This window comes from Gasterosteus aculeatus, chromosome 4 (genome assembly GCF_964276395.1).
Source record: "Gasterosteus aculeatus chromosome 4, fGasAcu3.hap1.1, whole genome shotgun sequence".
Lineage (NCBI taxonomy): Eukaryota > Metazoa > Chordata > Actinopteri > Perciformes > Gasterosteidae > Gasterosteus > Gasterosteus aculeatus.
The window spans coordinates 6894271-7470986 of record NC_135691.1 but is presented as its reverse complement, the minus strand read 5'-3'; the positions used below and the strand labels follow the sequence as shown (position 1 = coordinate 7470986).

The 576716-nt window shown below is 42.1% G+C and overlaps 4 protein-coding genes and 1 long non-coding RNA gene across 48 annotated transcripts; 2 read left to right on the top strand and 3 right to left on the bottom strand.

The window, feature by feature from the left end:
* Positions 1-9196: 9196 nt before the first annotated feature.
* On the bottom strand, positions 9197-40492 carry glra4a (glycine receptor, alpha 4a). Of its 2 annotated transcripts, XM_040175196.2 has the most exons (10): positions 40258-40492; positions 22089-22219; positions 20720-20787; positions 19312-19535; positions 18307-18389; positions 15454-15591; positions 15068-15282; positions 13757-13906; positions 12055-12171; positions 9197-10136 (listed from the first exon to the last, which is right to left on the bottom strand). In XM_040175196.2, the coding sequence occupies exons 1-10, from the start codon at positions 40323-40325 to the stop codon at positions 9834-9836; spliced, it is 1497 nt and encodes a 498-aa protein (XP_040031130.1). In that variant the 5' UTR covers positions 40326-40492; the 3' UTR covers positions 9197-9833. The 2 variants fall into 2 exon arrangements, with proteins under 2 accessions (XP_040031130.1, XP_040031131.1); XM_040175197.2 differs by lacking the exon at positions 12055-12171.
* Positions 40493-56137: 15645 nt separating this feature from the next.
* Positions 56138-59263, bottom strand: LOC120831464 (uncharacterized). Of its 7 annotated transcripts, none has more exons than XM_078100933.1 (6): positions 59148-59263; positions 58047-58076; positions 57785-57925; positions 57351-57479; positions 57081-57158; positions 56138-56981 (listed from the first exon to the last, which is right to left on the bottom strand). In XM_078100933.1, exons 3-6 carry the CDS (start codon positions 57785-57787, stop codon positions 56661-56663), a joined length of 531 nt encoding a protein of 176 aa, XP_077957059.1. In that variant the 5' UTR covers positions 57788-57925; positions 58047-58076; positions 59148-59263; the 3' UTR covers positions 56138-56660. The 7 variants fall into 7 exon arrangements, with proteins under 7 accessions (XP_077957059.1, XP_077957057.1, XP_077957056.1 ...); XM_078100931.1 differs by having other exon boundaries at positions 57749-57925; positions 58038-58076; positions 59148-59244; XM_078100930.1 differs by having other exon boundaries at positions 57749-57925; positions 59148-59237.
* A 41085-nt stretch (positions 59264-100348) lies between these two features.
* diaph2 (diaphanous-related formin 2) lies at positions 100349-401783 on the top strand. Of its 30 annotated transcripts, none has more exons than XM_078100687.1 (32): positions 100349-100631; positions 100742-100811; positions 101264-101671; positions 113401-113433; positions 114985-115161; positions 120608-120712; positions 124220-124240; positions 185097-185236; positions 197562-197636; positions 197736-197805; positions 198455-198591; positions 200938-201046; positions 203200-203310; positions 204560-204672; positions 207558-207674; positions 210874-210992; positions 212472-212536; positions 213309-213413; positions 216709-216771; positions 219019-219393; positions 223526-223640; positions 270112-270213; positions 274559-274653; positions 285701-285802; positions 287796-288035; positions 292411-292540; positions 316773-316897; positions 344510-344674; positions 352311-352446; positions 365020-365112; positions 366132-366197; positions 398288-401783. In XM_078100687.1, the coding sequence occupies exons 3-32, from the start codon at positions 101588-101590 to the stop codon at positions 398350-398352; spliced, it is 3453 nt and encodes a 1150-aa protein (XP_077956813.1). In that variant the 5' UTR covers positions 100349-100631; positions 100742-100811; positions 101264-101587; the 3' UTR covers positions 398353-401783. The 30 variants fall into 30 exon arrangements, with proteins under 30 accessions (XP_077956813.1, XP_077956818.1, XP_077956824.1 ...); XM_078100688.1 differs by having other exon boundaries at positions 100571-100610; XM_078100692.1 differs by lacking the exon at positions 113401-113433.
* A 29324-nt stretch (positions 401784-431107) lies between these two features.
* Positions 431108-434381, top strand: LOC144406229 (uncharacterized). Its single transcript, XR_013467429.1, has 2 exons — positions 431108-431221; positions 431321-434381. It is a non-coding gene; the product is annotated as an uncharacterized LOC144406229 (long non-coding RNA).
* Positions 434382-523428: 89047 nt separating this feature from the next.
* pcdh19 (protocadherin 19) lies at positions 523429-576322 on the bottom strand. Of its 8 annotated transcripts, none has more exons than XM_040173616.2 (5): positions 572634-576322; positions 569757-570102; positions 547028-547086; positions 545226-545398; positions 523429-526128 (listed from the first exon to the last, which is right to left on the bottom strand). In XM_040173616.2, the coding sequence occupies exons 1-5, from the start codon at positions 574775-574777 to the stop codon at positions 525569-525571; spliced, it is 3282 nt and encodes a 1093-aa protein (XP_040029550.1). In that variant the 5' UTR covers positions 574778-576322; the 3' UTR covers positions 523429-525568. The 8 variants fall into 8 exon arrangements, with proteins under 8 accessions (XP_040029550.1, XP_040029552.1, XP_077956809.1 ...); XM_040173618.2 differs by having other exon boundaries at positions 569757-570084; positions 572634-576197; XM_078100683.1 differs by having other exon boundaries at positions 545226-545411; positions 547029-547086; positions 572634-576178.
* Positions 576323-576716: the final 394 nt, after the last annotated feature.

Genomic DNA, 576716 nt, shown 5'->3' with positions numbered 1-576716 from the left:
GTGCTGGGAGATGCTAAAATGTTAATGCAGCATTCTTTTTAGATTCAATGCTAATGAGGATTTGGTAGGTTAATGCAAAGACAATTCACACCTCTTCAGTTATTTGACACAGAGATGAAAGGTGGCGAATCTCATTACACTCAGCAAAATGTTTTCATTCTGGGTGTGTGCATCTGTGAGTATTCAAAAAGTTGATTGAATAAAGACAACTTCCGCCTGGTTTTGTAGATTAGAGTGGGCACATTAACATGGGTCATCATGATTCATCTCATGTTATTAAAACATTTAAAACTGTCTAAACAACACAGACATGCCCAGATACTTGGGGATGCTGAATAAGCCCGGCCGGTTTGGCTTCACAGCGATTTATTCAGCACAACTGCATGTAAAGAATCCTACCTCTTTACCCTGCTAAGGCACAAAGGTAATATACGAAGGTTGTTTTTTTAGTTGGTCCAATCAGAGATAAAGATGAAGCTAACTTAAAGTTAAAGGAGGACAACTCTGCACAACAACTTTGAAATTAAACCACACTTCCACAATAGTTGGAAGATTCCTTGATATATAAAAAGGGAGAAACATGTTTTCCAGTGAAAGTCGAACATGAATTGGCTCGTTTTGTCTGTCAGCCACATAACTACTCACACGTTCACCTGTCAGGCTCCTGAAGCAGCAGGCAGAATTGTTGTATTTGACAGATAGCAGTTGTCTTTTAGTCTCATTGAGGTCTTCGTCATCTGTGATGGTGATTCTTCTTGGCTGGTTGACATATCATTTAGTCCATCGTCTGTTTGTGCAGCGGAGACGTCCGGAGAGGCTTGGACTAGTTTCCACTCGTCTCTAATATATTTAACCCACGACAAAGCATGTTACACAAGCCTTCAGAACGCCCCGGGGGATTAAACTGATGAAACCTGGTTAGTGCTGAATGGCTTTAACAGACTCTAGTAGAAATGCACCAATACTTTTAAATTTTTTTTAGGTTTTACAAATGCTTTGCAACATTTTAGTCCAAACACATTTCACAGTAACCTCCGAGGAGACTGTTTGTCTCGTTAGTTGGTTACAGCTGCCACTGTGTTCGCTGGCTAGTCGCTAACGTTGTCGACCTGTTGTTTGTTACTGAAGTGGACTATTGGATTTGTTTCATCTTTGTCTATATGACACAGCAGCATATATGTATGCGCGTGTGTTTCTCATATGGTTTACACAGTATGTATGTGTGTGTAAGCGTCTCAGTAGTGTGCGCGACAGCATTTCAATAGTTAAGTCCCAAACGGCCCCTCATAGGAAAAGCTCTCAGCACTCACAGTGGGGTTTACAAATAGCCTTGGGTAAGGACATTGTATGACAGTCAACTACACATTTGTTATCTACTGTATATATCACGGGCGATGGCTTGCGATGGAAAAAAACGCAAGTTTGTACAGTGACACATTTTGTGCGGTGTGTGTGGCGGTGGGATAACTGGATGGGACAGGCCATTACTCAGCAGGGAGCGGGGAGTAAATAAAAGGGTGTGGTGCCACACGCTGAGCATCTCCTGCTGAGTCTCGTCTTTCTCAGCTTGAGTCCAGCTCGAGTGTTGTCATGCAAAAAGCCCAACACAAACGTAACTAAGATAGATGCAGTGTTTATTTTTGGAGTCTTGCAGGGACTGGAACTCTGGGAGTTTTAGAGCGGATAGGCAGGGCGGGAATAAAAGGTGCAGGAAGAGCACACAAGCTCAACTCGCTGGTGTTCATCCTGGTGCTTCTTCTTTAAAGTCCGAAATCCTCTCGCTCCAACTCGAGCATTTGCAATGTGCATTGTGTATGCACACATAAAACACATTTGTGAGCACACACTCACCTTCCTGATTCAGCCCGTGTAGGTCGGTTGCCTCCCCTCCAATTCCCCACATCTCACAGATTATTATTCACTCTCGGCTTCCCAGCAGGCCCTTTGTTTCCAAGGCAACAAGACTTAATGGATGTGTTCTGTTTGCTGGGGTCTAGACAATCAGCTTTTGAAGGAACAAGACAATGTTAATCATTTTCGCTAAAATTAAGTATTGAATGATTATATGAATAAATATTGTATGGATAAACCATTTAAAAGTGATGCACTGTGCTTGTTAACTATAAATAGGCTAATCTAAAGAACACCTTGCACTGTCTATAAAGCTCTCCATTGTAACCTGTAACAGAGTGCACAGACTGGCCCTTGTCCTCCTCAGGAAAAGGGGGTGGGGAAAGGGAAGGGCCTAAATTAAGCACACCTGTGAGGTAGGGAAAGGTGGAAAATACTCAACTATCAGAGGCTGCGTGGCAGAGAGAGAGGAATGAAACAGGATTAAGACAGTAGAACTATATCAAATTGATTAACACTACAAGAGTCAGAGAACCGGCTGGAGGATCAATGCAGAACAAAGTATCGGAAAAGGTCATCAGATCCCCAGAGGAGGCAGCAGGAAAAGACTTCTGTGGCCATCGTTTGACTGACGTGGACAACTGGGCTTCATCGCCGTTGAAGAAAGTTAAGTCCCTACTGAAAACCCTTCTCCAGACATCCCGTATTCAATCCCAAACACAAACACACACCTACAAATATCTCCTCGCATGTCAATCGGACCATATCTGGACTCCTCATTTGATGATTCGATTCAATGGAGTTTGGATTTGCTCGTTTGGACATTTTGTGTTCATTCTCGAAAATGTGAAGTTTATGTTTTTGAGTTGTTGGGTTACTGCTCAAAGGGTAATTTACTAAATTTGACACCTACGAGAGCTGCAAGAATGACTTTCGGCCTCACCTGTTTTAAAATGTAAAACTTTATGTACATCCTGACTAAGATGTTTCTGTCAGGTGTCTCGTTTAAAGAGGCTGCTACGGTCCAGTGGCTGATGCCAACGCACTCGATCACAAAGCCAAAGTCTTACAGGATCAATGGCCGCTCCATCAGTGACGTTACTACTCAATCTGGAAGGTAACGCATCACCTGCTCACCTCCCGAGGCGGGTGAGCCCTCGACATGTCTCAAAGATGTTCATGGCCACAGACACGCTGGAGACTATCTACTCAAAGAGTATTTTATACTGCCAGTGTCCGTCCCAAAAAGAGGTTAGGGCTGTCACGATAAACCCATGCAAGTCTACTTTACATCTAGCACTACCACTGCGTGTGTTACCGCTCTACTGCACTCTCTAAACGGCCTCCTCAATGGCTGATCAGATCAATTTGAATGCATCTACAAATGCAGCATCGGCTAAAAATGAATTTTCAAACTATTAAACTAAAGCAGTCCTGTGTTTTTATGTTCTTTGCTCGATGAAAAAAAGAGAATCTGTGCAGGAGCTGGAGGCACATGACACAATTTAAGCAGAAATAAAAAAACGAGGTCACCCCTCGCTTGTTTCCTTTTAGCAGCATCAGATCACCTGCCTCAGCTGGAAGGGGGAGACCAGCAGTGAGGGATCAGATAGGAGGGCAGCAGGGCCGGTCATGGAGGACCTACTGCCACACTCTCAGTAATCACATCGCTTCAGGAGAGCGAGTGAAAACGCCTCTAGTGCAGCTGTCACCTCACCATGATTATGGGCCAGAGGCATGTGATTGAGCTGAAATGCCATCATGGGTGGGAAGTACTGGGGAGAAAGTGTGATCATTTATTAATAACTGGTCGGTCAATTTCCCCCTTTTTTGAATAGCTTCTCTTCTCATATTTAGATTTTTTTGAATGCCAGGTGTTACATCTGTACAGTATACCAGCTAGCATTCCTGTCTGGTTTTCTCAGTATTTATCTCCTCAGCTAAATTGTAGAATGAGATGAGTAAAGTCTATCTTTTCTAAAACGATTGAATGCATACCAGCAAACCCTCTGACCCCACTGAAACTCATAGAAACCCTAAACCTACGTACAAAACAATTATATTTCCGAGACCATATATATTAAACCATATATTTTAAATGTTGCAATACAAAGTGCAGTGTATGGTCATTTCATTTCTGACTGGACCCTTCATTTAAAAACTATATTTATAAATGATGCATAAGGTGTAAAAGGTCAGCCTCTGCTTGCATGTTAACTCAGAGCAAAAAGGAAGTAGTAGAATTAGCAGACTGACAGGGTCCTGCAGGTTCAGCCTGGCTTTTGACCTGCCAGTGAAAACAAGCAAGATGAAGAAGAAAAGGCTAACCTTAGGGGACATCACAGGCATTCATTATCATGCTGTCTACGACATTCTCCGGGATATGTGTTATTTAACAAAGGCTCTTTTCCCCCGCTCGACTTTTAATTAGCACAGAAGAAAATGACCTTTTTGAATTGTCAAAGGATGTGCTACCTCTATACATATACCTCTATCAATTTTATATATATATATATATATATATATAATCTCCCACACACACACACATACTACCACATATGGGAGCAGTTTTGAGTTGATGTTAAAAGTGTGTCTGCAGCCTTTTGGCTTCAGCTGTTTTCTGATACCGAGATTTTTCTCCTCTGTTTATTGCAATAAATAGTTCCTTGAGTTTAAAAAAAAGGGAAATTCAAATCGACATTTCTTCCTGCAGTTCATTCACGTCCATGTAAATCATGATATTGAAATCTTTTCAACACAAGCAAACGACCAACATGTGGTGGTGTTGTTGTCAGAGTTAAAAGTAATTAAAGTTTTGGTCGCTTTTTGAAAGCCAGTGAAAGAACATTTTTGTCTCTCTTCCTCTTTATTTTCTGTCTCCGGTGAGAATCCAAGGAGACATTTAGCTGTCTCAAACACACCAGCCCGCACCCACTCATACGTGCACGCTCTGCAGCTACACGCATTGTCTCCCAAGGAAATAATTATTTCCCCTCCTGGCTCACCTCTCCCAGACAACCTCCGGCGCTGAATCGGTGTCAGAACGGCGGAGGGAAAAGGCTGCGAGCTGTCTCCCTCCCTTGCTTTCTCGGGCATTAACCAGAGATAGTGTCGAGTCTGATGGACAGGACAGAAAAGGAGGAAAAGAAAATTCCCTGTTTACTTAAATAGCAGCCAGTGCAAAGAGGACATGGGCTGGAAACAGTGCTGATCAACTCAGCAAGGCAGCACACGTGTCCGTACATAAAGACGCGTGCGTGTCCTTTTCCAGGCTGTACCTACTTTTTCACTGCATCTACTCTGGAGAAAGAGGGGAAAGGAAATGAGGGGCAAAGGAAATGAAGGAGGGAGGAGAAAATGACAGCGTTTTGAAAGAAGAAATTCAATTTTTAGTCAATTTGTCACTAAGAGAATGATACAAATACTTATTCAAAGTAAAGCTTCTTGATTATTATATTCCATTTGTGCCAATTAATCCCGCTAAATGTTTTGCACTTTACCCTTTTTAATCCAGTTTAATGAATACCTGCTTTAACATCCGGTTTGCTGCTCCAAATGGGAGCCCTTGCAGATGTTCTGGCATCTTGCTCTCCTACCTAATTCCATCTTCATTCAAGCTCCACCTCTCTCCAAGAAATTCAGAATATCTAATAAAGTGAGGGACATAATTCCGGTAGGGAAGGGGCTAATTCCTTGTTTGCCCTGTTCGCACACAAATGCAGTGCACCTATAGGTCTCCAACCATTATCCACATAAACCCCCGAGCTGCTGCCTTCCCAGCTGTGGGGAAGCTCTCGGATGTTGGAATTACAGAACTGTTGAAGCGTGGCTAAGGGATTAGTTGAAATGAATCCACACAGTATTTTCCATGTGAATATGCACAAAGGGGAGTTTTTCCACTGCTGCTCCCCCTGCTGTTTTCTAAAAATGTCATTTTGAAGATAAATGTTTTCATTATTCAAATTGGACAAAAAGGGTGGACAAAATTAAGAAACTTTGATTTCTAGATGTAATTCAAGGTGAGAAAAGGGTTATAAATTGAGCAGCGTGGGTGCTAATCTGACCTGCTATGAGGAATAATCACACTGGAACATCAACCTTCTTGAGTCCTGCAAATTGGGTGGACAAACCGGGCTTGTCAACTCTTCTCAGCGTCCTTTGCTTTGTGCTTACATGGGCTATCTGGCTGATGTTAAAAGGTTGTCTGTTGGCGGCGTGTTGTTAGAGTAGAAAGTGTCTACTAAGCTTGAATTCAGAGAATAAATCTAGTGGAACATTAAAAAAAAGCAAAAAATATGCTGCCGTAGATGCAAGAGCAGCAGAAATGTTTCATGGCTTTCGCAATTTGTCGCTATCGCCACAACATCCTGCCAACACACTCCAGTCCGCTTCAGGAATGTTGTTGCAACATCGCTTCTTCATCATCTCAGAGTACAAACCGTTATCTTTTGGTTTAAGCCCTCAAAGCAAAGCTTGAAAAGACAAAATACACAGGAAATATCTGTTCTATGTTCAAGAAAATTTTGAACAAAACTGCACACATTTCTCATTTCTTACCCTGGGGTGTTAACGGGATCATTTTGTAGTGAAAGTCAATGGCTTTACATTCCATTATTAACTGAAAGTATCAGGTAACAGCAACACTTTGGATCTGCTTAAGTGAAATAAAAAGTTAATCAAGGTTTTACTGAAACTTTTTTGTTTTAATGGATGCTGTAGAATAATAACTTTTAAATATAAAATAATATGTGTGTATATATGAATGCGTGTGTAGAATTTGAGCATAAAGCAATGGCTAGACAGGACTTTTGGCATAAACCAAAGTATTTACAGTGTAAAGACCCACATGGGAGATTTACATCCATAACTGCTGCGTGGAGCAAGCGCTTTCCTTTGTTTACACCCCTATATTTAAATTTAACATGTCTAGCGTTGTCTCACTGCTATACCACTGTCAAAAGAAACAAATATATTCCCCTCGGCTGCGGTTTTCATCCAGCACTCGTCTCAGGCTACAGTTTCCTACAGATGCCAGGAGTATATCCTAATGATGGGTGCAAGAGATTTTATTCGCCACTACAACACGCCGACACCTGTAATATTTTAGTTTTGAAAAGGAGAAGAAGCCAGTGGCTCTAAGGGACAGCAAGTCTTCTGCTTTCTCAAAGCTCACACATCAGTTTTAGCGCAGCTAAAATGACGAGGGGGGGAATCCAGAGGGTTACCCAGAGAAAACAAGGGCATGCCTTAGAAATAATGACCAGCAGTGACACCAAATGTTCACTCTTTTCTCCCCCTGCTAATGTTTTTTTTTTTTTTTGGTTGTACACCATTGGATGACTTGAGAGTAAATGTGTCTTTCAATAACTCTTCAAATATTCAGCAACACACACCACAGCGTCAGGGTCATGTTGAAAATGTGATGAATTTTTGAGTTGATACTGGTTTCTTTTTTAATTAGATGGTCTGATAGCTCTGGTATTCTCTGGTCCCTTGTGACAGGTTGTGGGGGTGTATTTGACATAACGCTCCTGGGATTTGGTGTGCAATGAAAGCTGGCGTGTGAATCCGCTCCGCTGAGTGAAGATCCTAAAAATATTGTAATCCATCAATCTTTCCGTGTCCTTGAAATGATACACATTGTGAGGGGACATGCTGTTTTCTGGAAGCGTTATGTGCTCAGAATTATGAGTCTATTTTGCACCTGTCAGCCAGGTTTAGGAAAGCTTCTCATAGTGCCACAAATGTGCTGTTTTTCTCATTATTATTGCAACAATACTACGACAGGAAGAGGCGAGAAGTTACCAAAGCGACGTTACTGGTACTGCCTTTTGTTTTAGGGCATAGATGATTATTTGTAGCGTAGGAGCGTTAAATTAAAACTTAAATGAGGAGTCTGTGGGATTAAGTGGCATCTAATGAAGTTGCTGATTGCAACCAGCGGAACCTCACTACACAACCTGCTCTGTTTAATGTGCAACAGAGTTGTACAACCTTCATGAAAGACAAGGGCTGTCTGCAGAGCCCCCCGCCCCATGTTGACATGAAGGAATCCTTCTAAGTGCAATGCACTGACTCTTCCTGGTGATTATTGAATTATATGAAAACATAGTTGGGGATATCAATAGCTTCCCCCCCCCCCCCTTTTCCTTCAAGCTCTCATCCAATTTTTGAGAAAAAAAGAATGGTTCCAAGTCTGTATAAAACATTAAAGTAAATTTCTTTTCATTTTTGCATTTGTACAAGGTTTAAGAATTTAACCATTTTAGATAATTGATTAACAAAGTAAATTATGAATTTGAAAGTCCAATTAATTTTTTTTACAGAAAAACTTTTTTTACAGAGTTTTCTTTTTTTGTCATTTTGACTAAAGGGCAACAGCCAATTTGGACATGCACACATTCTGTTAAACTAAGCATTTGAGTGAATATGTCAAGGGGAAGGAGAAGGAGAAGTCGGCTTCTCCCTTTCGCCTCTTTATGCTCCAAAGACAAATGGATATATATGCCCCACATTCAGCGCAAAGATAAAGGTAATTAATCTATCCATTATTACATCTAATATTCATCTCCATAAATACTTTCTTTCACTTTCTAGTTGTGTGTAAAATGTCACATCATTGCCAGCGTTCCGATCTGGGCCTTTGCGCGTATATGCCACCAATGCTCATAAACCTCTGCAACAGAATCTCCCTCATTTCACCTCAGTAGGCTGTGATTGAAAAGGATAATATGGATACAGTAAAACAGAAATCTATATAAATATGGCGAGAGGACAGAGTGGAAACAAAGGTGTGCTTGGAAGCACACACACACACACACTCTTTTTCATTACCTGGGGAGACGTACAATACAGAGGAGTTGATTAGGATTGCCGACAAAAGGACAGTAGGCTCCAGCTGCCTCTCTGAATTCATTGTCATTAGCGGTGGAACACCAAGCCCCTTTCAAACTCATTAGTTGATAAAACACTCCGGATTTCCCATTAAAAAAACTCATTCATCCTTCCTTGCCGGCAATGCCCCCCTCCCTCAAACCGCCCCCCCCATACTGGATCCTTGCATTTCCACACCTTCAAAGCCGGTCCGAAGAAATTGCAGCTATTTTTCTCAAGATTTTCCTTCAGATTCCTCAAAGATGGATTGTGCAAGTAGGGTTTCACAAGACCTTTAACCACAAATGTGAACTTCTTTAGCATCTGCAAAACTTTCAATTCATTTTATTGTGGGTTAAAGGTTTTTCCCTTTTTCCTCTTGGGATTTGGAGTTGATGGGGTGGTGTTTGATGTATATACTCTGACCGACTTGAAAGTAATAAATATAAAAATCTTCAGCAACAAATAATATCAAGTTTCCTCGCAGAGTAACAATTTATTTAAATTTTGACAAAAGGAAATACATATTTGTGCTTTGTGCAGTTAAATGAACAGCTTATTTTTTAAATATACACTTTATACACTGTTATATATAATATGAATTGAAATGTCACCACTTAATAAGTATTAAATCTCAGACTCCCTCTGCACCCATTTGTACCTGTATAATCTAAAGGTGTAAAAAAGACCTTTTTATCTTTTGAGTTTTCGAAAACATTCATTTAAAGATGAGTAGTGTCAAAATTCAAGTCAGTACATCCTGCCAGGATCAACATCGACTTCTCTCATCATCTCACACAAAGGTCATGAAGCCACAAAAGTACCAGTAGTGTTTTGTCTCTGATGTAATCAGACAGTATCAGACAGAGACGAGAGAGCATCGCCAACGCCGGCCGTGAATCCACGCAGCTTAACCAGGTCATTTAGCTTGATCACTTTGTCTGAGATCCCAAAGACGCACCTGAGCACACAGTTTCCAGCAATGGTTTTACACAGTAGACAATAAGTCTCCCCACACATTTTTCCTCCATTGTAATGTCGATTATGACAGGCAGTTTTGGTTGTGAGGGCGAGGGGAGAAGTAGCGACTAGAGCCGGTTGAAAGCGTTCTACAAATTTGCATGGAGGTCCTCGTGTCGCAGCACTTTATAGGTGAACCAGTAGAAGATGTTGAATATAAGGAAGCTCAAGGGAAAGATGGCTCTAGATATGGTGTCGATGCGCTTGGCCCGGTCCACAAAGCGCTTGTGAAGTACCTCTCCATCGTACAGGGTAATTGGAGGTGGAAGAGGAGGCGGCGGGGTGAACACAGCGGCTCCCTCCACGGCGGCACCATCCTTGTTCTGCAGGCAGTGGCCCAGTCCATAACCCCTGAAGTAAAAACCACGGCTTTCCCTCACCAGCTCCTCCTCCTGTGGAATCAAGCATAGGAAAAATAAGATTTGGCCCTCTTGCTGTCGACCCAAATTAGCTTTTATCATTTTACGTTTCCTCTACGTGGCTGATTACCAATTGCGTTTGGGATGCAACAGCACAAAAGAAAGAAAGCATGAACATTTGACTTAAGGGGTTACAATGTTTGTCTCTGGTTCATGTTAATGTAAAAAAAAAAAAAAACTTAACTCCATGACACAATGTAATTTATATAAGGTAAACCTGTAATTGCTGCTATTTTTGTCTGGATAGGGACAGACGGAAACAAGATACCTTCAGAGTACTGTCGTGTCTTTATACGACGTACCGCTTTTTTAAATTCTTCACACATGCACTGTTAATACACAGGAAGCACAAACTAAGTGTCACCAGCCTCTGTTGCTCTCCTCAAAGGTGCTAAATGTGATATTCGCAGCACAATATAACACAACTATTTGCTATATTGTGGAGTCATGCTTTGATGCGCAGAGAATGTCTTTTGTGCTCTAATACCGTGGTTGCAACTGATATCGCCGAACCAAACCCACAGCGTCGTTGCCATTAGAACATTAGCTGATTTTTAGAGCTGTGCCGGGGCAATAGATATGGTGTTAGTTTTGGAAAGCGAACCTTTAAGCTTGTTGAAGTTTCTATGACACATGGAGCAATCAAAGGACATCATCATTGAGAGGAATAAAGGAATTTTATTCTGAAAGTAAATTCAAATATTAACCTCCATCTCTGCCTTCCAGCTCTTCAACATTGCAGAATGATAGACCTTTGAAAATGCTTATCATCTTTCCCCCACCCAAAGACAGCAAATGAGACATTGTACCTTTTTATTAAAGAGAATATCAACAGACATGCAGCTTAACTCTAACTGTTCTCTGCCCATTTGAGAGATTCACTTTAGCAGAGGAAAGCGTGATGTAATTGACGTGCCTTGAAAGCGTGCTTTTTAAACGCTCTGTCAACACCTCCCTTGGTGCACCTACGGTGTTTAGCTAAAACAGACTTAATATATAATATACTGTAATCTTCCTCTGCCTTCCTATTACGTACCGTGAGTTACGATCTGCTGCCTCAGAGACTCACTGCACCACACAACCAGAGGATAGTGAGCTGTAGCCCTTCTAGCAAAGCTTAATTATCCCTCCTACCTTTTCCTAAAATCATACATGAGCATAAAGCTAATAGTTGATCATCTACCGTGCTCTCAGGAGCAGCTACACACTGCGATTTGTTGGCTCAAGATCAGCCGAGACTAATTATTCTTCAGTGAAAATATTTTCTTTTTCAAGATATCAAAAATGCTGAAAACAAACTAAATCCCCTCAAAATAGTTTAATAAATGCCCTTATTCTCATAATTCCCGAAATGTAGATCAAGGATTTACTACCAGTGATGCAACCAAGCAAGCACTTTCCTCTAGCCGGTTTCCTGCCTTTATGCTATGCTAAGCTAACGGGACACCAGTTGTTTGCTCTACCTTCAAAGTTGTCATATGCGAGTTGTGTCAACATTCTCCCCCAAGTCCCGTCAATAAGGCAACGATAAAAATGTATAACTGTTATTTTTCATATTGTGTAGTTAAAATGAACAGTTTTGCCATCGGTGAATGCCAACGTACTCGGAAAAACGTAATGGACGACATTTTGAATTTAAGATTAGACTTGAACGGGATACACATTGGGGGGGACAAGAAGGGCAATAATTCCACGCTAGTAATATTTGTATAAACGGGCAGAAGGTCTGTAGGAGCAGGCATCAGTGACGGGGCGAGATCAGCACAAGGTAGGTTTAGCATGTGGCAGAAATACCACGGTATGTTTAAAGTACACAATCAATTTGGAAGAATGCAGGCATGGACAAAAATTGTGTTGAAGGTCAGGCTTGACAAAGGGTTAAATGTTTTACCCTGGCACAGGCGCTGCAGTGCTGATTCAGGTTCCTGTAGGCTGATTGTTGACTGTTACCGGGGAGGTCATTCACTTTCCGCAACGACTCAACACTGCCAGGCTGACTTGCAAAAACCTCCGTTGAAAAGGAAGGTAGACACATTGAAATAAGAGTTATTGGTCCTTTTATTTCATCTTTAGTAGCAAAACAAGACTTTAGTAGTCTCCTATACAAAAAAATATTAATTCAACACAAGTTTCTCCAAAAGTTTTGGCCGTGGCTCTTAGCATTTTGTAAAGAACAAGAACTCCCCGTGCTTCATTTAAAGAAGAAATGAACCTACGCCACGCCAAACATAAAGTTATTAAATATGCAGACTTCAAAGTCCGATGCTCTCAGCTTTTAAAGAGGCACTGTGAGTGTGACGTTATGGGGCATCATCAGTGGCTGTTCATTTAGGGAAATGGCTTCCAAGACTAACCCTTAAGTCATTTCATTTATTTAAATACTATCAGTTAAAGCACATATTTTGGAAATTTCCACAGTGCGGATATTCTACGCTCAGAGATCGCCAGAGCTATGAATCACAGCGCTGAAAGTGCATAGATAAACCATGTCTGAGATTAGTACCCTCCATCAGATCCCAAACTCTCTCTGCGTTCAGTTGTGCATCAATGCCAATCAGATGGATAGTTTGTGTCCCTAAAACTCCTGAGTGGGAGTAATTGTGCAACTAATGTGAACACGGGTAGACCTTTTCTCTCTTTCCCTCATCGATGCAGGAAGGCACACTGCCTGATAAATCTGCTGGACTCTTCTGCCTTTTACAAGGGAACTTTCCCATGAGTCTGGGACGCTGCCTGGCCAGTGAGCTGTTTAATGGGATTTTCAAACAAAACGGTCCCTCAGCTGTAAACACTTTTATCCGGCAACTTACAAGCTGTATGGCCTTTTCTTATCGTCTTTTTTTTTTTTCAACCAAAATCAGTTTTGTCCACTGATGGTCTGCGGAAAAGCAAGTTTAAGACTGTTTTGTTTCTGTGTGACTTTCCACAATTGAAGTTTCCTGCGCGTTTGGATACAAAATATGAAGCGATGCAGTCATGTTACAAGGTTGACTCATAATATTGGTGTGAAAATTGTTTCCAACATGGTAACCAAAACATTTTTTTAAGAAAAGTATTTCAAGAAAACAAAAGCAATTTATGTTGCTGGCTAATTGTCTGTTCAAAGAATTTACCGAAACGTTGTTATACAATAGCATGAGAGATGTAGTCAAAGTGCCTCACTAAGACTACAGAAATGTACGTGTTGCACTGTGAATGGGGGGTGAGGGTATCCCACTGGGGCAGGGTTGGTGGTTCGGCTTTGCTCTGTGACGCATGTAGTGACGGATGGGAAAAGGATGGTGGGGGCTCGTCACAGGTTGTGCTCCTGATGGAAACAAGCTTAACTGAAACGAACGGGCCTCAACTATTGCCTCATGTGATACGACAGCCAGCTGTAGCGTGTTGGTGCTGTCAGTTCCTGGATATACAGCAGCCAAAAATAAGAATAGGCATTAGTTAATGTTATAAAGGCTGACAGGGACTGGAGTGTATTTATGTGTGTGTGTGTGTGTGTAAGGCTTCCTCATGCTTGCTACCTTTTTAAATGCCGCTGCAATATCGGTCTGTTTCAGCGATTTATGTATTTGATTTTGTATGTGATTTACACTTACTATTCTTTGCTGCCGCTGCCTTTTCTTCAGCCTGATGAACTCCTTGTGTTGCCTTGAGACAAAATTCACTGCTGCATATTCCAGCAGGGCGGCAAACACAAACAGAAGGCACACCGCCATCCAAATGTCGATGGCCTTCACGTAGGACACCTGGGAAATAGATGAGGTCACGGCAATTTACAAGAAAATCAATGAGGCTAACGGATAATCCGTGGGCGCTTTCGTGATCTAACCATTCCTCCGCTCTGGCACGTAGTGACACACGTCTTTGGGAGGACCTAGAATCGCAATGAGTCAGTGGGTTTGTGGGCAGTTGACACATAGCCAGGAGACAGGGTCACGGCTCAAGACTTAAGGTTCTATGTCATTCAACGGCGAATACGCGTCGCAGCGGATCAGCAACGCTCCATGAACCTGCATTGTGTGGATACTTTTGTCTCTTACATGTTACAGTCTTCGGCTGTCACGCGTTTTTTGGGCTTAGGTTGATGGTGTTAACAAGTCTGTTGTTGCTGTGGTAACATGTTGACCACCTGCTGACTAGTTTTAAAATAAATCTTACTACAATGTTCTGTTTAGCCGAATAATGTTATCATTTACCTTTTCCTTCCATCGTTGTCCTCTTTGTTTAAAATATTCTTTTTCATATTTGGGTAGCAAGAGAAAGAGCTTTGAGAGAGAGTTCTGTTTGGTTTACAGACAAGTACTGAATATTTCATAATCCTCTTTAAAATCCTTCAAATTAAAATATCCGAAATCCCCATAATTAACATATCCTTTCTTGAAATTGTTTGTGGCAAATTTAAGAAAACAGAATGTTGTCAAAACCCTATTTTAGCCAATAAGAAAATGGCATTTCCCATCGTGAAGGTAGAATACAGTCTCTCATAAACGTTGTTTATTTCCAATTTATGTGTCACTTTTTGGTATCAAGTATGTTGATGCAAAATGTCAGAAGAATGCCTTTTCATTCATTCACTAACCTTCTTGATGATATTATAGTATTATGCCATGCCTGTGTCTCTCTGCTTCCTTATTGGAGGAAGAACAGCATATGATGTTTATTCATTTCTATTACTTAAATGCTGTGTGCTCCATTGATTTTCACACAATAAGCAAAAAATCATGAATGGACTCGGATTTTAAAACAGACTGTGATTACTCCCCCCCCCCAAAAAACAACAACAAGTCTTTTAGCCCTGTCCTACATTTCTGGGTTCTTGCTTATCAGTTTACTGAGTAAACAAACAAAGAATCCACCTTCCGCTATGTTCAAGCAATCAAACATCTTGTCCACTGTCCAAGACCCACCTTCGGCAGCGAGGCCCTTGAACCAGAGCTCTGCGTGGTCATCGTCAGTACAGTGGTGATACCCAGACCCACTCTGGCAGGTGCAGCGTCCATGTTTATCCAGAAAGACACCCATGAGAGGATGACAATGAGGAGGGACGGGATGTACATCTGGATCAGGTAGTAGCCCATTTGACGTTCAAGGTGGAACTTCACCTCAATGCAGGTGAATTTGCCTGCAGATACATGACGCGGTACATTCAACTGGCTTGCTTAGCGTTGCTTACAGTGTTGGGATGTGACTGGGAGAACGGGCTGAATGGTAAAGGTGCATTCCCAGTTACACATTGGAATTTCCAAGTGAAGTTGCTGGTTTCTTGACGCCATCCGTGGAGTTTGTTATTTACCTGTGTTGTAATGCTTAGTGCAGTAGCCCAAATCATTCTCCTCCTTTAGCACAAACTGGGGGAGAGTGAGATCATCAGCCACCTGAACCGGGTTGTCAGACAGCCACTCAAAGATCAAGTCATTCATGGTGTAACCAACTGTGAAAGGAGAACGGCAGAAAAAGAGAGGATAATTTAGTAAGACAGAATGTTATATTCACTTAATCTAAGATATTGAATTGACTATGAAGACACATACGCTGTATACAAACTAATATATAAATATATATATATATATATATATATATATATATATATATATATATATCTGTTCATGCACTTCATCTAAGACAAATTGTGTCACACTCTTATTATGGCACTAACATTCCATAAAAAGTAATATTTCATGATTTTGCCCTTTTTATAATATACAAAACATTTAATTGTTGTGTGTAATTGTTCAATTAAACTCTTTAGCTCAGGTTCTCATGAGATTTCGAGCGAGAGAGAGAGGTGGTTTTACTTGCAACTGCACGCCATTTTCAACATATTTATAATATTTTACCAAAGGTTGTCCAAGTGGATATTAAAACGAGGATTTACACTGTTGCTATGTGGGGAATGCAAGAATTACAGGATTTCACATGTCTGGTTTGCTGTAAGTTCAACCAAAACTATGCTTTTACTGTATATTTCAAATACTTGGTGTACCATTGCAAGTGTGTATTATTTTGATGACTGTAATCCATGTCCTTCTTGCTCCTCCTCCTTAACCCGATTTCTTTTCTACAATGCGATTGTCATTGGGATATTGTTGCCATAGCATTACATCTATGCATCAGAAACGAGACACAGAATTAATCTTGTGGTGATATAATTTGGGTTTTGCCCATCTGTCCCGCTACCAGCTGTCCTCTGCCATCATGTTGGTCACAGTAAAGGTCACCCACCACCGCTCCAGTCATGTTGTTGGGTTGCTTGAAGGTTACAGAATAAAGGACACGAGGAGCATATCTGCCTATGACAGTAGGAAATGCTTTATGTGTGAACGCACACTGAGCTGATTTGAATGAACAAACTAACAATAGTGCATATATACCTTTTTTAGCACCCGTCTCTAATCTTTGCTTCCTCTTGAATGTACACTTTGGTGCACCACTCAGGATGTGTCAATAAATATTCTGCTTCCACACAAGGTTGCTCTTTTGAAATGGTTGTGACACTTTTTCTGCAGCTACCTGATTATACATACAGAATATTAAAAATGCATGCCTCATGCAACAACACAGAATTTCTTGCACATCTGAAGAATACCGATGTCCACTGGGACCCTTTAGGACCCAACGAACCAAGGTGTCAATTATTAATAATTGATCCCGTTCATTGTTAATAACACGTCCTGCCATAACCAGCAAGGGGCTGTATGTACAAAAACATAATGTTTATGGTGCAATAGAAATAAAATTCCCTGCTGTATGTGAGAAAGCTATAGTGATAACAGTTACCTCCTCTTTTCATTAACATTAAAAAGCTGTTAATCAATCTTAATGCAGCCATGCATGTACTTTGTGTTTTTCCTCTGGCTTTAGTTACAAAGTGTATTTGAGGGTGGATGCTGATGGCACAGGGCAAAGCGTGATGGTAAAAGTTGCATATATGGCACTTTTCATTTGTCCGAATTGTATTGTTGGTATATTAATATATATTGACATAAGCCCTTGGCACTGAAGGCCAGAAAAGCCGATTGGCCTTGACTCCCTTGAAATCCAACGATAACTCTAGTCTTTCTTTCTTTTTTTTGGTTCTCTCTTATGTTTCTCCAAACCTTGTAGTGGCAGTAAAACACATATGTCCTCTTAACATCGAGCTCCACCCAAGGTGATCCCACCCTTGGGTGGTGTACAGTAGCACTTGTCAACACAAGGCCAAGTTTTCTCACTAGAGGCCCTTTAATGGGGGTGTGATATGATACACAAACCGATAAGCACACACACTCCCTCTTCAAGCAGATATCTGTGTGCCTGAGTCCTCTCCTCTACCTTAAGGGTAAAATCCTATTATATTTTTGTTTTGATCTGTCTGACGTTGTGCACTAAATCAACTAGATAATTAACTGGTAGTTTCAGTTTTGTCCCTGTGTTAAATCCCGCTGCTTACTCTACAAAGAGCTCTACAAACCTCCTGTTACGGATGCAAGCAGAGTTCTCAGTGTTCAGCTAGACTCATTTATTTGCGAGAGATGCTTCTGAGAAAGTGAAGGGACTTAATGGTACGAGTGCTCCTTCTGGTTCCGCCCTCTTGCTACTTTAATTTTTTATTTTCTCCCAATGACAGGAAATTAGGTCAGTTAGGTAAGCTCCAGGCACAGAGGGTGGGTCACATATAATAAAAGGGATCTGAAAATTAAAGTTTTATTATTTATATCCTGAAAATTGGTTTCACGAGGGCAGATGCTATTTCCACTAAAGGGAAGACTGGAAAGGAATTCTACCTTTCCTACATTTGATCTATTTACAACAACTTCTAAACGTTTCCTACGCCCCATCAGCCATTATTGTGGCTATATTTGTGAAGCTTTGAGTTCTGTGCAGTTCAATTGTTCTTTGTGAATTGTGTGGATGCAAATCAACAGAAGCTCGCACAGGAGATCAGGTGGTGGCAGACAAATGCACACCGTTAAACTTTTTGGGGTTTTGGAGAACACAGGAGCTGCAATCGGACAACATATTCTCCACATATTTCCCAGATCTTGACACACATTTATGGTCATGATGTAGTTACTATTTCTTAGAGTATAGCGAGATAAATCAGGAAAGGGGGGAGGTAAAAAGAGGACAGTGACACAAGGATGTCAAAAAGGAGGAGAAAACTCACAGCTTTCAAGCTGCATTGTACAGGTCTGAGTGTCCATTGGGAAATTCTTCAAGTCCATAGGGCAGGACAAGGTAAGAGTCAGCCTGAGATGGAAGAAACACAGATTGGAAGAGAGAAGAGAAGTAATGGGAGGGATGTCAAAAGAGGCCCAAAAGCACAATGGAGCTCAAAGAAAACCAATCCTTCCTCTTTGTTCTTTGAGGGTTTAACAGATTACAAAAAAGGGAAAATAAATCTGTGACCAGCTGCTTTGTTTTCCAAAGTAAGAATCAACCCTAATTGGACAAATGAGAATACTAAACAGATTTTCAAAAGAGTAGCTTGGAAAACATACTCTGCCATTGGTGCAACCAGTAATCAAATGGAAGAGTAATTGGTGCAGGCATCCCTGGTTTTATTTGTTGTGATGTTGATGCATAAAGCCTTCAAAAATCCTGAGAGAAGAGAGGGGGAGAGCGAGAGCGAGAGCTATTTGGTAGTCTGTCTGGAGGAAAACCTAATTACCTGCTCTAATGCATCGCCCAGAGGCGAGACAAGAGCCGCCAGCAGTTTACACAGACATAGATCTGCTCCTGTGTAATGATGACACAATCAGTGTGTTTTTTTACAGCTGAAGAACAAACCACAAATAGCCAAGCGATTGATTCTGCTAACGCGGCATTCATTGTGTCTTGTATTTAGCGAACGCAAAGATGTTTGGTCCATAATTAAAAAACACAGTTGGTAAACAAATCTGGAAGACGCAGTAAATCAGTTCAATCAGGGCGTGATTATCTATATTTGCAACAAAGGAGGGTTTTTTGTCAGATATAGACCGATATAAGGATGCCTCTTTTAATTTGTGTAATAGGAATATAAAATGAATGATCATTTTAACTCACATTTTTAAAACACATTTGAATGAGTAATTCCACACAGAGGATTTTTCAAGTCATACTGCATGTCATTCATGATGTCATTCTCAAACTACCCACAATAGTAGTCAAGAATATGATCTTTAGTTACCTAATGCTGTACAGAACGCTGCCGTCTTGGAAAATCCGTAGCAGCTTGTTGTCAGTGGTGACCTCGTGAAAATTGGCACCTTTCTCGTTTGCAAAGAATAAATCCGGTTTCCAGATGGAGTCCAACATGGAGGGATCCAGATCCAGGGAGTCGTCCGGGTATTCGCTGTAAGCCAGGCGAGGGTCGTTCCATTTTTGCCGTAGAAATACATTGAGCCGGTAGTCCTGTGGAAGAACTCAGGGAAGTTAATGGAATATATATCAGCGGTGACGCTTGTAGTGCAGATGGAGAGTCTAGAAGTGGATCATTCTGCAGCAGTGATTTGAAAAGTTTCTTGCTATGTTCTGTTACATCGTCCCTGACTGATGATGACTTTAAGATGACTAAAGCTCTTTGAAAGATGAAACCGTGATGAAACCTCACAGTGAAATTCCATCCGAAAAAGGTTCATTTTCTTCTGTCTTTCACATATGAAATGTTGTGATCCACACAAAGAAGATTTGACTAAATGTGTCCAATGGGCTTTATTGCTGCGTTGCTAACAAATAAAAATTGTATTTGGAGGATTTTTAATGCATAAATAAAAGCATTCTTCCATTTGTGATGACTGCTATAAGCACTGACTGTTTTACATATGGTCAATCTGTGTAATGTAACCTTAATGTTTATGATAACAAATGATTACTTTGGTTGAAAGACTGGTTTGAATGCCTCAACTTATTCATCAGATATTCCTAAAGTAGTTCAAGAAGATGATTTAGTGTTTGCTCAGCCAATGTAAGCCATGCCAATAAGTACTGAAGACACTCACTTCCTTCCTGCCTGCCACCAACATACGGGAGTAATTTAATTAAAATTCCAATCTGTGTGATTCACTCAGAACTAATATGTTTACTTTGCTTCTTTTTTCTTGCTTGTCCATCTCATTCATCTGAATAAAAATCCTGCATCTTCAGCGCAAGCGTTACTCTTGTCCTTCTCTTAGCTGACCTTTTACTGAAGGTTTGACCATGCCCCCCCCAGACGCCCTCACACGGTTCTGTGGTGTGTCCAGCAGCTGTAACGCTGTCAATGCAGAGTCTACAGACTTTTTTTTTTTTTTTTTTTCATCGGAGAGCCTCGTCCTCTCTCCCGCACACGTTTTCATCGGTTTTAGCAATTTTTCATTGTAATTGCAGAGTGGACAGTTAATTATCAGCGTGTCAGTGACCCATTGGTCTCTGAAGGTTGCACTGCTGCGCTCCGGGAAACGCAGGCATGAGGCCACGGCTTCAGCACTAAGTGGATTGTAAAGAAGTTGGATTTTAAGAATGATATATATATATATCTAAGCGAGATTTCTTTCAAATTATGCTAATGATATTTCAAAGAAAATTTACATCAAAAAAAATGTCCAAGGTCTTCTTACCATTGTGGTTTCGGTGATGGACCCAAAGCTGTTGATGAAAATGTTACAGGTGACATTCACAGCTGGGCCTGAGGGGAGAAAGAAACGGACTGAATGCACACATCCTACTCCTCGGATAGGATTCATGAGTTCGCACCACATACAGAGATACCTATGGTATTGTATTGCATATCTCCTGTAACTTTAACATTTACAGCAGTTTATTCATTCATTTTGAGTCCAGCGAGCTCCAGTTCTCCTTTTGAAGAGCCTGTTGGCTAATGCAATAAGGAGAAAGTACTCTTCCCAAGCCCTTCTGCGAGAGTAATTACAGCCAAAATACTTCTAATTTACTAAAACTAACCACAGAAATGTTCTCGGAAACAAATCAATGGAAATTACTGAGAGCGAGGAAGGTCACAGACTCATCAGTCCACATTTTAGCATTTATAAATATTGCAATGTGCAAGCCTGACCTTTGACATTTTGTGTATAAGATACTTATTTGCATCAGTAAATACGTTTAGTGAAAAACTAATTTGTTTTTCCTTTTCCCAATATTATGGTTAAATTTAGGCACTCAAAGCTCTTTATGGTTGGGGAAGATCATGGCCGTGCTTTGATGTTGAAAAGGCATTAGTGTCTTGAAGTACGACATAATATATGAGCTTATTAACAGTTAAATAACACCATAATCCGTTCCTAACTTTAACGCCGCTGCTTTTGTTTGCCGTAACCCAGATTTCACAAAGACTCGTGCCTCCATAGATGGACACAGAGGGAGAGATGATGGGAATCAAAGACGCTGTGAGGTAAAAGGTGCAAACAATGCAATGTTAGTTTATGCTGTTTGCCGCATTGATTTTTTCCGCTTATCACCAGCAATGGGAGCGGCAGGTGTGCAGGCAAGAAAGGTACTTTCCTTGTTTTAGACAAGCTTTTTTTAATTACATTGTTGATTTATTGTTTATATGTGCCATGCCCGGCAGCAGCCTGACGAAGGAAGTAGCTTGTTAGCGGTTTAGCCTGACAACCGACTTTGTAATGCAAAAGAATGCGTAACTATGTACCACTTCCTGCACTGGCTACCAGTACACGTACGTCAGGCGGCATCGACGTTTAACTTCAAAAAATAATTGTGGGCTAGCAAAACTAGCCTGCACCACAAAGGGTCATCTGGAGTTTAGGTTTGACAATTACCTCCTGAGTGAAGAGTTCGACAGGCTGATGCAATATTTATGTACTAAGAAGCTAGAAATCTCGTCATATCGTGGTTTCTGACAACCGCATACGACACATGAGAATGGTCAGCTTTTTCTCTTTCAAAACGCCAATCTAATGGTGTTTGCTTTAGTCAGAGCTACTGTGTTTTTCCCGCCCTGGCGCGTACCTTTGAAGTTGGGTCTGATGCGAGCATCGTAGCCCGACGTTCTCCCCATGAGCTTGTCCAGGAAGTCCGACGGAGACAGCTGTGGTCCTGCCCTGCCGGGGGGCTTTGTCTCCTCCTTACAGGAGCTCAGTCTAACATGTGAGAGAGATGGGAGAGGAAACACAAAGGAGACCATTTGAGAAATGGCAGGAGGATGGTGTGTGTGTGTGTGTGTGTGTGTGTATGACATACATACATTTAAAAAAAAAAGTATAACCAGCGGCGGAGGAGGAAATGAGTGTGGAAAATGAATGGCCTGTCTCAGTCGGGCGGGTAAAAACTGTATTTATTTCACATCATGTTTGAGACATATTGTAGTTGTTGGGCCCTAAGCGCAAAGACGCAAAATGGAAGAAGCGGTAAACTTGTCCCTCCGCTGCGCTTCCCACAGCTCGTGGCTTAGCAGGCGCGAGGCTCGACAGACTGATGGCTCAATTGTAATGCTCTGAATGTGACACCGGGGGAGGGGAAGAAGTTGACAGAAGCTCCAGTGAGGCTCAGCCAGCCGCTGACGGGAATAACCATCAGGGCACTGAGAAAAACATAAAGGAAAACGACACAAAGAAGCATTTATGGAAACGAGTGAGACGCCGTTTCGTGTTCACAATGTGTCGAATGGTGGTAGTGTGTGTCCACTTGCGATAGACTGGCAACCAGTCCAGGGTGTAGCCGGTCTCCTGGGATCCACCCCACCGACCCTCTAAGGGTAAGCGCAATGGAAAATGGATGGATGGATGGATGGATGTTCACCATGGATTTGATTTCTCTGTAGTCCCTGTTGGAGAACAGCTGATTGCACCCAATGCTCTTGATCCCGTTATTAACGTTACATTAAGTTTAATCTGTGATCGCTGGAGTAGAGATGGCTGCTCCAATCCTTTCCGAGGCACAGCTTTGCCGATGTCTTGTGTTCTTGTGTGGCCACTGATTACCAATCCTGTGGTCTCTCTGCTGTATTTAGAGCCCAAAAAAAACACATCGTCACGGGCAGCGGCATCCATTACTTTGTGTAGGATGTTTTTGGGATGCTCCAAGTAGAGCTGAGGATGATCCAGAGAATTAAGAGCAAGCAAGGTAAGAGCAACCTTTAAAGAATTGTTTTGAAAATGTAGCTGCGGCAATCAGTTTTAGATTTACAATCTTTATGATGCTGCGGTTGAAATAATTCTCCTCCAAATGTCAAACAATAAGGTATACTTTCAAAGGCCCGATGAAGAATTTTAATGATATTGGCATAATTACCCTCTATTACAATGCATTGAGGCCAAACTTCTTCCGCAATCAGATAATTCAACCTCTCATAATCATGGAGGCTTTTTATTTTTTGCTCCTTTTTTCAAATCACCCATTAATTTACTTTAAATTCCTGAAGCTGACTCCTGCTTGTATTGCACATGACTTACACAGACACGAAGGGAAAGAGGAGGGTGAAATTAAAATGACAGAATTGAAGTTTAGTGGTAACGTCCAAGCTGTAAACGCAGTACAGAGTTTGTACAGTTTAAACTATTTGTACGCAAATAAAACACTACAACTTCTCAAGACTCAAGCTGTTCCCGTGTCTTGCTACTGTATCATTTTTGTTTACTCTGCAAATAGATTAATAAATACTACTTGTATAGCTATTACGTGTTTTTTGTTGAAACTTGCAGATCAGTTTGCTGATTTAAATAATTTTGACTTTTTTGTTCACTATTTCATTACATACATTTATTTGTATGATGGTATGTTAGTACGTTAACATGCAAACAGTTATCGTGGTAGCGTACCACACTTCAGCGCTAATCATCCAATAGTTTCCCTTCCTGCAGAACCACAACTAGTGCTGCTAAAAAAACCCACAAGCACCGGCACCTTTAGTTGATTCTCCCAGAGGAGCCGCTGTGCACTGCTGTCTATATTATAAAGCTCAACACTCGCTGTTCCCCTGACTCCACTCCACTGCTTCTGGCTAAAGTCAACTGTGTACGGTTGCTGATTTTACAGTATGTTGGTGCTCCTTTCATCTCTCACTCTCACTCTCTCACACACACACACACACACACACACAGTTACAAACTCACACAGGGAGATGGATCGATGGGCGGTCTTGCGCAGAACACGATAACGGAGTCTCTAGCTTGGGTTGTGCTTGTTAAATGGATCAACACAAAACAATTAAAGATCTTAGTTTGGTCTTGTGTGATATTCTGTGATCGGTGACAAGCTTTCAGAGGCAAATGTTAGTGAGAATAAACTCTGTAGTTTTCAAGATTTGAACCAGAAAAGTCTCTTACACAACTGCATGTTCTAGCAGAGATTTATAAATGCACTTCCAGTCAGGCAGCCAATGACTGAGGTCCATTTCTGCCATCAACAAGCACATTTATATTCATGCCATTGTTTTAATCTCCGTGATTGTTCATCGGCCTGACAAAATACTTTCAATGCATGCAGAGTTTTGTGGTTCTGTTTTTTTTCCTTTTTTGAATTGGGGCCATTTTTCCACTGTGAATTCTTTGAGGTCTACAGCTGAACTTCTCACCCCGAGCTGTTGGAGGAGCTGTTGAATTCTGCTTCCATTCAGGGTTTACATCACCTCCCGATTTAGCACTCATTCATTTCTAATTGGACTTATGAATTTCCTCTCTATTGTTTAATTAATGCTTCCATATTCTTATTTCATAGAGAGGGTAAAAGAAGAAATGGCCTATATATTTTCTTTGTGTTGGTTCTTCTAAGTTTAATTGTACTATACAAGTCAGTCCCACAATTATATTAGCAGTCTCTAGTGAATATAAAACTCTAAGTCTGACTGCAAGTCAGGCTCCTAAGAACCCTTCAAAGCTAAACGATGTGTTCTCTGTGTGACTGATTTAAATATTAAGATGCTCTTTGGTGACATTTAATGAGCTTGACCTTTTTCCCTCCCCCTACGATCCTTTGGTTTGAGCGGCCGTACCAGACTGATGTCGAGAATACCAAACAACCCTGTCTTTCCTTCCGCGACAGAGCAAGCTTTGACCGTCTCTTGTTTAATGAAACGTTTTCATTTTGCTTTGACAGCAAAGCTGAATAAAAAAAAAAACAATTGTGTGTCCACGTATTCAAGTAGTAGAAAAATAGAGGCGGTTATGGAGAATTCCAGCGGCAGCTCGGAAATAATTTAGCTATCTTTGAACTTTCTGTATGCCAGCCAATACTACTGAACATATTTTGTTATCTCTGAGATACAACAACTTTTCTTGTTATCCTTTGCAGCTACGGACCTGCAAACTAACCACATTAGAGATTCAGTTATTCCATTCTGGATGGAGTCTGTATAGCCGTTGTCCATCATGCCGTGCTCCGTCTACAGCTACGAGAGGGAAACACTGTTATGACAAACCTGTCAGGACTGTGCTGTCAGCCGATCAACCAAGAGAAGCAACTGCACGAGCAACTCCTCTAAGGAGATACTCTCCATCTGATTAGCATTTCACCCTACCTGGCGTTAAGCAAAAAACTTCCGTCAGCCATTCATTCAAATCAAAGTACGTGTATGCAGGAAAACAGCGTGCAGTAATTTTCCTGCAAACGTGGATGGGTCCACGGATGACTCATTTTATGTCACCAGTGGCAGTTTCTTTTGCCATAATCATGGTGACAAACCTTGTTTTTAATAGGTGTTAAACTAAATGTACTACGTAAAGCGTCAAGGGTGTTGAATCTGAATACGGTATGAAAAGTACAAAATCCTGTTAATATTATCACGGAAATTCAGTTAACAGGCAACTCAGGCAACTCAAGCCATAAATGAGAGGCAGTGTAGTTGCTACCCGTTTCCACTGTACTGAATCATTTAGTTAGAGGGAATATGTGTTCATATACAGTACTTCTTACAGAGTACAATATATCCAAAGCTGGAGCTCATGTGTACAGTACGTCAGGCTCAAATGTAGGATGACATAAATGAGCTGAGGTGTGAGGGGTTGAGAGGCGAGGTCAGCGATTCCCCTTTTTTTTTTTCCACATCCATAAAGCCTCACTGTACAAATAGCAACATAAATGCTAAATGCTTGTATTAAAATGTAGGTTAATATATATTTAGTCCACAAAACTGGTTGATTGTTTTCACTTAATACCAACATGAACTGTCTGTATGGTATCATCTTATTCTGTTTTAACTCTGATTCGAAAGTAACCAATGAAAATGGTCTCTAATTAGATGGGAGGGGATTCTGCCCCTGCAAATAAATTCCTTTAATTGCTTTTTCATTAAGAAGCTGGTGATCAGAAAAGCCCATCATATCACAGTGTGGCTTTGTCGAAGGAAGCAGCGGGGGATATCAGGCCCGTTAGGCACCCATGCGTGAACATACTAACTTTTTAGGAACATTAGCATAATGGGAAATGGAAACAAAAGTGCTCCTTCCGCCTGTTGAAACACATTGCTTTAATTTCCTACTTGTCTAATTTCCCTTGACATTGACTTGAGGCCAATTTATGGCATATAGAAGACCTCTCACTTTGAGGTTAAATGTGGAGCTTTCAGCCAATCAACACAACTTTCTACCAAGCTTGTCAAACCACAAGAATTCACCACTTCTGCACAGTGACACCTTCTAGGTGTGGCAGCCGAGAAACAGAAAACACTTCCAGGCAGAAGCCTTCTACTGATCCTGGTTAACAACAACTACTAAAGTACTGTGTTTATGTTCTGAGACCTTGTAAGGATGGAAAACCTAATTCAACAACTAAAAATGAATGCATTCAGAACAAGAATCTGCTTTCTGTACGTCCACAATAAGCCAGAGTTTAGTTGGTGAGATGATGTGCACGTTAAGTGTTCAGTACAGGGGTCTCGTTTCCAAAGCAGATTCCTGGAGGTTCGTCCATGGTTTTACGATGTGACGGGAGAACATGCATATTCAATCTACAGTCAATCAAATATAAGATGATGGATTTGAAATTACTCCTGAATTTGTCAGTCAATTTTTTGCATATGACTCCCCCTCCCCCGCCCTCTGAAGAGCAATATCTTTCATTATGCAGGAGCAGGTTGGTGAACAAGAAGAAGTTAAGGATTTCTAATTACAGTTGCTGTAAACTGGCTGTTACTTTTTGTTGTTTTTGTTAAAGGGTGAGGCTGCTGGCATTCTATATTTTTAGTTCATCTCAATGAATCTTTCTTTTTAAAAAATTTAAAACGTTAAAAAAATAAAAATAAAACCCTGCCTTCAGTTTTTCTGGATTCATGAGGATCACCGGACTACATATCGCACCAAAAAATCCATCTTCTCAGGCTTCAACTAGTTGTGCATTCGTGCTGGACGATACAGAGAAGCAACTGTTCAGAAGAATCAATGGCAGCTCCTGAGGAGGTTAGCGAAGAGAAAAACAAGAACAACACGGAAAGGAAGGAAAAACACAAAAAAGTATACTTTCTCTCCTGTGGAGAGTTTGATTGACAGACTGTTCGTCCAATCACCTGGCATGTATTTCTTTGAAATGGCCTGTGCTTTTTCAAACGTTTTCCAGTGACTGCTATTCTGATAAACCATCTTGTGGGTCAGGTTAGCAGTTTTTACCTACAGTTACTCATTAATAAATTAATAATAAGGGAATCATTTCCAGCTGCAGCTTCAGGGTTTACATTTATGGAACCAGTACGGTGATCAATTAAAAATAAATTACAGCACCCATAGTTTATAGGAATGAGGAAATGTGTGGCTTATTAATGTGTTTTTAATACAACAGAGACAACAATGTAGGTAAATGGTACAGAGGAATACTATTTCAGGCCAAATCCGTTCATGTGTGGATCAAAGGGTTAGACAGAGGAATAAAAATAGTTGTCAGATTAATGATACTTTAAATAGTGGCAGAAGATTCATTCCCATTATCTTGCAGTGTTTACTGGGATTGCTTTTAAAACCACCCCCATCTTCGAACTATTTCAGTTCTCCTTTTGTGTTTTGTGTTCTTGATCTTTTGTTTTAGAGTAAAGCTTAATTAGTTCAGCCATGAGCCAATGCTAATGGAAGAATCTTCTTTGTGTTAATTACAGTATTTTTAGCTGTCTCCATGCAAACCCCAGGGTTTAATGATTCAGATTAATCCATGCTGACTAAACACTGACAAAATTCCTTATGCGTTTAAGTTCGAAATGCAATCTTTAATCTTGCGGGAGTGAGGCTCGACATCTCCAGAGTACCCAGCAGACGTTACGTTTCTTGGCCTGTGCCACAGCAGTGGCTCAATGAGCTGTGGTTGGTAACAGATTTATGCTCATGATGGCTGGTTTCTTCTACACCGAGCTGCCACCCTGGGTTTTCTCCATGCAACCTGAGCTGACCTCCTGCGCTGATCACACATTCCAGTCTAGTGACTTGACATTTTTTCTCTGTGTGAATTATAATGTCTTTCTCTTTTTTTTTTATCTGCTGGGATTTGGAAAACAGAGTTATAAAAAGTGAAGTAAACGCTTTCTCCATTCCCTTATTGCCATATATGCTTTCAAAATGCCACAACGAAATGAATTATTTAGCCGATGCACATTATCTAGCAAATATGACTTTTTATGCTCGCCTCATGAATTTGGTAACATGACAAAATTTTTAACAATTTAGAAATAAACAATTTCAATTGTTAATAGATTCATGCAGAAATATCAGATCCACTAGAGCTCAGTCTATGCTGTTTGTTTACTTTAGATACAACGTTTGAAGTAACATCATTTTAGCCTTCGGCCTGTTCCCTTGGTCGGCCTGTTGCCCTGGTCGCTGAGTGCTTTTGGGCCTTTTAGTTTAATTGCAACTGAATCTTTGGAAACTATGTAAACAAAGCCCCTACTGGACGTTCATCAGTGCTCCTCTTTTTGCTCCATCAGCCAGATACCATTCATTTTATAATTTTAACTTTACCGCCAAGGTAGGTGCGCCCATTCAAGTCCACGCATTCAGGCAACAACAAAGGTGGAGTAAAAATGTTGTAGTTCACGTGCAGAAGTTACATAACCAAGTTAAAGTTGGCTTGTGGGTTTTACACAGGGCTACGGTCCTTTTAGACCTTACTTTCTCCCTCTGCAGACTGTCTTCCTCTTCACATTCATCACACTTCTTGGCTTACTATACTTATAGATATTTTTATTATTGTGCATTACTTTCTGCTGACAGGACTACAGTGTATAGAAAATTCTGCTATGTTGGCCACATGAAAGCCTCAGAGTTCTTCTGGTTAGTCCCTTCTGTTAAATGTGTGCTACAAATTGAATTGTTAAATGCATATACACTTATCTTAAACATACAATCTTCAGTGACATTTGAATCAATGGTAACTTAGTTAAGGCTTTTGAAAATACAAACCCTCTTTGCAACTAGCCGTCAGCATTAATCTTTGAAGGACAAATGCATGTTCAACTGCACAAAGTGTTCAGCATTTACCTCCTGTTTGTTCAACCCATAAATAAATCAAACAAACAAATGGTTTCCTACAGTCACAATTTAAATGGCAATCTCTTTAATAAACCTAAGGAGCTGACCTTTCCCCTTTTTTAACGGAGATAAATCTGGCAAAGAGCGTCCTCAGACCTACCCGTCTTCCAGCTGTCTCTCGGGGCCGCTCTGTATTCAGACCTCCTTTTCCACGTCAAAGATCTGATATCCGCACAGATTGCTTGCTGTCACTCTCCGTGAAACATAGCTAGCAGGATTTCTGATAGAAAGGGGTTATACTGGCTGCAAAGGATTGCTTTGATGTGTCTGCTTAGGGCTTAGAATGGACTGCGGCTTTATCCTCATATCTTCAGTCTCGTGGTCTGCTCCGCACCACTTAAGCTTTAGCTTTGTTTTGTCATTTTGCTGGGCACTAAAAAACCACCACAATAACATTCCATTTTGTTCTTTGATTCATGCAAATGGTCCCAGCATTTAAATATATCTGTTTAGCTATACAATGAATGGGTGTGTTCACATGCAGAAAATAAAACGTAATGATCAAAACAAGATTTTTTTTCTTCCCTTCTCGAAATGTAGACAAGGTAAGGAAATGAAGGGAATTGAAAAGTAAGATTGCATTTTTTTTGGTGCAACCAAATCATAGTCATTGCACGACATAATGAGGCAATTGGCTTCATAGTGTGTGTGTGTGTCTTGTATAGAAAGAGGGTTTCATCAGCTGTGTACAACTCCACCCATTCTTCTTCAGCTTTAAAGGCCTTTGGGAAATCTCTCCAGCTGGATTCTTAGACTTAAACAACAATCTGTGTACATTGAACATGTAATTAAAAGCCATAGATTGCTGCTATAATTCATGTCTTCCATTTGCTAAATGCACCTATATGGATGGAACTTTCAGCTCCCATCAGTCACTGACAAATCATGTGCTTTGACATATGTTTGTTTTCAGGTCATTTCCAACTGCCATAATCTTTTTCTTCTATTAGCCATTTGCTAACTGCTTTGAGTGGTTCACACAACTGCGTTTTCCCTTGGTTATATGTAGCAATAGCCCTTTGTTAGTCTTACACAGTTCTGACTTTCCTCTCGCTACTCCATTACGTTTTTTGTATTAACTGCTAACAGTGGCTGCTAATGGAGAAAAAGGTGTTTGGTTGCTTCCTCCTTTTGGCCCGGGGTCCGCAGAGTTGCAGCAGTTACTGCATTCAAATAGAGCAATGAGAAAGCAAAGGGCCAGCGGGTGAGTCGGTGTGCGCCTGGCCCCAGTTGTTGTCCAACTGTGCCCTTTTAAACCAAGGAATAAAAGCTACTGGATCCTTGCCGCCAATATAGTTAACTGATTTTTCTGCAACAAATTGTCGTCCAGAGAAGGGTTCACCCCAAAAACACATTAGACGCACACAGAAAGCCACTGCACTCTTGATGACCCATATTCTTGGAGATGACAACAAGGACGAAGCAAGTCGCTTGATCAAGCTGCTGGCTGGAACCACAAGCGTCATGACCAAGCCACCGAGGAGCTGGGTCCACCAGGGATCTTCTGAGTCATACCCGTAAGGGAGGTCGACAAACCGTGCCCTGTCAAACGCGTGTTCCTCATTTCGATCATGTCAATTTCTTTCGAGCAGGTACATTTTGGGCCACAAAAAAACAAACATCATACTAATCTACAAATCTTTGTAACAAGATGATAATGCTTGTACTCTAAGTCATTTTCAAGTGCATTAAGGAAAAAATAATTAAAAAGTAGATATTTTGTGAAAAGGTGAAACAAGCTTGAAAGTGGAAGTGCCTATAGATTTACTCCTTCCTAGCACATACATATTTCAGTAAAACAGAAGATATTTTCAATCTGAGGCATTGCCCTAAATATTTCCTGACATTTTGAACTAAATTCGATGTGTAATGTTGACTTACAAGATCTTAAAAATTCATACTTGACCTTGAAAAACAGCAGTTGAAAAAATTTTCCCTCTTCAAGCTCAACGGAATCCCTATTTTCAGATTACTGTATGTACAACATTTGTTTGCAGAATCATACACACAAATGTACAAGTCTTTGCCTGCATTCACAGATTCCCAAATCTTCTGCCACACATATTTGGAAATGCATATCTGTCCAATAATAACCCCGACCTTTGCAAAAGAGATTATACAAGAGAGAGGGACATCTTTTCCTGGCAGAATACGTCTAAACTATTTCAGAGGTTCCTGGTAGAGTTAATAACGCCACAAAGCAGTGTCACCTAAAGATTTATCAAGCGTACCACCCATTAATTTAAAACAAAACATCTCTCATCCCAGGAGAACCACAGGATTTGACACACGCCTCAGGGAAACAACGTGGGCGTCTCGTGGTAGCAACGACAAATGGAGAGCGTCTCAGCGGTCAAGCACCAAAGTGTGTGTGAGAGAGATGTTGCCTCACACAGCATCTGTTAAACATGATAAAAAGATGTCTCCTGGATGTTATGGATGGCTAGCAAGCGCCGAGCCAGTGTGGCCCGAGATAACATGGGATCGAAGTACGGCCATGCATGTCAATTACATCAGCAGCCAACAAAACACAATAAAATCCCTACTTTGGAATATCAAGGCAGCCATGCGAGTTCTGTCTTCCAAAGAGCCAGATAAAAGGCAGGAACGCACTCTCCTTGACTGTGATGTCTACAATTTCAAAATGTGACGTCATTAAATGAGCCATATTGTGCTTTTTGGACAAAACCTCATTATTTACAATTCAGAAAATGGTAAAACTAGTGGATTGCACAATGCATTTACTATTACTCCCTAGAGGCCTGCAATAATACATAAATATCCCTTTTACACCCATGACGTTGATAACGCTGATTATTAATACAATGAGTTCATTTGATAATTATCAGCTTGGCTCTACTAACATTATTTCAGAAACATGGGGAATAAAATGCCTGGCAGGTCATTTATTAAATTAAGGAAAGGGGAAAGAGTTAATTAAATGCTCAGGATAGGACCTAGTACAGATATTATGACTGACTGCTGCCATAGTAATATGTTTAATGTACCCTATCCATCCACTAAATTAGAGGTGCATATTTGCTTGTTGAACCGTGTTCATACTATATTACATAAACGGCAATCACCCAAAATGAAGTTTACTGTACTTATCTCCGTCTCGGAATCAACAAAGACGGTGACTTTCTTTTATTTAAATGGAAAACAGTATAATGAGACCTGGAGTAGCTAAAACGTCAAATGTGTTCTGCCTGAGGGTTTATTATTGTTGTTATGATGACAAACACTTGGTAGGGTTATTGTTAAAGCTGCATCCTCTCAAACAATGAAGCTGTGATCCACTGCAACCAATATTTTCTTTAGCTTTGCAACAGCTTTCAAAACGGTTGTGTTGTCCTCCATGAGAAAGGCTTGGTTTGGCTACTGTAAGTGTACTATGATATAAATACAGGACATCACCTGTCAAGGACAACTACTCATCTCACTAATGTGGGCAGAAATGTCTGCCAGGGGTCAGAGCACAAGGGATTTGTGGACGTATATGATGTGTGTTACCCTTGAAGCAGCTTTGTACGGTGTCTAAAAGACAGTCGCCTGCAGAAGAAAGTGTCAGTTAATGGCCTTCCTCCAACCATCAATGTCTAAGTAAAAAGATGCATTCATGTCCATGGTTGCTCGAGGCAAAGTGTATCATTAAATGTTTTCCTTATTGACATTCAGTTATTTCTGCTGTAGCTGCAAGTTATCTAAAACGGTCTCCAATAATCACTTTCTATTGAAATGGCTTTACTGACGCTGACACTGGTTCTTCCTGTAGGTTGTGGAGGAGATGTGTTCCCTCACATCAGAAACCAATTCATTCAGTGTGTGTGTGTGTGTGTGTGTGTGTGTGTATTGTGGAGCAGATTCCTGCATTGTATCCAAACATGGAAAGCTCTCATTTCACGCTCCTGGAGAGGAGAGACCCTCTCACTGCCACTATGTTATCTTTTGAACACAGCTTTAATCCCCCTCAACGACCCTCTCGACTGCCCGTTTACCACACGACAAATTCTGCTTCGCCGGTCATGTGTGACCTCGGCTGGAGTAAAACGGAGGAAGAAGGGCAGTTTTTCTTGTTGTGTTTATCCAATTTTCACTGCAGCTAGACCAGTTATCTTATGAGTGGCCTGGGTGTACCATGTGCCATCTCAAAGAGAATCCCAAGGTGTGTGTGGGGGGGGGAGCTTTTTAATTGGTTCCTGAGTGATTCATTTAAAGAAAAGTTGTATGTGCAAACGTTTTTCGATTGGATGGAGCTCCTACCTTCAAGATTCTAGGAGCACAAAAAAGAAAAATCACAATATGGCCAAATCAATGATCCTGATGCAATAAAAGTGCATTTAAAGATACAATGTAACCAGTGACAATGTATTCTATATATATCAATAAAGAACAGCCATTGGTTGTGTAAGGACACTTCAAAACCAATCAAACAAAGATCATCATAATATACAGGGGGAAGATTTGGTTTCTGGGGCGTCAACATCAACATTCCTGACTCTTAGGAGAAACTATTCATAAAATAAAATATAATATACTCTGGCTTAATGTTAGTTTTTTTCATCAATGAGTGAGAGGTTGATCTTTTCCAGCTACAGACCAAAATGTTAAATGTCCCACACTTTCTGTATACCATTCATTTACATTTCTCACAAATCAAACAAAAGTCTCAACATGAAAGCCAATGTGTATGGGTGAGGGTTGGATTTAAATATAAGTATCAATAGGTGCTGTATGCTCTACTCCTTGCTTTTACCTTACAATAAGTTTGGCTGATAAATTACAGGCCTTCTATAATTACTAATTCAATGCAGCATGGTCATTCTTAATAAGCAGTAAATGGTTCCATTTTGGTTCAATTACAAATCAGAGCTTAAGTTTGACTCCACTGCCTACGGTTTCTTTTTGTCCAACCACATAATATGAGGATTGGTCTCTGAAGGACTTTTGTTCACCCTCCAAGTAAAGTTTAATCAGCATTGACCCCATGTTACATAATGGCCCCCGACTTCATTGTTCAGAGAACACAATGATTTACAGCAGTGAACCTCAAAGCCAAAGTGCTGCTTCAGTTAAAAAGTGGCCAATTGAATCTGATGAAGAGTGGAAATGTCCACGTAATTGCATCAACCCTACAACTGTGTCACATACTTTGTTACAGAGATACATTGACCCACAAACTAGTGAAGTTTGATCTGTGCGCAGAATAACGTTGAAACAAACATGCTTTAATGCACCCCCCTCCCCTTCCCCCACCTGAAGCCTTCACATTCACAGTGCACTCACGTCTGCTCTCTGACTGTTATTCCTCTTCATTGTTCATTACCAGTGATGACATAAGAGCTGTGGTATGGGACTGAAATATGTACATCCAGCTGAAAGCTTGTCAAATCCAAAGCCCACGCACTCATGATTTGTTGTGTTTGAAGTATTAACAAAGCCGTCTGAGAGGCAGAAATAGAAATATATTGCTTTTGGTCAACGCTGCCTTCCGAACTGTCTCTTTCGCTGCTACATGCTCCACTGTGGTCACCAGCTAGTCGCCATTTCAACTGTTAATGTATCTGTGGGGCCTAAAAGTTTACCTTTTTAGCTGATGCCCGTCAGCTACACTTCCTGATGCATGTATTATTCAGTGGTTTGTGATATTGATTTTGCCTGGTTTTAGAGGCATTTCACTAACACGTGCAACAAGGAATAGGCTTTGAGTGACACCCACCTCTCTTCCATGAAAAACATGTCTATATGGTCTGTATGGCTTTTACACTAATGGAGTGACTCCTAATAGAAAATAGAGGACATACACCAAAAAAACGGCAATACTCCAGCATCCATAACTCAGTGAAAATAACGGTTTTCGGATGTGTCAAAAGACGTTGCTATGCACATTTCTAATTACACAAACAAGGAAAGGCAATATGCGGTTGGATCAAAACAGGCAGCAAACCATCAGTCACATCTCTCAACCCAAGGTGTCAGTCAGACTGACGGTGGAGGTGCCATCACTAGTCCCCTCCACCATTACATCAAAACATAAACCCAATGTCCGCTGAGCTGACCCGTGTCAAACATTGCTACCGAAAACTACCGAAAGTTACTCGTGGGAAAAAAAGGAAGCAATGACGTTAGTTCGTTTTGCTTAAAGCAAGCGTTTCAATCAATTTTACTGTGGAATATTATCCAGTTGTAGAATAAACAAATCAAAATATTCCTTTGAGAACAAGCATAATAAATAATTGCGTGTTTGGAGACCCTTCTTTGACACGCTACAATTACCTTTTCAACATCTCGTCAATGGAATTGGATGCTTACCAGCTGAACAATACAAGCTGATTATCTTTTGAAAAATCTTCTTCGTCTCCCCGGTGTTCATATTTCATTGCTAAGTATACCACAACTGTTCACGGTGGCGTTGGGAGTGGAGAGCGCGTCTGTTCGACTGGGGCTCGTGTCTCATTTCTTAGTCATTAACTCGCATAAACATCCCATCTGTCCTCCAATCACGCTTCCTTTTTGTCAGCGCTCCTCGCTGCTCCGCTCCGTGTCGGCCAAGTATGCAGGGACTTAGTATAAGAGAGCCCTAAAAGCGTTTGTGACAGTCCACCTCAAGGTGAAAACAGTTCCATTCAGTTGATACTTTACTAAAAATAAGATTAGTTCCCGCATGCGAAGTCGAAGCACTTGTCAACTAATCGACTGAGAATCCCACAACATCCAGAGATGTTTTCAGAGGTCCCTTGGAAATAAGTATTCAGTGTGAAAAAAGCAAAACCTGACTGAGTCGACTAAAACCAAAATGGCCACATATCAAATTAAAAGGTGGAAATTGAGTTTACTCACCCAAGTTTCATATGCAAAGTCTTGTAAGGGACAGGCCACATTTTCAACTCTTAGTTGATTGTGAAATATTTGAAATTAAGGTTGAACAATCATTGCTTTCCTCATCCCTCTACTGTTTACTAGCCTCCAGATATTACCTCCCTTTCGCGGATACTTCCATACCATCAGAATTTAATTAAAGCTAATGGCAAAAAGATTGTGGCCTTATCCAAAAACAGACCTTTTGAAGTTTGCAAAGAAGCAAACACAATTTAGAGTGTTTCCTGTGCGCATTATTCTGCTGCTGTTAGCAGGTGTTTCTTAGAAGCCTCAAAAGGAAACGTGTGAGGTTTTAGAACTCATGCAAATGTCCCTTCCTCACATGGGGCCTGAAGCACAATGCAGGATTTGTAGTTAGCGAGGAAGCTTCAGAGTTAGCGCTGCGTTCTCGGATGTTCACTTCTTACTTAAGCCGTGGTCACTGAAAATAGAAACACCTTACCTGCTCCTTACCGCTGGCAATGTTCGAGAAAAAAGATCAACTCATAAAAAAGCGCCGCCAAATATTAATATTACCCAACTACAGAGACATTTTTAAACTCACGATCAAGGCCAAAAGGATGCAAAAAAGAGAGCATGTAATGACTAATAGACTGTGTGAATGTATAAATTAACATTTATAATATCACTGTTTCATCCAGACCGCATAAGTATTACAACTACATATAAATATTCTGTTGCATTAATGTCTTGCAGATCTATTCTTATGGAGTGTGTGAAAATATTTTAGCCTTATTTTCAGCTGCAAGCTTAGTTTGAATACATCATGTTTTTATTGTTCGCACTTACCTGTTTTATCATGTAGAACTTTGGGATTTGCTTAAATATAAAGTGCATTACAAATTAAATGTATTATTATTATTATTATTATAATGTGTTTAACTTCTTCATATGTGTTCGATACTAGTTTTATTGGCTCAAGCAGCTTACGTCCTTGATCATTTTTTAAGGCCAGTCAAACCTTAAAGTGGCACCGCAACTGTAATGGTGGAATACAGAATTCTCTCATTGGCTAATTGGTAAACTATTTTTTTTTTACCAGTTTAAGCTTTCCCCAGTTGTGAGAGGGGCTCAAGCAAAGCCACACAAGAGCGCCACGTTTTTTGGTATACTATAGCATTAGTGTCAAGTACACCCACCGCATGCACCTTTATATAATGAGCCCTGAAATGTGGAGTTTTAGGAAAAAGCGAACTGTTCCAGGACGGAGATCATCCATTTCTCTTCAGTGCAAAAACTTGTTTCTCTGCGTGCACTTTTGCAATTTTTAGCCGTGAAAAAAAAAAGCTCCTTCTGGGGCCAAAAAATATCTGGTATGAACAGACCCCTTAATGAGGCTCATCACTTGAAGTTTACAAACTTTCTTTAAAAAAAACCCTGAAGCATCACAAGTCGTTCGGCTTCCTGCTAAAACAGGACTCTGTTCACCACGTTTTACAGAAAACTAGGATTTGAATATGCAAACAATGAGTTGTCAGCCATGCACACAGATTTTAGGACGTGGGTGCGAACCAGAGAGAATTTGATGTTTAAAGACAATTTAAAGAGATTTTTCAGTTATTACACAAAAGCATTAGAATACAATAATACAACATATACAACAATAACGCAACTGACCCACTTTTTTGGGATGGGGCGACTGAGTAGAGCCATTATCTACTTCTACTGAATTCATTTGTTACAGTTAAGAAGAAAACTCAGCGGGCCTCGAACCCAAAGTCAAGTGGACAGCCAATAACTATGGTCACGTGGGTCTAAACTGCATGAAACGATAAGCCTTGTAGTTCTGACTCATGGCCTCTCACTGACTGGAGGCAAGGACAGCAAGGATGTCAATGTCGCCGTCCTTGATGCCATTCTTTGCCCTTCTCTTTAATCAGTTCCTCCCAATGAACAAAGACGAATCAGATGACAACCGAGCGGTTTAGATTAGATTAGATCAGATTAGATTCAATTTTATTGTCATTGCACAGGGTACAAGTACTGAGGCAACGAAATGCAGTTTAACATCCAGAGTATGTGCATATGTAAAGTGTAATAAGTGAATAAATAGATATGTACAGTAAGAAATAGTTGTGCAATATGAACAGTAAGAAATAGTTTTTATAAAAAGGTGTTTTTATATAAAAAGCCAAATAAGCATTCGTCGCAGCCAACCTCTCAAATGTAGAAAAGTATACGTAAGTACAAGCGCTATTGTCACATTGCGTAATAGTGAGTTTTGCCGCCATTACCGATGTTGAGGCCCCCTGCTGCCCTGGAGGACAATTTCTCTAGAAACTCAAAACATCCACAGTAGCTCCAACAGTGGAATGAACATTCGACATCTCCGCACTTTTACTTCTACTGTTGTTTATGAAGTATGAAAAAGCTAGTTCTGATCGCTTTTTCATACCTCTCAGTCCGACATCCGCAATGTAAACCAATGAAACGGATCACATGATCCAGTTTGTTCACTCTTTATCATGACAATCTTTTTTTTCTTCAAATGCCATGCTTCCTGTCTCTGACCCCCCACATCTTATTTTTTTGCATTCCTTTCTCTCCATCTCACGGCCCAGTCCTCCACTTTTCTCCTCTCCATGCCTCCAGCTAAATGAATCATCCTCTCATTTCTCCTTCCCGTTTTCTCCCCAACCCAGTTTGCTCCATCCCCTCCGCCTCGCCACACGCAGCTCCATCAGATGCAGCCTGTTTTCTACACCTGCCCCCCTTCCGCCTCCATCCCTTCCCTTTCCTCTGTTGCAAGCGGACGGGCATGTCATCTCTGAGAGGAGGTGCTGTCAGTTGACTGCTCTCCAGGCTAAGAGCTGCTCTCCTCGCCTCTGGGTTCACGGAGACTCTGTTCCGCTCCTGGGATTATGCAGATCTTAATTCCCTTTCGTTCCCACCTGAGGTCGGCAGGGCATGAAATAAGGAAAGTGTTCACTGCAAATGAAAGTTTTTGCCACTGAGAAAGATACCGAGGGGGAGGAGGAAAGGAAGGAAGAGAGAGGAGGGAGCGTCGTTGCTGGTGGATGATGTGAGGGAGGAGGGAGGAGAGAGAGAGCGAGAGAGAGACATGGAATTAGGTAGAACAAAGAAGAGAAAGGGAGAGAGGGACGTGTTTCTACGCACACCGAGCGGAGCGCGCTCCTCTTTTCGTACAATAATTAAAAGACTCCGCTATGCAATACTTTAGTTTCTGTGTCTAAAAACATCGGAAATGTGAATTCTTCTCATGCCTGTTTCAGGTTGGATGGGATGTTTCCCACGTGTTGTTGGATATTACATGAATGATTTGTCATCAAACGTCACCCTTTAATCTTAAAACGCCATCAGTTCCGCAGCACGAGCTGGAATTCCACAGGTAGTTTGCGACCGGGGCGGATTTATTTCTATCTTTACATTCCCTGTAAATCAAAATAACAAAACCTGATGGTCGATCATTTCCTTTTTTTTATTAGTGACGAGTTTCCAGTTTACCCGACGCGTTAAATGTTTATTTCGTTAAAGCAAATACACCACCGCTTTATAACATTGGTGTTCACATTCAATTACATCTCGCCAAATGGCAGCACTACCTTTTTTATTGATTGATCAGTTAAAGATTGATTCATCTCCGTTTCATTTCAGCAACAAAAACACAAGACGGACGGTCTAATTCTCCAGAGAGCTGAAAACGCATCAACGCAAAAGTGTCTAAAAAGGTGCAGATAATGTGGACAGAAAGTAAATGCGCCGCTTTGTAATGGTTGAAAAGTTGCAGAGAAAAATAACTCGCACATGCATGAGAATATAATATTACAGCGCCTCACCTGATAAAGCCTCCTTGGAAACAGCAGAAAAACCAGACATACAAGATCCGAATCACCTGTGGGAGCATCCTCTGCTTCTAAATCTCCGCAGTCCCGTTGAACAACTTGACGGAAATTAATTTGGAAAATCAGCAAATCCACTGAGCGGCTTGTGAGACGCGTCTGAAAGAGGAAGGCATCGTCTCTCTCTGTCCCTCTCTCTCTCTCTCTCTCTCCCCCCCTCTCTCTCTGACTCAAGCAGCCTGTCTTTGGGGAAACTTCTCCCCCCTCCCACCAGAACCGGCGCGGATCCACGCAGCAGGCGGCCGGACACCGCTGGTCGGTCAGCACAGTGTCGGATTGAGAGTGGCTCCTGAATCTGGGGATTCGACAATTTTTCTTCTTATCCTTTTTATATATTTTTTTCATTTTTCCTCGGGTATCTTGCCATGCTGCTTAACACATGGTGTGAAGATTTGAAAGATTTTCGTGTGTAATTGAGCTTAATTGTGAATGGGGGGGTGGGGGTGGGTACCTTCATGGTGGTCACCATTCCAGAAGGTAACGCAGCCAAATACACATTTCATTTGGGAGAAGACATGGAAATGCTTGTGGGAAGTTTTTGACTTTTAGTTGATTGTGTCAACTCAAAATCTTTACCTTTTTTTTGTTTTGTTTTTGCAAGTAGATTGAGGCCACTAGAGGACCCACGGTGTTGATTGTTTGCAATGGATTTTGAAACTGCGTTTATCGATAATACAAATAAAACCTGAGTGAAATGACAAGCTGTGACGTAAGCGCGGTCACTTTTCAGAGTAGTGCAAAACCAGAGAGAATCATCCCCGTATTTGGCCCATGAGAGGTTGAAGCAGTGTTTTTTGGGGGTTTACATTCATCAGGTCGACAGAAAAAAACGAGTTTATGTTGCAAACGTGTCAGTGGGAAATTGGCTCCCATATCTAACTTTTTGAAAGCTAATGCCATGTGCTTGGTTTTCTGCTCGATGCACTGCCTCCCGTTTTAAGATTGAGGTTTTGGGTTAAAGAAATATTGAGGTCATAGATTTAAAAGATGTATTCTTAAATCCTGAACATATTATATCGTCTACAACAGGAAGTGATACGGCTATAACATTTTTGCACTAAATTATGGGATTTGTTGAGCTGTTAGTATAAAGTCATGCTTGTTATCTATTCCTGACCCAAGGATGAATAAAATAGTTTTTTCATAAGTAAACACTCCATTTTCAATGAAGTCCATTATTAATGTACACAATTTTAATGTTATTTATTGTCAGTAAGTCACTTGGGATGTCCCAAATACAGTATGCCCAATATGCCGCAACTGGTGGAAACTGGTTGTGTTTTCCTCATCGGGGGGGCGCATCTCTGCTTATAAAATACCTACTGATGGTGTCTTTCACATGTTCTCTATCTCAGGTTGTCGATCAATGTATCTAACAATGAATGTTACAAATCACAGGGCAGTTGTACAATGTCACACATTACTCACAGGCTTTGACCATCAAATGACTTCTGCTGGAGTCATTTGTCTATGCGAGCGGATTACACCCAGTAGATTGTGTTTGCCGAGCAGGCAGAGGTGGTCCTCCTTTTTTTTATGTGGGGAAACACAGCGGATTAACCTTTGCTCTGTACTCAATCTTCTCGCTCCTCCTTCACTGAAGCCGTGTAAAAAAACATGATACATTGGAATTGCCTCTCGTCTTATGAAGGACACCAAATCATGAGCATCTCTGGCTATTTGCTCGGATAGTTAATTTGCCATAATTGTTTAATACTCTTCCAATTGAAAGCCGCTTTTGTGCATGGCTCAGCCCTCACTAGCTGGGAGGCAGACCTCACTTCAACGTGTTGGAAGTCAAAACTCACTGTACTGTAAGAAGAAAGTTTACTTCTGAAACAAAAATCTTTTATTCATCCTTGGGTCAGAAGCAATTCTAAGTGAATCACCTGCGCGTGCGACGTCACTTGCTGCACACTATAATATGTCGAAATGTACAAACACCTGCCTTTCTACAGACGATTACATTACAAGTAAAAGAGCACGACACAGTTCCTTAAGCTTAAGGACTTCATTTTTTTTTTTTACTTGAGCGGTGAACGAAATAACTCTCGAGGTCAATATTGAGAAACATCGAAAAAATATCCTGGAGCACGGGATCGTGCTGGTTCAACTTAACGTATAACAAAAGTGTGCCCACACCGAGAAACCAAAGACAAAAAGAGACCTTGTTTGGACGAAGTAACAGCTAAAGGAAAAAATTGTTTTCCTACTAAGATGCTAAAGGTGCAAACTGGGCATTGACTCAAAAAGGGCCAGACAAAGAGTTCTGAGAACAACCTGGAGGTCCCAGGAGAGAAGCAAAAGCCTCCCGGCGTAACCACTGCATCTCACTCCTTTTAAAAAAAAAAAAAAAAAATGCAGCCTGGGGATTTGCTTTTGGGGACAAACCCTCACATATGTAGTTTTTAAACATATCAATTACATTACATGTCGTTTAGCTGACGGTTTTATAGAACTTAAGGGTTAGGTGTCTTGCTCAGGGACACTTCAACATGGGACATGGGGTAGCCGTGACTCAAACCACCAACCTTGTGGTTCCCAGCGCACCCGCTCTACCTCCACGCCACCACGACCCAGTGCTGCAAAACCAAAAAAGGAAATATGCTGCTGACTTTTCCTGATATGACATAACCCACTAACCTAAGGTTAATATTTTTGAGATTGACCATAATATTTCCACACATTGCTCAATGGGCTTGTTTCGTTACTTGTTTGTGATCTCTAAATAAATAAACCAAAAAATATCCTGAGACTATGATTTTGTGTAGAAACATACCCAGAGGAGACATTTCCAACCTGTCTGTGTACTCCTCTGACTATCAGATGTATATTATGTTCTCAACCTATCCAGCGCTATTGCATTTGAATTTGCTCCAATAGTTGCCTAGAAATTCTTGCTCGGCCCAAATCCCCCCCCCTCCCCCCCACCCCTCCCGAGCAGACCCATAGACACGGACACACACACATGCCTCTGAGGGATTGACCTGTGGCTATAGGGTATCCTGTTTGTGGCCTAACCTCTTCCTTATCCAAGGCTGGAGAGTAAATCGCTTTCTGCATAGCTGTTGGTTTGGGTGAATACAAAAGGCTTTGTGCAGCGGTCCATGTTTGTGGCCCAAAGATGTGATTATCCTCAAAATGTTTAGAAAAACTTGCATCAAGACTAGGTCAAGGAACATTCCCCCTCGTTGTATCTCAGCTGTCTGGATTCGATAGGCCTTTGGCAACAACTCTCCTCTTCCATAAATGTATAGCACGTGTCTATAAATCTCTGTCGTCATTGGGTGGCATGAAATAAAATTGTTACGGTATTCTGAAAGCAACGAGGATAAACATCCACCGTTCAATGGAGAACGTGCTTGGTCATATCTAAACTCCTCATGCATAAATATGGGACAGAACCCATTTCAGTCTAATCCAAATGGCCTTTGCTGTTTGTTTGGTCATGTTTTGAGCTCTAAAAACTTTAAACAAACTTTATTCAAGAGAAAAGTGACAATCTTTTTATTTTAAAATCATTTGAGATTCATGAAGCGCACAGGGAGGAACCCCTCCTCCCCCTCTCTGCATAAATATGTAAAGTTATCACTCCTCAGGTCTTTACAGATGTATAAAGTAAAGAAATAATCCAAACAGACATGAGCATCAGTCTGCATAAAGCATTCATTTTATTTTTAAAACCAGCCGAAGAAGACAACCAATCCAAAAGGAAATGACAATGCAGCACACGGTCAGCCATCATAGTGGTAGTGAAAGACTTTCAAGATTCATTAGCTGGTACTTCCCAAACGCAATATGTGTCACAGAATTTATTTATTCAAAGGAACTTACACATTTATTATTTGAGGTCACTGGGAGTGATTCTATTAAGCGACTTAGGTCAGCCTGCAATAAAAACAACAACTTTTGAAGATTTTTGTGAGAATGCAACCATGTTTTACAAGGATCCCGCGTAATTGCCCAATATGTCCAACTACTACTACTAGAAAAACACTAGACTTTAGTTATTGGTTGTGATCAAATATATTTTAGAGATATGTTGGTCCCTCAATGTATATTGAAAGTAAAGAAATTTAAGTGAAAACCATATTCTGTAATTAATTGGAGGTTGCCTCCGGTTTAACTTTGCCCTAACCTACTTACCCAAGTTTCGCTGTCCAATTCTTAACATAGAAATAATGTGTATCCTCTGTTGTATAGCTATTTTTAGCAACATAACCATGTTCCTGAATTGCTCACGTAAAACTGGGGATTCATTAATATACAAATATATGAAGATAAGACCCCATAGATTACACTTTAAATTACTTTGAAGAGTGATTTACCTCACTGTATCCATCTAAAGCTTCCATTGAGGCACTTATAACATGCTTGAAATATAATTATGAATACATTTAACAAAGTGCTGCATAGACTCTGCAGAAGATGCATTAACCAAGATAGACTAAACATGAAACTTGTCCTTTGGGTTCCAAAGCTGTTCTGTTTAACTGCAGCATAAATAGCACCAAGGACTAAAATGGAATTCAAAGGTCAAATGGAAATGACAGACGTGTACAAGGAGACACAGGTTAGACACGCCGCTGAGGGAAAGGTCAAAACCGAATGCTTTAGAAGCCTGCTCAAAGGTGCTTCGTGTCTCGCTTCAGTCACTACGGTATTGCGCGGGTCGTTTCGCAGGCCATAAAAGACATTGAACAATCATGGATTTTGCATGTGTCATGGCCCGTTGTTTTGATTTTCACAAAATAGCAAAGTCAATTGTTAGCAGTGCATCCCTCCAGGTGGAGAAGTGCTGGTGCTCCGGTCCTGCGTACAATAGTGAAAGGAACAATTTGCTGAAGTTGAAAAAAGAGCTTCATACCAACACAGCAACTCCGTTCTGTCCCTCAAAGAAAAAAAGACCAACCCTGCATATTTCCTTACTCACACAGCCTTATTTATGGCATATTAAGGAGGAGAGTCTTTACCTCTAAAAACCCCTCTTCTTTTTTTTTTTTTCTACCATGGCCACATGTGGGGGAGGACTAAACGATAAGCCGTAAAAGGTGTAACCCCTTGCACCTTTTGCATCCTTTCCATCTTGCACGATTAAACAACAATCTCTCTTTTTAATGTTAAAAACAGGAAAGCCAGCAGTGTGACGGTGGTCCAGAGTGATTGCCTCCCAGCTGCTGAATGGGAATGTGCACACTTGGGTCATTTAAAATGCTCAGGTTCTGAAAACAAGAATGATTTGCTCTTTGGGGAAGAGCGCATTGTTTAATTCAAAACACGCGTCAAGGGTTTGTTTACTTCAACGTTTAACAAGAACCACATTTTGGGTGGCCACAGAAAACAGAAAAAGTGACAAATAAAAAAGTAATATTTAGCTAACTGAAATTTTCCTTTAACATGTAAGGCACGTACATGAGGCAGCTGAAGAAATTCAACCTGCCAAAGACGATGATGGTCCACTTCTACACGGCCATCATCGAGTCCATCCTCTGCTCCTCCATCACCGTCTGGTACGCTGCAGCCACAGCCAAGGACAAGGGCAGGCTGCAGCGTGTCATCCGCTCTGCAGAGAGGGTGATCGGCTGCAATCTGCCGTCCCTGCAGGACTTGTACGCTTCCAGGTCTCTGAAGCGAGCTAAAAAGATTGTAGCCGACCCCTCTCACCCTGGACAAAACCTGTTTGTGCCCCTTCCATCTGGCAGGAGGCTGAGGTCCATCAGGACTAAGACCTCCCGCCACACGAACAGTTTCTTCCCGTCGGCAGTCGGCTCATCAACAGAGCCCGGTCCCCCACTGACTGACTATGACATTCCACCGGTCACTCCCCCTCATACTGCACATACTGTAATTTTTCATTTGTCACTTTGTTGTCACTCATCACTTTGTCACTTGTTCGATAGTGCACTTTATTTTTTATTTTAAAAAAAAATACATTTTTAACTTTATTCTCTTATACTAACCCATAGCCTTATTCTACTAACCCATTGCATTAGCATTTTATTTTATTACTTGTCCTACTGTCTATTGTCTGTTTTGTGTCTACTGTCACGCACCAACCGCCAAGACAAATTCCTTGTATGTTTGACATGTTTTGGCAATAAATGTTTCCTGATTCCTGATTCCTAAAGCTACTATTTGAAAAAACCCTGATTCTGCCTTTTTTAAATTGATCAGACACATGTAAATGACATTGGAGACACCCAAGAATAGACAGTATGTTTCTATCCGTCTAGTCATCTATTTTTATATTTATTACACCGACCGCTCACCAACCCTTCTCTGCAGATGAGCTCCAACCAGGATGCTGCAGGTTTTAATTGCAGCATCTCCTACGACACACATGCTGCTGAATCAAAGAGTTGTAACCATGAAATACAACTCGCTCCGTGTTGACTTCAATGCGCAGCTGTCTGTGCATAGATTTATGGGGCAGGATCCTGAGGCAGCCATAAACAACATGCTCTATAATCTTTGTTCTTCTTTTAACTTACTGAGGCAAAATTTTCTTAATTGGCTGTTGAACCATTTCTTGGGGAAAATATTTAATACTTTTTTTGATTGATATAAAAATCTTGTAGAAGTTTTTTTCTCACGTTGGTGGTTGTGAACTTTGTGACCCGTTTCTGTTGGAGTGGAGTTTGAAGGTGCATTCAATGGCTGTCCTATTTCCCACGTGATACCTGTGACACTCGAATGCGTAGAAACAGTAAGATTCTGTGCCCGGTGGCTTCTTTTATGATGCTGTTGCGAATATGTGATGGAATTGAATCAAATGCAAAGCAATTTGGTGAATTTTTCTCTTGGTTGTAGTATTTCTTCACACGAATCTACAAGGATTACAATATAGTGTGCTTTCTATGTTCTGAAGGGTTGTATTGCAATTCCGTCATTGCACCTTGTTTAAATTAACAATGGATGAAAGACCAATCATGGATGATCTAAAGTTTTCCTATTCTCTGAAGCATGATTCATAACTAACTCATAATATAAAGCAGCCCCACGCACAGTAAACATCCATTTTTAACCTCTACTCTACTTGGAAAAGGACCTTTAATACACTTGAACCAATTTGAAAGGGTAAGCATATATTTTGAAACACAAATAATTCACAGTAGTGGCACATGTCAAAGTGTGCACCACATAACCACAGCCTCCACTGTTTACTCTCAACAGTGAAGAGAGCGAGCGAAACAGACTATCAGTGAGAAACCGGTCCAGTCCAACACTGTTGACCCATTTAACGTCTCTGACCTCCTGCCTGTGCAAACTATAGCGCAACAACAACCTTGTTCCTCCTTTTTTCTATAGAGAAAAGTGTCATAATTATTATAGCTGCTGGAAGGCTTTGTCACATATGTTGTTATCATGCTTTCTATTAAGCTTCGGTCTCAAATTGTCCGTCGATATACTGGTTATGTTTTATGTTGTTATATATACAGCATATAGGGAATAATCTAGCACAGTCAGATTGAGCATCTGGCTGTGATGTCTGAACATGAATAATGCTCTTACTTATAAATACATACATATAAACCAGCACAGATACAGGACGCTCCATCTGATGTTAATGCAGCTAAAATTGGTTTAGTTCCACGTACTCAGTTTCTCAGACTGAAGTACAAAGATGTATGAGAGCTACTCAGGGGGAGATATCATTCTTTTACAGGAGCACATGAACTCACCAAAATGTTAGTGAATTATTAATTGTTGTTCACAAGGGAAAGGCTCCCTGTGTTCATTTTGTTGTTAATTCAGTCAATCAGTGACACAAATTAGGTGCAAAACTAGTCAGGGCGAAACTGAGCCAATTGACACTCAGTTGATTGACCCCTTTGTAGTCAGGATCCTTGAGTGCTAAAAGGTTAATTTGTCTGCTCTCAATTGTTATTGATGTGATGGGACCTGGAGATGTATCTCAGAGTTAATAGGTCCAAGTGGGATTTGGGTTGTGTTGCATAAAATAAATAGGCAGAAGCTCTGCTCAGGATGGCGTCCCAAAAAAAAACTGGAGTTCAACAAGAAAAGTGTCTTACATAAGGAATGATGAAACCAGGAGCAACTGCACCTTATCTCTATGTAATGGAAAAGATCGACAGCGTAGTTTTCTGCTAGAGCAGGTAACAGACCTGTGAGGTTACCATTCCCAGAAACTTAGCTTGGCGCATTATATACAGACGGCTCAAGGGCAAAGCCGATTTTCAAGCAAAGACTGTTAAATAATGCTCCTCATTTAGGGATAGTCTGCTCTAAGGGGGATAACCAATAATTGTGCTTGCAAAAAAAAGCGAAGAAGAAACCAAGTGCAGTGGAGGGGTGGAGGATGATTCATGGTGCAGCATCAGGAATGTGCTTACGTGAGGTGGCACGGGACGTACCAGCTGTGAACTGAAGGTTAGATGTATTGAAAAGGAGTTTTATAAATGATTAATTGTGTTTTATTTGTGTCTGGGTTATTACCAATACACACAATTCAAAAGTTAATTTTTTCACTTTCTCCTCCAAAAGTTAAGATCCTGGTTCTCAACGGATTTATAGTGAGGTCAAACAAGCAATCCGCTAATTGCTGAAGCTTAATACTTTTCTTACATGCATTAATATATTAAAATGACTTTGTCTTATATCAAAAGGAAGTCCGTGTCTACTGAGGCCTTTAAAAAAGGCTGGTTGTGTTCTGTTTAGTACCTTGGGTTAAGATAAGGATCTCAAGGGGAAATGGCAGGTACCTAATTTTCTATTTAGTAAAAGGTAAATACTCTGATAGTAAGTTCATAACCAACAGCTAGGATGGTATTCTTCACATAGTGATTTAGAATTAACAATGGCTTACTTCTTTAGAAGTTTGTGTATATTAATGTAGTGATGTGCCATTTATCTTTTTGCTTGATGCATTTAGATTTGACTTTCTTACTTATTAGTCTCAAGGCCTTTATAAAGAAAGAGTATAAATGAATAAGAGGTTCAAGATAGGTGAGAGTGAGACAGAGTCTTTGAACACTGAAGGGAAAGATAATACTGTAGGTTTTTGGTAGACAGGAATGACCAATCGACGAGCAACCACTTTTGTTGAGGAGATTTCTTAAATGATCTTACATTATTTGGGCTTTAACCTTCATCTGTTTGAGTTCTCCTGTACTCATGACACCCTGGTATTTGAACCAAAAAAAGAGAACCTGGAGAAGATCTGACGGTAGCAGCTCAGCCCAGCACTCACTCCAGCGCATTGAAAAATAAAGATTCATGAGTGTTCTGACCAGGAAGTGTTCTTTTACACTTCGTCTTTTTTTGCAGCAATTAACCCATCTTCTGGAACCAGATTTATAACTTGTTGTTGGCTGTATTTTAACTAGTTGAAACTATTCCAATTTGTTGAATATCATTCTGACCTTAAGTAATATTCTTCCAGTTGCATTGGATTGTGATTTTGTGGGAGTCAGGGTTTCACAAAGTATACTGGTAGGCAACAGTTGCAGATATGGCACAGCATCAGGTTAGGGTTATCTATTTCAAAAGGTTTTAAAAAGGTCGTAGTCATCGAGATGTAACCCATTGGTTTGTGGACTGCCGTCTTGAAGCCTGAAGTTTGTCCGTCGCCATCTTGGATTATTGCTGCTTTGGAACAATGGAATGGATGTTACCATATTTAAAATGTGGAGGAGTGACAAAGAGACGCTGCGTATAGGTTTTTCTATCGTTCCCAACCTGTCAATCACATCTACACTGCTCTATGGTCTATCTCACTCTAAAGTGTCACATACAGAATGCTGTATTTGAAGCCAGCGAACAAAGACATGTTTTCAATGTGTACTGAGGTAAATAAATCAAGTGGGAAGAAGGTTCATTTTCCTTTAGCAATGAAGGGGCCCCACGTCGTTGGAGGAGAAGGGCTGTATTTATTTTCATTCAACTGCTTCTGGCCGGCAGGTCTTTTTAGACGCAATATGTGAACGTCCCCTAATGTTAAAAGTGTGCCAGCAGCAGCTAATATTTACTGAGACATTACAGTTCCACTTCCCTTGTGATAAACAATCCTCTTTGCGTGCACAGTTTAGAAGTTATATAAATATATCAAAGTATATATTCATACATATATGTATATAACTAAATTCGTACAACAATAACTATGAGTAATTACGGTAAAGTCACATTTGTTTAATACCACACCCCCCGCCCCCCCCCCCAAATCAGAACAACCCACCTGTATCACCTAGTCATATTCACATTTCTTAGCAACCTGTCAAAACATTTTAATTTTAATAATTTTGTCTTCTGATTTTTTTTAAAATTAGAGATATTGAAGGGATACGAGGAAAGAAGGAGAGAAGTGGATGGAAAAGACTCCCGTACTCAAATAAGGGATGACACTGTTCACCTTAAACTGCATAAACCCCTGGGCTACAAGGGGGGTGAGGGGGGGCATCGTGAATAAGTCGGTGGACTGTGAAATCATCTCCACTCGGTTGAGTGCGGCGACCAGAACACATGGTAGCAAGCTAAACAAAACCACTCCAAATGGCTATCGCATTTCAGTCATTCACACAACATTATCACATGATGAACACATCGTTGTGTCATGAGTACACAGCTAGCAGATCAAAATGCAAAGAAATAGGAACAAAAAAGCCCCCAAAAAACAGAGGAATATCAGATCAGTGACTCTCTTCCTCTCGATAGAGCAGATATCCATCAGCACTCTGGCGGAACAACATGCACATCACTTTCCACCAATTCCATCACCTCCATCTTTGCGGAGCAAACATGGAGGTGTTGGAACTGAACAACTCTGAGATAATGCTAGTCCTTCCCTCTTCTTCTCACAAGAGTCTCCAGAACTGGAGGGGTATGGCTGATAATTGGTTTGATAGGAGGTTTAGTCCTGTAGCGCCACCCGCATCTCCCTTCTGCAACTCCGTCTTCATACATCGCTGAGTCAAATTTGAATAATTCATCAGCATGTTGTAGGTTTATTTTGTCAAAGGATTCCCCGACATGATGGAAGCCGAGGGTGGGGTGTGTGAGGAAACGGAGGCAGCCAACTCTCCGGGAATGATCAACGTAGTTGTCAGTTCTTGTCACAAACTTCCTCTTGCATCCATCACGGGTAATTAGATTTATGACATGGGATTCTTTTTTAAATGAATGGACAATCAACGCAAAACTATCCCGGATGAATGCGTTTTAGATTCTGTTTTTAGATGACCTCGGTGGAACTGGATGTATAATTTACCCTGTTGTGTAATATCAACATTTAGGTCACCTTTTTTTGGTTAACATTGCTTTTTTGACCTGCAGCTGGTGTCTCGTTTCAAGGAAACACCACCCACTCAGCCACAAGTCCCGCATTCCTGCCTGCTTGGAAATTTGCCATTTTGTTTGGGTTGCTCTCCGGGTTCTAAGGAGTGGCATCTTTTAAATCTTTGGGCCCTATTCTTACGAGGACGGGGTGCCCCTGCTTACTTGGTGTATAAATACCCAACTAGTTTTAATGTCTCGTTTGATTTCACATAATGTACATCAACCATATTGGTTCCCAAAAAAAATTCTTCCACCCAGATACGATTTCAGGCTGGATTTTTCTTTTGCGGGTTTGAGCTCAACTGTCTTGGAGGCCTTCTTTAAAGCGTGTCCTACTGAGGCCCCTGGGGGATCTGCTTTTCACAGAACCTGACATTCACGGCTCGCTCTCCGGGGGACGCTGGAGGAACAAAAGCCCGAGCGTGGCATTGATCCTGGCAAAACCCGCTGCTGTAGATTTGCTCAGCCATCGCCCCCACCCCAGCCCCCCGTCCCCACCGCCTCTCCTCCTCCCCCCCACCCCCCCCCCCGCTGAGATACTGTGATAAGGCTGAAAAATCTGGAACTTCCTCTTCGCTTCTCCTACGACGGACAGTAAACTTTTGCTCGGCACGCCACTGTTTTTGTCCATTGACTAACTATATGTCAACTCTGACTAATTTTGTCACATCAATCGTTGGTCACATGACCCATTAGTATCGTTTGTCATGTGAGTTAAAAGACACTGTAATCATTTTGAATGTTGGCCACAATCTTTTCCTAACGTCAAGCGGGTAGTTTTGTTTTGCTAAACCTAATTTCTGGTCAGACAGATGTTTATCTCGGATGACACCATTTTCTCCTCAAGACAAACAGGAGGCATACGTTCCTTTGTCACGAACATAAACAGGCATTTAAACCATTGATTAGTATTAATGTTATTCTAACATGCTTGCAAATGTTAGGAAATAATTGAATTCTCAAGGCAGCGTTATAAAGCACCGTGTATTCAGAATACAGCATTGTGATTGACAAGCAACCCGATGCTCTCTGACACTGCAGCCAATGCAGATTACAAAAATAAAAGGGAATGTTTTTACATGAAATATGACTCGGGACCGGCCAACTGCTCTGCTTTCTTTGATGGAGGGAGAGTCGGAAACATTAAGATGGTAATGTACGCAAATACTTTCCAGTTAATGCTTAGAGGGATATACTTGAACTCTGTGTGGTATTGTTTTGGTTGCAGACTGAATCACTCCGCTGCACCCGTAATGACTACGAACTGCAGCATAAAATTGAATGAAACACAAATAAATAAAACCGAGATTCAATAGTGAGAAATAAATGGGGCTTTTTCCACAAGACCAGGGGAGCGCATCTAATCCCTTAATTAGACTGGATGTCCACATTGTTTCTTTTTCTGTTTTCTGTTTCCTTTTTGTGATCGCCATATATATGTATGAACAGAGTACATAGGAATAACTAAAAGACTACAACACGTCTGGACTGTGACATGTGCTCTAAATTTGATGTTCATCTGAGTTCTTTAACATTCTCTAATTTATAAAAAGTGTATATTCGTGTGGATTGTATTTTGCTGCCAAAGCAGTCTGAGTATAGGAAAATTAGATCACTTTTTTCAGCCACCCTGAGCCAAACTTAATTTCAAAAGTTAGACTTGCTGCAAACAAACTTGGGACATCAGATAATATTTTAATCTTATGATACTTAAGGCTTATGGAAGAGAGTGGGAGGACCATTGTGGTCACACAATGGCTTTAATGTTTGCTTGCTACGATTAAATTGCAATCAAACCAGTGGACACTGACGGAATGACGGCAAATGATTGCAATCAACGCAATGTTGCTCATTGCGTCTTAAAAGTGAGTAATTATACCAGTAAGTATGGTTTTATGGTAACACAAGTCGGAGCGTACGAAGGGGTTACGCGCCAACACGAACAGATATTAAGCTGCCTGTAAACAAACAACAGATGTGTAAAAGAGTCTAGACAGTGCTGGGGATGCATGGAGGTCATCAACGTTGAAATAGATGACAAGGGAGGAGGAGGGAAGGGAGCTTATTCAAGCGTCAAGTACACAAACAGCGGTGATGTCTCCCGTAGCGGATGTTCCACCCCGAATTCTCTATAGCTCTATGGCAACAGTCTCTATGGCAACTGTTAGCTTTTGAAGACCACCTTCTCATAGACACAGGCACCATAGATAGACACAAACCCGTATTGTAGCATATTGGACCATGTTGGGGCTTTGGAGTGGAGAAAAGATTCCTCTTTCTGTGAAAGATATCTCAGGTTTCCTTAAAAAGGCATTTTCTTTAATGACACACGGAGGTGATCGATCATGTTTATGTTCTTAATCCCTAAGGAATATTCTTGGTGTTGTGCTGAATTATTAACGGAAACGTAAGGTGGTCAACGAGGGCCCAACATTTCCATTACGAAAAGCCTGCTGCAGCTAAACAAAGCATGGCCAATGAAAGAAAATATTTAAAAATCCAAATCCAAAACACCCTTAAAAAAAAAAAAGTAACAAACAGTGACATATCAAGTCTACAGAACAAAACCTCTATTATGATAGAAATATTATCAAAGAACAGAGATTCAAAAAGAAAAATGTGTAAAAAAAGCTTTTCTTGTGCTGACCGGCTATGCCATGTTTTTGTCTTTAGGACAAAGCATTTTTTCACTTGAGGCATGTTTCAGTTGTGTGTTTTTGAAGTATTCTGAATTGAAATGTTTGGAGCCGTAAAGACGGAAACTTGAACTGAGCCTACGCCGGCAACTATCGTTCACTTACACTGCATTCAATACCAAAAGTTTGTTTTTTTCTGACAATTGACACAATATCAAATAATTCTGGCAATTTAATCTCTTCTGCAGATTTTATAATTTTTTTTATCACACGAGTTCATTGCTGTCTTGTATTGTCATGATCATGGAGGAAATGTATTACGGCTGGCTTTCTATGTATGTTTGTGTTGACTTGTGTTTCCTCAAGATATTAATGCACACTGGATATGTAATTGAAAGTTTAATGACCAAAGTGTTTTTTTTCAAGACCACATTTTTACTGAAGGAACTCTCAGGTGGTATCCATCCATAACTTGATCCTGTAGGTCAAATGTATCTACAATATCATATTTAGTTGTGCACAAACCAGCAGTGATTTCTTAATTCACTCTAAAATACCCCAATTGCTGTCTGTAAAGCTCAATTAAAGTCTTAGTGGGACATTGATGCCCCACAGCTTCTTTGGTCCACGAGGTGATGGGATGCACCACACAAGCACCAGTTCTCATAAATCATAGATGGGTCCACATGAAATAAAGTACCATCAGTATGTGAATGCAGGAGAGAAAAATAGGTTTAAGGATAGGAGATTGAACAAGATTGTTTGTGTGTGTGTGTGTGTGTGTGTGTGTGTGTGTGTGTCATCTGGGTTGTGGAATTACAAGTCTGTGAACACGTTGTGCGGGACTCAAAAATCTACGACCCGTTATTGTAAATCATTACAGGGTGAAGATTTTTAGGTGAAGGTAAGTCATGAATAAATTCATTCAAATCAATCTCAATGAGTGAGAGAAACACAACTGTGTAGATTGATGTGAATGTTTCTGTTTATACACCGTCTTCATAAGCATGCGCGTGTGTGTGTGTGTGTTTACTTGTGAATTAGAGGGACGTCAATATCGTGGATGTTTTCAGGCTCACACTCACTGCCTTTATCGATTGCATAAAGATGGCAACATTTTCAGTCCATTAGAGCCAAATAGAGAGAGATTTCACTCCCAGTTTGTGAGTAGAGATGGAATGCAGAAATGATGAATTGTTGGTTACCAGTGAGTGAATAAACAAAGACAAGACATGACAAAACAGAAAGGATATCAGCAAAACAACACAAAAGAAAAGACTACATTGCCTGTACACTGTAAACCCGAATTAGTTGACTTTACTCGCAAATCGCGTGGAAACCCGTTGCCCTATCCCACTTTAGTTTTTACGCAAGCTGAAACTAGAACTGTTGAGTTGTATTAACGTGGAACCGTAAGTTTTTACACAAGCTAAAACTAGAAATGTTGAGTTGTATTAACGTGGAACCGTACGTTTTTACACAAGCTAAAACTAGAAATGTTGCGTTGTATTAACGTGGAACCGTACGTTTTTACACAAGCTAAAACTAGAAATGTTGCGTTGTATTAACGTGGAACCGTAAGTTTTTACACAAGCTAAAACTAGAAATGTTGCGTTGTATTAATGTGGAACCTTACGTTTTTACACAAGCTGAAACTAGAAATGTTGAGTTGTATTAACGTGGAACCTTAACTTTAGTATTTATATTTATTAGTAGTGTTTTCTCAAAATCATTAGATAAAACTAGCTATTATGACTTGTTATTACTACTCATCATTTAACACAATTATTGTATTTTCCTCTAATTTAATTTGCTTTTGATTTTTTCGTGTTTTTAATGTTATTAAACACTGTTTCAATTAAATTGGATAAAAAAAACAGAAACACCTGTAAATGCTCCAACGCATTTAACTTTTAATAAAAATGGCCAAACACAGCTAATCACAAAAAGGATCCGTTTCATCTGCCTCAATGAAGGGAGGCCAGAGCATGAACCAACATACTATCATATCAGAACAATATCTAATTCCATCTACATAGACTGATGAAGAACTGAAATGTGTATGTATGTATGTATGTATGTATGTATGTATGTATGTATGTATGTATGTATGTATGTATGTATGTATGTATGTATCTATACAATGTCCTATGTCTTTCCGCTACAACTTCGCTCAGTTTAAAATGTCACACAAGTCACATCCTTTAGCACGCTTCCCACAAAATATAAGTGTGTATAGGTGTGTCAGTTTTGTTTGTGGGTGTTGTGTGTGGGTGTTGTATGTGTTGGGGTGTGTGTCTGCGTTTTATGCGTCTGTTTGTCTACCTGTTTTACAGAAAATAAGAAGGTTTACCCCACAGGTAAGAAAAAAAAAAATAGTCAACAGTTTCTTAAAGTAGACTTGACATCTCTTTACATTGCGAGCTGATTTTTCAAAGTCTGTAGCTTTGGCTTTAGGTCAGTGTGAACTAACAAGAGCAATACCTGTTGGATGAACTGAAATGTGAGCTTCATAGTCTTGGGGTAGTTAAGATGGAGTGCATACATGAGTCCAAACACAATGCACATTGCTTTCGTCAGATCTTGAATGCTGTCCATCACGACTTCTCCCTCAATGATGCTTTTCAACGAGGCTGGACTGAGATGCTGGGAAGATGTGAGCACAGCACCTTTACGCTCAATAAGAAGTATCCCAATGTCTGGGTCACGAAAACAATCATCATCGTCAGATTCCTAAATAAAGAAAAACAGAAGAGCACACTCATTACATTATATTTCTCATTTGAAAAAAAACTTTCATTAAAAATGATAAGAAAGCAAGAGCTTACTTACAAAGCCTGCTTTGAAGAAGTCTGTGGGGTTGTCCCCAGGATGATAGGAAGCCCTCTGACACTCAGTTGGCTCTGTAGTCTTTTGGGAATTAAACACAGTACCACAAGTTAGATAGCTAAAATGAAAAACAAATAATGATCTCTAAGAAAGCTTAAACAGGCCGAGCAATGTTTGGATAGAATTATGCAACTAATAGAGTAGCATTGTGATATGATGTTTATACCTAACCGAAGAAAAACAATGCCAAGTACATAATGTGGATGGACTTACATTGGTCTGTCCAACATTCCCTCTCTTGGATCCAAATAACTCGAGGAGACGAGGACTGTGCCGGTCGATGCTCTCATAGAATTCCGTCTTGAGGTTCTTGCCCACAATCCTGCTGAACTCCATGAAGACCTGAAAAATACAGAGAACAATAAAAATCTGAATTTAGATCAACTGAACTATACAAGGCAGCTAAGCCATCTGCGAAGTAGTGCTGTCCTGAAAAACATCCATGAATGTCCTTTTTATACGATTTGAAATATTGATGTTTAAATTAAAAACATCATGCCCCAAATTAAAAATACCAATGTTTCCTTTAAAGAGGACAAGAGAAATATACATCTAGACACATTATATAATAGAAAGATAATTATTTGTTATGTTCTCTTTCTTAAACATACTTGATCTTCAGTGAAAAGGGCAGGCCAGCGTCTCACCATCGTGCTTATGGCAGGTTCCGACTCCACTACCTAATTTCTTCTCAGAACAAACGTCTGATCCATCTTCTGTTTCACAAGAGGTCCATTTGTTCTCTTCTGCATTTCATCAACCAAGTCTTTACAGGCCTCCAGGGCTGCCTGATCAAATGCACACACATTGTTGGTGTAAGCAGGGAAATGGGACAGTTCTACCATAGTTGTTTTAACCGATGTTTTAAAAGGTAACCCCTTTTCGCATAGATAAACTCACAGTACGTACACTTCCACAGCATCCTCACACCACAAGAATCTGTAAAACAAGGAACTGTTTAGGTCAACAACTCAGCACAACAATGTCACTGCTAAATACAATAAGGTAATAAAACCGAAACAACACCTGTGTTACAGAGAAAACCGGCATGAAATTAGCGTGTGTGAGGCCGGTTACACACTGCCGGCGTGGCATTTCTGCCAGCTGTGTCAGCTGCGTGGATTTTTCTATCTTTTCACACCAGAAACGTGCCTGACGCGGCGCTGCTGCTGTTAGCCGTGTCTGGACACATGCATGTTTCCCATTGATTTACTGCACTCAAGCAGTATACTTCATGTTACACATCAATATATACTGATTTGATTACAGCAAAGACAACGTCGGCAGTATTGACGGTAAATATACTACAGTATATTGCATTCTGTACAGGTGCAATATTTGAAAATCGATCATCTTTTTGTTTTTTAAATTACATTTGTATATCTGCATTTATGTCATAAACTCGAGACTTTCGAACATCAACATGCCATTTATTAATTTGTATTCATGTCAAAATGAAATATACTAATATATCTTTTCATATAAAATTTTGCCTGGAAACGCTTCCAATGCTTGGGTGTGGCGTGAAATAGCAGTCGGTCCTGTTTCTAGCGGGCGTGTGTAAGCTCCAACCGTTTGACTGTAAACAGACACGCCACGCAGCCAGTGTGTAGAGAGTGAGGGGGGAAAAGAGAGCGACCAGTGAATCAATGGCTGCAAGTAGCTCGGGTGTAGCTAAACACCTCCACAGCGGATGTAATTTGCCCCGACAGCGGTTGAATCGTTTTTCTATTGCGTAAAATGGCGGTTGAATAAATGATACAGTAGAACAAACTAACGGTATGCGAGCCGTCCTCAGACTGTTAACACTAAGTTAACTTTAAGTTCAGCTAACACTTTTTGAGTAGCTAGCTAGCTAGTTTTAGCAATAAGCATGTATTAACACCATGCACAGGTTCAAACATTAACATTAGACGGAAATAAAATCTGCGTCAAATTATCTGCAAGCTTTTGGGTATTAAACATTCCCACAAAGATAACTAGGCTACAATAGTTATTTTACATACTAACCATTCCACTTCCACGAGTAAAGTTGCTTTCTTGGATTCCGTCTTCTGCTGCCGATGCCTGTGCTCGTCCCGCCAGGTGAAGAGACCCTTGGACGCACGTTAGACGTTGGTCTGGTCACGTGACCAGGGAGCTTTTTGAATTAGCCCCTCCCCTTTCTTTCAAAAGTAAACATACCGAGATATCTGTGCTAAAAATGATTAGTGCAATGAATTTTTCAGCTAATTAGTACAAACAACTAATGTTGTTTAGTAATGATAGCAGGTTTTTACTAAACATAAAAGAATAAGTAATGATCACTCGTAAGTTTAATTAGAAACAAAATCCGGGTTTACAGTGTAGTTTTACACCCCATCGTCTCCAATTCAAGATTTAACACCAAGCATCATTGAAAGTGATGCTGTTGACAAAACCGATTAAAAGGGAAACCAGTCAGAACGACAAATGTGCCGGTGCACACAATTTAGACACAATGCTGTGGCAAAAAACAAAGTGTTCCATTTCCTGCTGTACATTAACTGAGTACTTACTTGCATAGATGAGCGAGCAGCGAGCCATCCACTTTATGTCACCTTAATTATAACACTGACTTTCATTCTCGAGGCAATTTTTTTCATTTTCTGTCATCTCCGCCTGTGCCAAATGAACGGCAGCTACGGCCACGACAAAACACTGATGAGGTGCACAGAACTTTTATAATGAGAGCAGTAAGTTCATTTAACTGTGTGTAGCGGCAACTTCCAATTGAACTGGTTCCGTCAAAACCGGTAGGTACATGGTTAAATACAAAAAGAAAAGTTGTTTGTTCTGGATTAAAAGTTACATTTTGAATGATTAAGATGCCAGAACTCTGAACTCCATTTGAACTCCATAAATCATTCCCTTACTAAATATTTTGTTTTCCCCTTTGGGCTGTAAATGTTGTTCTACTTTCTTAAAAAGCAAAACTTTCTACAGCATAATTAATAATCCTTTGGATTTTCCCCAAGCTAAATGAAAACTGCAACACTCTCCCCCCGAAATTGTCATTGAAAATTAAACATACAAAAATAAATAGCTCATTTCTGTCGCACCACATCTCTTTGGATCAAAGAAAATAAAGTAAGATTACATAGAGATACTGATGAAGCGTTCTATTGGAACGAATACAATTCTGGTATGATAAAATAGTGAGAAAAAGCTCAAGCAAAAGAGAAAATGAAAAGAGATAACGATCCCCTGAAGTGATGGGGGAAGGGAGAACACCGATGTTCTTGCTTCAGCTAATCCTGAGACTGAGGCGCAGCTTGCATTGCTTTAAATTGGCTCAAAGAACCCCTTAGTGGCCCAAGACATAAATGCATGTTGAGATGAAAATATGATCTTGGCTTTACTCTTTTCTATTACAACACCGGGTGAGAGACCAGCCTCCTCTTTGTGGTCTCTTTGGAGAGTCCAGTACACAACAGACCTCGTGTGTGAGGATCATATTAGATGCTGTGAGGTAACAACAGGCGTCCAAGGCTCTTCATGCTGCTGGCTCGGGTCTGTATGTGGTGAGCTGTTAGGTTTGGAAAATCTGTTTTTCAGAGCGCTATTCTTCTCTGGTGACAGCGAGACGACAAACTAGAAGCGCTCGGAGCGGAGAAAACCTTGGTACTGAAAAAAGACGCAGCACTTTTTCTCTGAGCAGGACAGATCCCATGACGGTCTCTAGTTTGTTTCTGTAAGTGTGAAAATGACCATTTGTGGCTTGATATACTTTGCTATGCTAATCATCCCGTAGTTGTATTTCTATACATAGCTGTCAGATTTAACATATCAATCTCTTTGAGAATACATGTGAAACTACTGGTTAATGAAAACGGCTTCATCAAACATTGTACATATGCATCTTTTCCCTGCGTGTTGTTCTTAGCCTTAATAGAATTCAAGTGACACAGTAATCTCCAGCATACCTTTCAGTTCTAATGCAGATCTCTAATTGTGCTTAACAATCATGGTCCTCTCCCGAAACACATGCATGACTTGACCTTGTCATTCACTCTTTGCACATGGTTAGATCACCTCTGACTCATGCTCCGGCATTAAACAGGTTAATTGCCTCCCTGGGCAGTGTGCAGCGGTGAATAAATGTCCACTAATTGAGTCATTTTCTTAATTCCAAACGATTTGGAATCGCATCGGTTCAGACGGGCTCCTGCTGATCTCCAGCAGTGTTGATGAGAAAATTGACCAGAGTAGTCAGAGCCACAGAGTAAGAATGGCAGAGGCCTCCAATTAAACCGGATCATAATCTCGTAGGCTTACGCTCTCCCCACGATACATACATTATCAAGATAGGAACACTTTAATTCTCCCATACATTCCCGAAGCGAACAGAAAAGTTCCATATCACCAAGTGAGCTGTAACCTTGAACGGTTGATAAGTAGTTTTCCCCCTCTAAGTTAATGCAACAACAGTGATTTAGTTTTAATAAAGCAGAGGAATAAAATAAAGATATCCATAGAAAAGAGCCAAACTCAGACAGGTGGCATCTTGGTATCTCGTATGAAAGTGACTCCAATGGTGGGAGTCAAACTGTCACCAACAAGTTGCTAGTTAAAGCAAAGCAGGAATCCTTAATGTTCTCACTCTTACCATCCAAGAGATCTGCAGCGTCCTGCTAAGGCCATTGAGTTCAGCTATAGGTTAAAGCATCCAGAGTAACAAACAAACCAATAATATTCTAATACTATTCATGAGAGCAACAACGTACGTATTTCGGTGGAAATCTCCTAAGCAGCTACTCGCTCAGAGAAGCGTGCAGCATGAATCCACTACGTGCAAGTACGGATCGGAGGCCCTGCAATCCAGCGGCGGCATGGCAGGCGGAGAGAGGTTGCTCGGGGCAGACAGTGATGGATGGGGATTGTCGGCGACCATCGGCTTAGTGTTTAGCATACGCTGCATCTCTCGCTCGTCCCGCTGCCCTTTTTAAAGAGCATCAGCAAGCACTCCATAACTCAGTGGCAAGGAAGGTGGGACACAGCGCCCTGGTCAGCGCCGATAACGGTCTGTGTCCTTGAGAGGTGAATAAAGAGTAAACAGCAGATGATCCTCACCTTTGTCTTTGGGACATTAGTGCATTTGTGCGCTGCGGTGAGCGGTGTTTGTGTTGTGTGACAGGAGGAGAAAGTGTCAGCTCGGGCTAATCGGGCTGCCACTCAAAGTAGTTCACGTAGATTCGATCGGGTTGAATGTTTCGGCCTTCGTCGTCACAATGCGATACAATTGGTTTGTAACTTTTAATGGATTTCTTTCAGGAGATTTCCTGTGTATGTAAATAACATGAGGTTTGCTCTCTATTAAGTTCTGAGATTAAAAAAAGTTTAGAACGGCACAAATGGGCGAACCGAATTCTTAGTAAAGACAACTGAATGTTGAAAGTTATCTGAATGGGCAACCAGGGCTTGGCGAACCTGGGGGTAATTGTCCGAGGAATCTTTCATCATTTTGCGTGCTCCCTTTCCTCAGCAGATTCTCACCCTCCTCCCGTTTGCATCATTTTTCCAACTTTTTCTCTCAGTCCATCTTTCAATGAACGACCGTGAACAACTGTCAGTGTGGCAGCGTTTAATGGTCCCTGCAATGACTGTGACATGTTTGCAGTAAGCGGAGACCCCTTCACGCCCCTCTGTTGCATGGAAAGGAAATGAAAGCACAAGTGCATCGTGTCCACATGGTTTGCATGAACAATAAAGTGGGTGAGATATGATTTTATGTAACTAACGTAAAAAAATAAGAAGCTAAAACATAAACATTCGTTAGGCTTTTTTCAAATCCATTTTTTGCTTTTCCAAGAAAAAACAACAGTGCTGTAGTGTTGTGCTTTCCATGACAAAGGGAGGGGAAAAAAGTCAATGCACACCTGACAGAATATCATGAAATCATGACAGCACGTATCAATTTTCTTTGTTGCCTCGAGGTTTTCTTCAAAGCCATGAAAGTATTTTCATTTCAGCAATGCTTTATTACCATGTGCTGCATTTGTCTTCGGGGGAGTCTTCATAGCGAGCGTTGACGCTGAATAACAGCACCAAATATCTTAGAGAACCAGCAGTGTCGATTTTACTTTTGTAATTAAGGACACCAAAACCAACATCTTGTTTATGTTCACATGACTAATTCACCCATTATCTTTAACTATTTCCACCGCTCAAATAGAAAATCCAATTGCACAAAAACCTGGTTAAAAAAAAAAATCCTATTATGGAGTTATAGAAGATTTGGGTTGATGGAAAAAATTGTTTTGAATGATTAGAATACATTACGGGGAATGCAGACACACTGTCAATAAGGGAAATGTTTGATATCGCAGTTTAATATCAGACTTCTTTGTTTTGAATTGTCTTCTTTTGAATGTGGGCATACTTAATATTTTTTCCTCAATTGGATTGATCATAATTAGTTTTTATAGGCCTGTACAGTATTCATTGAGTTATTGATCCCTATTTGCATTGTGTGACATACTTTTTCATAGTCATTAAAGGAGTGCTGGATTTAAGGTCATATTTGGGGTAAAAGCCTCATTACTAGAGGCTGACATGCTGTTAACGGTTGGGATTATACTTAAAAAATGCAGTCCAGTCAGAGGAATACAACGTGTTTGTCCACAAGCGATGACACACAACAGCTGCATTTTATGATGTCTCCGAGTTAAAGTGCACGGTACGCATATAGACACCTGTGTCAGCTGGTCAATGAGCCACACGTCCAGCGGCGTGTGATGAATGGAGCAGTGGCATCTGTCGGGGAATGCTGCCGTGCCACTTTGTCCCACGGCGACCGGCTCGTTTCTCGGCGGGGACGTGGAGTCCGCCTGGGCGACAGAAGGGGGACGAGTGGGACTCCGTTTGTGTCCCCGAGCTGGTGGGAGAGCCGGGCTCAGCTGAAAGGCCGGCTGTCACCACTGCCGCTCCAACTTCTGAGTAGTTTGAACCACTTTCATTATATCATTGAATCGCAGTGACGCAGGAAGGATTTGTGATTAGACGTCCTTTCAGCAAGAAGGGAACTAGTCTGGCGACCTGTCAACGGTGTACCCTGTCTGATCATAGCTTGGGTTGAAACTTCTACTAAAGGCTATTGGAACTTTCTTTGTAACGGTTAAAAAAAGGACTTGTTAAGGCCAGGGATTAATTACTGTTGCCATTATGTAAACTGCTGTTTTGGGCCTTTACGCTGAAACGACTGATGCTGTGTATTGTTCTCGGGAGTTTTGCGTGCATACAAATAAGAAACAGAGCAATATCCAGTGATACAATAACATAGTGGAAGACTGTGTTTCTTGCATGATTGCTTCATATTAGAAATAGTGGACTCATCAGAGACGCAAATGAAACAAAATTGCATATCTGAATCTAATTCTAAATCTAAATCTTTCGTTATGTATTAGAATATCTCTTCACCTCAGCTTCCCATTTTTGAATGTTGTTTGATTAATAAAATGGTTTGAATAAGCAGGGCCACATTTCTGAATGTAATTGCGTTTGAATGTTTAATACTCCCAGCCGTAGAGTGTTGCTGCTTCCACTCAAGGGCTTCACACAAAATAAAAACAAAGGGAAACTGTTCTATGGTCCCTAAGAAACATAATTCCTCATTAGCGGCCAATGAGTGTGTTTGGGAAACAAACAACAACTGGAATTTGGGACGGGATCTTTATGATGAAACAAAACTCAACCAACAAATTTACCCGTCATCGTTTTAAAGATGGAAGAGCTGTGTTGTAACTCAATGAGGAAGAAATCCCACATCTGTCTTCACTCCACACGACTTACACAAATAAAACAGCCCTTTTCCTGCATTATTTCTTCCTCACGATCCATACTCAAACTAGTAGGATACATAAATCCATGACACGTATACCATCTTCATGTAGCACAATCCCCCTTTTTAGTATATAATGGGTAATAGGGGAGGCTTACAGTGGATTTCAGCAAAAGGTCCAACTGACTTTCACATTGAAAGTTGAATTTCCCTTTCAAAGCCTTTACCCAGCTCAGCGCCTCAGGTCCAGAATTCCAACTAATGAATCCAGACTTGTGCCGTTTCCTTCATTACGGAGTATTGAGAAAGTACGTTTGCGCTCGATGTAGAGAGATGCAACATTTTGACCCTTCTGCTCTATTCCTGTGAAATACAAATGCTATACTTTTGCTGCAGGGATGGACATATGCAAATCTGACTGCAAACACACAACGGCCACCCCGTTTTCCTTTTCTTTGTGCCCTCACTATTGGCTGTACTTGACCTGTGGTGGGGTCATTGCACTGCTTTTGTGCTTCACCTCCCAAATGATCATTTGTAAATCCTTACTCACCATGTGTTACCTGAAGTACTTCAAGAACACCTGCATGTCTAATCTGTGATCAAGTAATCTACACTTACCCGCATTCAAATGGGCGAGTAGCTCGCCCGCCAAAGCATGAGTCTAACGTGAGTTGCGGGGACCTGCAAACGGATAAATTAGACTAATTGGATTATACGGCATGAGTTGGGTAAGAGTTTGTTAATGGATTTATTGATTTAGTTTTACCGTTATTCACCCTTTTCTTCAATTTATTTCTTTCCACCGTTTCGTAGTTCACAATTATGATTGAGCCAACGTTACTTAAATATTGTCATCAGATGAGGACGCTACGAGCGTGTACATTCTGGATTTAGTACAGAAATAACAGCTATTGGATACATCAGCGGTTCCCAAATTGAAATCTGAAAATCTTTTGCGGCCCACCCAAACCTTTAATCACAAATCAAAACATAATGATTAAATGACCTTAAGAATTTAACCAAAATCAAACATCCGTGAGCAAAAGTCCGTCTCTGCGAGATATTTGCTCGCTTGCGAAATGTGAACTTCGTTGCTTGCAAGGAAGTTTTCTACGCGCTCGCTGTTTTTCTTTTTGACAGTAAGGGGGCGGAGCCAGTCACCATGGTCTCTACACCTGATTGGTTACAAACACCGTCTTTGGAGACGGTGCTTTCAGGGTCCGATCGATGCTGCGAGGTGCGTCCGCCCCCCTCGCCATCCACGCTTTAAATCTTTGGCTGCTCTCCCGCCGCGCCGCCTGACAAGGGATCCTTTTAGAATAACTTTTCCCCGTTAAGATGGTTCAGCTACTGTAGAGAAAAGGGCGCCGTCTCTCGCTCTTTAATCTCATGAAGTGCTCGGCGAGAACGACAGCTTTGTTTCTCCGACGCGCCCTGAAAAAAGCTCCATATCTCACGTGCTTGAGCGCCGCTCAGCATCTCGCCGTCGTAGACGATCTCTGTCATGTTTGGCAGAGCGCCTTGAGCGCCGTGTACAACCAGTATGGATCAACCCATTAACCAATTGATCCATATATATATATATATATATATATATATATATATATATATAAAGGCGCTCCGGATTATAAGGCACTGTCGTTTTTTGAGAAAATTAAAGCCTTTTAAGTGTGCCTTGGAGTGCGGGAAATGCGGTATATTTATAATATTTACTTATAATATTTATTTATAATACTACAAGAGGGCGCCCCGTTTGTTGAACAACGACAGGCGGACAAGAGCAGCCGTTTGGAGCGAGAGCCTTGTTGTTTTATTAATCTGTCCGTTTAAATTGTTTGTGCTTCATCAATTAATGTTTCACATAACTAATGTGCCGCATCATAAATATTTTTATATTAATTTAAAACTTTTCAAAATTGAAAATTTAAAACTTTATTTATTTATTGTAAATGACCTCTCGCGGCCCACCTGCAGCACCTTCGCGGCCCACACTTTGGGAATCGCTGGGATACATCACATGCTACTGATTGGTTAGTTAAAAACAAAAACCTGATCCGATAACATGGACACAATTTTAGGCTAAAGGGTTAAGGTAAGACAGAACGACCATTCTAGTTATTCGTATACCCTTGTCCATCATGCCTTTTTACTCAACACCCGTAGATTTTGTCTGAGAGAAAAGGAGACCTCGGCAAGAATTACGTCGAGGAGAACAGGCCCAAGATCATTTGACCGAAGAGGAAGGTACAAAGTAGTCCCCTGGGTGTCCTCGCTGCTTTGGCCAAATGCCAGACTTGTGATGCTGATGATGACATGGACAGAAGGAAATTCACATGGAAACTTGAAAGCCAGAATTTGTGAAGCCATTTGACCAAACTGAAGTGATGTTTACTTTGGTCGTCAGTCGTTCATCACATATTTACTGAGTATAGACACACTATCCTCTGATCAAAGGGTCAAATAGTATAATAATACAAAGGCAACTTCAATCAGTCATTATTATAGCAGACAACTAATGAAACATCAAAGAGGCACGTTATCCCAAATGTACTTCATTTAACTAATATCCCTGATAATACATATTAAACATAAATAAATAATAATATCAATACTTGGAAGTTTCTCTTTTTTGCATGCTAATATGCACGTTTATCGTAATAACCACACTGTGAATGTAAAGTAACCCCAGCGTGTATGTAAAATAGCTGCTTAATTAGACAGCATTGTGCCCGGTTTCTTCCTCATGGTCACAGGGTAGCTGACGGGGAGATGAGGCTGCGCTCGGGGAAGGGAAGAGATCAATATCTCAACATTTCAGGTCTCCCTGAGCTTTTTTTAGTAACCCTGATTCAAGGGTGTTAATCACCGAGGCAATTGTTTCATTAATCAAGTGAGGAGTCCCTGAAGGAGGAGACAGGAATTACAGCCCTCTCCCTCAGTCTGTCCTTCTCTCATCCTGACACCTAGATCACTATCCCTAAAGGAGAGAGGAGACAGAGGTGACTGTGCCACAACTGAGCCAAACCTCACAGGGAGGCTGCGTGGATAAGTTCCAGCATCGAAAGTCTCCTGTTGCGATCATGTTGTTTCCTCAGCTGGCTTCTTTGGGGCCGACAAAACCGGTTTTGACAGTTTCTCCCACTTCCTTGGTTTAATAAAATATTATGGGTCGTCGTGGCACAGGGGGTAGAGCGGGTGCGCTGGGAACCGCAAGGTTGGTGGTTTGAGTCCCGGCTGCCCCATGTCTCAAGTCGAAGTGTCCCTGAGCAAGACACCTAACCCCTAATTGCTCCCCGGGCAAAAATGTAAAAGCCATGGGTTTAAAGTGTGATGTAAGTCGCTTTGGATAAAAGCGTCAGCTAAATTACCTGTAATGTAATGTCATTATTTAACAGAGCGGTCAACATGGCAAATTGTCAAATCAAATCAAACATGAAGTTGTTGTCAGATAAGAGAAATGTGGAAACAGCCTTCATGCAACTCTGCAATATTGCAAGTTAGGGTTAAAAATCCTCAATGATAGCAAGCCAAGCACCATTTTGAGTGGAAGGAGAGAACGAATGAACATAAGTGAACCCAAATGGTACCCCTCAAATCAGAACTACGAAATGTCTCAAGAGAACAAAATACTGCATTGAAATTTTCCCAATGCTTCTTGCGCTGTCACATTAATGGTGCCTTTTCTTTCATCCTGACACACTGTCCGCAATATTTTGAAGTCAGCAAAATGCATTTCGGCTCCTTGACAACTTATTTATACATGAAGAGAAGCTCGCGACGGCAGAGGATCATACTTTGCACTTCAAAGCTCGGTGTTTCTCGGAAGCCTTGAAAGGAAGAAAACAATGAGAAAAGGGTCAAGCTTTCATAATAGATGCCGCCGTGTACAGTAGCAACACCAGACTGCCGGGGGAAGCACTCAAGAGTCGTCTGAACAGATTGCATATTCAGTAATACAGTGTGTTAGTTAAAAGATAGTCGCTGGCGTTCATCCCTTTTTATTTGTATTATTTATCACATTGGCAGAAACTCCACACCGACTCTCCTCTCTGATCCCTCATGTGTACACAAATACGTTGTGGGATGATAATAGACCACTATATTCCAATAGAACAATCGGAGTAATAACAATGAGCAATGCAATCCCCTCCGGCACGAACTGAACATATAGAAGGGAGGATTTTGATCAGCTTTAAGGCAGTACACAGAATCAGATGGCTGCATGCCGCAAAGGCGTATTAACATCCTCACCGGGGCCCAGATAAGAGATGAGAAAAGCAATAGTGCATATCAGAGACAAATGAAGGTGCGATGCAAGATTTCGACCCTACTGAGATAATCATGTGAACAGATGAGCTCCAGCTCGGACTCATCTCCGAGGCTCACCGGCAAAACACAGCTGACAACTACGGCGACCGGGGAGATGAGCGGAGCGATTATGGGCGCGGCGGGGGAGAAAGGCCTCGGTGAAATCTCCTAATGTTCCTGGATGGAGAGGGAGGGTCAGCATGCATGTGTGCGTGCAGGTGTGCGCCTAAAAAGCCTGTCACCTCTGCCTTGTCGGTCTGCCGCTCATCTTTGGAACGTGTGTGCATACATGTTTAAGCGTTTACGTCTTTCTGTGTGTGTGCAGGCCTGGTTGCTCATGTAGTGTGGAAGACCACTTCCACACTAAAGTTGTTGCGGCGTGTGTTGCCTTTAAATTAAACGGGGAGCCATAGCTGTTGTTGGCACTATGGTCGTTTGCCTTCCAATTTAGTTCAGGAGAACAGACCTTTCAGCGTAAAAATCACCCCTACCAGAGGCTTGACAGGCTGAATTCCGTGGAGTTTTGAAGAGGAGGGCGAGGCTGACAGGAAAAGACTTTGACACTCTCTTTAGGTGTGGACAGAACGGAGGTGGCCCCCGGTTTCAGCTTCACACCAGATGACTTTGTGCTGAATACGAGTTTCACTCTAATGACTTTTAAGCCTCAAATCCTGGTTAGATTGACACGATGGATTCCAGCGGTCCCAGCGTGGAAGTTTGTTCTGAGGAGAAAATACGGAGGTTTAAAGAAGAAATGGGACAAAGGATGCGAACGCTGGAATAATATCTCACATGTAGGGAAAAGAAGAAATCTTTATTAAGGCTTTCCTCTCATCCTTTTTTTAATCTGCATTGGTTAGCAGGTCATTGTAATTAAAAAAAAAAGTAATGATACAAATTAGATTACCTGTGCGCCAGTCTTTCCTTCTTTAATATTTTGTATTTTTATTCAGCTATAGCCACAAGCCCTGACTAGATTCAACCCCTGTCTTTACTGCATCTATCAATGTATTTGTACAGTGCAGACTGACCCAGAAACACACACAATATCTGGGTTAAATTACACAAAAGCAGAATGTTCATTATGAGACAGCCATAGTAAATTCTCAGTGATTTAATCAGTTCTTACATTTTTGTGACCAAGCGTTAGAAATTCCCTTTTTATTCCTCTCTTAATCTCTGTGTAGAATTCACATCTCTTTTCAATATTTTAAGATAGATTAATACAATTGAATATAAAGCTATTGCCGCGCTTTGCCGACTTTTTGCAGAATATGCAGAACGTAAAAGCTCCCCTTTCATTAAGTTTGCAAATGGTTTCTTTGACAGCCGGTGACAAAAACATGCACATAGCCTATTAATAAGCAACAGGAGAAACCCACTGGTGGGGTAACCTCACCTCAACCTAACCTCAGCTTTCATTAATGGTTATCTTTTTCATGAATTTTTCATTTCCTCATTAAGGTTTTGGCTATTAAAAGTGCATTTAGTTTCAACTACACACTGAAACGAATCATAAATATGTGAAAGTAAAGAAACTGCTATACATCCATTGAACACATTGGCGAAGGAAAAGTCGAAGGCAGATGGATATTTTGATGAACACAACCTGCGGCAAAATTACCGGAGCCATTTGTTGTCGCCCGTAGCCACACAACTGAAAAACAAAACCTGCATGCTAAATTGCAATTGTCAGGAAGCCAGTGGGCAAACCGTATGAAATGCTGTTTTTTTTAGTGTGTTCTAAGGAGCAATGGATTATAGAAGAATAAGCGCAAATAATGGTGTCAGTATGTGCTCAACATTGTGCTTAGCAAAACATTCCCACTGCATAAAGGGGAGAAAACCTCCATCTCCTTAGTGTAGCAATTGTGTGACCTTATTTTTCCTCATCACTTGTGGCCCAGGCTAAATCTCTCCCGTACACCCCGTATTGTGATGTAAATTAGAGGCATATGTGCTGCTCATTCTGTTCAGCTGAATTGGAAAAGGTAAATATTTGCATAATGCTTGGAGATTTAAGAGCACGCCACGTTGCACTATTCCATTAACCCACCTTTTCACGCAGGACAACAGTGCATCTGCGCTAATCCCTCTGTATAGCACGAAGTATATAAACTGGGACTATATACTTAAAAGCCTTGATACATACTTGTGTAATGGGCAACCATCCAATCTCATAACCTCATAAAGAACATATTTTCTCCATATTCCCCATGTGGCTATGGCGGTTTTTTGTGTGCATTTGACCGATAGTTTCATGTTCCTCAGAGCCGTAACTCCATAAAAGTACGTTAGGTCAATTCAATGTAATGAATGAGCTCAATTTTCTCCCCTTTTTTCCCCGTTTACACTATTGATTTGACAGCGAGGTGTAATTTCACTCTCCCGTTCCTCCAGCTCCATTGAAACAGTTACATTGCATTGTTTCGTTTTCAAGAAGAATAATTGACCTCTTCCACGTTCCATGTCTCAGTAAGAAAATTTCAGGTCACAAACACGTTGTCTATTGACTCGGCCTTTTTAATGGCGTCCTCAGCTGAAAGGCAGGAAATGCACAGCAAAGTACATCTCCGTTTGTGAATAAGCCGCCTCCAGTATGACATAGCCAGGCAGAAACCTGATCATTTATATAAACCAGGTTAGGTCAGTTTTTTTTTTGTTTTGTTCTCCCTCTGACATTTAAGAAAGTGCTTAAGATTACAGATTGTCATCAGACTGGAAGGCACTACGTAGATTTTCACTCAGTTCAGTGTGTTGCCGTTGCTGTTTCCATGCCTGAGGATCTCAACCAGATTTACAGTCAACAATCCGTGTACCTCAGAGATGAATTATTATTCCAGTTCTAATTCTTTTAAGCATACCATTCTTCAAATTCTGAGAAAACATCAGCACACAAATTTCACTTAAAACAACATGGTAAGGTGTGAATAAGCCTCACTGGCAAGGATGTTTGCTTTGTATTGAGCACCCTTCACATGGGACTTTGTGGTACAACATTTCAATGACGTGGTTCTTTCGTAGTATCAACATACTTTTTAAAATATCATGAAGTGATGATTTTCCTTAAGTTAACTGTGCGAATATAGACAACAAGTCAGAAATTACCAGACGATTATTTCATTGTAAGGTTCTGCACTCTTTGTTGCTCTTACAATCTGACAACCCTTTCTAGAAGGTCGAGGATTCACAAGCCACCAGTCTGTCTGGCTTTGGTAACAACATACTGCTGGAGGACTCAGTGGCTACTGGATAGATGCAATATTTTGACTACTGCGCATCGAGGAGCCACATTTGATGTTTCAAACCTCATCCCCTCCATGTGGCTCCTTGACATGACTGACTCCGTTTTGGAAAAGATGAAGAAATCTGAGTTGCTTAGTATCAAGCCAGAACAGCAAGATAAATCCTAACTTTATTTCACACTGCGTTACGCAAACACCATTTCCCAATCTAAATATATTCTAATTTGGCGAATGACATTTCACAGGGTGTGGAACCAGCAGGTGTCATACAGAGAGAAACCACAGGGAAAATTGAATTTGGACTTGGCAAAAACACGGCTGCTGAAGTGTGCGGCTCGTCTTTCCTCACCGCAGCAGCGTAAGCCGGCGCTCTGGCGCCGCTGTCCTTTGAATGCAAGCCAAGGCCTCCTGTCTGCTAACGGTGTACAACAAGGTTGCAGCTGAGCAGGACTTTGAAGAGGGTGTTTAAATGCATGCTGATAAATTGGTGTGCTGTGTCTGTTGACTTTGTGTGTTCTGGTGTCCTTGTCCAATGATCCCGCGCTCTGCACGGTCAGCGAGTTGGTCGCGCGTACTTTGATCTCTCTGCATCGAGACTTCCGCACACTTTTTGGTCCAACTTTCCCTGTCAAAGGTTTAATTGTTAAATTAGTGTTACATATAAGGTACAATCAACTCAGAGAGAGGTCAGTAGATTATGTTCATATTGACAGCGTAATTATTAGCCTGGCTTGATAGAACAACTCGTGTCTTTACACAAGGATTGTGGAGTCTAAGCTTTGTAATTTAACCCACCACGCAGCTTACAGTCTCACCTGAACACAGACGAGATGGAGGAGAAGCGGAGGTCTGTGCAGTCACTTGACCACAGCTCTCCTCTCTTCAGGAAGCCACTCATGTTGTCCTATAAGTTTAAATGCCGGTAACTTTGTTCTGCAGAGACACATTCAGTGTATTCAGTTCGCAAAATATATCTTCCAGACCTCTACTCAATCAGAAAGGTGTGTACAAGTAATACATCTCTGTTTAGCAGGTCGTGTGATTAGCTCCCATTCTTTGCCTTGGAGTTGGAGTGGAGATGATCCTACATATTTTAGTGACGTTTTGAATGCTTTAACACAGCGAAACCAGTTGCTTAGTGAGAAGGTATTCTGTATGAAAAGCAATAGACTTTGGTTCAAATCCCATATTCACCATTTCATTTTTTGTCTTTTTTTTCCCATTAATATCCTTTCTCGTCTCTGTGTTGCTTTTATACAGTGTGAAATCATTGAATAATGTGCAAGGCAGAATTAGACTACGGGTAATTTACTCAAATTGTGGGACGATTCTATGCCATATTTGACAGTTTTATGGCCTTTTAAAAGAGCATGCAAGTGTTACATTTAAGTACACAGTTATACTGTACAGGGAGAAACCAATGACGCTAAATAATTGATGGAGAACATATTACTTGGAGTGAAGCCTGGCCTCATTACATCCCCTCGTAGGCTCTTTTCATTTTGCCGCGGACTAATTTGTGAGGGAGCAATTAAAGCATTTCTTTCTCTAGCGCAGTATCCCATAGCAAAGGCTTCTCTCTCAGCTGTAATCAAAGGAAAATGTGCAGCATGAGCATATTCACTTAGGGCTCGCTAATCTTCAGCTCCAACTGAGGCCGGCGGGTATGTGGCATACTTGCACTTCTGTAAAATGACAATAACGATCAAGTGAATTTACTTGTTTTCCTGCCTTCCCCCCCACACTCCTGCAGGTCCAGGGGAACTCATTCAATATGAGGAGAAGGAGTGTCTGTAGACTGAAGCTCTTGAGGGATGGATGCCCTTTGAATCTTAATTGAAGTGATGCCCTGGGCCAGAGGTAAAGTCCAGAGAGATTGTGAGGTTACCGAAGAATTCCCTCGGCTGTGAGGTCAGAGCACTATTATTGGTTTTCACAGTGTGAGGGGACAAACCTATTAAATTGATCTTACAGGATTCCCTTTGGAGAAGCAAGAGAGAGTGTTTAACAATCAAATTCAACACTCTAAATCCGAAAATCAAAATTCGTAAAAATGCTTTTACTGATGACGCAGACATTTCCGAGTTTTCAACTCAAATGCATTGTGGGAGAGGGGAGAATCTTCACTGTTTGAATGTAGTTTTATCTCAACACTGATACAGATCACAGCTATCCAGAGGATTAAAATGAAAAAAACATATCTTCTGTCCGACCAGGAACATCTGAAAGCCTTGATGAGAATTCCCCACAGCATACTAATTTGGGCAGTGTGATACGTTGCTGATCTTCACAGCAGGATAGCCATCAAGTTGAGGCAGCACTTCCTGTCTTCTCTCTTAGTCAGTATGTGAGTTGAGGACAAATGTGGCATTGGAGTTGAACAAGAAGAAATCAGTGAAGGAACTACTAGAGGGGACCTAGTGGGTCAATCTCCGGTGTAAAGGGTTACTGACCAAGCTTCAGCATTTGGTGAGTTGAGAGCGAGTAGTCGGCGTGGAGGGAGGACGGCTCAGAGATGTTCTGCAACACATAAATACCTGAAATTTGGTTTCCCTTCCATCGTTCTATTTCATATTTTTTTGCATGCAATAACAGGGGAAGGTGGTGTGTGGGGAGCCAACCTTTGTACGTAGCTCATTGTTGTGCGAAACTCCGAGCCGCTCAGTTTTTAACGATCAGCCCTTGACAAGTCAAGGGTTTGAGTTGAATAACTGTACACCCCTCAAATATTCTGTTTCCCTGTGAGAAGATAAAAAGGCACTTTGACCTCGGTAACTTGTGAGTAGAAAAAAGGCAATTAAAACATTCAGTCCTTACAGAGGATGAACTTAAGAGAAGTCACGGAGCATAAATTCACAGTATTAAATCTCTTTAGGTTTGTTTTGGTTGCATACTTTGGTGTCTTGGCAGGTAGGGTACAGTGAGTTTATCCGAGCTTTTTCACTGAAAACAGATGCCCCCCCCATGGCAGAAAACAATGTTCAATAGAGCAGAATGGCAAATTACTGCTTAAGTTTACTTAATATCGGGCAAGTTAAATCACTTTGGAAACATCCTTTAGTATTAGGAACCTGACTGATAGGAATTAGGTGTCTTTCATTTGCAATTTCATTATACTTTAATGGATTTCTTAAATTAACTGATCTGTGTATGGGAACAAGTATTTTTCACACTTTGTGTTCAGAGCACCAACACAGGTATGCTCATTTTATAAAGATATGATAATACGACTGTGATAAATAAAATCGAATAACAGTGGTGCAAGGCATTAATGCAATTCCTGGTAACGTAATAAATAACTTAACAACAACCATTTTCTGTTTTATTCCTGTAAACATATCGCATTGTGCACTCAGTAAAACGCTTTATTTTGTACCTCTCTGTAAGCAAATTGCAGGGCTTGCACATTCTTTGGAAAGCTGCTAAATATAAAATATTGCCTTTCGAACCTGAAAGCGAGTTGATTTGCATGAACGCACTTGGTATCTCTGCTTGAGACTAAAAGGTTGTGTTATATCAAGGAAGACCAAGAGCAACACTCGGAAAGCAGATTCAGGGCTTATGTTCTAGGTTTGAACCTCTTAAAGAGGGAAGATTTTGCAACTACGGTGCTGGAGCTGTGCAGCCAAACGCTGTCAGACAAATTCTTTACGTAGATTGGCCAACATGTGCCAAGACCCGGAGCTTTGCCAGGACACACAGTCACCCAGAACTAATCTAGCACTGACAGGAATGGACAGGACATAGTTTTCACTAATTCACACGCATACGGTGCAGAGTCCGTACTGCTGCTTTCCCCCCTGCTGTCTCACAGTGTATTTAACTTGCATTTAAAAAAAATGTATATCAACAGATTTTAACAGATATAATATACATAAGTACTATTACTAAGATGCCTGGAAGGAAAGTATGTGACATGTACAATTGTTTAACTTCCACATTTCCATTTCATCACTAAAATGCTCTGTAATCTCAGGATTCAAATAATTGAAAATAAGTAGGTGTTAGTTATAATGTTATGCAATTGTTGATGTATCTGCTGGTGCAAATGGGGCAACCAAGCACCTCCTTGCACCCACTTGAATCTTCCCCCAAGAGTTCCAGTCAGTTATGTGCTGTCTAAAGCCAATGGGTAGCACGTCTGTAACCCGGGCCAAAAGGCTCAGCTGGACTTTGTGGTGGGAAATGGACTGCTGGACCCGGCCAAAAAGCCCTCAAAGTCATAGCCCTCAACTGTAGTCATGGGGATTCTTGTTAATCCACCGTACCGATCATCTATAAATAAGTGGCACACTTGTGAAGAGGGCAGTTTAGAAAGAGTGGTTTGGGGTCGTACACTTACACGGCCTATCATTCTTCATTTCCACTCCACGGAGAAAAGCAAATTGGAGGCGGCCAGCGGGAGCAGGTAGACAGGGAGTCTGTATGTCAGGTGTTGCTAAAGTACAACTTTCCTCTCAATTTCCAAATCCATCACACTCAATGGCAATTGAGACTAGGTGTAATTCACTGTGCGAAATATGTCATCTGCATTGTCATTCGAGACGACATTTTTGTATCTCGTTGAAGGATGAAACCCTGTCCTTACTTTTAATGAATAGAATGTATTTGGCTGGTTTGTTTACTTATGAGTACTAAAATACTTAAATCAGAGTAGTACAATGCCTAGGGCTGTTTGATTCCCCAGTTAAAGTTGGCACTAAACCGTAAATACACTACAACTATGATAGGGAATGAGTTGTTTGTTTCATGCCACTGCTTTGCCAGATATTTGTTTTATAAATTGCCAAGGGGTAAGGCGATTATGCAACCTAATTCTCAATGTGGCATTAATTGCCAAGTAGTTAATTAAAATGCACAGTGATTGGACTGTACACAGCCCCTCAGGACATAATAAAGCTTATATCATAAATACTTGATAGTGAGACTGATACCATAATCTGCACCATCTATCAGCAGTAATGAGCTCTTGAAATCACTTCCTGTCACCTTTGGTTTCACCTACTGTAGTCATTTCTGAAAAACCACATATGCCACTTTAATTTCTTGTTATTTGGTGTTTATTATTTATTAGGTATTCTGAACATTTCTAGCATGAAATTTCTTTAATTTTATATACTTTGGAGGAAATGTTATTACCGTATGGTTTATATTAAACTAGATGCCATAAACCATGATGCCATTAATACTTTTTATAGCTGTGAAGCAGCTCTGAGCAGCTGCCGTGCTCTCTGCCCCTTTGAGCATCGCAGCACGAATCTGACCGCTGACATTCGTTTCATGTCTTTTACATAAGCAAGACTCTGCATAAAATGTTCTGTATCTGTAAAACAAATTTGCTCCAAACCATCACATGATATCCAGATGTGCAGAAATGCAGGATGGTGTCAACTCAGAAAAGTATGTTGCCATTATACACCCAGGTAGAGAAATAACTACTTAGTAACTGTGTTATGAGTCAATTTTATATCCGATTGCCAATCATATATGTGTGCTGAGCCCTACCTGCCATGCCAAACACTAGACAATGAGCCGTTAGCTGGTGAACAAGTTGGAACATTAGTAGCTAAAGAGACAGATATTTCCCTCAGGAGTTGGTGGAGACCCAAACCGGAGCAGGAATTTAGACTTATATTCACCAGAAATGATCAACTACATTGCAATGTGGTTTTGAGTTCACCGTATTCACTTTTTAATGTGATGTGTGTCAACCTTTGAGGTGAGATTCCTAGATGAATGGGGTGCGTCTGGATTCATGTTCCCTTGACAAATGGTCAAACTATTGGAGATCGATTGAAGGATTTTATGGATAGAAATCTTTTACAGAAATGAATGAGGTAATTTCCCCCTTGCCATTGAAACCTAAATTACTTGTTTTCTTATACACATGTACTGGGTCCTCACTAGACAATTACGATGATCTAAAAACGTATCTCCATACATCCTCCATATTTTATGAAGGTACACTCCAGGATGCCATAGAAAGCCCACCACATTCTCATCGTTCTGAAGTAAAGTGCCCGTGGACTCTGTTTTTTCTCTAACTGGGGAATGCCACGGGTGTCAAAACAATCACAGGAGCTTAGCGGCATGAAGTCCAATGTTACCCTCCTGCCGTCAGCCTGCTAGCCCACTACTCATTAGCCCTGATCCATAGTGACACGTGAGACTGCACAGTACTACCCCCTTTACCTTTAGGGTGCTTTTTGTCCTTCATAGGCATAATTATCTGTCTTTCTTTGGAAAACAACTGTGTGTTTATAGATTTTTTCTTTTTCAGACACAGGCTCTGTGGTCTTCACAGCATTTTGTATTCTTATACAACCTTGTGAAATTATCAACTCAGTAACAAGCTTTTAGGTTTATTTTGCCACACATCCTGTTTCAACTGGCGATTTAGATATTTGTATCACTAAAGCTCTAATATTCATTATTAAAAGTAATAGTTTTAAATACTGGAAAATAATGATGATCTGAATCTACAGATCTAATTTGGCTTTGCCAAATGTAACTAAAGAAACAAACCAAATACAACTTTAAAGGTCTGCAAACAATTAGATTTAAATGAAACATAAAATAACATTTTTTTGTTGTTGTTTTAATTTCATAGTAACAACATTGAATTTGAAGAGGCAAATAGACATAATAGAACACTAAGCACTTATATTATAATTAATGTAAACTTTAGCTTACTAAGAACATATAAACTTATTTCTTTCTTTAAATGCATTGTGATTTTCTTTGAAGGGCACAAGTTATGTTGCTAGAATTACCTACGATTTATTCCCTACTATTAACAATATTGGTTTGCTACCACATGCAGCTCCCCTCTGGCCCTCGGGAGAGAAATTGACGTCAATGCTCGGTGTATACTCCCGGTTCAAGCATGTCAACAGGGACTACACAATCACTTGTGCATGCTGGTTTAATGGCACACCCCATGTTGCACTAATAGCTCCTGTTCTATGCCCTCCCCCCCATCGTCCTCCTCAGAGACTTAAACGGACCATCCAGCGTATTGGAAAAGGATTTCCCCTTCTGACCCCACTGTGTTTAACTCTGCAGATCAATTTTCCCCCCGTTGTAGTACATTCGGCTTTCTGCGTCATTGGTTGATGGATGGTGGTCAATCCTAGAGAAAAAGTTTATATGCCATTACCACGTAAACAACATTGTATTGCAAAATGTTTCAAGCAAAGTTTAAAAACACGCATCCAATTGTTGCCTCAGCAGCTTCCATCTGAATATATAATATTCAACGTTGTTGACAATTTCTCATCTTGTCAAATTGTGTTTTTCCTGTGGTTTCCATCAAATATTTCTGTCTGGAAGATCAATAGAGCCTCACACTTGGTGTGAAATAGCCCTTGAATTGCTGTAGACACACATCTCCGGCTTTACAACGGTAGAAATGGATTAGACGTACATACACGCTGGAAATATTTATGTACAATAATGAATAGCCGCCTCTGTTGCAGCTGACAGCAGTCAGTGGTCTGTAATGGCCCCTCTATTGTATATCTGAAATGACTCGTTCGTTTTATTAGTTGGTTTCTGATGACATTGTAAATAACTTTGCTCACAACACAGTCCTGTGAATTACCAGAGATGAGATGGCATAAAATGTAATTTTTACCGCATTTCCCCCCACATTGATGGCATTGCACGCCTTACATACATTTGTATGTAATCAGCTACATACATGTTTAAGTTGTGATGCTTGTTTGACAGCACAGTGAGATAAGCACCGATAGACTGGGCCATAACGGTGCCCATTTGTGTGTGCCTCATTTCAATATGAAGAATGGCTGTGTTATGCGTGTTCCTTCCTCTCATTATGATACTCTTCTCCATTCAATCAAATGCAGGCTATTCTATTTCCAAGTGCCATTTTTAATGGACGCACAGTTTGTTCATTCACAGGCAGAAAAGGAAAGGCAAGAGGGGAGGGGTATGTAGACTGACACGAAGGAAATAAAAAGAAATGAGTGACAATACTTTATGTCAGAAAAAAAGAGATTCAAACCAAGAGAAATGAAGTAAAAGAAAGGGGGAGGGGAAAATGTTAGGAGTTGCACTGGGATTGTGAACTCAGTGCTGTTAGATTCCATTTCTCCTCATGAGGGTCCTTAGGCTGGAGTCACCACATTCAAAACCACAAAGGAAAGAATCAGGGCCTTTGCCAGTTTCCTTCGCACTAATAGTGTTTGGAAGAGTGTTGATGAATCAATTTTGCTGTTGTCTTAACCCGCACCGGCAAAAGTCAGGATGATGACGAAGACGTGGACAGGGAACATGATAAATGCATTAGCAGTCCCGTTCTGCCTGCGCAATGATTGGCCCGCAGTCACACATGGCTATTGAAGATGGAACTGCAAACATACTGTCAACAACAAGACAGGGACTCGAAAGCAAACCAAACACATTACACATTCCACAACACATTATTGGTGCAAGCTGTTGCAAATGTGATTCACTGATTGTTGTGTTGGAACTTCAAAATAATGAATTGCTGAAGGGATGGACTTTTGATTCACCCATGCTAGCACCATTTTCTGAGGACAACAGCAATACTTTCAAGGTAGGGATGTGTATCCCTGAGCTGAAAAGAGCCAACTCAACAATCCCCTTGGAATGCATTAGAGACTCATCAACGTTAGCCTGCTTTAAAAACCTCACCTCAGCTCTTTCTTCTGTCCGTCCCATGTGGAAAACACATTCTCATTAAATAACTTCCATAACAGAGGGACAACCGAAAAAACGGGTGATGGAGAATTTTCCGAAGCCAAGAGGGATTTGTGAATCTACAAATAGAGGCCTGCAACCATTGATCTCATTGAAGTTGGAGAAGAATGGCTCAATTCATTAGTCAGTGTTGAACATTGAAGATGAGAAGAACAGGTAGACTAAAGGTTTTTAAATTGATTGTTGAATACTTGAAACAGCACTGTACCATTTCACATAAAAAGTTGTTCCTCAGCTTCAGCCTGGAGGCATGCAAGGGCAAAACGAGTGAGATTATCTAAAGTCACTGAAGGTCATGGGTTTTGCCGTTGAGGTTATTCGCTGAATGTTTTATTTCCCATATTTCTATCCCCCCCCCCCGCCCTATTTTATTGTCCCTATCTTTTCAATCTTAACCTTTTTTCTCTCTCTCAGCCATCCGCCCGCCACAAATTATTTAACTTCTTGCTTTGGATATTTTCCTATTCCCAACGGTGATATCTAAACGTTCTGTGTGCTAAGGGAATCCAGCAGGACACAGTCAGAACAGTTTTTTAAAGATAAAATAGTAATGTGAAAAAAATAATCAAATATCACATATGAATACACACATACAAACACACACATTTGCTATCTGTGTTTGTTACACAAGAATACATTCTTGGAAGAGAAGAAAGGGAGATCGAGATAACATGTCGCCTTCACTTCTGACATCTACGGGAGCCGTTGCATTCCTAATGCATCCTTCTTCATTTATTCCCTCGTCTCCACTAATTTAACCCATGGGCTTTCTATTTTATCACCATCCGGACACGGGACTTTTCCGACCGTGGGTTGAGAAAAATTGTTATTCTCAAACCTGCCATAACGGCAAATTACCAGTACAACAGGTTGTGACCACACTGCAACTAATGATCGAGGATGATTATTGTTAAAACTTTCTTATTTACACGTGCAGCCGTTTTTCCATCATCAACGTAAACATTGATTTAGCGGGAATTTGTGAGGACGTTAAAAGAAAGGTTGATCGACTGTATGAAAGCTTACCGTGTCTTGTAGGGTGGCGGGTAGCGTTTTTAGATGCTCGGTGCGACGCTTTTGATGGCCTGCTGGGGAAAGGAAGTTGTGCAGAGTAAGCTGAATTACAGCTATTCATCTGGAGTGTTATGGGAAGAATTTGCCAGTATAGTTTCAACGCAGCTACTGGTGGTGTAACTAACTGCTGACATGTTCAGGCTGTAATGAATCAGGGGTCTGCTCTCTTGATACACCACGTCTGAATTTTTTATGCCATTTATTATACAGTTTTGATTATTCTTGGGAGAAAGAAACAAACGCTGTTTGTGAAAATGGGGCTATGGTAAAAGAGAACTTGTAATTCTCACACGTTGCGAAACCTTTTTCCCCAAATTCGGAGCCCTGTAATGAAGTCACTTAGTGGCCATCAGCTCTAGGAAGAATAAGCAGGGATTTGTTAATAGCAAACAGCAAGAGCAGCATAAATTCCCCAGGGTTGATCTGGGTTTTTAAAGAACCAACAAAAGAAAAATGTAAATCATAATAAAAGGTGAAGCTTTCACCATTGTTTTTGGCCATCGTTTCATAGATTACTTGACAATTACTTAATTCCAATGCTCAGATTTTTCTCTTCTCTGATATTCTCTTGCTTTTTTTTTCATTGTATGAAATTCTGGCCTGACTGAGATTACTAATCAATCAATGGACTGCTCAGCTGAGGTTTTTTTTTCCATGGTTAACAACACTACAGATGCCATAGTTCTGTTTAAATGTGCCTTGAGGGAAAGAGAATTGTCAAAGTGTGCCTCTCCATCCAGAACCAAGGCGCACAGGACGTGTTTCAATGAATAAGTAGGGCAGCTCTAATTCTAATTTGACAGCTTCCTCTGATGCTTTTTCTCAGACCCTCAGAAAGACAGAGAGGATAAGCCTGCAAAGTAAGAGAGTGGAGCAAGAACAGAGTGCCTGTATAATGGCACTGCACACACACACACCTGCATACACAAATACATGCATACATGCAAACTATACAACTGAATGTTACGGTCATATTTCTCTGTATTTTCTCTCACTTATCGCACCACATGGGCAAAGTCACAAGACCAGCAGCGTGTCAGTCCAATATCCCGACTTCCAGAAGACTCCAATTTGTTTGCAGTGGGAATGTATGAAAGTAGAATTGTACTTGAATGCTTTGGGGGAATCTTTTTGGGGGAGCGGGAGTGAATGAATCCTACAGAAGGCTTCTCATGCGGGTCCTCTGCTCAGCCTCTCCACAGGTGTTTTGTAGGCCATAACCATTCTATTTCTCTGCAGACTGATTGTGGAAGCAGGTGGGGGGCAATCAAAAGGCTTCTTATCTGCTGTTTGTAGCGACGATTTCACAGGTGGACGGACGCCGCTTTCAGCCCTCAATACATTAACATCATGCACAGATGGACGGCACGCTGCTCCGTGTGTGACCGCCAACGCTGTCAACCAACAGACTAGGACTTTTTTTAACAAGCAGAGTAGATTTTCTGCCGCCTATGCAGTACTCGTCACATGCCACTTTTTACAACAGGTTAAAAGAGTGTCACGTGCATTGCATTTTATCTGTATTAAACAGTTGGTTATTCAGTTTCTCTGTGCAATTGATGCTGGATGCATTTTATATAATGATATCCACAAACATCAAATAGTCCATAACAGCAATCTGTATCTGGCTAAGTACATCATAAATGAATCATTACTGTCTATTTATAATTTGTGCAATAGCATAAGTGTTAAGGAACGTTTTCTGTCTTGACTCTTTATTTGGTTTGTTTATTTCACGGTTTGTATTCCCTTTAATTTTGGCATTAAAGGTGTCACTGGGAAAAGAGCGGCCCCCTTTATTTTTCTTCAATAACAACCTAATTATCGACTGTAGCTGTTGGATTGTTCTCACCAGCTATTGTTCTTTTGGGCTTTGCTGGTGTTGTGAGGAAGGATGTAACAGAAACTGTGTGTGTGTGTGTGTGTGTGTGTGTGTGTGTGTGTGTGTGTGTGTGTGTGTGTGCGTGTGCGTGTGTGCGTGCGTGTGTAAATGCAATCAACAACCCTTGAAATCCATTAGCTTCCTCAGCTATTACCTTAAGCTCCTCCCCAAGACATCATTAAAAAACACCAGCATTTCTTCTACCATGTACCTTACTTTAAGTTTTTTTTTTTTTTTTTTAGGGTTGGAACAGACTCGCGACGAGCTTGTTCTGCCCCCAAGTGGTAACTCCAAAAATAGTTCGTCAAAAACAAGGGAAACCAGTGTTGATTTACATGTCTTTCTCTGTCATAAATCTGTCTCTGTGATTGCGGTTTAATTTGATTATTAATATAAAAAGATTGTTAAAAAGTCCATAAATATAATCTGATTCTCAGCCAGGTGTGCTGATCACAAAACTAGAACACTGTATGACTATTAAATGTATATTCACTATCAGCTTGTTCAAACTCTACATTTACCGTAGATCATACGTATACTGAGTGAAGCGTTGCAGCCTTAACTGTTTTTATTGCTGCTGTGGTTAAATGGAAATGCAGATTTGCCTGTGTTCACCCTGATATACGTCTCTGATAGTGTTGTGGGTTTTATACAACACAACATCGTTGTATACACAACATTGTAATAACATTGCGTTAATCTGTTGATCTGACAGATATATGGACACTGCGCTGCCGAAACCTTTCCTATTCTCTCTTGAATGTGGTGGTTTTATTTATTTTAAACCCATCAAAGCTTTTTTTTTGGTCAATTGTTCAGAATAAAGATACATTTTTCTTGATGTAGTAAACTACCATCAAAAGCCACTACTTTACGTTGACCGAGCAGGTTGTGATTGGTGTTCTCTCATTTGAGGCACACAGTTTACTGGGTCATGGGTCAGTTCAGAGTGTTAATTGGTAATATTTGTCACACTGTCAACCCCCCCCCTTCCCTTCCCTAGGACTGTGTACCAACTGCCATTGTTTGTGTTCGAATGATTTTTCCACCCATCAATCACGCGGCTGGAAATTTGAGAAGAATAGGAAAGGTAACATTTTAGATTAACCTTCTATCTGCTTTCTGTTGGCAATTTAGTAAATGCATTATTGTCAAGGTTTATAGGATCAGGGGCAAAGCAAATATGAGTTTTGAAACATTGAAAAGATTTGCCTCGTGGTCTATTAATTCAAGAAAGAATTTCAGAGGTTCACAGAGAGCTACTGGAAAGTGAAGCTGTTTCAGTAACTCTATACTCGAGCTATTAATGAGAAGTATTAGAGCATCAAATCTGATGTTGACACTACAATAGAAATAATTAGTTTAGCCCTGCTATAGCTATAGGTCGACGTCCCATTATTCCTTCTATTCATCCTTCTTACCGCAATATGAACCTGTTACACTTTTCTATTTATTTAGAATGCTACTGCAATCATTTGGAAAATAATTTGTTTCGTCAAAACTAAAACTACGATTCATTATTTCTCCAATCTCTGACTTTTTGTCTTTGGCTCGTTTTCTGCGAAGAACATATACCAGACCCCATTTTTATTGACCGCGCAGCGTAGCCTCCTCCCTCTACACGTTTATATACTATAGATGGTGTTGTGGGTCCACTGGACCGGGGGCAAATAAAAAATAGAATAAAACAGGCCTCAGCTCTCCAATATTAACCATATTTGCTGTTTATATGGGTTCTAATTGGGGTGAAGTGTTGAGTATTATACCATAAGATTGTTTTATTTTGTTAAATGAAAACCCCCTCAAAATACACCTGGTCAAACAGAGTCACAACACAAAAAAAATAACACCATACAAGGGTTTAACAACATTGTTCCAAAAAATGAAAACAGAGGCAGATATACCCAATTTTTGAATCCTCTATGGATCAAGCCCCAAAACACCCAACATCCTACTTTTAACATAATGCAAATTGAAACCATCTTTCATTATACTGTCATCTAGTAATTGCATATTTCTCTCCATTCATAAATCAGACATTTAGAAACATTGTAAACGTACATGTTTGAATTTCATATGTTTTGCAGTATCACGGATAAAGGTTTTAGATTGTAGGCAGTGAAAGGTGGGACATAACACAGATTTACCACAGGAGGGCATTGTGATACAAGAAATAAGGCTCTTATTTTGAGCGCTTATTCCCTGACCTTCAATGACTCCCTCCCATAAAGGATGTTGTTTAAAGGGGTCCATTTGTACCAAGCCCGTTAATAAAGCCGTCAGAACAAGTGAATGCCAAACATCAGGTGTCCTTCTTCTAGCTATTTGAGGAGCTTCCATCTTAACCGCTCAAAACAAATGCGTTGCAATCATTTCAATGGATCAAAAGGTAAACGCTCTGCACAAGAATCAGCCGGAGTTTTCAAGGACAGACGACGTTTAGTTTTAGAAAGTTTATTCATTTTTGTCAAGAAAGATGCAGATTTCTATTCTTAAAAAAGATTTTGTTCCTGCTGGCTTGTTTATTAACTATAAGGTCTCACTCTAGTGTATGACACTGTAAATTTCTTTTTTAGGTTCCAAAAAAAGAAATTCTATAATGTTTGATTAGCGTTGGTGATGTTAACTACCAAGTTGTCCGTCTTTATGATGAGTTGAACAGCATCCTGTGTTTTCCCAAAATGTTGAGATACAACAGTGGTAAATACTCTTTTTCACGGACACATGTAGTATTAAAACATTTAATTAATTGCTTTGCTTATTCTGTTCCATAAAATATGATCTTTTTTTAGTAAATGAGTTGGTGGGTGAATTCATCAAGAGAGACCTGAAGGGCTGACAGGTGGGTCATAATGGATTCTGCCCCCAAAGTGGATGTGTGTCTCTTCTACAACGTCCTCATCTGTTGTGTGTGCGTGTGCATATACATGTGGGTCTTCATATTCATTTGTGTGTGTGTGTGCGTCCTCTCCTCCAGAGTTCTTAAGCGAATTGAACGAGGCAGAATAAATCACACTGTGATCAAGATGTCATCTCCATGATAACGAAAACGATGCCTCATAACAAGTTTCCTGATCAAAGGGAGCTGCTGGGGCTTAAAACTCTGTGCCAAGTGGTCGAAGAGTGTTGTGTTGGGGGATGAATACAGCGGACAATTGTGCCAGTATTAATCTACCATCTTCATGGAGTTTACATTAAAAAATGGTTGTTTTTTCTATTTCCAGAATTAGTGATTATTTAATCATAAAACATGCATTTTAAAGCTTGTAAATGCCCCCTGGTTGTATTTTTCTTCCATGCAAAATGTGCATATGTGCGTGTGTCAAAAGATTGTCGAACGCACCGGGCCGCTGCTGTGCCAGTCGTGAGCTTTGGGTTCAAAACTTTCCTACAAGACGGCAACAAAAGAACCGCGAAATGCAATTTATGCGGTATGACCATAAAATATTCGGGCTCAACCACGTCCAATTTTATCAGGCATCTGAAAACTCACCCTGATAGGTGAGTAAACATGTTTAGCTAAGCAAGCATTGACCATCTACCACTTGCTTCTTGCTTTAGCTACGACCCAACGTTAAGGGAACGAATTTTTACGCTCTGCAAGTGAAAAACAAAGTCATTGCTTATACATTCTGCAATATTTTCTTGATACACAGAGTACCATTTTTTCAGTTCATAACCTTGTGGTATCAGATGGGCTTTGTTGGACATATAAAATAGTAAGCTAATATACGTGTGGCAACACTTATTATAACCACAAGACACTTGAGACTTGACTTGGACTCTCGCTCAGAGACTTGTGAGCGTCTCTGGCAGAAGAACACAGTGCTGTGACAGCCGGATCAAAGAGGACCCCAGAAGAAGAAAACCATCCAATCAGAGGACGTCAGCAAGCGGGTAAAAATCAGTGTTTCTACCCCCTTTATCAATTATTCAACAAAGAGGTAGTGTGCCAATTTCAATGCTCCCTTATTTTTATAGATTTATAGAGTAAAAATTGAGGTGTGCCATCTAAGTAACGTCAAAACTGAGCGATTCTTTTTAGCGTTGCAATTTGTGCTATCTGTTTCATTTGATGCAAGATGACATTCATCATTTCAGGACACTTTGATTACAGATTTTAAAGATTCATGAGGTGGCAAGACCGGCCTCGGAGGGAAAGTAATAGTTCCAGTGTTTTGGGAAGTCAGACTTGTGCTTTTTCTGCAGCTTTGTCGGAGACTAACACCAGCTAAAATATTACCCTGTGCACTGTACTGTATCTCTGTAGCAACACAATACAGTGTGGGGAGCTTTAAGTGACTCATTTCAAATACACATTTATCTATTGCAAGTGAAACAAAGAGCTCTACTTAAATGCACATGCGTGCCAAAACATTGAATATCTTGCAAAGTAATGTGGGCCTAAAGCATCCCTGAGGAGAAAGCGAATAAGGCACGGTAAAGTGATAAAAGTTCAAATTTGTCTATTCGAGTCCTTATGAATTTAATCAGGCTACTCAACCAGAATTGTGAGTCATAGAAATTGGGAAAATAAATGAAAAAATGTCAGTTCTTCTTAGCAAAAGTTTTTTCTTCTGCGGCCATGGACTTCCTAATATCCTGTATGCTTCGGCAGTGTAATGAGCTTTCTATTTGTTACCACCATCGCTTCACCTCAACAAAACAGCTCCCAGGACATGTTGGGTTGTAGTGATGTCCCTCAATTTAAGCCTTAATGAAAGCCTTGTCCCACCGCTGTGAAGCTGTTCCTGGACGACACTTCACATCCCCCATTCAAAGAAATGTGCAAAACAAGACGCGCCGGTCTCCTTCGCTACAAAACAAGCTCCCCTTCTGCGATGAAAAATGCAGCCTGTCTCTTTGATTATTGCTGTGGCATTTAGGTGGCTCAGTGTGGTGATTTGAGGAGCCCGTAGTGTCAAAGCTATTCCTCCTGCTTCTGGCTTAACGGACCTGACCATTGTCATTGCCTCGCATCGTCTTTATGGAGGCCGTCAAGAAAAGCCAGGAAGTGTGGGTAATAACCTTCAAGGAAAGGGCTGTGATTGCACATCCATTTCACACTGAGGACATCTCCCTTGCTTCCCTAAAGCAGTGAAACGCGGTGTTGGCTGAGGAGTGAAAATGGCACGAAGGTACACACAGCGTTTTTAAGAGGTGGGGGGTAAAGGAGGAGGGGACGGCGGGTGGGAGAAGCCTCTGTGGGCGCTGCTGCAGCTGGTGTGTGTCTTAAGAAGCTCGGTTTTCCACCGTTGGGCCTGACGCTTTGCTTTCTCCGGAATGCATTTTTGCTCAGGTATGATAGTGCTGACAGGGGACACATGCTGTCTAATCCTAATGGGCTGCTGGGGGCAATGCGCGCCCCCTTAAACGGCGCCACTCCGCCTGCTGGGACCCCTGCCTGGAAGCATAATTCACCAATCTCCCTCCCCCAGCCTAAACCTGCACCAAATGGATGATAACAAATGCTGAGTACCATCCTTGACCTGGCTTTGGGGTGAAGTGGATGAATGGGTCTTATTTATAGAATAAGGCGTTTTCCCTTGAAGAAGAAGCTGCAACCTCACAAAGTTGGGTTTGAATCCATTTTGTAACCCTTAAAGAAACAGAAAGAAGAAATACATTAAAAAATCCTTTGTCCTTGTGCCAAAGTGTTTTTATATAAGAATCCTTCTTTGTTCTTTTCTCAAATTCCAATTCATTTCTTGCTCCTGGTCATATATATATATTAATGAAGTGACCCAAAAGTGAAATGAGGCGACGAGGTAACCGGGTTCATCGTCTGGAAGCGTCTGGTTTATAGCTCCTAGAGCAGTATCACAGCGTATCACCAAATAATTTAGTCCCGATGGAAATGTTCTACTTGCATTTATTAATTGTTTGTTTCCAGAACTATTCACTGCTGTACAGTAGAGATAACATAACCATGTCGAGGTATATTTGTGCAATTTCCTTCTCTGCTTTTGAAAATTGCTTTAAAAATGTGCTCCGTGACGCTCCCCACATAGAGCTGTTGACCTTGCAGAGAGATGTAATTTGACGGTAAATGGTTGTCATTTGGTCGGCTATGCCTCAGGAAGTCATCTGGTGTTATTCTTTGTCTGCGAGCTCCTGCTGATCACCATATTACAGTGGTGCATTACTAATTGGATGGCCACGGCCAAGAGAAAAAGAATATCCAACTTGAGTGTCCACGTTGCAGATTTGGAGTTTGTGGAATTACAATTTTTTTTTTTTTCATTTTAAACACTAAATTTCCCTTCAGGGAAAACAGGTGTATAATCAATAAATATAGCATTCAGCACACTTATAAAATGATTGTCCAAATTGTGCAAGGTATGGTTTTGAAAGGGCCGAGTCGTGCAGTGGTATATTCAACCTCTAGGTGTCTCTGTTGATTAACCACTGATCTGCTGCCATCCAGCAGGTTGTTGGTATGGAACAAACAACTTCTATAACAGCAGATGGTGCTGATAATCACAAATCAATCATATTCATTTTCCATTGTTAGTCCTCTCAAAACACCAGCTTCCAGATAAATGACCAATACAACTGATGGTACATGTTGGCTCAATGCAATTATTTCTAATCAAACAAAATAAAATATGAGTACTTGGCCAATAATCTGAACCCGCAATTAAGTTGAAACATTTCAGGTGTGTGATCTCACATCCATTCCTCGAGGGAGACCAATACAAATCACAAGCAAACAGGAGCATCCATTTTCCTCAGTTGTAGTTCTTCAAATGCCCCTTCATAACTAAATGGATTTTTCTTTCTTCGTCTTGTACCAAGACAATTAGTCAGTAACTCAGAAAAGCACTTCATATTGATGAGGTATGCCATGGAAATGAGAAAAATCATGCTCGGCGTGGTCCTCAATCTGTTGGAGATTGTTATCCGTCATCTATCCCACAGTGTTCACCTTCCCCGGCCTGATTAAGGAATCAGGAATGAGAGACAGCCATCACTGCTAATCATTACACACAATGTATCTCAGCGCTCTGAGGGTGTGAAATATTCGTCCTCTTTCTCAGTTTTTCCCAATCTCTCTATCTTCTTTCCCCCCTTTCTCCCCCAAGTACAGATGAAAATGCAGCCAAGCTTCTGAGCGCCGGGAAATGTTGAGCCTGGGTACACAACGCCATATCGCACACTGAAAAAAAGATTGTATGTCCACGTTATCAATAATCGATGCATTTGATCCGATTTTCTTTTTTTATTAGTAGTAGTTTATGTTCAGAGTACCCTGGAGCAGTGCTTTGTTTTCCCCGAACAACCATCTGGGACGACCGCATGCAGGAAGAGCCAATCAGCGCTGTGTAATTGAAATGGAGCCGCGGTAAATGACTGCAGATAGGGGCTAAGCTCATAACCCACTGTAAGATCACACAGCTGGGGCAGTGATATCTGTGGGAAGCCGCACACGTTTAGTTCCACTGGACCCTTTCGACAGGCTTGCACGGAATTGAACTGTATGTGCACAGGAAGTATGGTTGTAGGTAGGAAACCAGCGGTGGTGATGTGGAGACGGAGTGCTAATGAGTCGGCTCCATCAATCGTGTGTGGTTGCGAAATGTTTTGGTATTCGCTCATGGATGTCGGATGTAAATTGTGAGATCCTCACAGTGGGCCAGGGGGATCTCCAACAGTGAGTTCAACTGTGTGTCTGCAGCCTCCATTGTGTTTTTCCTCTGTAAATCTATGGCAGACTAATAGGGCCCCCCACCAGGGAAATCTCTCCTGTGTTTCCTCTCCCAGCGCTGCCCTTTTCCTCTCTCAGTGAAAACCCACAGCCTGCTGCCTCTCCACTCCAGACAAGGCAGAGGTGGGGTTCGATGCAACTCTGTTTGAAGATCCCAAAATAGAGCGCGGTGTATCAAACCTAATCTGTTCAATTTTGGCACGGCATGGGCATAGGGTGCCGTCCTGCACCAACACACAGACACACATTATCAAAAGGAGTTCCTGCTGGCGTGGGAACAACTCAACCTGTTCCACTGGAGCTGTGTTTTGGGATTAAAACTTTACTTCATCAAACTAACAAAATTGCTTTGTTAAGTTGCCCTTTTCTTCCTGTTTTTAGTTATGTGTTATCTAACACCACGCTCTGAATCTCTCCGAATGCAATGAAATCCTTGCACCATCAAACAGTTTACTCCCTCTGTTACGACTGCCATCGAACATTAGTGAGGTGATATTGTATGTTTTGGCCAAGTTAGTGGTAACCTTGTAACACAAAGTGCGGGCCCTTGTTTTTCTCTCACAGAGGCTGAGACAAATCAACTGACTTTGCAATTCAACAGACCAAAAACTAAAGCATTCACACTTGGGAAAAGCTCGTCATGACTCCTAAGAGTTGAGCCTTGAATCTTATCTGTACTTCTCTCATGGCTTAATGTTTAGAAAATCCAGTTCTCCCGTCCAGCCTGGAGAAAGGGCAAACGTGCTGAATGGTGTGGCCGTTGTTAAACCTTTAACTCCCCCCCCGCAGTGTTCGGAGTGGAAAAACGCGTTGGGTCGCCCGGGTTCTTCAGGTAAGACATTCCTTTGTTTACATATTTTATACGCAACTCTGCCATGCTGCTTTCCACTGGCTCGCCACTCTCTCCCACAGGTGGCCAAATGCCACCCAGGCAGACTCAGCAGTTGTTTTCTGTTTCCTGTGGTTTGGAATTTACCCTCTGGTCAAAAATGACCTTTCCAAAATAAAAAAAATCCCTTTCGTGTTAACAATCAACACGTTGACACCATTCAATTCTGCAAGTGAGACAGAGCGACAGCCGGAGCCACTCTGCCCTGTCGGGGCACCAGAGACATGTGTTGTGTTGACAGCTACTTTCTGAGTGAGTGACAGCTTCTTAATTTGCCTGGGGAGTAAGGGTCATGAGAGGGGCACTTCCCTGTAGATTAGATTTCACACACTTCCCGTCCACCTGAACTGACACGTTTTGGTACAAACCGTTAGGTGGTTTGTTGTGCATCTTTGTTGGTTTCTACGTCGTTCGTGTTGATGCATTCGTCAAGGTTTTGTGCTTAAAGTCTGATTCTTACTGAGGGCATTGAATCTACGTTATATATTGTCAGATATTACCTGAGATGTGTAATATTTGGTTTTAACAGGGAAGGGACGTTCAACTGAATATCCACTTCATACTGCAGAAACTTACTTTTCAGAGTCTGGAACAGTATAGTGGCTATATATAATTCATGACAGGAAGAGGAATGTGTCATTGATAGACTCGGGTCGTTCTGGTCCTGGATGTAAACACCCACACAATGCAACTTCTGTACATCCTAGAAGGACGAACTGTGGAATTGCATTATGGGCTTAGGTTCAACCGCGCTTTCTGAATTCCTTGGATATGGGTCTGAGTTAGCTGTCATGCCGCTCTATGCTCTGTGTTTGTGTGTGTCTGTGTTACTGCTTCTACAGGGTGTGTGTGTTACTGCTTCTACAGGGTATTTTCTGCAGCATCCAGTTTCAGATGAGTGCGCTAATATTGGAACTCGTGTCTCTATTATCCTCTTTGTAGTTATTGTATGCTGCATAATCTTTTTACAGGCATCTTGGCATTTCTACACGGAGGCTCAAAGCACTCAAAACTAATAAAAAGGTATTTTAACAATTCCACCTTGACATTTTCTTCTTGTTGTTTAGTGTGTGGACTATATTTGCAGTAAACCGCTGCAGGCATTCCACCAGTCTGCGGCAGCCGGCGCCTACTCCTTCGCTGTGGTGTGCTGGGGTTGTGGCATCGGGTCGGGAGATGCCAACAAGCTCAACAAGCTGGAGAGTAAATCCGCCTTTGTGGTCGGTCTGGAGCTGGACAGCCTGTACTCAGTGGATGAGAAGTGGGTGAGGGTCAAACATCCTGGACAATCCCTCTCCTCCTCTCAGGGAGGAAGTGAGGGCGCCGCGAGAGCTGATTCAGTCATCGGTTCATTCAACCGAAAAGCAGGACAGAGCGCTTCAGACGCTCATACGTGCCCGCTGCCGTCCCACTGTATAACAACAGTGGAGGCCACAGTCTGTCACCATGCCGATACCTCCCCCCGCACCACCTCACAATGACACTGTAACTGTGTACTCGCCCCACCTTTTTCTCCTACACTGAACTCATGTGGAGTACTGCACATTGCACACAGTGTTTCTCCCAGTACTTTAACCGCAACAACACACAAATCCCCCCCATGGCAATCAATATGGGAATATCATCATCATTTCTAAGTGCCATCTTACATTATAAGGAAGATCTTCTGGGATTGATTTAGACTGTTGGATTTATATCCCAGTAGAAATGTATGATGAAATGACTAATTTATATTTATTATACTAATCTGTACCGGTGGCAATTCTTGGGGTTTTCTTTCTACAAATTTCAGTTCTGACTATAACCGTTGGCTTCTGCTTTTTGACAGCGGAGCATTTGAAGACTAGATGGTCAGGGGCTTCTGAATGGGGCAAAAGTTGTGTGGAGCATCAGTGTGCATACTAAGTGCAGGAATGCAAATGGTAAAGCAATCGGCTGAAGTTAATATTAATGTGCACTCTGTAATATTTCAGTGATAAATATAAATAGGGATTGGGGATTACTTGACAAGCTTGTGAAGGGACCTTCTGCATGAGCCAGTTTGTGTATTAAAAAAAAAAGAAGTTATTGTATTTTGGACCCGGTCACTTACTCTCATATACCTCAATCCCAAGTGTCTTTTAAATTGGGTGGCTTTTCTAATATATACTTGCTGTCATCTTGGGGATTCCAGGTTTGTCTGCAACAATTACATCCTGCCTGAATTAGCACTTTAATTACAAGGTGGTTTCGGCAATAATGCTGAGCGTTAAATGATTTCTAATTAAGGAGACTTCAGAAAATGATTCCTGAAATTAATGACTGGAGCCATTTTCAGGAGCATAATTTCTCCCTGATGGGCTTGGTCAGCCCTGTGCAGAATGTCAACCTAAATCACATACTTAGAGGAAGTGCAAGCCCCCTGCAGGGACAATAAAGATCAACATGGGTACCCCACAGAAAGTGGTGAACATTTCGCAAATCTGCTTGTTGTTATCTGAGTTAAGGTCACCGTCACATGTGGGCACCGTCAAGGTGGAAATGAGTAATTACAAGTACTTTTAAGTCATTTCGAAGAAGTACTAAGTAGAACTATGGCAAGGTACTGCGCCTTTGTGCTGCTCTTGCCTGCACCCTTTTAAAGGAAACACATGTCCTGTACTGCATTCATCTGCTGCCCGGCCCGAACAATGGGCCTTTCTGGTGGTGAAGCCGATTACGGATGGAGAGGGAGGTTGTTTACTGCATGGGTTCTGCACTGGCATCCACTTACTCCTGTTTCAACTGAACATCCTGGCTCCCAGAAGGACAAATCTGTCGTGGTCTCTTTCTTTATTCTTTAAGTGCAGCTGCTTGTTAAATTGCGTGTAATTCTTTTATTTGAAGTTCACGGTAGGATGTTTAATTCCACATTGAATCCAGTCAATGTCACTTAGATTGTGATTGGAACACTTTTACCTGAGGAGTGGCTCGCTAACACACACAACACAAAAGAGATATCTGAAAGCTTATTTTACAGTATTTCCATGTTTTTCAGCATCTCTTATCCTTTTGTTCCATGTTTTCACGGAAGCTTAACTGAATATTTACGCTATAAACAAGGAGCTTTTGATCGTCCTTTACTTATCCCTTTGCAGCCTTATATTTGTAAAGGTCAAGTAAGATTACCTGAGGGAAATACCAGAGTTGATAAAGGTATGTTTTGGAAAACATGGAACAGGTGATAGTCTGTGTCCTTACTGATGGCACACAACTGAGTCACCAACAGACAGTCAATATTGCGTAATGTGTGTACGAGTTCCAGTAGAGGGGTAATTATGAATCCCGCTATTGGCGGACCTTAACGCCTGGCCTTTCCAACCGCTTGGATGCAACAAGACCAAGGTCTTGCCAAGAAAAACGTGTTCATGTGTGTTGGCAAACTGTGAAAGGCAAAGCATGACAGTTGTCTGACGATGTTTCGTTATAGACAAAGTAGATAGTAGTAGTGCTCATTTCTCCGTAACTGACATGTGTGCTTGTAAAATTCGGATAAAAAATTGCAGTGCAGATATTACTCTTTTGATGTTCAGAATGGTGGAACAACAAGCTTCGATAATTGTTGATTACAACATGTTTCAAATGACTGCTAGAGTAAAAGTGTTACTTTTCTGAATTGCCGTTGAACCAGTAATTTCCTAAATTACCTTTTACCTGTAACAAACAACTAATTTTCATCCAACTGCTCTATAATCTATATTTTCCATATGTCTTCATCATCATTATGCGTCAGCTGGAACATGTGCAAGATCAATCAGTTATGGTAGAGGTCAAGCAAAGGTCTTCATGCTTGACGTTGTATTAAGGCTGATGTTAACAGATAACTAAAATAAGTAAGACAATATTGTTCATAAACTCACCTTCCTTTTGTGCTGCAGACCTTGTAATCATATTGAGGTGACACACTGCTCTCAGACACATCGTTGCGATTGACTCCTTCTTGTCACGAGCAAGATTTCAAAGTGCCCTTTCAACAAGCCCACGAGCGCAGCAGGCTTCCATGGCAACAGGCAAAAGGTAAATCAACCTTCAAGGGAAGAATGGGTATACATATATCTCTCTGCAGTATTCAATAAGAACAACATTCTAATGTGTTTGGTTAGTGGAGGCTCGATAAAAATGCTTATGCCGTTGTATCTTGTCTTTTAACAGTTCACACAAGAATAGTTGGTATTGTAAAAGGATGGTAACAGAATTCTAGCTTCATATGAAAATGAACTGAAAAATCATCAGACGCTTTTAGAATAAAAAAACATTTATATTATGATTTGTGATACAAATATGCAGCATGACCAAAAGGACCTTATCTCATGAATACACTGTGAAAGAAAAGCACAGCCGAGCAAAGGCAGCAAATAATGTGCATCTGCATACTTTATTAAAGTAATATGTTTATGTTTGCCAGTGGTAAAGAAATTAATAATTTACAAGTAATTTCTCTTTCATCTCTGAGGTCTAAACACAGTGGTTGACGTTGCTGCCCACGACAGCCAGATATCTTTCTAAGTCTTGCTTTAGTGTAATAGGGGAGTATTGGTTCTGCGTAGCATGTGCGCAGCTTGCCGGGAGGTTCAGTCGGAACCCCTGGTGCTAAAGTGCTAAATAGGATGTGAACAGCAAATATGGAAAACTTTTTTACAAATTAAAAAGTGAAAAAACTGAGCGGCTCAAACGGCCCCAGTCAGACAGAGTTTATTAAAATATATATATAATAATTAGCAGTGCCAGAGTGCGCTTTTGATCACAACAGGCCATGTTAGAATTCCAACCATCTTCAACCTAGAGCTTTAAATGAATGCAGGGATAGTTTCCTAATGGTCCGGACTGAGCAAAGTGCAACCAGAGCAGTGGTGAGAATGACGACCAATGGGAAAGCATTCAACAACACGTACATAAGTATTCCGACCTTATGTTTAGTATCATGGAGTATCTCCTATTTCAGGGCCTTGGTCAGTCATGTCTGAATGGAATAATGACTCTTGGGAAAAGTATGTCCCACATCCAGAGCAGCTGCCTGAATTTAATTATGGAGCATCCAAGTGAACGTTGACTCCAGTGAATGCTACCAACCCAAAGAATAGACAGACTCACCAGGGTCATTACTAGTACATCGCTGGATTAACACTGGATTAACACAAGCAACCCACAATGCGAGATGTTATTCATGAGCTGCAGAATCCGCTTCCCTACTGCGTGTTTATTTTGTGTTGACTGTTTAACAATTAGGAAATTGGATTGGACATCATTTGTAGCAGAAATAAACACTATTAGTGTGATGGTTTTGTTAATAATGCTCTCAGTTTAATCTATTTTAATGTTTGGAATTTTTCAGAAAGGTATTGTACAAGCACTGCTTTGCTGCAGTTTTCTAAATATGCAAAAATATCCAACAGGCCGAACCCAACAGTGGACAACGTTGGTCCAACATGGGCAGATGGAAAACTGAATGACCCATTTTAATGTTTGGATCTGCTTTGAAGCAGCTGGACCCAAACATAATATCGTACAGAGGAAAATAAAAAAAATGGACCAAAATGCATAACAGTGTTTACTGGAATTGGACATTTAACTTTAAATTGATCAGGGAGAATCCTCACCTTTTTTACTGTAAAGGTCACTATCTCAGTCCAAAGGACGTTTTCAGTTCTTCCCACTGCAGGATATAGTTGTTTCTTTAAAGATCTAGTGCGATCTTGTGTGGGTTTATGGAGGTTTATTTGAAATGGTTTGCAGTATGATGGCACGCACAGCCGAACAGCTTTCATGTGTGGCTCATGCGTCCCAGTGAAGCAGTATACGCCATTTTTCTTTTGTGGATTGAGGTTGATTTTTTTCAGCAGGAGCCTGATTATTATTATACAGCCAAGTAAACTGCTGCAATTGGCTATAACCGCCCTAGAAACTGCTTTGTTGACTTTTGACACCTGGGTGCTAATAGTATCTGCCCTAAAAGTAGAAATCACATCTACTGTTAAATTGCCGTACTTGTGTGTCTTGGCAACCATGTTTCTATGGACATTCAAGCTTTCAAGAGGATCAATCCAAATTACCCGCTTTCTTCGAGGGCCTCTGTGATTAAGAAGGACATGTTTCATAACTTGTGCTTGGAACTTTTCATTTTGCACCATCACAAGGTCAAAATTTGAGTTTTCCCAATAATTTGGTTTGTCTATAAGGAGTCGCTTCTTTTTAATCAAAATGAGTTGACTCCAGCTGTTTAGTATTTTCTTCTATCATACATCCTCTTGCACCATGTCTTCAGTCTCCATATTCTTCTCATCAGTGAAATTATGCAAAAAAGAAATCAAGTGTTATATTTACGGCAAGCTGCTTGCAGAGAGTTTTGTCATGTTGTGGTTGGATCAACCTTGTGATGTCCCCATAACACATGTAATACATGGGTTTCAATGTTTTTCTTTCTTGATTTGGAGAAGTGAGATTTGTGAAAGAGAAGGAAATGTTGCAATTTTCCACGTCTGACTGGAGCTGCATGTTTAGCTCCTAAAATATCCTCAAAATTGAAATTGTTCGTTTACGTGTTGGCCGGCAAGAAGAATAATGGAGAAAACATTAGAAGGGTTATTAAGTGTCTTACAACAGCTCTTGGTGATCAGACAAAAGAAAACAAATTGATTTCAATGTAAAGTTGAAATCAATTTGTTTCTCAACACACCAGGAAGGTTAAAGGATTACTCTGCGTGTTTCTGTGGGGCATTCAGAGTGGACACATACTCTATAAGTAGACAAATCCTTCTGTCAGTCTTCTCAACAAAAGGGCAGAGGAATACGTTTTGATTTTTCATCCTCTGGTTGACAAGGGCACAATCTCTTGTCTTCATTAAAGCTCGTGTGAACCATCAGACACAGCGATAGAACATCATTCCACCAGGGATGTAGAAGCGCACACCAAGTCACCAAACCTGCTAATGGGTCAATCTTCAGAACTCTGGCCCATCTTTTGGTGAAATGTGTCAAAATAACTGACATCACGGTATCGGTATCAGTCGAGTGCGAAAAGTGGTCGGTGACAGGTTTGTTTTTCAGAACGGTAGTCTGTTCCTCCGTTGATCGGTGCTACTGTATCAGTCTATTGTGTTTTGAGTTCCACATAATATGTGATGCCCATATGGTATCTATAAATACAGAGCAACTAGTTAGCGTAGTTCTGCTTTTCGCAAAAATGAGCAAGATTGGCTTGCCAGGCTCTCTCCAACTGCAATAAAACGAACATACGTAATATGTTATATCTATACAATAAATGTACAACAATGTTTTTGAAAATATTTATTTTTCTATTATTTGACTGGGACCTAAAACTCTTCCTTGTCTATGAAGCAAAACATGTCAAACGTAATTTTCTGTAAAAAATGTCTTAATAAAGCAAAACCATTATGTTCTCTATTATGGCACTGGATTACGATAGGATGTCAGCTGTTTTTATCTCAAACATAGAAGGATTTGGGATGTAATTGTAAAACCATGTCACGCAACAGACGCACGCACGCACGAACGCCAACTGGCAGGGTGTGTTCCCGCCTGGCTCCCTATCCTGCAGTCACTCTTTCGTAATACACTCACATATCTATTCTTGCAACTGGATTCCCATCCCATCCACTTGCTGCGAGATCGGAGCGACCTCTACGTCACACAGTCTCCTCCCCTTCAACGCCACGCCGAGGTGATGACTGGCACACCTCGGACCAATAGTGATAGGAGTCCTCGGTTCTTGCTTTTCCCAGCGGCCAATCAGAATCCGGTAGGGCGGAGTCACTGTGGGCCTGGCAATCATGCCTGGTTGCTAATGTAAGCTTTGGATGGGATTTTGTGAGTTTTTCTTTTGACATTTTATAAACTGCTTATTGTGTAATTTATAGCGCGGTGTTGTATGTGTTTTCCTCTACGGTGACTGTGAAAAGGAGTGATTTTTTCGGCAGGTTGCGGTCGTCTGTTCATGCTAGCCCGGCTAACTGCACAGCCCTGGAAAGTAAAGCAGATGGAACAACGGTGATTTCCACTATTACAATAACTGTGCATTCATGTAGGTTAATGACGGATGTCTGTCGGCTGAATAACCCCGTTGTCTGCGCACGTCAAACTCTGCCTCAGCATCCCGACAGCGAGGAAACCTCTTTCTTGTCGGTCACTACAATGTAATTGATAAGTTAAACGAAAGCAAGTTGGCCTTTTTTTTCTCCAAAGAATGTAACGTCAGACGTGTCCAAAACCAGGGATCGGTGTATGTAAACGTAAAAAAAACCACCCACCCCGCATCGGAATCTTTATTTTGTTTTACACTAAAGCTTCCGCCTAAATGTTTGTTTACATCCCTGTCACTGAATGTACTTCTTATCTGCAGCCTCGCGTAATAAAACAGCACGGGGAAAAAATGACCCCCACCCCCCGGCTTTATCTCAATGCACCTATTTAATGTTTGTGTGCGATTGTGATCATTCCAGGAAGCCTTTACCCGCTGTGAAGTGACCGACTGCCTCATCCGGACCGTCTCCTACCACACCTCTTCTTCCACAAGCCCCACAAGCCCCCCTCCACTGCCGGATCCTATCCGGGAACTACTTGCAAAGCGGGATAACTTCAATTCACCCACAACCGGAATGGATTTTGAAAAGACCTAAGCTTTAAGAGTGGGTTGCAGCCCCCCCCCCCCCCCCCCCCCGCTTTAAAAACAACAACAACAACAACAACAAAACAACAACTTTCTCCTGGAGGCCGCCAACTTTTGAGAAAGGTCGAAGTCTTTCTGCAGAGGAGCTAACTTTGAGATGGATCAAGCGAGCGGCGGGGATGACCCGAACAAACCCTCCAAAAAGAAGTCCGGCGAGGACGAGGGTAAAAACAAAAAGCTGGTGAGTATTCACGCCGCCGCCTGCAGTGATCTGCCCCTCTCCACTCTGCGGCAAGACAGCGTGAGAAAGTGACACCGTTTGCACAGAATGTGTGTGTGCACAACTTTGCTTCCTGGAGGAAAAAGAAAAAAAAAATCAACAGAATTATTGCGGCTCACCGCACCGAAAGGATTTTCACAGTTTCTAGTCAGTCAGTATAATAATGAAACTAAAACAAAGTTGACGCACAGCTCCTGTGCAGTTAGTAAACCCTATATTGTTGCACAGCATCAATGTGTTGTTGCTATTACTATTTAATGCACCTAATAGCTGTTACAGCTGAGCAAAGGAGGTCGAGTTACACTGAGTGCTCCTCCTCTCAAAGTGCATCATGTGAGCATCAACAACTTCTCCCGAAAGTTGCTTGCAGAGCATTCTTGCTGTGACAGTTGGGCTTCTGGGCGTTTGCCGAGATGCAAAGTGTGAGATGACTCGTTGATGTGAATCATTTGATGTCTGCGCGGTTGGTGTTGGTTTTATCAAGAGCGTGCGCGTGATTGATAAAGTGTACGCTGCGTCAGCCCCGAAGCGTTCTCATCCGCACGATAAATGACAGTTACGGGAGGACATTGACTATTAGGTAGAAAATGTCTCTCTGTTGGCTTTGCCTCGTTCAATAGTTACCGTAAAGGGAGGAGCGTGCTTATTTAGAAAGCCTGAATTATTGGAGCTGTGGTGCCATTGAGCAATCCTTGCATGCCCAGCATTGTTTGGAAAGAGATCGAGACTTGGCGTGCGGTGGACTGTGGGCGGGTGTGGTCCTGGATCCTGAATGGAGTCTAGATCAGCCACCACCTTCTGACAACTCGTGATGCGCTGAGACACACATTTAATTGCACAAGCACCGTGCGATTAAATGAAGTGGCCAGATGAATGAATGGGTCAGCACAAAGAACCAGCTGACAAATTGTATTGGAAGGAGATTGGAGGAACGATCTGCCAGTCAAAATCTTACTTTAGAGAAGAACTGAGACATATTTTCCCAATAATGACAAAAAAAAGTGGAAGAAACACTCCACGGTTGTGATGTTACTGATGCTATTGCATCATACATGCAACCATTGTTTTATTGAACAAAAAGTTGGGCCTGATAAGTGATCCTGTGTTTGTCGTGTGACCTGACGACCTTTCGACAACCCACAGTGAAACTGTGCATTTAGACAATGCAATTGAGTGCGCTAAGTGCACGTGCACGCGCTCTCAGCAGCTGTAGCAACCAGCGGTTGAAAGTAGTTCCGCGTGAGAAGAGCCAAAAAAAAGTCTCGGTCGATCATCGGAAGACTTTTTCCACATTTGTCAGCATGGAAAGCTTAGTTAAAGATTCAGACGACCCCTCTGCAGCCAATCATTTACTTGTAGTGTTGATTTATATTATGGCCTCCATGGGCCTGTTGAGCTCTCCTTCTCCTTTTGTAGAAAGGGACCCACGAGCCAAGCTGGATTGATTGCAGACCTCAGAGGTTTCCATTGGTGTTGTTGCTCTGGTATTCACTTTTCCTAAATCTTCGACCTAATGAGAAGAACAGCGCCACTCTTGTTTTTTTTTTTTTTTTTAAGGTAAAACCTCTAACCAATGGTTGTGTTCCAGCAACGTTGAGGCAAAGTAAAATGCGTCCTTATTAGCTGCTGGACAGGAAGCCTCTGGAATGGTCTAAAGTGACATCCACTCCCAGAGCTCCCAGAGGGCGTTGTCTCGAGAAGTCCAAACCACCGCCTGCTGCAACTGTTTGCAGTTGTGTGTCCTGCCCCGCAAGTTTATACTTTGCTTGTGATGGAGCTCCGGATGACGTAAGCACTCAGCAAACTGCCCTGTGAGATCATTGCTGTTCTCAGGCCTGTTGCTCAACACGCCGGGAACAGAGGAGGCCTGAGCTGTCTCCTCACAGACTTCGGGGGGGGGAGGAAGTCATCATTCACTCTTGGGCGGGGACACGATCCGCTTTTGTTTATACCAATTTTTTTAGACAACTCCTATTTAAACCGCAGCTCCACTTTTGTTTTTATGTAAGTGCGCGTGCTTGAAGGTACAGGTCCTCTGTGTCACTGGGTAGTTTTGATCGGTGAAAACTGCAATTCAGAATGTGGTAGAGCAAAAAATTGAAAAAATCTGTTTGTGTTTAAAGATTATTTGCAGAGGTCGATTACATCATTAGGTCATTCCATACTGGCAGTTTAACATTGACTTGTACTTAGCTATTCATAGTTTTGACCATATAAGGGCTATAGGATTGATTGTAGTCCAAACACAAGGGGAACTATTTCATAAACTAGATTAAGGTCGAGGTTGTAACCTGTTTTTATACACTCTGAAGAGTACAGTGACATTTGCATGGCTGGTATGCAAAGTGGAAGAGACTGCCGCAAAGTCATAGTCAAATCAGTGTTTAGAGGAGTAACACTGAAAGCTTGTTTGTTTAACAAGTCACTGGGCAGGATGACGTCACAGAAGTACCATTCGGGCTCCGGGCCCAGAATGTAGATACTCAACACAGCCAAGGACATTAAAAAAACACCAATGTGTTCAGAGACACAGATCATTTCAAATGTTTTTTTTGTTTGTTGCCATGCTTTGGGATAATGACCCTTTTTTTGAACTTGTAAAAACACAAAATACGAAACAAAAAAGGAATCCAGGGGAGAAAGTGAAAGCTATTACTCCTTACTGCATTCCAGAGTAAAAGTAAAAAAGTAAAAGATGACCTCACACTGAACACAGTGATGAGAACATAGTCCCAGTGCATCCAGCACGGGACTTGACAGAACACAGTGCATATTTATTTTAGACCTACAATTCATCATCATTTATATATGTAGATGTTTGAGGACTTGTTGACTCAGCTTATTCACTTGTTCTGTGAGCCATGGTTTTCAAATTTACAATAACAAGTAAGTGTACAAGACCCTCAGACCGATCCAAGGAATGATCATGATACACGCCCATCGGTTGTTGTAAAGTAGCAGTACATATAAGTTCTTTTTCCAAAAGAGTATTCTGTGGAAGGGATTGTTTTTTGGTAGCAGAAATGTCGGAAATATGCACAAATTGTTACAGGCCCATCAACAAAACATAACTCTCGATCATTGATTTAAATGACCGAGCTTCACCATTACGCCTATTAAGAGGTTTTTAGAAGTAAATAACTGCCAACATTTCAACAACAGTAACGTGTTGAATATCCTTGAACTGCTTTGTTGGCGGCTCCGCGTTTTGTCGGAGCGACAGCGTTTCCTAACTCCCATTAGCACACCAGTTAGTGCCTCAGTCCATTGAAAGCGGCCCACACCTGGTGTTAACTGATGCTAAAAACATTTGACACAAATATCCTTTTATTCACTTTGCTACCACGGTATTTTGTAAAACGGGTCAAGCTATTTATCTCCCTGAAAGTTATGAAAAGCTTGAATGATGGTGATGTTGTGCTGTACTTCAGCTGAGTGCAACTCATGTTTTACCACACTTAAAGACACGTTGTGATTCAACCAGCAACAAGCACTTCTAACCGTTTTACACAAGGTTGAAAGTGTCAGAAAGTGTTCTCGACCTTCTGACAGTCTTGACAGCGTCGCGTTGAGAGTCTCGTCTAATGGCTCACTCTCCGACCGCTGTGAGGAGCTGTGCTATTTGAAGCCCTTGACGCTCTGCTGCGCGAGCTTCACGGCGTTTCAGGTCGCGTCAGCGTGCGGCCAGTACAGGTCGTCAGCTCGGGACACACTTTTGAGTGTTCTAAATTGACTATCTCCTGTTTGGCCCGACACATTCCTGTTATTCGGTCTTGTTAGTTATAATCTTTCCTGCTGCTTGCGTACGCTGATCGAACGTGGCCGCCGCTGCGTCCCGGGAGACGTGAGAAAGAGGCAGGAAACGAACCACATGTGAGGTGGTATCGGCATCCAGGAAGTCGGAGGGAGGAAGTGGTGGAGAATAGTTTCCTCGCACAGTGGAAGAAACTCGCTGCGCTAATGTCACCCTGTGAGATCACATCCAAGGCATAAGAAGGGGAAATGTAATTTGGCTGCCTGGGTTACACTTTATGAAACAACAACAACAACTGCATTATTGTGTCTTGATCATCAAGTTTTATCTTTGTAGCAATAGCGGAATGAACTCTTGTTTTTTGTCATAGTTCCACGCTTCATGTGTGGTAGACCGTGTTTTGACTGAGCCACTGCAGAGAGCGATGTAGGCCAGGATGAATGGGCTTCCCAGCTCTTTGACTTGTACGGTATTTAAGGATTGCAATGCTTCCCTCTTTGAGGAGAAGGGGTGTTTGTCCCTGTCACTGTCATGCTGCAGTTTAGTTTTAATCAGTGCAAGTTGACGGCAGGATTCACGCTTGTTTCTTTTTTTTTGTTGTTGGTTTTTTTTTTTTACACATCGGTGGCAGTTGCAAATATGGAACATTTCCTGTGATTTGCAGTAAAACATCAACGATGTCAAAGAAGCATGAGCTTAGATGCCAAGTCTTCCAGCAGCAGTATGTTGAGAGAAGAGAGCACACTCTGAATATTTGAACTCGAGAATTTAATCATTCAATTATAAAAAGGATTTATTGAGTAAAGCTGTTCATGTAATGTGGGACACTGTGAAAAGAGGTCAACGCATAAGCACGACTGGCTGGCTGAACATAGACTTGAAGCACTGCCTTGCTCATGTCTAATGAAAAAGGCTCGACTCTCATCTTTTCTATATTCCTATTATTTCCCCATTTGTATTTTATCACCGAGGTATGAGACTGACGGATACAAAAAGCGGTGCTGAAATTGTACTCTTCAAAAAAACAAACAAGCACTCTAATTTTCATCCAAAAAGAGCTTAAAGACGCACACAAAAAGATATATATATATATATATATATAAAATGTCTTTTTTTGCGTGTATCAGCAATTTGAGTAAACAGAAGTTGTATTTATGTGCACACTGCATAATAATAGCTTCATTTCAAATAGACGATAATATACAACACGCTGTATGCATATATTTTATATTCCTCTGTGATGTCATACACAGTTTAAGAAAACCTCTTTACACCCACATCCCCAACCTCTCATTCTAGCCTCCACTTTTGTAATAGCCGTTTGTCACGGGCACCCCTCAATGGTAGAGCGATGCACGCATTATTTACAGAGCGATAACCCGAGGGCAGTGCTGTGCTGGCCTGCAGTCGGTCACATGCTCGGGTCATCCACTGCGGTGCCATTCAAATGAGAGCTCTGCTGCCCTTTGTGTTCTCCTCTTTTTCAATAGTTGCTGTTTTAGGAAACTGTAAACAGTACCAGCACTCTCCTGAAAAGAAAATGAAGCTACCACAGAGTCATGCCCTTTTAAAGGCACTTCGGCTCGCTCAGAAACTTACAGCATTCTTTTATTGCTTTTCCTTTTTTTTTTTTTCAATTAGTGACATGTTGTGAAATGTTTATGCTACGTATTGGAATGAGTCGAGACAGGATCTGTCACCACTTAATCCATCCATTTAGAATAACTTGACATTCTGTGCTTGAAATTGCTTCTGATCCAGTTTCCGTAGAGAACAAGTGTGCGATAGTGGTGTTCGTGTTTGATAGATTATATTGTGCCGGAATCAAAGGCCTCATTCATGGTGGTTTTTACCGTTAGCTTCCCACATGTGTCAAGGCGCCGCCTGCAGGTAAAATGTACCTTGCGCGTTGTTTTTAGAACTTTGAATCCACTTAATTTGTGGCAACTAACTGGCAGACAAGAGGTGTGTAGGTGTGGACGTCTTCATCTTAATTGCAGGTCGGAGCGGCTCGTATGAGATAAAGTCATGAATCGAACATCAGCGTTTTAAATTGGACATTCAGCATCAATGTTGTGATATGCGCACGAGGGAAAGTCGCAACTTAGGATTTGCATTGTCGACAAATTAAAGGGAATATTTCACACCTTTTTATGTGGATGTCTAATCAGGGACAATAGACAAAACGTTGTCAATCAAAGAAATACATCTCCCAGTTTGTGCTATATTGAGAAAGCGGATCTCCCCCGCTAGCTGTGCCCACATGTGCCGGGGTACATTGACTGATAATTAAACAAAAATAAACTGACAATGAAAAACCAAAACCATTAGCCTGGCTTTCCACTGTTCAAACAGCCATCAACTCTGAAAAATCTTTATTTTTCGCCAAGTAAGATGTGAAAATATCCCGTGCCTGCACTAAGTTTCCCCCCCGCTGCTGCTCCCTGGCGTCCAGCTGCCCGTTAAAGGTCTCCAGCACGAGGGAGGGGAGAAGAACTTTCATGGATTTAATGACACTGCCCCTTGCTGGGTTGTCGTTGGCGACAACATCTAGCTAAAACCTGCCGGTGCTGACACTCGTTGCGGCAGAATAATTCCCTTTCTGTTGCCACCGGAAGGCAATTTGAGCTTTGGCCTTTTCCGATTCCGATTCCACCCGAATATCCAAGTCAGCCAAAACATTGTGCCGTGTTCTGAATGTAAGAAATCTTGGTCCACAATATCTTCTGCATTCATATTTTGGGAGGCCCCCTGTGGTGTCGGGAACGTGTCACGACATGGTGCCCCACAGGTAGCACAGCGTGGAGGACTGTGTAGTTCTCTTGAATATCATAGATCACGTTCTGATATGCTGAAGAACAACAGATTTTGCAGCTGCTCCCTGAGACAAAGACGACAACTGCACCCATCTCTCAGAGAGCACCAGATGATGCATTTTAATTTAAAATGTAGCCAAATTTGAGGGTGAATGTTCTGGTATTTTTCATATGATTTACATAGAAAAAAATATTGGTAATCATTTTTATTTTTAAATCTTGCTGGGCTCATTCTGGGATTTTTTTTAATTGCCTTGTAGGTCTAATACCCGATTTATGGCAACGGAACCTTACTGGCGCTGTAGAAAAAAATTACATTGCAGCTTGCATTATTTTGTTGCTATACAATAGAAACAATATATATATCTACATAGATATATATATGGACAGATTTTATGTGGAATGGCGGGATCATTTTTTTGTTGGAATTGTTTGTTAGCAGTGTGCATCCTCGGCATGCTGTAAGCGGAACCCTGTTGCAAGGTTTAGTGAATCATCTCAGTTTTGTGGAGTTAAGTCCCACAAAATGTCATTCAGCGCTCTGGAAGAATTATTTGCATAGTGTGACCGAAAAAAGCTCTTTTTATTTCCACCTGCCTGTCGAAATGTCAGTTTTAAAGGTACACAGATTCTAAATGGATAAAGACGCCCCAAATGTAGTTCAGATGTCATAAAATGTCAGGTGTAAATAAACTCTTATGCTGTTTTTTTTAAATGGGGTTGTGTTTACTGTGTTATCAAGAGGAGTGGACATTTTCCGAATGCCCGAATTTCAAGAGTTGTGTTCGCTGACATTGTGAAAACTACTTAAAGGCCACCGAAGACATTTTGGTGTTTTCACACGTTTTCTTTTGTAATTTAATAGTATGTCTGAGAAAAATGTTGATATTCACAGCCGGCTCTTCCTTTCACTCTGACATTATGCCTTTTGCATTTCCATTTCTATTATCTGCTGGCACCTCTTTTAGCCTAATATTGCCGTTGCCTAGCAGCAGTGTTCTCCCGGCTTCAGCATTTGAACATCGCGCTTATGGTGAACACGACTTCCCATGTCGCAACCACGAGCGCACAAGTTCAATTGGAGGGCGGCTTCGTCTTTGGGGCTCTTTTCCCCTCTTCTCTGCTTGGAAAGGGTAAAGTCTTTATCGAGAAGGATAAATGTTACTTCATAAATCTTTGGTAGCAGTGCACTAACTCTCTGTGTACTTACGAGCAGCCAATGAGAAGACTTTGCAATGAGATTCATTTAGACAAAGTGATTTATTTAGGCTCTGTCTAATCAAGTTACTCGGCCCGTATTTGGTGCTGTCTGATGCCACTCCTCCAAAATTGAGCATGATATCGGCAATGCTGTACATTGTATTAGATGACGCAAAGACCAATTTATATAATAATTATGACTGTCAGCCCTGTGATTGGCTGCCGAACAATCCAGGATCCATCCATCCATGGATGGATGGATGGATGGATGGATGTTACTAGAAGTTTGGCATTTTGGAGCTCAGCTCTTCAGTTTAAAGGGTACTCAATGTTTTCTTATAATACATATATAATCATATAATACATCTAATAACAGTATCTTTAGGCAACGGTTAAATATATAGTGACAGGGTGCCACACCCTTTTTTTTTAAAGAAAGAGCTCAGCTGCACCGTATTGAAAGGTCAAGGAGCAACCACCGAATTCAGGGTGTCTTTTCTGTCATTTGCTAACCGGCACCAACACGTTTTAGCAACCGCTCCTTTAGGATTTGTGTACACACTATCCTTCCTTTATTCATGCTAAGCTGGTTGTAAAATGCATCATCACTTCTGTTCACTCTGCTGGCTCAGGAAGAGCTCTGGGAGCTCAAGGTGTGTTGCGATCATTCTATGTGTCTCTGCATCCTGTATTCTCTTTGCCGTTACTGTGCTTTAGGGTGTTGTGTTGTTCACAAGCTGTGGCAAATTTTCCGAGCAACTGTTGTGGTGCGCTTTATCCGCAGTGTGCTGCTCCGTCTATTAGGGTGGAAAATAGGAAAACACGTATTTATTGCAAATTATCTGCAAAGGGCCGTGCGTATGAATAAAAAGACGTCGGCACCCCACTATTGCATTTGCGGAATGTGAAAAGTGAAAAATGTGTACAATGCTGACGTAGGCGTTTCCTCATCTGTCCTTTTCAGATTTGACTCCTGACTGAGGCTACAAAGTTTGTGTGTAACCCGTTTCATCTTGCACATTATGCATCAACACTATTTAATGTCACTCTGAAACATAAAACAAATATGAGTAACATGTTTGTGAAAGTGCAGATGAACGGCTTATACAGCATTTTGTTGTTAGAATGACAAGTCGTTTGCGAGTAGCTCTTTATGTCTTTTGCTGTGGTTGTTTGACGTAAAGTGCAGTAAGCGAGTTTTGCACAGCGTCTCTTTTGTCGGCCCCTATTGTTTTTGATGGGTTAATAGTATATGGCCTCATAGTGGGAAGCAGCGCCTGTCCTCCTTCCCCGCGTTGTTGATGGTTTACTCCATTTAAAACAATAGAGAGCGAAAATGGGGAATGTGCCAAACAGGTATTAGGCAGTGTAGTATGTTTATAATTGTTACCTCCTGAATAAGCAACAAATAGCCTTGGACGCTTGAACACCTTACGGGTAGCAAATGCAATAGTGTACAAGGATAATTCTAAAGCTCGCACCATTTCCCACATTTCTCGCAGGTCGGCATTGGGATTTTTTTTTTTTTTGCCACATTGAAGAAAAAGGTTTGAGCGGGAGCTCACCGCTTTGGCCGTAGCGGAACCAAGCATTTGATTAAACCGGGACACGAGAGTTTTATGAAGTTGCCGATAACTGCTAACAAGCACACTCCCAGTAATCCTTTTGTTATTATTAGAACTAATTAAAATAAAACCTAATTTCCTTCGAAGCTCGTTTTACGGAGTAATCGTGGCTACTGATTTTATAGTGATGGTTCCAGTGAGTGAGTTAAAATGACGTACAGATGGTCTAGTTAAATTGGTTGGGAATAACCGGCGTAGCTATTTAAAAGCGATGCAACGGGAGCAAATTTGAAACAAAAGTTTGTCCTTTTTGTAAATCTTGTTTGTGACACCCACTGAAAGGCTATTATCTAAATTAGTTCATCTAATGTAAGTTTATCATTTTGTGTCATCAAATGTGCAAACCGGTACGGTTTTGTGTCCCTAAATCGACTCAAGTTCTGAGATGTTGCTCTTGTGTTTTATTTTTCAAGATCTGCCTGCAGTCATAATAATATTTGATTAAGGAGGGACCCAGAGCTAATTTGATTAGGTTATTTAGAGGAATATGCGTTTGGTAATAAACATTTATTACGATGAAAAAGTTTACTTTAATAAGCGGGAGAAGCCCAGAGGACATCCACGCTTAATTGTTAGATGTTAAATTGCATTGTTGCGATGTTGCCAAGATAATGGGCAGGGAAAGGCCCTCAAGTCAACGCAATTAACCAAACAGTGGTTTGATTGTTGTTAAATTGATTAGAAAATGTTTAAGCACTTCGTTTGAAAATTAGCTATCGTTTCACGCAGTTTCAGACGTGGAGAGAGCGCTGGGCTTAATGATAAATACTCTGAGTTTGAAGTGGGGGAAAAAGTTGTTGCAGGGGTCAAATTCGTATTCGTTTGACTGATATTGTGAGGAGCCGTGCCGCTATCCTGAAGGCCATGAAGGACCGAGAGGAGAGGATCACCCGGGTGTCCCTTTCCTCATGCCCAATGAACGTGAGATATTTGTTTATCCTGACTTTAAAATAACAGCTTGGACAGCACCTGACGCCCGCACACAGGAGCTGAAGCTTGGTTTTTCCCGCGGCTCATCGCTTTATCTCCCAACTGCCGATCGGCGGTCGCAGACAAAGCCGCCGATATATATATATATATATATATATATATATATATATATATATATATATATATATATATATATATATATATATGGGGGTTTGAGTGCCTGCTCAGCGTTGCCCACGGCGACAGCGGATGGAGATGCACGGCGAGAGAGGCGGCAGGTTAGAGCCCTATCTGTTTGCTTGCCCCCGGCACCAGTAGTGTCCCGACTACAACGGCGGTAAATTCCTGGGCCCGAGGCGGGCTTCATGTCCATCTCCAGCCCACATCTCCCGACTCATTAGCGCTTCACAGCATATGGCAGCGTTGCTTCTGCCTTCCCACTTGAGCTGTGCTTCCAAAGGCTGTCCCTCTTGGCAGTGGCCTGTCTTATTGTGTTTGAGATGAGAAGACAAAACATCTGTAGCAAAGAGAAGTTGCCGTTTTAATTTTGTTTTTAAGATGAAAACATTTTTTTTTTTCCAGGCGGCCAAAGAATTTGATAGTTGGAAAGTTGGGTGTTTCTTTGTGCGGAGTTTACAATAACAGTGAAAAAGAACGATTCAGTTGGACCACTGTCACTACAAGAGATGCTCTTTAGAACACACACAGATAGAATAGCTCTTCAGTGGTTGACTGTGAAGTATTGCCTTGTCAAAGTGTTTCAGTTTAGGGAAACACCAAGCTGAAAGCAGCAGCACTGACTCCCTCAAAGAGTGCTGTGAACGAGTTTGTGCTCATTACTGTGGGATTTTATTTTCCTTTTGGTCTCCTTTTTGTATATTTGTTTGGTATGTGTTTTAATAAAAGTGTACACAGAAACCCCTTAAACCTTTGCCTTCATTGGTAGAATCTCATTTTAAAAGTGAAATAACATAACAGGCTCTCAAACCTTTCCAGTGAAGCAGGTGTATTTACCTTTACATCCATTCAAACCCTATTATCTGGAATCATGGAGTGTTGTCTCATCCTACACATGTTTAGTGTCCAGCATGTACTCGTACCCTCATTGGAAAACTAAAAGAAAACGTTAAATGAGACCGGGATAGTGCCAAATGTGGATTCCGATATTTCTCCCCACATCCTTTACACCTATTCTGCTCCAAACAAGTTTATTTGTCTACTGGAAATTTGACGGGGATTGTGAGAGGGTAAGCAGAGGACACTGTACATGTGTGAGCCTCTGCCATGGGACACAAACAGTTTTGCGCTGCTGTCATCTTCTTCTGTTGCGTCTTGTTTTTTCACACTCTGTCCTCCCTCCAACAGAACATACACATAAAAACATTGGCTGATGATATGGTAAGGTGCTTGGTTTTCATTTTGGTATGAAATAGTTTGTTTTTTCATCATCATCATCATCATCATCATTGTTATGTCATAGCTGCATGGGACTTATTTCTGAAATATGTGGATGGTTCAAATGTGCCAGAAGTCAATTCCTTTAAGGTACATTATTCCAAAAACCAAGATGGGATAACTTACATCTTAGGTTGGTGTAGGAATTCTTGACTTAAACCTGCCACACGTGGCGTTGGTCATCCTCCATAATGTGTATTGAATAAAATATGGATTGCTATGGTATTATAGCTATTATTTGACACCCCAAAAGCCTGATGATCCAAATCCCGCCCATAGCATCTAGACTTTTATAAGCAGCTCATAGATCATTTGGTGTGCAATTATCAGTTGCACTTGCCATTAGACGTCTCTCCCCGGGGCTTTTTTAATACCCATAGTTAACAAATAGCCTAACTTTGACAATTTAGAAGCTAATGCTTTTTTTTTCTTTTTTTGCTGTTTGCACACAGTATGTTTGATCCATCCAGCAATATTTCAGCAAACGGAATCTTGACATCACGTATGTCATCATATCATGTTAGTCTTTCCTCTAAATTTGCATGTGTCCATCCATCCAGCATGTTGTCTCCATTCCGTTTTACGAAATAGAACTAACATTGACTAGTTGCATGTATTTCATGTGCGTTTTCTGCTTCCACACTGAACGTTACTATACCACATTCAGCTGAGCCTCGCTGGCGTTAACTTACCACACTGAGCAGAAATTATTGTGTGTAAAAGAATAAGCACACACCAGGTAATCCCAACAGGTATGAAGGTGAGTAACGTATTTTTGAAATGTCATACTGCATATTAAGTACACGTTCTGACACTCGCATGTAACAATTTCAATCTGTATTTATTTTTTAATATTAAAGAAGAAGTCAAAGGTATTTATTGGAAATGTTTACTCCACACACATTTTTGTTTTTAGCCCTCAAGATCCCAGAGGTGGCAATGTTGGTCCATTTGTTGGTCCAATGCTGTTCAGTGGCATTGACATGGCAATTAAAGTAGCTAGCAGCACAAGTTCCAAAAGTTGCCATTTACCAAGTGGTCAACACTGACATCTTGTCACTTCAGGCCATTCTCCCAAAATGATCATTATGAACGGGAACATGTGGCAGGTTGTGGCAGGTTGTGGAAGATTCCATCGATGAGCATTGAATGCACGGAGAGACTACGCGGCAGGCACATCGTCACATTCAGGCTTATTACAGTCATGTTCAGATTCATTTATTGCCGTTGGGACTAATCAGGACTTCAACAAAAATCTTTAAATGTTTTTCAGGAAGATTACCAATTAATTATTTATTGAACCATGGTTCTGGCTGATTGTTATCCTGGTCAATTTTACAGCATCCTCTGAAAATAGGAAACGGAACAACATTTTTTTTCCAGTGTAAATCAGCAATAACCGATAACCAGTGAGCCTTTTAACCTGGACAAGCCTTGACTGGATTGTTAGCAGACCCATAATATTCATATCAATCATTCTGTGTTCGCTTTCAGCGTGATCGCCTCACCAGCTTCAGGAAAACCGGGATGAAGAAGGAGAAGCCCCTTATACACCACCCAACAGATCCCCTCTCCATCCAGGCCGAGCTTCCAGTTCCACAGGCTTTTTCCGATGACCGCTCCATGAACCTCTCGGAAAAGGAGATCATTGACCTCTTCGAGAAGATGATGGTGAGCATTGTATTTATCTTGCAGTGTTTCCTCTGCACAGGGTCATTGGTTGGCACTTCGCATCAGTTTTAGTGCAGCTTCCACATAATAATAAACGACGTGCACTCTATCATCACATTTAAAATTGATGAATAAATCTGTGAATAAAAGGACACGAGTATGGAAACAGCTGCTGTGGTGTATGTTCGTGAAAAGCAGGTTGACAACTCAGCAAAGGAAGTCTGGAAATAATTTATAAATCTCTATACTACCCACGGATTTAATGCTGACAAGCTTGTTTCGTGAACAAAACTTTGACAGGAACAATTTATTCATATCAAAGCTCTCTTAATTTTATGCAGTGTCTTAAAATTGTTTTTCATTTAACAACGTCATTTCTACAGATGCAATTCTTCTGGTTACAGTTCTTATAACTAAATGCACAATTTCAAGTCAACTAACATGTGACACAACATTAGATCTGAAACCAGGATGGGAACCTCCGCATACTCTACATGAATAATCCAATACACTGTAATACCAGTTTCCATGTAAACATGTCAACATGGATTGTGATTTGTGATTTCAGTCACACTAACATTTTAGCACCATGATCAGACACGGGGATGAACTTCATCTGCAGATTTATCAAGATAATAATAATTATTATTACCCTTAAACTATGTCAGGTTAGAAAGCCATCAGTGCTTAATGTCCCAATGAGATGAAAAATGTAAAAATGCAACTGCAGAGGGCTCTGAAGTAATGCAAATAAAGTGCAGGTTAAAGTCCCCGCGAATGGATACCCGAGGGGTGGCACACACACACACACACACACACACACACACGCACGACTAATTGTCGAAGCTGCGTATTCAAAAAGCAATAAACGGTTACATGGGACCTCTCCTTTAATCAACGACCCTGACGCGAGGTGAAATTTGTGATCTTGTATTTATAAAAATAAATTCAAAGGATACAGAATGCTTAAAGATCCAGAATAGACAGAATAGGTTCTACAGTACGGTATTTCTATTAAAGATCAATTCATTTTGGTTTTCAGATGTTACACTTGTGTGAGGTGAGGCTTCGCCTGCGTTTTCCCGAGGCCAGTGAGAAGAGCACAAAACTTTGAAATTCACTTGGCATGCGTCTGCGGGGTCACAGCTCTGTCACACCTGTGATTTTCTCCATTGAAATACATTTTGGGCTTTATGTACTGAAGGTTTGAAACCTAACAAAAAGCTTTCGGCCCATCTCTTTGAAGTGGGGAGCTGAATTACTCTGGTTCATTGCATAGGTCGTGTGTGCCATTGTGGGTAATGTCTGTCTGAGTGTGTCCGGGTGCGCGGCGGCGGTGCCCGACTTTCCTTTTTTCCTCACACAATGGTCTTTATTGCCAAGGCCAGAGAAATGTGACCAGGGCTGCTGGTTTTCATCAGGCCACTGCTCAGTGTTTTCTTGCCTGGATGCTCATCCCTGTCACTCAGTTCACCTTTCAATTACTGTGTTTGTGCTCACAGCGGCGTGACATTAAACCCCAGCTTCAATTTGCTCAGTGACAGATGACACGGAAGCCATGTTGCTGGTGTGACATTTGACACGCCTTGACACATGGGGCTGGGATTCATAATTAGTAATGAAAGTAATGTTATTTACTTATGTATGTTTGAAGCCGCCCTCCTTCCTCTGTGAACTTCACTGTAAACTTGCTCTGCTTTGATGCATTGCACGCTGACACGACAGTGGACGCTAGTTTCTTTTGATACAAGAAGCTTCTCTCCAGCATCCATCAGCCTTTATCATCTCCCCATCCCTTTTAAAGTGGTACAGACACGTTTTGGCTCTCGTCTTTACAGCCATTTTGTTATTGACTGTTTTCACGGGGCTACAAGCCACAGCCTTAGATGTCTAGCTTGCTTCTAACGGAGGGACGACCCATGCCATATTTGCGAGACCACCTACTGTGCGTTAATGACTAGGAGGAAATGAAAATGTTTCTCTCTGGAAAGTGTTTTACACATTGCGCTTTGTATCTCGCAGCCTAAACAGCACACACCCCATTACTGAAAGGTCATCAAAGGGATCCGGGAGAATGTAGGAAAGAAACTCTCAGTTGGGTAGAAAACCAAACAAACTCATTCCAGGAGAAGTTATTTATAGAACTGCACCGATGGAAGTGCATGAAAATATATTTTCGGCATTGCCAGCCTTCTTTAGAAGAGTATTTGCTCTGTGTCCTCTTGTTAGATTTCCCTAGATGTGTACAGATGGAATTCGCAGCCCTTCATCAAAATGCACAGCAGTAAATCCGCTGGTGAAATATTTGCATCTCACTGAGAAGGCAGCTGTGTTGCAGTACCACATTCCAATCCAAGAGGTTCAAACCGCAAACACAGTAGCACACAAAATGGCATTGAAAACTCATTCTATTGGTACTCAGCAAGCAAAAGGTCCGTTAACTAAACAAACGCCTGTCATCGTCAATTCAACTCTCTATTGTCTCCGTAAGAAGCATTAAAAGAAAACAGAAGTGGGATCTGTGCATCTGAGACACATTAACTTGTCCTCTCCACCCAGACAAAAATCACCCCGGCGGCGTGAGTTTGTGTCATCGTTAAATAACGACCCCCCGCGCCGACAGGACGCAAATTATGTTTTTACTCGTCTGTCAGCATGAAACTCCACCCGAGGGAATAACACACCTATTTAGGACCGATTGAATTGATTGGATTCCAATTCATCTCTGTTGCCGTTCTTCAAGGTGTCTTCTCGTTGTCCGGAGTGGTGTACGGCGGCGAGGTGCTGTCGCGTTGCAGTGCTGCTGTGGCTCGTCCGAGGTTTTATGTGCCTCCGTGAACCACAGTCAGGTTGCACACCCGTAGTAATAAGCTCCTCTGTGATCCCTCAACAGTTGCACTCCTGCACCAGCACATTAAAACCAGCCCACAGGAGAGTTACTGTGTGTGTGTGTGTGTGTGTGTGTGTGTGTGTGTGTACTCATGGATCCGACTTGAGGGTAGTGGACAAAATAATCGTTTTGTCACAGTGGGAGCAAAAACATTGTTGCACGTCCTCTACTTCTCTTGGCCCCACTTTGCCACATGACGTGGACTCCTCGCATCCATTTCAGGCTGGAAAAGATTTGATTCGAGTCATTAATTGTGGTTTTGTATCTCACTACTGACGTGTTGCCAGGCCTGTCATGCAGCCATCCCCACTTATTGCTCGTTTTGGGGGCAGGTCTTTACTAAGAAAAACACCTGCTCATTTGGATTGAGATGGCTCACTTGGCCAGTTTAGAACACAGAAGCTGTGGGCTTTATATTTGATCAGTGTGCTATTATCTTAAATCTGACGGGTATGTCTTTAACTAACAATTTGTTGCAACTCCTATATCCTATGAACTCCTATAAAAATATGGATTTAACACCCTTACGTTAAGGGTCAGCTCCTTATACAATAGAAACTTCCAATATTACAGAATCGTCTTTCAATATTATCTTTGATATCACAGTTCAATCACATAACTGGGGCTGCTGGATGCTGTGAGCGTCCAACACTGACCTTTAAACTATCATTATTAATAACTTTCAGTAATTATCTTGCTGTTTCTCTGTCACTCTTCCCTAAAATTGTATTGGAAAAACATTCAAAAAATGTTAACAAAATATTCTGATAATTCCAATATGCAGGGAACCTGGTCTGCAAATAAGGACTTTTATGTCCTCTCTCTCGTGCTCAGTGGGCCGACACGCCGCTCTGACATCTCTGAAAGCACACAGTGCGCGGATTCTAGCATTGTTTTGATCTGATTAAGTCCATTCAAATCAACGGGCTACCGCAGGGAAAAAACAATTCGATAATTCCGCCATTTTCCTATATATTCAATCCAGTCACCAATCGACACAAGCCAATTGATGAGGCCCGTGATGCGCCATTTGCCAAGTGTTGCAAAATGAGATTGTGTTTGGCATAGTATGAGCAAGACAAGTAGAGACCGAAGTGTTGAAATAGTTTGCCAGACCAACATGTTCCTCCGCTGTTAGAAGCTCAAATCGTATTGTGTGATTGATATACCAGCAGCATAGTCAAAGATTATCTGGGAGTCTTTATGTAGCCCGTGAGGGTATAATTAATAAAAGAGCATTAATCATTTTTGAGAAGCAGTATGCCCCCTGACAAGGGTCCCGCTGTCCCACCCCTCCTTCCCCTTATACGACATAGCAGCCCCGCCGCATTATGCCTTGCTCAGTGAATGCCAATTAGGCAGAAAGATTAGCAGGGTTCAAAGATTAATTAAAAAACCTGCTGGTTTCCTTCACTGAGGAAAAAAAAACGGCTAATTGATCAACTTTTAGCCACATTTTTTTTTTCTACGGGAAGGATTTTTTTCTGTATTTATTATTTTCGCTCAGAGGGTATTTACTAGAAGAAAAAAGAGACATTTTGGCTACTGTGCCCCTGGATGGGACTCCTGCCTCCATGCTTCAGTAAGCAAGAATAGTTTGAATCCGATTACTCGGCGTGAAAACATTCAAACCAATGTAGCAAAATATCCCTGTTTCTAAGTGGCTCGCGTGATTGATCGGGAGACTTTACTGCCAAAATCAGATCAACCGAGCAGAAGGACACGGGATTTTCTGCGCCCCCCCACCTCCCAGCAGAGGGCAGCATGGCTCCACAACTTAAGTCTCACTCTCCTCCAACTCCTTTTCTCTCTCTGTTCATTCTGTCCGTCTCTTTGTGAGAGAGTACTTCTGATAAACCCCCCCCCCCACCCTCCATTCTAATCATCATGTCATTCTCTGGCTTTTAGTGCTCTGTCCGGCCTTCGCTCCATCCCCTGATGTCTCTCACATGAAAGACCTCTTTTGTGATGCAGAATTAAAGTAGCACACAGATAATACTCCCAATAACGCACAAATATTGCCTATCTGGCCCATCGGATGTGATTGCTTGGCCTCAATAGAAGCGGGGCTGTTTGATTTTGTCTCTCTTGTTCGAAGACGGGGAGTACGTTTTTCTTTTTTCTACCGCTGTAGCCGTACTACTTTTGTTTCAAGGACTAATAATTAATGACATTTCCTGTTGCTGAACCTTGGGAACTGGAGTGAGAAACATACAGATGCGAAAGCAATGTTTTAGAAGGAGACGATCTGATGTAAGAGGGATGGAGTCTGGTCGCTAGGTGGGTGTAAATATTTCCACTTGCTACTCAAGCTGCTGGTTGTTTTTTCGCTGCGTCCTTTTTTGGTCCATACGCGTGTACGTTTTCACATCTTCTCTTGCTTATTTTTCTCAAGTCAGCCCGGTGTTTTGAGAGAAAAATCTAAATTGACCTCTTTTCAGTTCATTTTGTACAATTCATTAAAATTGACCACGAATGTGCTGCACTACATTTCCTGCCGTTTCTTCCGATTGCATTTCGTAACCTTTCCTCTCACTGTCTTGTGTGTGTCTCTAGGAGGACATGAACCTGAATGAGGAACGCAAAGCCCCTCTGCGTGGAAAAGATTTGAGCACCAAACGCGAGATGGTGGTCCAGTACATCTCTGCTACTGCCAAATCTGTAAGTGAGAGCCAGCCCCCCCCCCCCTCCGGCGCTGTAGACCGTAGAGTGTGTTCTGTATAACTGTCGTGGGTGAGCTGGAGCAGAATGACTTTAACCTGATCCTCTGCCTCACGGCTTGCTTGGTCACCTCGCACACCCTCACCACTGTTTTTTTTTCTTCTTTTCTTCTCCTTCTTTCGCTTCTCTCTCAGTGCTGGAGGGATTTTGAATTTGCTCACTGTACAGCGATATGCTGTGGTAGATTATCAGATATATATTGTCACTTAATGCCAGTGGGGTGGTCACACCTGACTCACTTGCATGTAGGTTGTTTAATTGGCTCAGGCGTGTTGGATGGTAGTGTCCTCATGCCCTTTTCTTTTCTTATCAATAACTAAAAATCATCATTCAAGTTCAATCAACCTCTCGCTTCAACAGCAGTGTTAAGGTGAAAAACGAAATAGTCAAATACAATTTGCTTCAGAAGTCATCCAGAATTTGATTATCAGTCTAACCCCAAAACAGTAGTGAAGAGTAAAGATCTGTGACGGCGATCTATAAAGATCCGATCATTTTTCATATCCCCCTTTTTAATACATAGCCAACCTTGTGAGGTGAAATTCACATCAGCACAGACGGAAAAGAAGGGATTTCTGTCCCCATCTCTCCCTGAACCTGGTAGCGCTCTCTCGACATCATCATTTATTACAGGTCTTCATTGTTATGGTAATTAACTGGCATTATTGATAATGACGATTATCCGAGATGATTGAATTCCTCACAGGGCCCATTATACTTTGTGAGGGCCGATATTTTATTCAAATGAATATCGTAATCCAGGACAAAATGTAATGTCATTAGATAGGACCGAAGGAAGGGGGATGAGAGTCCGGTATGACTTACAAACACTGACTCCGTGCTTTGCGCTTCCACTGAAACATTTTAAAACATGGACGTATGGTCAATTCTTGATATCAAACAAGGGACCGAGAGGACAAATTGTTAAACAACAGTCGAAGGCCCTTTAACGCCAGAATATTTTCGGTATGAAGCGTTGTGTAACTCCGCGGCACATGAGGGGAGGCAGTTTCTGTCATTGTTTCAGAGTACGTCATTGGATTGCTCCAACCAACTAAAGCGAAGGGAGTAGGATTTTTCTGTTTCATAAACCCAAAATTCAAAGTTGAGCTTTTTCAATGCTGTGTCCTAAGGATCAGGCACCTGGTGCTCTGTATAACGTCTCAAATACGTGCTTTAGGTTCCATATAAAACCACAGAAGCCCCAAATCGGCACACATCGAGTCACCCGACAGTTGTTCAGCGGATACATCAAAACTTTTGTGTTTTGTGATCGCTTTGCCCTTTCAAGACAGTTTTGTTTCTGTTCAGTTGGGCACCCAGACTGCACCTGCACAAGATTTGTTTGAGCGTATTTCTCTTCTGCGTTATCTGTGGCTTATGTTGCTTTCGGGCGCTGATGAGGATGCAGGGAGGGCTAATTTTTGCATAGATGGTGCGACGCTGAATGGGAAGCATTCAGACATTGAGAGCTTGAATTGTAAATCTCCCAATAGCGTGCGGCCTTTTTCTCATTTGTCTCTTTATCTTAGCAAAAGGCTTTGATGCCCAACATAACACATCTCTGCACCAACAAATGAAACATTTTACCTCATTGAATAGCTTTAGGTGCTTCAGGCCTTTGCAATGGCCAACGTTTTTAGATGTGTATTCATCTTTTATGCACGTTGATACAAAACCATTAAGCTATCCATTAAGCTTCAAATCAACATGGCTCATTCTTACTTTATTTACTTTTATAAAATATGTCTTTCACATGAAATTCTGGGAGCATTGAGCATTTGTAGGAGTGTGTCTGCGGACGTCCTTGACCGCTTGCTTCGCATGAACACTGACTTCTCTCTCTCTGTCAACTCGTTACCTGCTCTTCCTTCTTACTGTAAACATGTGCCAACGTAATTAAAAACTGCCACAATTCATTTTACGCTAATTAATGCTGCTTATATCCTCTGAAATGTACTTTAGTTTCAGTGATTATTTTCCTGTTTCATGTCTTACGTGCTGTGTCTAAGATGCAGGAAGAGTGTGAGTGCAAGGACTCGTCGGGGGGGGGGGGTTCTCCAGTGTCACTATTCAAGTTCTAAGTCAAGCATTGATGTGAAAAAGAAAATGCCACCTTCTTCTTTTTAAGGGGGACATTTCCTTCCCCCGTTAAGTGCTGTGAGTTTATTTATTTTTTCCATCTTTAAAAAGGGTGTCAACAGCTATGTGTATGTGGAAAGGGCACTGCACATTTTGTTATACTGTTGTACGAGAGACTTTTTAAAATATTTGATATATTCAGTAAAACCACAGCAGCACTATGTGAGAATAAGGTGTTGCATTGTAATATACAAGCTTGCTAAAAATGAAACTGTGCTTCTCCCCTTGAAGCTCCACCCCTGACGGTTGTCTGTGCACACACAAGATAGTGTCTGTTATTTTGCTCTAAAACGAACCTCGAAAATCCAAATCCAATGTTATTGGCATCAACATCCGTGGAAGATGTGTTTGGCCTTCATGCAGGTACAATATTCCCCAGTCTTAGACAGTGACACACCGCTGCATCCGCTGGAGAGCAAAGGAAATGTGGAGACTACTTAGAGAGTAGTATACGCGTGATCGGGTGGTGGCACGAGTGAAACAGACTTTATGGCCGTCATAAACTCTCGGCAAAGGGATGGAGAGGGGAAATCAAGCGTAAAATGGCCACAGATCTGTAGAGTTTGAGAGTGACAATAAAATAAATAGAAATGGAGATTAGATAAGAGGAGAGGGCGAATGGGAAAGAATGAAACTGGTGGTGGGGGGGGCGGTTACCAACCAGGAGCCCAGTTTGTTTCCTGGACATTCTCCCCGGCAATCAAAGAACATTTCCTCGTAAAACATGTGGCAGGTGAATGAATCGTCAGCCACAGTAGAGAAAACATTTTCCCCAGCTGACAAGACACTCTCCCACTGTGAAACAAGGCGTCGTAAAAAACACCTGTGCTACCTGGCACTGTTGACGGATAACAAGGGCAAACTCCAGGATTGGCACTGACTGCATGCGCTCGGTGTTGCTGTGCCACACCGAGGTGACACCTGAAGCTCGGCGTTAATGAAAGCTGAGGCATATTGGCCCCGCCCCTCTGCAGCTTCACTGTCCACGTGACGAGCTTCAATGCACGCCGTTAATCGATGGGGATGAATCCCCGTCTGAACACGTCAGTTGTTGTTGTTGTTGTTGCCATGCACTGATTTGATATATACATTTTTTGTTTTACATTTTGCAAAAACACAGGCCCTATCTCGATTATGTGTGCCATAATGATGGCGTGCTCCTATTTTTTGTGTATTGTGTTTGCGATGTCACACAAGTTACGCTTATGCTTCAACATGTTATGTAGAGGATTCTCTGGCCTACTAATGATTTTGCTGTTTGTGTCTTTTTGCACATTAACCTTCTCCGCTGATCGCTGCATGCAGATAACTGGGAGCAAAGTTGCGGTAAGTAGCCCATTATTTATTTGGCTTTTGAATCTTGTTCCTTCTGTGTATCTGTCTTTCCTTCACCCCCCAAACACACACACACACACACACACACATTGACATTTATCTTCCCTTGGAAATATGTGGAAGAGCATCTTCTAAAGTGTGCGATTGGGGTCATTTTCATGTCTTGGACTCTAATTTTCCGCCCTGATTTTGCTAATGCCCTGTAATTAGGAAAAGCTTTAAATTGCCAACACAATTCCTGCATGTAAATGCTAGTGCTTTCAAATGAGGGATTTTGAAATTACACAGCCTGAAAATGAAGTTCAAGGTCTTTTACTGTGTTCTGATTTCTCTTATGGAAGAGATTGCAGTGTAACACCTATTAGCATTTGAATATTGTTCGTCCCACAAAGAGTTTACACAAGTACACATGATCTGCAATTCAAGCCGTTTATTGTTACTGTTCATGTTGCCTCTCAATGGCGCAGAAAAGATATCAAATACATCTATTCTGCCTTTAACAGAAAGTATAAACTAGTTTACATCTTCATGGCTATATAAACAACAACCCTATTTATGTTTAATACCCAAACCTTTTTCCTAGAAACGCATATTCTTGTTGTGTTTGTAGAGGTACAAACACAACAAGTGTGTGTGTAGAGAGATACACTAATGATATTAATGTATTGGCTACATTTTTATTGAAATTCTCCAAACGGTAATGTGCCAAATTGCCTATTTTCTCACTTAAGATCCCATAAAGTGGCACCTGGTTGCCTTTTCTAAAGAATGGGTTCTACCTTCTTTTTTTTTTTTTTTGCCCGGTTCTTTCTGGGAAAAAAAAAAGAAGAAATGTTATTGGTTTAGCAAGTGCTGAATTGCCACTCTAAATGGTATTTCATTGCCTTTTGAGAGTTTGGTGAGGATTAAGAGGACTGTAGAGCTTAACGGGAGCACGGCCAAGGCCGAGCAGCACACTGTGACATGGCCTGTGCTCTGCCCAGGCTCTCAGACAAACATCGCTCTTTGAGGCAGTTTACAGACACATTTTGGTATTGATTGCATTTTCTCCCTCTTCTTCAAGCTGTTCTTTTGTGCTTGGCAACTTCTGTTGAAAGAGCGGGTTTTTCAGCTTAGCCCGCGAGGACGTGAATGGAGTATTGCTCCCGTTCAGGAGCAATAGACACATTGTGCTTGGTAAATAGAACATGACGGCTTGTATCATGACCGATCATCCGAGACGTGGGCGATGCCTGCTTTCGTAGATTCTATAAACTGTGTCAAAAAAAAATATATATATATATATATATATTTATCCCATTCATTTATAGTTAGGAGAAATACATACGACGATACGTGACCAACCCCAGTGGTCACATGGTTGAATATCCAGTCCTGATAATAATGATAAATCATTAGTTTCCTTCCAGACTATGCTGATGACCTTTTGTAACCTCTGTTTCAATTGTGGAGCCTTGAGATATGGCGTACATACTGAAAGCAGCTGTCATTCTTGGAGCACCCTCCTTCCAATATGAAAGTGGGGAAAAAAGAATAGAGCGCGTTTAGCCGGGGTATCTCCGATTTTGGGCTACAGTTTGCTCGCTGCTTCGCTGGCAGATTCCCATTTTCACGTTGTCAGCGTGTGTCGGCGGGACAGAGTGCTCTCAGATGTGCTGCGAGGAGAGTGTTGCTTACGATTGTCTATAGGGAAACACGCAACTGTGTCTTCCTCTTTCTCAGGCATGAAATCTTTCTGGCACCTTCCCCTCTCCTAGCCGAGAATCAGGTGGGAATAGGGGACTGTGTGAATTGCCTGTAATCCAGTTTGACCAGCGTGTAAGTGTGCAACCCTGCATATGCTCGGCTCTACCTGCTCAATCAAGATTAAGGGAAATATGGGCGCCACACACAAACACATACACACACACACACACCTGGGAAAGATCCTCTGCAGGAGATGGACCAGACACCTCTTCTTTGGGGTGTTGCGGCAGGCGCCCATCGATTACCACGGCGGCTCAGTAAAGATTGGCCTGATTTACGTCACGAGTTGGGGGCCACCTTGTAACAATCCATCAATGACTCCCGCGGTGATACTGCGAAGGGAGACTTCCGTCTCTCTGCATTGCCGCTGACGCGGGGCGCCGCAGCTCGGACGGAATGCTGCTGAGACCCGGAGAACGAGGAGGGGGGGTGGGGGGAATAGGGCGTGTGCGGCGCGTGTTGAAAAGCAGTAATCTCCAGACCGCAGCAGGGCGATCGATATCTGTATGAGTGGACAGATGACTGCTTATTTCCATGGCGACACGGTGGTGGAGCTCGCAGGCGGTGATGGTCGGCGTGCTTGTGTACACATGTGTTTTCCTGCGTCTACCTGTCCAGAAGGGGAAGAGAAGTCTTGTGAGGCTGCGTGGGTTGTGCTGGTGGCTGAGCGGTTCTATATTGTGAAATGCTCTGATTCATACACGTAAATAAATAAAGCTTTTGTTTTATTTAGCTTAAACAGCGAGTTCCTGAGTATTATCCGGTCTGCTTCGAGCACTGAGGATTTTTGGATAAATTCAGGGACTTTCTTTCTCCACCGTACCTGCCGGAAATCTCCAACTCCGGAACTCGTACGTCCTTGACTCTCACAAATACACTCAATATAATCTATTCAGAGGCAAATGATATTGGTACAAGGAAGAAAAAAAAACATTCCCCAATCCAAAATGTTATTTCATTTTTAATTAGGTTATACCTATTTTTTCCCTCCACAACCAAAACCCATGCTGGCAAAACCCATAAATGATCCCCCATGCTTATAAAACCACATCTCGGCCTGATGGAGTTTCATCGAAGAAGTGTTTTGGTTTCCTTCAGAATTACAAAGTTCCAGTTTCAAAAGTGGCCAAGGACATGTTTTTAACATTTTTTAGTCGGTGTATGGTTTTATAATGATTATATTGCCCCCAATTTAAACAGTTTACGACCATTCTGATGTGAAATGTGGTGGTAATCAAAAGGAGGCCGTCAATTGTGAGGCAGCTTCTAAAATTGAGCACTTGTTTGTCATTGAATGTGGCTTAGAATGACTGCAAGGCTACATCCATCTTCATTAATTCTATCAAAAGGGAAGTGTTCCGCGTGGCCGTATATTCAACAACATTTCACATTAAAAGATGCTTTCGCGTGTTTTACGCGTACAGGCGTTCGACGGCCTTGAACCTTAAAATGTTTTGATCATTATCAAGTTGAGATGAAGACTTAGATTTAACTGAAACCCCAAAATCCCCTGGCTCTAGTGCAAGTATATTTGTGTAGTTCCACAGGTACAAAATATTTTATACATATCAATTCCTAATTAATTTTTTAAGTAAATCTGTTGCCAAAACAAAGGAATTTCCAATTTACATACATTTGCTTTATATGGCTTTTAAAAACTCAAATTCTTAATGATTAAAAAAACATATCCTCACATTTGAAAAACAACAATCAACTTTAAAATGAATATTCACAATGGCATTTCATCGAGAATATGTAAGCGCTGGTAACCGGCGCCCTCGTGCACGTATAACCGCTCCCGATATACAGAACGAGCGAGCGAGCTGGTTCCATAGCCGACCAGGAGGATTGCAAAGCATCCAGATGAGAAACAAAGGAGGCCGACGCAGAGACGTCCATGGACAGAAGGACGCGCAGACATCTGTATCCTGTTTAACTCCAATCAAGTGCCAGGAGTACTTGTGAAGCACCCTTTGTGAGAACAAGAAAAAAGTAACGGGGAGCCAGAACGGAAATCAAGGCACCCTCCCTCCATCAGTCTTTACCTTTTAAAACCACCAGCCTCAAAAGACTTTTGTTTCAAGCGAGCTATTAAACTGAGGGTTGAGCAGATTTGATGTGGCACATGTCCTTGGTGCTTTAAGAGAACAGCAATGAAAAATGAATCAATAGCGTGTGCCTCCCGTGCCCTGAGCCAGTGTTCACCATAGATCCTATCTTAAATTAAGATCAAGGAAACATGCTCTCAAGGGGAGCGTTTGAATAAGATGTTTCTTAGATAAGCAGAAAGAATGTTTTCGAGTTCATCTGATGGATTTTAAAAAGTTGTTGAGTGACACAGTGAGCGACATGAGGAAGGACTTATGTTTTTGATTTATTCGAATTCTTTTATCTTCTAATCGGTAGCCAGGTCTTTTTAATTGAAATTCAATATTTGCCATTTCGTCACCTCAAATGCTTCTTCTCTTTTATGATGAACACAAAAGAATTCTATTTCCAGGTTTCTTTCTTGGCGGTCCATCTGTCCGATAAAACCTCCTGGTCCTCGCTGGTTGATATATTTATAATACGGGCACTTAAGCATTGCAACATTGCTCTGCAGCACTGCACCATAACATTTGTTTTTCATCTCCTCTTTTGTAGAGATTTGGAAAACCAAGCTTTTTACTCGCGCTCGTACAAAAGTTTGTGTTGATTGAAGTGGCTCAAAGTTTTCTCTTTTAAATATTCCGAAGCTTTGTTTGCACTTTTCTAATCTCTGCAGCTAAAAGTGCAGAGTAGAGCGCCTCGCCGCTCTTGTCTTCATGCCAGCTTGAAAAGAGGTGTGACAATCAATGATCAGTAAGACTCCGCTGAAGGGTTAGCCAAATACAAACCTCCACAAAGGTCATATGTCATAGATGCTGGGTTAGAATTTGTGTTTATTACACCTCGTCGTGCAATCTTAATTAATTTACTTGAACCTAATATATGTGTGTGTGTGTGGACAGCCTTATGTCAGCGACTGTTGTGTTTTGAACGCACACACAACCCGGCTGTGACGGAGGACACGCTTACCCTTCCCGTCACCTGAGCCAATTCCCCTTTTCATCATTTCTTTAACCCTTTGTACATTGCCGCTTCACGTCGCGAGGGCCATCAGTCTGCAGTGGCCCAGAGCTCAGCCAGTTTGACACCGTATTAAACCGGATTATTACACATCTCCGTAAATATTTTGAGGTGGGGGGGGGGTCGTATTGAATTTGGGAGAGCGACAACATTTGAATAATACTGCTTCACAATTGCAATAAGCTGCGTTGTGCAGGAGCTGCTGTTTTTTTTTTTTGAGTTTACGTGAGATGTGACAAAGCTCACTTTGATGAAGGATAGGTACACGCGTAAACTTGATTCATTCGTCTGGTAACAGGAGCGTGGCTCGCGTCGAATTTGTCACAATGTTGAACTTTAAGGTCTACATACGATTTATCAATTACGTCGGCGCTCGCCGCTGAATGGCTCGTCTTCAGGCGTTCATGCTTGGATTGACCTTTGCCGGCTGTGGAAGAAGTAAAGGTTTTGCTGTGACAGAGGATGGGTTTTCGTGGGAAGGATTAAGTCAACTCTGGCTCCCCCGGGGGGGGTGACGACAAAAAAAAGTTACTTTTCCATCACCATCCGTAGTCTTTTTCATTTGCTTTTCATCTTTTCATTCTTTCGGTCTTCGCTACCTTTCTTTCTATCCTTCCCTCCTTCTCCCCTCACTCATCTTCTCTCTATACAGCATATGTCTTTTCAAAGGCAGAAACAATCATTCCTCTTCAATCAGAAGGGGGGAGCTGGATCTCGTTATTTTGAAGGGAACATGAAAGGCTGAAGTGGTCACAGTATGCTGATATTGGATTGAACAGTGGCTGTGGCGGGGCTTTATAGTCTCTCTGTATTTGTGTTGGTGCGTGCACATGCTTGTATGTCCGTGCTTGTGGTAAGTAGTACCCCCCCACCCCAATGCAGTTCCAATAGCCTATGATAAAACGGCATGGATTTAGATATTGCACAGGAAAGACTGTGATGGAGTGCTTTAAGCGAGGAGGGAGGGGAAGAAAAGATTCTTCGTTCTTTCTGTTGATTGCATATTCTGGTACAACGGTACGTACTGTATGCACAGCCCCACAGCAGTGACGGAGCTTGTGAACACTGGCTACGCTCTCGGTTGTACGTCTCTCCCCCACAGCTCTGCCACACACCCAACGGCACCAGTCGGCATGCTCAGCTCGGCAGGAGGCTCCTGCAGGACGGCATTAGGCTCCGTAAACTTTATAGCATATTTTTACTACCCGCCTCTCTGTATGCAGCCGCCATCACATCCCATCGCATCTGCTTTAACTGTTCACACAGCTGTGAAATTCTGTGTACCCCCATGTTTTATGGCCGTCCCCCCCCCCCACCCCTCCTCCCGTCACTCCCCAATGTCTTTATTTGCTCCTTTTAGCTTTTTTGATATCGTCTCTACATCTGTGTATATTTAGTAAGTTATTTGCCGTGGTTGATGGAGTTGTCTGCTTTTTTCTCGATGTTATCGCGGGGAGTGCTTGCATTGGCTGATGTGACGATGCACTTGTGTTCGTAACCTTGCCAGGCTCTGTCATATTGTCCATTTCTAATCGTTCCGGAGTCAGACTCTGCACCGGCAAAACCGTGCACTTGCATTCCAATTGTTGTGCAGCACGCGCATACCGACATGCACGCGGGACTCGAGGACGGAGAAGGACAAAGAGGGGCAGCTGTTGGTGTTTGACCGGGACACATGGTCAAAGTAAGTGGAAACCAAAGTTGTTGTAGCTGTCGGGTTAGGACACCGTCCCATTGATTGGCTGTTTATAACGGCCCCCCCCGCCCTACTCTTGCAGTAAGCCCACCAGACCCCGTGGGAGCGTCTTTACTGCTCAGACAACTAGTCCACTCAGCACAACACTGACTAACAAGGTATAGTGTCTGCCTCTCGGCACCAGTGTTTTCATATCACTGTCATACTTGGATGCACAAGAGTAAAGCCACATAATCTCCTCATCAACAGCCAGGTTTCCCACGTTCCCCAGACAGCCCTGTGTTGTAATGATTGGTGACACGATCAAGGCCAGATCACTTGCTGTGTTATTGTCTGGCTTGCAGTTCCTTTTTCTAAGGGTGCTCAGGAGAGATGGGCCACAGTTTTCAAATGTCAGCCTTCAAGCATTAGCTCTTCATTTTTTTTTTTTTTTTTTGCAGTTTACCAGCACGCAGAAGGTTGATTGGCCTTCTTCTTGAGAGAAAGACGGAAAGAATGACCGAATGCACGAGTGCTCGACTGCATAGACTCGGAGGGGGGGGCACAAGGACTTGCGTTAATCTTTCTTTTTGCAACACGCACTTTTCATCGCTTTTTCATTTGCAGCTTTGTGAGGGACGACGGACGGTATTGGGTAGGTCTCCTGGGATGTTTCACAGCGGCGCTGATGCCTTCGGACCTCGGGTGCGTTGGGCTCGATGAGGCCGCCTCGTTCTCGACGCGCAGACACAGGAGCTGCTTATGCGCGGTCATCTTCCGCCTCCACTCCGACAGATGCGGGGAACAGCTGCGGCAGCTCTGCAGCCAGTGTTGTAGTACTGACGGCGAGCACTTGGTGGCAGTGGCTGCCCGTTGAATTAGCCCGTCGTTGCAGTGCTGGCGGGGCGGAGGGGGGTGGGGTAGAAAAGCCACACTGTTGCTACGGAATTGACCTGATGGGTTTCTGTGAGCCCACGCAACACGACGTTGTGTGTGCCACTAATGCCGTTTGTTAGACGTCTGATCTTTAATGCCGGAGAATAAGTATGAAACAGCTCAGCGGCATTCAAATTGGTCCGTGTTCTGTGATCGATACTTTCAACCGCCCACTTTAGACAGAGTGTGGAAAAAGACAGAGGACAGATTCGTCAATATTATCTTTTCCTTTAGAAAAAACTCAGAAGCGAGACCGCCTCTGACGTGGCGGAAGACAGCCGACCTCCGCCGGTCCACTCCGGCTTCTTTCCTTTTTAATTTTTCACACGATGGATCGCGGCCCCCGAGGAAGCAGATCTTCCTTTGCTTGATATCGACAGGGCCTGCTGTATTGACCGCTCTTTTATGCAGTCATACCTGAATTATTTACTAGACCGGTTCCCCTTCACACACACACACACACACACACACACACACACGCACACTAATAAACAGATGCTGTCCCACACCAACAACACATCAGTGATGCTTTCAGAACCACGCCATTGATATCACTGCCTTTCCCTTCTGGTTCCCTCTTAAATATTATGCCAGCTGACTGACACCACATCTCTGTCTCACTCGTTTTCTTTTTGTGCATCGCATTCGTCCGCGGTGGTTTTCCCTTTAGAAATATGAATTTCAAATCTCTTTTCTGACCCCACCTCTCCACGGGAGCTTCTTCTGCTTATCGACACGCTGAGCTCTTGACATGACACAGATTCTTGGCCACATCTGCTGAAACACGCTCTCGGTCGAGTGTTGCTTTGATTTATGACCCCCTTGTTTTTTTTGTTTTTTTTAGCATAGACACCGTGACCGAGAGCGGCACGTCTTTGCCCCCCCCCGCATATGCTCTGCGTACTATTTCCACTTCCTCCACCTTGTGTTTTGGCTCAGGTGCCCTCAGTAACATCAATTTTTAATGCACAGCCATATGGTGGTCTTGTTTTTTTCTTTAGTTATTATGCCAAAAGAATACGGTACAATAAAGAGAAGAAAATGTAACAACCCCTGCTCATATTTTCACATATGTTGTAAAGGCTTTTCGGCTCCATCAAATAGTGGTCAGATTGTATCAGCCACTTCTTTAGAATGGAGACAATTTGTAGATATTGGCCAGAGGTTGATTTGATGTCAGGCGTAAAGTGTTAGACTCAGCGTGAGAGAGGTGACATCCAATCACGTTCAAATGGCTGCTGACCTCTCCCTTTATCTCCTGAGTGGTCTTGCGAGATGATCTTTTTAATGCTGATTGACTCAATATTTTCCTCACAGTTGAGATTCCGGTCTTGAATCAAAAAATGGTTTGTCATTGCCGGAAAAAAAACAAAACACACACATACACACAGGGCCTCACAATGCAGACCTGTGATGTGTATAATTACTCAGTCATTTTATAAGACAAGCAGCAAATCCAGAGTCATGTGTGAGGTGTTTTTTCCTCTTACTCCTGTCACGATTTCCCATGTTAGCTTTCAGCTGGCTGTCTGCGCTGCCGACGGGTGTTGTTTGCTAGATTGTTTGTGTGTCACCTCGCGTGTCTGCGAGCGAGGAGGAGAAATTTTCTACCACAAAAGAATGAAATTGAGAGGGGGAAAAAAAAAAGTTCCTTCCAAGCCCTGCAAGTAAGAACAAAAGAGAAGAAAAAAATCTTGATGTTATTATGCCGGCGTTCTGAGCTTCTGATATAAATGAACTGAGGGTTCTAAAATTGTCATTTGAATTATGCCTTTCATCTCCCCATGGTTTTTAGTGAAGCAGTTCAGCCCAAGTCTCTGGTGGATGTTTTTTTTTTTTTTCTCCCCGTGTTTGCATTCCTGAACAAGCGCCGTAACTGTAATGAATTCTATTATTTTAAAACCAATTACTGTTAGTTGGAAGCCTTTCCCGCTCGTCGTCGCGCTCTCTGAGGAATAGCGCTGTTGCCGCGCCGACTGCGCTCCGACCTGACGGTGTTTCTTCCAGTTTCTCTACCCAGCCATGCTAATGTAGCTTTCCGGTGGTGCCATGCAGCACCTCCTTCACACACAGCATGGCTGTTCACAAGAGACAGAATTTAAGGAATCTCAGCACTTAAGGAATTTTTTGAGGAATGATTTTAGTTGAACAGCATTTTGTGTAATTTAATAATCTAGAATGTTGGAAAAGGAATCTAGAGGAATAGCAGCATAAGTGGCCCCATAATTTTCTGTGGCAGGGTTAGATAAGGACTTCATTTATTGTTACGTTACATTTTTGGTTTCAAAGAAGGGATTTGTTTCACACTACGTTTTTATCAAAGAAAATCAATTTTCATCACAGTCAGTAAATGTCAAATGAGACAAAAATAGTCCAATTGTTTTGTAGAATATGACACGAGACATCTCAGAATCTAATTTTCAAGTTGACTTTTAATTCTCTTTAGGTTTATTAATATACAATACTAAAATGAAAAAGAAAAATCAAAGAAATTCGTACAAAGTTTCAAGGCTTGCACAAAAGAGGGGCAGTGTGCTGTGTGTGTGGGGGGGCAGACAAGGTTTGAAAGGTATTTAATTCTTCCCCTTTTTTACTCACTATGTGTAATTAATGCTTCGTGGAGCAACAATGGAGTGTCGCTTAAAATCACGTTGGACGCCGCAATGTTCTTTGTTCATAATAATTATATTTCTTCATGATTACCAAAGACTTGTAGAGACACTTTTACAAACCCTATTACAAAGTTTCTTTTCTGCGCTGCTCTCCATTATTTCATTTTCTAAACACAGGACTAATTAGATCCGTGCTCAGCCAGTGATTGAATGGGAACCTTTTTCGTTTGCTTTTTTCTTTCTACCTCCAATAGAGCCACTTCCAGTTACTCAAAACTCTGGTGGGCGACTTTAAGTTGCGCTGAACTGCACACATTTTTTTTAAATACGCAATTGCATGAACTTAACCTTAATAAGCCTCTGGTATGTGCCTATATGCAGTTACATACACGGTGAAAGAAAGAAGGAAAGAGAGATTAGACACGTTCGCTCATTAAAGTCCAGCCACTGATTCTGCCCTAAAGATTGATTTATAGCTTATTTAATAAGCTGAAAGGTTACCTCAAAACAGATTTTCTCCATAATTGACCAATTTAGTGCCGCTCGATAAGCATTCATGTCAAGCTGAGATGTTGTGGTATTTCTGTCTCTCTCCCTCCCCCCTTCTCTCTCATGCGTTACCACTGATATTACAGTGCCACGATTAGTTATCAGAGGCGCTATGAAATATTCAACATGTTGTATTTTGGATGTTAACCGGATGGGGTCCAAAAACCTGGGCACAATGGCTGCAGCTTTAGTTAGCATCACTGTATGTTCCCCTAATTAGCTCACTTTGCCCAGCAGCTGTCTGCTATTAGAGTCCTTTGTTCCAGATGTTATCTCATTAGAATGCCATTGATCATCCTAATGACTCTGGGAGGGATTATTGGTCCACATTAGCGTGACCCGCTGGCTGCCTTATTCCCTGAGGTCAAACCACGAGCTTCAGCCATCCGTATGTTCGGTTGACTGTTTGAGTATGGTGGCCATTTCCTCCAATCCCGGTTTCTCGTACGTGGGATGCAAGGGAATGGGAGGTGGGAACGACTCTGTAATTTGTGGACCTTAACCCTGGTCTTGGTGCTAATTGATGGGCCAACGCTTTGTGTACGCAGTCCCCCATCTGCAAATTAGCCGTGTTTTTTTTTTTGGTAAATCGGTGGATTCAAACTACATGTTTTTGTTTTCTTCGCTTGATGTTCCAGTTTAAAGATTTGGAGGCTATGAGTTCATCTACCACGTAACCTTGTCTGTTAAATCAAGGCGTTCTAAAGGCTTTGTGTGGAGTAAAATTCGAAGCAAAGTGTTCTCATTTATATAATTCCAATCCAAGGCTTTTATATTAGGCATGTTTGTGTGCGTCTGCTTTTTAATTTTTTCTTAAATTATTCTGGAAATGCATTTATTTTCACATTAAGTATCAGTTTTACTGCAACTTAATTCGCATAGCGATGTGCGCTCTTACAACAAAAGAGTAATCTTTGTCACCATTACAGCCTGTCTCCGCCAGATGTTTTCATTTACAGCTTTAATTATTTACAATTTAACATGGGAAGCTTTCAAGCAATCTATTTGGACTTGGACTGGAAAAGAAGAAGAAGATCTTCTTCTTACTTTCTTGGTCTTCCACCCTCCAATACTATTTTAAAGTACATAATACACCAATAAATACACACATAAATGACACCAATCCATTCCTTTTTTTCCAAAATTCTGAAAATCCAGACTTGACCAATTCCTTAAAATCTACAGTGTAAACCTGCTTTCGGCGCCACTTTGTGCCTCTACAGGCGACTGGTTTAGACATGACTTTTTGACTCTTTTTTTTGCTGCATGGATATCTATTGTATTAGCATTGGGCCTCTGTTTTATACTTTAGACCCAAATGTGTAGTAAAACAATCGTGCGTAATTGCATACATCTCAGTGGTTTAGTATTGCAGGTTTTCAGGCTCCACGGCCTAATGAAAACGGAGAGGCATCAGTTTAATTATAATGTACTTCCATCTTATCGAGGAGAGATTGTTTTTATTTGGATCCCTAATGAATTTCTCATCAGTTTGTTATTAACATTGTGCTATCGGGAGCTCAAGTGGGGAAGCAGCCAATTACATGGCTTTGTTCTCCCCGATGGACGAGTGTTTGTGCCTCTGTCGAGGGAAAAATAATTTGTGAAAATGCTTTGGGGAGAAACTACTTCTTCCCGCCATCCACTGGCAGGCAATTTTCTGCTTCAGGTAAAGTGTAGTGTGTACGTGCCCTCTCTTGCAAGATCTTCCTACTAATGCCAGCTAGGTGTGATTATCTACTAACAACCGGCGCATCAAATTTTTTTTTTTAGAACGATGGTGCTTGGCAGGTGCGACAATGGCTTAATCTGCACAAAGAGCATCAACGCAACACTGCCGATGATGTGGGTGTTGCGTGATAATCACAAATTGAACCATTCTTTGAGCGGTGGGGCGCAGTGCTGGGTTTTCACACAGCGGAAACGTAATGGTAATTTGACATTCGTACCCATGACCCTAGCTGTTTCGGCCATGGCTTCCTTAACCTAAAACCCATTTGGAACTGATCTAATGGGATATGAAGGGGACGCAATGATGTGTGGGGGCCTTGGTATTTGCCTTTGTTCGCAAAACACTTTTAGTTTATAGCATTTTGCGGTTGAGGGGCTTGATCACTAGTATTATGGCTCTAAATGGGAGTCAATAAATTACCCTCTGATTAAAGACGATGCCCTCACTTGAGGTGTAGGCGCCATTGGGTGTGCATGGTTAGCGTCAGTCTTTTTGTGTGCACTGTTTCAATCAGATAAATTCCTTTTTCATTTCATCTCACTTTTTTTTTCTGCTATGTGGTGCTGGAAAGCTTTTGGGTGGGCAGATAAAAAGATACAATCTTTTACTGCTGTAACTCTTTTTATAACAATTAACAAGAAAAGCATGACAGAAATAGGAAACTCAACTGTACAGTATATTACTATGTTCCTGTGCACCTCTATTTCAAAGGAAAACGTTTTCACAGAGAAACTCGCTCAGATTGGACTCTCAAAATGAAACAAAAATATTCCATTATTATTGATTAAGCTACAATTTGAAATGTACAGCTTGAACGGAGTAAAGAACAATAAAGTACACTCTGCTGACAACGCTAAATATTTGAATACACGACTGTGTGCTTTTATTAGTTTTTAGTTTGAATCCAAAATCAATTTGGACTAGTCCGAAATAGGCCTGCCAATAGCAACATAGCAACACACACTTTTTGGGGACCCCCAAATCACTAAATCTGACATCAACTTGCCCGTCCGCTAACAGACGAAGAGTTGGGATACAAAGTGAACTGCGGTCGATGAGCTGCTCGCCTCGTGCGACGCACGGAGCGCTGTTCACTTGTTTAGTTCAATTTCATTAGTATTGAAGGCATTGAGAGTGTAAATTGCACCAACTTCAACAAAGTACTCCCCTCGGTCCGCAGTAATAAACCCGCCGAGTGTGAAGTAGAACAGAACATCGGGTGATTGGATAAACGGTTCTGGAGGTAAGTGAAGGATATGCACACATGCAGACCTACATACAGAGATGTCTTGCTTTGAATTTAGATGGAATTGAAAAGATTGTGGCTTTTAACACAGTACTTCCACAAAATCATCCGGAACAAAGTGGAAAAACGAGTTTGAAAAGGTTCTCGCGAGGCATTAATTGACTTGAGTTTTGGGTTTATTTATTGAGTTAGAAAATAGGAAAGGAGAAATAGAAAAATCTAGCTTTTACGGATGTAGTCATAAGTAATAATAGTTATGGGATATGTTGTTTTATTATTTACACCACATAACACATCACAATGTTCCAAACTGGTTTACAGACAAGACTGTGGAAGAACGTTCATTTTAATTGGACATATTATTTTAATATCTATATTTTTGACTTTTTAACTCACATAAAATTGTTGGAAGTCTAGCAAACTTCACAAAGTTTTCTTCTGCACAGTTATTTAAACACCGCCTCTTAATTACTGGTGGTGTCTTATTTGTGTATGAGGCTCTTCGCCGAGAACCTGGAGTGGAGTTTTGGGTCAGGAAAAAGCAAGGATGTGTTAAATAACTAGACAGGTGGGCCGGGTCTGTTGAAAGAAGCTCTATGCATCACAACAGAGAAGATGGATTATACCGCATTTTTTGCTGACCCTTTTGCTCTGGGAATAAAACACTAACAACCTCCAACGGTTTGTTTCATGCATCTTCAAGCCTCGGTTGCACTGATTGCTACACTGTGGAATAGCCTCACAAGCTTCACTTTCAGCTGGGAAAGAAAAATAGCAAAAACACGTTTGATCCCAAACGCACGGGAGCCCCCGAGGCCATTATGGCGACGCTACAGACGCAGAAGCTACGCAAAGTCGTAATCTGTTGCAGCCGCCCACCTCGCTACCCGCCCTGCCTGATTCCCTGGTTCCAGTAATGAATGAGAAAATAAAATATCAAAGCAAAAATTCATTATATTTCACGTGACAGTCATTATTTATTGACTATATCTGGGTCTAGTTTGGGATATGTCATAACTCATTAATGGCTGCATAAACAGTCCGCTCTTACAAATTGAAATGAATTAGAAAGCATTGAGCATCTGCACGCGGTGTTGTGCGCGTTGCATTTCCGTAACGTTTGTTTGAGTCATCCACCGGCAAAAAAAAAATGAATTAACAAATAGAGGCTTTGTCTTTGCATTTTTACATTAAGATGGTTTCGCTTGTGTGCAGTCAGGGTTCCCATCCTCAGCTGAGACAGTTATACCTGATTCAGGCCCCCACCCACTATAAAGACCCTAGTCTGGATTAGTCCCACTGCTGGAGGAGGATGAGTTGAGGGTGTCAGGGGGATAATGAGGGCACGGGGTGGGCCCGGGGCAGCCAGCGGGGCCCAGCTCGGTGGATCTGCCCGGGGAGCTAAGCCTCTTAACTCAGTGGTATCCTTTAACTGCTACAACGCCACACATTTCCTTCTTAACAATGTGTGCAAAGCAACATAGGCTCTACAACAGACATACCTGTAATTCTGGCAGCCGCATGATAATCAGCTGCAGTGTACCGGCAGAGTAAAGCTCGAGGAAGATGTGTGATGATCGGGCCTTTTCCTCCCGGTCATCTGCATGTTAGTCAAAACACCGATGGTGATTCTACCGCGGGATAATAGGAATGACCTTATTTGAATGTCATGTAAAAATAAAACTTAAATACATCAGGTTTTCAGTAACAGACTTTTTCACCAATGCAAATCTACTATTTGAGCTCTGAAAGCACCTCTTTGTTGCCAAATATGACCTTTTTTTTCTCCAGTACACATTAGTCACTCTTGTACGAGTTACACCAAACACTTCCTCAATTAAAGAAAAACCTGCCTTGTCGTTGAATCAACGTCTACCTACATTGAATTCAGTAGAACGAAATTCAAAATAATTATTAAATGGAAATAGTGCTCATTCAACAAAAGGGTATTTGGCTTTGACAAATGCATCGTGATTTAGTGCTTCTGTGTAAGTGTGTGTGAACATGTAAGATAACTATGATGGAAGCAGCCGGCTTTGTAAATGTGTGGCTATATCATCAGATTGAATGCTTTAAATTAGGCATTGTTTTACATTACACATTTAGGACTAACGGGCGGCTTGTTAAGTTGACCCGTCCCAAATCAGGTTGCAACCGCGTCACAAAATGTAGCTCCTCTGACTCGTATCAAACCGGTGTCAGCTCATCTCATCAATAAGTTCCGTACGTTGTGCGAGCCTCATTTTGGCTTTTTTCAACGTTGGTGAGTTACTAGTTAATTCATTAAACAGGAGGCGAAGGTACAAGCAGAGGGGTTCTCGCCCCTTTGCACTTCACCAGCTTGTGATGCGGTGACAGATGTCATAGCGCGGATGGATGCACACATAAAAACACTTCCATTACGGCACATCCACAGCGGTGTTGTTTTTTTTTTTGTTGCTATGCTGCAACCTACGTTCGGAAAAAGTGTGTCCCAGTGTTTGTTTGTTTGCTGTCAACAGCACCCACCTAGCACTAGAGTTTTGTTAACAGATATAGATTGAGTCTTGCTCGTCAAATTATATGCACCCCCCCAACAGACACACATACCTGTCTACTTCCATATCTTTCCATTTCTTCGCTCGGCTAAATTGAATGGCGCTTGCCTGGCGAGGATTTCTGGACCCCGTGCGTTAAAGCGTATATGGTCGAGAGCATGAAAGGAAATAGGAGGGAAAAAAAGCCCAAGTGATCTTGGGAAAAGGGAAGTAGTTGCAAAAAGTGTATCAATATGCATACGTTTGGGTGTGTTTGTTTGTGTTGCTGTGCGCAGCGGGGCTCCAGGTACAGAGTCGATGCCTGTCATTCTTCTGCTCTAGTCCCGCCTCTAAAAATAGAAGTCTCTAAGCGCCGAAATATCCAAAGGGCTTAGTACTCGCTTCCCTTTTTTTCCTCTGCATCTTCTTCTGCTGTCTCCGTCTCGTCCCGACTTCCTGCTGTGGCTCTCTCAGGATTTACGTTTATATTAAACGCAACATCACTTAATAGCAATTCACTTTGACGTAGATTACCCACAAAACACAAGAATGATTATTGCTGTCATGCCTCACTTTCCCCATTGAACTGTATTGCACTGTTTTGAGGAAATCCTCCATTCCTCATCATTGGTTTTTAAAACCATTTGGATTGTGCCAATAATGGATTGTTATATTTTATTTATACTTTTGTGACGGCTGAATAGACATGTGGTGCTTACAATTGGTTCAAACTATGAACGGTTATTTAAGATAATGTTTCACCAGACCCACTTTACCTCAAAGTCAAGTAGTTGTTTTCTTACAATAAGTCCTACATTTTGAAACGTCCCAAACCAGAATGCAGAATTATCAAGTCTTGTCAGTTTTTCGGCACCGCTAACAAAGCACAACACAAACATTTCAAGAAGCCACTTGGTTCTGCCGCCTTCAGACTTTGCTGTGTGCTGACAGGCTGCGCGTGCCCGAGCGAGAGGCAGAGAACGGCACCTTTTGATTGTCAGTCACAGTCAGACTGCATCACCCCCCCCCCCACGCTGAGATGGACGGTTTGAGGGTAGATGATGGTTGTTCCCCCACTGAATTATGTAGAAAGGAACCAAATCAGAAGAAGAAGGTCGCTTCTCGACTTGCTCCGGCAGCTCCACAGTCCGTTTGCTGTGACCTTAATTCCTCTCACACGTCTTGAGGTCAAATGTTTCCCTTGAAATGTAGCCGGTTCTTATTTATTAATTTATTCACCTTTCGCTTTAGTTTTTACAAGTACAAAATAGTCACGTGGCATTTGGCCATTTTTACTACAGTGCTGCCGCTGGGCCAATGACATCGCTAAAGTCATGAGTTTGGGTCCATGACGGATCTGAAGAGTGAGGAATTAATTACCTCTTGATAGCTTATGGATATTACCGCTAGATTAGAGGTAATTATGTCTGCGACTTTATCTTTGCAAGAAGTGTTTATAAAATCCGAAGAGCTATTTCAGTTTTTTTATTAATTCGTTTTTTTTATTTAATTTAAGCAGAAAGAGAGAGACGGTTTTGTTTTTAAACCACAATGTCACAGAATGCAAGATATATATGATATTCATTCACTCATTTACTCAAACACCTCAAAATAACAGCACAAGTCAAAAGACCAGCAGCGCAATGGCAGTAGTACTTCCATCCGTCCATCCATCCGCCCCACGGGACCCCCCAGGGGTCGTGGGTGGGCTGAAGTCAATCCCAGGTAACGTCGGGTGGGAGACGCACAGAGACAAACAAGCATTCACAGGGAGAGAACCCACGCAGGCACGGGGGGAGAACACGCAGACTCCACACAGAAAGGCCACTGGCCGGAGTCCAACCCAGGACCTTCTTGCTGTGAGGCAATATCGAGTATTATTTTTTTTAAAACCAACATTTGTTTGAATCTCACATTTGGTCGTCTTTCTTGCTTAGAAGAAGAAGATGTGAGCGTGGTAAAATATCTTATGCTGGTTTGCGTCAGCTCTTAATTAGCATTCAAATTGACTAAACTTTTGGCTATGCTTGTTTCCAGCATAAGTGTCAAACATCCCGCTAAATTGAAAACATGCTGTGACACAGAATTTAGTGGCCACGATGGTAATTTGCGGTAGGCGTAGTAAATCAACCCCCAAATCTAAATAATGACATTTGCCAAGCGCTTGCCTTCCAAATAATTACCATCAAGTGGGACGTGACGGCAGGATGCTCCAAGGGCTGATGGGAGCTCATCAGGGAGGCCAGCCATTTACTCCCGTCGACACAAAGACAGTCTGCTCTCCCTCCGGTCCTCCTACCCACACCCTGAGATGCTTACTGTGGGGCACTGCTAATTAACGCAATGAAGATGAGGCTCCTGCCACCGTCGTCTTAAACAGTGCTCAGGTGGGCCTGTGCCCCTTCTGGGGCTTAATGCCCCTTTAATGCCGCTTCTCTTCCTTCCCGTCTTTTAATATCGCTTCCTCTTTGTTTGCCGCATCGGCTGCCTGCATTATTACCAAAAGCTGCAAGCTCGGAGTAAATCACTGACAAGGAGGGTTGAGTAATGCCTTTTCTTGTATTCAGCTGCAGCCTCCTTAATACCACTTACCACTTTGTCTCAGGCGTTTCTGCGGTAATACAGTACTGCCTTTACTGCTGCTTAGTGCTCACTCTACGGGAACCTGCGGTGAATTCGCTTCGCCTCCGTTGTGCTAAATGTTGTTACTTCAAGTAGCTGCGACTTGACCATGAAGGAGGGAGGCAGAGAAGGTAATTACCGAGAGGAGGTTTTCTTTTTTTCAATGAGGCACGAGACAATGGAGACGCCAGCAATAAGGACTTTCCTCTTTCCTCAGCCCTCTCGCCACACACTTTGTAATGAAGACCTTTGCTGTTGGCTTAGATAGCTGAGGGCAGCTATGCGGTAGATGTTTGTTTAAGGCTCGCCCGTGGTGATTGAGGAACGGAGTTGAAGGAAAACAAGGTGCTATTGACAAGGCTTCGTCTTACCCTGGTCTCCCTTTCGCCCACATTGATGCCCCCCGTCTCGTCCCCTCTGGGCTAAGCTACCCGACTGGATCCACAAAACTTAAGAGGGATTGATTGTTCTGCAGCAATTTTCTATGCAAGCTCAGGCCAGCCAAATCGATTCAGCAGGTTTCAGGAGTGGTGGTCTTATGTTTATATTACTGTTAATCATTACTCTCTTGGCATTTTATCTCAGACACTGATGAGAAGAACCACCGCGTGTAATTAATACCCCACGGTGCAGAGTATCGAATGGTTGATACATCCGAATGTTCCACACCTGCTTGGATTTCATGTCAACACGCTCATATTTTGCAGCGGGCATGCACACGGAGATGCGGCTCCCTCTCGAGCATGCGCACTCCTCCGTCTTCCTCCCTTTGCGTGTTTTCCTGTTTAGAATACACAAGCATAGCAGCTGTTACACATTCCTGCACATACTCATCATGTACTTCACACATACACCCAGACGCACACCAATGTGGTTGTACTCACAATATCTTAAAATGTACCCAGAGATGCTCCTGTGTGGAACACAGAGCCAATGCTCCTGACTTGAAAGCATCTCCCCGGCCTCAGATGTGACATCAGCTCGTTGTGTCTCTTGCTCTCCCCCTCCTCCCTTCCCTCCCTTCCCTCTCTTTCCTCTCCTCTTTCATCAGCCGAGCCCATCTTTTGACACTTCAGAAGGTGTTCCTCACATGCCCGTCCCCCTCTCCCCTCCTCCACCAACACTTTCTTCACAGCCCTCTATCCAGAGCAAGCGTGTCTGTCTGAAACTTATGTACTTTGTAGAGTTAACGCTTTGGCGTTTGCATCACCTTGAAGTTGGTAAGTGGTACTGAGCGCGGAGACCGATCTTTAGTGTTTAAAGAGAAAGGAGCCGGGAAACGTTCTGTGTTAGCGTGGCGCGGTGAGCTGGCAGACATCACACTAGAGGAAGGGGGGAGGGAAGTAGGTGTTTCACTTTTGTACCTGCGCAGCCTTACGACTTTGAAGCACAGATTGTAAAGGAGGTGCAAGGTTAGAGACGTTGTTTTCCTTTGTGTAAAAACACAACTTTTCACTCGCCTCTGCCAGTCCTTCCAGTCATGCATGTGTGATCGTTTTTACATTTTCCTCCTGGTCGGTAAGTATTAAGTGGATGGCGTCAGGAGATCTTTGCCAAGTGGTTTGCGTCAGATAGACGTAGATACCTTGATTAGTATTGTATAAGTCTGTGCTTTAACCGTAACGTATTCCCCGTGTACCACTGTGTAAACACATTGGCGTGTGGGCTGAGCTGTGCCGACTCCCACACGCCTGCTTAGTGGAAGCCTGGCTCACACTAAGAGGGAGCATGTTACCTTCATTTGGCTGGAGGGGGGTCTTTGGCTCATAAAAATGTATGCGTGTTTGCTGATATATTGCTCCCGCGGGTGCATTTGACGTGTATTTGGGGTTTTCTAACTTACACAACAGTATATGTCTGATATGAGGTCACAAGGAGCAAGAAGAGACGGTGTTTTTTTTTTGCATGTGTGTTTGTTAGTTTTCAGTCAAGTACTGATGTTTATGTATATACATGTCTTCATATGCATTGTGGGTATTGGTTGGGCTCAAAGGAACCAGAGCCGGTTATGAGAACAATATCTTCAGGTAATAGTTTTGTCCTTTCTGCTGTTTTTTTATGCATTTATTGGTGGTACATACTAGTTGAAAATAATTTGCATTGTATATGAACGTAAAGTTTTACACACAGAACGTTTCGACACACCTTTAGGATATGAAACGGTAGCATGTGTTATGGGTAGAGATGTGGACAAAAGGTCAAGACCTGCTTTGTTATCGGCTCATTGTAATAGCGGATCATAACTGGAACAGGTTACACCAACAATAGTCCCCCCGAACAATTTTCTTCTGGGATTTAGCGTCCCGCCCCTCAGCTAAAGAGACATCAGTGGCTTTTCAGCAACGTTTTCCTCCGTAGTCACAATGTCTCCATGTTGCAGAAGCAGGGTTCCATTTCCATGGTATTATCCTCTCCCCATATAAAACCATGTCTCCTATCAAGGCCTAATCTCCAGCATGGGGAGAGAAGGGTAGGCATTTTAGATTTATTCTGGGTAAAAGCTAAAGAAAGCCTTAGAAATGCAGTTCATGCCATGCTGAGGTCGGTATGTGAGCAATGCTCACAGACAGAACAGGATTTGGTCCGGTCGAGTAAGAGAGCAAGGACAGAGATGGGGAGTGGGAGGTGGAGAGTAATGCTGGGACTAGAATTCCAATCTAGAATCCCTTACTTTATTTTCAATGTGAATGAATTATTCCCTGGAGTAATAGTAACGTTGAATGAGGCTTATTTACTATGCTGGTCGGACGTGCTGCTGCTGGCCATTTGAGCTTTGGAAGAAACGGACACAAAGCAAAGCGGCTGAAAATTTGGCTTGGGACTTTTTGCCCATCTGCATTTAGTCCTTTCAGAGAAGAGTGGGGAGCGGTGTTTGCTGTTTTTTCTGTCTCATGATTATTGTCTGCGGCTTGTTGTTTTGTTCTGTGAGCAATGGCCCGGTGCCATCGCTCTCTGGGTTCAATAAACACTTCCTTGAATGACATTATTCTTAGGCATCAAGCCAGACCAGGGCTGGGGAATCACGCTTTTATTAGAAAACATGAATCTTGTCACTGGGATGCATAAGGAATATTGATGGTAGTTGCGGCTCAGATGGCATTTTCAGATAAAGTGGAGCTTAATATTCAAAATTATCATAGTGGTATCTATGACATTCTTCAAGTAGCGCCCAGCGCTTATCGATCGGCTGCTGCTTTCAGAAAACGAAAGAATTAATTAAAGCTGCAGATCGATTTTTAAGATAACGCATTTTGTGCTGCCTCTCTGATGCCACAGTCTGCTTGGATATGATGGATGTTAAGAGGATGGTTCTAAGAATATTTACGGCCTCGTGGATGGGCAAGTTGGGGCTAAAGATTAGTTCTTTCAAGTTTGCTGGAGTGATTTTTGTTTTCCTTTTTTAGCTTGTCACTTGGCTGATCTCTATTGTAGCACAGCGATGAATTCAAATGGGTCCTTTCACAAATTAGATTCAAAGTACTTTGAATAGTGGCCCTTCCTAAAATGAAGTCACATTGCATGCCGTGCTCATTGAACGTCAGGCAGAAGACAGTGCTTTGCAATCGCATCGTCATTTCCTTGATTTCTTACCCCTGCGGTTGAACTTGTTACTAAACCATAGTCTTCTTGAAACATTTATTCATTGGTTTTGGTTCGTCCTTTCATATGCTTCAGCTGACAAAACCAAGATTTTGAACAGCCTTAAACTCCCTTTGATGAATTACTTTGTCTCTTCTCGGTGCCTAACAGACACATCGGCTTCTTGAACAGTTTTCCCTGCTCCACAAATTAGTTAAATAGACATAATTTCCGTCCGATGAGTTACTGCTTTGTTTTCCTGTTCATGGGGCGTCATGTGGCCACATTGTGTAAATTATTGTCGCCGCTGTCAGTTATATTACATTTCTAAAAGTTGTCTGTTAGCAGCATTTGCCTAATTTTGTGAGTAGCTTGGCCTCGGCCTGTAGCCTCTGATATCGCCAGCTCTTGTTTATGGCGCTGCTTTCCTGAATTAGAGCAAATGAAGATCCTCATTATTTTATTTGCCAGATGCAGGGTTTTTAATGGTCTTTAAACAAATGAAATAACCTCGGGCCGTGGCCAGGATTAATTAGATAGTAAGAATTGCATCCCTTTTCATCTTTTTTCAAAATAGATTATGTCGTGACGGTTCCACAGATGAAACGGGCCTTTCTTTTAACTGCGGAACAGAGTGGGAATCAGAGCGGCAGAGAAACTGCTAATTATTTACTGAGAGGGTTTTTTTGTTGGTTTTGTGAAACTAATGGGTAGTGGCCACCTGGTTGTATCCCGAAATTAGGTACTGTAAGTCAAAGAGATGTAGCTTATAATCTTTTGTTTCAATTATTGGAAATATTTCAAGTTAAGAGCTTCATAGATTTGTGGGTTTTGTTATATTTGATGAAATGTAGAAACATTTAGAAATACATCCTGAAAATGGAAAGACAATAAACAGATGAAACCCGTAAAAACATTGTGTGATTACCCCTTTAGGATGTGGCGTACAACCAATGGCGTTCTCAGTGTGTAGTGGTGGGATCTTATCCAATTCCTGCAGACGGTTCTGATAAAGTTATTGCCTATGGCAGCCAGATGGTCAGATCTCCTGGTAGCCAATAACGTCCGCTTGTCTCATAAAGCAGGATTACAAGATCAGTTTGATGAAAAGTGTCCCTCAGTCCAAGTTTCAGATTACAGGAGGTTCCACTATTGGATTTACACAAACTAACACAATATACGCTGGTTCAATTAAGTCATAGTGTACTTTTTTAGGGCCAATCCCAAATAAGATAAAATAAAAAAAATGTTGGGTCACATTTAAGGAATGTGTTTATTTAAAAATTGGTAAACTGACCAAATAACCAGACTTTTGAATGGTACTGTAAATATAAGGGAAGGGTCTTTTAAGCAATTTCCTACTTTGAGAAATGAAATGGGGTGCAGTGAGATGTTGGGGGGGGGGGGGGGGGGGGGGGGGGGCAACTACATTCATTCTATACATCAAATGTACTTTATTACTTGTGGCCACTTGTCCTAGTACACACCTGTGTTTAAATGTAAAATGTCTTCCTTACATGTTAGCTTATATTTTACTGGAACATGTGAAGTTTATCTCATAAGGGAACAGTAACCCTTACACCAAAGGTGTTTTTAATTGGACGGAGAAGGAGGAGTCACGTGTGGAATAAGCAGGGAAACTGATGTGCAGCAATACAAGAGGCGGCTGCAGCCCGTCCTATGAAAAAAAAACAGTGTAGCTGTATTTACATAAATCCTCTCATTGAGGCTCAAACAGACTTTAGAAGCCACGTCTCCATCACCAGCAGTCAATGGAGATGCACCCATTACATATAGGTTATTAAGGCTTAAAATAAACTGTACTCAGCGTCTGCGTGAGAGTTATTGAACCCTCTATTGAGGGAAGCTGAATAACAGATACGGTTGGCTGTTGTGTTGGGATCAATTAAGCAATTATGCTGGTTCCTGCGTAAATTTATCCCTGTCGGTGTATTTCTTTTCATTTTCTGTTCGACAGTTTCTTTATCTTCCCCTGCCCTTTCACACGCACCTAATCTGTTTCATCTCCATTTTCTCCTCTTGTATCTCTTTCTTTCTGCTTCCTTTATCTATCTCATCCCACTCTGGCCTTGTGTCGCTCCCCTCATTTCCTGTCCTTTGCTTTAGTCTTTCTTGCTTCCGGCAAACTCTAGCGTGTATTTCCAGTGGCCTTGCTAACCAACATTTATCTGGTTCATCTCATTTTGGGATAATCCCAGCGTGGAGGTCATCTCCGGTGGCGCACGCTGGCAGACCATGCTTACATCATGCAGAGAAACTTTTTTGCCTCAGAGGAAAGAAGCACCGCGCTTTGCCGACATGTTGTTTGTAAAAGTGTAGTGGCACTTTAAATGTGTCTGAAACATGTATGTAAGGAATCCCAGGAAGAAGTGCAGGTCCGTACAGTGACTTCATGTTTAAATAAGGGCTCCATGACAGTGGGCTTCGAACTACTCTTCTTACCCTCACATGGGGATGTCACAGAATGACCCTTACAAAGGCTGCTGACGGTGTTTTTAGTTCCCATCATGCAATCCGATCTGGCTCAGTCATGTCATTTTCCATTTGCTGTCTGGAGGAGAAGCATCACCATTAGCCATTGTTCAACGTTGTGCGCCGACAGTTTTACACCGATACTCGCCCCCATTGATGTGACTTCAACCCTTGAAGAGGCAACACATTCTCAAGTGTTCCCTTTTCTCTATTTTGTCTTTACACATTTGTAAAAATGACGTACTACCTGAGCGAGTGAAAAGGGCGAAGCATACATACTGATGTGCGCCGTGTCTATGATCATTGTTAAAGGCTCCCTGTGATCTGAGGAAATTGTACGGATGAAAAATAAGTTGGCCTTTATTTCTTCTTTATATGCTAGTATATTCCCTTTGACTGCCTAATGGAGTGAAGACATATCAAAGGCCTCATCACTGCCGTCGACTGAGTGGTGCATTTATGGGGTATTAAAGCGCTTGAAGAGCTGTGGTTTGGCGTGATCTAATGACTGGAATGATGCTCACTCGAAGCCATGCCAGCCTCTCGTGTTAGAGAAAACACTTCACATTAGTTGCTGGAATAAAACCGCTTGATTCGTGCGGAAGACTGCACCAAATGAGGGAGTGCCTGTGTAGTGCGTGTACGCATGTTCGTACTTGATTGCAGTGGGGCGAGGTAATCACGCGGGTAAAAGTTGGATGGTTGTGCGGGAGTTGTGAATAAAACTCTGAGAAGCGGCTGCTGATGTGCCCCGTAACGGAAGCCGCCTCGCGACTCCTGTTAACAACCTCTTCACTGTGATGACGGGGTTATTAATCGCTTCACAATGCGCCCCTTTTCAACTCACCCATCTCCTTCATGTGGCAACGGGTGCAAGGAATACAACTCTGTGCAGTTATGTGATTGCATTAATAAAGGTGAGGTTTAAAATGGCCACTGACTGAAAAGAGGACATCAAATGTTTGCAGCAGGGGTGGGTGTTGTTCATTAATCAGTCTTATACTGGGCAGTGCAGTCAGTGGAGGATGCGAAAATAAGCCACAAAACAAGCCGGACGAGATCAGGCTCTCAATTAAAAGCTCAACACTTGTTCACTACTTCACATCACACACACACATCTTGCACCTTCACATGTCACACGGCTGCTTGCCAAAAGGTAAAATCCTCGCCCAAGGAAAGTGCGAGCAATGCTGCAAGCTATTTTGTTGAGTTGCCTCTGAGGGAAGTGCTCTGAGTGAATTAACGTCCGCTCGGGTAAGCAGAGTAGCCTCGATCGGCAAAGGGGAGAACAGAAAGAGCGAAGCTGTAATGCGGCTGTTGGCGAGGCGTGTTATTATTTCATCCCCTTCATAAGTGTCGGCACAGCTCGTACCGTCGGCTGAATAATAAAAGCCAAACGCCGTCCCGCCCACTGTGGGACTCCAAATGGGGGGCGGAAGCAGAGCGCTGTCCCGCTCGCGCCGTCCCGCTCGGCCCGCCGTGCAACGCCACTTCCCAGTCGGGAAGTCCCGATAGGATGCAGAGCCTCTTTTTGCACCAATAGATTTTCTTCCTTCCTGTTGTTGATCAGACCTTTGATAAATACACTCCCGAAACTCGATCTCTTTTACATTTAAATGTGTCACCGGGGAAAATGAAATGATTAAACCATTTTTAATTGTTACATTTGTAACTGCTCGTAGGAACATTTATATACACAGCATGCTTTGAGATAGCGACACGACGTGTTGCTGCTGAACGAGCTCGCCCCGGTGGCTACGCAGTGACACGCAATTCATTTGAGCTTGGAGGAATGCTTCAGGCAAGAGTTAATTTCTTAAAATTAAACTAAGCATATTGGTACAGAATTTTATGGTAATCTGACCAGCATGTCTCTTGGGGCATTACAGACGTTTTTTCAGTGCTTGCGGGGGAATATTAAATAGCTGGTTGTTTGTTACTAAGAGGCTTACTTTGCTGTGTGATGGAGGAACAGTGGGTGGATATGATGGGGGGGGTTTGGTTGCTGCTGGAGTTGCTTTAAGTTTTTGCCATCAACCATACAGAGAGGGTAATGACTATATCAAAGGGCTTAGAGCTGAGCTCTGCACCAACATGTCAGAATCTTGACAAATCACCAAGGATGCATCTTTTGTATTCTTTACGCGTGTTATTTTGTTGTGCTTCTGCGTCATTAGATACAATGCAAAATGTGACAAATGTGGGGGGATGAGGATGCCATTTGAGAAAGGTTGCAAACTACTCTCACGCACCCACCCATTGGTGCATGTGTAATTCACGCCCTAATTCACTGCACCTTTTGGATGCAGCAGCTCTTCGCAGATCAATTTTTGCTGTAATATATTATCAATAGACATTGAGTCAGGGACTTAAGCCGGGGTTCAGGAAGAGCCACCGGTGTTTCAAAGGGTTCAGGATTCTTCTGATGTGCTTATTCAGCCATACTCTGTTTGAACACTGCGGAATGGCTTAAACTAAAAACTCCAGTTGTAACTATGAAGTCTTTTAAAAGTGAGACCGTCTTTGCCTGATGCTTTACCTTGGGCAGCGACAAATGGCACATGGCCTAATGACATGGTCAATGACATGGCCCAGTCTTTGTGCAGGGCCAGCCTAAGATTAGAATTAATGGCAGGGCCTCAAACGACGACCTTTACTCCCTCCATTATAATATCTCCCTTGCCAGTGCTGAATGACCTCTTAAGAGGTGAGCGGCTTTTTAGGAACAGAGAAGAGTCACGTGCGTTAGTGCCGTCCTCCCTCATTCTTCAGGTCCTCGTTACTTTTGCGCTGCAAAACGAATGCATCGCTTCTTTTTTACATTTGCGGTTGGATTGAATGTTGGTGGAACTGGATCGTGACTTCAGAGGTTCATGAGTGCCCACAGTGGAGCGCCGCTCCAATAGTGCTTGCAACATGAAACAATGATAAGAAAAGGCTTTCTGTAATGGCTACATCTGTAAATAGAGATGCTCTTGGAAAGCATCCATATTTATTTCTTCACTGACCAAGGCATTGAAATATTCATTGGGGATCCTTTTGCTTTTTCGTTAAAAGTCCTGGAAATAGCACACCCACCTCCTCGCAGTCCATTTTTCTCAAACTCTGAACTGAATGGGGAACGAAGACCGATGCAAACAAAGATTGATTGTTGACCGAAGTGGAATATTTGGTTGACACAAACATTGCTTTGCATGCATGTAGGCAAACCATCACCATGGTTGTTGAGGTAATAATGGTGAGATTTAAAGTGCTCTATTTTCTCCTTTCTACTTGCACACTTGAGGGATTTGTTTGGACAGAGATATTGGATAAAGAAACAAAATAGTTTTCTCTTTTAAATCACAAGTTACAATCTTTCATTTGTTAGAGAGGCACCGCTTTAACCGTATGCAAGTGTGCGGATTCACCTTGTTATCAGCCGCATTGAGTCCTCCTGTCTTCCTGTGCCTCCATCTACCTCAGGCTATGTAAGAATGAAGACCCTAATTGACGCAACGGTTGTTCACTCCCACATGTGTGATACCAATTGCGACAACAAGCAGTGCTCTAAGGTTGGACGGAGGGTTGGAGGAATCCGTAAGAAGGGCCACCAATTTGGAATGTTCCCAAGTGATACCTTGGTCACTAAGGGAGAGAAACCGTGTAGGCGTGTGCATCAGAGTGGGATGAGCGGGTGATATTGTCTCGTGTGCCAAGAAAGGTTGCTGGGGAGAAGCAGTCTGGGCCGTGCAGCCGGGTCGAGATTAATTCCCATTCAGCGGACCATCATTGTTGACCTTGCCTTGCCTCGGAAAGCCAGAGTCAACAGAGGCCTAATAAATCAACTTTAACAAGCCCAGTAGTCCTGCGCTGGTGGAGCAGCCATTCAGCTTTGACACGCAGGGGTGGATTAATCCAAACTACCTCTTCCCCACGGAGGATACCTGAAGAGTCTGATTTGGCTGATAGTTTGTATGCAGACGCACAGGGACGCTTAATTGCTCCACTGAATGCATCTCCCAAGCCAATGTGTTCGTGTTGCCGCAGACACCGAGCCGTCAAAAGGGAGGAGGCATAATCACACCCTTATGCTGGATTTTTCGACTACGCTAGAAATTTCATTATATGCTTACCTGGTGTTCCGGTGCCGGCAATGTTTGCTGAGCAGATTGACTTGGCTGGCTATTTGATTCCTCATCAATTTCATATCTCTGCCACGTCAAGGGAGACCATCAATGATTCATACTTCAGACTGCGGCTCCCTGCAATGTAAATGCTTTCATAAAAATGCCTAATATCCTCATGTTACGGCAAAGTAATAAAACTGTTTACCCGTAACTGTTGTTTTTGCTCTGGAACGTCAGATGATTGTTTTATTGCCACATTTTTTTTTTCTTCAGCGAATGACAGATAAAATTTGTAATTAAATAAACAACATGATGTTGCAATGCAGCCCCACAAACACACACGCAGACACACACAAACAAGCGCCGCCCCATTCTGAAACAGCCGCCTCTCTCACCCCACCTCTGCTTTGCCTCAGGGGTGTAAATGTGAGTGGGTGCTGCAGAGTGAATATATAGAGAATTGGTACTGTCAGTCAGTCAATAAATCAATCTGTCATTCTAGCTGACGTGACAGGTGGTCCAGAGAGGATCCCTGATATTATGTACAGGGACATTCAGAACTTCTCTTCAAGGGCCCAGCATAAAAACAAAGCGCTATTTAAACTGACGGGTGACATAAAAGGAGTTGTAAAAGTACAGGTGACCCTCGCATGCAAAATTAACTTCGTTATCTCCGTGCTTTTGTGCACGTACTTTTCATACGTCGAGTAAAACTGTGTCACACGTGCAAGTATTTCACAATGTGTGTGTGTGTGTGTGTGTGTGTGTGTGTGTGTGTGTGTGTGTGTGTGTGTGTGTGGGCAAGTAAATGCAGGAGAGTTACTCTTCCAGTGTCATATTTTTGGCATGGTTGTGTTGTGTCCCGGGCTGCTGCACAGTTGGTGAATATCAATGCAGTGTGGCGTGGTGACGGGGACCGGAGCTGACATGTTGTCACACTGTGATGAAAAGCACTCTGAGATGATGTGGCGGGAGTGTTCCTCCTGTCCGCAGAGAGATGGCAAGCTGGCTGTGGCGTTTGTGTATTCGTTTGTGCTTCCACGCCTGCGTGAGAATATGCGGGTTTGGATACTTGCTGTGTTTTATTTTCTCCCGGTGCACTTGTGCATCCCTTACGCTGGGCGTTCAGACCCGTGTTACTCTCTGCGCAAAAGGGCGCGGTTTTACATTGCTGCTCTGTTTTTGGAGCCGCCTCGAGCATTCTGGGTAAGTATGTGTTTAGTGACTCAAGTGTGAATCAACAAAGCTACGGAGGATTCCATTTATATGTACGGTTTAAAGAGTAACTTTTAAAAATCAATTTAGTCAATTTAGTATTATTTTTGATGTAAAATGGACATTTTTTGGGCAAGATATTTGTGTAAACATGCAAAGCAGCCAAATTCTTCTGGTCAATAGCCTGGCTGATGCAATTTCATTGTGTTAATGGGGATCTGGACCCAGGGGAAGTCTATGTGGTCATTTATCCTCACCGTCTCCGCGGGCCGTGCAGGGAGGAGTGCTGCAGAGATTAGCCGTTACCCTATTCATTATCATGATTACTTTAGCTAATGTGCTGTCTTTTGCCACTAAAACAGACCTTTTACAGCACTTAGGCTACCTGACCACAACCGTAACAATAGTGAGCGTGCCGGTGACTAGCGATAAGCATTAGCCACTTGAAAGTGTCGCACCTTTGAGAAATACGGCTACACCATAAAGTAATGCAGACCGAGCCATGTGGTGTGTGTGTGTAGCATGTTGAACATGGCTTGCTAGTAAATACCTAAATACCCTAAATCAGCAGAATTGAACAACTTAAATGTTCACATACTGTCTCTCTTGACAGCATCAGAAAGCTCATTGCTGTCACTAAATGCTCTATCATTAACCCTTAATTTGCCATATTATGTAATGTGCTGATGTCTCTATTTTAACTCCACCAAAAAGAGAGAGGATCGTTACGCCGCCTGGATAAATGTGCCGACGCTACACTTTGAAACATTTACTGAGGCTACGTGAAAGGTTATTCTGAAATTGGTTGCTCCTTTTTAAGAGTTTGGTTCCGTGTCTTTGTCTCTTTCTCTCTCTCTCTTTCTAATTTAATCTACTTTACAATTATTGCGGGAGAGATGAGCTGCTTTTGGCTTCAGACACACTGGCGCATGTTTTGGCTGTTGTGAGCGTTCTTTTGGAAATGCCACTCCGCATCGGATGCATGCTCTCCTCGCGTCGGCTGTGTTTTCACAAGCACTCCGCCACATCTGGGCAAACTTGGTGTGTACTCTCCAGCTCGCGCTGCCCCGGAGAGCTGACACGGGAAGGGAAGGAGTCACTTTCTCCTTTGCTGGAGCAGCAGTCCTGCCAGGTCTGTGCAAACTCCAGAGGGCTCCTGTTCAGGCCTCCGCGTTCCTGTTTTGGGCACAAGTTCAAGTCTCACTTGGTTTCTGGGATGTTAAAAGCTTCGCTTAATGCATATGTCTTTGTCTCAGTGGACCTTCGTGGATAGATAAGAGACAGGCCCCACCCGGTCAAAGCCTGAACTCTGTCACTTTAATTATTGAACAGAAGAACACGAGTGCACAGGGGAGCTGCGCAGCACCAAACTTCTCTTTGCCGGTGACTTTTCTGTCGTTCACTCCAAACAAACACACGCAGGCAGATGCATACCACACACAATATTACATTTCCCAGCGGCTTCCTGATGTATATGTGCATGCAAATGTCAAAAGTAGTCAAGATAACACCGCACAGGAATGCAATTTTGTCACACACCCATCCATATGGTATTGAACTACTGAAAGAAGTGTTCGACTTGATGCTTCTGCTGCGAGATTTATATTACACGAAACCTTGAGGATTGCTTGATCTTAGACAAGAGTTTCTCTCTGGAATCCACAGTATTTAATCTCCTGGGGTTCTTCTCTCTGCTCTTCTTTTGAGTACCTGCGTTTTAGTGTTTGCAGGAAAGTGATTCAGTGCAGTTGAGGAACTGAATGAGATTGAGTGTCCGTCGTACTCTTACGGTGTAAGTTTTTCTCCTCTGTCCTTGTGTTTATGTGGAGGCATGCGTGGTCCGGCCTTGTGCGTTAGCAGTGTGTCGCTGAATATGCAGCAGCATCAATCCGGTTGTAGTCGGCGGTCTCCACCGTCCTAATTGCACCCGTAACCCTGTCTCCTTTCTCTCGCATCATTTCCTTTCCACAGAGGAGACCTTTTTGATACAATAGTCTCATTGAAGTACTCATCTCCAGATGTTCCCTCCATAGATAAATCTGCTATTCAGATCTCTATAATTGATTGTAATATGCAGAATTAATGCCTGGGGTTATAAAGAGAATCCTTGGAAACGTTTTTCTTTTTCCTTTTGAAATTGAAAACAAGAAAGCGCCACAATGCACTTTATCCCCCCCACCACCCCCCCACCCTTCTGCCCAGGCACAGCATACAAGTGCAGCGCTGCCTATTTGCATATTCTCCAGCTGATTCTGTGCAAAACAACTTGGGTATTGTTATAGACGTAATTAGGAAGATGATCAAACAGGCTTCTCTGTGACGTTCACTCTGCCAGCTTGTCCCAAGCCGCTCGGAGTAACGCCACCGCTGCCGATTTTCCATTCGGAATTATGAATCCTGCTGCACAGTTGCGGCCCGCTAATGACGATTCCCGCGCGCAGTGGTAATGACTGTGTGTGGCGGATTTTAAGAGAGCGCGGCGTTGTCAGGTTCAGAATGAGACGGTGTCGCAGAGGACAGACGGGAGAGACGGAGGGGGAGAGCGAGGGAGACAGACTTGCGGGAGTGACACAGAGTGAGGATGAGTGGTGAGCTCATTTGGAATTCCAGTGTGTTGGTAATAATAAGGGAACCTCGGCAGCCCTTGTTGAATTATAGATCACACCGGCGTGATTGGATGAGGTTAGCCATTGTAACACCAGCTTAATAATTTACACATTGTATTATTACAGTAACGATTGCAAGAGAGAAGTAAGCCTTTTCAAAATAAAGAGCTGTGTGTTGAAAAGTCCTACGAAGACAACTTTGGACAAAAATGTCAATTTCTTCTCTTTGGCCATCTTAAAAGCTGCAGATCCACTGCAGATTTTTCAGTGATGTGATTTTATATGAAGGCCACAATATTTTGGGGTTGCTGTGGTTCAGCAGACAATCTAAGTTATTTTCAAGACTCGGTTTTCGGTGGGACTTTTTTTTTTTCTTTCTTTTTTTTTTTTACTTGACGTGGAGTGGCAATGTGTACTGTGACGACACCTTGCTGCCCCAAAATTTCACACCCGCCCATGTCATCATTTCAACCCCCTGATGAGGGCGGGCATGGGGGTCACTCTTCGTCAGTGATCCAACCTGCTTGGTTTCATGCGTGTGTGTCTGCACAGACGTGTGCACGCATAGATATTGTCATTCACTCATATCTGCTGCTTCTCCTTCTTCTTACTGTTGCCCCATTTGTCTTTTATTCTTCACTTACGGCCTGACAGGATACGTGACTTCATGACACGTGTGACAAGTCCCTGTGACTGCACACGGCCGCGCTTCACTCTATTCTGCCTTCAATGCCTGGTGTTTACGAACAAAGGATGTCCCGGCTTTTGTTCTGCCAGATATGTGGAGGCATTGTCTTTCGAGAGAAAAAGCAAGGGGCAGACTTCATGATGATTGCATAGGAAATGAGAATATATAGAGTGCTAGAGGACACCGGGGTTGGTGGTGATAGGACCATGCAAGAACCTCATTAACTGTGCCCCGTGTTGTCGGCAGTAGGTGAAAATCAACTCAGGCAGCTCCACATATATCCCGGTCGGACATTTCTTTTTTTTTTTTCTCCCCCACGACTGACTGCTTTTTCTTTTTCCCTAATCTAAGTCGACAGAGAGTTAAATATCCTCCCTGCGCACCTGTGTGTGTGTACCTATATCCATATACTGGAAGGGTTGGCCTGTGGATGCAGAGGGAGAGCTTCATCCGGAGGTGGTGAAGTTCCGGATGCAGTAGACTGATTGCCTGTGTGTTGCGTCAGTTGGAAAGGCAACGGATTAATAGCTTGCATTTGCCATCTCTGAGTTTATATTCAGTTAATGTACTATCAGAAAAAAAAAACGGGGCCACGACAGGTGCCTGTGCTTTCTAGTCATTAATTGTACCTCCTATAGTTGTCTGATTATAGAGATCATCTTTAAGACTCAATTCAACTTTCTAACGGAGATTTTTTTTTATCAATGTGATATTAATAGTGTGATATAATATTCTTATTTTTAGGGAGTTGTGTCTATTGTAAAGTAGCATAAATGTGGGAGTGTAACTATTGCAAATCAAAGATGACATTGGAAGGTCCAGAAGGAAATTAAATAATTGTGCAGGATGACGTGTTTCGTATCGTCTTTTTTTTCTTTTCTTTTTTCTACTTTTGTTTTTACTTCTATTGGCAAGTCAACACGAAAAATGACTTTTTTTCTTTTCTCCAAATAACAGAATAAAGAGTCCAGTTCTTTGTTTTGTGAAGTCTGCGGTTAGATTGAGCGACACGCGTCTGCTCTGCTGTTTCTAATCTCTCCATTTATGTTCCTCAATGAAACAAATTTAAAACAACAGTCTTTTAAAAGCGACTTCCTTCCTCGGCCCAGTCGGTTATGCAGCCCATTTGTGACTTTTTGAATTGTGTCTTTGTCATGTGGGTTTTACAGACAGAACGCAAGAAACAAAATAATGTGTTCCCTTTTCAAATAATGTAATTGCTACGAAAGAAAGCAGCAATTGTGCCGGTTGTGAAGAACGGGCAAATGAAGCAAATAAAAAAAAAATAGGCTGTGAGGAGGTTTATTTTTGTGTCACTTTCTGTCACGGTGTGGTTCGCTTCATGTTATATTTTGTAGTTTTCTGCCACTCGTGTCCCCGGGTAACTTCACTTCCTGCCTTGTCCCGTCATCCCCTGTGATCGTCTTAATAGTTTCCACCTGTGTCCAATCACCTGCACCTCCCTAGTGTATTTAAACCGTGTGTGTCTGTTGTCACTTGTCGCGTCATTGTCTTTCGCCACGCTTGTTCTTGTCTTTCGTCTTGGATGTCCGTAGTTTCTTGCCTGTGTGCTTTTGCCCCCCGGTTCCTGTGTTTTTTGACCTTTTGACTATTAAAGTCTTTTGTTTCGGAGAAGTCTGCATTTGAGTCCTGCCTTCCACCCGCACCCCTGACAACTTTCTCTCTGGAAAAGGAGGAATAATCTGTGTGACTATGAACACAAACAAAAGGCAAACACTTTGCTTGAAGTAAAATACATTATTTGTAATTTGTAAATGTTTTCACGCCCCCTGTTACTGTCCAACCAAATCATATCTTCACGTGTGTTTTATTTTATTAACGCAAACATACATTTTTGGGAATATAGCTCGATATGTCCTGCAGTCTCATTCTGACCACACAGATGTATATTTGGGCAAAGTGGTGACGTAAACGTCTTTACCCTTGAGCAAAGCACTCCGTGTCTCTCAGACGGAGGTCCGTGAACCACTTTCTCGCAGCATTTCAGAGGAACCTGGTGCGCCGGAGACTCTTTTAATTGGGACGGCACGGTTGGGATTGGAGTGTTCGGGACCCAGAGGGACTCTCTATTTCCATCTTACCCTGCACACTTACAGCCCGCCAGTTAATGACCACGCCAGACCGGTATGTTTAGGCCCAGCGCTGAACTCAAAACCAGCCACGTACATCTCATTTTACACCATCACCTCTATTTTCCTTCCCAATAACCCACATACGCCGTCTCGCAGCATTTTCAACTGTGGGGTGTGTATTGAAAACCCAAGGACGGCGGGTTTGAGTTTTGCTGCTCATATTAAATGCCACTTGTGTTGGCACGGTGTGTTATGGCGCTGCTGCACATTTTTTTGAAACCCCTGAATAATTTGCTGCTGTTGCTCCCCCCTTCGGAAGGTGGGCTGCGCTCGCAGAGAGGTAAATTAAGTTTGCTGGGAGGTTGGGAATGAGAAATTAGAGGACAAGTGGTGGTTGCATATTACATATTCTGTCGAGATAACAAAGTAACCACGACTTTTCTCTTGCACTTCAATTCCTATTTATTTTGCCATTATTTATTTTGCAGAAGCAAGTTAGTTGTTTTTTTTCAGTTATGCCATTTAAAAGACATCATTTCTTTTGTGCAGTAAGATTTGAAACACGGCCCGAGTCATCAGTCAACCCCTTTGTCGCTTTCATGCACAATCAATTTAGCCCCGTCCTGCTTTTTGTAGCAATAATCCTCTCTCTTACTCAAACGCACACTCACATAGGCAAAAAAGAAAGACAATTACATCGGCCCGTTGAAATTTTGCCCGTTTCTTCTTTCCTTTACTTGATTCACTTTTCACTCCGCCGTTCTAATCACCGGACTGGTGCAGACCTCCGTGTTATAACTTTCTCGCTCCGCAGGACGGCAGAGCCTTTCTTCTTGGATGTGTGCGGGGGAGGTGCTTCTGCGCTGCTGGTCTCAGCAATCGCAGCAGAACCTTTAAAGCTCTGCGAGTTCCTGAGAGTGCTCGGGAAAAAGAGAAGACGCTGGCAAGTTCAGGCATCCTGCCAGCTTGTCCATCTTTTTCTACACGGGGCCGGCGCTGCTCGGGGTCAGCCGTCGGGGCCAGGCTTAGAATCTGTCAGCGGGGCTAGTTTTCCTCTCACTGTCGGGTGCAAACGCACGTACACAGGCTGTGGAAAATATAAGAGATGCCCCACAGTACAACAATGTGTGTGTGTATATATATATATATATATAATATATATATATATAATATATATATATATATAATATATATATATATATATATATATATATATATAATATATATATTATATATATATATAAGATTGGAAAGCATAACATAGAAATCAGGATCAATTTGTTTATTCTTTGTTATTTTCTTTTCCAGTGAGGATGGAAAACAACTTAAATATCTGAGAAAGAAACACTACTCTGTGCCGTTAATAGTCTTCATTTTTCATGAAGGTTTTTGTTAGTTCTACTTTGGAACATCGTCTTGTAAAATAATAATTTCGGGTTTTTTTCTGTTCATTGTATTATTGAAAGTTGTGTATTTGTTGTAGGTTGTTTGTCTGAGAAAAGCTCTTTGCTCATGGAATTTGGCTAGAAAGTAACCTGCCCACAAACATTAAACAATTTTTCCATTTCACAAGAGGAACATATCTGATATTGTTACAAATGTGTGATACTGATGCTGATTTTCTTGCTACATTTCCCATGTTAGTGTGTGTGTGTGTGTGTATGTGTGTGAGTGATGCGTTAGCCGCATGTTGCTTCAAACACCTGACATGCTAAAGTTATGATTAACAGAACCGTCTTCATGCTGTAGTCACATAAAGTAATACTTCTCAAGCAAGTTATTCATCCAGCATGATTTGCCAGTACAATCGCGCTCCTGGCTCCTCTGTCTCTCGTCACTCTCTCTCTCTCTCTCTCTCTCTCTCTCTCTCTCTCTCTCTCTCCCCTTCTCTACCCTACGCTCTGCGCCTCTACCTCGGAGGCACGTTCCTGACATGCCACGCGGCCGCGGCTCCATTCTCCCTTTGATAGAGGTGTGGGGTCTAATGAAAACGAAGCGATGGGGACCGGGAAGAGGCTGAGGGACTGTGTAAACCGTGGGGGTCTGGGTCTGGAATTGGATAGTTAGAATGTTGCCACAGTGCATTAGTGCAAGGGACGTAGATTGGGAATGTCAGGAATGGCTCTTTTACACCTTTTTTTTGTGTTTATTTTTTATTTTTTACCTGAGATTGGGTCCCCAGTCACGGAGCCTGCTGGTGTAAATGATGCCTGATTAATTGAATAAGCCACACACTCCGCATTAACAACACTGATGAGGATTCCATACAACACACTGTATGCCCCCCCCACCCCCCTGAATTATTTTCATCACAAGTACAGCAAGAATCTGTTCAGACTCAGTTTATCTAGTGAAACAATATTACCCACAGTGCATCATGGGTTTCAGTAATTGGCTTCATAGCGAAGGAACAGTAGAAAAAAACGCCCACATCTGTTTTTGTTTTTCTGAGATAGTTACTCTGCGGGTCAATCAAGACCTCTTACCTCTCCTTATACACTCGGTGTATCGGTATGATGAAACGGAATGTCAACACAGTAGGCAAGCCTCCAGCACCGCAGACGACTGCAGTACATCAGAGAGATTAACCAGGTATTCAGATGTATTAGAAACTATTTCAAAGGATTAAAATGTTCCAGCATCACCTAAAGTGTGACATCAAATACAGTTTCTTCACTTAGGGAGGGTAAGAGGATTTAGTACATTACTTCTTGAATGCTGCTGAAACGGCACAGGATGCGATGGCGTCCAGATGTTCTGAAAGGATCGATAGGACAAAAGCAGCCCCCCACCGCCCTCCCACGCCTCTATGCCGATGCATTAGAAGATTAAAAGTAATGTCTGGATGTGGCAGTCGCTTCCTAATTGATCCTAAGCCTCATCCTCCCACGCACAATGTCCACTGCAGCCCTCTCCGCCATCAAATGAGGTGCCGCAATGTATCGATCACTCACGCCAATTTCCTGATTGCGAGCTCTGTTCTGGAGAATCCGGCCTAATGCCATAATCATACACTAGTGATTATGGGGGAGTCTCTTCTAATCAAAGATCCAGGCCGCCGTGCCAGAAGGCAGCACGGGGAAGCAATCAACAAGTGTTTGTTTAGGGAGACTCGTGGGAAATATCCAACAACCTTCTGAGCCTTTTCTCTCTTTCTTTCTTTTTCTTTCACGACTTAAGTTTGAGCTTGAGGCCTGATCCTCCACTGTGATTACAGCAAACGGGTTGGACGAAAAGCCACAGCTGTTTAATGTCAAATGAAGTGAATCTACAGTAATTGCTATTTGCATGTCAAATTGTTTTAATCAGTGTTACAGTGGGATCTCGGAGCTCATTCGCCGCACCGTGAAGAATTTCACACTCTTCACCCAACTAGTGGTGGCGAAACTCTGGACACACTCACGAGTATATTGGAAAAACTGTAATTTGGAGAGCTATAGGCTAATTAATGACACTGGCTGTAGATATTTATAAAGATTAAGCTGAATTTGCTGGGAACCGTTGACATCTCGTAGCATCCCCTTTAATAGCGTATCATAAGTTCAACTAAGGTCACTGGTAGAAGCTGACAAGGTGACATATGTTGTTTGCCCCATTGACACCAGCTACTGGCCCAAGTATCTAATTAGCTGAGTAAAGTGGTTGTGTGCAGCGGGAGGTAGAGCATGAATGCTTCCTCCAGAGCTCACTTTTTAATAAGCTGATTCTTCTTTTTCACAGAATAGGGAGAGACCCCATGGCATCCAGCTGACCTTCGTACTTAACATGTGTTAAGAGCAAGGGCAGCGGACTAGAAAGGAAGGCTGTGTGGAAGCAAGGAAACGGAGGGAGAGAGTGTGTGTGTGTGTGTGTGTGTGGCATTCACTGCATATGAGAAGTGGACGTAGTCACCGGGACCTCTCACCTCTCATTGATTTTTGAACTACGGTTGTGAAGCCTTGAGTTTGGCATTTTGCCGTCGTCTTTCTTGCTCCCTGAAGTGATACAGAAGGGTCAAGGTCATCCCAATGTTAAATGAGACATTAGGCATTGGCTACCCAATCAAAAGGTAGCCACGCCCTAAAACACCTGTACGGTGTTTTGCTCTAAATCGGACCCTAGTTTACTAGATGAACATCATTTTGTATCAAAGCAGACTTGTAACTAGAAATCATCATGTTTACAATATTAACGTACGTACCGGATCGAATAACGAAGTGGGCTCATTTTTCCGGGTGGCACTTTCACATTCGCCGAGGCCAAGAAAAGAGCTTCCCAATAAAATTTACTCCACCCCACTAAATTACTATGTTTTTTACCCCTTCCCCTATAGGGCAGGTCAGCATATTTCCCCTTTTTAAATACACTCTCCAAGTGCCCATTCGCTTGCCTGGTTCCGCTCCTCAGTATGTCAGCGCAGTAAATAATGCTAATCATTTCAGGGTGTTCACCTTGACGGGAAACTGGCCGTTTCCCTTCAGCGGGCTCATGTGGTGCATTGTGTTTTGATGTGCAGCAATGAGGTACTTCAGCTGGCATTGTTTAACCTGTGGGGAATGGTGCTTGATGTACCACAGAGATGGAAATGAAATCGGTGTGGATGTGCACGTACCTTTCCACCACATTGATAGGCTAGCGCTCTTGTTTGTTGATGTTTTTTACTCAGATCTGTAGGCAATTGAGCTATTCCCTGGATAGTGCGACCTGGAAGAATCGCTATGCGCCATGCAAGAGTCGTATTGAGCCATCAGGTATCAAGTCAAACCTGAGTCAAGATGTGAATGAATGAAGAAAGACTTTTTACTTTGGTCATTTTTATCAAAACAATCATAACCACAATTGAAAACATGTCATTCCATTCAGTAGTTTCACCACTGAATATAATGAACAATATAATCATCTATCAGAGATTTGTATTATGTTTAGGAGGCGCTAACATTGACATGGGAATGTGAAAACTGCTCTAAATGAGCTCTATTTGAGACACAGATTGTCACCGAAAAACAATTTCCTCTTTAACAAAATGAATGTTTACTGCACACTCATAATAAAACATTTTTTTTCCTTTGATAATGTGCTTGTGTGCTATGATGGCTCATTCTAAATAATGGTTTTCAGTATGTAGTCAAAAAGCAGCACAAAAATCATCAATTAGGTAAATGGTTCTCAAAGTGTGTCCTCGCGGCCTCCCGGTATCGCAGTAAGCGCTAGTGATAAATCACTGCAACTAATCACAAACAAAATGAAAACAATATGCAACTTTTCCCTTCCTTTGAATCTGATTTAACATCAACATTTAGATCTCTAAAGACCTCTCCTCGTTTCATATAATCCTTCCTCTCCCAGTCTGGCGTTCACTGAGCCTGCCTGTAGAGGGTAGTCAAAGACTGCGCCGAGAAGCCCACTCCAATCCCCCGGTTCCTCCTAATGGACAACACAAGCCTACTTACGCGCACACGTATGCAGGTGCGAGAGCGAGCTCGCACACACAGACTGCGGAAACAAACGTGTCTCTATCGTTACGCCGCACGTTGAACTCAATCGAAACATTACGTCTGCCACTGATTAGGCATTAGGAAAAGTGTGCGAGGGGAAAGGCGTTCAGGACGTTTAGGACGAATGAAATGAAAGCCGACAAACTGTAGTCTGCAACCGGTGGAGTTGGTAGTAACAAACCGTACAGTTCCCCATGTTGCCTGGATGAAACCAATGGGATTTTATGTATAACTGCTTGTCAGCTGAGACACCCACTGATCCCTTTTTCCGCGAGACGAGGGGGGGGGGGGGTGTTGCTACAGTAGGATGTGTTTGTGTGTGCTATGTTTGCGTCATAGTGTCTACTTATTTGTTCTCTTGTGCCAGATTTGTGGGAAGACGGGCAGAGCTGCGTGCATGGGCTTGTCGTTGGAACACACGCGTGCTCGAATATGATGTGGAAGCTTTAATAATGGATGTGGGCAGCAGCTGGAAAGGTGGAAAGGCATTGATTTATACCCACAGGTTTCCTGGGATTTTTATAGGATTGGCTAAATGTCATTACACTGCAGGTGGGTAGGTGATGAACTGTAATAAACTTTGATGTGGATTGGTGTGTGTCTCCTGTCATTGGCTCATAAAGCGGAATACTGTGACAAGTCTCAAAAGATCTACTACCCTGCCACTGCCTGACATCGCATCAAACCAACACGCAACCACGCTCGCCAACAGAAATCTAATTGTGTGCTGGAACAAACGACCACAGATGCGCTCACGCGCGTGCGCAGGCATGTGCACGTGTAACGACAAGATAATATGTAGTCATAAGACTCGCTACTGTGTATTGGCACAATTATTTCCCATAATGATGCACACCGTACCCACATTTTTTCACGCCTGGGAAAGGTTTTGACTTACAACGTCTGTGAACACAGACGCACATGGCAATGAATGTGCCGAGATTTCAAGGTTTTCCTTTTAACTCTTTACCTACGGACAGAAAAGTCAATAACTTAACTAAAAATGAGTTTTCATGTTGGGTCAAGGACCCGAGAATGCATAAAGACGTCAGCTGTAAGAAAGGGCACCATCAATGGGCCTCACATACTTTTCAAACAGATATTCAATGTGGCGGCAGTGGTGGAATTAACATAACGATACAGAGAAAAATCATTCAAACGACATACTCTTATGCTCATAAAATGTTCATATTTTCTTTTCTTTTTTCTACTTCACTTGATTTCTTGTTTGGTGAAAAAAAATGTTTTGTTGCCGCTGAAGCCAAGTAGCACTTGATGTCTTCTATCTCTCAATTGCCACGTTGTTTGCAATGTTTGCTCCATTAGCGACAGTAATGTTTTGATTTATTCATACCGTAGTTATTGTCTGGTAGAGCTGGGAGATACGGCTCACGAGTAAACTCGTAATGCATCAGGCGGCGACATTAACGCGACATGGTCCCTTTTACATACAATAACAAATATATAACTAAATGAGATGCTTCCATTAGGTACAATGGAATAACCTTGAGATGACCTGGAGTTTATTACTTCTTTTTATATGTTAGATTCATCATCTGTTTTCTCTATTTTCTCACCTTTTACATTCTGATGGCTGCAGTTTTAAGACCAATTGATTATTTTTAATGGATATTTGCCAGTGGCGATAGACAGGGTACATCCTGGGTTGGTCGCCAGGGTGTACCCTGTCTATCGCCCGAAGTTGGCTGGGATGGACTCCAGCCCCCCCGCGACCCTGTGTGCAGGATAAGCGGTTTGACAATGGATGGATGGATGGATTTGCCAGTGGATCAGTGCTTTAGTTCTGCCAATGTTGTGAGTTTGCAAGATCTGGGTTCGTTTAATCTGCAGTAATAGATCTAAGTTGAAGCTCTATAAATTCAATATCTGTCTGTTTGTTCATCACATCTATTTTGCTTCAGTGATGTCTGAATCAGTAGCTTCTTAAAGCCCTCTGTAGCGCGCTATGTGTTTGGTGTTTTTCTAATTTCTATAGTCTGAGTAATACGTCACTTGGCCCTCACTTGTAAGCAAGGTGGGGGTCTAAAATGTAGCTGATTGGCTTTCCTCCATGAAAAGCCGCACCGTTCTACCTTTTTCTGCTGTTATTTTCCCCCGCAATAAACAAATTGATCCTAGTGTCATCCAATAAACAGCCATTCATATATTACTAACTTTACCCCCCCCCTTGTAATTGCAAATAAGCTAATCCGTCCTTGTTTTCTATCAACAAAAACATCTGCAATGAGTCCCCTTTTGTAATTAATTAGCTTGCATGTTTTCGATACTGTTGCCAGGGCAGAGATTTCACTGACTGCAACATTAATACACACTTGTTTATCTACCATTTTTAATCTCTAAATTATTATTTTTCCCTCCGGTTGCTATTGTCATCACATTCAAATAGGGCCCTAGCTGAAAGGCTTTGTGGAATAGTTGTCAATTACTTCATTGTTCCATTGTGGGTGTCTCCATTAAGCAGTCCAGGTGCATTCTCGTGATGCCACCTGGGAAGCCGCATTCGCTTCACTCATGCCGGAACTGAGCCCTCACCAGGGGAAATAGAGCAAAGCTCTCTCAGATCCTGCGGTTTTAAGGGAGTCTTCATTAAATATACCAAATGTTGTCGATATCAAGCACAGAGCGCAGAGAGAGGATATCAGGGTCCTTGACTTCCGATTGAGGTATGCAATTGGTGATAAATTACTTAAGCTTTTTAAATCCTCTCAGATTTTACATAATTATACGTTTTTTTATAATGAAAGCACACATCAATATCACCGGGCTTCCTCATTTCTTAGAGGCGCTTAAAGAGGTTAACACCGCAGTGCCCACGTGCATTCGCTGTGTTTTACCAAACGGGGCCAATTGTGTGCATTTACAATGCGTTAAACCTCATTATGTAAACCCACTAACTAGTTGCGCATTATCTGGAATGGTTTATGGGGCTTATACAAGCCAATTTACCACAGCGCTTGGTTCCATTGTTGGTCCATGAATGTGATGCTTGTCTTAGCCTGACTGAGCTAATGTTACTCCTGCTCAGAATGAGGATGCGCTCTTCCTTTAGAGTCTTTGTATGGAGGTGATTAGACCCCAGGGATTTTGCATCCACGGCGGGACATTATTGCTGTCACTGGTGCATAGCGAGTTGAATGCGCCTTTATGCATGTTAATCATCCAAGGCTTGCACTTGTGTTACGAGGGAGCCAACACTGGGCTTGAAAATCCAAAGCAGAACTACATTACACGAGGCACAGATGAAGCCAATCTCTACTCCCGTGGATTGTGTCCTGAACTGATTCGAACACATTGTTGCATGCATTCAGATTGAATATCGATATGGGAGTGAAAAAGTTCAAAAAAAGCTGCTGCCTCGGCGGAGGCATGTTGAGTCATGACAAATTGATTCTGGTATTGGTTTTATGGAGCCGTTTAGAGTTGGGTCAGAGGGAATCGTGATACGTGAGGTTAAGCTAAAAGAATAACTTGTAATGCAAAGTCACTTACTGATCATGATGTCCTCTGCACATTTTTGGCACTGATGTAGAATTGGATTTGATAATCTAGTGTCCAAATTCACATCGGCACTGACAGCTGAGCCCAAACTTTTATTTTTATTTTTTTTTAATCTCTGTGCTCCGCTCCCACTGCTACTACCTTCCTTCCAAACAAAATTCCATTATTGTGACAAGTCTCTGAGGTGTTTGTAGATGCAGTGACAGGCAAGTCATACTCACTCACGGCATTTCTCTTGAAACCTAATCTCCAGCATGGCCTTGCTCACCCACTGATAGGCAGATAGTGGTGGGAAAGGCTGCTGATACACTTGCTGTCACCAGCTCCACTTGGAATATGTCTCCTCTCATTAGTATTGACTCTGTGCTTTGGTTTGTATAGTATCTCGCTAGTGACCCGTAAAAAACAAAGTTAAGGCAGGGCCATGATGCTCAGTGGCACTCGATTGCGTCACCAACGCGCCTGTCGCCACTACACCAGCTAATAATAAGTGGTGTTGCTCCACATCAAGCCGCGTGTATAGGCAGAAGGACTCGGGCGCTATTTGATATTTGTGGTTATTGATCGCGGCTCACGTAATGTAATTTCACCATCCTTTTTCCTCTTAGCAAATATTGGGGTTAAAGGGAGACCGTCACCCATCGTAAATCCTCTTCCGTTTCCCATCGGTTTCCTCCTCCATAGCGCGCTCTCTCTCTCTCTCTCTCTCTCTCTCTCTCTCTCCCTCACTCCTGTTGCCCACTGGTCGAAGGCCTGCAGCAGTAAAGTCCTCTGGCTGATGGAATTTTATGGTTGCCATCTTGGCAGACTCTTCCATTTCACTCTCATCCCAGTCAGTCTAGAGGCAGCCCGGAAAAACGGTGTGTATGGGAAGATCATTAAATCCTTCCCCTGTCACCAGACAAATGTAGATAACTAATTGTCAGATCAAATTATACATTTTTCAACTTTGCTGTCTGGCAGAGTGTAGCCTATTGAGCTGAAGTTAGTGAGTAATCTCTGCCTGCTCATCAGGCTCTTGGAGAAGGCCTATCAGTCTGTGGTGGCTGGCAGGGGTAGTGGGACCAGACAAGAGTTCCGGTCAGCTAAACCAAATGGAATGAGATGAAACTCTGAGTGATTCCGGGGCGAGTAATATGTTCAGGTTCTATTACACCCGGGCATGATTCAAAGTCAGATACCGGTAGCTTGTGCTGCTCATCTTGCAGCGGACACAACTTGAAATATACACTGCTATATCTGCCTCCTCACATTCAACTACAACTTGACTGCCCCATCGAGTTATACATTACTTTCTTAATTTGTTGCAACACAGATAGTGCTTGTTCTTATGGATCATGTATGTTTCTCTGTGGTTGAGTGTCTGCCACGCCGAAAACACCTGGCGGAAGCCTCCTCCATCTGTCGTGTCTTTATTACATTAGAGAAAAGCTGTCATCCATCCTGATGGAGCTTCCCACTGATGCTGTGGTCTCGAGACACAATCTGCAATTGAGAAATTACCAAATCACCAAAACTGGAGATGCCTCACTGCGTCATCCTCCCCCAGCCGCATCCTCCCAGGCCCACATCGCCTGCTCTGTGTCCTTGTCTAACATACATTTAGTAAGCAAGAGCGTGGCGGTACCGCCATGGGAAGCTCTTCAATTGAGCTTCCCTCGGAGCAGCATGGGGTTTAGCCACGGGAGAACGTACATCACACACGCACATGTGCACACAATCACACCAAGGCACACACGTGCAGGAGGAATTTCCGCCTGCCTCCGCTTTGAAGCAGCCACGCCAGAGCTGCCTGTGTGTTACTAAATCCCATTCTCAAAGAGTGTCTTACCCCCCCCACGTCTGAGAGGCCCTTGGCATTGGCAGAGAACCCTAACACAATGGCACATACACAAACACAATCTACATGCCTGATGCAATGTTCAGTCACTTGAGCAAACAGACACATTTGTGTACACACAAAACAGCCTTGCAGTGTGTCTGTTCTTATTAGTGCGACGGTGCTTTTAGCCCGACGCAGCTCCTCTTCATGGGTTGTTACACAACATGCACAACACTTGAAGGGAAGGTTTTACGTTTGGATTGCTGCGCTGCTGAACTATTGTTTTAGTATTGCCTCATTTTTTTTCTTCTTCGTTTCTTACTGCGCCTCGAACAACGAGGTATGACAGCAGGAGCTCTCCCACTGAAGGCCAATGTAAACGTGAGGTTTTGAGAGAGAAGCGAGGAGGATCAGAGAGGCACAGGCATGGGTGGATAGATGGAAGGATGAAGGAAGGCAGTGGCCCCATGAGGCACCTGGAGCTGTGGTGATACTGAGAAATATGGTTTGTGTGTGTGTGTGTGTGTGTGTGTGTGTGTGTGTGTGTGTGTGTGTGTGTGTGAAAACTGAAATCCTGCCGGCTAGCCTTTGGCATAGACTGCCGTGTTTGTTATATACGGGCTCTGTGTGAACAATCCCTTTCACCCATCGAAAGAAGCGTAGTCTTTTGGGCCATTGCTTGTCAACATAGCTTTTTGAACCCATTACTTCCACCCCGAAGAAGAGTGCAAATTGAAACACAGGATTGCAATTGGAAGTTTTGATTTGTCGATTCTTGGAAGGATAATATTCGTGACATAAATATTATATTTCTTGATCTCGTGTGAACCTTGTTTCTGAGCTGTCTACATTCCTTGCCCCAGAAGTTCCCATTTATTACCAGGACTTCCAGGCAAAGGAGAAATCCCGTGGCCACGGGATTTCTCCCGCTTTGATATTTTCAATAGCCGCCCTGCTCCAGTATCTTGCTAACCCTTCGCTGTCAGAGTGGAATTTGATTAAACTAAGATAAGGCATTCTTTCCCTGTATCCCATTATAGTTGGGCATGAACACACAATTTCTCCCACCATTGTATTCGTCTGTGACCTGCCACGATCAATAGTAAGGAATGCAGTGATGGAGCAAAGACGTAGAACCTCAGGGTCTAGCAGTTCAGTGCATAGGCTAACTGGTCCTCCTGATCTGCGCCAGTTGGCATGGTTTCCCCGGGTAATTTTGTTTGGCCCCCTCCTGGTATTCCCAGTAGCCCTTCTGCAATTGTCATTCAAAATATGGCCAAGAGAAGCAACTCTGCGTGCTGAATGACGTGTTGAAGAGGCTCCACACGCATCCATCTGTGAATGTCTATCCTCATGAGAGTACGACATCCTCTCTTTTGGGGGAAAGGAAGGACCAGCAATAATATTAAATCCTTACAACAATAATAATAAAACTCCCCATCTCTCTTTTATGTTCCTCCAACAAGTGAGTTGTTTCTGCATCTCGGTACTGAGTAGAGAATAAGGAGTGAAGGCAGCGCACAAAGCAGGCAGGCAGGGCCCTGGTCTTTGATGAATGTCTCTATCTCCAGGCATTAGGTGTTCTATTTTTCATAGCGGCCCCTTCGGCCGCGCTGGAGAGAGCTTGGGCTTCACATACGCATTCGTGGAAGGAGTAACACAATCCTGGGAGAGGGTGACTAATCCGGGCCTGCTGTCCAGGGGCAAGAGTGACCACTACCAGCAGAGCCGAAAGGTCGCACCTGTCAGAGGTGGGGCGGGGGGCGGGGGGTTAGGAATGGAAGACAGCACTATAGTGGCCTCTGTTTGAAAAGGTACAGCTTCACGGTGCCTCAAATAGTTAAGCTCACGGACATTTGACAGTGCTGTGTTTGTTTCTGTTGGTGTGTTTGTGTGTGTGTGTGGGAGGAATTGTAGCTGTTATTGAAACCATTCATTTATTTTTCCTCCTGGTTCGCTAGCTGCCTTCTCATCTCACATGTTCCACAGTTTGAGGTATTTTATTAATCCACTCAAGGCCAAATGTCGTCATTCTTTTCAAATATTGATATGGTTTAGAGACATTGTATTTTCAAAACGGTATCTCTTTAATTAATCTTTTGCGAGTAGTAGTTCACCATGCTTAATAATAATATTCTTTCATTTTGAAATCTAGATCGCCCCCTGTGCCGTAGCACCTGAACAGAGCTGTAATTGTTCTAGTATTTATTCATGTTTTTGTCGGCTTTGCACTGTCTGAATACTGTTTCCCGTTTCACTAATGTCTTTATTGCTGGATCTCTTGCTCTAAATCCCGTCCTTGTCTAACATAAGGTCTGAGGCTGGAAACTTTTCAGCCTTTAAAGAAATGTACATTTCGCTTCTTCTCAGCAAAGCTGCAGACGCCGGATTTCTACCTTTCCCTGTGATGCTGCACTCTTGACATTATACCAATGTTCTCGGTGCATTGGAGGCACCACTGGACCTCAACATCAGCGAGGCAGCATGCCATGGCACGGCCATCGGCCTCAATTCCACAGGCAAATTAATCTTCTTTTGTTGAAGTAGTCAAGCCCAACCTGGGACAGAGTTCATTTAGCTTTTGCTCTGCTGATGCAAGGCTTTTCGCTCAAGTTTGGAGCCTTCATTCATGGGCAGTTAAAGATCTCTCCATCTGGTATTAACTAGGGCCTAGACACAGACCTCTTGGCGAATAGGTATTCATGCTGCCATCGGGTGGGCCGCAGCACTAGTGTTGTAATGTTTTATTATTTCATGTGATATTGTGTTGAACACATGCAATGATGCGCGTTTGGGAGGGGAGCCCCTTTGACATGGGACCAAACATAAACAGCTTGAATTGGATTGTCTTTCTCTCTAAATCGGTTTCACTTTTTTTTCTATTTACAAGCGCACGGACCAACATAAAATGACAAAAATACATCCACGCACACGCTTCCACCCACTTTGCAGATTCACGACGTGTTTCCCTTTCAGTAGAGTTCAACGTTTTCACCCCTTTCTGTGCTGTCTGTGTGATGAGAAGATAATCTTTCAGTAAGGGTTTTCCCAGGAAGATATTTCCTACACCGTGTTTTTCTTCTGATGGGGTAGCACCAGACAATTTGAAATCCTATTTATCTAGCTAACGGGGAAGATGAGAGGAAATGTATCTGTGATTGTTTGAGATGAAACGACCCCAATACAGACATCAGAGGGAGATCAAAGCTGACCGCCCTGGAAATAATAGCTAGATCCAATGGACCCAACCCACTGCCTTCAGGTTCAGGGAATGCAAGAGCGATGTACATGTGCTTATGTGTGGGTAAGTGTGCAAATGCAGGTGTGTTTGCTTGCTCAGAGCCTCGTCTATTCACATTCGGGATCCGTGTCCAAGTCGAGGGTCAGAACTGCAAACACAAATGCAAACAAACTCACACACTGACCATTGTGCTTCTGGCAAGGCCCAACACCATTTTCCCCCAGACTAGCATTGTCGTAAATCATGCTTGTCCCCTCCATCACAATGTGCCCACAGAACCAGTGTAGGGAATGGACATCATTAATGTCCTTGCCAAATCATGTTTACCTGAGCCCAGTTTTTGTTCCTGCCTATCCGTTTCCTTTTTGTTATTTATTACACATTGTTGGCAGTTGGGTTTTCAGGAGAAGATGACTAGGCAATGATGGGTTGTGGGTTTTGTGTGCTCTACTGATAAGAGCGCACATTATCCCGCGAGCAGAAGGTTAAGTAAGGAAGTAACCATGTGTTCGATGAGCACACGTTTCACTCTGTCTGGCTCTACAGGCTTGCCCTACACAAGCTGTGTTGAGTGCATTCAAATCGCCATGAGTGTGTGTTGAGTGAGTCAGGATGTACCCAGCAGCTCCCCTTTCTATACGCTGTATGAATGGATAGTGTACTCAGATGTATCCTCTACGAAGTCATGAAGAGGGAAACAGTGCTAGAGGGCTCTGCCTGCACTTATACAATTAAGGTTATAGCGCAGAGCGAATGAAACAAAGCCCGTTTAACCTCACACGGTGCCACAAGCAGCTCGACAAAAGGCCAACAGCAAGAGGGGTGCGGGTGGGTGCGGGGGGGTGCAGGTGGGGTGAAACAAATCCATCACAACCTGCCGTAGCACATGTTTTGTTTTGCGGCGATGCTATATTCTAGGGGTGGGAATCTCTTAGCACCTCACGATTCGATTCCGAGTCAGAGGTCAACGATTCAATTCTAAACCGATTATCGATTCTAAACCGATAAAACGATTATCGATGCATCTCGATTTTCTAAATTGTTTGCTACTCAGAGGTTGCTAATCACTTCCTACTTTTGCAGACTTTTGCTCGAGCGAGACATTTTTTTTTTTTTTAATTCCCGACTTAACTTTTCTGAATCGAGACCGAATTGTTCTAGAGAGAATCGAGAGAAATCGAGAAATCGATTCCCCAACCCCTACTATATTCCGTAATAAGTAATCCGTTCACACATTGACTCCTGTACAGGGCTGACGATGTGAGGCTGAGCGACGGCTCTACAGGTGCGGCCGAGACTCCCAAGTTGACATTGTCGGATGAAGGCCGCACATAGTTACAGAGACAGAAGCCAGAGCACCGGGCAGCGTGCCCATGCTGGAGGCCGAGACTGACCAGCCACCGCGCTGCAGACGGCTGCAGCATTACTTCAAAGAGGGGGAAGACAAACTGAATCTCTGGCGAAGCAAAGACAGCTGCTTACACAAGCCATTTGCTAGAGTTCCCGAGTCTCTTCTGGTTAGACGAAGCAGTACATGCATACTTGAGCGAGGTACGCGGGTAAGCCTAATGGGCCGATCACAGGGCTGCATGTGGGAGAAATAACACTGAAACACCCTATAACAATAAACAAAACCACTAAATGGACCACTGGGTGACCCTCCAGCTAACTGTGAATATATATAACTGTTATATCTAATATCTAAAACACGTGAGGTTAAAATAAAAGAAAATGTCTATTTTTTCCCATATGACTCAATCCCTTTACGGTCTATATAATATATCAGGCTTAGTCCTGCTAAATACTTGACGACTTCTGTCGTTCTTCGAGGGTTTTACTCGTGACACGCTGCCTCGCGTTGTGTCTGCACTGCTAATCTCTCGCAACGCTTCGGGTCAACCAAAGGTAGTTGAAGTGTTGTTTATTCGAGGTAGCGGAATTATTATTCAGCGGAATCAGTGGGGAAAGCGAGGCGGGAAAAAGAGTGTCAGATTGACCTCGACCTTCAGTGCCCACCCCCTCACACCCCCGGTAGCATGTTTGCCCTATGTATGATTTATCAAGGTCAGTCCCTAATGGAGATGGCCGGCAAAGAAAGACAGAGGAGCATAATACAGGAGCCGTATTAAAAACCACTATCAGTACTCTTCCTCATTAATTCATCTGTCTGACCCTTGTTTTCCTTTTTTATTTTCCCTGCTCTTCTTTTTTTTTTTTTTTCTACTCTTTCCCCAAACTTGCAGTCAGCAGTTGCAGCTCTTGGCGCTTCATACCCGAGCTCCCAGTGCTGGAAACGAGAGCACAGAGTTCATTAGGCCTTCACACTGCAATCAATGCAGCAGGGATCCCAGTGAAAGCCTAAATTAGATCCTGTGTGACTTTACCTGCAGAACAGCTCACTTGTTAAACCCCCTCCCGCCACAGTGCTGGGAGCACTTGCGGGGGAAACCTGTGCCGAGATTTTCAGGTTTTTTGTCATTATTTTCCACTTCCGTATAACTGTGGAAATTTGGAGACTTTCTCCCCTCATTTACATAGAAAATACTTTATGTCTTATTTCATTTGCGCTACTTTTTTAGATAATAATGAGCTATATGCTGACCTCGAATAGGCAGGCAGTGTTGTGCATTATCTTAAAAGCATGTGGGTGAATTAGTGGGGAGGGGGGTGAGGGATCCAGCATGATCCTATTGTCAAAGATTCACCCCGCAGAAACCTGTCCATCAGCCGACTTTCAGTCTGATTCACTCTCTCCGTGTTTCTTTTCCACGTTAAAATACTTATCTGCCTTCATGGTATATCTTAACAGGACATCCTAGTTTTCCTTGAATTACACGGCTGCAGGTTGACACATACCTCGAGACATCTTCCCGCTGCTAGTGCTCTTCCCACTCTCTTCTACCTGACTTTCAGCGAGCTGGCTGACATCCGCTCCTATCTTCATGGAGGTGTCATTGAAATTCAGGGCAGACACGAGTCCTGCGAAGAAGCACAGGGAGAACAGCTCAAAGGAATATTCAGCACCGCACACAAACCCCCAAAACGTTGTACCAACGTACCAACACTGGCACACAGGCACACGCACAAATGAAGGTAGGACCGCGTTAATATATGTGCACGTGCACTCGTACACACAAAGACACAAAATACCGGAAATGTGTTACTCAAGCTTTACAGCATTCCCTCGAGAGACATTTATAAGCTGCAACATTAATGGTCTTTAATTAAATACACACACACACGCATATGCACCGCGCTGTTTGATAAAGAGTAATGGAGTTCTGTGTTTCCCAAAGGACTTTGTGCGACTGTAGGTGGACCTCCGACACTTTGCAGGGGGTATGGTACAAAGCAGCCCCTTAAGAAAGATGTGTACGTTTTCAACCTAATTGCATTAATCTGATGCAGTGTGAGAGCGCAATTAAAAGGCTAGATCTATAAAGGCTTTAGTGCTCTGGTAAACAATTGTGTGCCATCGTTCAAGCCATGTTGCCATGCAACTAAGTACATTTATCAAAGCATTGGACTGTGCAGTCTTTGATGTTTTATTAACCTACTATACTAGTAGATCTAGTTATTTACTGCTGCTGTTTTAGCTGCGCGCGTGATTTCTATGGCTGTAATATTTGGATGCTTTAAAGCTCCAGTAATCATTTTAAGATTTAAATTAGTGTTTTGAATAACTAGAAGAAATGTTGCATGAAAAATGTTACTTTCTTATGCTATTTCTCTCAAAAACGCGCACACACACACACACACACACACAGTGACACTACACGGTGTTCTCCAGTCTGTCATTTCCTCACTCCAATACGTTTATTGAAAAAAAGATAGAAAGACGGTAGACAACAATAATTAAAGATTTCTTTGTAGCTATCTCGAGTAAACAAGCTGTTTTGACTTGAGATAATGCAGTAATGGATTCTTTATCACAAGAAAACTAGAGCTGGTTTGCTTACTCAAAATGTTTGAGTCCGATTATTCAAACAGCTGGGATCGAGCCGACGGCATTACAAATGAGTAGGTAGCACAACATATCATGTCTCGTTCTTTTTACAAAGTGAAGAAAAACACTGGCATTAAATATAATGTATACAAAAAGTATCAAACATGGTTTTGAACTAGGGTATAAACATAGTCATAACATTGACTAGATTATATTACGAGCATGTTCCCTGTACATATTATGATTTAACACGATAATAAGGAAATGTTTTATTCTTTGATCTTTACTTAATGGGAAAAAAACTAACTAAGTTATTGGTTTCTGCAGGAATAATGTATCTCTTCTAATAAAAAAATAGTCAAATAAATAAGTCAATGGTCAGGTTTCATCGATGATATTTGATTTTTGAGACACCAGCATTACAAATCCCTCTAACAGTCCCCGCAGTTGAAAGGTGGTGATGATGGTTCAGTTACTTGGCTTTGTTTGCATAGACCTTTAGTGAGTACCTTTTTAGAGTTTCATTTTCCCATCAGCAAGTGGACTTTGGCTTTGATGTTAACCTCACTTTACTGATGGGACCCTGCTTCATCCCCTGAGGATCGCAGTGATAAAGAACCCAGCTGTCCCTGGCTGAATCGTGGACAAACACTGTGAACATCTTTCAGCAACTATTCGAAGCGCTGATGTTGTGGGTCAACTCTCAGCGAGATTAAAGCGTAGTGTGAGCCGAGTTTGCTGACTGTGCGCGCTGGCCTGCCCTCCCCTTGTCCACATCTGGGGCACAGCCAGTAGCACGGACATGGCGCGCGTCCGTGTTTTCTCCAAAGTCTGTACCATCTGGCGTTGGTCAGGCTGAAGTTAAGAGAGAAATGGGGGGAGACGGTAAACACAGGCGCCCTCCCTGTTAGTCTGGTAAGTGTCAAGGTGGACGTATCGCCCACAGGTTCGACCTTGAACCCCCGTTTACTTTTGACTTGACTGGATATAATTGGATACTTATTGGATAAGTGTAAAGTTGCAACCAAAGTGTTCTATCTTTTTTTCATTATTATTACTGCCAAAACAATTGCAGCGCAGTTTAACACGTTTCTGAGATTAGGTTACAGCATTTCACTCTTTTTATGAATCAAGGAAAACAAATTCACGAGGACTTATTACGGGGACAGTTCTCTTTTCATTACTATCTCTGCTTATATACATGTCTGAAGTCATGTAAGACTGTCGCTTTGAGAACAGAAGCATCCTTTATTCATCAGCGCGTAACCAGGTAATTCTAGACGAAACAAAGGGGCCTTGTCCGTTTCCGTCCTGTTTGAAAGTTTAAAACCCATTTATAAGAACACAGACTTTCTTTAATAAAAACATTTTCCTGCATAAGTCCTACTTCTGAATAAATAAATCTCATATATATTCATCCCCTTGGTTGGAGCTGCCCAAAATGTTATGCGTGACCTTTCAGCGTGTGTACACACATGCACACATAAACACGAGTAGAAGTAGGATACCTCTGCTTGTAATTGAATAACCATTACAAAGTATTCTGGGCATATTTGTGTTGAAATGAAAAAAGGGAATAGAATTGTTTAATATCAAGTTTGTCTGGTTGCTATTTTCATTGCGTTTCCTCCTCCCCACTTGGGGATCGGCTCACACACACACACACACACATTGGCTGCTGCCCCGTGTTTCTTACAAAGTGAACCCTGCGGTCTTATTTTCATGTGGTTTCCAGCCTAATACCTCATTGCTGCTTTTTGTCTTTTCTCGGTCTGCCTCCATGCTCGGGTGTGCTTGTCTCGCCTGGACACAATAAAGAATGACACAAGCTTGGCCTAAGTGTCTGTGTTATCCGAAAATTATAGTTTTGCAGACATGAGATTATAAAACAGCCTGTAGATTTTGTTTTATAGCCGCAACAGGCGGAAGATAACGAGAAGAAAATACATACAAAAAGGAAGAATGGAAAGTCGCCTTTACAGATGCAGAGATTTTTTTTGTGGCTGTCACCCAGGGTTCAAAACTCCTCAGTGTGGACAAAGGGAGAAGGCAGCAACACAGATAGGAAAATGCAACGTAAAAAAAGACTGGACGGCAGAGAAAGTGGGAGAAATGCTTGGCAGGTTTTGCAAACAGTTTTTTCAGTCATGAAAACACGCAAAACACTACAAATTAGAGAGAAAATCAAATGGCCTTGTGTTGTGTTGCATCCTGTGACGTTATTCAGACATTTTCCTATTTCACATATGACTGTATGGCTACTGCACAATAGATTATAAGTCCTGTAAAATGATCTCTAGCAAAGGGTGGGAACCCTGCTAGTCCACATGGTCTGGTGGGAAATCACCCCCCCCCCCCCCCCACACCCTGAGCTGGAAGCAGTGCGTCTTGGTGGTTGGATGAAATGTCTTATCTGCCGGCAGCAGCACACTGTCCTTTAAGTAGGACAAGAGAAAGCTCACCGTCCAGCCAACCAGCATCTCAACTGATCCGTGTTCCCTTTGACCTTTACCACACTGCTGCCACCGACTGTGCCAAACTCTAGTTTGTGTTAAATGTAAGATTTTCCATTCGTGTAATGTGTGTGTGTGTTGGTTGCGTGCAAACCTTTCTCGCACAGTTGTGTTGACAGTGTTGCTCATAGGTCATGTTTGTATCATAAGGGACAGGGCGCGGCGGCACACTCGGCTCTACCTGACTGTACACTGTCTCCTACCAATTTCTTGGGGTATCTTTCCTCTCCACTAATCCACTAACCGCTAATGAGCAGGAAATTAAGTTTTAGCGTGGCTATCATACAGCATGATATGCTCTAATTGCTCAGATTGTATCTGTATTATTCTTTTCACAAAGAGTATTAGGGTGCTCTAGTAATTTTCATTAATTATACACAAAGAACGAGTAATTAGATTTTTCACTTCTTACTTTTTAACCTTTTTGTCAGAATTTTCTGGGTCTGGGTCTCGGCTGTGTGTGTGTGTGTGTGTGTGTGTCCTAACGTTTTATTCATAGCCAAGAACAGTGTTATAGATATGATGCCAACAATTAACATGTTTCCTCAAAATCTATATGTCTCACCTACACAATGTGCGCTTGAAAATCGCTTTTCCCCCCCAACATGCAGTTCAATTTTTTTCCCCAACGTGGAAGTTTCTTTGTCACGTTGAAATATCAGGAAGGGAGGCGTGAGTTTGAACATGCTTGTCACTTGTTCTCAAACCTCGAGGCGAAACTATTTCATTAAGAACAGTGAAACAGGCAGTGTTTTAACATCAGCGCTCCTCAGAAAGCTCTATACTATATTCACACACACACACATCAAACAAGCAGTTAGACGGAGTTGTATATTTCTTTCTCTGCTTAGTTCTGCTGCAGTAATCCTTGTTACATAAGCTTTCATAATTAGCTGAATGCAAAATATATGCTCCACTTTAAATAAGGTGCAGCAATGAGTCCCGTAGGGTCGTGTTTTTCGATCCCTATAAGGGGAACAAATTCAGACAAAAAGCTTTGAGGGGCGTTGCTACTGAGCATCTAAAGAAATGTTTCCTTTTTTCCTAACTATTGTTACTATGGTTGCTTCATTTACTGTAAAAAAAATCCCTCTCCATCACACACACCGTGCCAATGAATAAGACTGAGGAAAAATAATGGTGCACTGGTGCCTGAGCAAGCAACCATGCTGACTGGAAAGAAGAAGAAGCAGCAGCTAACAGCTAACCGCTATCTCCCACCTCCGGCTTCCAGGCCGGACGCATTGCAGCCGTGCGGTTTCCCAGTAAGGTGACAACGAAGCTGAATAATGTATCCGTCAGCCTGCCCCGAGTGTGCCGAGCGCCGGGCACCCAGGAAGCCGCCAGCTTGTTATGGGCTCATTACAGGTGAAGGTGACATGTGGAGGTGCAGCGGCCTTGGCATTGTCTCCCTGCTCTGCCCCCGATAGAAAGCCCAGCACTCCGTCACTCCCCCTGGCATAGTGGAAGGCAGACAGGATTGATGCAGGGGGAGGGAACGGGGGGGGTGGGGGCCCCCCTACCAACCCCCCCCTTCAAAAAAGAAATTGACAGGCTCACTGAAGTAATTGCTCCCAGCACTATTTTCTTTGGCAGGAAATGCTGTTATCGGCATAGAGGGGATTCAATAAACGTGGGGAGATGAGGCAGTAGGCCGCGGTCAAAAGGCTGTGTCCGTCCTCCGCTGCGTAGGTTTTCTCTATCTCTGCCCTTTCTCCCGCACACACGTTTCATGTCTTTGTGTCTAACCCCCTACTTTTTCCCCTATATCACCCTCACATTCTTTCTGCTTCCCTTTTCCGCTTTTTTTTTTTTTTTTTTTTTACGTCTTGCTACTTCATCTCACGGGGCCCACACGACATCTCTCCCCCCTCCCCGTCGTCGCCTCGTCCCTTCCTCCGGGGGCCTCTTTTTGCCCATTTTCTGCTGTTGACTATTTTTGTGAGCCCGAGGGGGGAAACTCTATTACCCAGTAGCCAGCAGGTAATGCCGCCTCCCTCTAATCCTCAGATTGTTTCTCTGCTGCCAGTTCGCTGGTGTAATAATGATATTATCCCCGAGGATTCCATTGATTTGGGGTAGGGTCATGAAAAAGCAGTTGATGGTCACAGTCTTTGGTTTCCAGAGGTCGGAGCAGGCGGTGAAACCAGAGCTCTAGTTCTTCTGGACATAGTGGTACGCGTGCTGGGAACCACTGCCAAGTATGGAGATTAATACAAAGTGGGTGATGTGTTTTCCGCTCAGTGGCTTGTGTATTATTGGAAGAAATGTTCTGAAAACGCAGCCTCTTAACTAGCCATATCCGAAAAAGGGAATTGCAGAAATTGAACTGCCGTGTTAACATTTGAACTTTTTTTCTCATGCAGCGTATTGACGTTCTATGTTTGGGTCAATTATTTTGTTTAGAAGTGATTCTTTTGCCAACATTGCATCCATTTAAATTAAAGCTTTATCATTGATGTCGGCGGTTTCCGGGTCAATTTGAACCCTAGTTCAGCTTCTAAGGTGTCCCCGACGAAGCCAAATGGCTGGCGATTGGTCTTCAAACTCTCGTGAAACCAGCACTGTGACTTTAATGCATCTCACCCGCTGTCATCTTTGAAAACCCCGTGCAGCTCATTGGTGACTTATTGCCTCTCTACTGGTCCAACTCTAACCCTGACCCTGTTATTTTAGCATTTGTGATTCATCAAAAGCGATCCAACGCCGACAGCAGTGCATTTCAAAACAAAAGCAGCTGGTTATTTGACGGCGATGCAGCTGTGACGACACGTAGACAGAAGACGGCAACCATTGTCTCTCTTTACTCATTGGGCCGTGATTTGAAAATTCTGGCGACTTTTTACTTTGTTATGGAATACTTCTCCTGCAAAGTGACAATTAGTATGTTGATGGCTTGACATCACCCTCGGCACTGAGAGAGTCAAGAGTTTGTTTTAGAAAATCAAGTACCGTCACTCAAGGAAGTACAGGTACATTGAAGTACTCAAACAAGCAGAAAAGAGAAGATGGTTTTGCTTTCTAAGTGTCACACAACTGTCAGAGTTCAACGTTGAACCTCCAAAGTCCCGTTATTTCACCCTGGGGTTTTGTTAAGTGGTTCAAACTTAATTGAGCTTTCGCACAGTGTGTGTCTTGCGTTATGACTTTTTCGTTATTTTCTCCGTCAAATTCAAAGATACGTCAGGCAACAAAGAGTCCTTTGGTTGGGAAGGAAACATCTACATAGCAACTCCCTCCGGTCTAATAACTACTTCTCAGTCAGATTAAAGCTAAACCAGTTCCTCCCCCACATTTACACAACGGCGCTTAAGAGAACGATGAATGGCATAAGTGTTTCTATAGATGAAGAGACACAGACAGAGAAAAAAAAAAAAATATATATATATATATATATATACACTGGAAAAGAAAGCTTTACCTAAGCTTTACCTTTGTTTGACATCCTTCCCCTGGGTTAGTGTCGCAATAGCAGATCAGATGAACCTTTTGAAAGCCTTGGTAGATAACCATAATAGAAAATTATTATAAATGGTGAAATTAAGTGGAAATGAATCAGTCGATCCTTGTTTTCATGCCCTCAAAGATAAACTCCACTCTCTCTTTGCTTACATTTATTACATTTAATTTTGACACTAGTTCCAGAAGAGCCAGCAGCTCTATAACAGCTTTCATCAAATAAGAACACTCATTACTGAGCAAATCAAACCATGAGCTCAGTTTACATCTAAAGCTAAAGTTATTAGCAGCACGCTGATGCTCTGCCTCTGCTTTTTTCCTCACAAAAAACAGCCACAACAACAAAAATGGTTCTTTCATGTTGACTTTGCATTGTAGGAGAGCAGCAGGACTCTCTTTTCTCCAGATAAATGAGCTAGCTTATTACTCACCAAACTGCCTATTAGCACAGCTGAGCTGTGTGGGGAAGCAGCAGCGCAGGGATGAACACAGTGTGGAGGATATGGTCCAGCAGTCGGGTTCAGGCGTATATGCGATTCCTTTTTTTTTCCCGTTTTGTGTGTTTGCTCAGTTTGTTTTGCAAAGTACATTAACTCAACCCCCAGCTGACATGTAGCTCATTTTGACAACACAACCTGGAAAAATATACTAAACACCTATTTGCTCTTGGAGCCTGTCATGGGAATATAAAATATTTTTCATTTTTATTCCTGAAAAATGTGTGTTGATTTCTGCACCGCGCGGCCACATTTCCAGACCACACATTCAATCACTCTCACATCCACGATGTTGACTACACTGTGCTGGGAGAGTGAGTCTGCAGATGTATGTTTTCCCTGTTGTGGTTTAATTGTGTGTATTGCTGCCAATAGGTAGTCTCATTGTGTAGGCGTCTCTCCAGAGGCCTTTGTGGAGATTAAACACAAGAGCCAATTTGCTTTGCTGGAGACAGAATGAAGAGCCTGTATGTTGCTCTCCGTCCGTACGGGCCGTCATTGTAATATTAGCTCAAAAGGTCAGCTAATATTAGGTGCTCACTTATCCTTTTTTGAAAACTCAAGTTTCAAAATAAGTCTTAACAAATACATCTACCAAGAAAACAAGGTACTTGCCGTCTTCTTTATAATAATGTTGAGTCTCGATGGTGCAGGTTTCTTCTCATTGTATGGGTCTTTAATTGTTCAGTGACCTCTTTATGTAAGACACATCTTGATGCAAATCAAACCAAATCATGCCCTCCAACCGTGTTCACACATTTCTTTTGATCTCCATTGCCTTCATTGTTTATGAGGACATTACCAAGGTGTGATCGTGCATGATGGTGATGATCCTGTTATTTTGATTTCAGGGTGGACTAAGGAACAGCAAGCATGAGTCTACACTTTCCTCCCAAGAGTATGTCCACGAGCTGCGTTCAGGCATCACGGAGGAGAAGCTGCTCAATTGCCTGGAGTCCCTCAGAGTGTCTCTCACTAGTAACCCTGTCAGGTCAGTCACTTTTTTTCACACACTGAAAATGGTGCTTGGAAACAGTAACATTAATAGAACCATATGTTTTGGTTGGTTATCCTCCAGGCGTTGCTGTATGAAAGTGAATATGAGCACCTGGTATGCAAGTATTGCACAATGATCTTGCAATTATTTATTTCTCGTTTTTCTGCGAGAATCCATTAATTCTTTCTTGGAAATTGTGATTGTTTGATGACAAATTCTTCAAAACCATGTGTTTTTGTTACATCTTCTATTTGACACGATCCCAAATCAAGAGGTTTAAATGCATCTACACATAAAGGGTGTAGTTGAATGTAGTTTTTTGCCATCCTGCCTTTACGGAGGAATCGGCTCTCCATTGTGGAGCACAGCACAGCAGATCTGACAAAAGCTCAGACTGACTGATTAAATGCAAAAGACGACGAACGCTGCACATAAGAGCTTTTTCTCGAGGTTGAGGCTTTTCATTCCTGTCACGCAGCATTTGGATGTAAAACAACGTTTAATACAGCTTTTCATCTTAGTGGGATCTAAACATAATTCAGGGAAATATGGATTAAAACAACTTAGAGGTTTGGAGGTATACACTCATTCCCCTTTTATTAGTTACACATGGCGAGAAAACTAATGCAACCCAATACCAACATCCTGCAATGGACATTCCATTTTTCCAAACCCTTTAAGACATGTTGATTGATTGTATGGTCATCTCGGAGGTTTCATTTCAGTGCAGCTGAAATGCATAACATCATGCTGACAGGTGTTTCTATTATTTTGTCCACCCCATTTATGTCAGTCAGGTGGGGAGGGGGGGCCTGCATAACAGAAGCATCCTTCTATATGATACACCAAAGTTTAACAACACCTCTAGTGGAGGCTCAATCCAGCCTCCATCACTCTTTAAATGTTTGATTTTGGTTTGGTCACACGAAACCCTTAGCAACAGCAGATCGATGAATAGTGCATATTAAATGGTCATTAAAACGTTTAAATGTTCACCCTGAATACAGAGAAAGGAGCTGCCAGCATGGCCCCAAAAGATCCTTCATTTAATCTGTGTGCACCAGTTAAACCGCTGCATCCCCGCATGAACCAGTTTCAGTAGAAAAGGACAGAGTTGTGTGCTCTTAGTAACATGAACCGCTCAGCCATTCATCTGTTGCTACGGTAGACAATACGCCAGTGGGACTCACTGGACATGTCGGTGAGATTCTTGAGAAGTTAGAAACCATAACTGGATCTGTAAGCTTTACACAGATGCATACTTAATATAAATGGACAGCTATGCAGTTATCCCTCGAGGGACGGCCGAGCTGTGAAGTCAGTCTCCAGCAAGCTGTGGGGAGTCAAGTCAGCCTCTCCACTCAGAAAGGCCAACTGGTGCCGAGGGGACGCGAGTGAGGCCAGGCTCGCCCTGTGGGTGTGGGGGGGGGGGGTTAAATGGCTGAGTCTTCGACCAGCAGGTAAGAGACCGTTGCTTTGTGGACTGGTTGCCTCCTACGGGTGGCAAGGTTCACGCGGGGAGAAATCCACCTTTGGGATCGTGTGTGCCGAGGAGGTCTGTGCAAGTGTTGACCAAATACGCCCCCCCCCCCACATCTCCTGCTCATCTTTATGCCTCTCATTATTCCCCTCAAAGGCAAAGGGACTGATTGTTTTCTTGCAGCATGGATAAGGTTACCCCTAATGAATATGAATGCACTTAATTGTCATGGATCATGACACACAGGAAATCCACATTTGGTTTGCTTCCCCTCCGCCTCCACTATGTTAATGTGACCTTTGTACGCTATGTTATTATATACTAAAAATAACCATGAACTCATGGTTGTTTTAATTTACACCTTATAATAATGATCTGCTGGCTGTCTTTTGAGTATTTATATTTTGGATTTTTTTTTAAATATTTATCGTTTTTTACAGATAACAAAAAAGAAAAATTACCAAATCCCCCCCTTTAACATTAATGTATAAGTAATATATGTATAAGTAATTTTTGAATTATATGCTGCCATTTTATTATTTATCGCTGATTACTTTCTAGCTAAACAAACTTTGTCTAAGATGTTCAAATTATTTTGTGTCATACAGAGCAGAATTCAATGTTTGTTTGGAGTTATTTGCCATTTTAGAAGAATCGGCCCACAATGGTCTGATATTAAAAGAGGAATGCATATACGATCCTGCGCAGTATTTGATTGAAGTAAAAATAAATATTATGATTTTAGTCTGAGAGATTTGATTCAATCCCTGTCAAAATGTAATATACAAGTACAGTAGGATTGCTTAATTAAACTGAGCAAAACATGTAATTGGATTTTTTATCTTGTATTTAACTCAACTTACCATTTTTGTGTGACCACTTAAAGCCCTGTTTTTTTATAAATGTGGACCATTGATCATAAACACATATTTATAATACATACACACAAAATCTTCCTACTGTATCCAGTGCCTCTTCTTCTCTTCTCTATATCAATAAATATTAGTTATTTAGATATGTAATAGCACAATGTAGCACTAAGCCTTAACACGTGGTAATCTATAATATTCATTAAAATGTTACGATTAATATGAAATCACAAACTTGGTAATCTGTGTTTAAACCCTGGAGACATTTCTTGACATTTCAGGGACAAAAAAAAAAAAATCAAAACCAGTTCTTTTGTTTCGCGGAACACTGAACTTAATGTCTACCCACTGAAATAAAAGTCTCCTATCAACTCTTCTTTCACAGTTAGTGCTTACCATTGCTTTTTGTTTTTCCTCTGATGTTTGGGCAGCCTGCTAATTTGCTCCCAGAGGCCTGTGTTTGTCTAATAGTTTAATTGGCTGGGCTGTGCACCTGTTTGGCAGCGCAGGTGGCCGCGGGGCCATTGTGCTCAGGGCCTTATCTCCCAGGCACTTCCACACAGGTGTGTGGCACGCAGCCTTTGCAGATCCACCCACAGATGGCATGGCCTGGAGCGTCCGCTGCTGACTCTGTTTCCACTCTCTTCTCCTCATTTTGCCATGTTTTCCACTTCTTTCTCTGTCAGAATTTTCCCCAGCCGATTATTTATCCTCTACTTCATTCTCCCCATTTTAATTCCGTCATTTGGATACTCTCCTCTTAATTTAAAAGTGTCAGATTGACTAGCCGCTTTTCATTAATTTCCTAATCCACTGACATGAAGTGCGATGCCAATTTACAGAAAATTACCACCCTCTTATTTTCTCATTTAGTGAAGAAAAAGAAAAACATACCTGCAGTGTCCCAACCTCAGTTTCCCAATTTCTCCCCTCTGTTTTTGGCACGGGGGAAAGTTTTGATACGATCCGTGTAAAATCCATCACAATTATGACGATATATCTCGCGTGCGTTTGCGTGATTATGCGTACCTTACCTTCACCACGCTTCACATGATGATTCTGTCCGACGCAGCTCTTGAAGGGCTAACGCTCACTTCCTCTGATCCCACTCAGCTGCAGCGCCGTCAATCCACTTTCCCGTACAACAAAAAGGAGGGTGCTTTAGAGCAGCGGAGCACACAGCCGTTGCCCCGGCTGCTCAGCTCGCTCTGTTCAGCCCTCAGCGTTACACTACGGCGCTGTCGAACCCCGATACTGACTTGCATATTAGATCTGCTAGCTCCCAGATCCCTAAGACACATTCACGCCAAATTGGACTGGGCCACCCCCCCCACCCCCAACTTTTCATTATGTGAAATCTTCACGGATCCCGGTCTGACATTTTCTCGGGGGCGTTTTCATGTGAGGTATTTTTATGGAGGCGGGAGACATTTGCTGACACCGGAGTTTTCTCCCCCGTGTCTGGATGCTCAAGGTGTGGGGTTGTTTGTTGTGATGATCTCGCCGCTCCGCCACGCAGGGTGTCTCAGAGTCTGAATCAGTCTCAGCAGCTTTTCTCAGTTGAATGCTTGTAGCTGAGCACAGAGGGCTGCATGGAACACTATGTAATGGGCTTTTTACGAGACTTGAAGTTACTACGCTTGCTCACGTGAAGCCGCTCGTCTTGTTGACTGTCGGTCCGGATGCGAGGCTTGATAAAGGGTTGAGCGAGAATGCGCCACATTCCTGCCAAGTGCAGTAGTGGTGTTCTCTTTATGATGATTAAGAAAGCACTCCCTCATCTCGTAATCTATTTGTGTCGTGGTGAAATACGGCCAAATAAACTAATATATTGCCGGAAGCATCAAGACATTCACAACTAAATGTAATTATGCTTTTTGTTACAGATAGTGAATGCGAACCGAAAGGTGTTAAAATATTACTCTACTTGATTGTGATTTTATGTGCGCGGCCCTTTGGGTTTTGGGTACAATTAAAACCGAGACAGTTAAAAGGTGTGGAAATCTGCTCCTCTCTTGGCACGTGTACATTTTATTAGTTGCACTGGTACTCTCACATGCCTGACTCTCGCTCCCTTGGTTTCTCAGCCCATTAAAAGAGCACATCCATCCGCTATTGTGACTACTCGAAAAAACATGAGAATCCAAACGTCCCTGCGGCTCTATAAAGAAGGCAACAGATCCACAAAGTGCGAATAGTGACTCTCGACGTAACTGCAGCACGTTGACACTGCACTGATGAATCATACCTGTTGGGGACTTCCAATTGGCTGCTTTAACTAACTGTCATTTCGGCGAGGATATCTTCCCCCGCCTCCATCTCAGTGAATCATCCATGATCATCTGTATTTACTTAGTTACACTGGATAGGGCTTTTGTAAGAGCGATCAGACTATGAATATTTTAAACATCGCATCAATACATGTCGATGTCCTCAGTGGACAGGCTGCCTCAGGACACCTGGCACTCCGAGGCCTCGGACACGTCCGGATGAGGCACCATCACCTCGTGGTGTTGTTTGGAAAATATCAATTTCATTTCCTACCCCCGGCGATAGCGATTTAACGTCTTCCAGGGTGGGAAGAGTGAAGAACCAAGGGGAGACACACGATATCACAAAAGCCTAACCTGTCAGGCCAACACACTGTGTGTTGTGGCTGGCAGACACGCAGCGATGAAGTAAAGTGGAGGTGGAAGCTTTCCACTGGGGTAATTTCCTTTGCGTCATGCTGCGAGACTCTCCTCTCGAGACCCCCCCCGCCCCTCCCCGGCGTTATTACAAGCCTCTCTCAACCTTCGGCGCCTCACACAACTTCGCTCTGTCACTTGTCAAGGTGAAACTAGACAGAGGACGAGGGAAGGTGGGGGAATTATGTAATAATTTAGCCATGGCCCGCCGGTCGTCGGCGTTTTGAAAAGTAACCGAAATGATTCGCTCATTAGCGAATCCGCACTCGTTTTGTCTGTCTGCGGATGGTGCAATCATTCTCGTTTTATAGCATTCCGGCAGATTTATTTGACTGTTACATTTGGCACAAATGTTATGACACTGTTACAAACAGACGTGAGGAGCAGCCAGAAATGAGCAAGTTAACTAGTTTTTACCCTTGCGGCTGACTTCAGAGTTGACGTTCGCCCTTCTCCCTCCGAGGCAGTGAAAACGATTTTGAAGACATAAATGTCCTTACTGCCTCTGTATATTTCAAGAGTGATGCCTATTTCATTTTATTACACCATCTGTTAACCTCCAAAATACCCATATCTGTTACTGCCCCGACGTGATAAATACATCATTTAGAACTATTTGTTTCTAAATCTCACAGATATGATGCTTAAGTACAGAAAACCAATATATAATATAGTGCATTTTTCACATATATTTGACAAAATATATGGTATACATATAATTGTACATGCACACTTCTACTATTGTCTTGTGTGCCATAAACATTTGACTTGAGCCCATAATGAAGTAACTTCTGAGCAGGATATCTGTCATTTCTCAGTTGAAGACATATTTCTTCCTTCTTTTGTGCTTTGGAATGAAAGCAATAATCAACTTCCCTAACCTATACAAGTCCTCTAATGTGCTCCTGGATTTACACAGCTGTCCCGATGTAGTTCCCAGCAAATCATTTAAAAAAAGACTGAAATATGATGGCAACTTAATAAAATAAAATATGAATCATTCTTTCAAAGTCATCTCACCTTGGAACAATATATATATAAATACATATACACACAATGTGTGTGTGTGTGTGTGTGTGTGTATATATATACTTCTGTCTCTGATCTTCCACAAAGTTAAACTAAATAAGTTCTCTTATCGACTTGCAATCGGCACAGTCGCACTCGTGGTTTCTGTCTACCGTCGTCTAGCAGGACGGGCTGTTGTGCGGGAATCCTTGGTGTTGTTGTTCGGGGGGTAATTAGAAATATCGAATGTGTTTCGCGCTCCTCGGGGGTTCAATTTAAAGTGACTGGGGAGCATGGTGTTCTGTCAGCTGTCTGCACTTACTAGTTGATTTAACTCTAATAGAGACTCTGCAATTGCTCACAATTCTTTTGCGCGCCGACACTATTGCTGCTTTCACACCAGCACACACTCGTGCACACAAACACACGTGCGTACACACAGACACGCGCACATACGTGTCTTAAGGCTGAGCTTCACTCTTTGTTAGAACCCTGTTTTGGAATCAAGCTGTGATTCAAATACAATTAGACGTGCAAAGTGCTCACTGCACCGCTGCTGCTCCCTCGCTCGCTTGGTTACACCAGGAATCACATTCTTGGGCTGTTGACACCAGGAATATATTTCTTCAGACTGTGTTTCTAGCGTTAGTGCCAATATCAAACCGCAGAGCTGCCCTGGTTGTTTCGGTCGTTCTTTTCCAATGGCTCAATGAATATTTTTTCAGGACCAGGACCACGCCATTGTTTTGCAAGTCATAAGTCTTAAGTTTTTTGCGTTGTCGATGGTCCTTAACATTAAGGTTAGGATTCCTAAACAAGTCCTGTGCTCCCTTTAACAAATGATTTGCTGATGGTCACACGTTTCAGGAGGGAAGCCGGACTCAAACGCAGAAACCAGGTTTCAATCAAAAATAACTTTTAATAAATCAAAGAATAATGAGGAAGAAGTCTGCATGAGGCCGGGGAATACACTGAAAAACACCGTCAAGGTCACAGGTTACACTCAGAATAACAGACAAACCGACAATGAGACAAGGGACACTCACGGCTTGGATACACTGGGGAGGTGCAGACGATTGGACGCAGGAGGGAAACATTAGGAGCGAGGCAGACCATCACAATCAAAAAGTAGGGAAAAATCACACGCGGGCAGGAAGGGACACAAGATGCAGGAAAATACAAAATAAAACCGAAACTGCAATGTTTTTGGTCACACATTTTGCGTTCTAAAAATATTATTTTTCGTTGACCAACGCTCATGTTCTGTGTTCACAAACCAAATTATTCTTGATTTAGTTCTCCATAGTTTGGGATTTCATGCTGTATGGTTGCTAGCTCGCCAGATGTTATCTGCAGTGGTGAATGATGTTCAGGAGCTGCGCGGCCAGCAGTAGCTGGAGGCCTGAGACTTTATTAGTGACCTGTCACCTGGATGGAAGGAGTGCATGTTACCTGGAGTTACACGGGAAGCATAGCAGCTGCTCCTTGTTCTCCCTTCAAGGACAGCACAGGTCAATGCTTTTTGGCTCCCTGTGTGTGCAACCGTGGTGCTGCCATATGAATCGACAACCTCTTAAATATTTGACTCATATCTGTGTGAGCCAGAGGTTTTGAAACGACGGCGGCATCAGTGTAGGGTGGATTTTAGGACTTTGTAAGAAAAAATATGGTGTTTTTGTTTGCTTAAAGGTTATATGTGTTTGTCTTGTTGTGCAGCCCGTGGGGTTTCATTTAGTTGCGTATCTCGGATATGGGACGAATTAATCAAACCGCGAACTGAGAGTCTGAAATGTAAAGTCACCACGATGCACAGCTCAAAGCGGCAAATTAACAGCACACCAGTGAGGGATTTAATTAGAGTGGCTCGGTGTGATTGCACTGATAACAGAAGAAGATATATGACCATATATCATTCAGTGCTCCTGTGATTCAAAGGTCACAGCCTTTAATTCTGAATGGCTGGCTCTCAAGGTAACATTAGAAGAAGGCAAAACAGCAGTTGCTGCTGCTTGGTGAAACACAGTCTTTTTCAAGACGCCATAAAAGGAGAAAATACGGTAAATATTAGATATCCGGTTTCAGCAATCGGATATGGCTTGTGTATTATTATTATAGAGCCACTGAATTGATCAGAGTATAATGTAGCGCCACGTTTGGCGTGGTAAATCACTACGCTGCCACTGGTGGTGCTCGGTTTCAAGCTCTAATGTTCCGAGCGCTTTGGCCGCACTGAGCGTTAGGCTTCAATTGAAATGCTGCAGCACCGAGTAGGTCGGGAACCTGCACAGAGGGACGTGTGTGTGTGTGGCTTCGCCTGTAACACAATATGAAATATATTGCACTTGCACAGAAGCTCTCAATGAAAAATCTCCCAACCTACTCTTGATAAAATAATAACACCGGTCCACAGGCCGAAATCAATGCGCTGACAAGCCATCCGAGCACGAGACCGGCCATCAGTCAAACCAAAGGGTGAGGCGCGTCGGCCTCTCGCTGTTTCTGTCGCTGTTGAGTCACTTACTGCAGCTGACGGTGCTCAATAACATTTCATTGTGTATTAACTGTTGCCAAGTTCTTGCAGAGCTCCACGTGCGCTCGACTCCGTTTCCCGTCTGCTACGAGAGGCGGAGTCGTCATCGGTAAACAGCGCTAAATGCACTGTGTTCACTTTGCCTTGAACGAGACCCATTGGACATCGCCTGGGCGGGCACTGCGGGTACCACGCTGTCCACTGGTAAAATATAGCAGACTGCATGCACGTGGCGGACGATAGGATACGAAACATGCATTGAGATGCCATGTTTATGAGTTCATGACTGGGGTGCCACAGCAGCATGTTTCTACGTTCCAGTGAGCTTTGTAAAGGCTGAATACAATTTATTTCCTTTATTTAATGAAAGTGTCACTGCTGTTCACCTTGGAAATCATGTAATACACAAAGAGTGAACACATGCCGATATACGAGGAAGTGTTTGGCGTGGGGGCACTTTCAGCTCACAGCCAGACGGGCACCTAGGGTGTTTCTGGAGTTAACATTTGTTGCGTTTCCTCAGGCTTTCCTCCCCGTCTCTCTGACTGTGTGTGTGTGTGTGTGTGTGTGTGTGTGTGTGTGTGTGTGTGGGCACAGTGAGGGACTGGTGACCTCTCCAGGTTGTACCCTTCCTTTAGTGAAGGGCATGATGCGATGCATGATGGTCCCCTGTGACCCTAGAAAGAAAGCGGTATAGAAATGTAATGCATGGATGAATATTTGATCATGCATAATTAAATATATCATTGCAGCATATTTCAGAAAGTCAGTAACGTTTGCGTCTTCCAGGGAGCAAATGTCAATTGACTGGAAGACATTTTGACTTTTTTGTCTTACGTCAGCTTGTCCTCAACATAAAGGCTGTTTCATACAGCAGAACAGTTTTCAATGAGATTTTCAATGCATGCATTTGATAGCAGTTAGCATAGCTACAACATAATTGCAGCCGGTAGACTTAACGCTACATAAAGAAAAAAGAAATTGCCCACCTAAGACCCACCATGAATTTTTCATTTTGCCTGCGGAATATACATGACTGCAGAAATTAACATAATTTGGTAGCACTTTAGTAGAGGATTATAGCCATCAATATTAGATGAACAAGTTCACCCCCAATTTAATGAAATCTTTGAGTGTGTGACCACATTAGGAGAAGAGACTGATGAGGAACAGATGCACCCTCCTGCTCCTTGTTGAAACAATACAGTGATACTTTATAATCTGAGAGAAACAAGCTCATCACGGCTTGGGGCTTCCAACAACATTCATAAGCGACACACCTGTTTACCTGAGTGGAATACCCATTGATTATTATTAATATTAATGACATGCTGAGATAAAGAAGACGGTGACATAATTACTGCTACAGCCGAAAGTAGTAGGCATTGTTTGTTGCTTTTGGAGTTATTACTTTTGGTAGTTTGTTGTCGACTGGAGCAGTTTTTCTGAAGAACAGAGAAATAGCACTGCATAGCCTCAGGAGAAACACGGCACAAGGACCATATCTCTTTTTTGTGGTATCTTTGGGGGGGGGGACACTTAGAAGGCAAGCCGGGGAGGACGTAGGGGTATAGGTGAGGGGAAAGGACATGATAGACAGTCTGCAGGGTCGGGAGGAGTCAAAGCAGTTAGTGCTTTAAAAACCTCGAGGACCACCGCAACCTGCAGCAAGTCATACATTTTAGATGAGAAACTTTCTGGACAGTCGGTCCCGCTGCCTCTGTTCCTTGGTGTCTGTTCGCTGTCAGTCCAATAAAAAAAGTAAGGAGGTAAACAACGAAGCAAAAAAGCCAAAGTTTTCCTCCAACATATGTTGCCAAATTTCCGTTCAGTTTTAATTGGTGCCATTTCCCCATATGAGGTTAGTTGATTTTTTTGGTGGAATGGTGAAGAAACAGCAGTTAGCAAAACTTCGGAAGGAAGGAAGTACAGATGTCTCGCTACAAGGCTTTTTTTTTAAGACATTCGTCTTCATCCCGGGCTTTGCTTGATCTAGAACAGCTTTTCAGTCTTTCGGTCTCTTGGTCTGAGGGGGTGAATAGATGGGTTCTCTGACCGGTCAATGTGACAGCTTGTGTGTGTGTGTGGCGGGAGCTTATTTACAGACTTACCACATGTCCACATTCTCAAATTCTCCTCCAGTCACCATGAGAATCACCATGAAAAGATTCCCATTGCCTCATTTTTCCTTCTTAACTAACTTAACGTTTTATGGAGATGCGAACAACTGGAATGCATTTTACACCAAACCCTGACACTACAATCAAAGTGTATACAGAAAAACTAATCTTTTTTTCTTTTTTTTATTCATTTTTACAAATTGAAGAAGCAGACGATCTGTTAAAAAGGATCGATGTGTGATGACATGATGTAGCATAGCATAATTACATAGAAACTCTACTTCTTCTTGCTTCAGAGTATTTATTTCCCAGGATGTTCTTTAGCAGACACTTCTTCCCAGAATCTTATTATGCGTTGTAATAAACTGCTGTAATAAACCAAGATTCCTCAGTTATTGCTTCTATTTCTTGTTCTCTGAAGACTGACATTAAGGAGCATGGACAAAGCGTGCGGATTTACTGATTTGTGCTCCCTCAGCTCTATTGTGTCCTTTCCGTCTTTGTTAGCCTGATGCCTCATTCACTCCTACCACCTCTGTATCACAAATGTATATATATATATATATATCTGTGTTATTGTCCTTCCGTTAACTGTGCCAGTGTGTCCTTCCCTCCTCTATGGCCGTAAACACGCATGCCAGCATTCCAGTAAGGAAGAAAATATTCAAATTGGAAGGTTTATTATAAAGAGACATTTGTAAAAAAAAAAAAAAAAAAAGAATCAAGAAAACCGATGAATATCAATGCCTAAACTGGTTTAGCTCGTCTGTTCATGAAATTTTAGTTGTAATTGTAGGTTGGGGGTTGTATCATGTGATAATTTAGTAACAAATCAAATAAATACCTTTCCCTCTCTTTGCTGGTTGCCTGAGGCCAACGCATCCCACCCCGACTGATGGCGCCCTCCGACTCCCGGAGTCGATACAAACGGCTTTAATACTCAAAACATTATTATTTGAAATCATTGTCAAAAAGGCGGGTTAAATCGTTGACATATGCCCCATTAATGTCCCCAAATTGTTTCATGCATTTTGCGTTATTGACAGCTAGGGGCCTGAAAACAAGTAATGTTAACGACTTCATCTGGCAGCGACCGCACTGTCCTGCCAAGCCTCCCGCCGCCGCGCTCGCAGACAAACGGGCTCATCTGTACTGGATCATTTGCTGTCTCGTGATACGCTGTGGTTTATAGCCAATTATCTCTCGCAATCCATTATCGATTACAGTGTTATCTTTCTTGCATTGCTTAATCTTTTGGCACAGGAACACAGTGGCTCACAGGGGGGGGGGGGGGTGCTACAAACCGCTTAGCGATGGGAACGCTAGTGAAGATGGATGAATGTTAATTTGCTTGTGGATGTGTAGAGTTTAAATCCTCATTCAGACCGTTTGCAGCATCAATGAGGTCGTGGTGTGTTTATTATTTGCAGTTCCCCCTTTTAGGAAGTTCAAACAGTAACAGTCAGTGTGTCCCAGTGAGTGTAACACCTTTAACAACAGTCTAAATGACTTATTTCTTTTGAGGTTTTCATATTATTTCTTAATTTCTTCGATAGCAATGTTTACTAAATATTATGCGATACTGTATAACGTTTTTTCTCTGTGTTTCTGTGTCTTCTTTCTAGTTGGGTTAATAACTTTGGTCATGAGGGTCTCGGTCTGCTGCTGGATGCTTTGGAGAAGCTGCTTGACAAGAAACAGTAAGTGATCCCTTCTGATATTCCGTCTCTGTGTAATTTTTATAGGGCCGGATTGTGTTCATTTAATCGCAATTTCCTTTTGATCGTTTGGTTTTGCAGGCAGGAGAATATTGATAAGCGTAACCAGCACAAACTTATCCAGTGTCTGAAGGCTTTCATGAACAACAAGGTTTGTATGCGTCAAAATAAATGATTAATTGCATAATTATTCCGACAGTATACCGTCCTGGTGATCTGATATTCCTTGAAGCGCTGCTAAACGACCTTGAAATAGACTTATTGGGGTGTAATGTCATTTTCTTTTTCTTTAATATTAAACATCTATGAAATGTCTAATCGTAGCTCAGGTGGCTGAAGAATCAAAGCCTGATTGGGATCTGGACTTTGACAGAAGCACAGCAAAGTGAATCTATGAATTATCCTTTTTGCGAAGGTCTTGCTTATTTCTGAAAATTGGCACACGTTTCAAGGATAGACAGACTCTTGATGTTGCTGCTCTCAGAGTTAATCCCCAGGTGGTCCTCTCTGCCCATTCCTTCAGTTGTGGGGGGACAAAAAGGTACAGGAGACTATAAGTATTTGTCCCCATAGTCCTGTCCTGAATTGAATTAATTCATCATTCTCTCCATTTCCTCCCGTGGCCTCCTCGTCCCTCCTAAAAAAAAGAAATTAAGCCCAACATAAATTACGTATATTAGCTTATTTTTATAATTAATTTCTCACTTGAAGGGAAAGTTCTTTATACATGCAAGTGCTCTCATTAATTTATACTCAATGGACCACTTCTGTATCCTACCTCCTCCCTTCATGTCTCACAGTATGGACTGCAAAGGATCCTGGGAGATGAGCGCAGCCTGCTGCTGTTGGCAAGAGCGATTGACCCCAAACAGACCAACATGATGACCGAGACGGTCAAAATCCTCTCTGCTTTCTGTATCATTGGAGAAGAAAACATGTAAGTCAAATCATCATTTGTCACAATCGTTGTAACGCACAACTTTTTTTTTTTAATTTCAAGATTCAACCATGTCCACAGAATCTCAAGTAAAATAAGGACACGGTCACAGTTGTATTACGTCATTGAGAGATTCAGCTGTACATGCAGATTTTTCCACCACTGAGACTGCCCTGAGACAGTAGAATAAAATATAATTGAATAGAAATCCACTTGTTGAGTTTGAAAAATATAAAATATAAAGCAGAGACAATCCCCTGATTTATCAGAATAACGTAACCTGCCCTTCAAAGGGGCCGTTCAGCAGAAAATAAAAGGAAATACTTAATTTAAGTCGTACCCGAGGGCTGTTTATCAAACTAGATATTTCGTAGGTGTGAGTCTCCAATCTTTGCAAGAATTGTCCTTGAGAAGTCCGCTTTGTCACAAATACAAAAAGACGACACGGCATCTTTTTCCAGAAATTCCGACCTGGTCTCTCCAGATAATCCAAAGACCTTGTTATGAGCAGTTTCATACATGGAACCCTCCATTATTCATACCGAGGTGGGTGCCACATAGTCCCTTTCATATTCAATGAAAAGCCAGAAGAAGATTGATGAATAGCACCTCAGCTGAGAGGAACAATATGCATTTTTTATTTTGATGTGCACTGTCCTTTTAAATACCTTTTCCTAACCGCTATTCAGAGTTGTAAGCCAGTTTTTAGTGTACAAAATCAGATGAGGGACATTTTCCTATCTTCCTCAGTCAATCACATCTGATATGAAAACAAAACAATGCCAATTCAAAATCTCGACAGAAAAATAAGAAAACGTGTCAATGAAAGAGATATGGTTCATCACCGCTCTACGATGTTTAGCAGGAGGAACGGAGACGGCTGTTTCTTGTGAAGAAATCACTATTGCTTCAATCTCCTCCCACTGGGTGGCAAACGCTCAGACAGAGATTGCATCGCATACATGATTGCCCACTGAGAGCATATGCCGAATTTACAGATAGACATTTGTTTGGTCACATGGTCAGATGATGCAGTTTAGTCTGTTTAATGTGTTGAACTACTCAGTGAAGTTTGCTGCGGACACACAACCTGGCTGACGGCTTCTAAATTGGATTTAGGGGAGTGTTTTTTACCGTTTCCCACGGGGCCGGACTAGAATAACAATGGCACTTATAGTGTGAAGGCCGTGTTGGAAATAAACAAACCCACACATAGTGTTGGGGAAGCTGAGTACATTTGTGTATAGACGGAACAAATATGTCGCCATCTCTCACTCGGTTCTCAAATTATGATCCATGATCACAACCCAGATATTGAACCGTACCTGTCCTGCATAAACTACCTTCAGAGTCACCTTTTTACGCTCAGGAATGTCTCCGCAGTCCTCTGCAGGCTCTTCTTCGACACCCACAGCATCAAAAGGGAACACGACGAGTTAAGCAGCTCTAACGGGCCCGTTTTGAAGCGTCGCCTGAACTGGCTTTGAAGCTCCTCAGCATGCGGCTCCCCGTGCTCGTCTATGGCTCTGTAACCCCGATCGCAGGGCACGGCCGTTCCACTTATCTTAGCCGTTTTGTCATCCTGAAAGTCTTATTCTATTCGTTGCGTTGTCGATATTAGGTAATGGAAATGGCGCATGCATATGCTGGTTCACCCCCTACGGCCAACCCTTTATTTATGTCTTCATTTATTTATTGGATCAGCAAACTGGTACATCGGGCTAGGATCTCTTTTGTACTCCCCTCGGGAGTGAGGGCAGGAGATTAAGGTCTTCAGTTTTTCAATTTATGAAGGCAAAATAACACCTCACTGTGACAGAGAGACCACCTGTAGCCAATTATTAAGTATGCATATTCTACGTAAGTGTTTACACAAGTGCTGAAGACATCAATTTACTGAAATTAGTGTGTGTTTGTGTGTGTTCCCTTTCATTCACATTTAGAGGCTGGAATTGTCCAAGGTGCTGTTTAGCTGAGCTGCCTTGAGCTCTCGCGAGTGCTCAATTTGCTTACCTTTTCAATAGATGTATTAGTCTGGTTCTGGCTATAATTTTCTTCTTTTTTTTACCCAGCCAACTGAACATTCACAGTAAATCCCTGTTCTTGTCTAGCATCACCTTAGCAACAAGCATCGTACCATCAATATTGGAGGGTTGCATTCAAAGAGAAGTAAATCAGTAGCATTTTTCAGGGCGACCAAACACTGGCCGAGCAAATGTCCACACACCGACGCACACGAGAGGATAAGAAACACGCTGTTCTAGTGGAAGGCTGTGAGTTAATGTTCCGTCAGTGAGGGCAATAAAAGTGTTTGTTGACTTCTCCCTCTTTCCTGTTTTCTTCCAGCCTGGATAAGATTCTGGCTGCCATGACAATCGCTGCAGAGAGGAACAATAAAGAGAGATTTGCTCCAATTGTGGAAGGACTGGAGAACCACGAAGCTCAGCAGCTTCAGGTTAAGAAACGCACACAGGAAACAAAGTTAACACAACCACCTTACGTTCATCATGCATTCATTGTTCTGTTTTTATTTGATTATTTCTCGTAAAAGGGTGAAAGTGACCCTTGTGGCTCAGTGGCCAAAGCAGTTACTGTTGTTCTTCTACGGCACTTTGAGTACTGTGTACATTTCAGGGTGCCTCTCATAGTAAACTTCATTTTCACACATTCTGTCGTTGTCCTGAACAAGATGACAATTGATTCCACATGGGACTTTGAGAGGCACTTTTGTACCCATCGGGCCTCAGCTGTGCTCATCCATGTGATTTCCTCTGCTTCTCTTACTGTCCTCACTGTCCTGCCACACTTCTTGCACATGATGGGATGTGGCCACTGCGCTGCTGAAATGCAACAATAGCTCCGTCCCCGCTGATTTAAATAAAAACACTTGCTTCATTGAGATGCTCCACTAAATTGAACCCCCAGAATAAAGTATATATATACGAGGTTTTGAAATCCTCGAAGCTTTTTGGTTTTCCTTCTCTCTTTTTTCACATTTTCTTGCTCGTGTTTTCTCACATCTAACAAATACTCCCTTGCTTTTTTTCCATGCTGCTGTCAGATTGGGTCTCAGAGGACTGGATGTGAAAGGGCAACTAAAGCACCACACCGCTCTTCGCTTTCACTAGTTTTCTTCAGCTGAAGAAAAGACAATACAAGAGCGTTGCAAAAACAAAAACAAAACCTTTAAACATTCTTTTGTGAAACCAAATGTGGGGAATTACTTAAGGAATTACTTTTTTAAATGCAGGGATTGTGAAGTCATGAAGGAAAAGTCATGAAGGAAACTGATGAGGCGGGTGGTGGAAGTTAAAGTAGATATTCTTTTATTAGGAGGCTGTCGTCTTCCACTTACATTTTGCGGTTAATGAAATGAAGCTCTGCTGATTGTGAAGTAAATTAAAATGCTTTGCCGATGCAGAGGAAGGAAATGAATAGACTTCTTTTCATCCCAAACCTGTGATGGGCCGTAGAAGAAGACACCGCTAATGTGATTAAAACGTGTTTTCCCGTAGTTCCGGTTATACTTGTCGCCGAGTACCGAACTAAAAAAACGAAAAAAAAAAAAAAATCCCTGCAGTGCCGCTTTCAATTACAATGTGAGGAGCCCCCCTATGGCAGCTCTCCAAACCTAACCCGTGTAATGCCCCCACCCACAACACAGCCGCTTCCCACTCCTCAGTACATGACTGAAGTATGTTTGAGGTGCTTGATGTAAGTATCAGTGTCTGTGCATGCGAAGAGAGGGAATTTTTCATGAGCTCCACGGCTTTCTTCTCTTGCATGAATTTTGTGAGGATTCGCCGGAGTTTCTTGAATCTGGCCTTCGGTGGATACAGTAAAATGTCAGATTCTTGCAGGGAGGCTTTCACGCTTTCGTGGAACAGGAGAAAAGTGCCCTGGTGCCAGGCACCGGTGCACTGTAGGTAAAGGCGCTGCATAGTTTGCAGCAACGCGTTTTTGCTCATTATTGCATAGGAGCGGTATTTTTAGGTACCTTTCGTTCTCCCTTTTCCAGACACCAAAAGTCAAATAACTGATAGATTTGATTGAAGCGCTACAGTATTACTGTAAAACTTTTGAACCTGAAACGTATCAAAAACCGATCCAGGAAAACCACACAGAATCAGCAGTGTTTTTTCTCTTATTAATCATTGATACGAGGCGACGGTAGAGGGTCAAGGTTTTAGCAGACAACGCTTCACATCGCTTTCATGGGAATCCTTCAGCCCGCAATCGATTGTCTGTCCAAGGAAAACTGTCTCATCCATGCTTTGCTCCCCTGAAACACCTTACTGCTCATTATAATTCACCAGCGATTTCCTCTTAACCCTCCTCAATCCAACACGCACACATCCAAACACACACAGACACCCGTTGAGGCTTTTTCCTTTCCAATAAATCCATTAATAATGCACCATCGAGACACACCCGTCCTGGGCTTTCTCTCCCCGTCTCCATTTCTCTCTCTGCTTTGTTGCAATCCCTTTTCTTTAGTTTTCAAAAAGAGGTCTGATATCGATATGTTTTGCAAGAAAAATCTCCTTTTCTTCTCATTTCTCATTTGTCTTTTCCTCCCTCTTGTTATTTCGTGTGCGTACTCCACAGGTTGCTTGCATGCAGCTGATCAATGCTCTCGTCACCTCCCCCGATGACCTGGACTTCCGGATACATCTACGCAACGAGTTTTTAAGATGTGGCCTCAAGAAGATCCTACCTGTGAGTCATCAAGCCCCCCCTCACAGCACGCGGTTCAATTATTCCACATACATGGGGGTGTCACAGTATTCTTGGCTTGAATGCATGCTGGTTAAGTGAAATAATTAGACTGTAACTAACAGATAGCTAAACAGCCTTTTCAGTCATGCAACAGCTTTAACTTACAGAGGATATTCATCTAATTATGTTTAGATAAATCACCCAGGCATCAAACCAAACAATCCAGGTGTCGGATGACATGGGGGACATGAATAAGAATGCCCCTACTTGCCATGAATGCAATTAGCAGTACTGAGGGTATGACGAGTAGTTGTAGCAGTCGCTTTTGTCAAGTCTGATGCAGTGCCAGCACCTCATCACCCGGGTCATCCCCGCATCGTTATCAGCGGGCCCACACATCTTCACACGAGGCGAACCAGCTCCGACTCATCACTCAGCCTCTCGTTTGCAGCAAGCGGGGCGAACGTGTCACCGAGCCAGTTGCTAATAAGTCATCCCAGCTGCTCCCGTTGATTATTGCTGTCATTACTTTAATTATCTCCAATTCTGCCCCCCGATATGAAAGAGTGTCGGTATACAGGCATTTACGACTGCCGCGTTCGCCGCCTTTAATGCCGACGTCGGAGCTGACACTCGTTTGTGTGATTATGAGTTATGCACAGGAGCCGGCGTGGTGAACTGTGCCGGGAAAAAAAAGCGCACAATTTGTTTTGTTCCTGCAGTCCTTGAGATACGCAGTTGGCCTACCTCGTCTCCTCCACCTCCTCCACCACCCTTCCCTATTCTGTGCCATTGCACACCTCCCCTCGACCCTCTGTTGCACCAGACAGATGGTGCATCCAAAAAAAAAAACCCAGTGCAGGTTGATTGATACCTGCAGGAATTGGGTTACATTTGGCCCTGTCTCCGTCTGTAAACTCCACTGCGGGTGATTCATAGAGGTTGTAAAGAGCACCGGCGTAGCCCCTTGTGGCTGGAACAGGTGTGCAAGGAATGGGTACTGTGTGGAATGCCCACAGTTCGCAGTACTACAGCTGGAACTGGAAGTAACAGATATTCAAGGATTACAGTTGTTTTTCTTACAATAGGGACCGCTCAACAGTTAAACGTGCACGTTTCAACACTGTAGTCGTACATTCTTAAAGGATGCATCTAAGTTATGCCTGGCTCCTTATCGTAATCCGCATGGCAAGATGATCCTTTTGTGTAACTTCATATTTGTGGTCTTTTTTTGTCTCACTCATTGTAGGAGCTAAAAGAGACGGAGGAGCTAGACATCCAGCTGAAGGTGTTCAATGAGAACAAGGAGGAGGACTCTATCGAACTGTCCCATCGCTTGGATGACATCCGAGCGGAGATGGAATATCCTTTTTTTACTCCCTCCGTGTGAAACCACAGATAAAGAGGTCTGCAGAGTTGGAACACAATTTGAGTGCATATTGTGGGTTTTGTCAAGCTTTACAGGCCGAAAGCTCTCATGTGTAGGTTCATTCCAGAAGGATTTGAGGAGCCGGAGCACAATATCCATCTCTGTCCAGTTATTCTATGTAAATAATCCTGTCATCCGAACCCTGCGCCTCTTTACTCTTCTTTTTTTGTTTAGACTTCTCCTCACCCCCTCTCCACTTTTCGTCCTTGGTCTGATGGCGCTGTGTAAAGCAGGACTGCTCTAAGACTCAAGAGGAAGATTTCAAACAGACATTTGCTTTCACACCGCTTACTGTTCACAGCAGACAATTAACCGTTTCATCAGGTGTCAGATTATATTGTCTGCACAAGGCTTCTCATATAAAAGGCATCATCCCGTTCCATTTTAGAAATGTAAAATCCCCCCCCCCCCCAAAAAAAAAAGCTCTCTGCCAATGTCTACATTCAACTCTAAAAGCATGCAGAGTAGGTAACAAGTAACAAGGTGAGTTCCTCCAACATCCCGGAGAAGACCCCCATAATAATTCACTAATCTCCTCTAAGGCTGCGTATGAATGGCTGACATTGTGAACAGACAAACCAGACGCTGACATTGTTATGCTGATATTTATTCCCCCAACCTTTCTTCCTCCAAATCCCAGGGTTCTAGTCCTGGCACACAGCGCTGCCATGAGTGACAGTTTGTGTTGACACGTGTAGGTGAGCGGGGGGGGGGGAGGTCATGTATTTGTGTACGTGCAGAGAAGATGGAGAGAGGGGAGGAAAAAGTGCACGTGGATTAATGATGTGCTTGAGCGAGTTCACAAATGAGCAGGCGCAATGTTTGCTTCCACGGACAATGCGGTATTGATCTGCCGGCTCCGAGCATGATTCGAATGCCTCGGCTGTCCCCCTTCCTCCCCCCCCCCGCCCCTCTCCGCCGCATTCCCAGCACGGCGCGCACACAGACGCGCTGGTAGTACGTCCTTACCCGAGTACTGCACACGTGTCCGGTTTCTCCCAGCAGCTCCATGAATAGCAAGGCCCGTCTCCTCGGCGTCCGGCCCGGGTCCCGGTGCCGAGGAGGTGACTCCGGGGCCACTAATGAATATTAATGAGCGGTGGGACGGTTGATTGATTGACCCCACCGCTGACTGGCCGACGTCACACTCGACTCGCCGCTCATGTTTATTCATTATTTGGAGAAGGAGTGTAAAGAGCGAGAAACGAGAGCGTCGAGGGGGTTGTCATTGAATGGATTGGCGTTCTATATTAGGTTTATGTCTGCGGCTTAGTGATAGATGAAGCTAGTTGGATACTTTCCCGGTCTGAGCTCCTTCTCGTGTCCTCTCAAATGCTGCTGTGCTGCGGCTATAATTGAATCTCCCTGGATTGGTAATTCTCCCAGGCTTCATACTCTGCTAATACGAGGGAGCGCAATGATACTGCAGAGGAACACGTATTCCCATCCCTCCCTCTCTAAAAATACAATATATGGTAGGAGTTTAATTACAGACGTTGTTGAAATTAATAGGAGAAGTGTCAAACTGTACTTAAAAGAATTGATCCTCTCCAATCGTAGCTGCCGCATATTGTTTTGTGGGGATGATAGATTTAGGGAAGGAGAAAACAAACAGTATTGCGAACCAAATCTGTCATGTGTTTTTGATCGATAACCCCGTATGTCCAGAACATTTTATAACATGTTGCTCTGTTCAACAATTAAATGTGCCTTTAATTCAGCTCAAGATGTACATGCTTTTTTCCTCCTCTTCTGAGTAAAAGCAGGAACACATGCTATTACCATGTTGATAGTGTCACTTTATTGCTTGGCAGTCTATACGTTCCACAATGGAAATAGTCTAGCATCTGTTGTCAAGCATTGCACTTCATGTTATGATAGCAATCAGGTTTTTATTACTATTAGCTTAGCAGGGTGCTGTGTCTTTAGTCTTCTTCGTCTTCTTGTTTTTCCTCTGTGCACATACCTGAGAGGCTTCTCCATGGGGAAACCTGCCTTTCTCAAGCGCGTGAATTAAGCATCCTCCAAATCGTTCATTTTCCTGGGTTCTTTGCTTCTTCACTAATTGAAGTTTTATTATTTCTAAATTGTACTAGCAATCAACCATTTAAATATAGATTGGATGTTGTTCAATGCAGGTTTTTATACTCTATACTGTCATATGTCATGTAGTCCTTGCATTGTTTTTGATCAAATCATTTCAGTATCAGACATGGAATTGCAAAACTCTTATCTATAACTACATGTATCATGCGGTAAAAAAAAGTCTTATTTAACACCTGTTTCAGATGTCAACGTCATCACAACATCCTCACGGGGAAGGCAAACATAAGACACATAATCAATGCCTTTTGAAAATGTAATAATATAGTTATTAATGTCAGTTTCAGTGTGAGAACTGAACCACATCCCAATCATTCTTGCCGTAAACATTTGAACCAGCCAGTTTCTCTTGTAATTAATGTCCTCTGCTGAGGTTTAGAGTGACAGGTAACCCAGTGGGAGCATTCTTTATCACCAGTCCCCCTCCTCAGGCTAGCACTTGACGCCGCTTTAGCTCCCCAGAGAGAGAGAGAGCGGTTGAGAGGCGTCATGTCTGTTTGCTTTGAACAATGACGCCTGTCAGAAAACAAGAGGGAAGGAAAAGGAAGTGGTTATAAACAAGCGTAGAGATAATATACATGTAAACGTTTACAAGAAGCTGAATGCGCCTTGTGTGATGAGCTCAAAAATGGGTGTTTCCCCTGGAGGATAATCTTAATAGTTACTGAATCAACAGCGTCATTAAGGTTGTTTACCTTAACCTTTTCTCCCGCACTGATATGAATGAAGTGTACCATCTCCTGTCCAACATGGTGAAAGATACCAGCTCAGAGGCCTACTTCCTGTCCATCCTCCAGCACCTTTTGCTGGTCAGGAACGACTACTACATCAGGTGAGTCCTGCTTGGTGTCCGGCCCCTTGTTCCCTCGTCACCACGTGCTGCTTTGCCGTTTGTTTAGAGCAGGAGATTAGAAACACCGTATACGACCCGCAGCACTCAGGTCTGTTTACTGACAGGAAGTGGTCCTTTCCTCGGTGATTCGTGTGACATTCCGTTCGTACACGTTAACAGTACATTTATCCTCCCAAAAGTGAAGAGATGAACTTGAACAATTTTTTTACTCCTGTACCTTTCGTTAGAGACCGAGGGCCGTCGCTTACTTTTCAATGAAATTGAAAACTTTTAGGTTGACTGTCAGGGATGAGTCGTAAACATGAAATGCAGTACACCATAATTCCGTGCTTTGAATATGGTAAACACATTTGTGTGTGCGTGTGTGTGTGTGTGGGCTGAAACCCAAAGCAAGGCAGTGGATCGGGAGGAAAACGTTAGAGTTGGGTTGATATTCTGTATTTTGAATTATTAGGTCATTTTAAACTGCTCTACTTTCCTTTGAAGATTAAATATGTCATTCACTGGGCAGTAACGCCGCCTTTCCTCCCGAATGGAGTGACACTGTTGAATTCCCAGCTGTTTTCAGAACTTTTTTGCAGATTTAACATTTAAAGAAAACGTTGGATGGAGGCAAGACGCGAGGAAGAATATGAATTCACCATAGACGTGTTGCTGTTCCCTTGGAGTTATGAATAATGTATTCCACATCTATTCGTAGGAGGAGGGAAATAGAATTCCCATTAACCAGCTAGTGCAGCCACGTCCGCCCAGGCTCCAGTGTCCATTTACCCCTCCAGGAGACAGCAATAACAAGGGATCACACTACCGGCGCTCGCAAAAATACATACAAGTGATGGTCTTTTTAAAGATATGTTTTTGAAATAGTTTTCCTCCTCCCACTTCAACCACAAATGCAAGGGCACGCCTACACATGTGCGCAGACATGCATTGACAGCAGGAATGCATTCTCACCGAGGTATTTCATTCCCCTCACATGTGCAATTCAGGATGAAGGACAATGCTGCGGTACATCCAGCTACTTCCAATCATCTTTTTCATTCTTTGCTCTCAAAGTTACCATCTGTTTTCATGCTATGGTCAACATTTGGTGCATTGGTATTCATTTAATGAGACAACAAGCATTGCAATAGTAAGGAGGTCTGCAGTGGGCAAACGGTTGGAGTGCTTTGTCTTCGTCGGTCCTCGTAAACGCAGCACACACTAGTTGTTGCGCTCCCCTCCGGGCCTTGGTTTATTTTTGATAATTAATCTCTTCGCTGCAAAGCTTAATGAATGGGAGCACATCAAACCCACCCCGTAAATGTAGAGCAGATCTGCTCTTTCGGAGTCTGGTGATACGGGGGATTACACTGGTTATCTGGAGCAGCGCTGGATCAAGTGGCTGGGGCTGCGCTTCCTCTGCCGAGCTATCATTGGAAGAAATGGAGGTGCCAGAGTAAAAGACGAGGCGGGATCTGATGCAGGGGACAAACGGCGGCTTCTGAAGCCCGGCCCTGCCCACTGCGGAGGGGCCTGACAGTTCTGGGTCACTCTCTCTCTCTCTCTCTCTCTCTCTCTCCGTCTGTAGTTATCTCCACCCCAGTCACTATCTGCTCAGTGGTAGCGGAGGATGGAGGACGCAGGGAAAACACGGTGGCTTATTGAGATAATAATATGGTGTACATCGGTGACAGTTGTAAGCCGAGCGCCACAGTGCTTAAGCCACGCCGAGCGATGTGTGAGCTTTCACCAGCTCGTTCCAATCAGGAGTGGGCGAATCCGCCAGCTCAAGCTTAATGTATGGCATTTCATGCTTTCAAAACGGTGCCCCTAAATGCTGATTTATTCCTATTTGCTCTGGCTCTGAATTTTGTGTTCTTTCGTATTTTGGTTCATAACGTGATGCGGCCTGTCCACCCACGAGCCGGCAGCAGCACGCAGCTTCTGAGTCAAAAACCGGGAAACAACTATTCTATTTAATCTTTATTAAAAGTTTGTGTTTATCACATTATTTTTTCTTTTGACGCACACTTTGATATATGTGCTTTTTTTTTTTTATTACACATAATTGACCCACGTGGAAACACACACTTAGTGTTCACATTTAAGTAAAGTAAAGCCTTCATGCAGAGCCATCGGATGAAGCATACACAATTGTTTCTGAAAAAAAAAGGATAAAAATAAGTAGAACAAAAGAAGTTTGAACCTGTAATTTCAAAATCAGATGAAGGGATTCGATGACTGTCCCTTCTCCAGCTGTTGATGCTGCATTATTCCTACTGTTAATTAATTCATCTCACTCCTCCCCTACTCCAGATTTTAGATTTCCTGTCACACGCAAACTGAAACAATTAATTGGTCACGGCCACATGCATTTGTATGTGTTGTTGTTGTTTCTGATTAAGCTCAATAGGATAATAATTTTTTTAATAATTTTTCTCTCTGCTTTTTTTGTGAGCGTCCTAAAGGGTCAATTTACCTCAGTTCAAACTTCAACTTCCAATTTAAAACAATTGGAGGTTGAGTCTTTAAGGCTCAAAATTTAAAAAAAATAGTTTATTTTAACCATCAATTCCTGGTCAATGTCATGCTCATACAAGAAGTATTCCTCAGTTTGGAGTCCGGGTTAAGTTGCCGTTGTATTTGCTGAATGTCACTTGCAATTAAATTCGATAATGTTACCGGGAAAAGGTCAAATACCAACCTGTGTGACGGAATGAGACTCTCGGGCTGAATCAGACACCCTGCTCGCCGGCACCGAGCACTCAGTCACACTTCTAACTGGCTGACATGTTTTCCTGGTCATTGTGCTTTCAATTACACACATTACGCTGATTAGATTTACATTTCACTTTTTACGGTCGCTCTAATTGGCAAAGATGATTGCAAATTAGGCGAGAGGGCGAGCGTAGCCTTGGCCACCGTCTGTCACCTTGAAATGGACAGACTAACACAGACCTGGGCTCCGTGTTCCCATTAATCTGCTAATTTCACGATTCTGCTGAAGCAAGTGAGATGCAATTTAATGGGGTGCCTATTTTCCCCGACCCCCTTCCGTTTGTGACATGGCATTTTGTGACCTCTAGCTTGTATAAAAGAATAATTTGTGGTTAATTAGACTTTTTAGGGTATATGTCACTCATATTTGTCCCGCGGCTTGTCTAATTGCTCTGCTTTATGTTTTGTGACCCCTCAGGCCTCAGTATTACAAGGTGATAGAAGAATCAGTGTCTCAGGTGGTTCTGCACCGCAATGGCATGGACCCCGACTTTGGCTACAGCAGAAGACTGGACGTGGACTTCACCCATCTGATTGGTACTAAAATGAAATACGTGCTACACACATAAGAGAAGAAGAGACAAAATCCACCAACACGTGTAGTTCAGATCTTTATATTCTAAAGGTTGTTTGTTGTGCTGCAGTAGGAATATCTCTGTAACTAAACATGTTGTGGTACACAGTCGTGTACTCCTTATCCTCCCGGATCCCCCTGAGATTCCTCTGACAAACAAGCTGCAGTGGCTCAACATATACGATGGGGTCACCTTAATTATTGATTAAAAATGCATTATATTGGGTCGAATGACTTTAGCATGTTTAGAACCATTTAAGATGTCAGTTACTCGGCAGACGTGTTATTGGAATCATAGGGAAAACATCTACACTCTTTTTTTTTTTTTTTTCCAAACGTACAATAAATATAATCTCTTTGTTGTGTAACTAAAACCTCTGTAACTTTCCAACAAAGGGTCATTAAACGTTTCTAAACCTATTCACATTGGACTGATGCCGCAGTAAATACGTTTTCTCAAACGTTTCTGCAATGTGGTTATTTTTTGTTAATTTTAGCAACATAGCAACCACCTTTTTCAGTTTTTTGCTCTTTCACAAAAGGGTGATGTTTTTGCGATTTTTTTCTAGTGTGTGTGCTCAGGATGTGCGATCTAACACTAATTTACACTTGAAACTTTTTTCAACATTTGCCAGCCAACAGATAACTAATTAAAATGAAAGTTGTCTAAGTCAGTAAGTAAAACTGAAATTCTCTAAAACGGAATAAGCTCCGTATTTAAAGCTGTGATTGATTTTAATCTCGTTGAAGAAACACACCCTAAAGCAACAGATAAAAGCCCACAATCTTTAGATGATGATTCCGACTATTTAAGGATACTCTCAGTCGAATAGATTAAACTGAAGAGGAGGGGAAATATTAGCACATCTGCATGAGCCAAGAGTTGCTCAGCATGACTGATTTTGCTGTGTGAGGCAATTATTGAACATCTCACGAAGACACTTTTTCGCAAGTTTAACATAACCGTTGCATCAGTTACCAAAGCTTCACAATTGATACTTTTTTCTCCACTATAGATTTTTTAAATTTTTATTTGTTCATTTTAATAATTAATGAGCTTTGCATTTCATCTGTTTTACACAACCTTTAAAAAAATACTCCACTAAACAGTTATGCATTTTATCTGAAAATACATTTATAGATACATTAGATCGTATGTCATCATCAACCGGTAAACCTTCAAGATTCTTTTTTCTTCTTCTTAAAATACAACTGGTATTTTTAGACATGGTGAAATGCACCTATGATCTTTAACACCTTTTTGAGCATCCAAAGCTGTAAACATCTTACAGATCTAACAGACTTTAGAAGAAACGTTTCCGATCCCATACGCTCTAATGTACTACGGGAAAACAAGTCCTGGGTCTTACTGAAAATCCCACATGAGGAGCTAATGATGCGCGACGCTCCTCTGAAGTGTCTGTGTCTTTCTTGTCCTGCAGATCAGTGTGTGGATAAAGCCAAAGTTGAAGAGAGTGAGCAGAAGGCTGCCGAGTACTCCAAAAAGGTGAGACATTCATCACCCCAACGGCCCCCTCGGTTGGCACGGCCTCCGATCGGGAAAGTTTTTTCCTTCCGCAGAGCTCCCAGACAAGCTATTGATTTTCCATGCCCTGATCAATATCTGGGTGTGACGCTACATGATCCGTATCAGCATTACAAGAATCAATGCCGATGCTCTGATGTATACTTATTTGAGCACACTGCTGGGACAGAGTTAAGTTATGTGGCGGCTCTGTAGTCTTTATCTCACATTTCCTCTTAACTAATTGACTTCACTAGTTATTTGCATGATATTTGGATTCTATTTTTGATTTATTTGAGGGAAATAACAGCGCTGCAAGATTAAAACTTTACTCCATATATTCTGTAAAATGTAAAAAATGTGTCCTAAGGAGCCTCACTACCGCTGTCTTGCGACTCCAAGGGGGTCCTGGGTGTTTTTTTTCTTTTTCTTAAGAGTCCGGTCCCATCGGCCGAACGCAGACCCCGCTGGGCCTGTGAAGTCATTGTAGCGACATGTCTTGGTTTCTGCAAAGGTTAGATCCATCAACATACATGAAAGGCAGGCCTGGAACAAAGACACAGGACAACGGGGCTCGAGGGCCGTCGGAGCTATGAATAGAAACGGCCACAGAGTGTAAGGCGCCGTGTCTTGGTGTCGGTTGATGGGCCCTTCGGCTCTTCTCTGGAGACAATGTGTCGCTCACCAACCCCGCCCGTGTTTACATCAATCTTGATTTGTGCCCGTATGAATTCCCGTGTCTCTTTTCTTGCAGTTTGATGAGGAGTTCAGTGCACGGCAGGAGGCCCAGGCCGAGTCTCAAAAGAAGGAAGAGAGAATCAAAGAGCTGGAGGGGAAGATCCAGGCTCTTGAGTCCCAGGTAAATCCATAAAGAGAAACCTTACTGCTCTGCAAAACAGTGTTACTTTCCCCCAGAGAACCTTTATCTTGTATGTCCCCCCTCCAAAAAAAAACATGAAGAAGAAGATGCTGAAAATCTGTCCAAAAGCTTTCTTAACCACTTTTTTATGTGGAAAAAATACAATACAATCTCATGCAGAATGGAAATGTTTGTCTTTAGATAATAGCAATGAGAAGTAATGGCTCCACTGGGAAAAAAGAGGTGATTTGTTCGGAAGGATAGCTTTCCACCTCACTTACAGATGTGCTGCTGCTGTAAGTGGGAGCTATCAACCATGCAAGAACATTTGATTTAATAAAGGGTCAATCTCCTTCTGAAGTCTTAGCTCTTTATATGAGCGAATTGCTCTATTGAGGCTTTCCCTATGTAATTCTATCATCACAGAGATGGATTGCATTTCTTTTTCTCTGTCTACATCATTTCTTCCGAGTCAAAACCTTCCATTTTGAGCGCAGAAAATGACTGCTATTCCCCCCTTAACCTAATCCCAAATACTTTAGCACTGCCTTGGGACAAAAGGGCAGTTTGCTTTCCCGCTTAGGGAACTTAATACAAAGTATAGTTACATTTATATCAGATGTTGCTTTTTCTTTCAAACATTCATATCTGGTTTCGTAGGTTGGTCCTCCCCTTCCGATAAACTGCACAAGCACAGTTGGTCCCAGCATCACTCTTCCTTCCGTCCTCTAGCAATTGTTCATAGGTCCAAAACAAATGTCGTTAGGCGGTACAAGCGCGGCCGTTTGTCCTTTGCCGAAGTCGCACTAGGGCTGCACAATTAATCAAATATCAATCGATCACGGTATGGGCTCCCCACACTTTAATGAACACGATCAACATGTTGACATTTAAAATAGAGAACTTCGCTGCAGGAGAGGGTGGAGGGGGGGTGGAGCTGTTTCGGCTTTACTTTCGGTGAAGTTGTCCTGCACACAGACAACCTGCAGCGGCAAACAGAAAAACTTTCCAGATGGATGCGGCATAATCCCGAGTAGATGAGAACTTGTGATCTCAATATTGATAGAAATTGATCCGGATTCTTTTTTTTTACCGTAATGGTGCAGCCCTACTTAGAAACGGCTCTCTGGCGCTTGCACTGCTGGCTCCCTGCATGCATCCCAGAACGGGTTCATCACTCACTGTGGTCCTGATTAATGCCCGCCTATTTTAACGAGCCCATCAGAATCTAAAGCGCCTCTCCACCTGCTCCGCCTGATCGCCCTCTTTTCCTCCCTTGCTCTCTCTCTCCTTCTGTCAGAAACAAATACATCAGGCTGTGTTACCTTTGCTTGCCCTCTTTCCCTGGTTGAAGCTTTTTTTATGCTGTTTTCAAGTGTTTTCTTCCCCATAACATACCTCCCCCCTCATCCCTCCCCTGGCAGGCCTCTGTCTTTTGAAGACTGACTGACTGTGGTGCATTAACAGGTAGCGTAGAGCAGGGAGGCTCTGGAGAATTGAGTCCTCTCTTCCTCTGTTTTTCCTCAATGCTCCTTCAAAGAGCCGGTGCTGCTCGAGAGCCTCACATCAACAGGCATTAACCTCAGCGGGAAAATATGTCATCTGTTTTGGCACGGACCTGCAATAATGTGGCCAATTAGGACATCGGAACATCACCTGCGCATCTTGACGGAACATAATGTATCTACACAAAAGGGATACACAATAGAGCGCAAATAAACTTACCTTTGTGCTTTATGGAATGTTAACGTTTTCTTATTCCGAGCATATTTCTGGGCTTCATTTCTGTAAACACAGCTTTACAGCATGTGTGTTTGGCGACCTAATTCCGTGCTGGAGAAGACCATTAACCGAGAGCGCAGGACCTTTGAATCGCTGTGAGGACTCGCTCTCAGTTTGTCCATCAGAGCTGCCGCGCCGTCACCGTGTTTTGCTGAATATAAATGAAGTTAGAGCCAACCGTAACCTTTCATCTCCCAGACAGAATTCCTGCCGGGTATTAAAACACATGCACGCCCCGGTCGCTTCTCTTCACCTCGTTTATGAAGCAACACAAGGAGTCTTTGTCTGGGATCTTTGGCATCGTAACGAGATGCCTGGTTGACGTTTCTCTTTGATTAGCTCCCAATTGAGTTGAGGTTCTGCCTGCAAACATCAACCGAGGACCGAGGAATCGCAATCCACTCTTCCCCAAACCTTCGCTTGCAGCCATTCAAGGAGAAAGGGAAGGAAGGTATTCATTGAATGGGCTCTGGAGGGGATGAATAATGTAGCACCGCAGTGGTACATCAGGTGCGCCATCCCAGTAATAGGTTTTAACAACCTGACGGTCTTGTAGCTGACCCGGCTCGGCCCCCAAGAGGAGCCGGAGGTGTAGTTGACCAATTCCTCTCTCTTTTTCTGCCGGGGGGGGGGGCGCCGCGGCTGGTTACAGAGTTTGACTCGATGGAGAGTCACAGAAAAACTGACAATGTAGTCACTATTATAACGTGTGCCTTGCTGTTAAAAGGTGGAGCCAGTTCGGTTGTTAACCAAAAAAAAAATACACTCTCATTGGAATGTGTTGTAAGTGCATCCCCGCTAAAGGTTTCCATATCCTTTTCCATTACAGACATGACACATTTGGTTCTCTACATTTCATAATCGGAGGTGTTCTCTTGGGATGACTTGGCGAACATGTTGCGTTCTCTCTGCTATGCAATACTCATCCGTCCTGCTTCTTTTTTGCACGGTAGCAAAGAGAGATCTCAAAGCGGGTGCATTGCTGAAACAAAGAACGCAGTGTGAAATCAGTGCCCAGCACACATGTAAGAATGTTAACTTGAAATGTATTTTTTGATGCCAGAAAAGAAGCAAAGGGAAATATGAGAAGGATTTAAAGGTGCAGCGACTGTCAGTGATGGTGTGCCGTGTTCCTTTCATGTTGCAGTCAATGCACTACACTGATGTTCTTCTCGGGGTAGATTACATCTTGTTTTAGGTGTAAGAGTACATGACTCTCTGCCATTTGCACATCAAATAGCTCATTGGGAGGGAATGGGAGAGTAACACTGTATTTGCCATTAACTGTTTAAAGGAAAGCCTCCTTCCCCTGCTTGTCTTGTTTTGAACCTTTTTTGGGGGTTTGGTAACAGTACCTGTTTCATTGGACCAGTTTTCTTCTCCTCATTTCTGTTTGTTCCTCTCTGTCGCCCTCTGTGTCTGTTGTGACTTCTGTGTGTTTCCATGGTGTGTGTGTATGTGTGTGTGTGTGTGTGTGTCTGCCCTCTGTGTCATTGTGCGTCTGTTAACACAGTTAACTATTGAAAAAGACAAGCTCAAAGCGGCTCAGAGACTCATCAGTGAATCTGAAGCCAAGGTGGGTGTCTTCTTTGCATGCTCGGACATTGACAGAATCACACATTTAATCACCTGCAAATCCCAGTTGGATATTGGATGGATTATTTTGTTGTGTAGAACACTCCAACCGATTATTAACCCTTTCTTTTGTCCCTCTGTATGCGAGTCCCACTTTGTATCATGCATCACATGTTTTGAAAATCGTAAATCGTCATATTTGAATATGAATAAATATTTACTTGCAAGGGGAAGAAAATGTAAAACTAAAATATCCTTTCACTTAAAACACTTTATTCCATTATGATGATACCTATTTTTACACTTGATAGTTGTGTTTAACTATGCACATATCCTGCCTGCTTAATGCAATTTCCATTAGTCCGCTCTGTGTGATTGAAGTCCTCTATCAGAGAAGGGTTCGGGGCAACGATTTAATCACACAGCATTCACAGTTGATTACCTGCCACGCTGACCTCCCAATTGAGTCCGGGAGACTATGACTCAAAATGTGATGGTTATTTCATATGAGACCGGTTGTCTGCTTTACACAGAGCTCCAGGTGGGTATTAAAGCATCAAAGGACCTTCACAAGCTGGCGGGGAAAAACAAAAAAAAAAAAAAAAATATATATATATATATATATATATATATATATATATATATATATATATATATATATATATATATATATATATATATATATATATATATATATATATATGTGTGTGTGTGTGTGTGTGTGTGTGTGTGTGTATAGATATGGCACACCTACTACCTAGTAGCTAAATCGTTTTCAGAGAGCGAGAGAGAGAGAGAGAGAGAGAGAGAGAGAGAGAGAGAGAGAGAGAAACGACTGGGTTCTAATTTAGCAGCTAATTTGCTTCCATTCTCTCATATTAATCTTAAAGGAGGAAACGGGACACAGGGGGCTCCAGATTGACAGACATGTAATCATTGGATGTGGATTTTCACTAAAGGGCTCTGGGCGTTGTGTGCGCAAGAAGCTCCTTGCAGACCACCTTCTTAATTTTGGCCCTAATAAACAATCTACCAATGCCATTATGTGCTGAAACACATCGTAACGTCGTTAAATATGAAGCCAATTACATTTCACGCACACAATCAAGTGTCTGAGGCAAAAGCACATTGTGGGGAATTGGGTTTGGAAATGAGAAGTGTAAGTGGAAATGCTGTTTGGTAAGAGCCGGCATCTAATCACCCGCAAAGATCAATCCCTGCCTTAGTGTGGGTGTCTGTAATTGTTGCATTTGTGTAATGTTTTTTCTCTAAAACATTTGTCTATGGCCTACATGTGTACACTGTTTGTGTGATAGTGCAGACATGTCAAAGGACCAAAATACTCTCTTATCAGTCGGGGGTTTAATTACGTCCCTGTCTAATTTTTAATAGGTTGCCAATCTTGGGACTCATGGTGAAGACACAGGGGGAGGCAACATTCTTATCTGTCGTATATTAAAACAGGAGCAGATCACATGGGTTTCTCCGATATTTCTATTCAAATTTAAATTCATATCCAGGGATATTAATGTAAACAGTAGGGAAACCTTTTGGTTAATCCACAACTCTCCATATGAAGTGCTTGTGTTAAGACATCAGTGCAGTGAATATGAATTGCGGCTCCATGTAAGAAACTGTTATCAAGCTGCTCAAGTTTCTGCAACCTCTAACAAAATTGCCCATTTTGTGACAGAAACTACAATAAATATCAACTTACTGAAAAAATAAACCCTTATTTTCTTATCCTGTACATATTATTCATTCGAGCATATCCTCCCTCTGTGTTCAGAATTGCTTCAGTCGGTGGTTACAATCCCACAGAGTGTCCTGTTATATAGAAGTGTACTGTATTAGTCCCTTTAAAGTTCAATTGGTCGAAAATACTCAATTGTCCTTTTCCTGCTTAACCCAAGTAGGTAAAAAATTGTCAGATAATCAGTGTGTCTCGGGGTCTCTGTTGTTGGTAAAGACAGGCCTTCTCGTGTGGTTTAAACGTTAAAGTCTCCCACAGAACCAACCATTCTGTGTTATTGACTCATGCTCACAGTTAAAGCCCATTGTCGGCTACTAAAATACTGAAGTGCAGACATTGAAACATTTTTCACAGCACAACGACGCCTCCCGACTGGCACCAAACCAAACAGAAACATATGGCCGTGAGGGGCTTCCAGATCAATGTTTCGATTACACAAAGGGGGCCTCACCTGATCCGTAGGCCGTCGTTAACATTTACACCTTCTATTTGCAGATAGCAGCGGGTCCAACTGCGCCCGGAGCACCACCACCGCCACCCATACCGGGGGGTGCAGCTGCCCCACCTCCACCACCTCCTCCCCCACCTCTACCGGGTGGCTGTCCGCCCCCACCTCCTCCGCCCCCTCCCCTCCCGGGCCACGCTGGCATTCCGCCACCACCTCCACCGCCCCCTCCCCCTGGCGGAGGACCTCCGCCTCCCCCACCGCCACCTGGGTGCGGGCCCCCACCGCCTCCGCCTTTCGCCGGGGGCCCGGGTGGTCCTCCGCCACCACTCCTGGCATTGCCTGTCATCAAACTGCCTTATGGACTGGAACCCAAGAAGACCTACAAGCCTGAAACGGTGATGAAGAGGGTGAACTGGACCAAGGTATGGCAACCCGAGCAAACGTTTTCACCCCCCCGATGCTACTGGGCATTTGAGACTGTGAGGGAAATATATCTTTCCTCTGCTGAGGATCGGAAACAGAAAGAGCTCAGATCAAATGCACTCAAATGCACGAGCGCCCGTTCAGCCACAGGCTAAACTATTTCTCATTCAACACCCGTCCTTGAATTAGCTCTCTTACCACAATTTACTGAAGACTGGGCCGAAGGGATCGTCCATCAAAGTTGAATACAATGTCAGTATAAGATGCTCTATTTTATTATTTTATATAATAATTGTCTCCAATTGCTGACAGCAACCACAACATCAGACTAATTCATCATTTTAGTGCTGAGCAGTTGGTTTAAAAGCTAATTGTTCAATTTATTTCATAAAATATTTTAGATCTGACTTTTCGGTTTGAAGGCCATTGCACAATAGTCGTCTAACAAATGGGTAATATATGTATTTCTTTTATTATAATTTATTCAACTATAGGCCAGCAAATGACACTTAAATGCACGTTGAAATCAATGCTGGGCATTGCACTGCAAGCAGCAGGTTACAGGTGTAATTTCGGTCGCCTCAGGGACTCTTTGAAAGGCCATGTATGCAGATGGTTCTCTGCGTGTGGCTGTTTGGGTTTCCAGAGCTATAATTATTAATGGTATCATACTGCACTATGAAATACCAACAAGAAAGAAGGAAAATCAACAATGTTTTTTTTTTTTAGCTTGTTAATACCAGGTGGGCTGGTGGTCCTTTTTTGATATCTTATACAATCGTTTTTTGAGCTTTATCTACTTGGTTTTACACATTTGGTTTGTATGCATGAGGTGACGTGCACACGCCCCTTTTCTGGGAATGCTACAGAGGTTAATGTGCAGGTGCATTGACCTTCCCTCCACAGGAATTGTAATTTGCTAATGCAAATAGAATTCATAACCACCTGAGGACAAATAATCCCTGTCTCTTGTGTTGATTACGTGGGGACAACAGTCGTCAGTCTTCTGTGTGCAGCTGATTTTCTACTCGACCCCGTACATGTTGGTCTAAAGAGTCACGGAGATTTGATGAAGGGGAGAACGAGAGGACTGGACAGCGTAGTTTTAAATGAAGTTTAAAGGGCAGCTCAAGGTTAATGGTTTACTGCATCACGACTACTTACATCCTGACAAACGAAAAGGTAAATATACTTTCTCCGGTCAAGATAAGGATGTGATGGCGGATTGATTTCTTAGTCATTTCCCATGTGGGGAAACACCGGCTCAGGCACACGGTGGGAAATGCCAGCTTTGTTACAGTGCTGAATGCATTTTAGATCGAGTTATTCCTTTCCCTGCATTTAATTCCATATTTGTATGTCAGTGATTCCCAAAGAAAGTTATTAGTGAAGAATAAATATCCACCCTCCAAATGCCAAAGTAAACAACACATAAACAATGTATTTCTGGCTTCTTCTTTTTTTCAGAAACGGGAATAGTGGCATTTTATGTGGACTCCTTATGAAAAATAGAATGGAAGTGTTCTTATTGTGCTAATTAAGGTTATCTGTGAACATATGGGAATGGCAGAACAAATGGCATATGGATGCAAGTTTTAATAAGGAATGTCGTGTAGAGCATCATGAGAAAAGCTCTTGGTTGAGCTCAACATCATCTAATCATCTCAACTTGTAACTCATCCCTGTTGTTAAACAAAATGACATCATCTTTGTTTTGGTCATGGTCAGAAAACCCCCCCCACGAGTTGTGCACCAGTCTGAACGTGAAGTAACGGAAAAACAGTCGACGCATATTCAGCAGCTATGCATTCAGTCCATCCCGTTACTTAATTACTACCAATGAGTGCATGTTCAATTTGTGAGGTTCAGAATTGACTTATTCTCGGCCTTTCAAGGAATCTGTTACTAATCTTTTAAATTGCAGTTTCTGTGCTGTAATCATCTTGCATACAGGGCCGTACTCCAGTGGGCTTTAAGTTCAGAAAAGTTTTCAAAAGCTTTCTTCATTCAGGTGGTTTCAGGTTGTTTTTGTTGTATTGCTGCGGGCTCCCTGTTCAATCTACATTTCTTTTGTTCAGCCCAAGCTTTACCTTTTGTCCACAAACGTTTTCTTCTGTACTTCCACATTTGCAACATTCACAAAGCGGATATTCTTGTTTATATTTTGAAAATCCTTTCAATTTTTTTTTTTTTGTATAGGACAATACAATACAAATACAAATCAGTGTCCTTTGCAGAGTTAATGGAAATGCCTAGAATAATTATAGAATAGACACACACACACACACACACACAACAATATGGTTAAACATTTCTGCACTGAAAGTGTTTTTGTTCTGTGGTGAAACAATTCTGAAGCTTTCCCGAGCTATGTAAAGGCAGCAATAAGGTCATCACTGTTGTTGAGTTGTCTCATCGACACGTTGAATCAAATCAAAAGAGGATGAGACCTTGGATCCCACAGGATGCTCGACATAGAGAAGCTTACGGAGGACTTTCTTTTACCTCTGCAGCTTCCGGGTTGATAAAACGCATCAGTCTTTCTTCTGCACTTCGGAATCTGCAGATGTCCTCTTTGAAGCTCGTGATGTCTCTGTTTGCCCTCCCGGAGCCACGGGCCGTCCTTTGACACCCAGTGAAATGATTCTGCTCCCTTGTTAGAATGCTGATACTCAAGTTGACGACCAGAACTGATGTGAGCATGATGGCGTCACTGAGCAGCATTACGCTGATGACCATTTCTTCTTGACAGTGTTGTTTTCTTCAGTAAGGAAAATTGTGATGACAAATACAACAGGAAAAACATTTGCTATAATAATTTAATTTAGAGGTAATACATCTGTAACCATGTTTAATGGTGTGATTTCTGTTGAATCCAATGACTGAACAATGAGAAATGTTATTATTTATTTATTTTATAGATATATAGATGCTTCTTTTAAAAGAACACAGTTTATCCTAAAACCCCAATCACCCATTCATCAGCACGGTTCATTGGATAAAATTTCACCAAAAGCTTGTCACCGGCCTTTCATGTTGGACGTGGGAATCACCTCACTATATTTAGTTTTTTCCCTCGATCGATGGCAAATTAATTTGAAGCATATTAAATATTTTACATTTAATTCTGTAATTCAGAGGGATATTTACTTCACTGAAACAACACCCTTGCACACTTACACCTGAGCAAACGTCCAATAGCCATGTTGAATGGCTGAATAACAATACATTTTTACATATTTTACAATTTTGTGCACCAGAAACACGTACTAATATTTCTAGAAAATAAAAGGGAAGTACTTCTACATCCCAATATGGTGATCTGCAACCTTATCGAGAGACCCATTTACGCACTAACTGCCTCCTGTGACTTGATTGGGGGGGTGTTAGAGGACACGCGTGTACACCGGTTATCCACGCTCAGCACCACCTCATGTTGAAAGTCCCATAAGCATCCCACTGAAGCCTCTGTTCTAGCAAACACTGCTGCACTTACCGCGCGGATGCTCTATCTGTAATATGCATACTAGTGGCACTTACGACTCTTCCCGTCCTGTAATTGCTGGTGTCTTTTTTTACGGAGGTTAACGGCAACAGTGCAAACAGGCCAATTGCTAGTGCTGTCCCCAGAGCCCCCAGTGCAACACAACGCACCGCAGATTGTAGCGTCGCACACACTATTATCCACAGTAGTAACACCAGCAAACATGTCTGAGTATTTCAGTAGGCTGTAATAAGACACGCGTGAGGTGTGCGCAGGTGCCCGGCTGCTTCTTAGAGGCTTCGCTGTCCCGTCGGTTGTGGGGTTTTTCTCGTGCTGTGAGCCGAAGTTGACACAGTTCCATTCGTCTCCGGGAGGTCGTTCGGAGCTTCGGTGTGAACGGTTCAGCCGGGGGGCGACTGAGATCATCTTTTTGACGCGCTCACACTCCTGTGACTCTGGTCCCGCGCAGCCTCTTCTTTTGCTTTTGTTGGTCCTTACGCTTCGGATTCACACACACAAGGACAAATGAGCGTCCGTCCACGCAAACACACAAACCCCATCTGAAGAGAGAAGAACTTTTTGAGTGGCAGGTTGGCGGAATGGCGGTCTGTGATTGTGGTGATAATGGGATCCTTGTGTCATTGCAGATAGTGCCTCAGGAAATGGCGGAGAATTGCTTCTGGATCAAAGTCAAAGAGGAGAAGTTTGAGAATCCTGACCTATTTGCTCAGCTCTCCCTCTGCTTCTCCTCGCAGAGCAAAGGTAAGGAGGCGTCATCTCCCTTCACTCTTTCCTTAATTAATCTACACACACATGCTTCATACAGCCTCTTGGGCAAAAGATGCTGAGCCACTTTCATCTTGTGACACTTTAGGAAGCCATTTTTCTCTCTGAAATGTTAATTATCTTTAAACCAAGCACTTTTCCCTGTGCGTTTAACACCATCTATGTGTGCTGTCAAGTCAAATATCTGTGCCAATTAACAATACCCGGGCCTTTGCTGCAGTGTTTTTATGTTTTTGAGAACCTTTAGTATGCGATGTGGCTGCACATTGTCTGTGTTTTTTGGACCCTTTGAGTAGTTTCAGATCAGTTATTTTGTGTGCGCACATGCACAAACTAGAACTTGTACGCATATGTGTGAACCCGAGAGGAGTTATGCTTGGTTTGCTTTTTGCCTTTTCCAGTCCAGTAAGCCTTCCATCTGGGGGGGGTGGGATGCTTTTGTGAAGGAAGCTCTGGGAATTTTCTTGTCCCGGCCAGTTTGTTTCCTCAGATACACAAGCACAACTACCTAACTTGCTGATGAATAACACCAGCAGTGCAGAGCAAAGTTTGTTTTTGAATGGCAAAAGAAAGGGTGTGTGAAAGCACTTGGTGTATTCCTCCCATGGCAATGTGTGTGTTCTCCACTTCTTTGATAGTGTGTGTGTGTGTGTGTCTAATGCTGGCAGCACTAGGAGGGGGGAGTCAGAGCCCTGTCAAGTGCAGAACAGTCAAATCTGAGCTCTGTCAGGGTGCGTGGACGTAACTGTACAGAATCCACCCACTTTCCCATGTTTCCCACCGTCTATTTGGACACCCGGCGGCGGCAGCTTCTTCCTCCGTCTTTCCACAAGCTGCACTGTCTCCAAACGAGACTTGGACCTTTTCCTTTTAGATTTACACTTAAGCAGCAAATCTGCACGTTCGCAGAGCATACCTGCTCTACGCGTTCACCGACTCTTTAGATGAAATACAACTTTCCATTTGGATGTCCACAGACCCACAAATTTAATTCCGCTTTAAATGTCCTCTTAGACTCTCTATTAAATTCACTCCCTCACCCACTGGGCTTTAAGAAAAAAAAAAAAAAAATGCACTATAGAAAGTCAATGTTCCCGCTGGCAGGGCAGGAATTCATGATCCAGCGTTCCCCCCGGGAGTTACCTTTGCTGGATCCCTATCAATTACCCCCGCAGCGACTTCACTGAATCAGCTCTTTTCCCTCTATTGTTGAACGAGAACATGATTTTGCTCATGAATGAAAAATGCTGTTTAATGTTTGATACCCCCCCCCCCCACTCTCTCCGTCTCCCCCGTCGTCGGCGAAGTTGAAAGTCAATGAGTAGGCCTTTGAAGTAGATGGTACTGCGGAAAAAGGTGCTAGATGGAATCTTCCCAAAGTGGTATACTTCATTTGTTTTTCTCTCTCCTCTGCTACATGATTCATGCGGTGTCGTCTGAGGATGTGCAACAATAAGTGCGCTTCAATATAAAACACTTTGTCGACAAGATCTTTCCGTCTTATTTCCGCTTTGAATCTGACCTATTTGGGTAGTGAGTCCTCCCTCATCTCAAGTCAAATTGTTTAGTACGGTATTGGCTGTAGGTTAAAGTGGTTTCGGAGGTTGTGGCGGAGGAACGGAGTCGAGCAAGATTAATTCCTCAGGTCTTGTACTCTCATTGTAACCTGTTATTGTAACCGCGGACCATAAATCCTTCGTGCTGATTTGACAAACATGTCACTTGTGAAAACCGACTTCATTTGTCTGCGATATTGCCCATGTTTTTTAAACTCACACACACACAAACACACACACGCACACACACCTTGTGCTCACATTTGTTGTTGGTTTGTTTTTTTACGGTTTCCATGGGGTACTTCCATCATGGCCCCGTCTTAGGGGCGGATGTTTAGAAGTAAAGCAGACGTCAGGCGACTAGAGTATCGTGGAAGATGAGGCAAGCAGGTGTAAACGTCTTCCCTGCAGAGCAGCCCGGAGAAACGGGTGAATGAGGCGTCTGTTACTTCCACGTTCATCGGGATTCCGGCTTGTTACTTGCATTTTTTAAAACAACTCTGTAGCTGTAAAAATGGTGGGGAAAAAAAAAAAGAATCACTTCAACACCTCCAAATTTTAAGGTGCTTATTATACTCAAAGGCCTCTAAAACAACCGAGAGTGCAAGGCTGTCATCTCCGCCGCTGCCTCCATGAGTCCCGCTGTTTAATGAGTTTTTCTAAGAAAAGGAAATGATAGTCAAGAGGGATTTCAACCTCAGCTTCAATCTTCTAAAAGTGACTTCTTTCTTTAGTCATTTATCATGTCACCGTACTTGGGCCCCATTAAAAATGCAGCGCTTATGTCAGTTACGAGGTCGGACGGCTGCAGAGGAAATTTTGATGGGGACATCGATTCAGCACAGACAACCGCGGAATCTAAATCCCTGTCTATTGTAACCACTGCACAGTATGTATCCAGATGTTATGCGTAGCTCTGACGAATCCAATGAGTGAGCATTAATCTTCTGTGTGAATATGACATTTGATGCTGCATCCCGTTCTCGTGGAGGGAAATGTAGCAGCTTTCTCCTGTGAGATAAAAAATGTGTTGCACTTAGAGCTGCACCTCGGCCGCTGATGTCAAGGCAGGTGTTCAACCTTTGGCACCATCAAGTGCTTTGCGATGTGACATTTGTTATCACCCGCGCATAGAGCCGAGCGCTCGCTGGCAAAGACACGCGTCTCTATTTGCCGTCGCTCACCGCCCTGGTTTTTTATTTTTATTTATTTATTTTGGGGAGCTATATACAAGACATTAAACAGACGCTCTAGATCAACCTGGCAACGTCGTCGAGTCATTTCATTTCCATGAAAAGTGTTTTCTCTTTCTTGTCCTTTTCCCCCTTTTCTGCCTTCGCTTGACTGTATCGGCTTATTTCTTTTTCTTTATGCTCTTCTCCATTGACTTGGCTCTCCACTCTTTTCTTTTTTTTTTTTTCCTTTTCCCCCCCTCATCTCCCCTCGGTGCGCTTTATCAATCAGTGGGTTGTGCCTTTGTATGGCTCTTGGGATCAAATCAGATTCACTTCGGGATTGAATGTGTGTAGCCATGGCCTGCTGCATTTGAAAGGCAATTCATTCAGCTGGAACTTTGCAGTTCAATTTGAAACAAGATTGATGTTGGCAAACTTCACACCCCCTTTCTTCCAAAATGTTTCCTCCATTGCACGCACCAATTGCTGATGGACAAAAGGGCATATGCCACTTTGTAATGGCGATGTCTAGGCTCCTCAGCAGAAACAACAGCACGGGCGAAGGCACGTAACTCAACAATAACTAAAATCCCAGACTATTTTTCACTATGGAACACAATAGTGTGAATAGTAAACGAGGTTGCAGTCATAAGTCACAGAATCTCTAAGGCTCTTTAAATCCGCTGTTATGGTTTGAAAGTCAAAGGCACTCATACTTCTGCAGAAAGAGACAGAGGCCTAATTAAGATGTACGTGCATTCTGGAGGAGAAATCAGAGTCTGCATGCCACCCCTGTGAGGACGGGACTCCCTTTCCCAGCATGCCTCAGTGGTAATGATGGCGAGGCAGCTAATGAACACGCGAATAAGGCCGGAGGGGACAAGGAAAAGTGTCATTAAACCAAACGGCCCCTTTTGGAAATGAATCTAAAAATTTCTCGAGAGAAAAGGGGAAATAGAGGCATCAGCTAATGTTGGAGGGCGTATCCAGGGAGGTCTTTGCCTGGCGAATTTTAAGCAGATTTTTGCACATCGTGTTCCACCGATGTGCACTTTTCAACAGTTTGATATGAACTTTAAGCCAGTGATCTTGTTTTCTTTAACCCCACCATCATGTTTTGTAAGCCAAGGGAGAAAGAAAGAAGATCTCCAACATGTGCTCTCCCTGTAAAGGTCAACCCCGGGAAGGCAACTTGGTTCAAACCTTACTGCAAGCGATGGCTGCAGCCACCCGCCCCCCTCATCACATGGAATTGGATCAAATCCCTCAGGGCTTCGCCTCACTCTTGACACCCATTTTCCTTCACCTCTGTCCCTACAACTCAACCCACACGCGCACACCCGCTTTCCAGTGAGCCGATGTGTTGTGCACACCAGTGGCTTCTCAATCCCTGCCACAGAGCCCACAGCAGCAGGGCGGTAATGACCCTGCCACAGCGGCAGTAATGATGGAATCAGTGGGGGGGGGGGGGGGGGGGTTAGCTGCCTCTGTGACTCTCCTTAATAAGTCCCCTAATAACTCTGTTAACATCAGGGCTGACCCGGCCACCAGATCAAACACACTCACGGATGGTCAACCACCCCACATGACACCCGGCAACCTCTCACGACCGGCAAGGCAACTGTTGCAGAGCAACACGAGGTTTGCTCCGAGGCCCCTCATGGTGGAAACAAGTTTTGGCCCACAGAACCCAGCAGGAGCTGTAGACACTATAAGTGTCACTCAAGACTATTTTAATCCTATTAAGCTGTATTCACTCATAAACAATGTGCCTCGATGATAGAAACCTTTGCAAAAGCTTGTTGCTCTTGGAAAAAAAAAAGCCCTGTCCCACGACTGCTGCTGGAGCTCTGCCTTCGCCGATAGTCCCGATGTAATAAAGGCTTTTTGTCTAATGGGTTTAAGCTCAACGCAAAACACTGCAGCTCACTGTGGACTAGCCTGCCTTGTATTAATAGCATGTGTACAACAATAAGCTTTTGATACGTTCTATGTCAAAGGGCCGGGACGTTTTAGGCTCAATGGTTTGCCGTGTTTCCCCGCGGAGCGAGGCTGTTTATTACAGATTCTGTTAATTGGGAGGATGTTGTTTTCGCCGAGGCGCCTTGCTCCGCGTCTTTATCCCTTTTTTCTCCCGCCGTCGTCGTTGCCTTTCTCTTTTCTTATCTCTTTTTTCTCTGCTTGCTTCTGAAATCATCTCTTTGGACCGGCGAAGGTCCATCGGGAGTCAGGGCCAGTTTCATAGTTGAAACAAAACCCGCCCCCCCCCCCCCCCCAAAACGTTCATTGTTGAAAAGGTGGCAGAATCCCACAAACAAAATCACAATTGGCATTTTAAAAAACATGCTCAGTTTGTAAACTGTCATCGGTGTCTGAGTGAAAAGGTGTTTCCCCTCTGTGGATTGTATAGATGACCCGAGACTTCTCCTCCCACCGGTAAATCATCAAGCCTCCTGGATCAAATATCCATTATTACCTGAGGCAAACCAAAGTGGATATTATCCCATTTCGGAAAAGAAAGGCCTCTGTTACCATTTTCCTCATTTTAGAAGATAGGATATTAATTGCTGGCACAGGCAGGATACATTTGTCCCACTAAAAAACAAAACACCCCCAAGTTCATGGCTTTGTGTTTGGGGGGGCGGCCCACTGTGCATATCTCGGGATCAGCCCTTTTCCTTGCTCATCCCTGCACATGTTTAATACATCACACATGCATGGAAATTAGGCCCTTAAATATTAATGACATGTAATTGGTTTATTGTAGGAGACTATATTTTGTGCGTGTGCATCTATGTCTGTGAGACGGAGAGGAGGGAAATATATTTCCTCTCATTTTTACTCCTTATTGCCTTGCTGTGATATCCCACTGATTTTAATCTTCTCTTTTCAGATGAGAGCCGTTCTGGCTGTCACGCTGCACTTTAGCCCTCTGAATATTAGCTTTGTTTGATACCTGCCGCTTGGAGCCTTCCTAGTTTATACCCCGCTAACTTGCATGCTCCGTCAAGTACTCTTAAATGTGTATCTAAACATGTCTTAAAAATAATAAATGTTCCCCGTTCATCCAAACATTTTATTTATTTTCCTCTTTGCTATGAAACCTCATCGAACACATTTGGGATGTATCAATCTTTTGATGTTATCTTTTTAAAATTGAATTCCCCGCTGGCCCTCAGGATATGTTGTGTTTCAGTTGGTCTTGTAAAGCAATCCAGTTTATTTACCTATTTTTATTTTTTTTTATTTTTACATTTGTCTGAACATGCTCTGTACACCCAGACAACGCATCGAGCGAGGTCCATGTTCAATCACATGCTGAATACCGATAAGGCTGGAACAAGGACACAGGGAGGAAAAAGACGAGGGAGGGACCCAAACAGAGGGACGAGAGAGAGTCTCCTCCTCCTCCTCCCAGCAAGGCCTCGTTCATGTTACCTCACCATTTCCATTAGATGGCATTTACTACAATAAGCATATTGGTTACATGATGCATAATAACAACCATCTTTCCCCCAACCGCCATGTTAAATAGTAACCCTCAACCATGTCCATTACATTTAAGTGCTACTCTGTTTTAAAAAAAAAAAAAAAGAAGAAGAAAATTTCAGTTCATGTTTTGTGTGTACTTTGTGTTTATGTCCCCTTGCAGCATGCGCTCTAATTGAGTGAGTGGATGCTCATTAACATTGTGACGCATTTAAGCAGAGAACAATGCCAACGCTGTCACTGCAGCTTTTTCACCAGGAACAGCCCCAGCATAGCTTCATTAACTCGCCCCCCCCCCTGGTCTCACACAGTTTGGAGTGCACTGTGAATTCGGCGCTGAATGTGGGAGCAGTGGTTTCTTTTAGGACATCACCATTAAGGTCGTACGACATACCAGCCCCACGTACAGCTTAGTTTTCACTCCTGCCGATGGTTAGCTCCTTTCCTCTGATAGTCCTGTAGACACATTTGTTTTTAAAGCTATTGCAGCCCAATCATCTGCTTGCTGTATATTATATCCTTCTCCTGAATAACATTGGACACAATCCATAATTTGTAATTGCAAATGTTTTACCGTCTTAATTTGAACGTGGCTGTCTAACTGCGACCTCTCCGAATGCGAGAAGCGTCCTGCGTCACGCAGACGTTTCGTGATTCGTCTACCCCGATACGACAAAAAGCGCACGCGGGCCCCCGTCCGTCCGCCGGTTAACACAACATCTTGACAGCCTGCACAGCAGCCCGCTGACTGAGTTACACGGCGTTGAGTATAATTTGTCTTTTGGTGGAATTGGTTTGTGTGACTACAAGTGGGCCAGTGGGGGTAACACTCAGTCAGTGTGGCTGGGAAGGAACAGGGAGGAGACGGAGGAAACAGTAGGGGGTGAGGGGGGGCAAGCTCGATGTGGAACACGGGATGGGTAAACAATCAGAGTCCTGCGTGTTCAAGATGCCGCCTCGTTGAATATAAACACTCATGACTCCTCGCGCCACAGCGAGGTGAATTACTGCACAGACAGAAAAGGTCGGGACGGGGGGAAAAGGGACAGCGAGGTGGACGGAGCAGCCTGATTACCGGCGGTTATACTGAAAAAGAAACAAATAAACAGAGCAACACTTAAGGGGGTTCGTTAACGTCAGGATGCTGAAATTTAAAATACAATTCAAAGCCGTTTGTCTGATTGTATATATTTTTATTCATTGTTGTTTTTGTATAATGTACACGGGAACAAAACGTGTTTATTTAAAAACTAATAAAATATAGAAATAGCCTCCAGATAATTTAGCAAAATGTGTCTCTTTTATGATTAGTTTTTTCTGTATATTTCCTGGATAAGTGCCATTGGACATTTTGTGGGTCTTCTTTAATTAACAGTATAATATTTCTTTCTGCAAACAAGAAAAATGGTGCATCAATTCCATTTAAACATAAAAGCACTTGCATATATGAAGAAAGAGGAAATGAATGTTGAGTTAATCATCTTCAATACAATAGACATTTTAAACATTTCCCCCACCTCGGGCACACAAACTGTCCGTTGAACTTTTCCCAGTTTCCCTTCAGGGAACACATTTTGGTGAAGTTAGCCTTTTCTTTTATCTATTTCTCCTTTCTGCTCACTTCCTCTTCCTCTCAGCCTTTCTTTACTCCTCGCCGTCTTTCCCTCCCTGTCATCTCCCTTGAACTTTAAGTCAGGATCGCCTCCCTCTTTTTTCCTCTTATCGTTGTCTCGCCACAGTATCCACAGCATACATATTCTACACCTGTATCTATTCCTTTGTTTCTCTTTTTCGATTTACCATCTTGGTATCTGCTTTTGTACACCTATCGTTCCACTTTCCCGACTTCCCTCTGTCTTAAACAGTGAGGGGTGGAAAAAAATAATTTTTCAAAGCTCCTTATAAGAAATCCACTCATCTAATAAGCATTCGTGGTTATTTTTGAACAGCTTTATTTTTATTTTCCACATGCTATACTTCTTTTTGTCTGTCTCCTTGTAGCCTCCAAAGAAGAGAATTATCATTTAAAATTTGATGTGTTAAATCGAGAGAGATGTGCATACGGATACTGTTTTGTGCAGGAGGAATTATAAATAAATGGATGTGTTATTTATTGCTGCAGTGCCGACGCCTTCAGGGGGAAGAGACTCTCTCTGAATTGCAGCATTTGCAGAATGTTTCCTTCTTTGTCCTCTCCTTTTGATCATGTTTTGTTAAACACAGTATAATGTTAAAACAATGCAGAAAAAAAAATCCCTACGGCATTCTGGGATAGATGTGGAGAGGATCCAAACAACTCTGCTGTCAGTGTCAACCATTATTTGAATGTTGTTGTTTTTTTTTGGCTAGCTGTTTGCCTTTGGACCAGGTCTTCAACCGTACAAACAAAACTGCGGGTTGCCTGGACCTGCTGTGCAGCCTCACTCGGACTCAGCCATGCTACCCTTTTGGTCTTTCCGGGGGTGTTGCACTGTCCACCCACACACGCAAGCAAGGGGAAACACTTCAGGGTATAGTGGCAGGGCCACGGGGATCCAGCATTCACATTCACTGGATACAGAAGCGCGCCGCGCTGAAACGCTGCGCTGCAAATTAAGCACATTTCCGCAAAAACATCCAACATTAAAATCCACAGTCGGCAGGCCGAACCAGCGGACAATATACATGGTGTTTTATCATCACCACATCCAGATCTTTCACCCCGGTTGCTGAGTGCTGCATGAGGGCTGACGCATAATTGTTCCGCCGCATGGAAAGCGCAGGTCCGGGCCGTGGTTGGAAACTGTTAAAACGTTGGTTTTAAAGAACAGACGGATCACTTTCACTGTGCGGATCTGCATTAAGGTGTTTCGGCTCTCTAGGTCGTTCTTTACACCTTTCCAACTCTCTTCCACTCCATCTGCGACGGAGGTAAAGCAGCTTATTAACCTTTCGGAGGCCACAGACACCCGCGGGATGGAAAGACTCCACAGATGCACTGTGTAAGACAAATTAACCTTAGAGGATTGATACGCCTTGATTTTTTATTTCATTTTAATCACACTAAGCAGCGAAACGCATTGAATATTTTATGTCTGATGTGAATGTGATGAACATTACAATTTCTTATTAAAGTTCCGGCACACTGAAACCGAGTCCTGAGCTGCAGGAACGTGGGTCCTCCCTTCTTGCGGAAACACTTTTGTATTCCTATCCATCATGTTTTCATTTCAATCCGGAGAGACTTGATGAAATTTTAACAATGCTTTATTGTAACAGGCATAAATATTACCCTAACGCAGGATAGACCAGGGGCCGGGATGCCGAGATGAAGCATATCCCCCCCCTTTGGGAGTCCAGACACTGGTGGTGGTGGTGGTAGAGCCTAAGTTGCGCCAATCTCCTGATCTGCCAGGTTCTGCTGCAGGTTGGAGGTGTCAGGGGTGGTGGCGGGTTACTTTTGGTGCGTGCTGAAATGACAACTGACAGCAAAAGAGAGGAGAACAGTTTTTACCGTTTGCCTGCACCGATGCAATTGGTTTACGGTAACGACACCCACGTCTGGTTGATTTAGGGGCGGGGCAGGTAGTGCCAGCCAGCCAGCTGGCCGCGCGCCCCCGGGGAGAGGGGAACCACCGGAGAACGGCACAGCCTGTCCAGTCTTCCTGACTGAATTTTTGCCTAAGTTTCATTTAGATGAAGAAATCACGTGCCGTACGTGAGGCACTGTGCGCTCTGAGAGGGACCACCCCCCCCCCTCCCTTTCCCCCACCACCACGATGCAATGAGAGACCCCGCAGTGAGGGGGGGGACGGGTGCACGAGGGTCACCTTCCAGCCCATTGCGCCCCACCAGGAGGATGATTCGGCGGGGTCATGCAGGAGGCTCACTGTGCTCTCTCCCTATGCGCTAGTTTGACTTGAATGGGGGGAAAAAAACCCGCAGTTTGTTGTTTAGTTCGTGTCAATGCTTTGTTAGCTTCGCTTGGTTTTACTGGACGCGGTCGGCAGCGAACCGTGATGAGCCACGATGGGTTTAACCACGGCGAGGTTAATTGTTTGCGTGTCACGGTTGCAGTTTGCTTTACTTTGCCGGCATTAGCCGGAGCTCATGCAGCGGTGAGAGCCAGAGGCCTGTGCCAGGGTGTGATGCGCTGGCGGTGTAATGGATGACTAAGCAGGGCGCACCGGCCACTCGGGCCCATGAACCCCTCTCTCCATCTGAAGCTCGGTTTGTTCATAGAAGGTGTGGGATATGTTCTGACCTCAGGCAGGTCTCCACTGATCTCCGCTCTCTGTAAATGCCTCATCAGCTTTGCTTTTCCCCTACCGGACTCACTTAATATGTGCATCCTACTTGCTTATTTGTGCGTGCTTGTGTTTGTGTGCCGGTGCGTGCACGTATTTGTATGTGTGTTAATGAGGGCTCCTGGTGGTGTGTAATTAACACAACAGCAAACGTCCCCAAAGGGTAAGATTAACGTTGAACACATTAGACACAATGGAGCCCGTTAGAGACTTTTTTTTTGGCAATTAAATGTTGTGTGTGTCTGTGTGTGTGTGTGTGTGCGCGTCTGTGCAAGTACAACTATAATTCATGTTTGCATAACTGTCTTGCTGCCACTTTTCTGTCTCTCTGACGTGCACACAAACACACAAGAACCCAGGCCCAGACAAAGCCAGCGGTCCCTCAGGATTTGCAGGCTCCTGACATGCAGGCTGGCAGGATTCTGTCTTCCTTCCTCTCCCAACCGCCTCCTCCACACAACCTGGTCCAACAAAGATAAACACATGCTGGGTAGATTATTAGAGAAGTACCAAGGGCCCCACAGGAAAGCAGCAAGTGCACCATTGTGCGCCGAACGCAGCGGCACCTTGTAGAATGCGATGCGGTCGCCCCCGGGGTGTCCTGATACAAACTCAGAACACAGGTGGGCGCCGGTACCAGCGGGGGAGCTACAACAGGCTCCAATGACATTTCACTGTCAAAGGAAACTGCCGGCACATTGTTTACACTAATGGCATTCCTGGTGGTCGTCGATGCTCTTGCCGCTGTCTTTACAGACGCGTTACACAGATACGGAAAACAGAAAATGCCTTATTCTTTTCCACACACAATGGACTTCCGTTGAGCAAAGCGAGTGCGTTTTGTATTGTAGACATAAACACCATACGTCACCAAGGTGACCATGACTCTGCACTTGAAGCGTTTTACTGTGATTTGTTCGCACTTGTTGGTCACGTAACATTTGTCAGTAACATTAATGTCACCCACAATTGTTTCCCTAAACGTAACTTCCCGTGGAAATGGACTCATGGGGAGGTGTCCCAAGCTTTGCTCACTTATGCAATGGTGACATTTGATCGTCATGTGACGCAAGCTCCCAAAAACCTTGAGCCAAAATATTTTTTGCTTGTTTTTCCAAACAGCCCAAACATTACCGTGGGACTCAGCCTTCTTCAGCAACTTCAAGATACCTTTTTGAACATTGCTTTTTCCAATCAAAAATTCGCCGTTTTAGTTGACGCAGTTTTTTGGATGCAAAACATTGGACTAAATCTGTCCTTGGTGAGGATGGATTGAAAAACCTCCCCTTCTCATTTGGCTTTTTTTGGAAGAAATGAGTGGGTTCTGCTGACGTTGAAATACCTGAAAAGGAACAAATGCATAAGAAACAGCTCATACGTTACGTGTCCTATAGGTCATATATCTGGTTTATTGGGCTCTTGTGGCTTTAATACAGTTTCAGTCATTGAACTAATTACAATCTACTAAACTAAGTAATGTTAAGGTCCACGCAGGGCCACAAGTGGGGCCACGAGTCAAGGGCCGCCACATGGCTTTCCCTCTGCGACGGGCCATGGCCTTCAGGTAACGCTCCATGGTCGTCGCTGTCATCATCAGAAAGGGAAAACTTCTTGCCCTGCTTCAGCAGCTGGCGCACGATGTGTATCAAACTCGCCTCACTCGCAGCGCGGGAACCGAGACCAGTAACTAACACGTGTAGCTCGGGATCCCCAGAGCCTTTTTTTCGAGTTGACCTCTCCACTCCGAGCCAAACCAAGATCTTAAGCATTCTCTTTCTTTCTGGCGGGCTAGACTTCACTGCGGTCACTGGCTCCAACACTTATAAACAAAGGTGCCGTTCGCTTGTGGTTCAAACAAGTTCAAACATGTTTTTTTGTTTTTTTCTTACCCTTTTACTGAAACCTAACGGGCACGTGCAGCTGTTTGAACCACACAAGTATCTCACTTCATATGTGTTTGGATTTCATCGACCGCATCCTTGTTGACTGACCAAGGCCACCAGTCTGTCAGTGAGCTCTCCTGTTCGGGCAGATTCACCTCACATACCACATTAAGTGGGGAAATAGAATCAATTGGAGTTCGTCGTGTGAAGGCGACACGAAAACTATTTTGGTTCGGTAAATGTCTGCTGTCACTCCGCCTTGGTGATGGCGGGTTAGCGAGCAGCTGTCCACTCGACTCCCCAGGAGCCGCTGCTGACAGATGGGCGGATAAGTTTGTCGGTGTGGTGGATTCAGCGTCGGAGGCTGTTCGCCGTTCATTCCTACAAAAGTTGGGTGACTTGATGCAAAAAAAAAAAATTCTGAGGACTTAGTTTGAAATTTCCCAGATCTTCCCCGATCTGGCCCATCCAAGTGGCCCGTAGAGCGAGTGCGCCCGCAATTCCTTTAACTCCGCCTCCCGGCTCTTGGTTCAGCTCACTCTCCGGCTTGTCGTATGTGCAGCCGGAGGAAAATAACTCTGGATTGGAGTTTTTTTTTTTTTTTTTTTAGCTCATGATTCAAATGATTTTAAAAGAAAAAAATAAATATCCTTCTGATATTTGGGCTTTGATGTCTTTGTCCACAAGTGATTTTTAAAGCAAGTTATTACTGGAACATTTGCTGAAAGTGTCTTACTATATTTGAGCAATTGGTAACTACTTATGTCTTGTACTTCCCTGCCGTTTTATTGCATTCATTTATAAACCCTGTGATGTTATCAGGGTCGACAAATACTGTAGCATATATTCTGTTTGTTCAACCGATGAAAGGGAATTCAAATAATGACATACCATTCGAACTTCAACCATTATGTCTCATGTATACATCTTTTTAAAGTATGTTAGAACGTATGTATATGCATACTACCAAGTTCTTTACAAAATAAGTTATATATGTTTTATTTACCCACACATTGTTTCACATACATACCTTGAATAAACCATTGTGCCATTGAATAAGGAGTGAGACAGAACATGCAAAAGAAAGCGAGGATATGTGTGTGATAAGGTTGAGAGGAGAGGCGTAGCTGGCACGCACACACAAAACGGATGTTTAAAGAAGTAGCATGATGTGAGATGAAGCGGGAGGGGGATGTGAGAAGAGTTCACCGTTGGAGGCTGTTATTGCTGCTAAAGAAAACGATAACATTTCTCACTTGAGGATTCTTGCATTCTGCAGCGCACCAACGTCAACTTTGTTCAATCAGGAGTCAACTGAGAGCCTCGGAACGTATCTTTTTGTATGCACGAGAAACTGCTCTCTTATTACACTGACAGTGGGTTTATTTCATGAGAGGTGTTGTGGAAATGGTTGGATTTTTAAATATGCCAAAGGTTAATTTACCAGTGGTCCATTATGTTCCGGACCCATGCACACGGTTTGACACAAATCCACACACATTCGTAATACACACTTGGACATACGCACAATGACCTCAACGGGCTTGCTTGTCCTGTTATTATTGTGCTGTCGGTTGTAATTAAGAAAAACACGCTGTCAAACCAACAATCAACATTGGTTCACTGGTGTTTGAGTTTTTCTCAGCTGAATGTGGCTTGATGTTAGTGTCCTCCATCACAGAAGAGATTATCCCCAATTAATGTGGCATTCTCACCAGAATATAAGAATAGCTGCTCGCACAATTCAAGGTATCTGAGGCGGTTAATTGCTGATCAGGGCCGGCAGGTCAAGTGTATTTTGTTACTTTCCGACAATCATCACTGAACTGGCTGCCACATCTGGAGGAAATATATTCCTGCTCTCTGGTGCCGGACCAAGTCAGCACAAAGTGTGTCACCTGCAACATGGGAACTTTTGGGAATGAGCACATCAAGCATGAAGGTGTTTGTGTTTATTTAGCCCAGCAGGAAAAGTGTTATGGTGTTAGCAAGTATTTCTAAAAAAAAAAAAAGTGTCACTCACTTTTCACAAGTATCGGGAGACAGACTTGTATCTTCCAAGAACCACAAATCATTTATATTGGTATTTTCAGAAAATATTACGTAAGCGTGATAAACACTAATTTATATGCGCATGTTTGTCTGAAACGACTTGCAGGAGGTAGTTTTGTTATGTGAACCTGATACTGACCTTGGATATACAACCATGAACTTATAACTAGTGAAATGTTTCCTTGCTGCTCACTACAAACGTCCCTCAGTAAATATAATCAGCTGGCAAATGTCAACTGATATTGACACTAAACAATTCATATGATATTCACCTCCTCAGTAACAAAGCCTATTTTGTTTGGTAATTTCCCTTCGTCCGTATTGCTATTGACCAGTTCTGAGAACTGTTAGCTTTCACATACATTTCTTTACAACTGTTCTCAAGGATATGTCATCTTGAAACGCAATGACCTGAGTGAGAAATTCCAAACTGGATTCATTGCAAGTACAGAAGAAAAAGCAGATCACTCCAAAGCTCTAGGTTGCGTCACATTCTAAGGCTCTATTGGCGATACATTTAATTATATCCTTCTTTGCCCATCCTCTTCAAGTGAAGCATGTTAGTCATTTGAATGTCACAGTCTTGTTCTGCTTGTATGAGTGCTTTATCCACACGATACCTGTCTTCATTCCACAAGATGCCTCCATCAGACAGTCTATCTGTCAGTAGGGGGCACTGTGATACAGGCCAATCACCAAAGCCTCCCTCCAGGTTTGAATCTGTGGAAGGTGGAGGCAAGTACAGATCTTCTGAAAGCCTCTTTTGTGCTTTGGAAATCATAGAAGTTACTAATACAAGCCAACACAACATATTCACCGTAAACTTTTCATCAAATCACCTGGCGAGGTGTTTCTATATGTCCAGACAGGGGACCGCTCTGGATGTTTCAGCTGTGCCGACCCAGCATCGATGGAGGGCCACATATTAACTTTCACATGTTTCATTTCCCAGAGCATTAACTGTATTTCTAAGCCATGGTCAATCTGTTTTTTATCAGGTAATGTTTTGTTTTTTTTGGTTTCAAGACCAGTTGAACCATGTCTCTTGAGAGCTTCTGTCCTGCAGGCCGTACGTTCAGTGTTTTGGCAAAAGAAATAAATCTTCACCGCTGTGCTTTATGTGTTGTGACAGCTTGGAAAAATCAGTTAGCTAAAGGAAAGACCAAACTGTGTTTGAAATGTCAAAATATCATGCAATCCACATATCTAGGTTAAGCAAACCATGTTTTCCGCAGCCCAGAAACACCTTCATATAGATGTGTTATTTTGGAATAGAGAATGTTTCTGCAAACCTTTTTGTATTTTTGAACAATTCAGGTTGTGATAGTACAGTAAAGGTTGTAGAGACATGATATATTTCGGTGGCTATACTGAACATTGGCAAACCTCTGTTGAAATGTTGTGCTCTCTAAATAGAACCTATGGTTTGTGCAACTGAGCAGTAATTCCATGGAAAGATACCCTTTGAATATTTCATGACAATCCAAGTGAAAATATATTCATAGAACCAGGTGCTCCTTTAACAATTGATAACATCCAAAACAATTCAACATCATGGTGTTGTTTCAGTAACCTTCACTCAGCCTTTTTAAACAGTCAGAATCCGACACTGAGGATTATTATTATCTATTTATTCATTATTCCTGATCCAATGCCCATCTTTGACTAATCAAAACCATTGTATTGATTATTCTGCTATGTGTGCTTTGCAATATACATGCTATTAGCTCACCTGGTTGTTAGTCCGTAGACTACTCAGGCATTATTATTTAATGAACATAAAATGGATCTATTATATCACAGCTGGTATTTAGAAGTCTTTCTACTCCTCCAATGAATTGTGAGTCTAAAGGATAACAAAAGGACATACTGTGTAATGAAGACACTTTCTCGGCATGAAAGTAGTTTGCCATTCCTTTGTTTTAATATTGTGTTACCCGTTGGAGGCCCTATTCACCTTGGCTTAAACGACGGTGCTTCATTATATTTACTCTGCTTACTGTTACCAGCTTTATCACTATGTATGTGCCAAAAAAAAGTTAACGTTAAAAAAACAAGTTTTTAACATTAGGGTTGGGCCCCTGGGCGTCTTAGTGCAGGCTTAAGGTGATACCAATATATCTGCTATATAATAATATTGGCCAATTTATTAGTTCAGCACCACTGGGATCACAACAAAAAGTATTCATGGAAATTGCAATAACTAAAACAGAAAACAAAAGTGGATAGAGACTTGTGGAGTATTGAATTGGACCACGTTTCGTACACCACTGTGTGTTTACGGCCCTGGAAACAGAGCCATCGATAGTGGGGACTCGGCTGCTGTTACTTTGGGTTATCAGAGCAATCTCCATCCGCTATCCGCTCCGGTCCAAACGTCTTCTGTGGTTTTCTATTTACGTCTACTTCTTTACCAGGTTTGTTGGATTAATCCAGTCTGCCAGGTTGACTGTATCGTCTATATTGGGGAAAATAGGGGCTGCATCCCAGGATTGAAAATAAATCACACCTTACGCAGCTACTGTGCCATGTACTTGGCCGGTGTCACCAGTGCACGCTAAGGTTAGGGATGGATATTCTTTTGAATTGTTTTTTTGCTGATAATTTTAAAGTTTATGAAAACACAACCAAAATGTATCCAAGGTAAAGAGGTTTGATACCTTAAACTGTAGGTTCCCTCCCCGCCACGCGGAACCGAATATGTTCAAATGATAAGTAGATGGATAATTGGAGCAGAGCTACCTGGAGAAGATCAACTCAAAAGGTGCAGATCATTTTACAGTATGGTTAGCGATGCTTGTGGTGGGATTTCCAATTAAGATGCAATCTGTTATCAGTTCAGATGACTAATAAGCACAACAAAGCCATGGAGGGGGCCCCCTGGAATTCATATCAGACCACTCAAAATAACCATCAACCCTCTTATCTGATGCACTGCCAATACATGCTCACTTTCCCAATTAACACCCCAGGCAGGTTGTGCTCCTACTAATAAGGAATTAAGGCTCAGTCATTGCGAGATGTAACGGGTAGGCACCTGCTTACTATACGGACTGAGGAACATTTCATGTGCTTTGTGGGCTTCATTTCATCTAAAATCGATGTGCTTGTGAGTGTGTTTGCTCATACGTGTTTGCAAAAACCCAACTGCATGCCATAAGAGGGTAGGGGGGGTCAGCGCCGTCGCCTTTTTCGGAGATAATTAGGACTGCGCTGTGCCCAATCAGACGCCGAGACCGCCAGTGACAGCACAGCATTGATGACCTTCATTTCATGACAAAGCCAATTACAACATGAGAAGGAGAAAGAAACGACAAAGAAAAATGTATGAAAGTGTATTTCAAATGGAAATTTGCCAATAGAAGCTTTTCTCCAGTTTGTGTTTTTATATTTAAATCTTTAGCATTTTGGTAGGCTTGCGACTGAATATGCCCAAAACCTTCAAACACATATTGAAGCTAAGCATTGCTTTTGCTTTGCGGTGTGTTTGTGAAATGCGGGAGAGCGAAAGCAGCCCTGTTGCCTAGTAATGATAATCCTCTTGGAACTTGCAATGTGCAATTTTTGTGTCAGAGAGTTGTTGATCAACCCTTTTATATTTTAAGTCTGGGAAAGGTTGCATATCATTTTTTGTGACATGCAGTATATGCTTTTTCCTGTTAAGGTACACCTCACACACAAGTGTATGAAGCAGCGATGTAAACAACAAAATAAAACATGACATTTTCCAGGTGTTGCCTTCGTTGAGTTCATCCCCTCTCCGTTTGGAGTTGGGTTTTTTGTGCATGAGCGTGGATTCCTGCTTCAACGGGGAAACTTGCTGCTTCGACACTTTGTTAAAGGCTTGATAGGACCACATGCACACATCCCCACAGAGATCAAGCACCATGGGCAAGCCTCTCCTCAGGGTAAAAGACACTGTGTGGAAAATAACCCTCTTCCATTCTATGTCGTCTGTCTCTCCTTCTGATGCGGACCCAGCATGCACACAGGCACAACCAATCATTAGGGCACACAAGCATTTGATTGTACATACACACGCATACACACTACACAGACAGACAGGAAAGTCTGGATCCAGATTTCTTTGTTTCAGGGCAGAGTAGACGCTTACTTTAATTAGACTCTGCCAGCGCCCACTGAGAATTGCTCCCGAACTTGACACTGTTTTTTTTTTTTTCCAAATGTCATCGGCAAGTGCTTTACTTAGAAGGAAATGTGAGTCATTATTCACATTGTATCACGTTTATTAGGTTTTGTTTTTTCTTCTTTGGATTCCTTGGAATAACCCTGCAACTATTCACGATTAGTCAAATGAAAACTTGCTGATCCAAAACCAAAATTATGTTTTTGAATGGCGTCTGTGTCTTCTGACAACATTATGTAATCACACACAAGTTAAGTACAGAAGAGCCATGTTGTTGTCAGATTTCATCAAGACAAATACAAACTATTACTAGCCCAATGCCCTTCACTGGAGTGGCAGTTTTTTTCTGCTATTTTAATGCTCTGATTGTCGTATATTGCTTCTTTAAACATTCTAGTAATAATCCAAACAGCAGAGGCTCGTCCCTTTAAGGTACCGACATGAAGGCGTACGGTTGTGTTCAATCTCTGCTTTGACTGGCGAACTAAAGCCAAGAGCCAAAGGGAGTTGCAGCCGCTGGCCCCTTTAGGACAACACGGGTAGACACAGTGACTGGTGCAGGACACACAAACACAACACAGACACACACGTACACTAAATTTGGGCCCTTGACAAGATACAGTCCAACATATTCCAGCGTAGCCTCTTACTCTCTCTGTGTGAGCTTTGGTGTTTTCATGCTCTTCCCCCCGTCTCCAATTCACTCACGGTTAGTATTCCCCCGATGCCCAGTGACTTTGGACACTCATATCAGTTGGGCATCGCTCCGTGCGTGCCTTCCACCCACATCTGTGAACACGGGAGTCTCCGCTGTGATCAGTGGAGTCCACTGAGGATAATTTATCAACTTGAATGTGCTCTCTGCCGGATAAAATCCTCCAGCAATGCTGGAAATGGTTGAATTTGACAAGGGGCACCCTGCCACTGCATTCCCCAAAGTCCCCTGTCTATCTAGAAGCATTATCATACCATAATCCCATTCTTCTTTTTTTTTTTTTTTTAGTTTGGCTTAGCAGTCACCTGAAGTGTTAAGAATAGTAATAACTTATAGTTGCTTGTAAGTGAAGGTATGCAGCACTGGCAGCCACGCGACACTGCCATGTCCCATACCCAGCCAGAGGTTTTGTGCGTTATGGAGTCATTGCAGGTGGGCGGGGATTGAGAAATGACAGTTTGGATGCATTGTGCACTGTATTTGGCCTTCGCACAAACAAAGCCGAACAGGCAGCAAAGGAACATAAGGAGATCCTTCCTTTGGGGCATTGTAGAAGTATGCATATTAATTAGGATCAGGTGAAATTCAGTGTGAGCTAAGGAGTACTGTGAGTTGAGGTGTGCCTACATAAGGACAGAGGTACTGTGGCACCTGTGTGTGCATAAATGAAGAGTTGTGTATCTTCTGTGTTAGCGTGTCCACAGTCTACCCCGTGCATGTAGTGTTGCGTATTGCTGGCCACCATAAGAAGTGGTTTGCACATTCCTCATCCGTTCGAGTTATCATTGCACCTCCATGGCAGACCACAGGATTTTGTTGAAATTTTAATGAATCTTTGACCTAGATTTGGTGTGTGAGTACGTGTGCGCATGTGTGTGAATGTGTGTGATGTATGTCAGTCTTCAGTTCACTGTCTGCTGAGCATGTTTGCCATTCATGGGGGAAGGGAAGCTGAGCAGAAATGTATTGCCGATGCTCCGACATACAGACTTTTACCACGTGAGCCTGAATTCGCTCCTAAAGGAATTAATGTAGTAAGAAGAAAAAAAGGCTGATGAATGTGTGTGGTTGCACAATCAAAAGTTAACGCTGAGCCGGGTATAATACTTTCCCACTCATTCATGCATTTATGAAAGAGTCAAAGAGGGAAGAAGGGGCCGAAAAGACGGACAGAAGCAGACAAATTGAGAATTCATCACTGACAATCATATCTTAGCTTAGTGTATGCACTGACAGGGTTAAAACTGAGTGATGTCTTTTCTCCATTTCTATTTGTCCCAGCCACTTTGTTTTGCAGCTCGTAGAGGAGAGACAACTCTTGCGCCAAGTGAAGCCTCTTGACGAAAAAATGATGATCAAATGATCCCTTTCCAATAAAATCTACTCTGGCCACCATGCATTTACTTGCAATGATTTGGAAATTTGAGACTGAGGCCATTTAAGCATCACTTAAAGCTTCTTCATAACACACCTTAGCTGTAATATATATACACAATATCCCTGCTTCATAGGTGGCCACATCATGTGTGCCCTGGTCTCATCATTAACAAACAGACCCACCACTTAATTATTGAAGGTACCTGCCAGGTAACTCACAGCATGGTGGACGTGTGCCATTGACCAGAACTGGGAGTAAAATTAAACAAGGAATGGAGAGGTTGGAGAGTATTCCTCATTCGGTGATTAAAAGTAACCTTTAAAGCCACAGAGAAGCTGTTAGCTATGCCCTTTCTTTTCCCTGCAAATGCCATCTTAGAACTCTGGCCTAATGATGCTACATTGGTTTCAGGCAATTACATTGCCTCTAAAGTATTGGACTTATAAGTGAGCAAAATAGAGAGGGAGAATCACAGTGTGAGGGTAAGTGCCTATCCAGCCATCAGGTAGGCAAGCAGGGAAGCAAGAGGATTGGATTATTTAGATTTGTTAGCTATCTGATTTGTTAGGCCAGTTTGAAGGTGCTCTATTATTGTTCAACAACACTAACAACCATATTGTTTTATTAGCAGTGATAGAAGGCAGAGCACGGTATACTGAATAGTACACAGCGTGTCTTTAATGCTGCCTGAATCACAGTTTGAATCTCAAAACAGGCTTTTTTTTCGGTCTGTCTATCCGCCCTGCCCATAATTTTCATTGACATGTTCCCCCTTTCATATACTGTATAGTCAAGTTCTGGTATCGAGTAAAAATATGCTTATTCCAGTTAACTTTAAACTAATTAATATGAAATGCTCTGAATCCACACATGCAACAATATTATTTAAAGCATGTATCACCTCTGCACGTATTATGATTGTGCAATAATTAAAAAATGTCCCATGCGTGTTTAAATGCGTGTACAATTCATAAAGTAGTTCAACACCTGAATCCTCATAGCTGTCTGCAATCAAATGACACAGAGCACATGCATGTAGTTGAATTTTTCATGACTTCACCTAGTGGCCTTCAAGTGGTGGATTCCTTCTTCTTTAAAACTGATGTGTAATGCGTTATTAATGATGCGTTAATTAAGAAAACTCATTAATTTACCATTGACACTGTAGCTGGCAAAAAAGTACTGCTAGCACTAATTTACTTAAGAAATGTAAAATACAAACATTGCACAGCTGTCACTGAGTATCTTGGGTGCTTACTGCTTAGCACAAACAACACTGTAAGGCACCCGAGTGTTTCGAGTTGTATAAATATCCCCTCACATGAGTGCTTGATGTAACCTGCTTGCTCTCTTTTTTTTATAAACAAATGAAACCGTACTAACTGATTTTATTGCTAAATATCCAACACACATGGACTTGGGGTGCAGGTGAAATTGAGGATGGCACAGTGTTTAGAGCTCATGAGGTGGGACAAGATAGCAGGCAGACAGAACTCAAGGAGACGACAGGCTTTGGCGTGAACTGCCTGTGTTCCCTCCTTTCACCTTAGGGAGTCCTAAGGCTCATAATCACAGTCCAGCATGAGTAGGCAGATGGCCCCCAGTTATACTGTGACCTCACCAAATCTGCCATTGCGTTGACCCACTCCCGATTTCTCTGGAGAAGCCCCAAAGAAGATCTCTGGTCGAAGTGGTCTTGGATCAGCCTCCGCTTGGAGTCTAAAGTTGGGGCTTAACCATTAAGGGAAGTAATTTCCCTTTTTACCCCCCCACATCTTCCTCAAACCTCTCCGACTGTTAAACTACTGAAGTTTGAATGTGGGAGAGATGGAGAGCATGCGTAGGGTGATTGGGATCAGTGTTGCAGAAAGCTGTGGGATTCAAGGGACCTGGCCTGACAGTTACAGTATGCTCCTCTCTCCTCGACTCCCCGCCAGGCTCAATCTGAGGCCATCTGTTTGGGCGACGCCGCATGCCCAGATATTCAGTGTGTTTGTTTGACAGATTATACGACTGTTGGCGGGGAGATAGCCCTTCCTAAAGGAAGAACCAATGCAGCAATGACTTACATGAATCAAAGGTTATATATTTGTCGGTTGAATCCATAGTGAAAATCCCATTTCGAGATCATTTCCACAAATAGATTAAATAACAGTAGACCGAGAGAAATATTAAGCGGCTCTCACGCGACGGTTTTCAGCTGATTATGCAGTCAACGAACGACAGCAACTTCGCTGAAGCACACATCGCCCATCCTCCAGCTCCTCCACAGGTAAGCCCTGTTACTCTGTCAGCACTTTAGCCGTTGCTTGCGCTTTTATCGCTGATAGCACTGTTGGTTATTTCTGGCCGGCTCGCCTTCAACTTGTTGTTGAGAGGTCGGCAATCTAAATGCACCCAATCCTGCAGCTTTGAACACTATTTCTGTTAAAAAACATGTGCAAAAATAACTTTTCCATGGCCGAGTTTTCCAAATGTTCCGAAGCACGGAAGATTAGTCGTGCGCTGATTGCTAACGACCATCGCTCTCACATTATTAATTCACACGGGTGGGTTGCTGTTGAGTATTGACTTTGTGAACTGTGATGCTCACAACACTTTCTCCTCCTGCAATTTGATGGGGTGTCTTTTGACAGCATTGAGCTTTACATAACCAGTATGATTAACAAGAAATGTCCTGGAATGACCTCGATCTCCAATGCCTAAGTACAGTTGTGTAAAACTGTAAGCGGTGTGTAAGCCTGTGATTTTGACATCTGCATTTGACTTTTGCATTTGACCCAGCGAGCTCACGGCGAGAGTAACAAAGTTTTTTGCACATGTGGTTCACTGTCCCCTATTTACTGTTACTTTTCAACAATATTATGTAATTGGTTGTGGGTTGCCTATCTTGGTTTATTTCTTCAGTATGTTTACTGCTTGTTATGAGGAACTTGAAAGTCCCGTCGGCGCGCGCTGTCACTTGCAAGCTCCATCTGGTGTGGAAGCCATTAAATGGACAGACCTAATGTTCAGTGAGTATATCGGTTGTTTGCTCACAGAGCTGCAGTCAACAACAGTCTGAACACATGCCAAAGTCTTGTTAAGGATTCACGTTACCCTTATACAAATGTTGCTGAGGGAACGTATGAGTGATTTCAAGCTTTTTTATGACTGGATGATAATTGTGTCCATGATTTGTAAATTCGTTCGATCATTAGCTAAAAAAAGTAGAACACAAAATATTATTACTTAACACAAGGAACCTTTATCAGCATCTGTTAAAACTATTTATTTCCACTGCATCAATGACATATTTGAAAATATACTTGTATACTGAAAGGCCTGCATATAGTATTATTCTTTGGTCAACTTTTACAAGCTGGTAAATATAGTCTTCGTAGCTCTGTAATGTATATTTACAGAGCACGCTAGTTTTTTTTTTTTTTTTGATCTGCAAAGAAATTAGTTTGGAGTTTGCACAGGAAAGCGGCTCATGCAAGCTTGGTAGAGCCGATGTGAAACTCAATTACTGCCGACCACTTCATGGTTGCTTGATCAATCGAAGGCAACTTCCCCGGATGTACTGTGGTTTTTATAGACCCGCAACACATGAGTGCTTAATTCCATTAAGTACATTGGTAGGCACACATGCAAACACAATTTCTATTTGACATCAAAAGGAAGTTGTGGATCAAACCCTATATTTGGAATACACATTTCCATATACTGCGTGTGCTTCGGTGAGAACAAAGTTCTGGATTGCTTTCCCTTTTTCGAACAATTGTGCTGCTTATTTGTTCCCTTTGGCTGTGTGTAGCGGTTTATTTGGCAGGGAACGTTGTCTTGTAGCATTGTGACAGAGAGGAAGCTTATGGGGGGGTCTCTGAACTCGAGGGAGAAATTCCTTAGCTCTATCTGCGGGTGGTGGGGGCGGGAGTAGGGTGAGGCTCTTTATGTGGCCCAGAAAGCTGCATTCCCCTTTCCAGACCTAACCTCCTACACACACACACACACACACACACACACACAGCCTGGGCCCACAGCCACCTTTTCCCACCTTTTTGCCTTGTCCTCCTTGTTTAATCATCCAGGAAAATATATATATATATATATTCATAATCTATCATACCTCCCAGGGTTATGTGAAAGATGTTATTTTTTATCTGCACTATTACTTTTGGATTATAATTTACGTTTCGAGGAGGATATTTCTGCCAAAGTGTGTACACTGTTGGGTGTTAGTACTGGCTAGAGTGTGTATAGGATTTTAAGGATCTGTGGTGAGTGATTTTAGGCTTTATACTCTCGTTTAATTCACGGGCTGCCGCATAACGTTCTGCAATTGTTACACAGTTCACCTGGAGATATTGTACAGTACCCGATGTGAAATTAAAGGTGAAAGTCAGAACTTTAACCTGAGAATATTTGTTGCATTCCACGGCCGGTTGCTGCAGTGCACTACCGACTTGTAACTGTCCTAATACTTGCGCTAAAACAATAGCATACACGTATTATGTGTTCTCAGTTCTCTCTCAACTAGAAAAAACAAACACATCTTGCTTCTATAAATGTCACACATATAATCTACTGCCTCCATACTCATAGGGCAAGTTGTTAGATCGAATCCGTTTCACTCCCTGACAGTATGTGTAGTGTGAAACCAGCTTGCTATAGTTTGCCAAGGGCTCGCGGTTTTGTTATCTTTTATGTTGACCAAATGTGAACCTGATGTGACGCAAAGTCATATTTGTTGTGGGTTGATTCCTCTATGGTACCCTGAGAAATGCCCTTGATTGACAGGTTTGGTGACTTCAGACTTGGCACATATGGAGGGTTTTTTATCTATTCATATTTTGTTCTCCAATGTCTCGCAGCATGTGCAATGTTGACTTGTAGATCTCTGCCTGATTCCTAAAACCTGACAATAATCCACAAGAAAAATGCTCTGCTAAATTTAAAGGTAATTCACTCATTGCTAAAGGTACTTGTTTGCAGCCTATGTGCAGTCACAACTTGGACCCACTGGTCTAACCTCTTTTTCTCTGAATGAATGTTTCCCCCCCCCCCCCCCCCCCGCTCTCTTTAGAAGTACAGTTCTGACAACTGGGACAAAAGTTGTGGAATTCTTGCACTGCCTTATGCCGTTTTAATCCCATGAATAAGTATGCCTAGAGCAGCACTGTGGCATTCACAGAGCAGCATTTTAAAGCGATCTACGCCAGTGTGCTTTGTGATCAGCACTGCATTGTGCATATCCGACATGTCCTTAAAGTGCTTCAGGCATTCCGATCTGACTTATTTCCTTGAGTGATTCCCCCCACATCCAAATCGTCTTACCTAGTGACATGCTTAGTGTTTTGCTTTCCCACAGAAATAGCAGCCGAAAACAAGGTCGGTGCCAAGTCTTTTTTAGATGCTTGGAATGACATTCTCCTTTTCAAAGTCAGTCCACTGCCATGGAGCAGATTTTCCACAAAAAAAGAATCAGTACCATAAACACAATTTATAGTTTTAGGGATGAATTGCTCGAGCTCTTGCTGGTAGTACTCATAAACCATTTGATACCCATCTTTCAGAGACATTCAATTTCTAATATATGAAGTTATTTATGAATGTTTGTTGTAGGATGGATGTGAATGTCACACACAGCGGTTGAACACTATTAAGTACAGCACAACCTCTTTGTTGTACCCCTTTCTATACTAAACACAAAGCCTGATCGACATCCGTAATCATGTTTTATTTTCATTATTTCTTTTTAGCTGGAATTTATATACTTGAAATACAATCACAGCCAAAGTGACCCTACGTCGACTTGTTTTTTAGATTCTTATTGTTGGACTATTCAATCTTTAAAAACTGTGAGAACACCCCCTGGGGCAGGGCAGAGATTTAGTACAAACAGTTCAGCTCATGCACATGCAGCTGCTGAGATGTACGCATGCACTCAGGTTCCAACTGTAATCTACCTTTATTGTACTCCAGATGTTTCTGGGAGGCGCTCAGGTCCATCTCTTCAATGTCCAGATAGCACCAATTCATCACACCTGACTGGAAAATGTCAAACTTCATTCATTTTTGCTGCACAATGAAAACTCATCATTTACCAATCAATAAATCTATACAGCTGTAGTCAGATTTAGAGATGATAAAATATGAATTATGGGTTTGCTGAGGCCTTCTTTTTTTTGCAGACATCCATCATTGTCAACAAAATGAGTCCAGAAAATATTCAATTAAGACCTCGGGGCTCCGTTCCTCATTCATTATTCTGGGGTTAATTTGCAACTGTAGATTTGTCTTTTGTCACTTTGGGGCTAAGAAAGGATTTCTGAAAAATTACTCTCACCTTCCCGCCGTCAACTGCAGGGGTCTTTCATCGTGTTTTCATCAAATTTCTTGAGAAAGGTCTCTTCGGAGGACATTAATGCACACTAGTTAGCGCATCTCTTCACATCTGTGCTCTCACCTGCAGCTCGCCTTGTGTGGAAACAGTGTGCCTCTTACCTCTATGCCTCACACATTTCAAAGACACAACAGTCAGGTTTCATTAAAAAAAGACCCGTTTTACATGTTACTGTCTATTCATTTAACATTGGTTCTGTGTGCAATCTAAACCTGGTGTATTTTAGAGAAATATTCATATGATTGAAGTGTTTAATGTTTAATTTGCCATTTGCAGTGAGCAAAACATATTTGATGTTGCCACAGATTTAGCTGTGTTCATTTGACATTTAAACATGCACAGGTGTCAGGTATTGCCGTTAAGAACTAGATTCAGCAATAAAACTGCAATTTCTTCCCGCGAGTGGGCCACCTCACAAAGAAAAATCTGGACTGCAGAATTTCTAGTCTCGCCTCAGGCGACCACGCAGTCCAGTCCAGCTCATTGATTGCCTTTTCATCAAGTAGCAGGGGGGTGTGCGGTGAGGAAGAGGTGAATGTCTCGCTGAGTGGCAAGTGGTGGGAGGGCAGTGAGAGAGCCATTGGCTGACGGGGTGAAAGTTAAACACTGGCCTACGGTCTTGTGCCCGCAGCTGGAATCAGTGTGCCGCCTCGGAGGAGAGGTCCAGCTTATTGACCGAGCCGGTACCCCTCACCTGCCCAAAAAAACACGTCTGCTTTACATGGATTTGCATTGGGCACGGCCATGTGTTATTGATTTCAATGTTCACCTCTGTAGCCCGCGTGCACTGCTTTTGGAATTTACCATATAGCCTTGTAGTATTGACTTTAAAGTTTCTTGAAGATGGAGCTGAATATTTGTTGTATCTCTTTCTTTGTACCAAGCCAGTCGTACAGTCCCTGTGATTCTCATTCTGTGATTACTCCTACTGGGATTCACATCACTACCGCGTCCCAGTGGCGGGCTCCGTATTTCACCTTCAGTAACGTCCTACACAGTGCTACCTGAGTGAATCCACCTGTGTGCCTGACAGGTTGACTGACCTCTTCTCATGATGTCTAGCTTTTTCTTGGAAAGTCCGTCTTGAAAATGGCGACCAATCGATCTCGCCACTGCCGTGTCCAGTTAGGAAGAAATGTCCTCCACAATTGAGCCTCTGACTGCAGTTCTGTGAACAGCTCTCACAGACTAATTGGATGTGTTAAAATGCACGAAGAACAGATCCACTGTGTGTTGATACGCTCTCCAGGAACGGCAACATTTACAGCGTTTTATGAGGCATCTGTTTGTTGGTATATTTTATTTGATCAGAATGAGAAGAACGACATTACCTAAGCTTCTATGCCGTCCCGAGGGGGAGAGTTTAAGGTTTGCAGTCTACCAGAGCTTGATGGCAGAGAGAACGCACTCACACTCACATCCTTGTGATGGCTTTCAGCTTGCGATTCATCTAAACCGGCCTGTCTCACGAAACGTTGTAAAATAATACACAAAAACAGCCCTTTACGTTCAAACCTTTGTGCATATATGTTAATTCCAGTTAAAGCCTGTACATATATATATATATATATATATATATATATATATATATATATATATATATATATTTGAAGGATGATAGATGGTCGGCAGGCTGCTGCTGATGCCGTACGCACGCATTAAGATGCTGCGCTGTTGTCTTTAGTTAAGATCTGTACATCTGCCAACGTTGTTTCTCACTATATTTAAACACTGTTTTATTAATTCATTTAGATTATGTGGAAAATATTCACTCAAATAAATATTTCATATGTTTATTTGAACTTCTTTTTCCGACTGCATACTTTTCTGTCTTTTACTTTTGTTTCTGGTTTTAGTTCACCAGATATTGAACTGGTTCTGTTTTAAATGGGAGTATATGACATTTCCACCGGATCCGCTGAGGTTTTGCCCTGCTGAAATGTTATCTATCGCTGTTTCGGCTCATCTAATGATATATTATATTTTATACATACCCGCCGTGGATTTTCATGAACGTCTAGAAAGGTTTAGCATTTCCACCGGTGTGGGGCTTGCTTATTACTTCTGGACAGGCAATGATGGAACAGTAGTCTGGTCCTGTTGATGAATCTGCATTGTCATCTTATTAATACCCCCACACTGCCAGGGCGGCTGCCATAGATTTTCCATCTAAATGGATTAAGCTTTCATTTCTTATGCCTAACCACCAAAAAGAGAGTTCAGGAACCAAGAAAACATGAGATAAAGGGCTTTGCTTTCACACAATCACTCAGTTACTTCTCAGCCCCTTCAGATTGACCCCCACCTTTGTGGGGGCTCCTAACATAAATAGATCAGCTTGTTTTGAGCGAATCCTATGCATATATATGAGGGCTTAGTGTCTTTTGTGAATCTCTTATATTTTCTTCTTTACTTGAATCATTTTAAGGTTAGTGATACAAGCAATGAAAACAACTATAGAGATTCCATATTGGTTTTCAAAGGCTGAAGACTAAATTTAATCAGATATACAATTATTTTTGAATTACTCAAACTTTTTGAAACCGGATTTTGTGACCTGAACATGCAGTTTTTAGTTTTAGATTTCCTTATAGGACAATCAATTGGGCGACAGACATAACAAGAAATACTCCTCTGCATTCATCACGGTGAACGTGTGACTGAGACTGAAATGTGGCCGGCCATTTGTCTGCCACACACAGACACACACACACACACACACACACACATGCACACTCTCTGCATTCACACTATAGGTGCCAGCTTGACCTCTACAATGTCACATGTTGCCATGATGCGTCTCAGCAATTGTCCTGCACTGAGGGGATTTGCAGGGAGGAGAAGAGGGATAGGAACGGGGATATAGATAGGTTGCTGGAGTCAGCCCTGGATTTATCTTCCTGTAACGGAGCCATTTATAAGGAGACGGTTGCCCCTTCTTTCTTCAGGGGGAGTTGCCTGCTTGCCACAGAAGCTGCTGCGCAAATATTAGCTGTCCCGTTGCACCTGCTGCCATTGTGGAATGCTCCCCCTCCCTCCGTCTCTTACCACCCTGTATCTTCACACTTCATTTGTCACCACACACAAAGGAAGACAGACACACAATGGTGGAGCATTTTAGCATTCCCTTGGCCTTGCATTCAGGGTAAACACTAACCTGACCTCACATCCCCCATGGCTGGTGCTGCGCTCCTTTAGATTGGAGTAGCAGGCATTATAACAAAGTATCGGTCGTCCAAGGGCCACGATATTCACAAGGAGCCGACTAGTGCTGGACAACCTCCCCCACCCCCTCTTAACCTCATCTACATATATACGGATGGCTTGTGAAAGAGTGTGGAGGCAGTAGATGGCAGTATGCGTTGATGTTGATGGCAATAATTCTCTTTGTCCTCGTATAGAAATCGTTTTGTCTTCAACTTTAAATCCTGTTAATTCCCACCCTTCTCATCAATATGAATTTACCCCAGTTGAATTAATGATGCTGACCCACATGCTGGATCCTCACTACTTTTAGTTTCTATCAAAGCCTATGATTTTGTTTTTGTATGAACCTCATCCTTAGCAAAACAATTAATATGGCACCTTTTGTTTGTAATATTATACATTTTGTTAAGTTTAGTTATGGTTGCATACTATTGTTATATCATTGTTTTTTAATGTTTTCTTTTCGTTATAAAAGTACTGCATACTATATTACATGTGCATCTATAGATACATTGCTGCATCATACAGATTTCAGTGTTTAAACTTTTTTTCCAAACCTCGCTCCAAGCGTGCCTCAAAATATTTTTTTGCAATCAACGTGCAACACAAAGTGTTTATAGCCCTCTTTCTTCCCTTCAGTCTCACCCTGTGTGACTGCCCTCTGTGTGCCCTCTCGTCTTTCAACTTATTGCTTTCAGCATGTGTCAGAGCTCTGTGTGTGTGTGTGTGTGTGTGTGTGTGTGTGTGTGTGTGTGTGTGTGTGTGTGTGTGTGTGTGTGTGCGTGTGTGTTTGTGTGCCTATATCCTCATAACCGCACATTGAGGGGCTTCCCTGGTGCTGGCTACAATTATTGTGTGCATTGTTGTTTTCTCATTATGTCTGACAGCAACACTACTTTTGCTCCCTTGCTGTGTCCTGTGCATTGCCTCCTACATCATCCCTCTTTCAAGCGTGCACGCGCACACACACACGCACACGCGCACGCACACACAACAAGTGTATGGGTGGGCTGTGTTGACTCATTTTGGGCTTCACAGCGTGTCTGTCAGCTTGCCTTTTGCCCCCTTCTTACAGCGCTAAAGCCTTTTTTTATAGAACGTTAGACTGGTTCAAGCAGAACATGTAGTTTCAGTCTTTAGCGATTACACCTACACAACGTATCTACTAATTGCAGCTCAGAAAGTGTTCCTACCTTTTTTCAGTAAAAATGGGTTCTGTGCGATCATCTGGCTGCTGGAGTTTCTCATAATGGACACATCACAGATGCACTTACTGCTGTATTGCAGTTAGCAGGGAAACGACAGTTTGTTGGTATTCTAACCACATTCTGGCACCAAAACGTCACCTTAAAATCCCTGATGCCGTCAACCTTCTGTTAATTATGGATTACAAGTGCAGTATTGCTGCTTCTTGCAACATATTGCTTGAAGCTAACCCTAACACACTTTTGTCAAACAAGGGGAACATGCAGACGCGGAGGCAAGACTCCCATTAATTGGCCACAGATATGCAGCTACATGAATCCATTAATGGGGAGAAAATGGCTTCAACTTTGTTTCTAATGTAATATAGACTTTAATTAATAAAGTGTGTGATGAAGTGGAGACTTATCAAACAAGCCCTGTGTCCATTAAAGGCCCTAAACCCTCAGAAGGCAGGTTTATTAAATCCAGTTTCAAAACGTGTTTATGAGCCCCATGGAGAGAAAACAGGAAGAAATGCAGAGCCATGAAGAAAAATAAATGAGTTTGTGTAATTAGTGAAAATTAAGAGCTTGTAATCCAGGAGGAGGGGGAGAGTTTAGTATTGGCGTGGTGAGATGAGGGGGAGGTACTGCGGAACTAGTGCTTAGCTTACCTTTGTTCGCCCCTGTAGAAATGAGCCAGGACCCAAAAGCACAAACCTAATAAAGATACTCATAATAAAAATGGGGTTATTCTTATGAGGGGCTTTGAGAGTCAAGTCTCCTTCTCCTACAATGCATCTTAGCTAAAGAAAGATGGGGGATGCTTGACCATTTTACACAAGTTTAAATGTGTTTACAAAATGAATCCGCTCTATAAGCCACTGTGCATTTAATATTTTCCTATTCATGTATTGGAGTCGGCTGTGTTCATATCGTCCACACCTTTCTCTCGACCGAAGGTCTCCCAGACTTTATATTGTCAACAGGCGTTATTTCCTGGTCCATCTGACGGTGGCATTTCTTTGCTGCCTTTGTGAGACATATTGAGACGACTTCCACTGACAGTTTCTGCTTCACTGGCCCTGACCTTATAAAATGAATCCAGATGTTTTAAGTGATGGACAGAAGAAGTGAAGGCCGAGGCAGCAGTCGTGCTTTTGGCAACAGTGTGACGGTCTTACACAAGATGGAAGCGTACAATTCTTCCCTCTGCAGGATTTGCTTTGCTGCTGTATCGAAATGACGGCAGACCTCTAATCAGAGGGCCGTGACGCCACATGCATGATGCGCTCTGCGTGTTCATACTGCATACGGGCAATGGCGCCAGTCGTATGAGGAATACAGCCCAATTGGGGATGAAGCGCAGCAAAGCAGTTTTCACACCAACGTGCAGGATGCACGTGATTTCTGAACATTGCCTCCGGTTCCGGACCCCCTATTGTTTATACCAGAGTCATTTGAGTGTGCTTTTCTTTGAGCCAGGAGCCATGCGAGTGATTGTTCTCGCCCATGAGTTCACTTAACCTCTCCCTCCCGTGGAGTCCTTTTGGCGCATAACTGCTCTTAATGGATGTTATTAGTTCCTCTGCGTGCCGCGCCTGTGTCGACTTTGAGCAGATATTCAATGAGAGCAATAACTCTCATTGAATATCTGTTTTATTTTGTTCTCTGCTAAGTGTGAACTTTGATCAAATAAAGTTACACTGTATAACATAACATGGTTATTAATCTTAATCTTACACGTGGACCAGGTAGCTCACTTTCTTCATTTTTGTTTTGAATTTAAATGGAAACATTCGCACATTCTGCTTCCATGTCGGTGTCATTCCAGCACAAAACTACAGTCCGGTTGTGAGTCGTGATGAAGTTGACTGCTGGCGATTATTTTCATCCAGAATCTGAGAAGCAGAGCCAGCGCGTTGAATCCCTGCCCAAGCTTCTAAGTGCAGCGCGTTGTCCTTGTCATCCCACGATTGTCCTGCTCTTTAAGGATGCGGCAGGATCAGGATGTTTGTTTTTTTAATGAAGTTTCTTGAGACATATGTGTGTGTGTGTGTGCAGGCAAAATGCGCCGCGTGTCACGGGGTCTGTCTGGACTCCGGGCTGACTTTGTAAGTGCCAGGGATGGTGCTACTTGTAACATATCCACACTATGGACTTTGTTCTCCTGGGAAGTGAAGTCAGTGTGTGCTTCCTGTGCTGCTTTCAAATCTGCCGATTCCCATGAGGCTGAAGCCCGTGGACGGCCCCAGGGAATACTCTGTGAGCCGCCCGCTCTGATAAGAAGACAGCTACTTAAAAACGGAGGTAGAGGATGGACGGGGAAGGTGAAGTCCGGGGACGGTGCAGAGGAGAGGAAGCATTTTAGGACAGAAACGGACTAGTAAAGAGTTCTTTTTTTTTTTTAATACTTTCCGAGAGTTAAATCAAGCAGGCAAACACTTCAAACCTGAGGGGATATGGAGAGAATTAATTTACCATCTCATGGAATTGGTTGTTTTTTCAGTGGTGGCCTACTTTAAAAGTGAAATAGCAACTATTGGAAAAACAGAATGCCAATACGGCGCCTAATATGCGTGTGTATCAGGCCAGTGCAACGCTGCGGAGGCACACCTGAGAGGAATATGAAACTCTGGGCCAGGTGCTTGGTTCCCCCGAGAGAGTGGGGACCGGAGGGTTTGGAGAACAGAGGGAGCGTTTGAAGTCCTGGAGGACGGTGCTGATTGTGGGTGGTATGGAAAGTCATAAGCCTCAAAAACACAGGCTGCCACCTGCTTGTCTGAAAACAGGCTGCAGTTGTGTCTGTCTTGTAAATGCATGTGCAGCTTGGCGGTAATGCAGATTCATTTTTTTGAGCGAGCGTGTCTTGTAGAGGAAGAGGAAGGACTTTTCTGACATTAATGAGATTGAACACAAAGTGGGATAGTTGCTTTTGTTTGCATCCATCTTAAAACGAAGGCTGTCGTACGTTTGTACTTGTATTTTAAATTGATTCTATTTCTTCAAGTAACCACTTTGTTGAAGTGCAATGCAAGAGGCAATCCATCCCTTTCTATGAGAGATGGTTGTATTGAAGTATACACATTGTATCATTGTTTGTCCATTAATTGCATAATAGTAATATTGAGACGTCAGAGATGAGGACACTGTTGGAAAAGTGCAATCATTATAATGTTTGAGATTTGATGTACTGAAAAAGGTTGTCACAGGTAAACCATATTATTTTAGGCCTTTCTTCCTAAATATTTAATTGGTTGTTAATCCATTTCATTTGGACAATTCGGTGAATGTCAAGATTATTTTTGTCTGCCTTTTCTTTTGGTCCCTTTTGCCTTTTATAGACAACGGCGAGGCGGTCGGCAATGTTTCTTTGTGCATCTCGCAGGCGACCCGACTCCACCAGACTCAACTGCTGTCACAGATAACAGCTCCTGGGCTCATGTAGATGAGGCGGGTGAGCTGCCTATCAGAATGAGGGAAATGCCTCCCGCATCCACTTCACATGTCTAGTTTTTCTGTGCGCACACCCACAGCAATCATGTGCGCACACACACACAAGCCGCGGCACACAGACAATCCTGCATTACACTGGCTACGAATGGCCAGCATGAGACTACTGTGTATCTCTTTCAAGATTATCCGTTCTCCTTTCCTCCACCTCCTCCAATGGGAGGCTTATCCTGGGCTGTAGGTTTCCCTCGTTTCCAGTCCCAGCACTGCTGCAAGGATCAGGGTGAATCAGGTGGAGATATGGTTGGAAGGAGAAAAGAGAGCAAGGAACAAAATTGTAATCACAGTGCTCATGAACACGGATCAGTGGTATTTTCAGGTTCTGAAAGCGTTCATCCTTTTGTCTGTTTGACTTGCGAAACGTGTCTACATTTTCTACAATGCATCAACTATTGATGCATCGTGCAGCACCAGCGCCGATATGTGTTCCCAAGGTCACATTTCTTAGGCGGGGCTCACAGGCTGGCGCTTAAGAGAACGACGGCGATGGCCGTTGAGAGGGCCAAACTGCTTAAGTGATGTGCTCACATGTCAAAGCACCACCGAGTCAATACCAGCGTGGCATCTTAAAAGCATATCGGAGAGAAATATCAGGTGTTTGGAGACGGTACCGCGCAGCATGTGGAAGCGGCTGCCAGCCTTCCCTTGTTAGACGGTGATGTGCCATGTTGTGTACTTTCGCATGTGTCAGTTAAGTTTGGTGCGCTCATATGCTACCGGCAAATGTCTATTAGTGTGTCGTCCATGTGCATATGTTTTCTTGATTTTTAACCCAATTTTGTCGTGCATGCCAGCTGGAGAAATGCCACTACGAGTTTGTCCTTAATCTTGACGGGATCCAGACATTGTTCTGTGACATGTGTGCACTTAGGATTTATATGTCAGAGGTAGCTGGGATGATCCACACAAATCCACCTGACATCTGACACAGGCAGGTTGTGCTAGCACCAGATGTTATCTACTGGCAGCACAACCTCTTTATTTATGGATATTAGACATGCCACGGGAAGTGGGCGTGGAGCAATTTGAGAATTTGCAATGATCTTTTTTCTTTTCCTTTTGTATACTCCACATGGGCATGCAGGCATTTTTTTCATGTGGACTGGAGACATGTATATTATTTGTTTGTAGATATTTTTCGGGGTGGGACCGAGGAGTTGGACCGTCTCCTGGCTCATGCCAAGATGGAGGCCTGTGTGTGCATGTGAGAGAGTGAATGTAATCGCAGCGTAGGCAGAGCGGGCCAAATTCACTGGAGATCATCTTTTGATATTGGACATGCGGTTTCTGCCCAGCTAGCAGTAAGGAAAGGCTCAGAGGTATGAGTACTTGCTTTGGATTAGGTCACCACAGCAACACTGTGAGATATTTGTCTCACCACATACCTTTACACAATTATTGTGATGTCTAATTTGATGCTGTATTGATATTTTTATATGGACATTACAGGGCACAAGTCTCTTTTCACGATTTTCTATAAATATGCTTATAATTTTACATAATATAATTTTACATACATACATTACTGTACTGTTTTGTTGTGTTTGTTTATAATACTTTTATTGCATCCTTGCTGTAAAATGAAGTGGGTGCAGTCAAGTCAATTTCTTGTCTTTTACCACTACACCAAAATAGTGTGTAACATGTGCTCTTCAAAGCTTCTTTCAATAACAGCATATCTTTCAATCCTCAGTCAGCTTATAAACATTGCTGTCTGTCTTAAATGTTTGCAGTTGAAGTGAACATAGCAAAGGATTTAAAGTAACTCCCAAAAAGCAAACCTTTTTTTGTTTAGTTTGTTGTGTAACAGAGCTGTAATGCCATTATGTCAGCCAATAGCTTATATAGCTGGGTAAAAGTCCAGGTCAGCACTACGGTCTTTTATTGGGCCCATCCACCCTCTCGCAGGCTTCACTTTTACAAGAGAAACTCCACTAAGTGACTTAGTGCAGCCGCATTCCTTTTACAGGTTAATAGAGAATCCCACCTAAGTCAGCAGGACCGCAGGACTCATAAACACATCATAATCAGCCCACTAAGAGGTGGGTCGCACCCAAATGGGCTTTGCCCCGTCCCAACACCATGAATACTGTTAACCGCACAGTATCACAAGCCGCGCATCCAATTACAGTACTGCCGCTATAGGGTCATTGGGAACGTAGTGTCAGAGAGAAAGGCCCACTCTACATACACGGCTCTGACTTCCTACCTTCCCCTTCGGCACAGAAGCAAGTCATTATTATAAGTATTTAACCCTGACGAACCTGTTGCTATTCTTGCTGATTATACAAAGGATAATTGTAATCAAGCTTTTCACTTTTTGTACTGTGCGGCATTTAGTGTCACGAGTCATACTCCAGTAAGAGGTTTTTGAACTGGTTAATAGTAAACCTCTTCTTATACCGCAAAAACGTGAAGGATTCACATTCAAGTTAATCAGAGTCCATCTATTTATTTGCATAGTGTTTCTCCCGACAATTATGTCCTTCCATATATGTTTGTGGTTGAGTATAGTAATTGCATTATCACTATACTATAAGTATTTTATAAAGTGGTTAGACTTTGTGAGTTAGTACGGTTTGATGCAGGCCCCATTTTTTTGTACTGTACTAAATGTACTACACCAATTACTCTTGTTTCTCTCATTTACCCAATGCTATTGTAGTTGGACTTTAACAATATTCTCCTCACTTCCGACTTTTGGTATCTTGCCAATAGTTGTCGGCTGTAGCTGGAGGGCATCGTGCCACGCTGGTTGAAGTGCAGCGTTTGCAATGAAGGGGTCACTGGATATCGTCGGAATGGTTGAAAACAGACTTTTGTATATAAAAAAAGGGCAACATGAAGTGGGAGAGATATTCCTTTCAAACATTGTGGGAGTTGAGAAGCTCAACAACTGCTGTGGTTTTGGGATTCAAATCCAGTTCATGACTGAGTGCCTCGCTTTGCGCTCATGTTCTTTTCCCCCTGCTTTTAACTCTTTATTAACAGGCACCTTCATGCCCCCCAGAACATGCTTTTCCGTAGCTTGCAAATAATGGTCATCGCAAGGTGACGTGATGGAAATTTCCTCTTTTTAATATGCATGTGTTTTTGTGTGTCTATGTAAGGATGAAGAGACATGGCTGCATTTCAGTGACAGACACAGCACAAGCTGTCTTGATTTGATTGGGGACTTTACTCTATATGTCTGTCCCCGCGTTGATTGCCAAGTTTAAACCTATTGCTGCTAACAAGCGTGGAGTCAAGCTGCCAAAATGAGAAAAAGCCATTTCTCCTCCTCGTGTCCTCATCTCTCAACAAACCTTGACATTTTCCAGCGCACAGATGTGAAGTATTTCTTAAACCCTTTCACGCCTCAGTTGAAAAATTGGATCAACCTATCGGTTAACCTTCACAAGAAGAAGAGATAATACTTGAGCACATTTCTTAAAAATAAAACATGCGCATGGTCGTCTTTTCCTTGTTTGACAACCTGCGTCACTCGTCTAAGCTGCTTGCTCACACACACCTGCACATTTTATTTTTCCAAAAGTAAATGATGTTGCACTGAAAAATAAATACTTCAGCAAAGTGGCTTTATTATCACAATATGCATTATTATTGTTATTATTGTGATCACTACTATAAGTATCAATAGTTGTAGTAATAGTATTAGATTCATAGAACAAAGGCCTTAGCAAACCGACCCGTGCAATGATGATACTAAATAGCCTTCCACGTAATATGTACCAACTCAAAAGTAATTCATCTTACTTGTATAGCATCCAATTTTCCCCTGGAAATAATGAAAAAAAACAATCCAAGAAAAAAGAAGAATTGGGCCGCTTATGAAAGAGATACCGAGGTTAAATGAATAACTTTAAAAAAAAGATAGAAAGGGAGACAGCAATACAAATGACATCAAGGACATTTGTATTCTATTATGTTTTCAAGGAACAGCACTTTTCACAATTGATCATTGTCATTGACTGTATCAATTTGTTCTCTTAAGCAAGAGTTCTGTTTGTGACCTTTTTTAACTATTCTTTGCACAACGTTTTTAGAACAGGTAGTAAAGGGCACAAAAGATGGTTCAGTATATAATGTTCATATCCTCGCATATAAAATACAACAAGTGCCTTTTTGACAGAACCTGTCTCCTGCTTCCAGTATTACATTGGTAAAATCACAATGTACTAATCTCTTTGTTAGAGCGCAGAAATGAAACCGATATTCTCACGTAACTCCTGGAGGACTGACCACCTGGAAAGAGCGACCACATTTCCTTCACTATGTATTTTCTTAAAAGATAATCTCCAGGTTTCCGGCCTCTTTGTGTTTACTTTGCAATGCTTTTTCTGCGCTCGGTCCCCTTGTGGCATGCCGCTTGGAAAGGAACATTAATAGAGACGGCGGCGGGGGAACGGTGATCCTGCCAGCTTTTCAAGGAACACCCTTGAATCTCTGTTCCTCATCCCCTCATAGTTGCACGAGGCCGGCCTCGGTGCTCTCTACGCCATGCTTTTGGGATCGAAGGCAGCGCGGGGTGTTAAAGGACAGCAGGGCAGCCCTTTGGACCATCAGCCAGTGCCTCCGCGCCAGCGGTCAAGTGCATTAGGTCACGACGAGCTGCCTTGGCATGACCAGAGAATGGATTCTTAGAACTGATTGGCTGTCAGGCTCAATCCTTTCGCTGCCCCGAGGAGCGTGTCTCCATGACCAATTTAAGAGGCAGAGTCGGAGCCTTCCCACACTCCCTGCCTCAGAGTGAGAACAACAATCATGTGAAGATGTGGGAATATTAAATATATACTTGTTAAAAGGCCGTATCAAGCCCCAGGTCATGGACAATACTCAGTTATTGATTTGAGGGATTTTTTTAAAAATTCGCTCAGGATTGTTGTTTCCTCTTTCATGTTTATTTTCACAGTCCGTTGTAAAGAGATTTTCTCCATGTTGGTGCAAAAGTAAACTTGTATTCTTAGAGATACTGCGGCATAATAGTGCCTCCCCCATGAATATAAACCCTAACTGTATTAGTTAATCTATATGGGCTTTGCTTGACTTTTGAGTTTTGAATTTGTCATAAGTAAATTTTACCACTACATTTACTAGGATTTATATTTGATATTATTTTAATGGGACCCAAGCAGAACTAAAGGGTGAGCAGATCATGTATAATCATGAGAGCCCAAACATTCCTTCATTGCAATAGGAAACATTAATCGTTTGCAGGAGGCCTCTTCTCCTCTTGGAATAGATCAGGGAAGGAGGGTCACTGAGGGGTATGTGTGTTGTCTCAATTAGAGGAGGAGGCGTTTTTCTTTCTGGGCCCTGCTCCAAGCCCAGCTGTGAACCGTCCACCGTGGGCTGAGCCTCTCCCTGCATACTGAAAACATTACTGGCCACAGGTCAGAGTGTCACTCAATGGGTCCTCTGCTCCTTCATCCACACACCTTCGTTGTACAGACCTTTGATAACCAGAACCAGATGGTTATGGCTTAGGGATATTTCCGGAGAAGTAGTTAGCTTAGGGTCTCGCACGGTTGTAAGGTGGCATAATGTTGTTGGAAGAGTGTTAATGAACTTTTATTTAACAGACGATCCACATATTGCATCATGATTATCAGCCACTTGCGCCACTCCCTGGTATCATAAGGCATGACGATAAAAACCACGCCAAACAGCGGCTCGACTGTATTTCACTTTAGCTAAGTGGTGTTTATCAGGAGAGAAAAAAATATATATTATTGCAATTTGAAAGAAAAGCGTTACGTCTACATCATACTGCATTCATAGATGCTTTATCAATTATGTTTTGTTATGAAATCAATGCAAATGTGCCACACTTAGAGTAAATTGTATAATTTTAGGTTTCTGGAAGAGGGATTGCCTTTTTGCATATATATAGCTGGAGTAGTGTACATAGTGGTGTACACCCACCCAGTAAACCGGCTTCGAGGTGGACAATAAGACGTCTGTTTAGCCGTAGTCTGTGGGAGAAATTGGTCACAGCTGGATTTCACTGCTCAATTGGTACGTTCATATCTCGTGCGTACTCCCTATTTTTAAAGGTCTCGCTCATTATTCCAGCTTTGACTGGGAAAGGCCTTTTTATCTTGCCAGTATGAATTTAGGAATGCCTCTTTCCCCCGTGGTTTTCCGCCTAATAACATAATACTTGATTACTTGATTCACTCATCCTGTCCTAGCTATCCCATCCCATCTGTATGTTTTTGTATTGTTAGGGGTCTAGCATTTGTAAGGGTAGATATATGGAACGTCAAAGGATTCAGATTATGTACACATGTTGAATGGTGTTTATATATATACACGTAGAATTGTTTTTTCTGTGCATCAGACATGACCGAGGCCAATGAGTCTTCTTCAGAATCCATCTCCTTTAGATGCTCTGGCAGCTCTCCAGAAGCTCAATCTTCAGTCTGAGTCCCTGAAATAGAGGAACGGGCACATGTTTGCTGGCAGATTGCACATTTGAGGGAATAAATTGCTTTGTAAAGGACCGGAGTCCACATTGTCTATTCCACTCTGTGTTCCTTTGCCTTTAAATATGTTTGTTGAAGACCTGTCATCTGTAGTTTCTTTTATTTCTCTTCAAGGCCTGCTCATTTCAAAGTGTCTGGTGGCGAGGCTCAGCCGCATGGTTTGTGTCCGGAAGTGAACATGTGGTAGTGTTTAGCTTTGTAATGCCGTGGGTTTTTGCGGACGTCTTGAGGGAGATATCGCATGGAAGGCAACCATAATAGTGATTCTGGGCCAGCAAACAGACTCCATGTCCAAGTGTTGGAGTTGGAGATTCCCAAGGGTATACCTCAGTCCAAGGCCCACAGAGAAGGCTTAAAATGGATGCCAAGTCATTTTTAATAAGCCAAATCTGTTTTTACTCAAACATTCATGTTTTTTCAGTCGAACCAATATCCATTTGGTGACTTCCTTTGGCACAGGGCGCGCTTTAACTCCCCCACAGCCAATGGCATGTGTAACAGTTTCACACATCAGGGACTTGCCTTGATGTGGTTCAAAATCATCTTTCCTTCGTTTGTTAAAATGTGATTTTCAAACTGGCGTTCTTCTCAAACCTTTACACCCATTGTGGGTTCAAATATTACGACAAATGTGAAATACTAACTATACAGTATATGATTAATCGTTACATTAATTTTCTCAAATTTGAATGGCTCCTTTTTCCCTTTGTCGACCATCTGGTCCCAAGAATCAACAATGCCGAAGTTAAGCCCTCCTTAATACAGTCTGGAAATTAATATTGTACTGTATGTTTATATATATTTTAACTGAGAGACTAACATAGTAATATATCTCCATGTGATACGACTTTATATTGCCATTGTATGTTGACACTGGTTTTAGGGAAACCAGCGAGCTGCCAAAAGACCGTCCCACATTGTGCCCAACGGCTCTTTACTGATGAAATGTTCTAAAGAGTTCAAATATACGTCTGTGCACAACGGATGGTCTTGTTGTCAGAGTATTACATTTTAGCCACTGAGCGATTCGTAACGCACGTTTAAATGCTGGCAATGCATTTGATCAGCCGTTTTGGCACGATACTGTGGACAGGTTAAGCTTCCTTGGCAGACAAAAAAAACTAAGTGAATGACGTACATTCTGAAAGTTCCATTTCAACTAATTTCACATTTTCTTGGCCTGTTTTGATTATTTTGCCTCCACGCCATTGACTTGTGTGGCCAGAAGAATTTGTTTTTAGGTGGGCAAATGTCAAAGTGACTGCAACCATGACAGGGTCCTGGCAGATTCTGGGATCTCGGACACATTAATAAAAGTGTGGCAAGACGGAGGGATGACAAGAACCGTCATCTCATTCGTGCTGTTTCCAATTTTCTAGAATTGAAAGTCCATGCACTTTTTTTCATCATTGCCCCAGAACACTCCTTGAACTGTGGCAAAAACTATGTAAAACCATCAAATATTTTAAGTGTTTGCTCTGTTATGTTTATCTACATTTGTTATTTACATAAAACACACAATTCATGAAAATATACATCATTTGATTCGTACTTAAATACCTTATTTGATTTATTTCTGTATTATTGCTAGTTTTAGAAGCTTCTTTGAGCTACATGATTTCATATCTGATATCTATTCCCTAATGTATAAAAAGATTTCCTTAAACAAATGCATTCATTTAAGTATAGATTTCCTAAAATGATATTTTACCTAATGCATTTTGTTAATACTTTTTGATGTACTGAGCAAAGCTTGAATCATAATCAAGTACATTTAACTTAAGTTAGCTGTTGGCACAGTCATTACAATGACCTTGGAATTAAACTAACATTAATACCAACATGCAGGGCAATTAATTCAAATATAGAACAGTTTGTTGTTCGAAATGTTTGTTTCTCCTTTGTGCGTTTTTTGTTGCAGATTCCCAGACAACATTTTGTGCCACATTGTCTGAGAACCTTTTGTTTGGATAAACTACGTAGTTTGTTTGGTTCTCTGTTGGTATTTGTGTGTCCATGTGTGCGTGACGGTGACATTATTGTCTGTGCCGCTGTGTTCCCGCCCATCATGTGGCAAACATGTGTCATACAAAACCAGCTGGAAGATATCTGATTGCTGATGTGCACCTCTATTTAAGAACAATACACTTTTTTGGAACTGAAACTGGATCTACTCATGATGCCAAGTGAAGCCGATGATATTTCAAAAAACTCATCTTGCTGTTTGTGGCCAACCATCTAGTTGAAATATGCCACTCAAAGTCCTCCTCCCCACTCACCTGCGACTCAGACCGGTGTGGCATCTAGACCGCGTGCGACCCCGCCGGGGCCCATCAAGTCCACACGCAGTGCTTGGAAGAAACATGTGGCATAGCTGAGTCAGCCCATCAAATAGCAGACCAGACATCAGCCAACCGATGCACTACTCATTGCACAGCGGGTGGAGCTCTGAGCTGTATCGGATGGTATCAGAAAGGAAAGTTAATAAATGCACTGTTTTCTCTGTTTAATTTGACGTAGCATGGAGTCCTGGCTGTAAGGGCAAAGACCGCTGACTCACTGAAGAAGGGCTGCGAGCACCCTGCTGAGAGCGTGAGGTAGTTCGGGGAGGGACTCAAGTAGCAACAGCGGAAAGAGGACAATTTAGTCCCGCAAGCAGCCGGGTTTAATTTGCCCTCTGTCTGTAGGCCATTCTCTGAGGGAGATCATTGTTTCCATTTGTTTTATTTTTGCTGGCTCGCCCAGTTTCTTTGTCCAAGCCACTCGCCATATAAGAAATCCAGAAGGATTCCTTAGGCCTCACTGGTTACGGACTCAGTTTATGTGAGTCCAGACAGTCTGGCTATACGTTTGTCATTGGATTTATTTATGAGGTTATTAATAATTAATTTGTGTCTCTGTCTTTTGATTTGTTCAGATGAATTCAGAAATGAAATTGCTGACTGTGTCACATGAAGATTTCTTTTGTCCAGCCTTAAATTAAAGGCATCAACAAAGCCTAAACCTGGAGATAAGGTTTATATTATATTTTTTCAATGTAGGTGAACGCATTGGTTTTAGATTGGCAAACTATGTAAAAGGTATTTTAGAACGAAACCACTGTGACTCCTATTCAACTGAGGTACCAACTAAAGAGGGCATCTGTGGCTCCGATGTCGAGCGGGTCCTCCTCTAATCTCAAGACAACCAGTTCAAACCATATCAAGTCCATTAACATTCAAAAGGCACGTTATTGAAACTTGTCAAAATGGCAAATCTTCTCTTTTATTATATCAATAGTTACACAAGTCGACGCCCTTAGATGTATTGATTTCACTGTATTCCTTTGATAAGTGAGTAATGCTCGTAAGCGGTGACACAGTTTGAATCCTGACAAAGATTAAAGCTAAAATACTGTCACATTAAAGTGATGTAAATAAAAGTGTGTGGTAAATTATTCTCAGTCGTCAACGTTACAGGCACTAATCAAAGGGTTGCGCCCTGTTTTTGGAGAGCAAAGACCTCGCCGTGTTGCTCCCATTAATGTATTGGCTGATGTGCATCCCTTAGCTGCGCTGAGTTTGACGGCGATACAGCACTTAGTCTACAAGTGTCGAGTGCAGAGTCTTGTCAGGCTCTGGGGAACATCTCCAGATGTTGACAGGAAATCAAACCATAGCGATGGTACATCCTTGAACCATTTTTACCCCTACTTAATACTGCAAACAACTGCATCCCTGATGTAATGTCTTGACTCAAAGCATTGGAGTTAGGCTGGTGCCTTCAGCATTTCTTCTCCTGGCTGCCCAGGAGATGTTGCCTTTTTGATTGTTTCTTTAAATATGCAAGCCAGTGCTGGGGGAGCAGATTGTTTGTTCTAGATTTCCCGGGAGATTTCCACCTTGGGCTCAAACAGAGCACTTGTGATGATTAGCAACAGCGGGTGCTGCCTCTCCCATAAGCCATTGGGAGGAGAGGGAAAGGTCCAAGGCGTCTTGTTTCTCTGTTATTAACTCATCTTCAGTACTGTGATTTCAATTTGAAATGTTGACCTCTTGCTCCTGTAAGTGGGCATCTATGTTTTCAGAGCTTGATTCTATTGAAGTGTGACTGAAGAGTAATACACGCCGATATGTGGTGTGTCTCCAGAGTGTGGCCTCCGTAAGGTCTCCATCATGACAACAAAGGTCCCTTCATTCTTAGACGACTATGGTATTGTGTCCAGCCGTGTAACAGGGACATGATACCATTTTCTATGATTGTGGGGGGTAAAACAATTATCTCCTTGGTTCTGCCGAGTTCACAAACACGGCCTAAGGGAAGGCACCGTGCTTATCAACCATCTACCCGGCGTCCCAATGACATAAATGCTGGCACGGGCAGACACATGAAGAGCTCTGATAGTACAGCTGATGCATTTTATGTATTTCCATTGTGTTGTGGTAGGAGGCTGTCATCAATCACCTCAATGTTCTACCATACGTGCTGTGGCTTTACGGATGCAAGGCCGGACAAAATAAGACAACATATTGCAACGTGTCCATTCAGTTTATGTTGGCAATTTGTTGTTAATTGTGTTTTTCCTTTCTGATACAACAAATATTGTATTTGCAATTTTTTACGCTGTGGTACATGATATTCATGTCTTCAAAAAGCACCTTCCTGTTACCTATCTATAAATAGATGAGTATTGTACAATCAAAAAGCTGATGAAATTACGTATCAAACAATCTCTCTCCAGCTTATGCGTCCATGTCCGTTGATGTATTGGGATTCTCATTTATGTTGATTGTTTGCTTAACTTTGTTGTGGCAAATGTTGTGATACAAATTTAGTCATACATTTATGGGGAGGGGTTTTCCACATAATGTTAGTCTGCCTCTACAGTGCTGAAAACTGCCAATTTAAACTATTGACTAAAGTGAAATGTACCATCCTGCTACATTGCAAATCATTAAAAAAATGCTAATGAAGTAACACAAGTTCTTTTTTCTTTTCATCCTGCAGTGAAAAAAGATTTGAAAGAGGAGAACGATGACAGAATGCAACAGTTCAAGAAAAAGGCAAAAGAGCTTCGGATCCTGGATTCTAAAACTGCCCAGAATCTGTGTAAGTAAATACAGTCGTGGTCTTTTGTCGGGTATGAACTGGCTGTAACCGCCGGTTTAACACTATTAGTTCAGGATGCATTGTATTCTTTAAACCATGCCCTTCAATGTCAGAAACGTCAGTGTTATTTTCCATGACACCTGGGGCCTTTTTATTCCCCCGTGAACAGCTCAACAAAGCTGTTTGTTGGAAACAAACAGGGGAAAGCCATCAATACTGATAGTGTTTTACTAAGCCCATTGGGGAAATGTTTTCTTGGCAGTTGTTTAGCGGTCAGCACAAGTACGTATAGATTGTGTCCAAGTTCTGTCTGTTATCATGTGTAAAGCAAATTCCTACTAGGATTGAGCACTAATGCTACCTGTAGTTGTTTTTTTAATTCCCAGGAGCTTAAGTGGACTCATTGTGTTGCTGATGATTGTGCATTTTTTAACCTCACCTTCCGAGTGCCCCTTTTTGTTGTTGTCGAGGTAGATGGAACCGCTTTGCGCCGTGGGATCATTTCAGGTTCAATGAAAATTATTTGTAAAAACATTCTGCCTTAGACTTTCACTTGCACCCGTGCACCTCCTCTTTTTTGTGAGAACCTCCTTGATCCCACATACAGGGAATGTGAATTTCAATTTATTAGACAAAAAGGGTTGACGCGCTGCGGGCAGCCTTGTTTTGATTGGAGAGCCCTTCTCATTGTTTCCTCAACTCTTGGAATTCATCTGCAGCCTCGGTATCCTTTACCTCAGTGATGCAATGTTGAATACCAACACCTTATGAAATATGCATGTTATATTGAAGATTACGGGTCACCCTTCTTGCAACCCTTATCCCACCATCGGTGCCTGTCCATATTTTCCGTACTTTTCTCCTTCAAAGTAAGAGTAAAGAGGTAGGCAATTCATCTATTCTTTTGACATGACGGATTGAAGGCAACGCCCCCCTGGGGGGGAAAAAACAAAGCCGCCTTCCACTCCCCACCAACAGCTCAGTTTTTACCACGCCTGAATTACGTATAGTGGTTGTAGAATTTAATGCCCAAACCTAGAGAGGGGACAAGCCTGGGCTGTGTTTTTACAGAATCCAAGCTCAGAGGAGGAGATTGTGAATTTATTCAATTAGACGCGCCACTGTCCCTCGCAAGCTCAAGTCTCCTAAACCTGCCGTGCAAATCAAATTGCACTATTTCTTCCGTCTCCAGTTAGCCGGAGTGTCAATGGCGCATCATTTAATCTGTAGAAGTAAAGTTACCTGGACAAAATGATCATGAACTGAATGTAAGCCAATAAAGAAAACATGATTGGAGAGTAATAATAATTCATGAATGTGTGAAACATAAATAATACGCTGTCCTCACAACCTCGCTGGTCATTGTCACTAGTTTTAAAGTATTGTGTTCAATCAACACAAAACCATAAGAAACCAATAAATACTGTATATTTAGTATTTCCTCCGTTTGAAAAATGACCAACTCTTGTTTGGTTACCGAGTTAGATGTGAGAATATGCCGGCTCTGCACGGTGCTTTCCCACCCACTAAATGTTTGCAACCGACAGTGAGTAGCACCTTGGTTTTGACGATGAATTATGTCCTATACCTCCTTAACAGCATGATGGATCTGGTCAATTCCGATCAAAATGACTGTTAACTGTCTACGCTGTAGTATGCTTTCATCTTGGCAGCGGCCTAATGGATGGATTCTCCAAATTATAAAAGTAAGCATCTGCAAAGTACAGCTGTGACAGGGACTTACAGTAGGTGTTCATGATGATGCTGTGCGCGGATCTCGTGCCTCAAGCGCGCAGTTTCTTTTTTTCTCTTTTGAGATGTAATCCAAACACTCGAGACATTTGACATGTTTGTGCCATGGCTCCATGGTAGTGGCCACATGCGGCCAATGTTTCCATATTTTAGTTCTCCGTAGCAGTCGCATGAACAAGAAAATTACAATGACCTACAGCTGTACCAACGGTCCTAAAATATCTTTGTAATGTGTACATTAGAGTTGTGTATTTATCAAATTAACATTTAAGTATGCTTCGGGTGAACGAATTCCTCTGCACTGTAACAGAAGTAAAGTAGAATACGAGAACAAGCTAAGGGATGATTATAGATTGCTTGGGTGTGTGTGTATGCAAGTGTCTGCGCGCACACTCATTTAATTGCACGTGTGACAAAGTTGATAGGTGTCACTGCCGTCTCTGATTACAGCCTCAGCAGGGTGGCCTTTGGATTTGGCAGGAAGCAAAGATATTTGTAGAAAATCTCACCTCCAGAATGCAACGGGTGGAAAAAGCACGTGGTCCCTCACAACTACACAGCAAAGATGTACCGAAGCATCCACAACCCCATGCGATGCTTGCAGAACCCTCTAAGCTAGACCCCATCTTCAATTTTGGTGTATGTTGATATTGATGGTTTAGAGACGGGGATGGGTAGCGGGAGAACAATAAACTTGTCAAAGAGGGTTCGTTGAAGGCAGGACTCAAATGCAGAGTTTTTTTTCAAAAACAAAAAGGGTCTTTAATAGTCAAAAGACTCCAAAAAGACACAAACGAGGTCAGGGAACAGGAGACAGGAACCTGGACAAGGACATGGGTTTCTGACAGGTAACATTTAGTAATGACGCCACAAGTGACAACAGACACACATGTCACACGTGCCATTTTTTTTGGATAATGATTACCACTTGCAGCTTTTACAAAGAACGTCAGGCTGAGAGTTGACTTGCGAGTAAGCCGTGTTGATACCTAATTGTAGCTGTCGAAACGAGTTGAGACGGCTGAATAGAATAGTTATTTTCGTCAACAAAAGACATTCATTTAGACTATTATTTATATAAAAGATGGTTGCATTGCCTTGTAGCCACATGAGGTGGATTGTTTTCTTTTTGTTAGTGGATCATGTCCCAGTGAATGTGTTTTTAGAATATGTTAATTTCAGTCTTGAGGGAAAAAAAACAGTTGTGGATTCCTTTTGTCAAAATGGGATGGTTTGTATATGAAAGCAATATAGCCTCTCTCCATGCTAGCCAGCGTGGCATGTGGGCAGTATGTGTGTGGGCTGAGGCTAAGCATGTATCAGACATGCACTGTAATAGGGTACAGTGTTCTTTACTCATCTTAAGTACAGTGACTTCCCAAGGCAGCTTGATCGCGTTGCGTTAAACACCTATTTCACTTAAAAACCTATAGTGCTTCTGTAACCAAAGTCACTTGTGCAATTATATAATATACTATAAGATGTCATGTTGGTGGGTGGAGAGGCGTGGATGACCACACCGATCGTCCACACAACAAGCTCAAATTTAACTGCGGCTGTAGATGGCAGCACAAGTTGTAGCTTGTAACTCTCCAGCTGCCGCTTCTACCCCGTCCGTATCGACTTTAGCTTGTAATGTACCACATATCCCAGGATTACCTTTGACAACTCTTCCCCCAGAGAACATTGTATCCAGCTGTTGGTTTCATATGGGGAGGATATAGGACATATTAAAGTGACGCAAATACTACATTCTACAGCATTCACACAACAAACAGGCATAACGGGGTCTCATTTGATGAAGAGCAGAGCCCAATCATGTCCCGCTAATGGGTCGAAAGAGAAAAAGACGGATATATTTATAGGCCAACTTCCTCTTCAGTTCTACAGTTCAGAGCCACCAGAAAGCGGACCCAGTGAAGCCATTAATGTCAATCTTAAGAAAATAGACCTTTATATTAAAACAAATAGCCGTGGAATGCCGTGACTATGTTCCAAGGAAAGGCAGTAAATAGCCTGTGTAATACAGAGTTCTACCCGGGAAAAGAATACGCTCAAGGAATTTGTTTGCTGTGCATCAAATACAGACGTCAGGTCCCACTGCAGCAGGAGAATAGCAGCTGTTCAGTGAGCCTCCTCCAACTCATTATCAAACCTCCACCTGTGACTTCCACCTGGATACACCATCAGCTCCAATCTTCACCGTACACACCCCACCCAGAGTGTGAAACACCCACTATGCCGTCTCCTGAGGCAAATTCAGTGTACCGCTTTGTATTCGACGGAGCCATGTAGCCCTCCCACATGACACCATTACTGCTCACCACTATTTACCGTTAATAATTATGTATATTATACTTTGTATGGCTGTGGCATATTTCTCTGTTGGTGGTAAATCCCGATGTCTTCCTACCCAATATTTGTAAGTGGGACACAAACTATCCTGGTGTGGAAAGTATATTTGTTTTTCCAAGTGACACGTTAGGTCTGTGGTCATTTTGTCTGAGGAGCAATGCCGGAATGTCTCTTTGAACCCTGCGGTCTAATGAAAAAAGGGGCAGGAAATGACTCTCTTCTCTCTCTATCACAACAGCTATTTTCTTGGGCTCGTTCCGCCTGCCTTATGAAGAGATCCGGGACATTGTGCTGCAGGTGGATGAGGAGCGACTGAGCGAATCACTCATCCAGGTAAGACTGATGTTCACTGTGGTGTGTGTTATTTTTTCCCCAAACCCAAACACACTCACTTCTTTTTTTTAATAAAAAATGAGTGTGCCTGTGTGTCAGCTATTAAGAGGTTTTTCTTGGTATTTGTGTGGGGGAAAAATATATATATATATTTTTTTTTTTTCAGTGACTGGCAGCTAGCTTGGCAACCCCATTTTACACCAGCCATCGTCTGTTTGGCACCCGTCCTTTACCCCATTCTCCTGCAGACCATAGAGACCCCCCCCATTCATCCTCTTATAATGGATGATGATGGACAACGCTTTGCAAAGTCTCCCCAACTCCACCCTCCTTTCCTCTTGCTTTTGTCTAAGACCATAATTGATGAGATTCCTAAAGGCTACATGTTTTGTTTTGCTCCCAATTCATTTTTTTTAGTTTCTCTTGTCTCAAAAATCATTAATTGAAAGCAGGACGGGTGCATCTGACGTAGAGATGCATCCCTTGAGAGCGTGAGCCTCGACTGCATTTATATGAGCTGCGATGTCCATTAAAGCAGTGCTTTTGGATTTCGCTTGTTTCATTTCAGAAGTAGGTGTACATTACAAGAGTGAGCTGCAAATAGAAGATGTCCTTTCAATACAATGGCATATGGCAATGATACACTCTTCTTGTGCAGTAATGGTATTTCTTCCCACCAGCGGTTGGTCTCCTTGAAGGGAAGCTTTCATCCTTGAGTTCAGTGGTCTTTCTTTTCTTTACAAAACCAGAAGTACACATTACCTTTGCATTTATATGCAGTAGACGTCCTTTCCCACACCATTTTTACAAACACCTGCACAGGAGCAAGTCTGCTTAAAAAGGTGTTCAGGCAATATATATTTAGATTTCGCCAACCCTGCAGGACTGTTATTTTGAGCCTTGATAACCTTTAATTGGCTATAAATCTGACATAAAGTACAAAGTGTATGTTATGAGATGGCAGAGCCATCTTTGCTGTGTGAGGTACAGAGGTAGTTACGATGTTGACCTTTTCCCACCTTCAGTCTATCTGTAGCGAAATGGAAATAGTTAATATCTGCCAACAAGAGCGCTGTGTCCCCAACACATCCCAATCAGGGCGCTGTTGCACACATGTAGGCTGGTTGCTCACATGGAAAAGAGCAAATCAATCCTCCATCAGGCAGCTAACATTGAACTGACTTTCCTCGAGCTACCGGGACTGAGCTGGTTTCAATACTACCGAAGTTCACTTAACAAAGCACCAATAGACAAATTGAAACAACAAACCGAGCCACTCCATTTGTTCTCGTATCATTCCCGTGATAAGGTTACTTCGGCACATCCGCTGTATCCTTCAATTTCCTTTCGTCCATAGTTTAACACAAAACACATTTCAATCAATGGTGTTGGGGATATGAGTGAGAAAAACACATTTTGTATTTATCATAATAACCATTCTCCCAAATGCTGCTTCAATGTCCCTTTTTGGTAAGTGTGCAGAAGGACAAGGAGGCTGGTAAAATAAAGGGAGGGCTCAAAAAAGCCCCCCGAGGACAAGTGTTGGTTAGCATGAGCATCTGGGATCCAAGTGAATGTCACGGGGTCCAGTGGGAGGACCAGCTGAGTTAACGTATTGGCGCAGAAGGAGCACACATCTGGGATGCTTGTCGCTGATGGGTAGATAATGATGCTGAAGACTGACTAAAGATTGGACTGGACAATGTTTGCAACACCAACAAATGTATTGTTATTAATATCAGTATTAGCGGTAGTTTTATTAGTATTTTTATTAATGTTAATGTCACCCCTAGTTATATTTATACCCCTTCAGTATTTAATATTTCACATTATGTTGAGTGTTTGGTGTCAATTGATCAGAAAAAATATAGTTTACTTTTAATAAATTGATTTAACAAATGTGTTAGTATAGTCTAATTATAGCATATATACTTGAGTGATTTTAAAATGCATTTCTGTAATGCTGGTGGCTGTAACCCCTTTCCGAATGTCAACATGTCCACAACTCAAATTATTGAATTTTGGCTCAGGTGGCCTTTACGTCATATTTAACTCGGTTGTTGTATTTGTGTTTGCCTAACAAGATGGCGCTTTTACAACAGCATAAACATTTAGAAACTCAATGTACTGTCATGTGAGGTACCACTTGGCAAAAGAAAGTTTAGATTTGTATGTACATACACTTGAGAAAAAATGATATGATTATGAGCTAAAATCATGCAAAAATGAGCTCTGAAATTAAACGAGTAAGTCTGAGACGATACAGTTAGAGCAATACGGAGGTACCGGAGGGGAGCAAAGAGACTCCCTGCTGGGTGACACAGTCCTGAGTGTGGGCTCCATCTGCACTCTGCTTATCCACACTCATTATGCTGATTAATCGCCCTACACCACCCACTCTCAGCCACACGCCAATCACCATTTATCCACATGGACAACTGCACACCCATACTGAGTAGGAAGATGTGTCTGCATGGCTTGGGACATACTAAAAGGAAATGCATTTACTATTTTGCTAATGTTAGAAGGATTGCACCTGGAATAAAAGTGAATGAATAACAGAGTGGAAATAGTGAAAGAAAGAAAGTTCTAAATTTATTAGAGGGTATATTATGTAAGACTAAATCTACATTGCCTTTGATCAGCCATTGTTTAATCACTGTGGTTTTGTATTTTTAAGATACCTCTCACAGTATTATACAATCGGGAACATATTAAATGTTTGGTATTAATGAACATTCCAACCTTGAAAAAGGTGATACAGTATTACACCAGACAGCTCCACCAAGATCTCCTGTATTCATGAACTATAATGAAGAGCTCTGATAAGCAACGGCTCTGTTTTAACCGATCACATGTACTTTATATTAGACAAAACATACAACTCAGCCAAGATCAAAGATATGTTATTGGATTATTGTGCAAAGATGAATGACAGGCAAGCGGGTTGTTGATACATTGAGGGAATAGCGAAAATGGAAGCAAGCAAGAGGTGTTCATACCGCATCTAAATCTCTGTAACTCAATCTTATTATCTTCCATCTCCGTCGACAGGTCTAATGTAATGATTTGTCAGCAGAATGTGGCAGTGTGTTAGCCTTGAAGTACCCCTACAATGTGTCACCCTGGCATAGTGGATATATGGGAGTTGATTGGCTCTCCTTATTCTGCATTAGGGCCCATCAACGCCTCGGAGATGATGCACACATCCCGGAATGCTTGCAGACAGTCGCGGGTATCACCATTCATCCCGACTGCACATGAATCCACGCGTATTTCCATACCAATGTGACTGTTGTACAAACCCACACATGGAGAATGCACATGTGTAGATGCTGTTGGTGCCTTCTGCTTTACAGTCCCTGCTGAACCGTGTCAGTTATTATTCAAAAAATACATTCTTGTCAGAGCCATGCCATTTCTTACTCTTTCTGTCTTCAGCTTTTTGCCTCTAATACTCCTAGTGGTGATGGACAAAGGCTACTTTTGTAAATCAGGTCAGCTTCATCAAATTCAAAAAACCCATCAGGGACGCCACACTGCCATACCCTGTAGAACAATGAGATGAAAAGGACAATGAAAGACATATAATAATGAACGTAGGTTCAATGAAAAGGCGATTGAGCTTCAGAAAGCTCTGTAAAGGTTTTCTTTTCAAAAGGAGTTCTTCCTTGCTATTGTTGGGTGGCAACAGATGCTACAAAAGACCTTAGACCTTGTTTGTGTGGGAAAGAGTCGGACACGTGCTCCTTGGCTTCAGGTACCTCGTTGCATGCGTTTGCATTTGGTCCGGCAGAATCTATCACCTCTGGTTATTTCTCAGAAGTGTATATACCTCACTCACATTGTTTAGATCGTGATGTGAACATTCCTTTGGCCTTATTAGGAAGCACCTGTAGACATGGATAGTTTAAGGTGTGTCTTATATATATATATATATATATATATTTTTTTTTTATCTGTTGTGGCAATGGTCCATGGAAAGTATTAGAATAAGGTTAAATGGCTGACAATTGTTATATTACACATGGTTTGCAGTGTCTTGGAGGAACTGAGGAACAAATGCGTCATTAGGAAGATTTCTTACTTACAGTAGCAGGGATTAAGTGGTAATGGTCTCCGGGAATTTAGATTAATGCTTAATAGCAAATGTACTCTCTAAGCTCTCCAAGCTCCCTCTATTTGTCCGTTTGTTTGTTGTTGTTTATGGGCAATTATTCTACTGGACTACCTTGCATTCCCAGGTTGCTTAATTGGCTCATCTTGAGAGCTGAAATTAAATTACAGTTTACATTTTTCATTGTATTCCTTCCAGTAAATGCATACTTTCTGGTAAAGTGAGTTCTAAAAGTTCAAATCAGTTCTTAAAAATCGGTAATCTAATATCAATTGTGTCCATAATCTCTTTCTGTTTTGACCAGCTATCACGCAAGGTTGCGCTTTTTCAAAACTGTTATTGTGACAAAGCAGACATTCAGGGCCACACAGTTGACCTGCACCAGTTCCATGTAACTAAAGAAAAAAGCAACACAGGAATGTAGGGAATTAACACACCGAAGACACAACGCAGACTCAGAGTTTACTTTGAACAAACAGTAATAGCAGCGTTATAGACTACTGCAGAGCCGCTCTGGCCCCACCCGTACCCGGAACATGTTATGTGATATAGCTGCTTGAAAAGAGGGAGTCATCACTAAATGTTTAAGCACTCCCAGTTTTTTGGTGTGTGTGTGGTGAGCTTACTCCAGTCAGTGGTTGATATGGCCCAGGGGGCTTGTTTTGTGGAATATCAAAGTGGCTTCTTAATCTTTAATGTCTGCCAGTGTATTTTGTATTACCCCATCTCCTTTTCAAAAGGAAAGGCTAATGACTAACACTGCACCATTGCCATATATTTGTAATTAGCTGAGCCGTATTCTGTGTGCAGAATTGCAACTACGAAGTGCAGAGAACTGTCCAGCGTTGAGTGTATTTAAACCCGGCATGTCTCAATGAATATATGTGTGCAAATCATACTGAGCTCTCCGTGCTCGACATACTAGGGCTTTTAAGTAAACAGTTGGAAACATTTGTATTTAGTGGAACGTCACATATCCATAAACCCATATTTGCAAATCCATATTCGGATTGGAAATATACGTCAATGTCAAAATGTGTGAGCGCTGAAAAATAATATAGTTGAACAGGAATAAGTGTTACAGCATGTTGCACATTTGTACAGTCATTCACGTGGATACATTGATGGGTCTGACCAACACCTTTTACATCACATTCTTTTCATTTCTTTCAATCTGTCAATATAAGTGAAGCGGTGAGATATGTGGAAGAACTCATCTCCTGGTCTCTGTTATCTTACAGCAGCCGTTAGGCACCTATCTCACTTTGTGTGAACTTGTTGATTCAATATAAAATGTACATCTTCTGTATGCAGTCATTTGAATTACATCAATGTTGTATATTGTATATTATGCACATATAGACGTCTAATTTCTAAATAAGAAATTTTGCACGTACCATGTGGTATGAGTTTTCGTCTGTGCGCTACTTCTCTTCACCTCGCCATGGCAACAACCTTTCCGACGGGTCTCACAGGAGCCGCTTGTCCATCATTTCGCGTGGCAGCTCATTGACTACAGCGTCTGGCGGCGCCAATGCGGCCCTTTGTTCTCCGCTGTAACAACAGGTGATTGTAGCAGCCCGGCACATTGTCGGCCGTCATTTGCATGGTGTAAAAGTGCACATGTGGGGCAAGGTGATAAATATTGCTGTGCAGAGCGGCTGTTGGATTAGAGCTTAAGCAGGAGAAACGAGATCCCCCTCGGGTTTAATTGTGGTTTATTTTGCCACGCAGCACATAACTGTCTTCAGCATCAAATGCTAATTTAACAATGAAATGTGAAATACATAATGCTAATTAGCGCTGGAAAAATGAGACAGAAGGAGGAGAAGTATTGAATAAACAAAGTAGAAGCATGGGAAGGAGATGCTCAACTTGGCATAGCTTTGTACAATATCAAATGTGCCTTAAAGTTTGATGTGCAATTATTCTACTGGACCTCATATGCTACATGCACTTTTCACAAATCATCACCACGCCGCTGATCCGTAGGGTCCAGGCTGAGCACTCTGTCCTCAGGTTGAATATTGATTAAAAGCGCTCTCACACATACAAGCACGCATGCATACGTGTTATGCAAGTTCATGCACATACCAGCACAGCGGTAACATTTTGATTAGGTGGAGGCCGTGCGCCTTCTCTTCAGGCACACTGAGTGCTGCGTTTTCTTAACCGAGAAAAATTTGTTTTCCTGTTTTCACTCTCCAATTCAGGATCTTTGTTTCCGTGACAGATGGCACATCACTCACCTAGACGCTCCCAGACAGCACACTCCACAAACAAATTAATTTCTACTACTCGTTTGCATGCTAGCTCTCTTCTTATTTGATTGACAGTCGCATCTTGCTACCAGCACTGCATAAGGAGGAATGTCTGGGACAGTGTTGAAGAAGAAGAATCACAAAAGAGAGCTGGTTAGTTGACAGGGCAGCTCAGTTCATCCCCTTTTTTTCCCACCCACACAACTGGCAAATGGCTTGTCTTCATGTATTAAACAAAACAAGTTGTCATTAAAGAAGCATATATATACATTTAAATTGTCAAGCATATTCCACTTGATGTTTAGCAGGTTCGAGTGGAATGTGCTTTCCAAATGCTTTATCTCTTCCTGCCTTTGTTTCTTATTTATTTCCCCCCTCTTGGGCTTTTTTCTCCATGTCTCTTTCTACACAAAATTCCATCTCGGTATTTGTTGCCTTTATTTCTCTAGGTACCCCCTCCCCCCTCCCCCGCCCCTTTTGCTGGGTTAATTTATCTCTTAATCCTGCTTCACACCTTCACAATCCAAGTAGGTGCTCAGGTGTGCATTTTTTTTTCTTTTTAAAGAAGAAAGAAATCTTCTATACTTCCTTCTAAAAGACACATTTAATGTCACAGATTATCTGTCAGGTTTTCCAGCCCCAACCCTTAAATTAATCCCTCCCCCTCTATCTCTCACTCAACCTTTTTTTCCTCCCTCACACTGCGTCTGAGTCCTTTTTTTCTCAGACTACATTTTTCATTTGGTTTAATGCGATTTTAGAATCTGCCACACTCAGTTTGTTGCCTGTCAACGTGTCACTGTAGCTTTACTCATAGTACGGTTTGAGGCGTCTGTGCTGTCTGTCAGGGTGTAGATGATTTAAGATTACAACGGATGGCAATTTTCTAGCATGTTTCACCTGTTAGATAAGCTGCGGCATTTGTTGCTGTTGTTTGTTCTTTGTTGTTGAAGTTAAGGATTTAAAATGTTGCTTTTAGTCATTAAACAATTTGTAAGAACTTGCATTGCAATTTTTCAAGGTTTTTTTAAATTGTGAGTTTGTAAAATAAGCCAAATATTGAGACGAGGAATCAAAAGTTTTAGAATGTGCTGCCTTCTTTTTTACTATATTCTCATATTCTTGTATACAAAAGCCTTTGTTCCGCATCCACATATTCCCTTTTTCAGTTCTGTGGCAGTAACCTTTGTCTCAGATGAGTGCTGTCTACACCCACAAACGATTGTGCAAAGTTTCTCTTTTGACTCTTAAGCGTAGTTTGAAAAATAAATAAAATGGTCTTTTTAGAACTGTCGCGCTTCGGAAGTTAAGGCTTTTGGAATGTTTAGAAGTCTTCCAGTCCGTCTATTATTTTGTTATTGATTCCAACTGAAGTCTTCGCTGATCCGCCGTGAGGAGCCCGCTGCGGTGTCGCTGCAGGGAGATGCCACTCCCACGTTGCTCCACATCACAAATCACAGGCCGGGTACCACATGTTTCTCGATCTCCCAAAATCGAATGAAAATCAATTATAAAGGAGGACATCACGTCTGTGAAGCACATGGCAGACGTGTATTCACTCATCCGGTGCAGACCTGCAGAGAGAGGTACAGTGGAGAGGAACACGGTTTACTCTGATCATCTCTCAGATATCAGGAGATTTCTTCTTTATTTAACCCATCTTATTAAAGCTTTCATTGCTCTGAGAAAGGCATCATCGATCGTCTCAGACTGAATCTCCAGATCTCCTGAAATATGCTTCTCTCTGCTCTAATTATATTTCAACTGGCAGGGGTCATAAAGAACGCGTGGTGCATGTTTACACGTCCTGCTCAGCATGACAACGGCCTAATATAACAATAACACCGATAGAGGCATATACAACGTATACCAAGATTTTTCTTGATCCCGATATGAAATAATGAATATTTACCAGCATTCATTATGTACTGTATATCAAAAGCATTTTCACGTTGCACTACATCGGCACCTGCTGTTTACCAGCATGCAGTAGTGTAAACTGCATGGTTACGTGTGTGCCTGATACACGCTTAATACCCCCTCTTTTAAACTCAAATCACTGGGAGCTGGTTGGCAGCAGCAGAGATCAAAGTTGTGGAAGCGAAAGCCCTGCAGATGCTGTCGTCTTCTACAAATGTTTAGTGAACCGTAACCTGTATCTCATTACTTTAACCTCACAGCCGGTAACATTCCTCAAGAACACCTTTCACGGCATGGGAGGCAGCAGGGGAAATATTCCAAAAAATATTTACTTCATTTGTTTTCTTCATGTGCAAATGCACAATTGGTAAGTTAAAGTGACGGAAAAAAGCTCCTTTAAAAGCGCTTTTGCTGACCAGCTGAGAGTAAATCTATAACACATGGATTGATGATGTGCTTGAAAGTGCTTGATGAATCTGATTCAGAAGAGGATAATAACCAGAAAAAAAAGACTGAAAAATAATTTTGATGTTATCTCTGTGTTATTATTATTTCCTTTCCAATGACTTATTGATATTGGTATCTCTACTGAACACGTGGTTGATTGACAGTTGCTAATAATACAAATTCAATGATCACACCCCGAATTTACAAAAAGCAATATTTGTTGTGCCGTCTATAAGATATACACATGTACATATGTACACAGAGCTATTTGAGATGTCTTCTTTATCTGCTGACAATAACATCTACAACATTAAATCAATCATGTAGAGACTCCCTATCAAAAGCAGCAAGAGTACTCAAAAGGTATCCATGTTTGACGCCATCTTGGCTCATGTGCTGATATGTTGCTCCTACATCTCCCCCCACGGCACTATATGAATCTGTAGTGTTGCCGGCGTAGTTCCAGTAATTTTCCCTCGACCACTGTGCGTGTCTGGGGGGCCTGTGGTGAGGAGTCTGGCCCAGCGTCTCCACCCAGTCTCCCACATTGCCGCACATATGGTGCTGCCTTTTAGTCGATTGTGCTCTATTGGGTCTCTAATTAACAAGATGACAGGCAAATGAAATGACAAGGACAAGGTGGATTCGATTTCCCACTGGCTCCTCCTCAGTCTGTCTTTCTTTCGGATTGAGTGGTACTAATTTCAAATGTTATAATCTCCCCTCAAAACTTTCAATTCATTCTAATGTAATTAAAAAAGTGACTTAGGAAATTGCCAATGGAATGAGTGTTGGTTGTTCTGTCTTCATGTATGTTTCTACAAATTTGTTTACTAGGAGAGCACACATTACAGAAATTCACCCGGCTCTCCCTTATAAAAAAAATAATCAGGTAGCCTGAAACAACATCAGGAAAAGTATCTGTACAAAAGGTCATGAGTGAATAATTAACATTACCTTTCTGCTGAATGCAGTATATTCAACAAAAGCAGAAAAAAATCCATAGGCACAGTTATCATTTAACTACATAAATCCATCCTTACAAATCCAATTACACAAATATGTTTTTTTTGTTTTTTGCTTTCTTATATCGTCAACAATCCTTTCGGTTTCAGCTGATATGATCAAAAGCCTTCATTATCATAGCACCATTGCCTCCCGCAGACCCTAATTGGAGCTAGAGCAAAAAGCAAGCAACATTTGATGTAATGGCTCCCTCCCAAACAGAAATGCCAGGCCCGCATTACGGCTTACTTCTTATATTGCTGCATTCCCTGAGGGAAGGACAGAGATGTCATCATTAGTGGGCGATAGACACTGGCCCCGCTGCTGAGGTCTATGGAGTGGTCAGCCAGGGCCGTGGCCCAGCAGCAGTGTCTACTACTCTTGTTTCTCTTGCCGGCGCTCCCCATCTGGCCACGTGACCCTGCGCCAGTCTGCTCGCGCCGAATAAATTTGGGGAGCTAATGAGGAGGGAAGCTTTGTGAAGACCTGGAAAAGGGCATCTCTTCCTCTTATTCTCCTCTGAGAAAAAGAGGGAAAAGTCGCTGTGGTCAATTTTATTAACTTGGCTGACCTTCACACAAACAATTAACATTTACAGAAAACCCAGCCCCTCTCATTATCTTCCTCATCTCCATCTTAATCTTCAACCTCACCACCAGCAGCATCTTTTATTCTTGCTTGTGCAAGGGGAATTTAAGAAGCAGATAGCAAAATAATAATGGCAAGACCGTCGGCGTTGCTTTTAAGACAATTGCAAGGTAGCGTGGATAATACATTAAAGGTCAGTTATTTGAAGTCCCCTGACATGTTCAGTAATTGGCTAAGGGCCACCAAGTCACAGCAGAAAGGCAACAGTGAGCGCTGACTAGATGACCTTATCTACTTATCCTACTATGAGACAAGCTGAAACCCTCCATACGTTCTAACCGATGTCTGGTCTAATACAGATATAAACGTAGGATGGAAAATGTGTTTTTGACAGGGTCAGAACCGAGAGGAACTTCTCCATACAATTTATCTACAATTGTTGCTTTATATATGCCATGAATGGTCCTTCCATGGTTTTAGGAAATGCACCCAAGGCATGTGCTCGTTTAATGCTTGTTTGGTCAGCTACCTATTACATTGGAAAAGGATCATACACATGAGCTTTGCTTGGTTGGGCTCTCTCCTGCTACTGTGTAAGGTACCCTGTCAACCTTCTCTGTGGGGTTATTTCTGCCCTGACGTGGACAGAAAATGAGATCTGCATTAACAGTAACTCTCTCTGTGTTTGTGTGTGCTCTCCCATTCGTAGAACCTGATAAAGAACCTGCCGGAGCAGAAAGAGCTGAATGCGCTGGCGGAACTAAAGGGCGAATATGAAGAGCTTGTGGAGTCAGAGCAGTTTGGCATTGTGGTGAGTATAATTTCCTGAAGACTACTGGATTCCCCCAAGAGAATGCATAGCATACACAATCATACTCCCAGTCTGCTGCAGTCAAATACTTGCAAGAATGCACTGTTGAGAAATGCATTACTCACTCTCTCTTTCTCTCCACAACTGGTGCAGACTCACAAACAAACACTAAACACCTTTGTCTGTCTTTGTCTTTCTCCTCTATTGTTTCATTTGCTGTTTTCTGACTTCCTGTGAGTTGCTGTAATGTTCATCCAACAATAATGTACACACACCAAAAGCCCTGTTGACTCTTGCTGAGAACATTTAAAATGCTTTTGATTGGCAATCAATGCATTCCCCAAGAACCCGGTGAATGACATTTTCTTCTTTTTGGACTGTCAGTGTTTCCTCCTGATAAAATCATACCCTAAGGCTATGAATCACGTTTGTTAAAAAGGATGTCCCATAGTCAGCCAGCTTGGCCATGTTTCAGACTCCTCTGATTCATTTACGATGACCGTCCAAAGTTTTAACCATCGCATAAATAGGTTAAATAATGCTGTGAGTAACATTTTAAATAAAGAGCATAGTTTTTTTTGTTATTATCCAAATAACGAGGTATTCCTCTGACACATTTGACTTATTTGATTAAAACATTAGAACAACTACATCAGGCCTAGTAGAGTAGAAGAAAGGATGCACATCATCAAGCCGTTCTGACCTTTCCACTTAATTACAGCTATTATTACTTTTAAATGCACTGTTCCTTCCATCCATTTACCAAGTGAATAACCGGCACTTTTAAACAACCGTTATGTTTGAGGTTGACTTTACAGCAAGATCACGGAGGTACGATGTGTGGATTTACAGATGGCGTGTTCGATGAGACCCTCGGGTTGCGCATGTCCTTCAGCTCCCTCGCTATGTTTAGTTGTCGAAGGCTTCTTTGCCTTTTTTGGAGACACAACACAAGCCGGGGTGGCAGCATCCCCGGTGTCCTCACAGAACTCTCTACTGATGAAGTAGCTGCTCAATGCAGAGATATTTAGTTCCCCTGGGAAATAAGCTGTGTTCAAGCTTTATCTCCCAGATCTGTCCCCAATGTCCTCGCTTTCATTGTGATTTCTCCTTATTGTATACACACCAATTCAAGTAAGGGAGAGTGGATTAGTTTGCGTGTCAGTGTGCGTGTGCTTGTGTAGACCTACCGTCTGCCTCTTTGCCACATGTCTTGCACCAAACCCCCGTTTGTTTTAATTCCCTCCCCCTTTTTAGAAAAAAAAAATAGTTTTCTGTCTTCAGCGACTCCACACTGAAACCCACTATTTCAAGAGTATTGATTGAGGTTGTCTTTTTTTTATGAGGAGTCTTTTTGATTGGAGGGTTCTTTATCCATATGGCAGTCAGAAGGCATGCAGGAAAAAGGTTAATCCTATTCGCTAAGGAGGGTACTTGATGTCCCGTCCATTAAAACTAGTTGTAGCGTAACTACACAGGGGATTCAATGTGACTGTGAGGGAAAGGTTGCGCGACTTTATTGGATTTCTGCTCTCTCACGTTATGTAAAGTTATTGCAGGACCACACATTCTGAAATGTCTCACATGGAGAGAAATAAAATGCATGACACATAACTATATAAGTGACACTAGAAAATCTCTTTCCCTGTCAAATGAGTCACAAGCTGTAGTGTTATATATTGTTGCTCTGAACGTAACACATATGTTTTTAAGGGGTGGATCACACAAATAATTGGCTCACGTATAATATTAAGAATGTCGTTGCACATTGATATTATACTTTCTTTTCAGTGGGTATTCTAAATAAGTCAGCATGCTCCTTCATAGCCTGCAGAGAACATGTGTGTTTAGCTTCAAAATGAAAACAACAGCTCGTAGCCATGTTAGGCTGCTGTCACTACACTATTTCCTGGAGAGCTTCCTGAAGTTAGTGCAGAAAATGATAAAATACTTTGTTTAATTATTTCTGTTTTGTTTTCATCCATGCCCTCAGATGAGCTCAGTAAAACTCCTGCGACCACGTCTCAACGGCATTTTGTTCAAGCTGACATTTGAGGAGCAGGTGAATAACATCCGGCCAGACATCATGAATGTGACATTTGCCTGCGAGGAGGTGAAGAAGAGCGAAGGCTTATGCAAACTCCTGGAGCTGGTGTTGCTGGTCGGCAATTACATGAATGCAGGCTCAAGGAATGCCCAGACGTTTGGTTTCAACATCAGCTTTCTATGCAAGGTAAAGCAGCAACACGCCGCACAGCGCAGATGAACGCCGTGTTGTGAAGACGGTTTTCCTTAGGTTTGGATGATGTCTGAAACATTAACTGAAATTAACACACACATCTCTGTAGTTCCAACGAAATAAGCGATAAGTAATTTCTACATAATTGTATTTTATGTGGTGAAACTTTTCTCCACTTTAGTTTGTGCGTCATCCATTTGACATTCTTTGAGATGTAATTCTGTCATGCTTAGGAAGTATAAATCAGCAGGCGCAAAATTGCCAGGCTTCTCCATCAAATGTTGCTCTCAGATAATAGAGATATGCTAACAACGTTTTTTTTCTCCTGCATGACGAAAAGTGATATAGCAGTATCTGGATATTAATTTACTCTCAAAGTCCTTAACCGAGTCTCGATCTACAATACCTACAACACCCATCAAATTAAATCATTTCAATATAACAAATATTCAAAACCCGATGAGGCGTGGAGAACATGAAGGAACTTGAAACTGAAAAAGGCAACAGCCGTGTGCACTGACACAGCATGCAAAGTGTTGGAGAGATGACTGGCAGCCATGCAAACACAGCTATACTAAGCACAACCTCGCTCCTGCAGCAGACTGTTTGGCGACTCTCTCTCTCTCTCGCTCTCCCTCTCTCTAACTTACACTTGGCAGGGAGCAGCCTCGTTGCCATTGAGATAAATTGTCTGGAAACAAGAAAATTTAGATAAAACTTTGCGAAAAATGTTTTCTTACTCATGCTTGAGGTGGGTTTTGCCTTTGTGGACAAGGGGGCGATGAGCTAAATGGATTATGGAAATGAGTGAGCAGAATAAATTCGGACGCGGTAAATATTAAACCCTTAAGACCGATTGAACTGTGTCTGCTGTGAGCTTCTTCTAGGGGTGGCCAAGCCTAGCCTAGCTTCTTCTATCCCCGTAACATATGAAAGCTTGTCTTTCTCCTCCAGACAAAATGAAATGTGGCAAATTATTGCCAACATGAGAGAAAAATTGAAATTGGTAGCTCAATTTATTTACGACAAACCAGTTGATGTAAGAACCTTAATTGGCATTTTGATTGGCTTTTATTATACATATATATGTGGTGTGAGTTTGATATGATTGAGAGACTAATTGAATGCTTCAAACTAAAATGGATAAATGAATGAATGGAGTTCACTTTTAACACGTCCAAGAATTCCTCAATATTTAAGATGCCTCGAGGATCTTTCTCCCCTTATCGCTCCACACTGAGACCACGTTGCTCCAAATGTTCAAAATTCGTATTGCAACTTCGCACAGACCGACTTGACACACCAGATGTAAACTCTGGGTAGTTCAGCCCCAGATTCTCCGCCCTCTCATGTGCACCATCTCTTTTGAAAGGGCACTCTCGCTCCATCCTTTTCGCAGTACTGCTCCAAATGATTGAGATTGTAAAAATAATTTCATTTTTTTTATAGAAAAAGGTCAATGACTGTTTGACCCGTGCCTTTTCAGTAGTTGTATCAGTTTGCTGCTTTGGGGCACAGGCAACAGTGTTCAGTGTCTTAAGTGATTGATAATTTTCAAACGGTAATACTAATTGTGAATGTCAAGCCACACCTAACACACATCACAAATCCAGAAATCTCGCAGGTGCGAAGGGGCTTTGGTTCGGTGAATCCAGTGGTTTTCCTGAAAGCTGACTGAATCGGTATGGAGTGTCAGTGTAGAGCCTGGTAATGCTTCGGGAGGCTGATTGGGCTATTATGGAAGAAGAAGAAAAAAGTCTGCTTTTTCACTTTAGTCAATCAAGTAAATGGCCCCCGCGGTGGCAGGTCCGTGGTACCTAATGGGCTCATCAGCGAGGAGGAGGTTTGATGATGAGAATGAACAGCAAGGGGGAGGGCGTAAACTGACCCACCTCCACGTTCCAGCTTCAGCCCTCCACTACAGGCCCACATCCCGCCAAGGACACCCAAATCTCCCCCGGGAGCAAAGCTGGTCACATTTAGTCCTCAAGCTGAACATCAGCTCTGGCGCAGCGGTGAAATGTGGATTTCATGTCACTGTGGCTTTGTGTGAAAAGCCTGTGAGCAAATGTCATGATGGAAAAGTTTTTTTCGTGCGTATGAATTTATTTCACAGAACAACTGTATCGTAAAAAAGAGAAATGCATAAAAACCTAGAATAGTATGAAAGTGATTAACCATCGGTTTTATACGTTAAAAGTTACGTTATTAACACCACATGGCAACGGATTTTGCTGATTTTAAATGTGCTCATCTACTCGACGTCTGTGTGACCTTGTCTCCTGCACACAACACGTGACCTTTTACATCTCTATGTGTCTGTTTTCTCTCAGCAGTGGCTTTGTATGCTTTGATGTGTACAGTTTATACCATATTGTCCTTTTCTTCTACTAATACAGCATCACATATAAATATACAGCATGCCTGCCCTGTTTTTGCCGTAAACTGCTTCTCCATCTGCAGCAGTTAAATTGAGCAATCACGGGGCAATGATTCTTCTCTTTGTGCTCTATATTCCCACTGCCATTTTTTGAGCGGAGTTAATTATTCTGTTATTTATTTATATTCAATCTGGATATCGGAGTGGAAGTGAGTTTTCTTCTAATATACCTTGCAGATCTGAATACAGAATATATTGGAATGTATTGTGCTAACTAATGAGGGATTTGAAATAATGCTTCCTCAAGGGCAATTTAATGTTATGAAAGATTGAATGATATTGCTGTTCAGAATTTGCTTTCGGCAAAACATAATGAAGAAGCATTTCCCATCTTTTTCAAATGAGGGTTTTTGTTTTGAAGAAGTAGGCATGTATTTACACTCCATCCAGCTCATGCATTAAAATCTAATGGGATAAGACACATGCGCTCTTCAAGCACCGAGTTGCAAAGCTTAGCAGCTCTGACAGCTGAAGCCTTTTTCACATTTGGCTTTCAGCACAAAGATTCAAAGAGATTCAAAGATTTTTTTTATTGTCAATTACACACGTCCTGTGTGTTGAAATTCTTGTGCTTGCCTTTTCTGGAAAGCCGACCAATTTTAAAATTAAAATAAAAATACAATATTTACATAAATGTACATGAAATAAAATAACAAGTTCAAATAGCCAGTACAAGAGATGGACCAGGATTACAATCTGCCCCGGACTTTGACATAGACCACGGCCCCCGCTACAGTTCTCACGATACCACAAATCTGAATTGACTTATATTCCTGAAGTTAAATTGTGTGAAAATAACTTGGCTTTTATACAGGAGCCCCCCCCCCCCCCCCCCCCTCACCCTCCCTGCCTTTACAGATATACCCTCGGCTAAATGTGTTATCTCAACTCTTTTCTTTTTTATCCTAGCAAAGCACGTCTGAAAGCGACCTCTCTGCCCCCGCCGTCCAAACTAGTCCACTCGTAAATGATCTAATGAGCCCCCTTAATGTGCAATGACCAGTGAATTGTTTCAATTGAATGCAGGTATAGCAGACATTACTGCGTTACAGTCCACACTGACATGTGGGTGTGTGTGTGTTGAACATTCCACCAGACGGGAGCACATTATTGATCCTGTGTGTTTTTGTGGTAGTGTGCCTCTTATTCTTTCAATTCACTTTTGTCTACATTTTTTTGTGCGTGGTTCTATATGAGCATGTAATTATGTATTGCTGTGTGTGTGTGTGTGTGTGTGTGTGTGTGTGTGTGTGTATGTGTGTGTGTATTGGTAGGGGTTTGTACACGCAGGCTTGCACGTGCACACATATGGGCATCACCAAATGCAGGCTGTTTACAGTGAAGATATTATCAGTAGGTGTACACAGAGGTAGCTTGTGATAATTAGTTTACCCAGCATGCCTTTCGAACAGCATGGCGATCGCGGTGGGGAATGAATATGAAACAAGTTTGATGTGGAGACTCCAGCTTTTGCGTATGAACACATCCGCACACACACACACACACAGACACTTGGCAAACACAGTCCTGTACTTTCCTGCCACTCGGTTATGTTGTCGTGGGTTGTCGCAGCAACATTTTACGTGTATGTGCACTGTGCAGTATATGAGTGTGTGCATTTATTTTACCAGACATCTGCAATCAACGTCAACGTATGTTTTGTTTTTGATTTTCACACCTTATCTACTGTGTCTCTATTCAGTACCCAATTTGGTTTAGAGATGAAATTGTTATGTTACTGGTCGTGTAATTCCCACTAGAGCATAAACATACTTTGTAGTTGGTTCTTGCAACCACAGTCGTTTCTTTTATGTATGCAGCTTAATTATCAGGCCGTATACTACATTTGACAAATGAGTATTAAAGAATTTGTAATTATTTATTTAAAAAAATATATATTTTCTCCTTTTTTTCTTCTTTTTTTTTTAGCTACGAGACACTAAATCCATCAGTCAGAATACAACACTTCTGCATTTCCTCGCTGAGAAGTGTGAGGAGAGTCACCAAGAGATTCTGAGGTTTCCAGATGAACTGGAGCACGTGGAAAGTGCCAGCAAAGGTATGTCTCCATCTCTGTATTGAGATACAGTACACACACATGCGTAATATAAGCACCAACATCATATGGTAATGGATGTTCTGTGTACAAGGGCTTTACTGTTTACAATAAGACTTCTAAAATATAGCAATAAATGAGTTCTCTACATCTGTTAATTTAGCTTCTCATCAACATATTTTCATCCTTTACTTATCTTTTTACTCCCTTGACAACAATTAGCATCCTCTCTTTGTGACTGAAATAGAGTTGTTTGTGTGACCACTCTGTCATTCAGCCTGTCAATAAAACTAATTCCACTTTAAATCTATTCCCAAGAATTTGGTGGAATCCCTAAAGGCTTATTTACTTTGTTAGCCTCTTAATTGGTTATTTAATCTAATTCAACTAATTATGCACTTGACTGACGCTGCCAGCCATTGTTTAACTGGGATGAATAGTCTCATGCACGGTATATATTTAGATGTCTATATTCACAACATTTGAATTATATCAATTTGTTATTTCATGAAAATTATTTATGTAGGATGATGCCGGTTAATTTAATGACTTAGGAACTATTCAAGGAGCAAGGACTACAAAAACAACAACACCTCTTGTTTACATTGTGAGATATCAATAGTGTTACCACACACACACACACACACACACACACACACACACACACACACAGAAGAAAGGTTTGAATGATTTTAAAGGCCGGATGTCTAATTTTAAAGAAGAAAAGAATATCCATTAAAATACATTTTGCCACATTGTAGATACATTTTTTGTTTTAGTTGCTATATCTTAAAGTGTCCTTTTCATATTGAAGCTGGTTAAATGAGAAAAGCTTACATTTCCATTAAGGAGCCTCTAAAAATCTATTTCATCAGATTTACTTTGAGGGACAAAGGAACAGAATGACCAGAGGCCATGTGCTGACCGTCTCCCTTTCTTTTGAAAAGCTTTTACTCCCTGTAGAAACACAAGAGCATCATTTAATAATTTACCACTATCTTCAGATCATTTGCAAACTTTTGGTCTCCTATCAGGTAAACTGGTGAAAGACAATTAATCAAAGCTTCCTAACCGTGTTATATCTATTTATATGGTCCTTTGTACCCTGAAAGCAATGAATACATGAAATGCTGATGAAAGAAAATAGAAACTCTTGTATATGTGCCTGATTCAGGTCTGTAATAAGCCCGTCCAATCATTTCATTCAGCATGCCTGAAATGATTGGACGGCCCGGATGCTTCTCCGACCGTCTTTAATCAAAGTCTACCAAAAGCTAGGTAGAGAGCGGTGCCAATTATCAATAACGAGCTTTGTTATTACAATAATAATAGATGTTTTATAACATGCCAATATAAAACAGACCTAAAGGCTTTGGAGGGAAGGGAATTTTTTACATTTTATGTGAATACTTTAAATTCTGGCCAGCACTAGCTAGTTTCCCTGAAGTTGCCGTCCCTGCACTAGAAGACAGCTTACATGACCATGAAGTCTTCTTGCCTCTTTTTGGAAGATCTCCTTAACATTTACCTCTTACCTTAATCCCTTTTTACTTTTTTTTTGATTATTTTTTTTTGCAGTTTTCCTGCTATGCTTCATATTGTAAAGGTTATACACTGTAATCACGTCTGCACTTGAACTACATGAAACAACACTGTATCAACATGCATCGTATCACATATAAGAAGTAAAAGTAAAATATTTTATCTTTTTCATTGGTGGGAAAAAATTAACATTGTTTTGCGTACTGGGGAAGTAAATCTTTTTGGAACAAACGTGTGTGTACCATGTTACCTGCAAGTTATTTCTCTCTATTTTGATTGTTATGAGAGGAATTCAAATGTAATCAGATGACCATTGGTTGAAGCTTCTAAAATTATTGTATTCATTGAGGGGTGCAATCAGGCCTCGGTGATTTCCTAAAGAACTCATCATTTCCCCTACCTTGATTGGCTGCTTCAGACTTGCACTTACATTGTGTAGTTTTCTCTGAGAAATTGGATTACGTCCTCAGTTGTTTTTGTCTGGACAAAATTTCAATTTCACCGACATTCAAAAGGTTATACATATTTCCCCACAATCATTTTAGAAATGTATTATACGGCCAACCTGTTGATATTAAAATGAATGAATTAATGAACAAATTGCATAATTAATCATTAAAAAATGGGCACGGCCTCAATCACTGCTCTTTTGGTGGCAAAATTTTAACCTGCTCGCGCCAGATTTATTTTTTTCTGCAAAGTGGGCGGACCCAGCCATTGCATTTAATTGGTTACCATCCTCGTCTTTCTGGCTTGGCCGCGTACACAAGCCTGGAAATGAATGCTAGGTCTCAGTATTTGCCCAACGAACACTACATCACTACATCTCAGAGGTAAATATTGTACTTTTTAGTCCACTACACCTTTAAAGCTTAATATTGTACGTTTTAACCTGCTACATTATCTGAAGTAAATGGCCAAGACATTACAGTAGATATTGTATATATGAAGGGTTCAGTAGACAGTTTTTAATTACATTCTCTTTTCTATATTCCATACTATATATATATATATATATATATATATATATATATATAGTATATATATATATATATATATATATATATATATATATATATATATGTTTTGCCTTCCAGAGAACATCAGTAAAAGTGGTTTGCAAATAATAATATTCCTGTACTATTTATGCAATATTCATGGATTTATTATTGGATATTCAGAATATAACCATTTGGCCATCATACACTACACTATTTTCATACCCCTGACCTCATATTGATGTAGGCGGCAAAGCCTTAAGAGAAGTGTCTTTTTGGCCAATTTGCCTTGTTAAACCCCCTCCCATGAGATGAATGTGTGGGGCCTGACAATGAGAACTAAGTCTGTGTGGTGATTCCACTCAATCAGTGCTGCACTGACAATCTGTCTTGACAATCCTGGAAAAGAGGAAATATGACACAAATGTTCTCATAAATCTATTTAGTATAGGGCTTAGCCAAGGGCAAAATACTTTGGAGCCTGAGAGAGAGAAATGGAGAATGAGGGGAGAGGAAAAATAAAGATGAACTCTGACGATATTAATACCGCTGTGAATATATCTATTATCCACGTTCATTTCAAGGCTCTGCAGCATAATAAAGCAGTGCCCATTTCCCATTCAAACTCATTGCGGTGCTTGGCTTTCTATTCCGTAGACAAAATGCCTTTCTGGATGGGGTGGAACACAGTGGGGATCGTTTGTCTTTTGCTTTCAATGGAGTTGCAGAGAATCATGCGGTTGATAAGATATTCCCTTCTGAAAGTCCTGCTAGGGTATCTGACTAAAGTCAGCTGCAGAGGCTTGAGGAGGAATGGATACAGCCAAGCCAAACATTTAAGTACCACTGCTACATAAGCGAATGTTCTATTTTTACTGGAGAGATGTTTGCCTGAGACACAAAGTCACCTTCGAGGTTAATTCGTTGCACAGAAACAGTCACTCCATCTTTTATTTCTCTGCAGACGGGTTGACTGACAATTAAAAAATTGATTGAAGAGGAGATGATGAGAAGAAGAAAAGTTTATTGTTGTTTTGGGAACACGTTGAAAGCCAGCAGCTGGGATGTGTTACCAAAATGCCTGCGGCTATCTTAAGCACACTATTTTAAGATAATATATTATAGTATGCCATTTGTGTTTGTGGTGTGTCGGTAGCTGTTCCTTTTATAGTCAGGCTCAATTTTTGTGAGCACTATACGAATATCCTGAGGGCATTTGTTCAAATTTGGCACAAACAACAGCTTGTACTCAAAGATGAACTGATTTTGACGGTCAAAGGTCACAGTTAAGGTGTTCACTAACAAGCACATTGCCTGAATTATATTTCCCCCATTGAAGCATTTGTTGTTTCTTCATTTTTCAAGATCATGTCCGAATGGTTTCACAATGTTAAGCAACATCGCACGTTCAAAGTGCACTCGGGTCGTGCACATTTTTATTTAATCAGACTGCAGGGGATCGAAAAAGTCACTGTAATGCGCCATTTCATAGTATAACGTCAAAAAAAAGAGGAATTACATTTAGAATGGTCAGTATTTGAGATATAAACCATGTTGGAAGTCATCTTCAAATCAATGACCAATCCCAAAGATCCTGAATGTTTGAGTAAGTAGGATCAAAATATCCAGGCGGTGTTGCCCGACACAAATTATTATCTTGATTTCCAAGAAGACTTTTTTTCTCATGTCCCTCATGGTGCAATTGCTCCCTATTTCCTACCACATATTGTCCACAATCTTCAATAAACCATATTATATTAACATTCTTTGGGCATAACTTTGACATTGGAGGGATTTATTTATTAATAATGTATTTGGACCGGTTACTTTGCTCCTCCCCTTTGCAAGTTTTAATTATAAAATAAAATGTGTGATGTATTTTTTGTGTTGCCTTAAACAGCTGATGTCTAAGTACTTTGAGACAGAGAGTTATGGAAACACTATTGAACATCCAGGCATAAACCTTGAATGTAATGACAATGTAATCTACAAATATTTAAATATAGTGTATTCCTAATGTAGCACGACTAATATGGCTGAATCCATTGCAAGCTCTTTTCCCCCCCATGTTAACCTGACAAGTGATTGTCCAATTAGAGTCAGCACTCTAAGACACTCCTCTGAGGATGTGCACCAGAGTGTCATCTGTGACCTCTGACCACAACCTGAGGCACTCTCGGTTGGCCTTCTATTGTGATATCTGACCTACTATTTTTAATTAAAGTAATGGTTTGGCAATCTGGTTTGGCTTCTCAACAATAACTACCAATAACACCAACACTAGAACCTCCTTACCAAGTGATGTTTCTCTTCTGAGATCTGTAGTCAAACTCTTTCATTCTCCCTTTGAAGTAGCTGAATAGCAATTGGATTGTGCATATTAATATTCTCAGTAGGAATTCCATTTGCTATTTAATTGTGGGAGTTAATAAGGTGTGGTATGAGAATCACGAATGTGAGGCCTTTCAAGTGTATTGCAATTTAGAAAGTGGGAAATGGCATAAAGGCAAAAGTAAAGATGGTTTTCAAATTTCAGATTTTTCATTTGAAGTAGTCTTTTACATTGTTTTGTAGTCATTGTGTTCACTGCTACGATTCCAGCAGTAGACACTCTGGTCTTTACTAGCGACCTGATGAGCAAGAAAACAAACTCGGAAAAAGAATTTCCACAGAAAAACAGTGGTACAAATGCCAAAATTGCAAATCCAAGACAACAGAAAAGTGGCTTTGTTTTCTGTGTCCACTTGAGAGCCCAAAACAAAGCCTGGATTTAACCGTCTTTGAAAATCTGTATTGCACCCTGGGGCCTCAATCCAGGCTCACTGAGATTAAGAGGGTTCCAAAGCAAGGAGAGCTACATCTCAAATCTGAGATGGTGGCTACTTTCGAAGCTCCCACAATCCTGGAGAAACAAAACAACAAGTATTTACGATCACTTGAGACGTGATTTAACAGTACCCGACTGTGTCTTTTAAGTTTTGAACTTTCAACTTTTACCGTCAATTTGGTTTATTTAGGAGTACAACATACGGTTATGGTTTCTAATGATCTGGCTTTACATTCCACTTAAGTCTAGATACATGCACTTTGGTGGTGTACATGTCGCAATGTTGGTCGAGGCATGAACATTTGATCTGCCTTTAATGATTGTCAGCTTGTTTGCATTTAAATACCCGGCTTGTACTGCTTTAGGTCTGTACCTTTCCTTCCATCATTCTGAGTCAAAGCACCAAGCAATCTCCTAGGAACCTTTTTGTGTTTAACAACTCGTGATTTATGCATCAAAGGGATTCGGCAAAGAGTACTCGTGTTATTGAAGGCTCAGTATTCACCAATACACAACTGTGGCTGTCTGTGGAGCCCTGGGATCCAGACCTACAGTTGATTTTACTATTTTATTATTGGACATATTATATATTACACATTATGCACTGCCGCACATACAGATTTACACATTGGAGCATTTTCAAAAATACTGCTAGAAATGGAAACAATTTACGCACTTGTTGTCTTATGTATCCTCATCCATGGACCCTGAGAGTGATAGAGCAGGATCAGCAAGGCCAGCCGTTTAAACGGACAGTCTGTCATGAAGAATATTAGGAAGAGGATACTGACCTGTCTAGCTCCACCAGCTCCGGATGAGTGATGAGCTCTAGAGAGTTTTCCTTTTTTGTATTACTCACTTCATGGCGGACGAGTGGTTCATTGTGAGACTAAACCAACGACTCTCTCTCTCTCTGTGTATTTTTTTTCTCTCCATTTCTCTGTCTCCCCACCTGTGATTTCTTCAGCGTTTTGGCTAGCCAGTATGAATGCCGACAGAGATAGACACATGCAGGGAGCCCGGCAGCCCTGCTTAGCATCAGGCTCCACTCCGTGACAGCAGATATCAATGAGAGGTGACAATTGGACCAGGGGTGAGAATAATGCTGTTTGCCAGCCTAGAAATTCGGCTTGTCACAGTTGACCATTTCCGATGAGAAGAGTATTCAATGACGTCCGGGGATAAAACACAGCTCCGTTTCAAATGTAAACTCATAACAAGAACCAATCCACTCCTTAATGTAGATTAAGATAATTGTATTTTCAGAATTTGGCAGTAGCTGATCAACAAGCCTGCCTCAACAGCTGCTCTTCAGGGTAACCGGAATTCAAACATGTTCATAGCTGTTCAGATATAACAAATACTGCCAGATATGAAGTCCTGTTTAATGACATAGAGGGATTGAACTTAACACCCAGACCAAGCAAATCCCAAGGGGGGGGCGAGTGCATTTGCAGTTGAAGGAATGAAACCGAGTGCACCAGCAGCACATCGGTGAGTGGAATTGTTTACTTGTGAAGTCATCACTAAGGGTTGGTCCTGTGACATATTATGATGTGATCATTAGGATATCCACGGTTTGTTTATTTGCTCACCTGAGGAATGTCTTGGAGACCACATGATTCCCAGGGGAAGTCCTCGGTGTGAGTTAAACAGTGATGGTAGTAAAAGTAAAAAGTAAGAATAAGGTGTTTCCATGTTGGGATTATCAAGCACATCATTTAAATGACACTTACTTCCTTTCTCATCTACAATACATGTCTGTGTTACAAGTAATACCCACATGTCTTCCCAATTGGATCAGTTGTACATGAAATCAGGGGTCTCCGACCACCGGGCCAATAGGTACCGGGCTGCACTACAGAAAGATTGAAAATTGACCGGATTCTCTCCTGATTACGTGCGCTCGTCCCTCTTGACATATTTCCCAAGCGTCACCAAGCGTTTTAAGTCCAACACCGAAATAATTGTCTAACATGAAAAACGGTCCTTGAGGTTGGGGATGCCTGCTTTAAATGGTATGACCAAGTTGAATGTTTTAATAAACCTTACTCATTTTTTGGAAATGTATCAAAATACCCTACCATAGTATCTACAGTATCCAAATAACCATCCCCTGTAGCACTGCTTATACTCAGCTTGGACTCAAACAGTTAAAAATTTGTTTACGTAAGCTTCCCAAAGCTTATGAGTCATTAAGGAAAGTTAGTAGGATCGCTAAATTTCCTAAATAGTTAAAGCAGCTTTGTTGTGAAAAAAGTTACTTTCTGCTAATCACCTGCCTCAGCATGTTTGTAGGAGGCAGGTGGTCCTCAAATCAAATAAACTCTATTTTTCCCCTCAAAAATGTTAATGATGTGTTGTTGAGAAGATATTCTACACTTTAATCAGGCACATTTTCCACCTGTATATAGTTTTGTATTTGTTTTTCGTTTATTTAGATTTACATTGAGAATATTCCTGAACTAAAGCACCGCCTCATGATACCATAGTACTCCGCTCCTCACCAGTTTAGATCCCCAATGATTGGCTGTGCACTTTATATCAATAATTGACATCTTCATTCACTTAGCACATTATTACAAAGCTTGCTTTATATGAAGGTGTGCTGTGTGTACTGAAAGCTGACAGCTTGTAATGTGATGTAACACCAGCAAACTTTAGAGTTGCTCATGGAGAAACCCGTGATAGCACGTCAGTCAGGTGGTTCTGATAAGCCAGATAATAAAGGGGATTGTTGTACATGTAAGCAGGAAATTGAGTTTCCTCTGAGGTGATACCAGATAAGTTCCCTTTGAGGTATTACAAAAGCAATTGCTGGGATTTATAATATTGACTGACTGAAAGAGCATAATCTACATTACAATATATCCTCCCTGTTCAGGATTTATGTCGTGTGCTTGTGTGATGGCTCAGTGGTGAGATCTATATTAAAAAGGCTAAGCTTGCCAAAGAGCTATCACACTTTTGTTTAATAATCATTTTAGCATTGACATTAAGTGTCCTTCCAAATCCTTCTCCACATACCACCACTAGAAACATTTGTTTCTTTGGAGTGGCGTTTTCGTTCAGAAAAACACGAAAATCATTAACTGCATTACGCGACTTTGCTTTTATCCGAGCAAATGTCCTAATTCCCGTCTCCCATGCCGACAGTGGCATTGCAGCTTGCTAAGCTTTGGTCATTCAGAACTTGAGTTTGGTAAATAACTAGGAAGTGCACTACAACTTCAAGGCTTTTAGAAATCTTAGTTTTGTTCGTTAATCAAATTGGGGCTTCTGAGTTTATTTGAGAATTCAAGTGTCTCTCAATGCATGGTGTGTTGTGTTGCTGTAGGTTTGTTATTGTCTTATTGTATTTAACAGCAGGCCTTCCTGCAATTTATATCTGTCAGATTTAAATAGAGAAATATATTCCAGACATTCGTAGGCCTTTGTCACGGTTGTATAGTTTATAAAAACATAAGATTAGGCCTTTTTTTTAAATCGGAAAAGCAGTATAAAGCTGTAATCTATTTTGCCAATCCTAGTTATGTTTCTCTTCTTCGTTCATGCCATGGACAAAAAAAACAAATCGTACCAGACATACCCAGAAAGACAACATAACATTTACCAACTTGGTGGTTTTTGCAATAAAGTGCCTCTGTTTTCTCCCCTCTCCTTCCCACACGTTCTGCCTCTATTGACCCCCGTTCGAGAGAACATGTCCGTGGCTCAAATGCAGTCATAAGAACCCGGGGTGGTAGGGGTGGTGTTGAGAATTGATTTTGAATGCTAAATTGGGTCGTTTTTTATCTTGGGCTGTCATCAATATATTTGATTTAAAAGCGTGGCCTGGAGCGAGCGTTGCAGGGCTGCTCGTTGGAGCTTTACTAGGCCCAGGGGAGCCTCCTCCCCTCGGCCCTTTTCAGTTAATGCATTCCCCCATGTGTGAAGATTCCACCATCACTTGTGACAAGTAGCAAAGACACAGCAAAGCACAGGCCTCCACTGCCCATTTTGCCACTTTCAAATGGTACTGCGTGTTAGTTTTAGGGTCCTTTGCGGGATGAACCCAGGTACCTTTGTTGCATACGCTTCAGCCACACTCGTCAAATCGGAAAAGGCATCCTTTGTGTAGAACAAACAACATTTTGTTTGTTTTTTCTGTATGAGATAAATCATCAGGATCTTCTCCAATTTTGTCCTCAGGCAGTATGGAATGAGTTTCATTTAGCAGTCGCCCATTTATTTCAAAAACAAATCTAACAGGCCCGGGCTATGACCTTTCTCTTACATGTAGATGATTTGCATTCTCCACCGTCTTTTTTTCCCAGCTCTGTGATATGGAGTCACACCGTGTGATCCATATTCAAATATTATTTAAATCAGTTGTACCGCATTTGCATGTGAAATTGACAATTTGAAGCCAGGTCGCCAGAATACTGATCAGAGGGACAACCTTCGTTTCAGTGAGGCTTGATATTGCAAATAAATGGGACAAGGTATTAATAATTGTCATAAAAGGAGTGTTCTATATTTCTCTCTGCCAAAAGTGAGTGTTTTTTTTTTTCCTCTTGAATTTGATATCATGCTCAACCCTTTCAACTTAGAAAATGATTATACACTCTTGAAATAGAGAGACTCAGCCATGGTGTCACTTTTTAGGACACCATTACCAATGCGTAAAAATGCGGCGGCTTATTCACACACTCAAAGACATTTGTATAATTGCAACCTGAAAACCAACAAGTAGTTGCATTTCACACAAGGTTATATCACCTATGCGTTGTGCCCTGTGAGACAAGTTATGTCATATGGCAGAACTATTTTGAATGTGCAATGATTAAATCATTTTAAGAATTCTTGATACATAATTATGTTTGAGTAAAGTTGGTGTTTTTTTTGGAAAGCTGCAGTAAAACCTGGACAACATTACAACATCAATAACTAAAGTGGAATCCCCTCTCTATAAAAATCACATTACATATTTCAAATAACCAAAACAATGTTAACCAACATCGATTTTGTTCTCACTCTCCCTAGTCAACGGATTCATAACTTTATGGTGAATACTAAACAGTTGTTATGTATGTACCATATATTTAAAGGTTACCAGGTCCCGTTTACTACTTAAATGACGTGTTGCAATGTTGCTAGAGAAACTCTGCCATTATTATATAATCTTTTTGCAGAGAAAAACACACAAGCCAGTTTCATTTGCAACCACAACTCAGTTGTGATTAGGCCTTAGTGCCATGTCAAAGCAAAGAACGGGAAAAAAACAACAGCTGAGACCTCCGCCTTGCAGAAAGGTCTGCTCTTATTCCACTGACTGAAGCAGAGGTAAGGAGGGACAGAATCGATTGTTGCGGGCCAAATTGAACCTGTGTCGAGCTGCAGGCAGCCACAAGATAAAGCCTCTGACGCTGTCTGCTGTGTTTATCATCAGGTGGCCTTTTCTGTGTGTGCTATGCTGCGATTTTGATGTGTTAAGTCATAATATGAGAGCCACCATTCTTAGGAGAAGCTGCCAATAAAATCGCAGACAGAGGGGATTATGTTTCATGTCAGCCCATTATTGTCTACAGCCTCCGCTGTATACTTTGTTTTACATGGAGAGGTATATGCCTTGATTCTGTGGCTTTTTTTTTGTCCTGCTTTGCCTTCGTATGGTTATTGTTCATGTTTCAAGAGGCAATAATTTTACTCTATTGCCTCTGAATTGGTTTGCATTTTTTCATTTTTTATTGTGGGCTCCTATTTGTCATTATGCCGCGTGCAGTTGTGCAGCCTGGTTCAAGGGAAGATGTAGGCGCTTAGTTTGATAGAAATAATAATCCATTATTTCATTGAAAAATGCACGATCAGCAGTACAATGAAAAATCTTCTTTTTTTTCTCCAATTATTTCGAACAGATACACATGATTAGTTTACTCACAACATAAAAAAATAATAATAATCAACTCATACACACCACCAAAATACAGCAATTCCACTAGCCAGATGCTAGCTTGATGTGATGTATTGATCACTTTTTTATGACTAAAGTCAGTGCAGAGCATACCGTTGTCTATCAACTTTTTGAGCAGTTTACTTTGATGAAAAAGACTTGTTTCGCATACATATTGACCGTCCAGTTGGTTGCACAATCTTATTACACGCAGTAGACACGCTTTAGTCATGGGATTATATTGAGGACACAGCAACAAAATAGTTTTATTGCGACTGAGTGTCCTCAGCCAAGCCTTCTCCGTCCACCAAAGATAGTTTTCCTCTTTGTGTATGAAACCTTGGGAGAGGATGTGCTCCGACAGCGGGCTCTATCGGAGCTAGTGTGAACCTTGATTGTGGTTAAACCTTCGCAATTTCTGTTCCAAGACCGCTTGTCCTACCAATAACTATTTTACAGCACAACTACGTACTCTGTGTACTGTGTTTCACCAGTCATTTTTTGTGATGACCAGCTAAATAGTGCCCAACTGTTCCCACAGAAGGTGGGCAATAGGCTCGTAGCTAATCAGAAGGGCCATTAGTAGGAAATGACAATGACTCCAGTAATTTTATGGCCACATTAAAAGCTTTCCTCTTTGGAGAAGATGATGATAACCCATTCTTTCCGCCCTTGGGCTGTATTTCCAAGCCGACTGAATCAAGTGCTGAAAAGAATTATATCTGTGCTTCTCAAGCATGCAGCATAGATCTCAAGAAAGTTTAACTACACCATGGCCCATTGTACTGACATACACCCGCATTTCTTGGTTTAATGCAAAATGGTAAACCCACGCCAGATACCACCTGTGTTCTTTCTTAAATGTACTGAGAGGGTTCACATCTTGGAGTGACCATTTGCAGCTTTAAGTCGTATCAGGGGAAAGTCTGATTTGGACTGTATGGATATGAAACTGGATGGACATGAACCACATTCTGCAGTTGGGCCCCTGCGTGTCTGCCAGGTTTCTTGGCTTCCTGTTGCCCCACTTTACCATCACATGCGGACCATCTGCTGTTCACCAATGGTGGTAAGAAAGAGAGACCTCAAGGCAAAACACCAGTCAACACTGTCATTTTCTGTCCATATTTTTCAATATGAAATTAATTAACCATTAAATTATAGAGATTTTACTTCACTTTACTCTCAGTATCCCCCTCATCTGGATTTTTAAAGAGACATGGGTTTTGCCAATCATCAATAAACACATCTCTATTATGTTATTGTTGAAGTTGCCCTATCTAGCTCTAGTCAGATGATGGGGCCTCTTTATTTTGTAATCGTAACATGTTTTTTTCCCACAGTTGTCATGGCAATAGCATTTTTGATCAATGTCCAACTTGGGATGTATGTTAAGGTCTGTTTTAAACATACTTCAACCCAGCCTTTTTAGAGCTGATGGTACTGTGCTTGGTTTGCCCTTACTGTTCGCTTACACTCTAAAATCTAAATCATTGGCGTACAAGGACCAAGCATGTGGCGGTTTACAATATGGGAAAAAAAGTAAGCCACTCTTAATAAAGAGTTGTACGCAGACATAGGCCTACGTTTAAATAATTGATGTGGCAATTGGCAAACAACATGAAATAAGATTCACCACGTATCTTAACCAGGAAGCCTCAAGCTGAATTTATGTTTTGTCATATTTTTTGTATTAATGTAGTCCAAAAAAACGGCCTCTCTAGTGACTGGATCTGTTTCTCAAACATATTATCGGTACAGTGAAGGTTACATTTTCCTTTTCTTGGTGACCTATATCCAAGGGGTAGCAATATCGTTCATTCAGGGCAAATACTTTCAGCAATGCCTAAAGCTGTTGGTTATTGCAATGGGCTGATTTGCTGCAAGCTAAAAGGAAACCTCTAAGTAATGGCTAAATGGGAGCACACATTGAAGCTGCCGTAGGCTACAAGATAACAGCACAAACAGCCTGATTACTGTGTGTCTTTTGCAGTTGTAGTACTTTGTTTTTCAGCCCTATGGCACTTAGCACCTGAATTAGTCGATTGTTAATAACCGGCAACAGCCTTCTCTCCGACCACCGTGCTCTGAGTTTGCTGACGTTTTGTCTCTTGACGGTCGAGGGAGAGATTTCAGAAACAGCGTGATTGGAAGCAGATACCTTAACTGTTCTCTGGCTCTTGAGCATCTCCCAAAGAACATTTGTTTCTATGGATTTAAAATTTTCCAAAACACTTCATTCACATGTTTAATCTTAAATACCCACCTGACCCAAGCAAATGTTTTTTTGTTTGTTGTTAGTCCAGTGGCGCACATTACCTCTCTTGATGTCTTGAACGTATGCTGTAGTGCAGATGGGAGGTTTATGTGTTGCAATACATGGTCGCTTTGTTTTGTCTCCATAAACATATTCTACATACCAAGTCCGAATTGATAGACAATAAGACAATATGTTGGTATCATAAAGCATTCAGTTTCCCTTTTGTAATCAATCTGGTATTAACTAATCACATTGCAGCAGGTGTCGGATGAATGCAGGTCCGTGCGTTGAATAAAAGCGCCCGAATGCGCCAGCCCAAATGCAATTTCTGAACCCCAAGGTTATTATGTGTTGATGATTTAGCTTTTTATTGGTTTAAAATTGTCTTGTAAATGGGATACTAATGAAACAATGCAGTCATACCGATCTCTCTCAACTCCAAATCCCGGGGACAGATGCTAACCAGACTTTTAACAATTAGCCAAGTGACGCACGGAAAATGCGTCACCTGGCTAGTACAGCACCTGTGAGATGCAACCCCTTGTCCTGGAGTATTATCCGTTGTGAGATAGCCAATTGGTTCCAAGATTTCTGTTTAGTTAAAATGTAGTTACTGTCAAGAGTCAAGACATCTGTAAATGTAAATGTACACTACTCTCTGTACTAGACTGTACTGTATTGAAGGCCTCTTAGTGCGGGTATACATAAACTTTGTTTTCAATTGAGGAATAATTGAGAAATGCAGGAACATTCATTTTTAAGTACTTTTGAATGGAATCGGATTGAAACCCCCTTGAACTTAAACTGGATTGATGTTGGTGAGAACTCTGACGACTCTTTGAGACCGGCACTTTAGTGTAAAATGTTTAATTTCATATTGGCACCTTGTACGTTAGCATTTGTCACAACCAACCCCTTCTGTTCATGTTGTAGATTGTTGCGCGACCTCTCAAGCTCTTTCAACTCGTCGGTTGTAATTTGTCTGCTCTATTCTACCTAAATGATTAATGAACTACCTAACAATTTGCTTAATGAACTACCTACCAATTTGCCTCTCATTAACACAGCACTAACGCACACTGATAGCAGCGAAGGGCTTCGGTGGTTTTAAATATTTCCAAGCAGTCTGCCGTCCAGAATTCTAACCAGGCCCTGCGCAGCTTAGCTTCTGAGACTGGGACAAAATCTGACTTTCTAAGTGAGGTGTTCTCGTACGCTCGTGAGGTTGTGATGATCCCACCGCCTCTCTGCAGAGACACACAAGCGGCCTAGCAGAGGTGGCTAGTGCAGCATCAGTAACATGATCCCTCGCTGGCTTCAGGCACCAAAGCTTTCCAAAAGCACTACACTTACATGGTTTTGATGTTGTTTCGCTACTGAGTTGTTTCCCTGAAATGGATGAAAAGTTCAGGGTTTTTTCCCCAATGCCCGGAGCACGGACAAGAAAACTTTTTTTTTTAAAAACAAAGATGAGCAACTGCCCTAAAGTATGCTCTTTTATATACATATTTGGTTTTATGTATGTGTGTGTGTGTGTGCTTTTCACTGCATTTTTTATACACATTGAGAAATTTCTCTGTTTTCACATAGATGTTTTTATGAGTCTCGGTCATCCTATATACATCATGGTCCTCTACTGCTCCCTCCGCTAGTTTCATCTACTCTGTATTCGGGGGGCAGTGTGTGTGTGTGGGGGGGGGGGGGGGTGTAAAAACAAGAAAATGAGCTAGTTAACTCATCTATAAGCTCGAAAGTCTCATTACGCTGCTGATGAGTTTAAGGATTGCCTGAGGTGGAAAGGGGCTGTGTTTATGTCTCTGCAATCGTGCATGCCCTGTCTCCTGGTCTCACGTAGATGGAAGACAAAACACGCGGTGGCACTCCGGGCAAATGAATACTGAGCACGTCCCCGCTTAAATACTCCACGAGTGTACACTTATTCGAACATACGTTTTTTTATGAGATGTTATGTCCTGTGAGGCCTCCGTATGGCGGCAGGTAAATGAAGACAGATATGGTTGGTGGCAGAATTGATCTGACCTTTCGCAAAATTTCACAGATTTCCCCTTGGGGATTAATAAAGTATATATCTATATATCACCCTGTAAGCGATGTGAATCTACTTCATCAGCAGGGACACAGGAAACTCTAGTTTAGGTTACATGTAGGTCACGGCACAACCACGAGGAGTAATGCAACGGGTAACATAGGCCTTTTATTTTTGGAAACTAGTTGTAAACTAAATAATAGCTTCTAAAATTATGTTAAGGATGAGTTAAGAAAAAAGAAAAAAAACTCTTTCCTTGGCTTTGACACCAATCTAACAGCAGGGCATGATCAATTTAATTCCCATCACGGGGCAACAGTTTGATTCGTGTTGATTGATGTCGTGTCTGTAGTCACTGTAGATTTTTTTTTGTATGGATTTTTATGAAGTCAGTTAAGACAGTTCAAACGGATTTTCTGGTGGCAAGTGTTACAAATGCACACATTCACTGTCAAAAGAAGCCAATGAATGCACCATATGGGCATCGCCATCACCATTCGGTGTGGTATAAATGTCTCAAAGACCCTTAGTGGGGAAAAAAGGGAATGAGTGAGTGGCATAAGTTGCTGGTACTGAAAGAGAAGATACTTTGTATATTTATATTCAACTTCTGCCGCTGCCAAATACCTTGTAATCGGTTCTACATCTTCTACTCAGTGAGCCTATTTAGTGTATTCAGTTACCTTCCCGTCACATGTCATTCTGTTGTTCGAGACAAACTATAACCAATCATCTGCACTACAACATAAAACCAATATCCCGAGAGGAAGCGACCATCGGTCAAATGCCTCTTCAGTGGCCGCTCAGCTTAAAGCCATCCATAAAGAACCCGGATATCTTTTCTCATCCAGTAAATATATTTTTTTCCTTTTAAATCTCATCAATAATCAGGGATGGGGGATGACAGAAATTGGCATGATTGCCAGAGTTCACAGAACAATGCTTGGGAAACTCTAAAGGATTTCTGTCTGTGTGGATGGATGGATGGATGGATGGATGGTGTAGATCAAAAACACAGTGATTAAAGGCCAACGTTCCTTATTGTGGAACCAGTGGAAGAATGGGTAGGCTGGTGGTACTCCATCAGCAGAATAGACAGGGGTTCTAACGCTCCTGCAGACGTAAGCGCAAGGTCACAGTGGTCTGCAGACCTGAAGACAACTGTCGGACACACATTGAAGGGAATAGTTACAGATTTTGAAAAGCACTTATTTTCTTCAGTTTCTATTTCGATAAGAAGATCAATACCTCTTATATAACGTGTCCATGCATTAAGAAGCTGGAACCAGCAGACCATTTCCTAAAAACCGGTGAAATGACAGAAATTATATTTTAGGATATATTTAATGTGCTTCGACAGTCTGACATTTGACCCGTTACATCCTGTTTTTCTTTCTCACTGCTTTATTTCTCTGTTCAGATATGAGGTAGAGTAGATATTGATAGATACTAGTAGAGACCCAAGTAGCTAAATATTAAAATTGCTGATTTGACGCATCTGAACCAAAACCGTCTGTAGGCCCCTACAGTTACAGTACTTAAATGAAAACCACTGACAAAAAACAACATCCTCACCCACATGCATCCATGATGAATGCTGAGTAATAGAACATGTGACTATGGGTGGGAAGTGCGGGGCAGGGGGGGGGTCTCATCGGTTTAAAACAAAAGAAGGAAAGACACAGTCCTTGAGTCTCCCACCCTCACAATCATCTCACGAGTCATGCTCCTACACACATCTGCAGATGGCAAAAAATCTAATAACCAAAATATGTAAAGTGCTCCACCTAATCATTTTAAGGAAGACATATTCTGAAAAATTAAGTAGCTGAGGAGTTCTAAGTAGAACCAATACTTTCTTTTCATTGAAGATGTAAGTGTTTAATTATGAGGATGGTCAGATGTTTTATTTGTATATTAATGATCTATTCAAGCGTTGCCAGAGCTTATACACATTATCACAAAGACACACTGTAAAATAAACCATACCATTGTAGAATTAGTATTTGAAATGTCTATCCATCAAGTTCTAAGTAAGCTATATTTTCTAACTCCACTGGCTCAACAAAATGTTTTATTTTTATTTTTCATTGAGTACATTTAGTGAGATTTGTGTAAATGTTCTTACAGAAAGCTTGTGCTCAGTGCGACAGAAATGTATCTCACAGAGGGAGCTCTTGAGCTATAAATGTGAAACTAACAGACACACGAAAAGACAAGAGGGGAAAGGAGAGAACAAAGAGTGACTAAGCTACAGGATGAGGGATAGACTGGGAAATCTAAGCAAGATGTTTCGGATTTGAATGTCTAATAAAGCAGAAAAGATTTTTTTTAAAGGGTGAAGACTTGCAATCAAGGCACCTACTATTCCTCACGCACTCCTACCCAGTCGACCTCGGTGCTGCTGTAAATAGCAAGCCACTGTCTGTTTTCCCAGAATTACTTAACAAAATAATATGAATTATCTCAAAACAAATTTCCATTGGCATGACAAATGATGTTGAAAATTCTATTATTTTTTATTTTATTTTTTATAGGTTGACTTGAGGTTGTTCTGTACATCTATGAGCCAGAGTAAAGATTCACTCACCGATGAGCTGAATAACTAGTTGAGCAAGTAGCAGGGTAACAGGGAATCACTATAAATTACTTTATTATCCTAATTATTATAAAGGTCAATTCATTACTTCAAGTGGCGCCATTTCAATTTTCTTTTTTCAACACTGTACTATTCAATCTTTATTTAATCAAATTGGGATCAAGTAACACATTTTAAATTCAACAGTGAGAATTGAATAATAGTAAATGCATTTATGAATACACTTTGTGGCATTTGGAACTTGAAAAGGAAAGTGAAAACATATGCTGGAGTGATGACTTTTGTTTCTGGTTTCTTTTGTGTAAACACTATGGTCAACTTCAGGTCAGTTATGATGGATTAAGAGGGACAAGTTGGAATAATGTGTCACCGCAGTATTCCACAGAGAATTATCATGCAACTCAGCGTCTTTTGGCCCACAAAACTGTGCTCTACGCTGCTGTACTGAGCCATAGAGTGTATGAACCCACTGTGCGTTACTGGCTCAGTACTAAACATTACTGTAAGTGTTTGCTACTCAGTTTGCATATGCAACTGGTTAACAAAACAAATAAAACAAATCGAGAATTGTAATAGTGGCTAGAACAGCACCCTAGAAAACATTAAACAAGTTCCCAATGGTTTTAAAATGAAACTGAACAAATCCTGTAAAAGATATGAAGCAATTGAGTATATCGAGGCAAGATGAAAAAGCCGTCACTGAGTTAGTCTGCCCACCGCCGACGGGCCCCGGCTGCAGAGGCCTGGTCACCTTCAGTGAAAACTCTAGATTTAGGAACCATTAGTACAACCGCTGGAGAATCTCCAGCACCGATCAGGCTCACAGGGAGTTAGTAGATCACAGATATAGGCAGGAGCATGACCATTCAGGGCTTTAAAAACAACCAGGTAAATCTTCAGATCAATTCTGACACCTCACTTTTTATTGCTCCTGCAAGTAAGAACCAGTCAATACTGCACACAAACCATATTTCCACTGCTGCCGTCTTAGAGAATCCACCATAGGGTTTCCTTTTATATTCCTATTTAACCCTCTTATATCCAGATTTTAAAGATGTTTAATCTCAAATGTTTAACTTCCAGACAATTATCCTTACATACATACCTGGAGGCTGTGTTGTACTCAAGTGATAATCTAAACTCTGTTGATTTGTCCCAGAGACGTCATGGGGAGTGTCGGTCGGAGGCGTCAGGTAATACGGTGTTTGATAAGGTGCAACTCTATAGTTGTGAATGAGGTCAGAGGCATGAGTTCAACCTGTGTGAGCTGTTAACACTGTCACACGCCGTCTCTGAGCATTTCTCCTGTCAACTACACATGTCAGCAACATGCATTCTTGTTTGTATTCAACACGAAAAATCGGTTATTATTATAGACATGTTAATATTAATTTACTTACTGACTGCAGTTTTATCAGTAATAGCAGAGACTTCATATCTGGATGGGGGGAAGAGATGAAATGTTACTCGAAGCATCTTCTAGCTTTGCCATCTACTTCACTCAACATCTCATCAACCTCTAACAATTCGTGGTCACTCATCTCCTGTCAGCATGATGTATGCACAGAATGTTGGACAAAAGACAGACGCTACAGTAGACCCATAACTCCCAGTTGGTTGGGTGGGAAGATATCAAAGCAACTTCACGGGGAAAATATAAACTTGTTAAAGAGAAATAACTTCAAGTAAGTACATGACAAGCCTTTCGATGGCTGATTGTCAGGGGAGTGGGGGCAAAGCGCGGTGTCCCTGATTTCTTTTTAGTGCAGGGCAGAGACTCACATATAGCACCAGAACATTGCCCTGAATGATTTCCTCAGCACTTCCTGGGAATTGTCATCACCCCAGGATAATGTCTAAACTTTCTCATGCATCAAAATATATTGTAATTGACTCCATTTGTAATTCCTCCAGAGATCTGGCACTGGGCTGCAGCTCTGAAGGCTGCCGAAAGCAATAAAGTCTCTCAGACATGACCCCCATGGTAAACAAGGCCTCCTAATAGAGCGGGAGATACAGTAAAGTGTGTGTTTTTGTTTTTTTCCTGTCTGCCTGTATGTTTGCTCTTTGTCTTCAGCTCATGCTTCCATTCAACTGTTGTAATTTCACAATGATGTATTTCATATGTCAGGTTTTATTATTTATTTTGGCTCATGTGATGCTACCGCATTATGAATGTTGCAAGCAGTTATAAGATATTGAATGACAGGGTTAGGGTTAAGATATATTGATGAAGAACATTACATTAAGATGAATATTAATAAATATATATATATATATGTTCTTCATCAATATATCATATTAAATCATCGTATTAGAAAGCAATCTTAATTACACATTGATTTAATGAAAAGTCTCCAGTGTGTGGTCATTGCTGCTGGGCATTTGCAGATTAAACATAACACATTTTAACCTTGTGGTTTAGATCTACAGTGAGCCATCAGTCCTAATCAGAAATCAAATCCGTCAGTAGGATAACAGTTCTGTAATGTGCAGGGTTTTAAGGAAAGTGCAAATTAAAAGGGGAAATGGAGCAAAAGTAAAAAGGATTTACCCTTTTTATGTGGAAGCAATTAGTGCAACATTAATGGGAAACTGCGATTGTGCATAGCATGGAATTGTGTTACTCGAATTAGATTCTTTGCATTGTCTACCAACAACATTGTTCATCATTCTTCTACACGTGTGTCATTATTCATGAGGCCAACATATAGAGTATTTCCTAATTTACAAATAGATAAGTAACTTCATTTCTTTTTTTCCACTACGCTGGACAGAATGAGCTGTTTTAATGACTGCAACATACTGTTTAATACAGTGCCACGAGGTCTCCTACGTCTCCTTTGTTTTATGCTGTCCATAAATTCCCTCATTTCCCACTTACGCCAGCCCGCTGTTTTTAACATCGCATGATCCGAGGTAATCAGGCGGATCAATGTGACTGCTTTGTCACAACAACAATATCACTTTCACTCCTGCAACTGGAGCTGCTTTGATTTCTGCTGAAAGGGGAACACATAGAGTTGTGTTTATCCTTTTGTCTCTTTCTTCTGATGTACTCTACTCTGCCTCCCACTTCATCTCCTATTCACTCTCAGGTGCCACCAATAGCTGAATGAAAAAAGAAGAAAAGTGATTTCTTTGTAGGGGGGAATACATGGAACTCTTTTAAGGGGGTTGGGAGAGTCTGAAATGATACTAATTGGTCCAAAAGGCTTTTGAATCAACACAGAGTGCATCATTGTCCTGGTATTGTGCTGCTGATCAATATTCAGTTTTGCCTTGATGTGATGAGTATGTCCTTTGGCCGTCGTGTGTAGAGTCCCCTCAAGGTCGTCCTCTCTTTGCTCCCCGTGCTGTATATTCAAAGAGGCTTTGAGGGGGGGGTGATGAAAAGATAACAAGCTACGGCAAGATTACTTCTTCAAAGCGCTGAAAGGTTTCAACATCTCTATAATCTCTGGAGCCTTAAAGACCTTTTACCTATAAAGTGCTGACATTATCATGGCCACACTGCAACAGCCAAGCAGACTTAATTCAACTCAAGATAAATAGTGTCCATCACAGGACAAATTGTAATGCCTTTGGTGATCAAAATGTAAATGTCTTCAGTACAATATTGTATGGCATTTCCACCATCCTGACTTGTTATACATTATTCTGGTAAAACCCTTTTCACCTTGTCATAAACACATACCAAAGCACCTAAAGCACATAAAATGTAGCACCCGATTTATTTTTTCCTGACTGACCTCTCAGGGTCCTGTCTTTATTTATACATGTCTTTTGTGTCTCTTTAACTTCCTCTTATGCTCATCTGCCTTCCTGCACACCCACAAACATGCACTCATTTGACTACGGTGATGAATGCTTTCATGAACGACCTTCTCCTTTGGATTTATGTTGCATTTGTCTTTGTTCCCATAAGTGTATAGATTATTTAAAACCTCATCTTTTATTCTACTTTGGCAGTAACACTCAAAATAAATCTTGATTTCTTTTGTAACCTTTGGTGGTATTGCAAGAGCAGGGGATGAAAGATTGGTATTATTTTCTATAAATCAATGTGAAAAATGCCCCCTTCTTCGAACGACTGAATATAAAATTGACGTATCCACATTATAGCAGTTGATTTGGTATTGTGAGCGACACAGTATTTTTCCCTGGCAGTTTACTTTGAAGGAAACGGAGCAAAGCTTAATGAATTACTCTTTGTCTCTCTTTTGTCCATGAGAACATGAATAATGCATCAATAGCAAGCATTACGGAGCTCATATCAATAACTGACGGAATCTGACCACAGAGTAGTTTCATATGCTGTCTGTTATTCACACAAGTTCACTTGCCCTTCAAATTGCTTTTGTCTTTCTTGTTCCCTTTTGTCTCCCCAATGCATCACAGCGTGTGCAGTTATTTGTTTTGCTTGACATGAACGCCAATGAAAGCACACAGGAAGTTGAGAAGAAGAATTTAAAGTTTGTCTCGCTAACTTGGAGGCTGATACTTTTGGGGTCATTGAGCGACACTGGCGGGCCTTGCAACACACGTTAGTGTTAAATGTGTTACATGTTCAAATAGTTTTGCAGGATAACCAGCACGTTATATATATACACACACACCAGTTAATACATCTATATGTCAGTTTTTCTCAACTGTAAGTACTTCCCATGTAAACAAATGTCAGAGTCGTTGTCCCATTAGTCCTAAAATGGCTCCACCAACGTTAACTTGTTTCTTGGCTACCTTAATCAGTGGTGCAGAGTGCAGCCAAAATATTTCCCCAAGAAATCACTTATGCCAAAAGCAACTACCAAAAGTCACCATGAATGTGACCTTCAAATGACCCACCTTCATATTAATGTAATTGTTTCGTATCTTTCATCCACCTGTCCACATACCACAAGGTGTTTTTACTGCGATCGTAACGACAGCAGCATGTGGATCTCGGAAGCGAATGCGGGCCGACCTGTGGTTTCCTCACTGTGATCCCCGGCAGTAAGCTCTGTTAGAATTGAGGAGGAGAGGCGGTGAGATTCCCTTTCACAGGATCTGTCCAGCCGGTCGGCTAGCTGTAAGGTCCATTAATGGAGGTGCCCTCACCCCTTGCTGTTATTCTATATTTTTTTCTAGACTGATCACAACCGGCAGTTTGTGTGTCTGCTTGTGTGTACTCTACAGTCGGAATGGTCTTTAGATACCGTTTGTGCTCGTGTTGAAGGTTGTTTCAGTGTGCCTCGGGGTGCCTGTGATCCACAATCGTGTCAGTCAATCTTATCGTCAAAAAAAGACGGTGAGAAAAAAAAGGACATTCAGGCTATAGAATTGATGTGAAGCTAGACGTGGTTGACCCGTATGTCATTGATGCCATATATCTTGACAGCTTGTCCATTACCCAAATCCTCACTCCCTCAGCACTTCCATTACAGTCTAGTGGATGGGCCGACCTTGCAGACGCGTGGGCAGTGAAGGTTAAATCACATATGTTGATGATGAGCGCTGTGTTTATCGGGCCTTATTTTGGTTATCAATCAGTGTCTAAAGTAAATCACGATGGCCAGCTGTGCAATAGGATGGACCACATTATAGACATACGCCTCCTGCATTTAACCTCTAATTAAATGTTTTCTTTTTTTTTTCTTTTCCAGGCTGATTTTTAAAGACCTATATACAGTATGAGGTTGTTCAATAGGACTAAAACTAACACGGTTCTGCCTTCATGCTCTTGTCCCGTCTGATCCCCTAAGACACTGCCTACTGTTTGAAGTCTGGACTTGAAAGGCCTCATCTAAATACTGTGGATTCCACAGCAACTCTGCAAGCAGTGATTACAGACTGATTAATGAGCCGCACACAAACTGTACACACACGTTTACACACGGACGCTTTCTAGGCCACACACAAATGGATTAGGCAGGAGTCAGTATGTCAAAACGTACCGTCCAACTCGGTCGTGGGTAGTTTTACTATGTGGACTCTTAACAAATCTTAATCGTGGTCAATTTATTAATTTCTTCCCTTTTTTCCCCACAGTGTCGGCTGACATCTTAAATAGCAGTTTGGCCACCATGGAACGTCACATCCAGAGGCTTGAGAACGACATCCAGAACTTCCCCAAAACCGACGACCAACAAGATAAGTTTGTGGAAAAGATGATGATATCCTTTTTCTTTTTAATGGTGGTCAATTACACGCTTTGTTTAAAAAAAAAAAGCGTTTGTGTTCAGGCAGATTAAGGTATCGTATGTGCATTTCGTGGGACAGCAGGGGCAAACAAGTGTGCTGTTCTGCCCGGCAGTGGTAAGCAGTTTAAGTCACTTGGTTTGATGGGTGGCACCCAAGGGAACGAAGGGAATGGATCCGGCTGCCTAGCTACGAGATGTTGATCGGATCTCCCCCTTCACTCCTCCCTCGCGTCCCAAGAGTGAAATCCTGCCCGTGGCTATTTTTACCGCACTCTGCCACCACTGCCTGTCCCCTGGGACACTCTAATAGGGACTCTAGCCCCTCACACCAACTTATCGCCTATCCGTGATTTCATCTCCTGACCGGCCACGAGTGTCTCCACACAACCATCTGTGCATCTCTCACGGCGCCTCTCCTCTTTCGATAACAAAGTGTTTCACTTAAAGCCAAGCGTCTCTGCTCCCAAATTGAATTAGCCATGTCTCTGCACTTTCTTGAATGCCCTTTTCTGAGAGGGAAGGTCCTCATTGTATAGGTGTGATCAATGTCTGAAAATCAAGTTTGTTGTCAATACCCTGAGGCGAGGGTGTCTTTCATGGGGAGGAAAAAAAAAAGCAGTCAGCAGTGTCTTCTTGGCTTGTCTCTAGCAAGGGAAGACAGAATTACTCGAGTAATTTAAGAAGTGGGTAAGTGTATCCATATGCCCGGCGCCCTCGTGTAATATAGAATTTAACCTGATTTTTGCTTCCTTTTATCTGAGATTTATTAAGGCTGAGTTTGCACATTGGGTAGTTTTAAGAGTAATAGCCTCCTAGCACATTAACAATCGGCTCACAATCAAAGAAGGGCACTTACATTTTTGTGTGATTAAAAAAAAAAAAAAAAAAACTGAAGCAAAGACCTCCCTGGCGGCGACTCGGAGGCAGAGCAGGCAGGAAAGCCTGCCCGCGCCCCAATGTCAGTATTGATTCCCGGGGTCCTCCGAGAACCAGAGGCTTGAGTGAGAGGAAATGGAGAAGTGAAGATATACTGCAGCATTCCTCTCCTTCACTGTCTGGAGTTCCTCCCCGGAGAATGGCAGAGAGAGGCTGGCTCGGGCTGACCTGGAACTTCCCCTTTCGCCGCTTCCCACCTGATCGAGTTTTGGCTCTAGGAAGGATCCCTAATAAGATTTAATGAGATCTATTTCGGTTACTGCCTTATTTAAAGTAACCGCCAAAAGGAAAGCACTGACGATATATATATATATATATATATATATATATATATATATATATATATATATATATATATATGTATGTATGTATATATTTAATTTTCAATCTGCTCTTTGTTCCCTTTGGAGTGTCTTGATTTTTCAACTGGCTGAATTGCTTCAGTTGTACATATTTTTAAATCATACTTTTCACTGGTGTAACTTGTGGAATGCAGACACATCGAAGCACTAGGAAGGATTCAAACAAATAAAGAGTTTTTCTCGGTTCCTTTTCTTGATATTCACACTACAGTGTGTGATGTCATTACACTAGAACTCTGCAATGTCATTTTCCGTAGTGCCTTTGGTTCGTTTGTTACACCAGGATGTTTGCGTTCATATATATATATATATATATATATATATATATATATATATATATATATACACACACACACACACACACACACACACACACACACACACACACACACACACACACAACGGTGTGTCTCACCTTAAGCCATTTTTCTGAAGTCTGTCACCAAGGACAATATTTTCTACTGTCTTAAACCTTCCAAGACATTTATTCCCGGGCTGTTTCCATGCAGGAGAAAGAAAGCCCTGACTGTGCTTCCTTTACTGAGTTTTTTAGTACTGGTTGTGTTTGCAATGAGCTTAGGTAGCACTCTAATCTGTGTTGCACAGCAAAGTGTTGGAACAATGTCAGTGTGAAATACAGTGCGGTATATTCCTGGTTGGAATTCCCTTTGGTACACATATGATAGCAGTCAAGGTAATCATACCTCTTTAAACTTTTCCTCTGGATTAAAAAAAAAGGATATTGGTTTCTTGAAGCGTGACAGATGGAAGAACAACAACAGCTAAAAGTCATGCATTTGACGCTTGAGCAACCCTGGAAAGTTAAGTGAAGCACTGTTGTCTCGACTGCTGGGCACTGTGATGAATGAGTCAGTCAGGGTGTGTGTGTGTGTGTGTGTTAGAGAATAAGAGTAATTTACAATGTATGTGTAGGTGAGTACATGTGTCTCTATTTCACTGTGACACGTGAGAGCGTTTTTCTTGAGATTAATTTCAGTAGGCCATGGTCACTGCAGGGTATGTTAAATGTAATATGTGCCCCAAAGCAGCATAGTTTTAATTAAACCCTCAACAATAAATGTTGTTTTGTTTTTTTCCCACCACGTATGATTAGTGTTCCTAATTTGTTAGTTAGGTTAGTTTTTTGTTGTTGTTCAGGTTTTGCCCATTAAAGTCTGATTTATGTCTGGCACAATCAATTTGTGAGAATACGTCATCTTTAGCATTTCAGATGAAATCATTCCACACAATAATAGTAAAATAACTGTATAGCAGCAGAAGCTCAGTACCAGTTATGAAATACTAAAATATAGAAGAGAATATGAGAAGAGAAAATACATAAAGAAAGAAATATGGAATGAACGGTAGAAAGCAGTGAAGAGCTTAGTGGAAGTACTTCATTTGGCTTTATTGATACATTTTTCTCTTTCCATTACTGTAATTTATGCAAATGACTGAATGGCGTGTTTGTTCAGCAGTTTAGTGATCTCTATCTGTCAGAAGTAATAGGAACCCACAAAGGCTGTAGAGTTGAGGCACAAGCCCCCAGAGAGCCCTATTTCACCATGAGGCTATGGCTATCACACACACTCACTCTCTCACACACCCACATTTACAGTTCCTGCTGAATATGACAGAGTAGAGCCGGGGGCTTTGAGCAGGACTCTGCATACTGGAATATTAATGTTGGACAGGTGGCTCGATGGGGATGATGAGAGACCGGACTGAACCTTGGGTGCCTGGACATGTCCAATACATCTCCCTCTTATGTACTCAATGCCTTAACCCAACCCGCTGATATTTAGCCTAACCTTTTATTTCCCAGAAGGCCAGAGTCAGAGCCCATTATTCTCCCCAACTACCACACATTGAATGACGAGGAGCTATGCTCTGGGGCCGGCTTCATTAAGATATATTAGAATGGGCTTACACATTTAGCCAGTCTTCATTTTGTTTTTTGGGACACTCTAATGTGGAGAGTGACAATCAGGAAACAGAATTGGAAATTGTGTGATTTCTTGGCTTGTTTGTTGTATCATGAACGTTTTCATTGAGAGGTTTTCTTTCATTAATTCATTTTTATAAACACATTTAATACTACCGTTTTTTTTCTTCTTTTTTTCTCAGAAATAATTAGTTGTTTTCCCCTGTGCTTGTGTATGTAAGTATGGTTACACAGTCATTTAGCCCTCTCAGTAAAATGGCTATGTATAGGATCCAACATCTACAAAGACAAATGAATGGGGCTGAGTTGCTTGAAGCCATCGCTCATGGCCTTAATTCGCTCAGAATTTCATTCAACCTCCCTAAAATAGTCAAAGACTGGGCGGCATTGTCCATCGGATGAGGAGAGATATTTGATAGCTATATAGCTGACGTTTATTTGTTCAATCCAAGTCACAATCAAAGTCTGTCTTTGGGGAGACCAACTTCTTAACGAATATCATATCGACCTCCTTCTTGAAAATGTCCTGCTGTCTTAAAGAAGTCGCTGTTCAAGCAGCAATACAGATTTACAGTACTTACCTGTCGATCAAGATCAATAAGGAGCCTCAAGTTACGTGACCCTACAAAGCTCACCCTTCCACCAGTGCCAGGTGCGCACACCAACCTTTTATCTGCCCATAAAGTGTCAGGCCAGTCTAGTGTTAATTTTGGCAGCTATTTTTAATTTAGTCTTAGTCTTTAGACGAAAAATGCATATTAGTTTTAGTCACATTTAGTCATTTTAATCCTTCTTAGTTTTAGTCTAGTTTTCGTCGACGAAAACTCAGAACATTTTAGTCTAGTTTTTGTCGACGAAAACTAGACTAAAATGTAATTAGTTTTAGTTACATTTAATAGCCATATTAAACTCCTTTTCTTCCCCTCTCAGGCCCAGGGACCCCCTGTGTTGTGTCTACAACTGCATAATAGTCTAGCTTGCAGTACTTGGTTGTCCATTAGATGTCCCTCCTAGGACAGGTCTATAGCAGGGGTTGGCAAACTTTTTGACTGAAATTTGACGGAGCAGCCGGACCAAGCAACAAATAGTTTTGTGTGAGCTGATATAAATGACATGTGAAAAATCATTACATGAAAGGATTTGGATTTTAAAAAATAGCAAAGCATTTATTTGCAAGGCAATTTAACAAATTGGCAAAGGTGTAACAACTTCATGAGGACCAGGGATCTAAACGCAACACTTTGTTGTCTTTGTCTGTTTACTTGCAATGCTTTTGACATCGGAAACTTCATGGTCCTTTATTGTTTCCACTGTCCCAACAAAAGAGACCCGTTAACGTCCTACCATCGTTGCAATACATTATTTTCTTGGCTTCAGAACCTGCAATGAGTTCATTATGTTAGACGCGTTTGTAACGGAGCGTCTCATCCAGCCGAGGAAACGCTGCCTGCCGTCGCCAGAGAACAGAGCAGAAAGGTCCGACAGTCTGTTAAACGGGTCTTCATGTTTCTGTGAAGCAGCGCAGCTTCCGCATGCTAACAGTCAGCTAAACCGAGACAGCTGAGCTAAACTAAGGAAGCGCATATTCAAACTCGCCGAAGCGTAAAATAGTCATCGCGGTCCGTTGTCGGTGCACAAGAACCACCGCTGCACCTCTGAGCGTTCTGGGTTCGTGGATGACGTCATCATGACACGTTAATAACCGCCGTACTTTGCCTGTCTGTTATGTTAGCTGCGTCCGAATTCAGGGGGAAAAAAGTATTGTGACTTCGTCAACCACCAACATGTTCGTCTCGTTAACGAAAGTTAGAATAGATTTAGTCATAGTTTTTGTTTTTTAAGATCGTTTTCGTCACGTCTTAGTCTCGTTTTAGTCATGGAAAAAAGGTTTGTTAATGAAAATTTTTCGTCATAGTTTTCGTCGACGAAATTAACACTGGGCCAGTCACACCTTTTCCCAGCCCCGTGGAAGCCTATAATACCAACATGCCACTGTTTTTTTCCGCCTTAAAAATCGAATGATGCACTTTTGTTGTTCTCAAATACTTCCACTTGATTTAGTTCAGACATCAGAGAGAGAGATTCACCATTATGTGTTTCTGGCTGGCCTTTGTCAAACAGCAGCAGCTTCAGGCTAGGCGTGTACAGGTGTAAACGGCATTCTCTTGTTTCGGCACCAGGCACTTAAGGTTGAATAAATGGTTGTTAGTGAAACAATTGTTCTATTTAGCAGGCTGCTGAGTTTAGACATCCCCTGGTACCGGGTTATATTGACTGGAGAAGCACAGTGTTGCCCGGAGAAGTTATTCTTCTCAATCTCACCTGTGTGTGTTTGAATGAGAGATAAATCGGATTATTTACAGAATCTTCATGTCTATTTCTGAATGTGTGTGGATTAGAGAACTGGGTTAAATAAAGATGGTGGCTATTTCGGTTGTACGTTATAATGTTTAAAGCAAGCAAAAAGTAAAGTACACAAACACCCACCCCATTACCACACATACGATTTCTCTCTTCATCGCCACCTTCCTTTCAGCCCTCCACCACCGGTCCCTCAACTCACAGTGTTTTCATCCTCTACTGAAATTCACTGTGAACTGTGTGGCCAATTAACTGAACCATAGATAAACCACAGAAGCTTTTTAATCATCAAAATGAGAAGAAACCAGTGTATATAAGTAAAGGTGCTTAAAGCAGACTATTTGGCTGCATGAATGCTGAGTATGTATCTCTCACTCCGATATGAATGTCCAGAATTGTAAAAAGCAGCAGTGCATTTCTACAAATAGTCATCTCTCATGTTGCATTCCGCATGTAGGAGAGAGTATTACAATTATAATTAATGCATTTTAATAAGTTTGTGTCTAAAACGTAAAAAAATTTGATGAAACTTGAATTATTTTTTGCAATGGTTTTGTAAAGAAGTAGCCCAAAATGTAAATGAAAAAGGATTTTCTCTTTGGTTGTTTGGGCAAGGCTGTTGTATTACCTTGATGACAATTATAAAAAACACAACATTTTTATAGTTTTTAATAACCTTAATTAGGGCAAGAACTGGCATTGCCGCAGATAGAGTCCATTAAATTAACTTCCCTAAGCATAAACGCTTTGACCAACATTTATAATTACAGCTTCAAAAAAACATTCCCTGTCTTACCTGAAAAAGTTTCAACAATTATACAGTATTTCTCCCATACTGCCCTTCCACGCTTCATATAGCACGATACCCTCACTGCTCCATTGCACATTGAGCAATTCTTTATTTACTTTTGTAATAATTTCAATTTACTCACTAGTTAGGGCTGCATCAATATTTATTTTAGATTTTGCTTGAACTTTTTATTATTAGAACAATTTTGTATTAATCCAACAAGTGTTTGTCCCAAAAAGAAAATGTATTTACTACCATATGAGGCTACGTTTCATTGGTTTATCATTTATCATGTTCATTGCTGCATTAAATCAAATTAAATTTACTCTAAATTAAGAAAAAAAACATATACAGGCAAGTCCTCACATTTAAGGATGGGGAATTTGTCATTATTTTGTAAATCACTTTGAAAATTAATTTAATGTATAATTAGTCACCAGTTAATTAATGACTAATAATTGTAGAACTCTATAAATCATTGTGTGAAAAGTCAGATTAGTGCTAAGGAAACAGATGTCCTGAATGTTATCAATAGATTTAAACACATGGCAACCTCTGAAGCCAAAGATATGAATGCAATACATTGAATTGCAGAAATTGCAGAATTTGGCTCAGACAGCTCTGCCTCTTACATCAGAATTCTGTATGAGACACATCAGCCATGTGTCAAAGTCCGATGAATCTAAAAAAAAGGATTTCACAGAACACATGTACTGTTCAAAATGCGTCTGTCGGCTGTCGTGTTCATCGCCAAAGAAAGACCGTTTTGGTGCCCTCTGGTCGTATGAGCGAATTCCCTAGAAGTTCGCCAATCAGTATCTTGTTAGGCTGTGACACTCGGCCTGATGTGGCAGCTCCATTAAGCAGTAGAGTAAGCTTGCTGACAAGCTTCCTGGACTAGAGCTCCCAGGGGCAGAAGGGGGTGGGGTGTGGGGGGGGGTGTTGGAGGGCACAAGGTACACCAATGATGTCCACTGGATCCAGGCCTTTGCTCCCAAGTGAACAGCTGTCATATTCCACTGATAAAGCCTTCCTGCCCTGCCGGTCTAAGAGGGTGTCCCGCACCCCTGAGATGCAAAATCCCTCCGTACACATGCATTCAATGTATGCATTTATTATTATACTTCCTACAGCGCCACAAAATAATATGCAGGAGAAGAGCCAATGTATTTGACGATTATAGTGTTCAAAATTGGAAATTATTTTGGTTAATCTCTTTTATCTCCACGTGTCCATGTGTTGGTCTGCTGCTTTGTCCCTGTGGCCTGGGTGTCTGCTGATTATTTCAGCTCTACAGAAAGTCGGGCAGAGGACCCAGTGGCAGCGGCAACAATCTGCACCTCATTACTTCCCCAAAAGGCCTGAGCTTAGTGCAGGGTAATAGACAGAAGCCCAGCCGCCCTCATTTGTCATGGGCTCCTGGGTTTGATGCAAAGCCCCCCTTGAGCACTTGTTGCTGAGCTCTAATCCTGCAGTAGACACCAGCCACGCTTCTCTGCTTAGCCATCCCCACTCTCCACCGTCATGGCTCATGATTTCACTTTCATTTGATGTTTTAATGAAATCCCTGAGTCTAAGTTGAATGGCAGGCCCATTGTTGGCAAATTATTCTATCAAATGCAAGTGGAAGGGAAACGTGACCAGAGTTATTTGTCTAGTGAATATGAGCCACCAAGCATTTAGTCTATTTTTCAACCCCAATAATGCAGGTTGGCTCTCAGGAAAATGCTGTCCATTTGCCGCCTGCATTATCCATTCAGGTCATTTTAAAATGAGTGAAATGTACTTAATGAAAGTAGATGGTGTACAGAGCACATATTTCTACAATGGCTGAAGTGTATTTCTGTACAAAGCAGTATAATACATTGTAGCACCATGTGTTGTCCCTTATTACGAATAAATGTGATCCACCCAAAAGGCTGAGGAAGGCTCCTTGATGAAAAGGCCTGAGTATCATTAGCGGAAGTTGCTGCGTGCGCCAGTTGAAAGCCTCTCTGAAATGTAAATCAAACTAATGCCCCAACACTAGCTCTCCTTTCCCCACAATAATGCTATTCCTTCCTTGCCGATGGTGTCGGGGGAATACAGTGTTGTTCTACTGGGCTCTCGGTTGGTCTTAACTTCACCCTCATCCTGCCCCCCTTACAGGACGCAGGGATCACTGTGTCTGACTACGACTGCGAGCCATCTCGCCTGCAGTTAGATCCTATATACGCCGTGCCGACAAGCGATTAGCTGAAGTTATTCACTGCATTTGCACGCTTTGGGGCAATTAGGCGCTTCATTAGGCAAATAAAGTGCACTAATTACCTCCCATTTACTAATTAATCTTAAGATACTGTACTTGGTCAACATTAACGTTGACTACGTCAGAAAGATGTGGCCTTTAACAGTTTCGAGCATGTACTTGTGAATAAATTAATGACTGCAAATAACACAATGGACCATCTCCCCAGTACGTCGCTGCGCAGAGTGCGCGCCCGCCGTCACAAATTTGAGGCACAATGGAAAAGTTGGTGGAGTAAGAGATCCGTAATTAAAATGAATCTGTGACAGTCAGAAACACTAACAGTTACAAACTGCAATCTGATGGTAGTCAACAGGGGATTCGCCAGTAATTGGCAAAACGAGGCTCATCAATCACACAGACGGGGAATGCTGCACAGACAGTATCCTGTCAGAGTCACCCACTGCTGGGGGAGCAGCATGACGCGTGTCTCGGGGACAGAGTCATGTAGAGGATGCCTCCCTCTCCCCCTCACCCTCCCCCGACTCTGTTTCCCACCACATGTGGCTCTCAGTAGACGTCTCTGCAACTCATTCTGACAGGCTTTGTTTTTCCCTGTCGCATTTCAAAAGTGGATTGGCTGGTATTCTCTGCCAGTCATGGCCGAGACAGAATTGTCAAAACACACTGTTGAATTCAAGCTTTTAGAGGATATTCTTTGCTGAGGACATGTGCTGGGAGGCCTCCATACTTTGTCTTTATTCAAGCAAAAAAGAAAATACTGGTAATTTTCTATTTTCTATACAAGAGACCTTGATTTTTTCTAAACTGAAATAACTTTTTATTCCAATACTGAGACCTCAGGTGTGTTAATTGGTACGGAAACTAGAACCAGTAGCCCTGAATGGGAGCATTGTTTGAACTTAAGTAAAGGAATACACAATGAGCAATGCACTGCAATGATTGAGCAAGCAAACAAATGCTGGGTCACGTAATATACCGCCATCAGTCAATGATTGACTGTTTCATCAATTGACGTTTTCTTAACCCTTCGCAGCTCCTCCTTCAACCTCTCAGAGTTAACACGGAGTCCCCAGTGTCACTATCAGGTTCCGCAGTGGGAACCAGTTGAAAAGATTAACATAGGAGCTAAAACTAGCAGATCTTAGTGTTAAAGTAAACCATCACACAAAGACAGACGATTATTTGATGATAGGTAGATGTTTATTTACCTTTCAAAGCAAAAGCAGCACCAGCGCTCATTTTCACAGTTGTTCATGTCGAAACATTTTTGAAACTTATATATCTCCTTCCAATCCGATTAGTAAATATTCCTCGATTGATCTCCCAATCTTTAATCATAACTAGTTGGACTGTAGTCATTAGGCAGTCTGTGTTTTAAAGGTTGATCTGACTAATCCCCCAGCAAAGGGTCAATTGGACTAAGCAATAAACTGCCCTTATCTGCTATGTCACTTCCTAGGCTATCATAACTAGCAATTACAAATAAATATTGGTTTATACTGCTCCATCTGTGGGCCTTATTTCACTATAGTGTCACCATATATAATTACACCCTCCCACATTTGCATTGCTGTATATTGATATCCTCATTACCTCCTTCCAATGCATCCAAACAGTTATGTTCCTTGCAGGTCGTGGTAAATGGAGTATTCACAGCTTTATATTTATATATTTTTCCAATACGGCTAAAATAGTGTGAGTCAAAACAATTACCTTGTCCATGTTGGTTTTATTGACAATTAACCTCTATTTAGCAGATGAACTGCCGAAATACGTAGGTTTACCCCCAGAAGTGCTAATGGTTGTATTGTTGATGTCTCCTCCATGGACATGATTATATGAGATTAGTTAAGAGGAACCTCTGGCTGGTGCACTGACACAGAGGGAGCGAGAGGCATTTAACACCACGCTGTTGGCTGCAATCGCAGTGACATACAAAATAAAAGAAATGCTTAGAAACATAATTGTTTATAATCCATTTCCCCCCTTTCTATTTCCGCTTTATGCTTCTTTAGGTCACACGTACACACACATACATACACTCTGAGCCCTTTCATTTAACAGAAACAGGAATGTCTGGGACACGTCTGGTACCTGAAGCTGCAACAGCTGTCCTTGAATTGACTTTCTGTGATTGATCCCTGGGCTTTTTACCTCTACGGCTTTTAGCTTTCCATCCCAGCTGAAGAACATTGGTTGGAAGTGAGGATATAAGTGGGGCGAACCGGCATCATCTGTCTGCTCTTTTTGGTGGAGGGGGTTAGAACTATAGAAGTCACCTTGACGTTCTCAATTAAGTTGAATTTAAGTTTACAATTCCTTGTTAATCCAATACAGACAGGACTTCTATCTCAGTGAAGTTAACTTCAAGCATGCTATTATACTGAATCTAACTCAGTTTGTTTGTTGCCTAAACCTAACTTGTTGTCAAGACATAAGTTTATTTTGAAGAGTTATACAAGATACAAATGGAAACCATACATCATCGCTGCTGCAGTCACAACTGGCGCTAGGGGGGAACGTGTAGGGCTAGAGACCAAACGTCGGTATTTGCCTGGTTGTGAAAGTAAAACTTTTAAAGGCGTATTAACAGTGTCCTTAAACTTCTTTTGGAATCTATCTATACACCTCATCCCTTTCAAGCCAAGAATTCAGAAATGTTTTAACACACTAACAGCAGTTGCAAATGTAACACATGCAAGCACATACCTGTCCACCTATGAACTGGAGGGACTGGAGGGACACTGCGGTTTGGTGCTGCCACAGCTCAGTGGTGACAAGATGGCGTTACTTCCATCATCAAAACACCAACCTGCAGACTTTATCTTGTTTTTGTGTGTCATTAAGATCTCAAAATAAAGAGAATTTAGATAACTGCAGTTTTTATGCATTCAGTATGCTGAATGCGTTCTCGGGTCGTGTTTGTGGTGAAGGGTACAGATACAGCGGTTACGATGCCTCAGGCTTGTTTGACCAAGTGGTCATATTGTTAAACCAAAGTCAAAAGCAAGGTCATACGGGTGGATCTTAAATATAGTATATTTGCATGTACTCCGTTAGCCTACTCTTAATGTTTGCATGTACCCATCAGACTTTTTAAATACAAATTATTGATATAATGATGGGACTATGTTTATTTTACACTCTATAGTTGCATAATAGAAATTAATAATTAAAGCTAAGAGTCTTGAAAATAGGACTTTTCAAATAATGTCCATTTAAGTAGGTATTCAGGAAGCTGATTATTCAATTATATTGTAGATATTTGCGTAACACATTACTGAAGTGATGTTTTATTGCAACATCAAATAATGACCCAATGCCATTTGAATCATCATAGAATGTCTTGAGGCGATAGTGCAGTGCAGCTGTAACAGCACGGGACTCAGCTGAAAAAGCCACCCTGATCAATAGTGTAGCGCCCATACACACGTAAACACTGTTAGCTCGTGTAGCACTTTCCCTGTGGTTTGCACTGCTACTCCCCTTAGCACTGTTAGCTATACTGCCGCCTTGCCGTTTTTAGAGGCAATCGAAATGCTACTAATTTTGGATCTTGCATTTAGATAAGTATACATCAGTACCATTCCGTTTGAGGTTAAGTAATAAAGACTAAAGAGTATGCATGGATGCACACTGGCACCGTGGCTCAAAAGCTTGTCTCACAGTATCCTACAACATTTTATGGGGTTTGTTTTTCCAACTAGCCGTGACAAGAACCATCTTTAAAAGTCACCTTTTCTTATTTAGGAACCAAAATATGTTTGACCTTTGAAAGTGATAATTTTCTCAACTGTGACAGATATGCAAGTAACAAATAACCCGCAAACAATATGCATGAAAAGAAAATGTAAAATAGAGTAATTGTCAAGGATTTTGCATGCAAAATCTCATGTCAAAACCAAGGAGAGCAGACCAGGATTTATATTCAGAAGGGAGTGCTCTTAAACTGACAAATCTGTGTTTCCATTTTTATGTTCAATAAAAATAATGGGTTGTCCCACCTTTCCCTTTCCCATCCCTTTCATCAAGACAAGGGATTACTTTTAAAAATAAAAAACATTTTAAAAAATCTATTGAATTTTAGTATAATGTTAGCATTGGTATTTTACAATAAAAATAATGGATTGTACCACCCTCCCCTTTTCTCTGCATGTCATGAAGGTTAGAGAGTACCATTAAAAATCTCTTGAATTATATTTCTAATGTTAGCATTTCGATTGGATTGCCATGGCTACCAACGAAGCTTCTGCAACTTAAGACATTCAGGTCAACCTTAGTTTAAGCCTCACAGCTATGCAATCATTTATATTCATCCCATGATGGAATGTTACTTAGAAATGCAAGACGTTACAGGGAGTTTTCAGTGCCCCCATATGACTTATGTACTATATGACGAGTCTTGTTTTTTTATTGGATATCCTACACTTAAAAAAGACATTGGGCATGGTAAACACGATATACATATTAATAAATTGAATCAAAGTACATATGTATATCTTGCAACAAGCCTAATTTGATTTGTGTCCCATACACACTCGTTTATATATTTCAATAATTGCAAATTGATAATTATGATCAGGCATCTTGGCATTAGCCATGAAACGATTTGAGGTGGTTACATTGGGCTCTAGTGTCACAGGAGCTTGTACTATCGGAGAGGGATGGTTCATGTCCCTGTGAGGGGGGAGTTTTAGGGAGTGCAGGAATGTGTACCCAGGAGATTGCTGCCAGGCAGCACAGAACGATAGCCGTGAATGAGGCATTTTCTATTGAAGTGATTAAAATGATAAAGGACAGCGGCAAACTCATTCATCTCTGAGCAAGGTGATTAGGGACATTCGCTATGTGCGAGCGTGTGTGAGCAGGGTCCTTCGCTGCATGCATGTATATGTGAGAGCGCGTACATGCCTGTGTTTATGTGTCACAGATGTAGAACAACTTGTGAAATGGGACTGGCATGGAGGAGGCCAGAGAGATGTGGAGCAATGCCCACAGGATGGCCGCGTCTTTTCATTGTGTATCCGAACAGACAGACAAATATTTATCACCACCCCACCACCGTCTACATTCTACATATCAACTTGACCTTCATCAGAACAAAGGAAACCGTTCCTCATTTCCGATTTAGTGATGATTTTTGACCATATTTAGATTTTTAAAAGTTTGTCCCCTTGGTCCAGCAGATTGTACGTATTTATGTGTGTGCCTGGCTGTAATGTGCCTGCTTTCTATATTGCAGTAGGTCATGAGAAGTTGGAACTTTATTTTGATACTACAAATATTTATATTCTCTCTCCACGAGGGGTGAACCCTGCCTTTGTACCCTAAATGTATGTACGGCTAGCCTCAATGGCCTTGTTGCCAACACATAACCTCTCTTAAGTAGGTATGTGGCTGCAGCCAGTTAGCATTGGCAGCTTTGGGAGGACGTTGATTTGAGGGCCTTTGGTTCATGTTCCCATCTTCTTTCTCTCTCTCTCTTTCACTCTCTTTGCCTCTCCCATCAAGCACTCTAATCTTCTCAATGCCATCCACACTCACCGTTCATCTCCTGCCTTCTGGATTGGTTTCACACAGTGATCCCCTCACTGACCAGACCGACGAATCAACAATTAACCTCTAAGGCTGACCTGAAACATCTCAAACCTTCCCCCATCCACATCCGTATTGGCCTCTAATAGATTTCTAACAGATAGAAAAAAGTGGATTGAATTTTCTCTGTCCAACCTTTAGGCTCTGTGCAGGAACACTGTTCAGGTTGTTGTGTTTTTTTTTTTTTTCCTTGCTAAATACCACGGTCGTGACTGCGGTACCTGATGCTGTCTGAGCTGAAGGAGTAATGTTATGGCCAGCCTAGTGATGTATTGTGCCAATGTGTTAAAAATGGCATCAGGCTTTTCTGACTTCATGGAATGATTCTACCAATTGCCCCTCCGTTACCATCCTGTACAAGCCTTCCATTTTGGTTATTGTCCTAATAGCTAAAAGGCACTTTGCTGGAGCCAGTTTGAGTGAAACTGTATTCTCCATGAAGAAGATATAATCCCTGTGTCATCCAATGACACTTTCGCCATTTTTGCAGGATTTACAGCTCCTGCAGAATCTATTCTTTCTACCTCATCCATACCCTCACATATGCATGTGGATATGCTTTGCTGCAGACCGACGTTAGCGATCCACGATTAGCATCTCACTATTTGTTTTACTGGAGCTCAGATGCCTCCTAAGCGACCTTTCAGCGCACCACTTTTGCACTCTATGCATGGTGTATTCTTATCCAATATGTCTTAAAATGCACCTGTGAAACCTCAAAAGTGAGTGTTTAAATCATGGAGTCTTCACATATGCTTTGCTGAAGTGCGGGTGCACGTGTGTGTGTGTGTGTGTGTGTGTGTGTGGTCATTGTGTTGGTAGTTGAAGGAGATCAGATTGTAACCAGTAAGGTAATGATTCATAAGACAGCCAGTGGGATTAATCCACTAATAGATCTCTTGCGAGATAACCTAATCCCCCAACAATATCTCCTTATCATATTACAAGTGAACTATGTACAGAATGGGTTTCTCTATCCACAAATGAATACTAAGCCCTATACTTACCTTTAAGCTTATTAGATTTGATCTGAAACAGAGCAGTATCAAGTATTCTCCCAGATGCAAGGCTGATCAGAGATAATACTCCTGTAAGCCTATCTGAGTTTAGTTTTCATTTCACAGTCTACCGACTTTTGGGCTTTTTATATAGAATGGTATATATGGTATATGCTTTTTGTTGTTGTTTTCCAGAGCTATATAAGTAAAAAAACATTCATGAAATAACTAAATGAAATGAATTCAGTGAACAGTACTTGGAGGACAGTAAATACACTATGTAATCTGTTCGTTGAGGGCTTCTGTCATCCACAGAGATCACAAGAGGGGGCTTGTCAATGGCAAATGAAAGTTAGACTTCTTTTCAAGGTGCGGATTGGAGATTAGCAGTAATACTTTACTCCGTCCGCTTTTCACAGAGATGATACGATTTGCAAAAGATGAGACCTCCCTTTTCCCCGTCTTACTCCCTCTGTCTCCCTCACCCATATATAACTGCCTCGTCCACCCGCTCACATGTTATCCCACTTCTTTCTTCTCTTGATCCCTTTCTTTCAGATTAACTAAGCTTGAAAGTGGGTTACTAACTCTTTTTAGGATTCCAAAAGGAAGCGATTGTATGAGTAAGTAGATCTTCAGAGCCCCAAATGTCTCTGTGTTGCCTAGTTTGCCTGAGTCCCAAGGCAAAAGCCGGAGCCCTTCATTTTGTCACCACAAATGTAAGTTTCCCTGACTTAAAATACTTTAGTTAATAGCAGTAGTCTTGTATGCACCACTTAAAGAAAATTCAGAAGGAAAGGGCTAAAAGGCCACATTTTCTCAGAAGGGTTATTATACATTATATGACTGTAATATGTAGGGCCTCTGTTGTAAAAAAAAAAAGTTTTTTTTTAATAAAAGCCTTACAAATTAGTTGCAAGGTGAAAGCATCTCATTATCTGTCATGGCTTTAGCACCTTTTAGTTATTTTTGATAGGCTGCCAGACCTTTTTATATTTTCGATAGTTATCGACATGTTACAGATCACTAGTTAATAAAGGAATGGATGCTTAATTACTGATGTTTTTAGGTATTTTCCCCAAAGAGCATCTTCTATCCATTATAATGGCGGTTTTTAGGAGAACCATATATTCTTCAATGCTCTGCTGGAGCATTGGGAGATGGGATAAAAATGTGCATTTATATCTTTTTTTTCATATCAACAGCTCAAAATACATTTTTATAATATTTAAACCTCTTATATGTATTGAATTTACAATACTGGCTTTTAAAATAAACAATATTTCAGTTTTTGTTAATTGGTGGTTAGTTTAACTTCATCTGGCCAAATTAAACCCACCGGGGAAAAAAACACAGCACCAATGCATATGCAGCCTGTAATGAGGGGTCCGCTTTAGGGTTCAGAAGCCAAAAAATGGTTGACAACCGCTGGGCTGTATGAAATGAGTATTGATGTGCTGGTATCTACACATAGCTATCGAGACACAGTCCATGTCCCGCGTTCTCACATAGTGACACGATTTTGATTTGACTGCTGTAACTGCACTTATCTCAGCTCTCGTCTCATTACACTGTGTCGGCGCGCGCTCGATGGGTTCGAATACGGCCTCATGATTGTTTCCCACTGCTTGTTATTAGTGCAGCATCAAAGCAAGACTTGGTAAACACATTTGCATTTTAATGACTGATATGGATTGTTCTCCTGCTCAATACCGCCGTCAACCTGCACACATAGATAAAAAGTGGGCAGCACCTCGTCTAGTTTATAACACCTTCCAATCACACCGTACAGTAAGTGACAATTAGAAGTCGGAGTCGGTAAGCGCATAGAGGACTGCTTTATTTCAGAGAGGCAGCAGAGTGGCATATCAAATCCCAAGGGTTTTGGGTGACAACAGGCCAAGAATAAACCTTTTTTTTTTAAGTCCTGGATATGGTAATTACAAATATAACTGGGTAAATGTGTCCACGTTGTGGAATGGCGCAGTTAATGTTAATGAAGAGAGACTGAGCGGCTGGAAATGATATCTCAGAGCACAAACGGATGACATCGGGGCAGCAATCAGTACTTGAGGAGGCAGATCATTTTTGTGTTGCAAACTCATTTTCTTCCCCCTGCCACCTGCACAGAATGATGCTACCCATTAAGGAGTGTTTGCCACTGTGGGCATGTAATCTGATGCAAATTAGACCAACAGTCTGCCAAATTGAGCGGTTTGAGGAGGTAACACAGCCGAGCTACCTACCTGTAATATCGTGGTGTGTTTGTGTGTTACTCAGATTCCGGTCTTCATTCCCGACATTGAACACTGATCTCAGTGTCTTTGGATGCCATTTTCTTATGAAAAGTCTCCACAGCAATGGATTCCTGTTACGTTTGCTAAGGAAGTGGTGAGAATTTGATGTGTGCCTTTTCCACCAAAAACTGACAATGAGATTGTTTACAAATGTCCAATGCTAGTGCCTCTTTAAATATGTGCTCAGACAGTCTATGAAAGCGTCCTCCTCCAAGTCCAAGACAAAGACATGAAAAAAGACAATGCTCCCATTGTCTATTTACTCCTATTACACAACAAGCTTTTGGTTCCCTTTTTACACCGCTTTCTCTCAATGTTTTTTGTTCCTGTTGGGATGATGCATATTTCTTGCTGGGAGAGGAATTCATGTATCACAGCAGAGATCATCTGAGCTAATGTTTACTTCAGCAGTCCACTCGCTGTTAAGATCCTGTTCTTAAATGTGAACAAAGCCTTCAAAACCTTTTTGCTATGTCACCCATCGACAACAAATTAAGCCAATAACAATGATGTTCACAGATGCGATTGTTTCTGGGTAGGAAAGAAAATATAATTGGCTAAATAAAGTGATGTTTAGAAGCAGGGGTTCGTGTTTTAATAACAGATTAAATTAAAAAAATGTTGTTACTGACACTGATGTTTTTTTCACTTCACAATGGCAGACAGACTGGAGGCTGAGAGGAGGGCAGTTGGGAAGCCTCTAATTTATCTATTTGTGTGCGTTTTCCTCCCCACACTAGAAGGGTTAGGAGGCTGTAACAGGGCCCGGCTGCACATGGGGGGGTTGTGTTTAGTGGTGGCATTGATTTTTATAAAAGGTTGCGCAGCGGGGAGACTAGGTAGGCCTTTCAACCGTAGCTCTCACCAAAACACATTATGTCAAGCCAACTGTACCCTCTCTTTAATCCCAAAACCCCTAAATGGATACAGTATGCATACAGTATTTCCTTCATCAAGTATCAAGCTGTATATATTCTATGTGGCTGAGTGTTAACCCCTCTTTTCTGGGTATTCTGATAATGCTACCGCAATGCAGATTTATATCTAATCAGTTATGTTCACAGGCTGCAAGGTGCCCTGTATAGAAACGGAAGGTATTATTTGTTTGGTTGTAAGCGCTCAGTGGCATGACGTTGTTCCCCTAGTGTACATTGTGACATTTAACAGCCTAAGATCATTCTTCATGTATAGTCAGAACATTTTTTGCTCATATTTTCCCACCATTTTCTCCTCCCCGTCCTTCCCAACAGAAACAGCGCAGGAAGCTGCCGAGATCAGCGATAACGGAGAAAAAAGATGGATTGGCGGGTTTCCGTACTTAGTTTGATATGTTGGTCAGGGAGGACCGAATAGGAAAGAGCGAATAGAAGTAACAAAGAGACAATGAGATGAAGACAAGATGAGATACTTGGTAAAAAGGACAAAATCCTTTCGTGAGTGCAAGTTGGAGGACACACACAGGCAGGAGCAGTTCATTTACTGCCCCCCCCCCCCCCCCCCCTCTCCTCTTCTTTTCTCTCCAGAGGGATTCTTGTCAGGGTCAGGTATGGAGATAAACTAACTTGGACACAAAGCATCCACTATTTCTCCAATGAAATTACCACCAAAAGCACTGGACCTTTAGTCAGCACTTTCCATTCTGTCAAAATTGTGACTAAGCCACGATTGTCATCATTTGGAAGACAATTTTGTAAACAATGAGTATAAATGCTGTGGTGTGATTGTACTTCATGGTCCCTTTTTGTTAGTACATATGTATGCGTGAGTCCGTGTGCTGCTGCACACATCTATTATCCTCCAAACAAATAGATTGTATGTGCCAGTTATCTGTCACTCATTAGGTAGCATTCAATGTCAAATCCCCAAATCTCCTTGCCTTTTAGCGAGCGCATCTCACTGTATTCCGCCTGTCATTGTCATTGCCTGCAGAATGCCGTCTAGCAGTTTTCTGACTGGTGAGTCACACTAAGCTCCTCTGTCTTCCTGCTGTGCCACATGACAGAAAAACTCTTGGGGTGATCATTTTATCTTACTCTTGATTGCCAGATAATTATCAGTTAATTATTTAGAGCCTTAAATTAATTTGCTAAAAATAGCCTCTGTGCCTCTGCGTTGCCAATGGAGACTGCTCCATTATTCTTTTATGGACTGCGTCCCCTCTTCTCCAGCCCCACGTGTTTGACAACTACCTCTGCCACTCATGCCTGAGTGTAATCTAATCAAAGAGGAGGATGTCCTTTTGTATTTAAAGGAACCCAATTTAAGCCTAATGCTCCATGGCTGATTGTTCGAAATGTGCTATTTTGTGTTAATCCCCCTTTGCGTGGCCATTTTAGAGAATGAGATTTCATCTACAGCATGTCTGTCGGATTCCGACGAAGCAGCTGAACGGACTGAACTTATTATTATTGCACTTATGAGAGGTTCTCTTGAGTTTAGATGTTAAGGGAAAACTTAGTTAAGTTACCTCTGCTAGCTCCTGACTTTGCAGGGTTTGTCCACTCTTCAGTGGAAAGCATTTTCTTTTTAACCTTTAACTCTTAATAAGACACGTCATTAGACTGAAAGTCTTCTGAACAAAGAACTGTGCTGTGAGTGGTCCTATTCATTGGTTAAAAAAAAATCAAAATGTTCTCTTTCTTCTTGTTCCCTTTTCTCCACCTCTCCATGCACATATACACATGCAAAGACACACGCACAAACACACATTTACTCTCCCACTCGCACACGGAACCAGCAGCCAAATGGGCTGACCTTCTGAATGGGTTTGTGTTGTGCTAATGATAAGGCTGTTGAATTGAGCTGTACTGTGTCATGCTAGGCCAGCAGTCGGATCAATAGCTCTCTCTCTCTCTCTCTCTCTCTCTCTCTCTCTCTCTCTCTCTCTCTCTCTCTCTCTCTCTCTCTCTCTCTCTCTGTATTTTTCTCTCCATCTTGCTCTCTTTTAACCCGTCCGTTGTCTCCTTTGACACCCTTACTACTTAATCTACTGAAATGACCAATTGTTGACTATTGGTGCTGAAGCGTGGTTCTTCACCATCTGCGTACCTACAGTTGTACCCTGTATATCTGCACATATGAGCAGTTGCTCCTGACAGCCTTACATTTGATGAAAAGCTTATTTATCATATTTTAAAGTGAAACACTCTGGGGATTGATTTTTTATTCAATTTGAGCATTGTAATGATTTGTGCACTAACAACAGTTGACCTTGATGGGTGCCAGACAAACACGCTCACATATTTTAATTGATCTGAATACATCCTGCTTTGTTGTGGAAGATATATCCTCCGTATTGAGTAGGTAAACCTTTGCTCTCATTCCCATACAAATAAAGATCCCCGCTTGATATTGTCCTCTGATATATTTAGAATATTAATGTTATTTGAAAGAGTATCAAGGAATTTAACTAGTCCATGTTGTTCCTTGTGAAGCACAGAAGGCTCACACAGTCCAGCTTGAAGGCGGGAGATTACATTGGCACATAAACGCTCCCAGCAGTCAAGAGGCACACATCAAAAGCAGCCCAATATGATATCTTTCTCCAAACAGGTACTGCGTGGCTTTGATTAGTGCTCCGTACGGGAAGCATGCTTTAAGTGGCCACCTGAGGTCCCATTTCCAGCTTTATAAACCATGATCTCAGGAACAAGATGTAATCTTGACATGCTGTAATCAAACCTTGGTCAAGTAGCCCTTTTCAATGATCTCCGTATAATTCTAAAGCCGCCATGCGTAACAGAAGTACCAAAAAAAGAGTTTACCTCTTCTCGATAATTCTGTCAATGCCGGTTTAAGTGATAATTTGTTTTGCTTTTATAGTTTTCTTTTCTGTTCACATTTCATGAGTAATGTTTCTCCTTCACTATATTGTAATGTCTAGAGACGATAAGCAAAAAAAGCTGCACGACTGCAAATCCAACAGCTACAGTGATTCATGTCTTTCAAAACACAGCAGTAGATCGCCGCAATGTTTGTGTGCGTAATATGTTGAAGAGCCTTCCCTGCTCATCAAGGATTTTTGAATATTAGACGGATTGTTCGTATTCTTGATGAAGTTAAACATAACCGTATTAACCTTGCAGCATTAAGAATTCAGTGGAATGTGCCATTTGTTTTACGACAGATTAGTAGAACCTCACAGTTCTGAGCCGACAGCAGGCTTGACAATGAGTGTACGTGTGAGAGTCATGTTGTGCAGGTAGACTGATAAAACACAGAGACATTAAAGCGACTGTGTTATCGTCGCGTTGAAACACAGACATACGTGCAAGAAAATAAGTGAAACACTGTGCGTCCCACACATTCCTCAAACTCCCTCGGTAGAAAAATCACTTGCGTCTTTAAAATTGATCATACTTTGAGGAAATAGCCGGTTACTCTCCCAAGTAGGAGGCAAGGAAGCTAATATATTACCCAGAATAAAACAAGCCAGGCCAGAAACTAGGGCGATGTAAATGAGAAACAATACGGCACCGATGGCAGCAATTGTGCTCAGCAGGTTGTGTGAATAAAGTAACTGTGTATGTTTTTTTTCAAGTTTGCAAAGTTGTGCAGTGAATTCATTTTATACAATATCAAATAATTAAACCAAGAATGACTAATTAAGGAAAAATTTCCAATTTCTTTTTTTTAACCTACCAGATTTAGACACAATGGTGGTTATCAGTCAATGTGCTACACTGGGTATCAATAGCCTCTCAGAGAATACTCATGGGTGTTTTTACAATTAATAAATATTTAAACATGCACTCCAGATGGGCTTCTTGCAGATGTTATCTCGCGTAATTCGGTGTACAAGCTTACCTGTGTCTATTAAATGCCACGTGTGATGTCTTTGCTCCTGCACATGCTTCTTGCATCTTCAAGGGGCATTTTGTAATATAGAAGTAGGGATTGTTGTGTACCGATTAGATCAGCATCAAGGGAAGCGAGAGACTTGACCTTTCACAGTTTGACAAGTATGAACATTGTAAACACAGTGGATTTGCATTGTCACGATACTACTCTGAAAATAACACGGAGAGGCTCAAGCCCTGGGCATTGATTTGACATGAGATTGCTTTCAAGGAGGATGAAAGGATGACAACAGCAAGCTTGTGTGTGCATGCGAGTGTGTCTCTATAATTTTAATCTTAATAGGGCTGTGATTGTTTTACATACACACTCATCGCACGCAACCTTATTATGGACTCCACTTTTTTTTTATCTCCAGTTTTTCCCATACTATCTCTCAGCTTTTTAATAGCCTATACATGATTCAACAGGTCATTCCCATGGACCTAATCCCCTCATATCTTATTCATAGGGTCTCTTTTCCTTTATCAGATGTAGTCATTACGACCAACAGTCTGTCCCTCATTGAGTTGTTCCAACACCAGCTGGGCGCTGTAGTGAAGGGCCATGAATGCTTAAGCAGAAACAACCTTCCTCTCTACAGGTATAAATATTTCAGAAGCAGACGGGCAGGTTCAATCGACAGTAAAATTGACATCAAATCTGGCTTTTAATTTAAAGAGAAAAAGGTGGTAGGAGCTGCAGGGGAGATGATGGAGAGGAGTATAGAGAGAGGAAAGGTCATGACCCCTGTGCCAAAGTTGTATTATAATTTAGTGAGCTTGCGATGTGTGAAAAGATATCCCTCAATGTTATTAAATATATATAAATATGCTATCCACTTCTCTCTCTTCACTCTCTACATATATTATAAATTAAATTATGTGTAGAAAGTAGCCGAGGAAGCATTGGAGGAACCAAGGTTAAGGTAGAGTCTGACATCACTGCAGTGGCACAATAAGTACAACATTAATTACATTCTGTGGAGGGGACGGTGAAGGCATCTAGTAATCACCAATCCATTGGCACATTCTGTAATCCAAAAGGGAGCAGGGAGGTGGAGGGCGGGGATGGGGAGGTAGGGGGGGGGGGGGGGGGGTTGCCGTGTCTGCTGCACGCAGAGACAAAGACGGATCAGCAGGATAGAGTTTCTCAATGGCAGGCAATCGATTCTCATCCAAGGCGTTGCTTTGATTACATTGGACAATGTCCAGCAATTTCCATAGTGTAGTATGATTTCAATATGCCATTCAGTTTGTTACAGATTTGATTATTTTCATGTAAAATAAACCTCACTTAAATACGTGTAGGCTGCTTTGAGGGATAATTCTGCTTCATTGGGTTGGTTGGTTGGTCTGTCCAATACATGAACTACTTATTCAGAGTAGAATGCCCCAACAAATATTGGAATGGTTGCAGTGGAAATTGGTGCAGAAATCCATGTTAACCACAAAGTGTTTTGTATTTAAAGTGTGGTGCCCCTGACTTTTCATGTTGCACCACTTTCAGTTATTACCTATCAAACCATCAAAAATATCAAACACGTTTCATGGATTTTCTCAATGCATAGACATCATTGATGATCATCGCAACATTATCAATGTATCATCTAATTTGAATAGAAGTAAGTATTCGCATGCTGAATACAATGGCGAGCATCATTTCCTTAATGTCAGCATGTTAAACATTTTCATAGAAATCATCTCTACATCTAGAGTCTACACTTTTAAACGATAAACCGCCTCATTTAAATGGATATAATTCCATCCATCCATCCCTTCTGCCCTGCCTGCTTTCCCTCTGCATTCCCTGCCCTCACGACATTCCCTGCTCCCTCCACTCACCTCAGTACCAGGTCCCATCCAAACGTTTCCGGAATCCGCTGCTCTGGCATTGATTGGCATCAAACATTACTTGAATCAGAGCTGGTTCATTCATACACAGATTTTACTAACTACAAACTCTCTCTCTCTCTCTCTCCCACTTTGTGCCCCTCGTGTGCACTCCATTCCTTCATCCCTCTCATCTTGCTCTCGCTCTCAACATGATGGGTTGTGTCCAGTCAGTGGGCAGCTTTGGTGTAATTTGGCCCACGGGGGCTGTTGGCAGTAGGTGTGGGGATAAAGGGGCCGGGGAGCAGGGATGGTCCCGTTGGGAGAAAAGCAGGCTTAGTGTAGGGCCCTGGGTGGAGGGGCCGGCGAGAACATAGGACACGCATTAAATAAACATGAATGCAACTAGGTTACAGGAGATTTATTAAGGAGGCTTTTTGGGCCCCCGCTCTTGTTGTCCGTGTTATGCAGCACTTTAATAACTCTCTCATGCACGCAGGTAAACAAACCAGGCAGCGTATCGCCGTCCTCATAGGTGGCCGTAAACTTTGTTTTGACTCATTTCGCCTCTTTTTCTTATCATATCATATCATAAAAATGACAGAGTCCGGCTCCAGAAGCCTTTTTTTTATTTGTACTGCATTTGGGGTAAGTCTGACTTGGATATGATGTTGATGTGGTGTTTGTGGCGTTATAAATGAGTGCCCTTAATCGGAGCTTACTGATGTTAAATGTACCCTTTTTGGCATGTCAAACACACAGATAAAAAGTGACTGATTAAACACAGTAATGAGGACACTGTGGCAGGACGAGTAACTCATTTCGAGACTTTTAACAAGGATCGGGTGCCTTTTGGCAAAAGAGGGATATAAGGAGGGAGAGAGAGAGAGAGAAATCTAAAATACATGAACTAGTAGAGCACCTGCCAACGACATCACATTTCACAGCTGACTGTGTCTTTGCAAAACAGCGCTGTCTCTTGAGACGCCGTCAAAAATAGGCGTTGTTAAAGCCAAGCCATAGTGTGTCATGTTTAGTGCCGTGCTGCCATTCTACAAGCCTCTATTTGAACTCTGATGATGTTTATCTTACAGTTATTCCACGGCCAACTATGGAAATCATTTTAAGGATTAATCCAAGAAAGACTAATCTGAATCAATAGTAGCATTGTGAACTCGAGCCCTGGAGCACTTGTTTTCCTTTGCGTCGTTGAGGTGCACCGCACAGGACGTGCAGCACTTCTCTGAGGAGAGCAGAGACTGACAAACAGGCTTTGGGCGACCAAAAGGCTGAAGCTGAGTCTTTACCCTGAGACCCATCGCCTTCGCTCGCTGCACTGCTCCAAGCCCAAGTGACGAGGACACCAGACACGGCTCAGACGGCCCACTGTTGAAAGTTCACTCTGCGTAGAAGAGAAAGAAAGACGATTTTTTTTTTTTTTGCTTGAGTGAGACAATTCTTTACGTAAGAACATCAATGGGAAATGTGAAAGGAATTCTAAAGGGAATGTGTTAAAAGCAACTCTGCTGGACAGGAATAGAGAGACGTAGAAAGAAAGATTTATCTTTGGAAAAGGAGCGTCAATAAATGCTACAATGACTGTGAGGAACTGTGATAAAGGAAAGATTAACAGACAAGCTGACAGAGACATTCAAAGAATGAGCACATGTGCGGTTAAATAAATATATATATATATATATATATATATGTGTGTGTGTGTGTCTGCCTGTTCTTTCTGTGTCTGTATGAGTATAAGATGAAGATTCCAGAACACCGGTTGTCTTGCTGCAGGACGCTGTGCGTCAGGCTCGATCAGCATGACAGGTCTTTGATGTGGAAATACGAGGAGCAAAAGCCCAGTCAGCCGTTCTTTAAACTACCATTCTACAAGGACGGCAACAGTTGTGACTTTAACCTTAAGGCACTATGAACTCTGCGGCGGGGCAGAATCAACAATGTCTAAATGTCTTTAACAATCACTCAGGTGACGCAATAATATGAACATCTTTTGCTGCGTTTTTGCTGACGCACTAATGTGTGGCTCCTTTTGGATATTAACCTGTTCTCGGTGCTTGTTTTCAGTTGACCACAGAGGGTTTTTTCACATTCTGGCCAATGGTGAGTGTGATATTTGATACGAAGCCCACTCTAGAACGGCAGTGCAGTAGTATATTTGGTACTGTACAGTAAAACCAGTCCAGTTTGGATGTTTAAAAGAGTTTTAGACAGCCTGACAAAAACAATGGGGATAAATCACAACTAGGGATAGAGGGAAGAGGAAAGACAGGAGGATCCATCCATTGAGCATGTGTGAGGGCTTCCTGCTAACCAGTGATGCTGCTGTTTATAGTAAACACTGGCACAGGAAATCCAACCAGCTTAAACTTCCGGTGCTTCTATTCCCTGTTAGTTACACTTACACGTGGGCGCATGAACAGTACGAGCACAAATACATCACACACCTACAGGCACGTGTGGATGTGATGTTTATGACAGAAAAAATGTATAATGTTACAATTTGGATTGAATTTGTTACTGCCTTGCTCGGTTGGTTCTGTTTTAATTACTCAAACATCAGCGGTCGGGTTAATCAAACCTCCTTGTCAGAGTAAATACCGCTTAGCGGCCTCTTTGACGTTAACGTACTTAATGTCATTGGGCTCAAATTGTCGATGCGTTGAAACTGGTGCTGGTGGAGCTTGTATTGTGAGTAGTTTTCTCTTTTTGTCTACGTTGGCAAGTGAGTACCTGTATATTTAAAGTTGCTGGCTGTACCTCTGTGTGTGTGTGTGTGTGTGTGTGTGTGTGTGTGTGTGTGTGTTTCCTTTCTGCAATTGAGTGTCGGACCCGCATGCAGCAGAGTCTCCATGAGGTCAGTGGCTGCTGTGATAACGCTGAACCGATGCCGGCTGTCAATAGCCATTCACCGGGAGAAAAGTGCTCGCCTGTTCAGTAAATTACACAGTGCGGCGTGAGCTGCGAGGTTCACAACAACCTGACCCCGGTGTTGTCGGGAGAAACAATAGAACAATGACTGCAATAAGCTTTTCCAGCAACCATTTGTGTCACGCTGCTGACTACAAAACACCTTTCCATTATTCCAGCGCGGCAGCTATTAGCTCACCATGGGATTGACTCCAAAGTGAGTTGGAGAGGTTATTGTAATGGCACATTAGATGGCCTCTGACCCCTCTTCAACCAATCTTTTGTTTTGTTGACCTTGCCATAGGTGGGCTTTTTCAATTCAATACAGACTCAAGTTTCTCGACATGTCTTGTTTTCTTCATTTTTAAAGATGTTTCTGAGGTGTCCATATATTGCTGATTACGATTGATTTATAGTAGTTTTTTCTCCATTTTTTTCTTAACTGTGTCTTTCTCACGACTTCTCCAAACATTCACGAGAGCAGTATGAAAAACTGTCCACGATGCACAAGAACATGCAGAAACTCTACGAGAGCATCGGCAGCTATCTGGCCTTTGACCCCCACTCGGTCAGTGTGGAGGATTTCTTCGGCGAACTCGCCAACTTCCGCATCCTCTTCATGGTGAGTATAGAGATTATGGTTTGGCACACATACACAAAAACGTCACATGTTTATAGTTCAGTAAAACACACAGTAACAAAAGCAACCACCCACACAAGCATATTCTTTTGTGCACAATTCCACTTGCTTTTTGCAATCTTTGGGTGTCACTGAAATGTGAACAGAACACATTTTCCTCAGATTTACAGGAAGGCCTAGCAAACATTATAGTGTTATTAACTCATGTGCATGGAAACTGATTTCCAGCAGGGTCCCTTTTTGCATGCATGCTCTCAACGGCTCACTTGCATGTCTTCATTAATTAGTAAATGTTTTTTATTTTCTTTAGTTAAATCCTAAATGATGAACAGCTATTTATTTTGTGGACAGTATTTGGACTTAAATAGATTCAACACATGTGGGCTAATCTGTTACTTTCTACCACTACGTTATTTTACCTGAGCAGTATGGGGGGGGTGGGGAAGGGGGGTTATTTGATTTCACCTTCCTCTTGTAAAACTGCAAGATGTTGACTGTAAAGGAGATTGCACTGTAATTTCTCACCACCTATTGATCTCTTTAAAGTCCCTTGGTCAGCCCTCACATGCTCCCACCTGCCGTGTTATTTCCTTCCACTTTTTAGGTCATAATGCCGCTGCGTCTGTCAAAGATGTTCTATTGTGTGTTCGTCCCAGACGCAACCTTGTTTTCTTTGTCACAGACGTGTTTCTTTTTCATTTTCCCCAATGGCATCGTAGTCTGGAAGGTTATGGATATGGGTTCTCAGTAACACTTTCGTCTAAATCCCCCTTTTTATTATCTTTCATCAGTCTATAAATGAATAATTAGCGGATATAAGTGCTTGATAATTCATTTGTGGACAAGCACAACCTCTACTGGGGTTCCCTGTATTTGGAGGCTGCTGTGGAAACCGATTTTAAATGACAGTAAAGTAAAACACAGTTGCAATGCAAGATGATATATATGATTTGTGTGAATAGGAGACATTTTGATTGCTTAGGAGTATATTACTTTAATTAACTCTTGAATTGTACTTTTGGCCCCAACTGCATTATAGTAAACCATTTATTAAATGTTTGTACAACTTCTGTGTGAAGTGTCTTAACTTAAAGTAAAATAGTTACTCTCTTTTTGCTAATATGCAATCAACACGCTGGTGCTGGCTTTTAAATCTGGAGACTTAAGAAGCTAGTATCACAATTGAGAGTTTGTTTTAATACGTACATAGTAAAAAAAAATAGCGTAAAAAAAAGGTGTAATAGTTTGTGTATTTATTGTCTAACTGATAAGAGAGCTTCATAAGGCTTGTGCAAGCTGCTTTACCGCTTAAACATAGTTTCATTAGCTTGCGTCCATCAGCACAGAGCATCACAGGTCTTGCTGGAAGGTATGGGGTAATGAGTTGAGAAAGGGGGGTAGGATTTTAAAGTTGTTGACAACGCAGTCCCTTCTCTACCTGCGAGTTTTATACTATTATGGCTTGGGGAAATACGTCTTGTATGTACTTCTACTTAAATTTGAATTATAGAACAAATACAATTCTATATATAACTAAAAACTATACTAAAAAAAAACTAACCATATAACACAAAATCTATCTTTTTTTTTCACCTTCTACGTTCCTTGCACCCGCCCCCCCCCCGAAATATTCTTGGTTTTGGGATAAAGACTCTAATATAACTAATATAAATATAAATGTCTCTAGAGGGCATGCGCTCGGTATTCTCAATCCATCTATGTGGATGGTAGGGCCTACCCAGCAAAAACCTCCTCATTCCCACTGATCAAAGTGCACAAAACACACAACACAACTCTCCCTCAAGGACTTCAGAGTTGCACATCTCTAAAAGAGGCATCCACCCAGCGAAATAAATTATTCTCTCAAGCAAATAGCTGGATATGAATATTTTATTACTGATTTAAACTTTCCTGCTATGGATAAGGGGAGGGAACTGAGTGGGATAAAGTGTTCTTCTGTTGAAATGGGTGCGGAAGGGGAAGGAGGGGGTAGTGGTTATAAGTTAATGTATTCATATAAAAACAATCCTTTAATCACCATATTCTTCAGATATTATTTATAGTTTTGGGCTCCTCCGCTATGCTGACAGAAAGGCTAATCCCATCTGCTTACAGAGTACAAGGAATCAATGTTTTTTTCTACTTGAATGTTTTTTCATTTCATTTTCATACTCTGTGAAAATCACTGAGCGAGCTCCCTTGCAGCATCCTCCGCAGCTTTTTTTTTTTGTCAGTGAAAGAATTTTGGGGAGACGCCTGCAAGTTATTTTTCTTTGAGAAATTTGACCTACATCAACCAGCACTGATTGTTCCAAAATGGCAAATCTAACGGATATTATGACATCTTGGCAGGTAATGTTTCGGGGAGGCCTGAATTTAACTTCTTGATTTGCCTGGAGTGCGTCAGACTTTTATTCCAATATTGAGTTGTTTGACAAAACGTGTTCACTCACTTCTGTCTTTGTTGCATTGGCCCTGTGTAATACATATACAGCACAAAGCATCCACAGTATTAAAGAGTGCCATTGCGATACAGTCACCTTAAATTGCTTTCATTAATAAGCTCGGGCTTAATGCTCCCGACCGACATGAGCATTTGAGTAAACGCATTGACAGACAGTCCTCACAGAAGTGAATGTAACTGATAAGAGAATCCATTAACTCTATTTCCCTTCTGTTTCATCTCTCTTTCTCGCCTCCCTCACTCACATCCCATTTCTTTTTTTTCCTGCGTCCAATGAAATACTATTTCATTCCTGCAAATGGAGACAGTATTCGAAGACTCCAATATTTTTTTTTTAATTTAATGTTGCTGCCATATTCTGAAATGCAGCATGAGTGAAATGCAATCGCTGTATGTGTAATCCTGACCAGGAGCATTGGGGATGAGGATTTTCCCATTAATGAGTTATCAAAGCACAGCAGATGGGCTGTGATGAGTTACCAGTCGTCCTTGTTAATTGAGTGACTTTCTAATAAGACCAAGAGATCCGGACCGGGTTCCCAAAGTAGCAAGATAGAGCATCTATGAGATTAGAATGATGATTTTGTTTTGAGCCCACTTCATATTTCTGAAGCGCACTAATTCCTTCACAATATGGCAAATAATCATACTAATAGTACTGAAGATGATGCCTTGCAGTGCAACTCTCCCCACCTTCTTGCTAGATCACTGCCAGATTCCCTCATGGTTGTCTCTTTTTGCGAGCGCGACACATAAAACTCATCGGACCAGATTTTGGAGGTCACCTATCAATCTCACAAGTTGTAACCTGTAACTTCTTGAAGCCACTTCCCCTCCACACCCCGGCAGACAGTGTAACAGATGGCTAATAAACACATTGGCTGCTTTAAGCCACAGCGCTGTGGCGTGTAAAATTCAAATGGGATGTAGCAGTGACACTCTCTGTGTGAGATCACTGGTGCAACTGAACAGTTGGAAACACGCATCGCTCCCTCGTTGGAGTGGCAAACCTGTGAGCATGGACGGGAGCGGTGTCGTGGGAGGTACATTGTGTTGTGCAGGGTCAAGGGAGAGCGGCAAATGCATCCCATGGATTATTGAAAGAACAGACCCCGAATAAAGGTTGGTGGGTTTTGTACGATATTTCATTTTCCATTGGTTATAGTGGATAGTCGGGTACTTTTAATCTCTACCGTAGACACATCAGAGGCCACGAGTGGAAATGTAGTGCTGTGTCACACTCACGGTCTCTGCTGTGTGAGATGGACAGACATAAATGTGTTGTTGACAGCCCCAGCTGGCATTAAGGCACTATCATGCTGAACCCATGTTTTTGTTTTGTTTGGGTTAGTTTGAAGCGCTTTTGTTTTTGCCTTTTTTTATTGTATCCTTCGTTCCACTTCTCATGCTGTATTTATCACATTTGAATCATAATTATTATTTGAGAAACACAACCCTCCATTTGACTTGATTGGTAGCCAGGACTGAAAACAAAGTGTGTCTCAATAATTTTCTTTCTTCTTGCCAACATCTCTTGTACTGAAAGCCAAAATATCAGCCCAACTAACTAAGAAACATTAACAATACCAGTCATTCATACACACTCATACACTTAAGCAAGTTGCATTCCACGACGAAGGCCGTGTAATGTATTTCATATTTTGTTTCTAAGGACGGATGATGTTTTCTGGGGGCATTTTTGATTTGTGATATTGTGCAAACAGTATTGAATTGAAATCAAAGGCTGGATCTCCATGTTAAATGGAATTGCTTTCATAAAACAAAACATCCACTGATGCAAAGCGCTTTATACGGATGGCAACCTGATCGGGATCTAGTTTAAATGTTCATTCACAAACACACACAAACACACACAAACTCGCAGAGGCAGATGGCGAGGTGCAATTTCGGGGGTTCATTATCACCCCCAATGACACGTCTACATGTGAACTGAAGGAGCTGCGGATTGATTCCCCCCAAAACATAATAATTCATCCGAAGTATTTGATTTATTTTATAATATTTATATTATTCTGTGCTGCTTAATAATATCATGTCTCAATACCACAGATGTTAATGCGTAATGAGACTGTGGGAATTAATCAGTGTCAAATCATTTTTACTTTGTTTTGCTCAATTAGGAGTTCATGTAGGAAGTAGATGGTTTTCACTGCAATAAGCTTGAGTAGCAGTATAACTAGTGATGATCTCATGCAACTCATAATGATTCAGTGTAAGGGCCAAAAATACGTTTTTTTCTATCGTCCGCGGAAATCATATTGTAAATCTTGTACTTTGATCTTTAGTTTATGAGAGTAAATGAAACACCATACATTTATTCATATTATATGTATTATTCAATATTCGTGCTGGTGAGGTTTAAATCTGGTTCTCTGCACTGAAGATTATTTTTGAAAGCAAATCCTATGAGGATTGTTTATCTCTTGTATGTCCTCCTACAATATACAGTATTGTAAAAAAAAAACAGACCTGATACATTCAGCTGTTGCCAACGGCAATGTAGAAGCCGTCAAAGAGAATGGTTAAGGGAAAAATGACTGATCACTGAAAACACTTTTGTTGCTATGGCAATTAGTGGTGCTGTGTGATTAGAGCAACATAATTACATTGCATAATCATGTTTACAGTCAGAATTAGTTGTTTGTTTAAAATAAGTTTAGCCGGCAGGATTGTATCTGTAATCTGCATAATTCATCATCCCAATGCGTGCTGCAGATCCTGAGCAAAGCAGTGGTATCACTTTCAAAATGACCTCACTCCTGTCAGTGGATCAATCAAAATTGCTGCTGCCAGTGCTGCCCATCACTTGAACAAAAGCTAGATCTTTTGATGACATCCCAGCTCTCATGCGCTCCGATTCGAAAGAGCAGCAAAGTGCGTGCAGTAAATTGCCCTCATACGGTGTAGCTTTTAGGGGTGTAACGATTCATTTTAACAACGATTCGATTCGAATCGCGATTCATGCTTGTCGATTCGATTCATGGACGATCTGGGTTAATTTAGAACGATTCGATTCGATTCAGTGACTTGAAATCGATTTAATAACTTTACTGGACAATGCAGGCAAAGTTTCCGAGATCCGTGTTGTTTCTTGTAAGGAAATCAGGTTCAAATTAATTATGGATATGATAAACAAGCAAACAACAATTAATGGCAAATGTATTCATCTTTTATTTGAATCAAGTGCCATTTTCAATGTAAACATTACACAATAATTACATAATGTTTGGATCAATTCACAGAACCCCGGATTTTCAACCACATTGTAGGGTCGCATGTCTTTACAGCTAAACTTGTTACTGTGATGTTGAGTTTGGTGCTGGCGAGGCCTGCAGAGGTGTCTGCAGAGCTGGAGTTACCTGCTGCTGCTGCAGCGGTGCAGCTGCTGCTGCAGCGGTGACGCTACTAGAGGTGCCTGACTGTTGCCGTTGTTTAATCCCACGGCGCCTTAGTAGATGGCCGGAAAGATTCGTTGTGTTTCCGTGTTTTTTTTATTTGGCTTCTACATATTCTACAAACAGCAACCGACTTATTTAGAACACCTCCGTGTTTGCAAAAGCCAAAATGTTTCCACACGCTGGATCGATAAGTTAGTTTGTAATAAATGTCTTGCTCGCAGTCGTCTCCTCCACGCTGTGTTTTGTTGTTGTTCAGAGTTTCGCGCGGCGGCCGCTGCGTACTGATGACGTCACAGACAGGCAGACTGGATCCAGTAACGCTTAACGTGTCTAAAGTGCTAAAAAACTAACAAACAAACACACATCCATACCGTTTTTGTACTTAAATCCAATGTGCAGTTTCCAAGTATCGATACAATCGATTATGTACCATTTTAATCGATTTGTAATGAATATATGTCGTCCGGAATGCCGATTTGCGGAGCACAGATCAATTCAGTTGGATCGCACGAATATAAATCGATTAATCGATTCAGTGAATGAATCGTTACACCCCTAGTGGCTTTACACAACATCAGTGTGGGGATAAATGTAGGTTGATTTTTAAGTGTCCATCAACAGCTTACGAAGATAAATGTTCCTTGTGTTCTCAGAATGCACTTAATACAAAAACACATTCACTCCCTCTTATTATTCTGCTCTCTCTCTCTCTCTCTCATTCTCTCGTTGCCCTTGTCATCCAACAAGGAGACAGTGACAATGAGGGCTTGTGTCCTTGGACATGGAGCAAAGCTCTACTATTGACTGGCATCATGAGCTGCTCTTTCCTTGTTCCTTTCCCACAATCCCGGTAATCCCTCTGTCTTAGCTGCCAACACGGCACACACATAAGGACCAAAGGGGCATTAGATAGGAGGGGGGGGGGGGGTGGGGGGTTATATCAGTGGAGACAGGGCCAGGCCTTCACTTACTGACACACACAGCCATATGCATACATAAGGGGTAACGTCACAGATGGGCAGAATCACATAGATGCCCATGGACAACATAAATGCCAGCACGCAGGCTTGGTTGCATCCACGTGCCTCTCTCACACACACACGTGACACCCGAGATCCGTCCTGTCAAGTATTGGGCCACAGGCCCGAGATGAGGGAACATTTTGTTGTCTCCAAAGGTCACACTGTTGCGTCTTACTCTGCTTCCAGTTTGGCACAAGAACAAACTGACACCAAGGCTCGAATCCGTACCGTTGATTATCTCTCTTTTTCTGACTCCCTTCTGACATTTCAGCCCATCACAAAGGAGGAGACGGAGGATAATGGCACACTGCTGCCACTTTTTTTCTCATGCAAATTCTCCCTGATGTTGTCAAAGGAATTATCCTAGCGTGGTACATATGTAAGACGTTTCGCCAGCCCCTTTCTTTTTTTTTTAAATGAATCTATGTTGATGTATTATTGACAACAAATCAGCTCTGTGTGTGCAGAAGCCTTGCAGACAAATGTGCTTGTATTAAAAGGAATGATATGTTGTTTATTTCAGCAGCTTATCTGTAACTATCAAACTTTGAAATCACTGAATAAGAATTTGCTCATGGCATGTTGCCGCTTCTGAGCACTATACAGTAGCAAAGATGCTAGTGGAGGCGGCAGGAGACAGATTCTGATTATATCTGTCTGTCTATGTGTGTGTGTGTGTGTGTGTGTGTGTGTGTGTGTGTCTGCCTCATCAGGAAGCAGTGAAGGAGAACCACAAGAAGAGGGAGATGGAGGAGAAGATCAAGAGAGCCAAGCTGGCGAAGGAGAAAGCAGAGCGGGAGAAGCAGGAGCGGCAGCAGAAGAAGAAGCAGCTGATTGACATGAACAAAGGTATGCCACTTTTCCCCCGCGCCACCAAAGAGACAGAGGAGGGGAGGCAGGTGGGGAGTTAGGACAAGGCGAACAGGAGGATAGAAAGCGGGTTTGATGGAATTGTGCTTCACACGGATCTGAACTCTGAAGGCAGACGCTTAATGTGGAGGAGGCGGGGGAGGCATCTTTTTTACCAGTAAACGAATTGCATACTTACTCCCATAGCCGATACAATGCTTCCAAACAAACGGCTTAATGCTACTTTTAGCTTCTTTTTTTTCATTTGTTTGCAGAAAGAAACATTCTCTCCTGCAATAAAATGCATCAGCACTGCTAAAGCTTGAACACAACAACTAATAGTATTATCATTTAGTAAAAGAAGCAGTTATTGTAGTTCACGTTTAACGACAGGATGCGGCGGTTGCATTACAAAAGTGGATAAAAGTGCCTCTCCAGATTGTACCATTGTTATTTGTTCGCATAGCTGGTCATGTGAAAGCAACGCGACAGATACGTCGTCCAAGACTACTTGCCTGCAGCGCACTGTATTTATTGTTTTCAGCCGCTGGAATTACCCTCATCATCCTCCAGCGACGTCAGTAAACAACGTATTGATCAGTACAAGTTGTAGTTGTTCAGACATTTGACCGACAGCGCTGGATGCGTCTTGTTACACCAATGACATTGAGAAGGAATTTTACGCCTGAAGGGGCTTCGCAAGAAGATAGCGTGGTCTTTTGTCCATTTTTTTTGACAAACAGGCTGGGATCTCCACAATTCACCAGCTTCTAAATGTCAGCCAAGGACCTCCTTGTGATTTAGCCACATGGGGAATTGTGACAAGACAGTGTTTCGTGTGCCGCAAACTCTCCCAGATAATTGATGCATACTACAGCTTTTTTCTTTTTTTTTTTTACCCTGAGCAGTGACCTCTTTGAAAGCTTCACTTTTAATAATCCAACATAGCTGAGCTGAAGGCGTCTGTCTACCCCCCTCTCTCACGCTGGCTAACCAGAGGAAGTAGGTATGATATTAAATATTTCTACCAGAGCAGATTTTGATCCCAGTTTCTCAATGCCATAATATGACTTGTATGAATAAAACATAAGGAAGACATGGGCAATGTTGCCTGCAGCCTTGGAGATAGTAGGGATTGTCCTCCACTCCCACACCTAGCTTGTTGGAAAGTCACCATCGCAATGACCTTGGCAGTCAGGAAATACATACTTTTGTAAAACCCAAGCTAACTTTTTTTGCGCCAGCAAGGTCATTACCTGCATTGACTACGCATTTTCATTGAACCTTCAATAGTTCCCGTCCGGTGTACTAACTTGTCTCTAATGCAGTGAGAGAAAGGACAATGAAATGCGGAAGTCTGTAAGTGGATGCTTTGAATGGGAACGGGATCTTCAGCCAAAAGTGGGTTGAAGGTTACAGCAGATTGATATTCTCTCCTTTTCTCTTTAAGATGTTTGGTTGGAGCACACATAGCAGGATGTTCATGTTGTTGCACATCATTCATTTCTCTTCCCCCACTTTTATCAGTTGACAGCCTTGGCTTGAGAGTCTTGGCTCTTGTCTCCCTTTCTGTTCGAAAATTCTATGTGTGCTTCAGATATGTTGAGTTAGTTATTTGAGGAGTCTTTTCACATCCATATTTCATGCCGAGCGGCAGCCATTTTTTTCCGTGAAGGTTGATAAAAATAAGGTGGTGTTGGGCACAAAGAGCCTTTTTTTTAATTCCTCTTCCTATCCATTAATAATGTCCAAACATTTTTCACATTTATTTTGCATTTGAAAGGTCATAGGCTAAGTGATGGCCCGAAAGTGAGCTCAAGCCTTGAGCCGAACCTTGGTTTGAGACGGACAGACAATAGATAGATGAGATTGGTGACCGGAATGTAGCACAGTTTTATAGTTCAGATTAAACAAAACCCATAAGCATTGACAGACGGACTATACATATGGCTATTGTATTACAAGAATTAAGTACCAGTCAATGTCTCTAATGGATTTATCCATTTCATTTCTGGGACTTATTTTGATCATTTATAGTAGTGTTTTGCAATTTAAAGAGGCTATTTTTGAGAAGGGATAGATTTTATGTAATTTCACAAATTGCGACCTAATCCTCTTCGCTTGCAAATGATTAACAATGAAATGCATATTTAATGAGAGCTTAATTAATTTAGCATGTGCCAGAATTTCACCCATGGTGGGGGGATGCAAAACAGACAAATGCTTTTAGAACAGATTTTATTTTTAAAGAAAGAATTTTTCTCCTGTTCCCCACTTGATTAAACTTGAGATTATACCCTCTGTAAGTGCATTGATATGTGCAGTTATTCAACACGCATGATGGATAGATGAGACAAGGGCAGAGCTAAATGTGTTTTCCTCATGAAGTATTAGAAATCCTGATGTGGGAAATTGCTTATGAAATCATTACCCACTCTCCCCATTTGTTTTAATTTCATCTAAGTGGATTTCCGTATTCTTTCGAATTGACCATATGTTCAACATTTCCCAAATGACTTTACTTCAGTGGGAATAACTGTTGAAAACTGCAGAATAAACCTAAACTAATGTTACTGTTCATAAATGGTTCAGAATCGTGGTCCATCACAGTTTTTTTTTCCACTAGCATCCCAATTTTGACAGGAGTTGGAGCGTGGAAGAGCATCTGGATTTTGTTTCTCTAAGGCATTTGTCAGGAGCAGCAGGCCCCTCTGGTCGGGTACTCGAGTGGCGTCACCGGGGTCAGTGCCCCCGTCCGGGGCAAGTGTCTGCACCCACATGTCAAGCGCGTACCCCAGTCAAATCCACTAAGCTGTGAACCGAGCCGGAGAGCGCACACATGCCGCTTTGAGCACGATGCAGCTTGGCATAAGTCACATAGAAATGTACAAACAAGGACAAAAAACAAGTTGTTTGAGCATTTTATGTAGTCCGGGCAATTTGCCCAGGTGCTTTGCCACAGAGAAATAGTGAAAAACTTTGTGTTTAACATGTTTACTTTCAACTTTTCTCAGGCTTACATTAAATATGTTTTTTAGGATGTGCAGAGTTGGAGCACCTTGTGCCACAGTCATATAAACCTCCAAAGAACATTGTTATTGCCAACCCGAGGAGTATAAAGTTCCAGAGCATATTGGTTGTAGCCTGAAACGTTTACAACACCTTTTATGGGAACATCAACTGTTTGCATCTGACTCCAAACATCAGATCACATCCAACTAGATTTATGTATTAAAGGAAATTATTTCTGTAAAAATGCTATGCTCTCAAATTTAATTCATTCAATTGGAAACACAAAAACATTCATGAAAGGGACCTATTGAAACCTTAAAAACACATTAAGAGGCTCCACAGATGCTGTTTTTACAACTCAATTTTACCTGCAAAGTTTTTACTATTTGAATTAAAGCCCACTAGGCTGCTTCAGACAGCTAGTAGACACAAACATTAGGGAATATTAAAGTGGAAATATGGGTTCTGTCAAGGTGTTAATATAACTATTGAACACACATCATTATCATCCTAAATGCAGTTGTCTTTGTTCACACAACAGCTGGAAGTTGTGTATATTGATATTTAAAAATGACTGAGCACATTATTAGAAAACGTTGGTATTATGTCCTAAATCTCAAAGATATTTAACTAAATGTTTAATAATTGGAAGACCCTTCTTGCTGCGTACCGTCTATTGTTCAATATTTGTCAAATGGTCTTATATTTGTATTACAATTTAACATTTTTTAAATGGTCTCTTCCATTAACGCCTGAAGCTTTTTTTTTCTGCTGGTAAAAGCTGTCTAGGTGATGTTCACGTTCAGCAGGGCCTGCTGGGACGAGGTCTCCTCGTGTCTCTGATTCTCTGCAGAGAGCAGTTGGCATGTTGACAATGATGGGCCTGCAGCTTCTATTTATGCATCTTCCTTGTCAATCTTTTACACACTGAGGATGAACTAGGGCATGTTTACATAAATAAATGTGTGCTCCTCTAAAAAAAAAAGCATTTCATTTCACTAAATGCAATTCAAAATAAGTTAGTGTAGGCTGCATATAACTTCTACAAGATGCTTTTTCTATTTTCATACTCTTAAACTTACATCTAAGTAGATTTACGTTACTGTTTGCGGGGGCTAATAGAGTTTATGTAGATCACCTGTTAAATCTATGAAGCTAGCAGGTGTGTTTTTTCTTCTTTTTATTCCCTGTGTTTTTCTGCTCCTGTCTTCATTTTCCTGAAAGACGGCTAAGGACGTTTTGGTTTATTTTTGTTTACTAATGCGCATTCTCCCAAATTCGAGTGTCTATTAGTGTGGCACGCTAAACTAAATTGACACATTTCCATGCAGTGCTCTGGCTGGCTGTGGTCGGCAGAGCCCTGTCAGCAATGACAGTGGCGGAGATGTGGATTGATGGCTTTCTGTGACACTGACAGCTGCCGGAAGGCCAGTGCATACCTGCGCCGCAAGGCCAGCTAGGTGATCGTTGTCGGTGCTGACAGGCTGTAGTGGCTCGGACAGGTTTAGCTCTCCAAGTTTGCATAGTGTCTCCGCAGCACAGTCGACATGGCAAACAATATCACCGGGGGGGGAGATAGTCTTACAGCGACGTGAAGGTCAGAAAGTTATGGAGATAAAGGAAATGTGTCTTAGAAGACTCACCATTCCTCAGCTTAGCTTGGGAAATGAAGCCCGTATTAGGAGGCTAAAGCTGACCTTCATGTCCGCTGCACAATATAACAAACAAGGACAGACCTTTCCAGAATGTAATGATGATTTATGGCCAGAGGCCTCTGAATTTGCTGCCTGTTTATTCCTTTAAGTGTCATTTCTTTGTCATGCCACTGATGGCTTTCACGCCACGTTGTATATTTGTAGTATCTGATGAGTTATAAAAATGAAGAATGTGTCATTACATCTGCATATGGATGTTGCAGCAGTGAAATGAAAAAAACTCGGAGCAAATTGCTTTTCTTTTTTTTTTTTTTGGTCCTTATTGGAGAGCAGGATGTACAAGACATGCTCTGGAACTCCTGAGTATAGATTGTTGAATTCCACCGTTACCTTGAAAGATGGGATCAAGGGCACCAAGATTATCTGCTGTCATACACCCATTCTAATAAATAACAGCATATTAGATTTTGCTCTATCTCCGGTCGGAATCTGAATTTGCCTCAAGGCAATGGTGCCGCATAGAATCACGCTCACTATATCTCAACTAAAGGCATACAGGATGAATAGAAACATGCAGAAAAAGAATAATTATTTATAAACAACATGACATGCAAGCACTAAAAACGTATGATTGACAGCAAAACGCCTTGTTTTAAGTGAAAGTAATTCAATAACATTCTCATCTAACACTGATCCTCTAAGATTGTACCCTTTCAAATACATTTCCATAAAGACACGTCAGCATGAGGAAAACAAGCCTGGCTTCATAGGAAGCCTTTTAATATTCTATGATAAATACCATAGATCATTAGCAATTAAAGGTGTCAACATGGATTAGCCACTCTCATATTTTGTCTTTTTACCTATTGCAGTTTTTTCTCAAGCCAAATGTTTTTTTTTAAATTTATTTCTTAAAATCAGACCCTTCGTATCAAGAGAAGAAGAAAGGCACCTTAAAACTTTAAAAACATTTAATCTTTTATCTTAAACTTAATTAAATTACGGGTCACAATTAAGGAAGAGAGGCGTTCCGGTCTCTGTGCCACTCTGTCTGTCTCTCGCTTTCCCTTTCTTATCCCACCATGTTCTGGTCTCTCATCCCATTACTTTCAAAAATCTTCTCCTTCTTCTTGGTGGACTCGGCTCTGCTGCAGTTGAATCTCGTTAATTTGTGGGTGGATCAAGTGTCAGATCATTTCGCCTCCAAGAACTGGACCTCACCATCCACTTTACAGTCAATCACACCTAATTACATTCACTACAAACAGCATCAGATCACATTGTCAAACGCATTTAGCTTCCTCAGACAGCAGCAGTTTACATTTCACTGATGCAAACATCCCACGTGTTGTTTGGTTCAGATGTTAACTTGATCTGGATTCCAAAACATTCATCCTCCATCCTAATGTGCCACGCATTGTAAAATGGATAAAGTTTGCTGCGCTGAAACCTGAAATGTTTACCGGAGGTTTTTAAGTGCCCCCGGTAATGTATAACAAGCCAGTTATGCCAAAAAGGTTATATTCTCTGATCAGACCCTGTGTGGCACATGGCACTAATAGATCAGACCCATAGCGGGACCGTAGAAGCTGTTAAAAGGTTTGAGTTCACCCAATAGAAATAGAAATAGAAACATTTCCGTGTTTTAAAAAAAGCACGTAAATAAAGTACTTTACTAACTGCAAGAATTAAAGAAAACATCAAAAAAAACGTCAGAAAGTTTCTGATTCTTCGTTTGACATAGGTAAAAAAAAAACATGTGATAAGCTAAACTCCAAACCAGCACGCACTTGCATTACGTGGTTGCAACATAAGCGGCGGAAGTTGACCATGATATCGCCATTAGACTTTACATTTTGATCACTATACAAATAGCAGACACACCAGCGTTTAACACGCCCGGGTCTGAGACCACTGCAAGAAGGTTACAGTTCCGGGTTTACCAGATTGCAGCTAAATTTATCAACCAGTAGCCTATGGAGTGTCAATAGTCGTTCGCTCTGCGGTGACGAAAGGGCTCTTGTGGTCCTGCTGGCACCCTGACATGTTGACCCCATGTGGCTCAGAGAAAGTATGTCAACTTAGCATCTGCCCTCTCCCTTGTGTGTTGGTGCTGGGGTTACTGGGCAGACTAGCCGGAAGCAGTGTCTAAATGGGGAGAGCGATATGGTAACAGGGGGGCCTGCAGGCAGTAGAAGGGAATTATAGCCGAGGAAGCAGGGTGGGGTGACTGCTACATTGCAAGCATCCCCCCCCTTTACCATCTCTCCCCCTCACACCCTCACTACTGTTTCTCACTTGGGGCCTGGCAGCATCCACCCAGATGGAGGGTTTATTTTTGTTTTTGTTTGTTTACTTATTCATGCATCCAGCTATTCGGGGCATCGCAGGGGCTTTCGTTCCACCACAGAATGCAAATCGCCACGGCGGCTAATCCACTTTCGTCTCTCTCCCTCGTCGACATCCAACTTCTCACCACGTTTCCCACAGTCTCTCACAGTCAGGACATGTCTTTTTCTCAGGGTGCGGGATCAGGCCTGCAGTGACCAGGCCAGGCTCGCTTCAACACTTGTGTCTGCCTCATGCATGTGAAACACTATGCACCTCTCACCTCCCGCCCACCTTTCCTGTCTTCAAGACGTTCTGCCATCTCCACATTTTCCCATTGTCTCCTCTTACTGACCCTGGCGCCACACAGGGGCTCATATCAAGAGGAAAGTAGAAGCTATTCTGCCATTCCCCCTGGAACGGAGGGGTTGTGGGAGCATCCCTGATTGAATTAGGTAGGACATGAGTGGGTTTGCCCATCAAGTTGTTACAGTAAAACAATTCAGATGAATCAGCAAGCAAATTTGTCTTGTTTATGAGCCATCTTACCCTTCCGGTCTGCTTTTTACTCCTCTCTGTTTCACTGCAGTAGCCTGGTAAACATGCACATACACACACACACACCTACAAATTAAAGGCCTGTCTGAAAGGTTTCTTTAGTCATTCTGTCATGGCTTTTTCCAGAGTTGGGTGGTTTGAATGCAGGGTGAGAGAGAGAGAGAGAGAGAGAGAGAGAGAGTGAAAAACAAAGGAAAGACATTAAGAGGTGCATGACGACTGTCCTCGGTGCACTTCTCTGTACTTTCTGTGGTGGTGAGGTCTCCGTCTGCCCGAGGCCTTGGGAGCTGCTGGGACTGGAGGTTAGAGGTCAAAGGGAGGGGGAGGTGACTCCACTCAACGCCAGACAGTCAGCAGGTAGACAGCAGAGCGGTAAGAGTAGGGGGACAGGGGGGGGGGGGGGGGGGGGGGGTGCAGGCGGTGCTGTTTGTATAGGTGGCCGAGCCTGAATTCGTCACAAAACCAGGTGTGCGATGAAAGCGAGACAGGGAGACAATATTGAGAGATGGCGTGGCTGTTGCCTCTCCACCTCCCCCCCCCCCCCCCCTGCCTCTACCAAGGCCTTTGCTTCACAGCTAATGGTCCAGGTTAATTGCACAGGTGATTCTCTGTGGAGGAACAGATGGGCACAAATGTGTTCAAAAACAATCTGCAGCAAGCAGAAAAACAAGCAACGACTTGTTTCTCTCCTTTTGATTCCTCCATTTCTTTTCTAATCTTCTCCGCTGGAGTCGTGGAGGGCGACTTGGGTGAGGTTAAACCCTCAGAGTTCCTCTCACAGCGGTTTCAATTCATCAAGCGCAAGGCCTGTAAGCACTCATTAGATCTCATTACAGTGCAAATTAGACTCAGGAATTGGCTACTGGAAGAGTGGATAGTAGTGGATAATAGACATCTCCCATGCCCAATGTTCCTCATGTTGAACACTTTCATTTGTTTAAGGAGGGGCGTACTGAGCCTGTATAAATCCACAGGATATATTGCTTTGATTTGTTAAAAAATGGGACTATGATGAAAAACATTAACCTGCAAAATAATCTTGTTTTTTTTTTACTTTTTAACCGCTTACTAGTTGCCACTAGTTTCTCTCATGGAATAAAATATGTCATCATGTGCCATCATGTGCCAAATCCATGTGTATTGCACAAAAGCTTTCATGCATTATTTGTCTCACTTTTTCCCCCATGAATCATGAAGGCTGCATGTGAGCCATCAGAATTTGAGTTCTCTATCGATCTGCTGTGCTTTTCTCCCCCGCGCAACATGCAGGGAATGAGACATAGCAAATTGAATTCATGAACAAGCTCTTTCGACTCTGCAGCATAATTATGCTTTTTGGTGTTAAAAAACTCCCAGCATTTCATTTAAATACATACAAGGTTTTTTTGCTTAGATGATTGAGAGAAAAGGCCTTGTCGCGTTTTTGTGGCAACAGCTGTTTTCTGGGGGGGGGGTTTAAACTCCTACTACATTCTGATTGTTGTAGATGACTGATTGTAATTGGCAGACATAAACAAATATGAGGTCAGTTTTTGCATATTTTAAGCTCGTTTGTTTAATTCCTACTTGGTTCTTGGCTGGTATTGAGGCTTTGATGATGCATTGGTTTTATAACAGACTTGGCTAGATTCCTGTGTCTCCTCTAACTGATCTTGCCATGAGCAACCGTGAGTATAGGTCATCCTACTGTGATTAGTTGGAGTATGCTCTCTATCTGCCTCCCTCCAACTATCTATCCATCCCTCTTTTTTTTTCTTTTCGTCTAATGCTCATTTGGCATCTGAGATTTTTCTGTCCCCAAAAATTTCCAAGCGGCTGACTTTGTTCCTGCGCTTGCATACTGCACTGTATGTTTTAGAAATAATTAAATGTCACAGAGCTCAGGCCGTCAATTAGGCGGGAAGGTGTTTTACGACCTTGTCTCTTGCTTCGCTCCACCAGTCCCTCTCAATAACCCACTCCACCACACTGACTGCGCACACCGAGAAAACCTCTTCCCTTATTCTCCCTCGCTGCCTTCTTTACTCCCTCCCGCCTCCTCCTGCTCTACCTCCTAGTTAATGTTTTTCTTCGACATCTTTTCTCATATGCTGTTTTTCAATATCTGTGCTCTTCTTATCCTTCCCCTTCATGCCTGCACCTGTTGACACTTGACTTTGCGTTGAGCCCCCGGGATGGAGAATAGTACATCACGGCCGCTTTCTTCCACTTTTACTGTATACGGTACTTCTTTTTTCTTCTTGGGAAAAAAGTAATCTGGTGTGTTAAGTTTACTCGCCAATCCTGCTGAGAGCGTGTTGCTCTTGTTATCCCTTTTAATTAGGAAATGTGATAGTGCTGCTTGTAAATATATTGCAGAGTGAGCCAATCCCCAAGGCTCAGTGTTACATTTGGCACCTCTGGGTCCATCTGATATTGAGCTGAAGGGGGGGGGGGGGGGGGTGTTGGGGATCGGAGGTAGGCAGGGATCAAAGGGAAAGATATGGAATAGGTACACAGTCTCTCTCTCTGGGAGGTAAAGTTTCACATTGCTTCATTTCTGCTCTTAAAGAGGTAACTGTTTAAGAAAGTACCTAAAAGTGCAAAAGCCACAACCATGTTCCACACTTCCACAAGATTTAATAAGATCATTAAAGGACCCCGAGGCCGTCTGTGGAGGTGCCCACCAAGGTGTTTCATCACTGGAAGGGTTTGTCAATGTCTTGGGTCTTAGCCCGTCTTAACCCATTTAGAAAGCAATTTCCTGTGAGCAGAGGGGATCTTTCCTCTTGAGAAAGATCTTTGGCGTAAAAGGTTAGCTTTTCTGTAATTCCCCCTGCATGCAATATACCACTGCTGCTAATGAGAAGAGGATGAATATTTGCTCTAGGTTTAACAGCTCAAAATAAGACAAAAGTAACTGCAGGAACGTGGCAAAAGTGTCTGCTAAAGTGGGCGGTGTTACAATAAGCGGTGAAGAAAGTTTGTTTGCACGATTACTCAAGTAGGTGTCCTCGAATTATATACAGCTTTATTTCATTGCCTACTAAGGGCTTGCTTTGTCTTTGTTACACACAAAAGCAGATACATATGGTAATAACTTCATACTCTGAGGGGGCTGAATAGACTTTGTAGAGTAAGGCCTGCTGGAGTTTAAACTATGGTCCAATAGGACATAGTTAATTGAGCGCCGTGGAGTGACTGGGGAGTATCTTTCCCATTTTAGTCATTTTGGTTCTTTGTGTCTGCTGTCCTCCTGGCGAGCCCCAGTCTACAAGGGCTCACGAGCCATTACAAATGATGAATTGCGCCACAGTTAAGCTAGAAGTAGGACAAATTGATCAAAGTGTCAGGTGCCCCCTGTGATGTTTAGGTCTGAAGACGGAAGGGAAGGAGGGGCTTGTCAAAAAGTTTCTTGTGCCAAGGTGGTTGTGGATAAATGTTTACCCGACGTTCTACCCGCTCTCACACTCGCAGTGTGTCCTTGTTAGCCTACATAAGAACAAGTAGCCAAAGGTCTTGGGAGTTGATACACTTATAGCAGCAGCAAGTTGTTCACCATATTGTTCTTTAGCCCCCCCCCCCCCCCACTCCCCTTTTAAACCAATGAGCTTATTATTTCAGGTGTAGTGCTGCAATTCGAGATAAGCACTACTTGGCTCAGCTTTGGTTTTGTTCTGATAAAGCTGGTCTAATTAAGCTTGATTTAATCGGAATGGGTTTTAAGCACAGCACACAGCCAGAACAGATACTTTGATTTCAAAGTAGCCCTTGGGAAGGACTTGAGGAAGAAAGAGAAGGAATGAGATCGCAAAATGAGTGTGAGTACGAGTTATTTGCATAAGACCTGTTTCTATTCTAGGTTGTACTGTCGACATGTACTTGCTTGAATGATCGCAGGTTAGTTGGTTTGCTGCCGTAAGAGAAAGAGAAAAGATTTCTTTACATTAATCGCGTAGCACTCGGTGTCAACGTGTTTTGTTCATAAATTACCAGAAATGTGCACCATGTGTCATGTCTCTTTGAGCTCGCACGAGTAACAAAAGACTGATCACCGGCACCATCGGAAAAGCGCCGTGTGCTGAAAGTTGCAGTTGTCTCCACTTGTTTGTTCCAAATGTTTCCCATAGAATGTGCGCCATAGAGGAACACGATGCCCGGACCCTGATGGTAAACACTGGGGAAGAGATAGTTCACTCATGTACGCAAAAGAATTGATGGCCAAGTCTCCAGCTCCAGAATAAGTCACACTAATGATCCTGGTTTAAAATAATGTCTGTTCTGGACCGGAATGATAAAAAGGGTGCCGCTCTGTCTCATTAGTATTGGGGCGTATAGATAGATGACCCAGATATAGAACAGCTTGTTTTTGAACCCGTGTTTCCACTGAGCAGGACTCCGCATGTGCACAGTGGGGGCACAGCTGGCCGAGCGGTTGGCCTCATAGCACTTCAAGTATGTCGTACCGGCCTCTTTTCAGCAATGCTGACTGACAACCACTTCTCTAGTTTCATGGATCTACACAACGGCTGGAACGGTGGGCCGGGGGAATGTTTTTTGAAGGCCGGCCCTGGTGTCATTGACTGAACAATGACAGAGCGCCCGAGTATTGAGCGGGCTCCACACTAAATCTTTGTAAAGAGCACTTAGCTCCTCTGCGTTAGCCACAGAAAGAATATCTGTCATTGACCATCAGTGGATGCTTTCATCCTGAGGCTCCTCTCCCTGTATTATTTGCTAGGCTCCAAGTGTATTTACCTCCTCCCCAGCTATATACTGAAAAGAAGAACAGTTACTGAGTGACAGGCCTCTGTCTCAGTCATACGCTATAAAAAGCTTGTTCATATCATATATTAGTTATCTCTTGCTGTGTTGTTAAAGTGATTGTTCATGCAGCTTCAGTTAGAGGGCATCCGAATGCCTCCACAGTGGAATACCTACAGCTGGCCCTCGAAGCAGCCATTTCTCTGTGTTTAATGCGCTCACGTCTTAATGTACGTGCCGTAAACATCTCCGCCTCTTTTTATCTGTTTTCTTACAGAAGGCGATGAAACTGGTGTGATGGATAGCCTGATGGAAGCTCTGCAGTCCGGAGCAGCCTTCCGTGATCGGCGAAAACGCACACCGCGTAACGGTAAGTCGTTGAGAAACACGTGTCCTAATTCAAACTTCTAATTGTTTCTGTCTTTTTTCACTTGTTTCTGTGTGTGTAATCGTGTTTGTCCTTTTAATTGGTCTCAAGGATATGCACAATAAAGATGATCAAGTATGGGAACATATGAACTTACAGAAAGATGTGATAGAAACATGCTCACATGTGGCCCGGTGAAGGTCATGAGCGCTTTATTGTTCCTTTGCCATTCAAGAAGCACTTATTATAATGTAGCCATGCCGGGTGTATTTGGACTGAGAGTGATTTAGTGTAATCCTGGTATTTGCAAATTTCGTTCAATGGCTCCTATGCAAAGGAGTAAAACCTGGTAGGGGTGCCAGTGTCAATTCATATGAGGTCAGAGTTCTGCAGAAGAGCCACAGGTGCTGCCTGAAAAAAGCAGGGGAAAAAAATCAGTTTGGAGTACTGACCCCACACTGCAATTAAAGCTGTAAAATGTAAAAATCTCTATTAAGGTTGAGCAGGTAATTCTTTTGTTGTAACCAGATTTTTTAAATATTTGTACCAAGTCATTATAAAATTCCTGAAATTGTACCTGATTGGTGGCATGGCAACGACATATTGATGACTTCATTGCCTTTTCTGATATATATTTTTTTAACTTTCCAACGCACATTTTGACACAATATGCATTATGCACTTTGATCATATATGAGTTTACAGGACTTTGATTTCATATTTGGTAACAGAATTTGGTGTGCGTGTGTGTGTGTGTCTTTACTACACAGCAACTTTTTCCTAATTCTTTGGGGGATTTTAATGTTCTTTGTCAATTTAGGGAAAGTGTGTGCGGTTTCAAACCTGAAAGGTTTTTGCCAAACTCTGGGAGTGGTTAATTCCTGCCAAATATCCAAGCTGTGTCACTTCTGATGCCTTTTTCTCTTTCCCCTTTTCTCCATCCTTCCCCTCTCCTCTTTTTTTTATTCCTTTCTTGTTGTTTTTTTTCTTTTCTTTTTCTTTTATCGCCGTTATTGTTGCAGGTGATCAAAGCCCTTCCAGTCCATCCACTCGGTGGCCGGGTGCTAACTATGGTAACAGAACCCTAGGTGTGTGTATTTGCTTACTATGCCGTCCCAGAACCACTCGCCTCTTACTGCACAACTCACGCGTCCTTCCTGTCACAATATTCACGCTGAGCTGCTCTACAACATACAGAGTCCTATGCTGAGTTACTGAATGAAAGGTTTATTCTTAAAGATTTACGTAAGGATCCTTAAAACATGGAGCAGTTTAGAAGCAAACCCTGTACTGGACTGGGCATTTATAATCCCAAGTGAGATGATGTACATCTTACAACAAGTACCTCCAAAAGAAATTACAGTAAAGGACACTTGATCTCAAATTTTGTAACGCAAGCGGTCAGGCTCCATGAAGGAAATCATTTTTGATTCGGCATAATTTCTGTCTTGTAGAGCAGCTCCAGTTATCATCTAATGGTCTTAACTTTTTCTGTTACCCTGTGCTGTGGAAGCATGACATCACTACTCGTCTTGTGTATTTCGGCAGCATTCTCTCGTCAAGGGCTGTACACCAATGCGTTGGCCGCTAATGGTTTTGTTTTGCTTTTACTCTATATGTTTGGTATATTTCTAGCTGATGTCTGAAAGCATCCCAGATACGCCTGAACTGTGAACTGCTGAAAACAAAGTGCCTGGTTTTCTGTCTTTCTCGTAATAATATGTTTAAAGTGTGCTCGTTGCATGTGTGAATACCTGACACCTGAAAGACGGTGCATCTCAAGACACAAAGCTATAGTAATAGCTTCTTGAGTCCTTTTTTTAAACCATCGAGAAGACCTTGGCGAGCCGACACCAAGTTACAAAAACTTGGTGTCGGTAAAAGTAAAAGCTTGCACATATTAAACCAGTTACTGTCAAAATGGGTGGGGAGCTGGAATGCGGGCAGCACGTTAGGAGGCCGGGTGTAGTTGGTCTCACACACTGTCCAAGCTGCACTGGTACAAAGGTAGGACTGTCGACGTTTGCCACAAACTACTACTGAATATACGTTTTTAACAAATGATGTCCATGACACAGTGTCCTAACTGCGGCAGCACTGGGCAGTCCGTCATTTCCAGGAAATCAGAATCAGAAAATCAAACTCGTCTTTTCACTCATGTTTGACTCACCCATCGTTTTTATTCTAATGTTTCCAGTCTGATCTTTAGCACAATGCTGAAAGTTAAGTGTTTTTTTTATGAAGTGGGGTGGATTCTCTACCATCGTTACGGTTTTTCATAATAGAATTTGATTTTTTTTTGTTGCTTGAAAAAGGCCCTTGGTACAATGCTTGGTCGAGCTCTCCTCCAATATTTCCAGGCTTCCCACTTACATGACATTTTTTCCAAGTGAACATCACCACGCTACCAGAACGTGTAACGCACGTTCCCCCCATATGGACCTCAAAATGTTGTTTGATAAACAGCTGCATGGATCTGTTCTTTGAAGTGATGTGAGGGGGTAAATCCTTTTGAAATGTCTATGGATGTTTCTTCCAAATGGAATCTGGAAGTGACTTCATTTGGGCCCGGCATGAAGTTTGTTTTCCGTTCCTCGGGCTACACTATACTCCAGCGGAGTACCTCAAGTGTCAGGCTGAACACAATTCTAGGCGCTGCCAGTCACAATTACACTCAATTCTAGAAGCATTTCCTATTTCCTTGTCTCCACTTTGTGCAAGATGGAAAACCTAACCCCGCGAGGCCGTACTCATGTGTTATGCAATTACACCAGCCAGTCCTAATTCCACACACAGAAGCTGAATGGATTTACCGAGACCAGAGAAGCCACATTTCTGTTGTTGGTTCAGTCCCATTTCAGGAAAATCAAACATCCAGTGTTTCTGGCCGTTGATCTAACCCTGTATACTGTTCTATCGTCATTGCTGGCTGGGCTCTTAATGTTTAAGTTGATAACAATGAAGAAGAAGAAAAAACAACGTGCGTTAGCCTTCTGCTTTTATGACTCATATTCCCTTTCTGATGAGACAGTTACCTGGGTATCTTGCGGGAGATTGGTGGGTAGAGAGTGGGAGCGTCTCATACATCCTGGCTCATCGATTTTTGGTCAGGAATGAAAGCCACAGACTCAGTGGGTCTTTCATACTGGGGGGGCATCCCAAAAGACACATCAATCCGATTTCAAACAGAAGCAAGTCAATCTTATTTCTTAATGCATTTTCAACGTCATTACAATCCCAAACCAGGGCCTCTCTCCCTCGTATCTCTGCCCCACTCTCCTGCTTCACCTTCACAGGTCAGTCCATCAAAAGTTCCCTCCTGTGTTCTATATAGTGAGCTTCTTAAGGACTTATTTGACATTGAACAGGGAGGGATCATCTCATGCCTATTAAAAAATACAGATGCGGTGATATAATGCTTGTCAGGGTTACGGAATTTCAGCCCGGCGGTTTAATCCCTCGAAGCCTGGCAGTTAATTCAGCCGGTCAGGCCAGGGAGGAGGCCCCCTGGAAGTTTAATGAAGATTAAATTACCTATTTTCTCTCATGAAATTTTTACAGAAGAAAATGGATGAATTTGCAAGGAGGTAAATGAAAAGACGAAAGGGACATGTCTGTAAGAAGGAGATGATGGCAAAGATAAAGTTTCTCCCATTCTTCTCTTATATCACCCGACCTCATTTGTGAAATACATTATTTTTTAATACTTACATCACTCCTATATTTGTTATCCTCATCACCCCGATATAGAGAGACAATATGTTCAGCCTGGCAGCTATTTCCTTATCTCTCCCCTGATCTAGGAAAAAATCCCTGTTTTATTTCTTCAACACCATCAAGGGGAGTGATAGTGATCGTAATTCCCTTAGCAATTAATTTGCTCACACATATGTTGTACCCATCACTTTATCTCCCTCTCGTTGTCTCTCAACCTACAGCGGTTGTGACTCCCGTGCTGTTTCACACATTTATGCAAGCTTGTGTCGCTTATCAGTTAGGGACTGTTGCTGTAGGGTTTGTCTGAGTTGAGGGCTGAAGCCTTTTGCCTCCACAAACTCAGAGTCTCCACTCCAGGGTGTTGATAGATGTTATTCATCGGGGGCAACCCTAGAGGCGATCCTGCAGGAAGTGCAGCTAACATGATTTGGGGCGAAGAGACCCCAGAGGGTGTCGGTGCCTCTTGCTAGCTTGGATCGCTTAGCAGATAGTTTAGATTAGTGGGATACCAACAGAGCGGACGAGAGCAGAGCTCCGACAAGACGTGCCGCTTGAAATCTATCACCTGCTACTCATAGATAAGGATATTTATCAACAGGCAAAGGGAAAGGCAGATGTGGAGAGACTGATGCATGGACAGCCACTCGATTTAGCATTTGACGCCCTATGGCATAGAAAAAGCCATTGTCCCTCCCGTTGACCCATCGGGCCTTTCTCCGGCCCTGATCATTTTTCATCCACAGCAGAAAACTCATCATGGAAATATAGATGACGATTTTATGTACCATTTGAGTACCCTTGCCGCATAACTGATCCATTGCTTAACTCTGCCAAGAGAGGACCTAAAGTAGGTGAAGTGTGACATTAAGCTATTGTGAGAGGATTAATCAAATCTTAATAAAAGGCCGTCTCTGTGAATGGAGACCTAGGGTCTCTTGCCCCTGTCCCTGCTGTTAAGTGCACCCTAAACCCTTTGCTGTTTAATTCATGCTGAAGGTATCTACTTGAGTAGGGGTTATCGACAGGAGCTCCCTGCATCACCCTTTGATGCCATTATGCCCTTTTACAGCTCCGTGTCTGAGAAGACGTTGCATGTGGAGAGTAGCGCCCTACGCTAACAATTACTTACTATTTTTTATTTTGAAATAAAGTCAAGGACCTGGTGCCATAATGGACTCAGGGCTCTCAATACCCATGTCCAATATTGTCTGAGTTTATTGGCAGGGTCCCTCATCGATGCAAAGAGCACTCAGCCCTCCCGCCTAGTGGACCATCAACGAACGACTGCAGAGCAGAAACGTCTCCTTGCTTATCATATTCAATAATATCCCAGAGCGCTTTGCAGTCTGTGTTTTTTTTTCTGCTCACTCTCCAAACAATATTGGCTTTCAAGTATGTGGGCAGTTATGAAAGGTCACCCTAAGTGTAAATTGTCAATGCTGGATCCATTTTAGAGGGCAAATATGCTTTGGAGGCCCCATAATGGAAGGTTTCATCTTATTTTTACCCAGGGCACACTCGCACAATAAGATTGATATCGTTCATTGTTTGATGAATTCCTAACAGACCCATAAACTTGCAGAGCTGCAAGCCGAAGGAATGCCCGTGAAAGTCGGACCATCCCACAAGCTGAAAAATTGCCCTCATATAATTCCAAAGGAATTTGGCCTATGCCATCATGCTTAGTGTTGACGGATGGGCAACTTGTGTCGGTTAAATTAAAATGTATTTACTGCTCATTGGCCATACAGCAGGGCTTACTGATGCTCAGCTAGAGAACAAATAATGTGCGGTGGAATAGGTTGCCATCTTGTATGGTTATGTGTTGCACTGACAATAAGAGGCAGCGCCAGAATGAAATGCTTCTTCCTCTGCTGCCACACTCATGTGTTTTTCCCTCTTTAATATGATGTGGCTATTATTGAAGTATGCGGTATAATGCCCAGACGGATGTTTGCATTTGGCATGTCAGTCCCAGCAATCTGTTCACCTCAACGAGGTGGAATTAATATTTTACGTTTCCATTAGGTGGGCCTGATGCCTGTAATAGGGAGGTATAGAAAAGTAACGACCGTTCGGGTGATGGCTTATGATAGTAATTCCCACTTGATGCATATAAAAGGAGAATATGTCAAAACATTTTAAATTCTCCATTCAATAGAACATACCAGAAAAGGTGACGTCGGGAGCAAGTATTTTAAACAAATTACACTAGCAGCTTGAAGAAGCTGGAGTTTACATGCTTTATGAAGTATTTCACATGTTATGTTAGCATTATTTTTAAGGCAGAAATTTTATGACGGTCCCTTCTGCATGCAAGTGTCAAGTGAATCCTAAACCGCAGGAGAAATTAAAGGAACAGAAGTTATGATCGCAGGTACATTGTGGTGGAAGTGCTGCGTATTCGTTAAAGAGAAGATGAAATAGAAAGGCAGTTTGTGAAACTTGAAGTCATGGACGGCAAAACCTTTTTTGTTTTCATTGCACAGCACAATTGTTTCAAAACAGTTTGAAAGCAATCCACTCTGCTTATACACCTAAAATGCAGGATACGTATAATCATATTGAACTGAATTGTGGCACATATAAATATCATACATTGACATTACTGCAGATGCACTTGCATTAGCAGTTGAACCTAGGCGCTGCTGGTAGAGGAAGATAGCTATAGAGAGTTTAAAAGACTGGGAGGGTTAAATGAAGCTAAAAGGCAGAATAACCCCCCCCCAGGAGTACCCCCCCAATACTCACCCTTTGCACCCACACACACATACCTATGGTGGGTGTGCAACCAGCAAGAATGCCCCCTGCACTCACGCACTCCCAATCCAGTCAAGCATGATTGTGCTCGACGTGGTTCCATCACTAATGCTGACTGATGCCCATTTGCAAGGCTCTTCATATTTATTTATTTATCTGTTTATTTGCGTCGGTTTTATTTATTGATGGGCCTCGAGGACACGATCTCCATTTGCTCATATCGTGAAGTAAGAAATGGGAAGCTATACGAATATGCAACATTGAAACCAGGATGAACAAAAGACGACTAGAGGACGGAGTTCACCTTTTTTATTTAGATTCCAGCAGTTGGAATAGCTATTCCTTTCTGGTAATGGAAAAGAGATATGGCCCATTTAGTTATTTAGCACTAATCCCAAAGGTTCAGCCACTTCTCTATTCTTTCTTCCCTTTTATCGCTTTGTCTTCATTGGTTCTTTTGACTTCTATTTGGTTAGTGTCTGATGGAAGGATTTGAGTGGGGTCAAATTACTCCCTTGCCTGTATGAGTTTTCCCAAGTTGCAGCAGCACTCTCAGCCACAATAAGCACATGCAGCACGTTGCTGTTGTAGTTGACCACCAAACACCCTCAAGGGTTTTAAATGCATGCTCTATTTAATGCCCGGTGTTCACATAACCTTTTATTTTCTTGTGTAAATCGATTGTTTAGGTTTTTTGAGGTGTGGTCTTTCATTCTGTTATGGCTTTACATCATTTCTGTTGAAGCTTTGGAGGAGACGTCCCTTTGCTTGTCACATAGGATGATGCAATTGCAACGTAATGGGTGTAAGTGTAATTGTTGTTTATTCTCACAATGACATATTTGCTGTTAGCTACTGATGCAAACAGCACTGCTCACTCACCCAAGTGTGCAATTTGAGATTGTTAGTTTTGGAAGCCAATATCTCTGTCCTGAGGTCCGATGTGGTGGTAGTACGAAGAATGCCAAGTTGAAAACCGCTGATGGATTATATTGTTTTAACATCCTTCATGGCCACAGAATGCTCATTTTTAAACTACTGAGAATCTGTTTCCTTAATCTATTTTTATTTCATTTTTCCAAGGGTAAGATTTAAGAGATAATGTCCAATAAAAGAGGGTAAAGACGGACTAAACGGAGCTGAAGATCTCCTCTAATAAGGGGATCAGTTGCCTGCTATGAGACTCACTCTTTGGTTGAATTACGGGGAGAAAATGAAAGAGACCAAAGGTGCAAAATACACAATTTTTGCACTTGTGTATCTGAGAGCAATTGTATCCCTCCAGAGAAAATAAATCGGTTACAACACTATATACATTTTTACCACATGCCCAAAATGATATGAGGAGCTACCAGGCTCCCTCTTCAGCGGGTGCTGTTCAGCATATGTGGTCTTATGGAAATATGGATCCTACCGAACTCCATCTGTGAGTTTATTTGAATTCATCCAAAATAGTTAGAGAGAAGGGGGGAGGTATAAACAAGATGGGAACACAACAGCTTGCTATTCATGAATTCCATAAATTACAATGTCTCTCCCCTTAGAGATGACTAATATGTCAAGTTTAAAAATAGACCCTTCGCCACAGTTTCAGTCCCTTTGCCTCCAGTGGATGCGGATTAACACATAGAAGGTAAAGGTTAGAGAACTGTGATTTGTGGTCTCGCCTGGACCGAGGCAAAGATGTATTTGTGATTATTTATGTGCGTATGTTTTTTGTCTTATTAACCTGAAATTATGGTGGTAGGATGAGGGCTGACCACTACAGCCGTGGGTCATGCATTAGTGGACGTCCTATGATGGTTGCTGAGCTTTAACATCTCCACCCTTGAGGCATTGCCAGCCAAGTCAAGGATGAGGCCGCACACTGCATTACAACGCAACTATTATTATTTATTTTGCCTCCACTCTAGATGAGTTTTTTCATGTGGCTCAGGTCACTGTTGCCCCGGGGTGGATTATGGCAGATGGAAACTGTGATGTTCCTTCAAATTTGAGGGAAAGGACTGTGCAGCTTGGTGTGTGTCCATATGTCTGACCTTTTTTTTGTGTGCGTGCATGTTGTATTTGTGGGATCGTGTGTGCTGCTTATTTGTGGGAATGTTTGCTGAAGCTTAGTGTTCATTGGCAGGCCAGCGTTTGACCTGATTTCTTTGTCACAGTGTGACTCACACAGGTTCGTTTTTTAAGGAGACGGTGAGGTCATTGTGGAAACGTCTGCCACACCTCGCCTGAATCTCATTCCATACGACGCCCGGCTCTGGCATAGCAAACAAATCAGTATTGGCTAAATGTAGCATTCCATCACTGTAAATAGTCAGCCACCGTACATTATGATTAGTGAGAGAGCATGTAAAATCATTTATGGTGGCATCATTAAAGTCTCCATGCATGGGAGGGCTCTTTCTAACACCACCATTCATATGTTTATGGTGGTAAAAACAGTCTGAAAAATATTGATTTTGCCAATTGTAAAGGTTTTGTGACAGTCAATATGGCTGAAGAAGTCACCCTTTCACTATTCTACTGGATCTACTGCTGGCTGAATAGATGGTCCCTGCTTATAAACATTGAATAATTGAACAGGGGAATCTGTCAATGAGAGGGGTCAAGGACCAAAGTCTTGATGGCTGGGATGACAGCTCGTGAAGGAAGAAAAAGACAGCAGACTGATTAGCAAGCGTGTCAATTTGCTTCATTGCTATCTGTACCTCACTAGGCCATATTCCTTAATGTGCTCATGTCCTACCTACTGCCCTGTTTTCTTTTAAGTTTCACATCCTGGCTCCATCCATCCGAAAAGCCCCTGTGCCACTCCGGGAAGAATTATTACTCTCAGATGGAACATCGGCTCAGTGGCGCCGTACTCCCTCCGCATCATCCATTTGTGCAGTATCTCCTTTTGTGGCGAGCCATCTTCCTATAGCCCTGTCATAATAAGAGTCTTGATGACCATGTGCCTTTGCACTGTAACATGAGACATTCTCATTAGTCCATGGATTGCGTGCTCGCTCTCTCGCTCTCTCTCTCTTGTCCATTACATTAATTGCCACACATCACTGCCTGCCATGCCCCTCAGTATTCTGTTACACTACTAGCATGCTCTGTCCCGCATCACCCGACTGGCTCGCAGTCTCTTTGCCAGGTTTCCTGATAAAAGTAATTGAAAAATGTCGTACAGCGAATTGGATAAGATGTTTTTAGTCAAAGAATCTCAAGGAGATAATCTGGCCAGTTTGTTTGTGTTACATGAGTGGAAGAAAAATGTTTTTAGATCAAATAAATTGGAGCCAAGTGCCCTTCAACCCCCCACATCATCTCTCTGTTGTCAGTCATCTCTCCTCATAATAGGGAAGCAGGCCGCTACTATAATTGCTTTGATGGTCCAGCCTGAAAAAATCACTTCTGGGCATAAAGAGAGGCCTTGGAGATGGCAGCCAGAGAGAAAAGGTGCGAATGAATTAAAGCACTTTGCGTTCCTCTGGGGCATGTGGCCCAGATTTCTCTTCATAAAAAATAAAAAAAAAGAATTCTGAGGAAAGGAAGGGGGGTGGGGTGCGCCTCTTCCCTCTCATAGTAAATGGCAGTAAAAGCAATAATACACATCCAGCTTTGATTATTCCAAAATGGAGAGGTTTTTTTCCGGGGTAAAACACAATGGCACTGACATAGTTAACTGGCAGGTGGAGAAAGGAGGATTTCATTGGAAATAATGTGATTTGGAACGGGGTTCCCATCTATGGAAGAACCTCTGGCCATGCCCTTTGTGAGGGGACAAAAGTTTGGCCCTTTGGAAGCAACGCTTTTGAAAGTTTCAGTAGAGCTGAATTAATGGGCCGTGTGGATGTCCCCAGGCAGGCGGGGCCTATTGCAAGACCCCTCAGCTTGCTTTGGACCTGAAGCAACTGCCCGCCCTTTTTTTTTTATCTTCTTTAACCTTGAACCAGACAGAAAAGGTTTCGGGTGATTTTACTTGTTGGCCTTGAATCTCTACTGAGGCTGGAGTCACCTGCAAATAATCACGGCCTGACGTGGAATCAGCTTACGATACTATATCCTAACTATAGTCTTGTATATCTTGGCTTGTTGATTGATCTGTAGAACAGCAGAGGGGACGGAGGGTAAGAAATATGGCTGATGTAGCCAAAAAGACAGAATTGACTAAGATTAAACAAGACTGCTCACATCTCAAAAGCTGTGTAGCTGTTTTTAAATTGTAGACAAACAGACGTCTGTTCCTCCGACTAACTGACGTGCCCATGTTTCAGATATTTATAGTGCCTTTAGCTTGTGGGTGACTAAGGAGAAACTGCTGTTTTCAGTAAAAAGTTCAATTATGACTACATGCTGCACAGGGTGAGTTTTCATGACTCTGACACAAAAGCAGTGGGGCCATTTGACTAATCCTCCTACAACTCCGCAAAACCCTCCAGGGCTCACAAGCCCGCAAAACAGGACTCCACGGGTGTCTGGAACATCATTCTTTCCCAATGGCCTTCTCTTTTTTTCCCATGCAGGCGAAGGAACGCCCCGCGTTAGTTCCACCCGGATCCTTTTGCTTCATTTTAACTCAAACCACCAACCCAGCCTGCGCCCCCCCAATTCCCAGCTATTGAACCACATCTTCGACCCCTTCATTGGAGGCCATTGCTTTTGTTTGTGTTTGACAGCCCATGCAATCTATAAGAGCTCCAGGTGCCGATCTCTTGCAATGGCCACATAAACGCAGGTTGATTCCATAGCATTTATAACTTTGGGTCTTTGAAATAAAAGCTTTTAATTATGTGTGTGTCATCTGCCAAAACATACAAAAGATCTAAAAACAAAGATAAGTAAACTCGTATATTTTCCCTCAAAAAAGAACGTTTTGACACAACTCTACTTCAATCCTTTATTCTCTCCTTTAATGGAATCCTTTCACGTCTGTCTTGACATTCACTTTTCAAATCAGCCTATAAGAATGAGGAATGGTTATAATTTTGTTTCATATAATCATTTTGCTGCTTAATTTTCGACATGAGTACAGTTTTCCTTGTCAAGTTACGCTAAGCACCCTCTTCTTATGCACTCATTTGAAGAGGATTCTTTAAAAAAAAGAAAAGAAAAAACACGAGGTTGCACAACCACACGCAACAGAGACCCACCATTGTCAATGGCCACTAGCTAATTACGCAGTCTCTCTGACTTGTTACTTGCCAAGAAGTGAGCAGCGAGAGCGTCGCCATGTATCCGACCATGTGTTTCATGGAAATGTCTGAGGCACTACTTCTGCCCTCGCTCCATCCATAATTAACCTCCCTCCATTCATTATTCAGATGGATTCTTCACACATCTTCTAGTGATACGACATTATTTTGCAGTGGCTAAACAGACATCATGACGCCCCCCCCCAGGTGCATGTGCAAACGTGTGTCTGCCTGACACACATTTCACTATCAAGTGCCCGGTGGATGACAAAGTCGCCGCTATTTCCTTTCTCTAAGTTGGGTGAATATCTTGTACAATGAAGGGTTATATTTGTTTTGTTTTACTCTTTTCACCTGGCTCGCGCCAGCGGAGACGCACCTGTGCTTCCTGCTAGCCGTTCTCAGAGCTTTTCAAAGATAATTATACATTTGCCTTTTCAAGTGCAGGAGCGTCAGAAATAGAAGCAGGGGGGAATAAAGTGGAAGGAAAAGACGTGGTTGCAAGATTGCTTTGGGTGACGCACAGAGGTCATGAGAGAATGGAGCAGAGCCTCAGAGAGAGAGAGAGAGAGAGAGAGAGAGAGAGAGAGAGGGCCGTGCAACCAGAGCACGCATCCCACTGCCCAAGTAGCACTCACTATTCTGTCCAGTCCTGAAGGATGTGACATATTTCTCCAGTCTTTGTATGCTGCTTCGATCAGCTTACGCATGTCCCGGATGGAAATTGAATTTGTCTGGAGGAGAGAAAGATACTTCTGGCTCTACCACTGCTTGCTTGTTGTCTCTGCTGACGTAATTGCTTGTGAGCGTCTGTTTCTGTCTGTGTGCATGTGTGCATGCGCACGTGTGTAAGTGTTGTCTTCGACCAGAGCCAACCAATTCATAACAGCAATGGATTGTGTTTCTGTCGTATATCATTGTCAATGCAGCCACCTCTGCAGCACCAGCTTATTTAATGGCCACGACCTGAACTCAAAAGAACCCCACTCCCCTTTTCTACTCGTTTGCCCTCTGGCATTTGGAAGTCTTTGTGTTACCTGTGTGAAACGGACCGTGTGTGTGTGTGTGTGTGTGTGTGTGTGTGTGTGTGTGTGTGTGTGTGTGTGTGTGTGTGTGTGTGTGTGTGTGTGTGTGTGTGGACTGTGTGTGAAAGAGAAGAGCATTTATTGTTGTGAAAATGCAGGTTTTATAGAAAATGCTCTTCAGTCAATTTAAGTATTAAATATATATATAAAATATATATATATATGCCAGTTGACACATTTGAGAAGCCCAACTGGGATATAACACATTGCACATATCTCACCATATGACGCTTTTCTTTGCTGTTGAGACAGCCGAGGATTGCACCGGCTTCATCCTGGGTTTAAGACAACTGTATGTGAAGGCACACTCCATTAATCTGTATGTCTATTGGGGGTTTTGAACAGTCTGTGTGGCACAGCTAGACTTTTCTCTGTGGAGTTCATCCCTCAACAGATCACCACTTTGTGGATACGGCCTTTTTTTTTTTTATTCTGAGCTGGTGCAATCTTTTTCCACAGTCGTGATTGATCACAAATATCACAGAGTATGTTCCTGACCTGCAGCAGAGACTTTAAAGCGGGAAGTCTCGCGCTTTTGAGTTGCAGACTGGGGTGTGATGTGCATTTTTCAAATAGGAAGATTATTCACCGTTGTCCATGATACACACGCTCTTTATTGTTATTGTTTAAGTAGGGCAAAGACATATATATATATATAATATATATATATATATATATATATATATATTGTGTCAAGGAAAAACGGGTAGCCCAAGATATGGTACGGATACGGACCTCCTGTGGAAACATCCTTGTTTGGAAGTAAACAAATATAATGTAGAAATTCCATATGTCAAAGAGTATTTTAACATTATAACACCCGTAGTTTACTCATTCTATGTGTGATACACCTAAGTATCCTGTTACTATCCACAGAATGTTGCCGTCCTACAGCCAAATTAACGCCACCTCCAGAGTAGGTCACAGTTTCTCGCAAATACCTAAATACTGTACCTGCTCTTTTTAGGTCACTTCATTAGCTCGCGATTGGTGCCTTAGTGGGGAAGGTTATAAGGCATTCTTGATTCAGATGCAAATAGGGCAGTTATCAGCAGCCCGGACCTGATGAATAATGGGATGTACAAAACGCAAGGCCCTGCATAAGGAAATGAAAGAGCGCCTCTTTTCTGCTCCGCCGATTTCATTATAGACTGTATTATTGGCTTGGAAGGCAACATCTATTATCTAGAGTCAGAACCATTTTTTTCTTCTTTTTTTGATGCGGACAGTCTTTTACTACTGTCAAACCTCATCAAGTATTGCTGCCCCAGATAGGGCAACAGCAACAATGTGAGTGTGTGAGCCTCCAGGCAGTGGTCAGATGTTGGAACTGTTAATGTGTCTTTAGCCTTGAGATGGAGCTCTGCACTGATGACTTAAGTTCATGGCTCTTACTTCACCTTTTCAGGGTTTTGCAAATGCTACATGAACGATAATTTGGTTCGTCTCTTTGACCACTGGAAGCAGATTTTACGCCTTAAATCCGTGGTTATTGGTTGTCAGTACATTTCTTTAATGCATTTAGTTTGTACAGATTTGTTAACATGCTAAAATTGGTATAGAAATATTTAGCAGAATTTTGTGGGGGGGACTACATCCATAGACTAAGTGCATTCTTTGAGCTATTTAGTTGTGAAAGGTATTTCCTTCTTTTAGAAAACTTAACGACAATATACAACACATGATATTTTGTTCAATACGTAAAGCATTTTTTCAAGTACAGTTTTCTACCGCAACAACGTAATTTTTCCTTAATTGCCTTTAATACAGGGACAGAAAAGTGAAAAGTAGATCATTTGGAGTGGAGGATCTAAGAATAGAAGTGAGCCTGTGGCATAGGGCAGAGGGAACAGGACAGCAGAGGGTTCGGCTGTGAATAAGACTCACTGACAATGTGATAACACTGTAACTAACCTCTCAGGATTTATAATTTATTTCTTTACCTTAGCTAATATTACCCTCTGACTTTCCCCTCATGATGCTCCTACATTTTTATAATGTTCTCACTTTAGAGTGCTTTGTCGAGAATAACCATAAATAACCACAGGTCACTGAATACTCAAGTGAATTGATGGGTTTCAGAGATATAGTTTAAACTGTGTCACACTATAAAGGTTATTAATAAGGACGAAGACTAAACCCATTGCAATGAAAACATATTTTACTAAATTATATTTTACCTTTCAAATGACTTTGTCGAATTAGTTTTTTAGTGATGGGTAGGAATATTATTTAAACATTGAAGCAGAATTGGAAAAGTATTTTGAAGATGCTCCCCATTGGCCTTTTTCCATCGTACAAAGCACATGCGTGTAACATGAAGGAACAGATTCTTAAATTGAGCATTGGTCTCAGGATTTCCAAGAACCCTTGTTCTAAGTAACAGACAAAAGCTAGATCTTGGACAGTCGTGCCTTTCTTGTATCCAAAACGCTGTTCCACCCCAGAAGCATATGATTACGATACACCTCCAGTCTAATCCCTAATTTATCCCACAACGATCACAATCTGTCTAAGTTACTAAGCTGGCAAGGTGAGAGAGGAACAAAGTGGATAACAATATCTTTGCAAGGCACAGCAAAGGATAGACACTTTTATCAGAGGGCCCTGCATGTTGTGAAGTTAAGCAAATTTGTTCTGCTTTCAGTGAAGCACTGTGTAGTTTAGGTACCTTTTATAAAAAGGGTTTACGGTGCCTCTTGCCAACCGGGTAAAACATTCTTTTCTTCTCAAAAATATCTGCCTTTGGTTAGATTATGTCTGTTTCTATTCCTGAGCCTGGTGTGTTGGGGCTCAATTCGCCAGGCCCTTCACCTCTCAGAGCTTAGCCTTAATCTGCATTTAACAGAGGACCGTAAAAGACACAAGTGATTATCACAGCCGTATGTGCTCGGAAGCCTTTATTTAATAATTTGTTTTAATGTCTTTGACTCTTTCGGTGCATCATGTGTATGGCAGAGTCAGAGGTTAGATACATGTTTCCTGAATAGGATAAACAAATTGACTTTTGGGGGGCAGGAGCTCATTTATTTTTCCGAAGGATCCCCATTTAATTATTTTGTATTTAATGCTTTTTATTTTTTATATTTAGGTAAAATTGGTTTAGTTTTTGAACAAGACTTATGTAAATTGGAAGAAAAAAAAGCTGTCAGCACAACAGGGTTCAGTTAATTGATCCGTTTTTCATAATTCCAAACTAGGAAATCATGCAGGGCTACATGTTTTATAACGCAATTTCTTATCAGCGTGACAGTTATGCCTCTTTTTCATTTGTTCAAAGAATGCCTTTATTAGATTAAAAATATTACTTGCTGAAGCCATCTACTCCTAATTTCCCCTTTTATTTACTGTCATATCGAAGAAACCCTCAGGCACCTTCTCCCCAGCACACACACAGGCGCACACCATCCCCTCTCCTCTGGTCTTGTGTGTAGTTCAAGTGATTGGATGAATAAGTTGTGCCATCCCATATGGTGGGCTGTCCTGCTGGATCTGATCACAGTAGTGAACGGAGGAGCCCATGAGTCACCGCCGGTTTGTTCTGCCGCACTTGTCACGCTCCGCTGTGGCACACCTCCCTCCCTCCCTCCGTCCATCCTGCCAGCGAACAGACGCCGTGCCTTTTAAACTCTCTCGCCCCGTCGTTCACTGTCTCCTTTTCCTGTGCACATCACAACTACAATTTGTTGCATGACCTCCCCTCCTGCTCCACCTTCTTTTCCCTCTGCTTTCACACTTTCTTTTTCTTCTCCTCTATCTCCCTAGATGAGGTAAAATATATGCGCCCTGTTTTATGACAGCCTAAACGTCAAGATGTTCCCCGAGCAAGGCACTTCCTTCACAGTCAGCGCCAACATCATTGTCATTTATTAACATTTTATGCCAGCTCTGCAGGGTAATGGCTAATTTCTCCCACCACACAGCTCTTCATTAAAAGTTGATTTTCTGTCAAGATGTATCCCAATCTAATTAGCTTCAGCTACTTGAGCAACTTTGGTTTTCCTCGTCATGTGTCTAAGTTGCTCACTCTGATGCATCCATGGTTATATTTTTAATCAGTAAAGATGTTCATGTATTTGCTTGAAAAGCTCTAGTTTAATTTAAGCAAACATTATGCGGTTGAATAACCAATAAAGCACAAGAGATGTCTTGATATATGAAAGTAATGACAAGATTGAGGTGTTGACTTTCCGCAACGCACAGTGAAGTTCCCTTGATTCTTTTCATCGATCAGGACACAAAGGTCTGCGTAACCACTGCCAATTACTAAAGAACATAAAAGAGTCGGTTGTGTTTAATTAAATGAGGTCAAATAAAAGCTTAAAAAAATACATATATATATATCAGGAATCAGGAAACATTTATTGCCAAAATATGTCAAACATACAAGGAATTTGTCTTGGCGGTTGGTGCGTGTAGGCAGTGTAACAATAGACAACAAGACAGCACTGCACAAGTAATAAAATAAAGTAAAATGAAATTCTAATTCAATGGGTTTGTAGAAGAAGGCTATGGGTTAGTATAAAACAAGAGAATAAAGTTAAAGTTAAAAATTTAAAATATTAAAAAAGTTAAAAAATATTAAGCATGAAGTGATAAAGTGACGAGTGACGACAAAGTGATGAATTACAGTTAAAGTGACATGTGCAGTGTGAAGGGGAGTGACCGGTGGAATGTTATAGTCAGTCAGTGGGGGACCGGGCTCTGTTGATGAGCCCGACTGCCGACGGGAAGAAACTGTTGGTGTGGCGGGAGGTCTTAGTCCTGATGGACCTCAGCCTCCTGCCAGATGGAAGGGGCACAAACAGTTTTTGTCCGGGGTGCGAGGGGTCGGCCACGATCTTTTTAGCTCACTTCAGAGACCTAGAAGCGAACAAGTCCTGCAGGGACGGAAGATTGCAGCCAATCACCCTCTCTGCAGAGCGGATGACACGCTGCAGCCTGCCCTTGTCCTTGGCTGTGGCTGCAGCGTACCAGATGGTGATGGAAGAGCAGAGGATGGACTCGATGATGGCCGTGTAGAAGTGGACCATCATCGTCTTTGGCAGGTTGAATTTCTTCAGCTGCCTCAGGAAGAACAACCTCTGCTGAGCCTTCTTTGTGATGGAGCTGATGTTCAGCTCCCACTTGAGGTCCTGGGTGATGATGGAGCCCAGGAAACAGAAGGAATCCACAATAGTGACGGGGGAGTCACACAGGGTGATAGGGGAGGGTGGGGCTCTGTTCCACCGGAAATCCACAACCATCTCCACTGTCTTTAGAGCGTTGAGCTCCAGGTTGTTCTGGCTGCACCACGACACCAGATGGTCAGAATCCCACCTGTAGGCGGACTCGTCCCCACCAGAGATTAGTCCAATGAGGGTGGTATCATGAGGATGTTCAGCTGGAGGAAGTTATTGCTCCAGCTACTTTGATGTTACGTGTATTTTTTAATATTAGGGAAATTAATCCAGATCCTACAGGTTTATCGATCGACACCTGCAAGCATCCATGAGTGCTGGGTGTAGAAGTAGCCCCTTGTTCCAAGAGTTCAGACATTCGCTACTGTTTTCCAATAACATTAAAAAGCTTTTTCATGTTTGGATGGTTCTTCCTTTCCTTGATGCCTCTCTCTCTCCAAAACCTTCTCTAGTTTTTTTTGCTTTTATTTATGTTCCTTTCTTCTTCAGCATTATTAAAAAGAAGTAAAATCAATACACTCCCTCCCTCAGCCATGAGAAACAGCTGAGGAAGTAAACACAAAACGTCTAAAGTGCTTGTTTCTGTTTGGATTCAAAGTTTCGTTTTTTCGTCTGACAATGTGTGTGTGTGTGGACATGCTCTTTAAAAAAAAACACTGGATGCCGAGTGGCTGATAACAGGAGCATATTACTATCATGACGATATTGATATTGTCTAAATTACAGCTCTCTGAGGCTGCTTGCTATTCGATGGGTACGGGAAGAGTGCGATACCAGCTATTCTTCCGGCTGCCCAGCGTCATTCACAAAGTGTGGTCTGCTTTCACCACACAAACACCCTCCTTCCCAAACGTCTCCATTGAGACCTTGCTGCAGCCTACAGAGAAGCTGGTGATTAGTTGTTGTATGTTTTGGGAGCCTCGGGAAGAATGAGAAAATATTTTAACTTTCAAGTTAATTTGGGTTATTTCCACAGAATGGGTTGGGTTCCGCCCTGCGATTGGCTGGCGACCAATCCAGGATGTACCCTGTCTATCGGCCAAAGTTGGCTGGGATGGACTCCAGCCCCCCCGCGATCCTGTGTGCAGGATAAGCGGTTTGACAATGGATGGATGGATGGATGGGTTGGGTTCCAGACCTGTGGGAATTTATGGTGGAAATCTCGGTCCGCACAAACATAGGACAACGTGTGGGTGTGAGGAAGAGAGGGAGGAGGATCGGAGTTAAGGAATTAGTCCAGAATCTCGCCTGGGGCGCCAAATGTCATGCCTGGAGGCAGTGAGCAATCGTTCCAGCGAGACTGCTGCCACTTCTATCAAGTTATTCAACCTTTCATGAAAGAATAGTAATCCACCCGTTGTGTCATCTTCTGTTACTCAGCCGTACACTCAGCGCTAATGAGACGTCTGCCTGTGACATCACTCAGTTAACGAACGCCAAGGAAGTGTTAACTGATGCCATCCTCTGCAGCCGGAATAGCTTTCCAGGCTATGCAGAGTTATGAGTGATGACTTTAAGTACACACGTTTAACTGTGCAAGTGACAAAGAGAGGAAGAAAAAAAAGAAGGCACGGCTCAGTATTTAGTCAATTACAGGGTGGATATGGGAGTGAGCCAGCACAAATCCATCCAAAGCTGCATCAAGCACAAGGGTTGGAGTGGAGAGGGTTCACCTTGCCAATAACATGACATTTTCCACCAGCAATAATGTTGGCTTAATTTGGCTTTGAAGAGCATCTGGTGCAAATTGGACATTGTTGCTCCATAGCATCATTGTTTGAATGATGGGCCCTATTTATACCTCTCTCCCTTGTCATAATGGTTTTGAGTCGTTGTCGTGGTGGAGTCTTATTGCCTTACCGCATGTACCTGTGCACGTGTGTGCATGCGGTACCGGGGTGTGTGTCGTCGGAGGCCACTGAGGAGGGGCATGTTAACCAGAGGAGCAGCCGGTCCGCCAGATGTTCTGTTCCCACCAGGCTTGTCACAAGTGGACCTTTACTTCTCTCCCTGCAGAACACACACACACACACGCATGCACAGGCTTTCAGCAGACTATACATAGTACTTTATTCTGTTGCCATTATAGATTTGCATACAATGGGGATATTTTTCAATGGGTGCTGTAACGAAGAACATGCAAACCCACATGGCCTCAATGACATGACTTTTATCCGACAGTGTTTTAGATCTTATCCTTAGAAATTATAAATGTTTCTTTACAGCACTCAAGTGTCTTTTGTTAATTGGTTTGAGTCTTTTCAAAGGCAAAAGCATTTTTCACATGCTCATGATATGTGATGTGCGACGTGTCTTCAATAACAAACCCTCTCTGCACGCATGACAGCAGTTTTAACAATCAATGCCAATTCCCAGTGCCATTTCTGATGCCACCGGTTTATTTGCTCCCCTGCGCTTGGTCTGCTGGGCTCATTCTCTTCTTCATATACCATGGTTGGGTGCCTTTCACGGTGCCATGATCCTAGGTAGAGCGTGTGGCCATTTGGAAATGTCATAAGAAAGGCCGAGAACATCATTGCATCCAAGTTCAACAGGCTGATTTATGGGTTTCTAGCAAATGGTACATAGCAAGCGGCTTGTAGAACAAGCAGGCCCCTACAGGCACCCCAAAGGTCACCTAACTTAATTTCAATTAGGCCTAGGTGAGGTCAGGAAAATATGTCACAGTTGGTCAGAGTGCTAAAGGGATAGATGGGATTGTGTTTATGGGGATTAAGATCAATTAAATAAGGTGCACTGATTGACACGATTGGAAATATATGAGAACAATTGAATAATAATGCTACTGAATTCTAAATACTGGCCCACAAAAACGCATGTCTCAGTGCATTCTCTCACTCCCTATCAATTACACTGCATTGTGCCTGCATTGAATGCCATAAATTACAGCCTGCAGTTCGACACATGCAACACCAGTTCAGATTAGCCAACAATTCTTGCGGAGTAGCAGCATTGTAAAGAACAAAATTCTTAAATTTTTTAAAAATATTTAATCAAGTTTACCACCATACCAGAAGGCTTTCAACCCACCTCCCCCCACAAAACATTTGAAATGAGTCACAAATTGCCAGCAAATGATTTTGCCCCCTCCCCCCTGGGGAGGATAACAGGGTCCAAGTTCTGGCTTTTTATTCAGGCAGGTTTTTCATGCCCTCTTTGTTTAGCCATGCTGTCAAGCAGCCGCGCTGCAGGAACTCCTATTGATAGCTGTCTGACAGGGGGGCTGGAGGGCTAAGTACCCCAGAGGGGGGGGTAGCGTGGTAGTGTGGTGCGCAGTTTGTGGTTGTACACCATATGAGAGCATTTCAATCTATTTGATTCCATCTTAATAGGTGTTTTTTGGTGCGTGCGGCGGCATGTTTGGTTTGAATTAGTCCGGTATCTTCATATATGCCGGGGAGTTACCAGGTGCGTGTGTAGCTTTGTCTGTCTGGATTTGCTGCACGTGTGCGTGTGTGTGTGTACGCGTAGGCATGTGTTTGTGTGTCTGGAGAGGTTGATGTGGCACAGAGGTCACTTCTGTCAAATCCAACGTCCGGGCCCATGCTGTGATGTGAAGGGCACTGTCAAGAGGCAGCCACGACGCAGCACAGGTACAGCTGGCCTCAGTGCTCTTTTTCCTTTGTGGCACACGCATGCACATGCATAGGCATGGACAAATAGACAAACAAGTTCAGCGTAAACTGACACATGGTGGTGGGAAAGCCCCCAGGGGAAAAAGCCCCAGGAATATTCAGTTGCTTCCAAACACCTTCTCCTGATGAGTAGCTGCGTGACACTGGATCTGAGGGAGGAGGGTGGGGGGATTTGACATATTTGTGGCTGAACTGGGAGGTTTGACCCTCCCCCCCCAGAAGATGTTTTGACTCACATATGGAGTCTGGAAGTTGAAAATACTTCAAAGTTCAAACGTTTGACCTCCATCCATTTGTGCTTGTAAGCCTTCTACCCCTAAAATAGATAATGATAATCTTACAGAAAATAAAGGTCGTTAATGGTGAATAGAATAATATCCTCTGCATTTTCAAGTAAAATATTGTTAGCATTGTTGGAGAGAGTGTGATGCAGCACACATAACGCATGCTTGTGTCCTCGTAGGTACCAGTGCCTTAGAGAATGTAAGATATGCTATTTGGAGGAGTTGTGTACTTCTCAGTAACTTTTAGAAGATTGCAATGACAACATTTCTGTGACAAGGAGGTACTTGTTAGACAAAAACCCTTTGAATGTGACCCGTAAGTGCAGCTGTCACAGGCTTAGCCGCAGAGGAACTGGTGTCCGTCTTTGAGACGGCTGTGCCGCGTGTCTACAAATCTATCTCCCCTTCCCGTCTCTGTCAGTCTCTTTCTGGGGATGTTTTCAGGCTGTACCCCTCCAGTGTACACTGTGTCCACACTGCGGGAGAGCAGCTCTGAAACTTTAATGCTAATTGATCCCAGTGAAGACGTGTGGACACAGGTGTGTTGCCGCAGGCTCTGGCTCCGACATGGATGCCAAGGGATTCTGGGAAACCAAGGGGCTTATAGGGCCAGAGCAAAAAGTACCACTAGCCGGGGCACAAGTGACCCAGTTCTTTTCTAATCACCACAGGTTTGATGTGCAATGTGTGTGTGTGTGTGTGTGTGTGTGTGTGTGTGTGTGTCCATCTGTGTGGGCCTGTGGGCCTTTCCAGCCAAATAGTACCGGTCTATGTCTACAACATTTTTCATGTTTTCAGACGGCAAAAAAAAAACTAGATGGCTCCTGTGTCCGGCTTGCATGTCAAACTCTTATTCATCTCATGTGAACACACATTATGCAATAATGCTCCTGTATCTGCATGCACACGTTCGAATGGTGCAAAGTGGGTGTGTTGGTTTTTTGAAATAATGTGATCATTTTGAGCCTTTGAGCCTTGGAATAAAAACCCCATCTAAATCATACTCAAGCTGCTGTGTAATTCCCCGAAGTTTACAGTTTGTGTGGGAGTGGGCACACGGTTGCATGTGTCTGTGCGTGCGTGTTTGTTGGTCTGGGTAGGGAAGAGACTTGGCGCCGCCAAGACGCAGGTGCGCGGATTAAGTGTGATCCCTTCTCATATTCTCAGTAGTATATCTTATTTGATGGCTTTCCTGCCATGTAAATCTTATCAAAAACTAGCTAACAATAGCGCCACGTTGACAGACGCCCGGGCATCTGGCGAGCCACCGCTCTGAATGTTCAAACTGCTGTGAGCAACCTGTCTCCAGAAAGAGAGGAAATAACTGAGGAGTTTGTGTGCACTTGTGTGTCAGTGTTTGTGTTTGCGTGCGGGAAGGAGAGTAGAGAGAGAGAGAGAGGGGGGGGGGGGGGGGGTTGGGGGGCAGACGGGGGACATGTTAATAGGCCCATAAATCATGAAAAAGATAGTGCTTTATCTTAACCAGTGTTCAGCCAGGTGATGGCACGGTGATGATCTGAATGTGACTCTGCTCCTCATATTTCAGGTGCGTCCAATGCCTTTGTTCCCTCACTTTGCTCGCAGATAGGGAAAGATAGAAAGAGGGAGAGAGCGAGAAGGTGAAGAAAGAAATAACTGTGGCCGGTCCAGGGCCCATTAAAGTGTGATGAGTGGCCTCGGTGAGGGGCTCTGTGTACAGCACTTTATTCAGGCACAATCACTTATTTATTGGTGTTGGAATTGTGTTGTTTGCTTGTTTTATTGAAAACCTTGTGGGTAAAGTGGCGGCAGGCCGCCTGGCATGTGAGCGCCACATCTCTGGAGGGCATCCCTGAAGAAAAATCTTCCTCCTTGATGAATAAGTGAAGGGGACAGATACATTTTTCATTCACACAGAATTCATTGTCGCCTAAGATGTCTGGTCTATTGGTGTGTGTAGTCAACCTGCAGGCCGTTAAAAAAATAAAATAACCACCCCGAGACAATAGCACACATGCACAACACGAAGTTGCGTGAAAGCATATAATATATTTATGAAATCACACATACATGCAAGAACACATAATATTGTTTTTTGAGGTTGTGGACCACATGGGGCTCTGAAGACGATAGGTGAGATCTTTCACCTTTAAAAATTGTGGAATTAAATCAATTCTTTGTGTAAAGGACAATCACCATGAATATGAAACGATTAGATAATGGTGAATTTCAAAAATGTCCTTATTTCTGCGTCTACGAATCTCTACTCTTGAGTCTTGTCCACAGAAACCTACGATGACAACCACACGGGAGACGCACAAGCACAAACATGAAGGTAGCAAAGTGTACCCCATCACAGGAAGGGTTCTGGTGTTTTGTGTACATGAGGGAGCATCTCTCAGTATGAATGATTTATCTTGAAAAAAGAAAGACTTTCTGGAAGCACATTCGTGCTGCAACCCCCTCATGTGAACAGAAGGGAGAATCTTCACATGGCCAAATGGGTCTGATGGTGATGGCGGGGAGGAGAGAGAGCGAGGCTGCTCGCTTTGCAAAGCCTTCTATGATTTTTCACCAGCCCTCTCACTGCCGGGACACATCAAAAAGGGGAATTCATAAATAACACACAACACCATGTTTTATTAACAACGATAAGGCATCAGCGGTGAGGGGTCCTTGGGAATCCTGAGATTGGATTGTTGATGGAAAACTTCTAGCAGTTGTCTAACAAGTTACACGGTCTCCAAAGACGTCTTTATGGAGCCGGGTCATCAATGATAATAACTATATTTCTGACTCCTACATCTAAATCTGATGGAGTCACAGTAAATAGATGAAATAGTGATCAGTGTGTGTGTGTGTGTGTGTGTGTGTGTTTCAGTACAGCATGTTAGTGAAAAGCAGACGCAGAAATACTCATTTATTTATGCAACGTCAACAACAGTAACTCCCGGCTGTACCACTATGTTTATACTTCATGTGTACTTCAGACTCTTTGTCGAACAACCACCTCTGGATCTTCTTCACCTGCTACGTGGGTTTGGACATAAATCCATCACTATTCCTAGAGATGGGGGTTGAGCTGTATTTTTGTCTACTGTGAAGGAACCATACTGCTTGCTTAACATGGCACAAACAGATGTCTGTTTCCATAGCAGCCTTATTGGAGTGAATGCAGGGTGTTTTTTAATACCGTCACGATGGTGTTGACATTCAACTTGTCAGGTATGACATACGCATTTCAGATGGATTAGTGCACGCGCTCGCGTTGAACGTGTGCACGCACGGGTCCAGGTATGTCTCGGTGTAACACTGCGCATGTGCTGCCAAACTTGCTTTGTGTTTCTGAGAACGTGTGTCTGAGCATCATGCACCTGTAGGTTTGTGTTTGTGTGTCATCTGGAGCGCACTGAAGGTGTCATTGTGCAGCCGAGGCCCCCTGTAAGCTGTCAGACAGTGAGAGATGCTGCACCTCCAAAGGGCATGCTTTCTGGGCCTTTCCTGTCTATTATAAGCCCTGGAACACTCATCAAGGCTGTTGAAGTGCACCCTGGCGTCCCTCCAGCAGCCACGGAGAAAAGCCACCTCTCTGACTGGGAGAGCCCTTGCCTCCAAACTTCACACACCCTTGTTTTCCATTTCGACATGATAAACGCAAGCACGGGTAATGAGGCAACGGGGGCTGTCAAGGCATCCATTTTGTTTTTCTCCAATCTAGAAGCGAACACTCCTGCCCTTTCACCGTTTTGAGAAACCAAGAGCCGATTCCCTCGGAGCTAAAGCTGCTAGGGTTAACGCCTGGTGATTCAAACCCATTAACATTTAGGGTAGGGTTTAATAGGAAATGATACGTTTCACACAAGGCAACACTGATTATGGTGGTGCTAGCACCGCAGCTACGATAGGGCGCCAAGTCTAGCCAAAGATTGAGATGTGTCGCTATCTTGCCATCTGGGACAGTCATGCCTAGAGTCGTCCCGAGCAGATCACTTTGATAGCAGCCTCATCAAATCTCCAGTTCGCCAAGCAAATAGAATAAAACAATCTATCGATCTGGCCCGACCTCCCTGTGAATCAACACGATCCATCTGTGTTCATCAGACTATCTAGCTCTCTATCTTGTGTTGTCTGCAGGCAGGCATTCTTTTTCTCTTTGTCTCTTTTCTCTTCCTCCTTCCTCCTCCCACATTTGTTTTGTGATCCATCAGCCTATTTACCTTATCATGCTGCCAAACCATCCATTTACGCTCCCATCTGTCTGTCAAACTACATCTTAGCTTCCATTCGTCTAACTATCTCTCTGTTTACTTGTTTACCTGTCAGTCATGTGGCTTGCCTGGGCTGCCGCAGGTTCCAGCCGCACGTCTGGCAAATGCTGTCTCTGACCCCCGTCAGATCAGAATACCATTAAAGAAATTAGATAAAGTAATTTGATTCCCATCACTCCATTGCAAGTTTTACACTGTACTAACTACAGCCGTATGTTATTATAGTCATATTATTATGCCAGTTTCTGGGTTTAGATAAGGATAAATATATGAACCAAGGTGTGAATAGAAGGTTGACCTATTTTGACGAAGTTTTTGCTTAATATTTGTTGAAGTTGAAGTGGTATTTTTACACATTTTTACACATTTGTACAGAAAATGATCTGTGATATAGATAGCTCCACTCACAGAGATTTAACAGATGCAGGTCACTGCTTTGGCTCGGTCCAGAACAGATCAAGCCCCAGTGGAGCAAGCCAGGCACTGACGTCCGTGTAGTCAGGGGGTCTGGCCTCCCACAGTGCTCCAATCAGTCTTATAGGGTCAGTGGCTGGCCCCCCTAAGCACTCTGGTGCCTTGGCCTGATGGATTACTCGCTCTCTCTCTCCTGGCTCGGACCTGTGAAACACAGGCCTCTGCTACAGGCCCCATCTGTGCTTTCCACGGTTCCTGCATGCCTCGTGGTCAAAGTCTCAGGCTGCTGCTGAAGCCCAAATCAAAAGGCTTCCGAGTCAGAGTGCCTTGATAGGAAAATAGTTCCAGGACGTGCAATATGAATGCAAAATCCTGGGTTTGATTCCAGCCTTTGAAGCCCTGATACCTTTCCACCCCTTTACATTATGGCTCATATGCCCAACAGAGGTGAAAATAGAAAATAATCCTTATGTTTTGTTCAATGAGTATTTTTCATATTTATACTGTTGATTAGATAAAACAAGATATTTGTGAGGATCTAGAATATTGTGTCATAATATCTGATGTTGAGACTAGAAAATAACAGCACAGATTCATTGATACCGATGAAAAAGGTTCTTCGTGTTTAAATGTAGTGCGGATGCTCCTGTTCCCCGAACAGCACATAAAGTACTGCACATCACGTTACTAGCAGGCTTCTAAGCTAACTGTATACTTGAACATTGTGCCAAGGAAAGGAGATAATGCCAACGTAAAAAGTGCACTCAAACAACATGCAAGCAGGAGGGCACTGCTTGGCAGTTTTCTGAATTTACTCTCACGGATATTTGTTTTTCTCCATGGTTTTACTTTTTAGAGTTGAGGCTTCACCATGGTGAATGAGTTTTTCCCTTAGGCTCTGATCGATAGCAAAATTGTTTTCATGTTACTGCTCATTTGGACCGTGTGCGCCTATACACTACATCCCAAAATACAAAAAGGTATTGTTCCGTGACCCAGGAATGGAGCCCAGCCGAGATATTTTGAAGGAGATTTCTGAAACTGAAGGGCCCAATGAGGATTGTCTGCTATTGTGTGTCTGTCGAGCTCGTTGTTTTCAATCAAACTCTAACAAATGACCGGCTGATGATGATGGGCAAGCTTTTAAAGAGAAAGATGGATTTTGGTTTTTTTAGATTACCACACACAGATTCACACAGAGCAATGACAGCATACGGTACACACGGGTTCTACCTGCACGGCACACGGAAAACCGCTTTTCTTTGCTCGCTGTTGTGTCCCTAGTAGAAGCTTACCCGCGGAGAAAATAAACTAGTACTTTTCTTCCTATTCTCCTGAAACTGAAGGTTGTGTGCCGAGCGGTAGTAAGTGAGTACGTCCACATTATGTACTGTGTACACGTGAAAGCAGAGTAGAGAAATGGCCGCGTTTAAGCGCAGTATGTTTCACAATAAAAGCACATTGTGAACAGATGGGGCTGGATGCAAAACGGGGGGGGGGGGGGAACAGGAACAAAATCTGCCCTCATGCCGTTCTTTGAGTGACGGTGCAACGCCCCGTTTTTGTCAGAAATAATTTGCAGCCTAAATGGAACCCAGGGATAGAGAGTCTTTGGAGCCCGTTTGGGGGGGGGGGGCGTGATGTGGTGGGTTTGAATGGCCGCATTTACTTTCTGGGTCAGTCACCGGTATTGCCAAGCATGCACATCACGGTACCCTCTGAGATAAAGTGGCGATAGAAGCATAGACAGATTAAACACACCCCTGTGCTGTCAAAAGCGATTGTATGTGTTATGACCACCCTGCTCTCAGCAAACCTCTCCTCACTACCGGTTATCTCAACAGACTGTCAGCTCGACTCACTTTGCTCCAAACGCTGTATACAAACTGTCAAGCAGGATGGTGGACTCGTATACATGCATCCCTAATCTAAATTTTAATCTAAAGATTTGGCGTCTTATTTCCTGCTAAAGTGTGTGCGTGTTTATATTGCGTTCTGTGCTTCCTGTGTTTTTGGAAATGGTCAGCTGTATATAAATAGGGGAGGGCAAGAGAAAGACATCTGAAAAAAGAAAATGTGAGACTGACAGTGTGGCACAGGAGGCGGTGAGAAACACAGAGTGGGAGAATTATCCAGGCCTGTCTTCGGTATTTGCCTCCGTCGTGCCATTCAGATCGGCTTTCTGCTTTGGCTCGATCAGTGAACTGCAGCACTCTCACATCCCCTGACATTTCTACACTCCCCTTGTTTAGGCAAGACTCATTTAAATAAAAAAAAAGGAGTCAAAACGCTACAATTAGTATGAAGTTGGGGGCGAAGTCAGAGTGTTGTTTCAACATAAACCTCCACAGTTGGAAATATACTTAACTTTGGGTTTTTGACAATGAGGACTTCAAATGTGTGCTTGTATACACAGACAGGTTCCAAGGCATCGATGAATCACTACCAATAAAATAATATAAAAATTATTCTGCCATTAAAACTTTTGAAAAGATTACAATTGTATTAAAATTACAAATTAATTGACGCAATTTCTCATTTCTAAATTGTTTTTGTCTTTACTTTATACTTATTTGGAGGAACTCTCCGTTTTTTGTCATCAGAGAAAAAATATATCTGGAAATTACACTGTTTCCTTAGCAGTATGAAAATAAACAACTTTTGGCTTGTTTCTTTGTAAAATCCAAAAATTGGTTCAACTTGGATATTTTTTATCCAAAAAAATCCTAACACATATCGTCCAGCAGCTGAGAGAAAGCCTGTATGACCTTTAATCACTTAATCCTCCACTACACATGGTTTACATTAGTTATAAATAAATTAGTGAGGAAAGGCTCAGTGACATTCTCTCTTCTGTGACCCAGCATGCCCATCATCCTTTCCTCCCAACTCAATCTCCTCAACTAAAATCTCCTTTCTTTTCAGTCGCACTGTTTTTTTTGCCTCCCCTACTCTTTCGTCGGGGGGTGATTACTCCCTCCAGTGAACGAGGGGCTGTGTTTGCCACGACTGTAGTTTTCCGATAGCTGGCCCATAACTTCCAGTGGGAAGAAAAAGCTCCTCTCCCTCTGCATTCCATTTATACGCCAAATCTTGTTTCCGTGTAGTGAGTTCCATTACTCTGTAGCTGGGGGAGGGGAGGGGCACAAGATGGAAAGAGGTGATAGAAGGTTGAGGCTCTTGCTGTTGCTAATGCTGCAGATGCTTTCCCCTCCGACAGAGAAGCAAACACAACGTGTTCATGTGCCGCAAGCAGAGATTTTATCAAGTTTATTATGTTTTTGTATCATCAAAAGTAGGAAGTGCAGAGAGTGAACTAGACGAAGGCAGAGCATGTCAGAGAAATATTGTTTTTATTACCACAAAAGACAGTGAATACAGGATTTGCAAAGCTCATTCCAAAATAGATGGAGCTCCAGTTACAGTATGCCAAACGATGCGTGCCGTTTGCCTTCTGCAGCGTTTTACCAACATGATGGCTGATTATGTGAGCCTGACTTTGTTATTGTGGTCTTGATTAATGTGAGGACCACATTTAGATGGTGGCCGAGGCTCTAAGCTGCCCAAATGATACTTAACTTACGTAGCGCAATCCCTCCACAGGTCTTACTGTCTATACTGGCCAATGAGAGGCCATTCCTCAATGTACCCCATGCTGCAAGTGTTTGATAAATGACTGGCAGCCTTTCCTTCTTTTGCGGATCATAGAGCTTTATCATGATGTAAATTCACGTAATTAGCCAAAGATGACAGTAACACAAAAGCCATTATGCCATTTAATCTCTTTTGGGGAATCCACTGGGGAAACGGCGGCTCTATTGTAACATGACATGACATCTCACTGGGGGCCTTCTAAACAGTCAGGAGAGGGTTGGAGTTAACTCTGCCGGCTTAAGGTCTCCGCTTTAGCTGTTTAATAATCTTGGCGTCTTCCCCTCCTCCTATTACCCTTGTCTTATTCAGAGCTTCTCCCTCATGGCAGAGATCATCATGATATACTTGGAAGGATACGCTTGTGTGTGTTGGAATTAGAGTGCGCGTGTGTGTGTATGACTGAGACAGAGTTCCTCAGAGCAATGCATTGGGCCTTTCTTCTGTGTACAACTTCATTAGTTAAGCAACAATGTATTTTATTCTGTGTGTGTGACAGAAATTCTGTGTGTGTGTGTGTGTGTGTGTGTGTGTGTGTCAGTGGCTTTCCCCTCCATCTGCCCACCCTCATTGAAATCCTCAGTGCGTTTAGTAACATTTTTAAGAAACGGTGCCAGCATTTAATTAAGTTCTGGTACGCCAACAACCCCCCGCTGCAACATGGAACACCTAGTCTTCTTTTGTCACTTTCTTTTCCCATTCGTGTGCTCCGCTGTGTTGCGCCTAATGTAACTGGGAAAGCTGGGGCTGCTGGGAGAACCAGGTAAAGAAGTCATCAAAACCGGGTAGAATAGAGTTGTGATCAGTGCTGCAAATAACCGTAGACTTTGTCATCTGTGTGAATGTCTCCTCCTGTCCCCCAGTCTCCGTTTGTTCTCCTCCATGTGTCTATTCGGTGCTTGAAGCGTTCAATACAGCCGAGGTTAGCGGTAATTTTTCCCCCTAGCTAGTCGAAATAGCTGCTGTTTGTTCAATTGTTGTGATTGATTGATGTGTGGTTCGGAAAATATGGGCTTTAAGCCACCTGAAGATAGGAAAAAAAAAGTCGTTATTAGAAGCCGAAAGCTCTTCGTTCAAGAATGCTGGAAATCAAAAGGCCTTCTGCGGGAAGTTTTTGGCCCGGTTTTGTGAAACCTTAGTCGACCGCTTTCCCTTTTATTTGAGCAACCCCCGAAATGGCATTTTCCATTTGTTGTTTCACAAGAAGTTTATAGCATTTCCATAAATTGGTCGCACTAATGCTTTGCATTGTTTCGAGTTGCTGCCTCTTCGAATGAGAACCGGGCGACTTGTTGGATGCACGTATTGATACAGCTCTACTTTGAATCAACACCAGGGTTAACTATAAGGATGCTGTAGCTGATAGCGAGACTCAAGCTGTTTATGGTTTACTGGCATGAACTCACTTGCCTTTCATTGAACTAAAAAGCACAGGTTTGAAAGGTTTCTCTAATGGTGGGTGTTCCCTATGTAATGCTTGTATGTTGTGCTTTGCTTGACTGGCAAAATATAAATAGTGCAGCCTATATTCAAAACCCAGTAGATCTATTTGTGGACCGTTCCACTTTTATATATGATTTCACTTGTCTCACGACTCATTTACGGTCTTTTGATTTGGTCATTTGTTTTGCTATTTAGGGTTTGATGTAGCTTAAGATAACTCTTCATTGGAAACAGAGCATCTGTCTTCTCCCAGCTCTGTTTTTCATTCTCTTCTAACAAACTGAGGGTTGGAGGGGACGGCTTGCCCATAAATGCGCCTTCTACAATTGTGGTTGCAAATGATTGGCAGGGATGGATATTATATCATCTACTTCTTTTTTTTCAGGTCTGTCCTCCTTCTGTTTTTTGTTGTTGTGTACTACGAAAGTTTGTTTTGAAAGGAGGAAGGTTGCTTAAGTCCTGCTTTGACACTGAAGCACAACCCGTGAACGTAAAAACGAGTGCATGGATAAGTAGTGATGATGTTCTTGGACACGCTGCCAGAACATGTTAGCTTAACGATCACCTGTACGAGAACATATGCTGAACTAAAAGAAGCGGATCAAATAGAACCTCCCATCTTTTTTTTTTTCCCGTCTTCCTCTCGCTCCTTTTCCATTCCACCCTTCCCTCTACCTCCCTCTCTCCTCCTGTGCACCATCTGCATGATGCCTTGTATCTAATCTGAAGGAGTGCTTTCCGTTCGACACCGTGATGGCGGTAGTCTGTGTGTGTGTGCGCGCGTGTGTGTGTGTGTGTGCGCGCAAATGTTTGTCCATGTGTTCCTCGCCATCACGGTCACTCTCAGCTCATTACCTGTCATGATGGATAGAGCGAAAGCCATTAAACAACGCCCAGCCCGGGACGCCCGGCACCCTACAGCTGGCACTGAGTAATGGACGTAGTAGTGGGGACACGCTTGGACACGCCAGGCGGTCCTGTGTGGGTGTGCCTGCAGTCATCTCCATTGGCTGTGCTTCCTGGTTCTGTCCAGGCCCACCTGCCACCTGGCTGCAACAGCGGACGCCATCGGCATTTCTGGGCAGCCTTTTGGTTGGATAGCACGGGAAGCGGTGTTTGTATGACTCCGTCGTAGTAACTGGCAACTGAAAAAAAAGGGAAAAGTTCTTCCTGACCACAAGCACTGCAGATAAACCTTCAGTGCAACTAATTAAGCAAGGGGGACATAAGACAAACGAGTCTTGCAGTACTCGTGTGCTCCTTCTGTCCATATGCGGCTTCGGAGGGGAGTCGAGAGGCTGTCGAGTGGAAGCCTGGATCGGGAGCTGAATGGAGTTACTGTGACACCAGACTGTGGCACCTCAACTCCATCAGCTCCTTCTGTTACTCCTTCCTCACCTGCTGCTCCGCTCTCAAACTCCGGCATCTTCCCCATTTAGTGTTCTCTTTCATTTAGTTGAGCTCCCGCTTGACAGTGCGGATCAACTTAACCGTTTCTTGCTATGTTTTTTTTCCTCAGTCTCATTGTCTCCCTTTTCTTTTTTTTGGCCAACAGACAACCGCCGCGCAGTCCTGGAAAGGTCTCGTTCCCGCCACAACGCAAATCACCAAGCTCGATGATCGGCCGAGCCCACCACAAGACGCTAGATAAGTGCCAAAGAGGCCTGCGAGGTGGAGACCGGGAAGACATCTGAAGCAGGGACGGGACAGCCGTCACCGTAGCGCGTACTCACACACACACACACACACACACACACACACACACAACTGTCGAACACGCGATACCTAAACAATCCACTTAGAATGGAAGCATTTTACAGTACATCATATACAGACATTTGTTAATTCATCTGATGCCTTACATATTTATTCAAAACGCTCTATCAAAATGTTCATGTCCTCTCTTGCTGGTTTTGATTTATGAAAAAACTGTTTTTTTAGGGATGCTGCTGTTTAAAAAAAGGTTTGCAGTGCTTGGAATTTTACTTTGATTCATGTAACTCTTTTTTTATCAGAATAGTTGCAGTTTGAGAGAGAGATTTAACACAAAACAAGTGTTTTGATCATGAACCCTCTTTAAAGAAGGACTGCAGAACACTGCAGACGCATCACCGTGAGAAATATACGACACACAGTACATTCAGCCAATGGACAAAAGGCCGGAGGACCTTTTGAAAGAAAAGTGATGCTGAAGTTTTCTTCAACATCACTCTGAATTCTTCCCGGAAGAAGGAGTGGTTGCTAATATATATATATTTTTTAATGTCAATTCCTCCTTCATACAACATTAAGACAACTGGACTAGCAAATGTACAAAGAGTCCACGTGAATAATTACTCATCCATATTCCACATGAGCCGCGAGAGCTGCCCCGTCTGGACCAATATTTCAGAGACGGTGACTCACGGATCTTAAAACTGTAATCTCCATCTTGACGAGATGCTTTTTATTTTTAGTTGTGTAATATCTGACCGATGCCTCCAGGCGCTGATCCCTGTCCCAAGGTCGCTTTTGCTGTTAACATGAGAGAGTGACACATTTCTAAATGCATATAACTGCCGAGAGGAGCGAACGCGACCCTTTGACATTTCCTGCAGTCACACAGGTTTTTCAGTGGGGGGAAGGTTCACTGTGCAGTTTTATGGCTGCATCTTTAATATGAATATTTTTCAGTCCTTGCATATATATATATATATATATATACATACATTTAGATAAACTGTATATTGGCTTTGAAGACATTTGTTTCTGATCAATTTGGCAATTTGGAGACCAATGGTGCAAGGTTAGAATCTAAATTATATTCTTTCCAAAAATTAATAAATTATAATCTCTGCAGGATAACTAAGTTAAATAATGGGACAAGTAAACACATTATTTTCATCAGTACCTATTCTACTATCTTTAAGAGACTCTATAATGAATAATACAAAGCAGCTTACAAATTCACAGCTGAGATTTCAATGGGAAAATATGTCCTGTTGTTATTAGGCTTAAATGAACCACACCAGCTTAAACACCTGGTGCTTGTTGTTCTCATTCAAAATCGTGGAAACTTGTAAGCCTTGTTCCTCAGTTGGCACCCACTGTTACAAAATTCCTTCATGTGAAGTATTTATTCATATATTCATGCCTAGAGCGACCCTGTCCCATCACTGCCCTGAACTGTAAGCAGATGCTACTAAAAACAACCACTGAGTCCACATGGAAAGTGGGCACGAGCGGAATGTTTGACTAAGGGGCAAAGAAGACGCGACGAGGCTCGTCCACGCCCTCCAATTCCCCAGCGCTAAGAGCATAAGTGACCCTTTATCCATTACACGAGTTACTTAAATAATACCACATCTCTGCTTTAGGCTTTGTGTCTCTGTATGCTTGTGTTTGGGCGAGTGTGTGTGTGTGTGTGTGCGCGTGCCATGCAAGCTCAATAATCCGACAGGAACCCAGACGAAATAGGATTCAGTGTGCTTGACTCCATGGCTGAATAGATGGAGGTTTTTCATTTAAACAATCTGCCAGTCCTGCTTGTGATGTGTCTGTTTCATGACGCCTCGCTTCCCAGCCTGCATGCTTTTAAAAAAGGCAATTTTACACATCATCTCGGGCTCAAGGTGCACGGAGGAAACTGCATTTTTTAGGCAGACAATAATTCTCCCGCGAATATAAGAGCAGAGAGGAAACACGCAGAGTGAGGTATGAGGGATCCTGGGTGGATGGAGGAGGTTTAAGGGCGTGTTGTATACAGAGAGAGAGATGAAGATGTGTCATGAAAGGAACTGATTTCACAACTCACCCTCTGCCCTCAACACCGTCACACCTGTACAGCTGAGTATCGGATATCAGTTCTCCTTCAACACCAACGTTGTTTCACCGTTGCCAAAAACGGGACGTTTGTGTTTTACAATTGGACTCAAAACTCTTTCTTGATTATTAAATGTAATTAGATTTGTTTTTATACGTGCCAATTCTTGGAGGGTGGGTGGATACACAGTTCTCACTGTGAAATGATGGAAAACTATATTTTCTTTATTTTGTTTTTTATATCAAAAGGAGGTAGGGGCATTTTTTGGCAATGTCTTGGAGCGGTTGTACAGGAATACCTTTTCCAACAGTTGTTTGAAAAACATCCACTTTGGAACTCCAATTTGAAGTAGGACAATTTAGTATGAAACAAAAAGATAGACATGTGATACACATCTTTTAAAAGATGTAATTGATTTTGGATTGAAAAAATATGTCATTGTAGGACTGAATTGTTGTAGAAGGTCACATCATGTATCTCAATACACTTTCATCATCCCTGTAAGTGATTGTTGTCCCCCCCCCGCCCCCCACCATTTCATCTTTTAGGATAATTAGTAAGAATTCTGTGTCTGTATAGAAAATAGCAGGAGTGCTTCATGTCAGAGAACTTGAATTTATTAATTATTGTGTTAAAAACAGGGCTTTAAACATGCCGATCATCCCATTGTATTTTAGCTTGTGACTAACAAACCTGGTCATGTGACTCATGGTATTTGTAAGAATGAGGAGGCAGGGGTAGGAATTATTTATCATGAAACTGTAAACAATGCCATTTTGTTGGCGATTGGTGACATTAACAAGTGATATAAGAGAAAAGTTTGCAGTCAAACTTACAGTCAATGACTGTACACTTTACCTCACAGGATATTCTGCTCAGGCACAAGGAAAAGTTGTTTGATATGTTTGAATACAACATTGTTACTTACACAGTGAAAGTATTTCCTTTGGTGAATAGTTCTAGCTGCCGCATATCTAGTTCTTTCCTACATTGTGAGTGCTTACTGTTGATTTGTGGAAGACCTATTGTGGCTGAATAGCTTCCATATCCCTGCCTACCCTCCTAGATGTCATTGAGTATGTTTTTTTTGTCTTGAGAAACATTTATATTTGTACCATTTTAAGTTAATTTGTATCCTTAAGACCATGAAAACAAACTAAATGGTTATGCACATTGTCCTATCTTAGAATATGTAATGGAATATGATACTAAATAATAACCACTTTGTTATATAAACTGATTTCTGAAAGATTGTCTGTCTTTTTGTCTTGAATTTATCTACCTACCTCTCTCCCTCTATCAAACTGTGTTTGTTTTACTTTTCCAATCTGGTGTAAAATTGTTTTCTGGTTGTGGCAGGGGCAGAAGATACCTGCCCCATGATGATTTATAAAGAGAGCTCTCTGTGTAAGAGCACGATGAATCGGACAGCTCCTACCCATGAAAGCAATCTTTTTGGACCTTGGTGTCATTGCTTCATCTTGTACAGTGTCAAAGACAAAGTGATAAGGCTGTCATCTCCAACCGCAAGTTACAGAAAGTACTACTGAGTAAAAGAAAATACATATCGAGAAAAATTGCCCTCTGTGACGATTCTTCTAACGTGAGATAGTCCTTGTCACTGCCAATGTCCTCTGCACATGTTGGAGTAGAAGGAGAGAAAGCAAAGTGTTCAATGATATGTTTATTATTTCATATTGATGCATTTAACGCAAAAAAACAGGGAACCATTTCGAAGAAGTTTGCAAATTACACTGTCATGGGCAATCGGTGAATTGCCTCCTGTTTCCTGTTTGCACTCCCTTTAGTTCCTGCAGGAGTGAGTGTCAAATGGGAGGGCGGCGCTGTTCCTGTCCAACTTCCATAAAGTTGCTCAAACTCAATGCCGTGTTCTCCCTGCATGTGCCATGTCCCGCTTCTGTGCTGCAGCATGACATCACGAAATGAAGGCTGACATGGGGAACTAACCCTGGGGCCCTCACTTATTCCATGCACACACCCATTATCACACACACACACACACACAAAGCCTCATTCTGTGACTCTCAGGCCTCCTCTGAGCATCTCCCCCTCTCTTTTTCTCAGCCAGACAGATGGAGGTTCATCTCTCAACAAGCTGTGATTTATGTTTAGAGATGTGTGCTGCAGAACTCTAATTAGGTTTATTGTTGATCTTGGGAAGTTAATTTGTACTTGGCTGCAAGTAAACATGCTGAAAGAGGCTAACCTATTTCCTTACAAGGCACCAGACTTACATCCACGGAGAAGGATGGCTTTTTTTATCTTCTTAACTTTCCAGGTAATTCACAAAACGTACACCCCCCATCACGCAGCGGTTTTCTGGTCTCCTATAATTATGCTCTGTATTGCGGGTGGGAGATGTGTACTGGTGGGGAATGTTGAACTAGGACTGATGAAGGGAACGTGTGTTCGGCTAATGAGCGGCAGTTGTGTGGCAGGTATTACTTGCTCGCTTTTTAAAAAAAGAAACTCAAGGTAAGTAACCTTGTCAGAGTCTGAGAGATGAGCCGGCGCACACCAGTTCTCTTTTCTCTCGTCTGACTCTTTTTCAACCCCCAGACGTGTTTCTAATGCGCCTGGTGACAGATGGGTTGTTAACAGCAGTACAACATAATCACGTTTCAATTTAAATGTCAACCTGCTCGACAATGGGAAAACATTATGGAGATGACGTGATGCATTGTCTTTGAAATATCACAGTATAGTACGTCTTACTCAAACGTCAAACACGAGAACGATGCCTGCATATGTTTTTTTGTGTAGATTGATTTACTGATTGTCATGCACCATCTATACTGTCTACACATGCCTTTAACTTTTTCAACAAATATAATCAGCTGTATTAATGTCTTCACATTCATTTTATAAAACCACGTAATCTTTCAGGCGTTCAGGCTGCGTTTTTAGAAAAAAAACAAAAAAAACATCCATGTTTTTCTCTTTCAACACCGGAGCTACTAGAAGTCACTTGTCACCATTTTTGTCCAGGCTGCACTGCCGCAGTGCTACTACTTACAAATCAATACTTTTTTCTGTACACGATATTTTAAAATGTCTAAGACAGCAAATGTGCAGCTTCTGTGTCGCCATACTTCAAGTGATGACTTGTAACACCGTGTCCAATAACATCACATGACACTGAGTGACATCGGTATAAACCTGAAAATGTACCAGTGACAGATTCATGCTGGAAGGAGAGAGCGCTTTGGTGTTGCTCATATGGATATTCCACATGCTAACTAATGATCCCTGCTGGTGCCGCTGCATTCAGCGTGCTACTTTAATGATGGAAGTTCACTGCTCCCTCTTGCAGCTCCTTTTCTCCATCCAGCCTCACACCACCCACATATGGGAGACATGGCCCCCGGCAGGGAGAGGGTCAGCTCAGAGGAGACTTCAAACTGTCAGACGAAATTCACATCCAGCCCCTTCATGCCTCCCTTCACCGTCCAACCCCTCCGTCTCCCACGTCTCCCTCGCCCGTTTCCCCGGCACCCATCACTCCTCTTCCCCTCTTCTAGCCTCCTCCTTTTGCCATTTGATTCAGATCACTGAGTTAGCGTCCGTCTCCTTTGTCAGAGGTTCCATTTTGCCTGGCAGATGGACAGGAGGAGAGAAGATGGACTCACATCGGGGGGGGGGGTGTGTTTATGTGTGTGTTTGTGAGATGGAAAGGGAGAGAGAAGGGGGAGGAGAGAAATAAACTTTTCTGGCGGTGCAAAATGTCAAACAGCATTGAAGTGAGGAGACTTTTATCTGTCAAACCTGCGTGAGGTCTTGCCTTTCTGGCTACTGAGTGACAAGGCTGCAGTTAAAAGAGAGCTGAGATGCAAAAAATGAGGGCGACAGAATGAGTTTACCTCTAATTCGGTTATACAGCATCAGCCTTATCTGTACATAACCCTATTTTACTTTATCCAATGACGGATATCAAAGAAAAGTTTTGAACAAATTTGAAAAGTCAAATATTACTCATCCAGAAAAGGCACGAGGCAAATCAACTTTTGCTTTCAAAAATAGCAAGACATGAGCGATCTCAGTAATGAAACATGTTGTCTTTTTTTCTGGTTGCATGATGTTTTGATGACTTACAATATGGCCGAAAACTGGTTACAAATGTGTGACTCACCGCGTACTCTGTGACATGCCCTACATTGCTCTACTACTAAGCTCATGCTCTTAGCCCATGGCGATGCCTCCACACAAAACAAAGATGCAGGCCTAAGAATAGAGGAGAGTTTGATGGATGTAAAAAGGGAGGAAGGGAGCTTGGTAATTGAGTAAGTGCCCTTCTGAATGTGGAGGCCTGAATACATTTTTTTTTATTTCTTTTTTATAAAAAGCCTTTCTTAGGATCATTTCACTCAAAAGTACATGAAAGCTCTTTCAAAGTTTTTCTCTGTTCTTTGCCCTCAACAGAAATAGTCCCCGTGGAGGATGCACAACACACACAAACACTCACCCACTTTCTCCTAAAAGATGTGGATAAAAGGGTTGACCCTACAAATACAAACTCGCATGCACGTGTACGAGAAAACACCGGCATACTCACACACACACACAGTAACTCATGGAAAATAGAGTGCATTCCGTTCAGGCTCTGCATCTTAACCCAACAATATTAATAATTCTCTACCTGAAGCATAACAACTCATTTTGTACTGAAAGGTTTAGAGAGTGCGAGCAAGCGAACAGAGTAGACTTATCATCTGTGTCCCTCCAAAGCACTGAATAATCACCCAAGTGGCAAGTGGAATGGTCATCAGAGATTATAGTGGGAGGGAAACACATGATTTAACAGGGAAGGGAGGGGGGGGGGGGGGTTGTCAGCTGTTGAGAGGAGAGAGAGTGAGCTGCTGTAACCTGCAGCATGATATGAAACAAAAAACTGCAATGTCTAAGTCAAAAGGTCATTCCTTTAGTGTTTCATGGAGAGCCATGGCTACTGATTATTTTGAATACATGCATTGGTACATCTGTGATTGTTGTAGTATTGATTTGAGAGGAAACAAGAAACAGTGCAAAGGCAGTGATGAAAGAAGCTGCAAATAAGAATGTAAAATAAAAATAAAGATTTCATTTTAACCTTTTAGGTTAACATTTTAAACTTCTTTTTTAAAATAATTGAAATGCATCAAACTAATTGCTTACTGGAAGAGCCTTTTTCCTTGGCAATGTGATTTCGATGAGACTTTTAGTTAATGTGACTGGTATTTCAAAATTAATAAAAATGAAAGGATCAAAAACTGGCAATGAATGCTTGCTCAAATTCAGATCATTTATTTTTATTTTATGAACACACCTTTTGATGTAAGACAAAATCCAGCCACTTTTAGGTAGCTCATGTTTAACATATTTAAACTAGTCTTCTTTTATCCATACTTTATTGAAGATGTAGAACATGTTGTATATAAATGATTATGGACTGTGTTGCCGTGTGTCTGTCTTGTGGCGTGTGAGGTCGCTGGGTCACTCTGTGGTGTCGTGTGCACACGTTCCTCCAAGTGCGTCACACCAAGCCAGTTTCTAAACGGCCATTTGTTGGCCAAGTTGACTCACTCATAAACGGAGCGACAGCTGTAGCGCAGCCGCGTACAGGGGGCCCAACACCCCCTCCCCCACCCCCCAACCCACCCGAACCGGGTCCGCTCACCTCCCCGCGCCCCGTCCTGTGATTGTCAGTGTCCCCGCATTGTTCCTCCTGCTCAAACTCGCCCCATGATGTGTCCTTGTGGGGAGGCAGTAACACAAGGTGACTGTTGATATTAGGATGTAGCGTTCGCTACGCCGGGGCGCCTCCCTCATTGGTATTTCATGTAGAGTGCCGTCGCATTCGTCACGTTTCATAAACTTCCTTATTATTCACTGACGGGGAGTAATTTTGTTCTGCTGCTCGCAGTTGTGAAAGTGAGATAGCGGGAGAGAGGGAGGGATGACACTCTGGAATCTTTCTAATAATCATTTTCTCCTTTCCCCGTACATGGACTTGTTTATCAGAGGAGCAGGTGGTTGAGTGCCACTTACCTCCCACCGCAGACCAAACACAGGCTCACCTCTGAATCCAAAGGGTGATCATCTGTGAATCTCCACCCAGTTGCAATACCTCCACCCAGGGTCTCAGGATAATCAGCCGGCTTTGTGGAGCTTACACAAACAGAGTTGTCAGCGGAGAGACACACACACACACCGAGTCATGCCTCGGGGCAACAAAGGCTTTCAGAGGAAAGAAATTCATCAGTGAGTTCATGAACCCAGCAGTGTCCTTCAGGTCCAACGGTGCTCTGAAAAGCAGCGAGGAGCCGAGGAAACATGGTCCCGCCGATGCCTATGGCACCATATGCAGCAGGCAGCGCTCCACACACGCGTCCTTGTGTATCTTTGTTTAGTCGCCGAACGTGCCCGTAAAGCCCAGCATTGCAGTGCAGGTTTTACGCCAAGCAGGTGGCTGTGTTGTACTCGGCCAGAAAGCATAAAAAAACAGCCTGCCGGCGGCAGCTGCCTGGCCGTAAAACACATTTATACCATGATGTCCGTGCCCATCCCTAACGTGTGCTCCGGGCAGCGAGGCCAAATAAAGTGGAACCTGGTCTGTGAGATGAACCCGAGTCAAATCCAAAGCAGAAAAACAAAAACTTTGACCTTTATTGCAGAAAGAGTTATTCACTAAGACAGTTGCCTCCATATACAGTTATTTTATAGTAAAGAATTAAAGACAAACTAGTCTTAAAACTTTGGAAGTGACTTTTCTCTTACCCCTCCTCTGTTTTCAGAGGGTTTCTTTGTTCCACGACCCCGGGCCTCCTCCCTTTCTTGCTCTGTTCTAGAGTAAAGTGCCAGTGAAGTTGTCCCTACGGCAGCGTATGCGCTGGAGCAGTAAGTGTGCCGCAAGGTGTACTGGCGTATTAATGGAGTCCGGTTAGAGCGGCTGACCTGTGAAGCAGTACGGTCAGCTGCTAGGTGAGCACACCGCCGCTGTAAATCCCAAACAGGCGTCCCCCCTGTCTCTCCCTCTTTCTCTTTTCCGTCACGCCCATCAGCCACCACTTCCCCTCCGCTCTGCAGCCGCTGCACGGCTGCTAACGGAATGTCAAGTCGAGCTTTGTTACCGAGGGCTGACGGTGTGGTCAATAGGGTTTGGATGTTCCAGGTTAAGGTTGTAATTGCTACTGTTTTCACCCTACTTTTCAGGCCATAATGACAAGTGAAGGATCATTTTAGTCTCACGGAGTACATTCGTGCTCCCGGGCGGAGTCAAGATGCCTTTGTGCTGGTATTGAGTGAGTTAACTTAAGGGTAAAAAAGAACACGCTGTACATATCGTTCTAATTCATGTATATTTCATTGAGTATTTTTGTTTAATACGTGTAAATTATCTCCATCTTAAAAGCAATTGAATAGAAGCGAAGTGATCACACAGGAGTGTAAATATATTTTTGTATTTCTGTCACAATCTTTCTCAGGTCACCTTTATCCATGTTATGTATCAGTCCCCATGTCCATGTCTAAACCCACCTTGCAGACCCTCCTCTCAATAATGCATAAAAGAGTGCACAGACTTTACAAGTATTGTCGGTATGAGGACATGATCCCTGACATCTGGAGCCTCCGCAGAGCTCATACTGAATGATAATGCCGTCTTCCCGTTTTCGATAAATTATTCAATTTAAATTGTTTTGCAAACAAAACATATTTGTTAACACAAGGAATTCTGGGGTGAAAGCTGGAGCTTTATCAATATTTAATTTTCATTGTAGACAACAAAATAGCCTTTGGCCAGTTTCTGGTACATAACTAATGAAATAATTAAGAATATAAAAGCACGGGTGGAGTCATATCAGCGTGCGTTCTGACAGTAAGGAATACCAATGCTACATTGATAACGTACTTGAGCATGTACGCTTGACACATGCTGATGACTTGAGATCTACAAAAAACCCACATTCACTTTTTAAATGACAGAATTCTGGAAAAAAATAATTAGCACTCCACTGAGGCATTCATATTCATGCGCCCATAGCCATCATTCACTCTAAACTGGCTACGGTTCTATTATTTATCTCGTGGGGATTTCTCTATATTTAGACGTTTCAATTGGTTGAATATCAATATCAGGCCGCGGTCACGGAGATATGCCTGTGATTGGGCTAATTAACATTTGATTTCATGTTGAAAGGTCCCCACCTCCACTCTTTCTGTCCCGGGCATCGCAGGGAGTCGGCACAGTGAATGCGATGTGGCTGATTGCCTGATGTTGCTGGAGGATGAACTTTGCTTTCCAGATGTGATCGTCCGTCCGTGTCAGCGGCAGGATTTGTCTCTGGTGTTGCTCGCCGGGGTTCGTCGAGGTGGACAGACGGTGCAGAGGAGGTTCCTGAGCCGAGTGCTGTCCCTCACTGGGGCCTGCCACTCACACTGTCTTTTCCTCTATTCGTCACTGTCAGTGGACCGCTGATGCTGGAGTCTGATGACTATAGATATTCTATGGTGGCATCCCTCATGCCCCATGTCTCACCCAAAGTAAATCTTCCCAACACGTACTTTTGAGTGACATTCTTGGAAAAGTTATTTTGTCATGATACACGAGCATCGGCTCAGTTTGCTGCGGATAGCGCGATTCGTCCCTTGATATTTTTTCCTATGGAGCACTTGGTTCGATAAATGCAAACAACTCGGGAATTAAAGGAAAGGACATGTTTGGTGTTTCTTGCAGAAGGTTATTTATATGTGGTACATCGTCAGAGACACACATTGTAAGAGAAGAATGAAGAGGGGGCATAAAGGATGGGGGGGGGGGGAGTTGGGCCTTGAGCTTTGTTCTACTTGTTTTATCCTATAACTCCTGAATAGAAGCTGTTTGGTTAATAAATGAGGAAGAACCGTTTGCTAGCGCATTTTACGGGCACCTTCCTACGTTGGGTTGTCAGGATCAGGAAACATTTGTGCATTTCAGACCTCAGAGAGCTCATTTAAACCCTACTTCATTGTTCCAGCAGCCCCACTAAGGAGCGCTGAGGTGCTTGTTGCTATGGAGAACACAAGACAGTGACGTTCCTGTGCAGACGGAGTATCAAGAGGGAATATGTGTGTGTGTGAGTGTGTGTGGGAAATGAAAGAGCGTGCGTAGTCTCTCTGTGTGTTTATGTATATGTTTGGTGAAGGTGTCTGTGTTAAGTGTTTACTCTGTGTGTGAATTCATCTCCCGCACCAAGGTCTGTGCATTGTGTGCGCGCCGCATTGTGTGTGTTTTGAGACAGCCAGCGGAGCGGGGGGAGTGGGTGGGGGGGGAACATCTGCACACAGTGGCACAGGCCTTCTGCCTTTACACACGGCTCCTGCCGAGCAGCGCTTCACGGCCTAGCAGGCTGTGACCTCCCAGAGGCTCCAGGGGAGCTCTTCCTCTTAAAAGCCAGCTGTGCCTCGTACTTTCCGCCCGCCAAATATTCATCAGTCCAGCTGTTCACCTGAGAAGCAGAGAGCGCAGCCCTTTTCACTTCCTCCCTTTCATATTTTTTGGAGAGCTATTGTGCAGGTTTAAGAGAGCGTAGCACCTGCGATACCTTTGTTGTCATTGGCCTCGAAGCTGCGCAGTTTAGGTTCTTCAGAGATATACTATTCTAATAATGTATCATCACACACCTTTGATAAGGTGCAAGATGTATAATCTGTTCTTATTTCTCATGGGTTCTTATTCTTCCAGAAGTGCATGACATCTGAATGTTTAAACATTTTGTCTTGAGGATGAGTCAACTTTTACAGCTTTGTTTTTCCTTTTAAATGTCAATCTTTGCGATTTGAACATAAATAGATCATGTTGAAACGGACCTTCCTTATTCTTAATCAGATAGATGTGTCGCTGTGTGTGATGGAGACCGCAGGTGATTAATGAGTGATGCTTTCAGAGCATGGCAGGTAACAGTTTGATCTTCTTCAGAGCCACACTAAAGACGTGTAGCACTAACATTTAGCCACGGACGTCAAAATAAATCTCAGAAATGCAAGAAGCGTCATTAACTGCAGGATCTGTCGTTGTGCTTAGAAGGTGGAAGGAATGTTATTTATGTCCTTCAGTCAAATCTGTGTTGGTGTGGGTCACTTCAGTGAATAGAGCTAATTTTCATGATCGATTTTTCTTTTTCAAACCACAAGAGGATCGCATGATATGGTCATTTGTGGACATTTTACGGAATCTTGTAAATAATCCATCAAGGCATTTAATGACGGGAATCATTTTGATGATGCAAATCGATGTGGTACATAAGAGATATTTGCATGTGAAAAACTAAATATGCCGTTGATTGACATTTATTATTGATGTGGGTTTATTGAGGAGGTTCACAGGGATCTTTTTAAAGGCTCTCCTGCATTTAGACGGCTGCCATTATGGATAAAGCATTGATGTGCAAGACATTCGCCAAAAAATAGTTCCTTGTTTCAAAATACCAAATATGTGCCATGTAGTTTTAGCGTATTTCCAAAATGGATACAAAGTAATAGTAAAGAAACTCTTCTTATGGAACATTTTGCTAGGCAAAGGTAGCATTGACTGAGGCGTTAGATGCAGAGTATGACTAAAAAGCTTGCTATTATACAAATACATACATTGATTATATGCTGTTTGCATATTACTTGCTCTGATGAGCTCATTAGGACATAGCAATGTTTTCAATTGCTAAATTGGAAATTAAGCAGTGTAATGAAGCAAGACTGAGGTTAGTGAGACTTTGAGATAAGCAGTTGCCGACGCAGTGAGCTCGACAGAGACGCCTCACTTCCACCTCCGAGTGAAGGGACACTGGAAGAGAAGCTGAGAGAATAACCCTCAGTTATCCACGAGATGGGGAGTTAAGAGTTCAACCTCACAGTGATTGATGACTTACATGGCGATGATATATTGGGGCCCCTATCCCCGTCCTATAATTTATGAGCAGGCACGTTTAATTTGTCTGCGGCTTAATTTGGTCCGTATATATGACGTATGAACGTGTCTTGCAATTGATGGCTTATGCTGTCTAGCAGCAGTTGCTGACTGGGAATAACATGTCCTTTGGCATTGACACTTTCACTGTCATCTGTTCAATCTACATGACCTGACAATTAAGCTAATAAGTGAAAATGGCACCTTCCCAATGCAATTTTAATGAGCACCATGTTGAGTTGAGGAATCTGTTCATGAGGATTTGTTAATGGGCTTCTTATGATTCTCGGCACTGGGGAAGGGATGTTAAATGCACTTGAACTAAAGGCTCACCATAATTGGCCTGCAGTCTGTAGTTGAACCAAGTCTAATGGTGGTCCTTCAATATCAATCACTGTTTTGCTGTGTATTTATACAGTTTACACACTTTTGCAGATCTTTTGCAAGTATAACCCTCATTCAAATACAAACGCTTTGAGCATTTGTTTTTGAACCTTAGTTGTGTGTGTTAGTTGGGACAGTTCAAGAGGTGAAGATGTGTGACTGAAACCAAAACTAATATTGGGTAACATTTCTTTTACAAAGTTACGAAAGCAATTTTTACTCTTGTGAAAGAGGCTCAGACGTGAATATTAACATCAGGTCTGAACAAACTGGATCGTTGTCCATTTAATTTGGTATTGGCAACGGATAAAATTTGTTGATCATTATGGTGGCGTATTTAAGCCGTGGCCACTTGCAGCAGTAACAAGCCTTGTAGAAAGCACAACTAACATTTCTGGCGGAAATGGTTTGGCAAATGGAGAAAAACACAAATGTGTAATTGTTTACATAGCCCGGAGTCATAAAATGCCATTGAGTGACTCTAAATCTTCCATCTATGACATATAGACAGATACTAGCTACAAATAGGGGCTGGCTATATACTGGGAATGGAGTGTCTTAGGAAGTGGAGCTGGTTGTTGCACTGAGAGGCATAATATTAACACTGGCATAGTCATCTCTATCTCTGTTGCATTCTTTTCTACCATATGGCCGACTGTAATCTGTGATTATCGACACTTGATTTTACAAGAGGTGTGTTTACCTCGACAAACCTTCATCTCTGGCACAGTGAGTATGAGGCTTTGTATTGTTGCCACGTTTAGAAGTTGGTGCGACTGCTATTTTACGTAAAGACTCACTAATAGAGCCCAGTGGGGCGTCATTCCTATTCAACTCGTGAGGAAGACATTCTCTCGCTCTCTGTGTTTTTCTCCCGCTCTCTCTCTCTCTCTCTCGCTCTCTCTCAGACTTGGTATTTTTCTCTTGGCTCTTCTCTGCTCCGCCTGTGGGCCTGTGAAATGTCTCTTTCTGAGGAGAAGGCCCCCTCGTCCCACTGGAAGCCATTAGTGAACCTTTATGAATATGTGCTGAAAGGGCGCTTTTTTCGGGGGCGGGGACAGAGTGGGTGGGTGGTTGAGGGGGATAAATGTGCGATGCTGTCATATGCCTTAGATGCTCTTGCGATCCACGTATCATGTTAGATTTCAGACTTTTTCTGAGCACTGTTTCATATTGTGCCATTCTTATTGCTGGCTGGTGGTGCTGTTTAGAGGTTTTTCTTCTTGTACAAATGAAGCTGTACTGCTTAATACCTCCAAAAGAGTCAGTCTTAACAGGTTTTTCTGTTTCATACTTTTCCCAATTTCTTCCTTTCTCTACTACGGTTTCCTGCGTTCACTCCCAGCAATTTTATTTTGAGATATAGACTAACTTTAGGGACAAACATAAAGTGCATTGTGTTGGTAAGTGCCGCTCAATATAAATACATTTTTAAAAAGAGGGAAAATGCAACAGGACTCAACTTTTGAGGCTTTTATGCATTCTGTCCCCATGAAAAAAATATTACGTTTCCTAAGAGCTCGTATGTAAAATTGAGCCGTGGTTAAATATTCAAGATGCTCTTGAAGAGATAGTAGCCAGAAGGTACTAAGTGCATCCCTACTCGTGGCATCTTGCCGTAAATCTGATTGGTTTCTCAATGTACTGTTACTTGTTTGCCTGTGGCGGTTTGTGTCTGTATATAAACAACGGCCCTTTTAGCAAGATCGGCCTACTGTGTCTTTTTGCCCCTTCCAGGTATCTGTGGTCCGTCGTAAGAAGATAGTACCCTCAACAGATGTGAAAGCACACTTTAAAATGAAAGAGTGAAACAAGAAGTTGAGGGCGGTTGCTCTTTGCTTTTTTGTGCATTTACTGCGTACAGAAGTGTTCTACCTGGAGGTCAGAGGAGCGCTCCGGCACACTCACATGATGCTGCTGGGAACAGGAGCTCAGCTGAGGGTCTACTCCTTCATCTGTGGACTCAATTTTGATCCCGCTGGCGGTATTCTCTTTTGCTAGGTGGGTGCAGACTTTGCTACCAAATTCATGCACGCTTACAGGAAAAATGAACGCGCACCATGTTGCAGCTTGCAGGAAGAGGATGGATGGCAGTTGGACCGATGGGGTCTGTGGTGGGAGGGGGGTAGAGGTATGTAGGGCACAGTGTGTGGATGAAGTAATGATTTCTCCTTCACACCTCCCTTGCTAATTAGTGCAGGCTGCCGGCTGCCACGAAGGGGGCGGTGTCTGGGGAGCCCTGTTATTTGTGTTGAAGAAATACCAACAAGGAATTCACGTTACTGCTTAATCCCACAGATACCAGACGGGGCTCAGCGTTTACCTGATTGCAGCCGCCTGTCAATTTCGATTTAATGACTTTAATGATCATTTTTAGCCTCCACTCCTCTCTGCAGCCACGCAACAGGGATGCGGCATAAGCTGCAGCCGACTTCACCCCAGGGAGCGTCTTGGTGCGGAGTATTTGTTTCTCCGTGCCGCAGCATCCTCCATGCAGATGCGTCCACCATATTCCCTCGTCATCGCCCTCCACACTGTTGTTTTACCACCACTATGCATTTGGAGAGCTGTAAGCATGGCGGTGACATTACTTGTTACCCGTGTCAAGTTACAGGACTGATAGCAAAATTTGGACAATGTGACATACTCAACATTTCAAGGAAGAGAAATCTATGTATTAACCTGAGCCACATCCTGAGCATCGCTAAACCAACAGGTTTCCAAGTCTTAAATGTATGTTTTCCAAGTCGATCCAGCGTCTAGCGTGTCGCTGCTACAGAAAAGCTACAACGAATCGAGTGTGTGGCATTTTAAAGATATATGTGGTAGGTGTTTGTGTGGGTATCTATTAACGCTATTTCGCCTGCGGTGGATCTCATCTCCATAGCAGCTGCATCTGACAAGCCTGCCAAGGTATGACAAAGAAGCCAATCATTAATGTCAGACAGAAAAAAAAAATATATATATATATATTTATATATATTATGTAGGACCCAGTGATTATGTCCATTTTCTTGCATTCTGTCCTTTCTTCCACGAGGCTATTAATATGAAGCTTTGATGATCTCCCGGTATATATTGTATCGTTCTCTCAACTTAACCAGACGAAAATGTAATCCCAAAGAGGTTTGATATACAGTACTGTCGGTCAAACGTTCGGACACATTTTCTCATTTAATTTAATGAGAACACGTGTCCACTTTTAACTGCCACTTTAAATACTAAACAAAAACAATGTCCGTAGAATATTTATAAACCAGACTACAATGATAGATTTATTGTTATTTTACCTGTTTACCATTTATATAAGGACTATAGATACATTTTAAGCTTAAAGACTTAAGACTACAGACTACAGTGACCATCATTCTCTATTTCATTTAGTCTTGATTTCTTTATTCAAGCAGTCTCTGTGACATTAATCAGCAAAACAGAAACAACACAAGTACACAATAAACAGGAAATAAAATAAAATCTAGAGGCAAAGCTTTATCCAACATGAAATAAAAACTCTAGTTTGTTGGCTGTTTACTCCACTTTACTCCTGAACTGAAATTAGGAAACCAGTTCTTCCAACTGTGAACATGAGGGATCTCTGAGGTTACTGGGTTATATACTGCTGATACTAGATTTAAACGAGGGAAGAGATATGAGGTAGTTTGGAAGCTCTAACAGTGGATCTTTATAAATGAATAAAATGAATTCCCTACAGTCATAAATGTAATAATCTGGTAGTAATGTATTTAGGTGCTTATAATTAAAATTCTAACAACACTATAAAATGCCCCTTTTCCTTTTCCCTTTGCAGCTACATCACAGTGGATGTGTTTTCTATTTTTATAAACTAAATAATAAAAAGTATACATGTAGATAAAAAGGACCCAGGTTAATGCATTCCAATTCCATCTTCTTGAAAGTTGTATTGTTAATTTACAAAGGGTATGCTCGTCCTGGCGTGATCTATTTTTTAAGTTCAGTTTGTGTGTGTGTGTGTGTGTGTTTGTGTGCTGTCCAAGATTCTTCAATTAACGCAGATTAGATGTGTTTCTCAGTCGATTCCCGGAGTCGGTAGAGAACTCATCAATCTTAAAGATTCTAAGTTGAAACTAGTACGGCCACATCGGGAAAAAAAAATAGCACAAATGCAATGTCAACTAATTGCCAAGATGAACAAAAATAATAACACCAATCTCTTCTTCTCTTCTCTCTTCTTATTGATTGACTCATTCTAAATGGGATTGCACACCTAACTTGTTTGGTGTTTGTACGGGTAACCTGTGAGTGCATGTTAACTAGTATTAACTGTTAATGTGGTTACATATAGTGTGTGTGAGACTTCTGCAATTCATTCATCCAAGTTGCAAAAAATTTCGCGCTTTATTTGTGAAAAGTCATACTAATGTAAAGGCCGCGCTTTGCCACATCAAAGGGACCTTATTCCACGTACATCGTCGAGCGCGTACCCCCCAGCAATGCAGCGGCGTTTCAATGCATCCAATGCCAGTGGCATATAAAGTAGATGACACAGGCCTGGGCTAAGAGGGTTTGCCAAAGCTCTGGCATACGAGTCTCACAGGTGTTAATGTGCGCACTGCCTGCCAGCCTCACCGAGAAGACGGGGCACCACAATCAGGTTCAACAGCCCAGTGCCGGGCACTGAAGTTACCACACCCATCCCATTCTAACAATTTCCTTGAACGATTCTTGGAGATCACTTTAAAACCACTGCGGGCCGCGATCTCGTTTGACTTTTTTTTATGAAAAATGTCTTATTTTGAAAATTGACCAGATTATCTCCTAATTACGTGCGCTCGTCCCCCTTGACATATTTCCTAAGTGTCACCAAGCGTTTGGCCGCACCTTCAAGACCGGTCCGTGAAAAATTGTCCAACATGACCTGATACAACCCATCTACTCGTTACAAAGTTGTGCAAACCCAGAGAACAGTTTGTGATTGTAGGATTTCTATTTTACTCTGAACTTATTTATTAATTTCGAATGTGTATCTTTCCTATCGATCTCTCCGTTCCAGAGTGCAGCCCGTAATGCTTCTGGGCCTTTTTTTTATTGTGAGAAGACATTTGTAAACACAATTCCCAATGCTGGCCTGGCATCCTCTTGGCTGGAGCATTTATTGTGTGCATAATGTGGGATTTTAAAGGAACCTGAAGGACTTGGTCTAGTGAAGTGGCACACAATGATGGGCTGTATTGCCATGACACAGCAACTGAAGATTTGTAAAAAAAGAAAAAATCCCATTTTTCATGAGAAATCACACTCAGTTACAGTTACTGACTCAAAAAACTGCTTTTCTTTTTCTGACAAAATGGACCAAGGCAATTGCATCACACTTAAACCATACCTTACAATAAACCGTTTCTAGTGTATCACTTATTTCCATTAATTGCAGTATTGTGGGAAAAGAAAACAGAAGGGAGGCCATCTTATGAAATGTCATGCTCTGTACAAAAGTTATGATCTCATTAGCAATTGGAGATAGAATACGCCGATGGGTAAACCTCCACATTTATCTACACAGTGAATCGCACTACACGTTGGGCTGCTTATTTGAATGCTGTTAAGTCTCTCAGCGCTGTCCATGGATAGTGATCTTTAAGTGGGGAAAAGTGAGATCCCTCCTCTGCCTTAGTGGAATTGTGGGTCTAAGCGGACTAGATTTCAGCTCAATAGAAGCTGTAATTAGTTGTAATTTACGGGGCAACTCTTCCCCAGCGACCCTGCTGTGCCAAATCCCCTGGCCACTTGGAAAGATTATGTTTTCTTGCGCAGTGCATGGCACTCAAACGAACCACAATACTGCCATAATGGCTGGCTCCCCACTGATTTTCCCACCTTCTGTAAGGTGAACAGAAAGTCACTTCCTGCGATGCTCAGCGGAGCGCACACGCGGCTATTTCCATCTATTAAGATGTGTCGGAGAAAGTCAGCACAACCACACTAATAGGAGAAGGAACCGGAATTATTAGCACAGTTGGAAGTATTGTGAGGATCTTACTGTGGATGTGTTTGCACCATCAGTGGCTGTAACTGTATTTTTAAATCTAATGATGCATTTGCATGTAATTCTCTGTGCTTGTTATTGTTCTGAAATCAGTCCAGATGCAATTTGAGCACATCAATTTAGAGTCCAATGTTACTGAAGCAACTAATGGACTCTCAGGCAAAATGAAAATTGCTTCCTAATGATCTGAGTGAGCTTGATGGGTGAATCTAAATTGATTAGGTCGCTAACATGAATGTAATATGGAATTAGCCTTTGAAGAGTGTGATCGCATTTTTCTGGTACTTGCTGACCTTATTACATTCTAACTGTAATGTAGTAAGACACTAAAATGCTAGAATCTAGCATTTTAGTGTCTTACTGATAGTCATTGAATTATATTCTATTCGCTCCTGACATTTTTTTCCTTTTCCACTCATTGCTGAAGTATGTGTTCTCAACCATGTGTCGTCATGGCTGTATTTAACTTGCAACTTGAATACAAAGGCTCCTGTTGCTAACGTACCACCGTAATACATTTCATTGTAGCACACTATTAATGCCTCAAAGCAATGTTTTGAACATGGAATATATTCATATTTATATGTATATTGAGATACAAATTTGAAATTAAAATAGGAGAACTCAGTGCAGATCTCTGCAGCATTGGTTTTCCACAACAGTGGCTGTATTGTTTTATGAATGAATACAACACATAATTAGCTAATGGACTTATCTAGATTGCATGATGGTTTGATTCTCTCGGCTATGTTACCACTGGCAGTGAGGAGTTAGCATGCAGTTAATTTTCATACAATGCAGGTAAAGTATTTCAAGGAAGTGTGTGTCACCGCAACCGTAAATAATGCACCCACACCTTAAATATCTGGTAACCTTTGTTATCTCAAACCCCATTCATATCATTCACAATTCATATATGGTATAACTGGTAAAAAAGTTCCAGAGATGGGTAATTACGCTATTTATTTATTTTCAGATATTGTGTGGATAAAAACACTTTTTTGATCTTGATCTTGATATCAATTAATCTGGATATGTGATATCGATCCTGAGAAGAACTTAGTTCAACGTCCTTGAAAAATGCAGCAGGTATATGCTCCTTCAAAGTATTATTAATACATTTTCCTACTAAAATCCATACTTTTTGCAGTCAGTAACAAGTCATTAGGGGTGGATTTCTTTTTCACACAGTAATGCAAAAAATACCAAATACCAAATATCTATTGTTATTAAGTTAACTATTAATTTTGAAACTAGGGATGCCGGGATTTACCGATTTGGCCACAACTGCGGTTTAATAAATTAGTTTCATTACCATAGGAACAGAAGGAACTACGATATCTACGGCGCCTAATTCGCTCCATAGATGTTTGTTTGTGTGTGTGGTCCCGGTACGTGTGTGAGTGCGCATTTTTTTCTCCAGAAAGATCACTTAGTTATTGATAAGGTATCGTTGAAATGTATCATATGTATTACCTTTATAAACAATTCTAAAAAAATAACAATTGGGGGGAAATATTATGCAAATTAATGGAAATTTCTAAATTCTGTTATGAATATGTGTGAGAAAGAGAACCATGCCAGTTTGTAAGTTTAACTCATTATATTGTCCAAATAAACTTACAGAAATGTGATACTTGTGCCTCTATGCATCCATCACAATAAGCGCTTTCTTACTTCATCATCAAGATGTCGGTAGAGGATGATTTGGTAGCTCTGCTTGTCGGTGCATTCGTTGACGCTATAAAAAATATTGGACAGGTGAGTACTTGTACTTAATGAGCTAAAACAACGTTCATCTCTAAATATGGTAATTTTATGTACTACAATTGTTGTGCCTCCACCTGGCCTGGGAACTGAATTCCATAACATCTTTAATACCTTTGATGTACCACGTTTGCAAAGCTTTAAACTGCTCTGATTTACTCTCTGATGGTTAATTGAGGAAGTTCATGAAGGAGGAAAATATGAAGCATCATATCATGAACAAATATAATGACACCACAAGACAATAACCCAGAACGTGGCTATTTATCAACTCTTTGTCAGACATCTAAGGTAACCCAGCAGGTTTTAAATTATCGAGAGAGAAGTATGTGGATTGTCCATTTGAAACCAACCAAAAAAAGGTAATCAATTATTTAGACATCAAGTTGTATTATTGTTATCGTCATCACCCTCCCCCCCCCCCCCCACCCCTCGACTGTAATGGTCTGGCCCACGTTCGGTCAAAGTCGGCTGCATTTGGCCCGAACCTGAAATGAGTTTGAAACCCCTTGTTTACAGCAACCACTCGCTAATACCATCCACGTGGCCTCTAAACAACCCCACAATCCTCTGGACCCACGTGACCTTTGGTTCTAATACTGACAAAAAGGTTTGTCCATACTTATCACCAAAAAGGAAAAGACAAGAAGGAAGTATGAAGTCTGTGGGCGTGATGAGAAGAAAAGCACAAAATAGTCCACAATGGTTTGACCTAAATATTATACAAAGGCCAATGTCTCGGTATGAGGGACTGGGGGAACACTTGAGTGTTGGGATGAGCTGGCAGTGGGAGCAAAGCACTCATTGTCCCACCCCACCCTGCATCCTCTTCACCCTTCGCCTGCTCATCCTTCACTTTGTTCCCGACCCTCTGCAGCGGCTCACCTAGGTGACTATGAATAATGAATGTGACTAGACACATGGGTCAGGGGGTGACGTGTCTGCGAGGGAGCAAATTCCTCCTTGATTAGTACATGAAAAGCCAGGCCCATCTGCCTCTTCTCTGGGATTCAATCCCTGGGACAGCGGAGCAGAGGCGAGGCCTCGGTGTTGGGGATTTTGGGGGTGGGGGGGTGGTTGGTAGTCCTCTGCACCAAACAAGGAGACACCCCTATCAGGAGGACTCACTTTATCGTCACTGATATGGGAAGCTTGCCTTTGAGCCTTTTAGTCTGCAGTGTATACAAATCAGTAACATAAACCCTTCCATGGCAAGAAACCTGAAGGTAACTGGATCTATTTTAAGCCATCAAAGCACACACACCTCAAACATCTTGAAAACGACAGCAGCTTTATCTAAATATTTTTTTGTTGATTTTGGCTCAGCATTCAACAAAATGTCCCCCGTGCAACACAGCACTCTTTGAGCACCTCACTGTGCAACTTGCTATTAAAAGTCCTCAGGAACTGACCCCAGGCAGTTGTGATTGGCAGCCACACCAGGTCCACTTTGGTGTTGAACACCGGAGCCCCACAGTCTGTGTGCTTCGCCCCTTCCGGTCCAAGCTGATTGCTACTAGCAAAATGAAGAAAACTCTTGTGAACTCTGCACATGAAGCAATGACTATCGGCTCTTTTACATGCAACAATTAGAATTCTCAACATCTCAACAATCTTCCTGAGAGATTCTCAGAGAAAGAGCTCCTCCTTGACGTAAGTAAAACCAAGGAGCTGGTTTTAAAAATGAGGATATTAACGGAGCTGAGGTGGAACAAGTCAAGAGCTTCAAGTTCCTGGGAATCAGCAACATGACATCACGTGTCTCCATCCTGGTGAAGAAAGCTGATAATTTTTTTTTATTTATTACGCAAATTTAGAAGGTGAAAGTCCCATTACGAGTCCTGGATAAATTCTATAGCAAAGCAGAATAAGCATCTTGACTGGAAACCTTATGAACTAGCATGGGATGTGAATGGCACCGGAGGAGTTTAAATTAGATGTTTAGTAGTGTGGAAGGTACAGTACCAACTGTAAACACAGTGCATTGTTACATTAACAGCTAAAACGTTGCTGATAACATCACTCATCACAGGGTTGGTCAGTTAACGGCACAGTGCCGCTGCATAGTTTTCTAAATCACTCACACGTCGGCCTTTTAGAAAGGTCAAGGCCATCTGCAGCCCCCCCACAAGAATCCCTTGAAGGGAGGTCAGGCGCCTCCCATGGGTGGCATCATTGATCTTATTAGTCTTTACAGAAGGATTAACAGTGGGAGCTCCTCCGTGGAGTTGTCCATTCATTTATGTCTGGGGTGCAGGGAGGTAAATTACCATATGTATTCCGCAGTAGCAAAGCTCTATGTACAGCCAGAGATAAGTAAACATGTAAGGAGAGGAAAACGTGGAGCAGGTTAACCTAACATTGTAAAAAAGATCTTTTCCTTCAGCAGCGGCTATAATTAATATGCTAAATTGAATTGCAATAATCGACTAGGGGACTGGCCTTGTGCTCTAGAGGTAGGATGATTAAAATGTAAGGCTTCAGTGAAGGGGTGATTGGGACCCTGGTGAATTAAGGATTGGATTTGATGGGAGACAAAGCAGCTCCTATTTTTCATTAATTAGCCTCAGATCCATAAAACCCATGAAAGACTTCAATTGTGTATTTCTCCAGCCTCTCAATTACATCCATTCGTCTTCTAATGGCCTCCAACACAGCACAATAGCACATGCATAGGAAAATAAAAGAGTGAATGAAAGATTGAGTCGAGTGATGCCACTGGCTGGAGTTCATGAAAAATGTTGAGGTCCTTTATAAAATGTGAAAAGAATGAAACGTTACGCAGCCAACATCTAACACAAAACACATTAGTGTGGGATGTCGATTCATAATTACAAGTTTCTATTTAAAACCTCTGTAGTCACATTCACACATAGTCTTTGTGAACTGTGGTGGAAAAATGGTTTCTATATTCCAACATGTATTCATGTTATAATCATCTCTATGTAATTGTGCAAGTGCGGGTATAGCTGCCGATATTTCTAGGTAGGTAACGATTTACAGCGAGAGGGAAAGCTAAGGAACAAGACTCCAAGCGTGCAAGGTGGTGGAGATACGGAGACAGGAGAGTCTTTGCCATACAAAGCATTAGATAGTGTAGGGACACTAGCAGTGGGACACAGGTCTCATGAGGGTGTGTGTGTGTGTGTGTCTGTGTCTGTGTGTAGGCACTAGGAGACAGAACGGGCAGGGCAGCGAGATAGGGTCGACAAACAAGAATGAGGGAGACAGGCCAGCATCAACATACCTCAAAGGGGGAGGGGGAGACTTTCAATCAATCAAATGTTACAACAAGTGTTGTTTCATCGCCTCTGTTTTGTGTGTGTGTGTGTGTGTGTGTGTGTGTGTTACTGAAAGTTCCATGAGCGTGTTCGGGTCCTCACCACGAGTCAGATAGATAAAGTCAACGAGTTAGAGACTGCAAAGAATTAAGCCACAACAGGCATTAATCAATATGTGCGTACAAAAGAGCAGAACGAAAGGCTCAATTTTCAACGTCTTTCCATTGTTTTGGGGATTGGATCCTCGAGTGGATGGCTTCTCAATACACACAGAGCGTTTACAGCTCAGTCATCAAGAACAAATGGAGTGTAATTGCCCGCACAGGTGTACACAAAGACTTCACCACAAACATTCTTTTTTAATCATAACGGGTGAAAACAAGTTGTATTTCTCAACCACAGAATGATACATTCCTAAATCACTATGCCTGTGAGATTTCCACCTGTTCATGCAGATGGCTTATGCAAGGAGCTTTTAAATGAATAAAGAGACTCGAGTGCTCTGAGTCCTGTTGTAGCTGTCTGTAGATGTAACTCTCTATAGGCACCGAGCATGTACAGTTTTTGACATTTCCTTATTGCATTGCTGGAACTCGGTACGGTTTTGATTTCCTCACACAAGCCAAAAAGCTTAACATAAGCATTTAGTACATTTTGTTTTGATGCATACTTTTTCTTTTGAAGATCACGATAAAACGTGTTGTCACATTTCCTTTTTTTATAGCTCTCTCCTTCCCACTTAATATGTGTACTTGACTCGCTGTGTCTGCATGTGGGTACAGATATGCACGGATATAGAGAGAGGTGCATGGCTGTGTAATGAAACCCATAATTACAGTGCAAGGGACGGGTATTGTTTGTGTGATTGACAAGTCCCTTTCAGTCACTGGTGCAGTTTTCTGTCCGGACGGTTTTCCTGTGCTTTTCTTTCCCCCAGAAGGCACAGCACCTTCTGCTGCCGCCTGAAAACACAAAGGCATCACTCTCCTGGACAGGGAGTACACTTGGCGATAATGCATGATGTCCATTTAATTCTTGGATGTGACAGTATCCCTTATAGTGCAGTGGAGCCCTGGGCCAAATTTACATTGTGTTCCTATCTGGTGGCATGGTGCTTTCATACGGGACAAACATTGGGAGCATATGACATTTTTCTGATTATTTGGCAGTGATATTGTTTGTCAGTGTACACGTGTATAGTGACAATGATACAGGCTAGTGCTATATTGGGGATATTGTAGTAAAGGTTGTATTAGGTTGTATTGTAGTAAACCTGTGTATACCTTGTCTTAGTGCCGCCAATGCCTCTGTGGATTAATTTAATGTTATATTTCCTATGTTTACATCATAGCAGATTGAACTATAAAAGTTCCTCTTTCTCAAAAGACCTGAAATTTTGTTCCAAATGTCCCACTTGCTGTATTTCTTCATTTCTTTTTCACAAGAACAGTCTGCATGGAAGGTGCCATTCATCTAATGAAATATTCAAGTGTCTGTTTTCACCCTTGCAGCTTCACACTCTTATAAATATCTTCAAATATTAGTGAAAAACATATTGTGCTGTAAAAACACTTTACACAGTGTTGTTCAAACTTGCTTCGTGCCATTCAGACGAGCCCCTCTCGACAGTGTGAGCCATTATATTGAACATGGGTTTTCTCAAGGCTAGTATCCCATTACTAAAGTTCCATGCAGGAGAATCCAGAATGTAGATATCAGGGCGGTGGATGTGCTTCCTCAGATATTCCACATGTTCAATACGTCCTTACAGTCACTGGAGATTTGTAGGGGTAATGGCTGCCCATAATTGAGCCATGTTGTTGCTGAGCTTTGGCTTTTTGTGGATGATTGGCACGAAATGGAGGTAAACACAACACGCCTGACCCTTGAGACAGAGAGGCGCCACCTGAGTATGTACCTCCAGCTCACGTTATCCATTCTCCCAAAGGAATGGACTCTTTTGTTCTTCAATCTTCCTGTTCTGATCATTTGCTGGTATCTGCCTAATTGTGCTACAGATACACATCATTATTTGATTTTAAAATGTGTCAGCTCTGGGCTCGTATCACCCCAGCATACAGGCATATGTGTGTCGCCATTCGCAATACGCCCAGAGTTGTGATCTCATTGTCAATCGCTGCACCTCATCTGCCACCTCCCCCTTTTTTTAAATAAATTTTTCACCTATATGAGGCAAGAAAATTGCCTGGATGACCTCCAATTGAGCTAAACTGTTCAAACATTATCAGACGGGATATGTTGACAGTGATACAACTTAAACTGCATGTGGACTGCCTTAACATAGGCTATTGCTGGTCTTTTTGGGGACAAATGTTATCCTGGTGATACACACCATTGATGATTGTGTATGATGTATCTTTTTGTAATGCTCCTGTCAACATAAAGTTATAGCAAATGAATTCCTTTGGGACCCAAAGCCAGCTATGCCTTGCATTCGTTTATTCCCCTTTACTTAAGTTTGGACGCCCTATTATCTAATGCCAGAAGAAAAATGGGAGGTCTATTAATGGTGTAAATATTTAGAATTGAAGAGTTTGGTGGAAGTGAAAGCTTTGTTTCAACAAATTTGCCGTGGTGTTCCCTGGCCCTTCACAGTTTGATAACTCAATAGATTACCTGCTGCACTTTTCAAGGACGTTGAACTAAGATCTTCTCAGGATCGATGGGAAAGGGCTTTTTGGATATCAACAGTGCTCAATACTGCACACTTGATTTCTCACAACACAGACCCCCTACTTTGAATTATACCACATGGAAATGTTTAAGTTCCTACTTTGTACAAGTACTGCTCTCAATGAGAGGGAGACAGAAACACATCAGTTTGGCGAATCTATATATATTTCCCAAAATAAATCATGAATTAAAAAATAATACAGATCGGGAACCCAACCCGAGCTGACATTTAAAATGCTCAATAGGTAACTGACCCAAAGGTACCGTTCATTCTAGGCTAATCTAATTTATTAGAAAATGGCTTTCTTAGTAAAGCATATGAGAAATGGGCACTTATATTTCAGACAGGTGGCAGGGGGATCTATGGGTGCCCACTTGCTTTGTCAAAGGCAAAAAGGTCTTTGGAAGGTCTTTTTCAAGTATGACACTCATTGCTGCTGACTATTTACCCACGCATGTGCTTTTTATATTGCACGGTTCTACACCATAAATTATCTAATGTCTTATGGACTGTAAATTTCCCTAATGCAGTTCTGCGCCCTTCCACTACACTAACCTACAAACATGGGCATATGTGCACCCGAGCACACAAAACCACCAAGCAATCATACTACTCCTGAAGTCACACGTTGTAGGACATTTTCCTCAGTTTTATTGTGTATTGAGGCAACAAAGTGCCCGCATTTGTTTGCAAGGTGTAAGTGATGAAAGCATAAACGATGACAAACCCTGATGTCCTTCTGACGCCTTTATGAAAGCAGTAAAGCTGCTGTCACCAATCAATCAGAGTACTACATCGTTGTTTACTATTGTAGCACCTTAATTAATGTAGCAGAACATGCTAACTTAATTTAAAGTGAGATTTATTGCGTCCTGGGTGGAAGACAACCATTGTCCCGTAGCTCAACTCTTTGACATTGTTGATCTGGGTTTATAGATAAGAGCTGCCTATAAATTGTCCAGTTCTAATTTAATCTAATTAGTTACTGTTTTCCAGACAATAATTAGGAATTAAATTAAATTTAACCCACTAAAGGTATTTGCTACCATGTAATCAAAACTGACTTCTGTATAAATAAAATACATATTTTGTTTTAAGCAAAGCACAAATTATTCGTATTGACAAAAGAGATTAACTTGAAGTAAAAACTAAAATGCTAAGAAGGGAGTCTAAAGCAATCAACAACGAAAGTGATTATGTTTGACACTGCTTCGTAAAAAATTAAGTTAAGGAAATGGTACTTTCCAAGGAAAAAAATATTACAATAAGGAGCCGATTTGTTTTCCCACAACAATACAAAATCCATTGTACTTTATAATGAGCTCGAGCATTCAAAAGACTTTTAGATGTAACAAGAAAAGCAATGCATTCGGCTTACAACTAAACCTTTCTCTCACACACACCCACACACCAACAGATCTGTGGATGTGACACTGAAAAGCTGACGGCCCTGTCTCTGAGGATGAGGTCACACTGAGGCCCAGTGATCAGCACTCTCACTGGGATGCTTTGGGCATCTTACCAGGTATCAGGTCAGGGGCATTGCTCTAGCAAAATGCCTCCAGGGAGCAGTCACACTTTTAAAAGACAGAAATTAAGTGGAAAATGTCTGCTCACTCACTGATGTAATTATCTGTCCTGGAATAACATCTGTTCGCCAGCCGGCATGCCAAGTCCACTTCAACATGTGCCAGTACCTTGTGGCAGTGCCGGGTATGTGTACCTGTGTCTATTTCCAAATGCTGTGTATCTTGGCACCAGCTGCAGCAACTTTTCACTCTGACACCCTCCACCCATTCAACATCTGCGTATTTATGTGAACATCTTGGCTGCGGTCATTGAGAATAACAACATTGTGACACCGCCTGATTATTTTATCCAGTTAACCCCGTAACTGTAGCACAGGTTTTCATAATTGGATTCAGTAAAAATAAATATTTAACTTTAAAAGGAGAAATTTTGGTATTTTGGGTTATATGATTTCATAATCATATTTCTATTTAGCCATATTTGTTGCTCTGGATGTTCCGACTACTCTCCCTTTTTTTAGACAAGGAATCCAAGCAGGAACAAGTCCTTACAAATCATCCATTCCTGTTGGTGGGAAGCCTTTAGAAAGCTCATTAGTATTCTTCATTTATTTTTATCACGTGTGTCAAAGTGAGTGTCAGGGTGGGCATTCACATTGTCATGGATGCGTGGAGGAGGCAGGACTCAAACGCAGACTTCTTGAAAAGCAAAAGACTTTAATTGTCAAAAAGGCAAAAGCAAAAGGCCAAGGGGCAAAAACACACAGGAACCAGGGGAAAACCGGGAGACAGGAACTACGAACATCCACGACGAAAGACAAGGACATGCGTGGCGAAAGACAATGACGTGACAAGTGACAACAGACACACATGGTTTAAATACACTAGGGAGGTGCAGGCGATTGGACACAGGTGGAAACTATTAGACGATCACAGGGGATGACGGGACAAGGCAGGAAGTGAAGTTACCCGGGGACACGAGTGGCAGAAAACTACAAAATATAACAGGAAGTGAACCACACCGTGACACACATAGTGGCTTATTCCCACCTTAACAACTCTGTTACAACAGAGTTGTTAAGGTGGCCTCCTAGAAAACCTGTTTAATATTCTGACCGCAAACCTGTGCTAATCCATTATGCATTGCCGTTATTATACTGCGTTGTACTCCCCCGCCTTATTAGAAGGGCCAACTTTCCATGGTAGGTCTCTAAGTGTGAGCTAAATAAAGGCTTTCGTTCGAGTTGTAGTTATTGACATGCAATAAGAAATGGATTAGACCTGCCTTACTCTGGAAATGGCATCCAATATAAGCAGACGGAATGTTTTTGGATGACCTTTGGGTATACATGGTCGTCACCACCGGGAGTAAATTATAATTGAACTTTACCATGGAAAAGAGAATTTGCATCTTGTTAACTGCTAATTGTCTTTCTTCTTCACTTATTGCGGCAGCGGGGATAAAGCACTGTGACCTCGCTATTAGAACAGTCTGGGGAGTTTTTCACTATAGGTTAATGAACTGCAGAATTGCAGGCAGAATGCTGTCACAGCTCAGCTAATATTACCGAGGACATGATGTTTCTAAGCATGTGCATAAGGGCTGGGGAAAGCTCTCCGGGGGGGCATACCCTCCATTTTCAGTAATGTATAATTGCCAACCATGCCATAGTTTTTTTCTCCTATTTGAATGCTCAATATTTCAAATTCTCCCTTTTTGCCCCACGAGTATCTCTGGCTGGAGGATATCATCAAGTGCTCTCATTACAATGCGTGACATGTTTTAGAGCTCAGTCAGTATAAGATTTGTGTAGCCTTTGGCTTGTCAAATGATTCTATAATTGATTAGATTAGTACTGATCAGTGCTAACGTTGAGCACTGGGTGGACTCATGTCAGTGTAAAGCAGATAATCAGATATAGTAAGTTCATGTGAATACATTATTAGTAATTGAATAGTTTGAAAACCTTGTTAGAGTAACTGCCACACAGGATCATTTCTGAAAGGAAATAATCACCAATTTGATGTTTGGGAATTATGATAATTATAAACACCATATGATGTATTTCTCATTAAAAAAAGATTCCTTGTAAAAATAGATATAACAATACAGTGCTACACTGCCAATGTTAACAAAGCGTATTACTCAAGAGAATCTACAATCTGAACAAAAACACAGCTTGTAATGATTAAAAATGAATGTCCATTTTGTTCCACAAAACACATTATGTGTCAAATATGCTTGTTGGTGGGCATTAGCCTTTCTTCACCAATCTCTCAAACTGTGCCTTGTTTTGATGAGAGCATGAAGATGTTCACAGGTCAATTAAGTCCCCTTCCCTCAGATTTAGTAGCGCGGTGGCTAACCGGCCCTTCTGCGTTCCGCTACTAACACAAGGATATGTTTGTGGAGCCGCTTCCTGGCGATCAGCTCGCTTCGATGATCAGACAGGGCCACTTCCTGCTTAAACACAAAGTGGTATCTTATCCTCCCTTCCCACTAGTTTTGAGAACAGTATTTGGAAAAGCTTTTCTAAGCCTGCAATGTGCATCAAGGACTTATATGGGGATCAAAAAGCCTGTTATGGACAAGCTCTTCAAAGTCTAAATTACATGTTAACAATGCAACATCGGCCATAAATGAAATACTATGTTAAAGGGTAAGATTGTTTTTTGCTGGAATTAGTGAGCTAACTTTGCTATCCTTTTAGCGCTAGCACTGCTAAGCAGCTAATGCAGCAACACCTCCACTTTCAAACCAAAATAATAATGGGTAAAAAAAATGTTGGTTTCATGCTCACTCACTGCCCTTTCACTACAATTAACGTTTTAATTAACACTTCCTTAATGTCAATACATAACATCCCTACTTGGTGCAGCAGGGATTATCCCACTGCTTTTGCCTGTTTCATAATGAATCAAAGCCTCAAGGCACAGATTTTGAATCTGACAATTTTCCCCAAGTGAAATGACCATTTCAGTCCCAGACTGATTATTGATGACGAAGGGGTAGGTAAACACTTTAACTACAATGGGGATTGCCGTTTGTTGCATGAAATACCAGTAAGTATTTCATACATCAGAAAAGCCCAACTGAATATTTGGTTTATTTGCGGAGTCACTACGGAGCCACTCCTTAGTTGCCCTGGCTGTGTGCGTTTCAGGTCGTTGTCATGCTGGAAAAACCAGCCAGGACCCATCTTCAATGCCTTTACTGAGGGAAGGAGGTTGTTGGCAAAGATCTCGCGATACACAGTCCCATGTACCCTCCCCTCAATACGGTGCTGTCGGCCTGTCCCCTTTGCAGAAAAGCATCCCCATGGAGGTGGATGTTTCCGGTGGATGTTTCCACCTCCATGCTTCACTGTTGGGATGGTGTTTTTCGGGTTGTACTCATCCTTCTTATATGCGCTGGCTTGAGCAGGGGGACCTTGCGTGCGCTGCAGGATTTTAATCCTTGACGGCAGGGCTGTAGTGGAGGGTAAACGCACGTAAACGCCGTTTACGCACCTCTAGAATTTGGAAATAGCGTTTACGCAGCTCTAAGTGGCGTTTACGCACCTCAAAGTTCCCCGCGCCTTGTATTCTTCCGTTGTAATAATCCGAAATAAACTTGGTGTCATTTTAAAACAGCTAAGACTACGTTTCCTATTGTTGAACATAAAAACGCCGTAGTCTGAATCATGTTCATCTGCGCTGTATTACGGTCTGTGAGCATCCAATCAGTGCCTCGCGGCTGCAGCAGCGACCAATCAGGATCAAGGAGGCACATACATACACGTTGTGGATCAGCCCAGCGGTCCCCAACCTTTTTTACCTCAAGGACCGGTTTCATGTCAGACAATATTTCGCGGACCGGTCGAGAAGGTCCGACGGGGGGGGGGGGGGGGGGGGGGGGGGTGTAGTCGTCGTTGCGGGCGGAACGACCGACGGGGGGGGGTTAGTAGTCGCGCGCTCTGTGTTCGCTGGTCGTGCACGGTAAAAGAAAAAATTCCTGGTCGACGCGTAGATTAGAAAACAAGTCAGTTCTCAATGTGGAAAAAAAACATGCTGTTTAGGCTATTTATGATGACGTAGGTAGTACATGAGTGTTCCTTTAACTTATGTTGTCAGTGTAATTGACAGGCTGCTTAACTGGTTAACTCTTAAATTCAACATATTTTTTCCGGCAGTGAGAGGACAGGCAATGATGCAGAGAGCACAGGGAGAGGAGAAACACCAGGTCCAATAGAGAGAGAAGCACAGAGGAGCCATGAACCCCAGAACACGCAGGACCTGACGTGGAGGACAAGGCCCTCTGGGCACTACTGTAAAAAGGAGACTCCGTATGTAGATAGTTCTTAATCTGCAATTGTGTTGTTGTGTTGTGTTGACATACTTTTCTTTACTGTTTTCTTAAATTTAATGAACTACAAACTACTAACCCATTTATTCATTGTCATTGATTGTATATGACTTTTACTGATAACATAATGCAATATAGCCAGGACAGCCTTATAGAGTCGCAACGCTTTGTGTTGCGTTGCTTCGCATCGCGTCGAGGTCTGTATGATCACAAAATTCAGAGTTTACCCACCTCTAATTTTACCACTACAGCACTGCTTGACGGCGTAGTGGGTTACTAATGGTTATCTTTGGGACTGTGGTCTCCGCTCTCTTCAGGTCATTGACCAGGTCCTGCTGTGTAGTTCTGGGCTGATCCCTCACATTCCTGATGATCATTGATGCCCCACAAGGTGAGATCTGGCATGGAACCCCAGGTCGAGGGAGATTGACCATCATCTTCAACATCTTCCATTTTCTAATTATTGCACCAACAGTTGTTCTTCACACCAAGCTGCTTGTCTGTTGTTCTGTAGCCCACCACAGCTCTGTGCAGGTCTACAATTCTATCCCTGATGTCCTTACACAGCTCTCTGGTCTTGGCTATTGTGGAGAGGTTGGAGTCTGTTTGAGTGTGTGGACAGGTGTCTTTTATACAGGTAACGAGTTCAAATAGGTGCAGTTGATACAGGCAATAAGTGGAGAACAGGAGGGCTTCCTAAAGACAAACTAACAGTCTGTGAGAGACGGAATTCTTACTGGTTGGTAGGTGATCAAATTCTTATGTCATGCAATAAACTGCAAAATATGATATATGATAAAAATTACAGATTCTTACTTTGTAAGTGGGAAAACCTACAAAATTGGCTACTACTTCTTCCCCCCACTGTATATATGATATAAAATGAGGGGCGATATTAAAACCTTGTCTAAAACAAAACATTCAAGCAACTAGCTCAGCACTATTTTTTGATAAAATGATGTTAGATTTATTTTGGCTTATTTCTCAAGTCAAGGATGCCTTGAACTGTTGTTGCGGAACCATTCATTGGTAATGCTGAAAAGGTTTTGTGTAATGTTCTGTTACGCAGCAGGTCCAGCACCTCGGTTGTTTTCATTCATTTTGTTCATCAGGCTGAATCTCAGAGGACTCCATGCCATCCTATGTCCATTTCCTCTCCAGCTGATCCACAGGTGGCAAAGTACACTTTGTTCTTATTTGTCTGGCCTGTCTGTTCAATATTAGCCTTCTCTCCATCCGCAGAACAGCCCCTGATATTGTTATGAAAGGGGAGCATTGAATCAGGGAGAGCAGAAAAGCATTTGGCTGGCATTTCCCACCTCGGCTGAATCCAGTTCCTGGTGCCTGGGCCAGACTGTTTCGTTTCTGTTTGAGCATTGATGATGACACTGTTCCAGGTCTCCACCTGTGTCCTCCCTCTCTGATCAGTGCAGTGGCCCTGCTGGGAAGGGATAACAAACAGCAGGGCGCTCTCATCTCTCCCCAGTCTTTCTGCGCTGATAAGCATGGATAGATCATCAGGATTGTTAGGTGTTAGAATCTCAATCTTTTCTGCTTGAACTAAGATCGATGGACATATGTCTCTTTGACTCTGGTATCTCTGTTTGGTCATGCATAGTCAAACCTGTATTTTTGCATGAAAAAAGCTAGTTTATAAATACCCTACTTTGTAATAATTCATATTTATAAATGAAGAAAGTCATGATTTCGTCATGATGAATTATTGGCATAGTCAGAAAAAAGGGACAATTAAACCTTTTTGTAAAAGTATTATCTTTCTTCAAAACATAATTAAAGTGACATTTTCTTTGCATACTTGCTAATCCCCTTGTATGCTTATTCTCAATATAATGTAATTTCATAAATGTAATATCTGCAGTATTTTGTTAGTCTCCATACTTTGTACTTTTTATACATTATATTCGTATAAATTGTCAAAGGCGCGTTCTTCCATAGCCAGATTTTGGTCAATGTGTGGAAATGTACAGCAAACACAGCCATTGTCTCTGCTCATTTCTAACAGCAAATTCAAGATATTGATGTAATGTTTGAACAAATTCCCTTCTGTACATTTTATAGTTGTTTGGAAGTATTTGGAAATGAGGATTTTTTCCCACATAAAAATATCCCCAAAAAAACAACGGAAAATTTGTATTACAAGGTAAAACATGATTATTAAGACAGGTTATCCTGTAATGGTGGCCTTTATGGTGGCCTTTCATCACTCTCTCCTCCCTCCTGAGCCTCAGACACACAGGCTCAAGTTGGATTCAATCTATGTTTTTTTTTTTTTTATCTATATCACTCTCTTTTTAAGATTTGCTGTTGTTCCAGGATAATAGACTGTTATGCTTGTTGTGTGTAGGGTGGATGTGTGTGAGTGTGTGTTTGGATGTGGCAAGTATCACCTCTGTGCTTTTCTAAATGTAAATAGAAGTTTTGATCAGGAAGTGAGGGGACAATCAATACATGTGAAAAATAGAGGGAGACAGCGGAAAGGTTTTACTTCTTATAATATATATTAATATCTGAGCACTCTGATTATTAAATGTATTCTGTGAGATTCTAAATGAAGCATTAAGTTGGATAGTGCAACTTAGTTTATGTGGGGGTTTAATAACGCATATTAAATACACTGATCAGAGAATATATTTTGTAGTTTTTATTACTAATATTACTTTTATGCTCATAGTTTTACCAAAGTAGGATACATTTAATGATGTATTAGGGGCAACAAAGCAACTCCATCATTTTGAATGCAGCACGTAGATGGAATGTTTTTATTTCCAAAATTATTGTTTCAATGTGAAAAAAGTAAGTAATGGTACACCAGTTATTTTGTCTCAACATTGTTGCATATCAGCATGAAATAAAAAACACATCAGAAATGTCCTTTTCGTGTTCATGCTTTTCCAAATGTGCGTTGTTTGCAGCTTGCATGGACACTATAGCTGTGTTTGCAACTCTTAGCTAGCTCGCTCAGTGCTTCGCTAGCTAAGAGCAGTCATTTAGAAATTACAAACATGCTGTTTTTTTAAGCCTTCACTCAGCAAATGTTTACACCGCATGAAGAAAAAATGCCTGACACTCGTGAATTTAGTTGTGTGACATGAACAGAGTGAATCAAGTCCTGTTCACTGGTGGAGTAGAGAGTGTCTCTTTTTATCATTCAGATACTATTGCATTGTTCTTTTGATACTACAGTGATATCAATCATTGATAAACATAATTGGGCATCAAGACGGAGATACAGACGTAAGTGTCGTTGATGATCGTGAGCTGATGGATGGATGAGACAATGCGAAAAAAAAATATGGTGGCATGGCATGTTCTTGGGTGGTGGGAGGGCTTTGCGGTACCTGGTCCAAATAATGGAGAAAGCCAGCTGGGACTTTTGGCAAATATGTAGGACCTTGTGGCGGACCCTGAGCCCCTGAACTAATCCTGTTGCAGGTGATTATGTGGAGAGAATTAGAGAAACAAGGGTTACACCCTCTGCTCTTCTCCCCTATATATGTGTGGTGTTTTTCTAAGAAAATTACATGAGGATTTGATCGTTTTCATATGAATACACTTGAGTATGATGCTATTTGTTATCAATAGATATTTTCCCAAAGATAAATAACTATTAATGTCAAATCATGGCAAGATTATAATGTTATTTTTTTACGGCAAATCTCCACCATCCAGTGTCTACCCTTGCGGCTGAATGAGGATTGGAGCGTATTTTTGAACCTGCTGTTTCCTAAACATTGAAATCATCACCTGCCGTGTCAACCCGTGTCTGTTCAAATTAGGCAATCAGGGGGGACTTAAAGAGTCACAATGTCATTGCGATTTTGTCAGGACCGGTTGACCTACTTTGGGACATAAGGATTTTAAAATTGTAGTGTAACAAATTTGAAAGGTTTGATGTAGATTCCCTTAGACGGTGGGATGCAGGTGTTCAGATGCAGGGAAAAATATAAGCTCTTCATTGTTTGCCATGGCTTCTGCCTTCGATTACACAATCCGAACAGCAATCCATCCCTTGGTGAAATCATGATATGGTTACCAATCAAAAGAGGGAAATTTAGACACTTACAGACGCTTTCACGTTTTTTTACAAAACTCACCTTATTACAACAAACCATTTTTGAACATTGAAAATGTGACATTGCGATTCCTTCAAATCAATCAATCCTAATAAAAATATTTTCAGTCTTGAACTCCAGTATGCCACGTTTGGGTGGGTAATTACAAGCAATTAGGAGAAAGTATGGAATTAGCACAGTTTTTTGTGTGGGTGGCAGTGCTTTTCAACAAAATCAAGGCAGAGCATTTACACCCCAGGGGGGGCTAAAATTACTTCTTTTCAGGTTACCTAAAGATATACAAAAGGCAAACGAAAAAGTGGACTTATTTTCTTTTTTCCTGTTTTCTCTCTGTTGCTAGTGGAGTGGCAGGTACAGCCTGTGACAAACAGGGCTTGTTATGTGCTCTAAATCTGTCAAGGCTGATTGCACTGGCCTCATTTGACTAACAGCTACGTTGCAAAAAAAACCAAAAACATTCAGACACCATCCTCGGTTGATGAGGAGATTATGAGACAAAATATGTGATTAAATCTTTAAATCTACGGTCTACTGCCGTAGACTTGAATTGCATTGCTACTAATGTGTTCCACTTTATCATATTTGGTTCATATCTGTTAAATACGACAATCTAGCAGTATACACATGAAACATGACTGCATTGTAACTTTGTGTTGCTTTTCTGAAACAGAGTTTAAAAATAATATATATATTTTTAAACTGCGTTAACTATAATTACAATAATAACAATAATAAGTCACACATATCGTTAAAAAGTGAACAAAATGGATGAGTTTGCTGTCAATTTGCATGTGATTAAAAAAAAAAAGATTTTCAGAAAATTCATTCTTCAGGGAAAGACGATTAAAAAATAAATGGGTGGGTCACTGTAGCCACTTTATCGACACGGTGCCATATATTATCCTCCAAATAAGAAGCTTTAACAACTTTCATCTGTCACTCCACTAGCAAAATAATTATTTCCAGACCTCAGCCATCTAAAACCCTGCCAAAGCATTTTACTCTCGGTGCTAATAGAAGCTTTTATCATTCTTTCATTCTTAATATCTTCTCTGTCAAACCCTCCCTCTACTCATGTTTTACTCAAAGAAATTATACTTGCTTAGTTAGAAGAAATATAATGAGATTAAAAACCAAATAAGATCTACCCAGTAAAGTGGCATGGATTGTGTCCTCGTAAAAAAGGTGAATTAAATAATCAAAAAGGTGGTTTTCCTTTTTTGGTTGGCTTTCGAATTCACATGATCGGACTTCCCTTATTTTCTGTGTCATTGCGAACAGCGAGTGGCGTGAGCTATTGTTTTCCAAGGATTACAATCACACGGAACGAGTGGATCACGGTGGAATATGATCGCGTACCACTTCAATGCTTTAATGCTGTTAGGGGGGAAGAAAGATAATAAAATCCAAAAGACACACTGGGCCTCTAGTAATACGACAAAGTAGGAGATGTAGGGATTTAAATGAAGGGGATTAATCTTGGCTGGTAGTACATTTGGTCAATTCTAAAATGAAAGCTTTGTATGACATCTCATGGATTCAGAATTCATTTAGAGGCATGTATAGCAGTCTCTTTGCCTTTCTCTCTTTCTCCTTCAGAGGCAAAGGGTCGATGATTAAATGCTGTAGTCTGTGGGATGCATCAACCAGGGGGCGTACAACGCATCTGTTGTGTTAGTCTCGCCGAAGCGGTCGAAGCGATGGCAGGGCTCCCATGCAGGAATGGTCTCAGCTTCTGTTTTCCCATTTATTTATTGTCATCTATTGGACATCTATTTGTACAATTTCCCAAAAAACACGAACTGGTTTAATTGGAACAAGCTCCACTCCGTTGTTTGATGTCCGTCAATGATAAAATCCCGCTGTAGCGTTTAATCACATTTAGTGCTAGTCTAAAAGAAAGACTTTACAGGACAACATGGCATGAGTTTTATTTCTAACATTTGCAACCTGCTATTTTAATTCAGTATCCTTGCTTTCACCTTCTTCCCAGTCCTAAATTATATGAGTGATTCACCCCTCTGACGTTGGAAGACATTTGATTTACTGGGGAAACGGGCATCCTCTTAAGCTGGTTTTATGGTCTATTTACATCAGCAGGTGTATTCATTCATGATGCTCTTTTTTGTTTATATGTTACTGTCAAGCCTTTTCATATGAGATTCACACGACAGATTCCCTGATGTCAAATGCATCCATGTTGGTGGGGATAGTATAGATATACAATATTAAGGACACTGGTTCCATGTCTTCAAGGGGTAAAACCCTTGAACCCAGATTTTTGGCACATGTTAACGGAGCTATTAGTGTTAGAGATGGCATTATCACCTGTGGCCCCTGTGTAGAGCAGTGCATTACAGGAGAGGGGCACGCTCACATCCACAAATATCCACCAAAGTCATCCACGACGAGCACAGCTATGACAACAAAGCAAGGAGAAGCTCTGATAACCACACACACAGCGGGAGAGTGACTAGATCCTCTGTTCAGGAAGACTTTACTCTGTTATCTCTTCATAGCAAGTTGTTGTTTGCTGATCTCTTACAGTTCATAATTTTAAGTCAATACAATATTTAGATAATGAGATTATGTACACAACCCCCGATGATGTCTAACATGCAATTCGTTGAATGAGATAAAGGTAAAGTTAACTCATGAAGACAATCCTCTATATCCTTTTTTAAAGAATTGTCATAATAATGACAGATTTTCCGGGGCATATTTTTAATATGTTTTCCTCCCACTGCTCTTGTTATGTCACCAGTCGGAAGAAAGTAAAAGAAAATACTTTCCTTAGAAACTTAGTGGAATTGAGCTGGAGAACCTCCAAATTGGACCACATGAAAGCACAAAGCAAATCCTTGTAGCTACCGTACCTTGTATAAAACTTTTTTTCTCAAAGCCCTCTAGTGTATCATTATTATAATTTATGGCTACGCAAATCCTTTTACTTTATTATAGCATAGAATTGTTGCATGTTTATATACTATATGTGCCGAGGTGCCAAAAGGCATTCATTTAGCCTCTACCTACAATTTTCTTTCTTGTCTCCATAACTGGCAACATAATGGTGGTGATGCACCCTGCTTCAGCTCCGTGTATCTCTAAGCGTGCAGCTGTCGCCGCCCTGCATGCTCCAAATAATCCTACATTCTGGCAGAGAACTACTATATCCTAAAATAATAGGCAGCACATTATCTTAGCTAAGAACATATTTCCTGTTTGTCAAGGGCAATTTGGCAATAGGCTTGATGTTTAAGGACTCATAATCATTCGAATAGCATCAGCTAAACGCCCTTTCACGAATGTGCAATACGCACACACAAACACACTCTGCTGCACACAGTGTGGTCTCTGATTGATTAGCACAGTGGCACTGGTACAATAGCTCCAAGGGGGTGAACTCCTTAAATAGGAGGTTTGAACGAAAAGTCAAGGCAAGCCAAGAATTCTGATCAGCTGCACGAAAACCGCTCTGGATGATGTTCAAATACTAACACATAATCTTCAGAGGTAAAAAAAAAAAAATGCATCTCAGTTTTCAGTATCTCCCCTGGAAATGCCTTTATGAATAGCATCAGTTTAATAACAGTTTTCAGTTTTGAGTATTAATTATGAGTTGTGAATGTTGAGAACAGTTTCTAAACATTTGCTCTGGTTCGTTGGTCAGTAGGGTAACGTGTAGTTTCTCATTTTGTTTGTATCATGTATGAGCAAAACAATGCGCATCACTCACGTCCGGCAGAATTCACGGTACAACGACGGTAATGTATAAAGGAATGACTTAATCTGACAATAAAGGAAGTGAAGAATAAGACTGAGAGCAACTTAAAATAGAATACACAATTTTACATATTTCAAAGAATGACTCTAAATTTTTTACACATTCAATTTTTTTAGTGAGAAACAATCATTTTAAACATATCTAGTGTTTGTCTAAAGGAAAACGCAACAGGGGGCAAAATATTGGCCAGTTTCACCAAATATTACCCACTATCTCTCTGGATAGTACCACATTTATTTGAACGACAGGTGGCATCATCTTGTTTTCAATCAAACACTCTAACTCTCCAACAATCCAAAAAGCAGCGTTCCAAATTCCTATCAGTTGATATTGAAAAACTACAGCAAATTAAAGAGGCGTCATCGCAAATGCTGGACTTTACCTATATGTAAATATATGCAATCTCCGTTACATGATTCATATTTGGGACCATTTTACATACAGTACAATGCATATTTGTGAATGGAATTTACTATATGCAGTACATTACTTGACAAAAGTCCAAGGCAACTTATGTTTTTTCACAGAAAACTGCTTGGACAAGTGGAAAATCACATGTCTTCTTCCAGTGACTCCCTCCCCTCCCCTTAGTCATCCACCATTAGGCTTGCGTAGTAGCGAAACCTGTTGGCAGTCTAAGCCATGCTGCTACCTGCTGGAATGTAACTAAGACAAAGCTCCTTTATCTACCCTGCTAGTCCTCTGTCCACAGCACACACTTTACTATATTCTGTCATTTTACAGATGCTCTTATCCAGACAGAGATATAATGAGTGCGGTCAAATTAAGTCTCATGTTTCCACTTTGCGAAGGTCATAGGGCACTGGTGCTGGAGGTCACGTGAGACCCGTTTGGATGGCAGACTTACTTTATAACGCCTAGTTTGGATTTCTTTCCCTCATTCTCGTCGTTGCTGGATTTGTTATTGTCTATCTTTTTTTCTCCCTATCTTCATGTCACATTACATTTTGAAAGTGAATCCCATAAATACTGACCATATATTGAAGGATAAATTACTTATGACGTCTATTTTTTCCTTATTACCATTGAATGGAATTCCAAACTTCATTTTGCATCACTAATGGGAATGTCATACATTCTGACAAGGCTTTTAAATATTTGACAGAGACAAAGGAAAAATGAGGAGACTGAAAAAATGTCTTATTTCCTTAATCCCTTCGAAAAAAATATAATTTTGTGGATTTCTTACCCAAATCTCACTTTTGAAATTCAGTCTGAATTTTTATCTAAGTAAACAGGCCTGGGAAATTAATCTCCTGAAGACTTGACAGGGTCACACCCAGACCCACAGACCTTCCCAGCAGGTGCCCACTCTGTGCCTTTATGCAGCTGTTACTGTGGCGTTTCTGTGAGCAATGTAGAAATGTGTTAATATGGTTAGTTTTCAGAACAATGTTTTACAGTATTTTATTCTGCTTCTACCTTAACTGCACATTTTAATTGTCCTAGTGGAAGTTGCACTAATGACAAAAAAAGGCCAGTTAAATATAATCAATGTGGTTAAGCAGTACATTTTTTTATTAAACATTTACTCAATATGTAAATAAACTCAAACGATTTTCCTAATGTAATCTGGTTTGTTTTTTCCCAGCTAAAAGATTTTTATTCTCTGCTTTTGTTAAATTTCGAAGCACCAAACTCTCAGTTGTAGATTACTTTCTGTCTTTTAATGACCCTCACTGGTTGAGCAATGATTACAATGTAATGTTTTAAAGGTTAGCCTTAATTGAGGCAGTTTCCAACATAAGCAATTACCATGGAGGTCTTCTAAATGAAGCTCAGACACATTGCAACGGTGTGAATATCTGTGACTGGTGGCTACAAACACAAGATTTGGCATTGTCTCACATTTACATATTCTCTTCTTTCCTGCTACCAATGCGCACATGATGGCATGTCAACAGGCGCCCACACATGACAAGCATACCATCCTGTGTGGGTGCGTTCAGAGTGTCAAATGAAGAAAATAAAACTATCCCCACCCCACCAACACACTCGGTCAGTACTTTTGAGTGACAGTGTCCTTGTGATTCAAGAAAACACTAGTTTTAATACAAAATGTTGAAGAGGTAATATATCACAGTGCAACAGTGCAGCTATTTGGTAAAGTAAAAATGTGTGTGGGTGTGGCACCTTGATTTCGCCATAGCAGTCAACAAACCCCCCAAAATATGTTGAATCCAGAAATACTTCTAAAATATTGCTAATGCAATGACATTTTGAAGATAATGTGACATATTTCTTAATGAAAGTATTAATGCTGTGGAAATGACCTAGTAAAATTCATCAATATTCTTCAATATGAGAGGTGAATTTGAGATGTGACCGTTTCCGTACCTCCTGGCCCGTCATCAGTCAATCAAGACTTCTAACCAGATGGATTTTATGATTCATTTGAGGAAATTATTTAAGCAAAGGCAAGTCACATAGAGCTGTTTTATTGGGTTCGGGCCAAGGCCTCGCAACCTACACACAACACATAACGAGCAACACCATCTCACACCCTGTACACACACAGCCTCTCCACAGGCATGCCAGTACTGAGCGGTGCTTCCACCGTAACGAAGAAAGGAGGGCCAAGCAGCAACTGGGGCAGCGGGGGCACAACCTGTCAGGGAGCTGTGCTGCCAAGCCTCAAATACATTTTGAGGTAGCCTTGACTGAAAGTGACTTTCAAAGTTTATCTTAATATAGTAAATACGTGCTGTATTTGTAACACAATGAGCTTCAGCATGTATTAAGAATACATGTTCACCAGCTTTGTTGGTTATGTTAGCATGGTCACATGCAAAATGTTTTAATTATTATCTGAAGAGGGCCTTAAATGGTCAAAATTGTAAGGATCTTAACACATTTGAGAAGAGTACGTGTTGGTGCCAAAAGTTGCCCTATTGAAGATCTTTAAATATTTTAGAAAAAGTGGCATCCTCTGATAAATTATGAACGTCTGTAAAAGAACTATGGCAATCCATCAAGTACTTGTGGAGATATTTCCCCCCAAAATAACTATCAATCTCTTTCTTGTGCAACAAGACAAGGGATCACCAAAAGTAAGGTTCACCCTGTGGGGGCAAATGAATGATAATTAAAGTTTTTATGGTTTGTTCAATCCAATTTGTTCTTAATATTGCTATCTCCATCTGCAGTATGCCTCCATGGATTTCCTAAACTACCTCTGCAGTTCATCAAGTGTGTAAATTACCAAATTTGTGGTGTCTTTTTCTCTTTCCCAGTGGCTTCACCCAGAGAACGTTTGGAAAGTCTATCTGATTTTACTTGGAATTGCAATAGCCAGACCACTACAAGTCATCAATCAACCTGGATTTGTTGGACGTTTGATTGAATTTCATCATTTCCTTCAGTCTGAGAGGTTCTGGAGGTCGATAAACCAGATATTTGCGCAACAGCGTAGGGTTAGGGTTACCCTAACCCTAACCCCTAACCCTCTTCCATTTCCTCCTATTTGTATACTATTGTCTCAGGATGTAATTCATATGAACCTAGTGTATACTTGTCTTGTTCTTAATTGTTACAGAAGAACAAGAAAAGCGTTTAACAAAAGGAATATACAGAACAACGGTGCTAAATCGAAAAAAAATGTCCATTACACAGTGTTACACAGATATGTTTTGAATATCAATATATCAACATGCCGTGTAAACAAAGCAGCAGAATATATTTTTAACCCCTATTGGAGCTTGCACCCGGCACTAAAACATTTGCATTTCAGACGAGTCCTTTTTACCACTCATTGTCTCACCTTCCACTTGCAAGGAATGCAGAATTCTGGCAAATATTGTCTTCATATTTCAATGTGGCCCTTGCCTGCATATACAATAACACTAAACACGTTGTGGGTTGTTGTGTTGGTGAAGTTTCCAATGCAATAGCGAATTTCACTTTTTCCTAGTTTTGGTAAACTTTGCCTACCCATAATACCCATAAGACCAAGGTGTGGAAAAAAATAGTATTTAAAAAATCTCCTCTTTCGATTAAAAAAATGTCAGCATCATATCACAGCAATGTCGCACCCATAATCCTTTTAATTAGCTGTCAAAGTATGACAGAGGAGCTCCAAAAAAAGATGCTTCCCTCGACACAGGAAAACAGAAAAAAACCCCGGGAAGGACGGTTCCTAGGATATTTCTCTAAAGTCTATTTTGGGGCAACAGTTCTCTTGGATAGTACGTGTATACATCTTTGGGAAATGGTGAGGACACAAATACATCACACAATCCAGTGATTGTCAAAATAATTGTATGTTATTTTATGAAATGATGTAGAGAGTAACTTCAAACAGTGGTAAAAAGTTCCTAATAAGCCAATGTGTGTGTTACATGCCAGACAGGGACGGTCTGCATGTGTTCTTGTCGTTCTCCCTCCTGCTCATTGTTTCTCTCTCCAGGTGATTACGCTGATTGGCCAACTCCAAACACAGGTGGAAAGCAATCAGCAGTCCCGGTGGCAGTCCATAAAGGAAGGACTCCTGAGAAGTGAAAGGGGGGGGGGGTGTTCTGTGCTGTGGGCTGGTGGCCAGGCTTCCTGTCCGTGAGTTTGTGCTGTCTGGTAGCAAAGCTGGAGTTTTGTGAGGTTGAGGACCTTAGTAAGTTGGGGTACCCTGTACATTTTTGCACGTAGGTATACCTTTGTATAGATACACCAGGTGTAGGGGTTGTTGCCTCCTGTGTAACGTTTTCCTTTAGTCCTTTTTAGAGAAGCGGGTAAGGTATTTTGTTTGACTTGTTTGGGATGAAGAGCCAGTGGTGAGCTAGGCCTCGTTTTGTTATATTCATTTAATTTGTTTTGCACAACCTGTAGGTCCCATCTTCCACCATCTCCCTCCCTCCTGTTGGGAGCCATCTTTGTGTGTAATAAAAACCAGAAAGACCCCTTTTACCCTGACTCTGTTGCCTGTCATTTATTTGTCGTGTGTCTACAACCTACAAAAAGGGCCGTAACAGTGTGTAACAAAAATGTGACTTTTATTTATTCCGATTCTTTTTCAAATGTACACTTTCCGAACATAGTTTCCCCTTCATATGACTATAGTAAGAATTTCATGACTTTTTTGCAAAATTAATTGGGAACTTTCGGAACTTTTAAAAATGTTCTTTGACATGCTGGATGCACAATTCTTTCAACTGCCTGTGTGAATCCCAGCCGGCATTGGGAATAGGGCTGCCAGAAGATGTGATAGATGCAACATGTAACATAAATCACCACGATTTTATATCATATTTTGAATCATTGTGGGAGGAATTGGCGCAGATTTGTTGCATAACTGAGTCAATCAACATCATATATACTACACTAATACAAAAAAAATTACAATAAATTCTCAAGTGATATATATACTGTTTTATACTGTTGAATACTTTGAAATACAGCAAAAGTTGAAGGCTGAGAAGAAAACTATTTTACAGCAGGCTACCGTTTAAACTTGCAGTATATTACTGCATTTATTACTTATTCAGTTGACTAACGTTAACTCTGCCCGTCACTCGCATCATATAATTACATTGCATCAATAGTCTAGTTCTTATTTATCACATTTAATCTAAAGACTAAAGAAGATCTAAAGAAATCCCTAGACATCGATCCCTGATTATATTTGGGGTGAAAAAATGTGACAATTTTGAGAGTCTGAACCAAGCACCAAATTGGACCTCACACCACCTGCTGCTCCACCTCACACCACCTGCTCCACCAACCATCCATCCTGCCCCTGTGGCTTACTGAACAAGGTAACGTGGATATTATCAATGTCAGAATTACCGTGTTCAGTGATTTTGTGTTGAATTTACGTTGTATTGATTTTTACCGATAACGTGACTTGGTATTTAGAGTATGTCTCCAGCATGCGCGGCGCTTCCAGCTAACGTCACTCTTGAGTGACAACATTTAACATCTGTATCTTTCTGTTAAACCACATTACCAGCAAGTTATTTCATTTCCAATGACACCCCATTTTATTCCTCAGTTGAATTTAATCAATAAGCAAAGTTCAGTTAGCCAAAGTTAGCATGGTCGTATTTAGCTAATGTTATGTTAATTTTATTTTGTTATTTCAAATGTCCCGCGTAATTTTGTTATTTCAAATGTCCCGCGTAAGATATGATCCTTTATTCACGTTGTGAAATCTAAGTAGGGTTATTTGAACGGGCTGGACTGTGTTACACACAGACTTTGGGACTTTATGTAACCATCTGCTTATTTCCACACAGGACCTAACATTGGAAAAAAGGAACACCAGGATGCAGTGTGCTATCTCTTCTTCCTCTCTAGGTAACACTTTTAACAGTATAATGCCTTTTCTCTGTATAGAAATGGCATTATACTGTTAAAACAAGTTTTTTTTGTAGCATAAAAATGTGATGGCTACTGGTCAGACTGACCAGCGCACGGAAACAAGGCAGACATCGGACACATTAAATTAGGTGAGTTTGTATACGTTTTTTGTTTAGTTTATTATGCTTGGATAATGTGTTTTTTCTCATGTGCTAAACTGAACAAAAGTAACATTTTTTTCTCCTAGTTCTAATTAGTAAGTGTTTTGGTGTAGTCGTACTGCATCCCAGCTGGACTTTTAAATAACTTACTGGTAAGTTATATTCACTGTGCAATTGTTTTACTATTTGTCAAATTGTCCACCCGCTGATGGCAACAATAGCATACGTTTTACACTGCAAGAAACCTAGACCTAGTGTGTAACACAACGCCAAGTGCTTTAATTGCATAAGAGCAACTGTAATTGAAATAAATACATCTGACCTGCATTACAATATTTATAATAATACGGGTAGATGAAATCCAGCCTTCTGATTGGTTGAAAGTGAGTCACGGAGTAAATTATTGAGCGATACATTTTTCTCAACCGTCAGTTGACATTTTAGCTTTTAGCTCGGTGGCGATTGCCGGAAAACACCCGGAAAACCCACAAATGATCGGTTTCAGGCAATGCAAGCTATGCAACAATTATGGTGGACGTCATCAGCAATGTGAATGAATGAGATGGTGCAGGACCCGATTCTGTTTACGTGAACGGGGACTATTTTTTCTCTGGACTACTGAAATGCGATACACAACGTTTGCTGGCTACAACTAGTTTGTGCTGAAAGGCAGCTATTTACTTACTATTTATAATTTTGCTGGTAACCATAAAAGCAATAAGGGACTTGAGGACGATAAAGTACAGCCTTTCGTACCTTATTGCTTTATTATATTAGTAAGACAAAAGAATTGCTTAAATGTTGCAGTTACCCCTTTGTGATTTGGAAATAGTTGTTACCTCAGTTCAAAAAACGGATATAATATTGATTTCCATTCAAGACATTTCCCACTAAAAAGTTAACACTAATACTGTTAAACATCTAAAATATTCATAATGACTGTAATTAGCTGGGTGTAAAATACTAACAGTTAAAGGATCAACGTGTGCCTAAAATGTGTTAAAGTAAGTTTTTACACTCATCTAGCAAAGCAACAAAAGCCATGAATGGGCTTACACAAATTTCAATAAGGCCCAGGCTTCAACAGCCTATTTTTGATTTACGTATTTGCAACTACGCAGTTAATCCTTAATGCATTAATCATCAAGGTAATAAAGAGATCACTGTTAGCTAGTTAGTTATTACTTGAAATACTGGCTTTACAGAAGGGAAACTTTGCCAAGGCCATTACCAGAGAACAATGCAACTCTTCAGACGTGGATCCAATGTGTATAATATTATACAAAGATCTAGATGATGAAACCAGCTGTGGCAGCAGATGTTCGTTCGGAATTCAGCTTCTCATTAAGAGGTGGGGGACAGTATGAGGAAACCAGAGGGAATCCTTTTGTGAAGATTATTGGTGTATCCTCCCGACCGGCTCCTCTAAGCTTGAGATGTCTTTTACACCTAATAAATACGCTTGATTGGTCAATAATTAAAAAAAACAAACATGTTTTTGTTGCACAGTATATGCATGTCGTGTGGTGCTATTTTATGCAAGGGCTAGTAAGTTTTTAAGCAGTGTAATCATTTTATTCTGTGTCTATGTAGGAGAGGCTTATGAGTACATCTGCAATAACGTACACCGTGGTACTGAGGTGCAACCTGATCACCGGGCCAGAGTTTTGTCAAACAGAAAGATAGCTGACAGATCTTAGTTTTTACTGAGATTTCAGATTGAGCTTTGTCTGTAAATAGGAAACAACATTTGGTAAGTGAACTGCTTTTGTGTTTTTACATTTGCAGCAGCGGGTTGATTTGTGTATCGTGTTTTTTTTTATTATGTAGTTAATATTGTTCCCCTTAATAGCCAACATTTTGAAAACGAGAGTCTCTCAGCAGACTGCGATAACTTTCAAATGGCAACCGTGCGTAACATTAACATCAAATGTGAAGCAGTTTTTAGGCAAATATTGAATTCAATATTAATGTTGATCATTCTAAACACACAAAAGTTACTTACTGAATGTGTACAGTGAGACTTTAACAATATGTAGAGTTGTTGGTGCTTAGCTCATGGACATACCTTAACCATAATACGAATATTGCTACCCATTTTAGTGTATTGTAGTTATTTGTTGAGGTAATTATCTACATATTTACTGGCACGTATGTACGTATAGATCAGACTGAATCGAAATAGCTCCATCTGAGCATGGTTAAACTTTCAATCTGGCAGACAAAAACATGCATCAGGACATGAATCTACAGACACGAGACGGATGAACAGAGGCTATTCCCAAGGTGTGTTGTTTACTTGAGGTTGAGCTGCAGCAGCTGAGCTTTGTTCATAAAATTACTTAAAATAACCAATTATCCATCTTTGGCAGTGTGTAGGAACACTTCACAAACCCCAGAGGATGTCTGTAGTCCTGACACTGACAGAAACAACTCATGTCACACAGTCTAAATCCAGCATTTCACATCCTTCCCTTTTTCTTCTCACATTCTGTGTTCTCTCTGATATGGTCTATGTGTCTTTATTTATGTCTGCTTCTACGTTTTTGAGTCTGTTTTTATATCTGCAGGTCTATTGTATCAAAAGTGAGTATTGTGTTAGCATTGGCTTGAACAAATGGGAGGCGTAAGCATTCAATGCAGCAATAACATGATATCATTTTTGAGGTGTAGAATACAGTGATTTCTTGATGATTAGAAAAGTTGGGCATTATTTCAGAATGTATTAAATATCGGACCGCTGTATCAAAATATATTACCGGAATTAATTCCATATTAGAATTTAGAATATCAACATTAAATATATCATATCAGTGACTAAAGATTCTGAATATTGGGGTAATGAAAAATCTGCAATCCCTTAATTTTATTATTTATTGAATTTGACTGACTTAATATAAAAACCTTTGGCCTGGAGGTTCGCATTTGATTAGATGTCTTACAGCCTATGTTGGTTTGGATCATCTCATAATATATTTGAGATGGGGCACAAAACATTTAAACTAGAATCTAAATGGTTAGTTTTTGATATGGCAGCTAACTGCATGGAAGTCACAAAGAGGCTAAAGTCTCTACTATTTTGATTTTTAGCTGTGGTCTTGAAGACTACATAAAAGGTTTTCCGGGTTAGTTTTCCAATCGAAACCAACTACCTGAAGACTTCAACAAAAAAAGAAGAGCATTGCAAATGACTGAATGATCCTCTGATGAAGCGAAAAAGAAAAGAAAAAACATTAATTGATTGTGAAAACAATCAATAACTTGTAGTTATATACAGATCAATTGGCATTTCTTTCAACCTGTCTACTCTGGAGTGAATGTAATATTTGGAGAGGCCTCTCTTTTGCGAGATATCCTAAAATACATTTCTAATAGCAGAGAATATCACATCAATTCACAATTTTCCCTTCCAGTGCTGCCTATTGAATTGTATGGTGGCATATTTCCATGCTACATATTAAGCAAATGTGATGGATGGCCCTGGAGAGGGAGGTAGGGGAATTAAAAGAAAGAGACCTACAGCATGTTGAAATTACGATGAAAATAGGGACGACAAGCCCAACCGGGCCAGGTGGGTTGGACACGGTGGTGATAGAATTCCACTGGGCATCCTTCTAATTAGTCCTGCTAGCCCGAGGCGGTGCATTGCCACTGGCCTTGTAGCATACAGAGCTCCTGCAAGGGCCTCTAATAGAATGATTGACCGCTCTGCAAAAAATACTGATGATGGTTATCATAAGCATAGCACTTGCATTTAATTACCCAGGGGTTTACAATGCATGATAAATATACCCACATGCATACAGATCGATAATTGGCATTCACAGTTTGGAATATTAACCACCCAAGCTTTGGAGCTTTTGTATCAGTCACCCATCAATCACACACACATTTCAGGAATCTAGAAATACAGTAGGAAAATATATGCCCCACTACGAATCAACCTCTGTTATGCTCTCTTGTTATCTCTCACAAAATGCGATGGTACGCTATTATTTTCTTATTGGCGGTTTCACAAAAATGGGCTGATTTTGTTCTGTTCCATGAGTGATCATTTAATTTGACTTCAGGAAGGAAACACATAGATGTGACTACCTAGGAGCTTTTCCGTAATTGGGCCAGTGAGGGAAATCTGCCATTGAGATTGTGTCAAAGTGAGTGTGCGCTACCCCAATGAGCAAGTGGTAAGGGGACTTTAGGGCCCAGCATCTTAGCAGCATCTTCAAAAATCAACTTCTATTTGCAAAAGGAAGGATTACGCCGTTAAATGGAAGGCAACCTTTCTCGAAGGTGAAGGTGTCATGCCTCCCTCACCAGGCTTAACATCTAATTATTCCGAATAAGATAAGTATCAAGGATAATGACATAATGAACACAACGGTATAATGAGTGAAGTAAATGCTCTTCCTGTCACATTTCCCCCTCTTTTCAGTCGATACCAAAATTAGTTTATGAGCAGAAATAAATTAGTAAAATCCCTTGATCATAGACACAATCATGGAGGCCAGCCTTGGTGTCGCTAAACGTTAATCTCACAACCGTGAGGCAAATGTCAAAATGAGTTGCTTTAATTGTTCGAAGGATGTGAATGCAACCATTGTCACTCTAGACTATTCCTCGTATGGCCTCATTAATTCAGATTATATTCACACCTCTCAGGGTTGTTATCACACATTTTATTCCTGTTTTTCGTGTGACAGGTCACAGGAATGCAAAAGAAATCACCAAGGGATCAAACCTGGAACTGCGCTGTCGTTGAACACAACTCTTTTTAATATGTAGTTTGAAGTGTTGATTGTTCTTATCTTGTTGCATCTGTTTCTTAAACAAGAAGCTTTAAAAATGTAATGTTATTCATCAGTCTTACCGTAAATGTTGAATTACTATTGGTTTCATACTTCTGAAAATACTAAAAGACGGAAATATCAACATGTATTGGTGTAATGATTATTGCCATCTTTAATTAAAAAACAATTAATCATCTGGTGATTTTGCATTAAGAATTATTTCAACAGTACTTTAATATTTACCTATTTTCCATGACATAATCAGCGTCATCCCGTTTCTGTGTTTGATACAAATTCAGCACACACAGATTGTCTTAGCTCCTTTCTTGCTCTCCAGCATTCTTAGGTTCATGTTATTTGTGTATCTTATGATATGTTGAGCAAACTGGACACATCTGACAAAGACACATTTGTGTTATTTTTCTCAAAAGAGGGAAGCAGTCCAAAGGAGTCTTGAGCTTGGCTTAACCGATTCGATCCTCTGGCACAGTTACACTGATCTTAACTATTGCATATTTTAATGAGTTTGCCCGGTAGTCAAAATAAATTGAATTATCGTTTCATCAAACATCTGTTTGTTTACTTGTGGTGTAAATGGAAAATGCAACGTTTCAGTGGACTTTTTAATGCCTACCCTGCCGTCGTCGTCGAGTTGCTGCCAACGGCGTTTCCCGTAAAACCCGGATTCTAATGAGGACGTCCCCAGTCATCAGTGAGTTTGCTAATACTTGTCAAACGCTGAAAAAGACACTCTCCGCTCTCTAGTTGGCGGGACACAAGCTCTCAGCTGAGCGCACACACACACACACATACACACACACACACACACACATTTATGGATTTTGGGGTGGGACTGATACGGAGAAATGTGATATCATGCTCTCATTGTTTTCGAGAAGAGGCTTGTGCTCATAAAACGTACATGCGTAGCGTATCGTAACTTGCAAATCAAGAAAGGTTTTAATTAACATGAATTAGCTGCAGCAAAATAACCAGCTGAGACTAAATGAGTAACCTAGTCGGCTGTTTGGCAGTCAGTGTTAACGTTAATATCTGCTCTCTATTGTCTTCTGGTTCTCAGCGTTCTTTACGTGCACGTATGTAGAGCTGGCAGATGTGCTGTACTGATAGGCAGAGGCAACGGGGAGGGGTCAATGGCTGTGATTGCGCCCACCTCAAGTCAATTTAGAAGGAAAAAAAAACGATCTACGTTGTTTTATGGGCAGGTGAGATGAAAATTTTGAATGAATACAGACAATTGTGTCCACCCAAAAGGCACATCAGTCCATCCTGAAAGTGCATGGACTGACAGATGGCCAGGCCTTCCCTGATTAGACCCGATCCAATATGCGGTTGACCTGGAAAGACCTGAATAGAGACACACCATCAAAGCAGGCAGCAGTATGATGTTATATCAATTATTTATAAAAACACATGTGAAATTAAGCTAGAAACTATGTCCAACAATAATGTTTTCAGGATTCAAACACCATTAATTAAGGTAAATAAATTCTATTTTCACTTTCTGCACCAGTAGTAGACATTCAGTAGCCAACTGGGCAACAGAAGGTGATCATTTTTAATAAAATGTAATCCGATCTGATGACATATCTTTTACAGACTTGAAGCTGTTGGTAGTAAAACGAGACCCAACCTGATGAAGTACGTTATGGACCCAATCTGACTTTTTTTCTTCAGAACCAAATGTACAGAAGAAGAACTCCCAACGGAGGGTTCTTCCCTGTCAATCAGCAGTTCCAATAAAAACGCTACAGTGTGACTCTTTAATGAAAGTTGGTAAAATAATGACATCACTTTGAATTTTACCCTGCAACCTAATTTCAAATAAAGGTTCGAAATACATGAGGAAAGAGCGTGCACACCACACACAGACAGATGCTCACGCGTTGCTTTTAATGGCGTGTCTCATTGGCACACCACATTACAAATCACTTACAGCGGGTGTGAAGATCAGTGGCCTTCTATTCTCTCATTAAGGGTAATTAAGTTGGAGTGATGGGTGTAGTTGGTGGGGGAGGCCTGAACCTGATTGTCCACTAGTCTTTCAGTGTGAAGTGTTGATGATTCCTTTGGACACAGCATTGGACAAGGAGCTGCTGTAGGGAACACTCTAATCAGCTCTGGCCACACTCCCTAACTTTATTCTCATTAAAGTTGGCAAGTGACATTTAACTACTACACCAGGGACTTCACAATGCAAATAAATGGTAACTTCAGTGTTGGAATTATAATGGCCTTCTTATTCCACTTTTAATGACCCAATCTAGATTTCAAAGTCACTTCCTCCGCAGGTCGGCTTGCTCGCTCCTACAAGCCTTCTTATTGGCTAATAGAGAGCAAACGATGTCAATTTAACTGTGGAGGGATTCTCGGCGGTAAGAGGAAGAGGCTAAAAAGTCAATAACCAACTTTACCTCCTCCACTCCACCTACTTCCAAACTGTCTTTATTCAGGCCCATTTGAGTATTTTCATGGTACATTTAATACAGGAGTCTCTCTAATCCCCAGGCCCACCTAATGAGACGGTAATGAAAAGTTAATCCACATAGCTCAACTCCACCTAGCCTTTAGCTAATGCTGCTTTTAACTCCAGCTCTCATTAACTTTTAAAACATGTGCCATTAACAGGTTGGTAGACGACACATCGGCTGACTTTCCATCCAACCACTCACTGTGTCTGAACTTTAAAACATAATTAGGTTAGCGAGAGAAATTCACACTGACCACCTAATTAGGATACAGTGTGGAGTTCAGCTGTCAGAGTATCGATTGGATGGGGATTCTCTGGCACGTGGTGGTCAGGTTGGACACTAAACCCCAGCTGGGGTCTGACCCTGATGTCTGACAGTCTTTTAATTGTTTTTGAGGATGCTCATCTAGACACAGATAATAGTTTTCGCTTATCACGTTTGCATTCTTAACCAGAGGGACCATTAGGAGGTACAATATCAAATATAATTTTCTTACCTACGGGACTATTTGTAATTTTTCACAGCAACTACAAATATTGATACGTTGTTGTGCGAAATCCACTTTCATTAGGAAATGGTGAATAATTTAAGAGGATGATTAAAAATAAATCCCAGCCAACCAACATCATAAGCTTTAGGGGGGGAGGGTAGGCTATCTAGTGATTTGAAGTAGACCCTCCCACCTCTAATAAAGACAGCGTCTGTTGTCTACCAGCCCATACATGACAACACTGGGGCATAAAATATGTCTTACTGAACCAACGATAAATAGTGATTTGATTACAAACGGTTAATGCAAGGGCAAACAAGTGTGTGTATTTTGCATTCCTGGGGCTTTCTTGACAGCTCTCAACTGATTACCAATTCATCATTTTTGTGCTGTGGTGACAGATAATTCTACAGCACTGTTGCTCTGGAGAATGAAAATGAGGTTAATGAATGTGGATCAGGCTAATTCCTCTGTCCTTGCCAGACCGCAGGCCTATAAAATACCCATATATGCAGACCTGCATGGGTAAAATGGTTTGTAGCTAAATGGAAATTTTCACAGGCCCCATGGGACAGTGAGCCTAAAAGCACATGGAGCTCTGCTGTCTTTGCAGTAATAAAGATAATGTCTTTCAGATATTAAAAACATTTTTAAAAAGTCATCAGTTGCATGAAAAAAAATGCACATCCACATTTAACTGTGAGGGAAGTCGTGTAACTTCTTAAAACTATTTATATATCGTATACCGATTATCATTTTGGGGGAACAATGGATGTTACAGCATGCCGGCTCTACACACTGCCAGTTTCATAGGGACATGTATTTATGTAAGAATTCTTAGATACAGGCTCTGCACCTGAGTGATCAGCGGAGACCACAGGCTGTTGTGTCCAGAGAAAAACCTCCCCTGTTAACACTTTTGAAAAGGCGGTTTGAGGCTCTTTCTTATTTGGACTTTAGCACATCCTGTGCCTCTGCATGAATCAAAATGAATCACACGGCCCAGCCTTTGGACCCAAACACAGTCTCTCTCGGTCTGCTCAAAGGGTAACAACATACTACACATGTATGGCAAATACGGCCTGAAAACGTAAATCTGTATGGTGTCAGAATCCAGCTTCACGTTGTGATACCTACAGGGTACGTCGGGGAGAAAAATCGCTTACGGAATCACAGAAGTTCAGTTGCCTCCCACCCCAGAAGAATTATCTTCCTCTCACCTTGGGGGGCTGCCGGTTATCTGTTATCACACTCGCAACTACAGTATTGCAGTTCGTTTTACTGTGTAGACATCCGTCTGGATGGGGAGAGATAGCATTTGATGCATTCCCTTTTGATTCAGTGACTAATTTGTGGGCTTGCTATGTAATTGCACGGGCACGCTTGCGCTTACAAAATCAACCTATTGGTAGTAGTCGGTGTGCACTGCCACCCTGCTCCTGCCGGACAGTAAATTTCACATAGTTAGAAATCAATTTATGGATCTTTACTTCGACTGTGTATTTGGCGATGACTCTTCTGCCTGGAGGATCATTCTAATCACAGTACATCAAAATGTTCTAATGAGAAGAAAACACAAATTCCGGCACATATGCATCTTTAAAGAGGAAGTTTTCATTTTAATTGTCTGAGCTCTCCAGTTACACTTTATATTAAGTTGTTAATTAGAGTGATTAATTCGAATAATTAACTGTTACCATTAATCATTGTGAAATTAAAGTCAATACTTATCTCTTTTCAAACGTTGGAGTGATGAATAAAGGCTTGCGACTGTTGAAACTTTGATCTTCTAATGTTCTTGGAATTCGTTGAAGCACTGAAAGCATGACACCAACTAGTGATATGTAAACCAAGTCATGAAGTAGTATGCCGTTAAATGAAGAGCAATACATCACCAGCCAACATATGAAAACCACAAGTTCACATAAATCTATGAAGATTTGGTATTGCAAGATATTGGATGGAATGGAATATACAACACACCAAGGACTTTAAAAGATATAAATGATTCATCGGCTCCATCAGCTCCATCTGATCCATCGAAATCGATTAGAAGTAGAAGAGAAAAATGTCGATTGTCATGTTGAGAGCCACGTAAGAGGGGCCCTAACGTGTTGCCACAGCTGGCTGGGGATACAGTGTGCACAGTTCTGCAGACGAATGACTATCTACGAGGGTACTAATTTGTCCTTCTCCAGAAATATAATATCAGTGAGCGTAGGAACCCGGCGCTGCGACTGGCCACCAGCAAACTGTTGGGCTCATTCAGAAAATGGTAAGAGAAAATGAGGCAAATCAAATGGTCCGTTATGTACTGGGAGCAATTCGCTGACCATCCTACTACGGTGATTTGAATTGGACTCCCCTTTTTGCGCCTATTTTATTTTTATTTGATCTACCCTAAATCAAATTTCCCATTAAATTCATGCAATAACTTAACAGGAACACAAAGTTGTTAAATAATATCAATTTTAAATGTAAATCTAAATGTTATATCTAAATGTTAAATCTATATGTAAATGTTATATCTAAATGTAAATGTTAAATGTATATCTGTAAATGTTAAATGTAAATGTTTAATGTAGAGCTAAATGTTCACTCACTACATATCAGGCTTGACGACTGAACATTACAATATTTACGGTAATTCACGCCGCGGCAAGACAAGCTGGCAAGTCCGGATGAATTAGCTTTTGTTATAGAAGAGAGGTGTCAAACTCATTTTAGGTAGGGGGCCACATACTGTCCACGTTGAAGTCATGCGGCGGGGTTCACGGGCGCGGAACATCGCCCTTGACCGGACCATCAAGGGGGGGTTGCGCAACGCCCCTAAATATTGTAATGTTCAGTCGTCAAGCCTGATATGTAGAGTGAACATTTAGCTCTACATTTAACATTTAGATATAACATTTAACATTTACATTTAGATTTACATTTAACATTTAGATATAACATTTACATTTAACATTTAGATATAACTTAACATTTACATTTAACATTTGGATATAACATTTAACATTTGTATTATTTAACATCTTTGTGTTACTGCCAAACATTATCCATGGAAAGGTTATTGCATGTATTTACATGAATTTCTCTCTAAATGTTTGAAAAAGTGACATATGAATATTGTCGTGCTTTTTTGTTCATATGATAATGCTAAATGTAGCAAAACTGCGCAGGATTTTAGAACGTGCGACATTTTACAAACGGCGCCCCATAGTTGGAGACATTTTCCAACCGGCTGTCAGTGCGATGACCAAAGTGCAGCTGAGTAAACAAGTCTTATTGGGGAGGCATTATCTCTATGGTAAGTGTGGAGGCCGAGGGGAAGGAAATACCAAAGGGCTAATAGACGGTGTTTGGCTCGCACTCCATGATTAATTAATTATCATTTTCTGCTCGATGGCTCTCTTAGGGGTGCTTTGCTGCTGATGTCAGCATTTTAGGAGTATTTCTTTGCCAAACCATGTAAACCATACAGTACACGGTCCTGGATACTTCAAATTACAGTCCTAATTTCATTGCGATGTATTTGGCACATTCAAAGCAAATCATGTGCTTGAGTTTGATGTTTTCTTGTTTCCGTATATGGACATCATAATTTATTATTCATGTCTTGACTGTCCTCCCAAAGGCAGAGCTTATGAGTTGAACTTAACTGAGCTTCGAATAGAACACTTACTTTAGTGGGAAATGGATTATACGTTTTGTTGATATTTTCAATAAAAAATAATTTTACAACTTTTCTTGCATCATAGAAACTGTTAATCATTTAATACGACGTGGGGCTTTGGATGATAGAGATATTTTTATTTTTAATGCCATATTTGCCTGCACTGATGTCATGGTCAAATAGCTGTGGATTAAAGCCCTGATTGAGCAATTGGTCCAACAAACAAGATGAAATATTGGAAAACATTCTACTGATCTGATTGAAAGCTGTGCACTCTCTCATGGTTCTCTATTGGGGGCACTTTGGCAGATAAAAGCTATTCTTCTAACAACCTAATTTGGGTCATTTCACTGGACCAGTCATCTAAACAAGCTAACAGGCCCGCTGAGATCTGGACAGAACATCAGCTTCACTGTTGCATATGGCATAAAATTCTTCCTCTAACTGAATATCAGAGCCATTCACAAGTCTCATTGTTATTACAGCTTCTATTTGTTTTTGACTGCACACTAACTGTGTATGTTCTTGATGAGACAAAGAGATTTCATATGATTTACAAAAACCCTAATACTTGAGCCAATGCTGCGATTAATATTAAATGCTGTTTAGTAACACGTACCAGGGGCCATAGGAAATTAAAAAGAAATGGTAAATACGTTAACTCAACAATCCCCAATTCTGAGTCGACTGTTGCAGACTACTACTATCATATGAGTATGATACGAGTATGATAGTAATAGAAGATACATTTATTAGCAGGCCTTCCGGGATAAGGAGAAATGAAGACACTGTTGTATATTTGTAAAAGGGAATCGTTGGCAATTGATGTGTTGCACATGCCACATACTGTATATTAGCTGGTTGGCTTATGTGAGCCGGAGCTTTCCTCCGTACACCAGTGCTGCAGATCAAAGGCGGATAAAGGTCTGTCCGCTTGGGGCTGGTTGCTGCTGGAAGCCCCTCTGGGGCATAAGCAGGAGGACTTTGGGGAGCCTGCACGAATGCCTCTGATTACCTGCAGAATCTGGCCTGGTGGCACCGCTGACAAGCGTTAAGAATAGCTTCATAGAAATAGGTGATCCTCTTGCTGATGGTCTTGTTTACTTTTTTGGGTCATATGAAGGCATACGTATTAAACTGAGACTCGATCATTACTATTTGAAAGTTCTTCACTTTAAACATTTGATAAATGGCCTGAAGCCTGATCGGATAAGGTAAAGGTAAAAAACTGGAGTGGAGCTTCCACTTTAAAGAGTCATGGCAGCAGGTGGGGCGGTTCTAATTGGCTGCTGAATGGAACAAATGCTATAATGAGTGCAAGATAATCACTTGCTGACATAAGCAAAAAGTGAGAGGGTGTAGATGTAGCTGGGTTGTAGTAAGAACACTCTCATAGGATATGAAGTATATGAAGAGGTAGGCATTTTGCACTGCTGGTGGACTATTGAAGCAGCACGGTTTCCAGTATCAGAGATGGTTTATCGTGCTCTACGAGTACATAATTAGCAGTTCCTCAACACTGCAAATCTCACTATGACGCTCGAGGACAAAACCACTTAACGACTCAACAATGCTTCTAGTTGGGAAAAAAAGAGATAATGAAATATACGTTTCATACCAGCTAGTTTGAGGAACTCCTTAATTGCTGGGGACTACTTTCACAAACGTCTCTGCGTCCGCATTGCTATTAGCGCATTAAAGCAGCACTACGGAAAATAAAAAGTGTTATTTATGTTCAGACAAATACAGAGGCACTGTATTTCTTCTACCATTTGCATTTCAGGGTTTTGGATGGAACTTCAGTGACAAGAGGGCTTGGGCTAGCAATACAACCTATTTAGAATTTTAGAAATGAATACAATATCTAAACTTTGATCGTTCAGTGCTGCACAGATAAGTGGTTATTCACACTGTGGGTGCTATATTCTGCAAAAAACAATGTGTCAATTAGCGATTTATACAAATGTCTTTTCTGTAAATGTCTGACTCAGCAGTTAATATGAAGGCACTATGTGCTTCCACCCAAGGAGGGTGTTGAGGAGAGCGGCTGGTTCTGGATCAAATTAATAGCAAACTAATTGCTCCTCAAGAAGTAAAAAACTGCCTATTTTCAGAGTCAATCTGCTTCAACAGATTGGCCAAATAATATATATACTATTGTCATACAAAACCAGATAGGCTCTTTCACAGATACAGTCCCTGAAATTAGGGAACTTCTCATGCAATGGGCCATGTGTGAATGAGAGCAGAGATTGATATTCATTCGGCTACCACAGTACGTTTGTAAGAAGAGCAACGCAGGGACAAGCAGGAAAAGGGTTACGACCATCTGAAGAAAGACACTTAGAGGTGAAGGGAGAAAATCTATTATAAGATGTCTGAAAATAATAACAGACATCTTCCACCCTGATGGACCATCCCTTGTCTCAACTACTCAGGCATTGCCATAGCAAGTGGGAAAAGTTCCTGAATGAAGTGCATGCCTTCATGGTTAAAATGCTTGAAAGGTAGTCCTGGTAACTTAGTGAGATTTACGTGTGAAAGAGGCTTGTTTTAAAAGTTGTTGCGCATTTCAAATAGCTTGTCAGAAACTTGTCATTTGTTGCTCTAACAGAGTAAAAGCGTCATTCACATTGTGGGTAACACTGTATGGAGGACAGGTGGCAGCTGGGCCCATAAAAAGCTGCACAATGGCGTGGAACAATGATGAAGAAGAGAGTCATTGACCATTGGGGAGTGCCATGAAATGGCCACCATGTCATTGCACAAAGGCACTGGTCCATTCAGCCTTCGTGACACCTGGAAGCCATCACCCACAAACACATGCTTGACTCCAGTAGCTATACTTTAGAACTCTTCTTATAGGCAACCTAAGGCTCTGGGATTTTTTTAGAAACATGTAATGCGCAATATTCTCACATTGCAGCCCAGTTTTTACATAAGGTAATTTTTGTTAGGGTTGCCATCAACACAAGGTATTGTGACAATTTAAATAAAGGGCAAGATTATAAGTTTTTTATTTTTCAATTGCAATGCATTTCGCAAGATGTCCATAATTGTGTTTGAAATATAATTATTCCTGGTGGTAAAGCTTTGATTAGAAGTCAACCTTATTGTTCATGTAATTCAGGACAAGAACATTTTGTTTCAAGCATCAAGCTGGCAAGAGCTGCACACTGATTAAGATCTAAACAAGATTTAGGAAATAATAAGGTTTTCTTGACAGCACAGTACAAGTTAGATGACGGTTGGGCCAACTTAAGGATCGGAGTGCTTGTCCAGCTGAGAAGTGGTAGAACTGGCAGGAAGCTCCATAGGGCTTTGCTTGTGTCAAGCAGTGAACTGTTTGCATCCACACAAGTTGAGAAGCTTGTATTTTCTTCCAAGCCCTATCAAAGAAGAAAGTAAACAACAAGTTGACAACAACCAGAAGCCGGTCCATGTGCATCTAGTCCACTTAAAGCAAAGGGATGTGCACTGCCCTTTTAATAATCACATCTTGATACAATAATGAAAAACAAAACATGTTTTTATGTGTGGCCTAATAGAAGACATAATCAAAGTTCTGCTCCTCATCCATCATTATTACTAATACTCTCTCTGAGGAGACGGTGGTATGATGAAGACCTTACTTCAGGGAAAATACTGTTTTACATCAATGCGTCGGTAACAAATTGCAAGTGAATTGGTCATTTCCCCTTTGGTAGACTCCTTAGAGGGTGAATCACTCCAAATCACATGAGCCATTCTGATTTACGGAGAAATTCAGTGTCACAATCCACAGATAACACGTTTCTCCAGTTTTGCCATATGGGTTGCCGTTACCAGCAGGAGGCATAAAAACAAAACATTCGGTCAAGATAGCCAGGTTTCAGCTGCCTTCAAAGAATAAACAACACAAAGACACCGTTATGGGAGTAACAGTCGGGTAGCGGGGCAATGAGGGGAAGTCAGAGAGCTGCTGGTGCAAGGAATAAAATAGAAATTATTTGATTTAGGCAACTAGGTATTTGTACGGAAACTAACAAAGCCTATAGGTTAACTTTAACAAATATTGTCAGTCCCTATAGGATGAAATAGCCAACCTTCCGAATTACTTGCTCTCCCTAAATCGAAATGTAATTGATTTAAAATAATTATAATGGCAATCTGGATTAATTTATCCTTTAAATGACAGTAAACATTTAATTACTAAAACGTGATTTAGTTTAACATTACTTTTTGGTGGTAAAGGCAAACAGGGTGGTTTTACGACCCTATTTCAATTCCAGAGAGTGAAATTAAATTAAAAAACGCCTCGATTTTGATATTCTCTGCAATCTTGCCTATGTAACGTTCTCATTCTTATTATTTGGACATTTGTTATGACTGTGCAGAGGGATGCATAAGGCCTCGGTCAATTTATTTGTTAACAATAGAAGGTACTCTCATTCCTGTCCGGTTCCGTTGTAATTTCTCGGATTTTGACACTTAATTTCCAACAATGACAGTACAGTAATTGCTCTGAGAAGTCATGGTTGAGCTTTTCAATTATATAAAAATCCCACCACCCCGTCCAACCCACCTCACGCTACACAGCATCCTGTCTATCTACGATGAAGTGCTATTACTGACGCCTTTCATTCACTCAACCATGAGGTCTGTTAGGAATTGCTTCACCACAGTCGGACCCACTGCAGTTTTTCAGATGAACACGGTCTTCGGCTTTGTGTAATCAAGGAGACAACTATTGAGTGTTAGATGCAAATCAATTTTGGAAAGAGATTTTTTTCATGTTTTGGTGAATATAAATATCATTGCCCATCTGTAAAAGATAAGATCCTTGCTATTCAATTTCAGCTATTATTTTAATCCCACTAGATATCAAGAAAGAAAAATTCCTTACCTCTCATAATTGTGTCACAATTTAGAGATATTGACTTGAGAGTGAGACAAAGGAATATATTAAGGTAATACTCGGATAGTTGTTATGGGTGATTTACATCTATCCTGAAATAAAAAATATTATCAGCAAAAAGTGTTATTTGAGTGTTTTGTTGAATATGACTGAATTTTACGTTATATTATTATATCAGATAAACAGCCTACATGCCAATGTAATTGTCATGTCTCCCAACATACTAAGATTATTATGTTGTGCAATATCTAATCATCAAAATGAACTTAAACTTGACATCGGCCACTTTTTATCAAACATTACCATGGGGAACAGTTCTGTTTTCACTGAAGGGCTGGCAGTGGCAGATGTAATTAGATGCGGATAATTCCTCCAGGTGTTTAATGGCTGCTCGCAAGGTCAGCACAGCCATGTTTAGGATGCCATTCAGCCGTGAAGAGGAAGAGCCGGGCTTGGTTGAGTGGTGGTGTGAGCTTTGTCGTCCCCTAGGGTGACTCACATGAGATCCACCCGCACCTCTCTCCAATTGTTGTAAAATTTGACAGCAAATCAAAGGGGAACGTTCCCTGTCCAAAGGCATTATCAGTGTGCCGTTGTGGGTTATTGAGAGAGGCCGTGCTCCTGCTTTCCCTAATGTTCTCCGTGTGATATATAAACAAGTCTGTGAGATTACAGCCGCATCCTGGCATATACAACCAACCGGACTGATTAACCTTGAAGACCCGGGGCTCAGTGTGGCAAGGGAGCGGGACGGGAACACCAGGGCCACAACTTAAATGAAAAAGACCTGTTGGAGGAGCCGGAAGACGGCCACGCCGGCAAGATTGTAAGGGAGGGCAATCTAAAGTGAATCTTTAAGCAGTTTGTTTGGTTCTGCCTTGTGGCAGATACTCTGGAGAGAGGCTTCCCATCTGTCCTGCTCTCACCTTGGCCGGTGTCTGCCAGCTTGTCACACTTGAGTAGTTGCTATGGGCCAAGTCCACTGAGGCCCTGTCATAGACCGCAGAGAGCAAGGCCCTATCATCAATCACACAGATGAGCAACACGCACCACAGGAACCTCTCTCCAATGATGGCCACAGATCTAAATTCTTCTGACATGGAATTTTATGTAGGGACTAGCTGGATGATTTTAATAACTTCACTAACAGGCAGCTTGATTGCTCATCGGTGGCTGCCAGTTTGATAGAAGGCTTTTTGGTTGAACTTCAGGTATACAACATGATGTTAGCACCTCATTGAACATGAATGTAATAGGCTATGACATTCCACATCTGTAAGAACTCAAGATATCTTGTATGAACCGCTATACTTGATCCTGTTCCTATGAATTTAAATTGCACCAATGTGTTGATTTATAAAGGCAAAGAAAGGCCTTCAAATGTTATGCATTATTTTCGTTTAAAAGTGTAAAACTTTTTTTATTGTTCTATTTGACGTTGTCTTTTGCATTTTTCAATTCAATTCATTTTATTTCGTATAGCCCAAAACTACAAATTACAAATTTCCCTCAGGGGGTTTACAGTCTGTACACGTGCAACATCCTCTGTCCGGAAACCCTCACATCGGCACAGGAAAAACTCCCAAAAAATGAAAAACCATTTCAAGGGTAAAAAAGGGAAGAAACGTTAGGGAGAACGTCAGAGGAGGGAACCCTCTCCAGGGATGGACAGACTACAATAGATGTCATGTGTACAGAATGAACAATGCAAAAGATGTACAATATATTCAATTCCTATGACGGAAATGATTCAAATATTGCGAATTGTAAGCCAGGTGTACGGCAGGATCACTGCAGGGACAACCACCATCAGATAGAACCACCTTACACAGAAACCTGTGGGGAGGCACAATGACTTCAGCAAAGAAGCAAAGCGGGTAATGTTGGTTTATGATGACAGTAATAGTAATGTGATTAATATTTAAAATAATAAAAATGATGATAGCAGCAGTTGTCAGCGGGGCCACGGAAGGAGGCAGGAACAGGATCCAAATAGAACCATGATCCATGGAGACCTGTGAGGTGAAAAAGCACAAATGCTCTGTGGAAGAAACAAAGTTAGTGATGCGCATTAATGTTGACAGTAATAGTGATGGAAATAATAGTGGTGTTAAAAGCGGTAGGTATCAGTGGGGCCATGGCAGGAGTCAGGACCAGGGTCCAGACGAAAATCTATGAAAACCTGCGAGGCGAGAGCTTTTTACTGCTATATTATTAATAACTCTAACATGGCTCCAGGTTATCAATGTCAGAAACTTGTTTTATTATCTATTATGGTATTATTAAATATTTTTCAGTAACCTTATTTGAAGAGACAAGTGTGTCTGCTAAGACACAGACAAACACGTGTGTGTGAGACGCACTGCTGCGACCAACAATGCAGACCAACTCGGAAAAATAATTTTAACCGCCTCGAAATGAATCTCAACCCACTTAACTAAACCTAATTTTTCTTTATCACATTGATTATGTGATTTGATTATGTTACACCTCTTCGGCCAGTCCTGCATTCTGTTGCAGCGAACTGCCAAACCAGGTGCCGGGTTAGGGCTGCATCTTCAAGAACAACCATGGTTGCAGTGACTCACACTTTCTCACACCTTTTATTGGATTTTTGATACTTCCATTGACGGCCTGCTGCCTCCTGACTCACTGCTGTTTACACAGATGAGTATGCTCCCTTTTAGTGTTTAGGATGGTGTTTGGCTAACAGCTAGTAGAACAACCGGTACACACAGCGGCGACGCTAAAATGAAAGTAGGTGGAAAGACAGCTTCTTTTCTTTTTTTGCAAGATGGCATGAAGTAGTTCCAGGCAACTGCCTGCAAATTATGGGTTGGGGTTTAAAAAAAACGGTTTTGCTGCTAATTAAATATAGTACCTTAGCCTGGGAACTAACAAGAGATGAGAGGCCATGAACTAATGTCACAGCTTTCTACCATGATAATAATGGAACTCATGCTGAATCACCAGTGAACATGGTGAGATAATAACCATTAGGGAGACACAAAGAGAATGTACTGAATTAAATCTCTGGGACGCAGGAGGTTTGTCTCTGTCTAGTATGTAAGTCCGGTGAAAGTGAAATGCCATGTGACTTGGCCATGCATCAGGTAAAGAGGCTAAAGGTTTATTCAAGGCACCATTATGTGAAAGTGTGAGCCTGCATGGTTTAACACAAGGTCAATTATAATGGAGTCGTGCTCAGGTTGTCACCAAACAGTGCATAATCAAGGGCTACTGCTGGGCTAACCGCTAATCCATAGCTGTGCACTAAAGCGTGCCAGGCTTGTAACCATGGATTGCAGTTCAATGTGTGCCCATGGTGCGGGTCTAAACCAAGAACCTGGAAGTGTGTGAGCCTGTGTGCATGTTCCCCATTGAGAAAGACCAGCTGTCAGTCAGGTAGTTTATAAACACAATATAAGCCTTCGATACAGGTGAATGTCATCATAGGATTGTCTTAAAAGCCACCTTTAATCAGCCAGCCACCCTCTTCGAAATAAGTCGGCTTTGATGAGATTGACTTCACGCAGCACACCAGGAACAGGTCAAGCTTTTTGTATGAGGACTTAGACACGTATGAATTTAATTGAGGGGACAGTACCAAGCAGTAATATGAGTGCATCTGCTCACTTTCAAAGGAATATTTTGTGTTTTATTAGGTGATTTTTTTCTGAAATGATTCATAATTCATGATTTGTTTGATTGATCTATAAAATCCACTCATCTATAACAAACACTAAGATTTTTTTTATCAGTTATTAAAATAATATGGTGAAAGGAGTGTAACATACTGTCAATGAACAATCAATTATACATTTTAGAAATGTTTTTTTGTCGACACTAATTTTGAGTCATTTTTCAGCCAAGCAAAACGTTGACTCTTAAAATGCTGTAATAAAAATAATACACAGTCTAATTAATTCCAAAGCAAGTTGAGCTAACCACGGTTTCCCCGAATTTGTGATTATTTCACTGAGCTCTCAAATTTGAAATGTTCCTCTAAAGTATCTGCACGATATACACAGAAATCTTTCCATGTTCAATCTACACCCTGCCGACTGCTTTCCCACTGTGAGCCTACAGCCAAATCAGAGCAGCACATCTGCCCACACAAGTCCACGGCAAGGTCTAGTACCCAGTAGCACAGTGCCAAATTGCCAACTGTGATACACAACTTTCTGCTTCTTACAGCCTGTGACACAACGTAAATCTGTCCCTGCTGGAAACCTAGATGTATTTACTTGTCATTGTGACATTTGGCCTTGTCAGCCTCAGCTCAAAAATCCTAGGGATGTCTCCACTTAAATTTGCCTCACATGAAGACATTCTAAATGGGTCAGAACCCCGCTGGAGATTAGCCTTGAACAGCTCGGAACAGGGAAAGAGAAAAAAGAACCCATTCATAGAGCCAACAACCTGAGAGTCCAAGAGCATATGAAAACAAATGAGGATACAAAGAAAGCACTTAAGAGACGTGTAGTGTTTCCAAAAACAAATGAAATAGAGCAACTGCTACATGACGTTTGAATAATAACAGCTGCGCAACAAGAGCTTCAAACCAGCCTACCAAGGACATTTTCCCACCGCTGTGTGTATATACATCCACATGCGTGGGCATGTGCACGAATGTGGCTAAGCTTTTACAAGTGTGTGTGTGCTCCTGTGTGGTAAATCACCTCAGGTGATGCCTGGACAAATGTTAAAGCTAGAGTACGGGTCTTTTGCATATAAATGAATGTCAGTCACATTCAAGCCCCGGCCAAACGATTTCACACAATGCTGATTAAGCCTGCTGCCGCCAGGGAAAGCCCTCCTTTTTCTCGGTAGACCGAAATTGTGGAGCAGATTGCTCTCAAAATAAATAGTTCAGTACACTTCCCAACATAGCTCTTTGACTGGTTACTTTAGTCTACCTGTTCCAAACACACGTCTTTCAGGGCTATCCTTTTGCACATCAGATGCACAGTAAACAGTAGCGCATCTCATCTCAACAGTAAAAGTGTGTATATTTCCTTGCTATTTTTTGTCATTTCTGAAGAACTTTTCTGTACCAAGAACACAAGCAGGAACACAGGTTACATTTGCTGCGTGAGTTTCTATCCCGCCTTTGCAATCAGTAAGTCTTTCCTTTATAGGGTAAACCAAAGCAGCAACATTTTTGTTCGCTTCCTCACATACTATTCATTTCTTCATCTAATAAGTATATATTTTCGCCAAACGACCATAGAATGAATCGTTTCTTGGCTATCCAAACAATCTAGCTTGGGTTGGAGTCACCATTCTTGGCCCTCTGTCTTGCCTCTAGAGTTTTCACAACCTGTGTCCAAAATATCGCTAACCCATGGATCCAGGAGCATTGGTTTTGACATTTCTTGCAACGAAACCCCATCAGATTAGCTGAACTATCATGACCACTATGGGGTCTCAGTATCTCCAAAACCTATAATGAGAAAACCGAGATGAAATTTGAAACTCAGTATGACCGGAAGGATTAGTGTGAAGCCCAATACTTCTCTTACCACAAAGATGTCGGATTTGAGCTGGAGGGGGGCCTGAAGGTTGGTTTTGCTGTGATGACCTACATTTTTCCTAAACCGGTTGCAATGCGGGACTTAGGACTAATACTGTGGCTGCTTCCAGAAATGGAACTGGTCTGGAAGTAAAATTCAGCCAGCACTAATTTAGCAGCGCAACAGGACGACAAACTTTTTAAAAACTATTTATGGAACGTGCAAAAATGTGCATTTAAGGCGTGTCTTTGCTACTTAAACGGTGCATAATCTGGCCGCACGGTAGGTTTCAAAGGGCAAAGGAGGACGTTCAAATCAACATTGGTGGCTTGAGAAGAGAGCAAGAGCAACACTTGTATGACAACTTGAGAGTTACTCAGTAAAAATGGCAGTGAAGGATTTTTAGGATGAACCAGGTGTTTTCGCTCTTCTCCAGACATGCTGGCAAGGGTATGAAAGCTCTTTTGAAAGTGCTTGCCTCTCAAGCAATTTCCAACTGTGGCTTTCAGAATGATCTGTGGAACGAACATCTGGCGGGTCAGGTAAGAGGGATTGTATTATGTCTCCTAATTAATCATAGGTTCTTTGGGTGTACCGTGAATTCAACTAATCAGTGTCATCTCCCATTCCCTTTGGCCTGCACCTGGCACCTCAGTACTAAATGTGGAATTGGAGAATCCAACATGCTCTGGAGTTATTTGAAACATCTGGATGAGTGCAGAGGTATGTAAGCACCGTCCATACAAGGCGTGAAAACAACGCTCATCAACATACACTCAGTTGATGAGTTTTTCTCAACAAAATGATGTGGGTGCATCTTACTATCTGAAAAATGTGGCCTTGAAATAGCAGGAAAATACGGCGCCATGGATTTTGAAACAGACTATCACCATCTACTGCCTGAGCAAAGCGAAGCATTGACAATGGGCCCAACCACACCTCACTTTAGACCAACACACCCATGGGCGCACAGATGGGAAAACAGATGGGTGCATTTGATTCTTACACAACTTGAGAGCTGTGCATGGAAATTACACTGAATCAGTCAGAAATTAGCAATTAGAGTTGCCCTACGCAATGCGCTGCTTTGTGAAAAACACGGCCCTTTATATTGGCGTTAAATTTCTTTGGGTCAACAGCATGATGAATGCTACAGTGACTGATATTTTATACCATTTAGGGGATGTTTTTCAGTTGCAGGACTGTAATTCTTAATTTAATTATGCACACTGTTTGTTAAAAAGAAAAACTGTGCATACACAGACACACAGCAACACATACATAGATAAATTCATTCACCACTCCTGGCCTTGAGCTTTGTCAGCTCTGTAGAACATCATGTTGATAAGCAAAGGAGCGCTGCTATCACATGGCCTCTCTCCTCTAGAGTGAAAGAATTGCCAGAATATGAAAAATAACTGTAATTTGAATGAATAATAGACTATCCTCCATACACATGCACAAACAAGTTTGAGGCTTGTTCTAACACATTAAATGAGCTATGCTCAAATCCCACAGTACATTGTGGAAAGTGAAGGTTGACAAACAAGTGCTTTTCTGTGGTCCTCGCCAGGTAATATTGCCCAGAGCAAAGTGAATATTTAGAACAATAAAAGCAAATCCTAAAAAATTGTATTATTTTTGTAAATTCCATGTGACCCAGTATTTACAGATGATTATATATCAGTCTGTGTACGTATCTTAACTTTATCTCAATTCTTTCTGTAATATAAGTATTTCCTTTTGGGATCAAAGTTGACGTATTTGCTTGATTTTACCTCCTTAACCAAAGACTTGCTCCATTAGTATGAGACAATATGACACGGTTGTTTTTATGTTTAAAAAGCCAACATAGAAACTACAGTATCACTCTTCTGTTGGTTGTTTTCAGTGTGAACAGAAGCATGAAGGTGAACCTTTGGCAGCCCTACAAATCCATCCTGTACCCTTGAAAATCAAGAATGGCCAGTTCACACAACAACTTATCGCCCAAAGTGAACCTGACGTCTAATCAACACCTACAACCCTCCCCTTTGCCGCATGTCCAAGTGAGACTTTGAAAGTTGTGCCAAACCACACCCTTCCTGCTGCGTGAGAGACTGTAGTGGTGGAGGGGAGAAGTGAGAGATATTTTTTATTAAAGCCCCTCAGAAACTGATGTAATGTGTTGCCATTGGATACCTGTGAAGTGTTGTTGAAGCCTCATGTCCCTGTCGTGACTCGGCCTGTATCACGGCTTATTCTCCTACAGTGACTGCGTCCCGCACTGTTGTATTCCACAGTTTAGCAGAGTTGTTAGGTACCTTTTTTTTCTTTCTTTGGCCTTGTATACACCTGAAGAATAGTACAACATCTGTTTCAGTTTGTGATCCAACATGCCGCTTTTCACCTAACAACCCCGAAGGCATCCAATCCATTACATTTCCATCTTAAGGGCCAAAATGTCTGTCCAATCAATCAGTGTTTTGCATCATCTGTATCTGTAGAGCACTGTAGAAATCCGTCATCACATGGCTCCCGCCTTTTAATGGCCCACGCCTCCTTTGTCACCATTCAACAGGAGATGAATCTAGTCTTTGTCAAAGAGGCTCAGTGTTAAGATGGTGAAAGAAGCTTATCAATCTGGTTCTGCTGGCGCGCAATAATCAATTACAGGTGCATACGAGTGACCTTGAAATGGATTGAATCAGAAGAAATACAATGAGAGGATTGGAATTGCACACACTTGTGTAATACCGCCAAGGATTCTCGACACACTGTGCTAGAAACAGACTGAATAAGACGGTGCGGATATATTTTTCCCCTGCTCAAACCTAATATCTTCCTGAAATGCACCGTCTCCCCTGGCCTTATCTCCCTCTCTGCTCTCTGAGCTGTAATTGTCGATGAGAAGCTTTTGGTGTTGCTGTTCCACCAGCAATAGCATGCAGAACGTGTATCCATCAATCTGTTCAGTTCTCCCTGAGCAGTTCCTTCACAGAAATCCGTTTAGGGCTTTTCTTATTGAGTGGAGTGCAGTGCAGTCCTTCTGGGGCTGCAGCTCTCTAACCTAGTTCCCCCTCGGTGTCTTTTCAAAGAAGCCGTTCCTATTTGTAAATACATGTGCTCACTAGGTAGAAACAGAAGAAGGGCCAATGATATAGGAGACAGACATTAATTAAGTGTGGATATCTATTCATAATCCTTTCATGCAGATTTTAAAAGGCACTAGCTTGCACAGTGCATTTCTACCTGCACAAAATTGCTGCTACCCTTCATATGAAAGTATTTTTACTCTTTTATACCCATTTAAATGAATGACTATGAGGTATAAATCTAAATGTATATGAAGATTTGGTTTGCCTTAATGATGAAGCATCCACTCCTGTTCCTAATGAGCTGAAAACACAAAACAGGAATTTCCGTTAAATTCAAGACTCTCGAACGACTCCTGAAGGCACCGTTTTCTCCCCTTGTGTGTTCCTACAGATGAAGGTATCTTTAATTGGGAGAAATGCTTTTTTTCATCAGTTGTAGTCATGATACATTTTACATGACAAATTAATTTTGAAACAGAAGAAGACATGGCAGGCTGCTCAGGCCTGTTCCAAGCACGTTGACTTAATTGGTGTGTCAGTGACTATCACAGTTTTGAACATGTTGTGCGTTTATAGACACTTTAAATGCATCTGCTTAAGTCAGTAGAATGCAAGGACTTGCTGTATTACCATCCACATATGCAGTCTGTACTCATCCTCACCTCGTAATTATGGATGAAATGTACAGAAAGGTACTTTACTGTGCTGGTCACACTTGAACAACCTACTCATAACCCTTTATGTAACGACCAAGCTCTAATACTGTCACTGGAGTGTAGTAACTTTATCTCAATTATTCATTTAAATTATTCCCCGGCAACTTTCTAAGGAGAAGGTGGTGGAAGAATTTCAATTATGTGTGACGGTGCACACCTTTTCTTCCTAAAGCTTTTTATGAGCTTTCAGAAGAATGATGAACTTGAATGAACACAGCAGAGAAGGAATTGTTGTTGCAAGAAGTACTGTGTGTGCATGTTTTTATTCTGGAAGCACAATGAATGATGCTCAACATTTTGTAAAACAATGCAATCTTGTTTGTATAAAGCGTTTTCCCATGACTCCTCTTTGTGGAGAAAACAGCAATGATGTACATAGATTAGTTGCTAGCAAGGTGAGGATTCTTGAAAAAGAGCTCATTAAAATAGCTCCACCATGAGGAAGAAAAATTGTCTTGTTGCGATATGAAGACTTTGATCCAATTAAATGTGATATCAGCAGCCCAAGGTAGACTAAATTGTGTGCTGGAACTGGAAATACAGTCTTTGTCTCAAATTGCAGAAAATGAAAAAATGGGTCCCAACATCTGTATTTGTCCCAAACTCAAAGATCCTCTTCTTAAATACGCAGTTCTGGAGGATGAATACAGTGTAGTCCTTTTTCCGTGTTAGAAGACACATTTGTAAAAATGCCATGAATGTTATTGCACGGCAAAATTTCCACTGATCAAAAAACAACCCGTAAATCCACCCCATTTTTTTTACGTTGTTTAATTACAGTGTTTCCAAAAGGCAAAAGGTGCTGTTTGGAACTTTTAACACACACTGTGCAACTACTTAGTGATATTGGTGCTTGAACAGTAGCATCTGGGTGAGGCTATAATTCTTGTAAATCAGGGATCTCACAGCCAAGAAGAAAGCAGTGACCTGACAAACAAATGAGGAAGCAGGATGTAGCACTTGTATAAAACCAAAATGCTAATTCGCTTTTAATTGCGACCTGATACACCAACAGGATTGATAGTGTCTGTTTAAAAGCCCTGCAAGGTGTTCATTTGAAAGGGCAGCTTCACAAATCATTCTTAATTTGTGCAATATCGTCATAATTACATGGTTTTATATAGTTTGTTATCTGTATTTCTTTTTGTAACTTATTTAAGGTTATTTGTCTAGAACGACCAAGGTCCAAGCTAATGTCCATATATTGATATCACTACAGGCCACTACCTCTTCAGCCAGAAAAATCCAGCCTTCTCTCCAAGTAACCCAACCTTTAATCAGCTACTTACATCTGCAGAAGTAATCGTTATCTCCTTGGCATTGATCAACACATCACTCTCCTGCAGGTGCTTTATGGTTGTCTCGTGCCACTGGGAAACACATGAATGCGCTTTCAAAGAATGATTCTACTATAACCAAATGATTCTGCCAATTACAAATGTCCCGCTCCTACATCAGCCTTTGCAGCTCGACGATTCCTCCCTGTTTGTGTTCTCCGAGCGTTCCTCTGGTAGCATTGGGCCCTATGGTGCTTGCCGCTTCCTTGCGGTCTCTCCATTAGGCGCCTAACAGAGCGTTGGGCTGCGGCTGCTTTCTCCCTCAATGCCTCCATCTCCCTGTCGTCCTTCAGGTCTCATCGCCCTCGCAATGGAGGATCCATCCGCCACGATCCCAGGACACATATTGTCCTCCATTACCCATTCTCACAGCCCACTGCGTTCAAAGCCCACTTCCAGGACCCGTACATGAGCATGTTTGCATGTGTGTGGATGAGTGTGAGTGACTCCGCAACCAAGGACAGTAAGTCAGACCTTGTTGTGGTACCCGAACACATGCATTTTACACACACACACACACACACACACACACACACACACACACACACACACACACACACACACAGAGAAAGAAAGAGTGGGAGTAGGGGGAGGGAGAGAGGGATCAATAGGCCATTTTAAAGGGTTTTGTTTTTATCTTGAATGAAGTCGATTTGTAGATTCCTTACACATTGACTGAATGAAAGACCTTCAGTGCTCACACCCCTGAGCCATCACATAAAAACTAAACATCTGCTTTAAACACTCCCAAGTCAACCAATAGAATTGTTGAATACTTGGCAATGAGCAGGTTTTCTTTTTTCTTTAATATATAACATCAGAAGTGTAAACCAGCCATTAAGGGCAAAAACAGTTTTTTAATGATTTTACCTTTTAATGATTACTTTTTGGGCTCCCTTTATATTTTAGTCTTGTTTGTATTGTTTGTATACTTCCTATCTTCCTACATAATCCATGTCTTTGTTTGGTGCTAAACATCTAAACATTAAGGTGTTTTTCTTCCTCATACATCTCTAGTTTTTTTTATGGTCAAATCTATTCATATTCAGTCTGATCTGAATTTAAGGAGTAAATATGGTCGTTTGGTCATTCTTACTTTGTGGCCAAACAACACATAGGTAAGGTATCACATTGTTTTATCCACAGGATACATTTAAAAACTGTGAAATCCCTCAGTCATTTGGTGACGTAGATGCTTATCTCAACTGAGTGCACAAGTGATCATACTTGCCAGTGAACTCCAACAAATAACAGTGATGAGACAAATTTTGGATGAGATTTTGAAGGAAAATACCATGTAAAATACCATGTACCATGAATGGCAATGAAAGTGAAACCTCTTGGTCAAGATGAACACACACACGCACAACACACATAAACACACAGCACATCGGCTTCTGGCTTTATGACAGTAGCAACGATCTGAATTCATTTTGGGATGTCTTAGGTTTTATTTTGGGATTTCATTTTTTTTATTGAGAGCACTGAACGGACATCTCTAATGTGCATCATTAATAATTCGCTGGACGACGTGGTAAACCTTGCGGTATTTTTAATTTCGCAAATGGAAATAATGACTCATTAGTGCAAAGCATTTGATCAGAGAATGCTCTAAATTTTTGTGTACACAGCAAGTTATCTGAGACAGCTGATTAGCTCTTTGGATTTCCAGCCTTTGCCCTGGCATGGGACCATCTGCGGCACCACACCACATTTTTAACGTGCCACAGAATCATCAATAATAAAAATCCATTATAAATTGTTAAATTAATTCATAAAGTTGTATTTTAGAGCGGTTTGGCTACACCGAAGGGTGACGTTTCTCACTGGTGTATTACCACCAACCAACATTACACATTCCAACAGAATTATTTAATGAAGGAAGATAATATGGATATAGCTAACGACACAAAAGCAATCCTCATTAAGCATACTTTTGTTTGGATGGTATGGTATAGAATGTGTGTCAATGAAAAGGGGACCTTTCCATTAGGATAGCCATTCAGTCTACTTCCAAATAATGAATAACAACCTTTGAAAACTGACATTTTGTGGATTTCTGATTAATCATGTTGTGAGAGATATTACAGAGAAAAGAACAAAGCTTTAGTAAAGTAATGGAATTACTTTAGGTACAGTAGGCAGACTCCAAGTCAAAATCTGGCTTGAGAACCAACACAGAATGTCAGTGACATTTGTCTGTCATGTTGAATGTGAAGGCTAACAATAGTATACCTCAGGGGCAGATCACACTTATCTTGAGTTTTGCAAAGTGCTTGTGATGACACAGCTTCTATTTGACTAATAATCTTTGCATCCAGCTTGTCTAAATAGGACTGAAATGACCATCATCATCATCAGGGTCTTAGTACTTTGCCAGTTCTTCCAAAAAATAATAAATATCTATATCTAAACTAACGGAAATGCAATAAAATTTAGATTTTTGTGATTAATTCAATGGCATACAAAGTTGCAAAGCTGCATCCCATCTCTCAATGGGATGTTTTTCATGGAGATGAATGGAACACACATCTGAGAAGCTGAGCATACCCCCAATCTTGCCACAGCGGGCATCCACTTTTATAGTTACTCAAACCTCAGTAATGATGCATACATAACCCCAATGTAATGGTGAGAATATCATATCTCCTCCCGTTAACATCACTTCAAATTTGGCACACAGCTAATTCGATAATGAAAGATAAAATCAAAATCTGGCAGCTCTGTTAGTGTTAACATCCATCCTGGTGCTTATAAGTAGAGACTGAGCATGAAAGAAAATGTAAGAGCAGCTGTGGGGAGAGGAAGCTTTCGTGGATTAAATGTGAGTGGCAGACAGGAGGGGAGTCAGACTGGCACAGAGGTAGGAGGCTGTGGAGAAGATTCACACAACCATGAGGAATTACATAATAGCTGGGGACGGGGAGGAGAAGGCCTCAGCGGGTGGGGGTGCTTCCTGTGAATTGCCAGCTACATTTATGAACAGCGGCATGCTAATGAAGGACTTGATAAGACAACAGAGCTGGAGTGAAGTGCAAGTGCTCTGCTAAGGTGTAATTTCTGCAAACCTATCCCTTTTTATGTCCTTTAAAAAGTCATGACAGAGAACCTGTAACAGGACTTTCACAGTATACGATATTACAAGCTACAGCTACATACTAAATGAGCTCAGTTTAATAAAGCATGTTCAGTTCATATGAGATAGCATGAGCTATGGACTAAGAGTCAATAAGGGAAGGAATAGGGCATTAATACTTTGCACCCTTCTCCATTTTACGAAATGCATAATACCCACGAGTGCTTAATCTGTGACTGGTTACATTGTTGGTGGATGATCGTCATGGTAATAAAACATAAGAGTCTAAGGAAAATCAATACTACCGATGGAGACCATTTACGGTTCCATTATTCCAGATTCATGACCTACCACCACCCGTGCTGTTGTTGCCCCCCTGGCTAAGTCTCACTGTCACTCACATTTGCTCATTAAGTTCCAATCACACGGTACTCCGGGCTATAATTTTGCAAGCGCTTGGTGGCACTGCAGATGTCACATAATGATTCCCTGCCTACATCCTGCATAATTCAATGTAGGTGCAGTTGACAGAGTTTACCCTTGGCAGTGAACTCACTATGTAAACTGATGGTAGATTTTGGTCAAGCTTCCGAGTTACTGTTCAGTTTTTTATCAGAATAACAATTGTAGCCACTGCTGGTTCCATTTCACAAGAACCAATGAATATCCCCGTAAAGAAATCAACCTTCTACTTTGATGACATACAGTCTGGTCAGAGACCTGCATCTCAGATTGTACATCACATGAAGGACTCAGGTCTAATATGCATGTATTATCCCTTTATTTTCATGCAGTAAGAGCAAACATATGCCTAGCTCTGATTTCATTGTAGGACAGTGCTTGGTTGAGATTGCTTCATCCTCTTCAAGTGGCATTTGCAGTCAACTTCAAAGAGTCGACATAAATACTATACAAATAAGGCTTCATCCATGGAACAAATCTAGGTTTAGGCTTCAAGGCCCAGTTGAACTGAGGCATCAAAAAAGTATGAAGACGGGCAAAAGGCTGTATACGTAATAAGAGTACAATTAATAAGCTTTTCATGGTTGTGATTGAATATGAAGACTCTCTCAGGCACAGCAGTAAACGAATATCAAAGTGTAACGTGTCAGCTGCCATAACCCTGATTTTAATTGACAAGTTAGTTAAGTTCAGGCTCTAGGGAAGCAAATAAAATCATTCCCAGCCAAGAAAGATAGAAAACCGGGAAAAAAACATGCTTTCGTTCCAACTGGTTAAAACACACATTTTTAACCATTTGTGTACATGCACAGAGCAGAATGAGAATAGCCACAGGAGATGTTTGCATTCATTTAATGAAGACATGATCCTAAACCCATGAAAGTAGCCCCTGGAGGCTGGAATATTCATTCTACCTGCATTTACGAAGTCATTCTCATGTATGAACTTCACTGTAATTGCATGTGGGGGGTTTTAAGACGCCGCTGGCAATGCTGAGTACACGAATGCATTTATTTTATAAATTTTTATTCAAAATTGGACCGTATAGGAGGGCCTAGGTGAAAACATCATATTTGTGCTAAAAGTGTCCAGAGAATGAATTTGTTTAATTCAGACCCAACAAAAGGGCAAAGGGCAGTCCTTCAAAATGTCCTTACTGGTGACCAGAGTAAATTGGATTTAATATTACAGGTCCCATAACACAGAGGGAAGTAAAAGTAACTCTTTCGTCTTAACAAAAAAGTCAGGCATAATCTGCCTTTTTACATCATTCTGTGAGCAACCGTGATCTGATTTCATGCTGAACATGGCATGAGTCAGTGAGCAGTGAAAGTATACTTGCTTACCTCGCTGAGTCTGTCGCCTACAGCTTTTCATCTAACTCACTGAGACTGCTCCTTGTTGCATTATTCTCAACAATAGTTCAAACTGATCTGCTGTCAAGGAACTGCAGAAAATGACCGCTGTCTTGTTTTGTGGATACATTTTTCAGTGTTCGAGCTTACTGACAAATCCATTGCATTTCCTGCAGAGGTACAAGAAATCCAAACACCCACCCGGATCAGCTAATAAATAAAACCAAAATAAAGAATAAAGCAAGTATGGCATGCAAATTGACATCACGGAATGCTTATTATATATATATATATAAATATATATGTATACATATATATCTCACAATATATACCCCTTTAATGTAAATATGTATGCAGAAAAGAATCAATTCAAGATTGTATCTTGAATTGTATCTTAAGTTCTACATCTACAAGTTAAAAAGGAGCTGCCCTGTGCCATATGATATTGCAAGTTGTTTGGGGCTTGGACTCCATCCTGCCGCAGGATAGACCAGGGGCCGAGACCTCGAGCCGAGACGAGGCATATCCTGGTGTCTAGTGTCTCCCAAAGGGGGAGACACTAGACACCAGACACTGGTGGTGGTGGTGGTGGTAGAGCCCAAGTTGCATAACTCTGAGAAACCAAGGCAAAGGTTAACAGGACAATGAAAGAGGAAGGTCTAGTTGAACCACAGGGGCCAGGGACACAGGGGCCAGGGAAGCCGCAGGACATAGCGAGGGTCTAGCTGGACCACAGTGAGGCATGGTGGGTTTTCAAAAGATCCCGAAGTAAAAGAGAGGGTCTGCTAGACCAAAGGACAGGTTAGGTTGGGGGTCGAAGTTGACCGCAGACAAGGACAGGTTGTGGTTGTGTAAGTCCGCAGACCAGATAGGGGTGGTCATGGCGGACCGCAGAACAGGGCAGTCAGGGTCAGAGGGAGACCGCAGAATAGACTTAGTTGCGGAGGGCCCCTCACAGAACAACTTGACCGGGTTCGCTCAGACCTGGAAACAGATGATCACATGGGTGTCCCTGACTGGTCAGGTTAGCCTTGCTGAACGGACCACCGTCACTTGACGGGTCAGCTCAGACCGGGCACTTGCTATTAACTAGAGTGACCGGTCGCGGGACCGCGAAATGGAACGGTAGTCAGCTTGACTGGCCCCGTGAGACCGTGAAGCAGAAAGGTAGTCAGCTTGACTGGTCCCGTGAGACCGCGAAACAGAGTGTTGTCAGCTTGACTGGTCCATCTGGACATCTTTTGGGAAATGGATGTGGTCTCGTTAGACCAGGAAACAGACATGTTAAGCCAGGTAATGTCAAACCTAGGAAACACAGACACGTTAAGCCAGGTCACGTTCACCTAGAAGATTAGATTTAAGGGAGACTGTAAGGAACAATGGTGGTCCCCTGCAAGGGGACACTGAAGTGCCCTTCCAACATTGCCAGAAGGGAAAACACCACCACCAGCACCAGTTATAGGCATGCTTACCAGCTCTTACGGCTTCACAGATCTTTTCTTGAGAGTGCTTTGCTTTGCTTGCTTGCTTGTTATGGTCAGAGCGAAAGTGAAACGTCACAGCAGACGGCGACCACCACCCTCAACCCTCACCATCAGCTGCCGGCTTGTCACAGGAATGCCTTGGTTAGCTGCTGCAGCTCTAGCAGTTATTCTAAAGGCCGGCGCAAGCTTCTGCGTTTGCATCTGCTGCGTTGCGTCGATGCACTCGTTTCAATTCATGCTTCTAAAAGGCGGAGTAACGTGTTTTGTTGAAGCCGACCTAGAGAGTCACGTCTATTTATTTATTTGTTTATTTATTTATCATAGACTTTATTGTCCCGTGCATCGCCACTGCTGCTTTTCATCGCGGACACATTTGTCCCGTATTTTCCTCCACAACTATGTGCACCTCTCGACCGGCAAACCGGCGTTTGCGGCGATCTCCCTCCATGAATCCAACCCGCTTATCCAACCCGCCAATGACGGCTTGTAAAAGGGGTCATATTTACGCATTTCTAGAAAAATAGCTCGACACACGCAAGGACGCAAGGAGGTGTGAAAATTGACGCAAGGGACATGCAAGGGGGGCTTGCGTCTGCGTCGCTCTGAAAACGCAGAAGCATAAATCAGGCTTAAGTTGAGAATAATGGGGAGGTGGATCCTGAGATGTTGTGGTATAGATTCAAAACCAGCACGGCGGAAATCAGTGCGAGCCACCCGCCAGCGAGGGCCTCCATATTGGGAGTGTGTAGGACCGCCTCTATTAGAGCTCTGGAGTACGCGCCACGTCCGGAGCAGCATGGCCGGCCATAGGACGTCTGGAGACCAGAATTGCAGAGACAGTTAGCAACCTAACACGGTGATGTGAAGCTAGCGTCTTTCAGAGAACTTAAGAAGTTAACATCAAACTCGACAGCTGGTGCTCAACCTGCGAAGATAGGGCAGTTAACATGCAGACCAGCAGCAAAGCAGATAGCGGCCGCCGTAGCCAAGTAGATCACCACTCTGTTCATGACCCCAGTTTTAAGAAACATGCCGACTCTTGCTTCCCCATATCCATGAGGCATGACTGGAGTCCCCAAAAAGGTCGCGTTAGGCTAGAAAACGCGGTGTTAGCTTGACTGGTCCGGTTAGCCCGCACCATCTCCCTGAAGTCAGCTGGACTGGTCACATAAGACCACAAACCTAACTTGATCCCAGGTTGGAAGGTCAACTGACGGACCTCCTTCTTCAGAACTGCAAACGGGTCAGGTGAGACCAGATTATTTTAAGAGTCTATCACTGCCATGCAAGGACGTTTAGGGCCACGAGCGAAGATCCCGTTGAATAAACGGTGCGGACTACTTAGGGCTGAAACAAACATTGCATGAATGATACTACGGCCACCGGGCAAACGAAATCCCGATATACAAGAACCTATGTGAATGATGACATTAATAAATGCATGACCTTTTAAGGCTTTCCTGAACTCATCATCCTTGAAGTTGGTGAATGTGGGGGTTGCAGCAGCCCAACTTCCCATTGGTGGCAGGGATGAAAAGGAGATACCTTGGTTTGTGGTTGCAGTAGCTGCCCCTAAAATAATTCCCTGAGTACTGTTGGGGCTAACTTCAAAGCCTTTTACCCGTAGTTGACGCATATTAGTTACCACGCATATTAACGACCCGCTTGATTGTCACACCAAATGGAATCAACTGAAAAAGGGGAGCCATGGTCTGGCCTGCCGTGGCTTGATGGAACCCCCCAAAACACACAGCTGGCCTGTATCTGTCTTAACATTGCTGCACCCGAAAGCCGCTGTTGGAGCCGTTACACTATCCCATTGAACCCACTGCCATCCAACACTCTGTCAGTACGGCTCCTGTCCCCAGCTTTAGTTGAGGAGGTTGGGACAAATAAGACGGCATGTCCACCTAGCAGCATGTGATGCGTATGGCAACACTAAAGCAACACCATTGCGCTGCATCTCAGACCAACTTAAAGCTGCACACCTTCCTCAGCAGCTTAGCCTTTGGAAGAAGTCGCACAGTTGGCAACTGCAATTGTGATTGTCAACCTGTCACTAGCACAACGACGCAGCCGAGGGCTAATCTTCTCTTTCTCTACATTTATTTATTTATTTATTATTTTTCATGACACGTCACCATTGCTACTACCTCTGGTGCACGCACGTGCAACAGGCGCCTGCTGTTATTGCTTAGGATTCTGTGGACGATCGCCAAACAAACAACCCGTGAACAGCTCCGTTTCGCATCGTGTCGAAGTGTTAGCTGCTTGTGTGGAAGGCCTACCCCGTGGAAGACCCGGCACTGCCGATGCCGCGCTCCTTTGCTCTGCGTGGATGTTGAGGGTTGACTTGTCATACAGAGGTTGTTGCGTGAAGCCCCGTGGCTGCGATGCTGGTTCCCGTGCTCGAACGGGCTCGTAGTAAACCAGATGTCGCAGGCGAGCCTCAATGTCCAGTGCCTTAGTTACCTGCAAGTAACGGGACCATTCCTAAAGGCTACCGAAATACGATTGTGCTGCCGCTAAATTCGCTGGCACCGTATTATAAAAGCAATAAGGCACCTGAGCAGCACTTATCCTCACCCATGCACCCGCAGTGAATTCTTCTAGCCCAAAAAATTACAAGTTCAAACTACCCGAAGTATCATTAATACGTAGGTCAACGTCCCCCTCTGAAGCGCTTCTCTGCTTTGCGCTTCCGTACTACTCTCCAGTAAAACTATTACTCCCGTAGTTTGCGCTGAAATCGCTACTCAGTCCTGAAGGAGTCTAACGTTGACTCATGCCACCTCTCACAGTAAACAACTTTATACATTACATTACACCGCGCAACTAAGGTCTCGTTGATGCCAGAGCTGCGTTCTCAACCGTGGAGCTGCTATTTTACCCTCCCGGAGCGTCGCCTCCCGACGCCGCGCTGCCTCACATGGAGGCAGGTAGCCTCGCGGAGCTTCATCTGAGCCGTTTAGTATCTGCATGCCCGCCCGGTGGACGATCGGGGACTGCGGATGCCTGTGAATCGCCGAGCCGCTTCAATCTGCGTGGCTGTGGAGTGACGCTTGCCATGCTGAGTGTTGAGGGCTACGCTGCTGCTTGCTGTTGACGGAATATCTGCGCGTTTCCCAGCGTGGAGATGACGGCGGTGTCCGACCTCGATGGCCCAGAGTATCTGGGGGAGAACACGTCCGGGTGCAGCGCTCTCCCGGTTAGACGTAGTGTGCTTGTCGCTCCCTCACAGCGCGAACGGTAACCTCTTAACCACACGCCGAGTGTTTGCTGCCAGACTCTTAATAAAACATTAATTTGTGCTTTTGCTTATTGTGGTTCTGGTTCTGTTCCCTATGATGAATGCGCGTATTGTCCCTTAGGAAACAAGCTTCTGCTGAATGAACGTTACATGTAACATAATGGGCTGCTTGCGCTTCTCTCGTCCTCCCCTGTGCTGGTGTGGGTGGCAGGGAGGGATCAACTCGCTCTCTGCCAGCTGTGAGCCTCACCCACTCACACCTGGACAGAGGGAAGCTTGGTGCTTACACCACTTGCTGCCTCGTATGCGCGTGCTACCACGCCTGCTGCTCGGCGGCTCGGTTTGTTGAGCTAGTTCCACCACAATCGATCAACGTCCAATCGGACCTTCGGAGTTGACGGCAACACTGTGGTGTAGGACCCGCTAACTGAACGCTACGCTTCACCTTTGAGCGTGCTGAAATGACAACTGACAGAAAAAGAGAGAACAGTTTTTAACGTTTGCCTGCACCAATGCGATTGGTTTACGGTAACGACACCCACGTCTGATACTACCCGACCCCGCCCCTAATCAGCTGGCCGTGCCCCCCCAGGGAGAGAGGAGGCCACCAGGGAACGGCACAGCCTGTCCAGTCTTTCTGACTGAATTTTCGCCTAAGTTTCATTTAATAATAGTTTACTTTGTAAAGTGCTTTTCCAGTACGTCTCCACTTCTGATTATTTGTCGGGAATATAAAGTGGAAGGATGAGAGTTCGACGTCCAACCTGTAGAATGCGAACTGAAACGTGCGTTTTCTTTTTTGTTCTTTTTTTGCAGGCTGGTGTTGGCTTAGAAAGATTTAATCACAGTAACCACAATTAATCATTCCGTGTAATGATGTCACTGCTGTTTGGCAGCAATTTTCAAATCAGTGGCTGCAGGTGGGAAATGCACATCCATCCTGTTGCCTCGCCTCAAATGGCTGCAGTGTAATGAACACACAAGACTAAGGTTTTCACGTATAGGGCTTCGTTGATAACAAACTTTGTTGTAGTCAAAGGGCATTCTCGAATTATGTAACTCCTATCACAGATTTAACATATGGAGCAAATCCCATAAATAATTAAAGTGAGTGACGTGGTAATAATGTTGATGCTTTCTATGTCCAGGGCACAAATGCTTCACTGCTTTAAAAATATAGTCTTTGCCGGGTGATTCTTGACGTGGTACAACTCCCCAACTGCAGAGCTAACACAAAGCAGATGAATTACTTTGATAGAGTGCATTTTCTGGTACTGGTTCCATCTACTCAAAAGTGAGCACTATTTTTGCCAACACATTTTACACATTTTATTCTTAATATTCCAAAAAAACAAGAAAACAAATTGTTTCATTTTCTATTCTATTGTAACTATACCTCTGAAAAAAACTAAATTGAAGATCATAAAGAGTCTATTAGTCTTACTAGTTTTAGTGCAGTTTTAGTGCTTTGCAAAAACAAACTTATCAGGCTCCCTCTGCCTCTCATTAAAGGGCACTACTTGTGTGAAATAGAGCAACCATTATGCATTATAACCCTAGTTCCACACGCACAGAGAAGGCCCTTTAAACAGCTTTTCTGCCTTTTCCATTCTTTGCTGCAGACATAATGGATAAATAACAGAATCACAGACTCCATCAGGAAAGATGAGCTCTAACATTGTTTGGTTAAGCACGAGCATAGAAAATTTCAGTATGCCTTGGAAATGTGAGCTTAATAGCAGGGATGTACCAATGCGGATACAATTGGGCCCGATGATATTCTCAAATTCTTCTACCCAAAACCGACCCTGATGCAACCACAACCAATAACACCACGGCAAAGTGGTTTTAACCTTTCGTTGGTGGAGCAAATACTGAGTTGAACTACAGCCTGATGCAAAAACAGGTTAAATCCATGATTTACATGTACAAAACAGGAAGTTGCCAGAAATGTAGTTTTTCTGCCAAGTCGACAGCTGGGTGTCTGCGCTGCACACATTAGGTTGACTAGTGTCCGGTCGAGATTGAGAGCATGAGTGACAATGAGCACTAAATCTTTGGCGGGAACCCCGGTAACTTTGGCCGTGGACAATTCTGTGATGCCTGGACATGACGGTCCACTCTGGTGTTTATCTCGATAAATGTGGGTAACTGCACCGAGACATCCTCGCCGCACTGCGCCAGGCCGAGCAAATATGTGAACGAGGTAGTAGATTGTGTAGACGAGCTCCATTACACAAATCTCTAACCTACAAAACACAGTCCGTAGTTGACCTTCTAAAGACGGCAGATGGGAAACAGAGGGGGTGAGGCAATACTCGTGGTCGCGGGACAGAGGGCCAGGGCGGTTTTCCGCGGCAGAGGCAAGGCCTGGAAGTCTGGCATGACGCGAAGAACGATCTGGCTGCAAGTGAGCGTTCGACTGGGGTTTAAATACTGAAGGGGGAGTGCAGTAGGGTAGACAGGTGAGAGTGATTGGGCTGACGGGATGGATGTGACTAGCAGGTGCACTGAATATACTGAACTGTGACGATACCATAACATCTTAAAAGCTATGGCTGCCATTCTATTCCGAGAGAGAGAGAGGTGGGGCGGGGGTAAATTCTCCTTTAAAAAAAACGGGTTTCTAAACATTGTTTTCAGTACAGTGAAAAGCCTTCTCTAAGTTGCTGAATGAGAGGCAGTCAAATGTGAAGAGTTAAAGCTGCTCAAAGAGGCTAACATCAATGAAGGCTAAAAATCCCATTTCCATCTGGATTTGATTTAAAAATGTAAACACACTTTGTTGCGACACAGAAATCCCAGCCATTTACCGAATTGTCTACAGGCGTTATCTAATCCCTAAAACATTCTCCCAGCCTGTCTCTTACCCCTTTACTTTTCCACAAATGTTTCCCCACTCATAAAGCAGAACTGAATTGAACCATAATATCCTAAACATAAGTCATGCATATATGTTAATAAAGCGGTTACAGATATCCCTCTATCTCCCAATTGGTCTCTCCTCTGGGATCTGGCTCAATCTCATGACTTTCTTTGGCAATTAGGTCCTTGGTGTTCTCAGCTGAATGGCTCTTTTATCAGCCACTATGGCTTTTTTCTCCTTGCCGTCCCCCAGCTCAGTGTGAGAGAGGCTTGGATGCACCCTTTCTGCTCCCCCTTTTCCCATGCTCCATTTCTTACCCTTCACTCCCCTCTGCTCTTCGCTTCTAGGGGGACTGCCGTCCGGTCTGTACGGATGACCTGCATCATCAGCAGCAGCGCCGCAGCAAATGGATTTACTCTCCTTGGAGTTTCATGAGATGGCCGCAAACTCCTTCTTGTCTTCACAGTGACGCATGGCTATCTAGGTTCTTCTCACTTTCGCTGATCCACGCCACGGGGCTGGTGGTAAATGGGGAGACATGAGTGATCATGCAGGGGGTTAAAAACTATGACACTCGGGGAGAATCACCAAGGTTATGACAGCCAAAGTTGAAGGCCGTCTAAGGAAATTACTGCATGGGTTGCAGATATGAGGGAAAACCGATTAGTAGTAAATGTCACATTTTCACCAAGCTGTGTAAAGTTGACGACTCGTAATGTAATTTATGTAGTGTTTAGCCAGATATGGCTCCATGTACACAAAGAGATATACATATGTTGAAAACATCAAGAAAATTCTTGAATGTTTTAGAAGACAAATGTGCTTATTGGATGCCAATTATTGATGCAGGTCATGATACTAACATGCACATTGACTAAATCTGTGAACATTTGGAACTGTAATTTGAACCAATAAGCTCAACGTCTCAGCTTGAGAAGTACTTTGAATTATTTATTAAATGGAGGATCCATTTAACAAGGGAATGGGGAAATGTAAGTAAAAACTTCTGTTTAACATAATGTACAGCGCATCACACACCATACCCATATCATACACATGTGTTTGGCAACTGAGAGGAGATGATAAAAGGTTATAAATATAACCGAATGACAGCTTTCATTCCTTAAGATGATAGCATTGCAAAACATCGTTTTAAAGTCGATAAAAGGTAATCCAGAGTAGGCTATTTTAAGGAGCAGCTAATTAGCATTGCATATTTTTCTAGGGATGAAATAATTATGTGTTCTATTTTGCTCTACTATTTGTAGCGGCTTCCACACTTAATTGTGTCTAATTAGGCAGTGCTGAGTATTGATGGGTATTGAAGTGACACACCTTTTTAAGACAGCCACAAAAACAGCAACTCATCACAGCTCTATGAATGTGAAATATCTTTCCACACCGGCATAAAATGAAAGATTGGTTGTGTGATCAAATTAACATGAAGTGGCAGGAGAATTGGTATTAGACAAACTGTTTTATACTGTGTTTTCTTTTGAATTACACAGACATAAAAAGATATGAAAATACATTGTGACAACTAAATATAACCGTTAAATGATTTTAACTAAACACGATTACCATCTGCTAGCATTAGCCAGGTTAAAGGAAATGCTAGGATGGAAGGATTGCTGAGTCTAATTTCATACTAAATACAAATTAGTTTTGCTTAATAAGACACAGAGCGATTTTTACTGGATCGAATAAGGTCTCAGACGTTATATTCGGTTGTTTTTACACATCCATAGTACTGGGCTGGATCAACAACTAACCCAATAGTGGCTGATAGTTGTGATGGGACATTAAATGTTTTGTAATTAATTTATACCAATGTAAGTTCATTAAAAATTAGTATCTGATGGAAAGGCAACCAATAGCACCCTTACATTTCCCTAAATATTGGGAACATTAAAGCGCTAGACTCCACAACTTGGTACACTTTATATTCCACATGTTACTTGATCCAGCATGGTTCAAAACTTTTAAAAATGAAGTCAAGCTTGAATTATTGATAACATATGAATGAAAGTTAAACTGGGAGAAGGCAAAAGCTAGAGAGACGACGTTTCCCAAGTTGTTGAAAGTTAAACACTCTGTCCACTTGTTGAAAAGCAGCTCTCTCCTCACACTAAATGTTTGACGTGCAGAGGAATTTCCTTTTGGTCTTCTGTTAAAAGACAGAATTAACATTAATAAGCAACAGCTGGTATGACCAGCCCCCAGGCACAGTTTGTCATTTTAACCAATGAAAGCTCAGTGACGGTCAGCACTGGTTACAAATTAGAAATTGCTATCTTAATGCATGTCCACTTTACTTTGCTAATGAAAATTAGTGGAAAAGCATAGAAATTCATGTATTTTGCAAAACCTCACCATCTTAACTTCATTTAACTCACAGGGGCGACAAATTATTTTTTCACATTTAATTTCTTGTGTGCATAAGCTCTCACACACACACACAGCTCGGCTGTAGAAAAAATATTGCAGTTTAATCAGCTTTATTTGTACATTAAAATAGACCTGGATCCAACCATTGGCTGTGCCAACCATTGAAACTAATATAATACAATAATTTCAAGGAAAAAGCTCAAGCACAAAATGTACTTCAAACAAACAATCATCAGTGTTATGTACAGATATTATTCCGCTTGACACCAGCTGTAAATGTCTGATCTCCAGTGGATTAACTTCAAGCAATACTGCAATGATGTGGACGTGTGCCAAAGGGTGGCCTCACTATTGGCTGTGGATACAGGTAAAAGCAGACGACCACACCCATCAGTAAGCGTGGTCAAAGGTCAGCCACACGGGGCAGTCAAACCTCTTAGTAAAGCCTGGTCTAAAGTTACACTCAAATACTTCCTCATCCGTCAAAACAAGTTTGTTGTTCTACCACCACGCAAACAGAACGTCCCTATTTGTAAAGCAGGACAAGGTGTGCAGCCAAAATAACGTTTTGCATCCAACTCCGCTCCTCTGTTTATAATTACCAATATTTCCCTGCAGCTTGTTACTTCCTTGCGCTTGAGGTGCCACCAGCTAATTTCATGCAATTTGCCTCCTGAATAATTTCTAATTGATTGGGAATAAGGCACAATGCACGTTGATGTATTGTTATGACACGGTGTACTTTTCCTACATTTATTGGCCTCACTGCTGGAGAATACATGTCGTCCTTGTTTCCTGTTCACCCAGCCAGAAGGTTAGCATAATCCCACTAATATCTTTCATTTAAGACCATGGCTGAATTGGTAAGATGGAGAAGCAAGGGATCAGTGTTTACCCACCAGCCCAATTAGAGGACAGAGAAACCTACAAGATGGAGTCTGCCTCCAGGACCAGGTACTAGTTGCTCTTATGGCACTCAGCAGTTGCTAGGCAACACCATCTATCTGTTATTGAGCAAACTTCGTGCGGGTATGGCTATTATATGTATAAATCACTTGTAATATCTGAACTTCACTTGAGTAGAAAAAAAGGTGTGAGAGTTTTGATTTCTTCATGAAGTAATTGCAATTGATTACCCCGGATTCAGACCAGGTAATGTGAATACATTTTTAATCAACATTTTAATATAAGACTCAACCTATGAGAGAAACGGCACATTTCAAGGCAGCATCAGTATCTTCTAAGTTGTCCAACACGTTTAAGCAGTGAGTCTATTTCGAAATTTCAGATAACATTACATAGTGTGTTGTAGTTTGTGGAAAGATGAGCTATGGGTTTCTGTAAGCATTTAATATATGCAGCGCTTGGCAGTGGATGCAGTGTAAGCAGAAATGATGAAAGTGCGGACACATTGGCATACATATTGGAAGTTGTTACAACACATATTCCATTCAAATACCTACTATATTACCTCATTATTTCGCATGAGGAGAAACATTTTTCTTTTTAAAAATGATGTAGTGTATTAGTATTTTTGATTAATGGCTGATTGTATTTATATACATGTTTAGGCTCTTCAACATGTATATAAAAAATGTTGTGAACACATTACACACGTCAACATTTCAGCTTCAGTCTTTTGGCTAAATGCAACTTTTAAATAAACATGGTGTGATTTCTATCATCTTATATAATGTAAATGTGAATGCAATCATACTGGATTTAATAATATTTCTGAAATGTTGCTGACAATGACACTTTGCCTGCAGAAATAAATAAAAATGATTGTGGGCATATATTGCAGACACTTAAAATCCTGGATTAATGTACAAATGTTAATATCAGAGCTGGGCTACATGCATTATACAGAGGGTAAGGAAGAGAGAGAGGGAGAAGGATGAGGGCAAGAAGCCAAATCATGTCTATTAGTGTTGCATTTTCCCAGATCCTCAGCATGAAAGCAACAGTCCTTTACCAATGCATTTTTCTCTATATATGTAATTATTTCATTAAATATTATATCAGTCCTGCAGCCCACTGCTGCTTGGTTCAAAGGAAGTTTGGTATCATGGCCTAGAGCCCGAATCACGTACACACATACACACGCACACACACACACAGCAACATTGCTCTCTTCTTTCCTTTTTTCTCACCGTCTTGCTCCCTCTTTCTCTCTCACTCCGGCACAGTCCAGCAGTGCCAGCATTGCCCCAGGCTGACTGATCACAGGAAGGAGCAACATTTTTGAATTCAGTGGAGAATTGAGTCACACAATCCCAGCATCAGGCTCAATGTGTTACCCAGCTTTGCTGTTTTCACTATTGCAGACCGCTATGATTCAAATGGAATTTTAATGACCTATCCTGCTAAAGCTGCATCATTGTCTCCTATACGTTTCTGGATTCGTCTCTTCCATTATAATGCTGATTGTCTTGGTATTAGTTTAGTCGTTTGATGCCAGGTATGCTCTTGGTCCACTAACAGATCCCTGCGCTAGTTGCAGAGTCTCATATTGCTTTTTGGGTTTTGACACATTATTTCAATCAATACGGTGCTGTTGTTGAGCGTAATTAATTATCAGTACTAATACCATAGCCAGGGATTCATGTGTTTGCCTAAAAGGACTATTTAAAAAAAGATGGTGCATGTGAATACCCCATCTATTTAAAAAACCCATGCACATCATCATGAACAGGACCCACGGCATTTATTTCTTGTCAAATATGTAAAATACTAGACTTAATGAAAATGTCAAATAGGGGGTAAATCAGCATAAGGATTAGCCATATACTTCACTCCTTACAGTGGCATCCTGTGGTGACAATATTAAACTGTAGAAGAAAACTTCAGCCATTGTAACCTTTAGAAACTGAAGGAAATTACAATTCCTGTATTATGCAGGTATTGACATTCTCAACCAGCTGCCAAGCCTGGATGAGTTGTAATACCTTGAGGAGCTCACCTATTTATATTCATTGTCGTTCCCTTACAGGAGGGGGCAGTGCAGTGAACCTCTCTTGACTTCAGCCAGCGGAGGGATTCAGAGAGGGAACAGTAGATGGATAAAGTGAAAGTTTAAACCCAGGGCTTAATACACCTAGAGACCATAATCCTTACAGAATCTCCCTCCAGTATCCTTCACATCAACTTGAGGAGATGACCTTGGGTTACACTTACGGTCACATTCACTACAGTCAAGGATGTGTTAAACAAGCAATTTAATCGATGGGTAAAAGCAAGGCCCACATTTTTTAAAACACTGTGTCAATATATAGCTCACTGATGTTATACTATCTAAATCTCACACAGTTGCCTCTTGATTCGGGAGCCTGTAAGAGTGACTTCTTACCTCTTTCGTCTGCTTATTTTACATGTTGTTTTCATGCAAAGTTTGGGCGGGAGACGTGCAAATGAGTTTCACGCGTGTTATGCAAATGATTTGGTTTTGCATGAAAGTAAATTATCCTTTTCTTCTCCTCTCTCCCACCAACACAGACACATGACACCCAAAGATATAAAATGGTGTTTGATTCCACACAATGTTCCCTGTCTAAGCTCTGTGGGTGGGTACATCCCTGCTTCTAGACTATTTGTAGTCCTATTCCATCCCTCCCCCCATTCAATAACCCCACCGAGATCCAGCACACGTCAACACTCATATATCCTGGCAATCTATTTGACACAGAAGTCAATGGAGATCCCATTTAAGCAAAGCAAACAAACAAATTAACCTAAATACCAGTAGGGGCATTTAAGTGGTGGTTACACTCGTGTATCTATTAGAACTCTGGTGTCTTGCTATCTCACAAACACAATCAACCCCCAACCCCTAACACCTCCTTGCTGTTGGCTGCAGCTGAGAGGCGAGGTGAGGCTGTATGTGGGACATCACACAGCTCATTAATGTGGCGGCGCAATCAAATCAGGTCAGACGGATGCATTGGTGCTTACTGCCTAGAGGAGGGATTTGATAGCCAGCTCAGAAATGTCTTATAATAAGTTAATTAGACATTCACTTACTGGTCCTGCAGCTATTTTTCCACTTGTTAGTTCCTTGAGTCTTCAAAATTAATAAATAAACCATTTTGCACCCACTTTAGTGAAGATTGAAACACTTATTAGGATTTTAGGTATTGGGATTTTTCTGATACGTCTATTCTATATTTCATGAATTGCGTGGGGACATAGCAGTTTGAAGCCAAGCACTGGATTATATCCACACACATTCTGTGCAGTAGTCTCAAAATACATAAGTTGTTTTTTTTTCATCTAGGTGATGCCTGGATGCAGGTTTTGATAACATACTTATTCAGCATTATTCATATTACAACTGGAGATAAGAAATAAAATAAAAAACTGGGAAAGAAACCACAACCCCAAATTTGTGTCAACTCTATGACAAGTGCTTTAAAAGAGAAATAGGTCAGAACTAGAGATTTAAATAAATGATTAACTTATCCAAATATTTATATGCATTCAGGGTTTTCCAGTCTTGGTGGTCAGTGGTGCTATAGTGATCTATTATCACAAGGGTCTTGGACTCTGATACACCTTCAGATCACCTGGTGCCTCGTCCTTTACCCCAAGCTTTAGTTTCAGTCATCCAGGCCTTTATCCCTCATGGCTGACCTCTCAGGGGGAAAGCGCAGATAAAATAGCATCTATGGAATCACATGGTAATAAGATAATTTAATAAATAAGAGCTGCTGGTTGTTGCAATGATAATTATGTAAAACTGTAGTTTAACACGCTTCACAGGAACAAGCATTATGAGTATTATACTTTCTCTTTTCTGTAAGACAGCGACATGACACTTGCAGAAAAGTACAATTATTTCTGCCATACTGCAGTTAAAGAAAACATAGGTAAATTAATTAAAAGCAATTTTATCTTCAGCAATTTTGGCTCTTTACTGGCTGGTGATAATAACAATGTACTTGTGTTGTAGAACATTGCTATTCATAGCCTTACTGGTGTCTGTTAGAGTAGATGGCGTAGCTGTGGAGCAGGGATATTAGCTCTGCATTAAGATGAAATCTTTATATGCGCCATGCTTCGCCCTCGAAGGTGGTGACAGGAAATTAGCGTGAGACGAGCAGCCATTGTCACACAATGCTATGAATGCATCTTGTTGCTGTGGAGTTGAATGAAAAAACCTTTTACCAGTCGTTTTTGAAATATAGCAAGTAATAACCTCGAGACTAAATGAAAAACACAGGCTTCTAATGATAGTTGTTAAAAAAAATGTCCATGTTCAAGATTAAAAGGCCCTAATAGTTGCCTATTTTGGTATTATTGTGGAAAACTTACCAATTTACCTAAAAAGGGTCTATTTAACAATGGATTTACTTTTCTCTTTAGATATTGTACCGAACTAGATTCCCTGGTCACATCAATTCACCTATACCCAATGTGCTAACACAAATTGTAAGAAAACAATCACCCTCGCTTTAAGCCAATAATCATTACAACAACACTGATGCTCTACACCAGGGGTGCTCAATACGTCGATCGCGATCTACCAGTCGATCTCCAAGGTACTATTGGTAGATCGCATGACAAGGTGAGGTGACATTGTCATGAACTGACGCTATACAAATAAAGTTGAGTTGTTTTGAATAAAAAAACTAGACGTCAGCCTATCAGCCATCCCGTCACTTGATTGATACACAGGACAACCAGTCAGATGACATCTGATTTTTTTCCCCGTACAATTAGGTCACTGTGCGTGTTCAAACAACGCCCCTGAGCGCTGCAAAGCTAACAAGCTAGTCGTTAGTTACATCCTAATTTTTCGCTCGTTTTTTTCCTCTTAAACGTAAGATAGGGTATAAAAATGAGTGGGGGAGCTGGACCAAGTAAAAAGAAAAAAACCTACCACTTTCATACGGAATGGGAGGAGGACTTTTTTTTCACGATGACATTTTCAAAGTGCGTTTGTCTCGTCTGCCAGTCTACCGTCGCAATATCAAAGAAGGGAAATGTTGTAAGTTGTAAGAATCCTCAATATATTTCTCAATAAATATAATGGGTAGATCATTTTGACTTGGTCATTTCAAAAGTAGCTCCCATGCTGAAAAAGTGTGAGCACTCCTGCTCTACACAATCATAACTTGTTAACTAAAACTAACAACTAAATGTAGTAAATATTAAGGAAATGTGCAGGGAACTCATTCATTATTTTCCTGTCCTGGAAGAATGGCGCCTTAGCAAGGTCAGTGGAGATCAAGAGCCCACCCGATCCACCCTTTTTTCCAGGGTAGGAGTGGAGTTATGCCACTGGCTGGACAGAAGTGTCAATTATAGAAATATGTATTAAAATGTACCATTTTTTCGATGCTCCGAAAAATGTCTTACGGTCAGCTTTTAATAAACACAGTCACCAGGAAGGTTAAAGAAGTTATTAAAACTAGTGGTGCAGTTCTGATCAGGTTCTATTCTGTGCTGTAGCAAATATATTTTTAGCTTGGCACAATTTCATGTGTTCAGTCACTTGCCTGTGCTGCAGTCTTTGGGTAAGTTTACTGATTGAAAACGGTAGTATCAATGGCGTTGCAGAAGTAAATTGGGCACAAAGTAAATCTAACATGCAATCGGCTGATAATGCATTATATTGCATTCGGTTACAGCTTTTATTGTAATCAACGCACTTGATACGGAGCAGAGTTCCTATAATTATCTTTAGTTTCCAAACTAAGCAATGCACGTGTTTCGTCAAAAGTCATTGATTGCCTGTTTTACATATTTCAATTCTTGTTAAAAGAATTTACATGAACATCTGGTGTGAAAAGCAATGCATTATAAGCTTGTTTAGTGAATTATCATGAACTTAGTTTATTGTTTGTTTATCATGCACATGTAGGGAATTAATTTCAATGATCAATTGAGGACTACAGCAAAACATTACTTTTCTCTTTGGCAATCAACCAGTGTGAATCGACGCACTCATTAAGGCCAGCATTGCAATTGCTTGGTCGTGTTTCACTTTGATTTTTTTTCATCAATAAATCACTGTTGTTTGATTATATCGTGTCGGTTGGTCTCAAGTGATGAGATGCGGCTGCATGGCATACTCGAAAAAGTAATCGCGAGCAGATGAGTGTTGTTCGCCGTCTGTATTCAAAAGCTACAATGTCACTTTTGCTGTGAACATACTGTATGGTGAGCTGCAATAATTGGCCTAGCTGGGCATATTTGACAGCTTCAACAAAAGCAAAATAAAATAATTCTGAAAACGCTTTTGCCCACCAGTTGTTTTGGAAAAGGCCACTTGAGGAACATAAAGAGCTGCAGGGAATGTTTCTTGCAGGCAGAGTTTCTTTTGTGTTGTATCAATTTCTTATGGCTGGCTGTTTTTACCCTACTCTGGTGATGCATAAAGCCCCCAAAACATCCCTTAAGAAGCCAACCTCAAGGGTTTTTAACATCGAGTGGCAAGTCGATTGCTGTGGGAGTTTACAGTTCATGCCTTTCCTTAATTTAAGAAGGATGTGTAATTGACCCTTTTTTAGTGCAAATTCTATTTTGTAATACATTACTAGGGAAATATTTGTACATGCTGCATAGCAGCATTTCTCAAAATGTCCCATAGACACATGAAAACACTAAAAAGACCACAATCTGACTGTTCTAATTTATGCTTAGTGGTCCACTGAAAACCAAATTAAGTTTTTGTTTACGAAAACGTTAAATTGAATATAGATGAATCGCCTTAATTCATCTAAAAAAAAATGATTGAGCTTTCCGTAGAGAAAAGGAAAAAGGAGTTAAGATTTGCCTTTAAATCATTTTCGAGGCTCAACCTGTCGAGCATGTCTTTCATATACTCATTAATGGAGGAAGCTACCGGATGGATTGTTGTGTTGTTCAGAATATTACTGTCACGGTGTGGTTTTATTTCCTGTCTTATTTTGTAGTTTTCTGCCTCTTGTCTCCCTGGGTAACGTCACTTCCTCCCTCGTCCTGTCGTCCCCTGTGATTGTCTGATTGTTTCCACCTGTGTCCAATCACCTGCACCTGCACCCAGTGTATTTAAGTCATGTGTGTCATGTGTGTCCCTGGTTCCTGTGCGAGTTTTTTGCCCCTTGGCCTTTTTGCTTGTTGCTTTTTTGCTTTTAACTATTAAAGTCTTTTGTTCTCGAAGTCTGAGTTTGAGTCCTGCCTTCCACGCCCAACCCTGACAATTACTGTATGTGAGTCGGCTTTCCCTGATTAGGATATAATATGCTGTTTATTTTAGAGAATCTCTTCCTTCATACTAATTATTCAAACAAATCTTCCTCTAGAATGAACAGTATAATACTGTATTCATTTTTTTTTCTTAAATGAAGATCTAGGGATTCTTTCAGCGGCGCAAAGCAACTGAAGTCATTGTTCAGAGCATTGAACTGACGGTATCAAGCTTAGGCGAACTAAGTAATGTAATATTGATGATAGGCAATTACCCATAATGGTATACAGCACTTTCTGGGGTTTCTCTCCTATTAGCTACTTTAGTGGGAAAGCTTAGTTGTCTTCCCAGTAACAGATACAGTTAGTCATAAAGTTGGTTAACAGATTTCAGATCTACTTGATATTCTCATCATGGAGAGGTATTAATAATAGACAATGTTTTATTTTGTCTTAGCTGGCCTTTTCACACCGAAAACAGGCCGCCAACCAAGCCATTGTTTCTTTTACTTTCCAACCACTTTTCCTTTAACTGCATAAACATCATATGAGGCCAAGGAAACCTGTAAAGCCATATTCATTTTGGGATTTGTAAAGTTATATCCGCAGGGACCTTCTGCCTGTCGGAAATACTTTTGAAACAAATCTTTATTCATCGTGATGAAGTACATAGCAAATGACACAAAACAAAACATTACTAAAGTCCCTAAACTAACATATACAATATAAAAAAACTATTTACAATCAGTTAAAACAAATTGAAATGGTCTTATCCATTAAAATAGTACTAAATATAAAAAGGATATAAAGAAAGGTAACAATTATGCAATGTATCTGTTATTTACACATAAGGAAAAGAATAGTCAGAATGGTATTCTATTAAGAAACTGAACTTATAATAATTCCAAAAACATGGAGCTTTTTTACATTTTTCCGCATGACAGAAATATCCAAAATATTTATTAGAGGTGTGAACATTTCTCACTTCTAAGATGCCCTACATTGCAAACATTTACTACTGTGTATCGCTGCAGTGAAAATATTCAGGAGTTGGGTTTACTTCGACTCAGTCCGAGTCTTAAGTGTGTTTTGCTGTCATTTACGGTCCGTCACGCACGTTACTCTCTTCTCTAGCTCCTCTGATGTCTGCTTCCACCGTGAGTGGAGTTTGCACACCGTCCCTGTGCCAGGAACTGAGAGACGGCCCTCGGCAGTCCATTTGCTTGTTGCTTCAAGGTACCAATATTAGCATCTCCGATTCAACAACGTGGGGCGAAAATGAAAAAAGTGCATGCAGGCTGGAATTCAACCGTGGTGTTATTAATCTTTTCAATAGACGCGGTGACTTGAACCGGGTAAGAGTAGAATTTCTATGAGTGTAAAATCTTCATTTCAGCTGAAAAAAAAGAAGCACGTGCTAGTTTAGAAAATTAGGGATGCCACACAGTCCCATTAAGAATGAGTATTCAGATCTTAAGTATTCATATACTTATAGACGTCTACATCTAACAAGTTTTCACATGTTCTAATACATTAGAATATAGATAAGATTTCAAGAATTCAATTCAATGCAGGGCGGTTGAATTAAACTAGATTTTTTTTAGCAACAAGGTATTTTTTGTGGTTGTCATCAATTGAATATCCTCTTTTTCATTAAATAACTCCTAAAAAAGTTTTCGCAAAAACTAGGCAATGAAAATTAAATTATTTATAATATTGAAAAGTGGAGCAAAACAGAAGTTATTGCTGGAGGCATTACCTGATGTGGGAGCAGGATTTTTCGGGATACTGTAGCATCTCGGGTGTAGTGCTACAATACCATACATCTCCTCAAAGTTGATGAGATCTGTTAATCAGTTCAACTGGCCATTTGTACACAGTGTGGTTTCTTCTTTTCATTTCTGCTCTCGACTTTGGTTACTCAGTTTAGTATGAAGGGTACGTGGGTCAACGACTGTGTCTCCCACAGTAAGGGGAGGTTACAACTGTGAGTCTCAGATAGCTTTCTGCCACCAGAACTATCGGATAAGTGGGCTGAGCTGGAGTGCATGGAAGTAATCTTCTTTTGAGGTGGGATGGTTGTGATGAGTCAAAGTGAGCAAATGGAAATATGTTATGGCTGCGATGAATAGCTTCGTCAGCCTCAGTGAGTGACCTTGAACCTCACTCAGTAAGTATAAAGAGGTAGGCTCTATCATTAGTACATTCACTTCCCTTCCATTGAAATATGTTGTCTCCTAATCACACAATTATCTCTGCCCAACATTTTCTACAGGCCTGCGTTTCCCGACTGTTTAAGTTCACACACTGTACACTGCAAATTCAAAAAAATGGACAAAGGGGCTGACAAGTGAACACATGTACAATTCCCTGTAACAAAAGCCTTCAATAAGTGTCGACCAACCCGACAACCACAGATGATGACAGGTAAAAAGTGATATGGCATCGAGCAATACATTTGATGGATTCACTGTTCATCAGACAACAAATGAGACAAGGATTACAATCTGTGTCTCCACCGCATTCCCCGCCTGAGGGACACTACTTTAAAGGGCGGAGATTGATGGATGGTCATAACATGGTAGAATTAGCAGAGGGATATAAGATACCCAACCATCCAAATGTGCTGTGACTATATTTCTACACGGCAGTTACTGAACAAGTAAAGACAACAAACAGTTGTGTTTGGGAGAGGCAAGAAGAGGCGGTTTGGTTGAAGGGAATTAGCATTCCCCATATTTCATGACGTAGATTGGTCCCAAATGGTCAACTCAATCTTAGAATTAACATTGTGAAACTCAGATTTTAGAGAATTTAGAGGGACGTGTAATCATGGGTGACTGTATAAGAGGAAGTCTTGCAAATGTAAATGTTGTATAGAAAGTGTTGATTGTTAATTCTCAATGTTTCCTGAAGGCAACCTGGTTGAAGATGGCTTTCAGCGTTCTTCTTTAACCTGTCACTCATCATTACGCGCCCTTCTCAGTTGATGCCCCTGTTTAAGTTATTTACTAAGCTAACCTTTTGCCCTGGATTTGGCTGCATACTATTGGACATTGTATTAATACCGGTGCATGTACGGCAGGAAATGTTTTTGAAATCTGAAAATAATAAAGCGCTAAAAGGCTAAATGCAGCTCTGTGAAAAACCCACTTAGATGGAGTGTTGCCAGCATGGAAATGGGAATATAATGGGGGGCTTGGATGTGGAATGTGTAAACCTCAAAAAAACAAAAGAATAGACTTTAAAAAAACGTGTCAATATATTATTTTAACAAATCTAGGTTTTCTGCCATTTATAATGAAACTTACAGAAAAGAGTTTGACAGATAAAACTCGAAATTTGAGAAAGAAAGGAAAAGTTAGAAGTAGCTAAAGTAATTGCTTGTCAATATTAAATATTGATATTTCACTAACTTCAGGGTGCTAAAATGGCTGGAAAATGCGCTTCGCTTGTACCACGTTCTATAGTGCAAGAATTCATTCGTGGCAACCAAACATTAAACTGTCAGATTACAACAATAACCAAGAAAACGTAGGCCCTCCCAACATTAAAAGCTATCGATTCAAAAAAGCTGTCGCTTTCAAAGAAAAATTGCCTCAGCAATTGATCCATCACAGTGCGATCCGGTACAGCTGAGAGATGTTTAAGGATGTGGCTTCCTCTCATAGCGACTGCCATGCCGCTACGATCACTCATGAGTGTTCAAGTGTCAACATGGATTGAGGTAGTACAAAGAAATATTGTAGGATCATCTGTCTTGATCAAAATCATTATTCATTTATTTTATTCCAACATATAACTATTGAAAATAAAAATCAAACATTATTTATTACGCTATAAAAGGATGTTACCTATTAGTCGATGTATACAACTTTAGTTGAGCAGTGACTAAATCAATCAACAGTAAATTGATTAGTTGCAAAGAAATGCAATGAGTTGGGTATTTTTCTAAGTGACAGACAGACATCGCAGTTCCGGCTTCTCAACTGTGGGTGTTTAATGCTTGTTATTTTGTCATTACTGTGAACTGGATATCTTTGAATTTGGATGGATGGTTGAACAAAACAGATGAAAACTGTGAGGGACAGTTTAAGTGATTTACATGAAATTTTATAAATGATTATGCAAAAGAACAAATGATAACAACTTCTGACAATGTCCATGCAAAGTTAACAGCAAAGTATCATAGTCAAGTCAAGTATCATTTCAGTTACATTATCAGCAACCAAATGCACACAAACCTACATAAATAAATATAGAAAACAACTTGCAAGAGGAAGTTTAAGATTTGACAATGGCACCAAAATAGCCCTCGGAGGAAGCTGCATGCATTTGAAAAATAAAAAAGACCCAGAGTGCACTTCTGTGTACGAAAAAAAAGAAGCAAGCGCAAGCGCACAATTAAGTATTGTCAGTAGGGATGTCAGTAGTTTTGACTGTACTACCTGTATGTGTAGGGAGAGACAGAGAGAAAGGGATTAGGGTCGGGGTCCTAGGGAGAGCATGATTACGGCATTGAGCATGCATCAGAGCCCCTCAGAGCTGTCTCTGCAGAGGCAGGGCATCTAGATAAATAGCTTTAATACCCCAGTGTTCCAATAACGGAGCAACAGTTGTTTCCCATTGAAGGCTTAGGGGTATGACGGACGCATAGACACCCACCTTTGGAAAGCAGGCTGACAAACCCCCCCTGTGCTGTCTGAGCCAAAGGCCTTTGACCCGTTGAGACCCTGGGGGACAATGACCCAGCAGCACCAGTGGGAAAAGTCCACGCATGCTAGAGGAACAAAAGGCTGGCTAATGCACTGTTTTCTCTTTTCACATCTTGGTGGGGGCAATCTGACCTTCTGCCTCTTGTTCCAACATGGTGAAAGCAGCAACCACTAAGACGTCGACCTCTAGAGCCTTGTCCTCAACGTCACCCCCCCCACACCCGGCCCCCAAATGCATGCACTTTTGAGATGTAAAAAAAGATAAGGTAATTTACTCCGATGTGTGATAACAGTTTGAATGCCCTCCCATTTCGAAATGCAGACTATGCAATCGTTTTTGTTTTACTCGTTCTAATGTCAACACACCTACTTCAGCCGAGGAAATGCTGACACTTTTTAATTTGCCGATATGCTTCATGAAAACAGACCATTACTCTTCAAAGGGCTACGAGGCCCATCGTGATGTTTCCTTTGAGCACAAAGAGTCCATAACTTGTAAAGGAAATGGAATGCATTGATTCCACACGCTGCTGCTTGTTCATTATTACGTTTCGTCATGCCTTTGTCTGTCGACATAATCAACCTGAATAAGAACCGCGAGCTCTCTGATTTTAAAAATAAACCTTGTCTTTGAAGCCTAATTTACATTGCTGCTGGATAACTGCCATGTTTCTCCCACAATCAAATGAACAGTCCAACTAGCAGAGAAAGACCCAATCAATTAAAAATAGACATATTTGAAGGGAGCGAAAAATAACAGTTAACAGTGTCACAGATTTCTTTTTGTCCTCAAAATAGGTCCTTTTATCCTAATTAGCTGAAGTAAAACCTTTCAAATCATGTGCAAAGGTGTAGTTTAAATCAATCAATTCATTTACAGTATCTTATATAGATGTGTTTAAAAAGCGCTTAAAATGTATTTATTGCCTTCACTCTTCCAACTTCTCTTTCAAGATATTGACACTGGAAAAAAAGATCAGAAATCACTTACTATGCGCTCCATCATTTTCCCTTTTTCCTTCACAAAGGACGGATTAGAGTTCAGATGATAGCCATCTTGGTAAATTAAGTATTTGCTGAAATTCCCGCGCAAAAACACAGAAGCTTGGTGCTGGACATGGTGTCCATCATCATTCTGGTGTGATCGAGTGTGCAAAACCTCAATGTTAGGACATCACACTTTCCTTCCAAGTGGCTCTATTGCATTTGATATTATGGCGGCAAATTATGGAATCGAAACCAGAGCGAGAGCATCAAGAATAATAAAGCTCTACAGTGCAATTCTAGGTCATGGGTGAAAAATGTTTGCATTTGAATGGCCTACGTGATTCGGCTAGGTCAAGCATTTTTGTATATGTCACCGAATGTTTGTACAAACCCCTCCAGTGTATATTTCATGGAAGAAACTGAAGTGTCACATTGTGCAGAGTGTTGTTTTTTTAAAAGCTACTTACTGCTTTTGAAGGGAAGGGAAAGAGATGATTCGACCGGTCAACAGTGACACCACAGCACTCACATGAGAGGGCCACTCATTCACCTTAATAACAGCCAGCGCAGGCCGCTGACAAGCAGACATTCAACATCATGCGGGAGCAAAAGAAAGTTTGTTTCTCCGACCAACTTACAATAGTGTTACTGGTGTAATTGGTCTGTTTCAACTGCTCTTCCATTAACAGAAAATCAGCAAATTTTACTTAACATATTTTTAAGTTGCAGAGCTACCAACTCTCACGGTTTCGCCGTGCGACACACGCTTTTGCATGTTTTCACACGCACTCACGCTACACAACCAATTTGTCACAGCAAAAAAAAAAATCTGATTTTGGGCCGAAGCGCATTTGTTCCTTTTCAAACTCCCCGACGATAGATGGCGCTAAGGAGCGCATCTGTTAACCTATTCGCTGCATAGACATCCTGTTTACCCCAAAGAGTCCCGAAGTCAGCAACAGAAGAAGGTTTTAAAACAGCCACAACCGCGGGAGAAACTCAGGAGGAGCAAAGACTAAGGTGTGTTAATGACATGTGGTTCAATTAAGTACTCACTCTCTTAAACTTAAACTTAAACTAAATCTTAAAAGAAATTATTGGTTTTGTTTGTGCGTGTGATTTTGAGTGGTGAACGTAAACTCAGCCGTCATAACAAGCAGCAGGAGAGCACCTTGTTAACCTCTTGGTATACTGCAAGGCTGCTCACATAGCATTTGTCATTTTTTGCTGAACATAAATCATTAAGTGCTCTTAAGAGTACAATTATTTCAGTTAAGAATTAGTTGAATACCATTGTAATCAAAATGTCAATCAACCTAAATTGGTCAAATCTTAAAAACAGGTCTATTAATTAGGCTATATTGCGGTACATAGACAGTCATTGAGGCACAGCAATAGTTTTCTGGTTGAATTGTTCAGCTCAAGTCTAGAAGGCCCCACAAGTCATGAGCAGATGAACATGAATCAGAATAAGTTCAGGCATACCACCCAAAAATCCACTAGAAAGCATGAAATAACATCTACTTAAACCAAAATGTCCTGGGGGTGGACCATCAGCTATGTATTTGCTTCACAGAATGTAACCAATGTTGTCCATCTCCAGTAGGCCGCCCCTATCAACGACTTTGGGCCCCACAAACCACCAGAATGCAGGGTACAACATGGCTACTACGCCAAATGAATTCCAATTTCCTGATATTTGAGCCACCAACGTGTGTGGCTGCGTGCGCGGCAAAATTTTGGTCACCCCCGACAAAATCTTACTCCAAGGTTTTTTGAAAAGTTGGCAGCTCTGAAGTTGTAATCGATAGACAGAGGCGGATAGATTAGCGGTAATGAACAACTGCTGTGAATTTACAAAGAATATACAGGCCTGTCATGCCCCTTAATAATACCCTCAATGGACTTGGGTGAAAAGAGCCGAAAGCGAGACCTGATGTCATCCGAACGACATGTTGCCTAACTTGTCTGTTCAGTGTGGAAGGTATGGCGAGCGTGGGGGGGGTGGGGGGCACATAAGCGCGGGATAGAGAGGCGTTCGCGTAAGAAACACTTTACCTTTTTGTTTGAAGTTTGAATTGTTTACAACTTAATGTAGGGGCCATGAAAAGGTGTTTACACAGGTGTGTGTATGTGTGTGTGTGTGGATTGTGCCGTTTTCCATCTGATGAAGGACAGTGTTGATCAAAAATTGTATATTTTTTGAAATGCCTGGTGTGGGTAAAATCATATGGCCTTAAGACAATCAGATGTAAATCAAAATATGTGCGATTGATAAAAGTTGTTAATCGTTCAGATTTGACCCGAGGCAACAGGAGGCTTAAGAAGGAGGATCGTAGTTGATGGCAGCTGGCAAACAAAACCGTGAGCACCGAGCTTCTTCCATCTTCCATCTGCAACTGACAAACATCATCCAATCAGCTAAAAAAAACAAGAAAACACAAAGAGAGTATGCATGTCAATCTCCTGCCACGCCTAGGATCTACACATCTCCTCCCCGATAACTCTCACACCAGCCAGTGTATTTTTGGTACTCTTGGTATACAGCTCAGCTCAGTGTTTGTAAAGAAGGTTCGGGTTACACACTCATCCGTGTTGCCTGATGTAATCAACATGCAAATATCTGACGCAATCCGCTAGGATGAATTAATTGCTGAAGTTGATGCAAAAAAAAAAACTGTTTCATTTTGTTTTCAGGTAAATTGAGCACTTTTGGGCTACATCCAAGATAACAGTTGATGTGGAATCTGGAAGTTTGCCATTTCTTTTAAGAAACCAATAGAAAATGTGGAAAATGCGTATGTTCTCTAAGCTTGATGTTGAATAAAATATGTGCAAATCTGGCAAAAAACGGCCTTCAAAGCGTGCCCACGCTCTTTCTTTAACAGACTATTGGCATCGTTAAACAGCTTCCATGCGACCTGACAAAAGTGCTCTTTTGTGTGATTCATAATACGCCGCGGATTGCTATATCAACCATTTGTTGACTCACATTAATTATGGAGCCTTTGAATCCCGAACAAGTCTATGTTTGGGAAGGGAAAAAGATTAGAAAATGACATTTACTGTAGTTAAAGCGCAGGGATGTTTCACTTCAAACCCATGTTCCACCTTCCAGACAGCCAATTGCAGACCACAGACATGTAATTGGCCAAAAGTGTCGGTGCTACGTCCAAACGACCTCTTCGTTTAAACTTCTCTATTCAGCTTCTGCAGATGCGGTTTGGTGTTCTCGGCAGTAATTACAATGAAGTGAGAGGACCAGGCCTCTCTGAGAAGGCACCTAGGGTGGCTCAGAGGTGATTGCAGTCCCCGCAGTTTGAGGCGCGGTCTGCTTCAAAGGGGAAGTTGACCTTGACAAGACAGCAGCCTCTTTTTGCCCGGCGGGAAGCTACCGGGAGGGCAAAGGGCTCTTCTTTCTGCCCACATTGCATCACTTGGACCTAGTGGTAAATGTCACTGAGGGCCACACCTCAGCCAGAAGGAGATGTTACAGGGACAGAGGCGATAGGGACCTCTCCGAGAGGTTGGACAGTCTTTGCCACGGGGGGGGGGGGGGGGTTGAGTCGATTCCGACGGGCTCCAGGCAAAACCTCTTGGCTCATGTGGTATTTTATTTTTACCCCCCAATAAATAAAGGTTTGAACAAAAAAATACTTTTACTATTTTTATGGTGTGCATTTATTCCTTTAGGTGACACCAAGAAATCTCTGAAACAGTTTATTTCATTAAAAGTACTCATTATATTCAATAGTGTAGCATAATTACCTTCCACACAAAATATCGATGTAGATAGCTGTTATTTATGATATAATGTATCAACTAATTTAGTCATTATGCATATTTTCTGGTTAGAACTAAATATGATAAACATTTCTACACAACTGTACCCACATTTCAAGGTGTGCCGTTTGGCATTTGATTAGATATTACATTTCATTACAGAAGCCATCACTCATCATTCAAATTATATTCTGTATGCGTTGTCACAATTTGCTTCCCAAAAATGAGACCGTTAATATGTATTTTGATTAAAATATACTCTTGCCGGTGTGCCAGGTGTAAAACAGGAACGTTTACATGGATTAAAAATCTGAATGAGTTCTTTAGTGGGGTGCTTGTGTCAAACTAATTCATTTCAAACACTGTCTGTACTTTTAAAGACTATGTCAAAGTATAAATTACCACACAATGGCTTTATATGCCAACTGTACTTTACTGCTTCCTTTGTATATAGTGTTTTGGAGGGCATGTTGCACAATAAGGGAAATATTACTGGAGGTATGTTGATGTGCCACATTTCTCATTTCTAACCTCTATCCGGTTTGCTTCTTAGAAAGGGTGATTTGCATTTTATCTCAATAATAAAAAGATTGCATTGGCATATTCTCAATATCGCGTAACTTCAATTCAACTACAGTGTAATACTAGTGGCCAAACTTCTCAAGTCAGTTTGGACCTGATGATCAAAATGCTGCAAGGTCAATCGCCATTCTGCCATTTATTTAGTCAATTTGCCCATTGCATTTACATGTATGTTTGAGATTCTTTAAAGCAACCCTTCCTAAAGTGAGTAATATTTCGTTTTATGTATGTAACAAAATGTTCTTTCTTTCTTACTGTGTGACCACAAGAAAAAATCATTACAATCCATCATACGACTGGTTAGATTAATGAAACAAAAGCATACAAACGGTATGGTAACATGGTATGTTTCCCATTTGTTAAGACTTGTCAGCCTACTGTCCTGATTAAACTTTTTTAACTTTACTGAAGGCAGTGAAGGCAGCTGTCATCAACTTATATTCCAGCGTGCAACTTCCTTGTCATCTTTTGCTGCTTTTCTCATTTGTCGTAACCTCAGTGTAAACTTTACAAAACTCAACTCAACAATCACTGTTTTGCAATACATCATGTGCTGTATATACGAAAACACAACAAACCAACCTCAGTCCAGTCTGATGCTGACAGCTTGCTCTTAGTAATATCACAGAAAACAGCTGTAGACTGTTCCGGAGACTGCTTTAATGAAGGTAAATTCCTACATCAACTTATCAGAGTGTGAGAAAACAAGAGCAGTAGCGCTACTTTTGTTCAACAATTAGTGTCTCACACTCGACGTGCACAGCAACCCTCAATACGTGTTGTCCAACAACAAAATGACAGGGTGTTTACCATTAATCTAAATGTCTGTATATCTGCAATGGCATTCCTCCAAAACTTACTACAGTGCAGCTAAGAGAGATTTTATCACCAGAGTAAAACTGTTATGTTTTTTCAGCATGACGCACACTTGTCAGGAATGGATAATTACACTCGGCAAACTGAACCAACTCAAGGAGGAGAATGGCTGCAGGTGATCCGCAGACGTATTAGGACATCTGCTTAATTTATTTAAATGAATACAGTTATCAATTTGATTTCCCTTTTCCTTCTCCCTTCAGCGCTCTCTGTTTCTCATACGATTTTGACGTTTGGATCAGCACTTTTAGGCAAGCTGCTTACATAAGCCCTCTTATACATCGACTGTATTACATTCCTTTTCGCCGTTGATGTAACATTGGCACCACTGGCCCAGAGAACTAGCAGTCTTGAGTCTGGTGTTCAAAACACTAACTGCTAGGTTGAAAATAGTCAAATTAACAAATGAGACTCCAATGCTCAGTCCCTGATCCTGATGTGTTCATGCATGTCGCTGATTCAATGCACCGCCAGAGCATGCAAGAGCTTGGAGCTGAATTACTAGATTAGTCCATCATTGATTTGTCAACCGACTCAACTCATGCAAATAATTAACTTGCAAAGATTTGCTTTGTCTAAAGCAATTGTAAACTGTATACATCCCCGCCTGTGCATATCTACTGCATCCTTGTCATTCCAAATTATAGATGTACACGATGAGAACATCATGATGTTAGCTAATCTGTAAAACTCTATGAGGTCAAAATGTCAGAAGAGAAACAGAAGAGCATGCACATCTAATGTGTGATTAAGTTGCATAATTACAGTTTTGTATGATAATCTATCTGAATGACTGCTGCAGCCATCCACTACCACTCCACAGTATTCCCCCCATAGCAGCAAAGGTAACAGAATGTCAATGAGCTATAACACCAACCAGTGACTGAGAACCACTCTCTGATGTCCGTTCAAACTTCACCTTATGAAAGCAATGACATATAAAGATGAATCCACAGCAGAGCTGATCTTCCTTAAGCATCACAAGCAGCGGAACCAAGCCAAACCAAAATAAGCCACAACAAACATCCGGTCTCTAAATACTGCCCCATAAACAAACATCCAACCACCAAACTGTATCACATTACTCAGTTAATCGAGGAAGGCATTACCTTTAGAAGAGTTCCCTCCATGACTTTGTGAGTGCAAACTGATCCATCCGATCTTCAAATTCTATCGATCACTCCGGGACGCACTCCATAGGCAGCAATGACCGTGCGCAGTCAGTCAGATCTGGGCCAATGACAGGAAGGTACAATCAATGCCAAACCCCCTGATGGTGATTAAATAAACTATTCTCCTGGTGCAGTTTGTTGGACGGAAGCCATGCAACAGGTCACTGGTAAGGGAAGATGTTTCCTTGCAAGGTCAGAGTCTCAGAAATCGGTTCAGAAAGTCTTTATTCAGACGTCTAGCCGACTTCAGAGGTGTTTTCACTGACACAAAGTTGAAATATTGGTAATGTCTTGAACTTGTAGACAGGCCATTCATCTCTTTCTGGATGCTAGCTAATCGGGTATTTGATGCGAATAAAGTTGTTAATTGGCTGCAAGACAAGCTTAACTTTTTGCATCATTGTCAGACGTCTGTGAGCAAACAAAGCTCTTACTATGGGCCATTGAGTCCAACCGGTGTACAGAGTTTTGTAGTTTTGTAAACTCAAATACCTCTCTGCTTTCAATCGATTGTCTGTCCTTCTTCGCTGGTCTGACCGGCTTGTTTTAGACTATTCTGAACACACAACCTGAACATGTAACGTAACAGCTCAACACACCACTGCTTCCATCAGTATTTCGACACCACAAAATATAATATAGTTTAGCTCCCAACTATAGCCTTACTCAGTCTAAAACCCATTGAATACACACATGTCTGTGTGTCTAAAACACATAATACAAGTATAACATTTTTTTTTATATGAGTTAATAATAAATAATGAATTGATTATTCACTACTGGATTGGATAGTAGAAGCCCCTGAGCATTTCATTGAATATTATACAACAATTGTTTTGTTTGCAAATCCCTAATTACGGCTCTCACGAGGCTCTAACAGCGTCCCACTGGATAACACCCACGGGATATGTTTACAACTGATTCAATGTTTACAGTCTGTTTCCACAAGGTTTACAATCTGATTTACATTCGGATGACAGTATTTGTGTTGCCTGGGTAGTTGTACTACAATCATGCATCATAGAGACCAGAATACGTAATATTGCAAACGGCTCAGTTTGGTTGGATGCATACCGTATTGTTGCAAAAGAAACAATCTTGCTTGAAATTTGGCCTCTGAATTGGTTTAATACATATACATGTCTCTCGCTGCATGTACTTTCTGTGCTTACGTCCTCTCAGTGTGCCCACAATACACCAAACTATGGAACCTTGAGAGGGCCGAGCTGAATAGATCTCTTTTGAAAATAAGGCTCTGATGGTTCTTACCTAGGAAAAAGGTTTGCCTCGTGGGAAAAGCTTTTTCTGAGCTTTTCAAAGGGATACAAGATAAAGCTATCATTAGCATCTCCTTGGTATGAGCTGTGACCAAGGATGCTGTGCCTGTGAAAACAACACTTCCTGTGACATTCCACAGTTTGATTCTCTGCAGTAACCTTGGCAATTGCCTCAATCACAGGGAATTAATTCCAGTCATGCCACTCCCTCCTCCCCCCCGGAGTTGTATCGGGCCCATGCATCGTACTACTAGCCCTGATTCACTGTGAATACCAGCCAAGCCCAACGATTTTCAGGTCCCCAGGCCCTTATTGCTATCTGTCTGCCTCCACTCTCAAAATGGGCCAGTCTTTTGTCTGCACACACGTTACAGCTGCCAGATTGTGGCAGATTTAGGCCCTTTTTTTATTTCCACACTCACAGACAATGTCAAAATAAAAAGCTTTTCTTTTCTTAACAATGTTCAGCCCATATATGAGAATGTGCACATCAACCTTCAAATGTATGAGGTAATCCCCGGTTTCAAAATGTAGAAAACCGACAGATAAAAGATTGAAGACAATCTTTGGGCTGTAAGTTTAATTGTTTCTAGCATGCGTGGACATATTGTTGTACACATTTTTGCCATTGAATATGATTTTAAACTTGGAAATTTAAGCTGTCACTATAGCAACACGCATCATGTTTTACATCTAATGTATGATATTTTTTCTGCATCAAATTAAGGCCAGCATCGATTTAACAATATTATAGGCAAGTTATAACAATTTAGTTTAGTTATTATTTATAATGTGGTCACAGTAAAAATAGTTAACATTTTACAGCAGATGCCCTACATCAATGAATTTCTGGATGAACATTCCGTCACAAGGCCTTTGTCTTGTAGCTTAAGTAATGTTTATTACTCTCTTTCTCAATTCAGAGTCTATTAGGCAAACAGCAGCTGCTTTTTCTCATTGTGCTGAGTGCAGTCATGGCACTAAACTCGCCTATTATAAAGACCATGTAGTTGCGCCATCCAAAATATGTGATGCTGTGATACCCGGCAGGTTGCCTTATTTCGACTGCTCCACCTTTTGTAGAGCACAATTAATCAGCCACCTCACATGTGTTAGATAAATCCTTTTAAATACTGAGATACATTCAAGAACTCTCTTATTTGGAGGCTTTTGTAATGCCAAACTGCACACCTAGGTTGACCTTTTACAGGCTTTCTATTTGGTCCCACTGGATAATGGCCCCTTTATTGGAAGCCATGATCCAAAATTGTATAGTCCTCTGTTGGGAAGGTTTTGATGAGTCATTTTTGACTATCAGGGGGCGGGGGGTTAATTCACAAGAGGGACGTTGTGCTTTTTAAACCCAAAACAAACCAAAAGAGCTTTTTGCGATTTGAGATTGCATGCGCTTTCCTGCTCTCGTCCTCTCCCTGTGACTATGTGGGTTTCCAACAGGCCAAAGACTGCAGGATGTACAATAAGGTAAATTGGAGGCTGTGAATATGTTTTTAGATGGGAATGCGAGTGTGCGGTTTAGTGTCTATTATTTTAGACCTGCAGTATATAGCTGACCTCGCACTGCCTTTTGTCCTGTGAATGTTGGAATAAACTCCATCCCACCATGACCCTGAACAGGGCTCCGGTGTATGGATGGATGGGTAAATCACAAGTGAATCAAACATTGCATGTTTTAACACATGGGATTTATAAAAAGAGACATTTTCTCCATATTTTTCAGCCCGTTGTTGTTAGTGGTTTTATTTGCAAACTTCTGCATAATGTATATCCCGTATGGATTTGTGTCAGGGGTAAGGGGAAATGATGTATGTATGCTCATGCAAAGGACTGGAGACTGGGAGGAGGTGGGGGTCGAGTCTACGGTGGGAGGTTGTCTTGGACCAAAGGCATCTGTCTGGGAGTGGCTGTAATTGGGTGGAGTGTGGCGTTTTCTCATTAATATGGAGCCCAGGGGAAGTTGACAGCCAACTTCCTCCCTCTGTGTTTGGTTGTTTGACTGTATCTCCATTGATGCTAAACGCAGTGCTCCCAGGGCGCCCCATGCCTGTTGCCTGCTTCGTTAAAACCAAGAAAATGAATATTAATGTCACGCGGACTTGAAGCTGCCATAGCAGAAGGGCATCGTCAGTCTAAAGGCTGTTCCAGACGTTTTGTGGGTGTACTTAATAGGGAGTATTCGGGAGGGTCCAATCCCGCAGGGCGGCATGCGCTACAAATATGTGCTGTCTTTTTGACACCTTAATTTCCTGTTCACGGGGGATTGCGGCACAGTGTGTTCCAAATGAAATATACGGAAACATTGGCCGGCTCTTGATCACTCGGAAATAGACAAGAGAAACATGCTAGGTCTGATTACTTTGTCTTATTTCCAGTGTCCACATGAACACCACAATACGTTTTGAGAGTGCAAATATATAATTATGAAGCTCACCTGCATAGAGTGAAGTAAATTGAAAAAATCTGTGTGTGAATGGGCAACCTTCATCTTGGGAAGGCAGTAAATATAGTCAATAACCGCCAGAATAACATTTATCACAGCAACCACTGTCTGTCTACAATTTACTTGACACAGGAAACACCAGCAAGTTCACCCGTGGACGTAAGTCACCCAGAGAGCAGAATCATACACTCTTTTTCCAGAAGAAAAAACTAGCTGAAAGGACACAGATCACACCAGAAATGTGAACTTCATTCTCTATGACTTACCAGCACACATTTGGAGAAGAGAAGCTGCTGGAAAAACATGACTCTCGACACTGTGAGGAACAGTTGGACATTTTGGGATTTACACTTAGTCACTTTGTTGCGTTAGACAAGAAATAGAACGATTCCGCTCTTATCTGATTGTTAATTAAGAAGCCCAAGCCAGGAGACTGTTAGCGTAGCTTAGTAAAGCTTTATACCGTCTCTTTTGGACTTCTCATCAAACCCTTGGCAACATGAATAAGCGTATTCCCAAAATGTCTAATTATTCCATAAACATCCATTCATCCAGTGTAATTCTGTTTCACGCTGTGCAGACCTGCTGCTTCTGCACTCCAATCCAAAACTACAGCCGGCGCTGTATGTTTTGCATAGAGAAAATGTGAAATGCAGCGGTCAGGATTTTTATAATATGAGATTAAGGTTCAGTGAAGAGACTTCCTCGAAGTACGAATAAGTCATTCCCTCCACCAGACTGCTATCTGCCAGTAATAGGCTGGTTAATTATTAATTATTAATACGTGGAATTCTCACTGGGGAGCTACCCTGGATCCTCGGAGCAGACATCCGTACGGGGACGTTCAAGGTCAAAGTAAATAGGTAGGTAAGTATAAAGACTGGGAAATAGCTAAGATTGGTTCAAAACACGGCTATGTGGAAGGCTTCACTAGCCCTGCGGTCATATCGACTCTTTTAACAGTGATTTTCAGCAGCATTAATAAAACTTCAATTAACCATCAGGGGTCTGTCTTCCAGCTCACCTCCCTAATCTAGTTTGATGGAAGCAGTTAAAGAATCAGCAGAGCCTATTTAAAAACAAAAACCTCCCACCTTAGTGGTGAGAGAGTATCCGGCGCTAACAGTTATAGCAGTGATACCCTTTCACTGTCGGACAAGGTGTGAAAGGCCGCATCGCGTGGCTTCACAAATTCTTAACCCTGTTTCTCTTTAGCTTCCCGAATAATTTGTAGCTCCACAAACACTACCATGATGTTGGCCTGATGTCACACTGGTTAATTGGGTCTGACCCCAGATGCTATTCAGGCACTTTGAAGAGAGAAACCCAACACGCCTCCTTAATTGATGCAAGCAACACCCTAGCACACAAACCATTGTGGAAGGATGTACTGATCCCCGGCATTACAAAGGCCTTTAAGGCCCATTGCTGTTCTTCTCCGAGCAAATTGGATGTTTTTAATGAGGGACCACCCTGTCTCTCAAACATTGTCTGAGCAACAGCTGGATTCTAAGCTCTAAAAGCAATGATAGATGTTCATTCTGTAGCAGGTCAGTTCTCAAATATATGTTTCCTTTCAATCTTCTTTAAATTAGTAGGATAATTTAAGTATGTTAACTAAACGTCGACATGCAAATTGTATATTATCTGTTGAAGTTTATGTTAGGCTGTATAATGTTATGCAGTATAATGAATACATTAACTTATGAAGGCCCTCGAAAATGAGGTAATACGCGGGCTCTCATATTAATCTTTTCAAAAATAAACGGCCGTTTTGAAAAAGGTTTTCCTCTTGTCCAAGTTAACTCCTCTGTTGAAACCCAAATGTGCTGAGGAAAAAGAATTATCTCAACAATTGTTCGCCTCAGACATCACTCTCCGTCTTTTCCTCCAGGGGTGTCTTCAGAACGTTTGAGGGACTTGAAGGACCAGTGACCAGAGAGCAACAATGATCACAATGCCATTTGTGAGCTCCATGGTGCGTATTTAATAACATAACAGCATAATTGCAACACTTTCTAGAACATAATCTTTAAGTCTATAAAAGGAAAATTGCTCAGAAAATCACACCTCAGCCCAAATACAGTGTTGTTGCTTGGGTGTTGTGATGTCTGTCATGGCTTTCATCGGTTGTTTTTGCAGAATGGTAGTCAGGTGGGTTTTCAAAGGGCATTTCATGGACCAGCGCATTGTGTCCCTCAGAGCAGACAGACATTCTTAACCTTAACCATACTGTTCTGTACCCTGAGAAGGACCTGAGAACCCTTGGGAACTTGAGAACTTCATATGAAAGTCGTATCTGTTGTTTTAGGACGGTTTAGTAGTTTAACACTCAAATGTAAAACACTTACGGTCCATTGTTTTAATAGCTGTCTAGCATTATAATCATATCTGACTCAGATCTCACTTGCTGCTCCACCTCAGCAACTGTACTCTGCAAGTACATGCAACTGCCCAGGGCCACTTGCTTTAGCGTCTCTATACTACTAAGCGGCCAGCTGCTGCTGCCTTTTAATGCTGTGTGAATAAGTTCAAGAATTATTTTTTTGTATCCCCCGATACATTAACTGAAAGGTTTACAGTTTCAGGATGATGGACGTCAGATAGCTTCAGGAAATGCCTTCAAAGAATGCAAGCTCACCTGTACAACATTCTTCTCTTAATATGCAACAGTAGGTTTACAGCTAGGTTTAACACAGTCTGCAGGTATAAAACGTTTTTTTATGCCTTTTTTTTTCTCTAGTTGAACAGAACCACAATTTACCAAAAAAGAATGAAAGAAAAATACTTCCACTACAACAATTATTATATACACCTGTTACAAATCTGGTGCATACAGCATATAGTATGTATGTATTATAAAGGGTCTTGCATGCACACCTTACGGCACAATCAGTTATTGACGATTATGTTAATTCTGAGTGTGAAGGAAATATTAACGGATGTTTAATCCAGGATTTGAAAAGGTTAAACTTTCCTTGGGTGTGAGTTGAACAAATATCAAACACACATGAAATGTCAAAGTTGGTCTTTGTAAACAAATGAAATGTCAGGGACAAAACTTTGGCCCAAGCCCTCCCTCACCTGGCTCCTCATCTTCAGAAAGTCATATTTGTCAGACGTAAGAGGGCCGACCAAACAGGCTTTATTTCACCGAGCTGACCTATTAGCACCGTATTATTTGAACTGCTGAATGAAAAGTGTCAGCGTGCCTTCTTCAACCCATCTCAGGCAGTGAAGGTCATAGGTAAGATCCTCTGGCGCTTTCCTCCGACCTTCGCCTTCCGACTCTGCTATCTCCTATTTCTTCTGGCTGGCACAGAGTCTCAATTCCTCCCAGTGTGGACGTTCTCCAATGCACCAGCTCTGACTATCAAAACAGCAGTCATTAGGCAAATTTGCCCTGGTGCAGGATTACATTAATTATCATGGAATTATCACTTCATTAAAGCAGGCAGAGATAAATTATCTCTGATGAAACAAATGCAAAATGAGGAAATAATGATCATTCCGCACAGAAAAAAAAGATATATTAAGAGACTGCCAGTTGAAGGAAATCACGTTATTGTGTTCCTGAGAGTTCATTCCTTAGAGATACTGCGGTACGATAGAGCCAGTGGGTTTTCCACAGCGGGCTTCGACGACCACCCACCCCTTTACCCAATGCAGTGAAAGTCCCCTCCCCAAGCCCCAATAGAGCCTGTACTTTCCCAGCAAATTGCAAGCATCATTAATCATGCCAAATGTAATTTTTAATGAAGGTCTTCATCAGCCCAGCAACCCTCTTTGTTTCCTTGCAAAAAGCTTCAGCAGACTGCCATTTTACAGGAGACTTTTCATCGTTCTCACTGCAGCCATGATGATGATGGATATCCAGATGATCTCCAACCAGGTTCATATTGTGCGTTTGCTTAAAAGAAAAATTATTGCAATTATAAAATATATAATCCTCGCCGCTTTGGGAGCACAGGGGTAACGAGAAATCTGGCAACTGATAGTTATTTGTCAAAGCGTTGAAACATTGAACAAATGAGGGAGACACCCTTATTTTCCACACTACAAGAAAGGACATGCTGGACATGTTTAGCTCTTTTCCAATGATCTTTTTTGAAGGTCAGCAGAAGAAAACAAATTACATGGGTTGCTCAGATATTCTTTCCCCCAGTTTTTGGATGATTTGAAAGACTGCAGCAAAAGAACTCGCAGCTGGAATTTTAATGATTAAAATAACCTTACTAGCCAAATAACAGTAGCCAACTTTCCACTCCCTGGCGATATCAACTGCAGCATGTAGCCTAAGAAAAAAAGTATTCCCGTTAAGCTTCATACATCGATTGGGAGAAAATATTGTGAGAGAATCACACAAAAAATATTGCCTCAAACCTTTTCATTATTCATGATTGTACTCCTTCCTGTTACAGAAGGCTATCTATTTGGTCCTTATTCTTAAAGCCTAAACTGTCTAAATCTGATGTTGAGTTGTTTGAGACTTTGTTGCCCTATAAACTGAAAGACACCTTTGTCTGAGAGGCCAGAGCAATTCACCTCTCTTGTTGCCGCCAATACTGTACTGCAATATGTACTCCTGCAGAAAAGCAAAATAAAATAAAAATACATGTCATCATGCATAAAGCAGCAAACTATCTCTGACACGTTGTAGGACCCAGTGTGAGTACAAGTACGAACCACGAGCCTAATTATTTATAAAACAACATGACAGCTAAGTTGTTGTTCTCAGTTATCATACTGGGTTCAAAACCCATGGGTATGTAACCGAAGACAGATAATTGACAATAAAAATCTCTATCCTCATCGCTGTTTCCAATTACCTTCCCTCTTCCATCGCAGTAGCCTGCTATACACTGTGCTGGTCTAGGGACTTGATGAACTGCACCACTGAAGCCTTAATGCAGACTCTGCTGAATCCCTTAAGGACCTTCTCCTAATGGTAGCACACTGTTCCATAAAAATGCTAGTTTTCCTTGGAAATTGAGGTGCAGGTTCATTAGAAGCCATCCCGTTGAGTTTGAGAATGAGCTCCCAAGTGAGTCGGGGAGAGAGGCCAAAGGAACCACCAGAGACGGGAAAGGGAAGTTTGTATTACACACAGTGTGTCTTTCTAGATCTTTTGTAGACTTTTTCCCTCTCCCCGTCTCATGCGGTGTTGGCAGTATCACTCACGCCTTCCTTTCTGGGGAGGGAGGAGGGACCTCACACGAGGTTACGCATTCTTCTTGAGATCACATTTAAACAAAGAGGCTTAATTTGCACTGCTACAGTGAGACGCATTGGCAAGATGAGTCAGAATACAACTTTCCATAGGTCAGTAATACTTTGGCAGCACTGACGCTTTTACACTTGAAACGATTAGAAATGGTAAGAATAGAAAAGTCTTGTTGAATTCATCCTTTTTATCCTGAACTGAAGGATTTTGGCGTTGGAATTCTTACAGCATGGTGCTATTTACACTGCTGCGCTTAGTACCCTGGTGTCGAGTAACAAACGACATTAACCACCCACGAGAAATCTCTGTCGACGCATTTGCGACGATGCAACTACTCGCACCATGGAGTACACTCTTTCTGTTCCGACGCCTCTTTCCGGAACACCTTCCTGTTCTACTTTTGTGATGGAGACGTCGATGTAGTCAAAAATCGGTTCCATTTTTTTTCCACCAACTGCACTAGCAGCTGCATAAACCTGTGTTACAAAATCCAGGCATTCCATTCATTTTCTTTCAGAGATTTGCCTAACATAGAGAACAATAACCAGCGTGCACTCTATACACACCGTTCCAATTTTCTCTCTGAGTAATCTCTCATTCTTCACTGCAGAAAAGTGAGATCCGTTCAACCCTTTTTACCACCCCCCCCGGTACAAGGACTACAAAAGCATTCATCTCCTGCAGTTTTATTTACAATGCATATGTTAATATGTTAACATTTAATTTGCATATGCAGACGACCTCGATTAGTTTGATCATATGATGCATATGTTTGAATTGTACGCTATTCCAAAAAAAAGAGCTCCCTCACATCTTTACCTTTTGTAAAGCAGCGTTCAATTCGTTAAAAACTGGCTGTAACTTATTAAAAAATCACATCCTGAAACGAAGTAAAGGGTTTAACTAAGTGAAACTCTCTCAGCTGACTGGGCGGCATTTACAAAGCAACAAGAAGCCCGGTTGAAAGCACGTCTCCATCTTTGTCTCAGAGCACGTCTCCATTCTCCCCTCGTGGAGACATTATACCACAATATCGGAACATAGCAAATAGTTGTTGGTCTTCTCAAATACTGTGGTGGGATGGTTATCTTAAATCTCCAAACAGGAAGTGTCACTGAAATATAGCTGAATCAAAAAAGGCCGATGTCACATTTTGAGAAAATAATAAAAACAACAATAAGAATTGTTAATAACCAATATTTTTGGGATCACATTTCTCGACTGCAGCTCAGCAAAAACAACAGTTTTTTTTGTCACAATGGCACATCACAGGGAAAAGGAACCAGGAGACATGCAGAACAGAACAAGTGTTTTTTTGTATCCCAGCTGCCAGCCTTCCATCTTTTCACTGTTTAAATGGCTGCTGCTCTATCAGCAGTAGAATACATCATTCTTTAAGTGTGCGGCTTTTATACAAATATCTTGGAGTTGCATTGAAATCAACACTGTTATTGCCAATAGTATATCAGCACAAAGTAAGCAGTAGTACTGACAAGAAAAACAATCTTTTTTAACAGGTAAGCCGGGTCACATGAGTCAGGTAAATCCCTTAAATCAACGACAGACACATTTATTTTCCCTTTACGCACTGCAAGGTGAAAAGGAGCAATATCTTGTATAAGCACTTGTTCATTCAAAGTCTTTTTTTTCAGAGCTTTCAGCCGGCAGTTCAGTTAGTTTGTTTTCTCAAGCTGCTTAAACGTGACAAAAAGGATTAAACCTGACACACCTGAGAGCTGACCTCCAAGAGTTTAATGCGACAGCGGCCGGCTCTCTATTGCTTCATGGTCAACTCAGTTGGAATTTATCAATCATAAATAGACAACCCCCACTTTGTAACTAACATACACACGGGATCTGCTCCAGGGTGAGTGGAATTGCTTAATAGTTTACTTATAATTTCAATAACCCATCACGCTAATTATGTTAAGTCTGTATGCGCTATTGTCAGCTGAACCGCAAGACTAATAGACACAAATGGTGTTGCCTGCGAGTGGCCTTTTCAAAAAAGGTAGATGCACTAATAAGGAGAACAGGCACAAAATAGAGAAAATCACTAGTTTATAAATCAGTCAGACAGCTCTCTCTCATTGAATGCCTCCACTGACACTTCAATTCAACATGTTGACTCCGAATGACTGCTGATGAGGGCCAACTACAGCCGATGGTGTCGCGCACATTGCAATAGCTGGTCTGTGACGGCTCCAAAGCGGTCATCTTTATTTGCCGTTAGCTCAGCACTTGCAGTGTAGAGTTAGAGATCTGCCTCCCAAGAAGTTTATTTTCATCGTTGCATTCCTCTTTCAGGTGAACACAATGGAAGCATTATTTCCCCTGGTGCTCCACATGAGATGGAGGTCCGCGAATTGAGCACTGAACCGTGTAAACTGTAAAGCCTGCTTGAAAACATTATGTTGTATAGTAGGAGAACAACAAACGTCGGAATCAATATGCCATCAAATGCAGTGTAGATGATGAAGAAAGCAGGTTAAATTCAGCGGCAGCATGAATCACGCACATATGAAGATAGAAAATGTGCAGTGTCGGAAAAAACGGTTTAAAGTGTCTTAATATATTGAAACCAAATTTACTGCAAGTGCACCCTGCTAAAGGATTTTGCATATTCTAGAATATTCTACAAAATACTCACCTGTCTGCAAGCATACCCCAGTAACCATGAGAACTGGCACCTGAAGTAAAGGACTCTTTTGGTTTTGGCTTTTCAAAGCACTTTTTACTCTCACTTGGGACTGAAATCCATCTTTCAAAATTACTGTAGCAGTGGAACAATTGATCCGTCCTATTTTCCTTTACAAAATTTCATTCAACTGCCAAGAAATGCATATTTGAGATGGATTCAAAAAAAGTAATGAAAAAACGTTGTTTTCCGTTGAGTGTCACTCTGCTGCAGTCCAGAAGGGCAGAGAGGTCAAGCAACATCCCCCCTCCGATAATGCATGTCCATGGAGAGGGCTGATGAGATTCATTGCCCTGCTATGGCTGGCAGTAATGGAGGGTTTCAAAGGCCATAGTCTTTAATTTCTTGTCCCTGCTATCAGAATTCTAACCTCTAGAGAGAGGGGAGGTCAACTGCCCCTGTTCCCCAGAGCCTGCATCCTGGGCGTTAGGGACTGAGAGAGGTGGTTGAGTTCAGACTGGGATTGATGCTGGAGATGCCTGGCTGAGGGGTCCTGGAGCTCTTCGGACCCTCCTCACACAAAGAGGCTTTACAGAGAAGCTCCCAGGTCAGTCTTATCAGGGCATTACTAATGGTTATGATATGATCTGTCTAGCATCATTTCCAATTAAAGCTTGCCGGGGGAATGTGCGCTGCTCCCCATCTCACTGAGGACACACTGGCGTTCAGTGAATGTAGACCATTGTTTAAGCCACTTATTTCAGTCAGCGATCAAAGTTCCATTGTGCACCACCACAAAGGGAAATGGCAACTGGCCAGGCCTGTTGGATATTTAGTTGTGGTGGGGAAATAGAGAGTGCAGGCTAATCAGTCTTCTTACTGATAGCAATGACCACCATTGGGACTATGAGACTAACCTCTTCAATACAATGTAAAAAAGGTCTTCCTTCCTTTTGGCCAAGAAAAATACTTCCTGGGGGGCCATAATTTCTACAAACTATTTTTCGCTTCACACAACAGCCTCTGAGCTGAAATGACTTTGTCTTGCAGTAAAGCCCCAACAGTTCCAAAGTATGAACTTGTCAACCACAGGTAAGTGCCTGCCAGAATCCACCAAGGACCTGAAACGTAGACTCGAGCTGTACAGATTTGGTGTGAAGACACATACCGGGCGAGGGGAGTTCAGTCCGGCGCCGTTTTCATTCATCTCCAACAGCGATGATAATCGTCTCGCTTAAGGTGAGGATCTGTGGCACAAACCATTATCTGTTTAGTAACTCTTGAAGAATGGAATGGAGAAAGGAAATCTACTGTACATGTTTGATATCAGCCTACAGAGCTTCTTTTTTTTTTATACTTGGTAGTTTTGGATTTGCAACTTACAACATATTCCTGTGAGAGTAGAAACTTTTTTTTCTCGAACTTTGCTTCCTTTTGAATCTCAAGGCTCGAACACTTCCCCTGCTTTTTCAGTTGGAGGAACATTATACAAGAGATGTGCTCTGACTCAGTCTTATTTGCATGTTTGAAATAAAAAAAAACTTGCAAACTGCAGTGGTCCAGGGAGAGAGAATCATTATTTGTAGCTACAATAATTGAAGATTAAGTCATTGAATTAAACACATATGTATCTGATCAAATAAATCAGCTTATTTTATCTATCTACAGATTTCATTATTGTATCACCCTTAAACTGCTGGCAACAGAACATCATTTTTTACATTTATGTTACTTCCCTCCGTAGAACATGTTGTTGCCCACCATTTAATCCCACTGTGAACCCCTTAGTGAAAAGGAGTTGGTCATAATGAGGCCGGAGCAGCTGCAAGCCTTTTGATGGAATGAGGTCACTAGAGCGCCAGAGATCAGTGATTCTGATTGGGGGTTGGTCACATTGGCGTCTCACTCAAAAGAACTGGCAACAAACTATTGTGTATTGAAGGAATGCAATGACTGCAGGCCCTCCTTCTGCTCTTTTGCAATGCATGTCTGTGTCCGGAATAAATAATTTTAATTGTTCACTGATTCCCCTCGTACCGTTCAGCTGAATTATAATTGAAACATTAATAGGATGTAAATGGGATGTATGTCCTGGTTACCTTTGATATAGATCTAGACTGTAAAGGAGAATATACTGCATGTACCAGGAGTAATCAAATATGCTTAAATAAGCACCATTTTAGGGATTTACAAACACGGTTTCTGCCTTGCATTTAAGGTTTGACCCTGGGGGATAATTGTGAATTGTGAATACAAACTTATCTAAAAATAGTTAGAAATAGTGCAATATTGTGCAACTACAGTTGTTTTTTTAGGTTAATGGTTATAAGACAGACTTCTTTAAAATGCTTAAATATTTATCCCTTTTGGTGAGACGCGATACCTTGAGCTCAGGCGAGTTTTTTTATGGAGACTCATGGGTTTAAACTCTACTGAAAGGGCATGTGTAACTCACACGAGTGGGGCAAAATAGTGGTATTGCCCACGAGAAGAAAACTTAGCTGGAAGAAACACGATCCTCCATATGGACTAATGGATGTGTTAGCAAATTCGCTTTCAGACCAGCTTTCATGTTGGCTCCACCAGAGGGTACAGAGGGAACGGCAAATTAATTATAGAAATGAAGCCAACCTCCTTTTCTTATCACGGAGGGCAGCTGTGTGTTTTCCCCTCACTTGTTTCCCTTTTTCTCTCTCTACAGTGCCAGAATGTTTCCTGCTCGACACCTACTCTCTGCTTCTCCTCATCAATCCATACAAACTTGCTCAGGAGAAAGATTTGTTCATGAGGGAGGAGAAAAGCGGAGCCTTTATTGAGTGGAAATGTCATAGAAATGGTTGCAGACTAGCAGAGGAAGAACGAGACTCTGTCTTGCCTCCAAACTTATTTCATAGCTTTGAGACCCTTCCTCTCAAAGTTGACTAATGGATCAATATTTCAAGTGGGATCTGGTGTATTAATGACATTGTTATCCTTGCCGTAAAAGTGTGTTATCAACCAGCTGAACGCGAGTCTCAATGACAGGCTACATGGTCCTGATCAGTGTCTTTGTTTTTTTGAAAACCATTTTCAGATTTGAAACGTCTCAAAAATGTCATGTGGGACCGACTCCAGCAAATGAGAAGAGCATGACCGTAAAAAAACAGACACTATGGCACACTCACCTTACCTGTCGAACCATGGCCAAAGGTCTTTCTTTGGAATAATGGGTAAGATCGACAATGAATGCATGGACTATTAATGGTGAGTTGCTGCCAGCCTCCACCTAAGCTTTTAATCGTATTATGACAAATAGAGTAGACATCATTCTATGTGTAATAGGGCTCTTTTAAACAACTGTCGTCAGACCCTCACATCATAATAACCACTGTGAGTTTTATGACAGACCTAGAACTAGTTAAACAGACGAATATGATGCACTCTTTTAGCACACATATACATCATATTAATATATATATATATATATATATATATATATATATATATATATATATATATATATATATAGTCTACCAGCTGGGAGGCTGACATTGGCAGCTGTTTGAGAATGAATGTTTTGTTGTTCCGTGAATTAGGTTACTCAGTATCTTGATTCAAAATATGTGCCACGGTAAAAGAATTACTGATTATTTTTTAACTAGCTTCCAATTTCCCGGTGGAAGCCAGTTAACTTGGCTTGCTTACTTCCTATTTCCGAGTGAAACATATACCGTTTGTGAAAAGTGTCAACCTTTGTCAAGTGATTGTTGATCGTTGCCAAAGGAATCAAACCTAAAAACACTGAAAAATGTAAATGAATAGAACTCACAATGAGTAAAGACAATAAAACAAAGCAGAGGACATTTAATAGTTTAATTATAAGCTGCTGTATACATTCAGTGATTATTCAGATTTTCATGTTACCAGAAGCCATGGGTGAGACCAGCAAAACATTCAGCTACAAGATCTAGTTTGTTGTATGCAATTTGTCAATTTTCATTCGTATTTTCCAACATTGTACATAGTTTACTGCAAAGCAACATAAAACCACATTGCTAATGTTCAACACGGTTCTTCACACACGGTTTGTTCAAACATGATTCCATCCAGTCTGCTGTGTGGTGCACGTAGGAGGAGAAGGCCCTGTTTATACCACCGGTCCGAACCTTATCCATGAGATCTGCTGTACACAGATGGCGCATGGTGACAGCATTGCTGAGCAAAGCTAGTCTACGCGTAATATTGCCCTCCATTGAGGTTGAAAAAGTCTTGTTTTAACTTGGCCCAATAGGAAACACACTGTTAATTGGACAAATACAATTTGGTGAAACCCTGTGACCAGCATGAAGACCACTGGGAGATGTTCTTTCTCCTCCTTAGATTCTAAGACTAAGCAACATCCTGGAATTTTTAAGGTTAGTTTGCATCTTTTTTGGTATATTTTGCTATCTCACTCTAAGCTCTTTGAACGGACACGCTAATGTTGGTGCTGATATCGCTTTTTTTTGTTGTTGGTTTTTTTTTTTGTCTTTTTTACATTTTCTAATAGCCCACACAGAAACTTGATGGCACAAGAACTGACCAATAAGAAACTCTTTACAACAAGGTAGACTGCAACAGTTGCCAGGGGTCACACAGTAAACAAAAAAGAATCCAAGTTCATTTTGAAAAAAAGAAAAGAAATCAGATTCATTATAAAAGCAAAAGACAAATGAACAAAAGCAAGTTAATTTCAAGTATAACTTACTCATAAAATAACTACACAGCATTAAATATTCTCATTATACATTTTTAAATTATTTATAAAATATATTTTGGCATATATGTTTTTTTGTTTTTTTGTGTTTGTGTAACAAACGCTACTGTAGCTTCAGTTAAACACCAATGTTTATTTGTTTTTTTCTCTTGAAACCAAACATTAAAGGGATTGTCACATAACAACAGGTTATTAAAAATGATAATAGTAAACCCCATATAGAGTTTCACATAGCAAGACATGAGTGACGATCCCTTCTATCCTAGCCCCATAGTCAAAAGTCAAAAAAAGTACAAGACCAGAGCACAATGTTCTAATTTGTGCTCCACTGGCTACAATCAAGGTTGGGCACAGGGAGATTTCAAAAGTCTTTTTTTTTTCCTTTCATACAACTCAATTTAAACGCAAGGATCCGTCCGTCCCACTTCCAGTGTTCAGAGTGGCTGTGCAGATAGGGAGAGCTCATTTTGCTCCGTCCTTGATAAAATATAAATACTGTAAAGACCTCACAGTCTGATGACACTAGGATGTCCTCAGGGATACGCAGATAAAGTTTATCTTATTAGTTCTGGGAAAGAGTCAAATGAGACCTTCCCCATGAACGCACTGCAAACTGTTGAGGGAGTAAATTGGGAATCATTTTAAATGAATCCTGTGTATGTCGTTTATTACATTGATGGAGCTCACTATACAAAGGAACAAAGAGCGATTTTGGCAGCTAGAACAAACCGCAAAACCAAACAAGGCAAATATCAGTTTGTGATACAAAAGTAGTTCAAAAGGCATAACTGTACTTGTACGTGAATTGGCCTCTCAGGTGTCCAAACGTGCATTGTCCTGCTTTTGCGCAAGCACTGCAGAGGTCCACTGGGTATGTCCATGTCCATGCAGCCAATAGTACCCTGCCCGTCCATCCATTGCAGACTGATAGAGAGAAACTGAACAAAAAAAAACAAACAAGGAAAAAGTACTGCGACTACAACGAAGCCACATCCACTACCTCGGCTTGAGCACACAACTAGCCGCAGCAGATTACAGTCCATCGTCCTCAGCACGAGCTGGTTCTTCAATTCTGTACAACTGCAAACGGGTGCGTCTCCCTCCTTCCACAGCCTCCCGTGTACACACAGCTGTTGCGGGTGGGTACATACATGTGAGTTATACACGGCGCGCGCGGCGTGTGTGTGTGTGTGTGTGTGTGTCTGTGTGTACGAATGTTGTTTTGTGTCACAGAGAAGCTCGCTAGAGCACAATGTCCTTCAGGCGCTTGCTGCTTGGGGACTCCTTGTCTCGGCCGTCGTGGAGAAGCGTGTTGATCTCCCTGACAGCTGGCTCACTGTCCTTCCCCTCGGGCTGCCGCAGCAGGCTGTGGTTGGCGATCCGCTCTGCGTCGCGGCATTTCAGCGTGTTGTAGGCGGACGACGGCTTGGCCGGTGGGCTCTTCAGGTGCACGGGGGAAGTGATGGGGCTGGCTGCCTCGCGCCCGTTGCCGGCTTCGCGGACGGCCCCTCCGTTGGCCTTCGGGCTGCACACCTGAGACTCCTGAGTCCGCTTCCCCTTTAACTCTCCCCGCTCCACGTCCTCGGGCCCGTCCTTACCGAAGGTGGCAAAAGTCCTCTTGATGGTGCCGTCCTCGTAGTGGGGCACGTCCACCGTGGTGGCCTCGATGGACAAGGCGATGACATTGCGGCCGTGCTCGGGTGACTTGACGCGCGAGGGGATGGAGTGGCGAGGCATCCAGCAGCGGTCAGAGTGGCCGAGGATGCGACACTCGTCCTGGCAGTGAAAGCCTTCGCTGGGATCTGAGGAGACACAAGAGAAAGAAGAAAACATGATTTTCGTCCTTAAAAGCAGCTTTATGATGGGGTTTTATAGATATCTCAAACTTTTCTCCTTTTCTCTCAAAAATCGATGTTGCATTTAGTTTGAATCAAAATACCTCAAGTTAAACAACGGACTGAATCCTTTGCTTTCACTTTCATTTCCAACACCTGCTCAAAACCGCGGCAGCGTTTACACACTGCTCACGGAAAAGTAGATCTGGATGTTTTGAGCACTTCTAATACGCCAATTAAATGATGTATTGTTAAATCAAAAGTCCATTTGCAACTCTTGTATAATTGGGTTTTCTGTAACAACACTAGATGAAAGGCAGGTCTAAACAGTGCAATCAGATATCTCGCAGACGGAGAAACCAGACGAGTTGTTGCCTGGTTCATCTCTCTCTTCCTCTCTCTCTCTGTCATCTGGCGCCGTGTCATAAATATGTAATGATGTTTAACGCCGGAGTGAAAAAAAAAACTTGCGTCAGTCAGTAAAACTGCAGTCTTTTGTAATTTGTTATGTTGGAGGGGAAGGACTTTCAAGACAGTTTTTTAGCTGGTTACAACAATAAAAGTGTCGCGCTTCCTCACTCTAACTGGGAATCTGTAATTATGTTTTTCCCCCGTTGGTTTGATTACCCAGATATGTACACAACAATTGCTGAAAAGTTATAATTCTAGGAATCATTTAAGAAAGACACACTTGATTGATGATTGAGCCCTAGACAAACATTGCAATTACAAAATTGCTCAATGCCACTGTGGTACGTTTTCCACCTGCTCCGATGTTGAGGAAGAAGCCGCAACAGAGATGCAGAACGGCACATTTCTGCACTCCGCTACCGTTTGTTTCACTCTTAGCGAGAGCCATCCTCCTTTTCAGAGGCCCAAGGTGACAAGAGGGGATTGTCAGAGGGATTGCCATCGACCCAAATGCATACGCTTACATCTGGCAATCGCAGCTTGACAGATCACCTAATTAAAATCACTAATGATCTGTTTTTCTCCCTTCTTTCCTGCACTCACGAGAGGCACCTCAGCTAGACCCTGGGGATCGATATTTAAAGATTGGAGACAGGCTTTTTAGGGACAGATATGCCGGAGCCGTCCCTCATAAAGTATGATCTGATGAGACCAACAGATAACACGGTGACTAAACGACTGGGTGAATGAGTAAAGGCTGTCGTGGGCAGTTTGAAGCCGAATAAGGGAGATGAGTTCTGGAGTAATCATCATGCCTGAAGGCTGAAAATGAACACCAGCAGAGGAAAAAAAGAAAAGCATGAGTGACCAATGTCCACACGAGCGCTTGATAGAGAAACGGAGGTGGCACAGAATTAGCTTCCTTTGATCATGTGTGAATAGCCATTCGCACACAGACACACACACAGACGTGGCATTCTCCTCAATAAATGCAGACTGAGGCATCTTCTTCCTTACAAGGGACGGCATTGCAATGTGCCTCTCAAATGAAATCTAAAATGACAGCACAAGTTGATGACCTTAGAGGAATTCTGCGTAAACATTTCAGCTTTATGAGATATTAGAACACACTATCATCCCCGTTATCCAAACTGCAGTATAAACAGGCAACATGTCTGCGCAGTTAAAATCCTCTTATGAGGCCAATAGGAAAGAAAAAGCCAATTTAATGTATTTTCCGCTCTTGTATGTATGTAAATCTGCATTAATGCGGTTTGTTCCAATGGGATTGTACTTGCAATCAAGGAGACAAAGGAGAAGGGATTCGGTGAGAATGTAATAATGTAATCAAAAGCCTTTACGAAAGTCGTTACCAGGTACATGATGGAGCGCAATGAATAATATTTAAGCAAAACAAGCCCAAACACACAAGATTAGATTTTCCACTGTGACGTTTCCTTTTAAGAACTTTAGAAATCCTGTTTTCTTTTTTTTTTAATCCGTCTAAAGCTGTATCCTCAATAGTGTTTCCAACTTACACCTTTTTGGTGCATTTTTTAAACAATATTCCAGTCGCAGTAGTAATGTATAAACCAAAATATTAAATCGTATTACTTGCTGGCATTGAATAACTCTGTATGATATCTGCATTTGAATTACATTTAGTAATCTAAAAATGTCTCCCGGAACCTTTTTTTGACGAGTTTGATGAATCTTCTGCACTGATTAAAGATTGCTCATGACCGCAATTTCCTCTAAATACTTTTGGCTTGTTTTTCAATAGCCTGAAGCACTTTTTCTAAAGCATGAAAAGCCTCCAGGCACAAAGACATAAATAAGTTGTATGCTCTCTTCTTAGTGGTTGTGCATTAGCAGTGAATGCCATTTTCTCTCCCTTTCCTTCAGGGGTCTATGGGAGAGCAACTGGGTTGTAAATGGCATTGTTATGGAAGTCAAATGCCATTAACACTCACACATCCTTCCTCATCTCCGAGCTTCACAAAACGCAGATGTCGCTTTAGAAGATCCCAACAAATGGGAGAGTTATGAATAAAAGAAGTGACAGGCCATCGACCTCTGACAAAAACACAATCTCCTCCTATTGCAAAAAAAGAGTAATTCATTAATAGCTTTTACAGTAGTGCCTACGTTTGGAAATCTGAAACCTCCTCCTACTGCGAGTTTGTATTGAAAGTCTTCAGGAACATAAGGCTGCCAATCCGTTCCAGGAGCAGACTTTAAGTACGGGTACGGAGCAGGATGTCATTGGGGACGTTTCCTATCAATGATTTAATACCTATTAATTGAGGGAGCTCCATTGGGAGGCTGCCTCGGTTTTTTTAATGCTCCAGATTTAAGATACAAACAGCCTATTGGAAATGGAGGCAAAAAAAAAATATCTACCAAATAGTCCAGTTCTGATATCAAATCAGACATATTGGGATTTAATACTGAATAAAGGTCCAAAGACTGGCAACGGCACTAGGGAGAACTTTAAATATGTATGAACTAATACGCGCGGTCTTGGAGAATAATATGTATTACCACTTCAAATGCAAAAGCCAAATTCTCCTGATAATGCTGGTAGTTTTTTTTTTTATATTTCTATGTAGTTTCCTCAAATCGCATCAATTTGATTCAGCACGGGGAGAAAAACCCAAACGTTCCCTGCCATTAGAAACAGGCGTCTGCAGCACACATGCACCCGATTCCATCCTGTCGTCTCGCCTCAATGCGACGAAAGCGTCTAAACTTCCAGTTACGGCGGACGGATCTTCAGCTTCAGCACAGGGGATCCCAGGACCTGACAAGCCCATTGCTCAACTTACCCCTGTGCACAGCATATAATGATCCCTTCATGTCATACAGCCGGAGGTGATATTTGTTTGTTGCTAATGTAGCAAAAAAAAGAGGAATCAGCAAAAGATTAAAATCCCATGACACGAAAGGGAAGGGATGCTTTCAGTGTCCCCCGAAAAACTCCCCGAGCTTTCGCCAGCTATTTTGCGTATAATGCTCGGCTTCCACGTGAAGCCTGGCTTGAAAAACACAGGCGCTTTTCTCTCCAAAATTAGCTCACACAGCCTCAAGGTCTAAAACAATGATGTAATCCCATAAAATGAGTGTAAGCAGCCACAATGGGGAAAAAAAGGGGGGGGCAGATTTAACGTCCACAGACGGGGGTGAGTTAATGTGGAACCAGATTCAGGTGACATTTCCTATTTCTATGTTCAACGCGCGCCACAAGGCGATGGGGGCTCACTGTGCGACACAATTCAGTCACTTTGGTTTTACAGCATGCTAAACCCTAAAAAGAATTTGGAACAGCAGCGTGGCATGATAAATCATTTTACAAAGAATGTCTGCCACTTTGGGCTTAAACTACTTGTATTTCCTCTGTGTACTGACATTTTTGTTGTAACGGCAACAATGGATGTCCTGATTTAGTTTGTCGTATGAAAAAAACAAACTCCTGACAGTATAATGCAACTATGAAAGCCAATCACTTAAAGCAATTTCAACTTTGATACGCTTTCCGTGTGAGCTACAACTTATTCCTATGATATAAAGGTAAGTAAGGCATCACATATTGCATGTCTATAGTCGGAGACAACCATCGTTAAGCTCTGGTGATTGAAAGAGCTCTAATATTATGCCCTGACACTTTTTGTATTGTTGAGGGAGACCGAATTCGATCTACAGAAAGTTAAATGCATGAGGTCTCAGTTGTGATGACCCTTTCTGAGGACAGCCACGCATGTCTGAGGATTTTCTTCAGCTGCTAAAATGCTCCCCACTCATCTTGTTGTATCGCTGACGGTGAGATGGCTGTTTTCTAATTGCTCTCCATATTAATTTTCCATCCTGGCAGTCGCGTGGCAAAGACTGATTAAATCTAAATTGTTACCACGGAGTCTTGATGGAGCCTGTGATGCCGGAGCTAATGGAAGTATCACAGGGAGGCAGAAATTCACAAAACATGGCACCCAGCAGAACCGAGGATGACCGTCTGTGAAGGGATAACCCGAACACCAAAGCCTGATCCCAGCACTAGGGACGGAGCTTAACATCCAGTCTGCCCTAACTACCGCAAAGGGCAGTTCTACGGCCAGCTGAGGCTGAGACTTGGCCGAGCAGCCTCCCGCACGAGTCACCGGGGAGAGTCCAAGCACTGCTGTCATCCCGGCCAGCCAATTCAGTCTGTGGGCCATAAATCAGCCCGGAGGCTTGGCTCCTGCGGGAGCGGCAAGATGGAGTGTGATGGTCTTGTTTTTACAAACAGTGGAGGGGCACCCTTAGTGCGCTACGCATGCCATCATTCTCGACACAGCACCGGGTCCTCTCCTCCTTCCCACGGCATCTGGCTCAGTCACATCTAGCTACCCCCCCCATCCCCCCAATCCTCCTCCTCCGCCCTCCGCGACGACCCCAGATTCCTCCCTCGCAGCTCTCTGCACAAACCAATCCTTTATGCTCCTCCTCCACCTCCTGTCCTCCTCTTGCATCCCAACTCACGTACATCGCCGCAATTAAATAAACCATTTTTGCCTATCTGACCAGACTTGCTTCTTCAACTCACCAATTCATTGTTTAGGAAATTACACCCACTTGGCGGCCTTGTTAGTTAATCGTATGGCTGGTGGAGCCAGAGGTTCCTTGTGACACTGGTTCTATTTCTGGCCATTAGTACCACTCAATTTATCAAGAACGAATTCACTGTCTAATCCATTCAGCACCGCAGAGGCCGTCTGACAGTTTGTCACTTCCACCCGGCCGGCCCGTGTCCTCCCAAAAGCCGATGCAAAATGGCAAGTCGACTTAATCCCGAGCCGCTCTTACAGTCAAAATTCTTTACAAACACTTGTCAGTGTCTGTAAAGAAGGAAGCAACAGCTAAATCCAAATTCTGCAAATGTTTACTTCCTCTGTTTGTATCCCCTCCCTCGCCGCTCGCCCATCCAGCCCAGCCTGTGCGTTCTACACCAGGTCTCGGTATAAAGAATGCATTTGCAAAACGGTGCTGACAAACAATGCACTAGCTTCCAAATTGGTACAAACAGCATCTGTTTAACAGCTGTGTAACAGCAGCGTTAAGAGAAAGAGGGATAAAAAAAAAGCAATCGCTACATGGTTTTATAAATCACTATGTCATTGCAGAGGAATGTTTTGTTCGAAAGCAAGACTGCTAGCCGATGGACCGCTTGATGTATCGGAAATGATACGAGCTGGTTGTCATGATGACACGCATGGGTGGGCTGGCTTCAGTGGCCCGGCAACAGATACTATACATGACAATGCTCGCTGAGGGCATTCTCTCAGCTTTTTTTGTGCTACCTTCTACCATCACCGACTCTTAGAGGGTTGCAGTGTCTCCGTGAGGCTGCAGAAGCATTACCTTTGGCTCCCATCCTGACATATGCAACACTTGGAGAGGAAAGGACTTTACAGCAGTCAGACCTTGTGTGATCTGAAGGTTTTCAGACTACAATTCATGGCCGGGTCTCGTACACTAGATGAGTCAGTGACTGTTTAACCCTCTCAACAGCCACTCTGGACAGGATTTAACCCAAGCACAAATGCACAGAGACCTAAGCCGGGCTGCTCGAGGCTGAACTTGACAAAACATGAAATATCAGAAAGCCTGTGGGAAGGCCGGTATCATGTCTGCTTGAGCGGAGCCCGACTGCTCTTCCGCACTGCCATTGCAGCATCATGTTTGGTAGAGAATATTGTTTTCTTACAGATCAATATGATGAAAAAGTAGCCGCAGACCAAACAAATTTGGGTCAATTTTTAGTGTTTGTGCCAAATCCCTGACCTTGGAGCGAACCACTCCTGATGTTGCTTACAAATGTTTCTGTAGCACTCTGGCCATGAAGAGCTTTTTCAAAGTGCTTGGGATGTGGAGATCCAGTTACATGTGTTGGGCGACTATGAAGGATGTGTAACACTACAGGGATAAAACATCATTGTCTCTCTTTAGTGCAGCTGCACAGTGAGATAATCGGACCACTAATCTGAAACTGAGCACTTTCCTGAGCTTGTTTAAAGTGGCCTTCAACACATTTTTGTAGGTTGTTTTTTTTAATATCGAGCATATTCAATTTAAAAATATGTAATTTTTTGTGATCAAGATATTAGGAGGATTTTGACGTAGCTAGCCTGCTGACATACATATTCATAGTATCACCTGCACTTGCTGCCTTATTGTGTGCTCAGTTATCTTGAGGATAAAGCTTCAGGCTTGATTGTGTTTTCATCCTCTGTATTCACGTGTGTGTTTATGTCTATTTCGAATTGGTGAAAGTTTGAATTCTTCTAGTGACATTTCCACAAATGTCATTTTGGGAAGGAGGGTTATTTAGTTAATTTTGTTTATATATTTTGTTTCATTTAAATACATCTGACAACTACAAACCTCCCAAATTACTTGAAATATGTACGGATCTTCTTGAGCTTATCTTATTCACATAACTTGATATATTTCCATTTAAAAGAGGATATTGTGTTGCAAGCAATCATGTAGGGAGGAATTCAAAAGTGTCCAAAAGGCCAACAATATTATTTATTAGTTGTTGAGCAGGCAATTGAGCTCTTAATGACATCTTCCTTCACGCTTTCCGCATCAACACATTGGTAAGTGATGGGTAGTAAACTGATTATGTTGAACAGAGAGACACACATGTTTGTCATTAATACAATTGCATCCTTTCCAGCATCTAGCTGTATTTGTTTTATTTGATAAAGGTGGAAGAAGCATCGAGTTGTACTGGGATGCGATATACACTAATGACAGAAAATGTCCCCCTTGTCACTTCGCAGCGTCCAAATTGCCCTTCTAATGATGGGCTTCTAATTAACCTGTGTTCTGGCGCCCCGGGCCCACAGCAACAACACAACGCGCTCCCAGAACTCAGCACAGCGGGCCGCTGACGTCCCAGTTGCAGACCTGTCCGATCCGCAGCGCCAGTCAGCGAGCCGGCCAGACGGCCGGGCCGAACGCCCGCCCGCCCGCCCGCTGGCTTTTTCTCTGCCTCGCTCATTTGCTCAACAATGCATCGGCAGAGGACGTCTTTAAATACACTGGCACAAATGCGGAGTTTCTGTGTTTAAGCTTGACCGAGCTAGCAAGCTAATTTGCTCCTAAACCCTCGAGTCTGGGAGAAGCAAAGGGGGACATCAACAGACTGTTAAATTACATGTGTGAACGGGGTGGGGGAAGCTGGGGAGGAGGGGTGGGGGTGGATAGAGGAAAAGCTCTACGTGGAGCCATAATTGAGAGTAGAGGTTTAGAGGAAGCGGTGCTTTGGACTGGGATCATTTTTTCCAAACCTGCGAGGAACTGAATGTCCGTGTGGTCACCCTGGGAAATACCGACACCAGAAGTGGAAATTAGACATCCCTTCATTGAATCTATAGGTGTACTATCAGCAGGTATAAATCCCTATTGTATTATATCCTTCTAGGTGAGAGTTTTCAGCGATTACAATTGGCAGGAGAGGAAATAAAAACCACACACGTCAGGGAAATAAAAATGATGAGGGGAAAACATTGGGTTGTTTGACAGTGGGATTTCCATTAACAGACAAAAGGTCCATGGCGATTTTCTACTTGTGAAACTTCATCCAATGAGTTGAAAATCGGAACTTGGAAATGGAAGTGGAGCAATGGATTTACGATTTAATGGTTCTGGACAATCAATAAGCCATAACAGTTTTAAAGTGAAAAACCATTATATTTTTACATTTGCCATGAAGAGACATTTCTCAAGATTTTCATTTTGGATTATTTTTTCTTTCTCTCTGAAGGGCTATTTCCATTAGCCATCTGAAATAAAGGCAATACTTCAACTTACTCTGTGTGTGTGTGTGTGTGTGTGTGTGTGTGTGTGTGTGCGAGAGAGAGCTTCAGCTTTGCCTCAAAAGAGTGGCCTTACATAATTAATATAATGTGGCTTCTTGTTCAGTCATGTTCACTTTGTGTCAGCCAGGACTGTGTTTCATATTCCATTTTATCTCGTTACAAAAGCACCAGCATGGTTCCGACTCTCTGTCATTTTATACTCTTTTTCGCTCTATTTTTCGCTCTTCCTCTATCCAGAATTTTTAACACTCTCTCTCTAAGACCAGGACACGGTGACTTGGAGAGTTTGCTGGTATGTAGTGTGATGGGCAGGTGGAGCCCAGCATGCAGGAAGACATACAGTAAGAGGGGGGCAAGGGGGCACACTGGGACGCCGATCATGGTTTGAAAAGACGGTCTCCCCTGTTTTCCAAAGAACCAGAAACTGTCACTCAGGAAGGAAAGATATATAGAATAGAAAAATATGTGAGGCTCTTGCGGAAAGGTGATACATTAGATATACACCCACTGTGCTGAGGAAAAGCAACAGGGAGGCCATTTCCCCGTCACAAAGTCCATTCACTTTTTGCCATCTAGGGGGGGGGGCAAACAAACTCTCTCCCAGGTTCTCCATTATTCACCACAGTGAGGCCTGTACCATGATGCCACTTAATACCAGACAGTCAGCAGCATTAGCCGCTCACCGGCCCGTCCTACACTATGAAGGGGATTGTCACCCTGCAGTGCAGGAGAAGAGCCGGGGCTCCTGTCTGAGACACAGACAGATTGAAATGGAGGTGAAGACTGAGCTGGAGAAAAGAGAAGGAACTAATGGGCACATCTTTTCTGATTTGAGGAACGGTACTTTAGCATGCATACGGATGACGGCCGGGGTCTGGCACAGTTGTAGTAATTGGATTTCTCAGGCCCCGTGCCCTCTCATGATAACATGCTGAGCTGTGACATGAAAAGTCCTTATGTGTGGCAAGGGAGCAAGGTGCAGCAGAGTAAAAGTGACAGGTGTCAAAAGATCCAATTCCCTCGCTCCGCTCCGTCCTGGAGTTCCTTCTCTCTGGAGGCAGCTGAAGAACAACCAGCGCTGTGGTAAAGCCAAACACCAGAATTGACATTTACTCGCAAATCCGAGCCACTTAAAACCATGTCGAGTGCAGCGGAGGAAGAGGAGGCGGAGAGGGGGGAGGGGGGAGGGGGAGGGCAAGTAGGGGGGGGGCGTAAGCGCCGCGGATATAAGAGGTCATGACCTGATTGCTTGCTTAATTTATTTTCTGATTCCAATGTGAGCTGAATATCGAGGGAGCGCAGGGTTTCCTACGATGTGCCGAAGAACAGCAGCCCCACTGGTGATCTTTTAATTTAGAGGGGGGGGCGCAGTGCACTGTCTGGGGTCCCCTCCCCCTCTTCCGAATGCATTCTGGCTTCATCTTTAACGAGGACTGTACGAGAGCAGGCACATCATTAAAATGAGCCATTCTGAGACTTTCCTGTCGTCTATTAAACTTAACAGCCGACCTCTCCCATTACCTTTAATCCTCCCCTTCAAAGAGACGGGGGGTCAACGGGTTTGAAAAGTCGCATTTGGCTGGCAAGAAGCATCCACCGAATGAAGTCTGTCCCTCAGTCAAACCTACATAAAATGAATAACAGTAGAGCTTTCTCTAATATACCACAAGTATTTTGATATATATATATATATATATATATATATATATATATATATATATATATATATATATATATATTAGATTAATTAACAGTTACAGTAGTTTGTACATGGTGCTTACAAACCAGATTTTCTATGACATACTAATGTGGTATTATAATTAGCTAAAGCCCAGTGAGATGAGTGGTAGCCTGAAGGAAACATCTTCGTAGAACAATACCAAATTGGAGGGCCTTTGTGAATAATATAAATGTTGATGGATTTACTTTGATTTGATTATCCACCACCGCCGCTGTAGAAACACCACTCTGCATCCTGTCCAGCTCGTAACAGGCAGAGCTTCTTACTGAAGCGTTTGCATAACATCATCGGATACAGTCCCTAATCACGCGTGATCTGAAACACAAATGTGCATGTCAATCCACTAAACGAGGAGCCAACAGAGCACACGGGTCTATAAGAAAGAGAGCTTCGCCGATATGACAACATGTTGAGGTGGGCGGCCCATAAAAGGCTGGGGGAGGCTGCCGGGGTCCATGCACACGCGCGCACACACACACACACACACACACACACACACACACACACACACACACACACACACACACCTCTCAGCCGGTCCCTCCTCTCTGTTACTGTGCATTCGCTGTCTCATCAATAGTTTATAATCTGGGTCACTGGCAGCCAAAACGTGCCTCTCACTGTTGAGACCTACTCAAAATTTTGAGGTAAAACATAGTGAGCTCATTTCTGCAAGGTCATCCGGGGGACAGCGAGGGATCACTGACACTAATTGGCGAATGAGGGATTGTAATGACAGACGTAGTTTGGACGACTTCCCTCTTTAACCTCTGGTTAACTTCTGGTTAGTAAAAATCCAACGAGCATATTCTGCCGTGCAGTTCCACAGCGAATGCAGGCTCTCAGAGAGGAACTCTGCATTTCAACGGCTATAAAGTGTTAGAGAATAAATCATTATCACTGAATAAACATGAGGAGGAAAAAGTATGGAAATATTATAGAAGTACGCCTGAGGTACTAACCTTTTGTTGCCACAACTGAGGAGGACGACATCATTTTACATATTCCCGCTACATATTCCATCTGAGTTATAACGTTGTCAGGAGAAAAAAGGTGATGGGAGGGAAGGTAAAAAAAAAACAGGGGGGGGATGATAAGGGGAGACGATGAAATAAAAGAAACAGAATGTAGGAATCCTCAAATGGATTAGAGAGGATGGAGGTATAGTGTTTTCTTCCCACAGACAGGAAGTAATAGGGGTTAAAAAAAGAAATGCACAAGGACCCCCCCTCTCCGTCCGTCCCTCCCTCCCGCTCTTCCTCCGTTACACCAGCTGCACTGATAAATGTCTCTTTGTATTCTGGACAGAAAACTGCGGGCTACAATGCACTTGTCAGAAGACAGCTGATTTCCCCCTTAAACAGAGCAGAGTATATTCTTAATCTTTCCTTTCACACAGAGAGGCGATAAAACGAATAACTTGCGCCCCAGACACAGAATGCCCAGAAAAACACCTCCTACCCCCCCCATTTACTACACATTTGTGTGGCGAGTAGATACCGCTGCGCTCCTGTGTGTGCAGCATATGCGTCTGCAGCGTGTACGGCGGCTATGTGCTAGCTACTCCATGCTGTTTGTACTTTTGCTCAATTTCACAGCATCCATAATCCCGGCAGTATTGCCGTGGTTCCGCTATGAGGGCCCATAAATGGGAGTCAGTACTACAGGTAATGGAGCTGATTATTGCTATCTGGGCTACAGGCCAGCTGCCAGGCTCGGCCCTGCCTGGAGGGAGCACAGGCCGCCGGGTGTCTGATATCCTGGGATTCCTGTAATACAAGCCCTGCCTTGGCAGTCGCTCTGTGACTCTTCTGCCCACGTCCAGCCACACACTGAGGCTCCTTTGAGTCCTTCTATGCGTATAGTATGTCCTCGTCGGGGTGTTTACTCCACATGGTATCAGTCTATAGTCATACCATTCCAGGTAAAAGTTTGGGGCAGGGAAGACTTTTTGTAAATGTGTAAAAGGGACTCATGAGAGGAACGGGATGGAGTCTGGAGTCATGTGCTTGAACGCAACCAAATTACGTACTGACAAGACAGACAGTGCTAGTTGAAAGATACAATGTTAGATGCATCAAATTCCCTTTCCCCTGTAAGACAGTAATGTCAGTCACAAGTAAGTAACTTTCAGAATATTGAAGTTACTGGCCTGGGTTACATCACAGATTTCATAGGACATTCGACCAAACTTTGAACGATTAATTATCTATGAAGAAAATAAACGATATGGCTCGACTTTGGTGTCACGATTCGGGATGCATGAAAAGACGTCTGCACTTGCAGTGGATGTGGGTGGGAAGGAGGCAAAATAAGGAAAAGCATGGGAGAGGAGGCTTTGTTAACCTCTCATCATGTTGAAATGCATCACACAGATAAGAATCCAAATGCAAATTGTTTTCAGATCATAATCCGTTGAAGCGCACATCAAAGCTGGAGGTACAGGATCGTTGTTTAGGTACAAATAGGGCTGCAGTCTTAATTACTGGCCTTGTGTTGCAGTGGATGCGGTGCTGTGTCCCTCTAGTATCCTTACAGAACCAAACACAATGGTGTGGTTTGGGACAATGGCCTCCGCCTCTTTCGCTCAGACACAAACTAGAATCAATCAGAGCCACAAAAGGCGAATGGACTGAAGACAATGTTGCTGCTCTGCTACCGGAATTTCCCTCCGTTTCACCCTACCAGTCGTATTTCTCTCTTGTTCCATCTATTTATCTACGTCCCCCCCCTCTCCCTCTCTCTCCCCACTCCTCCTTCTCTGATTAACCTTCAAAGACACAAACACACAAACTTCACACACTGCTTACACACCCGCTCAGACACGATTTAACGCACACCGCTTCCATCAACTTCGGCATACTACCTGTTCTTAATCTCCCTCCCTCTGTCTAGGATCATCGTGATCCCCCTGTTTTCCCATCTGCTGTCAATTGGGGCCCAGCTTGGCTATAGGTGCTCAACAAACAACGGCGATTCACTTGGTTTCTGCGGAGATTATTAACACACACCTAGCATGCCGCGGCGTCATGAATAAGCAATGGAGATCCGGAGCCCTACTTTCTCTCCGTGTCTGCGTTTCCTCCCTCCCTCCCGCTCCGTCTCTCCCTCTCACTTGCCCTGCCGAGTTGTGAACTGAATGCCAGCATTGTCTAGAAAATGAGCTGTCAGTGGAGCGGCCTGCAATGAGATACATCAGGCTCATTGTGAGGCCGAGAAAATAATGAACTATTCCCATTTCTCTCTCTGATATGTTCAATACGCTATCCGTGACAAGTGCACGGAGATACGCAGCCCCCTCTTGAGCTGATTAAATACACGGGTTGCGTTCTGGAGAGCTTTTGGCACAGTCAGGGTTCAGGCGATCGGCCATCGTGGTATTAGAACATTGCTCTAATGTTTTCCAGTCCGGGGTTGGAGGAGAAGACCCTCTGCGAGCCTTTTTGCTCGTGCCTTTGTCAGCGAGCGCAGTTGAGGAAGAGCCAGCTGGAGGGATGCACGTGCTCGTAAAAACTTAAGGGAATCGAAACATTTCGAGTTTGTTTAGGTGCTCCCTCACATCCCTTAACTTGTTCCCTGGTGGATTTAACTGTGGCTGGGCTAACCTTGGGTTAAAAATAAAAATAAATGCGTTGCTTAATGCAAACAAAAACTACCAGCCAGCCAATTTCTTTCATTTGGAACGGACATAAAACGCTGTAGCTCTTGGCCGTGTGCAATTTGGTGCCCTTGGTGAGACTTTAGCTGGTGCCTCAGGCATTTCAGTCCATTCCACCGCTGAGCATTGTGTTCAGAATAAACCAAATAGCGTAATGTCTTTAAGATCAAGTTAATGCAAATCACGCTTAAAGGAAAAGAAAAAAATGTGTTGCAGGCTATTCCCCAAATCCCCAAACAGTCTTTCCAAACTTCCCATACGGTGGGTGTAATTGATAGCTATTTAGTAAATGAGTTAAAGTTGCCTTCTGCAATCAGTTATTCTTGTCATTACCTGTCTTTTCCCCCGTTAGTCCTCCTCTTCGCTTCTGCTTCAACTTCGACAAACCGCCAGATCGTGTACTAGATCATAGGCTTTGTTGTTATGGTGTTGTGGGCTTTTTTAATGCAATATTTTTGAAATAGTACATATAAGAAATAGTAAAAGTAATACATTTAAATTTTGTTTCCTCTTTACGAGGCGCCCCTAGCATTCACATTAGATGGATAACGGATAAATGATGGAGGTTTATTTTACCGAGGGCAAATTCAATATTGGTCTTCTCTTTTTAAAATGATAATATGTTTCCACTAAAACAGCCAGAGAACAGTTTCATTCAGCAATGAAAGCAATAAAAAAAAAAAATCAGAGCAGATGGACAGAGCTTGAAATGACATTGGATTTCCTTAAACAGTAATTCCTCCAGTCGGTACATTTCAGAGGCGTCCTCTGCATCTTGATCGTTCATTACAGACCTCACCACACCTGCTAGCAAGCCGTCCCCAGTGTGTTTGAGCGTGCAGCGGGCTGCACTCTTATCTTCCTTAATGCTTGCATTGCACTGAGCTCTTTGTCACTGTCAGCCATTTTACCTCCGCCAAGGGTTACGCATTAGATTAGGCAAATCAAAATCAAAATGGATGGTCCCAGGGTAGAGTTTGTGTGTTAATCTCATCTTTCAATATCATAACTCAACACGTGTCGTTGTCAGCCCGAATAACATCATGACTTTTGGAGCTTAATTCAATCAAATGTTGTTTAAGAATGACTCAAATCCTCCGGCACGTTCACAAAGTTATCTTGGAGTGAGAGAGCGAGAAAAAAAAAAAAATCACTCCTACCTGTCAGAGAGATTGTTTCCTCCTTGCCTCTTTTTATTTTCCCCTCGCTTAAAACTGCTTACTAGACTCTCAGCTGATCTCTCCATCTCTGTCTCCCTCTCACCTCCTCTCGTGTTGTCAGCACAGCCCCGTTCCTGCTGCCTTCCGGATTCTGACACCTGTCAGCATTTTCGTTAGTAGATCAGAGAACTGCAAACTGGAAATGTTCTCGTGTTGAATTTAGGGCAAGTTTGCAGCAGAAACATGTGACGTGCCTTTACTCTTTCTCTAATTCAACAGGGGAAAGGGAGGGAACTGCCTGACTGGCACAAAGTTGGGGGATGTGGGTTGGAGATGTTTGCAGTCACTAGATAGAAACAAGACGGAAAAAAAGACAGAAAGACATATGGAGGGTGAGGCGAGAGAGAGGGGAGGGGGAGGACGGGGGGGGGGGGGGGGGGATGAAATCAATTAGGAACAGTGAAACCCTGTGGATCTGCTGATGGAAGAAGGGAATATGGAAAAGTCTGCGGCCCACGTAGGGGGCTTCCATTCCTGGGCTCCAGCTTCAGGCACACACCCAAAGGGATCTAACAGATAGATGAGAGATATTCTCCAGAGGTGGAGGCCGAGGGATGTGTCAGAAATAAAAGAGGCCTGTTCCCTAATTGAGCAGTCTTGGATCCTTTTCAGTCTAATGAGCCAGGAGAATGGGCTTTTTTTTTTTAAAGTACAGTTACACATTGACCTGGAAATAATTCAAAAACCAAGACCATAACCCTCTAAACTGCTAAATCGGACGGCGTGAAGGGACATCAAGCCCTCAAGTGATTTAACAATACATGAATCTTAATCCTTAAAAACCACGGCTCATCCATATCCGAGGGGAATTAACGTGTGAGCTATGAGTCCTCAAAGGAAGTCGGGGGGGGAAAAAATAGATTTAGCTCTCTTTGTCACCGGCCCCCTGCGAGTGTTTCCTCGCTTCTCCCTTGACACTAATGGATCAACAGAGCCACAGCAAGCATGTCGAACATTTCAACCAAATCCCCCTAACTTCGCAGACATGCCTGTAAAGATAAAGACAAATTCATTTAATATAGCTCTTCTCAGTTTATAGTTACACAAATATCACTATTCTATTGGCAGATATGGGGGAGCCACTACATGTTAAAGATAGCCCCTCCTTTACAGATTCAAAGATTTAATGCAATTTCTTCCTCAGATACTTCCTAATCGAATAAACTGGGTGAAGATATTTCAGGTCAGGTTTTCAAAAAGAGCCCACACGCCTCTTTAGAGTCTTGGCAGCGACTCAACAGAAAGGTATTCGCTCAGATTTAAGTCGAAAATTTCTTCTCAAGCACTTCGCTGAAAGTTACCTTGGCTGATACAGGAATAATGAATTGGTGTTGAAACATCAGCGGTGAATGGAGGGGTGTTGGGGGGAGGTGGGGGCATAACTGATGGAGAAAAGCCAAATATCACTCCTAAACTGCAACAGGGAGGGAAAAAAAGGCCCACTGTGATTCAACACAGGGCTATTTAGCAGCTGGATGGAGTCATACAATTGGATTCCCACATGAAAGCACAACACATGATGGGTATGCAGGGGCCTTTGTGTAAAGGTAACGGCTTGTCTCCTGGGCAAACAACACCTTTGCATGGCACTGGGAACAGCAAACATTTGCACGGTAAAACCCCGAGAGTTTAACCCTTCCTCTATCCCCCTTCAAGCCTGCTTTTGTTCTCCGCACTTAACGCAAGAAGAAAAAAAAAAGAACAATAAAACACACGAAACACAAGCCTCTTCTGTCCTCAGCTGGAGTGTCTTGTTGTCCTGTGGCAATTGCAGTCTCTCAACTAGTTTTCTGCTTTAGCTGGCACTCAACAGAGTTGGTCCCATAAGACGTCCACACAGCGGGATATTTAGTGAACATGCCTATTTGTTTTCTGACAATTCCAGCAGATAGTGTCCGTTTTTTGTCAATTGCGACAGATGAGCTCAAAGTGAAACCACATCATCACATGGCTGTAACCACAGCGGCCCTGGCGATACACAAACCTGCACTGATCTATTTCCGCCCCGTCCTCAAAACGAGTATGCACGGAGGAAAATGAAGTAGGGGAAAGAGCTTGTGTTCGGCTGAGGAGCGCCACAGAAAACCTGATGATGTAAAATCCTCATAAAACAGGACTGATTAAACTCTACGTCACGCTGAATCTGCCCATCTCTGTCGTCCCACCGTGCTCTTTAACCGTGTAATTGGACCGTTGAGATGGTAATTGGGACAATTTCATTTGCTACGTCATTACGTTTCTGCAAGTGTGAGGATCTTTGGTCAAGTCGTTTAATAATTATGAACAGCAGCTCATTACTCTGGGATGTGACCACGGCTGCAGGCCGACGTTCTAAACAAAGCGATGAGGAGCTTCCAGTGAAGCCATTTTGTTGAGTCCCGACTGAGGGAAATTGCTGGCTAACAGTGTGTTTATCTGTGTGAAATAAAAAAAAAAAAGAAGAAAACAACAACCTACCTAATTGTAATTCGAAACAGATACTTTGTTATCATCTATTTGTTCTGGTCAAATGAACGTACAACACTGTGAAATAGCCACTTATAAATTCAGGAGGCATGCTTCTATTTTGCTGAAAAAGATACAGTCAGTGGTGGTGTTAATGAAAAAAGAACCGCCTCAGAGGGGAGTCCTCACTTGTCTCATGTACTGTACATCATTTGTAATTGTGTCCAATAATTAGATCCCACCAACAGAAGAACTGTTGGACGGCGTTTCTGGCCCCGGGATTTTTTTGCAGGGTGAGATAATTTCAGCTGGCAACCAACAGTCAGGAAGTTCACTGTTCATTGTTCACTACCGGCGGACGCCGCTGAGGGAATGCCCCGTACACGTTCATTCCAATGGTCACCACACTTCCTGACCTGATATATGTCTATCTGTATTTCTCGGTGCGTTACAACACACAGGCAACTGGCCATGAAGGCAGATCCATTTGTGTGCGCTCTCGGTCGCCTAATCGTATTATTCCCCAGACAAACATCATCCAAAGCCCAATTGCTCCAGCTGAAGCATCTGGTTAGTTAAACGTGCCAAGGACCAGACAAGGAAAAAAGCCTTCCAGTGCTTTTAGTTCTTCTCCAACCACACCCACACAATTCACAGTCCGCCGATGAAAATAAATCAATAAATCAAATTTTAAAATCCCACGATCTCCAATTATGTATTTTGACAAACGATTCCTTTTTTCGTCATTTCGTACTCACCTAAAGGACTTCCCTGTGAGGGTGCAAAGCCGTCTTAGTAAAAAAGGAACCAACGGGATCTTGACGTCAACTGACGGGAAGTAGAAATAAATCTGGCACGTTCCCAAATTGCAGCACAGCACACACGTGTGCAGTTGGGACACTGCGAGTGCTTTCTATGAGAACTGTGCTCAAGAGTGTACTTTTAGAAGGTCCGGTATTTCAACCTCCCTCAGTATAAAATTGCTAATGTGAGTCTTTCTAAAATGTCTGCAATTCCTCACCCGCGCGGACCAACTCTTGTGCGCTAAACTGTTACACCTATGCGTGTGGTGTCAGCTCCGAGGTGCACGTAGTAAAATACTGGTTTGCTCCAGACTGCTTCCTCCGGGTTCGCTCCCTCTTACTCTCGTCTTCTGTCTGAATGGCAGAACGAACACGACCCTTGCGCTGACTTGTGCCAACAAAGTGGATGTCTTTTTAAATGGGGGGGGGGGGGGGGAGTCAAAATGAAACATCAACATTAATTCCCTGCTAAATGATCCCACTGAATTATGGATGACGGCTGGTGGAGATATGTAGATTTCCACCTTCTACCTTTGCGAGCCTAATTGCTGCCATTCAAGCGCGTCTGAAGTTGGCAGACGTGGCTACTATCGGTCAATAATGTTGCCTGAGCCTGTATCAAAGCCTTAGCCTTAGCTGTCAGAGATCCCTTACATTAGCTGCTGCAGCAGCAGGACATCAAAGACAGAAAAGAAAACTGTGATGTTATTCATACTTGCACATCTGAAGCTCGAATTGGGCATAATGCACCTTAAGAGATGCTCTTGTGGCATGAAAACACGCTGCGGCGCACACACACACACACACACACACACACACAAGTACACATTTTGGTCTTATCTCGACACTGAACGCACTCCAGGGAATGCGATCCTTCTTGCATACAGAGCACACAAGCTGAAAAAAAGCAACAGATTTGCTCACCTTGGTCTGGCAGCTGGCAAACATTGGGGGGGATAGTCATGTTCAGCACGTCGTTGACAGCCGTGTCAACATAGTGTCCTCTCTGGACGTCATGTTCACTGTCGGTCTGGTCGCTCTCCTCGTGGCCGCTGTCCTTCAGACTGTTCCCCTCCAGGTCCTTGAATGTCGATGTGCTACATGGGGGCCAGAAGGGTGGAGAGGGATATGTTGATTAACTGTCACATCACCTTCTTTCACATGCTCTCCTTGGTCCGCGTGTCTCTGATGGTTTGTGACGAGCTGTCAGTCTTTCTCATCCTGTCCTTTTTTTTTTATATATGTCCTTTCTATTTGCCCTTTTTACGTAGTCTGTTTCCATGAATTCTAAACAGACCAATAGTGATTTTTTTTTGGTGGTTGTTGTCTAGTTGAATAGCAAACTCTCGCAAAGAAACAAAGCCTCCAGCTTCGAGGCTTGCGGTGAACAATGAATAAGAAGAAAGTTTAAATCCGTTGAAAGGCTTTTTGGGGCTGGGTGTACAATTTTGTCTTTAACTTCGCAGATCGCGTGGCAGGTACAAGGACATCTCAGATGGGTACTCTGACTTCAAGGACACTGCATTGAACAAACAGGAGGCACTCGCTCAGTAGAATCAAACAAATACTGCAGTAATCAGGCATTCCTGGAAGGAAGATGGATGGAGGAAACGCTGGAAGCATACAAACTGAGCATCTGTCTTGTTTGGGGCTCACAGTCAATAAAGACGATGGGGTGGTGGGGGCACAATCAACAGCTGCACAGTAACAGCATGATTTCCCTTCATTTGCTTTCCATCCCACTGGAACAAACCCCGCTTTACAAACAACACCAAATAGGGGTGAATACATGAACATGTGTTCTCGGAGGAGAGAAAACGGAAAGTGGAGGGAGTAAAGGACAAGGAAGCTGCATTCCTGGACCCAAGCCTCACATTCTCCAGCCTGGGGGGAGAGGACTGCAGGTAATGCCCGCCCTTTGATGTTATCACTGTAATTGCACCTGTCCCAGACCATAGGCTCACTGGCTCCTGAGGGATTTCTTTGTAGTGTGCTGCAGAGGCCCACACTTGAATGTTCTTTGTTTACATTATCGTCGATCTTTTCTCGGAGGGGGAGGTGAAGTTGCCATTATAGGGTTTCTAAAGGGACGGCCTTAAACAAAAGAAAGACTGGAATGTTACATAGCTGCAGGTAGAAAGGAAGAAGTGTGGTTTTATAAATGAGCCTGGTTACAAAACCGCGGCTGCGGGGTATTATTATAGGACCCCCATCCCCAACTTCCAATCCTGCATTCGCGCAGCCTTATTCAGGTTGAAGAACACGAGCACAATGAAAACATTTACTCTGAACTTCTTCATCCGAGAAAAAAACAAAAAAAACGTCATTACTGAAGCTATTCTGTTTTGAAGAAATGCACTTGCGAAGTCTCCTGAATGTCATTTAATCATTGAGTGGTTGTTTTACGCCTTAAAGCAGTTTAAGGCAGATGTTGTGCAAATGACGCAAATAACAGAAAGGTAATGAGGTTATCTGGTTACCATTTATTTTGCTGCTGTGAGTAATCTCGTGATTTAGCAGCTTGTTCCAACAACTTTTTACTAAACGCACTGCGGAGTAATGATATTTATCCCCGAATCTTACCCTCTCTCTGCAATTACACTGAATGGAAAACACACCGGAGCGCATGCAAACTGCTGCAACGGTAGCCGTGCACTCATTAGACAAAACAATTACAGATAACAACAGTAACGAGGTGCTGGTAAGAATTCCTAATCAACACATACCTTTTAATGAGGTGGGCTCTGCTGTTCACGTAACTGGAGTCAATGGAGTAATTCTCCGTCTGTAACAGAAGAAGGTAAAGGGTGGGGGGGGGGAGGGAAGTGGGTGGGTGGGGGGGTTGTGGTTGAGGGATGATGGGGGGTGGGGGCACACAGAGAGGTACTTTTAATAATGGAAGCAACCAAAATAATGTTACCAGTAATTGGCTTTCAGTTGAAATGTTATTTTCCACAAAGGCCCCGGTGAGCAGCCTGGTCTTTCAAAAGGCTGAGTCCTATTCTCTTTCAAAGCACACACACTAACACACACACAGAGAGGCTGACTGGGAGTTGAGCGCTGCAGCGAGCGCAGCCTCTCGTCTCCTCTTCACCCTCCCCGCTCTCGATCCCTCCGCCGCCGCCGGTCAGCCCGCCGTCTTTAAAATGGAGTCATTAGGACGGACGGGGCGATCGGGCAGAGAAGAAAAGTTTCCCCTCTCTTTTTCTTCTCTGAACTCTTCACTTTTAACATGTTTGAGAAGACATTAATGTGGAAATATTAAATAAATGAATGCAAGGGAAGTAGATGAAATTAAGAGTGAGCCGGGGGAATCTTAACTCCGCAATTGCAGATGAAAAGGCTTTTAGAATATGCACGCGATAGATCTCTGACCCACATTAGAGAACGCAGTTCAAAGGCACCCTACGTTCAATTTTTTTTTCTCCAACATGTATTTAGCAAGGAGAATATTGAGCACATGGACAGAGGAGTTAGTGTTCACCGAGCAGGTAGCCCCTCCTGCGCCTGCCAAGCTTCTACTCACACTCGGTTAGATGTCAGGGGCCAAAGGGTATCAAAGCCTCTCAAAGGACTTCCCCAGTCCTGCGAAAAGCCAGGACACGACCCTTTCGACAAACTTTGATAAGATGCAGGTGTTTTCTGCAGAAAGAAAGCAGAGCCTTCACTTAAAATTCCACGGCGCAGATACTGTATCCTGATATAAATGCTGAGAGTCAATGGCAGACTTCCGAGGGTCTACAGAGCCGATATCAAAGCCCTGCTGAACAAAGAATCTCCCGCATAATAAGGGAGGTTAATGCAGGCACTGGAGCACAATTGCAGGTGAGCCAGACATTCGACACAGGGCTGCTCTTGAAGTAGCGGCGGCCGGGAACAGCTGTCATGCGTGGTGACCAAACAGATTTGGGTTTAAACTCGAGGTGCAACTGCGCGCCGACGCTCCGCATTAGATGCTAATGGGGCAAAACCCTTGGGACTCTTTTTTTCGGCGTCAGCGGGGGAAGTGAATCCACAACGCTGGAGAGTCAGAGCAGTGAGGACGGAGGGATGACGAAAAAAAAAAAAAAGGCGAACATTAGTCCCCTTCTTCTTGGATCGCTTTTGGAAAGAATTACATGAATAAATAAAAGTTACGCTGGCAGATCACAGCATCCAGTGTGCGGTGTTTAGCTCCAGCAAATAGCTCCCACATCCTGTTTGCAGTCCATGAAAAATGGAAGAGCTTGTTGATACAACCAAATACCTATCGGTGTTTGCTTAGATTGACTGTATTGATGGCATTTACTTCACAGACGACATATATGCTGCACAGCATTATTATCTGGCTCATGCCGACGTTTGTTGTTCTCGCTTTAGTTGTTGTAAACTTTAGGGAACTTGAATATGTGTCAGAGACAAGCTGTCAGTATCCTCAACGGCGCATGGGTCCACTTTCAATCATTAGGAGATAAGCTGTTGTTTGCCATCTCACCTATATTACTCCTAATTAATTTTCCAGGAAGTGTGCATAATGGAAGGCAACAATGCAGCGCCAGGCCTCCGATTGGGGCTCGCTAAGTTACGGTGCAATGTGTTTGCGCTGAAGGTTAGCATCATTCTGTCTCTTTACCATTTACCCCTAATTAAACTTTAACTCATTAATACAGAAAGGATAATTCATAAAAAGGAATTTAATTAACATTTTATTATTAGCTCTTAATTTGGAGCACACCATGTTTGTTCTCTTGTATTACCCCTGACTCCTTTTGTTCCCGTTCAGCTTGACTCCATTAAATATCAAAGGTAGCTGCAGCGGCAACACACTGCAACTCAGACTGGTTATTAATTAATGATTAACACATTCTATTTCACAAATTCATAAATCATGCCACGCACACGTTTTATCAAACAATAATATCCTTCTCCTAAAAGATTTATAGAAATTAAACAATGCCATGAAAGATCAATAACGTTTTGTGTTGTCCCGTGCTCCACTTGGGTCCCAGTGAACATGAAATAAACTGCCTCATCTCCTTCAGTGGCCTCGCATTCAGTCAGAGACTATTGTAAATGCGAGGCATGGGTAGCAAGGGAAAAACTTAATTTAGAAGACAAGATAGAACATTTCTTGAGAATGTCAGTGTGGCTGCAGCCTGTAATTGGTTGGGATGGCAAGTTCTGTGTAAGCACGGCCTGGAGAGGAAGGCCGTGTGCCCCGGCCAGCTCTCAACCTCCTCCAGTCCACCGATGGAGCTGTACTTTCTATAATGTCATTCCTCAAAAGGGTTTTCACCTTTCTTAACTGTGTGGTGGGTCAAACCAAAATGTTTTTTTCCTCTATTTCTTCCTCTACAGCAGCTACTTGTTACTCAAACGTAAGCATATCCACATTTCCTGTTTATCAAATGTTCAGGCGTAATAAAGAAAGAGTCAACATGCGAAGGCATAACCTTGGGCACCGCTGCATCACTCCTATTTCGGGGGAGAATGGGCTGCATTAGCCCAGGCTTCCTGTAAAGAAATGTAATGTCTTCCCCCACATTTCTGACCGACCTCAAATTGGAGGACATGTCAATACGTCTTGCTGGGAGGTCAAGTTTCAGGCAGGGGAGGATGAGGACTGCTTAACTACAGCGAAGACGCCACAAATGGCTATTTAATCGGGTTGGACAATGTGTTGTTGTGATCTGAGCGGCCCCAGTTTGGCGGATAGAGCCACTCTATCCCCGTAATTATTGTTCCGTTTCATCTAGAGGACTGGAGGGAGGACTGGAGGGAGGACTGGAGGGAGGACTGGAGGGAGGCGGGTAGTCCCCGCTGTCGCTGGGTGACTGATGGATAGTGTCGGGATGAGTGGGGAGAGAAGTGGAAAGAGAGTGGAAGGAGAGAGCGTGAAGAGAGAGAGAGAGAGAGAGAGAGAGAGAGGGTCAAGGGGGGAGGAAATGGGTGAGAATTGACCTGTGGGCGATTTGAGGTCCAGCTGCTGCAGCCCAGTGGCTTTCCCCTTTTTCACCTTTTGCTCATTTCTCTCCAGTAAAACCTGAGTCGCGGGGACTATGGACTCGCCTCTCCGCCACTGAGAGGAAAAGCAATCTCCTCGCCTAGTTGCTGCCGTAAGATTTGATTTGCCTTCCTCCCAGTGTGACAATTGGTTCTGTAGGCTGGATGCAAGTGTATTCATTGTGTGGGGGAATGGGGAGCATCCGAGAGGAGAGGAGGGGCGGGGAGCGAAGACACCAGTTGTTACACCAGTAAACACCCGACAAGTTCAGCAGATGTCACACCACAGATAGGAGAGGGGGGGAAAAAAGTCATACAGCTGCCCTGCTGTATGTATTACTGAGGCTGACACAGCACAGAATAACATTTAAACAGGGAAGCCACAAGTAGTGATGAAATGTGGTTTTGTTAAAGATAAGCCATCTTTGCCAGGTTACAACAATGGCCGTTTACCTAAATACAAGATTAATCTTTGAGTAATCACGGATGCATACAGCCAATCTTTGAAAGGTTTACATTTGGGATGAACTGTATGCATCAGATGAGAGTAAAACGTTTAGAAACACAAGGTATTTACGTAGGGCGGGCAGGTTGTACGAGACTGGGTCTAAAATAATTCAGCATCTAAAGGAAGAAGAAATTGATCGCATAAGTGAATGTTTCATGTCTGTGATGAATGTAATTCTTTAATGTCGCCAATTTAGCTCTTTCCGCCACACTAAAATGCGCAGTTTAGACGTACAGAACAAGACTAGACAGAATCAATTAAACCTGTCAGATCAAATTTCGCCACTACATTTGGTGTTTTCGCAGTGTGAGGATGTGCCTCAGTCTTCACTTTGCATTGCTGCAGCTCGCCGACTCCCCTCGTTCCCAAAAGGAAACGTTACAAATAATGTGCCTTGTTATTGATATCCCAGAGTTAAAGGAAAATCTAGGGCGAGGGAGAGATTCAAGGGCCGCTAGAACTGTTCAAAAATGTAAAATAACTCCCGCGGATGAAGGATGGCTACCGTCTGGAACTACCTGTTTACGGATGCATGTATTCACCTCGTGTAATTTTGCCGTGAGGATGTGAAGGAGCGTGTGTGTGCATGTATTTGTGTGAGTCTGTGGGTGACTTTTTCATCCTATGCACTGCGACTATGAAAGGAAATGCTTCACTTTGAGCCTCTTCTACATTCGCATTCTTGCACACACACACACACACACACACACACACACACAGACTCTCTTTCTGCTTCCCTACGAAAAGCATGCCTCCGACAATCCGTCACAGGCAGGGCTGAGCTGGTGCCCAACCACCTCGCCTCTGGGTCTGCACCCAGCAGCACCTCCGAGAAAGCTCACATTCGGTCCGTGTGACACCCGTGCCGAAGACACAGACCACCAGAGCGGGTTCACGTGTTGTTTATCCATGCGGGACGCGCTTTGGCATGTGAGCTGGCCGTAACCCTCCACCCCGAAGACCATCATCATCACCACCGTCTTCCCCATTATAGAATTTCCTATAGACCCTCTGCCATCTGCTAGATTATAGATTTCCCCTTTCCTTTATAGAGGGCAGAGCCCCAGAGGGAGGATCAGCGGTAAAAAGGGTGAAAGACTGCCTGAGGCACAGCAATGGTTGTGGATGAGATTACATTTTCTATTTCTGCCTGCTAAAGGGGGCCCGCCGTGATGAATACAGAGATTTGTTACCATTTAATATCAACTGGCTACCCCGCAAACCAGAATTATACACAATCAACTGTGACAGAGGGGCACATGTGTGACAAATAACCTGTCACATTCTCTGCGTCATTTCACTTCATCACCCATCAATTCACCCCAAACCCAGAAGCCCATTTGGGAATCAATCATGTTATGAAAGTGAGTGATTCTGTGGTGAAAAGGTTTTTAAAAGCTCCCGGGCTCCACCGTGGCTGGTACCTTTCAGCAGTCTTTGTGACCGGTCGAAAGAAAACAACAACTGGTGAACTGAGGGCTATTATGAGATCAATTGTGTTCTTGAACACATGTGTTAAGTGTCGAGTATTGTTCAAGCAAACTAAAGGACAGCTTCTCTGAAACACAATGAAACGCGTTCGTAAACAGAATACCACTTCCTTCTTGCACTTCCTCCTCATTTTTCCTGCCTTTCCGTGTGAAATTGAACAAATATTTACTCATTCTGACCAAAAACAATCACCTCCTGCTCTCATAAAGCAAGGAAGAAGGGGTCAAAGTAATAAAGCTATTGCTTGTTCCACCTGTGCCTCCCGCAGAGGAAGCCGCAGAAGACAATGCGGCAGTCTTTTATTCTGCAACGGAGACAACGGACACGGACCAGTCTCCATGTCACTCAGGCCTACAGGCTCCACGCTGGTCCAGTTAGTAGAGATGTGATCAATTATACATACATTGATAGAAACAACATTCATTATTCATGAGCTCCTCAACGTCAAAGCTATCTGCCTCCCTTTCAGCATGATGAAAAGATTTTAAATAATAGGCCCCCCTCTGCAGACGTCTGCATTCCAGCGGAGCCGGCTGACGCTAAAGGGGCTTAAGTCAGAGCTGTTGTCTTACCGGAGAATCGCTGCTCAGGACCAACATGTTTCAAACTGTTGGTGCCCGTGCTGGTTCCAAGGGTCTGCGTTTTGTCTTTTGTCTTTCGTCTTAACAAACAAGGGAGGCGCCGTTAAGCCTTTCAGATTCGGCAGTTATGGTGACCACTTTCAACGAATGGGCGTCTACTGCTTCACCAGGCACATGAGGCCGGATGGAGCTTCATTTTAACACCTGTTCGCCAGTCAGGTCTGCGTGTTTTCCCAGACTTATTCCATCTCTCAAGTAAAAACGACCAGAGTATCTCTATGAGATTACGACTCATATTTACGACGGTTTTGCATAGTAAAAAAGGGAGGTGGGAGGAAGAAGGCTTGACTATCTCGGCTGTTCCCTCAAAGAAATCGGCTTACTTTTATTAAAGCCTGCGGAGCCAAATCAAACTCAAATAGCAGGCACTTCCCCTTTAGGCAAGTCTTGAGGGATTTCCTTTCATTTGTATGTCAGACCGAAAAGTTTTCACACTCACTCTCATCCCCAAATCCATTAATGTTTGTATGGCGCCACATGAGAGGTACTAGCTATTTTTTCCCCACAGACTACATAAATGTCGAGTTTAACATCTAATCCAGGTAGATTAATTGTTTCCAGGAACCACCGGGAATAAGCACTACAAACATATGTGTTTTAATATCTAGAAGAGAATTACTAGATAGCAGCTTGTGTTTCGCAGCGGTGTCCTATATTAGCCCGTGTTGGGAGGGGGGGTACGCTAAATTAGTGCACAAGGAATCCCCAAAGGTTTCTCCCATCTCCCCTGAGCAGGACCTTAAAAAAAAAACATTCAGAGACACTGCAGATTACGTAACCCCCCCCTCCACCCCACTAATGCTACCATGAGAGCCGCGACTGAATAACTTTCAGTCACTTTTGAAATCAGTAGACTTGAATTGAATAGCTGAAATGAATTGAATAGAATAGAATTGATCGGTTTTCGGTTTGAGCACCACGGTTGGTGCGTTTTCTCTTAGCAGCTTAAAGGTGGCTGCCAGTCTTCCAGTCAGCACACCGGCGCTGCTGCGGCCTCTCCGTCTCCGTCTCCTCTCCCTTTTTCTTTTTGCTCACTGTGACACGGCATCTTTCCAGACATTTTAGTTGGATGGAGATTCGCAGCAGCTCATTACAGACTGGGAGGCTCCGTGAGCGGATGCAGTCACTCGGAGATGGATTGAGTGGGTCTGTTTATTGACGTGCCTTAATCTGACACTGGGTAAAGGGAGTGAGTCACAGCCCCCAGACACACCACCACATCACAGCCACTCACAGCAAATAGGGAGGCAGCACCCAGGATGCGAGTGGAACTTCATCAGCGCTCATTAATCCAACCACCCCGGGCCACTCGCTCAAACAAACCCTGTTTACACTGCGTGCCGCCTGGATGGAGGGGTGATGGAGCTTTTTTAAAAAGGGCATGTGTGCAGGTGATCAGATCCCCAGCGCACACACACACACACACACATGTATTCTAGCTCATCAAAAAAGCAACCCGCCCTCCAAAACCCACAACCCCCTAAACACAATATCGGTTTACACCAGCTGCTGAAACTCGGTCGGCGCACTTTGTCTCGCAAATCAGAGCTGGTGCACAAATCAGGGGTGGACGAATGGGCTCCGTGCCAAACTGCGTATCACAGAAAGGGGCTTTTTAATGAACAGATGGGCATACGAGATCTTTTAGCCGGCGTCATAAAAGGCTACTCCTATCAGTGATCCGGCTATGGGAGCCTAGTTAGCTTTTTGATCCCGTTAGCCGGTGTTTCAGTGTGCATCACATCTGGTGCTAATATTTGGAATGGTCTTTCTAGGCAGCTGTCAGCAGTGACCGGATTGACAGCAGAGTATTAGGCGCTCGCACATCATCACTTAAATCCGGCTTGTTAACGGGACGGTGACAGGCTGCCATCCGGGGCACAGAGACAACACAACAACGTCCAGCAGTAAGTGGGCCGACGCTACGGTTTGTTTTCCCTCACACTGCTGTCCAGCACGTTGACCGAGTGACGCCGACGGGGGTGAAACCTCTTTATTTTACATTTACAAAGAAACATAAGCCCTAGCCCAAAATGATAAGTATATGGGAAGAAAAATAAATCTTTCTTTAAGAATTGCTTACAGGGAACAAACACCGTCACAAATGGAACGACGCAACGCAAATTCACAGCGCACCGCACGTATTCGCACACAAACAAACGCACGCCGTGTCAGTGGGGCAGGAAGTCGGAGCGGCGCCTGCTGTCGTCTCCGTCAGCGAGCGGCAGCCGAGCAGCTTGAGAGCAGGGCCAGTCGAGAGGGGGGCCAGATGCAGCGGGCTTGACCCACTCATTTGTGAGGGAGGAGGGAGTGTGGGGGGGTTGTTTCAGCTGCTGAAACACACAGGGATTAGCAGCACTGACTTCATTTAATTTAATTTGTATTAGGGCTGTCTTTAGGGGGCAAACCTCGTTTTTCACTGCGGGGGGATGTAAAGGGTCGGGGAAAACAGCAACAGACGGCGGATCTCTGACTCCTTCCCCGGCAGCGGATTCACAGGGGAAGGTGAGGCACTGCATTCACAGACCCCAGGCACACACACACACACACACCCTAATTATGTCTTTATTGTGAAGTCAAATCTATCCGATTGAAATGCATTTTCAGCCCCGCATCAACCTTTCCGCAACTTGATTTCTTGAAATGAAGACCTTAAATCCTTTTGTTCTGCCGCCGTAAACAACATGTAGTAATTTTCGTGGCCATCAAAGCTCTGCTTTTGTGTCTCTTGTTTGTGAGTGTTGCAAACACACACGCTAAGCTGTTATCTACCAAGAACATGTCTTAGGGGTGGATGTTTATCCGTGCTGATGCAGATTGGAGTTTTCTTTGTCTCGGTGCAGTGGTACATAATATTATTTGTCTCTTGTTTATTTCTCCCTGGCTGCTACAGTTTGATATCCTATAGCGGAGAAATCCTTTTAGTTACCACGAGGCATCTAATGTGCTTTTACTTGTAATCTAATAAACGAAAGGGAGAGGACAAATTCTGCACACAATCGAATAATTTAACTCCCCATTGTATTGTGTGGAACACGACTTACGCTGTTGAGCAGAAGGAAATAACCGCAGTGAGTGAGTGAGTGCCCAGTATGTCTGCTCACAATTTACAATAGCTCGGTGGAAAAATATGGCAACATTCAGCCATCAAGTCTGCTGTAGCCAAAAGCCTGCGGTCATATGAAAGCTCCCTTTCTATCTTGTGTGCAGGTGACACGGTCTGAGAGAAAGCTAATGTACCATGCACTGGGAAAAGTAGTTTTATTACAAAAACATCCAACAAATAAAGAAAAAAATGTGTGGGCTGCAAAAGCACAGCTTCGTCTCTGCTAGACAGGCAGGACTGTCCTGCTGGAGCCGGTTCACCATCAAGCGCTCGCTAGCTGCTGCTGCTTCTTCTTCTTTTTTCCTCCCCCAGCCTCCATCAAAAAATGTTACTGTGTAAAAAAAAAAGCAAGAGAAGTAATCTCCTTCTCCTATTTGATCGCAAGTGGAATAATTGGAACCCTCTTAGGCTCATTACACAACTTGCCCGGCAGCCAAAAGACGGATCCAACTGCCCCTCTTCATTCATGTCGGGGCTTTGAAAAATACTGCTTTCTCTGGTAACAACTCTTTTTGAGATGCAATGACTAGAGGTCTTGGTACCTACACTAACAGGTAATCCCACTATGCCTTTGAAAACACATCTTTCAACTACCACAGTCAAACATCAATTCAGAGGAAAAAGCCACAATCTGGCTCTGTAATAATGCCATTATTCATATTGCACTGCACTTCTCAACCTCTGTTTTTTAGGCAACGCCGTTCTTCTCAATCACATAAGGAATATGTGTAACGAGTTAATTTGGACCCCTGTAACTAATAACCTCATCTTCATTGCTATTACTATGCTTGTAATCATTGGGACTCTAATTACTATTAATGTATTAGCCAAATTAACCTTATTCTGGGTTTAGATCACCTTCACTGACGATAGCTAAGACATGCCTATAAGAATGGCACCAATGTCCCTTCAGATAAATCCAGCATAATTAGCTGTGTGCCTTACAGGGCCGGTGTGATGGTAATAATTAGAGCTACTGTAGCAAAGGTCAGGCAAAACAATTTAGAGAGAATGCTGGCTGCATGGGTAATAGGGAGAGGGGGGGGGGGGGGTGGGGGGGGGGGCTCGGATCAACGTGATCTGATGAGTGAATCCTTTTCCATATTTCAGCAGGAGAAGACATATGGTTGGTACTTTGCCTCGGCACTCGGTTCATTTTTTAAACAATGCTCTCAAAATGATAGAAATCGAAATCCCATTTTAATGGCAAGTAGACTCACAGTTAACCGAGTTAAAATTGATTCATGATTAGATTTGAGGAGAGTGCTACTGGGTGTATCTGTGAACCGGTATCAGATGAAATCGATTGGCTGCCTTTGAGGTGCGATCGCCGCCCCGTCACCTTGCTGTTGCGTCAGTTCATTAGCATGACTTGAATGTGTTCACGCTTTCCCCCCTCAGTTATTTTTATTACTGGAGGAAAAACACAGAGAGACAGAGATGTGCTGCTTCACCCAGGTGCACAGTTTAATGAGCTGAGCCAAAATGTTGACACTGAGGTAAACAAGTACTCACACTAAGGTACTTCTATTTCTATGCTCCCCCACTCCCCATGCGGTTCGGCTGTCTCTGCAGCTCCCGAGAGGAGAGCTCAGGGTTCACAGCCCGGATCCACCAGGAATTCACTCGGCTCCCTCGCCCCACCACCATCACACCCCAATGACACAGACACTCAAATATAGCATCTCAAACAACACATATGACTATGTGTACTAGATTGGTCTCTATTCCCCTGTCGCAACACCACCTCCTCCTCCTCCTCCACCTCCCCTGTCCCCATACCGCACACCCCACCTCCCCCACTCCCAACAACACTTCATTAGCAATGAGTAATACAAACAGTTTAAACCGCTGATATAAGCCTTTTCTATACATAGCTCTTGTCTTTGTCGATATCTTCTGAACCGTGCAACAGCTGCTCAACAAATGTTCTAGTTCATTTATTACAAATGAAGTATGGCGTTATATTTGTGCCACAATCCTGAGCGCGTAATTGTAAGTTTTGAGCACAGAGAACTATATTTTAGCAAAGAAAAACATCCCGTGCGCGCAGTTTACTCAGGTGCCTTCTCTACAAACTGGTTTTCTGCGCGCAGGCAGCGGTTGCTGCGCTCTCTCCACCTCTTCACGCTGCGCTCGCTCGACTTGCAGCAGCGTTACGTTTGTGCCACAAAACCAACCAATCAGAGAATTAAAGAAGGTCCATTGTGATTGGCTGTTGGTCTCCAATCACAACGCTAGTAGAACTACCTAAAGCATCGCGGAAGCTCAGCGAGTTGTTGAAGTTTGCAGCATTTGTGCTAAATGCTAACGGCCTGGATTAAAACACTTGGTGTTCTCATCATTTGCTTCGGTCATGTCTGATGGTGGCTAGTCGGACTTCTAATATCACTCGTTTTCATCTTCTTTAGGAAGCGTTGTGATTAGAGACCAACAGCCAATCACAATGGACCTTCTTTAATTCTCTGATTGGTTGGTTTTGTGGCACAAATGTAACGCTGCTGCAAGTCGAGCGAGCGCAGCAACCGCTGCCTGCGCGCAGAAAACCAGTTTGTGGAGAAGGCACCTGAGTAAACTGCGCGCACGGGATGTTTTTCTTTGCTACAACAAAGTTCTCTGTGCTCAAAACTTACAATTACGCGCTCAGGATTGTGGCACAAATATAACGCCATAATGAAGTAGCTGTTTTAGATGTTTGCATGTGTTTCCCTGGCCTCTACGTACCTTTAATGTTGCACTGTTCCCATTTGTTGCAGAGACATAGAGGAGCAGATTAGTACCACACCACGTCTGAGCTTTGAGACAGTTAGCTTAGCTTTGGATAACAGCTAGACTACCTGGACTAAAATCCAACTATCTGCACCTAGTTCTTAATGAAACTAGGATCGCATTTCTACTCAACTCCATTTGATTGTTTTTGTTGTAGATAGTACCTCGTACTTTCTTAGCAATCACCTCCCTCAAGGTCCAAAGCGGAATAAGCAGGTAGTCAACATCATGCACAAACTCCACAAAAGAAAAAGGGAGATGGACGATTTGCAGTCTACTGGTCTTCGTTTGTAAGAATTTATTTGAAAAAAATACATAATATTAAAATTAGGCTAATTGCAATTTTCTGTTGTTGTAACTTTGATCAGTTGATCTTTGAGATTCTTATGGTCTCAAATCCATATTTGTCGTTGCAACAAAGTCGGGAGCCATTTTGTGTCAAACAGTTCATAAATGTCTGTGTGAAATTGATTAAAGGCAACAAGCGCAAAGTGCTGCAGGACATCGGATTTACCCGCTTCATTCAGTTAGACTCAACTTACTGATGAAAATCACCGGGGTGGTTGCTGGAGGCATGTGCTCAGATCCATATGCCTTGGGAGACTGTGGGGGTTTAAAAACCATAAATTGTGATTATCATTGATCTCAGCCATCCAATGCCTAATCTCTGACTCATATCAGCACCGACCACTGTGGGTGACAATGAACCATCCTCCCCCACATCTGAGGTCCCAAACAAGTGTTGAGGGAAGCAGTGATAAGCAGGTCCTTATCCTTTTAAAGACACTCCCGTAATCCAACAGCGAGGGAGGGAGGGAGGAAGGGAGGGGGCTTCAGCTTTAAGGGATTTAGTCTGGATTAGAGCTAGTCCTCCAAATTAAACCAAAAGTCAGCTTTCTGAAGTTGCTCATGCAAGCCGGCGACTGGCTTGTTACCAGCATTACCATCAAGGCAAATGATGGAGGTCTATAATTAGAAAACGCTCTCGTTCAGCCACCAGGCGAACACACAAAGGTAATTCAGAAGCAGATCTCGACAAGTCCTAACATCAACCGAATGTTCTTCCCATGAATGAATCTTCCCAGCTGACCTCCTGTGACTGCACTCAAAGTGTCCTCCGCGCCGTGTACCTGATTCTCGTTGCCAACCAGCTTATCCTCAGACAAGCTTCTCAGCCAGGGCAAGGCTGCTCTGTCCCCATTGATGCTGCCTCCCATAGCAAAACATGGCCAAATCTGGGGCTTAGAGGCTAAAATAATCATTACTGGGTAGCAAACAAATGAAAAGTCAGAAGACCAACTCCCAATGGCCGTCCTCCCCCCACCACCACCCTTGGTAGTTTGTCTGCTGTCCCATTGCACACAAACAAATAAGGAAGCAGCCGCTCATTAACATTTACATGTGGAAATTGTGGCCTCAAACTAAAAACTGAGTGAAAAACAAAGATTGCATTCCTGTTTTTTTAGTAAAACGTCTGTTTATGCAACAGCGTCAAAGTGGTTGACCATTTTTGGAAATACTTTTCACGCTCATGCAGAGAGTCAGAAAATGTACACCAGTTATGTGTGCAAGTTAAACATGACGCTTGAGCCAAGAGACAGTTAGCTTAGCTTAGCATAAACACTGAAACCAGCCGGTTTATTTCAGTCAAAAAGGAGCATCTGCATGCCAGCATTTCTCACAACTGTTATTAGCACACTAAGTCTGTTAAATTTGTTTAAAATAAATTTCTACGGCTCTCCAGAAATCTTGAAATATTCCTAACTGTTCCCCGCTGATTGCAGTGTTTGTGTAAAGCCACGTCTAACCTTCTAATATAACAGTCAATAAGAAAAAGTAATGGTTAAAGGTTAATTCCCCTAATGACAGATTCCCTGTCCCTTCATATTGATGTTCCCTTTTTGGTTCACAGAAAAGGTTCCAGCAGACTGTTGTAAGAAGTATTCATGATCCCCTGTGAGAATAAATTTGCCGACGCATTAACAGTCCTTATAGCCTGCTTTGATGTAACGCTCCCTGAACTAGATAAGGGTGCTAAAACTCGGCTGCAGTGACCCTCCTACCGCGCCGCCAACCTCTCTTATTAATAAAACACAAAGACCATATGCAATCTTCCCGTTAACAAGTATACAGATGCTGCCCTGCTTTCTCTCTTTCTCCCCATAGCAATGAACTGGGAACCGCTTCAAACACAGAACAGGTACTGGAGAGTCATTCTGAAAATCGGCTGTTACTGGGGCAAGAAATGCTCTCTGAGCAGTCAGACACTGCAGGCCCAGAGCTTTTCATTCATTTACTTGGCTGTCCATGCTGTGGTACGTCAAAAGGTGGACGTGAGGGGAAAGTCAAAACTGAAGTCCCATTGTTCACCGCAGCCAGACACTGAAAGATGCCCAAATATTGTTTTCTGATGTCATAAGAGTGCCCAAAGAGGCGGATGGAGTTGCTATCGTGGGCCGTCTACCATGTACCATGGCAATCGGAACTATTATCATTAGAAGTGTTTTCATCTTCCCAGCTCGGCCCACAGTGGATTTCCAATCTATTCCCTGGAACAAATTCTTGACCTGGTAGGACACGAGCAAAGGCATGTTTTCCCTCCTTCCTAGGAAGCAGTTATGTGCGTAAATAATAGGCCGGGGCCATTTTCTGAAAAGCCCTAATCCCAAGAAAACAAACCCAAGCAAAACTGGCCCACCTGGATTGCTTTGAGGAAAAGTAGATAATCAAAATGCAAAACAGTCTTTGATAGAAAAATAAGCAGACTTCTAACAACAAATCCCCTACACCTAACATCAGCAAATTCTCCTGCTGAACTTTTATTTGTATTCTGTGTTTGGGCTTTTAATGTAATCACCCTGCGCACAGCGCTCCATCAACGAGCTATTCTGATTCATGTCAGCCTGAATCAGACTGACTGCACAGAGCCGCAGAGACATCATGAATGAGAAAAGGAGCCACACATAGAACACATTAGGGGTCCCGCCGTCCCCTCAGACAGGGGGACAATGGGCGGGGGAGCGTGGATAAAAGGAAGGGGAGCTGGTGGGGGGGGGGTAACAGGGTTGAAGGAATGGTTGACGCTGATGGGGCAGAGAAAGGGAGTGCAATGGCTTAAAAAGAAAAGAAGAGGCCCAAGACACTGGCCACACTGGCCGCATTGGGGGCATTGGGAACGCGAGGGCTCGGGGAGGCCTGCACTCGGTCATAGCCCATTAGGCCGGCTGGGTGAGAATGCTAAGGCTCATTACATGCTCTGCCTCTGTTCTGGGGATGAACAATGCACAATTACGCTACCCTGCTGCTCCTCTAGCCATGCTGCTGCACGGCTCTGAGGCGGCCGACATTACCGCTACAGCGGCTCGCCTGCCAAAAGCCCCTGTGCTCATCAAACATCCCATACATGCGCTCCCTAATGCGCATTCAGGTTTATGTCTAACCCAAGCCCTGTATGAATTTACTGATATCAAAGGAGGGGAGGAAACAGGAGAGTCAGCTCAACCACTGGAGGAAACACAACAGAGGTTTATTTCAGCGTTTGTGCGTGTGATACAGTGGTGTTTGCTCCCTTTTGTCTGCTTTGCAGTCTTCACATTTTTTAAGAAGATAGACATGTGACAAAGGGACAAGTCTTTTGTGTCCTGCTGAATTCAGTTTTTACTGGGAAGCCAAATGCTAACATACAGATCCAAGAATAAAGAGTGTACAGTGTGAGCGGGTAACTCTAAATGTAGAATCTGCACTGCAGTGAATAAGTAATCTTAGGGTTCATCCATCGAACAAGAAATTTGTCCACTAAAAGTCTTTCTCCTTCCCATGCTGCAATTATGCATGCAGAAGTTGACATTTAATGTGATGTGAAGCCCAATGCTAACTAACATCCTCCCGTTCCTTCTTTGTTTTAGGCACAATAAAAAAGCAGACAGTTGGAAAGGTCATTCTTCCCTGGTGTCAGAGCTGGCTCTTCGGAAAAGTTTCCTTTCACAGCTAATATTGTTACGTTCCACAGAACCCAACCCCCCCACGTTTATAAAGCATTGCATTATCCCTCAGGAGAAAACGCTGGGAACTATGGGACAATGTGGCAAAAAGTCTGCTAACCTCCGCTTAAGCTAAGGCAGTACATACACAGAAAATACAGTGATTTTTAATTAATAACTTTTCTCCTCTCTAAACTTTTTTGGATGAAATTAGATTTTTGCCCACTCAAATACTAATGGTCATTGATAGAGAAATGTTATTCCTCACTCACTTAATTTACTTAGGGAAAAAGATGCTGGATGTTTTTCCACAACACATCAGAGAAGAAGAAATGAAGCAGATTGTACGTCCCTTGTTATTCTTGTCTGTGTTTCTTACACGGCATGCCGATACACATTGTACAAATGATTTAGTTTTAACATTTCTGAGCCAGGGGGGCCGAGCACACTCGTCTAGACATACACTGGATACGACAGAGCAAATGTTATTGCCAGTCTCAGGATTTTTGCTTTTAAACCTGACCTTTTCCATCCCATATTAATGTAACTACAGGCTGTATGCGCTTCAAAATGTCTTATTAAATCCATTTTCTTGACAGTCAACCGCCACTTGTTAACTTCCTGTGTTTTGGGACCTGGATTTCAGTGAAAGAAAACCGAATGCTGCATTTTTTCATTAAGTTTAATTTGAGAAATAAAAAAAAAACAATGCTGCGGGGAACTCATTTAAATGAGGTAATTACGTCCATGCTGCAATCCTTGCAGGGCTCAACAAGGTGCGTAATGATGTCTCCTTCCCCAGCGATAAACATCATCACTATGTCCATTTCCTTCACTCCATTTAGCCTTTTCTCATTTATGTGGGGACCCATCAACCTCTAATCCCAATGCCATTATCCCTCTTTTTGCTTTTAGATACCTCTCCAGTAAAAATCTTTTTACATAAATTGTTAGACAACTAATGCCATTATGGGCCTGTCTTTGTTTCCACAAAAAAATCCCCTTCCTTTGATGTTTACTAGGTTTACAAGGAAGGTAATGCTTTCCACGTGACAGAGACATTTAAAATATATTTTATATAAGTGCTGTTGTCTTGGAGCAAGTCAAGTTGTCTCAAAAGATGGAAGACTAATCCAGTTGATTAGTACCAGAGTGTCTGTTATAAAATGGTCCAAAAGCAGATATAGTCTGTTCAACAATTTGATGGTTTTATCCTGGTGGAGACATAAAGGGAATAGAATTGGGGTAAAATGTATGCTGAAAGCACCATCCTACATTAGCTGGTACAGTCAAATAATACAAGTATTTTTCAAGAGGAAAAACAATGTGCTCCAATAACAGAAAATGTAACATTATTACTTTCTGTAGAGGTTGAAATGGTTTTGTGCAATAAAAAATCGCCTCATCCCAGCACTACATTTTCCAAGAAAAAGACCATGTTTCAGGCAGAAGCAATACAGGTTGACAAAAATCATTGCCGTTCTATAAATAGACTTCTCTCCCCTTCTTTCTTTCTGTCTCTCAACATTTTTCTAGCTCCTGCCGATTCTCTACATTATAGCTATTACTCTCTCTGCATGCTCCTCACCAGTCACGAGCAGTTATGGAAGCGTGCAGGGACGCGTGCACGTCGGACGCCGTCACTCATGTGTTTTGACTCTCGAGCTCTCCGGCCGGGTCTCTGATCCGGACAGGAGGGCGGCAGCCCGCTCGCTGCCCGGGGTTGCGTTTCATCGTACCTCTGCAACATTGAGAACGACGGGCGGTGATGGGGTGTGGCGGGTTGGGGTCAAAGCTATAAAAAGCCAACCAAGTGTAAAACTAGCACCGGTTGTGCATGAAGTGAAAAACATCTTGTTGAGTAAATGTCAGAAAATCAGCCTACAGCTTCAGCAGCGTTGAGTGTGGAGCACAATGGGCGGAGCCAGCTGAGGACTGCAATAAACAGGCCACTGCGTACATCACTGTCACACTGCTAATTTATTTCTGACAGATGGGGCTTTATTTCACCTTATAAACACTGACACTTGAAAAGCAGAGCGTTTCCAAAGTCTCTGCCTTACAAATAACCTCTCTAAATAATTAAGAGGTTCATCCGCCACTCAATCATTGCGCGTCTGAAGATTCCAGAGATGAAATGATTCATTCTCAAATCCTTTGAAAAGAGGAGACTTTAAAGAATGGAACACAAACCTCCCGCTCTTTAAATGCGTCAAAAATAAATGCGACTGCGATTACTCCTTGAATATCTTTGACAAATTGTTCAGATTGTCCTATTTAAACTGATTTAGACTGATTAAAGGGATCACTCGATCAATAATTTTACAAAAATATCTCCCAAATTGTTTTTAAATCCAATGTTGTGATCTTGTTTAGTATGCGCTCCTATGGTGTAAAGGAAGTCTATCATCCGGTTTTAAATGTGTGAGGAGATCTTTCCAATTTGCTTTTGCTGAAAATGTCAAACTCACTCATTCACTTTCATTCACTTCCAAATGGCATTGAAAACTGTGAATACATGGCTGACAGTCAGACACTGCAAGAATGAAATCAGGCAATTAACTTTCACTATTTGAAAAGAAGCGTGAGCCGCGGTCTCCTGTTGCAGTGATGCACGCATTCAGCAACCACGTGGATGCTGAGACGGGTTTTACTTCCACTTTGGGATGCTCTTCTTTCCATGTTGTTATTTCTCAATTAAACTTTCAACCGAATGTTGATGTTCCCTTCATTCCGTCAATCACAGTCGGCGAATGCTAAATGATTCTTCGACATCCAGCCAGAGATACATTTTAATGACTGAACCTCCCGTGTGAATTAGCACCATTGTCTTTACCAAAAACAGATCTGTGACATTGAAAAGCTGCTAAGATCAGGCAAATATACATTATTTTGTAAAGTGTAAAAATGTCTACAATGAGTAAGTACGTTTTCTTAGAGCCGCCCGATAACACTATAAAACAAAAAAAACAACAACATTAAAAAGTACTCTAAATGCAGAGTCACAACACTGTACGATGATCGGCACGTGTTATATTATGCCTCTTGTTTCTTCCTCTGAGATTTGCGAGTTGCTCATAATGATGTAAATGATATCGTCACAGCCCGTATTTCAATTAAATGAGACACTCGATAAGAATCTCTGTGTGTTCGTTTGTGTACCACGAGTACGTGTGTTGGGGCAGATTGGCAGTTTCAACAGATGTGTAGTCTGCGCTGACAGCATGACATCTATTTTGCATGCTCAATATGACACGTTTGAATGCTCCCATGCATATTCTCCTGATGTGAAGTGATAGCGGGGGATGCGTAAATGTGCTGGAACCACTCCCTTTTGTCTCTCCAACGTCAATATCAAAATCCCTTCCTTACCAACAGGGGAAACAGCCACACTGATACACCCGAGACACCTGTCACTTGTTTCTTTTATCAATTTTTCACTTTTTCTTCCATTTAGGATTATGTGGTTGACTAAGGACTGAACAAAAAACACAAAGCGTCCATGCGTATCTCTTTTGTCAGAATCTTAACCACGACCGTGTACACTGCAGTACGGTTATTACTGAGACGTATACAGGAGCTTTAAGAACACAGCGCATCGATTATCAATCCATTTCTGCCAGAACATCCCACACACTGTACCTTTAGGACTCCTCTTTGATAACATATAGTAATTACTAGTTCAGGCTCGCTCTGTTACGCTACTATAAGGTTGGACAGCCAGCTTCCTAATACTGTGTAATTATTAATAGTTAGATTTGTATTGTTCACTTCTTTTTGTGTTCCTCTCGTCCCAACTCGTGGAGGCCGGCGGTAAACCACCAAAGCCTGGTTCTATTCTGGGTTTCTTTTAAGGCAAAGTGTATCTTGTTTGATCTCTTTAAAATAAATAGAACGTTCTAGATTTTTTCCATACAAAAGGTGTCATAACATGATTTGCAGCTACGTCGATAAAAACGTTTGACGTAATTTGAAGAACAAAAGTCCCATTTATTCTCGATTTGACTGAAAACTTTTTCTGTTTCATTTAACACCTGTGTAAAAGAATTAGGCTAATCAATGAAGTAACATATGTTATGTTTCTGTTACGCTCATTATCTGCAATCCCAAGCGTGAGATGCCTCGGCACAAATTACTAATTTAAAAAAACATTCTAGCCAAAGGCCATTCCTTTACTGCATAACTGTTTCCCCATACCAGGTGATTCACTATAATTAAGCCATGGACGACAGCTCTATTCTCCTGTGAGCGTTCATATTAGCTACCACAGGCAGGTCTAACAAACATCTCACAGCTGATGCTTTTCAAAACAACGGGCAGTAACAACGTTCAGTGAGGTATATACTGGTACACATTCTCACCAGGGAGAATACAATATACACAACGCAATCGCAGGTATGAAGCCTTTGGGGAGGCCTGTCACCGTTATCTTGGCCGAGTCTGCTGTGTGTGTGTGCCAGTGTGCTTTGTCTGAAGCAGGAAAAACTTGACTTCAAATGCTCTGACATAAGCAGGATGTAACTGGCCTACATAAACTAACAACGTGGGAGAACTTTACATCGATCAAAAAAACACAACTTACAAATACGAGCCGCTCCATATCCCCTTTAACTTCACTGGAAAACCATATTGAATCATCGCCAATAAATAGGTTGTTCTCGGGTTGAAAAACAATAAAAAATCTTGACAAAGCAGCCTCAGCGATCCCAGGCTGTCAATGGGATGTCAATGGCATGTGGGTTGAGAACTGGAAGAGTCAAGTGGTTTCAAGTCCAAGCACGCTCGCTGGGGCGAGGCAATTATCAGTCATTCCACTGCTGTTTGATTGCACTATGAATGGCATTGTAATTACTATACCAAAAAGATTGTTTTTTTTAATTTAAGAGTAATATTTGAACCTACTCTAGAGCTTCTGTCTCTTGCAAATGTTGCAACGGTGCGGAAAGAAGACAATGACATCTGTTGTTGTGCTGGTATTACTCCGTTGGAGGTTAAATGGCATGCTCTCGCTATATTGCTGTTTCTAACACACTTTCTCAATCACACACACACACACACGCGCGCACACGCACACACACACACACACACACACACACACACACACACACACACACACACACACACACACACACACACACACACACACTCTCTTTTCCCAGTTCAGGGAAAATATGCAAAGACCAGGTCAAAGAGATGTTTGTCAACAGCATGTGCAAGGCGGAGAGCAATGGAAGCTGCATGCTAAACAGGCCCGGCCTCTGCCGAGCTAATCAACTGCCTCTAAGCAAATGCGAAAACGTGGTCGGGCTCAGACACCTGGCACTGAGAGTCAATCACCCCGGCTCACTTCTTCCCTTCTTATCCCTCGATCTGCCCTCACACATCTCTATCAAGACTCGCCCAAGCTTTGCATATGGAATCATCCGAATCAATCTTCCATCCTATTTGTCTCCCTCTCCACTTTTTCATTAGCTGGAACAAATAAAGGCTCCCCTAATCCTGCGGCAAATGTGCTTTTATTGGACGGTTAAGCCACAGAGACAGGAAGCTTACTGGAGCTTTTAACGGTGGTTGATTCCTCTGTGCAGCCAGACCCACATTTTCTTGGCTGAGAAAAGGCTGGCGGTGACCTGCATAGCACTACCTACCAGCGAATACAATCACAGCATACGGGTCACTGCGTGTGCCTGCTGAATCCCCCACCTCTGCCTCCACTGACCAGATAACGCCGCGGGACAACCCACCGACAACATTTCTCATTCCTTCCACCTGTGTTACTCACACACAAACTCAGTCAGAGGCGGCTCAGACAGGCCCAGTAAATCAGCATGCCTGTAAGTAGGTCTCATTGACCCCTCCGGATCAACCGGTGCCTGGTTCTCTCTGGATCATCCGGTCAATACATCAATATCCATCTTGTGTTGCTTGTTTTAAGACACACGCACCAAACCCCCCCCCCCCCCCCCCCCCCCGCACCTTCTCCTCACTGAATGTCAAACATAAATTGGAGTCATCAATTACAAGCGTTTGTATGGAGCTGCGGCTTGTTTGCTGCAGTCGGTATAGGAGTGGGTATCATACGCATTCTTATACAAACACACACAACACTGATGCACACTTTCCCCATCACACACACACAACGTAAATGCCGCTTTCTTCGGTGGGATCAAGGACGAGTGGGTCATAAAGAAAAAGCTTTCCAAAAGAATCCAATAGACCGTTCATACATTCAAAAATCTATAAAGTAAAGATAATCTAGTCTGCATGCACTCCGTCAGCCTGAACGGCCTTTCAAGTGAGACCTCCACTGTGCTGCTGGGTTCATGCATTGTACGTCAGGGTAATTCAATGGCTGCTTGTGGAGGGCGGCCATGCGGCAAGAACGGCGGCCAAATGGACAACACACCAACAAAGCATCCAAGCAATGCTTACTCTTTCTGCTAGGACCTGAAATGATGTGTAGTGAAGCTGATTAGTGGGGGGGTCAATAAAGCTGGCAGGTTCTCACCACTGACAAAGAAAAATAAAACAAGTGGAGTAGAGGAGGCTAAATAATCCACTTTCTCAGACCTCCAAATTCTGCCTGGCAAAGCGCTCTCAGTCACAGGTCAGCCTCAATGTCTCAGCCCCCCGAAATGCCTTTGAACGATTCCACTCAGATCAACTGACAGAGCGTCACTTGTGCCATTTCAGAGAGCTCAGCTTTACATCAACAGCAGGGAGACTTTTCAGTGACACAATAATAATCTATGGCAGACTGCAATGTGAAATACAGGTGCTGAAAGGCAGTGCGTCGTTTCTTCACAGCGGAGGCTAAAAGGAGTCCGCACAATCCGGGGGCCCTACTAATTATGAATGAATGAAAGGTTTAGTCATGAGAACCAATGTAAAAACCACACCACCCATTTTCCTTTACCCCTCACACCCAAAGCAGCCCAGCCAAGGATTTAGGACAGAGCACAGCGGATTGTATCTCACCTCTGGCAGTGGCATGCCGTTGATGATGAGGTCTGGCTGCTGGTGGGCCTGCCCAGTGAACGGGTGCTGATAGCCGTGGTTCGGAGCTGCATTGCGTGAGTTCTGGTTCTCCACGTTGAGGAAGGTGCTCTCGGAGCGCCTGCAGCCCAGCGGCAAGCTCTGCTGGTGGTAGTCGAAGTAGTTGAGCGAGGAGGTGAGAGACGAGCAACTCACCACATTCATCTTGTCTGTCTCCTCGACGTCACGTGGCACCAGGCGGATGTCGTTCTTGTTCAGCTTCTTCTTCTTGCTGGACTTCTTCTGGTTTCCGTATGAGTACTCCGCCACCCTGCGCAAGTAGAAGAAACTGAACAGACTCAATAAAGCAGTGTTCTGCCTTCCCCTGCCCTGTCCACGCGGCCAAAGAGCCCACCCGCCATGCCAGCTCGGGCGCTGCTCGACCACGGGCCGCCAGGCAAGCGCTCATTGCCCGCGTGGAACCGCACACTTAAATGACTCCCCACGCCCGTCTTGCAATAGAGCGGTTATCCCTTGTTTGTTTGCATTTGCATGCTCAACAATCAACATGTTACAAACAGGCAGACGAAATGCAAACATGCCAAAACCACAGAAGCAAAGCAAGAGAACACGCTGTTCCTGAGCAGCACAACCGGTAAATGCAATCAAATTCAAAGCACACAACCCAAACTAATTCAATTTATTCTTTCATAATCAGGCGAGCCCACTAGCAGCAACGAGAACTGCGGATTCAAATTCATTTAGCGGCTCTGGATGTCTGGTGCAAACTTGAACAGAGTATTTTGACTCTAATACGGGCAAATGAGGAACAGAGCCCTGTTTTATCAAAGCATCCTCAGATTGGGGGAATTATCCATTCTTTCCACACCCTTCCACAAGAGAACAGATGCTTAATTATTTGCTATGGTGATGACTGCAAACATATTCCATATAATTTGTGATGTTTTTCACCGCCTGCATAACTTCAAACTCTGGAGAAAGCCATTTTAAAGGTTTCGCCGTGGAACATATGGTTTATTTTCTGTTAAAGCCAAAAACAAAACCGTAGTTGCCCATGGAATTGCAATATCTCTGTTCCTGATTCTTGGCCTGGGTCTGTGCTCCTCCCTAAAATGCATCTCAAATCCTCCTTTGGTTCTAAAAATCACGCTGGCCAAAATGCACCAGTGTAGTTTGTCTTTTTCCTTCTTCTTTTAGATTGCATCTTCAAAACAGCCCCCCCGCTCCCCTTCCCAATTTTGCTCCCTTTTGATTTGGTGGAAAAAAAAGCAGCCACAAGAATACAGTGTACTCCATCTCTTTTTCATTTATCCCTCTAACATGTTGTCTCTCTACTCTTCATGCCCAAATTGAAATCTGGGAGGGGAAATCTTCAGAGTCAAACGGAGTGACAGAGGACATGCAATAAATTGAAGATAACTGCTCCTCATATTCGAGGTTGCGACTGAGAAGTAGAACACATCATTGCTGATTAAAGCTCCCAGTAGAGAGAGTGCCTCACACTAGGAGACTAAGGTGCTGAGAACTGTTCTCTCATTTTAAATGTGTAGTTTTCTATTCATTGTTTTTGCTCTAAACAAAATGTATAAATATTATGGACAATGTTATATTGCATAAGGTGGCTGTTGTCTATGAGACAGCTGCACTCAGGTATCCGTCTGTTTGAATTCAGGTTTGAATAAAGCACTTGGTATTATTGTGATAAGAAGAGATGTGGATTCTTCCTTTTGACAACATGAAGGTAAGTGGAGTAGTCATTCTTTGCTTTTTGTAGAGCTACTACAGAGAGAACAATAATTGATTTTAAAATTGAAGCAGTTCAATTCACAAAATGTTGAAAAGCACTTAAAGCTTGTAGAAATCTCAACCAAACATTGTATGTGAATAACAATTTTCAAATTCATAATATTTATATATATATATATATATATATATATACATATATATATATGTTGAGAAAGAAAACTGGGGGAAATCTTTTTTTCATGACTACATGCTTGAAAAATGCCCAAAGTTAACTTTGAATTAATAAAATTATGTTTGGAGCAAAATATGATTATAGCTTCAGGTTAAACTTTCAAATCCAATCTATATGTAAATTTATAGTGGTAATGTGGCACAGGGAAATCAAAGCCAGAGCTGATGTTCAGATTGATGAACAAAACAAAAAGTTCAACATGGAAGTTCCAGAAAATAATAATCTACCTTTTTCCAGGGAAACCGAGTAAATACTTGATGATGATGATGTGATCTACGTGGCTTTTAATTATCTGTATTAAAAAGTAAGAAATGTTGATCTAATTTTAACGTCTACATATTCCTCAGTGCAGAAGAAAGCAGAGGCAAATCTAAGTGGTGTTCAAGGACTGTCCATAATCACACTGGATTAAAGCTGATAACAGCCAATCAGCCATGGTGGATGTTAAATAATAAATGTCTGGGACTGCTATTGAACCAGCGGGACGTTAATTGTCCTGCAGCACAGCCACAAATTGAACATGACAGGTGAACCGTCATATTTATGACTCAATTTGATACAATGGGAGGATTAAAATCAATCAATCACGTCTCCCTAACACGGAACACTGGGCTTCAGCACAATGTGTCTGATTTAAAGCAGTCGAGTGATTCGTCTGCCTCAGTTTCAGCCGTGTGGGGAGGGAACAAAAATCTGCAGTCCTCACGTTGGGGCCCGCATGCTGCATGAAGAAAGCGATGCACTAACAACTCGCGGTTTCAGACACGATTGCGGAAAGACGCACAAGCACGGGGGCACACGCTTGCTTCCCCCTCTCACACATATGCACACGCAACATGCACACTCAAAACACACACACACATAAAAGATTTAATCAGTACCTGCAGTTGTACGTCCGGATCTCCTTGTTATCCCTCTTGCACTTGACCGCCACAAAAATCATAGTGACAAATAGGATGGCTGCGATGGAGCCCAGAGCGATGATGAAGATGAGGGACAGGTTGACAGGTCCGATAGGCTCCTGTGCGTTCAGGTCTGGTGAGAGGTACACTACGATGTAGGCCGAGGCAGAAAGGGAGGGCTTGCCGTGATCCCTCGCCACCACGGTGATCTCGTAAGTGGACTTGGCGTTTTCCCCAAACATCCTGGTGGAACGCACCTCTCCGTTTACTTGGTCGATCTCGAAAAAAGCCCTGTCGCCCTCGGAGATGGTGTAGGTCAGCCGGCCGTTTTCTCCCTCGTCATAGTCGTCTGCTTTCACTTGGGTCACCATGTAGCCCACCCCAGCGTTTCTGGGGATGGAAACCTCCGCTGTGCCATTAACGAGCGGAGGGTTCGTCATGACAGGTGTGTTGTCGTTGACATCCAGGACGACGATACGCACCGTGGCGTTACTGGATAGAGACGGGTTACCGTTGTCTCTGGCCAATACTTTGAAATCAAAAGTTCTAGTGTATTCGTGGTCGAATGATCTCATGGAGTAAATTTTGCCTGATGGGTTAATGCTGACATACGTGTTTACATCCATGTGCTTAATCTCTCCGGGGACAATGGAGTAGGAGACTGTGCCATTCATCCCCAGGTCCGGGTCCTCTGCCGACACCGCTAGCAGACATGATCCGGGCAGGTTGTTTTCCATCACCATCTCCTGATAGTGTGGTTTGAGGAAGTGGGGAGGGTTGTCGTTTTCGTCTGTGACTTTGACTACCAAAGACTTTGTCGCGCGTAGAGGAGGCATACCGCTATCTTCCGCTTGAATGGTCAGGTTGTATGTGTCCTTCTGCTCTCGGTCCAGCCTGCCATCAACAAGTATGGTGGAGAAACTCTCATATTCTTGAAGTCTGAACGGAACGTTGCCCTGCAGCCTGCACTGCACTTTGCCGTTGGCCCCGGAATCCTTATCGGAAACCCTCACCAGCGCGATGACATAACCACGCTGCGCGTTTTCACTAACTTCCACCATCTCTGTGTTCAGTGAGAGCAGATTTATGACAGGTGGATTATCGTTTGTGTCCATCACATTCACTGTGACTTTGCAGTGAGCTGGGATAGAGTTGGGACCTAAATCTTTGGCCTGGACGTCGATCTCGTATATGTTCGCTGCTTCGTAATCCAAGACACCGTTCACGGTGATGATCCCGGTTCCCGGGTCAATTTTGAACGCATCCCTGGTATTCTCGCTGACGTAACTGTTGAACGAGTACACTACCTCGCCATTAGTGCCCTCGTCGGGATCTGTTGCATTCAAGTCAATGACTAACGTATTAATGGGGGAATTTTCCATGACATTAACAGTATACACTGGCACGTCAAAGACTGGGTTGTTGTCATTAGAATCAATTACTTTGATATTTAACTGGACCGCGCCTATTTTAGGAGGGTCGCCTCCATCTTCTGCGCTAATTTCATACGTATAGTGGGACTGGGTCTCCCTGTCCAATGATTTTTGCACAACAAGCTCAGCAATTTTAGACCCATCCCCTCTGGTCTTTATGTCTAGTCCGAAAAGCTCATTCGGAGTGATGGAATATGATTGCACTCCAAAGGTCCCAGAGTCCGGATCGCTTGCCCCCTCTAGGGGAAACCTGGTACCAGGGGAGGCATTCTCGGAGATTTCAATGTCGATGTGGCTCGTTGGGAACCTGGGTGCGTTATCGTTCAAATCCTCAATTTCCACCTTGATGACACAGATCTCCATGTTTGACATTACTTCTAGGGAAATAATGCACTTAGGGTTCTGTCGACAAACCACATCCCGATCTATTTTCATTTGGGTTGTAAGGATTCCGGCGGGACTGAGTTCCACCCACCGTGGTTCTGAATTGGAAATAACCCTCAAGTACGGGGGCTGCAGCGCAATCTGAAATCCTTGCTTTAGCGCGTCCTTTGTCACGTTTCCAATTACTGACCCGGGCTTCATCTCCTCGTTTATTCCATACTTTAGGTTGATGACAGCCTCAGCCGCCACCCAATTTAAGACGAACACAGCAACGAATTGAATTAATTCCATCTCCTTGGTTTGCATTGTACCTGTTGAGTTTTTTTGTTGTTGTTTTTTTCTCCCCCTCAGCCTGACGAAGACCTCGCCAATTACGCACTAGAATTGCACGTCAGAGAAAATCGGAAAATCGTTCCAAATGAATCATCTCATTCAAATGTCCAGAAAAGTGTAAAAGGGGAGGAAAAGGTCTCTCCTAGGCAAACGATATCATGGCGTTAAAAGCTATAATTGTAAAAAGCCTATTTGACTCTTCTCGGGCAGAGCACATCCTCCGGTCTACTGCAGCGGGCGAAACATTGGGGACGACAGATCTGTGAAAACATGCTGAATCTCTTCTCACAACAGTGATCTAACCGTGTAAATCCGCGCAGCTCTCCTCAAGCGGCAAACCGGTCCTACACATGACTCATATGACAAACTGTCCATTTTCAAGTGGGCTGAAAGAAGGGGAAATAATTGGAGTGCATATATGGGAAATTCTTGTGAGCAAGTCCACAAAAATGTTCAATCTTCCGTGAGGATGAACGAGTCGGGGTCAAAAGTCCGTGTTAAATGATCCGCCCTGATGCCAGGAAATACTTAAGTCGCATTTTGGATAAACATATTGCTTTGAATGCGTGAGCTAATTCAAGCAGTGATAAAATGTCCTTTTCGGATTTCTGCTCTCCAACTACACATCGGACGTGAAAAAAAAAGCGAGCTCAAAGGATCAGCAGTCACAAAACGATTCAACAACTCCAGTCCGGATATCTGTTTCTAAAGAACGGGTGCGATTCATCACATCACTGAAGTCCCGATTACCTTTTTTTTTATTTCCAGAAGATTTTGTCTTTCATCCCCGCCGCAAGTCTTCCAGCTTTTACTTAATTTCCTTTGAAAAGGTTGCACGTATCCCGATAATTAGTCCATGCCACATACACAAAAAAAAAAGAAAAAGAAAAACGTTTGAGCCAAAAAGCCAGTTGTGCATCAACGATGAAAAGAGCCTACTGTATATGCAACACGCATTTCATGTTGGTCAGCAACAAAGCAGGACGCACAGTAGCCCCGTATCCAGCCTGGTTGGAGGCAGAAAGAAAAAACCCCGCAAACAAACAAATACAAAATAAATAAATAAAAAAAAACACCACTCTTTGCCAGTAGGCTGTGTTTGGTTGACTCGGAACAAGCGCTCCGCTCGCTTCGCTGGTGCACACTGGCGGCCGCGCAGCTCCGAGCCGAGCGCTCAGTCTCAGGACCTGCAATCCCCTCAGCCAATCAGGGGTTACACGGGAGGGCTGCGAGCTGCTGGTGGGCGGGGCGAAGCGCGCCAGCGGAAAACACGGCCAACTACCTGTTCTCCTCCTGCAGAGGGGCGATGCGATGGGCAAATCGCGGCGTACAAGTTGAGACACGACGCGAAGTGTGTTAGATGATCGAGAGAGCGGCGGTTCCGAAAGAAAAGTCCAGGGCGGGTATGGGGGAGGGGTAGTGGGGAGGTCTTTGAGGCGGTGTCATCGGTGCTCCGGGAAGAAGTGGAAGAAGAAAAGAGCCACGCGCTAATTTCTCCCAGTGGAGGCGCAGGGGAGATGCTAAGGATAACTTTTCACGGATGTGTCCTTGTGTTCTCTTACCAATGGGCACTTATTTGTACCGAGTCTCAATGGGGGACCCCGGAGGTTATTTCGATGGATCGGAGTTTTTTACCCTCAGTTTGAATCTCTGTACCAAAGCAGATGTTATTGCTGAAGAAACAACTGTCATTCCCTGCTTTTTTTCTATTGAATATTTACAGTTGCAACTGTGCGCATTATGTTGCACTATGCGTCTGAACGTACAGGCCACACCATGCTCCACCTCACTAAGATACATTCATTATAGATTATGGATTCCATGTAGTAGCATGAGGATGTCTATCCATCAGTGAGATCATTGCACACACTTTTGTCATAAGACTTATTAGCCTGAAGCGTCCTTATCAAAC

Coding starts and splice junctions, on each gene's coding strand:
- LOC120831464 (XM_078100931.1), bottom strand. CDS start 57,787: ATGGTGAGACGCTGGCCTGCCCTTTTCACTGAAGATCAA. Junction 57,480..57,748: donor CCCTTTTCACTGAAGATCAA/GTATGTTTAAGA, acceptor TGTATTTTTCAG/GTCTTCATGGAGTTCAGCAG. Junction 57,159..57,350: donor GGAATGTTGGACAGACCAAT/GTAAGTCCATCC, acceptor AATTCCCAAAAG/ACTACAGAGCCAACTGAGTG.
- diaph2 (XM_078100687.1), top strand. CDS start 101,588: ATGGATCAAGCGAGCGGCGGGGATGACCCGAACAAACCCTCCAAAAAG. Junction 115,162..120,607: donor ACCTCTTCGAGAAGATGATG/GTGAGCATTGTA, acceptor GTGTGTCTCTAG/GAGGACATGAACCTGAATGA. Junction 274,654..285,700: donor TGAGCGAATCACTCATCCAG/GTAAGACTGATG, acceptor TCCCATTCGTAG/AACCTGATAAAGAACCTGCC.
- glra4a (XM_040175196.2), bottom strand. CDS start 40,325: ATGCTCCCACAGGTGATTCGGATCTTGTATGTCTGGTTTTTCTGCTGT. Junction 22,220..40,257: donor TTCCAAGGAGGCTTTATCAG/GTGAGGCGCTGT, acceptor CTCACATGTTAG/ACTGAGCTCCTGTAAGGAGG. Junction 10,137..12,054: donor ACTGCAGCGCCTGTGCCAGG/GTAAAACATTTA, acceptor TTGATTCCACAG/GAGGAGGAGCTGGTGAGGGA.
- pcdh19 (XM_078100683.1), bottom strand. CDS start 574,777: ATGCAAACCAAGGAGATGGAATTAATTCAATTCGTTGCTGTGTTCGTC. Junction 547,087..569,756: donor ACGGCATGCCACTGCCAGAG/GTGAGATACAAT, acceptor CTTCTGTTACAG/ACGGAGAATTACTCCATTGA. Junction 526,129..545,225: donor TTGCCAGCTGCCAGACCAAG/GTGAGCAAATCT, acceptor GTGTCTCCTCAG/ATCCCAGCGAAGGCTTTCAC.